Genomic DNA, 576,716 nt, shown 5'->3' on the forward strand with positions numbered 1-576,716 from the left:
CCTCCTCCACGCAACATAGTCCACGCCTTGCGCTGGAGTCGAGGCCACGCGGCAGCCGCTGCTGGACGGCCCTCCTCCCCAGAACCCTGGCTGGGGGGCTAAGATGCCCTGCCGGGCCAGGCCTCCTCGGAGGGTCTCACCTGCTGCAGGCCCCAGCACGGTCTGGGACACGTGGCCTTCACATGGGGGCAAACCCACCATCGGTGGCAGTCACCAGGTCAGGCCAACGCTTCGCCTGGCCCCCGACAAGCGCTGTCTTCCCCTGCAGCAGCAAAGAGCCGACTGCGCAGCTGCGAGACGCAGCTGCCCTGCAGGCTGTGAGTGACGCAGCCCCACTGGTCCCAGGCTCAGCGTGGTGCTCTGGAGCCCAGGGGCACGTGCCGAGGCCCCGCCAGCGCCCCACCCTGGGGAGGACCCTGTGCCCAAGGCCTGTGTTGTGCTCCCAGGCCTCAGAGGTGCATTTATAACCTAATGTAGAAACCAGGACCTCATGCAGAGAGGAGTCCTTGCCGAGCGTGGACCTGGAGGCGCAGGGGTGCAGGACCAGCCGAGGCGGACGGGACACACTGGGGCTGGAGGCAGGTGCTGTGGAGAGGGAAGCTCCAAAAAGCTGATTCCATACGTGCAGGCTTGCATTCATCAGTGGTTACCTTTTCTTCTTTTTGTCATAAAGCTCTTTACAATGAAGGACTAATTTTTTCTTTTTTACTAAAAACTGGACTATGTCCAATACAAAATGGCCTGCGTCCTCATCATTTCCAGGTACGCTATAGAGATGCTCTGTTATTCTTCAGTAAAACCGTATTCATACTGTCCATGGCAGGTTAAGCAGTAGTCACAGGTATCCATGCTTGCTCTCAACACTGAAAGGAAGATGTGTTCTCATAGAAGACAAACACCATATGATATCACTTATATGTGGAATCTGAAACACGACACATGGGCTTCCCTGGTGGCGCAGTGGTTGAGAGTCCGCCTGCCGATGCTGGGGACACGGGTTCGTGCCCCGGTCCGGGAGGATCCCACATGCCGCGGAGCGGCTGGGCCCGTGAGCCATGGCCGCTGAGCCTGCGCGCCCGGAGCCTGTGCTCCACAACAGGAAAGGCCACAGCAGTGAGAGGCCCGCGTACCGGAAAAAAAATAAAATAAAAAATAAAATAAAATAAAATACGACACAAATGAACATACCTACAAAACAGAAACAGACTCACAGGCATAGAGAGCAGACTTGTGGTTGCCAAGGGCAGGGCGCAGGGAAGGACTGGGAGTTTGGGATGAGCAGATGCAAACTATCATACACAGAATGGATAAACAACAAGGTCCTACTGTAGAGCACAGGGAACTCTATTCAATACCCTGTGATAAACCATACGGAAAAGGATATGAAAAAGGACGTACATATACATGTGTATGGATGTATAACGATCACTTTGCTGTACAGCAGAAATGAACACAACGTTGTAAATCAACTATACTTCAATCAAATTTAAAAAAACAAAAGTGTGTTCTCGTGGTCAAGCACCGCTCAGAGACAGGTTTGGGTCCCAGCCCTGCCCTATCTAACTGCGTGACTTTGGGTCAATCAGTGACCTTCACCAAATTCATCTGCCAAGTGGGCCAAATGCTCCCCGGCCTGAAGGCACAGGCCTGGTCCACGTGGCTCTCGAGGCCTTTGCTTTGGTGACACAAACACATTGAATAAGCTGAGACGTTTCAGGTTATTATTATTCCCACGAAATGTCTGTAGCATTTTGCTAAGTTCATAGGCCAAAAAAAATTTTTTTAACAGCAAACAATATCGAGATACCGAGTATTAATATGCTGTTAACATTCTACTGATACTATTTTTATGCATTATCATCACCATCATTTTAATCATTTTAAAAGGTTAGACAATTAAGAGTGTGCTTGGCAGCCAGTCCGTTGCGGGAAGCAGGAGGCCAAATTGCGAAAGCTCCAGAAGGCCTTGCAGAGACGTGAGCCGCCAGGATGGCCAAGGAGAGCTCTTCTTCCCGAAGCTCGGCTCAAGTGTTAAATCTCCAAGCGAACTATGTTTTGCAAAGATATAATTACACTTCTGTTCAAAGTCACCTAAAATAATGAAGTGCTGGAGTATAGCAACGCCGTGGTGGAAAATGAGAGCTACTATTTACTGAGCATTCACTCTCTATCAGGTATTACGTTCTGTGCTACCCAGGCTTTTACTCCCTTACTTCTCACGGCAGCCCCGTGATGCAAATGTCAGTCCCCACGCTGGACCAATGTGGAGAGTGGACACAGGAAGAGGGTTAGCAATTGGACAGCTGGTCAGCGCACAGCTAGAATTCAAATCCAGAGCTCCTGTGTCACTCCAAAGCCTGGTGTTTCCCCTAAAGCACATCACTTTATAATCTACAGTCAGCCCGGGTTTAATTTCTAGCAACATAAATGAGACTTCGCCTCAAAGATTTCCATAAGACTTTTTTTTGTTGTTTACTCGGGGAAAAAAAAAAAAGTGCAGTAAAACAAGCCAGTGTTGTAAAGACAATATTGTAAAGAGCATTCCGCCTAAGTGCCTCCCGACAGTAAAATTGCAGGGCCGCGTGTGCTGCCAAAGAACGAAGACATTTTATTTAAAATTACACTGGCGCAGGACCATCAAAGCGTCCTTAACATTTTCATTAAATTGAGATACAGGTATACTTAGGGTAGTAAATCTCTTCTGATACAAAGAACTCATTTGAGAGCCAAGGTTCTAAGGCATGATGAGCCTGAAAGAAAATCCAGAAGCACTGACACCTTGTTCAGAGCTCTCCATGTGCCGCCCGGCCACACGATCGGCCGCAATCTGAACAAGATCTAAGCGGGTGAGGCCTCCAGCTATGCCCTCACCGAGGTCTGCGACAACACGCGGTGAGTGTCTTCAGGAGATGGACAGTCAGGCTGGGTCCCAAGAGGAGGGGGCGTGCCCCACCACAGGAGGGCCACAGGGGAAGCACCAGGGCAAGTCAGGAGGTCTGGGGCGGGGAGGGGGGGCCAGGCCTGTGGTTTCTGCAGGAAGAAATGGGTGGGGCAGCGGCAACAGGTGCAGGACTGGCTGGTGTGAATAGTTTCAGCTGCTTCTGGGGCAGAGGGGCCTCCCCTCATTGTTGGGACCTGGTCCTGAGTGATTAGGGCAGGTGGAGAGTGGCCTGGGGTGTGAGAACCTGATAGAGGAGGTGATGACAGGGCTGTGGGCCCTACATTGGCTGGTTTGCACTTGTGAAGTGCACTCACAAGTGGACAAAGGTTTACTCTCTCTAGGAACTGGCTACCTGGGGCAGGCAGTCCGTCCAGGGTCATGGGGGGCCCAGATGTCAGAGCATCAGGTTACAGAGGACTGAATCCTCACGCCGACAAGCTGGACCAGGTGCTGTCTTGGAAGTAGAGCCTTCAGTGAGGCTGCCCCCATCTCTTTCTGTTTCCACAACTTATTGTTTTAATTGAGGTAGAGTTGATTTACAATGTTATGTTATTTACTGCTGTACAGCAAGGTGACTCAGTTATACATATATACACATTCTTTTTTTCATATTCTTTTCCATTACGGTTTATCATAGGATATTGAATATAGCTCCCTGTGCTATACAGTAGGACCTTGTTGTTTATCCATCCTATACATAAAAGCTTACATCTGCTAATTCCAAACTCCCAATCCTTCCCTCCCCCAACCCATATCTTGACTGCAAGCTCCCGGGGGACCTTGAGGGAGACTCACCCAGCTAAGCCCCTCCCAAGCTTCTAACCCACAGACGCTGAGACACTAAATGCTTATTGTTTTAAGCCACTAAGTGTTGGGCAACTTGTTAGTTGGCAATACTTTACTAACACAAATTTGTGTCTGTGAGGTGTTAAGAAGGCCGGGATTCTGGGTCTGACATGAGGAGAAGCACTCAAGCTGGATGTTGGCAGTGCCACTTATAGTCCTTAGACCCTGATATACAAGTCTCCAGAGGCAGTGCCAGCACCAATTTCTAGTCATTTCCAGAGACTTCCAGATGGATGTGCTGGGGTTGGAACACTGCACATCCATGCTCTGCTCTGTTCTAAAGATGTCCACCTGGCTTGAAACAGGCGGTGACTGACAAGGGGGCTGAGAGCCCACAGAGCCCTCCTTAACTGGAGGGTCTGAACAAGACACGATCATGCCTCCAAGCCTGTACTGTGACATGCTTCACCGCAGGGCCATGTTGACACTCAGGGGCCAAAGCCTGTTCTTTTATGAATGAAAATTTCATAATTCAACAGCTTCTAAAATGCCTGCTCTTCTCAACTCACTTCCAATCCCACTGGTCATAAGTGACTCTGATCAACGAACAGTAATGGGTCAGTTAAAGCTCATCTGTCACACCTGCAAAGCCACCCAAGATTTCCACACCAGCTGGAGTGGGCATGTGGACATAATGTGTCTCAGAGTGGGTTGGATTAATTTTAACGTTTTAAAGTTATTTGAAAATTTTCAAACTTACAGGAAAGTTGCAAGCGTAGCACAAAGAAGTCCTCTTTACCATTCACCCCGATGCACTCACTTGTCTATCATTCTCTGTGATTATCTTCTGAGCCATTTGAGAATAAGTTGCAGAGTTCTTCTCTCCCTGGTTCAGAATCCAGTTGAAGAACAGGCATTACACTTAGCTGTTGTGAATCTTCAATCTCATTTTATCAGAAAAAGTTAGTTTTAAAAGACTAATGAGGACGCTGGCACACAGGGGAGTCTATGTCCGTGTGTCCTGTCTGGTTTTGCTACCTGTCTTACCTTCCATCCCTTCCCTGTCTGCCTTTGCTCACATAATTGAAACATGGCCACATGTGCCATATTTTGAGCCCAGTTTTTTCCCTTAACATATTGTCCGGGTCTAGAATAAAAAAAACTATACCGTCATGGCTTGAGAGATGGTGTCCTCTGGTTTGGAGCACAAGTAGGAGAAGCTCTGCTCAAGTGAATAACCCTCCCTCTCGGGCTGCTGGGGAAGGGCACCCTGCTCCCTTCCCATCACATGGAGGGTTCACAGGAACACATGCGGAGAAGCATGAAGGAAAAAACCTTCCTCACAGACCTCCACTGGGGCTTTGCATTTCAGGGAGAAGATGTCCTGGAACCTCTTTCAAACCTGGCAACTCCGTGTTCTTGGGACCCCGCACAGAAGGTGTCAGGACTGCAGGTGGTTTTGTACCTGCTGGTGGTTCCATCGGGGACGTCCTCCCACCCACTCCCTCCCTGCTGAGGTCGGGCTTCTCCGTGGGGCCCACTTCCAGGCTGTCCCTGTCCCTCCTGCCCTGCAGCACCCCCTCCCTGTCCCCCCCCAGCCCCCTCCGGGCCTGTCCTGGGCACATGCTGACCTCTGCCTCGGAGTCGACAGGCCTCCATCTCTTTCAGGCTCACGGAGCCTTCCTCACCTCTGCACGTCCCAAAAAATGCAGGCCATGCTCTCCGCTGTCTGGTTAGCTAATTCAGCCAGGATCCTACCCAATGGAGCCAACACATTCTCAACTAGTAGATGAGTATCCTTCAGAGGATGGGATTCTGTCAGCTGTTCTCCCGGCCCGCTGTTAGACTCTAAATTAAAAGCAAGACTGTTCTGAGCAACAAACTATTGAATGTTATACTCAGTGTATTTCTACTGTGAGGGAGCTACTTTCTATCAATGTTACAAACAGAAGTTAATGCAAAGGTGGCAGGCTGTTGTCTAAAAATGGCCACAGAAAACTCTCCAGTCCCTCTTCCAGAATCTTCCACACACCCTCCAATCAAGAAGTGCTAGAGTCCAATGAATGAGCTAAGCTTAATTTTTTTTTTATTCATGATTTTTTATTGTGGTAAAAGACCCATAAGATTTACCATTTTAGCCATTTTAAAGTGCACAGCTCAGCAGCTTTAAGTACATTTACGTTGTTGTGCAACCTTCCCTAACATCCATCTCTAGAACTTTTTCATCTTAACAAACTGAAACTCTGTTCCCATTCAACACTAACTCCCCATCCCCTCCCGCAGCCCTGGGAACGTACTTCCTGTCTGTATGAAGTTGATCGCTCTAGGTCCTCATATAAGTGGAATCATATAGTATTTGTCCTTCTGTATCTGGCTTATTTCCCTGAGCATAATGTCCTCAAGGTTTCATCCCAGCTATAGCAGGTGTCAGAATTTCCTTCCTTTTTAGGGCTGAATCATATTCTCTTGTATGGATGGACCTCATTTAGTTTGTCCATTCATCTGTTGGGGGACACTTGGGTTGTTTCCTTGTTCCTGGATACTGTGAACAACGCTCTGATCATTGGTGTACAAGCATGTTTGACTCCCTATTTTCAACTCCTTTGGGCACACAGCTAGGAGCTGACTAAAACTAAACTGTGAAGACAAACTTCTCTGTTATGGCAAAATCATAGCAACACAAAGAAAACACGAAATCTAGTTCGCATGAGAAAACAAAGGCTGACGTGGCTGCTTTTCCACCCAAGACAGTTTCTCAGAGAATAATTGCAAGACTGTGGCTCAGGGGCTTCCCTGGTGGTGCAGTGGTTAAGAATCCACCTGCCAATGCAGGGGACACAGGTTCGAGCCCTGGTCCGGGAAGATTCCCACATGCCGTGGTGCAACTAAGCCTGTGCGTCACAACTACTGAGCCTGCGCTCTAGAGCCCGCGAGCCACAACTACTGAGCCCACGTGCCACAACTACTGAAGCCCGCGCACCTAGAGCCTGTGCTCCGCAACAAGAGAAGCCACCGCAACGAGAAGCCCGTGCACTGCAAAGAAGAGTAGCCCCCGCTCGCCGCAACTAAAGCCTGCGTGCAACAATGAAGACCCAATGCAGCCAAAATAAAAGAAAAAGAAAAAGAAAAAATGGCTCAGTGGAGAAAAGCAATGCAAGGCCTCGGATGCACAGATGTTTTCATCTTGAAACTGGAGCTATGACTGATTCACAGTTTATTTAAGAGTGTGAGTCCTGGGACTTTGTAATAAGAAAAATATATAGAATTGATGTGCAATAGAGATTTAAACTTGAAATTTCCAAATGACAAGCTAATCATATCCTGGAATCTGGGTTTTACAGTCACTTGTACACAAAAAACAGAGTATAATAATAAATGAATGCAGAGCCACGACTATCCCACGAGAAAGTAAGCTTCCTTAACCCACCTGTGGCTCATCTTTCAAATTAAATTTGGTAAGTAGGTTTATGGTTGTATTTTTCCTGAGGAAATGTGATTACTTTAAAATATTTTATGTTTTTTTTTTTGAGGAGCAAAGACTGACATACAGATATTAAATAGATCAATATTAAATAGAATAAAGATTGATAGCCATGGATCTTGTCCAACCCTCTCATTTTACAGATTGGAAAATTTGAACTCAGAGGAGTCAAGAAAATTACCCAAATGGTGCAAATTCCAGTTCTCATTCTTTACATTAATATCATGATGCCTTTTTTTATTATCCTAAAATTATCTCCATCATGTTTCAAAGCGAGCCTTTTTCCTTGCATTTCAGGACTGGGAGGACATTTAGCAAAGCACACCAAGAACTGACTGAGCAGGCTGCCTGCCCAGGGCCCCGGGACCGTACTGCCCTGGCCAGAGGTCTGCTTCTCTTCAGACAATGCCAGGAAGTCCTCTCTGTCAAGGGCATCTGTCCTGTACCCCGATTTCCTAGATCCCTAGTCTTAGCCGCTGATCTGGAAATAAGTGGCAATGAATTACTGTTTTATCTGCCCAGGTGACATCATGGACATTTTTAATGCTTCTTATTGGAGAAAGTTTTAATAAACATATGCAAAAGTAGAAAGACAAATATCATAAATCCTTATGTGCCAGTTACTCAGTTTCAACAGTTATCACCTCATCGCTGACCTTGCTTCCACTGCAGGCCATCTGCTTCCCCTCCCCCACATCCTCCTCCCAGGCCATTATTCTGAAGCTAACCCCAAACACTGTATCGTTTCATCCATAAGCATTTCAGGATGCATCACTAAAAGGCAAGGACTGATTTTTTTCGTAAACCATAGCCGCAGTCCTATTATCACACCCAAAGAAATGAAGAATAATTACTTAATTCTCAGGGATGACATGTACAGAGTAGGGAACGTAGTCAATAACTACATAACGCTTTTGTATGGTGACACATCATAACTAGACTTATCACGGGGCTCATTCTGAAATGTATGGAAATACTGAATCACTATGCTGTACACCAGGAACTAACATGGTGCAGATCAATTATACTTCAAAAATAAACAAACAAAGTCATAGAAAATGATATCAGATTTGTGGTTACAGAGATGGGGGTGGGGGAGGGGAAATTGGATGAAGGCCTTCCGAAGGTACACACTTCCAGTTACAAAATAAACAAGTACCAGTGGTAAAGAATCTGCCTTCCAAATGCAGGGGATGCGGGTTCAATCCCTGGTCAGGGAACTAAGATCCCACGTGCTGCAGGGCAACTAAGTCCGAGCACCGCAACTACTGAGCCCATGTGCCTCAACTATAGAGCCTGTGTGCCTCAAACGTGCTCTGGATCCCGCGCGCCACAACTAAAGAGAAGCCCGCGGCCGCAAGTAAGATCCCACATGCCGCAACTAAGATCCAACGTAGCCAAAGTAAATTTTTTTAAGAAAATGGCCTACAGATGTATGAAAAGGTGCTCAACATCACTTAATCACCAGGGAAATTCAAAGCAAAACCACCATGAGATATTGTCTCATACCTGTTAGACCCGCTATTTTCAAAACAAACCAAAAAAAAGATAAGTGCTGCTGAGGATGTAGAGAAAAGGGAACCCTTGTGCACTGTTGGTAGGAATGTAAATTGGTGCAGCTGCTATGGAAAGCAGTATGGAGGTGCCTCAAAAACTTAAAAATAGAACCACCAAATGATCCAGCAATTCCACTTCTAGGAATTTACCCAAAGGAAATGAATTCAGGATCTCCAAGAGATATCCGCACTCCCAAGTTCATTGAGGGCATTATTCACATTCATTTTTCAATGAATGAATAGATAAAAAATATATAGTTGTATATGTCATATGTATGTATTTATATACATACGTATATATGATGGGATGTTTTTCAGCCTTTAAAAATAAGGCAATACTGTCATTTGTGACATCATGGATGAACCTGTTACAGGAGGGGGGACCCCTTCCAGGGCCCGAGAGTGGGCTCTTGTCTAACACTTGGAAATGAATTGTCCTAGGAGACACATGTGCTGACAAAGCAGGAGACTTTGTTGGGAAAGCAGCGGGTAAGGGAACCCAGGAGGACTGCTCTGCCACGTGGCTCACAGTCTCGGGTTTTATGGCGATGGGATTACTTTCTAGGGTGTCTCTGGCCAATCACTCTGACTCAGGGTCCTTCCTGGTGGCGTGCACATCTCTCAGCCAAGATGGATTCCGGCGAGGAGGATTCTGGGAGGTTGGTAGGACCTATGGACTGGAGTCTCCTCTCTCCTTTTGACGTTTCCCGAATTCTTCCGGTCGGTCGTGGCTTGTTAGTTCCGCGTTCCTCACTAGGACCTCCTGTTGAAAGATAACTCATGCATAAGTGGTTACTGTGTTGCCTAGCCAGGGTGGGTGGTTTCAGTCAGTGTTTCCCCTAACAAACCTGGGGGACATTATGCATTAAATATGTAAAGCTTTTTGCATTTCTTTTAAATTAGGTCTCTACCCTCCCCCGCCTCAACCTCCGATCCCAGGGGTCGCCACTTCAGTTCGTTTAGTTTTCGATTCTGGTTCTGTGTAAGGAGAATATGCAGAGAGCTCCCGATTCAGTCTTCAACACGCTGACATCGTGACGACATGACATTACAGATGAGGATTTCAGCTCTCCAGTACCCTTTGCCCGCCTCCATCTTCCCCAGACAGATACGGCACAACTTTGTATTACAGCTATGCTTAGTGTTTCCATCATTATGATAAATATTTGTCTCTGCTGACCCAAAGTTCCACGCTAGCGCTGTCCCAGAGAACTTCCTGCGTTGATGGAAATGTTCTATATCCGAGCTAACACTAGACGTAGGTGGCGATCAGCTTTCGTGACTGATGCAGGTGGGGAACTGAACTTTGTTTCATTCTAATTAATTAAAATTTAAATAGCCACTCTCATCTCACAGCTATCATTTGGACAGCGCAATAAATCTATACTACGATTATATATATTTCCTTTCTTAGGTCACTTTTTTTCCTAGAGTTAATAACTGTCTACGGTTTTATACATTCCTTTTTCTTTGAAATGTGTCCTCACCTCCAATGGCCCTATAAAATATGTCCCATTGTTCCCAAGGAGCTATTGATATAGCCACACCCATAAGCCACAAGTCTCTGGGGGCTTCACAGCCATTTCTCCGGAAAGACTGATCTCCTCTGGCCTGGCTCACCCCTCATTGGGTGGGAAGCATCTGCCAATGGCTTGCTAAGGAAGAATACAAGAGAAATAGCTTTTGTGAGGTCGTCAATGTCTGTGAATGTCTTTTTCGACACTCACGCGTGACTAATATAATAGTTTGGTTGGATGTGGGACACTGATTCCATGACGGTTTTGACGATTTGAGGAGCCTCTGACCTCAATCCCTTGTGCACAACTCTGTGGTTTGTGTTTTTTTTTTTTAAGATTTTTTTTTTTAATGTGGACCATTTTTAAAGTCTTTATTGAATTTGTTACAATATTGCTTCTGTTTTATGTTCTGGTTTTTTGGCCCCAAGGCATGTGGGATCTTAGCTCCCCGACCAAGGATCGAACCCACACCCCCTGCATTGGAATGTGAAGTCTTAACCACTGGACCGCCAGGGAAGTCCCAACTTTGTGGGTTTTTTTCTCTCTGGACTCGTTTAGGACCTTCACCCCTAATATTCTGAAATTCACACCAGGTGGGGGCATTGAAAGGGCCCCTTTCAGTCTCAAAACTTGTCTGAATCTTTCAGTTCTGCGAAACTTCCTCAATTATTTCTTTGATTATTCACTCCTTGCCTTTGTATTTCTGAGACAGAGTCTGAGACTGGGCTCCCAGGTGTCCCTCTGGTCTTACTAGTCTCTCTCTGAGCACCTCTCTGTGTCTGCAGACTCTCTGGGCGAATTCTTTCAACTTTTCTCTTATCTGCGTGTTCATTATTCTCTTTCCTGTTCTCTGACTTTTATTTATAGTTTTCCTGTGCTTTTTTTTTCTTTCTTTCTTTTAATGGATTTTTAAAAATATATTTATTTATTTATTTATTTATCTTGGCTGCACCAGGTCTTAGTTGCGGCATGCGTGCAGGATCTAGTTCCCTGGCCAGGGATCGAACCTGGGCCCCCTGCATTGGGAGCATGGAGTCTTTCTTACCCACTGGACCACAAGGGAAATCCCTTTCCTGTACCTTAAAGCTGTAGTACTTTATCTCGTTAGTATGAAGAGCTTGTCATTTCTTTGGTAATTTTCTTCCACTCCTTCCATTGTCTCTGTTTCTTCTTGAGGTCCTTTTAGCATTTCACTTGTTTTTACCTCTTTCTATCACGTTAGAAGCATCCCATAATGTTCTTGGTTGTCCATTCAACTGAATAAGCCACTAAAAAACCTTTTGGCAGTTCAGTGAGTGAAGGGAAGATGGTTTATCAAAGGTGGGCTCGTCCCTAGAAAACTGCTTCCATATTTGGTGGCATTTGTGTTCTTTAATCAGAAACCCCCAGAGGTGAAGATCTGTACATCTTTTTCTGTATAGTTCAGTGTCTCCAGAGTAGGACGCTCTGGCCTCCCGCCCCAAGGGTACAACGCCGGATGCTCCTTTCTGGAGCAGCAGGGAGCGGGGAAGGCTGGTAGGTTGGTCCTAACTGCCTGGGTCCTAACTGGCTGGTCCTAACTGCACCTTACTTCTTCCTCCCATGCACCTGGTTGCCAGTCTGGAGTCTCCCTTGTTCAATTTCTCCAAATAATAAAACTCTGAGCCCCTGGATGCATGGGAGTAGTTGCCTAACTCTGGGGGCTGGGAAGTGGCGGCTGACCAGTCCTTATACAGACCCAGAGTCTCTGGGGCAACTCCTTGCCCTCCCTCCCCTTTTATTCCCTTCTCTCCTCCCTCCTACCCTGGGGTTGGCCAACGGCAAGGTCGATGGCATTCTGAGCTGAAGAGCTTATTGGCCCTGAATCCTTTTAGACTCTACTGCTAGGGAGGAAGGGATCCTTTCAAAGAAAGAAGTGGACAGAGTGAAACCAGAGCCCACTGCTTTCAAGAGATCCTCAGAACGAAGTGAGAGAGTGGCATGGACATATATACACTACCAAGTGTAAAATAGATAGCTAGTGGGAAGCAGCCGCATAGCACGGGGAGATCAGTTCGGTGCTTTGTGACCACCTAGAGGGGTGGGATAGGGAGGGTGGGAGGGAGACGCAAGAGGGAGGGGATATGGGGATATAAGTATATGTATAGCTGATTCACTTTATTATACAGCAGAAACTAACACACCATTGTAAAGCAATTATACTCCAATAAAGATGTTAAAAATAAAGAGAGAGAGATCCTCAGAAATCCTGATTAGTGGGTGTGTGGTGGAGGGATGAAGAGCTGGCCAGCAAACGTAGCCAAGTGGGTGGCATCAACCGAAAAACTTCTTCAGAGCCAAGGAAAACATCAACACAATGAAAAGGTGGCAACCTACGGCATGGGAGAAAGTATGTGCAGACCGCATAGCTGATGAGGGGTTACTCTCCAAAATATACAAGGAGCCCATACAACTCAACAGCAACAAGTAAATAACCAGATTAAAAAACAGACACAGGACCTGAGTAGACATTTTTCTAAAGAAGGCATAGAAATAGCCAACAGGTACATGAAAAGATGGTCAACATCACTAATCATCAGGGAAATGCAAATCAAAACCACAATGAGGGCTTCCCTGGTGGCACAGTGGTTAAGAATCCGCCTGCCAACACAGGGGACACAGGTTCGAGCCCTGGTCCAGGAAGATCTCACGTGCCGTGGGGCAACTAAGCCCGTGCGCCACAACTACTGAGCCTGCGCTCTAGAGCCCGCGAGCCACAACTACTGAAGCCCGCGCGCCTAGAGCCCGTGCTCCGCAACAAGAGAAACCACCGCAGAGAGAAGCCCGCGCACTGCAACGAAGAGTACCCCCGCTCGCTGCAACTAGAGAAAGCCTGTGCGCAGCAACGAAGATCCAATGCAGCCATAAATAAATAAATAAAAACCACAACGAGATTATCACCTCACACCTCTCAGAATGGCTATTACCAAAAAAGCAAAAGATTATGAATGTTTGCAAGGATGTGAAGAAAAGGGAACCCTTGTACACTGTTGGTAGAAATGTAAGTTGGTGCAGCCACTGTGGAAAACAGTATGGCGGTTCCTCGAAAAATTAAAAATGGAACCGCCTTATGATCCAGCAATCCCACTTCTGGGTATTTATCCAAAGGATTTAAAATCAGAATTTCAAAGAGATATCTGTACCTTCATGTTCACTGCAGCATCATTCACAACAGCCAAGACATGGGGACAGCCTAAATGTCCTTCTGTGGATGAACCGATCAAGAAGACGTGGTGCATATACACAATAGAACATTATCTAGCCTCAAAAAGGAAGGAAATCCTGTTATTAGCAACAACATGGACAGAGCTGGAGGACATTATGCTCAAAAACAAATCTAGTCAGAAGGACAAATACTGCATGATCTCACTTAGATGTAGAATCTAAAACAGTCCAACTCAGAGAAGCAGAGAGTGGCACGGTGGTTGCCAGGGACTGGGAGTGAGGGGGAGATAGAGAGGTGTTTGTCGGGTCCACAGTTTCAGTTACGCAGGAAGGATGAGTTCTGGAGACCCAATGCACAGCGATGTGCCTCTAGTTAACAATACGCTACTGTATACTTGAAATTCTCTAAGAGGATAGATCTTAAATGCTGCCACACTATAGTTACACAAAATGGTAACTATGTGCGGTGATGGGTATGTCGATCTTTTCACAACGTATACATATGTCAAAACATCTGTGAGGCCCTCGTTCTGGATCTCCAGCTCAGCCTGCTGCTTCCATCTGGGGAAATACTTGCAGGCTCCCTGAAATTCAATCATCCCATGTCTATTGCTAGCCTGCCACAGCTAAGGCGCTAAGATAACCACTGGACGACAGGAGTACAAGTACGTAAACGATAAGAAGATGTGCATGTTTTACATAGCTAATACATCTCTAAAGATTTCAAAAGAATAAATGATTTCTAAGGAAGAGGAAAACATCCAAATCCCTGTTGCTGACAAGGCCTGCGTCTTCCTGAGCTAAAGTCACTGACCCTAAAAAGAAATTCATTTTCAGAAATTATTTTTAAAAGCCGTGAGCTTTTCCAGGAGTCTCAAAGCATAAATCACGTCTTTCACAAAAGCCCATAAAATTTACTCAGCCAGTGCGATGAAATGAAACCAAGACAAACCTAATGTTTACAGTTACTAGTTCTGTGCCCGGGCCGAGACACAAGGCTACCGCCGGGGTTCTCTGCTTCTGGACAAGCAATTCATAAACCAAAATAACAACCTTTTGCAGCTTTTTGCTCTAGAAATTGCCATCCCTGACACGTTGTGACACGTCCCTGCTCTAAGCAAGTTTCGCCTCGTTTCTTTTTTACACGCTGCTAGGAATTTGTTCAGACCTACCTTAGAGCAATTTGAAGAGTATTTTGTCACTGAAACAGCACATATTGGAGATTTTTTCATATTATCTTGACCAGGAGCAGCACAGCCTCGTATGGGCGCCTCTCTCTCGTCCAGAACGAGCCACACGTTACAGCCAATAAATCAGGTGCATGGTGACAGTCGCCCTGTACAATAGCCATACATCTGTTGTACCTGACAGGGCTCTAAGCCTGAGTTTGTGAAACCCTGGAACCTTCCCAAGGAAATCGGAGTCTTAAAACACAAGGTGGAAAACATTCTCAAGATGAAAATACATTTTTAACTCTCTTTGACTTAAAAGCAAGTATGAACATCAGATTATGTGGTCGAGCGAGGATGAATACATTGTCAGGGTGTTTTGAAATGAAAAGAAAAAGTATAGAATGTCAAAATCCAAAAGCAGAGAATGTCCCACCTATGTGGCCAAGACGGCTCAATTATTTTGAACACTTGATCGGCTATTCATGCATTAGGCAGTCTCAGACCGGCTTGTCTGTTGCTTCACACAGTCTTAGGGTAATTAATAAATGAATAAACCACAGAAGCCAGTTGGGGCCTGCTGAGAACGTCGGTGCTGTGTCGAGAGGCTGAAGAAACCCAAGCAAGAGGGCCACGGGCCTCAGGGCCCAGCTGGGGTCTCTGTTCCCTGAGCATCAAGGTCATCACATCCCAGGGATTCTGGGCAGATCTTCTTTTTTTGTTGTTAAAAGAAAAACAATCATTCATTTATTCAATGTATGTTTTTGTGTGTCCGGTATATAGCTGAGAGTGTTCCAAAACTGGAGATACAGCAAAGAGGAAAACAGTTAAACATCACTGCGAGGCTTCCCTGGTGGCGCAGTGGTTGAGAGTCCACCTGCCGATGCAGGGGACACGGGTTCGTGCCCCGGTCTGGGAAGATCCCACATGCTGCGGAGCGGCTGGGCCCGTGAGCCATGGCCGCTGAGCCTGCGCGTCCAGAGCCTGTGCTCTGCAAGGAGAGAGGCCACAACAGTGAGAGGCCCGCGTACCGCAAAAAAAAAAAAAAAAAAAAAAAAACAAAATCACTGCGATCATGAGCTTATACTGTGTTGAAGAGAATACAGAGGATAAACAAGACATATAATGAAAATGCACAGCATGTTAAACACTCAAAAGTGCTAAAAATTAAGAGGAGGTGGAGGGTCAGAGACTATCAGAGAAAGCCTTAGAGGATGGGGCCTTTTGAGTAAAGAAGTGAGGAGCCATGCAGATAGATAGATGGTATAAGAGGAACAACTGCAAAATCTGTGTGTCTGTCAATTTCTAGGAAAAGCACAGAGGCCAGGCAGCTGTAACAGAAGGAGCAAGCGGGAGAGTGATAGGAGGCGCAGTCTGATGTCATGGAGGTGGGATGTCCAGATCATATGGAGCCCTGTAGGCCCATATAAAAGCATGGGCTTTGACCTTGAGTGAAACTGGGCATGTTTGAGCAGAGGAGTGGCATGATCTGACTTATGGTTTAACAGAACCACTCTAGCTATTGGGTGGAGACTAGCCTGAAAAGAGACAAAGTAGAGATGGGAGGAGACCACTTAGGAGGCTTCTATGGTCATTCACTAAAGGGATGAAAATGGTAGCAGGGTGGAAGCAGGAGGGATGGTAAGAAGTGCTATGGTCCAGGGTATCTAGATGGTATGGATGTGAAGGAAAGACTTTCAAGGACAATTCCAAGTTTTTGGCTTGAGCAACAGGAAGGAAGTACAAATTACTGTGATGGGAAACACTTTGAAAGAATCAGGTTTGGGGAAATATGAGTTCAAATTTGGACCTGAAGTTTAGACTGCCTATTATTAGATTTTTAAATTAATTTATTGGAGCAAAATGAATCATCTGTACATATACATATATCCCCTCTTTTTTGGATTTCCTTCCCATTTACGTTACCACAGGGTATTAAGTAGAGGTCCCTATTCTATACAGTATGTTCTCATTAGTTATCTATTTTATACATACTATCAATACTGTATATGTGCCAATCCTAATCTCCCAATTCCTCCCAGCCCCCATTTCCCCCTCCGTATGCATACATTTGTTCTCTATGGCTGTGTCTCTTTCTGCTTTGCAAATAAAATCATCTATACCATTCTTCTAGATTCCACATATATGCGTTAATATGCGATATTTGTTTTTCTGTTTCTGACTTACTTCACCCTGTATGCCAGTACATCCACGTCCATCCACATCTCTGCAAATGCCACAATTTTGTTCCTTTTTATGGCTGAGTAATATTCCATCGTATATATGTACGATATCTTTATCCATTCCTCTGATGATGGACACTTAGGTTGCTTCCACGTCTGGCTATTGTAAATAGAGCTGCAATGAACATTGTGGTGCATGTGTTTCTTTGAATTATGGTTTTCTCAGGGTCTATGCCCAGTAGTGGGATTGCTGGGTCATATGGAAGTTCTTTTTTTTTTTTTTAACATCTTTATTGCAGTATAATTGCTTTACAATGCTGTGTTAGTTTCTGCTTTATAACAAAGTGAATCAGTTATACATATACATATATCCCCATATCCCCTCCCTCTTGAGTCTCCCTCCCTAACACCCTCCATATCCCAGCCCTCTAGGTGGTCACAAAGTACCGAGCTGATCTCCCTGTGCTATGCGGCTGCTTCCCACTAGCTATCTATTTTACATTTGGTAGTGTATATATGTCCATGCCACTCTCTCACTTCGTCCCAGCTTACCCTTTCCCCTCCCCGTGTCCTCAAGTCCATTCTCTACGTCTGCGTCTTTATTACTGTCCTGCCCCTAGGTTCTTCAGAACCATTTTTTTTTTAGACTCCATATATATGTGTTAGCATACGGTATTTATTTTTCTCTTTCTGACTTACTTCACTCTGTATGACAGTTTCTAGGTCCATCCACCTCACTACAAATAACTCAGTTTCGTTTCTTTTTATGGCTGAGTAATATTCCATTGTATATATGTGCCACATCTTTATCCATTCATCTGTTGATGGACGTTTAGGTTGATTCCATGTCCTGGCTATTGTAAATAGTGCTGCAATGAACATTGTGGTACATGACTCTTTTTTTTTTTTTTGCGGTACGCAGGCCTCTCACCGTTGTGGCCTCTCCTGTTGCGGAGCACAGGCTCCAGACGCGCAGGCCCAGTGGCCATGGCTCACGGGCCCAGCCGCTCCACGGCATGTGGGATCCTCCCAGACCAGGGCATGAACCCGCGTCCCCTGCGTCGGCAGGCGGACTCCCAACCACTGCGCCACCAGGGAAGTCCCATGACTCTTTTTGAATTATGGTTTTCTCAGGGTCTATGCCCAGTAGTGGGATTGCTGGGTCGCATGGTAGTTCTATTTTTAGTTTTTTAAGGAACTTCCATACTGTTCTCCAGAGTGGCTGTATCAATTTACCTTCCCACCAACAGTGCAAGAGGGTTCCCTTTTCTCCACACCCTCAGCATTTGTTGTTTCTACATTTTTTGATGATGGCCATTCTGACTGGTGAGCGGTGATACCTCATTGTAGTTTTGATTTGCATTTCTCTAATGATTAATGATGTTGAGCATCCTTTCGTGTGTTTGCTGGCAATCTGTATATCTTCTTTGGAGAAATGTCTATTCAGGTCTTCTGCCCATTTTTGGATTGGGTTGTTTGTTTTTTTGTTATTGAGCTGCATGAGCTGCTTGTAAATTTTGGAGATTAATCCTTTGTCAGTTGCTTCATTTGCAAATATTTTCTCCCATTCTGAGGGTTGTCTTTTCGTCTTGTTTATGGTTTCCTTTGCTGTGGGCACATCCTCTTGGCTCTATTAAACTTCACTCTTACGGAGCAAAGAAGGCTTGGTTTCCAGTTGTAGGAGGCGACCATCTGGGGGTGTGAGCTGCCTGTGGCGACTGCAGCAGAGGACCACAAATTCAGGAGGCGACCATCTGGGGGCGTGAGCTGCCCGTGGCGACTGCAGCGGAGGACCACAAATTCAGGAGGCGACCATCTGGGGGCGTGAGCTGCCTGTGGCGACTGCAGCGGAGGACCACAAATTCAGGAGGCGACCATCTGGGGGTGTGAGCTGCCCGTGGCGACTGCAGCAGAGGACCACAAATTCAGTTGCTTAGAGCAGCAGTGTGTTCTGATTCCTTCTGAGACTTAGCGAAGCCTCTGTCTTCTCCTCTCTTCTGGCTTCTAGAGGCAGTTGCTCTTTCTGGCCATCCCATCACTCCCACCTTTGCTTACCAATCACGTCTTCTTCTCTGGCTGACCCTCCTGCCTCCCTCTTACAAGGACCTGCCCAGATAATCCAGGACAATCCCCCACGTCAATATCCTTAATGTGATAACATCTGCAAAAGTTCCCTTTGCCCAGCAAGGTGATGTGCTCACAGGTTCCGGGGATTAAAACATGGACATCTTTGGGGGTCATGACTCCACCAGCCACAAGTGTTATTACTTATTTAAAATATTTGGAAGACGGTCATATTGTAGAAGGAGAAGTTTTTTGAGAGGATCCAGGGGGCAGAATTCAGTATCATCAGAGCAGAGGAGCTACCTGGTGACGCCTGAGCACAGGTGAGGGCAGCCTCTCACCCCAGCGGGGAGCCACTGAGGGACCCTGGCCACAACTCCCTGTGGGTGCATCCCAGCAGTGTGTGCCCACAGAACTGGAAGGGTCTCTGAGACCAGAAACAGTGCCACTCTGTTCACCGAGCAGAGCGTTTTTTGAGCACCTACTGTGTGCTACACTGAGGGACAGCCTGTCCTGAAGAAGCTCACTGTCTCCCTCAAGGACACGCAAAGCATCAAGCATGGCCACCCTGAGAGGTGGGGTGGGGAAGGACGGCACTGGGGACGGGGGGCAAGGACAAGGGGAGACTGGCTCTCGCCCCCTGCCCTGCTCATCACGGCCCTGGAGCCCCATCCACCCCTCTGCCGTCTGTCCACGGTTGCTCTGAGCTCCAGGCCCGGCCGCCCACTCGCCCGCCCCACAGGCGTCGGAACTCAACACGTGTGCTTCTGGCTCCCTGTCCGGGACTCCCTCGTGGATCGTCCCCGCAGCGCAGCCCTCCGCTCTCCTTGCTGCCGTGGCGCACCCGTCCCGTCGGCGTCGCCGCCCGCCTCCACTCACCGCCCTCGGCCGCACCCTGCCCCAGCCCCGCGGCCTCTCACAGGCTCTTCTCACCTTTGCAGGCAAGCCGCCAATGCGTGCACACATCACAGTGCTTTCCAAAACCAGATGTGGCAGAGCACGGGTCACCAGAGCTTGCGGGCGGTACCTCCGGTTCCCCATCGCGGTCCAAAGCCCGTGGCCGCCTGGGCGGGGCATCCCGCACTCCTCGTCTCCTGGACCCACCCCTCCCCTCCCCTCCGTGTGGGTTCCCCCAAGAGAGGGCCAGTGCCGGGGGCCATGGACGCTATTCCCAGCCGCTCTGATTCTGCTCCCACCAGAGGACGAAGGCTCACCGGCCCCCGGTGCCCAGTGGGCTATAGCGGCAGCCCTCGGGGTCCGTCCCTCTGCCCCGCGCTCCCCCTCTGACAGACGAGCCTTGACCAGTGGGAAGCCCATCTCCCCTCCTCTCCCGACAGCCTCCCCTGGGCCCAGGTCAAAACGGATGAGTCAAAAAGCCTGCCACCTGGAACAGTCAGAAAAGATGCCAAGCACCACGAAACAACTTCTGTTCTACAACAGTTTTTCGCCAAGCTGGCATGAGGAGACCAGCCTCTGCCCTCGCAGGCCTCCAGACAGCTGGATGGTGTTGAGTGCCCACCACCTGTGCACCTGCTTCCAGTCAATACCGGTCCAGGCCATGGAGCCGTGTTTCATGATCAGCTCCTAAACTGTCTGGAACGCAGTGATCTGACGACCCGTTATCAGTGTGATTTGGGGCACCCCATGTGGAATAAATCAAGATCCTTAATTAACGGGGACGGGCGTGACCGCCAAGGCAGTGAATCAGTTTGTGCGCTACCTGCAGGATCACAAAGCACAGTTACAATTAATGGCTTTAATTTTAAACGCGAGGGCCTCTGTATCAGAGCGCTGAAGAAGTCCATTTCGGCATTCTTATGGTGCTTTAACCGTAATTGATGTACCTGGGAAAGTTGTCAGCAGTGCCCGTTTCCACACAGGTGTTAAGCCCCCCTTAACACTCCCCAACCTCGCTGGTGATCATTGGTGATAGGCAACACAGTTTTGATGAAATCCAAATTTATTAGGGTTATTAAAAGTCGTTAATTGTTTGGCACCATCTAGATTTCATTTGCTTCATCCTTAATGAAAACTGACAGCTTTATACTTTTAGGTGTAAAAAGTGGGATTTCGTTTTAAGTGCTTCCTGTCCTATTCCTATGGCTGTGGCCTCCCCTATCTTTCCCTCATTCCTATCCCCGACCTTTGCTCCCGCTTCCCCCTCGCTCCCCAATATTGATTTGTAGCCCTTTCCCTCTCAAACAAATGGGTAATTTGTCTTCCCCTGCGCTCCTTTTCACGGGCCCTTGGACACTCCCCCTCCAAACCCAAGGACAATGGTTTCAGTCCAGAAGGGGGCTCCGAGGGCGTGAATCCAATTACCCAGCCAGGGGAGAAGCAGAGCTGAGAATTAAAAGCCCTCATTCTGAAAAGAGCATCCTTTCCATCTAACAGTCCCCCTCCTGCTCGTGTAACAGATCTGGGTGTTAAACGGCTTAGCTGGCGTCCATGGAAGGAACTGCAGCCGTCTGTGGGGTCACGTCTTGCACTGGAGGCCGGGCGCACCATCTGTCCCCCGCTCCTGGAGCGGGTCTGGCAAACAAGGGTGTAAATATTGTCAGGGGAGCCCTGATTGCGAGAGCCATCACCCGGACAAGTGACTCACGCTGGGACACACAAGGGTGCAGGCCGTGGCTCTGTGCTGATGTCTCCTGGTTTTTCTCCAAAACCAGCAGGGCTGATCCAGTGGAGGATCTTGAAATCCATGCTGTGACCTCTGTCACAGGCAGACGCTGCCTCTCACAAGCTAAGGGCGCCCCTGGGTCATTCAGGAGGTCACACAGTGTGGACACCCCCTACTGTGATTAGACTTTGATTCAGGGAGGGGGGAGCTGAACAAGAAAAACATAAACCTCAGCAGAGTTCTGTTTGTACATGTTCACTTTCTTGTCCTGGAACTGGAAAGCCACCTGCTAAAAGTGCAAATTTAGTCAACACAATTTACTGTTTATTATTTCCTCTGTATGTAGGTATGAAGGTAGATCGAGTCGAGAGAGACAGCCAAAGAATACTTTCAAAGAAAGCAAAACTTCCCCAATTGTCTACGTAGAAAAAGGAGAAATGAATTCAAGAAATTATTGCATCCTTCAGACAGACAGGGCCGTGACTATGGAAAGAGAGTTTGCATCTGAATCCTCAGGGGCCTCTGCTGTACTGACAGTTCAGGGCCGAGGGGAGCATCTCGCGCTCCCCTCCCTCTGTCCCCGTCAACACAAATCCACCCGGAGGCCTAGGATGCCCTTAGTTAGAGGGATGGGCCTGGAATCCAGGCAGTAGTCTCTCCAAGGTCTTAGTTAAGAGACAAAACTCCTCGGGGACGGGGTCACCTCAGATCAAACAGGACACGGAGACTTCTCAGCCGCAGCGCTAGTGATGCTTTGGAGCAGTGATCATTCTCCACTGTGGGGAGGTCGCCCTGTGCGCTGCTGGCTGCCGGGCAGCATCCCTGGTCTGGGGGCGGACGGGGTGTAGGTGTGGCTGCGGGGTGTCTGGGACCGAGGTACCCGCGGACAGCCGGCACGGGGTGTCCGCACCTCTCTCCTTCTTTCCACCACTTTCCGGAGCATGAGCTCTGGGAAGCTGGGCTAGCGGGGAAGGGAGCGCAGGACCGATCAGGCTGGCCCGGGCCGCGCACCACACACTGGGCCATCGCCTCCCTCCCCTCTCCAGCGGCTTCTGTGACTCAACTCTTCTATGGGCTCACGCCCCTTGGCCAGTGTGCCTGGGGTTTTATATTTTCTATTTGGTTAGGAAACTGCAGCTCAGTTCACTCAGAGGATAGCAGGGCTATGGCAGACGGGGTGCAGCTGCATCCCCCGCTCTCTTGGCTGGGCTGCTGGCTTCCCTCCCAGGCGTTGGGTCAGAAGGGGATGCAACAGGGCTGGCCTCACAGGCTCCAGAAGGAGACCTGGCAGCAGGGTGACTGCAGCCTGGCCTTTCGCATCTGTGATGTGGCTGTTCCCCAGGCCCGTGGGCAGGTGGGCACCAAGCCCTGGGCCCTGCTTGCCTCCTGCAGCCCCACTCACACGCCTGGACTCAGGCTCCTCCCAACCCTCCCTTTATAGGGTTTGAAGCTGGAGAAGCAACAGTAACTTCCCCCAAAGGCCCGTGCGGTGCCAGTTACCAAACTGGGGACCCAAAGAGAACCAGCTCAGAGGACGCAGACAGGAGAGCTGACCCCCGGCCGTGGATGCCCTGGTTCTGAAGCATCCAGATCTGCTCCGGCCAGGCCCTACCTACGCCTATCACCAGGTGTTCTCCCGGTGAGGTGAAAACACAATTGCATCCATTAACACTGCAGCAAGGATATCTTGGCCAGCACGGCAAATTAAAGACCAGGCTCCTGAGAATTAGCAGGAGTTGAAATGTTTCTTTTTTCTGTCTAATCAGAGTAATGATGATGTGCCTCCCAGACACCAAGGGCAGAATCAAACTGAAAACGTTCCAGAATGTTCTGGGACTTTCTTCAGGCTTACATCATACTGGACAACAAAAGAGAACATCTGGGAAGGGGAAAGCCCAGGAGAGTATTTAACCCCACAAAAGTTAGGGTCCAAACACCCTCCCAATAGTCCCCAACACCAGCCAACATCCAACACCTGGGGGTGACAGAGAGAAAGAGCCATACTTTCCCCTTTGTCACCACACCCGGGAACTAATCACTCATAGTCAATGAAACAGGCCAGCAGGACGCAGAAGATTAACAAGCCGTGTCCTTGCGAAGTTACAGGCCTCTGATCAGTTATGAGAATCCAGAGTGATTTCCTTATCTGTAGTCGCAGCTCAATTTTCTAGTCAGTTCCATTCCATAACTTTAGAAAGTATTTTACATACTTAGCAAGTCCTTTCTTCCAGTAATTTAAGGTTCCCCTGGGAATCTGAAAAAGAAGGAAAAAGCTAGAGCAAACTTGTAAGTACTATTTCTCTAGTTATTCTTAAATATGCCTATGTCTAAGCTTATAGCAGCTTAAAAGACGCAAGAAAATTGGAATATAAATTTAAAGGAACTTCTGGTTCCAAAATTTACTATAGGCAGATGGTAGGCTAAATCCAGGCCACAAGTGTGTTCCCTTTGATCTGTACAGCGTTTTATCACGCTTCCTTTCACTTGAACAGTTAGAGGCCATTGTAGGTTATTAATTAGCCTAATTTTGATACTGTTGTGTCTCAGGGAACAGGTTGGCCAGAGGAGGGCGCGAGAGATGGGGGAAGGGCTGGTTGGTGGAGCAGACAGAACACAAAAAATATTGATGGATTAAGTTTTCCGTCTTTTACGGGCTCAGTTCACGGTGCCCCAAAACAATTACATCACAGATCATTGATCACAAATCACCATAACAAATATAATAATAATGAAGAGTCTCAAATATTGTGAGAATTACCAAAATACGACAGAGACACAAAGTGAGAAAATGCTGCAGGAAAAATGGTGCCGACAGACTTGCTGGCTGTGGGGTTGCCACAGACCTTCAGTTTGTACAAAAGACAGCATCTGTGAAGCACAAACAAGCAAAGTGTGATAAAACGAGGTGTGCCTACACGTGTAGATGTGGGTATATGCAAGTATGTGGTTGTGTATATATACACATTTAGCTGAAACGTTTGAAAGCAAATTGCAAACGTGACTTTTCACTCCTAAATCCTTCATCTCCTAAACTAAGTTACATAACCACAATTTGATTATCATACCAAAGACAGTAGACAATTCCATCATATCGTGAAATGTTCAAATTTCCCCAGTGGTCCCCTAAACATCTTTTGAGGCTGGATTGTAGAAGTTCTGCTCCACTCAAGGTTCACACACAGTATTTGGTTATTACTCGGTTGGTCCCTTTTACACGAGAACGGCCCCCTCGGGGGTTTTCATGCCTCGGTCGCTGGGAGAGGCCAGGCTGGGTCTCCCCAGGTCTGCATCGACCCACTCGTTTCCTCTGGATGTGATGTGTGTCCTTCCCAGCATCTCAGGGAAGAACGTGACGTAGGTGGTGTCTACACTGAGGAGTGTTTTGTGCAATGCGTTTTTGCGGGACGTGTGCTCTCCTGCCCCCATGCGGCTCAGCCAGGCCCAGTCCCTCACCCACGGCCTGCCTGGACCCTCACGTCAGATGAATACTTGCTTCCCAGAGCAGGGAAAGCTGCAGTCAAGACGCCCACGGTCTGGCCCGGGAAGGGACACAGAAGCAGCCTGAGGGTTCATCTCATCATGTCTGGGGCCCGGCCAAGTTCACAGCACCCCGCCGACCTCTCTGGGGACCGAGGGGCCCACAACGCTAGCAACAGGACAACCTCAGGCCTGATGGCCCTGTGGTTTGGGGTTCCCAGAAAAGCCATGAATTCTGCCAGAACGCCCAGAAACGTCAGAAAAGTAACAACACTGCCTAATTTATATATACAACACTACATTTCCTAAACATTTTTTCACATACTATCTAATTTTCAGAGCTATACTGAGAGGTAAGCGACACGCATCTCGTTTTACTGATGCAAGTGGCTTCCCAGAGACAGAAAGACAGCGACAGGCACGAGGCAACAAGAACTGAGGTGTGCGGACATCGGGCACGTTGGTGCAACAACGTCCTGTGACCACCAAGCAGACAAGAGAAAGAGCTTTCTAGACTGGACCTCAGCCAGACGGTGCCCATGGTCACTCAGAGGAGCACGGCTTCCACTCTCAAGAGAGCCGTGAACAAGCACCCAAAGAAGACAGCCCTCAGAGGGCCCAGGACTGCCCGTGGGGCCCCAGGGCATCAAGGGAACAACTTTGGCAGGGTCTCCAGGAGGATGGTTAATTCTCAAGTAGCCCTGAAAGGTGGCAGGTCCACACTTGAGTTATCTGTTGCAGCTTCCCAGGTAAGAGAGAAGGGTGGAGGCCAGAGGGAGGAATGGAGGGCTGAAAACAGAGCAGCCAGACGCATGCTGTCCCTCTGTAACTTCACCGAGTCTGCACAGACATCCAGGTCTAGGTTTAGCAAGAAAAGTCAAAGACACTCTTCCCAAAGCTTTCCAGATTACAAAGATGTTAACATTTACAAGCCATTTGGGGTCAGGCTGAATGCATTTATTTAAAGCCATAACGCTTTTGCTCAAGGAGACTGTAGGATTTGTGAATGTGAAACCAAAACACTGGAAAACCGGGTTAAAAAAAACAGCAGGGGCTTCCCTGGTGGCGCAGTGGTTGAGAGTCCGCCTGCCGATGCAGGGGACGCGGGTTCGTGCCCCGGTCCGGGAGGATCCCACATGCCACGGAGCGGCTGGGCCCGTGAGCCATGGCCGCTGAGCCTGCGCGTCCGGAGCTTGTGCTCCACAACGGGAGAGGCCACAACAGTGAGAGGCCCGCTTACCGCAAAAAACAAACAAACAACAACAAAAAACAGAAAAACCAGCAGAAATCAGTCACGACTTACTCTGTGCTCTACCTCATAAATGAAAAAAAAGGAGAGAGAAAAGAGAATACTTTCCCAGTGGTTTAGCTACACATTTTGTGGTAAATAGGGCACCTATTAAACTAATTCTAGGTGATAGTAAAGTGATTAGGTTTGCAAAAAGTCATCAGCTGAAACGTGCTCCCTGTTCCAGCCGGCGCGGTGGCCCAGTTTGCATCCATTCCCACCTGATGTCTGGGCACGGCTGGAAGCACTTCGTCAAAGTTGGTTTGCAGGCACGCCTGTGACTCTCAATTAGGTAGGAATTTTAGGAGGAACAAAAATTATGGGAGGAATGTAGCTTCATCAGTCAATTTCCTGCAGGAACAGTGGCAATTTGAAGAGTCTAGAACTCTGAAGGTCAAGATTAAAAACCAAGAAATGTATCACCACTGATTCAGAGATTAACATTGTGCCCGTTAATCAATTACTCAATGTGACCCATTGACAGCTAATTGACATTTCAGTTCCAATATCTGGCACAGCTTTTTGATTTCCATAGTGAATAATATGAAATCTCTAAATTGAAAGGTTACGAGGATTTCTTCCATGATCAAAATGAAAAGGAATATAAAAAAGAATACATAAGAATAATCCACAAAATTTTAATATAGGAAATATAGGCCATCGTTTTAATATAGGAAATATAGGCCATCGTTTTAATATAGGAAATAATATAGGCCATCGTTTTAATATAGGAAATATAGGCCATCGTGTTACCGGTGATGTCACTGAACAATCGGGCTCAGGCATTAGGAAAAGGAGGACTTTTTTCTTATTGGCGATTTAGGAATGTTTGCCCTAAGCGTTTTTTTTGTTTGTTTGTTTGTTTGTTTGCGGTAAGCGGGCTCTCACTGTTGCGGCCTCTCCCGCTGCGGAGCACAGGCTCCGGACGCGCAGGCTCAGCGGCCATGGCTCACGGGCCCAGCCGCTCCGCGGCATGTGGTATCCTCCCGGACCGGGGCACGAACCCGCGTCCCCTGCATCGGCCGGCGGACTCTCAACCACTGCGCCACCAGGGAAGCCCACCCTAAGCGTTTTATTCTCTTGCATTTGCAAAAACCTCTTTGCCATGAGCACTGAAGCTACGCTCTCTCCGTAGCTGTCAAAGCCCTCAACAGTGGTCCACAAACAAGGGATTTTCTATGGGGCTCGCTGTGTCCGTTTAGATCGCCCCTCTGAATAGCTCTCATGCTGTTCATCGCAGTCAGGGCCGGATCCAAGGTCAGGACGACCACACACCAGCTGTCCAGCCGAGGTCACACGGCGGCCTGTGGGTCACGGCGAGGGGGCAGAGCCGGGAGGTCTGCTCTGGACGCCAGGAGCCCACAGTCACCGTGATTCTCAGCAGACAGGCGGGGGCGTCCCGAAGGTCACGTGAGGCACGGAAGGGCAGGGTCTCACTTGAGGTCTGCAACAGACCTCGCTCTCGTCCCCGGCTCCTAGACTCCCTTCCGGTCACTGGCCACTCCTGTTCCCGAGCCTGCTTGGCAGTGACTGACTGGCCTCTCAGGCTGCTGACCTTGGCCTGTTCCCGGAGCATCTCAGTCCTGTATTTCCCACTGCAGCCCAGACCCATTTCCACACTTCATCAGCAAGAAGAAGACTCCCTGAGGGGAAACCTTCCCAGGGGACAGAAGGAAAGGAGCAGCTGCCGTCTTGGAAGCGCCGGCCGGGCATTCAGCCTCCCAGAACCTGACGTGCGATTAGGCAAAGAGGTGACTCCATTGCAGAGAAAAGTGAAGATCTTGATAAAAACAGCTGGAAAATAATGTGGCAAGAGACCATTTTACGTGTGTGCTACAGCTAACAGAGACTCTCCCATTCTCACAGCGTTTGTCTGACACCCCAAGTGAAGCTGCAGTCGTCAGGGTCCAACAGGCCGTCCCCCACCTCCCACCCCTCCAGCCCCGCACTCTGCTTTTTCAAGGCTCACTCCTTTCTTTTGATTCGGTCAGAAAAGCAAGCCAAGTTCCTAGACTGAAGGTTCCGAGAAGGAGAGAAGACGCAGGGGGTTTGCAGAACACACCCGCGGTCGGTGGCACAGCTTGGGCATAAGGACGCGCACCGGGTGTTCTCTGGGGTCTCTTTCTCTTTCTCTCAGTCCCTGCTTGACCCACAGGCGGCCTTCAGGCCGCTTAGCTTCTGGTGAAGGCAGGGGGTGGGGGCTCAAGCTCCCTTACAGTCAGGACTGGAAGCTGAGGCAGAGGAGAGGATGTGAGATGCTGGGGAAGGACAGAGGCGCCAGCAGACGTCATGACCAAGGACTCAAGGGGTCAGTTATTTCCAGGCAAGTTCGGCAGCCAGGGTGACCAAGACGGGAGGGATGGAGGCCGCGAGAGTCAAGTTCACAGCAGAGAGGAGGCCGCAGCTGGCCAGGGTGGCCCCTGGCCGACACTCAGCCTTATCCAAGCTGCTAGGGTGACCACTGTTCACCCAGCCCAACTCACCCTGATGAGATCCTGCGTTAGCCAGGAAGGCGGCCAGCTGCGAGTAAGAATCCATTCCAACAGTGGCTCCCATGCCTGGGGACTCTGTCTCACATTGTAAGAAGCCCTGAGGTAGGCGACCCACGCAGGTGCGGCAGTCAAAACTACTGCCAGCGACCCAGGCTCTTTGTGTCTCTGCTCTATCCTGCGAAGCATGAGAACTTCCAGACGCAGACTTATCACCCAGTGGTTTCAAGGTGCAGTTTGCCTGTCCAGAGGGCATCTGCCCTCCTGCCGGGCAGGAAGAAGGGAAGGGAAGAGAACGAAAGGCATGGTACCGAGAAAGAAGGAAGGAAGGAGTACTTCCTGTGTCCAGCTAGCGGAACTTTCCCAGAAATCATGCCCTTACATCTCCTTGCATCTTATTGGTCAGGACTGTGTCACATGGTCACCTGAACTCTTCCATGGGTCTCCTCCATACTTCTATTCACATCCCATTGGTCAGAACTCTGTCACATAAACTTTCCCAGGAGGCTCCTCCACACCTCTCCTTACGTCTCATAGGTCAGAACTGCGTTACATGGTCACTTTTACTTTCCCAGAAATCATACCCATACATCTCCTTGCATCTCATTGGTTAGAACTCTGTCACATGGTCATGTAAACTTTCCCAGGAGTCTCCTCCATACTTCTATTCACATCCCATTGGTCAGAATTCTGTCACATGGTCACATAAACTTTCCCAGAAATCATACCCATACATCTCCTTACATCTCATTGGTCAGAACTATGTCACGTGGTCACATAAACTTTCCCAGGAGGCTCCTGCCTACTTCTCCTCACATCCCATTGGCCAGGACTGTGTCACGTGGCCACCACGGCTTCAGGAGAGGTTTTGGAGCACTAGTGTTTTAGTTGGGCACATTTCCCCCCCACCCTCCAAACTTGGCGTTCCTTTTGTAAGGAAGGACCTGGGCCTTAAGTGTAAGTATATGACTGGTGTTAAGGAGTCTGGTAAAATCTTGGGTGGAAGGTGGGAGGACAGTTAAGTAGAGGAGAGGCACGGACACACAGCAAGCAGTGTGTCACCACAGGTCTTCCACTCAGGATATGAAAGATCTCAGTCATGCCCACCATGGACTGTGACCTGGAAATTATGTCTCCACAGGGACGCTTAGCTTCTAGACCAAATTGTTCTTTAAGCAAATTAGAGATGGAAGCCAATTGCATCATTTCTCTTAATTAGCAAACCAATCTCTTTCAGAGGCTTAAAGTCCAAAAGTGAAATCTGTCATTCCCAGCACTCTTTCAGCTCGCCCTCCAAGCAAAGAGGGAAAGGTATGGGTGTAATGTACCCTCCCAGCCCACCAGTGAAGGCGGAGAGCAGAGGAGGGCACTAGCATTTAAGGGGCCTGTTAATGTCTGGAAACCTAAACGGTCACAGAACAGCAATAAAGGAGCTCTTCAAATGTTGCTGGAGAATGTCCATAAAGAGGATATAATGAAAAGGACTGCCCAAATGTGCAAGGATAATATAGTTAATGTATTACTTCTTTTATTATTTTATCATCTTTCGTTAATTGCTGGCAGCATGCCTGCAGGAGTTGGTTCCATGGAAAGGGCTTTTAGTTAAATGTCTTAAATGAAACGACCACTTAGAACCTGCGAACAAGGTTGAACCAAGGTTCACTTGACTTCAGTAAATCTTGTCTGAAAGGTACAGGGAGGGAGGAAGGGGGTTCATTCTGGGCGGCCGAGCAGTGCGGGCGCTTAGACGCCCCAGAGCTGCTCAGAACTGACTCTTAAATTTGGAAGCACAAAGGTGTGATTTTTTTTTTTTTTAAAGGCCTTCTCTACCATCTGCCGCCACTAATCCACTGTGTGACCCTGAGGAAGTGACTTGCAGTCTCTGAACCTCAATTTCCTCACTCAGTAAAGACTTTCCCTGACACCAAGCTCATTACTTAGCCATTTCAGGCTCACCAGGTCATTATTAATTAAGAGGGAGGGTGGTGAGTTTGGGGAGGGAAGTGGCGTATAACCCTAAACCAAAAGATGGCCCTAGAACGCGGATGCCAGCTGCTCAGGACTGCTCGGGGGCCCCAACGCTCGCCGATGCGCCCCTCCTTAAAGCCCCAGCTGCCTTTCACGGTGCCATGTGTTCTGTCATCTGTTGGTAGACAGCAGCACGCCAAGGAATGCGGCAACCTCTCGGTGCCAAGACGCTCCGGCACGTGGGCGTTTGGGAACACAGCAGCCACGTTTTCCTGACAGTGTGGGAAAAAAGTATTAAAATGCTGCCAACCCCTAATTTCAGCAACTTAACACTCCCGTCTTTTTGCACGTGTCAGATACAATTCCACCTCATTTGAAGCAAACATTTTTGAAGCACGTCCTGTGTGCCTCACGCCGAGAGGGGAAACGGACAAGCCGGCTGCTGCGGAGACGCGGGCCCTGAGGAGGTGCAGGGAGAGGAAGTAGCGAGGAAGCTCCTGGAACGGGCTTTTGCGGGCCTGACCTCTGGCTCGGCTGACCATTGCCACTCGAGTGTCACATTCACACCCCCAAACCACCAAGTCCCAAACCGAAGGGATCAACTTTCCCCAAAACTAACGCTCCTCCAGACATTCAGGTTTCTTTCAATGGCTCTGTCGCTTTCTTATTCCCCAGCCCTTTGTGTGTCCCCTAACCTCTGGCCTCAGTTCAGTCCCCTAACTCCGTCCGGGCACAAAGCTACCGGACTCTAAGCTAGTATAGACACAGCTAAGTTTTGATGCCAGTAGCTGCCTAACCGTTTGTGGAATTTAACTGGAGGGATTTGACTCCTTCCTGGGTTAAACTCTGTCCTAGTTACCACTTGCATCCCCTCACCCTAATTCAAGGTCTTGGTTAGTTCCCCATCTAAAGTAGACCTCACCCTCTGCCGTCACTATTTACCTTATCCTCGCATTTTATTCCGTGAATAAGAAATTTGCTAACTGAAGTTCTCTTGTGCATTTATCAACTTGTACATTACATGTCTTTCCCGAGTAGAATGTAAATTTCATGACGGCAGAGACCTCGTCTATTCTATCCCTCGCTGTATTTCCAGGGCCAAGCACAGGGCCTGGCGGATAGCAGGAGTTCTAGAAATACTTGCTGAGTTACTGAACTCGTCTCCTTTCCTTTAATATTCCTCCCCAATCCGCACTCGTCACCACTGCCGAGACTCAGACTTCCCAAGGCAGAGCCTTACGCTTGTCACCTGCTGCTCGGAAACATGCAGTGTCTTCCCATCACCAGGGCAGTGGGTTCCAGCTCAGCCAACCTCACGATCCGCTCGGCCCCGTCCAAGCTGGCCTTCCACCGAAGCTTCTCGCGCACACGGCTAAACCCTCCAGGAGGTACGCACACCTCACCCAGTCCCACCAACTGGAGCTAGTTGAAAGGGCGATAGAGTGTCCGTTTTGCCAGATGAAAAGAGCCGTGGAGGTGGTGGGGATGCTACACAGCAATGTGAACGGACTTAATGCCACTGAGCTGTGACCTTAACAATGGTTACGGTGGTAGAATTTATGCCGTGTGTATCCGAAAAATAAAGCAAGGTAGGATTTGGTATAATGATAATAAAGTTGTAGGGGTGTTTGAGTTAACCATGGAGAGGCAGCCCCATCCTGGCAGTGACGAAACCAGGGAGGAGAAACACCCGGGCCACCAGAAATCCTGTTTCTGCTCACTTCTCTGGGTTGGCTTCCTCTCTTCTCTCTGCCATTCAGTTCCTGTAACAGCACCAAGACAGTCCAGGCTCAAGGCTCAACACATGAGGACTGACAGCCGCTGAGTCCCCAAATCCCCAACCCCCAGAGCAGAGAATCTGCATGGCCCAGGTTGGGTCAGGGCCTCATCCCCCTTAAGTCAGCAGTGATGCACAGATGTGGCTCTGGGGTCCTCCTCTGGGACCTTGTGTTTAGAGAGATGGTAATTCTCAGTGAATGGAAACTATTAGAAAAAGGGAAAACACCCCAGAAGGGCTTAGGACTCACCTTAGTTTGGACTCAGGGAAGGTTTCCTGGAGGAAGCAGAATTTAAGCTAAAATCTGAAAAATGAACAGGCATGATTTGAGCAGAAACGGAACAGAGAGAGGAGTTCTGTGCTGGGGCTGGTGTGTGCAGAAGCCTTGAGATGGTGTATCAGTGGGTTTGACTGCCAGGGACAGAAAGTCCAGAATAATGGTGGCCTCCACCTCTTGGTTCAAGAGGATGCTTGAGCTCCAGCCATCATGTCTATATTCCAGGAAGGAGGAAGAGGCGAAGGGCCCATCCCTTCCATTAAGTGTCCATTCCGGACACCACTTCTGCTTACAAAGCACTGGCCAGAACCTAGTCACACGACCACCTAGGGGCAGGGGAGGCTAAAAAGACCATCTTTATTCTGGGTGGATATATACCCAGCTAAGAGTCAGGGATTCTATTGCCAGAGAAGAAGGAGAAACAGATACTGGGAGAAGTCTAGCAGCCTCTGCCGCAGACGGGCGAGAGCAGCGCTCTTTCCAGGAACCGGGAGAGCGTGGCGTGGGCGGGGGGAAAGCCTTTCATTGAATATGCAAGGTTGGCCACAACTTTCTTTTAGTTACTGTCTATTTATCACTGTCCACGGGCCCAGCCTATTTTTTAGAAAACTTTTTATTTAGCATTAATTATAGATTCACAGGAAGTTGCAAAGAAATGCACAGGAAGGTCCCGTGCACCCTTCACCAGCACCCCGGCACGCCACGTGAGCATCTTCCATCACTGCAGTGCACTGTCAAAACCAGAGGCAAAAACTCGTGTGTGTGTGTGTGTGTGTCTGTGTGTGTGATTTATCACACGTGTAGCTTCACGTAATCACCACAATCAAGCTATTTAACTGAGTCATCAGCACAAGACCCCTTTACGCCATGCCCGCCCTCTCTCCCTCGCCCCTAGCCCCCGGGGAGCACTGATCTGGTAACTATGTTATCTCACCTACGCGGCATGTTTCCTTACAGGCAGCACAATTTCCTGAAGCTTCATCCAAGCTGTTGCATGCATCGGAGCCAGCTCCGATCTGTGGCTGAATCCTGTTGAATGGAATGGCCATACCCCATCTGTTTAGCCATTCGCCTCCTGCAGGGCATGTGGGTAGTTTCCAGTTTGGGGCTATTAGAAAGAAAGCTGCTATGAATATGTGCATACATGTTTCCATGTGAAAATAAATTTTTATTTCTCTGGAATAGATGCGTAATTGCTGGCTTGCAGGAGAAGTCCATTTTTAATTTTTAAAGGAATGGCCAAACTACGTTCCACAGTGGCTGGACCACTGTGCATCCCCACCAGTAACTTATGAATGATCTAGTCCTTCTGCATCCCTGGCACCATTTGGCGTTATCACAGTTTTTTATTTTGATAGGTGTGTAGTGATATCTCATTGCAGTTTCCATTTCCACGTCTCTGATGACCAACTCTTCACGTGCTTGTTCACTGCCTCTACATCAAACATAAGATTGTTTGAAAATGTATACACATCACCGTGAGACCTGCATGCCCCCTCCCCCCACCGGTAACCACCCTCCGCCTCCAGGAGACTGGAGGTTTCTTCTCTGGAGAGATTGAATGAAAGAGGCTTCTTACACAAGGACACCGCGTGTAGGCAGAAGGGAGACAGTGGGTGAGCTCTCAGGGAGCTCCCACGTTGGCTGCCAGGTGGGAGGTGGTAGTGTCTACTTTCACTGGTATCTAGGGACTCCCTAACCAACAGGCCAGTTTGCCACCTGACCACCCCAGAGCAAGTACACAGTTGAAACGCCCTGCCTATGTGCACAAGCAGTGGTCTATGCTGGGTAACAACGCCCCCCTAAAACCTAGTGGCTTAAAACAATAACAATCATTTGTTTTGCTCACAATCCACAGTCCGGCAGAACTCAGTGTGGACAGTTCATTTCTCCTTCACACAACGGACTGGAGCTGGAGGGTCAGCTTCCAGAATGGCTCAGTCCCACAGCTGTCAGCTGGGGGCCCAGTACAGGTTGCTGTTCCTCTCCACGTGGGCACCCTCCCCCCCCCACCCCCAGGGACTGCTTGGGCTTCCGCACAGCATGGCGGCTGAGCTCCATGAGCAAAAATTCCAAGAAGCTGGGGCAGAAGCCACAAGGCTGTTTACGATCTGGCCTTAGAACTCTCAGGATGTAACTCAGTGGGAGGAGTAGAAGGAATTTACGGCTATATTTAATCTACCACATGCTCAGAGCTCTGAATAATTTTTTAGTGCCTTATTCTCAAATGTGAGCTGATAGCCAAATATCAGAAGACATTAGGGGAAAGCCTCCAGTATGAAGACAAAGATAAAGAAAAATGAAAGAAACTATAAGAAGCAAAGATAATACAAAGAGCAGAAGAAAAACTAAAAACACAAGCCTACTGTAATTAATATCTTTCGAGAAATAAGAGAAGATATTGGATTCATGAAGCAATAGAATAAAAGGTTATTTTAAAGGGGGAACGACTTACAAGTAAGAAAGTGCTCTTTGATATTGAGAGTATAAGGAATAATAAAAAATTTAGAAAGTTTGGTAAAGGAATTTGAAGAAATCTCTCAGAAAAAAGAATAAAAAGACAAAGAGATGGAGTAGCATAAAAAAATAAAGAAATTGGAGGATCAACCCCAAAAAGTCAAACATTAGACTAACAGGAATTCCAGAAAAGTAGAGGAGATAAAACAAAAAAGAGGGAATTACCAAAAAATTAATACCAGTACATTTCCCGGAACTGAAGGACAGGAATCTCTAGATTGTCTTGATTAGCATATAGTACATTATCTTTTTTTTTCCAGATTAGGTTCACATACGTAATTTTTAAATTTTTTTATTTTATACTGGAGTAGAGTTGATTAACAGTGTTGTGTTAGTCTCCATTGTACAACAAAGTGATTCAGTTATACGTATACATGTATATATTCTCTTTCAAATTCTTTTCCCATTTAGGTTTTTACAGAATATTGAGCAGAGTTCCCTGTGCTGTACAGTAGCACATTATCTTTCCTTTCTTTCTTTTTTTTTTTTTTTTTGTAGTTTATTTATTTTGGGCTGAATTGGGTCTTCATTGCTGCGTGCGGGCTTTTCTCTAGTTCGTTACGGGGGCTTCTCATTGTAGTGGCTTCTCTTGTTGCGGAGCACGGGCTCTAGGCACACAGGCTTCAGTAGCTGTGGCACGCGGGCTGCAGTAGTTGTGGCTCACAGGCTCTAGAGCGCAGGCTCAGTAGTTGTGGCGCATGGGCTTAGTTGCTCCGCAGCATGTGGGATCTTCCCAGACCAGGGCTCGAACCCATGTCCCCTGCATTGGCAGGAGGATTCTTAACCACTGCGCCACCAGGGAAGTCCAATACGGTAGCACGTTATCTTTTAAAGAAAACTTTTAACTGAAGTATATGTGAGCTATCCATCCATGTTGTTATCTACAGCAATGGTTTGATTTTCATTGCCGTCTAGTTTTTCACTGAATGAATATATCACCAATTATTTGTCCATCCTGTTGTTGATGGATATGGGTTCTTTCCTGTTAGGGGTTATTACAAATTTTGCTGCCATGAACATTCCTGTTTGCCTCTTTAGGTTGATTGAGTTTGCATTTTGGGTGCATACGGGTAAGTAGAATTAGTGACCACAGGCTGTATGATCCGCTTTAGTAGATACTGTTAAACAGTTTTCAAAGTGGTTGAACCAACTTCTATTCCTGTCAGCAATACAGGAGAGCTCCAGCTGTCTCTCCACCACCTTGTCAGCAGCTGGCGTTGCCTGTCTTTTTCACCCATTCCCATTCAGGTCAGCATAATAAGCTGTAAGAAAATCTACAGTAAGGGACATCGGAATGCCAGAAGATGTTCACATTGTGCTCTGGAAAGAATGTGAGCAACAAAGTGGCATAAGCAAGGTCAGAAAAGCAGAGACTTTACTGGCCACGCGACAGGTGTTAGACTTGATTCCATGCGCCTGGCAGCTACTGAAGACATTTTTTGAAGGTCCGAAATGCCATTTTGGCTTCAATGTGGAAAATGGGTTCGAGGAGGCCAAAACAAACGCAGAGAGAGCAGCAAAGCTATTGCAAAAGCTGAGGTGGGAACAGATGAAGCTTCAGACGAGGAAGAGAGGGCTAAAGAGAAGGCGATCCAGGAGCTATTAAGGTGGGAGACCCCAGGCATCCTGGTGGAGGGTCCGCTGTGTAGGCTGAGGATGGGAAGGACCACAGGGACTCCCGTGTGCCCAGCTCACCCACCCGGGACTGACACTGCAGACGTGGCGTGAGGAGGAGAGTCTAGTCTTGGGCACGTTGAATTTGAGTTGCCTGAGAGGCATCCAAGTGGAGACCTCAAACTGGCAGCTGAATATTTCTGTCTGGAGCTCTAAGCAGAGGTGGGGAGTTCAGATGCAGCCCTGGGAGTTGGAACCAGGAATTGAGATCAGTCGCACAGGAAGCCAGTCTAGCATGAGAAGAGACGTGGGCCTGAACCCTGAGCAAACGCAACGTTTAATAGACCCGCAAGAGCTGGCAGGACGCTGTGGGGCTGAGGTGACGACTGGTGAAGGCGTGGACCAGGGAGGCTTGGACCAGGAGCTGCTCAGGTGGAAGGCTCTGCGTCTTGGTGACAGGTGGGACGTGTAGACAGAGGGCGGCCTCTGGGACAGTGGATTTGCACGGGCCTGGGAGTTGGAGCCGGAACAGTCGGAGAGGAAGGAGAAGGAGGCCAGTGTCGTTTTCTTTGAGAAAAAAATTCAAGATCTGAGGTTTTTCATTTTGCCAGATGACTTCCTTCTCTCTAAGCCGCTCCCACCGACCACATTCTGTCCTAGGCCCTCCCCCTGCCCCCTGGGGGACACAGGTGAAGATGAAATGCTTGCTCCAGACTGAATATTGTTTATGGACTTCCCAAGGTCAAGTTTATTAGGCATGTGAACCATATGGACCTGGAAGTGGATTTCCTTTTCTCTTTTATTTATTTATTTATTTATTTATTTTTGCTGTGTTGGGTCTTCGTTTCTGTGTGAGGGCTTTCTCTAGTTGTGGCAAGCGGGGGCCACTCTTCATCGCGGTGCGCGGGCCTCTCACTGTTGTGGCCTCTCCCGTTGCAGAGCACAGGCTCCAGATGCGCAGGCTCCCTGGACCAGGGCTCGAACCCGTGTCCCCTGCATCGGCAGGTGGATTCTCAACCACTGCGCCACCAGGGAAGCCCTTCCTTTTCTCTTTCACAGACAAACGTCCCTGAGTTTCTCGGCTGCTGTCTGAGGAGGCAGAGGGATCCCACCCTGAGAGACGTGAGGAACATCTCAAGGGGCACCTCCGGGGAGAAGAGGACCTGAGACACACAGAGGGAAGTGTCCTGACAGCCTCTGGGGCTGGGGCAGGGGACACAGAATGCCCAAGTAGCCCAGTGAGATGACCCTTCACAGCGGTCCCTCCGGAGAGGTGAACTGATCCCGGAATAAATGTCCAAATAACCCCACGACTCCTTTGCCCACAATGAGCGATGCCAGCAGCCAGCAGCGTCCTTCACATAAGTCCCCAGAGCACGTTCCCTGGCTGTCGCCCACCAGAGACAGCCCGCAGAAGGAACGGGACTTGAAAGGAAGAGACTGGAGACCAGAAGCAGCCCAGACCCCAAGCTCAAGGTGAAGCACCTGCAGTTACCTAGGCCTGTTCCCTCCTGACCCAGAAACCTGAGCTGTGACATTTCTGAAGGGTCCAAATGGTGAAACAGAAATTGGGGCAGGCGCATTTGTTTGCGCGTTGTTGATTGCCAACGGGTAATCACCAAGGGTGAGTGGAAGAAATCATTCCTGTTCATTTGCAAATGGAAATCAGATGAGGACTGTGCTTAAATGCATCAGCGTTTTCACTTCCAAATGCAAGGATTTCAGAAAGACAGCCGACCTTGGGATGCCCGGCAGGCACATGCCCGCCTCGGAGTGTCCTGTACCTTTGCCAGACATTCTCGGGCCCTGCCATGCCGGCTGGGCCCAAGGCAGACCTACTTAGTTTGGAAAGTAGGAAACATCTCAGACGCTGCGAATTCATACGCACACAAACAGCCACATCTCCAGTTTTTATTACGCTGCAGAGACTTGGAGACGCTTTCACCTCGCTTAAGGAGCCCCAGCAAATTATGCTGAAATCCTTCCAAGGGTTGAAATGATATGTTTATAAACCCTCCTTGCTGAACGGTTGGCCCCAAGAAATCTTACCATAATAAAGACGTATGCACTAGGGCGACGGGGGTTCTTTCCCCGTTGTGTAATGAATTTCCCTCCATGCTGGTGGATTCATTACCGTGATTTATGGCCGTTTTAATGTACACAAGCTTCTTAAACAACTTAGAGTCGATTGTTCTAGAACTAGATCTGGATCCCCGGGAGCTCCTGGAGCTGAGCCATGGTTCAGGGAGTTATTGGTGTCCCCGGGCAGGTAAACAACCTTGGATCAAAGGCGCTAGGTTGCGTGCAAACAGCATCGATTGGAACGGGAAGCACCTTAATAACAGAGAGCGGGCGCCACCTAATAATCCTTCTGGGCCCTGGGGCAGCCCGTGGGGGCCCAGCCACGCTTTGCCGGTAGTGCCGAGGAAGGACAGACTAGTGCCCGGGAGGGGTAAGTGCTCATGCCAGCTTCCCTGCATCCAGTCGGGCACCTTCACAGAATTTGCCCAGGAGGCCTGCACAGAGAAGTGAGAAGAGGCCTGGAGTCCGACCAATGCCAGCATCGGAGAGAACTGACCTGGATTATTTGGCGCACAAAGATCCCCCTTTTATTCAGAAGCAACTTTTGTGGGTTTGTTTCTAATACTTTTACCTTAATTACCTTAAGAATGGCTTTAACGCACTGTCCCCAATTTCAACCTCAACCAGCGCCTGCTAGCACACTCGAGACGTGGGTAGTTGTACTCAGAGGGCGGGGAGGGAAACCCTGGAGGGAGAGCGACCAGTGACGGGGCGTGGAGGAGGGCGGGCTCCTCTGTTTTATATAAAATCACTGGGCGTCAGTGGGGAGCTTCAGCTGGATTGGGAGAGCGCAGAGAAAGAAAGAAAGGCGGTTCCAGGAGGAGTGAGCGGGCCATGGGGGTGCTCTGCAGAGGGACGGTAGCGTTCTGAAAGTTACTGCTTGGAAGGCAGGGACCCCCCCAGGAGTGCTCTCTTGGGCCAGGGGGAGGCAGGGGTGGTGACGGTGCCCAGGTGGGAACCGCGAAAGAAGGCAGTGACCACGGGGTTCCCGAGGGCGGAAGGGCCTTCCTTTCCAACCACCAGAGGACCTCCTGGCGAACGGTCAGTTAGTCCATCAACAGCCTTGATGTCCCGGAAGCAAATGGGCCTTGGCTCACTGCCGTGGACCGGGATTTGTTTGACTAAGAGGGGTTGGGTTTTCAAGACTGTGTGGGACATATGTAACAAAAATTTAAATTTTTGAGCATATTTGACAAAATTCTATAACTTCTTGCTGATTTTTTCTGTAACTGTTTCATGCAGTCGAATCTGGTGCCCCGGGTAGAGACCACTGGGTAACGGGAGATGCATGGAGCGGCTGTTACAGCGCACACCTGGCGAAATTCTCGCGGCAACCCGGGATTCTCGCGATCATCACCATTTCATGACGAAGAAGCCGACAAGCAAGTGGTTTATCACTTGCCTGAGGAAATGCAAACGGTTTTATATATATGGAAAGATCTCCTTCCTCACTGATGATAAAAACATCAAAGCAAACGAGGACTCAACTGGAACACGATTTCCCACCCAGCTGACCGGCAAAGATGCAGTGGGGGGGTGGGAGTGGGAAGCTGGGTGCGAGGGTGAACTGACACAGTCTCGGGGTGGGCAATTTAGCATCATCTCTCCAAATTTCAAATGAACATACCCTCTGACCCAAGAGTTCCTCTGTAATCGTCCTCGTAAATATGTGCAAGACGCCTTTATGGGGAGGTTCGTCACCTCCCTGTTTTAGTGGCATCTCGGGTCAAGGGCTCCCCATCTTTGCTCGGCATGAGATATGCGCTCGATAAATATTTAAGTTATGTGACCTAATCGTTGACTGTATGGGACAGGTGGGGACAGGTAAAAGCAGCATGTGGGGCTGCTGACCACAAGACGTGGTCCTGAGCACGCCCTGCCCTTGACCTACAAAGACAGCAGGCTGCATGGTTCCCAAGGCACCCAGCGGGCCCTGCCCAAGGGCACCCACAGGGCTCGGGGAACAGCCGTCAAGGGCAATCGGTGTGCCTTGAAACCACAGCAAACTCTCTTCTGTAACCCATGGCCACCATTAAGTCACTCACTTACTCAACAGCCATCTATTCAATACTAAATGCCAATTATTCAGGGGTCTTGGCTACAGGAGCTTTAACTTAAGCAAAAAAGGAATTTATTGGGAATACATCAGATAGTTCATGGGGTGAATAGAAGGCGAAAACCGCAGGAAGCAAAAGAGACAGGTCCCGGAATCACAGCCGAGGTCGGGAGCAGGGACGGGCCGGCCGGAGCTCCCATGGCCATCACGACACTGTCCTGTGAACGTGCCTGACCTGTCCCTTCAGCACTGTGCCACCACCTCAAGGCTCAACAAGTGTGTGGGAACATGACATACTGGCCCAGGCACAGGGGCTGGGGAGACAGGGGCCTGGATCCCCCCGGCTTCCCCGGGGGAGGGGGAGCCCTCCCCCCCCATGACTCAGCATGGGGGACCCCTGCCAGCAGCATGGACTTGGGTGGTGGCAGCCAACCACAGCAGCGTGGACTGCAATCACCCAGGCCACTGCCATGGGCTTTGTTTGTTCAGTCAATCAATACACATTTCTTGAGCATTGCAACAGAAAAAAGAGTGGATACATGTACCCACTCTAAAAAAGAGGGGATACATGTATATGTATAACTTTGCTGTACAGTAGAAACTAACACGACATTGTGAATTAACTATCCTCCAAGAAAAATTACTTTAAAATAAAGGAGATACAAAGCCCCTGGTTGTCTTGGCTGCCCACCCACACCCCTTCCTGGAGAATCTGCCCCGGCCCCGGCCTCTGTCCTTTCCTTTGCAATTTCCTCTCTTCTAAATTCATTCCACAAGCTGATCACACCAAGGACCAACAGCTAACCCAGGGAGAAGCAACCCACGCTGACCGAAAGTCAGCCAATTTCTCCTCTCTTTCTAGAGGATTTTAACCAAGAGACCAGGGGTCAGCAGCAGCGGTGGGTACTTGAACGGAAGGTCAAGAGAGCCGGACGGGTCAGTGCTGAGGTGGCCAAAGGCATGTGCGCCTGCGTGTGTGCACGTGTGCGTGTGTCCCCACGTGACAGGGACGAGCCTTGTCTTGGACAGCCCGATTCTGCGATTCATTCGGCCCAGCTGTCCTGCTTCCGCCTTGGGCATCCATGGGGTGGCCTGGGTCTCCTTCCAGCAAAGCCCATCTAGTCCAGCTAGGTTGAGGGGTGTCTGTTCCATGTAACCAGACAACCCCTTATTAAGGCAAATGCATTGGGAGTCCTGGGCTGGGCCGACACCTCCCGTGGATCAGAACGGCGTGGTACCCCCGGACAGGTGGAAGATCACGGAAGAGCCCCAGTGAGCTCAGGGCCTACCTTGAACAGATGGGGACACTGGGGCCCAAGGTGGGTAAAGGACAGGCCACAGACACGGGAGCAGAGCTGAGCCCGGGAGGCGCTTTTCTAACTTCCCGGGTTCTTTCTGCTCCATCACACCTCTGCTTACACGGGACTGTCCCCCAAAGCTCACAGTGAGAGGTAGAAGAGTCCACCCCCGATCAGCTTCTCCTGTACCCTCCACCGAAGGGCCACCCGAGGTGTGTTCCACAGAGGAGGAGATTCCGAGTCCTGGGTTGGGCCCTTTCCACACGGGGGCAGAAACCTCAGCTGCTCCGGCAGCGACAACCCGTGTGAGCATTAGCTGACGGTATTGATCAGCCAAATGCCGTGCTGAACGGTGTGCCCGACCCACTGGCGGTCTTGGCTTACTACCCCTGCCCCCAGCCCGCGGAGGGAGCCCATCTCCAGGTGAGGCGTGAGCACACGCGGAGGGAACCCATCTCCAGGTGAGGCGTTTTCTGTCGCTGCCCTCTTCCCATCCTGGGCTGACCTGAGCGTGGGCCTGAGGCCTGTGTGAATTTGGCTCACCCGGTTTTAGTGATACCACTACGTATCTGAGAAATAAGAGAGAGCAGGACACCGGGTTCCTGCTTTGAGAAGCTTCCAATTTCATGACATCATGTGTTTTATCAGTTGAATTACATTCCCCCCCCCCCAATTCACATGTTGGAGTCCTACCCCTGTACCTGAGAAGGCAGCCTCACTTGAAAATAGGGTCTTTGGGACTTCCCTGGTGGTCCCAAAGACTTCGCCTTCCAATGCAGGGGGTGTGGGTTCAATCCCTGACTGGGGAGCTAAAACCCCACATGTCTCAGGGCCAGAAAAAGAAACCCAAAAACATAAAACAGAAGCAATATTGTAACAAAATTCAATAAAGACGTAAAAAAAAAAAAGGTCCACATCAAAAAAAAAAAAAGAAAATAGGGTCTTTGCAGACGTGATCAAGTTAAGATGTAGTCATTATGGTGGACCCTAATCCCATAAGACTGTCCCCATAAAAGGGGGAGATCTGGACACAGAGATAGGTGCACACAGGAAACCCCCCGTGAAGATGGGGGTGATGCTCCTAGGAGCCCAGGGACGCCGAAGATGGCAGAAACCAGCGCTGGGGCGAGGCGCTGGGACCAATGCTCCCTCGCGGCCTCAGCAGGAACCCACCCTGCCAACACCTTGGTCTCGGGCCTCCAGCCTCCAGAATGGTGGTACAGTAAATTTCCATTACCTAAGCCACCGTTTGTGGTGCTTTGTTCCAGCAGCCCTGGGACACTAATAACACAGGGTGTGTAGTAAGTTACCACCTACAGGGAGGGACCCCGTGACCCCATGAGTCACACAGTGAATGTAGGATCCACATAACAAGTCACACTGATAATTTTTTACCCGACCAGTCAATTTAATTAAAGGGGGAAGAGAAACCAATTTAGCTGAACAGCTGGTTTCACTGATTTTATTTTCTCTCTTTCCCCAGCAGTTTGCCTGAATTTATTTTGGTCTTTCCACGGAGGAGCATTCCAGCCCCTTGACCCTAGGATGGGGTGCGGTGGTCTCCCCCACTGTACTGGAGGCTGTGGCCTCCGCACCTGGCCTTTACGCCTGGGATGCCTGAGAAAGCATCTGTCTGACCCAGCTGGGGACGCTGCTGAGGCCAGAGACGCACGCACGTGACTCCATTATGAAAGGAGGCTGCTCGAGCCGCCCCCGACTTAATGGCTTGTTTGGGGCCAGGAAACTGTCTCCCATGAGAAAATATATTCTTCTATAATTTCCCTAAAATATTAAAAGTGGAGTTCTGCTCTGAGGGCCCAATCTGCTCTGATTCCCACCCCGTGAAGAGGAGAGGCCGGAAGGGCTTTGGAAGTGAAATCAGGCTTTCTAATCCAAAGGCGGTCTTGGAAGGTGGGTTTCTGCTGTATCCAGGCGGATGCCTCTCTAGAGCACCCAGCCTTGGAGACCAGCATACTTCCGCCCTCCACGGGGTCACGGCAGGGCTAAGCAACAGTGTGGCCAGACATCTGGGGGAAAGGGAAAGCAATGGTCGCTCAGAAACCTGGGTAACAATGACATGGCCAGTTGGGGGAAGGGCAGTGAGTCTCAACCTGAAACTCCAAAGCCGATTGTCTCATCTACACAGGGCTGTGAATTGAGATTTCACAGACCCTCCAAGAGGTCTGTGGGCCATTTGCAGCAACGTGGATGGACCTAGAGATTGTTATGCTGAGTGAAGTAACTCAGACAGAGAAGGACAAATATCGTATAATACTGCTTACGTGTGGGACCTGAAAAAATGGTACAAATGAACTTATCTGCAAAACAGAAATAGAGGCACAGATGTAGAAAACAAACTTATGGTCACCAGTGGGGAAAGGGGAGGAGGGATAAACTGGGAGACTGGGATTGACATATACACACTACTGTATATAAAATAGATAACTACCAGGACCTGCTGTAGAGCACAGGGAACTGTGCTCAGTGCTCTGTAATGACCTACATGGGAAAAGAACCTAAAAAAGAGTGGACATGTGTATATGTATAACTGATTCACTTTGCTGTACAGCAGGAACTAACACAACATGGTAAATCAACTCTACTCCAATAAAAAGAAAAAAGGTCTGTGGATAAAATTCAGGAGTCCCTGTATTAGGATGGGAAATAATATCTTTATTTTCACTAACCTCCAACTAACATTTAGCATGCCGTTTAATTTTTTTTTTTTTTTTTGGCCACATTGGGTCTTCATTTCTGCGAGTGACCTTTCTCTAGTTGCGGCGAGCGGGGGCTACTCTTCGTTGTGGTGCGCGGGCTTCTCATTGCAGTGGCTTCTCTTGTTTTGGAGCATGGGCTCTAGGGCACACGGGCTTCAGTAGTTGTGGCATGTGGGCTCAGTAGTTGTGGCTCGTGGGCTCTAGAGTGCAGGCTCAGTAGTTGCGCCACACAGGCTCAGGTGCTCCTCGGCATGTGGCATCTTCCCGGACCAGGGATTGAACCCATGTCCCCTGCATTGTCAGGCAGACTCTTAAACACTGTGCCACCAGGGAAGCCCCATGCCCTTTAATTATGAATGTGGCAACAAACCACCGTTAACTGAGCTCACCCTATGTCTCTGTCACCAGCACAACGCAGACACTTCTTATATCACATGATTGCAGACCTCTCAGTACGCACCGCACCTTTGCAGAGATCTCACAATGCTGTTTACACACATCATTCCTTCAGAAGCGTCAGCACCCACGGGCCTTATCGTTCAATGCACTGATTAAGAGGTGTGCATGTTACTCTCACACATTCGTTCAGATGTTTTGATAAGTATGTTTCAATGCAATTTGCTCTCTTTTTTAAGCCCCTGTATTTTGCATTATGCCCTGAAAAACTTTCTTCTGAGAAGCAAGTCCCTGGACTTGCTTCCGCGTCAAGCCAAAGCGACCGCGTCACAAGAGATCAGAGTCCCACACCTCTAAGAGGGGACGGAGCCAGGTTCCAACCAGGTAAACAGTAGAAGGATTAAAGCAAAGGGAGACGATGCAGGGCACTGGGTCTCAGGAGGTGGAGGTGCTACCCCTGAAGCCACCGCATTCCTAAAGCAGAGGGACAGAAGGGGAACAGGTTCCTGGGCTCCAGAGGCAGTGGGGGCCACGCAGGAGACCCCAGCTACCAAGGCCTCCTGGGTCTCCAAGAGGGAAAACGCCCTGGCCCCTCCCTCCCCCCACTTTCCAGAATTCCACCTGTGCCTCCACCGGCTGAATCCCTCCAGGAGCCAACGGGTTAAGGAGCCTGAAGTCCTGCCAGAGCTGGGCCCAGCACCGCCCTCTGCACCCCTCAGAACAGCGTGAAGAGCGTCATCACTGTCCGGAAGGCCCTGGCACTGAGGGCTGCCGTGGGCCCAGCAGGAGAAGCCCTGAGCCGCAGCCATACCCAGCAAGCATCAAACCGCAGCACTTCTGTTCATGAATCTGGGACGCCTGCTGACGAGCCCTTTCTGACCTTCTCCCCCTGGACTGTCACCTCGTGCCACGGACACTTTGTTGAGGGAGAAGAAATGATCTTAGCGATTTGCTCATCCCTGGGCAGGCCTGATCTGGAGCGGCGGTGCCCATGTGAATTAAAACACTCGCTTACTTATTAGTGTTTGGCACCAGAAGTGCAGCTGGGATTAACGCCTCGGGGTTCCCGCTGCTCCCTCCAATGTTATCTATTTTACAGGCGAGCTCTTTGCCTTCTGAATCACTGGAAGAATCCCACTTGTACATCAATTACATTTCCATTAGCACTGAGATCTCTCTCTTCATAGAGCATTACCAGGCTGCAGATACACACAACGTCAATATTCCCTCTCACTTCATTATGCTAATCCCTGCACGCCTCGGCCGGGTTCCCAGAGGCCGGGTCCCTACAGGATGTTTACGCTGATGCAGCTTTACAGGCAGCTGGGCTTCCCAGGCAGCGCGCTTCTCCCCTCCATGGACGCTCAGCCCCAGGGCTGACGGCTGGAGTGGAGACGCACGCGTCTGCCTAAATGACCTTCTGGTGGTCCGGGCACGTTAGATCCATCATAGAGATGCCACAGTCGTGCTGCTCTCGTCGCTTGTGTATCAGTCACTTCTCCACACTGCAGTCAGAAAATCCTTATGTAAGTGGGGACAGAGGAAAGAATGAAGACGTTAGATCACATCCAGGACCTTGTTCTTCACCTGGTTTTCTGCTGCTGACCTGACCATCCTGTGGCTGGAGCTGATTCTATATGAAAGACGAAATACCTGTGTTTAGTCTCTCTTCCTGTCTTCTGCAAACCAGGTGGCTCAGACTGCCCCTATGAAGGGATGCTCCGTGGGAAACCCTGCGAGGAGGGGCTAGAGGGGGCAGGCGGGCCAGGAGGCGGCTTCAGGGGAGGCTCAGGCCATGGGCGTCCAGCAGCCGGTGCCCCCGGAGAGCTGGGTGCCTGAGCGTCTGCCGCAGGCCGCGTGGGGGCCCCGGGCATCCCTCCTCCAGACTTTATGCACAGAGCTCCTTCCCAAAGGCCCGAGCTCCGTCCCTCCTAAATCCTCCGGCCTCTCTCACGTCATCTGTCCCACACAGCGCGTCCCTTCCTGCACCACAACTGTCCCGTCCAGCACCTGTGACAAGCTCTCTCGTAGGTCTTTGCTTCACGCATATTATATTTGCTTCTTCAACACACTTACGTGTTAAAATTCCTTACAGTTGGTGTCAGGGTCCAAAGACAGGCTGAAGTCCTAACCCCCAGAACCTCAGAGTTTGGCCTTATTTGGAAGTAGGGTTGTTGCCAACGGAACAGGTGAAGATGAGGTCAAAAGCTGGAGCAGGGCGAACCCTAATCTGATAGGACGGGTGTCCCTACGGGAAGAGGAGACGCAGACACCCTGCGAGATGCCGGCTGGGACCGTGGGGCAGACGTGGATGATGCTGCTGTGAGCCGAGGACGGCCGGATCGCCGCTCCCACCCAGCGGGAAGAGGCAGGAGGGCTCCTCCCCAGTGCCTTCAGGGAGGCCGGCCCGCCAGCGCTGGGACCTCGGACTCTGGCCTCAGGAGCTGGGAGGGAACAGATGCTGTCGATTTAGGCCACCCCGTGTGCGGTGCTTTGTTCCCGCGGCCCCAGGAGCCGACCCGTGATTGCGTGGCTGTCGTCTGTCTAACACCCTGAGCCTTAGTGTCTCAAGGGTGATGCGTCCTCGCCAACTCCACCTTTACTATATGCCAACGAGGGCCCCCGTTCACGCTTTTCCATCTCCTACTTGGAATGACCTTTAGAGTTCTTGTCACATTCTTTTCTTTTTTTTTTTTAATTTTTATTTATTTATTTATTATTTTTGGCTGTGTTGGGTCTTCGTTTCTGTGCGAGGGCTTTCTCTAGTTGTGGCAAGCGGGGGCCACTCTTCATCGCGGTGCACAGGCCTCTCACTGTCGCGGCCTCTCTTGTTGCAGAGCACAGGCTCCAGACCCGCAGGCTCAGTAGTTGTGGCTCACGGGTCCAGTTGCTCCGCGGCATGTGGGATCTTCCTAGACCAGGGCTCGAACCCGTGTCTCCTGCGTTGGCAGGCAGATTCTCAACCACTGCGCCACCAGGGAAGCCCCTTGTCACATTCTTTACGACACAAAACGTGACACGTGGCACGTTCTTTTTAATCTCTTCAGCGGTGGCAGAACTTCACTCTGGGAAGAGGAAACAGATTTTCAGAAGCTTGGTGGGTGACTAAGCGGGGCTGTGGCTCTGTGTCGGGTCAGGAATGCAGTGGGGCTAGGAAGCCACAGGTGCTAACTCCAGGGGCCCCAGGCTCCCCAGGGTCTGTGCGAAGACTGGAATCAATGTCATGGCCACAGAGGGGTGGTCTGAGGGCCGAGGCTCCTGCAGGTGTTGCTGGAGTTTGTTTCTGGTGTCTGTTAGAATATTCTACAGCCATAAACTGTAGACCCCTTTTGTTTTGCTTCTTGAAATCCTGCAGAGTTCTGGGCGCACAAGAAGGAACCAGTACAAATGTCTGATTGGCTGACTGCAGTTTTCTGAGGCTGAAGCTCGAACCGCAGGGAGATGAAATTGTTAACTTAGGTACTTGCTAGCGTGGTTCGTGCATTTACCGCATCGCACTGGCCTCCCATTGCTGCTCTAACAAGTCACCACAAACTTAGTGGCTGAAAACAGCACAGGTTTATCCCGGCTCTGTAGGCTAAAAGGCGCCCAGGGGCCTCAATGGGCTCGGATAAGTTGCAGGGAGAATGTATTCCTCGCCTCTTCCAGCTCTAGAGGCTGCCCTCGTTGCTGGCCCCGGGGCCCTCCCGCCTTCCAGGCCAGCGGGGCAGCTGACCCCTGACCTTCTCCCCGGTCGTGTCCCTGTGATCCTCTTCGTCACCCTCGTCCACTCTCAAGGAAGCTGTGATTGCATTGGGCCACCCAGGTCACCCAGGGTGCTCCCTTCTCCTAGGGCAGCTCCATAGCGACCTTTATCCCATCTGCATCCTTCATTACCTTTCACCAAGTAACTTCACATAGTCTCAGGCTCTAGGCATTAGGACATGACTTCTTTGGCAGGGTCACCATTCTGCCTACCACATTCATTCCTTCAAATGAAAACAGTTTTTCTTTTATTCAGCCGATACTTATTAAACCTTTACCACATGCCAGCCATCGTCTGGATCCTGAAGACTATAGCAGAGAACTTAACAGGTATAATCTTTGCTCTCACGAGCACACATCCTAATAAGCATACGAGAAACAAGATAAGTAAAAAAGCTAAAGTACGTCATGTAGGGTTGGGGGCTCAGAGGAAAAATACAGTAGTAAAGGAAGCTAGGAAGTGCTGATTGGTGAGGGTAGACTATGATTTTAAATACGACACTTAAGGGGGTGATATTTGAATACAGGATCGGAGCCGGGGGAGGCTTACGGAGAACGGGGCGAAGTGGGCTCCAGTCAGGGGGAACAGCAGGGGAGCAGACCCCAAAACAGGGCATGCCTGGCTACTCTGGAACAGGCCAGTGTGGGTGGCAGGTGTGCAAGGGGGGCTGAGTAAAGAAGGTGAGGTGAGACAGGTGATGGAAGAGAAGAGGGGCAGGTTGCCTGGGGCCATTGGGCCAAGGCGGGACCTTGGCCCTTACTCACTGCAAGGCTTGAGCAGGGAGCTGACACTCCTGGGACCAGTATGGCTGCCCCGTGGACTTGGCAGATCAGGGAGATCTGCAGGAGGCCTGCTCTACTCCAGGTAAGGGATGATGGTGGCTCACAAGGAGGAGGTAACTGTGCTGGGGGGGCAACACCCCACTGGATTCTGGAGGCTGCTGGAAGATGGAGCTGGGACTGGATAGGAGAGAAGGAGGGGTCCAGACTGACCCCAACGTTTCAGCATGAGGGACAGGAAGGATGGGGTTGTCATTTCCTGGGATGGACAACACTGCTCGGTCCTCTGATGTGCTAAGTTTGAAATGCCCATGGGATGCCCAAGTGGAGACGTCAGTGGCAGGTGGACACGTGAGTCTGAAATTCAAGAGAGAGAACTAGGCTGGAGATAGAAATTTGGGTGTTATGAGTATGTAGATGACATTTAAAGCCTTGAGACTGAATGAAGTCCCCCAGGAGAGACTTGACGTAGGGAAGAAAAGAGATTCGAGGGCTGGACCTGGCACCTTCCAATATTCAGAGCTTGGAGAGATGAGGAAGAATCGGAAAAGAAGACCAAAGCAGCAGCAAGTGAAGGACAGAAAACACCTAGAAAGGGTGTCGTGGATCCCAAACAGAGACGGTGCCATAAGGAAGATGCAGGAATCACCTGTGTCCACTGGCGCAGAGATCCAGGAAGATGGGCTGGACTCACCAGTATGGAGCTCCCTACCCTCCACGATGAGACAGATTCCAGGGAAGCTTGAGGGGAGTAGGCCCAGTATAGTATGGGGTTCCCCAAGTGGCCAAAACAACCTTGAAGAAGAAGAGCAAAGTTGGAGTACTCACGCTTGCCGATTTAAAAACATTCTACAAAGCTACGGTGATCAAGACAGTGAGGTACAGGCAAAGGATGAACGTATAGACCGACGGGAAAGAACTGAAGGTCCAGAAGTGAACCCTCACACCTATGGTCAACTGGTTGTCAACAAGGATGACAAGACAATTCAATGGGGGAATAACTACCTTTTCAACAGTTGGTCCTAGGATAACTGGATAGCCACACGCAGAAGGACGGATTTGGACCCCTTACACCATATAAAAAATAGTTAACTCATAATGGGTCATAGACCTCAATTCAAGAGCTGAAACTGTAAAATTCCTAGAAGAAAACATAGTAGCAAATCTTCATGACCCGGGTTAGGTAAAGCCCTCTTAGCTATGACACTAAAAGCACAAGTAGCAAAAGAAAAATAAAGAAACTGGACTTTATAAAAACTGAACACTTTCATGCTTCCAAGGACACCATCCAGAAAGTGAAAAGACAACCCACCAAGTGGGAGAAGATATCTGCAAATCATACATCTGTATCAGGAATATGTAAAGAACTCTCACGATTCGATAATAAAAAGACAAACCACCCATTAAAAACGAGCAAAGGATCTGAATAGACATTTCTTCAGTGAAGATATTCAAGTGACCAATAAGCACACGAAAAGACGTTCAACCATCACTAGCCGTTAGGAAGATGAAATCAAAACCAAAATGACAGGGGCTTCCCTGGTGGCGCAGTGGTTGAGAATCTGCCTGCCAATGCAGGGGACACGGGTTCGAGCCCTGGTCCGGGAAGATCCCACATGCCACGGAGCAACTAGGCCCGTGAGCCACAACTACTGAGCCTGCGCGTCTGGAGCCTGTGAGAGGCCCACGCACCACGATGAAGAGTGGCCCCCGCTCGCCGCAACTAGAGAAAGCCCTCGCACAGAAAAGAAGACCCAACACAGCAAAAACAAGTAAATTAATTAATTAATTAAATTTAAAAAAACAAAAAAACAAAATGAGAGACCGTGTCACAACCACTAGGGTGGCTATAATAAAACGACGGGGAATAAAAGTGTTACACGGATGTGGAGGGACCGTCGCACATTTATTATACTCATAAGCAGGGGTGCTAACACACAATACCATTGACTGGGTGGTTTAAACAACACAATTTCTTTCTCACAGTGCTGGAGGATGGGAAGCCCAAGATCAAGGTGCCCGCCGATTTGGTTCCTGGTGAGAGAGAGCGGGGGGCGGGGGGGAAACTCTGTCTCTTCATCCTCCTAGAAAGGCACTAGTTCCATCATGAGGGCCTGTATTAGTCAGGGTTCTTCAGAGGAACAGAGCCAATAGGGGGTGTGTGTGTGTGTGTGTACGTGTGTCCCAAGAAGAACTGATGTTTAAGTCCGAGTCCGAGTCTGGAAAAGACCAATTTCCTGGCTCATCCCATCAGGCAGCAGAGTTCCTCTTACTCAGCCTTTCCTTCCATCCTGGCCTCCTGATAACTGGATGAGGCCCACCCCGGGGGAGCCATCTGCCTTACTTGGTCTACAGATTCAAATATTCATCTCATCCAGAAACGCCCTCACAGACACGTCCAGAGTCGCGTCCAAACAAATGTCTGGGCGCCTGCGGCTCGGCCTAATTAATACGTAAATTAGCCAACACACATTCCTGAAAATATGTCGTGTTACCACATGACTCGGCAATTCCACTCCTAGGTATGTACCGAGGGGAAATGAAAACATACATCCACACAGAAACTTGCACACGAATTGTCAAAGCAATGTTTTTCGTAATAGCCAAAAGATGGAAACAGCTGATGGATAAATAAATGAAATGTGGTCTAGCCACACGATGAAATAGTATTTGGCAGTTCAAAGACAGGAAGTACTGACACATGCTACAGCATGGACGATCCTTGAAAACATTATGCTGAGTGAAAGAAGCCAGTCCCAAAAGATCACACAGTAGATGATTCCATTTATATGAAGCGTCCAGAAGAGGCAAATCCATCCAGACAGAAAGTAGATCGGCGGCTGCCAGAGGCTGCGAGGAGGGGGCAGTTGGGCGTGAGGGGGGTGATGCAGGCAGTTAGGTCCACGACCATCCATTTAAGGTGAGACCAGCCAGCATGTTCGTCTGCTCAGCTGCAAACGTGCAGACACAAAGCAGAACACGTTCATGTAATCAGCTTGGAGATGGGCAGGGCGAGTGTAAGGGGGGGGGGAGGGCGGGAAACAGGTGCAAAGGTGTTTCGGATGTGGAAAATGTACTGTGCAAACCTGGGAATTTGGACAAAACAAGACCACAGCTGGAAATACTGGAAGAATCCTTCCCCATCAGAGTTCATTCACTACCTTCTCCTGAGTGGCTTTCCTGCTTCACCAAGTCACACAGATGGAAGCACTTGGCTGCGTTCTCCCCGAGACAAAAATACCCACTGAGAAAGAGATGCCCAGAATGTCTCAGGCCATCTTAGATGACCGAGAAATTGGCTCTATTTCTCCTTGTTATGAGTACCAGGCTTTGTAAGCAAACGAGACCATTCTTAAAATACCGATGTATATTTTTAGATAGCAAAATTAAATTATAAATTAAAATCTGGGGAAAATATTTGCAACATATGTGACCACTAAAGGGTAAGGTCTTCAATACGTAATAGCTTTTGTAAGTCAATAAGAAAAAGCTGAGCACCTCATGGGGGAAACGGCAAAAGATGTTACCTAAGAATGTGGTTTTTTCCACATTTTAAAAAAAGAATGAAGAAGGAGGGGAGTGAACTAGTGATACATGATACAACGTGGTTGAATCTCAAAATAATCATGCTGAGTGAAAGAAGCCAGGCCAAAAACAGAGTCCAGAGTCCATACTCTGTAGTGTATATATAATCCATATTCTGTATGATCTACAATCTATAGTGACAGAAAGCAGAGGGGTGACTGCTTGGGAATGGGAGGGAGGGTAGCAGGGGATCGGGCTTACAGAGATGCACAGGAAAGAGGGGGTAATGTATATATTCATTATCTTGATTGCGGTTCTGGTTCCACCGCGCATGTATACCTAACACAAGGGGCCAATAATGTGTACATTTTTAAAAGTTCAACATCTTTGCTAACTAGAGAAAAAAGAAAATCGTGAGATGCTACCTTTAGCTGCCCCAGAGGAAGGCAGAAGCCACTGACCTTTGATGCTCTGAGAAGCCCCGGTGCTGGGTCAGGAATCCCGGGTCCAGAGGGTGGCCCCTCGATCTGAACCCAGCCACCACTGGCCAAGCTGCCCCATGCTGTGCCCTCTGCTCCAGCAAGCCTGACCTGCAGGCGCTGCAGGCCGCCTCTCACCACCTTCCCCAACGGTTTCTGTCACCATCTGAGGAGGCAGCGGGAGCAACGTGGATGGACGGTGGGACTTCCCTTCATGGCAAAGACGGTCCCTAAAGAGCGTTCTCCCCGCAAGCAGGAATAGCCACTACCTTGAGCTGCGTTGATACTGAGACAAGGTCCCAGCTTGGCCGAGTGGTTCTTCAAGGACCAGCTCTCAGCCCGGGACAGAAGACCTGGCTCTGCAGCGGGTGGGGATGGGGGGGCGGGGCCCCAGCGGATGGGGCGGGGCCGGGCCGGGGAGCAGCCCACCAGCCTTGCCGGGCAGGTGCCCCTGAGCACAGCGCCGGCGGGGAGCAGGGAGAAGCCGGACCCACGGCGAGGGCAGGGATGACCTGCCAACACGGCCGTTGACCAGCATAATGGAGAAATGACGAAAGGAACGCGGGCAATCCCGCTAACCGTGATAAATACGCTGTGGCCCTTCTGATAAATGTTCACGGCACCGCAGAGCGGATGAAACTGTACCAAGTAATGATCCTCGTTCGTTCTTAGACCTCTCTGCTGAAATTGCCAATTAAGATGGTGCTTTAAGAGGGATGTGGATTCCCACTGGCTCCGAGATGGCTTGAAACCAGCATGTCAGACCAGGTGCCGGGCAACTCTCGGGTGGCTCGGCTGAGTAGCAGCTACTGACCTGCTTCTGACCCCGGGTAACAAGACATGGGGATGTCGCTCACTGTTCTTGAGGCAGCCTCGGTGCTGCATGCACCCGCCGGGCCCCACCACTGTCCCCGCCAACTCGCCACTTCCTCTCCAGAGAGGGCCCCTCTCCGCGCCCCCCTCGGACGCATCCCACAGCCCCGGCGCCTGGCGCATCATTACCCAGCTGGCCTCCGGGGGTGGGGTGAGGGTTAAATGAAGAAGCACTGAGCAGCCACAGGCATGCAGGAGGTGCCACAGAGGCAGGACTACATGAGCACAAAGACGCTTCCTTTGGGGCACGGCTGGAGACGCCCCGAGAAGCCCGAGGCCACGCCGTGGTCCAGCCTCCATCAGCTTCCGTCTCCCCCACCTCTGATCCGAGACGTGGCCGGGATGGATCCCCGAGCCTCGGGGGCCGTGTCGCTTCCCCACCACCCGTACTGAACCACCACCTAAGCCCACGCAAGCTGGAGCCACCCAGGTCCCAGGAGGCCAGCTCCGTGACGAAGCCTGAACAACCACACCGTCAGCACAAGCCTAGGCTCTGGGGTCCCTGCGCGTTCAGAGAACAGAGAACGCGTCTCACTTTTGGAAGCTGACGTGGTGGTCGTCTAGGGCTGCCAGAGCAAACCAGCAGAGAGGGCGTGGCGGAGACAACATCGTGTATTGTCTCCCAGTCTGGAGGCCAGAGTCTGGATCCGGCCAGGCTCCCCTGGACGGCGCTACGGAGGGGCTGCTCTGGGTGCCTCTCCCGGGGTTCCTTGACTTGGGGCCACAACTCCAATCCTCCCTCGACGTCCTCCCTGAGCTCACGGCAGGGTCCACATGTCCCCTTTCTATACAGACACCAGTGCTATTGGATTAGGACCCACCCTGACGACCCCATCTTCACGTGGTCATCAGTAAAGTCCCACGTCGCTAAATAAGGTCACACTCTGAGGCACTAGAGGTTAGGACTCCAACATATGCATTTGGGGGGGCACCAGTCAACCCCTAAAATGGGGGAAGACAGGCTTGAGCCAGTAAAAGGTGTGAATGCAGATTTTTGTTAAAAGAAATGCAATATTATATCATCCAGATAAATACAGCAGGGGTGAACAAGCTACGGTATTCGTGCAAAAGGTTCACCAGAGCCAGAGTGTTGTACAGAGATGTCCCGTGCACGCCCCAAACGCCCCACGCGGACATGCTGAGTGCACTCGGAGAAGACAGACAGATTTACCTCGCTCTTATTCTGACGGGTTTGCTCACAGAATGGAAGCAATCGATTAGATATACAGCTTCAGGAAAGCTCAGTATTAAACTGTCATTTTGTCAATAAAACGTCATTTCATCAATATAATGTCGGCGCACCTGAATGTTTCTGCATAATTAATTCTGCTGATGCATTAGGGAATGTTATACACAATATTAATCAAAAGGTAGTGTCAACAGAGGGTAATACATAAACCCAGATACCAAGATTACCAGCTTCTCCGAGAGCCTATTCCCACCGAGACACTTCTCATCTAGAAATACTTGGATGTTTTTTTTCATAAAACTGCTACTTAAAAAATTAGTCAAGGAAAAGCAATTAGAGTAATATACAGAAACCTCTTGGGAAATTAATTTTTTACGAAACATTTTTTAATAAATTGCATTTAATGTTCAGAAAGTCCTCTAAAGATGGAAATGGCCCTGGACACCCCTGACATGTGCACGGATTTACGGGGCCCCTGGAATATCACTGCTGTCCTCACTGACACACCAACACCGGGACAGTTCCTCTCTGGCTATTTCAAAATATATAAAGGTTTGTCACCTTGGGAGAGAAAGGTTCTCCCAGCGCAAACACATAGTCAAGGCCAAGGCAGAATGCTGGGCTCTGGACGTCTCAGCAGAGCCCAGAAAATGTCCCCCCTGCTCCCGGCTGCTTCAGAACAACCACGGCCCAGCTCCTGCCCAGTGGCAGGTGGCAGGAAGCTGTGGGGACAGCCCGATGCTCCACACGACTGGCCCCGGGGTACCCTCCTCGGCTGTGCTCCCGGTTCTTGACTCCAGAGCCTTCCATGAGCCTTCCTTCACCCCACCCCCTGCCCAGCTCTCCCTCCCTGTGGCCACAGCTCTGCAAGACCCACTTCTCTCTGCCAGGGCACTGCGCTCCACAGCCGCATGGAGGAAACTGGATTGCCTTGGGCGAGAGAGGCCCCAGAAGAGCAGAGAGGGGCGCTCAGAACCCTGGAGGTGCCTGTTCTTGGTTAACGTATCGTGAGCCTGTTTCGCTGAAGATTTGGTCCTGGTCAGGCCTTGAGTCCAGTGTGACACCATCGAGAGGACATTTGAAACCCCACCCTGGTCACTGCGATCTGGAACTGGCTTTGCCGCCCCAAGCCTAGCACCCACCTGGACCCCTGTGGGCCCCGAGGGCCATGGCCTCACCTGTAACCCACATCACTGGTACTCAGCCTGCTTGATGGAGTTCTGCCTTGGATTCCAGATACAGGCCCATCCCGACCTGGGATCAGACCCAGAGATACTCATCACAGTGTAATAAGAGACACCCTGGGTTTGAACCCCAGCTTTGCCACTTCAAATGCTGCTATGGGCAAGTTCCTTTGTTCAGTTTGCAATTCTGAAATATAGGGATGATAATGATAATAACTCCTTATGTTGTGAGCAACCCATGAGATGAGCTGTCATGATGTTACCGCTTCAAACAGAGCTCGGCACAGAGCGAGGCATCACTAGATGTCGGCCGTCCTTGGGGCAGGGCTCAGACACCCAGTCTCCCTGCCCAGGAGACAGAAGAGCGGTGCTCACAAGCTTGAGTCAGATACGAGTGCATTCTCGTCCTGGCTTGGCCCTCACCAGCTCTGTGGCCTGGGCACTTCGCTCAGAGGAAAGGCCGTGGCCTGCCCTGTGTCCTGTGACTTTCTGAGCCTGGGAAAGGCCTGAGCTTGGAAAGGGTGAGAAGCAGTGACCAGCAGGTAGGCTTTCTGAAGGTCCAAGGCTGGCCCCAGGGCCTAGCTCGCTGGTGGCACAAGCCACTCACTCAGTAGAAAAGACCCAGAGGGACTGATCAGAAGGGGGAGCTGGGATTACCTCCCATCACCTCCAGAGTGGCCAGGGCCAAGGATGGTGAGGCCAGGGATCCCAAGAGCCAGACTCCCCAAACCTCTCTCCAGGGCATCTGTACCTCCAGAGCCACCCACTGACCCACCACCTGGAGGCTCTGGAGGGAACCACAAATCAGGCCAGACGCACAGGCAAGACCGTCAGGCTAACTCCGACCGCGAATCAACTTACCAGCTGCCTCACCTCTCTGAGCCTCAGTCTGTTGACCTGTCAAATAGGCAGCAATAGAATCTACATCACAGCAACACGAGGCTCCACGAGCTGATGCACTTAGTCCACAGGCTGCTGGAGTGTCATCACCACCTGTTCAGCTTCCGGTTTTCAGCCTTAGTTTTCAGGTGTTTTCTCAGTCAGCTCAGGCTGTTGTAACTAAACAGCACAGATGAGGTGCGGCTTAAACAACAGACGTCTCTTCTCTCACAGCTCTGGAGGCTGCAGGTCGAGATCAAAACATTGGCCAAGGGAATTCCCTGGCAGTCCAGTGGTTAGGGTTCTGTACTCTCACTGCCAAGGGCCTGGGTTCGATCCCTGGTCAGGAAACTAGGATCCCACGTGCCACAGGGTGCAGCCAAAAAAAAAAAAACCGAACAAAACAAGACATTGGCCGATCCCGGCTGTCCCTGGTGAGGGCTCTGACCTCCTCCTGGGAGGACACCAATGCCTTCATGAGGCCCCCCGTGACCCCACCTAAACCCCGTCAGCTGCCCAAGGCCCACCCCCATATACCATCGCATCGCGGGGGTGGGGGCCGGTAGTCAGGGCCTCACAAAATGAATTCTGGGGACACGAACATTCAGTCCACAACAGGCACAGAGTCCCACACGACTGCCGCCACCACCATTGTCACAATGAGTCAGTATCAAATATCCCACAGAGAGACCGAGGACCAACGCATATTAGGCACCTACTGTATGCCAGATGCTCCATGCGCGTACTTTCATCATGTTCCCAACACCCTCATTAGGATCGGCAGATGTCATCCCATTTTACAGATACGACAAGGAAACAGAGGCTGAGGAGGCCTGAGCAGCTCACCCCGGGTCACGTAACAAAGCACAGTGGCCAGAACGGCCTGGCTCCAAAGTCCAGCTTCCTCCAGTAACCTGGCTGTGCCCCACGCACCAGCTCCCAAATGCACCCGGTACCGGCAAAATACAGCTCTATGCGTTCTGAGACGTTCTGAACTGCTTCTTACATGTCACTGGCTTGTGAGGTCCTGTTCTGAGGTGCTTTAACACGGATTTGGTACTTTTATCTCTATTTTGCCATGCATTCCTAAAATTTAAAAAGCTGTATTTTATGGAAATTTTTATAATTCTAAAAGTAATTTTGTATTGACAGTAGTAAAATAAGGATACTGTTGTGAACTATTTTATATTTGTTTTTCTGTAATATTTTCAGAGACTGCGTTTAACTACATTTTTTTTTTTTTTTTTTTTGCAGTACGCGGGCCTCTCACTGCTGTGGCCTCTCCCGTTGCGGAGCACAGGCTCCGGACGCGTAGGCTCAACAGCCATGGCTCACGGGCCCAGCCGCTCCGCGGCACGTGGGATCTTCCCGGACCGGGGCACGAACCCGCGTCCCCTGCATCGGCAGGCGGACTCTCAACCACTGCGCCACCAGGGAAGCCCTAACTGCATTTTAATAGAAAGGTCGCTGATGCATTAATAAAGGGTCGACGGTGCTCTAACTGCAGAGGCCCAAACGGCCTTTTAAAACGTCTCTAGCTGGCAAGGCAGTTATTATTAGCCTGTATATCATCGAAAGGCCCGTGTCTGAATCAAATAGCTCTTATTAATTTAATTATTTAACCAAATTTGCAATGATTACAATCCCTTTCAAAAGAAAAATTGTATCACCAATATATTTCCCATCAAGTATTCCTAGGAGCTTACAATTATCTACAGATATATTCATGCTCTGAATGAGGTCCTACATGTGAAATATTTTATCTTCTTCATCTGTTATCCTTTATCATCTAAAAATGTTTTTTAATAGATTGGGAAAACCAAACTCTCTTCACCTCTTAAGTTATAGGGTATCCGTTCAAAGGAAGGTCATTTTGATATATTTAAGGCATGCAATGACTCCTATGCATAATTTTTTGTCTGTGTAGGAGCCAAGCAAGCATTTTCCCCTGTGGTAATATAAGTGGGAAAGATTCACTAACCAAAAATAGGTGTGGCTCGGTAATCATTTAGAATGATGTGGTGAAGACTGAAAAGGTTAGGGTGACGGTGATGTTGATGACGAGACTATGAATAAAGTGTATCCTAAATTGCACTTTAACTAAATCAATAAATCCCAGCCTAGAATCCCCAGGTCTCCAGGCCTCGAAGGAGGGAGTCATGGGGAAGATGGTGTCTTTCGGATGACTTCAATGTAGAAGAAGCTTCACAGAAGTCCTGCATTTTCTCTCCACGAGGCTGCCTTAACGGAAGTCGTGAGAATCTCCGGTTGGAGCTGCAATTACCCCAGCTCAGCACTGCATGTGTGTTCTCTCTCTCAGGTAGACTAGAAGTTCAATATGTATTGAACTGATTTTTTAAAAAGCAACACGTTATTTTAACATACAGTTTGGTGTGCAAGCATAAGGTTTATAGAGAAAAATGAGAGAGGTCTTTCATGTTGCAAAGTTTTTCTTAAACAGACGAAATAAATCAGAGAAAGGTTATATGCAGATGAATCTATTAAAGTAGATTTATAATGAACACCAAAATGCTTGGATTACAAATTCTCATTACTAGATATTTGGTCAGGGAATCAGAGGGAAAGAAGAGATACACTCAAAAAGACCAAATTCAATGGACAACTAACAGTACATTTTAGGAGTCCCTGTTCTAACAAATCACTCACTATCTGGAAAATGCTGGCCTACCTTAAGACAGAATAAGAACGTTACGCGATCCAGTTTTATTCTAGAAGAATAGATGCTCGTTATTTCAGAACTAATATGATTTTCACCCGCAATCTTCCAGGACACGAACTACCCTCTCCCTTTCCCGCTGCCTTAGAAATAAAGGGCAACACACAGACTGAAATCTGCCTGTCCCTCCCCCATCAAAACACCAAAACTGAGGTGAGCGTTCCTGTGACCAAAGGGAAATCGTGGTCTTAACAATTTCCTGTGCAAGTGACCCGTGAAGGGGAGAAGGCCACAATGCCTGGCACCTCGGCCCCCACTTCCAGCTCCTTCTGCTACAACCAGGAAAGCCAAAGAGAACACATATCCATAAAGCTCCACAGGGTTGTTGAATGACTCAGTGGGTTTTCACAGAGTACTCAACTTCTGAATCCTAGAAGCTAAAAACAAAACCCCCAAAGCAGTCCCTCAGCCTCCTTCCAGGAGGCTGTTCTCTTCGCTCTCAAGAACCCTCGGTGCCAAGGTTTCTGAGGCCTGGCGGCTTTAGGTGAAATGCAAGGTCGTGCTGGGTTGATTTAGTGCATTATTAGTTGTTTATACGGTACTGAGGCAGCACAGGACGCATGAAAGATGACTTTCCGATCTCAGGGAGTAAATCAGGGCCGCACGCGATTTCACTTAATACTTAACTTTAGCCAGTAAACCATTATACCTGTTATGATTCAGGGCAAACACAGTCCCTTCCATTTGCTTATTGAGGAAACAATTTATCTGAGGACATTTAATTGCAATAGTCAAGCCTGCCTTGGGGGTTAATCCCAGTTTATCGGTGCAATTCAAAGCTGTGTGTGCGGTGTCTCATATGTATTATCTAGAGGGAGAGTGTTGACATAACCTGGGTGTTGAGACAGGCCTGCTCCGGAGTATCTGCGCTGTTTGTGTGAGGTATAGGTGCGGGCTGCCGTCAGGCGGGCGTACGGGGATCGTCACTGTTTGTGCTCCGTGTAATCTGAGTTTGCATAATCTAATTGGGGAAAGGCTTCTAATTGGATTTTACTTGGAGCAATACGTGTTCAAATTGTTACATAGATCCAGCACTGTTTGGTTTCTTGTCAATGATTCACGGTATTTTAATGCCCCCCAGACAAACACTAAAGCTCGCCTCACATGTCACCTCGCATTCAGCAGCATTCCACAATTACCTTGGCCTGAATCCCCCCCCAACCCCTCCCCCAACCCCCACTCCTTCCCAGCTGCTGGGCGCCTGTCCATCACTCAGATTTTACTAGCTCTTGCCGGAGTCCGTTCCTGGGTCTTGCCCCTCTCAAGGGGTGACAACCTCTCCACAGCTTGTAGGGACCTGCCTCCTGGGAAGCTGCACCGATGGGGCGGGGGGGGGGGGGGGGGGACGACAGGAAGCCACCTGCTGGGCCCCGCAGCCACCCCTCCCCTCCCCGAGGTCACTAAGAGACGTGGCCAGAGAAGGCAATTCCAAAGATCTTAAAGACGTCTTTCTTTCCCCTATTGGTTATGATTTTCATTTTGTTGGTCATATTTTTGTGGTTTTGGCTTTTAAATTTATTTTATTTTATTTTATTTTTGCGGTACGCAGGCCCCTCACTGCTGTGGCCTCTCCCGTTGCAGAGCACAGGCTCCGGAAGCACAGGCTCAGCGGTCATGGCTCATGGGCCCAGCCACTCCGCGGCATGTGGGATCTTCCCGGACTGGGGCACGAACCCGTGTCCCCTGCATCGGCAGGCGGACTCTCAACCACTGCGCCACCAGGGAAGCCCTGGCTTTTAAATTTTTATCTTTGTCTTTCTGTTTAATATTTACCTACCGGTATTGGGAACCACTTCCTTATTTAATTTTGCTACATTTTAAAAACAAATTTATTTATTTATTTTTAAATTTTTGGCTGCGTTGGATCTTCGTTGCTGTGCACAGGCTTTCTCTAGTTGCAGCGAGCGGGGGCTACTCTTGGTTGCAGTGCGCAGGCTTCTCATATGCGGTGGCTTCTCTTGTTGCAGAGCGCGGGCTCTAGGCATGCGGGCTTCAGTAGTTGTGGCTCGTGGGCTCTAGAGCGCAGGCTCAGTAGTTGTGGCGCACGGGCTTAGTTGCTCCGTGGCATGTGGGATCTTCCCATACCAGGGCTCAAACCCGTGTCCCCTGCATTGGCAGGTGGGTTCTTAACCACTGCGCCACCAGGGAAGCCCAATTTTGCTGCATTTAATATGTGAAATGGAGAACAGCCTGAAGTTTCTCCAGCTGCAGTCTCTCCCCTTCCTGCCTAACTTCTTCCCAGCACCAAGGCATAGCTTTGTAACCTGCTCATTTGCCTTGGGTGGCCCTGGCACCCGGCTGCTTGTCTCAGCAAGTTGTCACTGGTCTGCATCATTGGTCCTCTCTGTGCTCCGGGCCTGGCGGGGTGTTCCAGTGGGCTGGTGGTTGAATTCCACCTCTCGAGTGGCTGACAGAGCAATGGTGCTTGGCTTTTCATCAGAAATATGACGCTTTATCCTGCTGAGTGGTCAAACTGTCCCTGTGCACAATGGCAAATTCTCCGCTACAAGGCACTAGGACAGGAGGCAGACATCTGTTGCAAAGACATTCCTACCGAGAGCTGTTACAGGAACAAGGGTAAGCACGGAGAATCTGTGCTTTGGGCCACACAGGTCTAGATTCAAATCCTGGCTCTGCCACTTGCTGGATGCATAATTTGGGGGCAAAGGAACAGAAGTACCCAGGCTCCATCTCCTCCCTGCAAAATGGGCATAACACCACATATGGCAGCTATACTAGACTGTCCAGCAATTTAAATTACCCCTTCTCCACTGGACTTCCACCATACTAAAAAACCACAAGTGTTAAAAAAAAATTCCCTTCTGTTTGATGATTTTATGATGCTCATCCATCCTCTGTGAGGATGGATGGCAAAATACATTTTTCATGGATCATGAAATTGAGATCCAAGGAAATTAGCAAATTGCCAAGGAAATAGTTAATAAAATGAGAAACGAGAGCAGAACTAGTCATGCTTCTGTTGGGTGATGCAGAGAAAAAATAAGATTCCGACAAGGTTTGCTATGCAGCCTGAGGTCTTTCCTTTGGAATGACCCTAGGAAAGACATTCTGTGATACATCCCATCATACAGGTTGTAGGGTTGCCTCCACCAAGTGCTGGTTCCCCCGAGTGCCCCCACTGTGCATGATTTGACGGTGTTTCAGGTTTTGTTTTTGGCCGCACCGTGCGGCACGTGGGATCTTAGTTCCCCAGCCAGGGATCGAACCCGAGCCCCCTGCATTGGAAGTGCAGAGCCTTAACCACTGGACCACCAGGGAAGTTCCTCGATGGTGTTTCTAATTGTTTCATCTCTGCACGCTTTTTCCTCCCCTAAGAAGCAATTAAGTTCCTTGAGCACAGAAAGGTATTTTAAGTTACTGCTTACTTCAGTATCAAGGTGGTTGTGCAAAGTGGCTTAGTAAGTACTTGCTGACTTGGATCGTGTTAAGTAGCCAGTGTGGACTCCTCCCCCTGGCTGCAGCAGGGAATGTGTCCGGGGAGGGGGTGGGTGTTCCAGAGCACAGTTTCCGTGAGTCCTCACGTACTTGTGTGGCAGAAAACTCACTTTGGGAGGTTACCTGTGCTCCCTGGGCCCCTGGCTGGCCTAACTCTGGCCACGCTCTGACCACGTTCAGACTAAGCGGCGGAGATGAAAATCAAGTCCATCCACTTTGCCCCAGGCGTGGCCGTGACCCCAAGGTGGATGAGGGGGCCAGGCAGATGTCTGCAGAGCTTGCCATCTATTGCTGTCTTACGTATGGCCAAGGACTGCTTTTCCCTCTGACTTGTCAGTAGACAGTCCCAGCTAATAACCAGAAAGACAAGGTGAGCCCATTTGCTTTGACCCAACAGAAGGATTCAGGGTGAATAGAAGGAGATGGCCCGCCCTTTACACCCCCTGGGAAAGGCTGATCTGCTGCTGTGGCGGAGATTTTCCAGCCTCATCCAGATCGCAGGGTCCCCCACACACACGCATCTCAGCCAGAGCTGCGGAAGGAATGGGCTACCAGCTTCAACTGACCTAAAGTCCTCCTCTCTCCTCAAGAAATGCATTGCAGTAAAGCCCACACCCTGCCAGCTACTGTCTTTCCCTGGGAGCAGGTGTCACGGCAGAGGGGTGACTTATGGAAGGAGCATGGCTGCGGGGATCAGAAGACAGGCCCCAGTGCTGCCACAGGACCCTGGGCAAGACCCTAACTTCTCTAATCTGGCTTCCCATGGCCCCTAAGGCCCAGACACACGATGTTAAAATTCCCCCCCAAACCCCTCCCCTGCATTCAGTGAGCAGACCTAAAGGTCGGGACCCCTGTGTGCTTGGAGGAGAGGGGTTTGAGGTTTCTGTGGAAGGGGGTCCTCAACAGAGCCTGTGGCAGGAGGCTGCCCTGAGGGGCTGGGACAGTGTCATGGGCCCTCAGTGCACACGGCATGTGGAATCTTAGCTGCCTAGCCAGGGGTCAAGTCTGGGCCCCCAGCAGTGGAAGCGCGGAGTCCCAACCGCTGGACCGCCAGGGAAGCCCCTCATGTTACCACTTTTAGGACACAGCCCTTGAGGAGAAACCTGGGGGATCTCTTTACTCTGGGGAAGAATTCCGGGGTGCCTAGGGGAGAACTTCCCAGTCTAGGAAGCTGTGGGGAGGGAAGGATCCACAAAATAGGTTTGTAACTTCGTTCCCCTTGGAGGGCAGGGAGAAGAGGGGCCGCGGGGCTCCCAAGACTCTGGCTGGAGTCTTGGGAGCCCCTCCCAAGGAGCCTGGAAGGAACTGCCCTGCCCGCCCTCTGAGCCTTAAGACTGGGGAAGGCTTCTAGGAGTGGCCTGGTGAGCGGGAGGTGGCAGGTGGATCTCCGGAGGGCCACAGGCAGGGGTGAGGGCAGGGGAGTGGCAGGGGACGGTGGTACAGACTGGGGTGCAGCCGCAGGGAACTAACCATCGTCCCTTGGACCCGGGTTCTTACTGCCATCCAGGTCCCACCTTGCAGGGACACAAGGGGGGGCCAAGCCACTGACCCTCGGGGCAAACGCGTGTCTGAAGGAGCCGGGACTGGGGGAGGGGAGAAGCCCCCTTCCTCACCAGCGCCGGAAAGGGTGTGGGCTCTGCCCCCCAGCCCCTCTTCCCCGGTTGGGCGGCTGGGGGGGGGTCCCCCACGTGTTACAGGCATTTGGGACATGGGTCCGGGGAGAGCTGGGGGGCTCGGGGGGCGCGCACAGGCCAGCGGGTCCCAAATCACCGCACAGGGGGAGGGGCGCCGGCACAAATCTTCCCGGGAGGAATTAGTTAATTCGTCAGTTAATTCAGGAAAGGTGGATCCCTCCTCGGTCAAGCTGAACTTTCGGGTTGTCGGATGGTGGTGTGCCCGCCTTCAGCGAGGGGCGTTTGCTCCCCTGAAGAGGCCGAGGGGGACTGGACAGAGAGACGCGGCCAAGCCAGTTCTGAAAATGATTTTAAAGGCTTTCGAGGCTGCAAGGAGGGAGGCGGCAGTGGAACAGGAGACCGGAGGGATCGCCCCCAGAGCCAGCGGGGCTTCGCTGGGCGCCGCGGCCCCATGGGGGGCACGGAGGGGCGCGGGGCTCCTCTGAAGGGTCCTCACCGCAGGGCCACCCGGCTGGGAGCAGATTTAAAATCCAGAGAATCTAAGTAAAGGCCCCGGGCTGCGGAGGTGTCTGCGGGAGCCCAGACTCCACCCCGAGCGGTGCCCACCTACCCGGGGAGCTGCCAGGCGGCCAAGCAGCGCACTCCGGCCAGATGTTCAAGACAGATGAGGGACGAGTAGTTAAAACCCACATTAGATAGTTCTGTCTGGTATAAAATTGCATGTGCTGACCCGTATCTTCTAACTGGAAACGGACTCGAGTCACTTAAAATATTGCAACGTCGATAGGACTAATTAATTGGAAATAAGAAACGAAAGAATACAATTAAACGAGAAGAGAATCATTTTCTAATTTAATAGAGGGACATTTATAAAGATCACAAGCTAAAAGGCATAGAAGGATTCTATCGACATTCTGTTAAACCAGCCGCCACGCCCCGGGCGGGAGGAGGACTGGGGAGCGCGGCTGATTGGTGCCTCCAGGAGCCCCACGTTTGCGTCGGACCCGCCGGCCCTCCCCGCGAAATTCGGTCCCCTCTGCCCGCGGCTCAGACCCAACCGCTCCCGCTCCGACAGCCCCAGGCCGGGAGAAGCCTGCCTCTCCGCCCGGGAGGCCCGGGTTCGCAGACAGATTACAACAAAATTACTAATTGGAAAATGAAATTGTCAAAAAGGCATCTCCCCACCCCCGCATATACAATATCCTTAAAGATTAAGATATTTTATTAGACCCACTTCCTAACAATAATTTATTGCAATAAAACGGACACCGCAGGTCCCCCTAAATTGTCTTTTCATAATGAATAAATTTAAGCAGGCTAATTAATATATAAACTAGCCCGATTTGTCAAGTTGATTTGTATTTTAGTTAATTGTGAAAGTAATTACCACATGGTCAAATTAACAGCTTTCTGGAAATGACCAAGCCTGAGGTTTTATTTCCTTCCTGGGTGAAGAAAATTCATTTTTCCAAGCTCTTGATGTGATGAATAAAAGTCATAAATCTGGGTGATTGGTGCAGGCAGAGTCTAAATGGCTTCATATTTCATTTTAGGTTTAATAGAAATATTCATGCTCTGTTTTAATGAAATTAAATTGAGGGGGGATGGGGCTGGGAGGTGGCAGTGGCCGGGGGCTTAAAGGGACAGCGCACGTTTTTCTTCCCCCACCTGCGGGCCGGGGCGCTGAGGTCACCTCCAGTGGGCAGCCCATCTGCCACTCCTTTCTGTGGGAGCCCAAGGCCTGGAGGTCCTCCTTTGCAGTTCACCTGGGGCGCAGGTGGAGGCAGCAACTCGAGAGCCCCGACCCAGGTGCACTCCCTGGCCGCTGGTGCCCTCTCCCGTGCGCTTGCTGAGGTCACTAAGCAAGGCCAGGGTCAGCCCTGGGTGCAGGTGCAATCCCGCCCAAAGAAAGCCTTTCGGCCTGTTGCTACGCTCAGGCCCGTGCTGACCCGGCAGAATCCGGGGTCCACTCTCTTCTCCCTTCTGTCCCCTGGTAGAAGGGCTGTGTGGCAGCGACCCCTCACTCATGCCCTCTAGCCCTCTACTCTGTACCGCCTGCGACATTCCCTTCCCCTCCAAGGTGATCCTGCCGGAACCTGGACCACCAGCGCCCAGAAGAGTGAACCTAATGCACCGGGCTGCAGAGGCCTCTCCTCGGCCCTCAGAGGAAACGGAAGGGAGTCTTCAGACCCAGGAACTTTGCTACGCTCATTGGCGGTAGGGTGCTCCAAGTTTAGGGGAAGCCCACACTGACAGCCGCTCGGGGCGCCTGGGGTGGGGTGGGGTGGGTGTGAGGTCCGTCGGGGTGTCCCTCGGCCTCAGGACAGTCCTGGATCTGCAGCCCCTTAATGGAGCTGATCTGTGACTTGTTGATTTCCCCTGAGCAAATAAGGCTTTGATGCAGTTCCAGCAAGAGTGGTTAGCTGATGAACTGACAAAAACTAATCAGCTTTATTGGGAAACAGGTTAAGGGCACGGGCGCGTCAATAATTCTCAGCCTGGCCCCTCATCCATTAACCGAGGCAGGCTGATTAGAGTAAGAAGACCCTCTCGCATTTTGCACAGAAATTGCTTTCATAAACTCACCATTATTAGCAGCCGATGCGAGCGGCTAATTTAGAGAAGACATCCCAGGCACGTCACATCTATCATCCGGGTTTATGTATCATTATCTCATTTACAGAATGTCGCAGTATAATATGTGTTTTTGGCAACAGGCTTGGCAGCGCCTGGGCTGCGCCGCTCTTTTTAGCAGCACAGCGGAGACCTCCTCGCCTCCTTCCCCACCACCGGGCTCGGAAATGCCCCCATGAGGGCCGAAGCCGGAGGGTGCTTCCCGGGCGGGCAGCGAGAACTGGGGTCCTCCCCACACCCACGTGCGCCCCTCCCAACGCGCACCTCCAGACGCGTGCACCCCGCGCACGCCGCCCCAGCTGCGCCCGGCTCGCAGGCCCGCGGGGCCCTAGCGCGCGGCCCGACCGAAGAATTTGTTCCAGCCTCGGAGCCGCGGGGTGCGAGTTCGCCGTTGTGCCCGGCATCCCTTCCTCGGGGCTCGGGAGGCGGCGCAGGTGGCCCGGGGCGGCCGCTCCCCTGCGCCTGGGGGGCGCAGTCCCGGCCTCCCTCTCAGGCCTCGGCCGGCTGGGTCGCAGAGGCCCCGGGCCTGTGGGACAGCCCGCCGGCCCGGAAGGCCCCTCTCCGCCCTCCCGGGCTCCCGGGGCGGCGGGTCTGACCTTTCCATCCCCCGGCGGCGGCGGCGGCGGCGACACCGCGGCCCAGATGCGCCCGGCAGACCGGAGTGGGACACCTGTTCCTCCGGCTAATTATTTTAATGTAGGGGGCCCAGCGTCACCGGGTGCGCGCCTCTTGCAGCGACAGACGGCGGCGGGGCCGAGGACCCAATCCAGCCTTTCAATGGAATTTCCCAGATGGGCCGAGGGGAGGCCAGGCGGGTCACCAGGGGCCCTTTAACGAGTTCATTAGCCAAATTATCTTGCCCGCAGCACAGGGCCCAGGAGACTGGGGGAAGGGAGCTAGCGCGGAGCGGTTGCGCGGGCCTCTCTCCCCCCCGGTCTCGGCGGAGGTGAAGGGGGAGATGCTGAGTGCAGGGAAGGGGAGAAAAGCCCCAGCTCAGCGGGCATCGGGGAAGGGGAGGCGGACCCTCCTCTGTTGTTTAGCAGCAGACACGCCACCTCCCTGCCACTGTGAGGTTCACAGGTGGGAGCCCGGCCGGGTCAAAGGCCAAGTGGGAAAAAGTGTTATTAGATGCATCCAATGAAGAGACTATAATGTAATAAGGAACGTGACTGACCGGGCTATGGTGTGAGGCCCGACTGCAGGCCTTGAAGCCAGAGCCTGGCCTCTTTGCTGTGGGTTCAGGAGCAAAGTGCCTTGATTTCTCAGAGCCTTAGTTTGCCCGTCTATAAGATGGGGGCATGGGTGTGATTGCCACAGTTACAATGACTAGGAGGGGACTACTAGGAGGGAACTCTTAGAAGGTGCGTTGAAACAATACCATGAGCACTTGGACATCCCGGCAGGAGTGGGGCTCGAAAATCGGCCTCGCCATCCCCTGCCCCACCGTACTTCCAGCTCTTCTCAGGGCCTCATGTTCCTCGTGGGTGAAACAGTCCCTGTTCACATGGTGGAGCAGGGCAGGGAGTCGCCTTCTGCCCAGCTGACCACATCCCACCCAACCCCACTTAGGAAACCTGGGTGTAGGTGTGATGGGGAGAGAGGCTGCCCTGGGAAAGGCGGAGGAAGCCCAGGGATGGCGTTTCTGGCAAACCAGCCGCCTCCTGTTTGCAAATACAAACACCCCCACCCCAAATCCACCCCAAGTCTGAGATCCGTCCTGGGGCCTTGAGTGTGCACCTGCGGGCAGGGGCTGGGGCCAGGCTGAGAGAGATGAACTTGACCCAGACACCATTTGCCCATCTTGAGGCATATCCCCCAGTTCTGGGAAGTCATGTCAGGTGGAGATCCAGTCTCTCTCTCTCTCTCTCTTTGTCTCTGTCTCTGTCTCTCCCCTCCCCACCCCCCACCCCCCCGCAGCCTGAGCTGCTGCCACCTCAGCAACTACTAAATACACCGATTAGCAACAACTTCCTGCCATTATCCACCGTGGATTTGGACATTAGCGCGCTACTGCCCAGCCATAATTTCGAGTCAGAGCGCACTAAAAAGTTCACACACTGAAGCATTAAAACGCCCCCAAGCAACGTCTTCCGTGTATTTGTGCTTCTCCCCCGTGCTGTCATCCTCACCCCCACCCCCACCCCGCCTGCGGGTCAGCAGCCACCGTTCAGGCTGGAGTGGAGCCAGCCTGCGTAGGTCTGACCTCCTAGGGGCCAGAGCTTCTGGCTCGGACTCTGCAACCCTCTCCTCCTGCCGTGGAGGGGGTGTCGAGGGTGGGGAGGTGTGGCCAAGCACCTGGGGCCACAGGGCTGCCTGAACACCTTAGAAGGTGGGTCCTCGATGACCAGACACATTCCCCTGGGAGATGGGAAAGCCGGGCTCTCCCAAAGCAGATAAACATCGTTCTCAGTCTTAAATTATCGAGGCGCAAGACTCACAGAGAACTGTAGGTCCCCGTTAGCGATGGTTTGGAGAGGGGTCCTGTGGGCCTCTGCATTCTGAAAAAGCTGGCTTCGCAGGTGCACGCACTACATACCTTGTTTCCGATAACAGCTTGAAGTAGAGGCCACTGTGTGAACCTGCAATTAAATTACATTTAATTTAAATCCTCTGGCAAAAATACAGTCTTCTGGGGAAGTCTCTGTTGAGGGCTGTTTTCCCCCAATGTGATGAAAGGGACTCCAGTGAACTTCCCCCCACCCCACGTTCCCGAATTCTTGGGGAGAAATTTGTTTCCCTTTGTAACCCAGGAAGTTCGAATTTGTGCCGCAGAAAGGCTGGAAACGCTCTCCTTCCCTGGGTCAGAAGGAAACCTGCAGGGGAATGGGGACCGTCTCCTCCCGGGGGCCAAACGCTGAGCGGGGCACCGCCAGGCCTGTCCCTTGCCTTTGGTGTCCCGGGAAGCTGGGAGGCTGCCCAAGGTCCGAGGGTAACGCAGATATTTCTGTATTTGGAGGAAATTTCCAAAAATAGAAGGCCCGTAGCTTGCCGGATTGTTGGAATGTTACGAATTTAAATCCCGCAGCCTTCCCCGACCTCTTAGCAAGCCCTCGGCAATGAGCCCATGATCTGGGGCTGGGTCAGGTGGAGAGGGCCAGACCCGCGACCCCGGGACGCCCGGAGGTGGGCCCGGTTCCGGTCCAGGCCCCGGGGCGACACGAAGCCGGGTCCGCAGGGCGAGGCCGGGCAGCGGGGCCGCGGGATAAAGCGGCAGCCCGTCCTGCGGGTCCCACCTCGGGGTGGAGTGCGTCCGTGGGCTCCCACCTTTTCCAGGCCCTTTAAAAGGCCGAGCGCCCCCGGGTCAGGGAGGGAGGTCAGCAGATCAAAGGGCGGCGCTAACTACGAGGTTCCTTTGGCCCTCGGGGCTCTGCTGCTGGGGGGCGGGGGACACCTGCGCGGACCCGCCCCTCCCCCGCGCTCGCCTTCCGGTGACCCCAGCCCCCTCCCCCCGCGCCCGCGTCCCCAGGCCCGGCGCGGTCCCCGAGTGTCTCTCCCGCGGTTTCCTTCCTCGCCCTCCCGCCTCGCTACAGAGCTACTTCCCCAGCCGCAGACCCGAGGGTCCCTACACCAGCATCTTCGCAGAGTAACTCGAGTGCCCCGGTTCGAATCCCATCGCCACCGCGAGTTTGGGTCTTGCCCTCAGGCACGTTACCTAGCATACCACGCCTGTTTCCTGAAGGAAAGCCCGAGAGGTTAAATTGAAGTTTAGCTGAGTTCATCCGGGCGTCGGGGGAAGGCATGGTTTCAGCAGGACGGGCTAAATCACCCGCACCGGCCCTGGTCTCAGTTCTGGAAACCTCAAGCTCTGGGAGGGTGGGGTGTACAAAGCGGTCACCAGGGAAAGTCCTCTTCCAGCCTGTGTTCCAGGGCCAGCGGTCCAGAGTCGCCTTCATGCTGGGTGCTCTGTTGTGCCTGCCCCACTTCATGAGAAAGGAAGCAATCTGTAAACGATGAAGAAAGATGCTGCCTCCCATCATCTGAATATGTGACTATATAGGGTTTATCCCAACTCCATATACGTAATTCCAGACATGGATGAAAACAGCTCTTTCTTTTGCAAATGTTTGTAAAAACCACCAGTTCTCCTTTCTAAGGAGTGGGAGAAAGGGTAGTGCAGGCATTGTTCAGTATCTAAAGGAAGGCCCTATGGAAAGAGAAAGGGATGCATTGGCGGGAGGGAAGGGACCGGATGGGAGCCAGCTACGTGAAAGGGGCACCAGGCCCTCAATGCTGCTTTGCTTGGGAGCTGGAGAGTTCTCCCCGGTGTCCTGGGGCTGGATGCTGTCCCTGGGCACCTGGAGACTGAGGCTGGGAGCAGCCCTCAGACCAGACCTTTGATCTCTCGCTGCGGCCCTTCCCAAGACCAAGCCCTGCTCCTGTCTGCCCAAAACCTGCTTCAAAGCCAGCTGGGCTGGATCAATACAGATGCTGGAGACAGGAAGAGCCCTGGTGTGCTCAACTTCACACACCATAAACCACACAAAGACCCCAAGCTTCCGAGACCTCTTCCCCTCTCTCTCCCTCTCTCTTCCCGTACAACTTCACAGACACCTCCAATATGTCTTCCCTAATTCTTAACATAAACAGGGTATCTGATCATTTTAAAGTCATTCAGCACTGCAGGGTCCATTTTGTCTAACCCCGACTTTTCGAGACAAAGAAAGAGAAATCCATCAAGATAAAGAAGCTGCAGCCACACTGCATTTAGAGAGGTGGCCAGGACCTGGGCCCAGGGCGGGCAGGCTGAGTCTACTTCGGATCCGGCACCTGGGCCCCTCGGGTGCTGTGGACTCGAGGGGGGGGTAACCAGATGAACCTGCCTGAGCTGGGTCCCACCTGTGGACGACGTCCATTCTGTGTGTACAGGAAGCGTTATTCTCAGCTGGCCCAGGCAGAGTAGAAGCATGGGGGAGGGGGAGATTCTGAGGAGTTTGGGGGCATACTTACTGTAGAACAAAAAAATGGTAAAGTGAATTGCTCTGGGAGTTATAACAAAAATAATTTTGTTGAGGAAGATGGGGTGATTTATGAAGTCTAGACTGCACACCCCCACCACCAACCAAACTAGCCCCGGCAGTGGTTATTTCAGGTAGGAGAGAGGGGCGTCAGGCTCTCCAAGATCCACCTTGGGAAATTTACTTTGCACCCCTTCCCCTGCCCCAACCTCCTACATCATTGCCTTCAGAACCAGCAGACGGAGGAGGGGGAGGGGATGAGACACGGGAGAGGCAGCCGGCCTCCGAGCTCACCCCCATCAGAGGAGGGGGCCACGTTTGCTTGCTCTCTCTTGGAGAGGTAGAGTGGCAACAAAGACACTGTTACCCTTTCTCGAAGGGTGAAGGTCTCCTGTCCCAGAACAGGTGGCTAAGCTCAGGTATCTTTGTAAAACCCTCCTTCTGCAGAGGGAACAGACAGGATGGGGAACAGGGCTGGGGATACCGGGAACATTGAGGGCAGCAGGTGGGAATGGTGAGGCTCCTGCAGTCAGACCTGACCTCATTCCAAACTCTGAGGCGTAACAGTTTGCGGGCATGAGACTCTCAACCTCTTTGAATCTGTACTCTGTGAAATAGAGATTTCATCTGGTATCATAGGGAGGATTAAGGAACATAATTCTACAAAGCGCATGGCACATTGTAGGTGTTCAAGAGATGTGAGTGTACCCCTGTCTCCACTCAGAGACAGAAGGACTGCATTTTTACCACCACAAAGACATAAGAAAGAGATATGAGAGACAAGACAAACACCATGTAAGTGCTGTTATTTCTATTTACAAGTTAATATTGGATTTTGCAAAGCTATATAACATTTATTCCACTTGCTGTCACTTCTCCACTGCTAACCTCCCAATCTTCCAAGTAGTCCTGTGAGTCTCGGAACTACACTGTTACAATGAAAGAGAAACACTGCTTACCCACAGAATCACTGCAATCCACTCTCACCTGGGTAAAAAAAGCCTTTTGAAGGGAAATGACTTGTTCCCTGTATTTACCTTTAAACATCCCTCTTGTGGCAACCTGACCTGCTAATTTTAAAGTTTACCTGGCCCTGTTTGTTTGGTTTTTTTTCTTGGTCCTCTGCCCCTCCCACAGCCCCCTTCCTGTCCTTTATTCACCTCTCACCTGCACGGGAAGCCAGGCTTCCAGAACCCGAGCTCCTTCTCGAATTCTCACATCTGTCTGGGGAAGATAACTAGGTCTAACGGAGGTATTGACAAAGACCGGTGTTGGTGGCCTCTGGGCTCCTTGACCTGCGCGTCCATTCTTTCTGCTTCAAAAAGCCTTTGGAAGTGCTTTTACTGTAAATATTTGAAGTGTGAGTATGGGGCGGAGGTGAAGTCTGGATTCTCATCCCACTCCCTTGCTCAGACAAGGGAAGCCCTTTCCTCCAATTTTCCAGGAGCTGCAGGCAGCAGAGAGCCTGCATTTTCCAGCCTGGGGCCTGGGGCTAGCAGGATCCGTGACCGGCCTCGGCTGACTCCCGCCCGGCTGGGCTTCCCAGGGCCCAGATGGGTGCAGTCTCCTGCCTGCCCACGGGCCGGTGTCCCTCGGCAGAGGAAGAGCTCTGTAATCGAGGTCCTGCTCCATGGCGGGTGGACGACGTCTCCAAGCCGACCTGGGTCCTGCAGGCCGCTCGCACCAAACTCTCACCTTGACCGGGAGGACTGAAGGCGCGGGCTTGTGGAAGGCAAGCTCGCGCTCGGGTACACGTATGCCTCACTCGCCCACAAACAACACCTGCAACGCACAGAACTTCCCCGGAAAGGTGAGGGGGCTGGCGACAGGGACACAGACCCCTCGGGCGCAGGGCTTGGGGACCAGAACGGTCTTCGCTGAGCTGCCTGCACTGAGCAGAGCGGCTCGACCTGGAAGCAGCGTGGGCTCTCCTTGCAGAAGTGGACACACTCAAGCGCCAGCGAGGAGGAGGGAGAGGACGCACGCTGCTGGCTCTAGGTGACACGAACTCAGACCCGGACAGCGTGTGTCGCGAGCTGGACTCCGGCCGGGGGGCCCACACGGACCCCGGGGGTTGCCAGCCCCCGCCGCCCGCTCAGCGGCCGCAGGAGGGCGAGCAGGCACCCCAGATTGCGCCTCCGAGTCTTCCAACCCTTGTCTCGGTCCCGCCCCGCCTTCGCGGTTCGGCACCCTGGGCTGTTTAGGACCCCGCGGCGCAGGGGCGGGGCGGCGGGCGACCGGGACGGTGACAGGTGCGCCACTCGGCCAATGGCGGGGCCTGAGCCCCTCCCCAAGCCCCCGCCGAGCGCGCCAATCGGCGGCCGCGCTGCGCTTCAAGTGCGCGGAGGGGCGCGGGTCCCCAGCCCGGCGCCAGCGGCCTCGGCGCGGTCGCCTGCGGGCTGCAGCGCTGAGCCGGGCTCTCGGCCCCGGCGCGCCGAGCACTCGCGTGGGAGTTTGTGCGAGAGCGAGTGAACGCGGCCCGGGGCGGGGCCCGCACGGAGGAGGCGCCCGGACCATGGTCACCCTTGGCTGAGTTTCCGGCGGCGACTTTGATTACTGGCAAATAATCATAACAATACCGAGCCCCGGGGCTGGCCGCCGCCACGGAAAGACTCCGCGGCCCGGCACGCGGCCGCGTCACGCACCTCGCCGCGCTGATCGCCAACCCCTAACGAGCCGATGGAAAAATCCAAAAATTTCCGCATCGACGCGCTGCTGGCCGTGGACCCCCCGCGAGCGGCCTCGGCGCAGACCGCGCCGCTGGCCCTGGTCACGTCGCTCGCGGCCGCCGCAGCTGGCCCCGGGGGCGGTGGCGGCGGCGGGGCGAGCGGCGGCTGCAGCCCCGCGTCCTCGGAGCCTCCCGCGGCGCCCGCCGACCGCCTGCGCGCCGAGAGCCCGTCGCCACCGCGCCTGCTGGCCGCGCACTGCGCGCTGCTGCCCAAACCGGGCTTCTTGGGCGCCGGCGGCGCGGGCGGCGGGGCGGGCGGAGGCGGAGGCGGGCCCGGGGGGCCCCACCACCACGCGCACCCCGGCGCCGCCGCCGCCGCTGCCGCCGCCGCCGCCGCCGCCGCCGCGGGGGGCCTGGCGCTGGGGCTGCACCCGGGGGGCGCGCAGGGCGGCGCGGGCCTCCCGGCGCAGGCGGCGCTCTACGGCCACCCGGTCTACGGCTACTCGGCGGCGGCGGCGGCGGCCGCGCTGGCCGGGCAGCACCCGGCGCTCTCCTACTCGTACCCGCAGGTGCAAGGCGCGCACCCCGCGCACCCCGCCGACCCCATCAAGCTGGGCGCCGGCACCTTTCAGTTGGACCAGTGGCTGCGGGCGTCCACCGCGGGCATGATCCTGCCCAAGATGCCGGACTTTAACTGTGAGTACTGCGCAGCCCCCGAGCCTGCGGAGGGAGGAGGAAACGGGGGAGGGGAGTGCTGGCAGAAGGTTCTCTCGTGCGTCCTCCTCCACCTGGCACCTCCTTCTGCTGGTTCTCTGCTCCGAGCGAGCTGTGGGAGCGCCGCGAGGCCGCCTCGGCTCTGCCCGGGGCCTCGGAGGACTCGCGCGGGCTGCGCGATGTGGGATTGTTAGCGAATGATTAAAATACCCACGCGCGGACCTTGCTTCGCTTCCTCCCTTAATGGGAAGGGGCAGCTGAAGGTGTGAGACTAAAACCTAATGATTAACCGGCAGGCTAGAGGAGAAGGAAGTGGTGGGGGAAGGCGAGCCGACGAGCGCCCTGGAGTCAGGTGTGCCTGGGAATCGGGGGCCACCGAAACCAGGGGTTTATCCTCAGGGAAACGGACGTGACTTCGGTCCCGCATTCTGGGTTCTGGGGAGACCCCCGGTCCCTCCCAGGAAAGGGAGCGCTCCCAGAGTTAGCGAAGGAGAAATGAGCTTCAAGTGGCCCAGGGACGTAAGGCAGGGGCCCCGGGCGACCTCCTGGCCCTTTGCGGGGCTCTGCCCGCCTCTGGAAGGGCGCTGGGTCCGGGGTGCGATGCCCAGGAGGCGGGTGGCCTGACTTGAACAGAGAGATGGCACGCTCCGGAAGGCCGAGAGATGCGCCCTCCTTCAGGGGCTCTAAGCAGCAGGTGCCCGCCTCCGAATTCAGGGCGCCTAGCACAGCGCGCAACCCTCCCCAAGACCGCAACGCGGGAGGGCTGGCCATCTCCAACCCGAGAGCCGCCCAGTTGTGGGCGGCGTGCTCGCCACCCAGGCGGGACACCTGGCCGAGGCCTGAACCTCTCTCTCTCGGGCTTTCCTGGCGCGCGCGGGCGGGCGGGCGCGCGGGAGTGGAGTTCCAAAGATTCTGGATCTCAGGTCCGCTCGCTCCACCCGGGCACCGCTCAGAGGAAGATGCTTGAGGCTTAACGATTTCAGCCGCCAAACACCCAAACAAAGAGACCCGATTGTTTCCGTCTGAATGGATTTGTTTAGACTGGGGAGACGCAGGCACGGGAAGGGAAAAAAAGCAAAAAAGAAAACAGAAATAAACACTTGCCAGAATTCAGATTCCTCTAGAAGCTACGGTCGTGACTAAACAGAGAAAAGCCAGGATCCCAGGAGGCTGGAGAAGTCACAGCCGGGTGAGAAAATCCCAGCATGTGCGCTGTCTGCCCGCGGCCACCCCAGGCTGCTCCCGGCTCAGCTCCCAGAAGGCCCTAATGGCCACCCATCCCTTCCGTTGGAGTCACCCCTCCCGACCCCAGGCAAAGAAGAGGGCAAGCTTGCTCTCACTTCTGTGGCTTCAGGCATATCTGAGCTCCTGATCTGGGGTCAGCCAAACCCAAGGCACCCTTCCAGGCCTGGCCTCAGAGCCCAGCAAAGCCCTTCTGATGGAATGCCACCCCACGCATCTTTTATTGTGACCTGCATCTCCCAGAGCCTGGCAGGCTTAGTCTCCCACTGATGGGGGGGGGCAGGCAGTGGTGATCTCCACACAGGCCTCCCCTGGGCTCTGGGTTCCCTGGCCACCCGGCTGTTTTCCCTGGCCTGCGTGGAGCCCAGGATTGCCCAGAAAACCGACTAAAGCCACATCCCTTTGCCAACACACTTAGTCCATCTCTTATTCCTAATCTCGACCCAGAGTGAGCTAATTAAAACCCAGCCAGCTTTAAGTTCAGAAAAAGAATCTGAACACCGAATCCTGAAGGGCAGTAACAGACAGGTGACCATGCCAGAATGGGCTCCTCTGGTCGCTGGAAACCTGTTTGGTTTCCTTTAATTGGTGTCTTAGCCATCAGATGGCATTTCCCAAATGGTCCCTTCAGAGCCAGTGTTTTAATTAAAGTTCTAATGTATTGTCAAGTTGGGAATTCGGGGCCTTGTTTAACTAAAGCGGGGGGCGTGGGCCTTCCCATAAAGCAAATTGCCCATCCCATGGGAGCCTGAGCTCATCCTGCCAGGGGCTGGCCTCTTTTCTTTCCTTTCCTTTCTTTTATTGTCTAACACTTGTCAGGCTCCTGGGAAATCAAGGGAAGTCTCGCTTTGAGGTCATAAAATTCTCTGTGATGTAACCGTGTGAAATTATGTAAATAAAGCCAAGAGACCTCCTTGAACACGTAGAAAGCCGGATCCCCCTGTGCCTAGGCCTTTAATTTGCGTAATGAGAATTGTCCTGAAAGGCTTCCAATCTCCCAAGGCTCTGCCCCTCTGGACCCTGGGCCGGCGTTGTCAGTAAAACATTTTACATGCGGGAGAGTCTCTGATGAATACGCATATTTAGGACAAGAATTTGGTCCTTTTCTTCCCTTCCTTCCTTCCTTCCTTCCTCAGCTTTTCCCCTTTTCTCCTATTCCTTTTGTACCTCAGGAGGTGGTGGTGGGAATCCTGCACCACTTCTTCGCTGGGCAGGAAGAAGTAGGAAGTGATTCCGGTGGCCTGTGTGGATTGGGCCTGAGTTGGGGAAGGCGCCGGGAGGAGTGGGGAGGAGGGGGTCCCTGGGCCTCTGCTACTTGCCTTTCTGTCCACCTGCTTTCTACTAACGCCCACCCAGGTGGAGAGGATGTGCCTGGGTGATAGGCTCTCTTTAATCAGGACACCCGGGACCCGCCTGGGAAGAAAAGACTTGGTCCCTCTAAACCCAAACCATCTGGGCCCACCTGGCCGAGGGGTCCTGGGCTCCAGGGCTTCCTTGGGGAGGGACGCTGACACTAAAGAAAGAGCAGCGACCCATGGACTGACCTGGGCTCACGAGCCTCTCCCACCCCAGCCCAGGCGCAGTCCAGCCTCCTGGGGAAGTGCCGCCGGCCACGCACCGCCTTCACCAGCCAGCAGCTGCTCGAGCTGGAGCATCAGTTCAAGCTGAACAAGTACCTGTCGCGGCCCAAGCGCTTCGAGGTGGCCACCTCCCTGATGCTCACCGAGACCCAGGTGCGCCGCTGCGCCGCCCTCAGCGCGTTCTGGCCTCCCAGGGCCACTGCCGCCTCTGCTCTCTTGATCCTCGGCCTTCCTGGGCACCTGGAGCTGTGCCCATTTGACCTTTAGGGTGTGGATTAACATCCCAGCCAGAGTTCCCATCTGCCCCCAGGGTTCCTATACTGGCACCCAGAGGTCTGATTCAGCTGGTTCTGTTGGGCCCAGGAATTTGCACCCCCCCCATTCTGAAGCAGGTGGTCCCCAGGCCACATGAGAGAGATTTCACTCGAGAAAGAGAGGAGGGAACATCTTGAGATTTACAGACAGGTACCCCAGCAGCCCTGGCCCTTCGCACACCTCGGTGCTGGGGTGGGAGGTAGGGGTCTTCGTCTGAGCTTCCTCAGAGCCCCCAGCCGGTCTTTGGGTTTTGCGGACGCACAGGGTGGGGAGCGCCGTCCCCCGGAGCTTCCGAGCCCTCCAGTGGGGAGCCCCACGCCCGGGCCTGGTGATGGAGGCGCGCGCACGGCGGGTGCGGGTGCAGGAGCCCGGGGACTCGGCGGGGACGGAGGTGGCAGGTTTCTCACGCCGCTTGTGCCCGCAGGTGAAGATCTGGTTCCAGAACCGGCGGATGAAGTGGAAGCGCAGCAAAAAGGCCAAAGAGCAGGCAGCGCAGGAGGCCGAGAAGCAGAAGGGCGGCGCGGGCGCGGGCAAAGGCGGCGGCGCCGGGGACCAGGGCGACGAGGAGCTGCTGGGGCCGCCGGCGCCCGGGGACAAGGGCAGCGGACGCCGCCTGCGGGACTTAAGGGACAGTGACCCCGAGGAGGAGGACGACGACGACGACGAGGACCATTTCCCCTACAGCAACGGCGCTAGCACGCACGCCGCCTCCTCTGACTGCTCCTCCGGGGCCGACTCGCCTGCCCCGCGGTCCGGCGGGCCCGGCCACCAGCCCCCGCCCCAGTAGGAGCCCCGCGGCCGGCGGGTGGCGGTCGGCCTGGATGCTGCGACCCCTCCCATGCCCCCCAGGGCTGCCCCCCAGGCCCGCGAGCGGAGGCGGCCCGGCCCTGGGGGCTGCTGCCCTTGTGGGCCCCAGCAGCCGTCTGCTCTTCAAGGGACGGAAAGAGGGAGGCCCAGCAGGTTCAAGCTTGATCTCTGGTTCTTTTTCGTTTAATTTGGTTTGCGCTGGGGGGAGGTGTTTCCGAGAAGAACTGAGCGCTCATCAGGGGAGGCTCCCGGTTCCCCTCCTGCCGAGTGGAGAAGGCGGAAACCTACAGTGTTAAACCACCTCCGAGACTTGAAACCTCTGGACACGCCGTTCTTCTGAGTGCTCAGAAAAGAAAAAATGTTTTGTGCTTATGTATCTTGGGGGGAGGGGGAGGGATTTATGCCATGAGCGTCCAAACTGCTGGAAGTCCCAAAACTGTATTGTCTTTATTTTTGTATATTGTATTTATAAATATATATATAAAGAAATGTCTACTTACGCATGCTAAATTATCATTTAGCTTCTCCCATCGCCCACGATGGAATGTAAAATAAATTGGTTTTTTTACTGGGTGAGAGCGCAAATCTTTTGAGGGGAGTTGTGAAAGCGGGGTTTACTATTTTTGTCGTTGAAATGATGGGCTGTATTCCTCAACTGACAGCAGAAGGTGAAAATCAGAATCGCGAATGGGTGTCCGGACCGCCACCTCTCTGGGCCCCGAGGCCGGTGAGGAACTTGATTCCGGCTGCTGGGGAGTCGCAGGTACGAAGTGTCGGTAAAAATACCCGAGGCCAGGTGTCAGCGCGCGTCCGCGTGCCGGCTCACATCAGTCCCGGATGCGAGGATCTCCAAGGAGTAACTTTGGACGCCATGTACTTATTTTCCTCTTTCTCTGAGGATCTTCTTGCTTCGCCGGCGCTCCAGAAGCGGAAACACACTATTTGAATGTTTCAGAAAACAAGCTCCAAACCACCAGACTTCACTGGTCTCTGGGGTCCGTGCGGCCCGGGGCGCTGCTCGCGCGCCTTTTCCGCATTGCCTCGCGTAGCGCGGCGCTTCTCTTTCTCGTCGGCCCTGGCGTCTCTCCCGAAAAACCTTCTCGGGCCGGCCAGGACTGGTTTTCCTGGATCTGGGCAAACGTCCGCGAGGACAGCACTGGGCGACTGGAGCGCTCCAGCCGGGCCGCGATGGCTGTGGGTTAATAAAGCTCGGCAGCGCGCGCCATCCATCACCCGGGCCGAGCAGGGCCTTCACCCTGTGCCGCACGCATGCCGGGCTCGCCCTCCGCGCGGCTCCCCTTCCCCCACCGCTGACGCGCGGGCCTCTCCTGGGCCTGGAGGAAACAGGTGAGCCAGGGACACTGCTTCTTCCTCCTTCCCTCGTGGCTTCCTCCTTCCTTCTGTTTTTCACTCTTTCTCACCAGCAACTGGGCCGGGGTGCGCCCCTCCCCCTCCCCTCCCCTCCCCCCTCTCCCCTCCCCCTTCTCTCCCCCTCCCCCCTTCTCTCGCCCCCTCGTCTCCCCCTCCTCCCAGCTGATAAATGAGTTCAGATGGGCCTGGAGTTTCATTTGGGTGATTACCGCGCAGGCGAGCGGGGCCACTCCTCGACTTCAGGGCCGGGGTGAGATTAATATCCTCTCTGGCAGCTCATTATCACCCCGGGCTCCTTCCATAAAATCCAACCTCAGCCAAGCCCGGGGGCGCGGCGCTGCTGGGAGCCTGGGCAGGAGCTGCTGTCGGGCGGGCGGCAGGGCGCGGGCCTGGCCGCCTCCGGGTCCAAAGGTGCTTTGGGGGGACGCGGACCTGGTTTGCAACTGGTGGGAGAGCCCGAGAGCCCGAGGAAAGGGGTGGGAAAATTAGAGAGAGGGGATGGGGAGGGGGAGAGGAGAAAGACAGATGCCTTTGGGGGTTGAAAAAAATCTGCAATCCGTGTGTATCTCGTTTTAATTTCTACCACATTGGGGAAGTTCAGCCTGAAGCCATCTCTGCCCCGGCTGGCTCCACATCTGGGGGTTATTCCCCGCCGCCCCCCTGCTCGGCTGGCCCAGCGTCAGCGCCCCTACCTCAATACTGGGCCCCCCGGGGACCGGCGGCGGCCGGGGAGGGGGTGTAGCGTCCGACCTGGAAGCTGGGGCGCCGCCGGCCTCGGCGGAGGGTCCGTCCCTCCACCCCAAGGTGCAGACCCTCCTGAACCCGGGAATCGTTCGCTCCCTCGGCGACAAGGGGCAGAGGCGCACTAAAGGAAGACAGAATGATTGTGACCCCCGGCCCCGTCCTCCAGCAGAGCGACCCCGGGTTTGGCGCGGGGACTTGGCGGCCGGGAAGGCGGGACCCGCCCGCGGCCTCAGCGTCTCCAGCCAGCGGCTTAAGCGCGACGGAATTTATCTCGCTAATAAATTTAATGATCAATTCGTTCTTGTCACAGTAGATTTTCCCCAAATCAATTATAGCAAATTTAAATATAATCACCGGCTCATCCTCACCCACTCCGGGCACAGCGAACAATTCATTCCGCATAATGAGCGGCCGCCAGCCCCGCCCCGCCCGCCCACCCGCGGCCCCCGCGCGGCGGGGAGGGAGCTCTGCCGCCTCGAGGACCGGGTTCCCAGGACCCGGAGCCAGGCCCACGCAGCCCAGCCCTGAGGGGGACGAAGCACTGTTTCCAGACCAGCCCAGGCTTGGCCCTCGGGCAGCGGCGCGGGCCTCCGGCGGTGAAGCCCCAGTGCCCGGCGGTCTCCCCGCTCTCCACCCGGCGGGGTGCGCCCTGCCGACCCGGCGGCGCCGGGACACCCAGACCCCAAAGCGAGGGCCGCGCCCAAAGCGGACCCGGCCCTCTGGGAACGCCGCCCGGCCCCCTGCCCACCCCGGGAGCCACCCTCGGCGCGGGTTCTCTTCACCTTAATGGGGGAGTCCTCCGTTCTCAGAAAGGGTACCTCGTCGTGTGCCAGGGTCTCCAGCGTGTGCGAAGAAAATGTGGTTAAAGACCTTCCTGTGAGGAAGAGACCAATCTATCGGTGCCCTCCAGGCCACAGTCCAGGGATCACCTGTCCAGCCCTCGCAGAGCTCTGGCCCAGGGTCCGAGGGCCCTGACCAGACGCCTTAAGGCTTGGAGTCTGAAGAGTGCAGAAACGCCTAGAACGTAGACGAAATGGGCCTGTTCCTTTCGCGGTTGGCCTTCCTGCACCCTGTATCCAGGCGGAAGTCAGCTTGGAAAGATCCGCGGGAAAGACTTTCTATGACAGCAAAAGCAAAAACAGGCAAATGGGATTATGTCAACATTTAAAACTCCTGCGCAGCAAAGGGAACAATCAACACAATGAAAGGCTACCTGGGAAGGGAGAAAGTATTTGCAACTCAAATATCTGATATAAGGGATTCATATCCAAAATATATGAAGAACTACAATTCAACAACAACAAAAATCCATCCAGTTAAAAATAGGCAAAGGAATTGAATAGACATTTCTCTGGAGAAGACGTACAAATGGTCCACAAGCACATGAAAAGATCCTTAGCATCACTAACCATTAGGCAGATGCAAATCACAACCACAATGAGCTAGCACCTCCCACCTATTAGGACAGCTGTTACGAAAACAAAAACAAAACAGAAGATAAAAAGTGTGGGTGAGGATGTGGTGAAATTGGAACCCTTGTGCACTGTTGGTAGGACTGGAAAATAGTATGGAGGGTCCTCAAAACAAACAAACAACAAAAACAGAATTACCATATGACCCAGCGACCCTACTTCCGGGTGTATATCCAAAAGAACTGAAAAGGAGCTGGAAGAGATATTTGCACAGCCATGCTCATTGCAGCATGATTCACAATAAGCCAGGATGGGATACATACGTGCAAACAGTGGAATAGTATTCAGCCTTTAAAAAGAAGGAAATTCTGACACCTGCTACAACAGGGCTAAGCCTTGAGGACATAATGATTAGTGAAATAAGCAAGTCACAAAAAGACAAATGCTGCATAATTCTACTTAGGTATGTGACATCTAAAATAGTCAAATTCTTAGAGGCAGCACATAGAAGGGAGGTTGCCAGGGTCTGGGAGGAGGGGGAAAAGGGGAGATGTTTAATGGGGAGGGAGTTTCAGTTTTGCAAGATGAAAAAATTCTAGAGAGCTCTTGCCCAACAATATGTATACAGTTAACGCTACTGTACTGGCCACTTAACATGGCTAAGGTGATTAAAACGGGGACACGCCTTCTTACCTTCCTCCCTCCATTCCTCCCTCCCGCCCCCTCCTCCGCTTCTTCCCTCCCCCCTTCCCTCCCCCCTCTCTCCCTCCCTCCTGCTGAAAGGGCAGACTTGCTGTAGAACATCCAAATCCCGGAGAAGGCTTAGGAAGGGAGCATCTGGCCCCCAGGCCGCCGCGGACCTGAGCGGCCGCGTAGTTTGCGGGTCAGACGCTGCCGCCCCTCGCGGTGTGGGGAGCCCGGCCCGCTCCGGGCTGGCTCGACGAGCACCTCCAGGTCTGCGGGTTAACTGACCCCTGCGGCCTGCCCTGCCCTCCCACGCCCCCGCCAGACCCCAGGCCGGGACCGCGCTCCGGGGGTGGCGGGCGCCGCGGGGAGGGGCCTGCGGGGGGGTTCCCGCAGGACGTGGGCGCCCCCCACCCCGTATCAAAGTCCTGCGGTTCCCTGTGTCTCCCTCAATAAAACTAATCCCTTTGGAGGAGTGACTCAACCGAGAACGCTGCAGTGTTCCAGACTACAAGGCAAATATGTTTTTCAGATTTGGTTTTTATGGTCGGATTAAAGTTTATTTTCCATAATAGGGCACCTAATAAAACTCATAAAGCCGGGTCGGGGCTCCAGCTGGTGGCCTCATTTAACACTTTCACTTCGTAAATCACTTTACGACGTGCCAGGTGTGTCCCAAACTGGACGCCAACGAGAACCAGACCCCCGCCGCCGTGCCCAGCACACACAGGCAGGCACACACACACACACACACACACACGCACACGCACACACGTCCCGCGCCCGGTCTCCGGGTCTGGGCCGGGGTCCGGCCGAGCGGGTCCCGGGCTGGCGGGTCACCCATCCAGGGTTCGCGGCCCGGCCCCCTCCCTTCCCGCACCCCGAGCCGGGGGGGTGGGGGGGGGGACCCTGGCGAGAAGGCGGGGTCCGGAGGCGGGCGGAGTGGGGCGTGGGGAGGGGTCTCCCGCGCTCCCCCCACCCGCCGGCCCCGCGCCGACCCTGCATTCCGCGGCCGCGCACCTGGCCGCCCCGAGTGTACACAAGGTGCCGGACAATGTGCGGCTCCCCGGGCCATTGTCCGCGGCGCTGGGCGGGACAAAGGTGCCCCCCGGCCAGCGGCCGCGGCGAGGGGCGGCGGCGCGGTTTACCCAGCTGGGGGAGGAACAAAGGGCCGCCGCCTTATCGCGGCCGGCCGGCGGGCGGGGCGGGGCGGGGCGCGGGGTCAGGCCGGGGGCGCGGGGGAGGGCCGCCCGCCAGCCCGAGGGGTCGCCGCGGCCCCGTCGCAGCGCCGCTGCCGCCCGGGGGCGTCCCTGCCTCTCGGCCCGGGCCTCGGGAAGGCGCGCCCGGAATGCCCCACGGGGATTCCGGGGGCAGGAGGTGAAGGCGGCTCGGTTCGCGGTGGTTTGTGCTCCGAGATGATCCGGTTCTGTTACAAGGCTGGTGGTTTTCGTATGGGGTCACCTCTCCATTAACAGCCTTGCTTCCAAGCATGTTTTCTTCTGTGCTGAAACAGCATCTTGAAAAAGGATAAACAGGAAGAGTTAGGGTCGTCCTGGCTCAGGGGCTTGCGAGGAGAGAATGGCCCGCTTTCCCTTGTCCGTCCTAGGGGACAGGCCAGGTGTCCCTCTGGGGCCGGTCCTTCTAAGGAGACGCGCACGCCTAAGGTTCTTAAAACAGAGACACCAACTCTGTGAAGCTTGCCGTTGATTTTTTAAATAGATAAATCTGTAAAGGGAATGTAAGTTGTGTCTGTTTCTTTCCCCCCGTGGGTCTGCAACCAGGCTTATTACCTTTCACCACCCTGCTCCATCCATCCTGGTGATTATTTATTCCCAGGTGCGTGGAGGGGGGGTGTCATCAGATTCCCACCCACGTGCCCTTGGATCAGGCACCTGTGTGACACTGCAGCCTTTTCACCCATGAAAGAGATAATAGTCAACTCAGAAAATCCATCCACCATGCATTCATTCAGCCAGCTGTTTTAGAATAGCTGCTCTCTGCTGGAGACGGTTCTGAGCACCAGGGTGCATGCGTGAATAAAACAGACAAAAATCTCCATCCTCCTGGAGTTACACAGTAGTGGGAAGATAAAGACAAGACTAACAGACACTATATATGTGCCTTACCTAGTGTAAAACGTGCGTGAATCCATGAGGTTAGGTGTCAGGTAAAGTAAGAGTGAAGGAGGAAAGAAGTCTACAGCCTGAACACAGTCCCCCACTGGACGGCCCGTCATTCTCAGCATCACCTGGGATGCAGGACTTTGACCTTCTGGTGCATGATGGGAATGTGAGAAATCGGGTTGTAGCTGCCTGCCTTTAAAGGGGTTGGAGGATAAGAATTAGAGACCTCTAAGAACTGTAGAGGGGACTTCCCTTGTGGTCCAGGGGTTAAGAATCTGTCTGCCAATGCAGGGGACGTAGGTTCAATCCCCGGCCAGAGAATTAAGATCCCACATGCCACGGGCCAACTAAGCCCGAGAGCCACAACTAGAGAGCCCATGCACCACAACTAGAGAGACGCCCGTGCACCGCAACAAAAGATCCCACGTGTCGCAACTAAGACCCGATGAGGCCAAAAATAAAAAAATATTTTTTAAAAAACACAAAAACTGTAGAGTCCATGTGATCAAATATTCACTTCCTGATTCACAGTGTTCCTAAACCTGTTGGTAGAATAAATATTCCAGAAAACAGATGCACGTGTGCATGGTGGAAGTGGGAATTTGGGGACACAAATAGATTACATGTATGATTTTTTTTCTTCCTTCCTTTCTTTCTTTCCACTTTCCATAAAGCATGACGTCAGTACCTTATAATACATAACTGTATTAGTTTTAGGTGTACAGTGATTTCTTAATTTTCATAATTCAGGCATTTAAGACCACTCTGGAAAATAAAAGAGAAAACCGAAGCTTTCACATAAAAGGTTCACTGCCAGTGTTAGAGAATCCGACCCTGGGCACAGAAGCTCACGGAGCCATGAGGGCTGGGAGCGGGCCGCGCCGCCTTCCTGCACTTCAGGTGCCCTGTGCACCTGCCTGGGGCTTGGGTGCCTTCCCTTCACGCACAGGGCATCCCGTCTCCACGCACCTGCACAGGCCGTTCTTCCCACCGGACTCACATCCCCCTCATTTCCTGAGTCCCGTCCCTTCTCCCAGGCCTGTCACCTCCCCCGCAATGTTCTGTGCCCAGAGCAGAGGGCTGTGGAGAAGGGCAGGGACCCCAGAGCGTGGGCTTGCATCCCGCCTCACCTAGTGTGTGCCCGTGTCCCCGTCTGTAAAAGGGGGACCGGGTCAGTCCCGGTCTCCCAGGGAGAGAGGAAGCTTGGGCAGCTGAGCGTGTGCCAGGCCCCACATACAGACTCAGGGAACAGTTCAGCAAACCAACGTCCTCGCAGCTCTTGGTCTCCACACCCACAAGGCGCAGGGGGCACCCTGGGTCCACGCGCTCCAGTGAGGGTCCTCGAAGTTGAAGTTCCAGGCTAATCTGGGAAAGAGATGTGGTGGGTAGGGGTGTGAGGGTGGGGAGGAAGGCTTTGTAAAGACTCCTTGGGACTCACAGGAACCCAGGAATAAGAGCCAGGGTGAGAGTGCATGGGTGAGATCCTGGCACTTACTGACTGGGAGGCGTGGGGCAAGTGACTTGACCTCTCTGTGCCCCACGGTCCTCTGTCAAGTGGGGAAAGGCAGCCCCTGTTTCGCAGGGTGGCTGTCGAGAAGCACACAGCGCAGGAGGGAAGGGCCGAGGGCCGCCCCAGAGGAGGTTCCGCCACGTCAGCCCCTCCCACACAGGGCCCGTGGTGTCCCCGCTCTCCACTCGCTGCCCTCCTGGACTTGCCTGCTGGAGGCACATGGACCCAGGGCCACCCTGTGTCCACACCGGCATGATCACTTCTCTTGGGGACTCCTGCAGAACGGAGAGAGAGACAGAGAGACAGAGACAGACACAGAGAGGGAGAGAGAGCGCGAGAGCCATCAGCTTCCCGTGAACCTGCCTCTCTGGCCAGCCCGGAGCCCTGGAGCCCAGCCTCCTTTTGAGCCATGAGGCGTTTGCAAGTGGGGTGCGCCTGGAGCCTTGAAAACGGCCTGTCCGCCTGCTGCGCTGGAGAGGCACGGGCGAGCTGGGTAGATGCGGGCGACACGCAGGTTGACCGCAGCCACGAGAGAGTCCCAGAGTCCCAGCGGAATCGCCAGCCCACAGAAAGATGAGCTGACGGCTGTTGTCGCAGGTCACTGCGTCTGGGGGGCTGCTTACACAGGAAAAGCCAGCTGATCCAGTACGTACTACGCGCGCGCAGCTCAACCTTCCAAACCACGGCCGCACAAAGAGCTCCGTGAGCTCCCGCTACCACCTGCTACCTGGACCCACAGCTGCCTGATCTAAGTGATACTTGCTGAGTAAGTCTGCTGTGCCCAACACAGTACCAGGCCCTGGGCAGAAAGCAGAGAGCGGCAGAGCCCTGCTCCCCGTGCCGGGGGCCTCAGGCTGGAGCCGGTTGGAGGCAAGATGCCCAGGAGGGTACCCAGGAGGGAGCAGCGCCCTGGAGATGTCCACAGACTGCCGTGCCTGTCGGTAACCGTGGGGTCTTAATTCTCACCGCCGTGGGCTGCGCCCGCTGGCCTGTTAGCTGCTTCAGTGCAAGGGCCGTGTAGGCTATTGTATCAGTGAGGACCCGGCCGGCCGCACGCGGCAGGAGAGCCAAAGGAACAGTGGCTTTCACGGACAGAAATTCATTTCCTCTCCTGTAAACCCGGGCTGCCAGCGGCTGGTCTGGTGGCCCCGTGACCCCCAGGGGCCACGGCCCTTTATCTCGTGGCTTTTCCTCTGTGGTTCAAGGTGGGGCTTGGGCTCCACATCCCGACCAACACGACCAAGGGCAGGTGCGTGTGTGTCCTCCCCAGGGGTTCAGGTGTGGCCCCTTTGCTCACATCCCACTGGCGAGAAGTCTCTCTCTCTTTTGTTAATTTGGCTGAGCTGTGTGGCTTGTGGGATCTCAGTTCCCCGACCAGGGGTTGAACCTGGGCCCTGGCAGTGAGAGTGCTGAGTCCTAGCCACTGGGCCACCAGGGAACTCCCGGGTGAGAAGTCGTAACACGGCCATGCTAAGCTTCGCCGGAGGTTGGAAAGTGAGTCTTTATTTCCATTTGTCCACAGGCCTCGCTAAAAATTGGGGTTCTATTCCGAGGGAGGATGGGGCATGACTGGAGGACAGCTAACTCTGCCCTGGGTATTTGTTTGGTTCTTTGTGTGTGTGTGTGTGTGTATGTGTGGCAAAAAAACACATAATAGTTATCACTTTAACCATTTGTAAGTGTACAATTCAGTCGCACCAAATGCATACAGCATTGTGTACCAACACCTGTATCTATTCCCCAAATGTCGCATCACCTCTGTCCCCATTAAACACTAACCCCCTTCCCCCTCCCCTGGGGAACCTCTACTTTCCAGCTCTGTGAATTTGCCTGTTCTAAGTGTGTTTTGGTCCTTTTGTGCATTTCCCACTGTATCCAGTATAGAGACGAGCACATCAAAGGGCTCCAGTAAATGAAGCTGGTTTTTCCCACTTCAGCAAAGGTACCGCTCTCCTCCCAGGCGTTTGAACCAAAGGCTCTGGGTCACACCCTGCTTCCTCTCGTCCTCCTGGCCCAGCTCCCCTGCGGCCAAGGCTGCCCGTGGGACACACACGCTCCAGGGACCTGCCCCAGCATCGCCACCTTTGCCATCTCTCCCCGACGCCCCAGGCTGCCCGTTCCAGACGCCAGCATCTCTAGATGTGACTCAAGTACACGCTGCTGACTAGGACACCCCTCCCCCCAGCAGGAGCCTGAGGGCGAGGGAGCCAGCAGAGCAGCGGTAGGAGTCAGAGGCCAAACATCTCACTTTGAAAAGTAAAACCAGTGCACCAAAAAATGTAAGTTCTCTACTGTATAGCACAAGGAACTATACTCAGTATTATGTAATAACCTATAAGGGAAAAGAATCTGAATCTCTGTATATGTATAACTGAATCGCTGTGCTGTACGCATAAAACTTACACGGTATTGTAAATCTACTCCAATAAAAAAATTAAAAAAAAATTTCTCTGCTAAATTTAAAACCAGAAATTCAGAAATCCTTCCGGCTACCTTGACCTATTTCCTTTACCGATTTTCACAGGTAAAGGAAACACCTGAATCGTCACACACTGCACTCTTGGCAGCTTTTCAAAATCGCTTGAAAAAACCAGGGGTGCTTGTGACCCTCCTGAGTCCCCGGCGGCGGCTCTGGGATCCTCCTGCCGGCGGCCCCTCCTAGGGTGGGCTGGGGGTCTCCTCGGGGCCATGGACGCGCCCCAGTGCCCCCATAGCGTGAGGCCTTCTCTCTCCTATCTTCATAAAACAAAGTAATTCGCTTTTAATGACTGCCGGTGTTTTCTTTCCCAGTTCTGTTTGAGCAGATAATGTGTTGGGGAGGCCGTCCCAGCAGGGTTAAACCACCGTGACCTTCATAATCAGAGAACAGAAATAAACGATGTTTACTCATAAATGTTACGGAGTCTCCGGTGCCCAGATGCCGCCTAATCACAGCGGGGGTGATAATATTCTCCTTTTGTCAGGCCTCTCACTCGGAGGTAACAAAGTGCTTCATTATCCCACCGTGCAGGGAGGGAGCCCTCGGTCACACGGTTTCCCAACCCGGGACGCGCTCGGGGTCTCCCTGCTGGTGGCCCCACTGGGCCGCCGGAAGAGTCGCGCCCCCGAGGGCCCCACAGGCCTGGAGATCTGGGTGGCCGGAGGGTGGGCAGGGAGCAGAGACCCCGTGAGTCCCCTCTGGGATATCGACAGGCCCACTTGGCCTCTGCTGTCAGGGTACAAGTCAGTGGACCAGGCCCCTCCAGGCCGGGCTGACCTTGCAGGGGGAAGTGGCCAGATCACCACTGACTCTCATGCGGGTTGTTTCCGCTGCCACTTGCTTCACAGGAGCTGGGCCAGGAGCTCAACGGGGAGGCAGCTGGACCCCACTGGTGTCGGGGAGAAAGTGCAGGTCTGCACCGGCCTGAAACCCGGCTTCTTCCAGGCCCGAGTGGCCAAGCCTCCGTGCAGGGAGGACAAGGCCCAGAGGAGAGGTGACTGGACAGTGACACTCTACAAAGCACCCATCCCCGCCCCGGTCCCCGATGGCACAGCCAGGCCACTCACGAGTCCAGGGAGTGTGGGCCTCACTCCAGCAGCCCTGTACTGCGCTGTGTGGACTGACCAAGGGCACGTGGGACAAAACAGCAAGCCCAGCCCCAAAGTCCATCTTGTGTTTTCCGCTTCTCTGTTTCACGGCTCTGGGGGGGCTGTTCGTGGTGGGGACGGCAGAGCCACTTTCCCAGGGCAGGCCCGGGCCCTGCTGTCGGGCACCAGGCCAGGACGCCATGGCCTCTGCCGCTGATTTATCAGTTAGCCCCAGAGTAGCTAAAGTAGTAAAGCAGACGCTGGCTGCCCTATTAAATCTGATTTAGAAAACAGAGAGGTTTAAAAAATCTCATTGTCCATTTAAGTCAAAACGCATAAGGATGCTAACGACCACTCTGTGGGTCTGGCCGGCTAGCTTGGGACCAGATTGAAAAGTATTTCCTCCACCAGTCAGAAGTCTGAGGGCAAGGATAAAATAAATCTCAAATAATTACGTTGTATTTTCGATGAGTTAAGTAAGTGTGCTTTATGCCGTGGACATGTGAACTTGCTTCTCTGCACACAGTAAGCCCTGGATAAATACTTACTGGGAAATCTGTGTTTGTAATGCATTGTTTTTGCATCTCGTCTGGTAATTCTGCCCTTGGGCACATCTGTTCAGAGTTGGCTCTTTGTAGGAAATCAGAGCTTTGGCCAAGCCTGGGCAAAATTAAGTAATGACAGTAATAGAAATAATCTTGGCCCTCAGTTTTAAGGTGTGTAGTTGCCGGGCACCCTTGTACAAGCGCTGGACTCCTGGAGCTGGGCTGGCCTTCAGTGCCTTGGCTTCACCTTGTACTTTTTTGCAAGCTTTGTTCTACTCTCATTAAGGATAATTTCCCCAGAGACAGTAAAAATGTCCTGGATTACCCATCAGCGTTTAAGAATTATAAAGTAGATACTAATTCAGACCTTCAGAATGATATTCACGGGAAATCGTGGCTTGAGGAAGAAGAAGGCCTTCAGAGACCCCCTATTTGCACTTCAGGGGGAAGTAACCAGAGAGAGAGGTTCTGCTCTCAAACAATTAACAAGCACCTCCTTTGTCCAGATGGGAACCTACCCAGTGACTGACCCGGACACAGTGCCAGGTCCTCTGAAGGACACAAAGCTCATCATAGGTCGTAAAATCGCAGGCTCCTAGAGTTAGAAGTGCCCTTACTCCTGCTGAGGTCAGGCTGTCAGCAAAGCTGATAAGCACGCCTTCTTCGGCCAAGTTATTGATACAAACTTGGGGGAAGGGGGAATGCCGAGCGCAGACAGGGACCCGGAGCTGCTGCTGGGAACCTTCCTGGGCCCGTCGGACAGACGACGGGGCTGCTTCCCGGTACTGCTCATCCGTGCCCATCGCCCACTGACCTCTTGGCAGCTGTGCCCTCGCGGGGACAAACCAGAACAGCTGGCCACCCTGCCTACTCTTCTGAATGGACAGGATTAAGGACCCACGAGAAGAGAAATGAGAGTAGTACGGACTGAAGTAGTTGTTAGTGAAATCATCCTGAGTTTAATGACCGCTGTCACTCCAGGCACTCATAGACCTACGTGAACAAGTAGAGAGAACCTCGATGGCAAATCCATTTTATAGGTAAGAGCACTTCAGAGATGCAGTGACTGCTGTGTGCTAGCAGCAGGCTGGCCTTGAGCTGGGCTGGTGCCAGCAGTGGCCGGGCCCGATGTGCTTGTCCCTTCTACACCTTGTGACTGACCAATGGGCAGGCCAACAAGAGCGTCCCCATCACCTAGTCGAAGCGGGACTGCTCAGGGACCGAGCAACAAAACTGCGCTACGAAACTCTACCCCACACCTGGATTTACAGAAGCTCGGCCAGCGCAGCTGGGGCTCCCCTCCACCTGGCAGGGTCTCCTCCCGACAGGCAGGAGAATGGGTCGCCAACCTGGGAGCACGGGCCCCGCCCCAGCCCGAACCCCGCACAGGCTCTGCTGGGAACCAGTCTCGTGAACTTGCCCCAGCCAATGGTAGCGTCTCGCCATCTGCCGTTCAGAGACTCGCCTGTCATGGCTTCAGCCGTTTTGCGATGGGTACTCTCATCTTCCCTGGGGAAAAGCGAGAGGGGTATAAGAAGACTCATTTTAAAAATTTATGTATTTTTATTTATCTATCTTTGGCTGCGTTGGGTCTTCATGGCTGTGCGCGGGCTTTCTCTAGCTGCGGCGAGCGGGGCTGCTCTTCGTTGCAGAGCGTGCGCTTTGTTGCGGCGGCTTCTCTTGCTGTGGAGCACGGGCTCTAGGCGTACGGGCTTCAGTAGTTGTGTCTCACGGGCTTAGTTGCTCCGGGGCATGTGGAATCTTCCCGGACCAGGGCTCGAACCCGTGCCCCCTGCATTGGCAGGCGGATTCTTAACCACTGAGCCACCAGGGAAGCCTCAAGAAGACCCATTTTTAAAGAAGAATGCCAGTTAATAATGTAGGAGGGATGACAGGACTAGAAAATGACCATTTTGCAAGTAATAATTGATCCTGGCAAGGATCATTAATGCCTGCCTGACCCACTAGGCGAAACATTGGTGGGAACAGGAAACACACGTTTTGCCACATTTTTTTCCTTTGTAAGATGTCCTTAACTTTTGGTGACTAATTTCCCTTAATAATTACAAAGGTAAAAACGTACCTTTGCCATGGGGAGGTCTGCTGGCCTCGACTGTAATTAGCGTGGCCAGTTGTGAGCTTCGTACTGTCTGTCCCGAGATGCCAGTGTCACCGGGCTGTGATTTTCCCAACCATGTTTACGTGGAGCCCACCAGGATTTGTTGTGACAACGGCCAGGACCCTTCAAAGCCCAGTTTCGTGAGAAATTTTAGACGGGGGTGGGTGTTGTATACTAAAAGAGAAATAAAAGGAAACGTAATGTTTGAACCTTGATTGTATTTTGTCTAGGAAAAAAACAGCTATGGAAAATTCAGTTTCGAACAACTGGCAGTATGAAAACGGAATCGTCTGCTGGACTCTGTCACTAAATGCATGTTCATGTTCTCAGGTGCGGTAATGGCATCACCAGTAATGGAGAATGAGGGGTCGGGAGTCAAGTGTCATGATGTCTGTACTTCCAGTCGATGCCATCAAAACGTGTGTGTGCATAAATGGATGTGGATTAGATACAAAAAAGAGAAAAAGCAAATGTGGCAAGTGTTAACAATGGGCAAACCAAAAAAATAAAAGCAGAAGAATTTGCCCTCTTTCTTTGGAAGCACTTCTGACAAAGTAAAATGAAACAAAGAGTCCATTTTAAACGATTTTCTATAGAAAATAATTTTTAAATGCTCTTCATCATTTTTACCTCGGCCTGAAGTGAATCCCGCCCTGGTTTCATATTTCACTGGGCCCTCAAGGGGCGTCCCCCGCCACCACTCTGGTCTGCAGGAGCAGACCCAGGTGGACGTGAAGCGCAGGAGAGGGAGGAAAGGGACCGCTGGCTGGGTCCCCAGGGCGGGAATAAAGGACACAGACCACGCTGGGGGCGGGAGTGGGGGTCAATCTCCTGCAGACTGGATATTTGAGAGCGGGAAAGTGCCGACGCGATAACCCCCAGAGGCCGTGGCCATGTGTCTTGCTTTGGACGTGCTCAAGGTCAAAATCGCTCTGCTCCCGAGGCCGGTGGACACACACAAGGCATTGTTTTCCAAACACACACAACCCTGGGTGCTCTGAAGTCACCTTTGCAGGCTTAGAACATTTTAAACTGGTCCCCATTTTCCCTTTCATCGTCTTATCATGCAAACATCATTTTTCATCGTTTATTCGGCGCCACTCAAGATAAACGTCATCTTGTGAACTTGACCCCTTTCCCGCCAGCTCTGTCAATGTAGAATATGATGTGATACGAAATGTAAGGGTGAGAAAGAGAAAACTCCCGATTCCCAGGCCAATATTACTTTCCCAAGAAAATCTAAGTTTTACTGACCTTTCGTTACACTCTCTGAACACGTGTGCATGGAGGTGTTCCCTACACACCTGCTCGTGCATCCGAAGTGCTTCGCACTCGGGGAAGACGTGAGGCCCCCAGAGGCTCACAGCGTCTTTGTTCACGTATGGTTGCTGCCTGAAGTTGCCTCCGCTGTTACAGAGCTACCACCCCCAGGATGGGTCTGAATTGCTGGCTGATAATCCCCAAAGCCCAACTCCCGGGCCTGTTTCCAGGCCCTCCCTCGGTTTCTGCTCTCTGCACGAGGAGCGCCCAGCATCCTGGTCTTGGCTTTCTCCTCATAACTCAAGTCTCCTCGAGGGGTTCCAACTCCCCGCCCTGAGGCCCCAGCTCCAGTGGTGTGTTTGCACCCTCAACCCCGACCCCGATGTTGACAAGCCACCGGGGGCGTCCCGAACTGCCCCTCACCCGCGCCCCTACCCCTCTTCACTGAAAGGCACCAACTTCCCGTGCGTGTCCATCGGAAACGTCTCCAGTCTTCCTTCGCACAGCTGCTCTCCTAGGCCGGAATCATCACTTCCGCCTGGAAGGTCACGAGGACCACCTACCTGGTCTCTGCCACCAGCCTGCCCACATGCTGACCCACCACCTTCCTTTGTCCAGCAATATTCTTGAAAACACAACTTCGATGATCTAACTTCCTTGGCAATAATCCTTCGATGGTTTCCTATGGTTGAGCAGATAAATCCCCAACTCCTCAGCATGGAGAAAGTGGTCCTTCACAACCAGGTTGCAAGTGCCTGTCGTGCTGTCTGGCCTGGGTCCCAGGGCCCCACACGGCCAGGCTCCACACTCTCGACCCCCTGCTGGTGCCCTCGTGTCCTCCGAGTGCCCCCTCAGCCCCTCTTGGAAGAGCACGCCACGTCCCAATGTCACGTCCTTTGAAAAGCTCTCCGTCCCTGAGCACTGGGAACAGCTGGCTGTCCCCATCACTCTTTGACTACAGGACCTGTCCTGTTAAACTTAAATGATGGTTTTGAACCCTTCAAGCTGCCCCAGGTCTCAGCTCCACGTGTGGCACCCAGGAGGCCCCCAGCAAACGTTGACTGCGACCAAGTCCCAACTCTTACTCGGGTCCTCCTAAAGAGAGGCTTTGAGCTGACGTAATTCAGAGACACCACAGCCTGAGCACAAAAAACAGCCACACACACAACTGGAAAAGTTGAAACTGAATTACAGACGGGCTGAGAGTCAAGAGCAAATGTCGGGTGCTGAATCCCGCCACACCAAGTAACACCTGAAGGGGACGCACAGCATCCTGCCGTGACATCTCGGCCGGGATGCTGTCTGTGCCCACAGGTCAGCAGCCTTGTGCCCAGAGCTCTCGGTGACTGATGCCACTGCCACCCAGGCCCAGGACGCAGGCTCTGGTCACGGTCAACAAGCAGGGCCTTCCCTCCATCCCTTCCGGCTCTTCCCGCTAACCCAGGCGCACCTCACCAGTGAAGTAAACCAACAGAAGCAGTGTCACTGCTTTACAGTAAGGCCTAATTATTATTATTATTTTTTACAAAAGGGGCAGAAGTGATTTGAATTAGGTTATTTTCATGAAAAGACACTGGAACGTTTTAGACCTCTGAAGAATGTGTTCTGCATTATGAATGCTTTATGAAAATTGTTTATTTTGCAATAACTTAACACTTAAGGAAAAACTATAAAAATATACTTCATGTGTATAAACTTCACCCAACAATGAACACTTTGCTTCATCTGCTTTTTCTCTGTCCATGAGCACAGGAAGGGAGGGAGAGAGCCGCTATATCTTAGGTGCATCCTGAACGTGCATCCCTCGCAGGCGGTTCCGTCCGTGCGTGTTTATATCCCGAGAACACCGCTCAGCAGGCGGCACCTGCTGTGTCCAGTGTCCGTCTGGTGACTTCAAGGTTGTTCGGGAAGGTGCATCACACCTGGACTCGATGGGTCTAAGTGACAGACACTCGCGGGGAAGGAAGATGTCCTTTCCCACGTCAGAACTTCAGGTGAGGAACCAGGATCGTCCCCCCGCTGTGCTGCACCCACACCTGCAAGGCTTGAGTCAACTGCTGACTCTTCCAGAACACGTGCCTTCCAAGTACTTGAAATAATCAACCAAACCTCAGGAAAGTTTAACTGACGGTTTCTGAACTTTTAACCAATACATAAAAGATAAATAAAAACGCCATCCATTTCTTTGTAACTGCACCCTCTAGAGGCTTGTCTGTTAGAAAATTAGGCACTGGCACACCCCCTGGGCAGCATCATTGCTGCCCGGGGCCCGCCCCTCCCTCCCTCCCTCTCCCCTGCCTCCTAGAGATATAAACATAGGTATTTGAAGACAGTTCAAAACACAAATACCGTAAAACCTTGGACCAAAATAGAGTTGTTTTTTGGTTTGTTTTTGTTTTTTTTTGCGTTACGCGGGCCTCTCACCGCTGTGGCCTCTCCCGTTGTGGGGCGCAGGCCCAGCGGCCATGGCTCATGGACCCAGCCGCTCCGCGGCATGTGGGATCTTCCCGGACCGTGGCACGAACCCGTGTCCCCTGCATCGGCAGGCGGACTCTCAACCACTGCGCCACCAGGGAAGCCCCAAAATAAGAGTATTTTAAATACGACAGACTGTGCTGCGGCCCCACATCGCAGGCGAATGAGCACCCCTTGGCCCCAGGCCCTGGCTACGGCCTCAGGGACGCCCTCCCCTGCAGGGCCCCGGTGCAGAGCTCGGCTCTCTCCCGCAGTGCGCTGGCCTCCTTGGCGCCCCCGTGGGCCTGCCCGCCCTTCAGCAGGAAGTGGCTGATGAAGAGCTTCAGGCTCTCCCGCAGCAGGCCCAGCGCGGGGCTGTCGGACACCCTGAGGAGGAAGGGACACGTGTCAGTGACCAGCCGGCCCCCGTCTCAGCCCTAGGGACCCCGAAGCAGGGGACATACCTAGTTTCCATCTGGTCAGAATTCTCAAGTAAGAACTTAATATCCTATCTGTCAGAAATCATTTTCTGTTTGCTATTAGGCAAGTCTCACGTTCCCCAAATTAATGTTCAGGATATTATTAAAATTAAAACTGAAAAGCTACACGTAAGTACAACGAACTTGCTTTTATAAAACAACACAGGTGAAAACAATTTCTCTCCTCTTTCCCACATGTTTTATCGAAAGAGCTGGGAACAAACCTTGCAAAAATTAAACCAAGGTCTTCAACTTCCGTTTCCATGAGCAGCATATGTAACACTTTTCGTAAAAAGTGGACTCTGGGTTTGTCCAATTCACTGAATTCAACGACCTAACAGTCCGGATAAAAAATAAAGTTACACTGTGGAGCCAACTCTGCAGTGATTTCTGACTATAGTTTGAGTAAAAAACTATTGCTCCCCTTGCCCCTCAACTAAGGCTATTTCCAGTTTTATAAAATGAACAGCTGTCATTTGACGCGGGGCCCTGGGACCGCTGGTGCACTGCTGCAGGGCGTGCACACCACTGGTGAGAGCAACTCGGCAGTGCTGAGTCAGGTCCAGGGGGCTGATGGGTACCTAGCGAATCAGGAATCTCATTCCTGGAGTTGAAACGTAGATTATCTCCATGCCTTAAATAAACTATCCCCTAATTAAAACCATACACATACACACACACACACACACACACACAATTTAGACCCAGAAGAGACTAATTCCTATATATAACAATCATAGTATACCTATACAGTGGAATACTATACAGCAGTAATAAAATCTAAGGACAGAACTGCAGATATCAACATGGATAAATTTCAACCTTATGCCAAATTAAATAACTGTAAAAGGACATCAAAAGCCTGGTTAACCACATGCAGACACCTACAGCCACAGTGCTGCCTACAGCCAGAGCCCCGTGAGGTACGGAGGGGCCGGGCTGCCTCAAGGAGTCTCCAGGACCTGCTGCATCTGAGGGACACGCCACATCCTGTTCCATTCTGAGATCAAATTCAAGTGAACCGAAGGCAAGACTCCCCCCAGCAAGGAGAAGGCACTAGCTCTCCGTGCTCTAAGTTCTCCCCAGTTCTGGAATGTGGGACGAGGCTCTGGCCCTCATTTTCAGTACAGTAGCCAAAACCCAAGGGCACATCTCTAAGGAACATGCAGTTAACTCGACCAGCGCTCTGGTGAACAAATACATAAACACAGACGGGAAACCGCAGCCAAGCCTGTCCCAAGGATCAGGAAGCGGAAGGCAAGAGGCCGGGCCCCCAGCTATCCCTGCCCCTCAGCTTCTCCCACAGTCCACACCCTCAGGACCCCCAGACCCCCGAGGTCCTACTGCCCAGGCCACCGTGACTCGCCTCTCATGTCTAGGCTTCGCTGCCCACCCCGGACCACCTCCAGAGCATCTGCGTTTCATCGTCTCTGGCGAGTCAACGTGGGAATTCAACAGGGGCAAGGATGCCCCTGCTCTAAAAGACGTGCCACAGCCAAGGGAGGAGTGGCAGAAGCACAGCTTCTGTACAGCTCCCACATCCCCACTTCTTCCTGACAGAGCAGCGGCCGCCGCGGGACTCATGATGGCCTGTACACGCACCGCAAGTCCCGAGACTGATTCACGTAAAGGAGCAGACAACTGTGATGGCGCCTTGAGCTACTAGGCAAATTTACACCGCGTGCTCATCTGGTGATTTCCTATGATGGTCGGATAATGAGAGTGTTTTCCAGGTGAGTCAGGATCTAAGGAAATGCATATTCTTAAGGTACCAAACATACAGAATTACACTTGGCCCCTGAACTCGGCTTTGGACTGTGCAGTCCACCTACATGAGGACATTTTCCACTAAATATGCACTGCAGGACCACACGCTCCAAAGTTGGTTGAATCCTCACGTGTGGAACCAGGATTCGGAGGCCGACTGTAAAGTTACACTCAGGCTACGACTGTGCAGGGGGTCGGTGCCCCTGCGCACCCCCGGGGCTCAAGGCTCAAGCGTACGCTATCACTTTCAGCGCTTCAAGTCAGCTCGCACATTACACACACCTTTAGAATGGAAAGCGGCAGTGACTTGGTCTTCAACAAGTGGGCCACCAGGTGAACCAAATTAGAGAAGTTAGTGGCTGGCAGAGTTTCTAAGTCCCGAAATTTGTCCCATATGCTGAACTGGAATGTCATCTAATATAAAACAAAGAAAAACAACAATAAAAAAAGGTAAAATTCAACAAATTATTAGAATAAATCACTAAAAATATAATCCAAAGGTACTGTATTCATTTACTTAAAATATCCTAAAAATCAAGACTTTTTAGAAGCAACTACACTCTCCTTTCCCATATACAGTAGTTTGAAATAGCTTCACAGTAATTTCTTTCTATTACAGTATTTTCCCTTAAATCAGCAGAAACATTAGAAAAAGATGGTGCAACATAAACCAGAGGCACTCGCCGATTAAGTGGGTCGTGACCCCTCATTTGTGACAGGGAAAGGTGACATGGGGACACGGCTCAGGTTGTGCGACCCTCTGCACACAGCTCTTGGCCGGGGTGGCCCCTGACTCAGGGACCGCATCCCAGGTGGGCCGAGTCAGCCAGAGTGGTTAGACAGGAGAGTGGGACACAGGCAGCCTGCCTCCCAGCTGTCACCTGAAAGCTCCTTGCGTAGTCACAGAGCTTGCCCGCCAGAAACGCGTAGAAAGGGTTGTACGTTCTCTCTTGCAGACAGCAGTCAATGAGGACATGAACGATTTCTCTCTCCTGCTGATCCTTAAGCCCCAGCCTGTAAGACAAGAAGAGCAAGGGCTAAACCTTCAATTTGCCAAATTTTAACAGCTTGAAGGCAGAAATCTTTCAGAGGAACACATCCTGTCTGGCAGTTTGGTTAAGTGGGCCGAGTAGACAGGGCCAGGTAGCAGGACTGGAGCTCCAGGCCGTGCCCCAGCCTCTGGCCTCAGGGTTTCCAACAACGTGGCAGAATGAGGTGACCCCAGGCTCTACAAAGGCCTGTCACTGGTGACCGACCGACAAGAAACAGGGCCTCAGTTGTGGGCCCTTCTTGTTTTTTTTTTTCTCGAAAACGTATGGTCTGGTTTGCACGCAGTAAAATCCATCCTTTTAGCGCACGGTGTTGACCGTGGACAAGGATTCGTAGTCCTACAGCATTTCCCCTGCATTTCCTTCTGAACTTGAAGCAAATAAAGGAAAATTAATTAGACTTTTTAGACGTACTTTGTACACAGATACTTTTCAATCTCATTACAACTAATTATAGAAGTTGAAATACAATTACAACTAAATTAAACAGGAAGTTTAATTTAGACGTAATCGGAAAGACAACTTTAACAGAAAGGTTTCAAGCAACTCATGACAAACAACAGCCACCGGGAACTGTCAGGTGGTCACCTGATTTTTTCCAATCAAAACAGATCATAAACTGTCCTAATCTGGAGCTACCAGCGGTCAGTTAGCAGGAGCTGGACTGCAGCCCGTGGCGTGGGGCAGCGGGTGGGAAGGGGCAGGGCCCCGGCCTCCACGACGTGGCACCCAACTCAACAACAGAGCAGAGGCTCGCACACAGGCTTACTTCAGGAGCTTCTCGAATGCATCCAGAAAGTCTTCACTAGTCATAACTGTACAAAATATGTTTCTCCTGATGTCGGTGTTCATTCTCTGCTTTCGGGCGAGCTCCAGTATCTTCGAGCTAACCTGGAAAGAGGGACGACCGGGCGTAGATCATACAGACGTTTCAGTGAAAGTTGTTCTTTGGTTTAAGCGTAGTTACTAAGTTTCTAAGAAGTAATATGTGTAATTCTGTGGCTTGACCCCAGGCTAACTGTAAGGTATGCGTAAATACACGTATGTAAACGCGGACCCTTTATTCTTGAGCAAACCCCCCGGCACCCCCACAAAGGAAAACCAGCAAGAGGCAAAGCAAGCCCGAAAGGAGAAAACCGCTTGATCCGGGAGGCTTCGCGGGAGCAGCGGGTCTGCCAGTCCAAGTACCAGTGGGATGAAGGAGAGGTAAGCGCTGTGGCCGGCGGGGTGGGGGGTGGGGGCAGGACGGCCAGGAGGGCGGGGAGGCCAGGATGCCTGAGTGATCGTCCTGCGTTCCCCTCACTCCACTCAACGTTTAAGTCCCTTTCCTAACATTTTGAGACTTTAAAAGTAACAGAAATGGAATTAAATGATATCACAAAGCAGTAGCTACTTCTATAAGGTCTTCAAATAAACCCAGGGAAAGCCACGTGGGGACACAGGTCACACGCTTGGTGGTGGCGAGCACGGGTCACGTACCGTCCCCGTGAGCTGCTTCCGCGGGGTCTTCTGCTGACCGCTGTCGATCATCGGGGCGCCACTCCACGCGGACCCCACGATCCACCAGCGCCCGGTCCGCTCGGCGTTCAGGACGCTGTCCCAGGAGACGCGGAGCTGAGTCTCTGTCCCTGAGCCAGCGCCTCGCAGCTGATTGAGAAAACAGCAGCCAGGGGAGGCCGCGGCAGCTCAGAGCCTGGGCGACAGCGACCCTGGCTCTTTCCAGCTCAGATAACAGCGTTTCTGGTGCGTGAAAGCTGTGATGGGTCACTGACAGCTGGGACAGTTAACCAGTTAGGAATAATGCCAAAGTTCGAGGTAAACTCTCAGGGTGTGTGCTTGGGCTTTGTGGGTCTATCACCCAAAACACTTGCCTTAGAACAGCTGTCACGGGGCAGGGGTGGGGAGAGAGGCTCAGACCCGGGCAGGAGGCGCACCCCAAGGGACGGCAGTGAGGACTCCACCAGCAGGTGCCTGGGACCTGCCGGAGGAGGCCACTCTGGGTCTGACTGGTGCCCGGGCTGAAGGGCTCGCCCGGGGGCCCCGCGCTGAGAAGCTCTGGGGAGCTTAAACAGACGAGCCCCCCACTCCCCAGGCTGGCCTCCCTGGTCCTGGTGGGACCCCATCCCGGGCCCTGTCCCAAAGTGATCAGAGGTCCTCCCGCGATTCTCCGGCGCGGCCAAGGGCGGAGGACTCGGCATGGGGCGCACGCAGCTCACAGGGACGGTCGCCCCACAGAAACGTGCAGTTGCCTTTCACGTCTGGGAACCCTCGCTAACCGGGCGGGCACCTGACCTGTGGCTCCACCGCCCTCCGGAACGTCACAGGGGTTGGCGCAGACCCAGCAGCGCAGGCGGCCGGGAAGGAGGGTGCCTACCAGGGCTCTCTGCAGCTTCCGCAGCCTCTCCAGGGGCTCGGGGTCGTAGCCCGGGATCTTCCGCACGTCGTTGTTCTTCAGGGCCAGCAGCGTCTCCAGCATGAAGCGGACCTGGAGACAGACGCGAAAAGCCATTATCTCAAATGCCGGAAACCAAGGACGCTTCACCGTGGGGAGAAAGACACCGCCTCTGCGCACGTGGTCACCGCCGCCGAGGACGGGGCATGGGCGCCTCGGGGAGAGGCTGCACCAACCTCAGCAGCCGCCCAGGCCTCCCCCGGCCGAGAACAGAAATCCCTCCCCCGCCCCGCGGGCCGAGAACACGCCCGGGCCGCACGCCCTTCCACCGCCACCGGCCCCTGGTCTCAGTCGCCCTCCTTCCCCACCGCGTCTGCAACGGCTTCCCACTCCTGGCCTTTTTGCCTTCCTAACTTTTAAACTGGAAATGACACTGTACTTAGAAAAGACTTTCAAGGACAGCACAAAGACTTCCCACAGACCCTGTCTGAGATTCCCCCCAACGTTCACTTCAGCTGAGACATAACTCACATGCCAAGCGTCCATGAGCACACTCGGGGCTGTGCAGCCGTCACCACGATCAGTTTTAGGGCGTTTCCATCAGCGCTCAAGGACTCCAAACCCACCCAGTCACCCCCCAGCCCAGCTCCTCCAGCTTCAGGCCAGCCCGAGCCAAATGCCTGTGTCTGCCGTGTCTGTTTTAAATGTGACCCCCGAGCATTCAACACAGGGACAGGGTCTTCGCTGGGACCCGCCCCCATGATCTTCCTCTCCCACCTGGAGCCGCACCCCGCCCCCTTACACAGCAACTCCACCACCACCTCTGCGGCCCCCAGGACCCTCAGGGGGCTCGGCCTACACCTCCCTCCTCACAGCTAACCCGAGCCCTCACCTCAGCATTTCAAAAATGGGCCAGTCTTCCTGTCCAGTCTGTGTCTCCTGAACAAACTACTGCCCACCTGCAGGGCCAAGCTGGTACCCGGGGTGACCTCTGACCCCTCCCTCTCTCCCTTTCCCCCCACCAAGTCTGGCCACCGCTATGTCCTAAACCCACGTCCACTGCAACTCTGCTGATCACCGCCCCAACCCCCGAGGTGGCTTCTCTCTTTCCTAGTTGTAGCCAAAGTGACCTCAGCATGAAAACCTGCTCAGAGCCCTTCACGTGCCTCTGGGATAAAATCCCAGTTCCCTGCGAGGTTTACGAGGCCCCGAGGCTGGCCCCTGCCCTGCGCCCCTGATGCCTCCCCACAGGGACGCTTTCCTTTTTCCTCAAATGAGCCCCCGCCCCGCCCAGGGGTTCCCATGACTCTCCCGTGCCCCTCAGTCTGCAGACCAGCAAACAAGGTAGCCACCATGAGCCCCACTTTCCAGACGGGGAAACCGAGGCCTGGAAGCCTTGGTCCCTTCGCTGCCAAGTGGAAGAGCCAGAAGGCCGAGCGGGCTAACCCCCCCAGCCCCTCGCCCCAGGCCTTCCCAGTAAACCTCTTCTGAATGGCTGAATGTTAAATAGATCGATTCTTAAGCCACAAAACCAGATGAGGCAGAAGATAACAGGGCTCATTACGAGACGAAATGCAATATTCACCCCAGATACTCATGTTTAAGTTCTGGTCAGTGTGAGCATTTAGGCAGTTAGGAAGCCGGGCAGGTGACGCACTCATACCCTGGTCTGGTCCCGGAACTTGCCGCCTGCCCCGCTGGCTTTGGCCTGTGCCTCAGTGATCAGTTCCTTAAGCGACAAAGCATCATCTTTTCTCAAGGAAAAGCCCACATTTCTCAGCATTAACAGGATCAGTTCGATATCTTTTTCTGTGAAAGTTCCAATAAGTTTTCTCAAAATGTCAAAGATGAGGAGAGACTGTACCACGTGGAAGTTATATAAATGGGCGATGATGGCGAACAGGTTGTCACACTCTTTCCCGTCACATCCGCTTTTATAGACGTCAGCAAACTTCCTCACCACAGCCTCCAAAAAGTGCGCACCGACCTGGATGAAGAACAGAAAAAACATTACTGCAAACGTGTAAGAATCAAGTTAGCAAGTCATTCTCAGGGGTCCTTCTTTTAACGTCAACGCATGTTGAAAGAATTAATACTTTTAAAATGAACACATAAAATGTACATGTGGCAGGATACAAACTCCAGCAGGGCAAAACCTCTAAAAACACAAGTGTGAGTGCCCAGTGCTTTACAGAGGAAAACACCACACCACACATGACGCAGAGCAGGGCGCCCAGCGCACACCTTCCCTCGAAGTGCACCTTCTTGTCCTTAAAATCAACGAGGTGCTGTTTCCGGCCAGCAGCCATTCTGGTCCCTTGGAAAAATGAAATCGTCAAGAATGTTAAGGACACATCCGTGTCTCTAAAAATGCACTACTATCCAACACGGCTCACTTCTCCAGCCTGGTTGGGCCGGGAGGGAGACGGCAGGAGTGGGCGCCTGGCGGTGGCAGAGCGATGGTGACTCTCCAGCTGAGACACGGGGACACGGATCACCGCAGCCGTGCTGGACCCTTGAAGGCGGACCGGGCCCAAGAGTCACCCAGCGACAGAACTAGAGGGTGTGGCCACTCACTGGACGGGAAAGATCAACCTTCTGCGTAACAGCAGCTGACCGAGCTTCTGACGGGGACAGTTCATCCGTGAGCAGCAGCAGAAGTGCAGGCCGGGCGGAATCACTGTAACCTACGGGCTTCCCCGCCGTCCAGCGGTTAGCGCTCCGCGCTTCCACCGCAGGGGCACAGGTTCAAGCCCTGGACGGGGAACTGAGATCCCACAAGACACGAGGTTGGAAAAAAAAAAAAAAAAGCCTTATAAAGCCTGAACCGTAGGACACCTGGGCAGGGCTGGTTATAGAAGCAGGAGTGGTAGTTAAAATCCCGGGTGAGGATGAGATCAACCAGACAGGCTGTCGCAGGAAAACATACACATGTCACTGCCAAAACGCAACAACATAAATGCTAGAGGAGTCCAGAGAAAGGCACCAGATCGGCAGGAGGGAAGAGTGACTTCGCAGAGGCGGCTCTGACAGACTGGATGTGTTCTTTAGTTTCTGAAGACCTGAGAATAAACAACTTTAACCTATTAACTCCCAATTCAAGCCTCTTCTCTAAAGATAAACCTGAAGAATATACTCTCCTACCATGACCACTATATTACATTCAAATACAACTTTAAAATAGAAATTAGAATTCTGCGGACATCAAGAAAAATTCAGGTATAAAATATACTCAGGTATGTTTTCAATCACACAAATGGAATTATTTAATCATATCAAAATCTGTCAAAATCACAGATTCCAGTTAATGTCTTCAAAATAAAAGAGTATAGCATTAAAAAATAAGAATAACATTCACATTGCTAAAGTTATTTAAACAAATAAATTAATTCTGACTTGGGGATTTTAACACAAATCTGCACAGACCTGAGTTTTGGTTTTTCAACGACTCAGAAGCAACTCAGTAACTGACACCATGGCTTCGTAACTCAAGTTCCTCTTTGCATGGATGCCTGTGAGGATGCTCTTCTCATCACAGGCCTGAGAGAAGTTCAGTGGAACCAGAGCTGGGACAGCTCAGCCTCCTGTGGCACCAGTTTTATTTAGTGGCTCTCGCCAGCTGAAGTCCCCTCACGACTTGCCCTGAATGATCACTTCAGCTGTCCCTCACGCTGTTAGTGAAGGTTTAAATGAGAAGTGGGACCAATAATCTCGCATTTTCAAATGCAGGGGATTCCTGATATTGTGTACGTGGTCAGGGTCTACGGCCTTTTCTGTAACTCAATGAAATGCTGTATGTATTGAAACCGTTTTTTTTTTTTTGCGGTACGCGGGCCTCTCACTGTCGTGGCCTCTCCCGTTGCGGAGCACAGGCTCCGGACGCGCAGGCTCAGTGGCCATGGCTCACGGGCCCAGCCCCTCTGCGGCATGTGGGATCTTCCCGGACCGGGGCACGAACCCGCGTCCCCTGCATCGGCAGGCGCTGAAACCGTTTTGATTGTCAACTACTCCGGGATGGTCCAGGAGGAACGGGGGTGCACTAGGACAGCCTATAATGGCACTGAATGAATCGTGGCCATCACAGGGCACTAGGAAGGGATCCAGTGATTCCATTACGCTTTGTAATGAAGAGAAGGGACTCACAGCCCTTAGAAATCAAACAATTATGCGATTCCCTAAACAGCTGGTGCAGATTAGCTGAGGAGAGTTTGCTGTTCAGAGGTCTCGGGGCCCACGCCCCCTCCTCTGTCCTCGCCTCCCTGTGCCCAGGAGGTCCCAGAGTTGCCATCTTTCAAAGTTCTCATTGGGACTTCCCTGGTGGTCCAGTGGTTAAGAACCTGCCTTCCAATGGAGGAGATGTGCGTTCAATCCCTGGTCGGGGAACTAAGATCCCATGTGCCGTGGGGCAAGTAAGCCCGTGCTCCAGAGCTCCTGCGCCACAACTAGAGAGAAGCCCGCGCGCTGCAATGAAGATCCCACGTGCTGTGACTAAGACCCGGCCCAGCCAAATAAATAGATAAATAAAAAATAAATTTCAATAAAATTTTGACAGAAAGTTCTTACAATATGACCTCGGCTAGAGGAGAAAAGCGTGGCCCAGAGGTTTCTCTCGGGAGGGTGACGGAGCCTGCAGTGGGAGGAAGGGTGGAACTCTACTTTAACGAGCACTTCCTCGGGCCAGGCTCCTGCATATGCTCCCAGCCTCCCAGCCTGAAGCCGCCAGACCAAGCCCCCAGGGGAGGGTGGGCAGGCAGATCACCAGGTGGCTGGTCTCCCCGCCCACCACTGCCCTCACTGCTGAGCCTCTAGCAGATGGAAGGAGGAGGCCTTCTGGAAAGTCTGTGCTCTTTAAAGTAAGCCCTGGACAGCCCCACCCTGTAAGACCCCAAATGGTTTTCAAGACCATAATTGTGAGCAAGTCCTAGAAAAGTGGGAGGGGTGTGAAGAGTGCGCGGCAGGGGGAGGCAAGGCCCCGGGAACCGTCCACAGCCCGGCCTTCAGGGGCTTTGCTGCGTTTGCAAAGCGGGGCTAAATAAACACCCGCCCCACTCATCCTGCTGGGAGTCCGGAGGACTTACACCAGGGGATCAGACCTGCACTGACACTTTGCTGCCGAGGCCTGTTCCTGGGAGGAGGGCAATCGGAAGGCAGAGGGGCTCAGCACCACCCACTAAAAGACACTGTCCCACATAAAGATCCTAAGGGATCATCGAGTTCTCTGGTAAATATAAAGCTCATCTGGAAAACTACACCTCGTTGGCCTACTCATTCACTCATGCGTCTGTCTACCTCAGTGTAAAGTCCTGTAACCAGGCCGATTTCCCTCAACAACCTGCAAGCAGCCACACGGAGGGAGTGGATGCTGACCAGGAAGGTTATGATCTCACTGTGGGAGGTGACAAAAGAGGACCTGGGACGAGGTGGGCCTCCCTGATGCCAACACAAGGGTCACTGACCAAGGACCAAGAACACGGGGCGGGCCGGATGGCACGGGGATGCTATTTCCTCAGCAGCACCTACTGGGTACCAGGCACCGCACAGGAGATGCTTTAGACACGGTGTCCACTGAATCCCGACAAAGGCCCCACTTCACAGACACGGGCAGGTCTGTGGCCCACCCAGGGGCACCGAGGCTCCAAGCCCAGGCACTGTCACGTGTCCCCTCGCTTCGTGCCCAGTTTTACCTCACATTCCAGTGGCCTCTCGCTCAACACAAAGCCCTGTGCTCTGAACAGCTGAAACAGTCACTGTTTCCATGGGGAGTACAGAGAAGACGAAGGCAAGTCCACGACGTCAGCCCAGAGTGACAGAACAGACAATAAGGCCATGTCAAAAGGGACCAAGTGCAAAAGCAGAAGTTGGCCAACGTCACGTAGCTGCCGAGTGTGGTTTAGGATGATACAATACAGACAAGGTGGCCTTGAGCCGTGTCAGCTGATCACTGACACAAGCAGCACTTGGACAGCTAATGGCTGGAGAGAGGCAGCCCTACCTCGATGCCAACTGTGCAGTGAAGAATGCTGACCAGGAGGACATGCTCCATCACCAGCCTGGCGGGCATGGCCGCGTCCGGGGCGCAGGCGCTCAGGAGGACGCCCGTCAGAGTGTCACTCATGTCCTTCCTGCTGTGGCCCATGTACAGCTCCTCCAGCTGGCCACTGATGGAGGCCAGGTTCGGCTCACTCAGCCTGCAGACAGTTGGAAAGACAGAGCGACAGTGCTGTTTCAAATCAAGAATTGTTTTTTTAGGTCAATTAAAAAAAATTGAAAAAGTTATTAATACTTCCAATAGATCCTCTTTTGTGTATGTATTTGACTCACGAACAATTCTTATCCTGTCCCAACAATCCAGTATATATGTACATAACACAGAATCTTCTGGAATCTTCAAATAACATTAACTGCTGTCCTTCCAGCTGAAATGCAGCCACAGTAAGGCACATGCAAGATTCCCTTCAAGACCACAGAGACTGTGATGAGGATACTCCACTGATATCCTTACCCAATCTCCCCGGGCAGAGGGAGGGAACCATCGTTAGCATATCCGTATGTACTGTTGGAAAAAATCCCAACTTTTCCATTTTCTGCTGGCACAAAAATCTTTTATTTCCTAACATGGAGATAAGGGCTCTACTGGGTAGGGATGGGAGGATGTATATGCACTGCAGCTGTGCTAGCTCTGAACATCAAATGACATGTTCAGTAAAATTCCAGGATGCACCAAGAAGAGTGTTTTAACTAAAAAGAAATTAAAAAAAAAAAAAAAAAGGCAACGCAGGCTTTGGTTTAATTCCCAGAACCATTCCTGTGTTTTTAGAAAAGAGACAATCTCTTGAAGTTACACAATACACTGTCTCGAGGTTACCTGTTAATCAGACCTTTGACCTGTTTCTTGAGCCTCTCTAGTTCTTCCTTTTTCTGGGCATCCACTGTCTCCTCTTCTCGCCTCACGTGGGGTGGGATGTACTTTCCACCATTTTCACAAAGACTCTGCTTGAAAGGACAGAAATAAATTACAAAAAAATGTACATTGACTACACCCCACCTTTCCCCTTGCTACACTCACACTTAGATATTAAATTCCCAAGAACTGGGAGAGGCTGTCACTACTGACTACTGCTGCTTCATGAACATCAGCTATTTCCCGAGTGCCCACACTAGTCCTGGACAAGCACGCCATGGCCCGGACGATGGACATCATTATTTACATTAACATCAACACTGCATTTCATCACCTTACTTTTCCCTCTGTAACTCTTCAGACTTGGCTGCGCCCCCCGCCCCCCTTGTCTACCCGACAGAGCCCCGTATTCTACACTTCTGCCAGCCTCAGTTCACAGTAAGCACGGCAGCACACAAACACCTAAATTAAGTGTATCACCAGTTTTGGAGAAAAAGCGGTCCAAAGTAATTTCAAACCTGTCAAAGCCAGTATCTAAATTTACATGATAAAATCAAAATCAACCCACTGCTCACTATTTCCTAGATTTTCAACTGAGAGGATTACAAGTCATTACCACCGACCAACACTCCCTGACAAGCCTTTAGGAGACAGACATTTGTAAGGCATGATCCTTGCTGTAAGGTTTTAAGCTTAGCTGGAGAAAGCACATTTTCATACACAGAAACTTCATCTTAAGACACCCATTAGTATGTCAGTTACACAGCCACAGGCTGTGAAAGAGACTTGGGAATAGTCAAAACTTAAAGTGCTAAGAGAGGAACTGATAGCACTTGGGCACTGCTCACAGAGTGCCAGGTGCTAAGGCACCAAGGACAGAAATGAAAGACACTTCATATCCTTCAGGAGGGGAAAAGATTCCCCAAGATGTTTGACCTTAACAGATAAACACCAACAGTGAGAAATCGAGGAAAGGCCTCGCAGACAGAAGAAATAACATACTCAGAGGCAGAAGGGTGAAAAGGTGAGAAGTGGAGAAGGAAACACAAGCAATGCCATAAGGCCGCCTTCAAGATGCGTGTGCAGGTGAAGCTGTTTTAACAGGCAAGGGGCCGGCGCGTGAGGCCTTGTCTGCTCTGCTGTGGGTTCTAAACCTGGTCGTCAGTGTGAGACTATCCAAGGGAGTCTCGGAGATCAGCTCTGTGTTTTAGAAGGATCCACCGCAGGAGCAACTGGACAGAAAAAGGACTAGGTGTGGGCAGAGGTGACTCAGGGGTGCTGCAGGAGTCCCCAGGGTACACGGGAGGTGGGGACAAAGCTTGGGGGAGGGGAGTCAAAGTCAGGTTTGGAGACTGAGGCAGTAAACCGAGTGAGGATGTGGCCTTAGGACAACGGTGGGAAGGGCCGGTAAGGCCCTGGGATAGAAAGGTCTCTAGAGATGTTTTCTCCCTGTCTCTTTATTGTGGAAATTTAAATAACCCGACAGATCCATACTCAGCTCAAACAATTATCAATACATCAACTGTGTCACTTCTGTCCCGTGTTCTGCCCCCACCCGTTATTTTGAAGGAAATTCCAAAGGGCTCAGATTGTTCACAATCTAATACCTTATCGTTTGCGTCAACATCCTCCGCGGAACTTTCACTCCTGTCTTCATCTTCGGCAAAACGGACTCTCTTCTTCCTCCCTCCCTCCTTCGCCCTCCGGTCCGCTCCTCCGGCTTCCAGCTGTCCCGCCCCCGCCACCTGCGGGTCCTCCCCCTCGCTCTGCGCTCCCGCGTCTGCTGCCCACTCGCCTTCGTCTTCCGCATCCTGCTGCTCCCGTTCGTCCTCGCTGTCACCTTCGGGGAGTGCCTGTCCCGCATCCTCCTCCTCCTCCTCACTGCTGCTTTCATACCAGCCACTACTCTTCCCAGAGTCCAGGGCTCCCAGGATGTAGTCGAGCCCATCGCGGGCAAAGCTAAGAGGCACGGAGCTTCCGTCGCCCTTCTTTCTGCGCTTGTTCAAGCCGAGGCACCGCTCCAGCTTTCGGATCTCTCGGTCCTCCTCCTCGTTGGCCGCCAGAAGTGCCCGTTTCCGGACTGCGGCTGCGGGGGCCTTGGTCCTGCCGAGGGGACCCCTGGCCTGGGCCTGGCCGGCCTTGGCCGGAACCGGGGGAGGTCGCAGCTCCTCGGACGGCCGCGAGGCCCGTCGTGGGGACGGCTGGCCGTCCTCCTCCTGCGTCGCCTCCGCCCGGGGGCCGCTCGCTCCGCCGCCGCCCGGGCCCGGGCCCTGCGCGGGGTCGGCCGTCCTTTGGAGCCGGCGCGCCTTCCTCAGGTGCCGCTTCTCCTTCCTCAACTCCCTGCGGCTTTTCCTCCCGCCCGGGCGCACGCGTCCCTGAGCCCGGGGCCCCTCGCGGCCGCCGGGGGTCTCGCCCTCCGAGGTCGCCTGCACGAACTCCTCCACTGCTAGCTTTAGCCGCTTCAGGGCCCCCTCCCCGCCGCCCCCAGGCCCGCGGCGCGGCCCGCGCCCGGCGCGGCGCTTCCCACGGGCCATGCGCCCCCGGTAGCCGCTCGGGAACTGGGCCGCAGCTCTCGTAGACGCCGCTACTTTCCAGGACGCTCCGACGCGCGACTTCCGGTCGGGGCCAGGCTTCCGGGAGGAGAGCGGCGCGCTGCGCGGGGCGGCGCCCCCTGCTGGCGGGAGGGCGGCAGCGCAGGGAGCCGCACGGCTGCAAGCGGTGCCTGCTCTTAAGGCTGTAAACTGTAACTTCCGAATGAGCACAAATACATTCTCGTTTAAAAACGAAAACTTTAGAGATTATGGTAAAGAAGGCTCCTAACGACGTTCCACAGCAGTAACCGCGCTTACGGGGTAGGGGTAGGGGTGGGGGTGGATCCTTGCGGACGCGTGTGCGGGTGGAGCGCGGGTGGAGCCATGGGAGCCACGCGGTGTGTTGCTGCGTGTTGCTCACCGGAAGCTTGGTCCTGAGCTCACTGCTCCTTTCACTCAACCTCAGGCCTCAGGTCCCTCCGCACTCCGCGTAATGACGCACCTATCCCGTATTAGGATTGCTGGGCTTCCCTGGGGTGATGTTCCCTGATTACCGCTCCATGGACAGCCGCCCCCTGGGGTGACTGGTACCCCCCCAGAGTTCAAGTCCGCTGGAATTTGTGGACGTGACCTCGTGTGGAAATAGGGCCTTTGCAGATGCAAAGTTAGGAGGAGGCCTTGCTGGATTGGGCAAGCCCTACATCCAAAGACAGGTGTTCTTAAAAGGGAAATTGGGCCTCACAGCTCACACACAGGTAGAAGGCCATGCGATGTCCGGATGATGGCGGAGATGCTCCTCGAGCCCAGGGACTCCAAGGATCGCGGCCACATCAGAAGCTGGAGGAGGCCTGGAGCAGGTCCTGTCCTGCAGCCCTGGGAGGGACGCACCCCGCCTACACCTTGATTTCCGACTTTCAGCCTCAGGACCGAGTCTCTATATGTCTGTTTTAAGCTGCCTGGTTTGTGGTGCTTTGTCACTGGGTGATTTGTACTGGGAAACGAGTACAACACATGGGAAGGTGGGAGCTGGGGACCAACAGTACTCAGGGCTTAATGGTGACCAGCAAAGAAATCTTCCTGGAGGGACCAGAGTGACACCTGGATGGAAGTTCAAGCCAGGGCTCCGGGGTCGGTTCAGATCCTCACCTCACTGTTGTGTGACCTGCTCAACCCACTGAGACTCAGCATCCCCGTCTGCAGAGTAGGGTGCTCAGAGTGCCCATCCCACAGGGCTGTCATAAAATTAATCAGATTTTTTATTTTTAGGTAAGAAGTAGATTTATTTATAGAGAAACACACTCCTCAGAAGGTGAGAAAGGCCCCAGGGTATGGTGTTGTCAGTTTTTATGGGGGTGCGTAATTTCATAGGCGAATGAGTGGGAGGAATATTCCAGCTATTTCAGGAAGAGGCGGGGATTTCCAGGAATTGGGCCGCCGCCCACTTTTTTTTTTTTTTTCTTTTTTTTTGCAGTATGTGGGCCTCTCACTGTTGTGGCCTCTCCCGTTGCGGAGTACAGGCTCCAGACGCGCAGGCTCAGCGGCCATGGCTCACAGGCCCAGCCGCTCCGCGGCATGTGGGATCTTCCCGGACCAGGGCACGAACCCGTGTCCGTTGCATCGGCAGGCGGACTCTCAACCACTGCGCCACCAGGGAAGCCCCGCCGCCCACTTTTTGATGCTTACGGTTGGCTTTGGAACTGTCGTGGTGCCTGTGGGTGTGTCATTTAGCTTGCTCCTGTGTTACAGTAAGCGTGTACTGAGGCTCAAGGTCTAGTGGAAGGCGACTTGTCCGCCATCTTGGACCCATTTGGTTCTAATCAGGCTATGTCATTCTTGTGCCCTGCCCCCTCCCCTCCTGCTTCATCCCCGCCCCACCCCCCCCACCCCCGCAGAGATTTTACTCCCCTATTCTTATGGGAAGCAGAAGGGCAATGGTCCGTCTTCTGTTACTGCTTCAAGCCTGGGTAGGGGCGTTGTTGACCTTGCCTGTCAGGGAGTAAAAATCTCTGGGTGCCTGATCTAGGGGCCCCAGGGGCAGGACAGCTCCTTGTTTTAAGTCAGTATGGGTTGTATTCCTTGCATAGCCATCATCTTGGTGTGAAACTGTTGTAACTGCTTCCATAGCCTTTCTATGAATCTCCTTGGTGATGAAGCACTTTTTGTAACAGCATCAGAGTACAAAAATATCTATAAATAACAAAAGACTTAAAGGGCATGGTTAAACATCTGATTACAGGGCTTCCCTGGTGGCACAATGGTCAAGAATCCGCTTGCCAATGCAGGGGACATGGGTTTGAACCCTGGTCAGGGAAGATCCCACATGCCCCGGAGCAACTAAGCCCGTGCGCCACAACTAGTGAGGCTGCGCTCTAGAGCCCACAAGCCACAACTACTGAAGCCCGCGGGCCACAACTACTGAACCACTCGCACCTAGAGCCGGTGCTCCACAGCAAGAGAAGCCACCGCAGTGAGAGGCCTGCGCACCACAACAAGCAGTAGCCCCCGCTGGCTGCAACTAGGGAAAGCCTGTGCACAGCAACCAAGACGGAGCACAGCCAAAAATTAATTAATTAAAAAACGCCAAACATCTGATTACCAGTGTAATCGATAAAGAAGCATGGTTACAATAGGCAGAGTTACGAATGATGGCATTTAACTTAACATACCAAATAATCTTAGTTCAACATTTCTCTTTAAGATACCTCAGGGGCCCTCTCAAGTACCTCAAAGTTAGCTGGAATTCAAAAATGACTTAACTAAAATTTGGTATGTGGGAAGTTTGTCAGAAAGTTTTAAAACACTTGGTCAAATAAGATCATAGGTCACTGTGAGACAATAGTTATTCCTTAACCAAAGCTACAAAAGATCTCAAAAGCAAATACAGATCACTTAAAGGCAAAGAAACTCATACTATCTGTTATTAAAAGCAGCGTTTCAAGAAAACTTTGGAGGGAGAAACCAAATCGAGTCTTGTCTCAGCCCACTCCCAACAAAATCCACTCACCCAACTAAATTTAATCCAATCTTAAAAAATCCTGATCATGCACAGCTCTTTCCAGTAGTTTTTGCTCATTCCTCCGACCTTCTTTTACTGAAAACATACATCTTACTTTCCTTAAACGTTTTTTTTTTTCACACTGAGTTACTTTTCTGGTTGACAAATTTGTAACAGATAAAGGTTTTATTTGACCTCCAGTAAACCGAGGTACAACAGAAATGTTATACTCAACAGTGATGACTCTAAAGACGTGTCTATGTTAATGAAACCAACAAGCTTAAGCCTCCTCCAATATCAGATATCAGTTTAGTACTGAATATTTTCCAGATGACATGGACCTGGAATTCATTCTGGCCAGATTATTTTCTGAGTATATATAAGTGCTTAATTTTTTTTAAAAAGCCAATTAAGTAGCGCTCCTTTATGAATTCATTTTTGGCAATACCACACACCTACAACACACATATAGATACGTATGAACACACAAACACACACAGAGGCCTCATACTTCCCATTCCACAATTTCAGTCCTGAGCCAGGTACAACATAAAACCCATCAGTTACAAGGGGTTGGATTCAAATCGGGCTTCTGGCAGATGGAACAAATCAAGGTCACCTATCTAGATGGCTAAACCTTTTTTACTAGTGTTTACAGAAAAGACATTTAGGATTTCTATTTATCCTTGACAAGTCAAGTTCTAAATTACTCTCTTTATTAAAATTTGCATTTAAAAAGATGGCAGACCCCCCCCATTTGCACTGAGAAAAGAAATTCCGGAGTTTTGTCTCCTAGAATAAAGATAGAGTCGAATAGAGAGAAAGGAGAGAGAGAGAGACCTACATTATATATGTATATATCTCGAGGGGGGAGAGAGTGGGCAGGCGGGGAGCCAGAAGGAAGCAGGGCTGGGCGTCGGCGGCTTGGACCTTCACCCTGTCCCATGGGGGCTGCTGTGGTGAGGGTCCTGAGGCTGCCACCCACCCGCCCCTCCCACCATGCCCACCCACCCTCCGGTGCAGATGCCCACACCCACACTCGGCCTTTCAGCTCAAAGGTCCACCTTGGGCACCTGGCCCAGCCAGCTCTGTGGGAGGGAGCTGGGGGTCCTGGTCCCAAGGGGCCTCCCCGGTAACATTCCCTCGGGGCCCCGACGCACTCACCGAGACCCCTCCCCCCCATCTCCCTCGGACTCTGGGGCGGGGGTCTGGCTGGAGTCCTTCCAGCCCAGCTGCCAAGCGACCTTGTCCCAGCTCCCTCTCCCCAAGCTGTGAGCGTGCGTGTGTTCTTGTTGAGGTTCTGTGTCATATTGCAAATATAAACAAATAAAGGAAGACAGTTTAAAAAGATAAAAAAATAAAAAGAGGGCAGAGATAAGGGTTCCTGAGAAGACCAGATAGGACATTTGCATCTCAAAGGTACAGGCAAGTTCCTCCTAGGATGACTTTGTTTTCCCTTCGTTTAATACCTACAAGCCTCTTAAGAGGAACTGGGAAGGGACTTCCGTGGTGGCGGCGTGGTGAGGAATCCTCCTGTCAATGCTAGGGGACACGGGTTCAAGCCCTGGTCCGGGAAGATCCCTCTGCTGGTTGCCCGTGTGCAGCAACGAAGACCCAACGCGGCCCCCCCAAAAAAAAGATAAATAGGGGAGGTTTTGGGAGAGGTAAAATAAAATTAGTGAGATTTAAAAATTAACTTCTTTCTTTTGTTCCACATGCAACTGACACCACCTCCCTGTTCTCCCTAAGCAGCTCTGCGGGGCTCTCGGTTTCTGGTCTGTCCCTCTTTGTCACCTGCACTGTGGGGCTGTGGTCTCCTCACGTGACTACCTGTGAGGGCTCGTTTGGAGTATTAACCGCTCTTTCGCAGGCTGAGTCGTGAGCCGTGTCTGATTCGCTCTGCATGGAGAGCTCCCCAGACCACTGTGTCCTCAGTTCCTGGAGTGAACTGACAGGGAGGAAGGGTCTCCCAGCTGGAGCCCCCAGGCCTGGGGCGAGAAGCAGGAGGGGGGGGTCCCGGGGCACGGCCCCCTGCCTTCCTGAGCACCTCCTCCCGGGCCCTGGCCGAGGATGTGGCTGATCCCTTCCGGGAGGGAGAGGGAAGGAGTGAGCAGTGTGGGCTACATGCCCCCCAGGTCTCCCCAGGCTCTCGTTCCTGGTAAAGCCCTGCAGCCCGTGCCTCTCTCTCACTCAGCATCTTCTCTGGTACTAACAGCAGCTACCCCGTTTTAACAGGAACCAAATGAATTACATTCACTCATTCCTGCCGGGTGCTCTGAAAGAAGGGGTCTGGCCCCCAGCAGCTGTGCGGAGGCAGCCAGCTTCCAGAATCCTCTGCACCTGCTCCAACCTGGGACCAAGCTTGCTCAGAAATTTCTTTGCTCTGAAGCCACAAATTCGAAGACTTCGTGGCGGATTGATGTGGGCAAATCTCGGGGTTCTCTTTCAACCCCAAGATCCTAACGTGAAGGAAGCCTTTGCAGCGGTTCTGGCTGGCTGGCGCTTGGAGAAGCTGTGTCTGTCCGAGCCTGGAGGGGTCGGCAGGCGTGAGGGCGCTGGACGGCTGGTACCTTTCCCTGGTCCTGGTGAAAGGGGCTGGCTGGTGGGGAACGGACGCTTTAGCATCTGGTTGCAAACATGGAACAGTCCATGAATGACACAGGGGTGACGCATGTGCAACAGAGGGCCCACGGCAGGTAGTAGGGCAGAAGGCTGGCATGTGTGCGCGTGCGTGTGGGGGTAAGAGGCGTTGGAGAAGTGGGCGAGGCCAGGCCTGGTGTTGATGCTGGGACCAGTCGGGAGCAAGTGTGGTGTTCTGGGTGGACACGTGGGTGGGGGGTGGGGGGTAACTGGAACGGGGCTGCGTTTTGAAGCAACGGCCCCGCAGCTGGCAGGGCTGACTGAGGTGGATCAGAACTGATGGGCAGACAGAGGCCGTTGCATTAGACACTTGTTCCCCAGCCTGGAAAAACTGCTGGTTGCTGACAGCTCTTTAAAATAATAGCACGGATGATCTATTAAGAGTAATATGATATACAGTTGAAGTGTAACCTTTCGCTCTGTGTCTTAGTCCGTTTGGGCTCCTATAACAGAACACCATGAACTGTGCGGCTGAAACTTCAGACATTCGTTCTCCATGGTTCTGGAGGCTGGAAGTCCAAGAACAGGGTGCCAGCAGATCCAGTGTCTGTGGCGACCCGCTGCCTGGTTCATCGACGGCCGTCTTCTCGCTGCGTTCACCCCTGAGGGCGGGGGTCAGGGAGCTCCCTGGGATCCCATTTATAAAGGCCCTAATCCCACCATCAGCGCTTCACCCCCATGACCTAATCACCTTGCAAAGACCCCCACCTCCTAACACCTTCACTTTGGGGCTTAGGATTAAACATATGAATTTGGGGGGAAATAAACATTCAGTCCATAACGCTCAGGTTCACAAACTTTGCTTCAATGTGTCAATTTATTGATTGCTTATTTTAAGATATTGTTTTTTCTGGTACAAAAATAATTCATGCTCATCATAAAACCCAGAAATATCGTAGTTAAATGTGTAATGTAGAAAGGGGAAGCCCACCTCAAGCTCTTCCTCCCAGAAATACATTTCCTTCCAGATAGTCAAGGCATACATTAACTTGCATTACGATTACTCTTTACCAAAATAGGACGCATCGCCTTGCAGTTTCCCTTTTGCTCTTGATGATACAGCTCAGGTTTTTTTCCCCACGTCAGAAATCTATGTCCCGACAGCAGCGTTGCCTGGAGGCCTGCTGGAAACGCAGCATCACGGGCCCTCCCCAGACCCACTGGGCCAGAATCTGCATTTATCAGCCTTCCAGGATCCCGGCAGCCTCTCCAGCATGTTAACATCTGAGAACCGCCGATTCTGGGTCCCTCACTCTTTTCAACGGCTTTATGGGCATAATTTATGTAACCAGTGTGCTAATGGTGAATATTTGTTTCCTTTTAAAAACATATATGTGTATTTTGCACTATTAAAAAATGCCACAGCAAACATCCCTCTGTGTGTGTGTGTGTGTGTGTGTGTGTGTGTGCAGGACCGTGCAAGGGTTTCACAAGGTTATCATCCTAGAAATTGCTTAGGGAAAGTGTATAAACACATTTTTTTGAATTAACAGATAATGCCAAACTTCCAACCCCAAAGCTGTGCCAACCCGTGCTAAAATTGAGAGTGTGAGCGCCTGTCCCCCACACCTCCCCTTCGGTGACCCGTCCCAGCTGCTCCTCTCTGCCCATCTGATAGGTGAGAGGTCAGCGACCCCCTTCTTCAGCATCCTCACCACCCAGACTTCCTCCCCAGCAGCCCTCCCGCTGACCCTGATGGAGAACATTCAGTCAGACCCAGGCCTGCTGGCTCCTTCCTCTCCATCCTTACGGCCACTGCCCCAGTGCCGGGGCCCTACCTTTGTCCTCTGCAACCCACTGGCAGCCTGGGCGCTGGCTTCAGCCCTTGTGGCCCAGCCCCCGCCCCCTCGTCCCCTCCCTGCCCCCTCCTCCAGGGCTGCTGGGTCTGGCCTCCCTGGCGTCCCACACGCCCTTGGCTGGAACGCCCGTCCTCTTCCGCTGCTCGGGGCACCTTTGCTGGAGCAGTTTCCCTGCCTACTGCTCTTACGTAACCCTCGTCTTAGAGGAATTCTGTGTCTCCTCTGTGTCTGCGTCTTGCAGCTCAGATTCTTCTTCAACTTCCTGCAGCGTGTTTCTATCCCCCAGGGGCTAGTTCACGCAGTAGGCAGTGAACAAATGAGTGAATGAATGAATGAATGAGTAAACGCCTTCAGATCCTACTGGGGCCAAAATGAACTTTCACAGCCGGCACATCCTCCATCTTTTCCTTTTGCTATGTTAATTATCAGTGGTGCAGCGCAGCCAAGAGGGGCAGGGGCCAGGTAAGCAAGAGCAAGGGGGTCAGACTGGACTGGGAAGAAGGATGCCCCGTGGGAGGGGCTCCAGTGAAACTGGGCCTCTGAGCTGAGCTTGTCCTCTGGACAGGAGTGTGTGGTTTATTCCGTTAGCTGCGGGGTAGGCTCACCATGTGACACCACTCGCAGATGACTAAGGAGCTGTCCCTGGGTCACAGACCTGCACTGACATCTCTGCCCAGTAAAGGAAAGGGAAAAAAGTCACAGTTATATGTTGAGATTTTCAGTATTTTTAGTTTACAAGCCAACTATTCATCACATTTAGACACTGATCTATAAATAAATTTGAAGGCAGTGATACATCTGGGTCTTTGCAGGCCTCAAGTTAGGCAATGATCTGTAAATATATTTGTCTGTGTCATTGATCCCTTCTTTATTAATGTCGTGGCTTTCACTGTGGTTATCAATTTCATTCCCGATTACCAAAGTCCTTACAAAACCTTTGTTCCCTGGCGTGGCCTGCATCGGTCAGTGCTTATGCATTTGAGTAACATAAAGTTACATCCACCTCTGGCTGTGGTTCAGATGCGTCGTTAATTTTCATTAGCTCTTCCTGTTCTTTCTATATACTTCTCCCCATTTTCATTGGGTTTTTCTATTATCTGGAGATGCTTCTCCTATATGGAGTGCACATTACCTAAATGCTCTTGAATTGAAGGTAGGTACATTTCCGACATAGGGACACTTTACCTTCTCTGCAAAAGTTAAGCCTATTTCGTTAGTTATGTAAGATTTCTCGTTACTTTTTATTACTGTCTCTGTTGTTGTTGATTCTACAGCAGGCTTTATGGTCAGGCAGTCCTGTATCCATGCAGGGCAACCTTAGATGAGGTTTGTTTCCCACGAATATTCTCGCGTGAGGCCATCCAGCTAATGCATTGTGTGAACTGTGACTGACGAGATGGGACCAAGGATGTCTGCTGTTTTTACGTGTGCTTACAAATCTCTTTGTCTTTCTAGATGGCTATCATACTTATCTTGATTATACTATATTTTGCTTATATTAGAGCAAACTAGTAAAACTTGAATGCAAAAAAACCTCCCACACTTACAAAAAAGAAAAAAAAAACACAAAAAAGAAAAAACAAAAACCCTCGAATGCGGCTCTTGCAAATTGCATAAATGCTACTTAGTATCACCACTGGCTACAGGCACCAGCCCTTTCATATCGCTCAGATCACAGACTAAATGCAGACACTGTCTTCTTTAGGAAACCCTGGGAATATAACAACCAGGAATATATTTTTTCTTAAGATTTTTTTTTGATGTGGACAAGTTTTAAAGTTTTTATTGAATTTGTTACAATATTGCTTCTGTATTATGTTTTGGTTTTTTGGCCGCCAGGCATGTGGGATCTTAGCTATCCGACCAGGGATCGAACCCGCACCCCCTGCATTGGAAGGCAAAGTCTGCACCACCGGGCCGCCAGGGAAGTCCCAACCAGGCATGTCTTATTTTTTCTAAATGAAAAGTTTCCTTTTGACTATGAGAAGTTCAAAGTCACATTTCTAGATAATATCAAAAAGTTTGATAAAGAAGGTTGTAGAAAACACTTTTGTCAGTTCCTCCCCGTGTCCTCCACACAGCAGGTACCTGGGGCGTCCTGGAGCAAGGGGCTTTCACTCCGGTCCTGCCAGGGGCGTGGAGGTGGGCTGAGGGCTGGAGGGTGGGTAGCCCCCGGGCATAGCCCTCCGGCCACCACGGCTTCTTCCGCGGCCCTGCGGACTCGAAGAGCGCAGCTGCGCACAGCCTCCTCCGGGCGCTCACGTCCTGGGCCAGCTCCCCACATCCCCAGCGCACTTCGGGCGTTGGTCCTCAACCAGAGCTCATGCATTAAAATCCTCGTCTCAGGGTCTGCTTCTGGAAGATTCCAACTTAACAGAGTACTCAAAAGAAACAAAACCTGCTGCTAATAATCAAACAACGATCCAGAAGTAAACAAGGGAGGGTATATCTTCCTAATTTTTCTAAACCCGAACTTGGTTTCCTCCTCCCTCGGCCCCAAATTCTTTCTTACACACACACACACACACACACACACACACACACACACACATACACACTTTGGGAAAAGGAGGGTGGGGATCCTATTCCATTCCTTCTGTTTCCCGAAGCCCTCGTGTGCCCAGGAGGATGGACCACCGTGAGGATGACGACTGCATGAGGACCCCAGGAGACGCGCTCCAGAGCGGAGGATGGATTACTCCCCGGAGGCAGGGGCAGGGGTGGTGGGCAGACAGCACCGCCGTACATTTCAGGTGGCTCCTTCTCCCTCTGTCCCCGGAGCCACCAGAGCTACACCCCAGCTTCCTGTTCGTCCTTCCCTCTGCCTAGTGGGGCCGCCTTCCCCCATGCTCGTGGCGACACTGCCTCACCCATTTAGCCCCAACCAAATATGCCCTCTGTTTTGAAATTGACCTTGAGTCTCTCCTTCCCTTTCCCCAGATGTCCCCCTCACTCAGAGTTCCCCAGCCCTTGCTTGTCTTCCCCAAGGCCGGGGACCTGGGTCACACTTTTCTGTTTTCTCAGGGCCTGGCATAAAGGCCTTCAGAAAACGCCTGTTTCTTGGTTGATGGAAGTGGAGAGGTTTTTACTGTTCACGGCATCAGAGCTGGGAATCCCTGGCCGAGTTGCTTGGATCTCGAGGTTCACGTGGGAAACTGGGGGCTCATTTTGATTATTTCAGTTACCCACACTGCAACTTTTTTAGTTCTTCAGGGGAATTTTAAGAGGTCCTTTAAAAAATCCTCCAGTGGTCTTGCAGTAAACTCTTGTGCTGGTGATATTTAGCACGTAATGAACTTGAATTCTTCCCGCGTCAATCACAATAAGCACGGCTCACGTTCAGGGCGTGTTTGCTATGAGCCAGGCTAGTCTAAGCTTCCAGAAACGCATCAATTCACTTCGTGTCCCCGAGATCCCAGGAGGCAGCAGGAACGGTGTGCAGCAGACACAGAACTGCAGTCGCCCGTCACCTTGCTGGTGCGGGGGTGGCAGAGCTTGAGCGAGTCAGTGCGGAGAGCGCTGGCTGCATGGCCCTGGCAGGCTACCCATGACTCCAGCGAGGCGTTTCCAAGTGCTCCCTGAAGGATAAAGAGCTGCACGAATGGTGTCGTACTGTTGAGAAATGGGCCCCTCTAAAAATACTTATCATTTGTGTTCACCCAGCAAGACTGCTGCTACGAAGCATCTTTCTTATGTTGCTTCCGTAACATTTAAACTGCATTTGAAAAAAAAAAAAAAAGACAAAGAAATAGTAACTACCCGGAAGAAAACCAGTATCTATCACCTGGCAAGCAATTTTATTGGAGGTTGGACCCGTGGCTTGGGAGATCTGGGACGATGTGTAGACAGACTAATTTTCCTATTAGCATAGAGTGGATCTTTAGCCCCAAACACTGCCTAAACATGAGCTTTTAAATGAGGCGTGTTTTAAATAGCACGGTTGAAAAAGACACAGCAGTAAATCAAAAGGCCATTGTAAATCAAGGTCTCACATTACCGAACCTCTTGTCTCCTTTGTGAAATGTGTGATGAATCTTTCAGTTGCCTGGAAAGTGATCCTTCCTGTTGGAGAGATGGAGCGAAGGTCCCCTCACCTTGGCGACGCTTATTAGGCCTGAGTTTGATCCAGCCACCTGCCACCTTCCTGAAGACCACAGAAACCTGCCCATGTTCTGTCATTCAGAGCAGCTTATACAGGTTTTCAAAGAGTGGACATCTATACCAAGATGCATTCGCTTCTTTTGTCTTATTTCTGGTCAGTTGGGAATAGCTGGCTTTTGCCAGGAGAAAGGCATTTCTCTGATTGCAAACTTTGTGCCACCACTAGAGTTTTTGTTTCTTTAATAAATTTATTTATTTATTTTTGGCTGCGTTGGGTCTTCGTTGCTTCGTGCAGGCTTCCTCTAGTTGCGGCGAGCAGGGGCTACTCTTTGTTGAGGTGTGTGGGCTTCTCATTGCGGTGGCTTCTCTTGTTGTGTGGCACGGGCTCTAAGTACGTGGCCTTCAGTAGTTGTGGCTCATGGGCTCTAGAGCTCAGGCTCAGTAGTTGTGGCACTTGGGCTTAGTTGCTCTGCGGCATGTGGGATCTTCCCCGACCAGGGCTCGAACTCATGTCCCCTGCACTGGCAGGCAGATTCTTAACCACTGCGCCACCAGGGAAGTCCCACCATTAGAGTTTTACAATATCAGGTTCTCACCCTGAGAGCCCAAGAGTAAGAGTCTCCATCCAGCATCTACTGTGGGGTGGGAAAGGGCACCTATCTGGGGTTGGTGTCGGTCAGGGCTTACTTTCAGGATTTTACCCGGAAAACGAGGCAAGTCTAACATTTCATTTCTCAGTTAATTTCCCCAAGAAAATAAATAGAAAACAAATTATTTGAGTGTATTGTAATTTAATACTCCCAGCTACTGTAATTTAACACTCCCAGCTAGTGAGCATTCACTTATACTTTATAGAGCAGTTGGTTGAAAATAGTGTAGAACTTTTCACAGCATTTATTGATCTATTTCTGGCATATGAATCCCCAGACAGGAACTGTCTATGGGCGAGATTTTACGACCTCAATATAGATCCAAAGCTTTTAATGCACCTTTTGCCTTTATCATAATGTCACTGAGGAAATCAGAGTGGGGAGGAATGGCCTCCTGACATCAAATTCCATGTTTCATTATGTTAAGATGGCTCTGTTTTACACAGCCCTTACATCTAAAGATTTCAGAATAGTTCTTAGCTGATCTGGTCACGTGGCCTCTAAAATTAAATCAACAGGAAGTCCTCCTTCGTGTCGATGATGCAGAACTACTGCTGTGTTCCCAGGGCCCTCAGGACACAGCTAAACCTACCCATCAGGTACTGTCAAGAGAAACAGTAAGGTATCATCACGCCAACACCAAAACAGGTGTTCTTGTCAGCCTAACTCTGGCATCTGATTCGATAATACTAAGCAACCTTATTTAACTGATGAACTTATTTTATTATTTGGTGAATCCGCTGGTATACATTTCCAGAAGCCTCGCTTAGTTCTTTTATTTTTATTTTACTTTTTATTGAAGTATAGTTGATTGACAATGTTGTGTTAGTTTCCGGTGCACAGCAAAGTGACTCCGTCATACATACATAGATATTCTTTTTCAGATTCTCTTCCATTATAGTCTATTACAAGGTTTTCAATATAGTTCCCTGTGCTATACAGTAGGGCCTTGTTGTTTCTCTATTTCACACATAGTAGTGTGTACCTGTTAATCCCAAGCTCCTAATTTATCCCTCCTCCCCCAGCTCAAACACATTCTAAAAAAAATCTACATTTTCTTACTCCCCTCGCCCACCTTTTATGATTTTGATGTCCTATTTTACATCTTCATGTTTATCCTTTTGCTGTTCATTGTGGTTGTAATCACTTTCACAAACTTTTTTGACTGTTTTTTTTAAATCTATGTACTGGCTTATTTAGGTGATCTACACTTCTTTAATATATTTGCTTTTCCTATTGTGATTTTCCCTTTCTTACAGATCCTTGCTTCTTTTCTATTTAGAGAAGACATTTCAATATTTCTTTTAGGTTAGGGTTAGTAGTAGTGTATTCTTTTAGTTTTTGCTTGTCTGAGAAATTCTTTCTCTCTGCTTCTATTCTAAATGATAATCTTGCTGGGCAGAGTACCCTCTGTTGCAGGTTTTCCTCCTTCAGGACTTTGAATATAGCTTGCCACTCCCTCCTGGCCTGCAATGTTTCTGTAGAGAAATCAGCTGATAGATACCCTTATGTGGTTCCCTTGAAATTAACTCTTTGTTTTTCTCTTGCGGCCTTTAGACTCCTCTTTAACTTTTGCCATTTTAATTGTCATATGTCTTGATGTAGGTCTGTTTGGGTTCATCTCGTTTGGGGCCCTCTGTGCTTCCGGTACCTGATGCCTAGTTCTTTTATGATAGTGGAGGATGTCCTTAAAATATCCTTTAACAGAGCCCTAAATGGGACAAGAAATAGGGTTTAACCCTGGCCTTGTCCCTATTGCTCTTATTCTACGCAGAGGAACAGAATGATGGTGCTGTAACTGAGTACTTGTCAAAACTATTGAAAAGTAGTTTGCCTTTGGTGCCTCCATAATCCTATTCCGTGGAAGATACAGCTGTCCTTCATGAGGACAGCGAAATAAGTCAGGGTTTTAGACGTTTAGAATACAACCTCAGCCTTGCTGTGCAAATACCAACACTTGGTATCTGATATCTAAAGCACAGGAATCTCTTTTCAAAAAATAACCTAGCATAAGTGTATTACAGTAACCTGATCAATTTTACTTATGGCTTTATTGAGATACAACTGTTATACATAAAAAATGCACATATTTGATGTACACACTTTGTTTAGTATGGACATGTGCTTTCACCTGTGATACCATCACCACAGTCAATAAACTTATCCATCACCTGCTAACTTCCTCATGCCCCTACCGTCTTTGTCATAAGAACACTTAACATGAGATCTACACTCTTAAAACTAATTTTCAAGAAAAAAAAAAAACCAGAATTGTTAACTGGAGGCACTAAGTTGTACAACAGATCTCCGGAAACTGTTTATCCTGCACAACGGAAACTTTATGCCTATTACCAACTCCACATGTCTCCCCTCCCCCAGCCCCTGGCAACAACCATGCTACCCTCTGCTTCTGTGAGTCTGATTACTTTAGATTCCTCAGGTAAGTGGAATCATGCAGGATTTGTCCTTCTGGGACGGGCTTACTTCACTGAGCGTGATGCCCTCCTGGTTCATCCGTGTTGTAGCACAGAACAGAATATAACGTATATTCTTTTTTAAGGCTGAATAACATTTGATTGTACGTATACATCACATTTGCTTTATCCATTCATCTTTCGATGGACACATAGCCTGTCTGCATATCTTGGCTACTGTAAGTGATGCTGCAACAGACCTAGGAGTGCAGAGAGTTTTGAGCAATCTATCACATAAACACTGTCAAAAGCCCAACCTAGTTAACTCAACATGGATCACAGACCTAAGTGTAAAATGCAAACCCCCAGCAGGTAACATAGGAGAAAACCTAGATGATCTTGGGTACGGTGATGCCTTTTTAGATACAACACCAAAGACACGATCCATGAAAGAAAGAATTGTTAAGCTGGATTTCATTAAAATTAAAAACTTCTGCTCCGCAAAAGGCAATATCAAGGGAATTAAAAGATAAGCCACATAGTGGAAGAAAATATTTGCAAAAGACACATTTGATAAAGGGTTATTACCCAAAACAGACAAAGAACTCTCAAAATTCAACTCAACTCAAAGAACTCTCAAAACTCAAGAAAACAACCCAACTAAAAAAATTGGCCAAAGACCTTAAGAGATACCTCAGCAAAGAAGATATACAGATGGCAAGTAAGCATGTATGAAAGGATGCTCCACATCCTATGTCATCAGGGAAATGCACATTAAAACAGCAATGAGACACCACTACACACCTCTGAGAATGGCCAGAATCCAGAGCACCGACAACACCAAATGCTGGCGAGGATGTGGGGCAGCCGGAACGCTCACCGCTGGTGGGGACGCACGTGGTGCAGCCACTTTGCAAGGCAGTTGGGCGGTGCCTTTCAAAATGAAACATACTCTTACCATATAATCCAGCAAGCATGCTCCTTGGTACTTACCCAGAAGAGTTGAAAACATATCTCCACACAAAACCTGCACACAAATACTCAGAGCAGCTTTATTCATAATTGCCAAAAATTGGAGGCAACTCATACGTCCGTCAGTAGGTGAGAGGATAAATAACCTGTGGTGTATCCAGAGAGTGAAATATCATTTGCTGCTAAAAAGAGATGAGCTGTGAAGCCAAGACAAGGCATGGAGGAACCATAAGGCACATCACGAAGTGAAAGCCAGTCTGGAAAGGCGACACACTGCATGATTCTGACTCTATGACAATCTGGAAAGGGCACAACTATGGAGATGGTAAAGAGATCAGTGGTTTTGGAGGGGAGGGGTTGGGAAAAGCTGAATAGGTAGAGCACAGAGGATTTTTAGGGCAGTGAAAACACTCTTTATGATATGATAAATGGATATATGTCATTGCACATTTGTCCGAGTCCACTGAGTGTACAACACCCAGAGTGAGCCCTAGGATAAACATGGACTTAGGTGATTCTGATGTGTCAATGGAGGTTCACCTTTGGCAAAACAAGTGAACCACTCTGTTGAGTGCTGTCAACAAAGGGGAGGCTGTGCCTGCCTGTGGGCAGCGGGTGGCCGGGTGGCCGTATGGGAAATCTCTTCGTCTCAGTTTTATTGTCGGCCTAAACTGCTCTTAGAAAAGCAAAGTTATTAAAAAAAAAACTTAGCCTAGGCAATGGATATTGGAGATGAAGATCTTAAAAGTTAATTTAATTTTTATATCCTTTAACTTTCATTAACCCGCTTTCAGGAAATTGCATACTTAGACTAACTTACTCTGTGCTCCCCCCATAGAAAACTCTTCAGAACCATAACTTAGCGTCCTGCCTGTAGATTTTGCAGGGGGCTGATAGAACCCCTGCAGCTCATCTCTGTGCTTTCCAGGGGTTTGCCATGGGCTGTGTTGTGGGCCGACCAAGAGACGTGTGCACCAGATGCCCCTTCAGGGCCGGCCTCTGCTGCAGAGAGCCTCCCTGACCACAGGCACGCCCCTCCCTGGGTGGTCCACATCTAGTGATGGGCTGGGGGAGGGGATTTTGGGGGCTCCTCTGATGGGCCATGGTGGCCCACTCCGCCCTGCAGGCTCCTGGCCTGAGTCACAGCTCCCCAACCCTGCTTCCTCCCCTTTCCTCTGTGCGGATCTCCAACACAAACTCCATCCCAGCTCCTGTTTCTGGAAAACCCAACCTTTGACATGGCCCCTCCTATTCACCCTCTGTAAAGACACCTAAGGCACAGCATTCTCCTTCTGTGTCCTTTCACTAGGTAGTATCCAGACTGCTGTCACCCAGGGTTTCCCCTCATTAAGCTCCAGGGCTGCTTCCTGGAAGGGGAGGGGGCAAGGGGACGAGTGCCCCTCGGTTTGTCACTTTCTCTCCATTCTCTGATTCACATTCTTGAGTAACTTCCCAGAAGGGGAAGGAGAGAGCACGAAGTAAACTCTGTAAATGTCATATCTGAAAATGATTGTATTCTACCTCATGCTTGACTGGTGGTTTGGTGGGCTGCAGAATTTTAGGTGAAACAGAATTTTTTCCCTAGGAACTTTGAAGATGTTGCTTCATTATTTTCTAGCATCTAGTGTTGTTTATGGAAAATCAGATGCCAATCTGATTCTTGTCTCTTTGTGTGTTCTGAAGTGATATATTGAGATGTGGGTCTCTTTTTCATTTATTGTGCTGAGAACTCTCCATTTGAAGACTTTTTTTTTTTTTTTTGAGGTATGGGAAAGCCCCATTTGAAGCCCCATTTGAAGACTTTTGATTCTGGTAATTTCTGATAATCTCTCTTTAACAACATTCACCCCTCAGATTCTTTACACTCTCTTTCTGGGACTCTTATTGGTTAGATGTTGAAATTTTTTGGATTGATGTTCTAAGTCTTTTATTGCTTCCCGTATTTTCTATCTGCCTTTTTCCCCAGCTCCATCTTACAACTTTTCTATTAATGCTTTCAATTTCAGCGTTCTTTTAAAAGTTACTTGTCCTCTATTCTTTCCTTTTTCATGTCATCCTATTCTTGTTTTACGAATGCATTTGTTCCCCAGGATCTCTAAGATACTATTTGGAGTCTTTTTTGAAGTTCTGTTCTGTTTCTTGCAACATCTCAGATCACTCTAGGTTTTTTTTTTTTTTTTTTTTTTTTTTTGCGGTACGCGGGCCTCTCACTGTTGTGGCCTCTCCCGTTGCGGAGCACAGGCTCCGGACGCGCAGGCTCAGCGGCCATGGCTCACAGGCCCAGCCGCTCCGCGGCACGTGGGATCCTCCCGGACCGGGGCACGAACCCGCGTCCCCTGCGTCGGCAGGCGGACTCTCAACCACTGCGCCACCAGGGAAGCCCTACTCTAGGTTTTTAATATACTGTTTTAGTTTATTTCTATTTTGAAAAACATTTTTTGTTTAATTTCAGAAGCATTGTACACTTATGGAATTGGAAGATGAAAACTGAAAAGCGCAACAGTTAAAAAATAAGTATGTCCCACCACCTAGAGATTAGCACTGCTCGAATCTGAGTACATATCTTTCCAGATACACATATATGCACATGTATAAACACACATATGTTGGTGTACTTACAAACACACTGTGTATACATGTATATATATATTTTTTAATATATATATATATTTTTAATTGAAGTATAGTTGATTTACAATGTGTTACTTTCTGGTGTACAGCAAAGTGATTCGGATATATATATATATATATTCTTTTTTTTTTTGACTGTGCCGAATGGCCTGCAGGGTCCCAGTTCCCCAGCCGGGTTTTGAACCCAGGGCCGCAGCAGTGAAAGTGCTGAGTCCTAACCACTGGATCGTCAGGGAACTCCCTACATAAAATATATTATTTTTTCAGATTCTTTTCCATTTTAAGTTATTATAAGATAGTGAACACAGTTCCCTGTGCTAGGTCGTTGTTGTATATCTGTTTTATATACCGTAGGGTGTATCTGTTAATCCCAAACTCCTAATTTAGCCCTCCCTGCCACCCTTTCCCCTTTGGTAACCGTAAGTTTGTTTTTTATGTCTGTGAGTCTGTTTCTGTTTTATAAATAAATTCATTTGTACGATTTTTTTTAGATTCCGCACACAAGTGATATCATGTGATATTTGTCTTTCTCTGACACACTGTATATTTTAAATCGATATGGGATCATAGGTGCATATGATTTCTTGGTTCCCTTTTTCTTGTTTCCCTTATTCTTTCCCCTTCGTATTTCTTTCTTTTTTGCGGCACGCGGGCCTCTCACTGGTGTGGCCTCTCCCGTTGCGGAGCACAGGCTCCAGACGCGCAGGCTCAGCGGCCATGGCTCACGGGCCCAGTCGCTCCGCGGCATGTGGGATCCTCCCGGACGGAGGCACGAACCCGTGTCCCCTGCATCGGCAGGCGGACTCTCAACCACTGTGCCACCAGGGAAGCCCTCTCCTTCGTATTTCTGGTGTCCCAGTTATGTCCGGTCGTTCTTTGTTGACCTTCAAGCTACAGAATAGGCAATGGCTCGTGTGTCCTGTGGAGGCTCATCAGAGCCAGGTTTCACTGCAGGGTGAGCAGGATGGGAGACCCCTGAGCTCACGATGTGAAGACTTGCACTGTGAGTCATTTGGAAACCGGGAAGCAGAGTCCACGGACACATGCTTTACTGTCTCATTACACATCTACAAGAGTCTATGATTTCCTTTTCGGTTCTTTCGGTTCGAAAGAACCGAGATCTGGTGTCATTAGGAAAGCGTGCTGTGTGTTTCCAGGGAGCCTCGGTAGGTTTAGCTTTAGGGTGAGCAGGCCAGGAGTCAGCCGTTCCTCTGGGGACCCCTCAGTGCTAGAATGCTGAGCAACTAAGAGTTTAATCCATGTGGTATCTTCATTTTTTTTTTCACGTAACCATGTATTTAGCACTCGTTCCATTTTGCAACTCGTTCCATTTTGCGACAGGTTCCATTTAGCACTCGTTCCATTTTGCTCATTCTTTTAGAAGCTGCAGAACGTTTCACCATAAGGTTTTACACGTGGTTGTGCCCCGTCCCTCTTGAACAGCTCGCACGTGGGTTCCCTGAGGTCGGCTTCTTGGCTCCCTCTTTCTGCTTGTCGGCCAGCCGACTTCGACTGGTTATTAACTTTGGGCTTATCCCTGAGGTCAGTGTTTCCAATGGTTAATGTCTGCAAGCCCTGTGACATGAACCTGCCAGGAGGAGTCTTTAGCTGGTTTACTGCGAGGCCTTTTTGAGCCATAGGTTAATATATTAATGAAGACTGTGGCTGTTACCCCACATTAAATAACGGCTGTGAGTGATGGGAAGAAAAACATCCTTAGGCTCTCCTGCCGAGCACGAGATTGATGAGAATGGATCCTCTGCCAGGAGAACTCAAAAATATTATAACCTTTTATTCCTCTGCAGATTGGATGAGTGTGTGTTCATTTCTATGTTACTACAAAAAACCTCTTACGATGATTCTGAGCTAAAAACATATTAAATCATCGCGTTAATTATATCGAAACAGCACACTGAGATTCTGTCGCTAATCCAGTTTAAACTTGGCATCTCCAGCTCATCCAATATTTTATTTCGATTCAGGGTCATATTAGTCAGTTGGGGATGAGCAGATGTATTTATTTATCTTATTAGTTTATTTTGGTCAAGTAGTAAATTATGATAGAATGATAATAATGCCTCTGTTTATATACATCTCACAATCACATACAAAGTTGACATTTAAAGACATTGTCTAAATACAGTAGAAGTATTGACACTTCCACACTGTTTTTTCCACTTTTCCAGAAGAGTTTAAGTGGCTCAGAACATTCTGAATTCTATTTTTTTTTTCCCGAAAAGCTGCCATTTTAGTGTTTTATTTGTGGTGTTACCTCTAGGTGCAAGTAGAGACAAAAAGAGTCACATATAGTATGACAATGTGCTTTAAAGCAAAAAACAAAAAAAACAAACCGCTACAGGTAGAGGGTTGGGCGCACTGTGGGCCCTAGAACTTTATCTGTCGCTTGCAGATTTCACCCAGGACGGTCCAGGGAGGCAGCCGGGGGCCCAGGCTCCCTGAGACCCCGGCTGGTTTTCAACATCTCCAGGACCATCCAGGGAGGCACATGAAACCCAACAGTGTCTTCCTCCAATTCCTTAAGCTCCTTCCCTGGTAGCCTCCCCACATGAAGGGCCCACTCCTGCAGGACCACCTCTTCCTGGGCAAGGCCTCCCAGGGTCACCTTCGTTAACACGGTAAATTGCTCACAGTTTAGGCTCTTGCCCTGAGAGCTTCACTGGCACAGAAACTCAACTGCAGCAGAAGTCGTAGAGCACGTGGGTGAGAGGGACCCAGACGGCTGTCAGAGGGCATCTGTAGTGCTGCACTGTTCCTGCGGCTGCCTGATCCCAAGAAGGGGGCAAGGCCAGGCCTATCTCCCGCTCGGGAGGTGAGAGGGGCAGGCGCTCCCTCTTCCTGCCTGTGGCAGCCAGAGTGTGGACGTGAGCCGACGAGAGCCATTGGATGCGACCACCCAGGACGGTGAAACTTTCGAGAATGACTCAAGGCATCCGTCCTTCTCTGGGTCAAGTTTCTCTCCTCCACACTGGGACACCAGGACCGCGGGTGGCAGTGACTCTCCGTGACTCAGCAGAGGCCAGGATCGCTGAGGGAGAGGCAGGACGTAGAAACAGGTGGCCCAGAGAGACCCCGGTAAAGGCCTGGGGGTGGGGGTCGGGGGCATGTGGGCCCTACAGGGGGGAAATAGCTCACGCTGCAGGGACCCCCTAAACTGTCACGTCAGGGGATACACACAAGCCCGGACCTTGGCAGAAGTGGGGTGACCAGAAATGGAGGGGTTGAGACCACGCCAGCCTCACCAGGATCCCCTCCTACGTTGCCTCTTCAAGGAAGAACACCCCTCAATGGCCAATCCGTAATCTGAGGAGGTGAGTAGGGAGGTCACATGCAGAGAGAGCACCCCAGTCCCCAGCTCCCAGGGGAGGGCAGGGGCTTGTCACCTCCCTGCCCCTGCTCCTCCCCAGGGTCTCAGGAGCCACAGGACCCTCATCTTCAGGGCTCCCCTTCTGGTCCCTGTTTTCTGTTAGCATCCCTTGTCTCCTTTTCCGTTCTCTTGTTTGTTGCTATGTCTCTGCTTCTTGGTTGCCAGTTTAGCAGGGTGCATTCTCTTTTCAGATGGCAGCAATGCTAGCGTTATTGGAATAAAATGAATAATGGAGGCGATGCTCCACGTAAAGCAGAAAATCACAGACCACTTTCAATGCCAAATAAGACCTTCTGGGTGTGTGTGCTAGAGAGCGATGGCTTTTTATGTAATAGTCTTAAAATCACAACAGCAAACACAGGCAGCCGTTGTGATCCAAGGCACTGTCTCTGTAACCAGATGAGGAAATTTGTGCATTAGCAGGTTTGACTAATGTTGAGCCAGAGGAAGGATAAGCAAGAGGGATTTTTCTGCACTCACCTTTGAATACTCACATTTTAAGTATGGTTCAACTGAGCATCGGGTCTTACTGATATAGTGGGAATAATGCAAATTTCAACATGTTTTCCCCAAATTTGGTAACAGCTTTTGCCATGTGATTGCTCCAGCTCAGCTTCTTCTGATGAGCACTCAGGGAGTGGCTGTGATGTCGTGGCCCATCCTCCCACTGGAGGTGAAGTGTGGAAACTGTACTTCCATTTAGGTTCCACTTTTAAACACCCTGGTCCTGGGTATTGAACAGTGTCACAATTTTTGTTGCAATCATCAAACGTGACTTTGAAAACTCATGAGGAAAAGGAAGCCTGTTGCGTTGACCCCTATTTCTGCTCTTTCTGTCCTTCCTTCTTCCTTCCTGATGCTCCAAGATTCCTTCTTTTGTCATTACCTTAATGTTTGGAGAACTTCCTTTAGCCATGCTTGAAGGGTGGGTCTGTTAGTGACAAATTCTTTTAGTTTTTTTATTTCTGAGAATGTCTTTACTTTCCCTTTATTCCTGAAGGATACTTTCACTGAGGCTATAGAATTTGTGGCTCACAAGTCATTTTTTCAGCACTGGACAAATGTCATGCCTTTTCCTCTGGCCTCTGGGGTTTCCAATGACAAATCTGTTGTCATTCGAATTGGTGTTCATCTATCAGTAATTTGCCTTTCACGATTTTTTTTTCTTTGTCTTTGGTTTCCCGAGGTTTAATTATGATGTGTCTTGGATGGATTTCTTTGGGTTTATCCTGCTTAGGATAAGTTCGGTTTCTTGAATCCGTAGGTTTATGCCTTTTACCAAATTTCACAATTTTTCAGCTATTATTTTGTGGAATCCTCTTTCAGCTCTACTATTTTTCTCTTCTTCTGGGACTCTGAGGTTGTGAGTGTGGGATCTTTTGTTATTGTCCCACAGGTCCCTGAAGCTCTGTGCATTTTTTTTTTCAGTCTATTCTCTCTGTTATTGAGATTGTGTAGATTCTGCTGATCTGTCCTCAAGGTCACTGATCCTAGCCCTTGCCATCCCCGCTCCACTCCTGAGTGTGTCCAGTGAGTTTTCTATTTTGGTTGTTGTAATTTTCAGTTCTATAATTTTTTTTAAAAAATAATGTCTATTTCTCTGCTGAGGTTTCTACTTTTTTGTTTTCAGAGAATTTGTAATGACTCACTGATGCATTTTTGTTCACAGCTACTTTAAAACCCTGTTTGATGATTCCAACATCTGATCTGGTCTTGGTGTTGATATTGGTTGATCGTCTTTTCCCACTCTGGTTGTGATACTCCTAGTTCTTGGAATGACATGCAATTTTCGATTGTATCCTGGACGTTGCAGCTATTATATCAGGAGACTCAGTGCAATTTGGATCTTTTATTTCAGCAGGTGGTCACCCCATTTAAGTTTAGCATACAGTTCTTGGCCTGCTTCCTTGGGCTGTGGTTCTAATGGCAGTTTTAGTGCTTGGAGTGTTCAGTCTGCTTGTTATCTGGTGCTGGTGGGGCTCCCCCTGGTCCCTGCTGGTGCCACCTAAGTGGGTGGGGGCATCTTCCCCAGGCCAGACCACCTGATGCCTTCCAGCAGGGAGAGTTCCCAGCCCCAGAGCCTGGAGTGTTTCCTGGGCCAGATGGTGGGTTCCTCCCCTGGAGCCCCTGGTCGTCCAGTTTTTCTAGGTGAGGGAGGGCCACTTTTGGTCAGTCCTCTGCTGATGCTGCTGGGTCACCTGGTCTTGTCAGTGGGCAGAACTCCTACTGGACCTGGAGGAGGGATGAGCCTACCTGCCCCACCTTCTGTTCAGGGCTGTGGGTCAGGAGATGCCTGGCCTGATGCTGGTCGGGGGTTGTGTGATGCCCCCTGCCCTGGTACACCTCCAGCCTGGGCCCCTAACCGATCCACTTTTCTTTTCCCACCTTTCAGAGTTCTCCTTTGGGTCTTTCTAGACCTAATCTGCTCTTTATCTAAAAGATCATATTTTAATTCTCAATACAGGATTTATCAATCATTACCTGTTACTTAATTGATTAAGTTATTAATTATAATTCTCAATTACATTTGTCTCTCTCCTAAATTATAAGCATAGGACAGCTGAGGGCTGTAAGTACTGTTCTGTATTTATGTACGTACTTATCAACTTTATTTATGCAAATATTCTCAGTGCCTAGAATAGTGCTGAGCACAGAGAAAGTCAATACTTGTGAACTGAACGGATGAAACTAAAAAGAAAGAAAAGAGAGTGATTGAAGTCTTCTTCACCCCCAAACAAGATATCAGGTCACCCTGCTTAGAACACAAAGGATGGACAACAATTTCCTAGTATAGATCAGGCAAGTGCAAACGTGGCCCACAGTGCAAGCCTGATTCTCCTCCTTGGCAAGCATTCATGGATGGAAGAATGTCAGTGTGACTCTGTAAACACCCTGAGGGAAGAGTGAGGGCATGGGTATGTCTGGGGAAGCACTGAAGGGGGGTCTGGCTGGGCTGTCGCCATGTTCACACTGCCCACTACGTTCACACTGACCACTGGCATCATCTCACTGGACCCTCATCACCCATCTCTGCGAAGCAGAAAGAAGCTCTTTGCCATGCCCCCGGGGCCCCCTAGGGAGAACCGGTTCCTGTCTCCACCCCTCGGCTGGCAGTTACCTGTCTCTGCCCCTCGGCTGTTACCGACCAGCAGTGTAGCTGTGAGAGCTGCTAATCTAATCACATCCCACTCTCTCTGTAGGAAGAGGAAAACCATGTTGATACCCACTGCCAGCAAGAGTCCTCCCCTCCTTTGGCAGGTCCTGGAACAATACTGGGTTCCTGCGTTAGTGTGTCGGCCTAACACAAACCTATTTATTTTTGCTAATGAGACAGATGTAGAAGGTTGGGATTTTTACAGTGTTAGGCATTATGCTCTATTAGCCAACCAATCTAATTATTTACAGGGGTAAAGGATATTCACCACCACCGCCCCAGTCTACTATTTATTATTGTAATATGTCTGAAAGGAGTTAACCATATTTGAATTTAATTAGAAGAGAACGTCCATGATTTCAGAATAAAGTTTATCCCTGCAAGTTTTGAAAATTAATCGATTTATTCCTACTTGGATTTCTAATGCTTCTGGAGCAATCTTTCACAAAAAGAATAATGGTTTCTTTTCAATGACCTAACTATAAGAAGGTGATTAAAAGTGTCTTTCAAAAATAATCCCTCAGTTAATGTTACACGTCTATTTGCATGCTTTTTCTTGTAATTGTTATTCAAATAACAGACTAAATTCCACTCCCAGACACTGGCCAGGAGCTAAGCAAGACAGACATCACTGTGAGAAGCGCTGAGCGGACAGCCTTGGAGGGGAAGTCAGAGCATCCGCCAGCTTCTACATATGTGTGAATGAAGGCTGATGACTCAGGGGCGTAGATAGGAGAACTGGTCCCTGAGATACATTATAGAATCCCAGCCCCTGAGATTTTCAGGAACACACACACACAAACACACACACACAGCCCCCCCCCCCCCACATGAAGACAGGAGGCTGGGTAAGCGTGAGTTCTCAGCCTTTCATTTTCAAAACCACCAAACAAACAAATCAAAGCCCAGACTTTAATGATCAAGTCATAGGACAGAAAGTGAAGAGAAGAGCAACTATCCAGGGAATGAGGACAGTGTGACAGTGTGTCATTCAGCCCAAACACTAACTCCATCCTCAACTCAGACAAAATTATTTTTCTGCATTGCAACCATAGCCCTATAGTCTAAAACAATATAATGTAATAATATATGATATGATATATAGTATGAGCAACATAATGCAACACAGCACAGCACAAGTGTAATATAACACAGTGTAATATAAGGTAACGTAAAGTAACACAACATAGCATGATATACTATAGCATCTTTAACTGTATCTCTGCTACTTACCTGGGTCCTTTCCAAATCCCTCCTGGACAGACTGAGCCCAGGCAGCTGAGGCACACGGACGCTGAGGCCCCCAGCACACCTGCAGAGAAAGCCAAACTCTGAGGTTCCAACTGATGCCTTTCACAAAGACTTTACTTTGGAAAAATCAAAACAACAAAAACAACATTAGACTGGGTAACAGAGCCATACAATTTTGATCATGTGAGTAATAAACATTAGAGGTAGGCCGAAAAAGGTTTACAAAAATATCTTTTCAAATCAGCAGTTTTTGCTGTGTCCACAATAAACATTTATCAAGATAGCCAATGAATATAAAAACACGTACATCTCTTTAGAATACCAAAACATGTTTTGGGAGCATCTGCATTCATAAATTGTGGGATGAACGGTTTCTGCATGGTGGCCTGACATAATTCATGCACGTTATTCCCTGCCCTAAGAGCGCTCTTTTGCACTGTGCATTATAGGAGTGTCAGGCTCGATTTACATGAAGGGGGATTTCTGCAGGGAGCATTATTGATGGCAAATGGAAAATTCACCAGAAACTGGAAATCAGAAGTACTCCTGAAAAACCCCCTTTTCACTTGAAAGGGCTATAAATCTAAAAATAATCTTGAATTCGCAAGTAATCCTTTTATGCAATAAGTTGATAGCAAATATATTACCGAAGAGACACATAATTACCTTAAAATCTACCACAGTTAGAAATGTATTGGAACTCTTAAAATATAATTTAATTTTATAATAGTAAAAATTACAACAAATATTTTTACTATTCATTTTTTCCTTTGAGTTTCACCTTTTATTTTTCAAATATATAAAAACAAAGTAGGGCTATATATAAACTAACATCCCAGAATGTCCCAGGGAGCTCCAAAATTTCTAAATATATTAAAGGCTGATTTTTATTTATTTATTTATTTAGGCTGCGCTGGGTCTTCATTGCTGCGCATGGGCTTTCTCTAGTTGTGGTGAGTGGGAGCTACTCTTTGTTGTAGTACGCGGGCTTCTCACTGCGGTGGCTTCTCTTGTTGCAGAGCACGGGCTCTAGGCGCACAGGCTTCAGTAGTTGCAGCCCGTGGGCTCAGTAGTTGTGGCGCCCGGGCTTAGTTGCTCCGCAGCATGTGGGATCTTCCCAGACCAGGGATCGAACCTGTGTACCCTGCATTGGCAGGTGGATTCTTAACCACTGCACCACCAGGGAAGTCCTAAAGGCTAATTTTGATGAACAAGAGAAAGGGAAATTTTATCATCCCTTTCAGTACATGGAACCAGCAGTCCCAGAACTCTTCAGCCTGGCAGACATCATTTCTATGGCATCATCTCCCTTAAACAAGATCTTCTGTGAACAGAAGGGAATGGCCGGGAGCTAGAGTATCTAGACCCAGGGTTTTCTAGCTGCATATTAGAATTTTAATTCGGCTAGCTCAAGGGGCATTTCATATCTCTATCTCCATCTCCATCCCCACCTGCATCTCCTTCTCCTTCTCCATCTCTATCTCCATCTCCATCCCCATCTGCATCTCCTTCTCCATCTCTGTCCCCATCTGCATCTCCATCCCCATCTCCATCCCCTTCTGCATCCCCATCCCCATCTGCATCTCCTTCTCCATTTCCATTTCCATCTGCATCTCCATCCCCACCTGCATGTCCTTCTCCATCTCCATCTCTATGTCTCTCTATAACTATATATCTACCTCTACATCCATAACCACCACCACATCTATATTCACATCCATAGCAAAACCGCAACTACATCTCTACCCATATCTGTAGCTATGATTGTTCTACATCTGCATCTGTCCACACTGTAACTGTATCTCTGTCCCTATCTATAACTCATCCCTTCTCCTGGGATGGCTCTGTAGAGCGGGAGAGTGAGCTTTGGACTTGGCACAGAGATCTGAAGGTTGGAATTGCCTCTGTGGTTTACTAACGGCAAGCCTGGGTATGTTATTTTACCTCATTATATTTCAGTTTCCTCATCTGTTAAAAAGGGATGACAACCCTAGTTTATCTTGTTGGGTTATTGTGAATTTAAATAATGGATAACATGTGCTTTGTGAGCTACAAAATACCCATAAAAGTAAAACATTATTAGTGATAAAATTTTTCGTTCCAGTTTGGGAAGTACTAATAAATTAGGATAGATTCTCATTTTAAGGTCCATTCTGCCGTGAACAACCGTAGTTTATTTTGCTTTTCTCACATTGGGGGAATCTATGAGGTGTAAAGGAGGAACCAGGAGCCAGACCGTGGAGCATTCTCCTCTCTCAGCCTGTTTCTTCTTCTGTAACATTGTCAGTTGATTCCACTAAAAGATACTGCTCTAAGGTCCGGGCTAAGTCCATGATAAAGAAAAATTCAGTGTAAAGATAAGTAGGATAAATAGCATCACCTTTGGTGCAAAATATGCCAGTCCTGTGATTTGTGATGGGCTCCTATGCTCAACACCTGGGACCCTGGCATGGAGAGAGACTGGTGGCTCTGAGGGCCCAGCAGCAGGAAGAACCAATCAGAGGAGCCCCGTGGGGACCTGGGAGAGTGTGCAGCCACTGGCGCGCTTTCAGGTGCGTTTCATGTGCCACTGCTGCCCCCTAGCCCTGCCCGGCCTCCTCCTCAGAACTCCCCTTCCCGAGCAGGACAAACAGCGAGGCGGGTGGGGTGGGGTGGGGTGAGGCTCAAGCCTCCAGCCAAGGCGCCAGCCTTGGTCGGGGAGAGGGACCCCAACTGCTGCTAACGTTCTGTGACACTCAAGCCCAGGCACACATGGCTCCCATCAGACAAACATCAGGTTAATGAAGTGTTTTCCAAAGCAACGCTTTTCTTGACGCAGAGACAAACAGGCGCCTCTACTAGCCTGTTCCCGGCTGTGACCTCCGGGTCATTGTCGACAGCAAGCCTTTCCAAAGAAGCTCTGTGAGAACAGTGTCAGGTGCCGGAGAGGGAAATTGCAGGCGTGGGCCCTGCCCTTAGAGAACTGACACTAAGGGAGACAAATACACAAAAAGACAACAATGACAGTGAGAAATTCTACTGCAACGCATGACACAATAAAACACGATGCAACACGAGGGTCTCAGGCTGTTTTTTAATTTTTTTTAATCTTTAAAAAAATTTTTTAGTTTTTTGGCCACGGCATGCGGGATCTTAGTTCCCTGGCCAGGGATGGAACCCTTGTCCCCTGCATTGGAAGTGTGGAGTCTTAACCACTGGACCGCCGGGGAGGTCCCTCTCAGGCTGTTTTGTGTGTGTGTGTGTGTGTGTGTGTGTGTGTGTGTGTCAATGTTTTACAGTCATAGAAACCCCCCCAGAAGGTAAACACTTTGGAAATTAGCAAGCGCTGCTGACATTGGAGTAATTTTCCTGTCCTCCCAGATCAGTTTCTCACCACCTGACAGGCCCCACCTACAACCGGTGCGCTTTCAGTCTGCTCTCTCAAGTGGACCTTTACGGCCTAATGCTTTGCTAATAAACTCACACCTGAGCACAGAGTGGAGGCAAGTCAGGGCGTCCCATTGGCATTTTACACATTGCTTTTAAAGTTTATGTCCTGGAGATTATGGGGCTGACTTCCTGGATAGAGTGATTTTATGACACTCACTTGAAAATTGGTTTAAAAGTGCTGTAAAAGAGGAACATTAGTAGCAGGATGTTTAGCAATGCCGCTGCCTGGGAGCCCATAAAGGTGACCAAGATATTTCTGCCAAGCTTTACAAGCTACACAGATCAGCCCTTCCAGCTCCTTAAGTAACAGTTGGTAGAGGTACCGCCTGGTGCCGGTGAGGTTACAGCCGACCGCTTGGAGCTGGCTTTTCAAGGAGGCATCTACCGTGACAGTGAACCTGGGTTAACTGTGTAGAAAGGCTGCCTCCTTGGGCGTGATCTGCCGTGGGGCAGACAAGCCTGGAGAGAGGGAGGGGTCTTAGAGAAACTTCACATATTGCTGGCCCCCGTGTGTGGCTTGCCACCCCAGAGCCAAGAGCTGATAGAAAGATGTCAGTTCACTTAGATACAGACGAAGATATTCCTTGTTTTGGACAGGAAGACTCAAATGTTGTAAAAAATGTCCGTTCTCCCATAACTCAATTCCAACTGAAGACCAAGAGTATTTGGGGGGTTCGGAGGTAATAACAAATTATATCAAAGTTGATCTGGAAAAACAAACATTTGAGAGTAACCAGGAAAGCATAAAGTGGGGACAAGAGGACACTCTCAATGGACTCACCCCTGAACCCAGCCCTTTGCACCTGCACCTGCTCACTTCTGGGTCTGGGCTCTCAGCGGTTAAATCTCAGCGGCAACGGGAGAGTCTAGCTCCCAGGCTGCTGATGTCACTTGTCCTCATGGGGCCTGTTCCAGGGCTTGGAGCCAGCGGCCCCTGGGGTGGCCTGGGTGAGGTCTGCGTTCTCCTGGTGAATTCCCTGACGCACTACAGGCACTGTCTCCCCACCCAGGCTTGGTGGCAAGTGGGGACTCTGGATGCAACTCACCCCCCTTCCAGGCAGCTCTGGCTCTGTCCCCGCCCGGTCCCCCTTAGAACCCTTTGCTGGGAGGGGGCCTGGGCATGAAGTAACCTTTTCCAAAAGCATCTGGGCTGCTTTGACCTTCTGGAAACTCCCAAGTGGGAGGTGGGTGATCGCCTCCAAGATTTGTACACGTGTGCTAATAAATATGTACAAGGATCTATGCACAACATCATTTACATAGGAATACAAAACAAAAAAAGCTGTAAACAATCTGAATGTCTATCCACATGCAACTGGTTAAATACATGCAATAAGGACTAGTTAATCAATGGACGACTAAGTGGTGAGAAGAATGGAATAGATCTGTACATGTAAGATAGCCAAGATACACTGTTAAATAAAAACATCAAGTAGCAAAATAGATCTCAACTATGTAATTAAAAAACACATTTATGAGCAGAAAAATCTGGAGGAATGGCTAGAAACCTTTACCCCACCGGGTGCACCCACAGAACAGGCCTGAGGGCCAGCGGAGAAGGACTACCTCCCTAAGTATGGCTTCCTCATGTTTCCATCTTTTTCCTCTTTAGAAAGTGCAATTTAAAAGCTAGTGTAGAAGGTGCTGGAAGTTCAGCATCCATTTCCCAAGGCTCTCAGTGCCCCCTCCTCGGGCAGTTTATGAACTGGTTGTCCAGTCGGAACATCCCCCAACCAGGCAGCTTCCTCGCCATGACCTGTGCCAAGGCCGGAGCACGACCTGCACAGCCAGAACCGCACGCGGGGGCCTGCTCCTGTCCTTGGCCGGCAGACGTTTAACGGGGCTGGAGTTGCTCACGCCATTAGGCTTTCATAACAAGGCGGAGTCTGCGGTGCGCCTGAGGACGCATCCTGTCCTCTCCTCGGGCCTCTGTGCGCCCGTCTCCCTCCTGGATCGCCTGCCACGTGCGCCCACGTGTTCTTCCTGCTTCACTTCCTGCCATTCAGCCGGGGTCCTGGGTGGGAAACAACGCTTCCTCTCAGAGATAAGGTGTTTTTGTGTCTACACTGCCTGGGCGGGGGAAGTAACTTTAAAGATGTCTGTGCAAGTCTCTTATCTTGGAATTCCTGGGGTCCTGCTTTCCCGTGGCTGTCAGATGGTTATTGTGTACAGGGTAGGGGGCCCGAGGGTACACACTAAACTAAGCCAACAGCACACTGGGTGAAGAAGGCCAAATCCCGAATACACAGGAATTATTCATGCCTCTTCTCTCCTTTCTTCTACTAGCAGCCGCTCGATCATCTCTTCATTTATACTTCAAGGAGAGTTAGCCGGGGATGGTGAAATTCACACAATTAACCTAAGATGAAATCTTGTTAAAATGAGAAACTGACACCAAAGGCTGAAGAGGAAGTGGAGGAGGATGCTGCTATTTTTAGCTGTGGATTTAAATTCCCATGTTTCCCTGTAATTTCCCCCCAGCTAATTACAGGTCCACATCCCTTCCTTTCCTCTGATTCGTCCTTGTAAGTCTCAACTCCTATGGATACTACAGCCACACAATTTCTTGGCAAATTAAAGCTCTTTCATGCATTTAAAGCATTCTTTCAGTCTTTAATCTCCTGTGTAAAAGTTACAAGTTTGCTATGAATTTCTTAGAAACTTGTATTTCATAAACATCGATATAGAACCCAATGTGTAAACGTCACACAAGCCATGCTTAGATTCTGGCTTTTCAAATAATGGTGTGATGATGATAGCTAATTTTTACTGTGTCCTTGCACTTTATGGATGTGTCATTTAATTAGAATAACCGTATCAGGCAAGCATCTTTATTTCCGTTTACAGATGAGAGAAAAGGCACAGCAGGTAAGTGACCTGTCCGTGGTCCTGAAACCTAGACGTGGTGGAGCTGACATTCTAACCCAGGACTCTGAGATTGGAGACCACATTCCTAACCACTCTTCCATCTAATTACCAAACTCTCAGTTCACCTGACGATGTTCACAAGCGGTCAGGCCAAGCATCCAAGGCACTGCGCTGCTGAGCTGGGCCAGGGATCACGGGGCAGCGTGGGTGGTCAGAAGCAGAGGCCTGGTGCCTGGGCTTTGACTGGAACCTAGTGCTGCTTAGAGGTCACATGTGTCTCCTCCATCCACTCCTGTACGACCCCACCTTTTCTCTCCCAGGACCTCAAACATTACTCCGCACTCTTCCCTCTGGTGGCTGACCTTGCTGTTTATTTCCCTGAGAGAAGAGTGGCAATTGGAATAGACTTTCACATGCTCCCTGTGCAGAGCTGTGTCCCCCTAACTTCACATGTTGAACTCCTAATCCCCAGTATTTCAGAATGTGACTGCATTTGGAGATGGGTTTTCAAAGAGGTGATTAAGTTAAATGAGGTCGTATGGATGGGCCTTGATCCAATGTGACCAGTGTCCTTATAAGAAGAGGAGATCGGGACACAGACACACATAGAGGGATGGCCGTATGAGGACATGGGGAGAAGACAGCCATCTACGTGTCAAGGAGACAGGCCTCAGGAGCAATGACCCTGTCCACACTTTGATCTCAGACTTCCAGCCTCCAGAATTGTGAGAAGATAAATTTCTGTTGCTTAAGCTGTCCAGTCTGGGGTACTCTGTTATGGTGGCCCCAGGAAATGAACAGACACAGACCAGCACCTCTATCCCCTCCCTGAACCTGGACCCATGCATGCTACCCCTCCTGCACTAGGGAATAATGGCTTTATTCTGCCCCTTTAAAACACCAACAAATATATGAACTGCCAGTGTTTCATCAGCGCGGAGTAATGGACGTTTCTAAACTTTGATTTACTTTCACAGATTTAGAATTGCTTTCTTGAGAAAAATCCCATTTCCCCTTCAGGAGCCCCCTGGGTCCAGCTCTGCAGACACTTGGGATGATCTCCAGCAGGCAAGAGTCTCGCTCAGTTTCCATGAAACGATGCCAACTCTGATCATATGTTGTTTGACTTCAGCCCATAATAAGGAAAATCTTCATTTTAGGCTCTTTCTAAAATCTTTGCTGGCTCCACTGGTATGCTGTATCTAATAACCAGCTCTACAAGGGGGAGGGAAAGGGCCCTGATTTGCAGAATTTGCTGATTTCCATGGTGGAAATGCTCCCAGCACGGCCAACCTCAGCTACCAATGTGAGGTCACTGAGCAAGGAGCAGCACGTCGTTGTAAAGGACACGTAAGCAGACTCAAGGAAAGTATAATAAAATAATTAGGACATGATGGATTTTCAGTACTTTTTACCTTTAAAAAATATAGTTTAATTAAGTGTAAGTTTATGTAATTTAGTTTTAAACAGTGTTGTGTTTAACAACTGGCTTTGCAAAATTCCTAAAAATTAACAACTTGCGTTCACAAGCCAGTGCCAGGGGTCTCCGGCACATCACTGGATGGTCATCACTTACCAAAATTCTAAAGCCCATTTGTTTCTTTAGAGTGTAGATTTTATACTTGGATTATGCTGGGTCACTAGAGAACTTTGTATTTGGACCATATAATTCCTTTTGATTGAACAATACTCGAAGCCCCTTCCTACGTCAACGGAATCCCCCATTCTATGAAGCAGGGAGTCTACGCCATGAAAGAAGTGGAAAATAGCACTCACTTCCTTTGCAGCTCAGGTGTGTGCTCATGACCCGGGCTCTGCCAATGGGCCACATCCAGGGTCCAGACAGAAGAAGTCTTAGAAGTGACCAGCGTCAGATAAGCCGTGGGTGGGCCGTGTGTCTACACCCAGAAATGGCGCACTGGTGTCTTCAAGGGACCAGCTCTTGACTGGGGCATCTTTCCTTCAAGTTTGGTTCTCTGGTCCTCCTGGAGATTTTGCAAAGTACCTGGTATTCTTTCTCTTCCTTTGTAAAGAATAAACTTTAGGGGCTTCCCTGGTGGCGCAGTGGTTAAGAATCCGCCTGCCAATGCAGGGGACATGGGTTCGTGTCCCGGTCCGGGAAGATCCCACATGCCACGGAGCAACTAAGCCCGTGTCCCACAACTTCTGAGCTCGTGTGCCGCAACTACTGAAGCCCGCGCGCCTAGAGCCCGTGCGCTGCAACAAGAGAAGCCTCTGCAATAAGAAGCCCGTGCACTGCAACGAAGAGTAGCCCCTGCTCACCGCAACTAGAGAAAGCCCACGCACGGCAACAAAGACCCAACTCCGCCAAAAATAAATAAATAAATTTATAAAAAAAAAGACTAAACTTTAAATTTTTGATTTACAGAAAAGTTGCAAAGAGAATAAGAGTTCCTGTGTTCCCCGTACCCAGGCCCCCTCGCTGTCTTCCTCTTACTTATGGCACATTTATCACAACCAATGAACCAATGTTGATAAATTATTATCCTTAGCCTCCTCTACGGCCCGAGATGATTTTCCTAACGTCCCTTGTTTTTGGTGACCTTGACAAGTACTGGTCTGGTATTTTGTAGAACGCTGCTCAACGTGAGTTCGTCTGACATTTTCCTCATGGTTGGACTGAGGGTGTGCGTTTCGGGAGAAAGGCCTCATGGGTGAAGGGCTGTTCTCAGCCCACATCAAAGGTGCACGCTGCCAACGTGACTCGCCTCTGACGGCGCTCACACTGACCCCCAGGCTTCTCCACCGCAGTTACTTTACTTTTCCTTCTCTTGTCTGTTCTTTGGGTGCAGGTCACTAAGTCTAGCGACACTCAGGGGCGCGGAGGTAAGCTCCACTTTTTTGTGGGGGAGAATTTACCTAAATTAATATTTGTTTATATCAGTATTGACTCATGAATATTTACTTTATACTTTAATTCTAACCCAATACTTTGCTATTTATTTTGATGTTCGAATTATTTTTGCTTTGGCCATTGGGAACTCTTTCAGGTTGGCGCCTGCGTCCCTCTGTCATACCCCATATCTTCATCGTTTTGGTTTTTGATCACTTTTTTTTTTTTGCAGCACCATGAGACTTGTGGGATGTTAGTTCCCTGACCAGGGATCAAACCCTGGGCCCTGGCAGTGAGAGCACTGAGTCCTAACCACTGGACCGCCAGGGAATTCCCTTGATCGCTTTCCTATTTTCTGGCACTACGAGATGCTCCAGGCTCATCTTGTATATTTCTTGCCCCAGCCCTAGAATCAGCCGCCTCCCAAGGAACCTTGGCTCTTTATTAGAGAATGGAATTAGAAACCATATTGTGTCTGCCTGTCTGTCTATCTATCTATCTATCTATCTATCTTTCGTGTCTATCTCTCTGTATCCCCTATTGCTCTATTCCTCTGGAGAGCCCTGACTACTACACCACTCCTGCAGATCCAGGGGCAGAGGGAGCCTGTACTTACTGGTATGCTTGAGCACATACTCAGGCACACAAATGAGGGCAGAATAATTTCGGGGGAAGGGGAGGTGAGTGGTTAGGGCAGAATGTCCAACAGAGGGACTGGGAGTTTTCCTCTGTGTCACCCACGATGAAGCCAGGTTGTGGTTTTATTGCGGGGCAATAGTACTGTGGAAAGGACAGGAGTTAGTAAGTCAGGTGGATCTGGGTTCGAATGTGGACTATGTGAACCAGGTGAGGTCGCTTACCCCCTCCTCAGTGTCATCAATGGCAAAATGGAGCCGACAATACCTACTTCACAGTTACTGTGATGGTTAAATTACATAATGCATGAGACCCCTGGAATGTACTGGTTATTCTACAAAAGCTAGTTCCCACCCCCCCCATTCACACATTTAGTTCTTTATCTAAGAAAGGTTTACTGAGCTCCTAATACTTGCCAGGCACTGTACTTGGTGTTGAAAATAGTGAACCAGACAAATTAGACTGGACAGAAAACAAACCCATACAGAAATAATTTCAGTGGTCCTGTTTTGAGGAAAATAAAACAAGGTGAACTGAGCAAGCACCTGGGTTGGTCTCCAATGCCTCTCCGCGTTGATAACATTCATGCTGCGGTGTAAGTGACAAGGGGGCAGTTGTGACCCAGGGGAAGCGCATTCTGGGCTGAGCGGACAAAAGGGCACAGGCAGTGGGGCCGCGGTAGGAGGCTGAGGAGGTGGGCAGGGCAGGGTCCGGGGTCCCTGCAGGTCTCCATGACAGGTTAGGGTTTGAGTCTAAGAGAGATGGGAAGCTGCGGGGTGGGCGGGGGGGAGGGAGGGAGAAGTCTGACTTCCGTGCTTATCCCTTGGGCTGGACTGGTGGGGGGCAGACGAGGGGCTGGGAAGAGGGGATGTGGGGAGATGGCTCAGGCCACTTGAGGGTGGCTCTGGCCAGGAGGTAGCAGTGGGGCTGTGAGAAGTGGCTGACCTGAGATGTGCTTTGGTGGGAGAGGCGACAATTCTTGGTGATGGGTGTGCTTTGGGGCGTGAGGGGCGGCGTGCAATTCAGGATGACACTCGGGTTTGGAGCTAAGCATCCGACGCCCGTTCTCTTCTTCCTCTGACCCATGAAAACTCCAGCCGAAACACAGGGTTGTGTGGAAAGTTTCCAAATTAACTTTTAAAACCATAAACAGAGTTTTGAAAGGACCTTAGGCATCAGTAACTGAAGCGAGGCCCAAAAGGCCCCACCTGGCAGAGCTGGAACCTGGTTTCCAGAATCCTTGCTTGGCGTTGACTCCACTCTAAGATGCTCCCTTTAGCAAGGGGTCAAGCTGAGGCAGAGAACCCACAGTTTAGGCTACCAGACAGTGGTGCCTCTTAAAACAATTCCTTTATTTAAATAGTGAATAGACATAGTTTACGCAACATATACGATGCATAAACAACAATGCAACAAGGCGCTGTGACCCCTGTCCCCACCCCGCACGTGTAAGAAACGAGTGTTATCATTCCTTTTGCAGCCCTCTGAATGCCTCTGCCCAATCTCTCCTCTGACCTTCCTTCTTAGAGGTTTATCACTGCCCTTCTTTATAATTCTACCACACGTTTGAATTCCTAAGTAATATCCTGTTTAGTTCTGCATGGCTTTGAACTTTATGTAAGTGGAATCATACTTGTATGTATTCTTCTGTGACCTTTTTTTTTTTTGCTCAGTGCTGTTGCACAGACTCACCCATATTGTTGCTTGCAGCTGTGGCTCGTGGATTTTTCACGCCAGGGTAAAATTTCAGTACGTGAACACATCACAATTTGTTTATGCTTTCCACTGTAGATGGACAGCTGGCTTGTTTCTAGACTTTTGCTTGTTTATCTCTCTTGCTGTGAGTATTTGGATAAAGGAAAAAAAGAAGCCCTTTAATAGAGGCTGGAAGGAATTCAGCTTACATCTGAACATTGCTTGGCTTGGTTTTGTGTGGGGCATAAAGACAAGAAAAAAATTGGTCTCTATGTCCTTATGTCTCAAAACTTTGATCTCATTGTAATCAAGAGAATCAAAGCAAGGCCCAGTGGAATGAAGGAAACCATCCTGAATTTTGGCAGGTTCAAAGACACGTTGTGATAATGAAACTGGAGTACTTAGTAACAAGCAGCATTCTCATTTGTGGGCACATAAGTCGTAATGTTGCCCACACGGGCAATGTCCATACAATTATCTACCTTGGTATAGAAATCTGAAGACTTACTGAAGTTTGAAGAAGTTTTTGGGGAATTTCTCAGGGCAACCAATCTATCGACCAATAAATACTCGTAAACTGTCTCCTTTGGGCAAAGCATTCTAATAGGTATTGCAGGAAATACATGGAAGTTTACATGATGCAGGAAGAGATACTCCAGACCTTAAAGAGCTTGTACTCTGACTGTGGATAGACACACACACATGAAACGCTGAGGTAAAACATAAGGTCGTGTGTGCCAGGTGTCAGGTGGATGGCTGTACATTCTCTGTTTTCCTCCTGTAAGCGCCCCCAGAGCGGGGACTGAAGCAGTATTCTTTCCATGGTGTGTTCATGGTTTTGAATGAATGAGTGAATGAAGAGACTGGAATTGCCAGGAAAGACTTTTTGGAGAACGAAGGTCTTGGTGTGGACAGTAAAGAGTGGTAGCACGGAATCTGAAGAGGAGGAAACAGAGTATGGAATGGGCAAAAGTTCTGGGCCTTGGCAATGGGAAGGCCCAGGGGATTGGAGAGAGGAGGAAGCCAGCCTGCAGGAAAGGGTTCTTTAGAGAGAGGAGTGGGAACAGTTGGAAGGGCAGGGTGGGGCCCCAAAGTCAAGGTCTTGAATGCCAGTTCGGGAGTCTAATTTTTTCTACAGGTAATGAGAATACTGCATTGCAGTGCTTTCAGCAGAGGGGAAGAACTGTGTTTTGGGGGAATTCACGTTTTAGGGGGATGCAGAAAAGAGGGTGTCAGCTGGGGTGACAGAGATAACTGGGACACCCCTTACCAGCTTGGGTGGGACGATTTTACACAATGGCAGTTGGAGGGTGCCCAAGGGTCGTGAGAAGGGGCAAGCCCTAACGCACAAGCACTTCTCAACAGCTTCGTATTTTCTAATGTCCCTTTGGCCAAAGCAAGTCACATGCCCAGGCCCAGATTCAAGGGTGGAAAATAGGCTCCACTCCTTGCTGGGAGGAGAGGCAAAGCCACAAGGCAAAGGGGTGAGTGTACAGGGAAGAGCTTGTGGGCATTTTTGAGGTCTACTACCCCGGGCTAAGTGTTGTAAGTACCAAACACAGGGAAACAACTAAGATCAAAGGTGAGTGAACCTTTACAGACAGCTGCATAAAAGAAAATAAAAAGGTCTAGATGGCTGGAGCGTTGGGTTAGAAAGATCAGAAATGCCATATTTATTGACTTTCTGGAGTATGTGTCTAAATGTCACATCTTAAAATCAGATCTCATTACCCTCTGATTTGGAGAGATTACCCCAGAAATTATCCAGGTCACTTCACGCAGGTATTTAACCCAGCTCTCAGAAGCTGGGTGTTCAGAAAAACAGATACTTCTTTATCTTTCCCAGGTTCTTTAGGGTTCAGAGACTTCAAAAATATAGCGATGAACACTGAATGTAACCAGTTGAAAATTATTCCTGTATTCTTATCAGCCTATGGCAGCAGCAGTACTGGCTCAGAACAAGCCTCATGTTCTCCAAGTCCCCACCACCATTTTCTGGCATAAGGCATTATAGGCACAGTATGTGGAGGCCTACAAGCTTTTCAGGGGCCATAAAAAAAAAAAGTTGGAGTCGTGAAAAAAGTTTTAATTCAAAATCACAAAAAGACACTTCAAAATCTAAAGTAACATATATCATAAAAATAATTTGAAAGCAATTTGTAGATTTTCTCCCTTCCTAAGAATTCTCAGAGATGCCAAACATCACAGCTAATAGCAATTTAAGTGACTTATACGCCCAAAATCCAAAAGTAAAATGATAAATATTTCTTCAGATTCATTTTTATTGCAAACAACAACAAAAAAGTACTTAATGCAGAATAGGGGTGAATTACAATAAGTCCCGTACATATGAACCTTCAAGTTGCGAACTTTCAAAGATATGAACGTGTGTTGAAACGTCCAATCAGGTAAGGTAGTTCACGTGTCTGGCGTACATTGTCACGTGCGTGCATCCTCTACAAGTGGTTGTGCTTTTGTGTACTCTACCGTACAGTACTGTATGGAGTACAGTACTACAGTACCTTTATTTCAAGCCCAGGATGTCCGGAAGCAAGCGTAACAGCAGCGGTAAAGAGCCAATTGTGTTAGTTGCTACCTAGGCTAACTTCTTGGACTTAACGAACAAATTAGATTTGCTAACGCTCTCCAACGTAACTCATGTGTAGGTAGGGGACTTACGTACCGTATGTGGCATGTTTGGCCGTCCCCAAAGTAACGGACCATGGAGGCTCTCAGGAGGGTCATGTAAACTCCCCAGTACTGGGCCGCCCGCGGATCTGGCAAGGGCCTCACGTTCAGGGCTATCTACGTTTTCCAGGTGGGGAAGCACAAGACCAGCGGCGGCCCAACCGCTTATCAGACCCAGAGAAGCCAGGTTTCCGGGGTTTCCGCCCAAAGCGCGTCCAGAAACAACCAGTTTCCGACCTTTTACTTACTTTGGCGGAGTGACAGCTCCCGCGGGAGGCCTCCTGCTGGATGCCGCCGAGGGCTCTGCCCGCGGGGCTCGGGCTGGTGAAGGGCGCTGACTGCTGCGGCCATACAGGATAAACGCCTGCTAACCCGGCGCGCCGGCCCGCCCACCTCCGTTAGTTCACCCTCACCGGCGGGGGGAGTACGCGCCCGGAGACCCGACCCCAACCGCCAGCTCCTTCCTCACCGTGCTCCCTGCGGAATTTCGCCTGCGCCCGCTGGCCTCCGCTCCCCGGGGGCGCGGCCCCCCGAGCCCCGCCCGGCAGGCCCCGCCCCTCAGCCTCAGGCCCCTCAGGAGTCGCGGCGCGCTCCTCTGACGCGCGGCGCCTTCCTTTGACGTCAAGACCCGCCCCCTCCCCGCCCCGGCTCGCGCGGCGCCCGCCCTCAGCAGCCCGAGCGGCTTCTTCTGAGGCGGCGGTTGAGGCAGCGCCCGGTGTTTTGGTCGCGGTCTGTGCAGCGGCAGGCTGCTCCCGTCCCGGCCGGCGGGGCGGCCGTCCAGCCCCTCGGGCCGGCAGGCGATGGTGCGGTGGAGTGCGCGGACGCGGGCGGCGTGGCGGCGGGTATGAAGGAGGATGGAAGGGCAGGACGAGGTGTCGGCGCGGGAGCAGCACTTCCACAGCCAAGTGCGAGAGTCCACGGTGAGCGCCCTCCGCCCGCCCCCTCCCAGCCTGCCGCCCGCCTGTCCCTCCCATCCCCTTCCCTTCCCCGTCGCGGCCCTCGTGGTCTCCCCTGTACCGCTTCCCCGCCCCCGCCCTCGCCCCTCCGCCTCGCGCCGCGCCCCTCCCCCAGGCTCCGCTCCCCGCTCTGCGCCCACCTGCTCTCAGTCCTGGGCGCGGTCCCGTCGAGTCACCTGTCCGGCCCCCGGGAGTGCTTCGGGGCCGCCTGCGCCCTCCTTCCCCAGGGCTCTTCCCGGGCCGGGTTAGCGGCGTCGGCCCTCCAGGCGGTGGACGACAGTCCCGCGGCCCGCGCACCGTTGCCTGGCACGTCCCTGGCCTGGCACGGTAGACAGGTGTGCGGGCGGGTGTCTGGCGGGACCTGGGTGGCCCCGCGCAGGCGCCGGGGTGTGGCCGGGCTCGCTCTCCCAGCCCGACTAGTCACCTCGCCGGGTTAGCGCCCACCTTTCCGCCCCTCACCCGTCGCCCTCCTCCCTTCTTGGGCTGAGCCCGAAACCTTGCGTTTGGGTGTGAAGGCCGGCGATGGGTGGGATTGAGGGCCTGGGCAGAAGTCCTCTGTGCCCTGGAAACAGCTTCTGAAGGAAGTCATCCTTTCTTGGTCCCTTGTTTCTTCTGTGCTGCTGGCAGGGGTCGGGCAGCAGGCTCGGCCGTAGGAGTCTACGTTGATGTTTTTACCTTTTCCTGGAGCACTAGAACACGTTGTGGTTGTGTTTGTTTATGTTTTCATAGCAATGTAAAATATATACATGTTGTGCATTTGTGTTTATCCCTCCCCTCTTCTAACTAACTTCTCTCAAATTCAGTCAGTCTCTTGGTTTTTGAGAATTGCCTGGTTTGTGTAGTTTTTGTTCTAGAAAATTGAGAATCACTTTGCCAAGTCATATCTTGGAATAAAGAGGTATAAATTCTGAACTGGTGGATTCTGCTACGGCGTATTAGTTTAAAGTTTTAAATTGAAGCTAAAATAAACAGAGAAGTACATCATCATACATGTCCAGCTCGAAGCACTTTAAACACACCTGTGTAATTCTGAACACAGACTGTGAAACACAATTAGTATTAGCATCTCAGAGGCCCATCCCTTTTCCCCCCCGTCCAGTTGCTCTCCTCTCCACCAAGAGTAATCACTGTCCTGGCTTTAGTAGATTAGCTTAGTTTTGAACTTTTATGTAAGTGGAGCCTTACAGTATGCCCTCTTTTGTGTCCGATTTCCTTCACTCAACAGCGTTTGTGAAATTCCTCTCTGTTGTACGTAGTTGCAGTTCACCCCGAATGCTGTAGTTGTGTGACTATAGCACAATTTATGTTTATTTCACTGTTGGTGGGCACTTCAGTAATTTTTGGGTTGTGGTTACGAGTATTCTTGTACATGTCTTCTGGTGAACATGTGGACGCATTTGTTAGGTCCATACCTAAGGATGGAACCTCTAGGTTATAGGTTGTGGGTTTGTTCATCTTTAGTAGATACTTTTAAACAGTTTGCCAAAGTGGGTTGTACCAATTTACACTCCCACCAGCGCTGTAGGAGAGGCGTGATTTGCTTCCCATCTGTAGGACACTTAGTATTTTCTGGGTTTTTTTTTTCTTTTTTAAAAAATTTTTAGCCATTCTGGTAAGTGTCATGTATTTGTTGCACAAAAGACTTTATTTGCATTTTCCTGATAATAATGAATTTCAGCACCTTTTCATATGTGTATTGGCCATTTGGAAATCTTCTTTTGTGAAGAGTCTTCAGGTCTTTTTCCCACTTTTAAACTTATTTATTTATTTTTTAAAACTAAGTAACAGCCTTTCTTTTTTTTAATTGCTTATTTTAAAAACAAATTTATTTATTTAATTTATTTATTTTCCTTATTTTTTTTGGCTGCGTCGGGGTCGTAGTTGCCGCACGCGGGGTCTTTCGTTGCGGCGCGCGGGCTTCTCTCTAGTTGTGGCGCACGGGCTCCAGAGCGCGTGGGCTCTGTAGTTTGCGCCACGCGAGCTCAGTAGTTGTGGCGCGGGCTTAGTTGCCCCGCGGCATGTGGGATCCTAGTTCCCCCACCAGGGATCGAATCCGCGTCTTCTACATTGGAAGGCAGATTCTTTACCACTGGACCGCCGGGGAAGTCCCTTGTTTATCTTTTTAATATTGATTTGCGAGAGTTGTTTATGTTTTCTGGATATGATACTTTGGTCATGTATATGTATATATATGTGTATACATGTGCAAACGTGTGTGTGTGTATATATATAGTAAATCTTTTTTTCATTCTGGGGATGCTTTTTCACTTGCTTAATGATATCTTCTAATGAGCAGAAATTCTTAATTTTAATATAGTTCACTTTATTAGAATTTTTTTTTATGATCGGTATGTTTTATGTCCTGTTTAAGAAATTTTTGCTTACTCCAAGGTAAGGAAGATGTCCTCTTGTGCTTTTCTCTAAATGGTTTATTGATTTACTCCTCTCATTTAAACCTACAGTTCATCTGGAATTTATTTTTTGTGTATGTTGTAAAGTAGGATTCGTATATATTTTTTTCACATGGATGTCCAATTGCTTCAGCACCATTTATGACCTTAGTCACAAATTAGGTATAACTGTATATTTGTGGGGTTTAATTTTGATTCTATGCTGTTTCATTGGTCTATTTGTTTTTGGCTTTATTTTAAATTAACAGATGTTCTCTTATTTGGATTGAGAAAGGGACCCACGTTATAGTAGCCAGGAGCTTTATTTTTGCCTCCTACCCTAGAAACACTGAAACACTGATTCTAGAATTCCTTAGTTCTGCTCCTCCTCACCCCTACTTCTCCTGCACCAGCACCCTTGGGTGGTGGGTATACGCTGCCCTCTGCAGAACCAGTGCAGACAGTGACCAAGCTTAGTGAATTTCCAGTCTTTGACTTTCCTTCCTCAAAGTATTTATATTTAGAGTGAGTATAAATGCTTGATTTTTCTCTAGGACTTGTTGCCAATTCTTTTATTTATTAACTTTTTTAATTAAACAAATTCAAAAATTTTTTAAATTTTATATTATCATCGATTTACAATGTTTTGCTAGTTTCAGGTATACAGCAAAGTGACTCATTTATACATATACATATATCCATTCTTTTTCAGATGCTTTTCCCATATAGGTTATTACAGAGTATTGAGTAGAGTTCCCTGTGCTGTACAGTAGGTCTTTGTTGATTATCTATTTTATATATACTTGTGTGTGTTTGTTAATCCCAAACTTCTAATTTATCCCTCCTGCAGCCCCCCCGCTTTGGTAACGGTAAGTTTGTTTTTGAAGTCTGTGAGTCTGTTTCTGTTTTGTAAATAAGTTCATTTGTATCATTTTTTTTCAAGAGTCCACATATAAGTGATGTCATAAGATATTTGTCTTTTTCTCTGTCTGACTTCACTTAGTGTGATAATCTCTAGGTCCATCCATGTTGCTGCAAATGGCATTATTTCATTCCTTTTTTTATGGCTGAGAAAATATCCCATTGTATATATGTACCACATCTTATTTATCCATTTTTCTGTTGATGGACATCTAAGTTGCTTCCATGTCTTTGCTATTGTAAATAGTGCTGCAATGAATATTAGGGTTCATGTATCATTTTGAACTATGGTTTTCTCTGGATACACGCCCAGAAGTGGGATTGCTGGGTCCTATGGTAGTTATATTTTTAGTTTTTTAAGGAACCTCCATACTGTTCTCCATAGTGGTTGTACCAATTTACATTCCCACCAACAGGGCAAGAGAGTTCCCTTTTCTCCACATCCTCTCCAGCATTTGTCGTTCGTAGACTTTTTGATGATGGCCATTCTGACCAATGTGAGGTGATACCTCATTGTAGTTTTGATATGCAGTTCTCTAATAATTAGTGATGTTGAGCATCTTTTCATGTGCTTTTTGGCCACCTGTATGTCTTCTTGGGAGAAATGTCTGTTGAGATCTTCTGTCCTTTTTTTTTGTTTTGTTTTGTTTTTTGCGGTACGCGGGCCTCTCACTGTTGTGGCCTCTCCCGTTGCGGAGCACAGGCTCCGGACGCACAGGCTCAGCGGCCATGGCTCACGGGCCCAGCCGCTCCGCGGCATGTGGGATCTTCCCATACTGGGGCACGAACCCGCGTCCCCTGCATCGGCAGGTGGACTCTCAACCACTGCGCCACCAGGGAAGCCCCTTCTGTCCATTTTTTTGATTGGGTTGTTTGTTTTTGTGGTATAGAGCTGCATAAGATGTTTGTATATTTTGGAGATTAATCTGTTGTCGGTTGCTTCATTTGCAAGTATTTTCTCCCATTCTGTGGGTTCTCTTTTTGTTTTGTTTATGGTTTCCTTTGCTGTGCATAAGCTTTGAAGTTTAATTAGGTCTCATTTGTTTATTTTTGTTTTTATTTTCGTTACTCTAGGAGGTGGATCCAAAAAGATATGGCTGCAATTTATTATTATTATTTTTAAAAATGTTTATTTATTTGGTTGCGCTGGGTCTTAGTTGCGGCAGGTGGATTCCTTAGTTGTGGCTTGCTGGCTCCTTAGTTGCAGCACGTGGGCTCCTTAGTTGCGGCTCTCCGGCTCCCCAGTTGTGGCATGCGAACTCTTAGTTGTGGCATGCATGTAGGATCTAGTTCCCGGACCAGAGATCGAACCCAGGCCCCCTGCATTGGGAGCGTGGAGTCTTATCCACTGCACCACCAGGGAAATCCCAGATATTGCTGCAGTTTATGTCAAAGAGTATTCTGCCTATGTTTTCTTCTAACAGTTTTATAGTATCTGGCCTTACATTTAGGTTTGTGTATGGTGTTAGAGAATATTCTAATTTCATTCTTTTACATGTAGCTGTCCAATTTTCCCAGCACCACTTATTGAAGAGATTGTTTTTTCTCCACCGTATATTCTTGCCTCCTTTGTCGTAGATTAATTGACGATAGGTGCGTGGGTTTACTCCTGGGCTTTCAGTCCTGTTCCATTGATCTGTATTTCTGTTTTTCTGTGCCAGTACCATACTGTTGTGATTACTGTAGCTTTGTAGTATAATCTGAAGTTAGGGGGCCTGATTCCTCCAACTCCATTTTTCTTTCTCAGGATTGCTTTGGCTATTTGGGGTCTTTTATGTTTCCATACAAATTAAAATTTTTTTTTGTTCCAGTTCTGTGAAAAATGCCATTGGTAATTTGATAGGGATTGCATTGAATCTATAGATTGCCTTGGGTAGAATAGTTATTTTGACAGTATTGATTCTTCCAATCCAAGGACACGGTATGTCTATCCATCTGTGTCATCTTCGATTTCTTTCATCAGCATCTTATAGTTTTCAGAGTACAGGTCTTTTGCCTTCTTAGGTAGGTTTATTCCTAGGTATTTTATTCTTTTTGATGTGATGGTAAATGGGATTGTTTCCCTAATTTCTCTTTCTGATCTTTTGTTTTTAGGAATGCAGGAGATTTCTGTGTGTTAATTTTGTATCCTGCAACTTTACTAAATTCAGTGATGAGCTCTAGTAGTTTTCTGGCAGCATCTTTATGATTTTCTGTGTGTAGTATCATGTCATCTGCAAACAGTGACAGTTTTACTTGTTTTCCAATTTGGATTCCTGTTATTTGTTTTTCTTTTCTGATTGCCATGGTCTCAGTTCTTTTAATTATTCAACTCTTTTTGGTTTTGCCTAAAAGATAAAATATATGTAACCTTCAATTTACCATTTTAAAGTGTTTATTCCAGTGACATGAAGTACATTTGCATTGTTGTGCGACCATCACCACTATCCACCTCCAGAACTTTTTCGTCATTCCAAACTGAAACTGTCTCCTTTGGTCAGTAACTCCCCGTTCCTCTCTCCTTCTGGTAACCACCACTCTACTTTCTATCTCTCTAAATTTTATTGGCTTGGCCAAAAAGTTTGTTCAGTTTTTTTTTTTTTTCGTAAGAAGGCTCTACTAGTGCTTAGTTGTCTTTAACTTCATTCGAAACAATTTTGTTAGATTGTATTGTGACAGCTGTCATATCAGCGTGCATTTAAAAAAAACTTATCAAAATTGGTGAATTTTTGTGTAGCCATTTTAATATTGAAGATGGAAGGAAAAAAGCAACATTTTTGTCATATTATGCTTTATTGTTTCAAGAAAGGTAAAAATGCACCTGAAACCCAAAAAAAGATTTGTGTAGTGTATGGAGAAGGTGCTGTGACTGATCGAATATGTCAAAATTGGTTTGTGAAGTTTCGTGCTGGAGATTTCTCGCTGGACGATGCTCCACAGTCTGGTAGCCCAGTTGAAGTTGATAGCGATCAAATCGAGACATTAATTGAGAACAATTAACCTTTTACCCCGTGAGGGATAGCCGACGTACTCAAAATATCCAAATCAAGCACTGAAAATCATTTGTACCAGCTGGGTTATGTTGATCGCTTTGATGTTTGGGTTCCACATAAGTTAAGTGAAAAAAACCTTCTTGACTGTACTTCCGCATGCGATTCTCTACTTAAACATAACGAAAACGTTCCATTTTTAAAACAAATTGTGACTGTCAATGAAAAGTGGATACTGTGCAATAATCTGGGACAGAAGAGATGGTGGGGCAAGCAAAATGAACCACCACCAACCACACCAAAGGCCGGCCTTCATCCAAAGAAGGTGATGTTGTGTATATGGTGGGATTGGATGGGAGTCCTCTATTATGAGCTCCTCCTGGAAAACCAAATGATTAATTCCAACAAGTACTGCTCCCAGTTATACCAAGTGAAAGTAGCACTCGACGAAAAGCATACAGAATTAGTCAACAGAAAACACATAATTCCATCAGGATAGCGCAAGACTGCATGTTTCTTTGATGACCAGGCAAAAACTGTTAGCTTGGCTGGGAAGTTCTGATTCATCCTCCATATTCACCAGACGTTGCACTTTCGGATTTCCATTTATTTTGGTCTTTACAAAATTCTCTTAATGGAAAAAATTTCAATTCCCTGGAAGGCTGTAAAAGGCATCTGGAACAGTTCTTTGCTCAAAAAGATAAAAAAGTTTTAAGAAGATGGAATTATGAAGTTGCCTGAAAAGTGGCAGAAGGTAGTGGAAGAAAATGGTGAATATGTTGTTCAATAAAGTTCTTGGTGAAAATGAAAAATATGTCTTTTATTTTTACTTAAAAACCAAGGGAACTTTTTGGTCCAGGTATTTCATGTAAGTGGAGTCATACAATATTTGTCCTTTTGTGTCTGGCTTATTTCACTTAGCATAATGCTGTCAAGTTTCATCCATGTTGAAGCATGTGTCAGAATTTCTTTCCTTTTTAAGGCTGGATAATATTCTGTTATGTGTATATACCATGTTTTGCTTATCCATTCATCCGTCCGTGGACATTTGGGTTGTTTTCTGGCTACTGTGAAATAATGCTGCTATGAACATGTTTGAATATTCAGATGAATGAATGAATGAATATTTGTTCCAGACCTTGCTTTCAATTCTTTTAGGTATAGACCCAGAATTGGAATTGTTGGATCACATGGTAATCCTATGTTTAATTTTTTGAGAAGCTGCCATGTTTTCCACAGTGGCTGGACCATTTTACATTCCCAACAGTCATGTGCCAGGGTTTCAGTTTCTCCATATCTTCACCAACACATGTTGTTTTCTGTTTTTTTAACAATAATAGTTACCCTAGTGGGTGTGCAGTGGTAGCTCATTATGGTTTTGATTTGTGTTTCCCTGATGATTAGTGACATTGAGCATTGTTTCATGTGCTTTTGGACATTTGTATATTTTCTTTGAGGAAATGTCTATCTAAGTCCTTTGTCCATTTTTGAATTGGGTTGTTTTGTTGTTGAGTTTTAGGAGTTCTTTATATATTCTGGATGTTAATTCCTTTGTGATTTGAAAATATTTTCTCCCATTCTGTGGGTTGCCTTTTTTTAATCTATTTATAGTGTTCTTTGGTGGACTAAAGCTTTAAATTTTGATTTAGTCCAATTTACGTATTTTTTGTCATTGTTGCTTGTGTTTTTGGTGTTATATCCAAGAAATCATTGCTAAATTCAATGTCATGAAGATTTTTCCTTATGTTTTCTTCTAAGAGTTGTGTAGTTTTAACTTACATTTATGAGGTCTTTGATCTGTTTTGAGTTAATTTTTGTATGTGGTACAGTGTTTAACTTTTAAATGCTCATGTAATAATTTTACTTTCTCTTTAATACTATGAATATCTCAGAGTTCTCTTGTCAGTTACTATAATGATTACATTTAGCTCCTACTATCAACTAAATGTAACGATCCATTTCCTTTTGCTGTCTTTTTTCCTTTTCCTTTTGTACTTCAGGTGCACAAAATTGGATTATCTTTAATCCTTGGTTCACACACAAACTTTTCATTTGTTTGTCTGTGACCTGCTTTTGATTAACCTGTTTTTAAACAATATACACACATGAACCATCACTCAGGATTCTAAAGCATTGACTAGCTTATTAATACCCATCAGGAGAGCTGAAACATTGACAGTAATTTATATGTACCTATTTCTTATGCTGCCATAGTTGCACAGCAACATTTGTCTTTCAGTACATCTGTTCTTTGGATACATTTATTTAGATATCTTCAAAGTGGTTATCTTACATTGATGCCACTTTCACCAGTATAGTTAAAATGATCACAGATTAATACACGACTGTACTAAAAAGTCTCCATAATCCCTTCACTAAATTAATAAGAAATAACACTTATCGAGTACTGACCAGGTTATCTTATTTGAAGATAACAACCCAGTGAAGTAGGTACTTCACAGCATCTGTCACAGTGTGCGATAGAGCCACAGTTTGAATCCAGGCAGGCTCATCCCACAGCCTGTACTCTGTTTACAGCCTATAAGGTTTAAACCTCCACCATGACAGGGTTCAGTGGCATCCAGCTAGGTCAGTGACATAAAATGGAGAGTTGGCTTACTGTAAGGCTGATGAAAAGACCAAGGAGAGCCTATGAAGCTCGCTGGCTGGGAGCTTTGGGGTCTGGCTGCATAATCTAAATTCTTCCTTATCCTAGTTGTGGACAAAACTCCCTCACTTGGCTGTAATGTATTTGGGGACAATCCTAGGGTTGACTGGGACTATTACAACAGTAGAGGTTTTAGGACCCTGCCATTTTTTTGGCTCCCTTTTGGCTAAATAGGAGTGGGGAAAAATGGGGGTGCCAGGAATCATCCTCCACCTGCTGCTTCCTTAGGTGAGGTTACCTGCCTTTTCCTACCACGGTCTTGCCCTCACCTCCATGGCTTACTCCTTGTGCTAGAGCTTAAAACTTCGTCCTTTTCTCTTGAGAATAGGGGTTGGGCAGAAGATTGAGCCAATCACCAATGTTGTACATAAATTTGGAATTCAGTTGTCTGGGGATCCATAGTCTTTCCTGACCTTTGTCATTGCTCTTCAGCCAAAGACCGCCAGGAACACACTTGTAGTTGGATAAGTCAGGTTTATTGCATGTTACAGTGAGGGAAAATGCATACCGTGGGGAACTGTGAGGCATCTCAGTAAGAGAGTATTAGAAAACAACTTTTAAAAATAGGATTTGGGCTTGTGTTAGGTAATTTGGGAAGAGTTAATGGAAGTGAAGTGGGGCTTTGATATGTATTGGATGCTGTTAGGAAGCAGAGATAATTCTATGACTGGATATCTTAATAGATCTTATCTTGAAGGAGAAAGATTTGAGTGAGGCTAAAACTATAATTGTTAAAGATGTAAGTCATTCTTACTAGCCAGTGTGGGGAAATGTTTGGTCATTTCTATGATTTGGACAGTGTCCATGTTTCTCATCTTTGTTGAGGCATGACTACAGAGTGGTCTTATTCTTTATCCATTATGATCATAGAGTGGCCTTCTCTGATGTTAATGTTCTCTGAAGTTGTTTATTTTCGACGGGAGAATCAAGACCTAGCTGTGAGTACCTGGCTGTGAGTTGCTAGCCAGTTTGAAGGTTGCTTCAAGGCCTATTGATAGTAGCAGGCCAGCTCCCAGATGCAGGGGATGCTTTTCCCTTTCTCATTGTGGTCATAAAATCTTAGAGTGGATGGTGTAGTAGATATAAATCCAATAGCCAATATATATGGAGATGATTTTACAGTATTGGTGAACAAAGAAGAATGGGATAGAGGTATAGAGGATTCTTTGTATTTGAGTTTGCTGAACCTGGGTTAAATCAATTTCCCTTGGTAGGCGGTACAGTGGCCCGTAACGATGTCCACGTGGTAATCTCTGGAGCCTGTGAATATGTTATCTTAGGTGGCAGAAGTACTTTGCAGATGTAATTATGTTAAGGGGAAGATTATCCTGGATTATTTGGGTGAGTGCAATTACAAGGGTCCTTATAAGAGGGAGGCAGGAGGGTCAGAGTTTGAGAAGATGTGACGACAACCAGAGGTTGGAGTGATGCACTTTGCGGGTTGAGGAAGGAGCCACAAGTCAAGGAATGTGGGTGGCCTCCAGAGTCTGGGAAAGACAAGGACATGGATTTTCCCTTAGAGTCTCCAGAAGAAACTAGCCCTGCTGATACCTTGCTTTTAGCACAGTGAAACCCGTGTTGGATTTTTGACCTCCAGAACTATGAGGTAATAAATTTGTGTTAAGTCACTAAGTTTGTGGTAATTGGTTGTAGCAGCTTTGGCCTGTGATGTGCTCCTTGTGGGTATACATCACCTGTTTCTAGTTCTGTACTTGAGGTTAAAGGGGACTGAGGCATTCCTCATTATACTTGAGATGATTTTTCCTTTTTCCCTATTCTTTTCCTTCTTAAGTGGCAATTGGAAGTATATTTCCTGAGATATGTAGGCATCCAAAGAATGTCATATCCTTTCAGCATGATTTTTAGTGTTAGTCTTCCTTTTGTATCCAAGCCAAAATTATGCAGTAGGATAGAGTATAAATCCTTTGAGAGCCACATGTTTTTGCTTTATTCTCCACAGTGTCTGTAGTAGATATTTGTAGGTCACTCATGATAATATTAGGGCTTTGAAGATTATATGTAAATATAATATTACAGGTCAATTTCCTGAAAACCTTGGTAGTAAGATAATTCAGGGAACTTATGGCGTTATAGCAAAAAAGAGACATGAGGGAATAAAGTTCAGAATTTCTTTTTGAAATCCCTTATAAATGTTTTAACACTTAAAACAACTCAGAAAGGACACCAAATAAAGATAAAAAATTCTAATTTTACGCTGCTAATATCTATCATCCTTTGTGTGTTAGAATCTTTCAGGATCCACTTCCCTAGAATATCAATGGAATTCTTATAAATGCATTTTGGATTATTTTGAATAGTATGTATTCCGAGAAGTATTTCTTTATGGCTCTCACTCTGTCCAGATGTTTAGCGTCTTTCTGCTTTTTGACTTGGAGTTTTTAGCTCCTGAGACCCTGCTCCTCGCTGTCATTCCACTGGCACTGAAGAACTGTGTGCTGGAGGTGGGAGAGGCTTTGGGTGACCTTTTCCAGTCACTGGGCATAGAACCCTAGCTCTGCCCTTGAGGACTCCGTGTCAGAGCACTTGTTACCTTTTATGTGCTTGTCTTCCTACTGCCCTCACAGACTGTGGTGGGGTGCCGTCCGAGGTGTCTTTGTAAAAACCATTCCTCTCTGTCTTCCTACTTGACCTGTTTTTCCATTGCTGACCCATCTCCACCAGGACTTTGGGGATGCCAGAATTTCTTGGCTTTTGAAAAGGTTTGTAGAAACAAATTTGTGTAAACTTGAAATTGCATGAGGGGAACTTAAAGTTGGAGAGGGAATACAATATTTTTTTTCCTTTGTGGCTCTTTGCGGCAGGACTCATGATAAAACTCATAGTGCTTTAGTTGTGTGGGCCATAGACTCTCAAGATAGGAATTTTTAAAGTTATTCTGATGTTTAATTAAAAGTTTTTCTATGTGTGTATCTTTTTGGGGGCTTGGGTTTCAGGAACATTCCACATATCCCTTAAAGTAGGAGTTTTTGACCTTAAGAAGTCATTTATCTAACATTATTTTAGTTCTTCTCAAATTTACTGTGTCTGTATCTTTCATAGAGCACCATAACTAAATAAGGAATTTTACAAAAAGCTGGGCATCTAGGACTGCAAACAGTGTTTGTTTCACCAGCATGGTAATTCATGAGATGGTGATTTTATGGGATTGATGTTGTATATTTTAATATCAGATGTATTATTGAGGCCTATAACTGTTGCTATCCCTCGTCTAATACTCTTTCAGACCCCCAGTTTTAACCATTAGGCTCTATTGAGAGCCTGTGTTTCTCCCTACTGCACTGCAGTACTGGAAGCGGAACATGGAGGCAGATTTGTTGGCTCTGGATTGGGGCAGAGTAGGCTCCAGTCATATCTCGGCGGCCAACTAGCTGTGTGGTATTGGGGAAGTTGCTTAATCTCTTGGAATCTTACTTTCCTTGTCTACAAAACTGGGAATTACAATACCTACCTCAGTGAGAATTACATGAGACAGTGTTAGGAAGGTGCTTGGCACAGTGCTGAACACCTGATCATATGGGATTTGTTGTTTCTGTGGACTTTGGTTAAGCTTGTTCAAGAATAGATGATTTTTGAACTAGTTTCAGTGTTCTCCTAGTTACCAAGAGCACTTGATGTAGCTTTGTTAACTTAATGTCTAGTTGTTAAAAGAGCAAGGTGATGGGAACTTTTTTCTTCATATTCATATTCTGTACTTGCTCTCCAGGAAGTTCCATGCAGTGGTTTTCAAATTTGTTCCAGGGCTAGCCCAGTGCAAAATTTTTTGGGGCCCAGTGCAAAATGAAAATATGGGTTCTTTGTTCGAAAAGCAGGAAGAAAATGCAATTAAAGGTACTAAAATATAAAGCATTTTCCTTTATTCAGTGGTTTTTTCCCAACTTGTCATATTTTTTTACATGCTATTCAATGTTGTTTTAAGTAAAAAAATTAAATTAGCATGAATTTTTTTTTGAAATTTATTTTTTATTTATTTTTGGCTGTGTTGGGTCTTTGTTGCTGCGCTCGGGCTTTCTCTAGTTGTGGCGAGTGGGCTTCTCACTGCGGTGGCTTCTCTTGTTGTGGAGCACGGGCTCTAGGTGCGCGGGCTTCAGTAGTTGTGGCTCAAGGGCTCTAGAGCACAGGCTCAGTAGTTGTGGCGCATGGGCTTAGTCGTTCCGCAGCGTATGGGATCTTCCGGGACCAGGGGTTGAACCCATGTGCCCTGCATTGGCAGGCGGATTCTTAACCACTACACCACCAAGGAAGTCCTATTACCATGAATTTTACCATTCATCTTGATATGGTGCAGTACAAGTTTTAAATGCAAATGTTAAGAGCATTTGACTCATATGAAATCACTGAAATTGTACAATGTACATTTAGTAGTTCATACATGTATGTGTATTTTGTTCTTGTCAGAACAATGGGAATGCTGCACAAAACCAACTCAACTGGTTTTTAAAGTTTTATTGAGATATAATTCACATACCATACAGTTCACCCATTTCGGTGATTTTTAGTATATGCATGAATCGTGCAGCCATTACCACAATCTAATGATAGAACATTTTTATTATCTTAAAAAGAAATATACCCTTTAGCAGTTCATTCCCCATTTACCCCCGAATTCTCCTTCCAGTTCTAGACAACCACTAATCTATCTTTGCCTACTCTGGATATTTCATATTAATTGAATCATGCAATATGTGGTTTTTTTTTAGTGTCTAGCTTCTTTCAATTAGCATGATGTTTTCAAGGCTCATCATGTTGTAGCATGCATCAATAGTCCATTCTTTTTTATGGTCAAATAATATTCTGTTGTATGGATGTGCCATGTTTTAGTTATTCATTCTTTAGTTGATGGAGCTTCAGGTTGTTTCCACTTTTTGGCTCTTATGAAAAGTGTTGCTGTGAACATTTGTGTACAAGTTTTTGTGTGGACATATCTTTTTATTTCTCTTGGGTGGAATTGCTAGGTCATATGGTGATAACTCTGTGTTTAATATTTTGAGGAACTGATAAACTATTTTCCAGAATCATGGCACCATTTCACATTTCTGCCACCAACATGAGAGTTCCAGTTTCTCCATATTCTCTTCAACACTTGTTATTAAAGGTCTTTTTGGTTTTTAATTATAGCCATCCTGGTGAGTATTATGTATTATCTCGTTGTGCTTTTTTTTTTTGGCGGTATGCGGGCCTCTCACTGCTGTGGCCTCTCCCGTTGCGGAGCACAGGCTCCGGACGCGCAGGCTCAGTGGCCATGGCTCACGGGCCCAGCCGCTCCGCGCCATGTGGGATCTTCCCAGACCGGGGCATGAACCTGTGTCCCCTGCATCAGCAGGCGGACTCTCAACCACTGCGCCACCAGGGAAGCCCTCGTTGTGCTTTTGATTTGTATTTCCCTGATGACTAATGATGTTAGACATCTTTCTGTATCCTTATTGGCCATTTGTATATTTTCTTTGGGGGAATGTGCCTATTCAGATGCTTTGTCCATTTTTATTTTTTATTTTATTTTATTTATTTTTAAAAATTTATTTATTTATTTATTTGGCTGTGTTGGGTCTTTGTTGCTGTGCACGGGCTTTCTCTAGTTGCAGTGAGCGGGGGCTACTCTTCGTTGCAGTGCACAGGCTTCTCATTGTGGTGGCCTCTCTTGTTGCGGAGCACGGGCTCTAGGTGTGCGGGCTTCAGTAGCTGTGGCACACGGGCTCAGTAGTTGTGGCTCGCAGGCTCTAGAACACAGGCTCAGTAGTTGTGGCGCACGGGCTTAGTTGCTCCGTGGCATGTGGGATCTTCCCGGACCAGGGCTCGAACCCATGTCCTCTGAATTGGCAGGTGGATTCTTAACCACTGCACCACTTGGGAAGACCCTGTCTATTTTTAAATTGAGCTCTTTTTTAAAATCAAAAAAATTTTTTTTGACCATTTTTTAAATTTAAGTATAGTTAGTTTATAATGTTGTATTAGTTTCAGGTGTACAGCTAAGTGGTTCAGTTATATCTATCTATCTATCTATCCTTTTTCAGATTCTTTTCCATTATAGGTTATTCAAAGATATTGAATATAACTCCCTATGCTATGCAGTACAAACAAAAGTTAAGGGAAGTTGCTAATAGACCTGCTTGACAAGAAATTTTAACGGAAGTTCTTCTGAGAGATGGACATTATTTAGGTGAGAAACTCAGATTTACATAAAGAAAGGAAGAGTATTAGAGAGGAATCAACTAAGGGTAAATAAAATCTTTTACTCTTGATCCAACAGGTAACAGTTTATTGAAAGTAATAGCGCCAGTGTTTCCAGTGATTAGCTTGTGGATAAGTGAAATGAATGACAGTAATGTTATAGGGACAGGAGGAAGGAATTGGGAAAACTCTGCTGTAAGGTATCTGCACTACCCATGAAGCAGTATAGTATTGTTTGAAAGTAGATTTAGAGTAGTTGTAAATGTAAATTGTAAACTCTAGGGCAACCGATAAAAAGTTTAAAAAGAAGTGTAGTTGATATGCTAAGAGAGGAGAGAACATAGAATTATATAAAATGCTCAGTTAAAACCAGAGATGGCAGAAAAAGACTGAAAGACAAAAATGGAAACAAAGAACAAGGTCAGTGAATAGAAAATAGTTAAAACTATGATAAATATTAAAACAACAATATCAATGATCACGTTAAATGTGAATGGTCTAAATAAATCAATTAAAAGACAGATGGTCAGAGTGGATTAAAAACCCCAACTATATGTTGTCTATAAGAAATCCAATAAATGTAAAGATACAGATATATTAAAAGTAAAGGGACACAGAAAGATATACCGTGCTAACACTAATCAAGAGAGAGCTGGAGTATCTGTGTTAATTTCAGACAAGGTGGACTGCAGAGCAAGGAAGACTGTCAGGGCTAAAAGGAACAATATATAATGATAAAGGGTCAGCTTTCTAAGAAGGCATAGCAATCCTTAATGTGTATGTACCTAACAACAGAGCATCAAAATACATCAGGCAAAAACTGAACTGCCAAAAGAAATGGATGAATCCACTGATATAGCTGGAGACTGCAACACACCCTCTATTGTTAATTGGCTATATATATATATATATATATATATATATATGTATGTATTTGAACTAAATAACACCATCAGTCAACTGGATCTAATTGACATTTACAGACTCCTTCATCCAACAACAGCACAGTGTGCATTCTTCTCAAGCTTGCATGGAACATTCACCAAGATGGACCACCTTCTAGGCCATAAAACACTTAAAAGGATAGAAATCATACAATGTCTGTTCTCATACCAGAGTTGAGTTAAATTACAGATTAGTAACAGAAATATAGCTGGGAAGCTCCAAAGTAATTGGAGATTAAATAGTACACTTCTAAATAACACATGGGTCAAAGAAAAAGTCTCAAGAGAAATTTAAAAATATTTTTAAATGAAAATGAAAACACAGTTTATCAAAATTTGGTGGGATGTAGCAAAAGCAGTGCTTAGGGAGAAATTTGTAGCATTGAATGGATATATTAAAAAAGAAGACAGATCTAAAATCAATAATCTAAGCTTCTACCTTAGAAAACTAGAAAAAGAAGAGCAAAGTAATTTAAAAGTAAGCAAAGGAGAAGTGATAATAAGAAATGGAGCAAAAATCAATGAAACTGAAAGCAGGAAATAAATTTTAAAAGTCCGCAAAACCAAAAGCTTGTTCTTTGAGACTATCAGTAAGAATGATAAACCTCTTGCTAGGCTAAGAAAAACAGAGGGAAAACACATTACTAATACCAGAAATGAAGGAGAGGCCATCGCTACTGATTCCATGGGCATTAAAAGGTTACTAAAGGAATATTATGAACAATTCTGTGCCCACAAATTTGAAAACTTAGATGAAATGAACAAATTCCTTCAAAGATACAATTTATCAAAGCTCACACAAGGAAAAGCAGATAATTTGAGGAGGTCTGTATCTACTAAAGAACTTGAATCAACAGTTAACCTTCCAAAAACCAGTGCCAGATTGTTTGGCTGGTGAACTCTAACACATATTTAAGGAAGAAGTGATATCAATTATCTGCAGTCTCTTACAGACAATAGAAGAAGAGGGACTACTTCCTAACTTCTTCTATGAGGCTAGCATGACCCTACTACTAAACAGACAAAGACATTGCAATAAAAGAAAACTACAGACTGATATCGCTCATGGGCATAGATGCACAATTCTGCAAGAAAATATTAGCAAATTAATTCCAACAGTGTATAAAAAGAATTATACAAAAATCACTTAATGTAGTCCATCACATCAACAGACTAAAGAAGAAATATCATAAGATCCTATCAGTAGATGCAGAAAAAGCAGTTGGCAAAATTCAGCATCCATTCCTGATAAAAACTCTCAGTAAACTAGAAATAGAGGGGAGCTTCCTCAACTTGGTAAAAGGACATCCACAGAATATCTATAGCTAACATCATACTTAATGGGGAGAAACTAGAAGCTTTCCCACTAGCATCAGGAACAAGGCACGGATGTCCCCTCTTACCACTCCTTTTCACCATCACTGGAAGTCCTAGCTGAGGCATTAACAAAAGAAAAGGAGATAATAGGTATATAGATTGGGAATAAAGAAAAAAAACTGGGGAATTTCCTGGTGGTCCAGTGGTTAGGACTTGGTGCTTTCACTGCCGGGGCCCAGGTTCAGTCCCTGGTCGGGGAACTAGGATCCTGCAAGCTGCACAGCGTGGCCAAAAACAAAAACAAAAAACAAAACTGTTTTTGTTCTCAGGTGACACGCCAGGGAGTCAGTAACAACAAAAACCTGCTGGGACTAATAAGAGATTACAGCAGGGCTTCAAGATACAAATTAATAAACAATAGTCAATTGCTTTCCTGTATATGAGCAATGAAAACTTGGAATTTGAAATTAAAAACACAGCACCATTTACATTAACACACCCCCACCCCCAAATGCTTAGGTGTAAATCTAACAAAATATGTTCAAATCTATATGAGGAAAACTACATACTCTGATTTAAAAAATCAGAGATCTAAATTAATGGCAAGATCTTCCATCTTCATGGAAGATCTTCCATCTTTAATATCATTAAGAGGTCAGTACTTAAGTGTTTATTGCGTGGGTAAACTTGATAGGAAATAGTTATAAAGTAGCTTAATTTTCTCCCACTGCTGCTTGCAAGGATGCTTTGTTACATCTTTGTACCCTACCCCTCATGACAACTTGGGGCTCATCTTATAGCTTTATAGTCACTTTCACATGTTGAAAAATTGAGTCCAGTCTAATCTAAACTTCCACCTTTTATCTAGTTCTAAGTGTCTTCCCTTTGCCCTGATCATACCTGACTGAGGCTAAGGAACCAGCAGTGGGAAGGGTGTGTGATTTACTCAGTTTGTTTTAAAATTATTTATCTAGGCACTCAGCAGGATTCAAGAGATGTACAAGATCATTCCTATTTGTGTTAGTATACCTAAAGTATATTGTATGTAATACATAGTTTAGGGGACAAGTTTTATTTACATGAAACATTCAGTAGAAATCATTGCTGTGCTATAAATTTGTGAAGTAGGAGTTTGTGGGGTTTCAGAAGGAGGGAGGCTAAGTGGGTAGAATGGTTGTGATTGGGATGAAAGAGCCCGAAGGACAAAGGGTGAGTGACAACTGGCTCTGATGCCTGCTCCTCTCAAATAAAGCTGTTCTTCTTTTATGTTGTTCTGGAGTGGGTTTCAGAAGGAATTTAAAGAACTTTTTGCTGGTGACTTGCCTTGTAAAAAATTGCAAGTCATGGAGTCTGAAAAATCTCAAGAACAAGTAATAAAGTGTAATATTGTAGGTGAAATTAATGAACTAGAAATTTGCTGTGTTAGTCTTGAAAGATGGACTATTTACCCCTTGTTAAAGGTCTCAGTGTTATTTTTTTGCAAGGAAATATTCTTTTTCCTTTATTGAAGCACAGGTTGAAAGACACGGGGCACTTTATTGTGATAGTGCTAGTAACTCTTAGAAGAGTGGATATCAGCATGTGTTTTGTATTCAAATTAATTGTGGAAATAGAGCACTGGTAATTTTGTCTTTTCTCTTTTCAAAGGTGGTATGTTGCAATTACAAACAGTAAAACAATGAACGTCTTTATATGTGTGTGTGTATATAAATATATATATCCTTGTGTATATATGCAAGTATATCTGAAAGGAATGCTTATAGCTACTAGCAACAAGAATTCAGTGTGTTTTTAATCAAATTTTTATTTTTCTATAAAAAGTCTGGAGGAATGATGTTTTTATACATGCTGCAACATGGATGAACCTTGAAAACATGCTAAGTGAAAGAAGCCAGACACAAAATGTCAGATATTGTATGATTCCTTTATATGAAATATCCAGAATAGGCAAATCCCTAGAAACAGAAGTCAGATTAGTGGTTGTGAGGGGCTGGGGCAGTGGGTGGCAGAATGTGGGGCACATAGGAGTATAGAGCATTCAGTATGGTAACATATTTATTTATTAGAGCATTCCTAATACTTAAGAAATTTACATTTATTATTATGTATTTGGTTTGGGTTTACTTTTTCATTCATGGTGAATTAAATTCTTTCAACTAAAGTAGTGTTTTATTTTTCCTTGCATATTCAGTTTTAAAAAGTGTCGTTTGGTTCTGTGTTTTTGGTGCATAAAGATTATTTCCTCATTGTGGATTATACCATTGTTCACAAAGTGCCCCAATCTGTCTTAGCACTTTTTGTCTTAAATTCAGCCTTGTCTGAGAGGAAAAAAAAATGTGACAGCCTAACTTTCTTTGTTGTTAGCATCTGCTTGGTATGTCTTTATTTATCCTTTTGCTTTCAACCATCCCAGGTCACTTTATTTTAGCTATATCTTAGTCTGTGAGAGTTTTCTTTTGACAGTTTTATTTACAATTATGATTTTAATATGTTTCATCTTTAGTTTATTATCTTATTTTTGTCACTGTGTTTTCTTTTTAAAATTTATTTATTTATTTATTTATGGCTGTGTTGGGTCTTCGTTTCTGTGCGAGGGCTTTCTCTAGTTGTGGCAAGCAGGGGCCACTCTTCATCACGGTGTGCGGGCCTCTCACTATCGCGGCCTCTCTTGTTGTGGAGCACAGGCTCCAGACGCGCAGGCTCAGTAATTGTGGCTCACCGGCCCAGTTGCTCCGCGGCATGTGGGATCTTCCCAGACCAGGGCTCGAACCTGTGTCCTGCGTTGGCAGGCAGATTCTCAACCACAGCATCACCAGGGAAGCCCTATTTGTGTTTTCTTGTGTTTTACTACATAGTCTGGCTCTTAGGGTAATTTGAAAGAATTATAATTTTAATTTTAGTTATTTTGTGGTTCACTTGTAACTTTAAAGGATACTCAACATCTCAAATTTTTGATTTAGCAATTTTAAAATAAAGCCAGGTTTATTGGCTCTGCCGTGGAGTGAGATTATTGGCTCAGTTATAGTTTACTTGTCCTCTCCCAGGATTTTGTTAGAAACGTGTTACTGGTAGCTTTCCTTAGGCCATTTGTACCCATCACTCTTATGATATTTACTCCCCGTGGTCATCTTAAACTAGCTGAAGCCCATCAGCCTTAAGTGAAAAGCTTACACTTACACAGTTTGATTATAAGGTACTAGTTTGAATTTAGGTTTAAATCTTATACCTGGGATTTAAGAATATTTGCTTTTAACAGCATATTTTAGATATATTATAGGTTTTTTCCGACCTCTGAAAGTAGAGCGTCCTAGGAAAACTTTCCTGAGCTGAAATGGCACAAAGTAGAGAAGCAGTTACTTTAGGACCCGTCTTGCTCACAGATACACAAAATCAATCGAGATGAAGCACAGGTGCTCACCGATACGGTTCACAGCTGTAGCAGCTTGATGCTGAGATGCTGAGTGTGGTTCCGGGAAGGAGCTTGGCGGGCCGCTCTCACTGCTGGGGTGGGCGCTGCCTCTGTAACGCTTGCTGCAAAACACACTGAGCTGAATGAGATTTTCGCTTTTCACCTTTTTTTGGTAAAAGTGAAAATCCTCTTTGGATTTTGTTTGGTTACCAAAAACAGGTACTGAAGTGGGTCTTTCTAAAAAGTGAAATGGTGTAAAGCAAACTTTAGAAATACCTGTATTAGGTTACTTGTGACTGGGTAACTTAGCTCCCAAATGCCTGGCCATTCTTGATCAGCATCAGGACTAAAGCCGTGTGGCCCCCAGTGAGGGCTGAAGCACCTGCTTTGGGTCAGCTGGCACAGAGGACATGCACCCTGTGCTTCTGCTTATCGTCTCTGGTAGCCTTGTTCTTCCCCTGACCAGGAGAGAAAAGCTCAGTCTTTTCAGAGAACCGTGAGAGCCCATCATCTCCCTTTTTATCAGCTGTACCTCACCTTTAGTGGTGGGGAGCTGGAATGACTTCCTTCTTTTTTTGGTTAGGAATTTCCTTTTGCCTCCACTGAATGAAGGAGAATAGGAGGCATCATTATGCTTGTTTTCGTTTTATGTATCCCCGTGGGTGTGTCTCTCTGATACCGACGTGCTCATGTAGAGAAGGAGCACACCTGCTCCTACCCCCCGTCTTTGGAACTAGAAAAATGGCCTAACTAGTTCTGTGATTTTTGTGTTGTTGTTCCAGTCTGGTATAGTTGTATGTTTATTTTCATAGTGGGTAGCTCTTATTTCCAAATTAGTAATACTTACACTTGTTTTTACAATTGTTAGCCTTCTACTCTTAGATGGATTGCTTTCCATTAGTCTTTTCCATCCCATGCCATGCATTTTGGTTCCTTGATTTCCGTTTGTCTGTTAACTTTCATGCCTTCTCAGCTACCACTTCTGCACAAACTCCTTGGAACTCCTGAAACTACTCTTCTCCACCTTTAATTACTAATTTAAAAAATCCTAAAACATGCTTTAGTCACAACTTTGTATTCTTCCAGCTTCCTTGGTCAAGTACTTTTATTGCAGCTGCTTCTCTACCAGGAACCTCAGTTGATTGGCATGTCCACTCCTATCCATCACTTGGGTTCACTTTTCTCCCAATCCACTTAGGTTTCATGGCCCATTATTTCACTCACTTTTGCTAATACCCTAAACCAGTGGTTCTCAAATGGTGGTCTGGGGATTTCTGGGGGTTGGTGGTTCAAACGCTGGCAGCAGATGAGGTTAACTATAAAGAGCTTGTGGAATGAGAATAGATTTCTGGCTCCGCTCAGAAATCATAGAGAAGAATAATGTTTAAAGGCTGGCAGGAAAAGGGAAGCTAGTGATGGAGTCTGGGAGAGTAATCAGAGAAGGAGGAAGATTGCTGACGTGCAAGTTGCTGCTTAGAGGGCAAGTGAAATCATGAAAGTGTAATTTGGCTGTTGGGACATCACTGACCACTGCCAGAAGCACTTTGAGTGGGTCAGTGGGCGTGAAGTCAGATAAGTGGTTGGAAGAGTGAGTGAGTGAGTGGTGGTGAAAAGTGGAAGTCCGCAAGTGTAGGCTGTAAAGGGGAGGAGAGAGAATAGGTTATTTGTTAGAATCATCAAGCCTGTGCTAGTTCTTGGGGACGCAGCCTACATCTGCCTCAGCATCTAAGAATCAAGCTCTTGTGTTGTGTTGTATAGCATCATCAGGCTTCCTGCATTGCTTAGAGTCTTGGCTTGAGCTTGCCTGAAACTTTAAAGGCCGTTTCATTTCCTGTTGCCCCTCACTTCTGTTGTGTTTCTCAAATCCATTTATTCTCCCATTCTCCTGCGTGACTTACACACTTCTCGCCCTACCCTCATGTGTAACTCATTTGATGAACTTCTCTTTCACTGAGAAAATAGAAGCCATCAAAAGATAATGTCTTTGTGCTTCTACCACCATCTACTTACCCACCTGCAGAGGGACTCAAATGTTCTCTCAGTTCCTGCTTTTCCTCCTCCTCCTTCTTTTTACTTTGGATAAATTTTTGTATGTAGCCCCTCAACTTGAGCACATTTCTTCAGCGATTCTCCCTTTCTTTCTTGCATCAGAAGTAAGTACTGGGTTATTTCAACAACTGTATAACTTTTCTCATCTTAAAAAAACCCCTCTCAGCAGTCCCTTTTACATTTCCTTTGCTGCCCTTTATCATAAAACTCCTGGTAAGAACTGTCTACTTTCATTTTGCTCCAAGTTTTCTCCTTGCTTATCCATTTCAGTCAGGTTTTTCCCTCCACCCTTCCAGAAAAACAGCTCTTGTCAAGGTCACCGATGACCTCCATGTTGCTAAATCCAGTTGTCAGTTCTCAGTGCTCATCTTACTTGGCCTTTCAGCAGCATTTGACGCGGTAGATAATTCCCTTTTCCTAGATAAACTTTCTTCACTTGGCTTTCAGTACGTCGGTCTCTTCTTTGCTGCTGCTTCTCAGTCAGCTTTTGCTGATTCCTTCTCTCGAGTTGGCTTCTAAATATTTGAGAGCCCAGAACTCTGTTCTCAGACTTCTCTTCTCTGGCTATACTCACCACCTACAGTGGAAATCTCATCTAGTCTTATGGCTTTAAATACCATCTATCTGCTGATGACTCTTCTTTTTTTCCCCCAGCCTGGTTCCTTCCCCTCAGCTGTACGCATTTTTATATCCAACTGCCCATTCAATCTCTCCACCTGAGTGAATAATATATGTTTCAAATTCAGCAGTGTAAACTCTATTCTTATTTCTACCCCCAAACTACTCCTCTTTTGACCTTCCCTGACTCAGGAAATGGCAACTCTGTCTTTCCAGTTTCTCAAGCCAAGAACCTTATGTTTATTCCTACAAGTCCTGTCAAGTCTGCTTTCAAAACATACCCAGAACTTGATAACTTCTTAACACCTCCACAGCACAGGTCTAAGTGACCTCTCTATATTATTGCAGCGAGTCCTAACTGGTCTCCCTGCTTCCGTCATTTCCTTTTTCTAATTTATTTTCCACACTGTAACTAGAGTGAGCTTTTTGCAGTATGTCAGATCATATCACTGCTCTGCTCAGTGGATATTTACTGCCTAGTCCATGATCATTCTCAGTCATATGGCTGCCAACCCTTCTTCAGAAATCCATGCATAGGGGTGATCCCGAGGCTTTATCATCACCTGGAATGGTTTCATTTGAGAGTCTTCAAAGTATTTCTACCATGGTCCACAGCTCCATTAGGCCTTTATCTAAAGCACACTTGATCTTTGACTATACTGAGATCTCCCATTCCTTCACCCATCCTTTTTTGCCTGCTGTCCCCTAGATCTGATAGAAATTAAAGGGAATTTAATATTAAAAAAGTATCTTGTTCAACTGCTGTTCGTTTTGACATGTGGTTTAATTATTGAATAATCGCCCCCCACCCCCACCTTGATTTGTGAGGCCTCGTGTATGTACAACCACCTGACATGAATTTTTATATGATAGAATCTGTTTCATTGATCTGTCAAGTTTTGGTGTCAGCACACTCTTTAAATGTTATTGAAGCTTTATATTAATAGTATGTTTTAATATTTAGTAAGGTTAGTAGCCTCTCATTGACTTTATTTTTCAAAATTGTTGGTGATGGTCTGGTTCTTTATAGTTCCACATGATTTTGAAAACAACTTGGTCAAGTTATGAAAAGCAAAATGTCCATTGGGCTTTTTTTTCTGGAATGGTTTTAAACTGGGCTGACTAGTTTGTATAAGTTAATATTTCATAACACTTTTTGTTAGCTAAAATTTTTACTTTGTAATAGATTAAATTCTTTTTCCCTATGAATGCCAAAGATGTATCTTCTGTTACTTAAAAAGATATGCAAAAAATGTAAATAATCTGTTAAATTTGTTTTGTTTCAGATCTGTTTCCTTCTCTTTGCCATTCTCTACATTGTCTCCTACTTCATCATCACAAGATACAAGAGAAAATCAGGTTAGTAGATACATTGTTATTAAAGCTTTGATTCTAATGCCAAGTGGTCTAGGCATGGTCCATGGCTATATGGTGCCCATCGGCATAGTTAGTATATTCAGTATGCCTGTGATTGAAGCAAGCAGTTGCCTGGTACTAAGAGCCCTAAAAATAACCTCCAGGGAATCTGACTACTCGCAGGGTCATCTTCTTAGACCCGAGCCCTTTTTTATCACCATTCTTATGTTCAACTAAGAATAGTCCAGGGCTCTTTACTTTCTGGGAAATTCCAGAGTTTATGAGGATGTTTGGTTCCCTGTGACTGGCTCTGAATTTGGACATACTCTCATCACCCCCACCCAGTTCTTTCTCTGACTATCAGAGTATCTTTTCTTTTTCTGAAGCGGTATAGAATTTAGAGTCTCCGTAATACCATTTAGCATTCAATTATATATTATATTATCCTTTTATTATTTCATATGTATCCTTATCTCACCAGAGGGACCACTGTATCTTTTCTTTTTTTTAATGAATGTTGTGCTGATTAATTCACAGATTTTTATGCCAGAGTTTTATAAGTAACTAACCAGTTACTTTACTGACTTCTGTTAAATCTCAGCTATTTCCTAGAAATCACAAGATTTCCACCTGTGATGCTGGGCTAATAGTAGGTGCCATGTGAATATTTATGGATTCCATATATTAAAGCTTCCTTATGTTATTTTAAACTTGTCAGAATTTTGAAAGAAATCAGGAAATAGTGCTTGCTCTAGTGCACTACTTGGCTCTGTGACTGCACTGAAATACTCCTTGGATTCTATAATCTCTCAGAAGTTTGAAGACCTGGGATCCAAGGCAGTATCTTAGCTGTTTTAAAAGATGTTTTGGCACCAGGTTTCATAGATTATGGACACAGAAGGAGGGAGAGAGAGAGAATGAATGAATAATGCATTGTTTTAGGGGAAATCAGGGGATGATCAGCAGGAAAATAGGGTATTTATTAGATGCTTTTTAGAGTAATCATGGGAGAGGGTAATGAGGACCCTGGACCTGGTTGGTAGAGGGTCGGCAATAGAATTGAAATGGATATGAAGCTATTAAAACAATCTTCAAGATATGGTGGTTGATTGGATGTGGGTACAACAGTATAAAAGTTAATTGTGACTATGTTATTTTGTGGTCTCTTTGGTCTTAAAACTATTTGGGGCAGTCAGTAATTAAGAATGGAGATTGGTCTAAGAGAATGGCCTAAATATGCCATTGTCACTGAAACAGGTGGGCGCTCAGAATTCCACAGACCTACGCAGAGAGCCTTTGAGGACAACCCCAGTTAGGCACTGAGGAGAAGGAGGGGCCGGGGTGTTGTGTAATATTTTTGTAATTGGATCATAGTTTCCTTAGCTGGTAAGATTACGTGGGAGGACAAAAAAGATGGCCAACAGCCATGAGAGAGGGAGGGTAGGGTGAGGAAGCACAGGAGCAAGGGCCATCTTGCTCCTACTTACAAATGACACAGAACTTGATATATTTCTGTCTGTAACTTGAATGAAATGATGAAGTATCAAGGCAGTGGTATCCAAGGTGGTTTAGGATGATCCAAGAAAGTCCTCATTATTACCATTACTAACAATAGACTCCAATTACAGAAAACTATATGAGTTCTAAAATTCTGAATTTTAATTTTATAGTAAAAATTTTTTTGGGCCATTATCAACCAGAAAATTTCATTCATTAGCAATTTCACTGACATTGTATAACAATAAACTTGATAGTGGTTCTGGGGTTCTAACTGAGTTTTATTTCCTTGAGCACTAAATATTTTGGAAGATCTTAATTTACATATGGGAGTTTTGTTAATCAGGATTTTTTTTTTTTTTTTTTTTTGCCATACGCGGGCCTCTCGCTGTTGTGGCCTCTCCCGTCGCGGAGCACAGGCTCCGGACGCGCAGGCTCAGCGGCCATGGCTCACGGGCCCAGCCGCTCCGCGGCATGTGGGATCTTCCCGGACCGGGGCACGAACCCGCGTCCCCTGCATCGGCAGGCGGACCCTCAACCACTGCACCACCAGGGAAGCCCCAGGATTTTTTGATCAATCAAAACACTCTGTTCTTTAACATATTCTATCCTATCTGATTTAATGAGATTTAGATTGTGATCTGTGCTGAAATAAACACAGTGCTTTTTGAAAATAATTTCTATTCAATAATTGCTTCTTCAAGTTTATATTTTTGTTCATGCTTTTATTAAATTAATGAAACATTTTGTTGGAAGATAAAAGAATATTAATACCTTGAACATTTTTGCAGATGAGCAAGAAGATGAAGATGCCATAGTCAACAGGATTTCGTATGTATTTTAATGTTCGATTGTCTTGTTTCTCATTCTAAAGTCATACGTGTTCAAAACTTAATTTTGCCTTTTGGGCAGAAATATGGAAAAAATTCACTTAAAGTATTACAGCACCTTTATCAAATGTTAGTCCTATCCTTGGAAAGCACATATAAGCAAATACATGGATAATTGAGGATTGATTATCTCCTGTTAAAATTTGCTTATTTAAGGAGCCAACAGATTTAATCTTCAGAGGATTTAACCAGGAAATGGGCTTAAGATTGGGAAAATTGCTGGGCCAAAGAAAGAAAGAAAGAAAGAAAGAAAGCTCTTGGCTGTTTGAATGGCCTTGGGACAGGGAGCAGACATCTCTTCTGGTTAATTGAACATTTACCTACTGTGAGCAGGGAGATGGGCCCAGACGGTCCTCTTAGGTTCCTTATAGCTCTCTTTCTGCTTGTGTGTGCTGATGATAGAGCCCAGCTAAAGGGCAGACATGAATTCTTTCCCAGTCCTCCAGGTGTGAAGTACTTGTGAGATGTGCACCCCTCTCGGTTTAGTCTGCATTCCACTTTTGGTGGTAAATCTACTTAAATGCGTTTGTAGATCAATAATTTGTAAAAAGGCAAGAACACATCCCATTGGATTTTACACTTGCATTGTGTTTTATGAAAATATGGCTGTTTCCTTGTGGTGGTGCCGGGGAGCGGCCTCACCTGCTTTACATGGCAGCTGGCGTGGCCTGTCTGAGGGGTTTGGGTTTCTCCCAGCAGGTGGTTTTTGCATCACGGTGATACGCACAGATGTCCCCTTCCTGAAGGCAGATGTGTGTGCCCTTATAAATTCAGGAAGGGGAAGTGTGGAGGAGAAGGTCACCTGGGAGGGCAGCTCTGACCTAGCCTGTCCCCCTAGCTGCCCCACCCACTGGTCTGTTTGTCTCCCACTGCCTTTCTTCCCTTCTGTGGTGGAGTGAGTGAGAACCGAGGAGTCAGGCAGAGCTGGGTTCGCATTCTGAACTCAAGATTAACTTGAGTTCAGAAGAGATTGAGAAAGATTCCTTTCTTCCATATGTGAGCTCGAGCTACCACCTGCTTTGTAGCATGTTGTGTGGATTAAATAACATACACACAAAAAAAGTCGGGGGGTGCTCGGTGCGCGACAGGTGTGAGCTCAGGGTTGTTGTACTTCTCCCCCAGCCCTCTTTCCTTGCCCACCCTCCTCCCACTGAAGAGGAAGGAGCAGAATGAGATGCTGTGCTTAAAGGAGGAGAAACAGTGGTCCAGGGTTCTGAAAGAGTTCAGCCAAGTCCCCAAGGGTAGGTGATGGCCAGCACCATCTGGCCACCTGAGGGAGGGAGGGTTCCCCGCGGCCTACTGCAGCCCCGCGTCAGGCTGAGGAGTCTTTCCCTGGCCTCTCTCACCTCCCTTTAAACCCACCTTCACTTTCTCTTTTGCTCCTTAAAGGCCTTCGTTCTGTCCTCTGTTTGTATCCACTCATGCCCCCAAATACCCTCTTTCTGTTCTTTTCAATCCTAGATTACATTTTTTCTCAGCTGGTTGTTTGATTTGATTTGGATCAAAGCACCTAACTGGTGAAACTGCTTTTAAGGATGGCTTGTCCAGGCAGGAGGGAGGCCTGGTGCGGAGGTCAGAGCACGAGGGGGTGACCTGGTGTTGACTCCCAGGATTTGAGAGGAGAGAGGAATCCAGGCACGATGTTGTCCCAAGGGGGTGAAGAGGGGCACCCACTGCGTTGGGGAGTGCTCTGTCCCGGGGACTCAGAGCCCGTGTAGGGTGGGAAGGGTGTCCCTGGTGGATGGCCTGGCCTGGCTGTCAGTGCTCAGGTGGGGAGGGTGTTCACAGGGCAGGGCAGTCCAAAATGGGGCTCACCTGAGCACATGGTGCCTCTCGGGTGAGGGGTCAGTGTGGCAGGAGGCTGTTAGAGACAGTGGGGACCGCGCACAGTTGGGGAGAGCGGGAAGACAGCAGAGAACGCTAAGTTGTTGTGGTGCAGCTGGAGGCGTCTGTATGGACCCACGTTTGTCAGTATAGTTACTGAACCCAATCTAGATGTGAAGTGTGGGTGCATGTATGTGTTTTTATGTACATGTATACCTAGTGCATACTTACGCCCCCAGAGCTGCCTGTCCATGCTCACCTGGGAGCATGACACCCCAAGAGCAAGGAGTATATTTAGCACCTAGATTTTTGTTTCCACTAAAAGGAATCAGTGCTCCTTGGGGGGAAGGCTGATTGCAGGGCTGGGGTAGGGAAAGTTCCAGGCTCCTTTCGTCCATCTTGTAGTGCCACACTGCAGGGAAGTGCTCAAGAGTGATGGCGGCACATCACGAAGACAGGGAAGCCTTCAGGGGCTTTCTTTCACACTGACTCAGGGACAATCTGAGCGTCACAATCAGGATTGTCATGGATCTAACACAGAACAGAGCAGAGCAATCTTGAGTCCATATAGATAGAAACCAACAGGTGAATAACTTATTTGACAAGGAACAGGATATTTTCCTACTTCCAAACTTAACTCCCCACAAAGGGAAGAGGAACTTTAGAGTGGAGAGCCTTGGCAGACGGCACCTTGGCCAGTGAGCAGAGACTGCGACCAGTAATGGGGCAGACAGACATCCTAGGCCACCTGGTAGCCTGTAGAGAGGAGCGTGAAGCATGGCGTCTGTGACTTTCCTGCCTTGTGGGCATGTCAGACTCCACAGAGCCAAAGCTGGCTCCCTCATCTCCCTTGCCAGCCCGCTCAGCTGCAGCCGTCCCCGTCACAGCTGATGTCACAGCTGATGGCCGCTCCACCACTCCCACTCTCACGAGGTGGTCTTGGTCACCCCTGAGCCCTCTCTCACCCCGCACTGAGCAGCCCTGTTGGCTCTCAGCATCTGCTCCCTTTCAGAAGGGACGTTTCTGAGGTTGCCTTCAATTCCGAGACGCACTGTTCCATAGCTGTGTAAGCAGTGACGGCTGCCATTTTCTGACTTGACCCAGGATCTTACCTTGAGGACCCCTTGCCAGCATTTAACTCTGTCCCATCAGCCTTTTATGGATACTTCTCCTCACAGCTACTCAAGGGCAACAGGGAGCATGGTATTACCTTTTTTTGTATGTCTAGGGCCAATCACAGTACCTAAAGTGCAGTAGATTCTAGAGGGTTTTTTTAAAAAAATTAATTTATTTTTGGCTGTGTTGGGTCTTTGTTGCTGCACGCGGGCTTTCTCTAGTTGCGGAGAGCGGGGGCTACTCGTCATTGTGGTGCATGGGCTTCTCATTGCGGTGGCTTCTCTTGTTACGGAGCATGGGCTCTAGGTGTGTGGGCTTCGGTAGTTGCAGCGCAAGGGCTCAGTAGTTGTGGCTCGCGGGCTCTAGAGCACAGGCTCAGTAGCTGTGGCGCACAGGCTTAGTTGATTCGTGGCGTGTGGGATCTTCCCGGACCAGGGCTCGAACCTGTGTCCCCCGCATTGGCAGGCGGATTCTTAACCACTGCACCACGAGGGAAGTCCCTAGAAGGTTTTTGACGTAAGATCCAGTATTATATTTACAGTGACCATATATATTTAGGATTTTCTGGGTCACTTTTGATTTCAAAACTTCATCTGTTTGCCCTCATAAGCTTACTCCTTGGTCAGATTACATCTCCCAGCTTTAGACCTGGAAGCCATGGTTAGCCTTCACTGCTGCGTGCGAGTCAGTGTCATGAGCACCAAGAGAGGAGGGACTGACTTTACCGAGAGGAGAGAGAAGGGAGCCGCTGAGGAGTGCTTCACGGGGCAGATGACGCAGAGGGGACCCGAGGGAGAGGGCCGACTGTGCCCAGGACACGGAGCCAGAAAACCCATTCATGTTGGGGGTACAAGGAGGTTAGGTAAGCCTGCCTGTATGTGGGAATCTGTCGTGGCCAGAGGAGCCTGGAAGGGCAAATTGGGAGAGCTGTGCGGGACCTGGAATGGGGAGATCGTGGCTGTGGTCTTAATTTTCATGTTTGAAGAAGGAAGGAATGGTAGCGACAGACTTACGAGGACAGAAACGAAGGTTGCTTGAGGCACTGGTGGGTAAGTGCTGGAGATGGCAGTGGGCCTGGGGCGAGGGTGTGTCTCTGCTTTCCCGTTTGTAAGGCTTTTTCTGTGTCTGAACTGAATTGTATTTTTGGTGTGTATCATATGGTCTACATTAAAAAATTTACTAGTGATTTACTGACCACGGGAGGTTTCATGGTTATTTTCAGCTTTTAAGTAGGAAAACGCTTCTGTTGGTTGCCACAAGATGGCATTGGCCTCAAAGTTACTCTATTAGATGTGTATTTTGAGCGTTTAGTATCATTTTTTCTTATATCTTCTTACATGTATTTTCACGTTCTTTCTATATTAAATTTAATGGAATGAATATTAAATTAAGGTTTCATCTCTAATGTCAGTGAGGTTTCCTTTTCCTTTGCCATTTTAGCCTTTTAAAATAATCTTTAAAAAATTAGGTATAAAATTTTAGACATTTCAGACGTGTAACTGAGAAAGAGAAAGCACCCTGTAGTCCCACTCTCCTAGGAATTGTTATATATTATGCTAGATTTTTTTTTTTTTTTTGCGGTATGCGGGCCTCTCACTGTTGTGGCCTCTCCCGTTGCGGAGCACAAGCTCCGGACGCGCAGGCCCAGCAGCCATGGCTCACGGGCCCAGCCGCTCCACGGCATGTGGGATCTTCCCAGACCGGCGCACGAACCCGTGTCCCCTGCATCGGCAGGTGGACTCTCAACGACTGCACCACCAGGGAAGCCCTATGCTAGATTTTTAAATGTACCTCTATTTTCCTGTGTGTAAATATGCACTTTGTGGGGGGGGCGGGGGGAGAGCATGTTTTATATTTATTGTCCATGCTTTTCTTTGTGTTTTTATTTTTAATTTATTTTAGACATCTTTCCATATTAGTACATATTAGAGATATCTCATTTCAAAAAATGACAAAATTGTGTTTTAAATATTGTTTAATGTATAATTCTAATAGTTGCCTACAGTTTACTATATAGTTTATTTAACCTTTACCCATTTTAAGAGATGGTAGACCAATAGGTTTGTAAGTTTCTTCTTCCTGAAATAACCATTTTCACGTAAGTCTTTTTTCATACTGTGTTCACAAGCATTTTTTCAACTGAGCCGGTTTTTGCGTTACTGTTAGCATATATTGCCATAGTTGTTAATTAAATGCAATTGTGAAATAAATACTTAAATTTAAAAGAGGAATGAGACTACAATCTATTCTTCGTAAAATGTGCAAAGTTTTCTGTCTCTAGTTTATGTCTGCTTTAGGCCGACTCTTTAGACTTAATGGTTTTTTCACAGAGTAAGTTTTAGAGTTGGTCTAGTTTAACTTCCAGGACCATACGTATATCACTTGTCTTCCAACTACATATACTCAATGAAATGCATATGTAATTCTTTTTGGATTTAAAAAATTTAAGAGTTTTGATTCTGTTCTTTTTGAATTACTCCCATATTCTTTGTGTTTTCCAACCACTGGTGACAATGATGCTCTTCTCTTCCAGGTTGTTTCTGAGCACGTTCACTCTAGCAGTTTCAGCTGGGGCAGTTTTGCTTTTACCCTTCTCAATAATCAGCAATGAAATCCTGCTTTCTTTTCCTCAAAACTACTATATTCAGTGGCTAAATGGCTCCCTGATTCATGGTTAGTATATATTGCTTAATATAATCACAATTAATGTTTTAATTTTCTACTGTACTATATTTAAATTTTTTCCTTTTCTTAGTTTTTTTAATAATTGGCATCTTCCTTCAGTAAACCATTTGAGTCTTTAATAAAATCAGAAATCCAGATTTTACTTACTATTCCTATTCGTAGTTAGTTGTGAAACGCTTTTCTATAAGAAGCAGTTTTTATACTGACTGTGATTTTGATAAATACGGTTTCATTTAAATATTTAGCAAGAGAATTTTGGTTTATCTGGATATGTCAGAAGAACTCAACCTCCATTTAGGATCAAAAAAAAAACCCACCATAGTTTCTATTTTATTTATTTGCTATTAGTCATTTCATTTATTTATTTCTTTAGTCATTTCAAAATGCATGATAGAAGGGGGAAAACTCTTTTGTCATGGACAAACTTTAAAATTAATGTGGTTTAAAAAAGTAATGACTTATTTTGGCAACATGGTATATTGCCTTGAAGCAAAATAGACCTGAATTCCAATCTTGGCTCTGTCATTTTCTGGACATTTTTAGTGAGGTAGGACATTTTAATTTTAATTTATAAAATAAATTTAAAAATCGAGTACACATATCTTTTTTATATGTTTCATTGTCTTTTGCCCACTTTTTTTCATATTGAATTATGTTATCTCTTTATATGTGAAATACATCAGCTGTTTATCAGATTTTTGTAAATATGTTTTTCTAGTTGTTAGTTTACTTTTTAATTTTGTTTTTTTTGGTTACAGAATTTTTGCATTTTTATGTTGTCCAGTCTTTTTCTTCCTTTGATTTCTCTCTTTTTGTGTTTAGGAGATCCTTTCCCTTCCTGAGATGTGACAAATACTCCTTTTTTTTCTTGTTCTTTTAAAAATGGTTTTGTTTACACTTAACTGTTTAATCCATCTGGAGTTTATACAGATAACTACCTTTTTTCTTACCCATTTGTGTGTGTTTAAAGAAATACATGTTTGCTGTAGAAAATTTGGAAAACAAAATTTATAGTGAAGAAAATTACTATTACTCACAGTCCTACAACCCAGAGAACTACTGTGGATACTGTGACCTAAACCCTTCAGTGTTGTGTGAGTGCACATGTGAACACATAACCAAATAAATAATGAAATGGAACCCTGCTGTACTCACTGTTGATTGTCTCTGCACCCATCATCATACAGTGGGGAGGTTTCCATGCCTGAAGTACTTTTCTGTGCTATTTACAATATTGCCTAGAGCCATTATAATCATGAATTGTTCCCAATCTTTTAGTTTAAAAAGCTACATTGTACATCTTTACAAATAAAGGTTTGTCTTTAGGACAAATTTCTGCAGTTTACTTTCCCAGTAAGCATACTTTAAAGGTTTTTGAAAAGATATTTCCCAATTATTCCTCAGAAAAACTGTCTGATTTTTTGCTAGCAGTTCCACTTTCACGTAGTTTGTGAGCGTCTCTATTCCCAAAATGTATCTTCACCAATTTTGGGTGTTAGTTAAAAAAAACCTACCAATTCAATAGATGAGAAATTTCCGTTTTTAAATTTACATTTCTTTAATTACTAGTGAGGGTGGACATTTACAAAGCACATTTATAGGTCATTTGTATTTATTTTTTAGTAGATTGCCTCCCTGTATTTCTTTGCCCATTTTTGCGGTGTTTTTAAGTATTAGCTATCTATCAGGTTAATTGCAAACATTTCCTTCCCAATTGTCCTTTAATACTGCTTATCCTGTTTCTTGACAAGAAGAATTTTAACATATTAGTCTATCACATACTTTACACTGGGCTTGTGGTTTCTTTCAGGCTTCAGAGTCATTGATGCTCTGAAGACCCAATGAATTCAGTAAAACTTAGGACTAATTATTAAGTGAATAAAGAGAAATTACTGCATTTTTGTTGCTTAGCAATTGAAAAACTCAAGCAAATTAAGGTTTTTACTGAAATTGACGCAGAAAGTAAGCCATCTGCTGAAAAGTCGCTATGAAAGGCAGGAAACAACCTGGAAAGTAATGGTGAGTTGAAAATATATTTATCAGGATTTTTCTGGTGAATTATTTTTGGGTGACAGTGCTGTGTGTTATTAACCGATACATAGATAATATATGATTTACAAATGTTTTTGCATATGTTGTCTGAAACAACATATGTTTGTTTGCATATGTTTGCATGTGTTTGTCCAAGACTATTCCCTCTGGCCCTAGCTTTCTGTAAGACCCTGGGTTCTGTGGGCATACGCTTTTGAGGGTTGAGCTCCAGGTGTTTTCACTAGCAGTGCAGGCGGTCTCAGGCCAGGCTAACTAGTATTATGAGTGACCTGGCCTTTGTTTCCAGTTTTACTAAATAGAAATTGTATGATATACTTAATGACCTTCAGATACTCTAAATCAGAGCCATTTCTTTTATTCTGTTTATGGACTGGAAGTGAGAGCTACCAGTATATGACATGCTGTCTATTTAATGCTGGAGGCATTAACCTTGGAAGTAAATGTATTTGTTTGTGTTGGTTGTTTTTCTCGCTATAATGTTAAGGGGTGTAAGCTCACGCATTGTCCCTTGTTTATAAATCAGGGCTTGGAACAGTGCTTCCCACATAGTGGTAGCCCAGTAAACATCTGTTGAGTGAGTAGATAAACTATAAACAATAACTTTAACCTCCAGGGAACCACATCAGCTGAAAGTTGGGGAGCTAGAGGAAGAGCCCTCTAAGTTATATCATTGCTGCTAGATGTATTCTCAGAAATCGGTCTTGGGAAGCCTAAGCCGTCAGCTCTGGACATTGTTCTGGAGGGTTTTATGACCCCTGACTTTGTTTCTGCTTCTAATTTTTTGGTAGATCTGTATCCTTTACTGCATGTAGTGAATTTCATAAAGCTTCCTATTTATCTTTCTCTTCTGAATTCATAGTTTTTTTTTTTAACCTTGTGGATGACATCCAAGGGAGTGTTTATTTCCTTAGATTGTCTTGGGGTTGAAGATTTGTCAGCCTCAGATATGCTTGCTTCTTTGCTTTTAAAAAATTATAACAATTAATGGGGCCAAACTGTCATAATGGAGACCCAGGAGAGCCCATGGAATATAGTTCTAGTATGAGTTTGAAGGCCTCAGTGGTGACAGTAGCCAGGTCAGCTTTGGAGAGTGTAAGTCTGTGTCGCTGAGCCTATGCATAACCTCCATCCCTGCCACCATGGCCACTTTTTTCATGAGCTCATTGGGTGATTACAGGGGTGGCTTGGGAAAGAGGTTGACTGGTATCTGTAGAACTAGGATAAGCTAACTCTATCCACTTTAATATTAAAATCCTCTGCTGAGGTCCCCCTTTAATGAGCAGTCACATGGGATACAAATATCTTCACCTTTTTCTTTTTTCCCATTTTGAGTGGTCTATCTGCATACCTCTTCTCCAAATTTCCTTGTTACCAATTTTCCAATCATGTTCCTTCCAAGTCCCCAGCCATCCAGCCAAGCCATTGGCAAATATGAATATATAATTGCATGTCTGGCCATTTTTCCAAGCAGAGTGAACAGTCAGGTACACTACCCAAAGTCCTGTCCACCGGGAGGATTCCCGTTCACCACTGTCCTTTGGAGATGTCCCAAGGAGGGCTGTAGTGCTGCAGCTGTCCACTTGGGGGCGGTGTCTGCATATTGTGCAGAACCGTCTGTGAGTCAGGCCCAGACTTCTCTTCCTCTGCCAGCTGATCCGGAGGAATCCCCACGAGGCCAGGGGAGATAAAGCAGAGCAGCAGGAATGGGGACCGTGGGCATCTGGGGCACTTCTTCATGTGACTTACTTGTGCCTGCGGGCCCGCTTGGGTGTGATCATGTATACACCACCTCCATCTGACTTTGGGATGTTGCTGTGCACGCCCACATTATGGCTTGGTGGGCCAGATAAAGATAACACCATCTCATGATGGGCAGCTCAGGTCGCATGGTAGCTTGGTGGACCATGGTCAAGCCTCTGCTAAGGCCCAACAGCAAACCAATAGCTGTTTCTCAGAAGGAAGGTAGTTATCTGCAGGGGATGGCAGGGCTTTGCTCCGAAATCCTAAGAGGCTTTGCTGTGATTCACCTCTAGGGGCTGCCGAAGGCTCCAAACTGCACACTCTCTGCTGCCGATGCTTCCGCACCATTGGATCTGCTGGATCATAAGGCCAAGGGCGGAGCAGCTTGCAGAGCTGCCTGGAGCTGCAGAGCTGCAAAGCCTTCTCTTGTTCTGGGCCCCACTCAAAACCAGCAGCTTTTTGGGTCACTCAGTAAATGGGCTAGAATAACACAACCAAGTGAGGAATATGTTGCCTCCCAAATTCAAAGAAGCCCACTGAGCATTGTGCCTCTGTTTTGGTTGTAGGAGAGGCCAGATGCAGCAGTCCTTAGAAGGAATATCTTGACATGGCCCACACCACTGGACCCCTAGAAAATTCACTGAAATAGAAGGCTCCTGAATTTTTGTTAGATTTATTTCCCACCCTCTGATATGAAAATGTCTTACCAATTAGAGTGGTGGCTACTTCTCACTCACTTGGTCTCATTAGCATACTGTCATCAGTGTAGTGGAGCGACGTGCAATCTTCTGGAAGGGAATGGTGATCAAGATCCCTGCAAACTAAATTGTGACATAGGTCCAGAGGGGTGGTATATCCCTGAGTTAGGACAGTGAAGGTGTATTGCTTGCCTTGCCAGCTGGAAGCAAAATGCTTCTGGTGGGCCTTATGGACAGGGATGGAGAAAAAAAAGCGTTTGTCACATCAGTAGCCGCATACCAGGTACCAGGAGATGTGTTCATTTACCCTAGCAACGAAACCAAGTCTGCTACGGCAGCTACAATTAGAGTCACCACCTGGTCACGCTTAAGAGAATCCACTGTCATTCTTCAGGATCCGTCTTTCTTGGGGATGTGGGAATCACTACCCCTCATCTTTCAAGTCCTTGATGGCTGCACTAATCCCTGCATTACCTTCAGGAATGTGGGATTTCTTTTGGTTACTATTTTCCTAGTTAGAGGCAGTTCTAGTGGCCTCTGTTTGGCCTTTCTTACTATAATAGCCCTTTCTCCACAGGTCAGGGAACCATTGTGGGGATTCTGCCTGCTTTTGAGCGTACCCATTCCAATTGTGCATTCCAGAGCTGGGGAAAGAACCACAGAACAGGTTCAGGGACCCACTGTGAGACGTGTGAGACCTGAGCTGAAACTCTCCTGACCACCTGACCTCCACAAGCCCCTGCTCTGACTGGGGTGATGTTTTGGGTCCCCTGGAGATAGTGTCAGTTCAGAGCCAGATATGTTTTGTGAATTTGTGCTAAAGTCTTTGAGGACTGGGAACATGTCTTAAATTCTCTTAATCTCCCATGAGGCACCTGTCCCAGTTCTTGCACACTGAAAATGTTCAATAACGATTCATTGATTGGATGAGTAATAGTTATTAATTGTATCATTAGGAATACTTTGGTAAAAGTAGACTTACTTTGAAAAGCAATTTAATGGCTTATTCTAAAAATTATCAATATGGAACGATTGTGCCGTTAATGTGTGACTCACATGAGGATTAGATGCTAAAATATGTGTCAATAATGCTTTGGTATGTGTAAATATATTCAGTTTGGCTTAAGTACAGTGTTTGGATCTTGGACATGTGTTTGCAATGTTATGTGTTAACTATATTACCTTGGAATGCCACTTCACTTCTCTGGGCTAGAATTAATACATTACATTAATAAATAATAATATAGTTTATTATAGGATGATACAAAAGGGGCAGGTATGGCAAATTAAAATGATGGCTAAAATTTGTATTGTTATTTTTATTATTATAATTATATTTATTATTAGAATTAAAATAGAAAAAGCATAAAAAATTGACAGAAAAAAGAAAGTATCTTTGTATTCACTTTCTGTATCTTGACTACTGTTAAAAACATATGGAACGCTTTAGTTCCATAAATTGAAAAATCATGATTCACCTGCTTAATGGGCTTTTTCCTTTTTGAGTGATGAGAACGCTTTGGAACTAGATAAAGGTAGTGGTTGCACAGCGTTGCGAGTGCACTAATGCCACTGAATTATTCACTTTAAAATGGTAATTTTATGTGTGTGAGTTTAAAATTAACATAAAAAGGAAACATCGATACATCTTGGGGTATAATTAAGTTGTAGCCTTAAATAAAATAAGGAAATAATTCTTCAGTTTTTGAGGTATTTTCTCTCAGTGGGGCCCAGTTTTCGCTAAGCTATCCATACTCACTTGTGACCAGACAGAGACACACATTTAGAACATGATTGCCCGTTTTAAGATTCAGCCTGTTAAAAGATAACCACAGTGAATCTGACTTGACTTTGCAAGGTATGTGTGCTTTATTTTGATTCGTCAACATGAATAGCCAATATGCTGTTTTGGACATGATGAAGGGACAGTACAAAATCCATCTTTGTTTTATTACATTTTCAAGTCCCACAGAAGGTCAGAAAATTCAGACTTTTAGATTATAAGCAATTAAACTTAAAAAAATGAAAAACAAGTATTATGTTTACTTATGTATAAATATTAAATCAAAAGTCAGTTCATATGATATTTTAAGGTACCATTGTTAATTAAATGTTACTAACAATTTCTAGTTAATTGGTCTCAATAGTTCAGTGATTTGTTATAATGTGCATCAGTATAGTTACTGCATATTTATTGTTTATAATAGTAAAAATAAAGAACAGTCTCCGTAGGAGATTTGCTTAATTAAATTTTGGTCGATCCAGACAGTGGAACGCTTTTTAGACCATCATAGATGATGATGATGATGTAGATGAGTATTTGTTGATATAGAAAAATGTCGAAAAAAATGTTTTTCTCTGGGTGGTGGGATTATATGATATAAAAAATTTATATTTATAAACGAAGTTTGTTTTGGCGCTTGCCTTGTATACTATTTCTATAGTAGATGTGTACTACTTTTTTGTTATAAGAAAAAACTTAAAAAATTTAATAGCTTATTGCTAAAATCGTTCTTTTTGGTTTTTTTCCCTTCTAAATGCATAACCAAAAGCTATTTTAATTCTGAAGTTCTCACAATACTCACTATTCAAAAGCAAACTTGCAGTCTTTCCTTTAAAGCTTATGCTTTCTTAATAGCATTTTTAAAATTATATGTCACTTTTTGACAATTGGATTAGATCCTTAATTCCAGTGAAATATTGGTTTTAACTTAGTTTTGTTATTTTGGAAATTATTGAATATGGCTGAACTTGGATTAATTTTCTTATTTAAGTTCATGAAGTTTTTTGTCTGTGTGGTTAAAAAGTGATAGATTATTTGCTTCCTAGTGTTGTATATTGTATTGAAATATTTTGTGACTCCAGCAGATGGAGCTAGAAGGTAATGCATCCATTGGTGATCTGGCAATTCAGTTGGGTTTGCTTGGGTTTTAGACGAATTATTCTGGGATTATTAAATAACTTTTAAGTTTACATACCTCTTTTGGGGATAGACATTGAATATCTTTCAAAAAGATTGTCATTGAAACTGATTTAGATAAACTACAAGGTTTCTGAATTTTTAGGGTTCTACTACCATGTCGGAGAGCACATAATTTTAGCTTTCTGAAGTAGAGAAATTTAGCTAACATTTCTTTTTATTTTACAAATTAATAATATATAATACAATAAAAGTGGTGGTAGTATGTATTTATGTGTATTAGCTCTAATTTTTAATTTTGGAATGTTTTATCAGAATTGTAGAATATTCTTAAGGGATATTTATGTGTGTATGTCTGATGTATGTTTGCAAAATGCTGGAAACTTACTAAGTTTTACACAGTTTCCAAGAATAAAATGGCAACTTAGGAGTGTACGGTAGCTTTATTATTTTTCTATATATTAAATGTTCTTCTCATAGTAACTTTAACTTATATGTTGCAAACTTGATAATTAAATTAGCATAAGCTGAGTCTGAAGCTTTCACACATATTCTGGCTAATAAAACTTAATTTTTTGCATTGAATTATTTAGACTGAAAAAAAGCTGGTTATTTACATAGATGATTATACTGTTACGTAGTATGTTAACTCTCAGATTCTTTGTGTTAAGTGAATTTTTCTTGCAAAAGTAAATATGGTGGAGATTACATCTCTTTTTGCAATTGTGGTTGATAAGACCATCAGCAGTAATGTTGAATCTCCTGGAAAAAGGGTAGTGGGGAAAATCAAAAAAAATTTTAAATTGTATGTATTATATATAAAGTTCAGTATATAAAAGAAGGTATCTAATTTCATTGCAAACTTAAATGAGTCGTTATTCAGAATCCTTGTGATCATCCTGATCATTTTCTTCACTTGTTCAGCAGATTGCTGCTTGATAATATCTGTTGATAAAGATTTCTTTATATAAATTTTCATAACTATCTTCATTTTAAGTAGGTTGGTTAGTCAGAATAGATACGTTTACTGATTTGTGATCTTTTGCCTAAGGCAGACTTCCGTCTTTTAACTTTTTATTTCCAGAGAAGGATTTGAATTTGTATTTTTCACTACATGAAAGGGACACATATGATTAGAAAGATAAATTCTGGAAGTATGTATATTTAGAGCTCAATAACAATAATAAAGCCTGTTTTTTACCATGGACGATAATTGATTGTTTCAAATTTCAAAACCTAAGTAAAATTTTTTCCTCCTATTATAAAATTATAATGAAGCATTCAGGGGTTCGTATTCATGGTTGCAACTATTTGAGAGCAATGTTTGAAGCCCCCTGCCACGCGATAGCGATAATTTGTGATTTTGCAGAGGCTAGAATATGAATTGTGCTTAGTGCGGCTAGAAAATAAATAGGCTGAGGTCTGTGGCTGATGAGGGGCCCAGCTAGCATCTCCACCTCAATTAAGCTTTGCCGTTCTCTGCCTTTTCTTAGGCATTTTGTGGGGAAGTTATATGACATAGTGAGGTGAAGGATTTTGAGTTTCACAAAGGAGTTTAAATTTGTGTCTTTATGTGCTCCTTATAGAAAACTTAGAATACGTAGGCCAGTGGGAAGAAAAAATCATCCGTAATTCCACTACATTCACACTGTTAATCATTTGGTATATTTCTTTGCAGTTTATTTTCTGTGCCTATTTTTTGTCATTGTTGTTCTCATATATTTTCCATGTCATATAAGTATACAGATTGTTGTTATGTAAGTTTTTTTTGGTGTAATTAATGAGAATCATTCTTTAAGGAAAGGGCTGAGACCTAATTTTAGCTGTAACTCATATCACTTTTTTGTCTATCTGGTCTGATTGCTGATGTGCATTGGAGTTTTACAGGGTTTTGGACCATTTGCATGATGTTGAGACAGGGCGGGGAGAGGCACTGACATTAATTTAACATTTTGGTATGTTATTTCTCTTCTGTTCACACATGATCTATGAGTTATGTTATAGCCCATTTTATACATGAGGAAACAGGATGACAGAGTTGAAGTCCCTTTTCCAGGTCACGTATAGCTGATAGTTGCAAACCCAGGCTGATCAGACATAAAGTGCCCCTCGCTTAGACATCTGCTGCCACGTCTTCACAGTGTGAATCCCTTGTTGTGCACTAATACATTTAATATTTTATTGAAGTTGGATTTGTTAAAACCTTTCTGTATTTGAAAGATGTTTTGGTATCGTAAGGCTTGGGTGTACATGTACACAAAAATATAAACAAATGTAGAAGTGTTAGTTCTGTTTAAGTGTCTTACAAACTGGTCAGAAGCTCAACTGAGCATTTCGTTTTACACAGATGGGTAGAATTAATGGGCTGTCATATTCTCAGTTTAAACATTTCCCTTAGTAAAATCTTATGAAACTGATGTTCTCTTTTTGGCAAACAAACAAAAGGCCCTCAGCTTAAGGCCTCATGGGCTGAAATTAAGGTTTTCACAGATTTGTTTTCTTTATTGGAGGCTCTGGGGAAGAATTTGCTTCGAAGTTCATTCAGGTTGTTGGCTGAATTTGGTTCTTTGTGGTTGTAAGGCTGAGGCCCCCATTTCCTTGCTAGCTGTTAGTCAGGTGCCAATCTTTGCCCTATAGGCTGTCTGCCTCTTTTCTCAGGTTTTCCATGTGATGCCCCCTCCAGCAAAGTTGTGTCAAGTTCCTCCCTGTCTTACCCTTCTGCTGCATCTCTGACTCCTCTTAGAGAAAATTCTCTGCTTTTAAGGGCTCCTTTCGTTAGGTTGTACCCACCTGGCTAATCCAAGATGGTTTCCCCCCCTCTCTTTATTAAGGTCCATAGCCTTAATTGTATCTGCAGCATCCTTTTTTGCCATGTATGTTGGGTTGAAAAGTGTTTTCCCCAAATTTGTGTCCATTTAGAACCTCAGAACGCAACCTTATTTGGAAATAATATCTTTGCTGATATAATTAGTAAAGTAAGGTCATAATGGATTAGGGTGGACCCTAGTCCAATAACTAGTATCCTCATAAGAAGATAAAACAGAGACATATACAGGGGAGGAATGTGAACAAAGACAGAGATTGGAGTGATGAATCTACAAGCCCAGGAATGCCACATGTTACAGGCAGCCACCTCTAAGGAAGGATTCTTCCCTAGAACCTCCAGAAGGAGTATGGTCCTGCTGGCACCTTGATTGTGGACTTCTAGCCTCCACAACTGTGAGAGAATAAATTTCTGTTGTTTGAAGGCACCCAGTTTGTGGCACTTTGTTACAGAAGCCCCAGAAAACTAATATACCTTGTAACGTATTGACTAATATACTGTATAACAATTCCAGGGATTAAGGCATGGATATCTTTGGGGGTTCACTCTGCCTACCATGAGACCAGCTGAGTACAAAGCAGGAAAATACAGCCCATAATGAAGAGAACAATCAGTCAAAACTTAACAGTTGCCGCAGATTCAGAATCAGTAGACAAGAGCATTGAAACATTTCTTGTAAGTATTTCATATGTTCCAGAAGCTGGAGGAAAGACTGAACATAACTGAACATATTGAGACATAAAAGATGTAAAAAAAGAACCAAATAAACTTCTAGAGATGAAACCTGTAATAGCTGACATGAAAATATATTGGATGGGATAAAAGCAAATTAGATATTTTTGCAGAAGAGATTAGTGAACTCTGAGGCGTAGCAATAGAAAACAGTCTAAAAAAGAAACAAAAAAATGACTGAAAAACTGACCAGGGCATCAGTGATATAATTAATGTTCCTAAAAGACAGAGGGTTAAGAAAAATATTTGAAAAACGGATGGCAGAAATATTTCAAGATTAGATGAAAACTGTAAACCCTCTTATCCAAGAAGCTCAACTAACCCTAGTGACAGGAGACCTGCCAAGATACATCATCAGATTGGTCAAAACCAGTGATACGGCGAAATCGTAAAAGCATTCAGAGAAAAAGACATAAAGTACAGAAGAGCAATGATGCGAATTCCAGCATATTTCTTGTGGGAAAAAAATGCAAGCCAGATGGCAGGGTAGCAACATCTTTAAAGTACCAAAAAAAGAAAGCCCCACCAACCTAGTTCTATATCCAGTGAAAATATTTTTCCAAAACAAAGTCAAAATAAAGACAGTGTCAGATATACAAAAGGTGAAAGTTCATCACCACAGACCTATACTACCAAAAATAAGGGACATCCTTTAGGCAGAGGCAAATTGGTAGAAGATAGAAATCTGGATATGTGAAACAGAACGAAGATCACTAGAAGTGGCGAATTTGAGGGTAAATATAAAAGAGTATTTCCATATCATATAAATCTTATTAAAAGAGAATTGGCTCTTTAAATAAAAAATAGTAACAGTAAATTGTGAGTTTTATAATGTGCAAGTAAAAGCGCATGACAACAATAATGCAAGGGCAGGAGGAAAGAAATGGCAATAGACTGTTGTAAGGTTCTTAGGCTGTACATGAAGTATTGTAGTACCTCTTTTTTTTTTTTTTTTTTTTTTTCCCTCCGGGTACGCGGGCCTCTCACTGTTGTGGCCTCTCCCGTCGCGGAGCACAGGCTCCAGACGCGCAGGCTCAGCGGCCATGGCTCACGGACCCAGCCTCTCCGCGGCATGTGGGATCCTCCTGGACCAGGGCACGAACCCGTGTCCCCTGCATCGGCAGGCGGACTCTCAACCACTGCGCCACCAGGGAAGCCCTTGTAGTACCTCTTGAAGGCAGATTATGATGAGTTAAAGGTGTATATGATAAACCCCAAACAACCCTAGAGTAGCTCAAAGAGGAGATACAGTCAGTAAGCAAACAAAAGAAATAGAATGGAGTCATAACAATAGTTAATCCAAAGGGTCACAGAAAAAGAAGGCAAAGAGAAGACAGAACAATGGGGCAAGTAGAAGACAAAGAGCAAATTGATATACTGAAGCCTGATCATATCAATAAACATCAGTGGTCTAAACATTCCAATTAAAAGGCAGAGATTATCAGATTGAATAAAAAAGAAAGCCAAGTATATGCTCCCTATAAGAAACTCACTTTAAATGTAAACACACACATAGGTTAACAGCAATAGGAGCAAAAGGATTTACTATACTAATTCTAATGAAAAGGAAGATGGTATAGGTATATTATTATCAGAAAAGGGTAAGGAATGTTATCAGGCATAAAGAAGATCATTTCGTAATGATGAAGGGGTTCATTCATCAAAAGAACATAGTAATAAACGTTACCTATTATCTACCTATCTACCTAAAAAATACCTATTTATTAAATACATGAAGCAAAAACTTACAGAAATGAAAGGATTAATAGTCAAAATCACAATTCAGACATATCACTATCCCCTTTTCAGTAATTGATAGAACAAGTAGCCAGGAAAAAATTAAGGATTTTTAACACTTAACTAACTTGGCCTAATTTGTATTTATGGAACACTCAGCCCAACAATAGTGAAATACACATTCTTTTCAAGTACTCTGGGAACATTTACCAAGAAAACCATATTCTGTGCCATGAAACAAGTCTCAATATTTTAAGTCATATAAGATATGCTGTCTAACAACAGTGAAGTTAGATGGGAAATCAGTGACAGCAGCATATCTAGAAAATCCCTCAAGTATTTGGTATCTAAATAACATACTTCACAATAACTCTTAGGTCAGAGAAGAAATCAAAAGGGAAATTTGAAAGTACTTTGAACTCAATGAAAATGAAAATAAAACATTCCAAAATTTATAGCACAAAGATACCTATTTTAGAAAAGAAAAAAAGATCTTAAATTAATTCCTACAGCTTCCACCATAAGAAACTAGAAAAAGGAGAGCAAATGAATCCCAAAGTAAGAGGATGGGAAATAAAAAAAGATGAGAGGAGAAAGGAACAAAATAAAAAACAGAAAATGTAGAGAAAATCAATGAGAGGATCAATAATATTGATAAGGCTTTAGCCAGATTGATCAGAAAAAAAAAGATACCAGTTATCAATGTCAGGAATGAGAGATGTGATATGACTACAGATTCTACAGCTGTTAAAAGCATATAGTGCATATTATGAACACCTTTATGCCAATAAATTCAAGAACTTAGAGAAATGGAAAAATTCCTTGAAAGGCAAAAACTACTGAAACCCTCTCAGACATTGTGGAAATGTTGCAAACATTCTCACAAAACTCTAGGCTAAGAAGACTTCATTTTCAGTCCTCCCAAATATTTAAGGAAGAAATAATGCCAATTCTACACAGACTTAAGAAAATTGAAAATGAGGGAATACTTCCTAAGTCTGAGGCCAGCATTACCCTGATACCAAAACCAGACAGACATACAGGAATACTATTGAGGAATATCCCTCATGAATATAGATGCATAAATTTTAAACAAAATTTTAGCAAATCAAATATAACAATAAATAAAAAGGGTAATACATCATGACTTTTGACAAAATCAATGAATTTAATTTACCATATGCACATACTAAAAAAGAAAATTCATATGGTCATCATAATATACACAGAAAAAGCATATGACAAAATTCAATGTCCATTCCTGATAAAATCTCTCAGCAAATTAGGCATGAAAGGGAGTTCCCTCATCCTAATAAAGAGCATCTATGAAAACCCTACAGGTAACATCATACTTAATAGTGAAAAGCTGAATGCTTTTTTTCCTGAGATCCCCTCTTACCACTTCTATTCAACATGGTTCTGGTGATTTTTAAAGAATAAAGGACATTGAGATTGGAAAGGAAAAAGTAAAACTGTCTCTGTTAACAGATTATATGACTATATAGAAATTCTGATGGAATCTATTATAGGAAAGCTATTAGAACTAATAAGTGAATTTTGCAAGGTTGCAAAGATACAAGATCAATATATAAAACTCCATTGCATTTCTGTATGCTAGCGATGGATAACTGGAAATTGATATCAAAACCAGTGCCGTTTATATACAGTAGAATCAAAAATATGAAATGCTTAAGGATGTGCGAGACCTGTATACTGTAAACTAGGAAACACTGCTGAGGAAAATTAAAGCATACTGTGATAAATGGAGAGAAGTGCCATGTTCATAGATTAGAAGACAGTCCTGTAGAGATGTTAGTTCTCCCCAAATTGATCTATAGATTCAACACAATCTTAGTCAAAATACCAGGATGAGTTTTTTGTAGAAATTGAAAAGCTGATCTAAGATTTTAGATGGGAATTCAAACGACTTATATTAGCCAAAACAACTTTGAAAGAGAACAAAATTGGAGGACTGACTACCCAACTCAAAGATTATTTTAAGGCCATAGTAATCGATACTGTGCTGTATGCATTAGCAGGAAGATAGAGAAACTCAACAGAATAGAGAGTCCAGGAATATATCCAAACATATTGTAAATTTATTTTTAACAAAGGTGCAACGGCTATTTGGCGGAAAAGGCTATTTTCAACAAATGGTACTGGAGCAATTGGATAATCGTAGGTAAAAAATGAACTTAAATCCGTATCTGGCTCCATATACAGAAAGTAATTTGAAAGAATCGTAGATCTAAATGTAAATCCTAAAACTGTAACACTTGTAAAAAGGAAATGTAGGAGAAAGTCTTTGACACTGGACTAGACCATAATTTCTTGGGTAAGGTAGCTAAAGCATGATCCGTAAAGAAAACATTGATAACTTGGACTTCGTCAACATTAAGAAATTTTGTTCTTTGAAAGATACTGTTAAGAGGATGAAAAAACAATTCACAAAGTAGGAGAAAATATCTGTAAATCATATGCCTGATAAAAGACTTGTATTTAGAGTATATAAAGTATACTCAGTAAGTAAACAGACAACCCAGTGAAACAATGGGCAACAGATTTGAAGAGACATTTTAGCAAAGAAGGTGTAAGTGGATGGCACATAAGTTCATGAGAAGATGTTCACGTCATTATTCATTGGGGAAGTGAAAATTAAAGCAGTAATGAAATACCACTGTACACCTATTAGAATGGCTGAAACTGAAAAGACTGCCTATACCATTTTTTGTCAAAATGTGGCTGAGATTTGAATTCTGCTGGTAGGAATGTGAAATTATACACCCACTTTGGAAAACATTTTGGCGGTTTCTTAAAATGTTAAACGTACACCTACTATATGACCCAGACATTGCATGCCCACATATTTACCCCAACGACACGAAAGCCTGTGTCCATACGAAGACTCATGTGAGTGTTTGTAACAGCTTTAGTCGTGAGAGCAACAACCCAGATAGCAGTTTGCCTATGGATGGATGCAGTGCAGTAACTGGATTCAGTCTGATACAAAGGGATAGACTACTGATACTGCCACAGTGTTGAAAAATCTCAGAAGAATTGTGCTAGGTGACAGAAGCCAGACAAAAACAGGAGTACATGCTACACTTACCATTTATAGAAAATTTTAGAAAATACAGTCTTTTATAAAGTGTAGAATCTGGCTGATGGAGAATGGGGTGGGATAGGGAGTGGCAGGAGACGCTGGTTATAAAATGGTGTGAGGAAACTTGGGGGTGATGGATATATTATGTTGGTTATGGTGACATAACTGCCACATTTTATGAAACTGTACAATTTGTAGTTTATATCAATTATATAACTCAACAAATTTTTTAGAAACTAATATTTTTACTTTTTATATGTGTCGTGATTTTCTGCAGAGTGAACATGGGTTCTCAGAAAGTATGGTACTTTGGTACAGGGGCTAATTAGCACTGTGTGTTGGTAGCCTCTGGAGGTGTTACTGTTATTAAAAGCAAAAAGTCATTAAGTGCTTATTTTGTGACAGGCGTGATGATGGTTGTTTATGTATTATTTCACTGAATTCTCAGCACCACCTACAGACATGATCCTCAGCCTCATTGTATAGATGAAGAACCTGTGGCTTAGAAGTGTTGTCACATAGAAGTGCAGACGGGGCTCGAACCCAGGTCTGTGTGAAAGTCCCGTGTGTGCATTTGGCCACCATCCTGTGTGTTCTTCCTGGTTATTAACACGATACAACAATTGGCTGTAATTATAACCCATTTGAATGAAGAAAAGGGTTAAGATGTTTAGCATCCTTTTTTTAGAGACTGAAAAGTATTTTAGAACATTTTCTATTTTTATTTATTTATTTATTTTTTGCGGTACGCGGGCCTCTCACTGTTGTGGCCTCTCCCGTCGTGGAGCACAGGCTCCGGACGCGCAGGCTCAATGGCCATGGCTCACGGGCCTAGCCCCTCCGCGGCATGTGGGATCCTCCCGGACCGGGGCACGAACCTGTGTCCCCTGCATCGGCAGGCGGACTCTCAACCACGGCGCCACCAGGGAAGCCCTGCATTCATTCTTTTTGTTTGTATTCCATGCTGTTCCAAAAAGGATTTAGGGTAGTTATGAAACACATATGTTAATTTGTAACTAAGGCAGTTGAGAACTAGTTTCCTTGGTTCCCTGGGAGCTCAGTGTGTAGTCTCCATGTGTCTGGAAAGGAAGCTCTGTGAGGGCAGAGGTTTGTGCTCTGTTGTTACTACATCTCCAGTGCGTGGAACAGTGCCTTGTAAATAAGGGTGTTGAAAGAACATGAGTTGCCTGTTTTCAGAAGCATTGGATCGTAATTGTATGTAGTACATTGAATTTATATTTAGCATAATTTTTATCTTTGATTCTTGATTTTGTAAATTTTAATGAAGATTGTAGCCATCAGTTTTAAAGTTAAGTGTTTTACCTATAAAAAGTGAGATGTTGGTCCAAATATTATCCCAGTGACATACCTAAAGTTCTGTATTTTTAAAAATCTAGTCTTATTATTATCTAAGTTGCTTTTTATTGTGACTTTATGAGTGCAGAATGTGCCAGAAAGGAAAAAGGTGATGTGAGCTTGCTTGCCCCTCTTACATTTTCTTTACCACTTGGAGTTGCTTACTAAAACTTCTACGATGTAGTGGTTTTTAAAAATCCCAGGAATTAGTGCAGCCACTTGCAGGCTCTGCAGCCGTGGCAGGTTTTATATAAGCAGCCTCTGTCATTTTGGGGGATTGCTGTGAAGAGTAAATGAGTTTGTATAATATCTGTAAATCACTTAGAATAGTGCTTGGCACATAAGGGCTCAATAAATGCTAATTATTACATTTCAGGTTTTTATGAGGCTTAAATTAAACAAGATTATTCATGTAAAATGTTTAGTAGAGTATCTGGCATTTATTAAGTGCTCGATAAATGCTACTGGCTCTAATTTAAATATTCAGGTGCCGATATGTCTGAAGAGGCTGTGTCTTTGGATCTCTGCATATGTCATATGTTTAGTGAATTTATTTTAGAGCATGAGGAAAAATTATTGGTTTCTGTATTGGCTTTTCCCAATAGTTACAAGTTACAAAGTTATAAAAATTTTATAGAAATATGTAATTATTTTTCTGATTTCTAAGTTTAGGTCATTTGTTTATGTTTATTTTTACTATTAAAAAGTACAGAGCTTTGACTGATATTACAATTTAGCACAGTAATTGTCTTTGACAAGATTGTCAGTATCTAAACTCATCTTTCTTGTCTTGTTACCCTTCTCGCAGGTTTGTGGAACCTTGCTTCTCTCTTTTCCAACCTTTGTCTATTTGTGTTGATGCCCTTTGCCTTTTTCTTTCTGGAATCAGAAGGTTTTGCTGGCCTGAAAAGGGTAAGTGAATCATGTTTTAGAATTAAATTTCTTAAATGAAGAAATAAATATCATTCATGTTGAACTAGAAAAAAGTAGGTTTAAACAATCATTTTACTGGAATGTAAGAAGTTTAATTAATAATAATGTCTTGTTAATATTAATAATGTTTTTACAATAGTGGTAACAATGTTACATATTGAATTATTTTACATGTCTACAGGGAGGAGGTCATCTTTTGACCTTTGAATGATTTTATACTATGTGCAAAGTTGGTGGAGTGTTCTTTTGTAGAATGAATAAACCTGATACAATAGCTATTATTCCTTTCTTATTCCCAGGATCCCGTGACTTACTGATATTAGGTGAATGTGGGAGCATGAGAAGTGGGCAAAACAGGACAGTCTGCAAGAGCATCTTAAACAGTTAATCCAGACCTTGTCAGTGGTAGTAACTCCCTCTGTCCTTGAATAGAGCATTTTAAAGTGAAGGGAACAGCATTTCCATTTATAGCTTGTGGAGCTGTTTGCTATAAAAGCTTGGAATATAATGCGAAGATTTCAGTAGTTAGTACTTTTGGGGTAACTTTTAAACCTGACAAAATGAGTTCTAGTGTTACAGTTTATAGACACATTGTACCTTTCTAATTTTTAGTTATGGTTATTCGTATTTCATATTGTGATAGATGGTTGGTTTCATATTTAGTGAATGTACTGAGATCAGAATGGATGGTTGGGTATGGCGGTCAAACGTACATTGAGAAAACTGGCTTTTTATTTTAGAAGATGTTGGGGGTAGGAGTTAATTAATTAATTTATTTTTGCTGTGTTGGGTCTTCGTTTCTGTGCGAGGGCTTTCTCTAGTTGTGGCAAGCGGGGGCCACTCTTCATTGCGGTATGCGGGCCTCTCACTATTGCGGCCTCTCTTGTTGCGGAGCACAGGCTCCAGACGCGCAGGCTCAGTAGTTGTGGCTCACGGGCCTAGTTGTGCCGCAGCATGTGGGACCCTCCCAGACCAGGGCTCGAACCCGTGTCCCCTGCATTAGCAGGCAGATTCTCAACCACTGTGCCACCAGGGAATCCCCGAGAAAACTGGCTTTTATATATTAGGTTTGTTTTTTATAATGACGTATGTAAATTATTTAAGTCATCCATGTAATGGGAAAGACTTGCATAGTTTCAGTTTAGAAAACTCTTTGTTGATAATTTCTTGAAGAATGATAGGAAGTTTTGCTGCTGAAAGGGATTTAGTTCAAACCCTCCTTTTATAAGGAGGAAGTGGAAATCCAAAGATAATGTTATTAAATTGTCTAAGAACCACATATGTACCATTGCAAAACTAGGACTAAAACCCAGGGCTTGCTTCTAACCTCCCCAGAGTGTGTACGTTCTTTACCGGTCAGCACTGTGGAGAGCCAGTTAAAGCCAGCCAGGTAGGTGACAGGCCAGGCACCGACGAGGAGGGAGGAGAAAGGACCACAGCGCGCGGGCAGAGGAAGGGGCAAGGCAGGGCTTTGCGTGGGGACGCCAGATAGTAGGAGAACAAGGAGGGTGTGACCTGGACGCCCAGACTGAGCTCAGGAGAGTGGAATGTAAAACATGACATCAGAGCGGGGTCGAAAAGGAAGAGTATGGAGAAGAAGCAAGGTCATCAGAGACGCTTGAGAAAGCAATTTCTGTGGAATTTTGGAGACTTTTGATGGATAGTCACACATTTGACAGAGTTTTACTAGGCACTTACTAAGTGGTAATTACTATGCTGTTAAAGGAGCTTGCTGGGTACAGAAGTGAAAAGACAGGTTCTTGCCTTCAAGGGATTAAGAGAGGATGACCTCAGAGATGAAAACAAGTAGCATGTGGTGGATGAACTTTTATACAGCAAGCGGCTGTGAGGGGAGGTCTTGATTTGCCTGGAGAATTGGGGAAGCTTCAGGGAGGGGTTAGCCTGCACTTGAGCTGAGACTTGCAGGTGAGCATTCGAGGCTTGAGCAAAGGCCTGGATTCTGCCTGAATTGAGGGAGTGGCTGGCTGATGCTTAGCTGTAGAATGGAGAATGGCGAGAGGCCCCTTGTCAGGATCAGATCCTGGAGGCCTGAGTCCTCTGCCACATTGTTTGGGTTTCATGCTGTAGACAACAGGGCGTTGGCAGAGGATTTTTGAAAAGAAGTTTTGCATCTACTGTTTTATTTAAGCATATTTAGAGATAAACACACGTCAGAATTTCAACATATGTCACTTGGGAAAGGAGTACATGCACCACACAATGCGAGACACTGTTTGGTAGAGATGTCACCATACTGAATCAGTCATGCACCTGGCTCTGTTAAACGGAGCGTTTCAACATATGTCACTAAAGTTGCCATGTTGCTGCTTGCTTTAAACATGCACGGTGCTCCCCTCTCCCTAGCTCTGTCTCATGTGTAATCTTATCAGGTACAAAAGCAACTGGTAAAGCTCAGTGTTAAATATATTTTCATGTTTGGTATTAAAGGTGTGCTACCTAGTTTATGCTTTTCATAAAAATCTAGTTATTAGTTAAATAAATTATTTTAAAAAGCAGTGTGCAATATGGACAAACCCCTTTGTCTCCATATTATTTCCCTCCCTTCCTGTGAACTAACCAACTAGAAAAGGGACTTGGCTGAATCTGTTGGAGCAGAGTTAGCACCATCTCTAGAATTAAAAACAACGGACACAAGAACCCAGTGATTTACTGTTCTCCTGTTGCCCCTTGTAGACTAAGGTCAAAGGGGAGAATCAGCTTGAGGAGGGGTATAAGAAGGTAAGTAAAAATATTTTGCACCTACAATTGTACAGCAGTTCTTCCCTCTAAACTGTTTACTTCTAGTCTCTTTATACATGATTAGAAGAATGCCTTTTCTAAGCACATCTCTGACTGTGTCAGCCTCCTCAGAATTCCTCAAGGTCACCAGCTACATTTCATGGTCTCAAAGGGGACTGATGTGTTGAGTGATTGTAGGGTGCAGTCGACATGACCAATCCAGTTAATTCCCAAACACGGCGAAGGATTTTTAAAACATATATTTATTTGGCTGTGCTGGGTCTTAGTTGCGGCATGCGGGATCTAGTTCCCTGACCAGGGATCGAACCCCGGGCCCCCTGCCCATTGGGAGTGCAGAGTCTTAACCACTGGACCGCCAGGGAAGTCCCCACAGTGAAGGATTTAAAAAGAGGGGGAGAAGGCAGAGCTCAGGATGGTTACCGTTTCTTAGAATCTGGTAGCTTGGGAATTAATGGGAGTTGCAGAAACCAAATTAAAGTGTTTTGTCTTTAATGCTGTTAAAGGAAGGAGGGAGATGGTTGTGGCTTGGAGGAGAAGAGGTAGAATAATTCTCCCATTAGTATGCTGAGGGAGGGGCCAATGGAAGAGAGACTGCGGGTACTAAGGTGAGAAAATTTGTCTTTAGTGTCAGACTGCCTGGGCTAGTTACATCATCTAAACCTCAGGTTTTCTTTCTGTAAAATGGGTACAGTAACGATAGTTACCTTACTGTTTCATTTGGAGGATTAAATGAGAGGTGATTATTCATGTAAAGCATTTAGCCCAGGATTTAGCTCAGTAAATGTTAGGTATTATTGTCACTATCCTAGAGCTTCATGCATTTGACTGGTAAGTATTCTAGGAAACATCAGTGTTATATGGATAGATCATTAGAAAGCAACTAAATAGAGTCAACTCTTAATTATTCATGTATTATTATCTTAGGCGGTCTTAAGATTCCAAATTATTTTTCCCATTTTGAAATGGCATGTACTGAAGCAGAATCAAAACTGCCTAAAGAGAAGGTGCATCCACAGGGAACTATATTCAATATCCTGGGATAAACCATGATGGAAAAGAATATGAAAAAGAATATGTATGTATAACTGAGTCACTTTGCTGTACAGCAGAAATGAACACAACATTGTAAATCAAGTATACTTCAATAAAATTTAAAAAAAGAGAGAGAAGGCGCATGTAGACCCTATTAGAAATGTTTAGAGCGCTTTAAAATCAGGGTAATCATGGCATGTTATTTTACAATACTCACCTTTTTAAGTTACATGGAATTTGCAAGGGTTATTATTAGCATTGTATATTTAAGTCTAAATGTGTTAGGTATATGTTTGAGCCTTGCAGTATTATGCCTTTCTGTTATATAAGATCTTCTGGTATTTACTTGCACAGGTTCTGAACGGTGTTTGGTGAGATCTGTAGCGCTTTCCACAGAGCTATAGGTTGTATCGCAGTCAGGAACTCTGCTGCTCTGATGAAGGGGGTTGGTCGCTGACATTTTTGACACAGCTGGCTGGCAAGCATGTATATATTTGTGTGTATCCCTTTAAAACCCTTTGCTCATTGGTTACATTTGACATATCTACTTCCAAGGCAACATTGAGGAGAGCTTAGAAAACACTTCTAATTGGTAGATTTCAGCACAATAATTTGAGTAAGGACAAACTTGTAATATGGTTAAGTTAAATTTCCTTTTTTTTCCTTTGGCCACTTCCTGGTGTTGTTTTACTATGTTGAAGTCTGGTGGAGCCCCTAAATGGCATATGGTCCCACCAAACTCCCATTGATTCCCCTGGGCAATCGATTTTAAAGCAGTCCCTTGCATATTGTGCCGAGATGCGGAAATTGGCCACTGGCCATGGCGGATGCAGAGCTTGAATTGAAAATCAAATTAAGCAGAATTCTCTACTTAGTTTTTAATTAAACCACTATGTTAATTCAAACAGGACATTTTAGGCCTGGGGGGGTTGACCATGTCCTTTTAAGGGCCTTGAATTGCCTTTCTTCTCTCTCCTTACAATGGCGTATGTTTCTTTTTTATTGGGACCATCTCCTAGCTATTCCCATTCTTTACAGATCTCAAGGGAAGGAGAATGTAAGTGGTCTTGATAAAGCAAGGTTTTTTCTTTCTTTCTTTCTTTTTTTTTTTTCTGTTAAGAAGGTACCTTTTATCTTGGAATTCTGTTAGCAGTTAAACTTTTATTTAATCTAGATTATTTATATTATAGGCTGTCATCCGTATATATTGTAGCAAGCATTACATATGTTCATGTGTGTTTGAAGCTGACCCCAAGCTTACGCCTTATGTTTCAACTCTGGTGAAGAGGTTGCGTCTGGTGGGTTTTGTTTTTGTTTTGTGGTAGACATGTTTTCTCCACAGTTTTTATCTCGGTTGCTTAGCCATACACCAGAGTAGGAGAGTCTTGGGGCTGACAGCGCTCCTGTTCAGTTACACTCAGGTCAGCTGTGTGAGTCTCTCTCCCCACTCTGCCGCAGAGGGACCTCTAGATTATTTGGGGTGATGCCAGAAGGTGTTTTTCGATTGCGTAATGAACCAGTCTAACCTCTGGCTAGGGTTTAAATAGGAGTTAGGAATGTGTTTGTTTCATATTGTGTCTTAACATCTTGCTTTGAATTAAAATGTCATAAGGGAAAAAAACATCATGAGGAAAAAATTCAGCAACTTAATGAAAGTAAATAAAACCCTTCAATGACAGATTATTTCATGAACCAAAGATGTTTCTGGGAGCAACTTTATATTGTGCCTCACATTAATGCCTATCTTTGGTTTGAAGTCATGGTATAACATTTAACATAAGTGACAGCAACATCCTGACCAATTACCTAAGCCATCCAGACACCCCCAGATGTCCAGAACATAGCACACGGTCTGTAGGATTAAGAGGTTAACTCCTAGAACTTCAAACGAAGTGCTTGATAATAAAAGCAAAAAGTACAAAATCTGAGGTGACTTCCTTTCTTAATTAATTAGACTGGCCAGGTGGAAGCCAAGAGCTGGGTGCGGTGCTTGGAAGGCCTATAAAGCTGAGCACCGTGACAGCACGGTAGAGGGGAGCAGACATCGCTCTAATGTGTTTCTGTCCTGTGTCACAGTTTGAAATTGTCCTGGTTTATGTCCCTTTTGGCAAACTTACATAAAAGTGACCTTGTACTGTATTTTATGACCAGATGACTTTTTCCCCCCAGTGGCTAATTTGTATCAGGCCTCCATCTTAAAGAGACACAGAAATGAGTAGGAAGTCCAGCTCGGTCTCAGTGAACTTTCATTGCATTCTTTCATTATTTTTGCTAGTTCTTGCCACTGATCATCCATAAATTGTTGGGAATGAGTGATTAAGGAAGTGCTGCTTAGTGTTAGTGGCACATGCGCGTATTTGCATGGTTTTTTGTGGGTGAGAGGAAATCACATACAAAAAGGGAAACTCCTGCTGGGAACCTTTCAAGGAAATTTACCTTGGGTCTCGTTTTGATCTTGGTGTTTATTACAGAAAATGGAGTCATATCTCACTAACTATTGTTATGTGTTAATTTGATTTTCCAACACCTTCAAGAAAAAAAATCCGTAATTTATTAACAGAATTCCTGTACCCTCTTCCAATTGTGAGGACTAATTTTTTCCATAGAAACAATATAGATAAGAATGATTATTTTCAAAACATTTGATTCTAGTAGTGTTGTTACATGCAAGGTTCCTGTTGGAATTGTGACTCTACTGTAAAAGGCGTGGTTATAATAATGTAAACTGAGCAGTTTCAGACATTGAAGCTTGACGTATAGGATGTCAGAGAAAGACAGAGAAAATTATTATTTTGAAGAAAAGGGTACATTTATTCCATTTAAAAATTATTTGAGTTCATAAGGATTTTGAGTTAAAAATCATTTAGTTAATGAAATGACGTTAATTTTGTCACTCTTCTCAGTACAGCTGCGTGTTGGAGGCGACTAAATTATAACTTCAGTAACAGTGTCAGTTATTGGTAAATAGCACATTGCTCAGTTCCTGCATACTTGGCGATGGTATGATACTCTCTCTCCATTTATCAAAAAAGGAGAGATTTATACTGTAAGGCTAGATTGTCTCTTTATTTGTGTAAAGAGTTTTGTATAGTGGCAAAACTATAAGCTCTGGCTTTCAGAAGACCTGGACTTAAATCCTGACTCTTCTTTTACCGACCTGGAAGTCCAGGCACGGTTCTTAGTGTCTCCATCTGGAAAATGGGCTGCAGTCCTTACTTCGTCCTCGGGTTACTTCACCAAATCTGTTTGTAAAGCACCAAGACACAGTAGAATTGGCAGTTATTATTAGGGACTTAAATGTACCAACTGTGAGCAAGTTGATAATGAAATCAGGAAGATTTGTGTGGTATAACTTTATATGTGGTAGCAAAACGATGTAAGAAATTAGAGTGGCGTCAACATAGCTTTGTTTATTTACTTTTTGAAATATAAATGGTTTTATCTTGTAACAGTATAGGTTGTAAAAAGAAGGTATTTAATAGGTAGCTGAATTTCAAACTTTATTTTATATGATGATTAAATTACCAACTAATGTCTCATAATTTGTTAAATGAGAAGTTTTGGTAGGGAGGAAATATAAAATCACCAGGTTCAGATTTTAAAGTAATTATATTTTTAATTAAACTGGCTCTAATACTTGAATATTCATAAAACAATTTCATAGGAATAGCCATTGTTATCAATTAGAGTCTCCTTTCTAAAACTTTTTTTGGGGGAGTTGAAAACTACCTACCCTTGGTTAGAATGAACTTTATTTGAAAGTAAAATTAAATGTCAGATTTAATGCTGACTAGAGAGCTTCTTACACAATTATGATACATACCCACAGACCTGTAGGACGAGAGCTCACCCAAGAGGCTAGAATTTGGATTGTTAAAATCTTCTATTTATTTGGCATTTAAGCTCATATTTATTTGTCTGTAAAATCATTTATTCAGCATGTCACAGTGTTAACCTTCTGATCTCTATGAAATGTATGCCAATATATAGCTGGAACTTGATATATTACTTTACAACCCATTTATTTGGCCCGTTTGTACCAGAAATAAAAGTTGTGTATTTAGACACATCAAAGGCAGTGGGATTATTTGATAGTTTTGACATTAGGTAATATTTTAGGTTGCAGTATATTATGTACTTTTCTTTAAACTTAAGTCATTAATAGTTATACTACTTAAAAATTTATTGGTTTGCACATTTTCTGTTAAGGAAAGGAAATTCTCATCTAGAAAGACAAGTTCTTACTGTTCTAGAGTGATTGATTTTTAAATCAATTGAACTGTTAAAAAAATACATAAAATGTATGTTCTTTTAGTTATTAAAAATAAGATGAGCAGGCAAAAACAAAAAATAAGGACACCCGAACAGTAGAAAAAGAATTAAATATAGTGAAATGGTCAATTTAAAGGAAACGTTTCCTATTATCTTTCTTGGAACACAAAGAAGAAATTTTAAGTTGTTTTATAGCGCTGGATTTAAATACTTTTATACTTTCATATTTTATTTGGGATTACTTGATATTAATATTTCTCTTTACACATTAATTAATGAGTGTTAAGTTTTATAAGCAGTCTGTTTTTAAACAGACTTGTGAAGGGCTTAAAAATTTTTTTAAATCCTTTTTGAAATATCGGAAAAACTTATCTGATCTCTTAATGATTTTTGCTTCCTTCTTTTTTTTAACATCTTTATTGGAGTATAATTGCTTTACAATGGTGTGTTAGTTTCTGCGTTATAACAAAGTGAATCCGCTATACATATACATATATCCCCGTATCTCCTCCCTCTTGCATCTCCCTCCCACCCTCCCTATCCCACCCCTCTAGGTGCTTCCTTCTTAAATGCCTAGAATTAAATGATATTTCTGATTTTTTTAGAAGATATTTAATGAAGTACCTTATGTTGTGATAAGAGCTTATTGCATTATATAACAAATATACTTTATTCTGAAGAAGATTTCTCTTCTCTTTCTGTTATTACCTTAGTTCAGGCTTCATCATTTCTTGGATTATTTAAACCACTGTCCATCTGTGTTTTCTGCTTCCAGTTTCATTCCCACACAAAGTAACCTCCACACTGCCTTCTAGCACTGTTTTCTACATAATGCTATATCTGTAACTCACCTCCATAAAATCTCCAAGGACCAAAACCGAACAGGCACAACAAAACTTAAATGGTAACTGAGTAAGTGATGCCCTAGTTAGGGCAGGGAGGTAGTTACAAGGTGGTACAGGACCATGGATGCATTCAAGCTAGGAGTTGGAACTGAAGCTCCACTGAAAGTCCTCAGCCAAAGGGCAAACTTGTTAGACACACACACACACACACACACACACACACACACAGTGATGGGGAGCGTCTGTCAGCCTTAGCTCTGGGCAGAAGTCTCCCCTGAGAGTTAGTCCACAGGCCTCTACCTCGCAGGAGTTGGGGTTCGATATTACTACCTGTATTGTTGGGAGACCCCAAACCAAGAAATTAGCATAAAGGGTTTTTCAGAGTATTATGTATCATTTTATCATTTCAACCTGATGCATAATATCATTTTAACATAACGTATAATTAAATAAATTTTAAGTGGTTTCAATAAACATATAATTAATGTTGCTTTTAGAAAGTTGATTTAATGTAATTAAGATTCATCTTATGTATAAATTTTTGAGCTGGTCCTATTTATGACATAGGCTATATAATTGTCTTTAACTTAATTGTGTGAGAAAACTCAGGACTTGACAACAAACATATAAGCAGGCCTAAACAAGACCTGATTACATTTTATCCAAGCTTTCTTCCATTTTAATCTAACACTCTTTCTTAGTAATTTGATATTGGTTTAGTTCTGAAAGTGTTGTTATTCCTTCAGAGCCAAAGATGAATAATGTAGTCTATTCTATTTTAGATACTTTTTCTGTGAGTTTTTACAAAGATCTAATATTTTAATCTAGCTATAGTTAATTTTGTGAGGTGATTAAAAAGAGTGAATCTAAGTAAACTTTTCTGTTACTCAGTTATTCTAAAGAAATGTGTACAGTAATATTACTCTTACCTATTATTTCTTAATATTTAAAAATTCTTATGTATAATTACACATCTTTCTGGACTTTTTACAGCTTGTAGTGCCTGGAATCACTGCTCTTTTCTTAGATTTCTTATTTTCTTTTAATTTTCTTTTTAGTCTATAACTTCCCCTGGACATTTCTCCATAGATTTGATCCCAAGTACTTTCTATCATTTAGGGATTTCTCAACATTGCTACTCTGCTGATGGAACTCTTGTCTTCTACCATAATTAATTCATTCAGTTAATTCCTAGTGACCACTTATTGTATTCTAGGTACTGTTGCAGCTGCTAGGGACAGTGCAATTGATTGATTGATTGTTTATGTATTTATTATATATTTTTCCTGTTTTCTGTGGTAAAAAAATGTATGTGATTATTAATCTGTCATCTTGAACTGGTGTACCTGATTCCTCTCTCTCTCCACCTGTTAGCTTTACTGGCCCTTTGTCTGGAATTCAGTTATTTGTTAATTTGGGGGCAATCTTTGTTCTTTTTTCCAGACCTGGGAGGCTTTGTGGTCCCTGCTTGAATTGGCTCTGATTTCGTTGACAAGTGTGGGGCGCAGTCTTTTCTTTTGGCCTTTCCTCTTTCGCTTTGTAGCTGTTTTGGCCTCTCATGGCCTTAAGGTTGTTTAAAGATGATCTTTTCCAATATAGTGTTCAGAAATTCCTTCTCAGGATTCCAAGATGATTTCTACAAACGTACAAGCCCTTCCTAAATGTGTCTGTGTATTCCAGGATCTTTTATTTCCCTGTGTCTTATTTGGCTTTGCATGAAGCATACTCACGAGGTTGATGGTTTTGGCTGATTCTCCTGTGTATCTTGACTTCTATCGGTTTTTCATTAATATTTTAATTATAATTTAAACAAGTTTAGGGAAAGCCAATTAACCCTACATTGTATTTTATATCATTCCAAATTACCTGTCAACATTTGTACTTGGATCATTGTGTAATTATAATTAGTGTATATATATTTTTTATGTCCTTCTTACTTTAATAATTTATTTTGTGTACATAAATTTTCTAGTGCTATGAAAAATTGTCCAAGACTTGGAAATGGGCAAAGAAGATCCTGGGTGTTCTGTCATTGGAGTTCTAGCCATTGTCTAGTGGATGCTGGGGATTTTCTGGTCCTATAGGGGTGTGCACCTTTGGCTGATTTTCTGTTGACTTGGCTATATTACACCTCCTTAGGGTTAGAGTTAACTTGTAGGAAACTGAGAGCAGTGCAAAGTAATTTGTCTGATAGAGATGTAATTGATTTCTTCCCTATGCAAAGGATAGTTCCAAACATTTCATTTTATTGTCCCACAGGATGTTATCCCATTTTGCATCTATTAGCAAATTGATTTTAATATTTCTGGTTATCTGTGTATATGTGTTCTTCAAATTCTCCTTTGACCTGGTTTTATCAGAAATTAAAATCATGTGCTAAAGGACGTGAAGAACAGGAAGGGACTAGGGTGCTCAGAGAGGAGCTGCCATCAGCAAGCAGCAGTAACACTTGCTGTGGGCTAAAGCAGAGCACATGGGTCCTGGAAGTTGAGAGTCGGTAAACTTACAAGGGCCCACCAGGGCACAAGCTACCGAGACACCTCACCCAGAACTGGAGCCTGCTTCTCTAGATTCACTGTCACCAGAGGCAGGAGATGATTAAAGAGAGAAGCAGGACAAAAACTCTTGTGTATATAAAGATGAGCGGGGACTCAGGAGATGACCAGACATCTGAGGAAAGTCAGTATCGTGAGAGGGACCAAATTCGATGCACTACTCAGAGTTAGTAGACAAAGAAAAGATTTCAGAGAGATTTGAAAATATTTGATCTAGCATTTTAGACTTTTCTTGGCAGAGGGAATTAAGGATATCTTGTCCTCAATATTGCCAGAAATGAAAGTTCTATTGAGTCATTCTGATAAAAATCAAGTCTAGACAGTTTCCAGGATATTTCTAGCAGATGTTAAAGAACAGATAACTACAGTTTCAACAAATTTGTCTGGAGATTTGAAGATGGAACACTCACAGTTGTATTTTATGGAATTAGTGGAATCTTGATGCTGAAAGCAGACAGGATTGATATGAGAAAGGAACATCATATGCCATTCCTTTTCATGAATACTTGTGAGTCAGGAAATATTCAGCTGAGTCCGACACAAAAGATCGTCATCCAAAACAATTATCTCAGCTCTCAAGGTTGGTTTAACACTAGAAGATCTATGACTGTAATTCATATTAGCAGAGCAAGTGAGAGAAAAGAATCAAGTGAACACCTCAGAAGAGACACAGAACACATCCATGAAATCAGTAACCATTCATGATTAAAAAGCAAACTAAGAACTAAAGGGAACTTGCTTAACCTGATAATGGATATCTACTCTAAGACTGCAGCTGACATTGTTCTTAGCAGTAAAATGTTAGAAGTATTTACTTTAAAATTGGGATGCCATCTTGAGTACATTTATTTCTAACAATAGACAACACTATAGTAGAGTTCTTTACCAGTACACTTAGACAAGAAAAGGAAAAGTTGAAAGGAACAAACAAAATCGTCACGATTAACAGATGATATTGTCTTTTGAAAAATCCTATAGAATCTAAAGGTAATTCCAATAAGAAAATTTAGCAAGGAAGCTGGATATAGGATTAATATAGGAAAATCAATAAATAACAGCAACAAACAAAATCTAATTAAAAATACCTTTTATAATAGCAAGACAACTAAGGTATGTTGAAATAAACCCAGCAAATGATTTTTAAAACCTTATTGAAATAATATATGGAAAGAAAAAATCTTATTGAAAGATGTTAAGAAGACCTAGATAATTGGATAGATATTCTATGTTTATGAATTTCTTTATATGATAAAAATACCAGTTCTCAAATTATTTTTTAGAGTCAGTGCAATTCTAATAAAATTTTTAAGAGGTTATCTTATGGCACGCGACAAGGAGATAGTAAAATTCTTTGGGAGAGCAGAGAGCCAAGAATAGCCAAAGCAATTTTGAAGAACATGGTGATGGAACTTACTCTATCAAATATTAAAAAAGGAACAAAGGACTTGAATAGACATTGCTTTGAAGAAGATATACAAATGACCAGTAAGCACATGAAAAGACCCTAGTGTCACTAGGCATTAGGGAAATGCAAATCAAAACCACAAGAAGATACTTCTCCACACCCATTAGAATGGCTGCTAGAAAATAACAAGTATTGGTGAGGATATTGAGAAATCGGAACTCTTGTACACTGTTGGGCAGAATATAAAATGGTGCGACCACTGTGGAAAACAGTATAGTGGTTGCTCAAAAAATTGAAAATATAATTACCACATGATCCAGGTATTCCACTTCTGGGTGTGTACACAAAAGAATTAAAGGAAGGACTCCACAGATATTTATACACCCATTTTCATGACAGGATTATTTTCAATAGCCAAAGGTGGAAACAACCCAAGTATCCATCAGTGGATTAATAGATAAACAAATTGTGGTATGTGCATACAGTAGAATATTATTTAGCCTTAACAAGGAAGGAAATTCTCACATGCTACAACATGGATGAACCTTGAGAGCATTATGCTAAGTGAAATAAAGTCAGGCACAGCAAGACAAATACTGTATGATTCCACTTATATGAGTGTCCTAGTGTAGTCAAATTCATAGAGACAGAAAGTCGACGGTGGGTGTACAGGGGCTGGGGTTAGATGGGGAGTTACTGTTTAATGGGGTGCAGAGTTTGAGTTGGAGAATATAAAAAGCTCTAGAGATGGATGGTGGTGACGGTTGCATGACCGTGTGAATGGACTTAATGCCACAGAACGCTACACTTAAAAATGGTTAAAGTGGTAAATTTTATGTTATATATACTTTACCATCATAAAAAAAGTAAGTGACGAGCACAGCGGTTCAAATTGGTGGTTACTATTGGGCAGGTTGGTGCAGCAGGTGTGTGGTTGGGAGGGCTACATGGGTGCACAGTGGTTGTGGTGACGTTCCTTTAGGTTGGGTGATCTATCCACAGGTATTTAACAGACATATAAAGCTAAACAGTGTACAGACTGACATACCTCAGAGATATTGTGGGTTTGGTTCCAGACCACTGCAGTAGAGGGAATATTGCAATAAAATGAGCCACACGAATTTTTTGGCTTCCCAGTACATATAAAAGTTGTGATTACACACTATGCTGTAGTCTGTTAAATGTGCAATAGCATTGTGTCTAAAAAACAATGTACATACCTTAATTAAAAAGTACCTCTTTGCTAATAGGAATAAAGACGCAGATGTAGAGAATGGACTTGAGGACATGGGGACGGAGAAGGGCAAGCTGGGACGAAGTGAGAGAGTGACATGGACATATACGCACTACCAAATGTAAAATAGATAGCTAGGGGGAAGCAGCTGCATAGCACGGGGAGATCAACTCGGTGCTTTGTGACCACCTAGAGGGGTGGGATAGGGAGGGTGGGAGGGAGACGCAAGAGGGAGGGGATGTGGGGATATATGTATATGTATAGCTGATTCACTTTGTTATACAGCAGAAACCAACACACCATTGTAAAGCAATTATGCTCCAATAAAGATGTTAAAAAAAAAAAAAAGAGTCAGCCTGTCCTTCGAAGCTTTGAAGCCACGCATTGACTTCTGTCTACTGTGAAAGTCCTAGTTGACATCTTTCACTGGAAGGCTCTTTGGTCTACATTGGAAATCTGTTGTTCCGCGTAGCCGCTTTCGTTAACGATCTTAGCTGGATCTGCTGGGTAACTTGCTGCGGCTCCTGCATCAGCACTTGCTGCTTTGCCGTGCACTTTTATGTTATGGAGACGGCTTCTTTCCTTAAACCTCGTGAGCCAGCCTCTGCTGGCTTCAAGCTCTTCTTCCGCAGCTTCCTCACCTGTCTCAGCTTCACAGACCTGAAGGGAGTCAGGGCCTGGCCTGCATTCGGCTTTGGCCTCAGGCAGTGTCGTGGCTGGTCTGATCGTCTATGCAGACCACTGAAACTTTCTCCTCAACAGCAGTAAGGCTGTGTTGCTTCCTTAGCATTCGTGTGCTCACTGGAGCAGCACCTTAGTCTCCTTCAAGAATGTTCCTTTGCCTTCACGACGTGGCTGTTTGGGGCAAGAGGCCTAGCCTTCAGCCCGTCAGCTTTCCACACGCCCTCCTCTCTCAGCTTCAGCATTTCTAGCTTTTGATTTAAACTGAGAGACATGCGACTCTTCCCTCACTTGAACGCTTGGAGGCCATTGTAGAGTTGTTAGTTGGCCTGATTTCAACATTGTTGTGTCTCAGGGAACAGGGAGGTCCAAGGAGAGGGAGAGAGATGGGGGAAGGGCTGGTTGGTGGAGCAGACAGAACACACACAACATTTATTGATTGTTGCCATCTTGTATTGGTGTAGTTCATGATGTCCAAAACAATTACAGTAGTAACATCAAAGATCACTGATCACAGATCACCATAACAAATATAATAAAAATGAAAAAGTTTGAAATATTGTGAGAATTACCAAAATGTAACACAGAGACACAAAGTGAGCAAATGCTGTTGGAAAAGTGGCACCGATAGACTTGTTCGACGCAGGTTTGCCACAAACCTTCAATTTGTAAAAAATGCAATTATCTGCAAAGTGCAAATTGTAGAAGTGCAAAGGGAAAGAAAACGAGACATGTCTATACTTTCAGTATTTAAAAATAGAAAGGAAAGAAGGTTATTTATTTCTTGGTGATGGGCTCATATTAACCAAACTGATATGAAAAACCAAAACGCCAATTTGTTGATATTCAATGGAAAACTATAAAATAATCACACATGCATGCACACCTACACACCCAAAGTAGCTGTTATTGAGAGCTGGAGGGGCTGTGGAAATGAGAGAGAGGGGCCCAATGCAGCTTTGGAGGGATTGGTCTGGGTTTAGAGTAGGCAGACAGCCTTAAGCTTTTTGTGTATGTTTCCTATTTTGTTCACTGTCATAAGGATAGCTCTTCTGTGGTATTTTGGAATTCCTAGTGCCTTTTGTGTAAATGTACTGTTTGCCACAAAAGCAATATGACACTATTACCTAAATTATGTGGAATTGCTTTTATATTAATATTCTACACTTTAGTATCTTGTACATTTTGCTATAGTCATGTAATAAATAATAACCCTAATGATCTTTCTTTTGTTGTGTCTGTATTGGAACTTGTGCCTGGGTGTTTTATGACAGGACTAGTAAGGTATTGGCTACAATGTTCTGTTATATTAAAGGACTGAGCGTTTGCTCAGCATGAGCTTGCTATTACGGAATTGAAAATTAATATTCTAGTAAAAGAAGCTTTTGTGTATTTTGATTTAGTTCCTTTGCTAAAATTATAGGTTGCCTTAAGTATGTTTTAAACATTCTCCCTCCACCTCCTATTTCCACATCAGTTTGTCTTTTATGTCTTATTTCTGTCTTGTGGGGAGGGTAGAAAGCACAGGCTCCAGAAGCTGACAGAGCTGAATTTAAAGAGAGTTCTGGCAGGCCTGGAACAGGGTGACCATAGACAGATTATTTAACTTTTTTGGATGTGAGCTTTCTCATTTATAATAAATTTGCCTTTATTGTGAATATTCAGTGAGCACATATAAAGCAACTACGTAGTAGGAGCTTTGCAAATAGTTCCCATTTCTTTTTTTCCGTCAAGTTTATAACTAAAGAATTATTAGAACAGAATTAGAATTAGAAAAGATCCTTACTGGCTAACCATTAAATTATTTTGATGTGATGAAGTGTACTGAGAAATGTTTTCTTCCCAAATTTAGAATTATGTTTAAACATTTTGAAATAAAGTCCCTGCAGTCTTTTTACAATTCAGTTCTTTCATTTACGTGTTGGAAACTTGCTGTATTAATTCATTTACTTGCAGTCTGGAGGATTTTGTTTGTTTAATATCATGAGAAAGTTCTGCCCATAAATTTAAATATAGTGAACATCTTAGTTCAGTGAACAGCAATGTTAGTATTATTATTTTAACTTATTCTAAAATACTTTCTTTTTGTCAAGTTTTAATAACTTGAGAATCTTATAGTTTTAATTTTTCTACTGTGTATGACTATATTAAATAAATATGTATATATATATATATAATAAACTGCAGAAAATATTAATATTAAAAAACAACTCACTATAGAGCTTAACAGCACTTTCTATAAAGTTATTTTCTTTGACTTGGGACCAAAACTCTTTTTGTCTATACTTTTAATTATTACTTTGGGAGCAAAGGGGGAAATGGTTGGCACTCTCTAGGAATGCTTGTTTGTAGTTTTTTCATGGTTTTCATGGTTTAAAATAATTAATACCTGCCTTTATTTTCTGTTCTTTATCAGTGCTTCTATCGATCTTCCCCAGATGACTGCATGTATGTTTGGTGCAGTCTTGATGTCATGCTGAGCAAACCTTATCTTAATGTTACTAAGAGACCCTTTTTGTTAAATGGAAACAATGGCTTGATATTTATTTTAAATGTTCTGTGAATGTAGAAATTTTTCCCAGGCTTTCCTGATGGGTGGAGGCATAGTATATAAAGTGGTGTTTACATACCTTCCAAGAGGTCAAGATGTCCATGCAAAATCTTGTTTAAATGTTCATCACCATAGAAACATATCAGTTTATTGTTAGAGCTTTTGTAAATATATTGTAATTTTCACTTCATTGATGTTCAGTACAGAGCATTTAATGTGTAATTGACCAGCACCAAAATTTGGTGTTTAGCCTTTACTAGCTTATTTAATCTAATTTAACTTAAAATATTGAGATAGTTGTAATTTCCAAAACAATACTGGTATGAAGCTAATGTAATTAATTATATAGCTTACTTTTCTTAAAAACAAGATGATGTTTCCTTGACAGAAAGGAAGTACTTTATTTTGATGATGTTTTTTACTAATACACTGAGTGCTTATTACACTATGATTTTAATAAAAGAGATGGAGTTTCATTAAGGTAACTTAGATTTATGGTTTTTGGGAGGGGTTAAGACAAGTATTCATAAATATATTACGAACTTTATGAAATCCTAGTGCTGTATGGCATAGTATAAGCATTCAGAATTGTGTGAGCAAGTACAACTGTTGATGATAAGTAGTTCTTATAGTTCAGTGATCTTGTATTCAGGAGACTTTTCTTAATTTTTTAGATGAACAATGGTAACCTTCTTCCACTCTGACAATGTTTTGCTACTTTGTTGTTTGCAGGGTATTTCAGTAAGTTATTCTGACATCTGGCACATCTTTTAGCTCAGTGTATGCAAGAATGGAGTTGATAGGGACCTTCCCCTTGGGGTTTCCTAGCTCCTGATTCTGACTCTTAATGGAAAAATGAGCAGTAGGCATATTTTTTTGCTTATATGCTGTCCTGCTGGTGATTAATGGTAGTGATAAAAGCTCTCACAATGCTTTTCATTACTTTGCAGACAGAACCACATACAAAAGTTCAAAAAGCTCACACACTACATGCCACAAAGCCTATACTCTTTAGGCTTTGTAATATTTTACTGATCTCAAGAAAGGTAGTGATAATTTGTATATTTTTGGCACTCATATGAGCCAGTCGATGCCAGATTAACAAATGAAGTTTCTGATTATTATAATCCCTTCACCTCTCTTCTCTCTGTTCTAAAGTTGTTGAAGGTAAAAAATCTGCCACATTGCATTTAATGAAAAGATTTGTTACATTTTTCTGTTGGTTTTGCTAAAGCTCATAAATATGATATTTAACTGATTTCAAGTTGGGCTGATTTTGTCCCATTTAATCCCAAAAAGGGAATAAAAATAAAAGGAAAACATAATTGTCCTAGCCTCCTAGTGGATTAAGTCAGTATAACAGTTATTTCTAACTACATCAGTTATCTTCAATATTTCATAAACAGGTATAATCATATTCCGTAATTTTGATGGCTTGCTCTGTGGCAGCCTTTTCTGTAATTCCTAATTTACTCTTCTTTAAATTTAGATTAAATGAGCAGATTCCTTTTTATGAGTTGTTATCTTTCAAAAGAAATGATCAATTTGAAATAAATTTTTGAAGAGTTCATATGCTTTGACTGCAGAGGTTTATTTGTTTAAATGTTTCTTATTTGTCTGCTTAAGCATGTGAGTGTACATTTTAGACATTTTTACTTGATATTATTCACATATTTATAATAGAAAAAGCATCCTCTTGGAATGATAATATTGATATCTGTTTCCTTTTAGAAAGACTGTTCACATATACTTTTTAATCACATAAGAGATTTATTTGGGGCTTAGTTTGTAAGTATATGTGGATAAATATGTGGCTGTTTAACTTCATTGTCACTTTCAGACTGGTTTATACTTAGGTTGCATTTTAAATGCTATCTATTTTTCTTAATGAGAGAATGTATTTTTTCTTTATGTAAATAGAATGGAGTAATTCTTAAACTTGGTAATGGATTTCTTCTCTTTGACACAAATGCTACTTGAAACACTAATCTATAGCATGTTAAAAGAGGCTAATCTAGAGCTATAGCATGTTAAAAGAGGCTGTTACTTTAACCAGGCTGTTCACAGAATTTTATGTCAAGGTTAAATTTAGGAAAATGACCAGAAAGTACTTGAGAGTGCAGAGAGTACTTAGATTTTGTTAGAAACAGACTGTTAGTAGTCTGCTGTGACCTATATGGTAACCATTAGCCATGTGTGGCTATATACATTTAAAATACCTAAAATCAGTAAAATTAAAAACCAGTTCTTCAGCCACAGTAGCTACATTCTAAGTACTCAATAAACACATATGGTTATTAGCTATGTTAATGGATAGCACAGAATAGAGCATTTATATCATCACAGAAATATCTGTTGGACAACACTGTTCTATGCTATTTAATCATAAATAATTTGTTCTTTTTTCATCTATAATTAGTTTGCACACTATCTAAACAGCAGAAAAAAGAGTAAGGCCCAACTTTAAGGATCTATACTTATGCAGCACCCCAGTTAGAGGTGCAGTCCCTGTTAGAGAATGGTGCTAATGAGGTTCGATTTTTTTAAAAATTTTTAATTAATTTTTATTGGAGTACAGTTGCTTTACAATGTTGTGTTAGTTTCTGCTGTACAGCAAAGTGAATCAGCTATATGTATACATATATCCCCTCTTTTTTGGATTTCCTTCCCATTTAGGTCACCACAGAGCACTGAGTAGAGTTCCCTGTGCTATACAGTAGGTTCTCATTAGTTATCTATTTTGTACATAGTATCAATAGTGTATATATGTCATTCCCAATCTCCCAATTCATCCCACCCTCCCCTTGCCCCCTTGGTATCCATATGTTTGTTCTCTATGTCTGTGTCTCTTGCAAATAAGATCATCTACCATTTTTCTGGATACCACATATATGCATTAATATACTATATTTGTTTTTCTCTTTCGGACTTACTTCACTGTGTATGACAGTCTCTAGGTCCATCCACGTCTCTACAAATGACCAAGTTTTGTTCCTTTTTATGGCTGAGTAATATTCCATTGTATGTATGTACCACATGAGATTTGATCTTCATTGTTTGTTGTTGCATTAATGCATCTGTTTCCCAGGTGCAGGCCTGTACCTCTGTTAGTAAGTTATGACTGAGAGTGGCATGATCAGATTTGCATTTTGAGAAAATTACATTTCCATGCGATGTAGGCACCAGGTCAGGGAGAGACAAGAGTGTGGATGTAGGACTAGTAGCTAGGAGGCTGGGGTGTTCACCAGATAGACGTTGTGGCAGTAGGAAGAGAGGTGGATGAACTTGAGTCATAATTACATAGGAGAATCAGAAGGACTCGGCGTTTGACTGGACCAGGGTCCAGGGTGTGTGTACGTGTTTTGGGGAGAGGTGGGGTGCAGCAGGAAAGGAGGTGACAGGGATGTTTCCAGAGTGTCCGGCAAAACAACAAAGTGGATAATGGTGCCATTTATTGAGGTATGTGACACTGAAGGAGGAGCAGGTCTAAGGGATAAAATGATGAATTTGATTTTAGAATTCAGTTTAAGGTAGCTGTGAGATATCTAAGGCAAGGTGGCCATTGGGATGTATGGATCTTGGCCTCAGGGGTAATATTTGGACTAAAGGTACAAACTTGAGAGTCGTTGGCCACGTGAGGAGGCAAGATCATCCAGGGACGAAGAGAGAGTCTATCTGGTAGACCATCTTCATCAGAATTGACTGAGGAGCCACTTTGTACAGGTGCTCAGGAATTGACAAGCCCCTTGGTAAATCTGTTCCATGCTGATGTTTGAGAAGCATTGATACAGCTTGTGAAAAGATGAACATCTAAGACTGTGCCATCGGAGAAAAGGGGTCTGAGATATTTTCCTTTACCGCATGAAAGAAATAGGAATGGAGACAGAAATCAAGGGATAGGGGAAGGGAGCTGAGGGGACGTGCAGACCACCCAGCTGTGTCTTACTAAGGGAGAGGTAAGGTCCCCTGTAGTTAAGAACGTAGGGCCTGAGATTAGGGTCAAGGAGACTGGAACACGTTTACAAACCTTTGAGGGAATTATTAGCCAGAGATCAGTATAAGGATTGCCGGGTAACGTTGAAGGCCCGCTTTGGAATATGTAGTAGCAAAAATTTCTCATGATTTTGTAAATTTCTTTAACAATGCTGAGAATTTGGAGTGAACTTCCAGGTGGAATTAAACTGGTCTGGTGGAAGTTAAAGGGGCCAGGAATACTAGAATATTATTGATACTGAATTATCATTAAAATATACTCGTTCGCTATGGGGTTTAGACCAGTGAAAACAAGGCTGATTGGAGGGATTGGGAAGATGAAGGGAGGAGAGATAATCACGATGAGTACATAGACCTAGGTTGGAGCTAGGTTAGAGCTAGGTTGGAGCTAGGTTGGAGCTAGGTTAGAGCTAGGTTAGAGCTAGGTTAGAGCTAGGTTAGCGCTAGGTTGGAGCTAGGTTGGAGCTAGGTTAGCGCTAGGTTAGAGCTAGGTTGGCGCTAGGTTGGCGCTAGGTTGGAGCTAGGTTAGCGCTAGGTTAGAGCTAGGTTGGCGCTAGGTTGGAGCTAGGTTAGCGCTACGTTAGTGCTAGGTTAGAGCTAGGTTAGCGCTAGGTTAGCACTAGGTTGTAGCTAGGTTGTAGCTAGGTTAGCGCTAGGTTAGCGCTAGGTTAGCGCTAGGTTAGAGCTAGGTTAGTGCTAGGTTAGAGCTAGGTTGGAGTTCTGAAAGATTGGAGGAGACTAGGAGGCTGTGGGCTGAGGGGCAGCTTCACCATGTGACCTCTCAGAATTGGGCCTGAGAGATGATGGGGTCTGGTTAGCTGTGTGGGCGGCCATAGTAGAATGCAGGTCAGGTTCATTATGAGGGTGTATGGTACTTAGGTTGGCAGGGGATGTGATGAGAAGCTCTTGTGAACTGGGTGCTCATGTATCAAGAAAGATGGAATTGTTTCTTCCTGGTCTGTACATGGTAGGTGGCAAAGATGGGAAAGAGTGACAAGGTGGCATTCAAAGGTGGTATAAATTTAATTGAGAAAGACAAATGATACGCGAATTCCCGAGCCTTGGAGATTCCAAACACAAAGGCAACAGTTTGAGTTATTACGGTTAATCCTTACTAGGTACCAGACATTGAGCTCAGCATGTTGCACATATTGACTCATTTGGTTCTGATAACAACCCATGAGGTAAGGGTGTCATTAATAAACTCATTCTACAAAGGAGGAAACAGAGGCACAGTGTGGTTTAGGCATTTGCCCAGAGTTACACAGTTGGTCAGTGATGGAAACAGGATTTGAGCCCAAGTGGTCTGCTGCTAGAGTTGGGGTTCTTAACGAGCTTATTATACTGTCTATCTCATAAACCGAACTTGGATTTTTGTGTGTGTGTGTGCGGTACATGGGCCTCTCACTGTTGTGGCCTCTCCCGTTGCGGAGCACACGCTCCGGATGCGCAGGCTCAGTGGCCATGGCTCACGGGCCCAGCCGCTCCGCGGCCTGTGGGATCTTCCCAGACCGGGGCACGAACCCGTGTCCCCTGCATCGGCAGGCGGACTCTCAACCACTGTGCCACCAGGGAAGCCCTGAACTTGGATATTTTTTAAAAGTTATTCTTACCGGTGCCAAACTCTTGGATCTTTATTATTGTAAGAAAAAAATTGAAAATTAAAACATTAGTTTGTTCTCCTATTTCTTAAAGTATATACATCCACTCTAAAAAATTCGGAAAATATAACAAGGCACCAAGTATACAAGAAAAATAGTTCCCCGTCACCGTAGTCCTAGACGGGACAGTTCCTTTCAGCTGGCCTTGCAAGGCTTGCTGGACATTGTCACTGTAAGACCCCTTCCTGCTTCTGCTCAGGGAGAGGGAGCTGTAGCCAGGCTGCCGGTGGGTTGTCTCACTCCCCTTCACAGCTCAGACCCCAGACACTTGCCAGCTGCCAGGTCATGGGGGCCCTTACTTCTCCTTCCTGCCTACGGCCTGTGTGAGAGGATTCATGGCTCGATCCTGGGGGTCTTCTTGTAGCCCTGAACCCAACCTGTGTGGGCCCTTGTTTGTTCTTACCTAGAAAGCCGTGTGAGCTTTCCATTCTTGTTGCCCAAAGCTTTCCAGAACTGCAGAGGTCTGAGATATTATGGTACTTGCAAGCTGACAGGTTAGTTTGCCAGACTCGCAGACCCTGGTTGTAGACACAGACTCCTGGGTCAGAGGCTTCATTACTTAGCGTGCAGGCACAGGAGCCTCCTGTTCCTGTCAGTTCCCCAGGACCCCGAGCCCCATGGGGGTGATGTGGCCCAGGTGGGAGCTGTCCCCACAGTGGGCTCGTGTCATGGCTGAGGAGCCCTGCATTTAGGGAACCCGCATTATTTGTAATGGGGTGCAAGCAAGCCTGCCTGCCCTGTGCTCTGCGGGGGGACCTTCTCTTTCACACTGTACGGTAAGCAGACCTGCCTCTACTGCAGAGATACCATCTCTGTCTTCCAGGGCTGTTTGCTGTACAGAAGTCTTTGAAAAGACAGTCCAGAGTGAGGACTGCCCCGCCTCTGCTGGTGAGATGCACAGAAGTGGGAGAGACCCACGGAGCACTGCCTTCCAACACAGACAGATTTGATGAAAAACAAATTTAACTGCTAAGAAATACTTCTTACCAAAATATCAGAGGAAGTGTGTAAATCTTATTGGTGATTGGTTCCCCAAATTTATTATCATTATAACACTTAAACTTATTGTTACATTGTAATTGCTTAATATAATAATTATAACATGTATTATTAAAATGCCCATTTTTTGGACATCAGGTCTCAAACAGTTCCAAGTAGCACTACTGTTTAGCTCATACATCATAACACTTAAGACACGTGTTACATGTTTTGAGAGCTCTGATGTTCCCATGGGCTGGTCAGAGGCATGCAGGATTCGGGCTCCAGTCAGAGGCAGAAAAAGACGAAGCTGAGGGGGTGTAACACATGCACTCCAGAGCCTACTCTTTTTATCTTTTATTTATAGACTTTCAAGATAATATTTAATGTGTGATTAAAAGGTTCTTGCTTAGAAAGAGAGGAAGAGAGAAAAAAAATCAGTGCTAAAAGGTAGTGGTCATGTTCTGGTATCCTAATGGTTTGAATGTGTGAAGTGTAGGTTCAGAGAGTTCTTCAGTAAGTAGGAGTGTATTTTTTAGTAGTGCATTTTGTGACTGTTCCTGTTTCATCTCACTTGAGTAATAGCTACTGTGAGATCTAATGTGTTAAATAAAATACAGGTCGTCATCACTCTGGTTTACCGGCCTCCCTTGCTGTGAGTGTGTAAGGTGCCCTGACTCTTCCATTTGAAGACACATTTTAACCTGTCAGGGGCAGTCCTGGTAAGGCTGGACTAAGAAGAAAAGACCACTTCAACTCTGAGTCATCATTTAGGGCTGGGAACACTTTGGCCATGGCTTTAGGACATTTCCTTTCCTATTGAATTTGAGGAACTGGGGTGCTATGATTTAAGTGCAACCTGTTTCTGTAATTCAGAAATTAGAAAATAATATTTAGGGCAAAATTGAAATAAGTCTATGTTTTAGATTTTTATTTATAGTTCATATCTTTAAACTATTTTTAATATGGAAGGAAAGATTACGTGACTTATTGAGAAACATGGATATAATTTTGGTGTGTTAGACGTTGTAAATTAGTGCATTGCAGTATAAAATATCAACATGAATCTTTACATTTAGGTACAGGTTCAATCATTTGATGACTTTCTAAGAATATGAGAAAGTTGTTTTTTGTTTTTGCCTTGTCCCGTAGGTGTTGAGTTTAAGTCCGGCCTCTCGTTTGGCCCTGAGGTCAGAATTTGTTTTATATTTAAAACAAAATTGTGCCTGATGATTCTTTATTATATTCCAGCCTCGTGGACTTAATGAAAATTCTATCTAATGTGGAGAAAGGGATGATATTTAATTGATATAAATACTATCCATTTCAACGGTTTCTAAGGCTGGATTACCACGAGGAGTTCTTCGTCTGGGCACTAGAGGGCTCTGGAGGCTGTGGGGAGCTAACAGAACCCCCGTGTTCTCTAGTAGATGGTGCTTTATGCTTTCACCAAGTTGGGTGTTCTCGGAACTGTTTGGCGGTACACCTTAATTAGCCTTATATTCCCTTGATTAGAATCACAGATAAAAATTTGTTAATCTCCTTTCTTGGTGGAAAGTGTTAGGAAAGTAATTAATTGTTTAAAATGGCTCTGCAAAATGTTTTTATGAAGAATTGTTTTGGTACTTTCTTCAAAGCTTAATGGTGTTTTACATAATTTTGAAAAGTCAGCTTAAACGTTACAACAGTAAACATTTAGTGTTTTTTGTCCTGGTAATAAATGTAAATTTCCTCCCCTTTCAAAGAATTTTTATGCTTTCATATAGACAGAAACCTAATTGTTCATGTGATGAAATAAAATATTAAAATTATATCTTGATTATATTTTTCAGGGAATCCGAGCCCGAATTTTAGAAACTCTGGTCATGCTTATTCTTCTGGCCTTGCTTACTCTCGGGATAGTGTGGGTAGCCTCGGCGCTCATTGACAATGACGCTGCGAGTATGGAATCTTTATATGGTACGGATTGGCTTGTTTAAACCAGTTTCTCTAGTGGAGACTACACTTTGGAATATAATTACACATTCACTTTTTAAAACATTTTAATAGTTCTTTGTATAGTTAATCCTTGTTGTTAATTTACAAAATTAAAAAGTCTTTCGACATGTTTAAGGAAAGAAATGAACGTTTGTGTGTTTCTTGTATGTAGAGTGAGCAAGCAGCTTTTCAGATTTTTTTTCTTCCTTTGGTTAATTGGTTTCTGTTCTTAAAATTCCATGGAGGCTCATTTTCTCCCTCCAAACAGGTTTTGCAAAAGGGTTATTTCCTGTTCTTCTGTTTTAGATCTTTTTATTGTACAATTTAGAAATTATATGGTTTAGTAGACTCAAATAGGCAATTATGATGTTTACTATACATTAATTTATAGTCAGTCCATATATCAGTGTATGGTATTTTGGATGCACTAAAATATATTTACATTTTTTAATAGATCTCTGGGAGTTCTACCTACCTTATTTATATTCCTGTATATCATTGATGGGATGTTTGTTACTTCTCTGTAAGTATTTTTCTGACATAATATTGATAATAAAGTAGAGTTGTTCTGTGTTCTAGAAAATTACAGACACGTTTCCCTATGAGATTCCTTAACAGCTTGGAGATTTTTTTAAAAGTTGGCCCTTAACTTTTTTTGTATGTTCAACATAAATTTTGATAAACTGAAACCTTGAAATAATAAGATACTTTTGTTTTTCTCTAAAGAAAGCCTCTTCCACAGAGTTGGAAAGAGAGAGGGAGGGGGAGAGAGTCAGACATGCACGTGCCTCCCCCCCCATCATAACGCTAGCTTCTACTTTTGAATGGTCATGGTGGAATTCTGTATGATGAATTGGCAGTCTTTTTTTCACAGTTTGTTTTGTTTTACTTAAGGCATCTCAACATATCTCAGAGATGTTATAAGCAGATAAAAGTAGGTAAAAGGATGTAAGGTTATAGTTGTCACTTTTGGATATTCTTGTCTGATACTTGATTCAGTTAGTACTTGAAATTTAGTCTGTTCTCTGGTTGGTTTTCTTTAATTTCTTTTAAGTGAAAATACTTATTATTATTCAGCTGCTAGAATCTGGCATATCCTACCCCTCCTTTAGTCTCCATGAATCTTTCCTTAAATATAGGAATGCCCGTCGTCTGTGCACGAACCCCTAGAGCTTCTCTAACGGTGACATTGAGGAGCCCTGTGACAAAACACTGAGAGAACCTAGATTGGAAACAAGCGTTTTCTTACAACAGCAGTCTTTGAGTTTGCTTTATTTTGGGCTAGCAGTTTCTCTCCTAACTCTGAAGTGAGCTTTCTCTGTTCTGCAGTGTGCACTCCAGTTGGCCTCTCCCGCATGTTCACAGTCATGGGGCAGCTGTTGGTGAAGCCAACAGTGAGTATGATGTTGTAAACCATTTTGTTTGTTAAATAGACATTTTTACATTTGAACATCTTTTAGGTTCTAAACTAGCATTCAGAAACAGAAGAATATTTTTATGTGTTTATAACCCAAATTGTCATTGTTTTTATTTTAATCTTTTTCATCTTTGGAAACCAAATTTGCTTTTGCTCTTAAAATACTAACTATAGGCACTCAGCTAGAAATTCTTCTAGCAAATTTGAAGACAAAATGTATAGATATTTACAGGTATTTTAGGAGCCCGTTATCTTATATCAAATGGTAACTCTTTTGTGTTTCAAAGTTTATATATTCTTTGACTTACAAAGCAGTTATTTTCTGAAAGTTTGTCTGCATATTATATCTTGATTAATTGAATTATACCTTTCCCTCTAATCTCAGAAATGCTGTATATTCATTTAAAAATAATTTTCAGTTGGTAGTAGTTTTGATGATTTGTCCCTAAGTTACTTGGGCCTCTAGCTATTTTGTCAAATATTTAATAAAATGACCATAATTCTTACCTGTAGCTAGGGAGTTGTCACATTATTTTCATGGATCCTCATTGCCTATAAGCTCAAGTCTAAACTATTCACATGATACAAAGCCTTTCACAACTGTCCCCCGCTGAATTTGCCTGTAGCTGCCCCTGCCCCCATTGCTTCCCTGGTGACTGATTCTAGCCAGTCTCACAGCTGACTTGCTGTGCCCAGAGCAGCCTGGATTCTTCCACTTCCCAGGCATGTCGAGGGTCTTTCTCTCACTTCTGCCTCTTACCTGCTTCAGCCACCTGACAGTCTCCTGAAGTCCTGGCTCTGAGACCAGCTGCATATACTACCTGTCTTTGACCCTTGCCTCACTTCTTCTTTAAGCTAAAATAATCAAGCTCCTTCCTCTGCATTTCTCATATTCCCCTTTATATTTCACTAGTAGTATTTATGAAATTATTATGGTTATATGTTTTTCTTCCCTATCAGTGTAATTCATCAAGGGAAAAAACTGAGAGAATATCATGGTAGACATTCTTTTAGTAAATGCTTGCTTAATTTTGAAAGTTTTTAATAAATAATCTTTGTATTTTTAAAAAATAAAAATGGATTTTTTAACCTGCTACATAAATGTACACACACTCAAATACATGTCCTATCAAATCTTGAAATTTACTTCCCTCTTAAAGAGGTTTTGTGACATTGCATTCATTTAGTTTCTTCCTAATTCTCTGGACTTTTTTTGTTGTTGTTGTTTTGGTCTCTCCATTTCTACTTTCTTCCCCCTAAAATAGGCAAATGTTTAAAGTTCTGTCCTTGGTCTAAAGGTGCTCTGCTCTGTTTTCCTGAGCACCTCTGCCACTTCCACATCACTTCTAAATGTCTAATCCTAGTGAGAAAAAGAGAGTGAATACAAACTACAGTATATTTTAAGTGCTATAATTGAAGGCCCTATGGAGCTGAAAACTCAACAGATACAAAATCAAACTACTTATCTCCCCTCCCCAAGCTTATTTTCTCCCAAACTTGTCTATTATTAGTAACATGTTCAAAGTTTTTAATGTTTGCCTCTTTTCTTGTTCCTAACATCCAATAATAATGGGTATTTATTCAGTAATTAAGTATACGCTATATGCTTGCACTAAGTACTTTATTTACATGCATAATTTCATTTAATCCTGATGACAAACCCATAAGTTAGGTTATGGTGTTCTTATTTTATGGTTGAATTATCTGCGGTTCAGGGAGATCAGGTAGCTTATACAAGATCACAGATCTGAGAGGATGAGGCAGGATTTGAACCCAGAGGCTCTTTTCAGCGCCTGGGCTCTGGACCACTCCTTGTTCTGCCATAAGCTCCAGAGTCATCGAGCAGCTTTACTGCTAAGTGTACTTTGTACCTCTCCACCTGTATGTTTTGCTTGTCACTTCCTCTGAGCAAAATGTCTTTCCTCCTTTTGGTAAATGAAGCTATTGGGTAAGATGCTACTACCATCAAAACCATTTGCCAAGACTTTTTTCTTCCCAAATAGAAGCTGGGAATCTTTCTTCTTCTGAACTTCTGTTAACATTTTATTTTAGCTTCAGTTATGACATTACTTTCAATTCTATAATTTTTTTTTCTTTTTGATTTTTCGTTTCTCTCCTGGACACTAGAATATAAGCTGTTTGAGGTCAAGGACTAAGTCCGATCCATATTTAGGTCCCCATCAGCCCAGACTGGCTAAGAGCACAGGCTTTGAAGACAGATAACTTTTCTTTGCCAAACCTTTGTTTCTTGGCATATTACAAGATGCAGCGAGAGCGGTCTGTTTTTCATAGGGTTGCTGTAGAATCAAGGGGATGAAGCACACCAACCCTTACACAGTGCAGATAATAACCCATATAATTGGTTACTGGTTAGTGGGGTTTTTTGGTGGTTGTTTTTACTAGTGTTGTATACTGTGGTAGTGAGTGTTGTGTATGTTAGCACACTGTTTTTCTAGGGTTCTGTCTATAGGATGGTTTTCATAATACCAGTGTTTAATATTTGTGGAAATTTTTTAGTATATAATGATGATGTAAATGGAAAGTATTGATGGTAGTGATTTAGTTTATGGGCTTTTTGTTTTACACATTATGCAGGCTAATGTAGATGAGAAACCAGTGTTGGACTGGGTGATCTATTCCTCTGGCTCTAAAATATTGGCTTGGGCGTCGAGATGTTATTGCATTTAGCTTTTTGGATGTTTAGAATTCATACATTTGTGTGCCATTGAGAGAGTTGCAGAGTTCTTTAATTCTTTAAGCTGAAAAAAATCAATTTAAATGTATGTAGATTTTGTGATAATCAGCTTTTGATGTGCTTAGTTATATACTAAGAATTTCTACTTAATTTGCAAGTATGAGCATTTTTAATTTAGATTCCTAGTAATTTGAATGGTTATCTAAATTATAGGCCAAATAGCCTAAATATTCTCGTAAGCACTACTTACGTAATGTATTATTCAATAGTTTGATGTTTAAATTTAGATTCTTGAAGACCTGGATGAACAAATTTATATTATTACCCTAGAGGAAGAAGCACTTCAGCGACGACTAAATGGTATGTATTTATTACATATTTAGACCAGAATAAAAAATTATTTAATTCAAAAAAGACAGATAATTGAGGGAAAAAATACAAGCCTCTCAGTACTTTGTGCTGTTGCCTGAGGCCAAGATGTCAGAGAAACACGTGAACTTCCCAGGTGAGGAGAGGGTTACTGAGGAGTAGCGGCACTTTGGTCAGGGTCCCATCTCTCCCTAACTGATAGTAGCTGTAACCAGCAGGGTCAGTTCAGTGCTGGGACACTGGCCACTAAGGTATATCCCTCTTCTACCAGATCCTAACGTATTGGAAGCATTATGACTTGTAGTTGCTGAGGTTCTGCAGATTTGCATGTTGTCTTAATGACTGTAGTATCCCTACCTCATGTCTCTCCTGTTGAAATCTCTAATGCATGGTAAAAAGCAGGGTTTCTCTGACACTAAGGGACCAAATTAGACTCTGTTGTACTTAGGAACTCTGTTGTCATTTGGGGATGCTGTTCATTGTTAGCTGGTAACCATGTAAGCATGTCAAAGATTTTAAAATTTAATTTTTCATTACTGATCATTTTTGGCTTCAAATGATGAACCAATGAAGAAAAGAGTGATGAAAGTTTAACAGAGAAATGACATAGTAAAATTTTCTTTATTTTACTCAAATGAATTTCACCCTGCACTCTTTTCTCCTACAAAGTTTTTTTTTTTTTTTAAATGTTGAAAACCTAAACACCAAGATCAGATTATTTATAGCTAACCATAATTCAAGAGTTGGTATAAAATGGAAGGTTACTTTAACTGTGAAATACTGAGAAATGGGAAGGAAAATACCTGTTTTCTTCAGTTACAGATAGTGAATTTAAATCATCAACCCAAAAGTGTTGATAATATTTAGAGCTTTATTCTTAGATCAAAGAATTTCAGATTGTATCTATTCTAGAGAATTCTTGTCAGTAATAATTATATGCTTTGATACTGATAACTTTTAGACTGGAACTACAGGTATCTTTTGTTCTTCTAACTTTATTAAAGCTACTTTAGCATATAAGCCTATTTAATTTAAGAATTATAACTTTAATCAATACTGTCAGCTTTATCATATTTCATTAAAGTAGTTAATATTATAATGAATTTGTCTTAGTTAGGTAATCATGCCGCTGTGTAATAAAACATGCCTGAATCATAAAGAATACATGTCCAGCTGCCTCCTGCAGTAGGTGGGGCTTATGTGTCAGCCTAGATGTATACTGGTTCTGCCTTACAGCTCAGGAGGCTAAGATCTAGGGAGGGTAAAACACACTGCTCTGTGAATTAAAGAATTTGAATTAAGTCTAATCAAAACAGACTTCCACATACAGGCTTTTCTCACTTTGTCCTTCAGCAATGGGGAAAAAAAAGTCCCTCCAGAATCTTTCTAGATCCTTGGCTCCTCACATCAAAAGTGGTTCGTTATATCTAAAGAAATTGAAAAGGAGGACTTTCCTGCTGGCACAGTGGCTAAGAATCCGCCTGCCAGTGCAGGGGACACGGGTTCGAGCCCTGGTCCGGGAAGATCCCACATGCCGCGGAGCAACTAAGCCCGTGGGCCACAACTACTGAGCCTGTGCTCTAGAGCCTGCGAGCCACAACTACTGAGCCCGTTCGCCTAGAGCCTGTGCTCCGCAACAAGAGAAGCCACTGCAATGAGACGCCTGAGCACCGCAAAGAAGAGTAGCCCCTGCTCACCGCAACTAGAGAAAGCCTGTGCACAGCAGCGAAGACCCAACACAGCCATAGATAATAAATAAATAAATAAATAAATTTATTAAAAAAAAGAAAAGAAACTGGAAAGGAAATACTTGCCAGAAGTTTAAGGTATTATATAATGAGGCAAAGCCAAAATAAACAAAACTCTCCGGCTAGCACAATAATGTTATAGTTTGTAGAGAATTAAGGATGGTATGATAGCTAATGCTAAGTGTAATTTTATTTTCTGCCGTTTTGGGAAGCCATGCACTACTTCTGACTGCTCTGTTGGTAGGTTGTCATTAAAATCTTTCCAGTGAGACTCTTTGTTGGGATAAATGCTATAGTTTTGCTATTTGCTGTTGGTTAGCACTATGGACTGTTTCAGGTAGAAAATAATAGGCTTGTAACATAAAGCGTTCTATGGCAAAATGGACATTTTGACTAACATAGACTAAGAATTGTGAGCTTCAGTAAAGTATATTTATCAGTATGTGCAGAGGAAAAAAACCAAGATGGAACAAAACTGTATTTTATGATTTGCTATTTTTTAAGAAAATACAGATCATGGGAGGTTAGTAATGGAAATCATCCCATGGATTTTATTTTATTTTAATTTATTTATTTTTGGCCACATTAGGTCTTTGTTGCTGCGCACAGGCTTTCTCTATTTGCGGTGAGTGGGGGCTACTCTTCCTTGCAGTGCGTGTGCTTTGTTGCGGTGGCTTCTCTTGTTGCAGAGCACGGGCTTCAGTAGTTGCAGCACATGGGCTTCATTAGTTGTGGCATGTGGGCTCTAGAGCACAGGCTCAGTAGTTGTGGCACACGGGCTTAGTTGCTCCGCGGCATGTGGGATCTTCCCGGACCAGGGCTCGAACCCGTGTCCCCTGCACTGGCAGGCGGATTCTTAACCACTGTGCCACCAGGGGAGCCCCACAGGGATTTTATTTAGTACTGTGTCAAGTGTATTTTGTTGTAACAGTTATTTTATATTTTAAATTATTTTTAAAAAGTGAAGTTTTAACTTTTTTACTCTGGGCTATTAAAAAGAATTGCAGAATAGAGTAAAAGATTTTTAAAAATACAGATTACAGCGGTGATTCACCCCAGAATTTGTGATGGTGTTTGCTGAGGGCACATTGAGTGTGCTTTCTTGGTTTGCGTGGGCTGTGACGCGCATCGCATGAATCTTGAATCTTGGGAACATCTGCATGGTTTGCTCTGATCCCAGCTTTACAGTTATCTGGAAAAAACATGATACTTAATATCAAGAGGTGCTTTACTGTGGGACTAACACCATTTTTTCTGGACGATAAGGTGACTTGTTGTGGTTGTTATTATATCCCTGGAGTTGGGTTTTCATGCCTGGTGTTTAAGTTATCAGTGTAGCTTTAGGATGGGCTGCCTGCCTGTGACTCCGTTGCTTCTCGTTGACCCTTGTTGTGGTTGTTATTATATCCCTGGAGTTGGGTTTTCATGCCTGGTGTTTAAGTTATCAGTGTAGCTTTAGGATGGGCTGCCTGCCTGTGACTCCGTTGCTTCTCGTTCACCCTTGATGGTGCTAGAGGTTTTGTTCTTGTTAATATTATTGTTATTTCATAAAGTACAGTAATAAAATAAAGCTAACGGGTATACTGTTATAAAGAAGCCATCCTGTTACCAGTCTACTCCACTCTTTCTCCTCCCTTTTCTGTTTACTGCACATCTTCTTCTAAGAACCAGACATTGTGCAGGTGAATTTAGAAGCTGAGTCTCAAGATCATGGACTAGTTAACTGAAGAACAGGAAAAGAAATGGTGAGACTCTGTGAAGGTTGTGTCCAGCGCTGAAAGACTTGGAAAAGAAATGGAGGGGAGCTGTATGGGATCCTGGAGCGGGAGGGAGCCCGAGCGCCACGCCATCTGGCCAAGCCCCCTTCCCTCACGTCCACCTACCCTGGCAAGAGTAAAGTGACGTCCCTAGAGCTCGTGCAGTTCTGGCAAGACTCCTGTGCCTTCCCACTCTCGGCACTTGGGACCCGCAGGGATAATGGGTGCGTTTTGCTCTTTGCCCCTTTCTGCCGGCTGGCATGAGGAGCCTGGGGTATGCAGTTCTTTGCATCTCAGACTCTGTGTTCCCCATGTCTCTCTTTGTCCCTTTTCTGCCCCAATTTCCCACTGTCCCCTAGCTCGTGAACCTTCTGCTTTAGCACTTGGAGCTGAGCGCTCACTCGGCAGCAGAAGCCTGGATGCTCAGCCTTCGCCCTCTTGCGTGAAGAACCGTGCTTCCTCGGGAGCTCCCTCGGTGGGGCTCCGTTTCTCCACAGCCTTGGCTGGCCTCCTCTTGCTCTCTTTCAGACACTTTGAATCTCGCGTCTTTGGACCTTGACCTGATTGACACCTTCTCCCCTTTTCAGGCACCCCTCCCACCCAAGGCTGTTCCTGCGCCCTCCTGGAAGCTGTTGTTTTATCTCCTCATTCATGATCATTCTCTCTACAACACCTATCATAATTCTTGGTGGTTTCAGTGTCCCAGTACTCTGGGAGCTCCTTGACCTCTCTCTTCCAACGATCTCCCTCAGCTGCTTATTGCCTGGGATTATAATGCAGGCCTTGTCATGAGCGGGAGCTCAAGTTCTTGCATAATCTCAAAATCAGTCGTCCTCCTCTCCAGCTCTGATTTTTCCAGCTCACTTCCCACAGTTCTTCAGTATTGAGCCTTAACGTGTCATTTGTTTATCCTAATAACTTTTTATTACCAGCCCCACCCTTTTCCATCATACCCTTGCTTTGTCACAGTTTAAATTCCTGGGCCGTCGTTATAACCGTTCCCTCATGTGCACCCTCAGTCCCCTTTCCCTCTCACTCTGTTGTACTCATGCCTGGCGAGACTGCAGCCTTGCTTCCAGCCAGCTCTGGATGTCCTCTGCACTCATGTCTGTTCACCTCTGACCATGACTGCCTGGCCTTTCTTTATGTGCATGACCATAGGTTCTCCTCGATGACTATTTATGTCTTCTCTTTTCTCAGACCATCTTCACTGTCACTCTCAGGTGATAACTTTGCTTCCTATTTTCTTGAGAAAATAGAAGCAATTATGACACAACTTGCACGAGCATTTCCCTTTGTGTGGATCCACCTACCTGCAGCTGCCCCTGCTTGTGCTGCCTTTTCTCCTTACACTGTGGCTACATTGTCCCTGCTTCTGGCTACAGTTGGCCCTCCCCTGTTGCACTGGATTCTGTCCCTTCTCACTGATTCTAGGACAGAACCCTAGCCGTTCTACATTTCTCTTACAGAATCAGTTTTTCACCAAGTGGATCATTTCCATCAGCATAGAGAATTACTGTGATTTTTCTCAACAGAATGAAAGACCAAGTGAAAGAGAGGAAGGAAAGGAAGGAAGTGTCGATGAAAAACTAATCAGTTGATCTAAGAAAGAAATGGAAAATTTTATTCAAACCAAATTGAGGATTATAACTTGGGAACAGTCTCTCAGAAAACTCCAAGAACCGGTCCTCCTCTTAGAGGTGAAAGCACAGTTGTGTGAGTTTTTGAGACAGAGGACTGTGCATTAAATGACGTATTATCAACAGTTTATACAATCCAGACCTACACATACAAAGTGAGTAGTGGTTAGTGGGTCATCGCCGTCCTGTACAGGGTTAAGAAGGAAGGTTATCTCCTAAGGAGTCGTCTTGTTGGTGCCAGGAGAACGTTGCTCTTTATGGTTGAGCAGGCATTTCTGCGGATGGGGCCGTGTGGTCAATGCATAGTGCAGATACATGGTGCACAGTGTGGGGAGAGAGGCGGCCAAAGGGCAGAGAAAACTTCTTGTGTTAAAATTTTCCTTGACTTGCCTTAGAATACAAATTTTTCTTTCCTCAGAAGGAAGGAAAGCAAATCAATCTGTCTTGACCTCCTGCCTGCTCCAGCTCACCACCTCATTGCTTTCCCACTTTTAGAGTGGAAGTCCCAAGGGTTGTATTCTTGTTGGCTTCATTTCTGTGCTTTGAACGTTTGGCTTTGAACTCACTTCTGCCTCCACGACTCTACCGAAGTGCTGGTGCCAGGTTGGCCCCGAGTTCAGAGTCCTCGTCTTACACTCCCCTCTCCTTGAGATCGTTTTATTCCACTTGGTTTTCAGTTTGCTACACTTTCCTTGTCCTTCCATTTAATGGGCTGCTGCTTCTCAGTCTGCTTTGCTGGGTTTTCTCTGTGTCCATTCCTTCTTCACACGGGACAGCCTCATGCCTCGGTCCTTAAACTTCTCTTTTCTGTTTGCCTGCCCTCCTCTGGTTGTGTCCTTTGGCCGCATGGCTTTATACCACCTGTGTGCTGCTGACCTCCAACTGTGTAGATCCAGCTGCCTAGTAGACACTCCACTGGGCTAATTGGCATCTTGAACATATCTAGTCCAGGATCAGCTAATTCCGCCTCTGTTAGAGTGGACCCATCCCTGTAGGTGGCAAATCCATTCGTCCAGGTGCTCAGGCTAATATGTTGGCGTCTCTTTCTCTTAATTCCCATGTGGATTCCTTCGCAAAGCTGTCAGCTCTCACTTCAAAGCCTCTCCAGCATCTTACCACGCCTCACCACTTGCACTGTCACCACTCCGGTTTGAGTGGCCAGTCACCTCTTGGTTAGATTCTGTAGTTTCCTGGTGGGCTCCCTGCATCTTTGGCCTTGTGAGTCAAGGAGAGCGCTTGAAAATGTAAGTCAGATCTCACTTGTTGGCCCCAGTCTGTAGCTTCTGCATCCTCTGGCTTCCTCTCCTGCAGTCTCCTTGCTGTTCTTTTCTCATGCGGCCTGCCCCGCCTCTGCCTCCTGCCTTTCAGGTCTTTACCTAATGGTCCCCTTCTCCGTGGGCTTTCCCATGCTGTGAGCCTTGTGGCTGTGATTTCGTAGTGCCAGGCCCACCTCCACCCTGGCACTTCTTTCCCCCTTCCTGCTTTATTGTTTCTATGGCACTTTCCAATCGCTGACATGCTGCTCACTTTTCATATGTTGCCCATCTCTCCACCTGGAACAGGAACTCCACAGGGCAGGGATTTTTGCTTATTTTCTTCCTGATCCTCTGATACTGCCAGACATGTGGTGGGTTGGTAGTAAATACTTGTTGCATATGTAAACGGATAGATGAAAAACACACATGATGGATGATTGTCATTTTACCATAGATGTGAAGAAGGAAGAAGTAAAATTTGGTGACAGCATAAAAGACCATCACATGGAAGAGTATTTAGGAAAGCCCATAGTAGAGACCTCTGGAGACAAACCAAGATTGAGGGGCTGGAGGACCGTGTGTGCTGGGTGTTAGTGAAGAAGCAGAAGTAAGGTGATTTTCCCCTATTGTTAACCCAGGAAATGGGAGCAGTCACAATCCATTTCTACTCCAGGACCCCTGAAGAGTAGCCCAGCAGAAAGTCTCATTACATTAATCGTGGTAGAAAATCTTTTGCCTAATTCCTTCCCAGGATAAAGTTATATATTTATCATTAGCCTGTTTAAGTGTTTAAGTTATGCAACAGCATTAATTGAAATAATTAGCTTTTGTGTGTATAGCCTATGGGTGTACTGGGTACCTTTAGAAGCACCATAATGAATAGGAATTATTTTTTGTTGTTTAAGTTCACACCCTTCACAGTTCTTTTAATGTAATTTATTTAAAAATATTATAGCCTTTGAACTTAGTGATTCAATTCGGTTTTGTTAGGTACTGTTTTCATCTTCACGATAAAGAGTTAGTATATCACTTTCGGTGGCGGTTACTTTCCTGCTTCGTTCTGATCTTTTTTTAAAAGCTTTTTCTATTGAAGTTGATATTGATTCTTTATTTTTGAGAGCACAGAAGATGTACTTGTTTCATTTTTGCTGAGTGTCATGTTGCAGTACCTTTGTATTCTGAAAGGTAAAGGATTGAAAAAAACGACATATCTGAATTTTTTGTGGAACTAAGTGACCTGTCAGAAGCATTTTGTCACCATCAGTCCTTGAATCTTGCTGTTTATAACAATCTGAGTTTGCCAGGCAGTCTATGCTTGCTTTAGAGTTCTAGCATCCTGTCGGAAGCTTTCCCATTGTCATTGGCAAGACAGTTAGCTATATGATGTCTTTCACAATAACACCTTTAATGGTATAAGGAGGCTTATGTTGGGTTTTATCTCATGTCCGCTACGTTACTTTCATCTTGACTTTCCTTAGGCATTCTTCTGTAGTCCAGCAATGGTTATTCTGTTGGTTATACCATTGAAGTGAGACTGTCTCAGATTTAGCAGACTCTGGCCCACTTCGAGAAATGTTTGGGCTTAGACAGGCTGAAGGTGATCAAGTGTCAGCTTTCATCAAGAACATACATAGCAAAGATTGTTGACACTGAATGACCCTTTTTTGGGCAATACTGTGATAGAAGAAAATGTTTAGTAATATCTTGACTTCATGAACTAACAGAAAAGAGTATTAATTCTACTGGTAATACTAATTAAATGGTTTCTAATAAGATATCAAAATTTGGGTCCAAGGGTCTGAAACTGTGAGAGACACCTTGTTACAATTTGTTCAGTTTCTTGGGCCATATAATCACTTTTCATGACAATAAAATATGACCCAGATAATGAGATGATGAAGGGATGAAATGAATTGGCTGAAGATACAGTATTAGTAGATGAGGAATACTTTGTAATAACAAACTATAGAATAATTTAAGAGTTAAGTAGCATATATTCTCTGAAATTTAGAGAGATACTCTGTATAGATGATCCAGATTTGTTAGCAGAAGATGAATTAATGCATATAAGCTGCTTGTTCAACCACATTTATGTGGAGGATGGTGTTCCTGAGAGTAGCACATATAAAATAATCTTAACATCTTATCTAGCTTAAGATCTACCAATAACTTATAGCTAAAGTAGAAAAAAAAAGGCCAAACCATTACTTTAATTGTACATAGCTTCATATAATGTTCCTAAAGCTGATTGTTTAATACTCTCCATCTTGCTTGTGGCCTTTTATAATCAGAGTATTTTGCTGGCTTCCCTGGTGGCGCAGTGGTTGAGAGTCCGCCTGCCGATGCAGGGGATGTGGGTTCGTACCCCGGTCTGGGAAGATCCCACATGCCACGGAGCGGCTGGGCCTGTGAGCCATGGCCGCTGAGCCTGCGCATCCGGAGCCTGTGCTCCGCAACGGGAGAGGCCACAGCAGTGAGAGGCCCGCGTACTGCAAAAAAAAAAAAAAGTATTTTGCATTTTCAAAATTGTGTTGAATATCAAAAGTCTCATATTACTTGGTTCTATAATTAGCCATATTTTGTGGATATGTTAGAAGTAAATAGAAACTATTATTTTAACAGATGTTAGCACTGCAAATGGAATAGAAATAGAGTTTTTGAGTATGCGAGTTGTCTATCTCCTCTGTAGATAGTAGTAGTATTTGTTCATGCCCAAATAGATGCTTTAGAGATTTCATGGCCAGGCTTCAGTTTTCAAAAGCTTTCTGGGGTCTGTCTAATTATCAGTGGCTTTATGGTGTACAGTTATTGGTGTTTGCTTAGGGGATGGAGACTGTTCATTCTATGAATTATTAGGAGTCTTGGGCTTTAACAACTAACTTGTTTGTCTAAGTGACTAGAAATAATTAAAAGTACTTGAGTGACTTCACATTCTTGGTGATAGAAATAACTTTGGTCAATTTAAAGTACTAAGTATAATGAAAATTTTAAAGAGTTACTTAGATAACAGATTTTCTAATCAGCTTTCTTTTGGCTATATGCTAAATTTAAAAGTTAAATGAAAAAATAATGTTTATACTAGAGGTATCTATTTCCAAGTAGTATTCATTATGGGACTAAGTTTAGGACACTGAATTGTTTATGGTCCTGAATTGTTTAGGGAGATTGTTTTATTGCTTCATATTCTTTGAATTGTTTACATACCTAGTTGGAGATTTATGTTTGTTTTTAAAAATACAACATTATATATTTTATATTAAATAATTAGTGTCTGTCCTTTAACATATGAATGCATGTCAGTTAAGGCTCTCTTATGTATTAAGAAAAGGTGTCGGCTTCCCTGGTGGCGCAGTGGTTAAGAATACACCTGCCAATGCAGGGGACATGGTTTTGAGCCCTGGTCTGGGAAGATCCCACATGCTGCGGAGCAACTAAGCCCGTGCACCACAACTACTGAGCCTGCGCTCTAGAGCCCGTGCTCTACAACAAGAGAAGCCACCGCAGTGAGAAGCCTGCACAGTGCAACGAAGAAGTAGCCCCTGCTCACCGCAACTAGAGAAAGCCCGCGTGCAGCAAAGAAGACCCCATGCAGCCAAATATAAATAAATAAATATCTAAAAAAAAAAAAAGAAAAGGTGTAAGGACAGCTTAATTATTGAAGAAGTGCTGGACTTTGGGAAATTATGTTATCTTGCAAGCAAAATATTTTCAATACCACACTAGTTTTTCAGTTTAAGAATAAAGCTGGGAAAAGTTGCCTTCAGCTATTAGTTTTCCTGAATCCAAAGAGGTGGGTGGGGCAGGATCAAAAATACTCATTTGATCAAAGTTATTGGCTCTGAAGGTATTCTTACCTGTGTAAGAAAGATGAAAGGTGTTGTTTTTATTGCATGCTAGTAACAGTGTAATTTTGAACTAATTGGTGGTGAACTGCCAATCACCTAGGGGGAATGCAAATAGATACTCTTACAATTTCCTTTGAGGTAGTGAAGTCTTATGTTGAGGCTGGAAGGAAAACAGAATAATACCGTTAAATTGACCTTAAATGAGCTGCTTTGTGGTTTTCTTGGCGAATCCCTTTTTATTTTTCATGACTAGTCCAAACAGGTTTTGTCTACCAATTTGACTTATTGACTAGACAATGCTGACATTGAATATTTTAGATTCATTTTGAAGTAAAGTAATGATAATACAGTTCTTTAGGATATTTTGATCATTTTGTCGCTGCCGCTTAAATTTGTGTAACATTCCAGAATTCTTTGCAGTGTATCATGATTCCTTACAAGAGCCATCATTTCCTTCCAGTCATTTATAATGGAATATTCCGCCCAAACAAGCTTACTTTTCTCACTTAGGTAGTGAGATATACAGTAAAGGATGGTGGTGTCTTTGAAAATTGTGTTATTCCAGATGAATCTAGTCATTTAAAAAAGGCGTAATTTCTTTGAGGACAATAAGAATGTATTCTTGATTTTAGTATGCAACTCAGTCAGTGTTTATTAACTACGCATTGTGTGCCTAGCATTGTGTCACCAAAAAATAAACACACAGTGTTACAGAAATATCACTTTAGTTATTTTCCTTTGAAAACATTGATTAGTCTAGACATCTGTATTGAGCTTTGTAGACATCACACCCACAAAGTAGGCATTTATGTCTTTTCACTTAATTTTACATTGGCAGCAGGAATACTGTCTACTCTGATTCCCTTTCAAAATTCTGAATATTCATCAGATTATTTTTTCTAACAGTGAACTGGTTACTGGAATAATGCTTTTCTTCACAAGTATAGGGAATGAAATGTAGTTTGGAATTGTATTTGTAATTTATCAGATATAGAAGTTAAATGAGCATTAACTACAGATACATACCGTATAATTTGTAAAGAAATGAGATAAAAAGTAAAATATACTTATCTCTAAGACTACTATATTCAAAGATACTTGAAAATCTTATAATGCTATGCCATCTTACTGTAAATCTCTTTGTTATACAGAAATATCCATTAATTCTGTAACTTAAATGTTTCTGTTTTTGTTTTGGCTGCTAAATTTGTAGTCAAAGTTTAGTAGTTTTGGGTCACACTACCTGAATACATCTATACTATCTTTACCCCTGTTCTTTTATAAACTATATACTGGCAAGTAAAATGATGAAACTCATGAGCTCTGGAAATAGTGTATAACATTTCAGTGCTTGCAAGACCTCAGGTTCTCCAAAAGAGAGAATATTGGATTTCTCTCTCTTTAGCGATGGACGGAAGTGAGAAAGGAAATGCAGTGGGGAATACTTACCTTTTTTAGAGACCTGGGGTAAGACTGAAGTTTTGTGATTCCACAAGAGGGCTTAGTGCATTTGTACCCTGCTGCCTTGGGTTGTTGGCCTGAATCCTCCCTTCAGTATTTCTCCCTTTGAGAAAGGAGCGCTGTTTGTATCTTGAGAGATGCCAGAGCACTGAGTTGTCTTTCTCCTGAGTCAATATTTCTGGTCAGTTCATCCGTACTCCCCAAGAACAAAAATTACTGGGCCCTCCAGATGTTTTGTCACTGTTTGAGCGACTGTGTGCGCTGAGTAGGTGTGAAGGGAAGAATAGCGGCAGATACAGAAAAGTTACCATTCGCTTAGGACTGAGTGACGAAGGCCAAGATGAATAGCGAGAAAGTGTGATTCCAATTGAAGTTAACTAATGGGAGAGACAAATAAGAATTTGTAATTAGCCCCCAAAAGTAAATACCAATTTTCAAAGAGATATAATTAGAGTAGAAAAAGGATTGCCTAGAATGTGGGAAAAACATTATAAAAATTCAGTAGACAAAAGATGTGATAGTCCTTGTGGTAGACAGAATAGTGTCGCACGAAGGTACCCAAGTCCTAACCCCAAGAGCCTGTAAACATGACCCCTTACATGGCAAAAGGGACTTTGCAGTGTGATTAAGCGAGGGGGGTCTCGAGATTATCCTAGGTGATCTGACAGGCCCGGTGTCATCACAACATTGTTTTTTTTTTTTAAATAAATTTATTTATTTATTTATTTATTTATTTATGACTGTGTTGGGTCTTCATTGCCGCGTGTGGGCTTTCTCTAGTTGCGGAGCGCGGGGGCTACTCTTTGTTGCGGTGCACGGGCTTCTCATTGCGGTGGCTTCTCTTGTTGCGGAGCACGGGCTCTAGGCACGTGGGCTTCAGTAGTTGTGGTGCCAGGCTCAGTAGTTGTGGCACGCAGGCTCAGTAGTTGTGGCTCGCGGGCTCCGTAGTTGTGGCTCACGGGCTCTAGAGTGCAGGCTCAATAGTTGTGGCATATGGGCTTAGTTGCTCTGCGGCTCCACGGGATCTTGCATCAGGGCTCGAACCCGTGTCCCCTTCATTGGCAGGCAGATTCTTAACTACTGTGCCACCAGGGAAGTCCCACAGCATTGTTATAAGTGAAAGATGACACAGGAGGGTCAGAGAAGGAAATGTGGCTGTGGAAGCGGAGGGTGGAGTGATGTGAAAAAGGGACCATGAGCCGAGGAGTGCTGGCAGCCTCCAGAAGCTGGAGAAGACAAGCAGATTCTCCCCTGGAGTCCCCAGAAGGAACACAGTCCTGCTGACACCTTGATTTTAGACTTCTGACGTCCAGAACTGTAATATAATACATTTGTATTGCTTTAAGCCACTAAGTTTGTGGTGATTTGTTACAGTAGCAATAGAAAAATAATACAGTCCTTCTGAAAATTGAATTAATCATCTGGTAGAATCAAGTGGAAGAACTATTTCATGTCACAGAACAAAAGAACAAAGAGAAGGAAATCACTAATGAAATAATAGACATGGACTACAGAGCTAATATACCTAGTCTAAGTAATAGACATCTAGGAGAAGAAAAAAGAACAAGTAGAAAAAAGTAAATAAGTAATAGAAGAACTTGTCAGTGAGCTGAGGAAAGACTTGAGTGTACATTAAAAAGGTCACAGAGTCATAGGCAAGATTATTAAGCAGGAAATAAACAGATCCAGAGTTATATGATTCACGAATTCCAAGAATAATGATGATAATAATAAAAAAGATTTACAGGCTTTCACATAGCAAATTTACTTACATAGGAGAGAGAGACCGACATCAAACTTCCCTTTTATAACCTGTTAAGGATTATTAAATAATCTTAGTAGTCTTAGGGGGGCAGGGAAGATTGCAATTAAAAACTCATATATTTCCAAAGATGTCATATATCTATTAGGGCACAAAAAGACATTCATTTATTTATTCATTTTATAGCTGTATATTTAGTAACTAGGTACTATTCTAGTCATTAAGGATATGGTGGCTTCCATATCACTGGAAAACTTTAGTAATAATCTCAAACTAAATATTTTTAAAACAGTCTCAGCACAGTCCAGGACTTAGGAGGGGTGAATGGAAAGCAGTGAGAGAATGGTTTTAAAAAAGTGTTGTGAAAGCTTCACCTTGGTGTGGGGTAAGTTACCTAGTAAGGTTTCCCTGTGGGGTTAGGTTGAAAAAAACATAAGTCTAAGTATGTGTGTTAAGAATGAGAAAGTAACCACTGAAGTGTCAAATAACATGGGTAAAAGAATAAATAGAAATTCCACTTGCTAGGAAAAGAAGAAATAATGAACAAAATAAAATAAACAGAAATTATGAAATTACATGAAAGAAGAAAGCACCAGTCTTCATAATAGACGAACTTGGAGATGGCAGAATTCAGTCCCTGGATGTCACTGTTGAGCTGCTGGAAAACCCACTTTGAAGCCCACTCGGTGTGTAAACTTCCAATTACATGAAATTATTTTATTTTTTAAGGTACTTTGAGTTGAGTTTTCTGACTCAGCAGAAAGCATCCTAATAATACCCCCCATTTCACAGATGAGAACACTGAGGGTCAGAGAAGCATAAACCTAAAAGAAGGAACACTTGAGAGGAGAAAACCATAAAAAATTTTTGAAATTTAGCAGACCTGAGAGAATTTTAGAAGTAACTAATTTAGCAGACCCAAGAAAGCTGAATCCTAAGCCATCTGTGCTTGATTTATATTCCAGAATCCCCTAAAGTCCCCAAAAGTGGTACTACCAGACACCTATGAAAGTGGGGATAAAGTGGAAAAAGTTAAGATAAGGAGGATTGGTGAAAAGCCTGCTTATGAAACGATTTGATCCCCACCTCTTTCCCCTCCATCCAGGGTACCGGACCACTGCCTCTTCCCCATCTCAGCAGTAGAGGGAGGGTAATTCTCCAGAGAAAGTGAGACTGTGGCCTGGGCACAGATTGGAGGAGTGGAGGATGGGATGAGTGCTTACAAACTAAATGTGTGAGCTCCCATCTCCCATTACCTGGACAGCCAAACTTTAATACCCCAAGAAGGAGATCAGAGAGTCTTATCTGGGGAATCTGGTCTACCCAGGAGGACAGTCTCACACCCTGCTAGCAGTTGGGTGTCCATGAAAAACCCAGCTGGATTACCCAACAGGAAGTCTTGTCAGGTGCCACCCATGCAATCTTAGAGTTTCAAATGATCATTTTTAGTGCTTCCTTCTTAAATATGAACAGATGACTAAGCCTTATCATACTTAAGAGAAAAACCTCTCATGGGAAAGTAGGGGCCAAAACAAACAATGAAGAACACTAAGGGGAGACGGAATATGCACAGGATAAGAAAAAAGTAAAATCTATCATCGGTATCCTGGGAGAGACTGAGATTGCATCCATGAGAAGGGCCAGGATTCCATTAAAAATGGAATAGCTAGTGAACAGAAAGGGCCTCTTGAAATTTAGAAATGATAACGTATCTAAAAGATTGGAAGTTAAAGAAAATAGGTCAACAGTGACAACCATAGGGAAGAGTTGAGAATAGTAGAGGACCATTTCAGGAGATCTAACATCCAACTAATAGAATTCCAAGTGGGGAGAGGAGAGAAAACAGGATGGAGGAAATGACAACATCAAGAAAATTTCTCAGCTCTAAAGGACAAGAACTTGGAGATTGAAAGTGCTCACTCAGTGCCCAACATGGAACATGAGAGTGACTCACCGACACTGGGACAAAGGCCGACACGTTCTCTCAGGGAGAATGAGAAGCAGTTCACACTCAGGCCCAGGAGGAAGAAGAGCTTCAGACTTCTCAGAGCTGACACTGGAAGCTGGGGGGCGGTGGAGCAGTGACTTCACGATTCTGAAGGGTAATTAATTTTGAACTAACTAATAAAGAATAATAAACTCGTAAACACTAAATAAAAAGGTTCCCCTGCTATTTCTTGATTTTCCAGCATTAAGTTAACTATTACCTGACAGCTATGGAAGATGAGGGTTTAAGTTCCTGTAAACCACACACCTTTTCATTCCTCATTTATAGTTTTTAAATATAAAAAAATAATTTATATTTAACCAAACTTTCATATTCAGACTTGTATAGTTTCAAAAAAATTGCCTCCCATTCACCTTTTCTTTGTAAGCTTCTGGAGGAAATACAGACATTTGGGAGGAAGGTTTAGCTTCAAACTAGTAGTAAATGCATAAAAAACTAAGCAAATGTAAAAAATAGATTAATTCTGGGGGTGGGAAGAAGAATGTTATGGAAGAAAGGAAAGCTAATCATAGTTTATTACATGGGTAAGCGGCAGAATTTATATTGTAATAATGTAGGCATTGAATATTGCTGCAACCAAAATTACCAATACAATGATATATGAAAGGGGGGGATGAATGTAAAGAAAAGCATTAAAGACACTGAGGGTCATGATGCAGTGATAAAAGGTGTGATTCATAAGGAACATGTTACAGTCTTAGAGGAGCCCCCAAATCTTATCAAATACAAACGCATAATGAAAAAATTCTTAAAAACTGAGAAAAAACTATTCAGTCAAAGTACAGTTGTAGTGGGGGATTTAAATTTGTCCATTTCAGAATTTAGCAGATAAAATAGAAAGAGTATGGACATATACAAACCACTGAAGAATCAAGCAGAAAATATGAATAAGGTGTACATGTTAAAGTAACAATGGGAAAATATTTTTTACCCATCATATTGGCAAAAATTCAAGAGTTACAACATCCACTGCTGGGGAAGAGATTGGAAAACACAGATCTTCCTTGACTTACAATGGGTTACGTCCTGGTAAACCCATTATAAGTTGAAAATATCTAACCTACCAAACACAGCTTAGCCTGGCCCCCCTTAAGTGGGTGCTCAGAGCACTTATGTTAGCCTACAGTTGGGCAAAATCATCTGACATCAAGCATATTTTATAATAAAGTGTTCATAGAAATGTAAATTATTATAATAACTTATTACAATATATCACAATATTTGGCGGGAAGTAACTTTTAAATATCTCTTAAAACTCTAAATGCTCATATCCTTTGACTTGGCAGTCTGAATTTTGAGACTCTGTCCTACAAAAATAATAGAACCAGAAAGTACTGGATGTTCATAGAAAAATGTTTGTAGTAGCAAAAAATTGAGGAAAAGCTGAATATTCATAAACGGAATAATTCTGAATAAAACGGAAGTACATCCATATTCTGGAATTATTATTCAGCTGTTAAGAAGTTGAGACTGTCAGTGTGGACATATCATTAACTAGGAAAGCAAGTGGTGAAATAATGTCTGATTTGACCCATTCTTATAAAATACATAGTAAAAATCATGAGTATGATTTGTATGTCTGTTATGAGTATGTACATGAAGGTGAATAAAACCTCACCCAAGCTTTTGACAGTTGTTGCGTTAGGGAGGTGGGATGAAGAGGAGGAGATCTTGATTTTCTTTCACTTTTTATAATAAGCACATGATGCTTTTGTAATTAATGAAAAATTAATAATAGATCAAGTAAGAATTTTACCAGAGTCAAAAATTTTCTAGGAAACATGTAGTGTTTAATCAGCAAGAACTTGGAAGTTTTAAGGAGTAAAGAAATGGATGTACTTTTCTGTGAGTCACAGCAGCCCTTGTTTTCATTATTAGTGATCGGGATTTGCAGTGTGTTTTTTATATTTTCTTTAACTGTGAGGGCTGCCTGTTCTGGGGTTCTGTTGTTATGTTTCTGAAATGTTTTTGCTTTTGATAGGACTGTCTTCATCAGTGGAACACAATATAATGGAGTTGGAACAAGAACTTGACAATGTAAAGACTCTTAAGACAAAATTAGGTATTGTACATTTTTTTCCTTGACTTATGTATTGGTCTTGGTTTCTTATTAAAGACTTTACTGTAGTCTGGAATATTTTTTAAAATTGTGAAATCTCTATGTTACAAGCTCTCAGTCTGTCCAAAGCCATTAATAAAGAATGTCTTTTAGTTTGGAGAGAGGATGAGCACGTATTTATTCACTTTATGTTGTTGTTGTTTTGTATGTGTACAAAATGACTTTTCAAAGATGATGATGTTCCAAAATATCACTCCACTATCTTTTCACTTGTATTATTTATGATAAGTAATCTTCTGTTATTCTTATCTTTTAATGTCTTATTTCTTTGTATTTATCCTTCTTGAGATCTGTGGCACTTCATGAGTGTGTGGCTTAATGTCTTTCATCCACTTGGGAAATTGTTGGCCATCATCTCATCAAATATTGCATCTGCTCATTCTCTTTTATTTCCTCAGACTCCAGTTATACATATGCTAGACCTTTTTACTCTTAAATCTTTTTCTTTATATTCCCTCCTTTTTTTTTTTTTTTTTGGAAAATAAGTAAACTACTTTATTTGCAGAAATCATAATCAGTTATTTAAAAATCCCTTTGGAATCTACAGAAAAAGCTAGAATGACTTCAATTTCCATTATTATGGCAGCTCTCTGACATCTTCATACACATTTCTTTTTAAAAAATTAAGTTTGATCCATCTTTTCCAGTTGTTCATGACGTAAGGATTGGTGTGTTACAAAGTAGACCTTTGTCACTAGAAACAGAGATTTGCTTCCAGCCTTTAGGAAACTGGAAGTGTTTGCCTTTAGGATGTGGGATTAGAGGGGATTCTTAACTCATGTTACCTGATATTTCCAGATCTCTATCAGTGTGTAAATCTATCATTATAATAATATGTAAATTTTAAAAAGAAATACAAATATTACTGTATTTTCAGAGTAAGCTGTATATCCACAATATGTTTCATCAATAATTGAAACGTCTTTACATTGCTAAAATTTGAGCATCACAGGATTGAGCTGTTTAATGTGGCAAACTGATTTTAAAATTCTGATTTTTATAGTGTGTGGAGGAAAATTAAAAATAATTTATGTTTTTAGGAAAAGATAATTTATGTAAGAATAATACGTACTGGTTGTATTAGTAGGGAATGAAAATGTGAATCTGGGGAGAAGTTTTGGAAATTACTGAAACTTTTATTATATTTTGTTTTTCCTTCTAATAGAGAGGCGCAAAAAGGCTTCAGCATGGGAAAGAAACTTGGTGTATCCTGCTGTTATGGTTCTCCTTCTTATTGAGACAGTAAGAATTTATTTGCCTAGTTAAATAAAGCAGATTATTTTTTATTTACTTTAGCATTTGTGTATGGCAACTCCCTCAGCTAAATGGTTTCAGGTAAACTGGTTTTCTATCAACAGGATTAAAATCTGTCTACGCTTTTATTTGTAAAAACTCAATAGAGCAAAAAATGAAATTAATGGTAATTTTGAAAAGTCCTCACGATTATCTATTTCCTCATAGAAGCAGGAAATTCATTCTTTTGTTTCAGTTGAAAATTAAGAAGAGACAAGGTGTTGCAGATACCCTGATCAAACTCTGTGATAAGATCTGAAAATTATATTATTAAATTAGTTCTGATAACATTTTAACCATTTTTTAAATATGTGGAGTTGTGGGTTCCAATTGGTAAAATCGGTTAATAAGTGGATCTATATTAATAGCTTTTTTCTTAAGCTTTGAGATTACAGTACTTTGCAGAATTTTTACGAATTTATTCTGGAGTTTTTATAGTCTCATTACTTCAGGTTTATATGTAGAGTTTTGGTCTTGACTGCTTTTCCTCTATTCTGAAGCATACATTTGGTTGGTTACTTAGATTTTAATGTTATGTGTATTGACAAAACTGAAATTCAGAACTGATGGCTTACTTTTTGTGTTGTAGTCCATTTCGGTCCTCTTGGTGGCTTGTAATATTCTTTGCCTGTTGGTTGATGAAACAGCAATGCCAAAGGGAACAAGGGTAAAGTAAAATGCTTTAAAATGTCTTTCTTTTGCAAAAGTATTCTGTGTGTATAAACTGAGTGTTTCAAATAAATAAATGAAAACATTCACCTTTCTGCATATATATACTTCAAGTTGTATGAATTTCTTTATGCAGTGAGCTTTCATAAACAGTGTTTCTAAACTATGTTTTTTGTTTCTGATTTCTTATTTTGGATTGTCTGGCTTTTTATCAAGTATCAGAGTTTCCTTTTACACTTTGTATCAGAGTTTATCTTTGTTTTACTGAAATTCGTATTTGTGATCCTTTAAGAAAATGTATATTTTGTGAAATAGTGAAATATAAAGAGTTTATTACATGGATTCGTTGCATTTGCAAAGGATCCAAATATGTGGTTTTAAGGACTCATGCCTCAAAGGAGTCATTTTATGAACTTGAGTCAAAATGTTCAGTTGCTGGAGGAGAGTCAGATATACATCTTTTCATGAATTAACTTAATTATTTCTCTTGTTTAAAAATTCATGATTTTATTAAGTTCCATCAGTTAGTCTATTTAAATATATTCTCCATATGGAAGGTAGTTTCTGCTAAATATTCATATATGGCATACTTTTTCTAGGTGTCTCTATAAACTTTTGGATACTTAAAGTAGCATTTAAGTTTTGACATTTTATTACACTTTTCGAAGTTAGCACCTTTGCCATCTCCCATAGAGATGACTTCAAAACTCTTCCAGACTTTTCATGCTTTGGGGGAGGGAAAAATTTTTCCTTAACCCTTTCTAGGATCTTCTGGCTGGTCTAAGAATTAGATTTACATGAGGCAGATTAACAGGAGAAAACAGAATTTAATTACGTGTATGTGGGAACCCGGTAAGAGTAATGAGACCCCAGGACAGGTTGGGCAATTGAGGCTTATATTCCATCTAAGAGAAGGAGAAGCGGGTAGGAGCTTGGGACTTCAGGCGGGAGGAAGGCAATTCACACGGAGATGGAAAGCAGATGTTTGGTAAACAGAGGGGACCCAGAGAGGCCTTTGGTCTCCAGGTCTTGCGGGTTCCGTCTACCACACTCAGCCAATATACTCTTTGTAGCTGTCTCCGGTGATAGTGCTCTGCCTGGACCAGGCCCTTCATCTGAATTCTTTTAGGCAGTTAAGGGGTGAGGTGGGGGTGGTGCTAAAAAGAAAGACTTACGAGTCTTCTGTTTCTTAAAAACAATCAGCCTAAAATGATCCTTATGCCAGAGAGACACCTTTTGGGGTGCAGATTTTGTTTCCCTACATGCCGCTTCTCTCTCTGAACCACACGATACACCTTTTCTCTCATAGAAAAAAGCCAATGTTTATCTTAATTCCTTTCCTTCAGTCAAAGATGAAGATACCCTCTTCTTTCAGAAGCTAATTCTTTCAGCAATATTCTCAGTTTAGCTCCCTGCCCCCAGCCTCTTCAGGACCTTGTGCCATCTCTCACTGCCATGGCCTCTCCACCACTGCGAGCCTGCCAGCTTGCTTCAGGTCTGTCATTCCACTAACAAAAAACAGCAGTGAGCAGTCCTCCTCCATCCACAGCCTTGTCGTTGTCTTTTGTTTAGACCGAAATCCATTGATCAAGCAAAAGTCAACTACTGTGTTGACTTCTATCCATTTTTTTTTTTTTTTTTTTTTTTTTTTTTTTTGTGGTATGCAGGCCTCTCACTGTTGTGGCCTCTCCTGTTGTGGAGCACAGGCTCCGGATGCTCAGGCTCAGCGGCCATGGCTCATGGGCCCAGCCGCTCCGTGGCATGTGGGATCTTCCCGGACCGGGGCACGAACCCGTGTTCCTGCATCGGCAGGCGGACTCTCAACCACTGTGCCACCAGGGAAGCCCTCTATCCATTTTTAAACCCATTTTCTTATACCACATACTAGGTGAGGCCCAAGCCCTGTGGTACATTTTTGTACCATTCCTTTCGTGCATAGTACAGAAGGACTTACATGTGGTATGCTCTTTTTATGATTGTGTAAATAAATCAGATCACCTTAATCTTGCCTGTAGGCCTTCTCTTGAGACAGAGAATATTTCCAAAGTGTTTTCCATCCCAGTTAATAAGCTTTCTGTTAGCATTATTCATTTTTTCTTCAAAAGATTGACAAAAGTTCATAAATTCTTTGTCCATTACCTTATTTATATATGAAATTTCCATGGTATTCTAACTTCTTCATGCCTATATTAGATTGTGTAAATAATATGTGATATTATTTATTGGTTTATTTTTTTATTAAGCTGACTTTATATTCTTAATTATCCTGGTATATCTGTTAGATGTAATTGAAGCTGATAGCAAAGTAGTAGTTTGTATTCAGAGAGTTTCTTTAATTAGTAAGCTTTGAAAACATTGTTCCTACTTCAGTAAGAAATGAGGTTTTGCCTGTCTGGCCTCGTTAATAAATATTACTTTTTCTACTTGTTTTGTTAAGTTCTAGATAGATAAAGATAGGTTTTGAGAATAGGTATGATGTTTAGGGAAAAATTTATAGCATTGCATTTGGAAAATCTGTGTTAATTAAATCCCTGAATTCCCAAGGAAGATTTAGGGAAAGGAAACTTTCAAGAGTAGTAACAGGATATGTGCATTCACTTTCTTTCTTTGCTTACCTTCCTTTTGACATATTTTAATTGTATAGTTTTTATATGTTACCTCAGTGTTCAATTATTTGTTCTATTCTCATTATACTATTATATTTTTAAAAAATTTCTTCCAAGAATATTTAGGATTTAACAATAAACATAATCATATCATTTTGATAAGTAACTTAAATTACATTTGAGATAAATCAGAAATGTTTTGAGCTTGTTAAAAGTGTTAACATGTGGTTGAATTAGTTGATGAATTCAGTCTCGTCACATTTTATTTTCCTTTGAACGTCTAGATGTTACTCCAGGGTATTAAACATTCCTAATTTCAACTGTCCTATATTTATGAGACAACAATTTTAGGGAAACCAAATATAATAGTGTCATTGAATTCTGAAAAGTGTTTTTTTTCCCCCCAGGGGCCTGGAATAGGAAATGCTTCTCTTTCTGCTTTTGGTTTTGTGGGAGCTGCACTTGAAATCATTTTGATATTGTATCCTTTCTTTAACTGAACCTCTGTCTGTTAACAAGTTTTCTGTCTAGTTTTCTGGGACAGTGGTAATTTACTAAGACACTCTCCTGGAAGAAAAAACAAGTCCGTCTTCCTCAAGCGCTCCAAGTGGCATTTTGTTTTGTTTTTCCTTTCGGCCTTAAGACATTTTGGAGACAATTGAGAACTTAAGGAAACAATTCTTTGGAGAGTTTTTCCTTGATTCTCACAGCTATCTTATGGTGTCCTCTGTTGTTGGTTTCTATAGCCTCCGATTTTTTGGAAACTTTATTCCCAAGAAGGATGACACAACGATGACAAAGGTAAGGTAAAGTCTTAGGTGACTGTGCCTCCCTTTTGCCTTCCAAGACAGACTGTTTTATTTAGTAATCGCAGTGAATGGTTCATTTGCGGTTCTAGGTATTTGTTTGTAAGTTGCGTAAACACACGCACTGGAAGATTTTCAAAATGCTGAATGAGTGGGAAAAGGATGTGCTCTGTTTAATTTGGATGGCATCCATTCACTTGTAAATGCATAGAACCGCAGAGCTTGTTAACTAGCTATAGACGGCTCCTGAAAGGACTCTTTTTCCTACAAAGAAAACGTATTGCTAATGAGTAACTTTGATTGTGCTGACTGTACTTCAGGGAACTTGTTTGAAATCTGAAGAACTTAGTTGCTACAAGTAGTAGAGACAAAGTATTTCAAATTTGAATAATTAAAGCAAGACGGAAGAGTTCTATTCAGAAACATTTTGTAGTCTGAGGCTAATTTGACTTTCTACAATATGTCATTGGCTTTGGAATAACAAAGGCTGTTATCTTATATAGTGACTGCATTTGTAAAATATTCCCACAGGCTGACAATGAAGAATAACAAGAGCTGCTGGCTTCTTTTCTTTTTTATTATATATTCCATATTTTCAGCTTATTCTAAAGGGGAGAAGTTATTTTTATATATCTTTATCTAAAATGCTATGGCTTCTTGAGATACTTAGCATCTAGTTTAAGTAATCATAAGTACTAAGTAGTATTTTCAGCATCTCTTACTTAATATGAAAGAATAAGTATAGGATACAGTGAAAATTACTAGAATTTAGGTGTTTTGGATTTCTAGCTTTTTGGTATTAAATCTTATAATAGTTAAACATATTAGAAGTAGATATCTCTCTTGAGCAGTAGTCTTGGCTTTAAAAGTAGAGTCAGAAGTATTAAAAATATTAATTTTTACTTGTTAGGCAAACCTTTTTGAAATCATCAACCTCAGTCAATAATGTAAAATGCGTTATCTGAGGTGTGAAGTAATTTGTGTTCTATAACTTTATATTTGTGTCAGGTACTGTAAATATCTTCTAGAACTCACAGATAGAACTTTAAGTGTTTGTAGAAAAGTTTCTATTCTCTTTATTTTCTATATTGAATTGTATCATTCAGAAGTTAGCAAAGAACAGTAGGTAACTGAAATGTCCAGTAACTTGCCAGAATGTGAATGGATTTTATTTATCCGTATACTGTGTAACTGCCCTATATTCTTTCTGATTTCTCATATCAGATCATTGGGAATTGTGTGTCAATCTTGGTCTTGAGCTCCGCACTGCCTGTTATGTCAAGAACACTGGGTAAGTTTAAATGAGAACTTTTCATTTAAAGTCAGCACCTTTTTAAGTATCAAACTTCTTGCTAAAGTTGTAGTTTCTAAACTGTTTTTCAAAGAGATCACTCTTTGAAATATATTATTCCCTCCCACATTATTTTATGCCTTTACTTCTGTAATTCATTTATATACAGAACTGTACCAAAATAAGTACTTTTATCAAATAAAGACCACTTATTGTCTCAAGTACTTAGAAATAGTCCTTGTCCAAACAATAGACTTTATTTTTTTCATTGACTAATTAAGCTTTGGAGTCCTCTAGTGAGGAAACTGTGATTTTTAAAAAAAAACCAATATTTAATGTCTAGAAAATACTAAACTAATTTTTTCCTACGTGAAATGTTTTTAAAAATGTGTAATTTAGTATGTGGTTTAAAAAATTGAGAATGTGTAACACTTATTTTAAGCTGCTTTATGTCCAGGGAATAGACTTGAAAGCAGTAAGATCTAGGAGAGCACACACTGATTTAAAGGACGTCCTTTAGCTCTTCAGCTTTTTACTGGCTTGTCATTTATATAGTTTTCGTAATTTTTCAATTCACAGAGAATTTTGGTCATCATTTAAAAGTAAAATATTTCCACTTTGTCATTGAAATAGTTGAATAAATCTTCCTTCATTTGGTGTTCTTATCTTTTATAAAGCACTGTTGCAGACTTTATTCTCAGTTCTTGGCTAAATATTATTTCAGACAAAAATTTCCACTAGGCAGTTTTGTTCCGTTTTCTAGACTTAGATTTTGACTTGAGTGTTCACAAATGATTAGAAAAATCCCATTATTCAACCTTAGCAACATGCTTATGACAAAGATTGCAAGTAACTTTGAATTGCTTTTGTTTTAGCGCTTATGTGGCCTCCATTATTTATTCAAGGCCCACAGCTGTCGGGGATGCAGGCTGTGCCAGGAAGGGTATAAGCTTTGCGGTCATCTTCATAATGCTTACAGAGAAGTTCATGTTTTAATACAAGTGGAATCTAAATGTAAATGTAGAAGGGACCGCCGTTCCACAGACTAATACAAAGCTCATTTACTTAGAGGTCTTATATCTTTTGTGTTTGCATTATAGGACTTGTTATCATTTTGACATCTGCATATAGTGTGCTAATCTTGAAAATGCCATAAATGTACACTTTAGTAACTTGATTTGTAGCTAACTGTGATCGTTTGTATTATGGCAGTCCAACAAATAATTTCTGTGATATTATAGCCAACCTACCATTTTATCATTTATGAAATTCACTGTGCTCTGTTATTTAAGATTAATTGTTAATAGTAATATATAGATTTTATGGAAGAAGATTACATGCTGAGTACAGTTTTAATACAAAGAAAACAAATTAATGGCAAAATGTGCTTTTTTAAGATCAACAAATTAAATTCCTGAGTAGTTTGCCATAGAGATAAATAAAAAGAAGAAAAAGAGAGATGGAACAATTAAAATGCAGCTAACAAATGCCTGGACCCAGCTGTCCAAACAGGATTAATGGAGTGCATTAGGGTACAGTGAGTCATGTGGTGCTTTGCAAAATATCAACACGCACTGCACTACATGTTATGCCCAGTGGCACTGAATAGATGAAAAGAAATAAATACGTTAAACAGATTCATAGAGGCTTTTCACAGTATTAAAAAAGCAAATTTCTAGACTAAAAGAAAAAGCTTTATTTTAGTATTATGGGAAATGCAAACTAGAGAGTTACTTTGTAATGCCTCTATTAACCCTTTAGAATTGAGTCTTTGATTTTAAGAAGATAAAATATAGAGAATTGTCATGAATATTATCCTAGTGTATAACGGGATTTTGATTTACTAGCTGAAAAGCTTATAAGACTAGAATAGAGGATGTATTTAGCAACCAAATTCCAAGCTGTGAAATTTTTCACTCTTTCTCATTGTCTCTCACAAGGAAGTCCTGACCCTTAGGATGCTCTCATTTGCTCCTGTGAATTCAGCCAGCGTTCTCAGTTAAATGAGAAATGAAGGAGCAAGGAAAATTATAATTTATCTGTATAAGTGCAGTTTTTCTCTTATTTTATTAATTTTTAGTGATGATTATAACTTTAATTGTAAATTGCAAGTGTATTGAATCCTGTATAAAATAATTTGGTGATATTTTTGCTTCAAAAATGAAAATGTTTTTTAAAAAATTTAATTTGCCAACTGCTATTGCTGCATCATTGGTATAAACTATAGCTTTAGACTTGAATACCTGGTGTGATATGACAGATTTATTACAGAATTCCTCTGAAATAGCTTCTTATATTTAAATATGGAAGATTTTATACTAATTAAAAAATTACCACTAAGTAGATTTTACAAGCATATTACTTGCCACAAAGAATTAGGTTGTGAGGAGCATCTTGGCTATGTATTTTTAGCCAAATATAATTAATATCGATGGTAGTTTTGTTGTCCATTGGAAACACAAAGAATCTGTGCGTTACACTTTTTATTTGAAATCTTTAAGACCTTTTAAAACTGATGCCGTGTCAGTGGATATGCTTTCCAAAACGTTGCTTTGCTGCCTGTTTAGTGTTCAGTTTTGAAAAATCCAACATTTGGGGGGATATGATGTCCTTATTTTTAGCAATCAATTTACTCTTTGGTATAATAGACTCTCAAGGTGATTAGAGGAGATGGTTCACAAAGTGAAAATGGAACAGGCTCAAACCTAATAAATTATCTATAGAGGCCCAGACTTTTCTATAACAAAATATTTTAAAGGCAGCAGTGAATTTTGTGAGAATAGATTTTGCGAGATTGCTGACATGTTCTTGGTTATGCTTAATCAAGAAACAACTGAGAGATTGACAGTTTTTACATTATTCTTTATTTGAAATCTCCTTTAACAGGAAAAATTTTCTCAGATGCAACCAATAGACTTCGTAATACTTTTACTAATTTCCATTTTGAAGTTATTTTTATAGTTAGTTGTATTTTCATCCTGAAATTCTTTCTGTAAATTATTCAAGGCCCCAAAGCAGATTTTTTTAAATACACTTAAAACAAAAAACACTTAACCTTTCAAGTCAGCTTGGATCTATTTTTAGTATTTCCATGTATTTCTCATCTGGGTCCCATATAGTCCATCATCTTGCAGGATTTAAAGTGGATTATTCTCTTTTGTTCCTTGAAGAAGGGACTATGTTTAAAAACTGATCCTTTGCGGGAGAGGTCTTTATTTGGGTTTGTAAATACACTAGTAATCTTTACCCTGAGCTTTCCCTCTCCAGTGTGAATCAGAAATAAATGATACTTAGACATGACAAATGTGAAATTGAAGTATAAATCTTAATATATATTCCTAATTATGGCTTTGACGTAAAAATAATTCTAAACCCTGTATTGAAAATTTCTGCACAAAAAAATTGTATATGACTTAATTATATTCTGTTACATTGCAGAGAGTAATAAATGAGTGGTAAAATTAACTTTTGATTGATTACTAATGTTCTTATACCTGACCAATAAATTTGTTTATCTAGTTAGGATTTTTAATTATAAAGAAAAAGTAGTCTGTGTCAGATGTCTGGAAGAAGTCACAGAGTCACTAATGCTCACTCCCTCAACACCCTCGTTCCCAGTGTCCACTTGTCGTGTCCTTGTTTCAGAGCACATAGTCCTTCTTGCCTGAGGAAATGTCGTGTTGGCCACATATTCTAAATAACTTAGCCATCTGTTGACATACATTCAACTCCCTTAAGTTTTGATTTGTTATAAAATATTTTTCATATGAAATTAATTCCAGTTAGTATTATTTAGTTGGAGGGAGCCTTAAGATATAATTTTTTTAATGTTAAGAATTAAAATGTTACAATTAAAACTAACGTAAACTACAGTAAGGGTCTTTTTTACATTAAGAATCAAGACCCCCAACCTGGCTGAGAATAGTTAATAGTACACCTATACATGGCCAACTCTGAGACTGATTAACAGGTTATCTCCTTATTTATAGAAAATTTTATTTTTAAATTAATTTTTAAGTATGTACATGAATAACTTCTAATTATGAGGAATATTAAAAACAGAGAGGCTCAAATTCCTTGTGACCACCACTTTTATTTTTATTTATTTATTTTTTTAACATCTTTATTGGAGTATAATTGCTTTACAACGGTGTGTTAGTTTCTGCTGTATAACAAAGTGAATCAGCTATACGTGTACATGTATCCCCATATCCCCTCCCTCTTGCGTCTCCCTCCCACCCTCCCTATCCCACCCGTCCAGGTGGTCACAAAACACCGAGCTGATCTCCCTGTGCTATGCGGCTGCTTCCCACTAGCTATCTGTTCTACGTTTGGTAGTGTATATATGTCAATGCCACTCTCTCACTTCGTCCCAGCTTACCCTTCCCGCTCCCCGTGTCCTCAAGTCCATTCTCTACGTCTGCATCTTTATTCCTGACCTGCCCCTAAGTTCGTGAGAACCATTTTTTTTTTAGATTCCATATATATGTGTTAGCATACGGTATTTGTTTTTCTCTTTCTGACTTACTTCACTATGTACAACAGACTCACTACAAATAATTCAGTTTCATTTCCTTTTATGGCTGAGTAATATTTCATTGTATATATGTGGCACATCTTCTTTATCCATTCACCTGTCGAAGGACACTTAGGTTGCTTCCATGTCCTGGCTATTGTAAATAGTGCTGCAATGAACACTGTGGTACATGACTGTTTTTGAATTATGGTTTTCTCAGGGTATATGCCCAGTAGTGGGATTGCTGGGTCATATGGAAGTTCTATATTTAGTTTTTTAAGGAAGCTCCATACTGTTCTCCATAGTGGCTGTATCAATTTACATTCCCACCAGCAGTGCAAGAGGGTTCCCCTTTCTCCACACCCTCTGCAGCCTTTACTGTTTATAGATTTTTTGATGATGGCCATTCTGACTGGTGTGTGGTGATACCTCATTGTAGTTTTGATTTGCATTTCTCTAATGATTAGTGATGTTGAGCATCCTTTCATGTGTTTGTTGGCAATCTGTATATCTTCTCTGGAGAAATGTCTAATTAGGTCTGCCCATTTTTGGATTGGGTTGTTTGTTTTTGTGATATTGAGCTGCATGAGCTGCTTGTATATTTGGAGATTAATCCTTTGTCAGTCACTTCATTTGCAAATATTCTCTCCCATTCTGAGGGTTGTCTTTTTGTCTTGTTTATGGTTTCCTTTGCTGTGCAAAAGCTTTGAAGTTTCATTAGGTCCCATTTGTTTATTTTTGTTTTTATTTCCCTTACTCTAGGAGGTGGGTCAAAAAGGATCTTGCTGTGATTTATGTCATAGAGTGTTCTGCTTGTTTTCCTCTAGGAGTTTTATAGTGTCTGGCCTTACATTTAGGTCTTTAATCCATTTTGAGTTTATTTTTGTATATGGTGTCAGAGAGTGTTCTGATTTCATTCATTCACATTGCTGTCCATTTTTCCCAGCACCACTTATTGAAGAGACTGTCTTTTCTCCATTGTATATTCTTGCCTCCTTTATCAAAGATAAGGTGACCATATGTGCATGGGTTTATCTCTGGGCTTTCTATCCTGTTCCATTGTTCTATATTTCTCCTTTTGTGCCAGTACCATACTGTGTTGATGACTGTAGCTTTGTAGTATAGTCTGAAGTCAGGGAGCCTGATTCCTCCAGCTACATTTTTCTTTCTCAAGATTGCTTTGGCTATTCAGGGTCTTTTGTGTTTCCATACAAATTGTGAAATTTTTTGTTCTAGTTCTGTGAAAAATGCCAGTGGTAGTTTGATAGGGATTGCATTGAATCTGTAGATTGCTTTGGGTAGTATAGTTATTTTCACAATGTTGATTCCTCCAATTCAAGAACATGGTATATCTCTCCATCTGTTTGTATCATTTTTAATTTCTTTCTTCAGTGTCTTATAGTTTTCTGCATACAGGTCTTTTGCCTCCTTAGGTAAGTTTATTCCTAGGTATTTTATTGTTTTTGTTGCAGTGGTAAATGGGAGTGTTTCCTCAATTTCTCTTTCAGATTTTTCATCATTTGTGTATAGGAGTGCAAGAGATTTCTCTGCATTACTTTTGTATCCTGCTACTTTACCAAATTCATTGATGAGCACTAGTAGTTTTCTGGTAGTATCTTTAGGATTCTCTATGTATAGTATCATGTCATCTGCAAACAGTGACAGTGTTAACTTCTTGTTTTCCAATTTGGATTCCTTTTATTTCTTTTACTTCTCTGATTGCTGTGGCTAAAACTTTCAAAACTATGTTGAATAATAGTGGTGAGAGTGGGTATCCTTGTCTTGTTCCTGATCTTAGAGGAAATGGTTTCAGTTTTTCATCATTAAGAACGACGTTGGCTGTGGGTTTGTCACATATGGCCTTTATTATGTTGAGGTAAGTTCCCTCTATGCCTACTTCCTGGAGGGTTTTTATCATAAATGGGTGTTGAATTTTGTCGAAAGCTTTTTCTTCATCTATTGAGATGATCAGATGGTTTTTATCCTTCGATTTGTTAATATGGTGTATCACATTGATTGATTTGTGTATATGGAAGAATCTTTGCATTCCTGGGATAAACCCCACTTGATCATGGTGTATGATCATTTTAATGTGCTGTTAGATTCTGTTTGCTAGTATTTTGTTGGGGATTTTTGCATCTGTGTTCATCAGTGATATTGGCCTGTAGTTTTCTTTTTTTTGTGACATCTTTGTCTGGTTTTGGTATCAGGGTGATGGTAGGTAGACTCGTAGAATGAGTTTGGGATTGTTCTTCCCTCTGCTATATTTTGGCAGAGTTTGAGAAGGATAGGCATTAGCTCTTTTCTAAATGCTTGGTAGAATTCCCCTGTGAAGCCATCTGGTCCTGGGCTTTTGTTTGTTGGAAGATTTTTTTTTTAAATAAATTATTCATTTACTTATTTTATTTTTGGCTGTCTTCGGTCTTCACTGCTGCACGCGGGCTTTCTCTGGTTGCGGCGAGCGGGAGCTACTCTTTGTTGCCATGCATGGGCTTCTCACTGCAGTGGCTTCTCTTCTTGCAGAGCATGGGCTCTACGCTCACGGGCTTCAGTAGTTGCAGTGCGCAGCCTCAGTAGTTGTGGCTCGTGGGCTCTAGAGCAGAGGCTCAGTAGTTGTGCACGGGCTTAGTTGCTTCATTGCATGTGGGATCTTCCCAGACCAGGGCTCGAACCCATGGCCCCTGCCTTGGCAGGTGGATTCTTAATCACTGTGCCACCAGGGAAGTCCAGGGAAGGTTGGTTCAGTGGGTTGTGTAGGCTTACTGGTGGAGGGGACTGGTGCCTGTGTTCTGGTGGATGAGGCTGGATCTTGTCTTTCTGGTCGGCAGTACCGTGTCCGGTGCTGTGTTTTGGGGTGTCTGTGAACTTATTATGATTTTAGGCAGCCTCTCTGCTAATGGGTGGGGTTGTGTTCCTGTCTTGCTAGTTGTTTGGCCTGTGGTGTCCAGCACTCGAGTTTGCTAGTCGTTGAGTGGAGCTGGGTCTTAGCGTTGAGACAGAGATGTTTGGGAGAGCTGTCGCCGATTCATATTACGTGGGGCTGGGAGGTCTCTGGTGGTCCAGTGTCCTGAACTCGGCTCTCCAACCTCAGAGGTTCAGGCCTGACAGCCAGCGGGACAAGCAAGACCCTTTTGGGAAGTCTGAGGTCTTCTGCCAGCATTCAGTAGGTGTTCTGTAGGAGTTGTTCCACATGTAGATGTATTTTTGATGTATTTGTGGGTAGCAAGGTGATCTCCACGTCTTACTCCTCTGCCATCTTGAGGTCCTACTGACCACCACTTTTAATACCAATCCTCTCTTTAGAGTTTCCAGGAACCAATTTGATATGTCGCTTTTAAAATCTTTTTCTGTGTGTACACACACACATACTCACGCGCGTGCGCATGTGTGTACGCACGCACATGGTGCACTCTGTAGGAAATTTAAAACTCTCACCTGGGTATTACTTTGTTTCTGATGGGCGTTCTTGTTTCTTCTTTGACTCCTAACTTCGGTGAGCCATCCAATAGGAGTTAAAAGAGGAAAAGGTTTTGAACTCATTTCTTCTATCGGAATTCAGTCAGCTGAAAATGAATTTCAAACCAAAATACTTAATTATCTCTTCCTGCTCAGGTCACCAGTGACTTCCTAGTTGCCCAGTCGTGTAGATTTTGTTTTTATCTTAATTGCTCAGTAGCACTTGCTGTTTGTAACCTTGCTTCACAGATGTCTTCTTTCTTAATATCTGGGCACCACCCCCCTTTTTTCTCCTTCTCCTTCTCTGGCTGTTCTTTAGCTGTCTCTTCTGCTGCTCCTCCGCTTCACCCACACACTTGTCCCCAGATGCACACCTCTAACCCACCACCCACCCCTGAGCTAGGAGCAGATAACCCTGCCTCTGTACTCCACGTGTTGTCCTGCAGCCATCTCACATTGGTCATTTCCACAGTGTGACCCATACATGCGTGTACGTGTGTGTGTGTGTCCGTGTGTCCCTCCTTCCTTCCCCCCATCCTTCCCTCGCTCCCTCCTCTCTCCTTTTCTCCCTTCCTCGTACTTCCATCCTCAGGCACTTTCTATTCAGTATGCCAAACCAGAAACTGGGGAGTTTGTTAGATGCCTCCACCTTCCTGTACCAATACCTAATGGCACTCCTCATTTTCATCTTGTTAATATTTCTCATATTCACCCCTGCCTTCCCATTTCCCTTATTAAAAAAAAAGTGCAAAGAATCAGACTTGTTTAGCATCAAAGCAGAGAGCTGAGTATATGATTTTATTTTAATATTTCATTGTGAGGGAGTGTTCATGAAGTGGATTCTAAACAGGTGTTCTTTTCTTTAAGGAGGGTAGGGTAAGAAGTGAAACCAAAGCAAAAGAACCAGGGAAGTATTTAATTTTCCAAATGAGGACGTGATATTGAGCGATACTCTGGAAGCCCCATCTCAGGAGATTTTCTCCAGGAAGAGAGTAGGCAGTTACCATCCACTGGAGGTCTTAAACTTTCACTTGTTTTAAAATTAGCACTTCAAGTTTGTTCTTGGATGATGATTATAATTACCATTCATTTAATTTTAATTTGTATTAACATTCACATACGCTAGTTCATCTGGACTACTAGGTTAAATTTCTTCACGGTAGGACAAAATGAGTTTGTAGCATGTAAATAGTCATGACTAAAATTGATGTGATATTTGCAAACGCACTTTACCATTTCCGGGCCCATATTGGTTCACACTGTTCCCATGGTCTTCTCTCAACCTTTCTCTGCCTGTGCAAGTCCTTCCACTCTCTTAGGCCAGGTTGCATCCTCTGTCGCATGTGAAGGTGTACCAGATTCTTGTTTCAGCCTAGTGGTATACGTACCTATGTGGATTGACTTTCTCAAGGGACTTTACATTTCTTAAAGGGCAAGACCAAATTTTATGCATCTTTTTATCCCTCACAGTCCCTAGTTAATAAATATCTGTGATGTCATTGGATGCCACCATGTTGAATGTGGACTGTATTCTCAGAATAGATGAACCAGGATATTCTAGGTGTCCTGCTTCCATCCTGGTTGCCTTTATTTCCATGTTCCAAGCTTTTTTTTTTACCAAGTATGCTAGTTGTATTATTTTAAAAGACCCTTACGATAATAGGCAAAGTATAGAAACAACCCAAGCATCCATTGACAGATGAATGGATAAATAAATTGTGGTTCATACATACAGTGTCATATCATTCAGCTGTGAAAAGGAATGATGCCTAAGTGAAATAAGCCAGTCACAAAAAGACAAATACTGTATGATTCCACTTATATGAGGCACCTAGAGTCATCTAATTCATAGAAAGAGAAAGTGCAGTGGTGGGTGCCAGTGCCTGGGGGACAGGAAAATGGAGAATTGTTCTTTAATGAGAATAGAGTTTCAGTTTTGCAAGATGAAAAGAGTTCGGGACGTTAGTTGTACAACAGTGTGAAGGTACTTAACACTTCTGAGCTGCATACTTAAAAATGATTAAGGTGGTAAAGTTTATGTTATGTTCGTTTTACCAGAATTAAACAAAAAAAGAAAAAGGAATGAAGCACTGACACACGCTACAGCGTGGATGAACCTTGAAAACATTGTGCTGAGTGAAATAAGCCAGACCCAAAAGGTCACATAGTGTATGGCTCCACTTGTATGAAGTGTCCAGAAGACGAAGATTCATAGAGACAGAAAGTAGATCAGTGGTTGCCAGGGACTGGGGGGAGGGGTAGTGAGGAGAAACTGCTAATGAGTAGGGGCTTTCACTTTCAACTCATGGAAATGGTTTGCAGTTAGATAGAGATGGTGCTTACACACATTGTGAATGCAGTAAATACACTGCATTATTTACTTTAAAATAGCTAATTTTATGCAGTGTGAATTTCATCTCAATAAATTATATTTTTAAGGAAAGATCTTTACACAGTAGACAGTAAATATTGATGTTTGTTCTCTTCCCTGTTTCCTTGACATGGTAATCTAATCCCAAGGGCTAAATTTTTATTTATTTATTTGTTTATTATTTTAGTATAGTTGGCATACAATATTATATTAGCTTCAGGTGTACAGCATAGTGATTTGACGTTTATATACATTATGAATTGATCCCCATGATAAGCCTAGTGACCATCTGTCATGATACAAAGTTATTACAGTGTTATTGACCATATTCCCTATGCTGCATATTATGTCCCTGGTGCTTATTTCTTTTATAACTGGAGGTTTGTGCATCTTAATCCCCTTTACCTATTTCACCCACCCTACCACTGCCCTTAGCAACCACTGTTTGTTCTCTGTATCTGTGAGCCTATTTTCATATTGTTTTGTTTTGTTTTTTAGATTCCACATATAAGTGAGATCATATGGTATTTGTGTTTCTGTGTCTGACTTATTTCACTTAGCATGATACCCTCTAGATCCATCCATGTGTTTCAAATGGCAAGATTTCAGGGTATTTTTTATGGCTGACTAATATTCCATTGTATGTATGTGTATATATATATATATATATACACATACATATACATATATATATCACATGTTCTTTATCCATTCATCCATAGATGGACACTTAGGTTGCTTCCATATCTTGGCTATTGTAAACAATGCTGCAGTGAACATTGGGGTGCATGTGTCTTTTTGAATTTGTGTTTTGCTACTCTAGCTTCCCTTTCATTTCCGTTTGCATGGAATGTCTTTTTCCATCTCTTTACCTTCAGCCTGTGTGTGCCTTTAGATCTGAAGTAAGTTTCTAGTAAGCAGCATATATTTGGGTCTTGTGTTTTTTCATTCAGCCACCGTATGTCTTTTGATTAGAGCATTTAGTTCATTTACATTTAAAATAATTATTGATAGGTATTTATTTATTACCATTTTGTTAATTGTTTTCTGGGTTTTTTGATAATTCTTCTTCTTTTTTTGTTCTCTTCCTTTGTGATTTCATGACTTTATTTAGTGTTATGTTTGTATTCCCTTCTCTTTAGTTTTTGTGTATCTTTCATAGGTTTTATGTTTGTGGATACTATGATGTTCCTATATAACAACCTGCTATGTATATAGCAGTCCATTTTAAGTTGACGGTTGTGTAAGTTTGAGTGCATTGTAAAAGCACTACATCCCACCCTCCCTCCCCATCACACTTCATGTTTTTTTTTTTTTGCGGTACGCAGGCCTCTCACTGTTGTGGCCTCTCCCGTTGCGGAGCACAGGCTCCGGACGCGCAGGCTCAGTGGCCATGGCTCACGGGCCCAGCCGCTCCGCGGCACGTGGGATCTTCCCGGATCGGGGCACGAACCCGTGTCCCCTGCATCGGCAGGCGGACTGTCAACCACTGCGCCACCAGGGAAGCCCCACACTTTATGTTTTTGATGTCATATTTTACATCTTTTTATTTTGTATATCACTTAACTGTTTATTTTAGATACAGATGATATTTACCCGTTTTGTCTTTTAACCTTCATACTAGCTTTATAGGTCGTTGAGACACTACCTTTACTATATGTTTGCCTTTACCAGTGAGATTTTTTTTCTTTCATAATTTTCTTGTTTCTAGTTGTGGCCTTTTCTTTTCCCTTTAATGAAGTCCCTTGTTAAGCCAGTTTAGTGGTAATGAACTAACTTTTTTAGCTTTTGCTTGCTTGGGGAATTATTTCTCCTTCAATTCTGAATGATAGTCTTATTGGTTACAGCAGCGGTCCCCAACCTTTTCGGCACCAGGGACCGGTTTTGTGGAAGACAATTTTTCCATGGATGGGGGAGGGGGGTGGGATGGTTCAGGTGGTAATGCGAGCGATGGGGAGCGGCAGATGAAGCTTCGCTTGCTCACCTGGCACTCACCTCCTGCTGTGCGGACGAGTTCCTCACAGGCTGAGGACCAGTACTAGTCCACGGCCTGGGGGTTGGGGACCCCTGGGGTGGAGTGTTCTTGGTTGTAAGTTTTTTCCTTTCAGTACTTTCAGTATATCATACCAATCTCTTCTAGCCTGTAAAGTTCCTGCTGAAAAATCAGCTGAACTGTAGGGGTTCCCTTGTATGTAACTAGTTGTTTTTTCTCTTGCTGCTTTTAAGATTCTCTCTTTATCTTAAACTTTTGACATTTTAATAATAATGTGACTTGGTGTGAGTCTCTTTGTGTTCATCTTGTTTGGGATCTCTGGACCTGGATGTCTGTTTCCTTTGCCTGGTTAGGGAAGCTGTCAGGCTGATTTCTTCAAATAGATTTCCTGTCCCTTTCTCTCTCTCCTTTTTCTGGGACCCCTGTAATGCAAATGTTGGCATGCTTGATGTTGTCTCATGGGTCCCTTAAACTACCCTCATTTTTTTTAAGTCCTTTTTTCTTTTGGCTCTTCTGATTGATTTCTGCTACCTAGTATTCCAGTTTGCTGATCCGTTCTTCTGTATCCTCTCATCTCCTGTTGATTCCCTCTAGTGTATTTTTCATTTCAGTTATTATATTCTTCAATTCTGATTTAAGAAATATATATATATATATATATATTTTTTTTTCTATTTCTTTTTTTAAATTCTCACTGAGTTCATCCTTTCTTCTCCCAAGTTTGGTGAGCATCTTTGTGTCTGTTCATTTGAACTCTTTATCTGATAAATTGCGTATCTCCGTTTCATTTAGTTCATTTTCTGGAGTTTTGTCTTGTTCTTTCATCCGGAAGGTATTGTCTCCTCGTTTTGCCTCTTTGTGTCTGTTTCTGTGTATTAGGCATATCCGCTGCATCTCCTGGTCTTGAAGGAATGGCTGTATGTAGGTGTCTTGTGGGGCCAAGTGGTGAATCCCACCCCCAGTCACCAGAGCCAGGTGCTTCAGGGACATCCCCTTGTGTGGGGTGCATGCACCTCCCTGCTGTGGCTGGGCCATGATTGCTGAGGGGGCACTGGTGGGCGGGGTTGGCCCCCAGGCCAGCTGACTGCAACTGCTACAGGCACACTGGTGCCCCTTGGAGCAGGAGCTGCTTTGGAGGGGCGCCAGTGCTGGCTGAGGCCGCCTGCCAGGTGGGGTGGGGCAGGAGCCGCTTTGGAGGGGGTGGGCGGGTTGGGCAGGGCTGGTCCTCAGGGGAATTCCAGGATGGGCTGCACGGTGTTAGCTAGGTTCATGGACAGTGATAGAAATGGTGCCTACCAGTACCAGGCCATCCAGGTGGAAGGAGAGTAAAAGAAAGATGGCAGCACTTCTGTCCCTGGAGAAAGTTCCACCAGATCCCTGCTCCTCCACAGCCCCTAAAATTAGTCATGAGTCTCCTTGTATGACCCAGTTGCTTTTCAAGCTGCCTCTGCTGGAACTCAGAGCGAATGCATTGGTGCATGTGCCCTTCCTGAGTGGAGTCTTGGCTTACAGCAGCCCTCTGGCTCTCCTGGAGGTTAGCCTCTGCTGGTTTGCAAAGCCAGACGTTGTGAGGGCTCATCTTCCTGGTGTAGGTCCCCTGGGCGGGGGAGCCTGACATGGCGCCTGGACCCCTTGCTCCTCAGGGGCCACCTGTGCCGTCATGATATCCCTCCTGCTGTGGGTTGCTGCACTGGGGGATGTGGGTTCTGACTAGACCAAGTCTCTGCGCATCCATCTCGAAGTGGCCTTTTCTTTATATCCTTAGTTGTTGAAAAATCTGTTCTGGTAGTCTTCAGATTGTTCGCAGAGATGGTTGTTCCTTATGTAGCTGTAGTTTTGGTCCTGAGGCCTAAATATTGTTAGGACTATGAGTCAGTCTTTGACTTATTTGTCTCCCTAGTGTTACGCACTTGATAAAGGAAGAGGGATCAGACAACAGGGGCCTTTATTGTGCTGATAGCATCCCAGGCGGGAGTGTCTCCTCCACCCTCCTCTCCACCCAAAGTTTAGTCATAATCTAAGGGTTAGTTCAGCACCTCTTTCTCTTACAGTGAAAATGTGATCCTGTCATTACCCTGCTCCCAGTGCTTTAAAGTCTTTTGCCATTAGAATAATTACCTGTTTCCATAAGGTGGCACAGAAGAACATTTATGCCTAACTCTGCCTGTATGTCCAACTTCATCTCTTGCCACTCCGAGCCTTACATTCTGAACCATCATGAATAAAAGAGGTGCTCTTCATTTGTGTTGGGATGGGAAGCAAATACTGCTGTGTACCCACTATGTCTGAATATGTTCGTCCGCCATGAATAATTTTGTCATCACCTATTCTCTGGCATAACCTAACATGCCATCTAAGAGTCAGCTCCCCATTAACTTCACAGGTAAAGTTTTCCTTGAATTTCTCCCCGTTTAAGCTCCCTCCTGTGTACTCCCAAAATACTTTTCTCAGTCCTCCACATATCTGCCATGTCACTTGTCGCATTGTGTTCTAACTGCTCACATTTCTCTTCGCTCCATAAAAGTGTGAGCTCCTTAAAAGGGAAGTAATGGTCAAGTGTATCCAGTGTCTGCACATAGCACTTAGGACGTGTGTGCAATGGAGGAACTCGTGTGCTTTTCAATTTTTCACTTCACTTAACTGTACAAAGACTTTTAGTTGTGCCGAAAGTGTTTCATGTCACGAAAATCTTAGGAAGACTCTCAATTCCATGAAGGGAATAAATGTTATACATACTTACTTGTAACTCTTAACAGTACCTGTGTAGGGTCAAGAATATGAATAGAAACTCAAAAATACTTTAAAATTTAACTCATACCACAACAGCAAATACAGAAATATAGAATTTCTAATTAAATCTACTTGACACAGCCATACACTAATATATTCATGCATGATATGGGGTATATAGTCTGAAGCCTGATAAATGCATTTTAACAGCTTTATTGAGGTATAAGTGACATATCATAAACCTTACATATTTAAAGTGTGTAATTTGATAAGTTTTGACATAACTTGTGGAACTGTGAACCTGTTACTGCAGTCAAGATAGTGGATAAGTCTGTCACCCTCAAATGTTTCCTTTTGGCCCTGTATATTTCCTCCCTCACACCCGTCTCGGTCCCTCTCCCCCACACCCCCGCCCCAGCAGTATCCCCAGGCAACCACTGACCTTTTTATAACTATAAATTAGTTCACATTTCCTAGAATTTTTATAAATGAAATCATACACTATGTACTATTTTTTGGTTTCTTTTACTCAGTGTATTTATTTTAAGATTCATCCGTGTTGTTTCATGTGTCAGTAGTTCACTCTCTTTATTGTTGAGTAGTATTACATTGTACGTGTATACCACAATTTGTTTTTCCATTCACCCACTGAAGGGCATTTGAGTTGTTTACAGCTTTTGGCTATTGTAAATAAAGCTGCCATGGACATTCACATCCAAGTCTCTGTATGGACTTAGGCTTTCATTTCTCTTGGGTAGTAACTAGAAATGGAATGCCTGTGTGTATACTTCATTTATAAAGAAATGGCCGAACTGTTCCAAAGTGCTTATACCATTTTATATCTCCATCACAAGTGTCTGAAAACTCTGGTTCTTCTACATCTTCACCAATACTTGGTATAGTCGGTCACTTTAACGTTAGCTCTTCTAATAGGTGTGTAGTGGTATCTTTTTGTGGATTTAACTTGAATTTCGCAGATGACTAACGTGCTCATTTGCCATCTGTATTTTTTTTTTTGATGAAATATTTATTCAGATCTTTGGCTCATTTTTTAAAAGTGCTTTCTCACAATACCTGACTTGCAAATATCTTCCCCATTCAGTGGCTTGTCTTTTTATTCTTTTACCAATATCTTTCAAAGTACAGACATTCTTAATTTGATGAAAACAAATTTACCAAATTTTCTTTTATGGATTGTGCTTTTGGTGTCATACCTAGTAAATCTTCTCTAACCCAAGATGACAAAGATTATCTCCTATGTTTTCTTCTAGAAATTTTATACTTAGGTCCATGACCTATTTTGAGTTAATTTCTATATATAGTATGAGGTATGAATGAAAGTTTATTTTTTGGCATTTGGTAACCAATTATTCCAGCACCACTGCTTGAACAATCTATTCTTTTCCACCGAATTGCCTTTGAAACTTTGTTGGAAATCTGTTGTCCATGTATGTGTGGGTGCAGATCTATTTCTGAACTCTATTTTGTTCCATCGATGTCTCTGTCTTTACATCAATACTACACCATCTGGATTTCTGTGGGTTGATCATGAGACTTGAAATCAGGTAGTGTAAGTCCTTCAGCTTTGTTCTTTTTTTCAGAGTGGTTTTAGTTATTCTGAGTCCTTTGCATTCCTATATGACTTTTAAAAATAGCTTGTCATTTTTCACACACATGTCCGCTAGGATTTGGATTTGGATTGTGTTTAATCTGTAGAACAAATTGAAGATGATTGATGTCTTTACAGTATTGAGTCTTTTAGTCCTTGAACAGTCTGTACTTATTTAGTTCTTTCGTTTGTCTCAGCAGTGTTTGTAGTTTTATGTTCAGGGCTTGCGCATTTGGTAATATTGTGAATGGTATTTTTAAAAAAAATTCGGTTTCCAATAGTTCATTGCTAGTATGTAGACATACAGTTGATTTTTGTGTGTTGATCTTTTATTTTGCAACTTTGCTAATAAGTTCACTTATTAGTTCTAGTAATTCTTTTAAATCTATTTTATAGGTTTCATTGAATTTTCTACTTTGACGATTATGATGTCTGTGAATAAAGGCAGTTTTACTTCTTCCTTTCCAACATGGATGCTTTTATTTATTTTTCTTCCCTATTGCATTATCTAGGGCCTCCAGTACAATGCTGAATAGAAGTGTGGTGGGGGCACATGTTCTTGACTCGTTCCTCACCATAGTGGGAAAGCATTCTGACTTTTACCGTTAACTGGTATTAGCTATAGTTTTTGTTTTTTTCTTTGTTTTGGTAGATGCCTTTTACCAGGTTGAAGAAGTTCCCTTCTTTTCCTGCTTAGCTGGAGTTTTTATTAGGAATGGATGTTGTATTTTGTTAAATGCCTTTTCTGCATCTATTGACATAATCATTTTCTTTTTTAGTCACTGATGCTCCATTCATTTTTTTGTTGTTTTGCTTTCCGTATTTCATTTTGAGTAGTTTCTGTTGAAAATGTCTTCAGGTTTACTAATCTCTTCTTTTGCAGTGTCTAATCTCTCTTTAATCCCATCTAATGTATTTTTCATACCTTACATTGTAATTTTTCTCTGTAGAAGGTAAATTTGGGTCTGTTTTATATCTTTTATGTCTCTTCTTAACAAGTTCATGCTTTCCTCTAGCTTCTGAAATATAAGGAATATAGTTATAATTGTTTTAATGTCCTTCATACTCATTCTGTCATCTGTGTCATTTCTGGGTTGGTTGTTTTCCCACAAGCAACGTATTGGTCAGTTTCCCGACTGAATACTCAAGACGTCCTGTGCACACCTCTCAGGTTCCCACCCTGTGCAGCTCTCTAGCCACCATGCTGTCCCAAGCTCCACCTGCACCTCTTTAACTCAATGAGGTGGTTGGACTCTGTCCCTGTTTCTTTCCACTCTGAGTCAGAAAGCCCTCTTTAGGCAGGAGCTATGACAAACAAAGGGCCCACCTTGCTTGTTTCTCATCTCAGCATCATTGACCTTCATTGCTAGATGTTCAAGGTCTTGAATACCACGGTTTTGTATATTTGGTCCAGTTTTTTTATTGATTCAGGTGTGAGGGAAAATCTGGTCTCCTTCACTTAGTTTTGGCTGGAATCTGAAGTCAATAAACATATTTCTAATTCATGTAATATAATGAAAATCTATTTGCAGAGTAAGACTGGTCAGATTTAAACTCTTTCCTTTAACATCATCTTCTACTACCCCCCCAAAAGTGGAACCTCTCATTAGTTTTAGAATTACTTTCTTTGTGAATAAATAAAATAATTGACAGTGAGCCTATTTACATTAGTCCTGAAATTAATGATGTTCAAAATTGATTGTAGATTTTATTATTTCATACTCTTTAAGTCACATTTATTTTTTGACACTGTGTAGGTAAATTTATTTCAAAAGCCTTGTTTAGAGAAGGGAATTTAAAAATCTAGTCAAGATAATAATTTATACTAACTATTATGGGAATCCAGAGGGGGGGAAATGTGTTAATCCCAATGTTTTGTCAAAGAACACTTAATTTATAAATTTGTTTTTTGTAATAAAAGTATGTGCTCTTTTTGGCAGTCTTTCGTTAAAACCATGGATATTCATGTCAGCCATCTGTGTGATACGCCAGCACACATGATTTATTGAGAAAGTTACTTTAATGATCCTTTTAGTGTGTCAAGCTTTATAAATTCTCTCTCAACTTCTTGCTAGCTAAGGAACATGAATCTGCTTGCTAAAAGTCTAAGTTGACTCAGGTGGACTAACAAACGTAAATTCTCTTGACTCATATTGCAGGTGGAGTAACCAGCTCTTTCTTGAAATGAGGTTTTGTTTTGTACCTTAGTTCTTTTATAGGTATGGATTAAAAAAGATCTTTATTTAAGGAATTATGCATAAAACATTTTCAGTTGAATCCTAGTGCAGGGAGCTGCACTAGGTTTGTTATGAAGAGTATTTTATTGACAGATAATTCAGATAATGTGGCCTTATGCTTAGCTGCTGTTTAACTAACTGAGCTTCTTATCTGGTATATATTTTACTTATCTTTTAAAGAAATGAACTTCTGAATGGGAATAAGCATTTCAGTATTTGACTAGGAGAGTGAAATGACAGCATTTGGTAATTGAAATTTTCTTATAGTTAGTAGTGTTTTAAAATTGGCTGCCTTAGTATCCTTTTATATATTTCCCTAGAAATAGAGATTTTGAAGTATTTTACATTTGTATGTCTTATTAAGTTAAAATTTTAAGCATTGTTACTTTTTCTTGTGTTGGTATTTTTAATTAAAAAGTACATTAGACCAAATGGACTTAATAGATAATATATACAGACTGTTCTATCCAAAAGCAGCAGAATACACATTCTTTTCAAGTGCCCAAGGAACATTCTGCACATGCTAGATCACGTGCTAGGCCTCAAAACAAGTCTTGGTAAATTTATGAAAATTGAAATCATGTGAAGCATCTTTTCTAACTGCAATACTATAAGACTAGAAATCAACTACAATAAAAGAAACTTCCCCAAACACAAACATGTGGGGGCTAAACAATACATTACTAAACAACCAATGGGTCACTGAAGAAATCAAAGAAGAAATTTAAAAATACCTGTAGACAAATGAAAATGAAAGCACAACGATCCAAAATCTATGGGATTCAGCAAAAGCAATTCTAAGAGGGACAGTTATAGTTATAAAAGCCTACCTCAGGATACAAGAAAAATTTCCAATAAAGAATCTTACTGTATACCTAAAAGAACTAGAAAAATGAAGAACAAACAAAACTCAAAGTTAGTAGAAGGAAAGAAATTGTAAAAGATCACAGCAGAAATAAATGAAATAGAAACTAAAAAAAAAAAAATAGAAAAGATCAATGAAATTAAGAGCTGGTTCTTTGAAAAGATAAACAAAATTGATAAGCCTTTACCCAGACTGATAAAGAAAAAAAGAGAGGTCCCAAATTAATATCAGAAATTAAAAAGAAGACATTACTACCTATACCACAGAAATACAAAGGATCATAAGAGATTACTAAGAACAACTATATGCCAATAAAATGGACAACCTAGAAGAAATGGACAAATTCCTAGAAATGTACGGTCTCCCAAGACTGAACCAGGAAGAAATAGAAAATATGAACAGACCAATAGCCAGTAATGAAATAGAATCAGTAATAAAAACTCCCAGCAAACAAAAGTCCAGGAGCAGGTGGCTTCACAAATGAATTCTACCACACATTTAGAGAAGAGTTAACACCTGTCCGTTGCAAACTATTCCAAACAGTTGCAAAGGAAGGCATGCTATCACCCTGATATCAAAACCAGACAAAGCTATCACACATAAAAATTACAGACCAATAGCACTGAGGAACATGTACAAAAATCCTCAACAAAATCTTAGCAAACCAAATTCAACAGTACATTAAAAGGATCGCACACCAATAAATAAATAAATAAATAAATAAATAAATAAATAAATAAATAAATAAAGTGATATTTATTCCAGGGATGCAAGGATGGTTCAATATCTGCAAATGGATCAGTGTGATACATCTCATTAAGACACTTGAGGTATAAAAATCATAGGATCACCTCAATAGGTGCAGAAAAAGCTTTTGACAAAATTCAGTATCCATTTATGATAAAAACTCTGCACAAACTGGGTAGAGGGAACATACCTCAACATAATAAAGGCCATATATGATAAGCCCACAGCTAACATCATACTCAGTGGTGAAAAGCTGAAAGCATTTTCTGTAAGATCAGGAACAAGACAATGATGCCCAGTCCTGCCACTTTTATTCAACATAGTATTTGAAGTCCTAGCCACAGCAGTCAGACAAGAAAAAGAAATAAAAGGAATCCAGATTAGAAAGGAAGAAGTAAAACTGTCACTGTTTGCTGATGACATGATACTATACTTAGAGAATCCTACAGACACCACCAAAAAACTATTAGACCCCATCAATGAATTCCATAAAGTTGCAGGATGCAAAATTAATATACAGAAATCTGTTGCATTTCTATACACTAACAACAAACTATCAGAAAAAGAAATTAAGAAAATAATCTCATTTACCATTGCACCAAAAAAGAGTAAAATAGCTAGGAATATATCTAAATAAGGGGGCAAAGACCTGTACTCAGAAAACACTGATGAAAGAAATTGAAAGCAACACAACAGATGAAGAGAAATACTGTGTTCATGTATTGGAAGAATTAACATTGTTAAAATGACCATACTACCCAAAGCAATCTACAGATTCAGTACAATCAAAATACCAATGACATTTTTCACAGAACTAGAACAAATAATTCTAAAATTTGTATGGAACTACAAAAGATACTGAATTGCCAAAACAATTTTGAGAAGGAAGAAGGAAGCTGGAGGTATCAATGCTTTCTGATTTTAAACTATACTACAAAGCTACAGTCATCAAAACAGCATGGTACTGGCACAAAAACAGACACATAGATCAATGGAACAGAATAGAGAGCCCAGAAGTTAACCCATGCAGCTATGTCAATTAATCTATGACAAAGGAGGCAAGAATGTACAGTGGGGGAAAAGACAGCCTCTTCAATAAATGGTGTTGTAAAAACTGGAAAGCTATACGCAAAAGAATCAAACTGGACCACTCTCTCACATCATGCGCAAAAATAAATTCAAAACAGATTATTGAAGTGTAAGACCTGAAATCATAAAAGTTCTAGAAGAAAACATAGGCAGTATGCTCTTTGACATCAGCCTTAGCAATATGTTTTTGGGATCTGTCTCCTCAGGCAAGGGAAACAAAAGCAAAATAAACAACTGGGACTACCTCAAACTAAAAATCTTTTGCACAATGAAAGAAACTGTCAACAAAATGAAAAGGCTGCCTACTGAATGGGAGAAGATATTTGCAAATGATATATCCGATAAGGAGTTAATATCCAAAATATACAAAGGCTCAATATCAGAAAAACAAACAACCCAATCAAAAAATGGGCAGAAGATCTAAATAGACATTTCTCCAAATAGGAAATACAAGTGGCCAAAAGATACATGAAAAGATGCTCAACATTGCTAATTATTAGAGAAATGCAACTCAAAACTACAACACTGGTCAGAATGGCCATCATCAAAAAGTCTACAAATAGGGGCTTCCCAGGTGGCGCAGTGGTTGAGGGTCTGCCTGCCGATGCAGGGGACACGGGTTTGTGTCCCGCTCCGGGAAGATCCCACATGCCACGGAGCGGCTGGGCCAGTGAGCCATGGCTGCTGAGCCTGTGCGTCCAGAGCCTGTGCTCCGCAGCGGGAGAGGCCACAACACTGAGAGGCCCGCGTTGTGAGGCCTGCGTACTGCAAAAAAAAAAAAAAAAGTCTACAAATAATAAATGCTGGAGAGGGTATGGAGAAAAAGGAACCCTCCTGCACTGTTGATGGGAATGTAAATTGGTGCAGCCACTATGGAGAACAGTAGGGAGGTTCCTTAAAAAACTAAAGATAGAGTTACCATTGGATCCTGCAATCCCACTCCTGGGTATTTATCTGAAGAAAATGAAAACACTAATTAGGAAATATGTATGCACCCCTATGTTCATTGCAGCATTATTTATAATAGCTAAGGTATGGAAGCAACCAAAGTGCCCATCAATAGATGAATGGGTAAAGGTGTGGTGTGTGTGTATATCCACACACCACACCGCGCGCACACACACACACACACACACACACTGGAATATTACTCAAACATAAAAAAGATTGAAATATAACCATTTATGACAACATGGGTAGACCTAGAGGGTATTACGCTTGGTGAAATAAGTCAGACAGAGAAAGACAAATATTGTATGATTCCACTGATAATATGAAATCTAAGAAACAAAACAAATGAACAAACATAGCAAAACGGAAACAGAGTTACAGATACAGAGAGCAGGTGGTTTCCAGAGGGAGGGCGGTAAGGGGAGGAAAGAAATAGGTGAGATTAGAGTTGCAAAATTCACGGTCTGAAATGTACAGTGTGGGGAATATAGTCAATAACTATGTAACTAGACATCGTGATCATTTTGAAATGTATAGAAGTATTGAATCACTATGTCGTGTAACAGGAACTTGCATAGTGTTTTAGGTCGATCATACTTCAAAAACAAACTCATAGGAAAAAAGATCAGATTTGTGGTTAGCAGGGACGGGAGGTGGGTGGAAGGGGAACTGGATGAAGGCCGTCAAAAGGTACAGACTTCCAGTTACAAGATAAATGAGTACTAGGGGTGTGATATGCAACATGATACCTAGAGTTAACACTGCTGTGTGCTGTAGAGGCAGGTTGTTAAGGGGTAAATCCTGAGAGTTCTCATCACGTGGGAAAAGTTCTTTTTAACTTTCTAAGTTTTTATCTGTTTGTGGTGATGAATGTTCACTAAACTTATTGTAATAAACATTTCCTTTGTATGTGAGTCCAATCATTATGCTGCACACATTAAACTTACATAGTGAGGTATGTAAATTATATCTCAATAAAACTGGAAGAAAAGAATTAAACAGTACATTGTACAGTTTAATTATTGCTGTGACACAATCCTCTCAGACACTTTAGAAAAGTGATTATTTAAGGCTTCTTGTCTAATAGAAGATTTTCAGAAGTGAAGAACTGTGTGGTACCAGAGTAATCTTTTAGTCAGTCGATATTAGTTAGATTTTTAAAACATTAAATTTGAAACAGCAAGGTCTTTAGAGCTCGTCCCTATAATCTCTAGTATTTTGTCTGCTGCCTCACGCGTACTCTAGCAACAGACTCCTGGATTTCTGTCTGTGAGGCCAACCTGAGGTATCTGGGGACCAGAACATCTAATGAGAGAGATTGCGCTTCGCCTGGTGTTTGTCACTGGGTCTTGACCCTGATTCTCGAGATACCAAGTTGAGTCCACTAAGAAGTTCTAGTGAAAGTATTTTTCTGTTGTTCATAACATACCTCCCATTCTCACTCTGCGAATGCTTTCTGCCCCCGACCTCACTCTCATGCAGTGGTGCTGTCCCAGCACGGCACAGGCCAAGTTCTGGGCGGTGCCAAATTACTATTTAGCATACGACAGTGGTTTCCAAAGTGGAGTTTGTTTCCCGTCCATTCACAAAGTAAGTCATTGGGCTGTGTGAAGAAACTATTAGAACTTGTATTTATTTTTATTGTTATAATTTTTAAAGCTTTTGTGTGTAAAATAATGTATATGTCAGTGAGTAGTACATATATATCAATAGTTTATAAATAATTAAAATACACATATAATGGGTATATGTACTCTAATTTTATTTTTGCTTTTGGTGGTATATGATCAAAAATTTTTGAGACCAGATAAGACTCTTATAGCGCATCTGGGTGAGGGTTTTTATTCTGTTATTTGTCAGTTCCTCCATAAATATGAGCTTCATGATATGCACAATTGTGTGTGTGTGTGCACACACGCGCACGCATGCCCCCTCATGTATGTGTGTTTTTCTTGTGAAAAATTCCGTGGCTCTCACCAGATTCTCGGGAGTCTTTGGCCCTGAAGATCAAATATGCTGGGTTTCCCTGGTGGTGCAGTGGTTAAGAATCCACCTGCCAATGCAGGGGACACGGGTTGGAGCCCTGGTCCGGGAAGATCCTGCATGCCGCGGTGCAACTAATCCCACGTACCACAACTACTGGGCCTGCGCTCTAGAGCCCGCGATCCACAACTACTGAAGCCTGTGCGCCTAGAGCCCATGCTCCACGACAAGAGAAGCCAGCGCAATGAGAAGCCTGTGGGCACCTCAACAAAGAGTAGCCCCTGCTCGCTGAAACTAGAGAAAGCCCGTGCTCAGCAACGAAGACCCAATGCAGCCAAAAATAAATAAATAAATAAATGTTTTCTAAAAAATGCATAAAATCAAATATGCTTATCTGGGATCCCTGGGCCATGAAACCACTGAAGTTCTTTTTGGGAGGACTGGACCTTGTTTACATATAACTGCCTAGTTTAAATTAAGTGGTACTAACTGATTCACTTTGTAATAAAGCAGAAACTAACACACCATTGTAAAGCAATTGTGTACTCCAGTAAAGATGTAAAAAAAAAATTAAGTGGTACTTCGTTTGAAAAATAATATGTATGATTAGATACATATTCTTTTTTCTTTTTAATTAATTAATTTTGGCTGCGTTGGGTCTTCGTTGCTGCGCGTGGGCTTTCTCTAGTTGCGGCGAGCGGGGGCTACTCTGTTGCGGAGCGCGGGCTTCTCACTGCAGTGGCTTCTCGTTGCGGAGCACGGGCTCTAGGCGCGCGGGCTTTAGTGGTTGTGGCTCGCGGGTTCTAGAGTGCAGGCTCAGTAGTTGTGGCGCACAGACTTAGTTGCTCCGCAGCATGTGGGATCTTCCCGGACCAGGGCTTGAACCCATGTCCCCAGCACTGGCAGGCATATTCTTAACTACTGTGCCACCAGGGAAGTCCCATATTCTTTTTAATAGATTGAAGTCTTATTAAGTCTTTAGTCTGATGAACTGCCGCCAGAATGGTTGCCGTGATCTCATGGTGTGACCTGTGCTGCATACTCTACTAGGGTCTGGGTCCCCTTTACCTTCTTTTAAAAGATATTTTATTGTGTGTTTTCACTAACCTTATACTTCTTTAAAATATTATGATAGATTATTGTCTCTCAAATTCAACTACATTGGCCCTGGATAGATGTGGTTACAAAAGAGCTGCTGTTTGAAACCGGCTGTTTTTCTGTTGTCTCCATAAGCTGCTTTTGTGGAGTCTGTCTGTATAATAGGTGATGGGACTGCATTGAGTGGGGATGTGAGTTAAGTTTAAAAGTCAGCTGATAAGATGCAATTGAGTTTAGTCAAAGTTATTCTTGAAATTCTTAGATCACCCATAAAATTAAAGGTACATGATTTTGTCTATACAGTCCTTTGTGGTTAAAATTTTATATGGCCCCGAGTAGCTCTTCAGTTTCTTCCTTAAAGAGTGTCAACAATCCCATCATCTCTCAGTTGACTGACCACTTGAATGCTGTTTTACTTATTTATTCATTCATTTACCAGTAGTCAGAAAAACCCTACCATTCACATATTCTTTCCAATAAGTACTGGGCCTAGGACACGAGCTCACTGAATAGAATGACTATTCAGATTTTTTTTCAATAAAAAGACTTGTTTTTTAAATATGTATAGGTGAATTTAAGTAACTTCAATGCATATATGATAGAACTGCACTGCATTTCCAACCTATACGACATAATTACACTGTATTTCCAGCGTTGGCCATTTCCCTGCACAAGCCTGTAGCATCCAACTCAGATGAATAATGTGTGTGTGTGTTTTTTCCCTTGGAAAGGAATCACTCTATTTGTTTATTTGTTATGTAATAAGTTTTACGTATGTGCAAGGCATTGCTCTGGGCATTGGAATTATAAGAATGAAAATGACACAGTCCCTGTTCTTATAGAACTTACATTCTAGTGGCGAAAGTAGGCAATAAATAAACCACAAAGGAGGGCTTCCCTGGTGACGCAGTGGTTAAGAGTCCGCCTGCCGATGCAGGGGACGCAGGTTGGTGCCCCGGTCCGGGAAGATCCCACATGCTGCGGAGCGGCTGGGCCTGTGAGCCATGGCCGCTGAGCCTGCGCGTCCAGAGCCTGTGCTCCGCAACGGGAGAGGCCCCAACAGTGAGAGGCCCGCTTACCGCAAAAAAAAAAAAAAAAAAAAACCACAAAAGAAAAGAAACATTTCGGGCAGTGTGTGCTGTGAAGAAACATAATCAGGGTGGAGGGCCTTGGCAGGTCCGCTGTCTGGGGAAGGGGAATCAGGTGGCCTCTCGGAGGAGGTGACATGTGAACAGGAGCCTGCATGAAGAGGGGACAAGGGTGGGGGAGGTGAGAGGGTTTGTCAGGTGTCTCTTCCATCACGACCCTGGTTTCCTAGTTCAGGGGAGCAGGCTGCACCCACCCGCCCCACACGAGTGGCACGGTGGGTTTCTTGTGGATGTAGGCGAAACCTCTGAGCAAGTGACTCATGTCAGCGCCATTGCTCATCGCTTCCAAGAGGCTTGGATATGTGGGCAGAGTCGCTTTGGGTTGACTGGGGTTTTCCCACCAGGTAACAGCCGTGCGTTTTACCTAGGATCCCACCAACAGAAATGAGAAAGTCCATGGAATTTGATCAGTCTGGTTTGTACTTTATCTTGTTATGTATATATAAATTTATTGTACCTGATTTTATTAAGGGCTATTTTATTTATTTTTAACAGGAATCACTAGATTTGATCTACTTGGAGACTTTGGAAGGTTTAATTGGCTGGGAAATTTCTATATTGTGTTATCCTACAATTTGCTTTTTGCTATTATGACAACATTGTGTCTGGTCAGAAAATTCACCTCTGCTGTACGAGAAGAACTTTTCAAGGCCCTAGGTAATTCTGAGGTTTATGGGTATTTTTGTCTTTTTCTACTTATTAATAATTTTGACATTTCAGCTCATTTTAAGTCTTCATCTATTCACTTTTCCAAATGTGTAAATCCTTAGAGGTCACGTTCCTGACCCACTACTTACTGGTTATGCTCTTGTATAAAATTACTTCATTAAGTCTCATCTGTAAAATGGTGATAGTGTCTTCTTCTTTTAGGACTGTTGTATTAACTGAAATAGTTCTCTTAAGGGCCTAAGCCTAACCCTAGCGCATGGTAAGAGCTCAGTAGACGTTAGCTCTTTGACTATGATGACGAGGGTAGGCGTGATGAGCTGAGGAGGGTGATGTGCTAAAGACATATTTGGGCATTGATGCCTCTTACTATTTTTTAGTTAAAGGTTTTTTTCAGGATTGGATTTTATAGGTATCAGGCTGACCCACAACTATAATTCTCTTCAGTTAGTTGGATAATAATTCAGAATAAAAATATTAGTGTTCTTGGCATTAATAAGAGAGAGGACATTCATTATGTATTCTATGAGTCATATGCATTGTGACAGTATTAAAAACTCATAGGTTTGGCTAAGCTATAAAGGGTACAAATGTAACCTACGAATGTATTTTTCATGCTTGCTTCAACATTAGTACTAAACATATTTCAGGTTTTGTATTTTAGGAATACCAGGACAATATAAGCTGTCTTGATGTATAAGCCCTCTTGGGTTTAGGGTGTGTAATTTTATAAAAGAAGGGAACGGTACTGATTTATTGTAGAAAGTCCTGACATTAGCCGTTTACCTGAATTGACATCATTTGAATGCTTATACTCCGTATTCTTTTGTGGCTTTTAGCTATTGCAAAAGGCAACATAATAATTGATTCGTTAAGATTCTGTTTTCAGATACTTTAAACCTTATGAACAACAATAAAGCTTTGCATACCACCAAGCCTTTCCAACCCTGATGCTTGAAAGGATGACCTTTGGGAAGGAAGAAGGATTTCAGATTATCTGTTCATGTCTGTTTTACTGCAAATTTATCGTGGGAGGGGGTGGTTGATGAGATATTGGCCTGAAAGGGGAAGTTACATCTCATTTCAGCTGAAGCACCAGATAATCTATGGATTTTAATGCCTAGATTCCTTAATGCTGGTCAGATTAAAATCTAAAGGTGAAGTCAGAATCAAACAGTCCTCTCAGCCAAATTTTTAGAGTTAAAATTTCATTTTTAAGCCGTTGTAGCATCAGCAATATTAGTTAGCCATAATCTCAGATAAATTCCTACTTACCATTCACGAAAATGAGATGGTTATGAATAAATTGCAGTAAATTTAGCATTTGAGTTGGGTATTCTGGATACCATCTTGCTAAGGAAGTCTTTATTAAAACAGTAAAATGTAATTTAACCTAAGGTAAAAGTTGTAAATGTTGTGTTGGCTCTTTGGCCATAAGAGGCAGTGAAATCATCGAGAGTTGTGTAAAACATCTAATAGATACAGTTTTTTTTCCCTAATATTTTCTGTTACTCTTTGGAATGCTCTAAGGAGGGCAATGCCTTATACCTAGAAAATGATCCTCATTAAGTGTATGTCATGTGTGAATGATCTGAGATCTTAAATATGATTTCACTGGGAATCATAATTTGATTATAAAATATAACTATATCCTTTCTTTTTTCTTTTTCTTCTTCTTCTTTTGTGTGTGTGTGGGAGGTGGGGTGGGAGGGATTTTTCTCTCTGCTGCTGTGCGTTGAGAATCATAACATCTATCTCATAGAGTACCTGGCACATGGCAGACACTCAGAATGTAGCTACCATGATGGTGGTGGAGGTGATTGTTTTTGCAGAAGAGAGACATTGTAGTTTTCCTGAATGCATAACCTTTGCTACACCCAGGTTTTAGAAGTAACTCATTGAAATAATCGATCCTAAAGGGGTTCTGTTCCAGGGAGGGCGTTGGTCACTCGGTCGCTGCTCTCTTTGCCCACGTCCTTCTGCAGCCGGCCTGTGTTAACATGCTTTCTCACGTCCAGCAGTTGTAGGTGCCTTCTGTCACTCAGTGGCTTGGCCATTCCTGAACAAAAAAACAAGAACTGTTTTTTTGTGTGTGTTGGATTGATTTATTTTTCCTTTCCCAGTCATGCATCATAGACAGGCTCAATTTTACCTTTTCTTTCATTAAGATATGCAATGATAGAAATTTAAAAATTTGGAGTGCTATGTTGGCTTACGAGGGATATAAAATTGCTTACCAGTCAGGTAGACAACCATCTGAAATTTTAGGGGAAAAATCATCTTATCCAGGTATATTTTTATAAATATCTGAGCCTCATAAAAATTGTTTCCTCAGAATCTTTTCCATGGATGTGTTGCTTATGTGCTCTTGACTGTCTTTATGCTTCATTTTGGTAAAGTGCTCAGAGCTTTAATGCCACTTAAACTCTTAAAATTTCTTCTCACTTTTCTGCCTGTGAGGGCGCAGTATTGTCCTATGTGTCAGGTATACTATGTAAATAATTGCTGTGTGATACAGAGGGAAAGTAACGTAACTTAAAAGGTAGTAATAATCTTTTACTCTGTGAAATATCTTTGAGTAGTGAAATCTTCTTTATGGTCAGTTCGTTCTGTTGCCATTTCTTTCTTCTTGGTAGTGTCTTCTGGTGCTTTTCTTTTTACTTGCGTGCTTTATGTTTTGGTGTGTCTTTCCCTGCATTTTCCTGTGAGTGTGTATGTATGGGTGTCTTTTAAAACAAAAATGGGGTCATCCTCGTTTCAGGTTGTTCCCTGGGAAGGGCACTAGGGTGTGGGGATAAGCTTGCAGGAGGAGGTTTATTAGAAGTTGCTCTTGGGACCAAGATGGAGGGCGGGGCAGGGGCAGGAGCTGTGCGGAGGGCAGTGGCCGCTGCATCTCACCGGAAGCCTCAGCCGGCCCCGTGGGATGTTGGATGAAGGAAGGACTCCCAGGCTGCCCTGAACTAGGGGAGGCCCGACTGCCTCCTGGGCAGCTGTCTTCAGCTCAGGCCCAGGCGCTGCCGGTGGGGAGAAGGGCCCTTTCATCCTACAGGGAGTGTAGCCAGAGAGGCACAGTTCCCTCAGGAGCACGGCACACTCTGCCCGACCTCTCAACAATGCATTAGTTCTTACATCTTCTTCATTTTCCTGCAGGGCTTCATAAACTTCACTTATCAGATACTTCAAGGGATTCAGAAACCACAAAGCCTTCTGCAAATGGGCATCAGAAAGCACTGTGAGACCCACAGCACCGCTCTGCAATCAAGAGCCTGAGCACCCCAAACTTGTGACATTCCCGTCAGTCAGGGATGTTTCCTGCTGACTGTGGTCCATGTTTACGGCCTGGGCCTGTCAGTGTCGTTTTCATAATCTAAGAGCTCGGCTGTTGCAGGTCTTCTTCTTTTTATTTACCTTTGGGGCGGCCCTTGTAGTTCCCAGCCAGGTGCAGCCTCCTCAGGGCGGCACGTCTTCTGGGGCCATGTTTGCTTGCATCAGTTATGCGCCCATATGAGAGTGTTAGAAAAGGCCAACTTTGGGGCTTTCTAAGGATTCACTTAAATCTTGTTATATATTCCATTCAAAACGAATTCCATTCATGCCGTACATGAAAGGGCATCCTTGGTACTTAGATGTGAAATTTCTGCAAAAAAGGAAAGTTTATAGATGATATTGCAGTGGGTACATTGGAACTGTAAATGGTTGCAAATTATATTTTTCACTTCCTTAAAGAAAAAACAAAAGCATAGTTCTGATTTATGTTACAGAATGATATTGATTGGACTTTGAGTCAAGGGAAAAATACAAAATTCTTTTAAAACCTGAGCCTTGGTAGGATGCCACAGGAATACCTCCTACTGTCCCGTGGAATAAGCTGTGGTAGGAAGTATTATGTAATCATACTTCTCTGACAGTTTATGTGCATATAATTCAATATTACCTCTCATAACATAGTTGCCAGTGTTGCATACACTTGTAACTTATATTTTGCCTTATAGGCTATATGTACACTCAGTTTTTTTTAAACATTTTTTTCAGAAATCCCTTAATTCCCTGTGTCCATTATGAACTATAAATGCTCTGTGGTAGACACCCCTTCTGTCGCCACAGTCTTCAGGCTTTGACCACTTCTGTACATGCCAATTTAAACATCAGACTTACGAATGTTACCATTCAACACCCAAAACACACAGCATCAGCATTCATGATGTAAGAAAAGTTTTGCCGTGTATCGTGGTCTGATGATCATTCAGTTATTAAATTGTAAATAATTCTTGGGATGGGTTCTTGACTTAAGTCCACTGAATAAAAGCTATAACATTATACTCCGTGTTACCATCCACTAGGATCGAGTACCAGAAATTGTGCATGCAAAAATAGCACATGGGTCCACTTGCACACAGTTCATATCATGCAGCCTCTGTAAACACATATGTTCATATGCGCTGTGTGTTTGGCAACAGGTTGTGTTCAGACAAAAGTAAAAGAACAGTTTTCTCAAATTGTTGAATTTAAAGGGTTTTTTTGGAGAAATTTATGAAAAACAGGCTATATATATTTTGACATCAAAAATTTCCACTTAGATCCAATATAATAAGAGAAAGTAACCCAAAGCTCCATTATGTATACTTCTCCTTTATTTATACCTCTGCATTTCCTTCTGAGCTTCTTTTCCTGTTAAAATGCAGCTTAGTTTTAAAATAAAAGAACATTTTGTGATTCTAAACAACACTCAGTAAATACCACCAGTCTAGTATGGGTGAATTTCTCAGCATAAGATCCACATACTGAGAAAATGAATAAAAATTGGCTGCTTTCTAATTTTACTGGTAATTATACCTATTTAAGTGTTAATTGCAAGTTTTGATTTTTACTGAAACTTGCTTGCTTTGAGCAGACCAGGTCAAGGGGAGAAGAGAAAGGAATTCCTTTAAATAAAAGAATATCACTTCTAACTTACACTAATTTCAGGGCAGACATCCAGAGGAAGAGCTTCTGGGTATTTGTAAGATGTCTGAAAATTTTTGAGTAAAATATTAAACTTTTCAATGTCTGTATCAACTCTTTGTTCATTTGAAAGTTTCTTTCCATCAAGAGGACTTAAGCCAGGTTTGGATTAGTAAGGAGTGAAATGTATTATAAATTCCTGAAGCTCTTACTGGATGCTTCTTCACTGCTGTGTGGAGCAGAGGGACGGTTTTGAACCTTGGGTGCCAGATGCCTTCTGTGGAAGCAAATATAGGTTGTCACATCCTCGGTCTGCACGTAATGACAACCACCTGAGGCTCTAGCAACACCTGGTGCATTCCTGGTCACAAGCACAGTCCTCCTCTTGAGGGAGACACTTACTGTAAATGCAGGCGCTTCTCCTGCATGCACGCTGGAGGCTGGCATGTGCACCTGTGGCAGAGGTGGCTGCGGCGCACTGAGACCGAGCACTGGAGGACCGGTAAGGACAGACAGGCACCCGTGAGCTTCCTGTTACCGCAGTTGTGAGTGCAGTGGAGGGCGAGCACGAGGCCTCAGGTCCGAGGTCCCGGTGCCGGCGGTCGGACGGGCCTGAAACTGCCTTCCTTCTAAGTGGGTGGGGTACATCACTGACTGCGTTAAATCAAATGCTCCTTTTATTTTTTCTCACCACTGGGGTCTATTTTAAAAGGGCATTAGGCACTGCAATCACAAAGTTTCTTGAGGAGACTGGGCCAATTCTTATCATTCATTGGTTCTACAGTATGTAAATAAATTATTTTGAAGTTATAAATTTTACAGATTATAATGTTTGTAATGATTTTTACTGATTTTCCAAGATATTTCTTAGATTTAAAATTTGTTTAGCTTTATATACATTCTGTGTAAAAATAGACCTGCTGTAAATATGAGACTTTATGTGAAAATTACACACACACACACACACACACACAGGTTAGCACCTTCAGTGCCACGCTGAGGGGCTGACAGTGGATGAGAATGAAACCTTCCTGGTGGTTCTGAGTCTCGGGTGTGTCAAAGGTGCATATATACCTGACCTTCGGGGCACCGACTTCTGCCTGGTTTTCTGGAGCAGTCGGCCTCCCTGTGGCCTCTGTAACCGCCTTATTTGCCAGCAACACAGGCTTACATCGTGTGAAAGCCCTAGGTGGCTTTCTATGTTGTTAGCACAGTATTTAGTATATAAAGGCAGAGTTCTTAAAATAATTTTTTTTAAAGTATGAGGATACATGCAGTACTGACTTTTTAAACTTTTAAAAAATTGGTATGATGTTACTTTAAAAATAATGTTTGGATGCACTGGCAAATTATTTTTGTTTACAGAGTGTTTTGTTTACAGGTTATCAGTCTTGTTTCTATGAGATACTTTTAGTGTGACTTTTTAAATGTCTCAGAAATTAAAGTTTTACAAAAAGTGATTTCATATTTTGGTTTACAAGTACTCAAATGTGTTTTTTATTTTTAATCTTAAATACCATCATGGCTAAAACTTAAGGGCGTATATAGGTTATTTTCATTTCAGTTTTATAAAGGGCAATAACTATTCTTATGGAATGTTGAATTGAGGGAGGAGTGGATATTTTCTCTCCTTTTTGTTGGGGAGTTTTTGATGGATCAATTTCTTGCAACCTAAAATGTAGCATCAATAATTGAAATCATGTATGTTGTTTCTTTGACTTATTTAGGTTTGATTTCTCTAATTTCTTCCATTGAAGGACTGAGCCATATACCTGATTGTGGTGTGAGCAGCTTAATCCAGAGTGCTTGGAAGGCAAAGGCCTTTAGCATGTGGTTCATTCACTGACAAACAGAAGCCTCTACGGCAGTGGCTTTCAGACTTCTGACCAGAGTAAGAAATCCAGTCTACATTGTAACTCACACACACATACATACTTCTATACACAAACAAAAATTTAACAGAACAGTACCTACTTTTACTGTGTGTGATGCATGCTGGCTTTTTCTATTCTGTTTTGTTGGTATTTTTAAAAAAATACTTGACACAAACCACCAAGTCATTTCCTGGCTGAAAGAATACAAAGCATTTTTTTGGCTTTTGAATATTGTTCAGGTAAAATTCATTATTGCAAATACCACTGAAACAAAAGGATTGCATGTGCAAATTACTTGTTCCACTGAAAAGAATGTAATTAAAATCAGTAGAAATCGCTCAGACTCTAAAAAGTGGATTATAAAATTTCAAAACTAAGTGATTGATCCATGTCTTAAAGGAGTAGTGCTGGGAGCTAGTTTTCAAGATAAGTTATTTAACTTCCAATTCTTTGCAATTCAATTAGGAAAAATTTTTTCGAGTTCAAATGTAATCAAACAAGAAATTCACACAAAACCCAGTCATCCTGGATATGACTTTGGTGCTGTGCTCTTCTAAAGGTGTGAAGAAGTCAGGTTCTCACAAGCATGGATTACAGAAAGCAGGGCAGCAGCAGCTGTGCATGTCTTCTGAGGACCAGAGAGAAACAAGGATCTTCAGTGTCTCAGTGTGAGGACGCTGAGATTCAAATGTGGGCTGTGAATCTGAGGAAGAAAGTTTTTTCAGTTTCTAAGAATACTATGTGAAGGATGTAATGTCTTTCCCTTTGAAAAGCTATCATTAAAAGAATGTACTGCTTACAAACAGTGACACTGAGGATCGAGGATTTGGGACACTTCTGGAGTTGGCGTATTGGTTCTGCAGCCTTCCCTTCACAGCCCTCTGGAAATCTTCTACAGTTTTTCTCTGTCGGCTTAACAGTGGGCTTGAGGATGGGGTGACAGAGGTATTATTGCCGATGCTAGCACCTGTCCCTCCCCGGCCTGTGCCTGTTCAGAGAGTTTCTCATCACCTCCACTCTCTCTCATCCTCTGACTTCAGTCTCAGCAGTGATTCACTTCTTTTCTCTTTTTAGTCCTCACTGTGGCATCTCATCAGACCTCGAGGTCAAGGAGGCGAAGGGGGCGTGGGGCGAGGGAGGAGGCGGTGTGGTGTTCTTGCTGTCAGCAGCCCGGAGACCTGGGAAATGGGGAAATACACGCCTCCATTCTACAGAGAAGGGGCCCAAACACACGAAGGGTGAGGTTTGCTGAGGTCACACAACTAGGGAGTTGAAGAGCTGTCTGTGAACGCAGGTCAGTATCACTGAGTCTCACCTCTTCCTGGTTTGGGGGTTTTGATTTCTTAGTGACTCCAGTCGGGTGGTTCAGAATTTTCCAACGCCGGGATATTGAGTCAAGTGTTTGAACATCGTCTGTCTTTCGGCTTGTCTTAGTGCTGGTGGGGAGTTGCAGAAGTGTGGCATAGTCCCAGGGTCCATATTTCTAGGCCTTAGAAACTCAAGCAGACTTGATTCTTTCTCAGTTATGCAGCTAAACATTTAGTAATGCAGATAACATAAGTAGATATCTAAGATGTGGTTCTAAAATGAGACCAATTTTATGTATATAGCTTGCAAAAGGGACTTAACTGCTTTAACTTGGTAATAACAGCAATAATAATAATAGCAGTAGCCACTTAAATAGTGCTCGCCTGTGCCAGGTATTGTTCTAAGCATTTTACATGTGTGTGTATATGCATGTTTATTTAAATACGTAACTTATTTAATCCTCCTGACAATCCTGTGAAGTAGGTACTGTTAATATTCCCACTTTGCAGATGAGGAAGCTAAAGCACAGAGAGGTTAAGTAACCTGCCCGGGGACCCACAGGACACAGGATTCGAATCCCATGCCAGCTGGCTCCTGAGTCCTTACGCTTAACCACTTTATAAACATTGCTTCTCAGATAGACTTTATTTACCACTTACAGCCGATGGAAAGAAGGCACCTGTTTTCACACAGGAGGCCCTGAGACTAGTTGACAGAGCCCTGTCTAAGATCAGAGCCTCTGAGACCGAACAAAGGGACTTGTTTAAAATTGTTACCTCTCTTCGTGGTGCTTGGTGAGGACACTGAACCAGGTAGAGAGCGCGTGTGAGACACTTGGGCTTTAAGAATGCGGCTTGATTGCCTTGGAAGAAAACGGTTCGGGAAAAGTTTTTTAAAGATGATGGCTCTGCTCCACGTGTCACAGGTCGCAGCCCTGCAGGTTTCCCGCAGTCCAGCGAGCTCTGCATTTGGGAGGGGTTTAGGTAGAGCCGCTGTGAGCCACTGGTGCTCAGCGAGCACAAGCCTGGAACTGGCGGCCTTGAGCCCCAGTGTGGGCCGACCAGAGCTTCGGTTTCCTCATGATTTCTGCATTCCTTTCCTCAACAGGTAAAAGGGTCAGGACCTGCGGTTGTGAAAAAGCGCGAGGAAACAGTAGCCATAGTTATCTACCAATCTGAAAGGGGGGGAATCACACCTGTGTACCACGTAGTAGAAAACGCCAGGTGGCTTCTGTATCTATGTATGTGTTATCTGTGTATGTGTATCTGTGTATCAGTGCATGTGTATCTGTGTATGTGTATCAGTGTATGTTTATCTGTGCATGTATATCAGTGTATGTGTATCTATGTATGTGTTACATGTGCACCAGGCTGTGGCCGACATGCCACAGCCGCTGACACAGGGCCTGAAATGTTAGGTACTTGATAAGTATTAGCTGTTATTTTAAATAATTTATTTAAATGTTCTCTTATAGTTGCTTGACACTTTTAAGATAATGTCACAATTAGTTGTAGCAGATCCTATAAAGGAGTAAAATAAGATTTTAAAATTTTTGCTAGTGGGGGCTGTATAGGAACAACTGAGACCAGCTCCGTAAAGGCCATTCAGCATTTATCTGGTCCATGTGGGGCTTTTCTAAGTGAGTCCTCACTTATCCTTGTGGAAATTTTTCATCTACTGGAGTTGCCTAAAATCATCATTTCTTAAATTATGATGAGGATTTTGGAATCGTACAGGCTATGTTAAAAACTTGTAACAAACAAGAAAGCATTTTTGAGTCTCCACATCCTCATGTTTATTTGGATAAGCTTGAAAGTCTAGATGTATCAAACATTAAATTAATTACAGTTTCCTTATGAGGCTTTGTCTTTGAAATAGAAGCCAAGTCTCTGTCTACAAAAGGCAGTGAGGAATTCCCTGGCGGTCCAGTGGTTAGGACACAGTGCTTTCCCTGCCGAGGCCTGGGTTCAATCCCTGGTCGGGGATCTGAGGTCCCACAAGCCTCGCAGCTCAGCCAGAAAAGGTGGGGGGTTGCGCAATGGTATTGGACCGTTACAGTGTTTCTGCTGATTTGCCTGATCTAAGTCAAGTTTCAGCGTTTAAATTGTCATTGTAATTCCATGTGGTTGCTCTGTGACGAACCACATGCCACCACAGGATTGTCGTATGTATATGGAACCCCCTTTGTTCATGAGCTTTTTTTCCTACCAATAGATGTAGGTTTACATCATTCCATTGAATGGCTATATAGTATTCCTCTTGATGTGTATGGACCATATATATATATTTTTTTCGGTACGCGGGCCTGTCACTGCTGTGGCCTCTCCCGTTGCGGAGCACAGGCTCCGGACACGCAGGCTCAGCGGCCATGGCTCACGGGCCTAGCCGCTCCGCGGCACGTGGGATCTTCCCGGACCAGGGCACGAACCCGTGTCCCCTGCATCGGCAGGCGGACTCTCAACCACTGCGCCACCAGGGAAGCCCCATGGACCATATTTTAATCAACTCCTTAGGGATGGGTGTCTAGATTATTTCCAATTTCTAACTACTGTAAATACTAACAAATAGCTTTCTACATGTATCTTAGCACACTGTTTTATTATCTCCTTAGAAGTTTATAATGAAAAGCTCCTCTTTCTCGTACTCTCACTGTTTCACTTGTAGCCACCAAATGTGTGGGGTTTTTTTCTACACCAAGTATTTCTCCAATTCTCTGTGGATAACTACATGGGTTTCCTACAATTCAGTTCAATTCTGACACTATCTTCATGAAATTTAGTGCACACCCACATGTTAGGGGCTCAGTCCCAATAAGACTGGCTGCCTACCCGCCCTGTCCCCCCGCTTCAGATGCTGATCCCAAGCCCAGGCTGTCACCTGTGCTTCTGAACAACCCGCTGTACATCAGAGGGTCCCAAGACCCCCTCCTCCAGTTCAGTAGTTTGCTAGGGCAGGTCACAGAATGCTGGAAAACAGTTGACTTGCTAGATTACCTGTTTCCCATAAAGGATACAAGTCAGGAACAGCCGGATGGAAGAGAGGCACAGGCCAGATTCGGGGAAGGGGCACTGAGCTTCCCCACCCTCTCGGGGTGCCCCACTCTCCTAGAGCCTCCACGCGTTCACCGACCCGGAAGCTCTCGGAGTCCCTTCAGTTAGCGGTTTTCGTGTGTGTGGAGGCTTCGCTATATAGGTGTGATGGATTAAATGATTGGCCACTAGCGATGAGCTCACCCTCCAGCCCCTTTCCACTCCCCAGAGGTCAGGAGGGTGGGTCTGACCCCTAATTAGTTGGTTGATTCCCCTGGCCATCCTTGGGGAGTTTCCAGAAGTCACCTCATTCAGTGTGGAGAAAAGGGAACCCTCCTACACAGTGCAGCCACTATGGAAAACAGTGTGGAGGTTCCTTAAAAAATCTAAAGATAGAGTTACCATATGATCCTGCAATCCCACTCCTGGGCATGTATCTGGAGAAAACTCTAATTAGAAAATTTACATGCACCCCAATGTTCATAGCAGCACTAGTTACAATAGCCAAGACATGGAAACAACCTAAATGTCCATTGACAGATGAATGCATAAAGAACATGTACACAACGGAATGTTACTCAGCCATAAAAAAGAATGAAATAATGCAGTAAGTCAGAGAAAGGCAAATATCATATGATATCACTTATATGTGGAATCTAAAAAGTGGTACAAATGAACTTATTTATAAAACAAATTCAGACATAGAAAACAAACTTATGGGTACCAAAGAGGAAGAGTGGGGAGACCAATTGGGAGTATGGGATTAACAGATACACACTACCATATATAAAATAAATAAACAGCAAGGATCTACTGTACAGCACAGAGAAGTATATTCAATATCTTGTAGCAAACTATAATGGAAAAGAATCAGAAAAAAAAGAATATAGATAAATACATATATGTATAACCGAATCACTGTACACCTGAAACTAACACAACATTGTAAATGAACTCTACTTCAATTAGAAAAAAAAAGTCACCTCATTCACATAAGCCCAGGTGTGGTTGAAAGGGGCTTGTTATGAATATAAAAAGATACCCATATCCTCTTATCACTTAGGAAATTCCAAGGGTCTTCAGAGCTCTGTTCCAGAAATGGAGGAGGACCACATGTGTATTTTTTATTATAAGTCACAATGTCACATAGTTCCTAGAAATGAAAGTGGATCAAAGAGAATGCACACTTCCAAGAGAAAGACCATGTCAACATGCTCTCAGCAGCAGCATGTGTGTGTCTAGCTAACACTGGATTTTGCCAGTCTTTTACATTAGTGGCAACTTGGGCAAATACTGTTTTTCTCACACTTTTAATAACTAGTGGGGGAAACTTTAAGAAGAATTTTAGCAACTCTTTGTATTTCTGCTTTTATGAGTTACTAAATATACTTAGCCCACTTTTGGTATTTCTTATTGTTTTATAAAACCTTTCCATTACAGCAGTAAATATTTGTCTTTCTGTTGTGTTGTAAATATTTTTCCTAGTTATTTGTTTTTCTAACTTGTTCACATTGTTTTCTGCTACATGGAAATCTAAAATTTTGAAGTAGTCAAAATTGACAATTTCCCATAAGTTTTTTGATATCGTACTTAGGACTTCCCTACTCCAAGGGAAAAAAATTTACCCGTTTTTGTCTCTAGCTCCTTTAATTAAGATGTAGCTCACATATCACATGTTGGGCTGCATCCTACAGGCCTGCAAGCCTTGTAATTGCCCAGTCACGAGACCAAAGAAAGAGCCTGGTGGTGGCAACAGAGACATCAGTGGTTTATTGGACCCAGGATCTTACCTCTGAAGCAAAGTCCTGCAGCGGCACCTCCGGCTGTGGGGCGGGGCAGGGGTGATGGTTACGGGGGATGGACGTCAGGTTGGCTGGTTACCAGGGAGACTATCCTAGTGGAAGATCCACTATCCTAGTGGATGGGAAGATTAGGACGGTCGGTAGCTGGGGCCGGGGACAAGCATGTAGGCAGTTACTGATCAGGTTCTGTGATGAAGAGGGTAGGTCAGCCAGGTGAGTAGGGTGTAGGTGAGGCAGGGACTGGTCCAGCAGGGGATGCCCAGAGAGCAAGAGTGCAGCCATCTCGGGGGGCTTGACTGTGCACCATAAAATTCACTCTCAGTATACAGTTCACTGGTGCTTAGTGTTCAAAAAACAAAATTCAGCCAAGTAAATTGAGGGTCTAATTGGCCTTATTAGGTGGTTTATGATTAGGGCAGCATCCCATCTAGTACCTAGAAGGAGCTCCCAGGGGTTGTACAAAACAGAAGGTTTTTACAGGGAGAAGGGTGGGACAAGGGAGCTATTAGCCAAAGAAAAGGAAGGAATATTTTTAGTTCAAGACATCATTTGGGGGGAAGGGAACAGCAAGGGTTTCATCATGCAGATTGCCTCCTCTTCTTCTGGGGGTGGAGAGGGCCCACGTGGCAGACTACCTCCTTGGTGAAGACTAGAAGACTCCAGACTGGTTGATCAAGATTACATTTCTGGTGAAGGCTGAAACTGCAGGTAGGTCAGGTATCATGGGCTTTAGCACAAGTGACACAAGTGACCATTTTGGGCCTGTGGTTTTTCTCTTTTAACATTAAGTATATTCACAAACATCACCACCATCTAATTCCAGAACATTTTCATCACCTCAAACATAACTACTTTTAAGCCTTTGTTTTTTGGTAATCAGGCATTCCTTTATCTGGAGTTTATTTTGATGAAAGGAATGAGATAGTGGCTGTGCAGACCGTCACTGGCACACAACTGTTCTCCTTCATGCTAAGCAACACAAGTCCGGTTTTCTGTAAGGTGACAGTGCACCCAGCCCCCCACGGCGGGTAGCTGTGGCCACATGGCTCGGGTGATTAGGGAGATTGCTGTGTAGGGCCCCCAGAAAGGTGACTCCAAGAAGTGAGTCCGCCAGGAGAAGCACCGTGGATGTGACAGGGAATTATGACTGGGACTCTGAGCCACTTCCCACCATGAACTTACTTACCTTGAAGATGGACAGTCACAAGAGCTTGGGTGCCCGAGGGGTGCACAGCTGCCCTGCCTGCCCTCCTGGGGCTCCCTAGGAGATGGCAACTCGTCTTGCACTCAGGCCACCGCAGTCAGGTCCGACGTGAGCACCTGAACGCAGTTCCAGCTGATCCTTGATCAGCTTTATTGTTTCCCCAGATGACGAGTCAGTTGTGGCAATATAGTAAACAATATGTGTGATTTCAGTGCCTTTTCTATAAATCAATTGTCCATAAAATCAAGCTTATTTCTAAATTCTGTAACCTGAAACTAATTAGTATATCTCATAAACTGTTTTGAAGATTATTCGCCTCTTTTAATGTAGCAAACACTAACCTTGTGTTCGGAATTATGAATACTTAGACGTACTCTTCATTTCATGGAGCTCTTGTATACACTTGGCTTATACTTCAGAAGGTACATTCTTCTAGACATTAGCATTCTTGTTGGCAAAGAAAATTCTTGTTCACAAAACAACTCAGACAATTGATCAAATTTGTAGATTAGTTAACACTGTTGTATCTGTTAGTTCCTGGTTTAGACAATTTTACTATGGCATGTTAACATGAAGGGAAGCTGGGTGAAGGCTACATGGGAATTCTATTGTTATAACTTTTTTGTACATCTAGATTATTTCAAAATTTCAGAAATATCATGGAACAATGAATTTTGCCAAAGTGTAATCTTTAATCTTCTTAGGCCTTTCACTCTCTGGGCAGAGATAGGTTATTGGCCTGGGCTCATGAATTCAATATTACAACTGGGTATTGGGGCTTACAGAAAACTTCATCCCCTAACACTACCACGAGAACCAGGGATAAAGTTTTTAAAAAGTCTTACACCATTTTAGGTAAGTTAGATGTACATCCACACTCCCTGCAGAAAGCATAAAGTAAGCATTTGATGGTTCCAGTAGAGTGTTGTTAACTCTCGTCCCCATGCTGCACGTTACATCCCCAGGACTTATTTTAAAATAACTGTGAGTTTGTACCTTTTGACCCCCTTCACCCATTCTGCTCACCACCTCCACCCCTCTTCCACTGGCCACCGCCAATTTGTCCTCTGTATCTATGAGTTTGGTTTTTGGTTTTTTAGATTCCACATACAAGTGAGATCATATGGTATTTGTCTTTCTCTTATTTCACTTAGTGTGATGGCTTTAAGTTCCATCCATGTTGTCCCAAATGGCAGAATTTCCTTTCTACAGAGGAATAATATTTTACATACCACATGTTCTCTAACCATCCATTGATGGACGCTTAAAATTGTCTTCATGACTTGGGTATTGTAAATAATGCTGCAGTGAATATGGGGATGCAGAGATCTCTTGGAGATCCTGATTTCATTTCTTCTGGATACATACCCAGAAGTGGAATTGCTAAATCATTTGGTAGTTCTAGTTTTAGTTTTTTGAGGAACCTCCATACTGCTCTCCATGGTGGCTGTGCCAATTTACATTCCCACCAACAGTGCAGGAGGGCTCCCTTTTCTCCACACCCTCACCAGCACTTGTTTCTTGTCTTTTTGATAGTAGTCGTTCTAGCAGTTGTGAGGTGATATCTCATTGTGGTTTTGATTTGTATTTTCCTGTTGATTACTGATGTTGAGCATCTTTTCATGTACCTGTTGGCCACCTGTATGTCTTATTTGGAAAAATGTTTATTCAGATCTTCTGTCCGTTTTCTAATCAGATTATTTGGGGGTTTTTCGCTATTGAGCTGTGTAAGTTCTTTGTGTATTTTTGGATACTAACCCCTTAACAGATACATGATTTGCAGATATTTTCTCCCATTCTGTAGGTTGTTGCCTTTTAATTTTGTTGATTATTTGTTTTGCAGAAGCTTGTTTATTTTATATTTTTTGTTTATTTATTTTTGCTTTTGTTGTATTGCTTTTGGTGTCAGATCCAAAAGATAATTGCTGAGATTTATGTCAAGGAGCTTACCACCTGTGTATTCTAGAAGTTTTATGGTTTCAGGTCTTACGTTCAAGTCCTTAAGTCCATTTTGAGTTGGTTTTTGTATATAGTTTAAGACTGGGGTCCAGCATCACTCTTTTGCGTGTAGCTGTCCGGTTTTCCCAGCACCATTTATTAAAGAGACTTTCCTTTCTTCATTGTATATTCTTGGCTCTCGATCATATATGCGTGGGTTTATTGCTGGGCTCTCTATTCTGTTCCACTGATCTATTTGTCTTTTTATGCCAGTACCATATTGTCATCAGAGTCAAAAGCCTCCATGTCTTTTGAGTGAGAGATAGTGTCTTTAAAAATGAGATAATCTGGCAACGTTAAGTTCCATGTTTCAGGATCATGGATCCTAATCCATAACCAGCTGCTTTCCCGCTTATCTGTTATTGCTCGGCCGCAGAAGGCATCTGAGTTTGCGCCACTAGAATAAGAGCTGAGATCCCTATGTGACTTAAGTGGGCACTCTGGAGCTGTTAGCGCTCACTTCAGGGTGGACTCGGGACCTCGTCTTCGCGTGTCCTCTGCAGGCTCTCAGCCTCCCCGGGAGGAAGTTACCTGTCCACACCCTGTTGTCCATTGAGGTGTATCAGTACACGTTGACCCTGGTGTGAGGTCATCAGCCTGTATGAGGAGTACTTTACAAGATCTGTCCCATGAAACTCACCACTGCATCCTGGGACCTCAAAGTGAACACCATCTGTTTATGATGTCATACAGCCGCCTTTCTGTGGGAAAAGTCCTGTCTGAGGCGAGCATGGGGAGTGGTGGTCTGTGAGATGGGAGGACTGTTGGTGTGAGTTGTCTGGACCCCGAGTGCTCGGGAGCAGCCTGGGGGGCACGTGGCCTTGGCTTGAGCTCTGAGTCTGACGTCGAGGGGCAGCGGCTGGAGAACGTCAGCCAGCTGGCTCCCCATGGCCGGTGTTCTTGAAAGGAGATCCGAGCCGTACTCCACAGCCACCCCAGTTACCAAGTCAAAAAATGAGAGAGAGGAGGCACTTTTCCTAAAGAGAGAGAGAGGGCAGCCATTTTCTCCCTGAACTCTCTTTAACTCACGGACGGGAGGAATCGCATAACACATGGTTTTCCTGTTTGGGGCCACTGCTAGCTCAGGTGTGCGGGGTGTTCATCCAGTGGAGTTCAGCCTCCTTCTTGCCTTCTTTTGCTACCACTCGTTTCTTTCTTTTTTTTTTTTTTGGCTGCACCACGCGGCATGCTGGACGCTAGCTCCCCGACCAGGGATCGAACCTGTGCCCCCTGCAGTGGAAGCACGGAGTCTCAAGCACTGGACCGCCAGGGAAGTCCTCTTGTTTCTTTCTCTTCTCTGGTTCCACCTTAGTTTGTGCTATCTTGTGCTCATCAGAGCTCTTTGGTTGCAGGTGCCAGAAACCAAATTCACCAAGCTCAGGGAACACATCTGGATCTAAGGCACAGTTTGCAGCCAAGCCCAGCTGGGCCCACCACAGAGCAGGCAGCCCCCATCCAACAGATAAGTAATAAATGCTGCTTGTCCTAAGCATTTTTACAGCAATGGGACAATAAAATCATACTCCCTGATAAAATGAAACAAAACCGGGATTTACTAATCAGAATGATAATAAACTAAATACCCAACCACTTGGAAAGGTAAAAATGGTATTTGTAAATAACTCCAGAAATTTATGGATTATACATGGATTTAAATAGCGTCACAGACTTTCCCTCTCCCGAGTGAGTCCTCCACCAAACTCATGCTTCTTAGGGCCCCAACTCTTTCTTGGACAACGACCCATTTTCAAATGAGACCTGAAGAGGCTGTGATGTAATCATAGAAAAGTCCGCGTGGTGGTCGTGGCTTGACCTGAGAATGTGCTGTCGAACCATCCAGAGAATCAGCTACTCCACTGAAGTGCTTTTTTTTTTTTTTTTTTTTTTTTTTTACTGTTCTGTGGTTGTAACTTGGTCTCCCCAAGGTTTTGTTGGGCATGCTGTTCCAGAAGACTTGTCAATAAGAGAATTACCTGATGTGCCATCGACTTTCGCAGCTGTGTGAGACTCACCCCTGAACACTCATGTGGTTTTCACTGCCATGTTCCCCAGTGATGACCAATCCCAGATTTCCATCCTCACTGATTTTCCCTGTACGCCCGCTGCCTACAATTAACTAAGGCCTAGTCAGTAGAGTACTTGGTTGCAAAGAGCAGAGACGGGCTGTGCTCACTTAAGCAGGAAAAGAGTTTGCTGGAAGGACTTTTGACAGCTCACAGATTCAGTGGGAAGGCTTGAGAAATGGGTTCCGAAAGCAGGCAGGACTGTCGGGGGTCTGGGCAGCCACACCCAGCCATCGTGCCCAGGGACAGGAGTGCAGGGGCATGGTCACACATGGCCCTGAGGGGCCTCTTACTATCACTGAGTGACCTGGGCATCCCTGGACTCTCCCCACAGATTCCAGGTTTAGGGCCTGGAATCAGCCTGACCCAGCCTTCACCGCATGGCTGTGCTCTGCCTCGTGGGCCTTCTGAACGGAAAAGTGAGGTCTGGGATCCAGCCTCCCTCTGCTGTCTCACAACAGAAGTGTTCGCTCACTCTTTAAATCATTCTCCAAGTTAGTCTCCAAGTTTTGTAAAAGTCACATCAGATCAGAACAGCTCCACTGTGATAGTTTCCCTGATAACCAGCCAACCTGACGTCCATGCCCCCTATAACTCCACCATTGAAAAGTGAGCACACGCCAATATATGTGGATTTACTCATTTAAATGACGTACATGTGTATGGCTATATATAAATAAGACATATCAGATGAGTGTTTTAAAAGGATGGGGTAAAAAATAAATAGGAACATACATTTAGTATTTCCTCCCACACGACACTGGGGCTGTTCTGCACCCTTGGCAGGCCTGCTCCTGGCCTTGGCAACCTGTCTGTCTTTTTCCTCCCAGGCTGGGCTTCCTGTCTCCTTGCCTGCAGTTAGCTGAGGCTGCGGTCTTGTGTGCCAGGTGCCCCGGCGTGGCCACAAACGTCTCTGCCTCAGCACATGGGAGAGTCACTGGGGAGCCCGAGCAGAGCCACAAGCCACGGGCCACGAGCCAGGGTCCACTTAGAGAAGCCCCTCAGCCCTCACCCGCTGCCGAAGGGCTGCAGTTCGAAAGAACAGGCCGCTTTGTCCGTCCCTGAGGCTTGGGCCTCATCTGTCCCAGCAGCTGGGGCACCTCACCATCACAACTGCACTTCATTCTTATAAGTGGCCAGGCTCCCAGGAAGATCTCGTGGATTTCTTCACGTATGAACTAAAACAGTATGTGTGGCTCTAAGTCGTTACTCTGTGATTCACTGTTTTCTGATGTTGAAGCCACTGAATATTTTATTTCCATATCTTGGGTTTATATATTCAAAGTGCTGAAGTACAACAGTAAAGCAAGAGTTAGGAGCAGCAGAGGACCTTTAGGTTACTAGCTTGTGGTCGACACTAGCTGTAGGTAAGTACCCAGCCGCGCGGGGGCCAGGCCTGGGAAGACATAGTATTGTAACCCTACCGGCAGCCCCCCCTGCGGGCCAATCAGAACCGCTGTGGAAATGGGCCAGTGAGCCAGGCTACTGTGTCAGAAGGGAGTCCCTTTACTGTTACGAGCAATTCCAGCTGGCCCACTAGACGCAGAGCGAATCAGCAAATTACAGAACCTCTGAGACAGAAGTTTTTAGTCCGTGCCTCACTTACTTCAACTGATTAAACTCATGAATCTGAAGTTTTCTTTTTATAAAAACTAAAATTGGATGGGTTGTCAGCTTTTAAAATATCGTTAGCTTTCCTAAGTACAACCACCAAAATTAAGGTAAACCTTTCCCCCCGAATTATATAATTTTATTCCTGTGAATTTTCTTTGGATAGCAGGAGCGGCAGAGAGGACACACGTGGAAGGGAGAACTGTCCCCCAAGGAGAACTCCTCCAGAGCAAGGAGACACGTGTGGTGAAGCACGTGTGAGCAGGACAGGAGGACCATGTGCCGTGACGAGGGCGCCGGGTGAGCCTGGCTGCCCACGGAGAGCGGGCTGAGGCAGACGAGCGCTCGGGGCTGTCCGCAGCAGGGCCTGCAACACAGAAGGACGCGGGAGTTGGTCACGCAGGTTGTTAGTTTCATCGTGATAGGAAGTTCCGGAAATTTGAGTGAGAGCTGTATACTGACAGACGTAGATCTTCTAAAAATGAAGACACTTCATTCTGTGTTAAAATGACATTAATTATATACGTACTCTGCTAGTCTTGTGAAAAATGGAAAGGGTAGTAACCCACCTGGGATAACCCATTTTGAAACACAAATAGTTTATAAAATGCTGAACATTAATAATATAGATTTTCTTTTAATTAGGCAAGGAAGAGTAGTCTTCTTCAAAATTCTTGATACTATGTAGCTGCTAAACTTCTTTATACATTTTCCTCTTTTTGTGATTTTCTAAGCAAGTGTTTCCTCTGTGGGATTTGGAGTGTCGTTCTTTCACGGCTCCTACAGATGCAAGAGGAGGGCAGGCTGGGACCTGCGGGGAAGCTCCGGGGGGCGGGGGAGGAGCATGTGGGGAGGCCTTTTCCCTCGGTGCTTTCACAAAATGCCATCATCAAAGCGGAATTTCACACTCAAGGTCCTTGGCGCTCACCCCAGAGTGGGTGGTGAAGGTCCTGGGGCCCCACGTGCTGTGGGCACAGGCCGGGCCCCCCCCCTCCTGGTGGGTCCCCCCCCCAAGCAGCACTGCAGAGCCGCTGGCTGCCCTGTCCCGGGCACAGCCTACCTGCGTCTGGATCTTCCCCCAGTCCTCTTCCGTGAGCTCGTGGCCACACGTGTACTCCAGCTGCTGCAGCACGCTGCGGTTGAGGGCCAGGCAGCGGTCGATCTCTGAGAAGAGCTCGTCTATGTCCGTGTGGTAAGAGCACAGCAGGCGGTGGCTGATTTCTGTGAACTGGGGACACGGCGGGGGCACACTTACTCACAGGCAGTGAGAAGTTCTGGAGGTAGGTTGAAGGGAAGCCCCTTCTTGAGTTCCGACCACCCTTCCTGCTAATTTCCCTAAGGGCCTGCCTTTGAATTGTACTTCTTGGGGAAATAGACACACGGCGATTTCCTTAATCACTCCAAGTCCAGAGAATTGGTGCAGAGATTTTACCAGAACGGGGCACCTGGTTGTAAGCCTTGCTTGTTAGCAGGGAATACGTTGATGAGAAGTTGAGAAAGGATTAGAATTTTGCACAAGTAGTCACATGGTCATCCTGGTCTGGCGCCAGTTAGTCTTCATGGGGATGGTCACTGCACAGTGCCGCTTTCCTGGGGCCACCACCAGGCCATCGCTAATGAGAGCTGCTTCGCTTCCCCTTGCTCCACAGCATCTTCCCCTGTGGTTGCAGATTGTGAACGTTTTAAAATATGTTTTTTAAAAAACATTTAGAAAGTAATCTTTCCAAGAGAAAGATTATCTCTTTCCTTCAAACCGGTTACTCATTCTGCTTTTCTCACCAAGCTCTAAAATCATAATTTTGAACCCCACCCCTTGCCTAAGGACCTTAAAAAATAAGCTGAGTTAATCAGTTTATGGACAATTGTATGTCCCCTTGCTACAGAACACATCTTTAGGATTTACCTTAAAATCCTGTTTTCACTGCTAGCGTAAATATGGAGACGGCGTGTTACATTTTATCTCAAACTTTTGTTCTGCTTTAGAAGTATTAGCCTTAAATACAGTCTCTAATGTTCCGCCAAGCTCAGTCCTTTTATAAAAGTCTATATTTTGATACAAAAAGATTTAGAAAAGCACAGTGATCTCAGGACAAATGAGTTAGTTGTTGGCTGTGGCATGCTGTTGCCTCCTGATGGCAGCAAACCAGAATTGCCAGGATGAATGCACGCATTTGCAGTGCAAGGTCCCTCACCTGTGATTCGTAAAATGCAACATGCCTAGATCACGTGGGAGGTATGTGGACTCATGTGTGACTTCCCCCAGATGGACCAAAATGTGTGCATTTTTGGTCCGTTAAGTGGTAACAGTTGCTCACTGCAAAGTAGTGAAACTGTGATAGCCTCCAGCCTCCCTACTCTGGACTCAGTCTGGCCTTTGGAAATATTTACTGTGTGAGTCTCTCTGATCTCTGTGAATTGTAATCTCCCAAATTAGGAATCTTTAAGTCTTCTGTGTATACCCTTCCATCAAGATGCCATCCACCCCTTTTTAAAAAAGACAAGGTCGTATAGTTATTGGTTTATTAGAAATTTAACGTCTTAAACTTTTTAGGGTTTTTGTTAGTGTTTTGGTTACAGCTGCACAGGTTTTAGATGGCTTGCCCATTTTCCCATAAGTCCTGCATGATTTTTCAGGAACATACACATTAGCAGGGATGCCTAGACAGGTGAGTGATATTGGGATTCCAAAGGGCTTCAAGATTCCAGAAGTTGGTCTCCTTAGATGGGCTGGGAAGGAAAAAGAGTTTCATGGATTTCAGTTACATTGTAAAGACCTGGATTATCACTGTGGGTTCAAATCCAGATTCCCAGTTACTAGCTGAGTGACCTTGGGCAAGTTACGTTCGCTGTTGAGGGAATCTTATGAGAAAAGACTGGGCAAGTTCATTTGTACGCCCTCCCTTTTCTTTTTAATTCCACATACAAGCGCTATCATACGATATTTGTCTTTCTCTGCCTGACTGACTTCACTCAGTATGAATTTATCTACAAAACGGAAGTAGACTCACAGATTTAGAAAACAAACTTATGGTTACCAGGGGGTGAGGGGAGAGGGATAAACTGGAAGACTGGGATTGACATATACACACTACTATATATAAAATAGGTAACTAATAAGGACCTACTGTAGAGCACAGGGAACTCTACTCAGTGCTCTGTAATGACCCGTATGGGAAAAGAACCTAAAAAAGAGTGGATATATGTATATGTGTAACTGATTCACTTTGCTTTACACCTGAAACTAACACAACATTGTAAATCAACTATACTCCAATAAGAAGTTAAAGAAAAGAAAAAGGCCTGTGAACAGCTGGGGCACAGGAGTAAACGGTTTTTATTAAAGAGATTTGGGGATAGGGATGTATTTGGTCTTATTTTTTTTCTCTCCCTGGTCTTCTCAAAGTGCTGTATGATATACTTGGAAAAAACCCTTTTAGTATAATTGTTTTTAGAACTTTCTAAAATGTAAGACTTCACCAGCTAGTCTAGATCGACACCGTCCGCAAGAAATGTCACGTGAGCCATGTCTAATCTTAAAATTTATAGGAGCCACATTAAGAAAAGTTTCTAAATAGGTGGAATTAAATTTAATATTTTACGTAACCCAATGTATCCAAAATATTTATCACTTCAAAATGTATCAGTTGAATAAGCTACTGAGATCTTTATATTCTTTCCTTCCTGAAAGGCTTTGAAATCCGAGCATGTTGTGCACGCGCATCACATCTCCATCTGGACTGGACGGCCACAGGTGGCTTGTGGCTCCCTGCACTGGACAGCGTGGCCTGGTGGCTCAGAAAGACATACACTAGAGAGGAGTGACCATCATGTCTGGGCATGGAGAGGTAGCCAAGCCAGGGCCACTCCGATAGCTCCTTTGTTAAACGTTTGAAGACTGATGTAAGTGGTAGGGGTGATCTGTTGTTTAAAGGGTGTGGCAGTGGTGTCTGTCACCTGATGGCTGTCTTGCTCGTCCTTCCCCAGCACAGAGCAGTCTGCAGGAGTTGGCGTCCCATCCAGAAACCACATTCCCCATTCCCCCTGTGCTAGGTGGGGCCCCGTGACACAGCGTTTCCAATGGGAATGGGGTCTCTGGGCTGGACACACAGGTCTCTGAGGCCCAGGGGATGGTAGGACAAAAGGATGGTGGGGGGACAGCATCTGTGTCTCACAGGGTGGCATGCTGTGACTCAGGTCACTGAAGCTTCTATTTTCAGTCGTTGAAATTAGGGGTTTATTTGTTTCAGCAATTAGCAGTGTCCTGGTTGAGAGATTGTGGCTCTTTCACGGAACCGGGCAGGATGAAAGGAACTCAGCCCATCGAACCTCGCAGTCATTTAGGTGTGTGATGCGTGGAACGTGTTCTCCATGGACGTGGGGGACTTTCCCATTTCAAGTATCCTACTCTATTGGACATCCCGTGTGCGCGGTTTGTCTGTTCATTTGTTTTTATGTGGATAACCTGGCGGGATGCCATGTCTGTGTAAGTCACCTCCATTAGAAGTTGCCTTCACGGACCTGGTGTTCCCTTCCAATTCCCATCTGTCCTGCAACAAGACTCGAGCCTGCGCGGGCAGCGGGCAGCGGCTGTGGTGAGTGAGCCTGCCCAGCCTTGGTCCCTGGGTGTTAACCAGGATGCGTGCTGGGTTTCAGGGAAAGGCCGTGCTGTAACACGGCAGGCGGCCCACGGGCTTTGAATCCAGGCACCTGTGTTTTGGGGTTTTGCATGCAGTTGATTTTCAGCCGTACTTGGAGGTCTGGAGGAAGATGCTTTTCCATCTATGAATCCAGTTCTGTTTCTTGCTGATTCTAATTACACTTGCCTGGCAGCTGGACCCTAGCTTATGGGCTCCAGCTGGCAGTGTTTCATTTTCTCTGTTCCTCAGCCTTTCAAATACCTGTAATCTCCAAATAAATTACTGAAAGTAGAAGAGTTCCCTATACTTTATAAAAGGAAGAATTACTTGGAAATGCATACAGCTGCCTTCCAATTAATGTTTTATAACTCAAGTTTTCTGTAAATTGGGTTTTCTTGAAGTGTGAGAGATTTCCCATTTAGACCTGTAAGGTAAGGTCTTTTCTTCCTCCAGAATTATACCTCAGAATAAAAAGGGATCACGTTCTGTTCCAGAGTATCTCAGATTATGAGGTATGTTCTCAAATTAGTTCTGAACAGAAGTGCTACTTGGAGCAGACAGGTTGGTGTGAAAGGATCCCAATGCTTCTTCTCAGGTGAGGTCCCTGGACCCGCATAACTTGTTAGCAATGCCAACTCCCGGGCCAGCCCCGCCCTCCTGGGTCAGAACCTGCAGGTAGGAAGCAGCCGTCTGTGGTTTAACAACCCCCACGGGGTTCTGATGCTCACTCATGCTTGAGAACTGCCATCATAGAAGTTTCCCGATTAATTTTTGAGTCAAAGTTATTTAACACAGCTTTAGTCATCATTCCTGGAGACGTAACCACCCAACTCCCAAGTGTGAGGTGTCCCCGTGAGCTTTCAAAGGTCACTTAAGAGAGCAACGGAGTAAATGTGGAGGCCACGAGTATTTATATATCCCTCTCTGTATATATATGTTAATGTTGTCACGTGTGTGGCGAGGTATCTCTGTGGTGCTCTTCCTACACGTTGAGTGAGTTCTCACGGCTTGAGTTGGAGCTGGTGTGCACGCCGCTGGGTCCCACGTGGCCCCAGTGGGGACAGTCCCTGATGTCGCCTCCCTGCGCTGCAGGCCGCCTCCATTCCTTCTCACTGTCAGCTCAGGCGCTGGGAGTGCTGCGCTCAACGCTGGCCCACCGTGCAGAATTCTCCCTGGGTCCCCGGGTTCCCGCCTCTGTTTGTCTGTGGGTCGCTCTGTACGCCAACCACGGGGGACACAGCAGAAACACTTGCTGAAGAAACGGGCTCCTCAGTTTTGCAGATGCAGCCAGTGCCTCTGTGGAGGGCGGGTCTTAATGCGCCTGGCCGGCCGCGCTGGCCTCCGACCTTAGTCTGCTCCCTGCCCCTTCGTCTCTTCGGGGGTTTTCTCCATGACACGGCTGGTTGAAACTGATACCGTTGTCAAAGAGTGTTTCCTGCCTCTTTCCCTCCAGGAAGGTGGGGCGCACCCAGAGGAGGCCGTGAGTCTGGTGGGGAAGCAGGCAGGGGCTCCGGGGCGATGCTCGGGTCTGCAGAGGCCGCTTGAAAACAGCCGCTCCCCGCCTGGAACCACGTTCTGAACGGGCGAGGTGCAGGGTCAGTGCCGGACGCAGGTGCGCTCGTTTGTAGTTTCCTGTCCGCCACACCTGGCATCACTTTCACACTCGTTAACGACCATGCTTTCTTCCTCGGCTTAAATGGAAAGCATGTCGTAAATGAGAAAAATAACAATCCCCTTTATATGCAGTGGTGGTTAAAGACTTAAAATGCAGGTTATTCAACCTAAGCTAAGTAATTTTGCCTTTACCCTGCCGTTTAGCTGTGGCAGGGTGAGGGATAGGAAGCACAGATGGGTCCCAGAGGAGCCTGGGCCGGGCCGGGCCGCGGCACATCTTGTTCCTTTAACGACAGGGCGCCCAACCCAGCAGGAAGGCGGGGTGGGGCCGGGAGAGGGTGCGGAAGAGAGGGTCTGACAGCGAGGTGCAGGGGCAGAGGAGGAGCGGGCAGGCGTAGGCCAGGCGCCCCCGGCTGCTTCCTCACCCTCACCGCCTGCAGGGGACACTGCCGTCCCCACCTCGCCCTCCATCGCTGATGCCAGCTTCTCCCCAGCCTCGCCCCCGCCTCTCCTCAGGAAAGGCACTACTTTGCAGTAGGGATCTTCCGGTCTGGCCAGACTCACTCAGCCCACGAATGACCGTCATGCTCCTCCGTCTCTGCGACCTCTGCACGGCCGTGCGTCCCCCGCGCCTGGGCTGGACGTGCGCTCTCTCCGGACGCCCAGAGAGCACTTTTGGCCCCTTCGCTTGACACTTGTCACCGGCTGGGTGCTCATACCTTTTTCCTGTGTGTATTTCTTATCTCCTCGTTCCTTAGATTCATCTTGGCGAGGCCCTTAGCGTTCAATAAAAAATGTCGACTTTAAGTTTGCAATAGATTAGAAATGGAGACACATACATGCCCTAATGTGCATATTCTAAAGGACTGCAGTACAAGTTCCTTTGTGGGGATTAAAAAAAAGGACAGTGTCTGCGTGGAATGATGCTGAAGGAACCTGCCGTGTCAAGATTCAGTGAGGCATCAGTGTTTGGCTTCTAATGATAACATTGACGTTAGCTTGTTAATAAACATACCGAAAATCCTTCAGTATATATTTATGGCAAATTTCTAAAAGTGAACTGATGTGACTGTCTTTATTCTTGTGCTTCAAGTATCGGAAAGTTAGCAAGGGTAATATTTTAAAAACTTAAATCATTATATATTTACGGACTGCCTATCGTGGCCAGGTTAGAGCAATGTCCTAAGTGTAGCTATTATGAAATATTTCTTAAATGTCGAATTCCTGTGTGATTAGCATCCTTGCTTCTCCTGTTTACTGCCTCACTGTCACACGGGTCAGAGGCCTTCAGTGATTGAAAAGGCAAGCACCACACACGCAAAGACGATCGAGGTCTAGTTTTCAAACTAGTGGTTAATATTAATTCTATGGACAAAATACATAAATTTTTCAATTAAAAAAATGAATATCTTCTTATATTTTTCTTTTTAAGTCTCACATTTCAGATATTTGATAAATTAAGTAATTACAAATTCAGGTTATTGATATATAAAGCAATTACTGGTCATTTACAAGTACATCCTGGCTAAACAGTAAAAAAAAATATACTAACAAAAGTGCTCAGGTGAACTCTGTCTGCCCAGGAGGCCCCTCTCAGCATCCATCTTGATGTCAGCAATTGCTTACTAATGTGTTGACTTACGGCCGCCCTCAAAAGCAAAGTGAAAAGCCTGGAATTTACAGCATATCAATGAATCAGTTGATAAGCTTTTACTGGTTTAATATCCTCCCCGTCTTGCTGCTTGGAGCCACTTCAAGTTAGCAACAGAATGTTTGCCATCTCTATGTGATAAAGGAAGCCAAAGGACTAAACAAACTTTAAGACCATTATGCTGTTTGGCGAGATGTAAATGAAAAAAAGTAAGAGAAATCTCCTGCGGGAGGGTGTGGGAGTGGCAGCCCCTAAAGTCAACCACAGCATCTGACAAATCCCTAACCTCACTTTTTAAACAATGGTCAGGACTTTTAGCTTGGGTTGAGATAGTATAATGCATTTGAAAAGTTTTAATTGCAGCAATAAAAGGCCATACCTCAATTATATGACATATGCTAGCAGAATTTCTAGATAAGGATCAAAGGCATTCAAGGACCAACCACTGCATTCTGGGCAACACTTGGGCTTTCTGTACACACTGGTGACAGGTATGAGCACAGCAGCTCTAGTGACCTCTCCAGGCGGCTTTGATCTGAGTTCACCAGACGATGCAAGAGCGCACCAGGCCTCCTGGATCATCCCTACGGCCCCAGCGCCCTCCATGACAAAGGCGCTGCTGACTCAAGGTTACTTTCTGACACTTACTTGTGGGTACAAAACTCAACATTTGACCCGCACAGTTCTTAACCACGGGACTGCCATCTATTTAAAAGAACCTACAGTGTGACACAACTTCACTTTGCTCTGCTTCAGTCTTGTTAGGAATGTGCCAGTGATATTTCAAAGCGAGGCAGATCTGTGGAGAGAAATCCTCAGCATATGGAAGCATGACTATTTGTAGAAAGATGACCTCTGTATTCTACTTAGTTAAGACCCAGTAGATGCAGGAAGACTAAGGTAAGAAAAGACTTCATTAATCCCCTCTGCAACAGGAGAGTGAAAATGCAAGGCCACAGTTCTTTTGCAAGTAAGATAGATTAATTTATAAAAATAGAATGGCCTGAGCTAATCTAATCTAGAGTATTAAAAACATATCCATCTTGGTGAGATCTTGAAACTTTAAAGGAAACAAGCACTTCCTCATTTATTGTGCCTAAAAATATCACATTATTATCCCTCTTTGCCTTTCTTTTCTGTTGATTAGACTTCTTTTCCCTGAAGGTAATTAAACCAGTGGTTCCCAAGTATGACAAAGAAGTTTTCACCCATCTGCCAGAAAAGAAAATAAGTGAATTCAGTGGAGTGAAATTTCTTAAAGCTAAATGGTTCAGTGTAAAGGCATATCCTTTAGTGTGTGATCAAGTATTTCCAACTTTCCTGGTGTTGAAAAATAGTCCTCCTTTTATGAGATGATTCTGACGGTGTATGATGCTTGGTTTTAACTCTTACTTGGCAAAATAGAAAGGTTTTGAAAGTTGGCAGTGACCTTGTTGGAGCCCCGAGTCTCTCTTTGACCATCGGTAGACTCCAAAGGTCTGGAGACCACTGGAGTACAGAATTGCAGCAGGCTGCTGGGGGAGAAGGCAGAAGCTGCGGCAATGTCTTGGTCTCACTGACCAATGAGGTGGTAGATCCGACATATATCTATCTGCCTTGGGCAGCGGGATGTATCACATGAAATTTGCAATTTCAATTGTGTAGACTAAACGTAAGACGAATTTGCATTACTTTAACTGTCACCAGTGGTGAGTATGGAGATACAGCTTAGAAATGTGGCTGGTGGTTGCACGACACCCCAAATTCAAGAACTGTTGTTCCACAGGTAATGAAAAATTTTACCATATCTGATACTATGGTCACTGCACATTTTGCTTTGTAAACGCTCCAATTTCTAAAATTCAAACACTGGATCCCTCATAGTACACTGACCTAAGTTCTGTGCACATTTAGGTTGTGAGGAGGGTGACGGGGTGAAGACACGGGTGTCAAACTGCAGAGCTGAAAGGCAGGCCTGTGCAGGAAACCTGGCACTCCTGGAATGTCCCTGTCACAGAGCTAGTCTCCCGCCCCAAGGAGCCTTGATAAACTCACTGTTCACTTTGGCTTTGGAATTTATCTTTCACTGCATCTATTACTAGGAAACCTACAGACCCCAATTCTTCTGAGGCTGGGCTTCAGCGTACATGTTTAGCTCTGAAAAACTGTAAAGATGAATATAATGAGAATCCAGGACCAAGAGTTATATTTTTATTTTAAATATCTTCACCTGTGATTTCTAGACTTTAAAGCCTCATTATACTGACAAGCTTAAGTTAAAGTATTTTTACAGGTATTTAAAGGAAAATGATCAGTTCAAACTTATTTTTTTACTGAAACACACGTTTGTTCCTTGATGAACTGAATAAATTCAGTTTCTATCATTAGAAAAATGCTATTTAATTCTTTTGTAAAATAGGGTATACTATTAAACTAGATAAAAGTCTTTCCTAAAGGCACCTCTGGATGATGATTTCTTTCTTTACTAACTCAGGGTGCATGGTTGTTTCATGTCTAACATTCTTTGTCATCAGGCTGTTCTAGTATTGCACTGTGAAATACTTATTCTACTCACAGGATTACATCTTTTAAAAACCACAAGAAAATAGCCGAAACCCCTAAAGAATATATGTGTCTTAATGTATGTATAAGCCAATGCTCCACTGTTACTAAAAATCCAAGTGAAGGCGGTCACTTTGCCTCATCGACCGTCAGTGTGTCCAGTGCTTTTCTGCACAGCGGCCTGGCGAGGTGGGGGCCGCTGACCCCTCGCTCCACCTGCAGCGTCAGCGTCACAGCTTCTACCTCACACTGGGGTCACCAGGCCATTCCCCCTGCCAGAGCACGGGCAGAGCTCAGTGCCCAGTACGACATCTATGTTGTATTCTACTAATTTTATTCATTCACTTAAAAAGTATTTACATAATTAATCCATGTGGAACTTTTTTGAGGATAAGGTATGAAGTAATGTCTATTTTTCTCCTTCACGTGAATGCATAAATTAATTGATTTTCTCAATCTTTTTCTTCACTGATCTCATATGTGTCCTTTACTATAGACTTAGAATCCCTGTGCACTGAGGTGGGTGACTTTCTGCTGGTTCATCACCTGTTCATCTAACATTTCACAAGAATCTTAGTTACCAAAATTTTACATGTATTTTGATATTTAACGAGGATGTTCTACCTCATTACAACCTTATTGGGATATAACTGATGTACAACATGGTGTAAGTTTAAGGTGTACAATGTGATGATTTGATGCATTTATATGTTGGGAAACGATGACCCCCGGAAGGTTAGTTAACACCCCCATCATCTCACACAGTTACCATTTCTTTTTTGTGGTGAGGACGTTTCAGATCTCTTGGCAACTTTCAAGGCTATAATACCATACTGTTAACTGTAGTCACCATGCTGTGCATTAGGACATCTCCTAACTGGAAGCTTGCTCTCTGACCGGCATCTCCCCATTCCCCCCACCCCTCTCCCCAAGCCCCTGGCCACCACCATCTGCTCTGTTTCTGTGAGTTCGACTTTTTTAGATTCTACACATAAGCGGAATCATACCATATTTGTCTTTCTCTGTCTGATTTATTTCATTTAGCATAACGTCCTCAAGGTTCATTCATGTTGTTGCAAATGGTAGGATTTCTTTCTTTCTCTTGGCTGAATTCCATTGTAGATGTACCACATCTTCTTATCCATTTATCTGTTGACTGACGCTTAGGTTGTTTCCGTGTCTTGGCTGCTGTGCCTAATGCTGCCATGAACATGGAAGTGCAGAAATCTCTGTGAGATCTTGGTTTCATCTCCTTTGGAAGGACAGATGCCCAGGAGTGGAATTGCCGGGTCATATGGTAGTCCTACTTTTCACTTTTTGAGGAACCTCCATACTGTTCTCCATAGAGGCTGCACCAATTTACATTCCCACCAACAGTGCAGGAGGGCTCCCTTTTCTCCACATCACCAGCACTTGGTATTTGTTGTCTTTTTGATGACAGTCATTCTAAGAGGTGTGAGGTGATATCTCATTGTGGTGTTGATTTGCATTTCCCTGATGATTAGTGATACTGAAGACCTTTTTCATGTACCTGTTGGCCATTTGTTATGTCTTCAGAAAAATGCCTATTCACTTCCTCTGCCCAGTTTCTTAATCAGACATTTGGGTTTTTTGGCTATTGAGTTGTATGTGTCCTTTATATATTTTGGATAAAAACCCCTTATGAGATATATGATTTGCAAATCTTTTCTCCCAATTTGTAAGTTGTCTTTTTTCGTTTTGTAGACTGTTTCCAGTGATGTGCAGAAGCTATTAAGTTTGATGTAGTCCCTTTATTTATTTTTGCTTTTGTTGCTTGTGTTTTTGGTGTTATATCCAAAAAATCATTGCCGAGACCATTGTCAAGATTTTCCCCTGTGCTTTCTTTCTTTTTTTAAATATTTATTTTATTTTATTTATTTTTCTTTTTTTTGGCTGCATCGGGTCTTAGTTGTAGCACGCAGGCTCTTAGTTGTGGTGCGCAAGTTTCTCTCTAGTTGTGGCACGAGGGCTCCAGAGCACGTGGGCTCTGTAGTTTGCGGCACACGGGCTCTCTTGTTGAGGCGTGTGAGCTCAGTAGTTGTGGCATGCGGGCTTATTTGCCCTGCGGTGTGGGATCTTAGTTCCCTGACCAGGAATCGAACCCACATCCCCTGCATTGGAAGGCGAAGTCTTAACCACTGGACTGGCAGGGAATTCCCTGCCCCTGTGCTTTCTTCTAGGAGTTTTGTGGTTTCAGGCTTTAGGTTTAAGTCTTTAATGCATTTTGAGTTAATTTTTGTTATATCCTCTTGATGAATTAATCACTTTATCATTATATAATGACCTTTTCTGTCTGTTACAGCTTTAAAGTCCGTTTTGTCTAACAGAAGCATAGCTACCCCTGCTCTCTTTTGGGTCCACGTGAGTAGAATATCTTTTTCTGTCCCTGCACTTTGAGCCTATTTGTGCCCTTAATGGTGGAGTGAGTCTCTTGTTGGCAGCATATGAGTTTTGTTTTTTATCTATGCAGTCATTCTATGCCTTTTGATTGGAGAAATTAATTCATTTGCATTAAGAGTAATTACTGATAAGTAAGGACTTACTAATGCCACCTTATTGTCTTCTGGCTGTTTTGTAGTTCCCTTGTTCCTTTCTTCCTCACTTGCTGCGTTCCCTTGTGAATTGATGACTTTCCAGAGTGGTACGCCACTCGTCCTTTCTCTTGATCTTAGTGTATCTACTGTAGGGTTTTGCTTTGTGGTTACCATGAGGCTTACATAAAACGTCGTATAGGTATAAGTGTATTTCACACTGATAACTTTGATTGCATACAAAAACTTTACCCTTTTACTCCCCCCTTTTGTGTTTTTGATGTCACAATTTGCATCTTTTTTATAGTGTATATTCATTAACAAATTATTGTAGCTATAGTTATTTTTAATACTTTTGTCCTTTAACCTTTATAAGAGAATTAAGTGGTTAATACACCACAATACTACAATATTAGAATATTCTGAATTTGACTATGTACTTTCTTTTACAAGTATGATGTATATATTCATATGTTTTCATGTTACTAATTAGCATGCTTTCTTTTAAGCTTGAAAAACTCCTTTCAGCGTTTCTCGTGAGGCAGGTCTAGTGATGAACTCCCTCAGCTTTTGTTTGTCTGGGAAAGTCTTTAATCTCTCCTTCATTTCTGAAGGACATCTTTGCCAGATAGAGTATTCTTGGTTGGCAGTGTTTTCCTTTTAGCACTTGGGCATCTTCTGGCCCATGAGGTTTCTGCTGAGAAATCCACTGTTAGCCTATGGGCATTTTCTTGTTAAGTTAGTTACAAGCTTATTGTCTCTTGCTGCTTTTAAGATTCTCTCTTTGTCTTTGATTTTTGAATTTTATTGGAATGTGTCTTGGAGAAGATCTCTTTAAATTGAGTTTGTTTGGTGACCTATGAGCTTCATACACTTGGATATCTAAATCTCTCCCCCATCTGGGAAGTTCTCAGCCATTATTTCTTTATATCCTTTCTGCCTCCTTCTCCCTCTCTTCTCCTGGGACTCTAATAATTTACAAATTGTTTCTTCTGCTGTATCCCAAAGATCACATATGCTTTCTTCACTCTTTTTCTTTCTTTTTTCTTTGTTCTCCTCTTCCTGAATAATTTCAAAGGTTTTGTCTTCTAATTCACAGGCTTATTCTTCTGGTTGATCCATTCTAATGTTGATGCTTTCTATTGAATTTTTCATTTCATTCATTGTATACTTCAGCTCCAGAATTTGCTTCGTTCTTTTTAATTTTTTCTGTCCCTCTGTTAAACTTCTCATTTTGTTCCTGTATTGTTTTCCTGATTTCGTTGAATGGTTTTTCTGTATTTTCTTGTAGCTCATCGAGCTTCCTCAAAACATTTATTTTGAATTCTTTATCACGTAAATCACAGATCTCCATGTCTTTGAGGTCAGTTATTGGAAGATTAGTGTGATCCTTTGGTGTTGTCATACTTCCTTGATTTTCATGTTCCTTGAAGTCCTGTGTTGCTGTCTTTGCATCTGAGGAAGCAGTCACCTCCCCCAGTCGTTACTGACTGACTTCAGGAGAGAAATCCCTTCCACCAGCCCTGCTGGGATACTGAGGCTTCTCAGACGGTCTATGGATATGCCTGCTCCACGCTCCTTGCTCCCTCTGTGGCAGAATTCCAAGCATGTGTGCCTTCTCTCAGTCCTGCAACACATCAGGCTAGGTGCTGACAGCCTCCTTTGCTTTCCCAAGGTGAGGCTGGAGCTCAAGTCGGTGGTGCCTCCCTGCCTGCAGACCTGGGCTGGCTTTCTGCACATGCTCACTAGCTATCTGCCAAAGCTGGCTCTCACTATCAGGGGTGCACCCAGGGAGCCAGCCACATGATGTGGGCGAGGCATGTGGAGTGCTGGGGCCAGGAGAGGGATCTACAGGAGAGGCATCCCCAATGGCTCCTGAGTGGGCTTCTTGATGGAGTCCTCAACACTGTTGGTAGGATCTATATCCCTTTAATGTCCTCTGAGAGTCCTATTTACTGCTTCCCCAGTCTTTTCCATCCCCAGTCATGTGGCTCATGATTCAGTACTCTGGATGGGGTGAGGGAAAGATGAGCCTCTTTGGCAGTGTCCCACATGGCTGGGGAAGCCAGGCACTTACTCACATGCCCTCATTTTCCCCTGTGGGAGAAATCACTTGGCCCTGAGCTGTGCTTCCTTGGGGGGAGGGTGACGTGGGTAAAGTCAGGCTATTCTTCTTTCCCTCTCCAATGTGTCCAAACTTGTATTTTTTTTTGTTGTTCCAACAGTGTGCTGGAACTTTGCCTTTGGAAACATGGGCTTCCACAAAGGCTTTCTTGTTGGTAGGTGATTGTCTAAGGCAGTGCTCTCCAGGGGCACCCAGGCTGCAGGCGAGAGGGGCTGGGGCAGCTTGGAGCAGGTTCAAGGGCCACTTCAGGGTCCACAGCCTGTGACCTGACGCTTGGGTGGGTGAGACTCCTCCCGGGTCCCTTGGCTTATGGAGCTGGATCCTACAGCTCCCACTAAGGCAGTTTTGTCCGTGGATGAATGCCAAGCTATGTTGCTGGTTAGGGGGAATACAAGTGAGGGACAACTTATTTGGCCATATTGCCAATGTCATCCTCAGAAAAACTTTTCCTTATCAGTATTTATATATTTCTTGTAAGTTTATTTTTAGGTATTAACTATTATGAAAGGGATCCTTTTCCATTGCATTTTATATCTGATTATTGTTGCTATACAGGATGCAATTATTATTGCATATTTATCTTGAATTTGAACATCTAATGGTTTAGTTCTAATCATTTTTCAAATGATTTTATAGATTTAAAATCCATGTGTATAGACAGTAAATATGGATTATATAATGCACACACATTGTATTTTTGTTTTCTTGTATTATTGCATTGGCAAGGAATGGCCAAAGTGTGATTGTGGGTAACCTATTTTGCATCTTTAGGGTTTCACTATCTAAAATAATGTGTTTTTAGTTTCTGATATATAGTCTTTATTGAGACAAGGAAATTTCATTTAGTTCTAGTTCGCTGTCATTATTAGGAATGGCTGTTAAATTTAATGTATTTTCAGTAAAGATTGAGATGCTTTAATATCATTTTTCTCAGTCATTTTCTTAAAATTTATTTATTTTATTTTTGGCTGCGTTAGGTCTTCATTGCTGCGCACAGGCTTTCTCTAGTTGCAGCGAGTGGGGGCTGCTCTTCGTTGTGGTGCATGGACTTCTCATTGTGGTGGCTTCTCTTGTTGTGGAGCATGAGCTCTAGGTGTGTGAGCTTCAGTAGTTGTGGCTCACAGGCTCTAGAGTGCAGGCTCAGTAGTTGTGGCTCATGGGCTTAGGTGCTCCAGGGCATGGGGGATCTTCCCGGACCAGGGCTCATACCCACCAGAGTCCCCTGCATTGGCAGGTGGACTCGTAACCACTGCGCCACCAGGGAAGCCCCTTTCTCAGTCATTTTTATATTTTATATTTCTTTCTATGTTTGCTATTTTTATAGGAGGTAATTTCAATTATATTTTCAGATTTAACAGCACAAAGTTGTATACAATAGTCTTTTATAATTTAGAGATAATTTCCACATATGTGATTATGCCTCCCATTCTGCATTCTGCTTTATCTAATTTGTTTTAACCCTGGTGAGACTTTACCTCGTAGTTGTACCTGTTTTTTTTTTTTTTTTGGAAGAGCTTTTTTTTTCTTTTTTAACAGCTTTATTGGAGTGTAATTGCTTTACAATGTTATGTTAGTTTCTGTTGTATAACAAAGTGAATCAGCTATACGTATACATATATCCCCATATCTCCTCTCTCTTGCCTCTCCCTCCCACCCTCCCTATCCCACCCCTCTAGGTGGTCACAAAGCACCGAGCTGATCTCCCTGTGCTATGTGGCTGCTTCCCACTAGCTATCTATTTTACATTTGGTAGTGTATATATGTCAATGCTACTCTCTCACTTCGTCCCAGCTTACCCTTCCGCCTCCCCGTGTCCTCAAGTCCATTCTCTACATCTGCGTCTTTATTCCTGTCCTGCCCCTAGGTTCATCAGAACCATTTTTTCTTTTTTTTAGATTCCATGTATATGTGTTAGCACACGGTATTTGTTTTTCTCTTTCTGGCTTACTTCACTCTGTATGACAGATTCTAGGTCCATCCACCTCACTGTTAATGTTTTTTAAACTCTGATGAGCTGTTTATCTTATAGTTTCTCTTTTCCAAAGTACCAGCTATTGGCTTCATTTACCAGTTTTACTTTTATCCTAATAAATTACTTATTTTATTTTTATACTTTCTACTTCCTACATTTAAAGATTTGAATGGTTGGTTCATTATTCTTTCATCTTTCTTGTTCAATAATAAATGTATTTGACACTACTGTCCTCTAAGTACAGCTTTAGCTATGTACCACAGAATAGCAGTGTCATGAACACCAGAATAGTGTATGTTAGATTCTAGATTCCCAAATACACTTTAAAATTCATTTATTTTATTGTGATTTTCTATTTTATTTCTTTTGTTTGTGCATTCCTCATTTATGCTTGAGCATGTCTTTGTGTAGAACATTTTTGTTTCATTTGGTTCAAATCTCCCATAAGCAGCTACTAGCAGATTTTTTTCAATGTAATTCAAGAATCTGTTAATACAGAAATTTATCTCAATCGTTGTTTGTTGTAACTGTTATCCTATCATCTTACGTTTTCTACTCATTATCCTTTCTTGTTGCCTTTTCCTGACTTGTACGGAATCTTTTTTTTTTTTTATTTTTTGGCCGTGCTGCGTGGCATTCGGGATTTTATTTCCCTGACCAGGGATCGAACCCGTGCCCCCTGCAGTGGAAACGTGGAGCCCTAACCACTGGACTGCAAGGGAAGTCCCTGTAGGAAATCTTTTTATATCACCACATATATATCCACTTTGGTCTTCATCATTGCTGTGAAGAAATCATTGTATGCATGCTTCCTTGGTGGCAGACTCTTGGGTTGTTTATCCTCTTTTATAATCATTGCTATAGTTAACATACTCATGAATGTATCTTAGAAAACATTATGAGCATATCTGGGGGGTAAATTTCTAGAGAAGGGATCAAAGGGAACTGTCAGCCAGCAGGATGGTACATTCTTAGTTCTACCGACGGCTTATAAGACTATTTCCCCCTCCTTCTTATCAGCTCTAGATGATTGTCATCAAAATTTTCAATTCTTGCCAATCTAATAGGTGAAATAGGTTCTTATTCTTGCTTGAGTTTAGTTTTCTCTAATTATGAGTAAGGTTGAGCGTCTTTTTATGTAGTAATCACGTATCCGTAGTCCTGTAAACTGCTTGTCACATATTAAGGAAATTTGCTTCTAGTCCTTTGAATTGCAAATATGTTTTCCTGATTTGTCATTGGTCTTTCAATTTTTTCTCCCTATACATATGTTTTGAAGTTTTATGTAGTTACCAATCCGTTCTGTTATGGTTTGTGTGTGTGTGTTTATCGTTTTACAGATCCTACCAGAGAGGTCCTTCTCACTCCCAGATGAGGAATTTATTTTATAATGCCTTCTTCTAAAATTACTCTGTTTAAGTTTTCATGTTTAACTCTTTGTTCTGTATGGAATATATTCTGGTGTAAGGAGTGAATTCCATTTTTGTTTATACCCTCTCCTCCTCCCCTCCAAACCCCCCCCCCTTCCTTCTCATGTCTGACTCAAGCCCAACTCCTTGGGATTTAGAAACTGTACACTAGTTCTACATTTCATATAGAGTTTATCTTTACTTTTTTTTTTTTTGCGGTATGTGGGCCTCTCACTGTTGTGGCCTCTCCCGTTGCGGAGCACAGGCTCTGGACGCGCAGGCTCAACGGCCATGGCTCACGGGCCTAGCCGCTCCGCAGCATGTGGGATCTTCCCAGACCAGGGCACGAACCCGTGTCCCCTGCATCGGCTGGCGGACTCTCAACCACTGCGCCACCAGGGAAGCCCTATCTTTACATTTTAATTGTTAACATTTCACTGCATTTGTATTCTCTCTTCGGATGTACACGTGTATATGTGGGTGTGTGATCTATTTAAGGGTTAGATGCAGACATCACAATACTTCACCCCTAAATCCTTCAGCATGTGACTCCTGAGAACCAGGACACTGTACCTGACAGTGACACTGCAGTGAACACACAACTGACACATGACTACTGTATAATATATGGTCCATGTTCATATCCCCACATATCCCAATTATAGCACTGGTTTTACGTTTAGTTTTGATCCAGGATCCAACCAAAGACCTCTCATTACATTTAAATGTTAGATCTCTCAGACATCTTTGTTCTAGGACATTCCTCTTCTTTTCTTTATAACACTTTACAATTCAAGTCAGCTGTTTCGCAGAATATTCCTCACTTCGGATTTGCCTGGTTGCACGTGTCCTCACGACTGGGTTCAGGTGAAGCAGCTTTGGTATGAAAGTGCAAAGGCAGTGTTCGATCCCGGTGCTCCCCGTGCACATTAGGGACCCGTGGGTCACTCTGTGCAGCTAGTGGCGGTCACTGGGCTGCGAAGATGTCTACCAGACCTTTCCAGTGTACAGACTTCTCATTCTTTTCATAAATTCTCACTGATGTGTGGGATGATTCTTTGAGATTGTGTGAAAATCCAGTTCCTCGACAGTTGTTCACCCAATAGCTTATAGTAATTTACTGACATAGTTCTCAAACTATCATTTGTGTGCATCTATACAGTCTGGATATATCTATAGAATCCTGGGTAAAATGAAATTCAGTGACCTAGTTCAATCATCTTTCAAATTCCATTAAAGCACACTGGCATTTTAAAGTTGTGGATTAACGCTTCCTAGATCATGCCTATAGCTCAGCATGTGAGTTCCATCAAGTTGGAAAAGGTAGGGAAAATCATCAAATTGCAAGAGTCATTTCCTAAACAGAAGTGCAACAGAACAGGACCCCGTCCCCTGTCCCAGATGTCCTCCACACCCTGTCCTGCTGGAAGGGGTGTGAATGACTAGGAGAGAACAAGGTAGAATCCCAGATTCTCGATCACAGCCTCTCACCCCCCTGCTTCTGCCCCCGACTTCTCCAAAGGCTGCAGGAACTGCCCACCCTGCCAGAGGGGCGCCTCCTAGAGCCAGGACAGGGGACAGCATCGTGGGCCTCTCCAGCCGGCCGGCGCCACAGAAGCCACTGTTCAACCTCCGTCATCGAGATCCACAGTATTTTAAGGCCATTTGCTCACATACTGCCTTTAATGGTCTCCTACTCCTGAGGGCAAATCAAGTATATTTTCTTGATAAGTCTGAGGCACAGACATCACATAAGCCATGATTCTGATTTTCTTTTGCACATACTGATAGCCACCTCGCTTGGAACAGTTACCTAAGCGATCAGGAAGGGTATTAGAAACAAAAAAACCTATTATCGCACTGTTTTAGAGTCGAGCCTAAATCCTCTTACTCTTACGATTCCCGCGCAGTCCTGGGACACTGTGAAGAAGCCCCTCACACCTCCCACCCCGGCACACAGAAGGTGGGCGAAGTTGCAAGACGCCAGAGAAGGAGACGCACAGACAGCAGCCCGGCGGCCTGAGGTCAGGCCGGGGGTCGGACGACAGCACGGGGTTGATGTGTTGATGGCAGCTGCACGGGGCCAAGGTCCTTACGCTTCACATGCCCACGGAAGTCATACAGCGGAAGAAAGGGGATCCCGCACACAGTGAAGGGTAATTTTCTATCACTCATTGTTCCACGTGGGAGTGCAGCCCCCAAAATAGGTACGTTTAGAAAAGATCGAAATAAATGTGTGAGTGATGCTTCCACAAATAAGTGTAACAGGGAAGTGTGACTGTGAGTTTTATCTTAGTGATTTGAGGGTCACATCGTCAGAATAGCATAGTCTCATACAGTGCTATCCTAAAGAAACGTGGACTATAGCACTAAATCTAAAACAGCATAAAGACTAACTTGAACAATATGTTAACATTTGTAATAAATACAAATTTTCCGGTGCCTACTGTGTGCTATGGGTCAGGGCTGGAGCAGCTCTGCAGGGTGGGGTTACTGCCTTCACATCACAGGCGCGGACTCTGAGGCCACAGCTGCAGCTGTTGGCCTGAAGCCGCTGAGCTGGGGACGGAAGACCGGGGACTGCGGCCCGGGTAGCCGCTCCTTCTTCTGGGCCCGGCCATTTTGTATGAGGCACATAACAGAAAGTTGTCAAACAAGCCGAAAAGTACAGATAAGAATGGTTAAAAGAAAGGTGGAAACTGAAGTTATTTATTTCTAAAATGCTCGCATTTGGTGACCCCAGGAGGTCCTCAATAAAATGGTAGCACTGCGGGCCTTTCTTTCTTTTTTTAAGTTCCCTTCCATTTCTCAGGGGATGTTTATTTAAACAACTGTCATAAAATAGCCAAACAGAAGTTGCTTTGAATTTAACCTTATTCCAATTTTATGAATTTATGATTTGACTAGAAGAGGAAATCTGAAAGTATGGACCGACTGGGTTAGAAAGCCAGTTTAAGGTGCCCGCATCTCAACCATTTGTAAAAAGCCCCAAACTGAAGTAAGGCTCAGGGTTTCACGGCCTCGCTGGCCTCCATGACCCATGAGTCACTGGCAGGGACCCGGCCCGGAGCGTCGAGGGCCACACCCACCTTTGCTTCAAAGAACCTTCTCCTCAACTTGGCGTCCGTGGGCGGCACCGTCCTCCTCAGCTCCCGGTACCACTTCCTGACCACGGGTCCCCTCCAGAAGGCCTGGATCCTGGAGCACAGAACCCCATCAGCCCCGCCGTGCCAGCCCCGGGACGCGGCCAGGCCACAGGGAAGACCCCCCAGCAGCTTCCAAAGGCCTCCGAGCCCCCTCTCAGATGGGCAGGCACGTTCCTGCGGCTCGGGGACCCCTCACCTGGTCGCACACTTTATTCTGAAGGGTCGGGCCCCGTCGTGAATCACTCTGGTTTGATACTGGTTCTTTCTACAGAGAGGACAGGTTTTTTTTATTTCCGAACTTTTCAAAAGCCTGAAGGCATGCCTGAAGAAAAACATTTCGCTTAAAATTTTACGAGTAATTACTTATAAACAACATTTTTACTTCTAATCTAATTATAGTGTTCTTTTCTCTCATAATTATGAGACAGTCCAATTCAGATTATGAAGGGAAGAAGTTTCATCAGATGTTAACACCTTCCTCCTGAAACTTGCTCCAAAAATGGTATTTTATAAGAATATACATGCAGATACATCAAAAACTTCTGGGAACACCTCACGTGAAGGCGGATGGTCCCTGCATACGGGCGACTGCGCAGTGAACTCCGAGGACGAGAGCTGTCACCCACTCTGACGTACCTTACCAGCCACACTCTCTCATACAAACATCTGTGGCTCTTTTGCTACAGAAAATTCACCATTTTCAAAACAGGATGAATTGTACTCTAGCCTAAAGTCATATTTCTAAGCATAAATGGTGATTATGGATAAAATAAATGGTTCCTTTGAGGAGCCTTTAAGTGAGAGAGACGAGGCTCCACCCCTCTGAGCTACAAGGATGCTGCGAGCACTTCAGGATGGGACAGACGCGGGTTACTCACCCTGTGGAACACATGGGAACATGAAAGCAGCACCTGTTCACGAGAAGACAAAGAGATGTTTGAAGTTTAAATTAGTTTAAAAGAGAAGCAGCATAAATGCATTAATTAAAAGAAAAATTCTGACTATTTAAAGAGTAGGCTGTGTTGTTTCTTTGACAAATTTACAAAGCAGATTAACAACTTTGATATTTACAATATTTAGCGTTTAAGTTTAGCATAGCACAGGTATATAATCTCAACAAGAAAAACTAACTTAACAATCTGAAACATCAAACGAACACATGAAGTTTGCTGTAGAATGAGTGTATATTTAAAACGGAAACAGTTACAAAAGAGAAGTATTTCTGGGCAGATCCAAAGAGAGAGTGCACGCTGGTGAGGACCCAGGCTGGGGGGCGGGGAGCAGAGAAGGGAAAACAAATATCTTTCCTTAGGGCTTTGTTCAACTCAACTGCACTCTTGAATTTAATTAGCAGTACACCCTAGAGACATATGAATCACTTTTTCTTTTTTAAATGCAGGGAAAGTGTGGTCTCCAGAAAATTCCACCTTCCTGTGACCCAAATTCTCCACCAAGTGATGACATTCTGGGCTGTGACAAAGGAGCTTGGACTGAACGAAGAAAAAGGTAGCTGGCTCTTCTGGAAGGAAAGGCCAGGGAGGGGTGAGACCAGGACAGCCAGCACGAAGCGACTCAGGCGCCCGCGGCCTCTCTCCGAATGTGTGGGACGGAGACAGGCGGCAGAGGCATTTCACCAGCAGTGCAGGCTTCCACCTTCCCAGGGCCACGTGATCCTGGTGAAACTTTCCAGTTTCAAAGTGACCCCCCCCCGCCACCGTGCCTTCGTTTGGTCTACACTTTTCTTCTTTAATGGGAAGAATGGAAGAAATATCAGAACAAATAGAACTTAGAAAGTTTTAAAACCTTTCCTTGAAACTTACTGCGTGCCACCAATAACCCTAAATTGGAAAAACTCAGTAATGAGGGTCCTTTTTAATTACCAGCCTTGAATCTAACAGCAGCCTCTCGTGCATTCAATTGCTCATTGTCAATAGAATCATCTTTCAGAGTGTTTCATCTATCAACAGACATTTGATGATCTATGTTGAATAATATTTTACTCTGTATATTTAAAATATACTTTTAGGGCTTCCCTGGTGGCGCAGTGGTTGAGAGTCCGCCTGCCGATGCAGGGGACATGGGTTCGTGCCCCGGTCCGGGAGGATCCCACGTGCCGTGGAGCAGCTGGGCCCGTGAGCCATGGCCGCTGAGCCTGCGCGTCCGGAGCCTGTGCTCTGCAACGGGAGAGGCCACAGCAGTGAGAGGCCTGTGTACTGCAAAAAACAAACAAACAAACAAACAAATATATATTTATATATATATATAAATATATATATATACTTTTAAATGTCCATAAATATTTGTTATTGGCAAACACTCTCTGAGATAACAAAAATAAACGATTCAGCCTTGGTGAATACACTAAAAATGTCCCAGAAGTTCAGATTAGATTCTAGCTGTCCCAAGCACACTTCCTGAGCTGGCCTACTGTGGATCACGTGAATTGTTTATGTCCTCATCTGTTAAAGGGGTATAATGCCTACCTCAGAGACACATGAGATTAACCGAAGCCTTCTCAAATCATTAAATGTCGGGAAAATGCCAACTATTGTTTATGACTAAGGAAAAAGCTAAACATGAGAACAATAAATAGAAATGCAAAATAAACACGTGTCTATATCTATAACCAAAAATGCTATAGTGAGAAATTTATAAAAAACAACATGGAAGAAATGGTGGGCATGTTGCATCCTGATTCCCCCTTAAGATATTCAACTTCAAACTTTCATTCTTCATACCACAGTCAGGCTAGATATTTATAGCATAATTAAGAAAGAGGTTGCTGGGGCCAGAAAGATTCCTTGTGGCTTTATTAGCTCTTTTGCTACTAAAATGCTAAATCATCCTAGAGGTATTTCTGTGCTTTAAGGGCTAATATCTTTCTGAAATATCCAACTTTCATATATGTAAGATTAGGTTCTGATAGAGAACTAGAACATAATAAGTATGTTTAAAATAACGTGTGAGTTCAAATTAGTAAAGAACAAAATTGTATGACTGTGAACTAACTCATTAACAGTGAAACTTGTTAAAGCAAATTAAGTTTGAGGGTTTACGTGCCAGTATAGTAAGTAAAGCTGGGGTTCCTAGGCTGTGAATTTTAAGCCTGCCTTTAACTGCATTTGCTGTATTTTTTAAAGCAAAGTTCCAAGTGCCTCTGTGTAGGAAGCATAATGCTATATGCATGTGAGAAATCACTACACAGCGGCCATTAGCTCAAAAAAAAAAAAATCTAAGAATAGCAGAGTCCCTAACTTTCAGGAGATTAAAATTTAATTAGGCAGACAAAGTATGTATAGAAAAAACCCCTATGACATAGATTGATTGTATATTCTGCATATTATCATCAATCTTACTATGGTAAACTTTCATGAATAAAGATTGTTAAAAGATTTTACTTAAAGATCCTTCCACAGGTTCTTTGGAGATATTCAGGCTTGGTTTTTCTTTTATGGTTTCAAGTCACAAAACAACTTAAAAGTTCCCCACCCTTCTGCCCTCGGTGCCCTGCCGGCAGCGTCCCCACTCACCCCCAGCTGCTCACAGCCAGCGGAATGGGAACATTCCTTTTGTACAAACTCTGTACTTGAGAACTAACAGTATTCAGTAAATAAGTCTGTTTTATGAGGGTGTTTAGCTCTTTCTCACACACATACTTTAATTAATGGAAACAAAATGTAAGTCTTTGAGGGTCACATAGGAGGAAGAGACTGGAAAATGAAGCATGGACTCCCTTAGCCCCAGCTCAGAGTCCAGTCACTAGAGAATGCCCCACGGGCCTGCTTATCTAAGCTCACGCTAAACACCTGCGGGCGAAGTTCGAATTCTTCTTTGCATGTTGGGCACGGCTGCATGGACTCCCCTTGCAGGATGGATCTTTGCTTCACTTTTTCCCATTCATCTGATGACAGTGGCAATGGGGGAGGCTCGAAGAGGCCCAACTTCTGTGCTGAAGTTAAAACAATATGAAATATGAGTTAAATCTCTTTTAGAATATGGTAACTCATGCATAATTTTAATGACATTATTTTGCAAATATTAAAGCAAAACATTTCCATTGCATACTTTATTCCACCATATTTAGAATGCTGCTTTTTATGGGTGCACAGAAGTCAAGGAGAATACTATCTTACATTTATGCTTTAGGCTTTTATTTACAAAGAATTCCCCATATCTATTTCATTTTCATGATTCTATAAGGTAGGCCGGACTGATATCACTTTTTTTTTTGCGGTACGCGGGCCTCTCACTGTTGTGGCCCCTCCCGTTGCGGAGCACAGGCTCCGGACGCGCAGGCTCAGCGGCCATGGCTCACAGGCCCAGCCGCTCTGCGGCATGTGGGATCCTCCCGGACCAGGGCACGAACCCACATCCCCTGCATCGGCAGGCGGACTCTCAACCACTGCGCCACCAGGGAAGCCCTTTAGTATAGTTTATAGTGCTTGTTATCATTGGTGGATTTGTTTTTTGGTTTGGCTGCTCTCTTCTTTCTTTCTATTTTTTTCTTTTTTAAATTACTTTGTAATTTTTTAATTTTGATAACTTTCTTTTTTTTTTTCTCCCTTTTCTTCTGAGCCATGTGGCTGACAGGGTCTTGGTGATCTGGCCAGGTGTCAGGCCTGAGCCTCTGAGGTGGGAGAGCTGAGTTCAGGACATTGGCCCACCAGAGGCCTCCCAGCTTCACGTAATATCAAATGGTGAAAACCTCCCAGAGATCTCCATCTCAACACTAAGACCTAGCTCCACTCAATGACCAGCAAGCTACAGTGCTGGACACCCTATGCCAAACAACTAGCAAGACAGGAACACAACCCCACCCACTAGCAGAGAGGCTGCCTAAAATCATACGAAGTTCACAGACACCCCAAAACACACCACCAGACACAGTCCTGCCCACCAGAAAGACAAGATCCAGCCTCATCCACCAGAACACAGGCACCAGTCCCCTCCATCAGGAAGCCTCCACAAGCCACTGAACCAACCTTAGCCACTGGAGGCAGACACCAAAAACAATAGGAACTACGAAACTGCAGCCTGTGAAAAGGAGACCCCAAACATAGTAAGTTAAGCAAAATGAGAAGACAGAGAAACACACAGCAGATGAAGGAGCAAGGTAAAAACCCACCAGACCAAACAAATGAAGAGGAAACAGGCAGTCTACCTGAAAAAGAATTCAGAATAATGATAGTAAAGATGATGCAAAATCTTGGAAATAGAATAGACAAAATGCAAGAAACATTTAACAAGGACCTAGAAGAACTAAACAGCAAACAAACAATGATGAACACCACAATAAATGAAATTAAAAATTCTCTAGAAAGAATCAATAGCAGAATAACTGAGGCAGGAGAACGGACAAGTGATGGGGAAGATAAAATAGTGGAAATAACTACTGCAGAGCAGAATAAAGAAAAAAGAATGAAAAGAATTGAGGACAATCTTAGAGACCTCTGGGACAACATTAAACGCACCAACATTCGAATTATGGGGGTCCCAGAGAAAGAAGAGAAAAAGAAAGGGACTGAGAAAATATTTGAAGAGATTATAGTTGAAAACTTCCCTAATATGGGAAAGAAAATAGTTAATCAAGTCCAGGAAGCACAGAGAGTCCCGTACAGGATAAATCCAAGGAGAAACATGCCAAGACACATATTAATAAAACTATCAAAAATTAAATACAAAGAAAAAATATTAAAAGCAGCAAGGGAAAAACAACAAATAACATACAAGGGAATCCCCATAAGGTTAACAGCTGATCTTTCAGCAGAAACTCTGCAAGCCAGAAGGGAATGGCAGGACATATTTAAAGTGATGAAAGGGAAAAACCTACAACCAAGATTACTCTACCCAGCAAGGATCTCATTCAGATTCGACAGAGAAATCAAAACCTTTACAGACAAGCAAAAGCTAAGGGAATTCAGCACCACCAAACCAGCTTTACAACAAATGCAAAAGGAACTTTTCTAGGCAGGAAACACAAGAGAAGGAAGAGATCTACAATAACAAACCCAAAACAATTAAGAAAATGGTAATAGGAACATACATATCAATAACTACCTTAAATGTAAATGGATTAAATGCTCCAACCAAAAGACACAGACTGGCTGAATGCATACAAAAACAAGACCCGTATATATGCTGTCTACAAGAGACCTACTTTAGACCTAGGGACACATACAGACTGAAGGTGAGGGGATGGAAAAAGATATTCCACGCAAATGGAAATCAAAAGAATGCTGGGGTAGCAATTCTCATATCAGACAAAATAGCCTTTAAAATAAAGACTATTACAAGAGACAAAGAAGGACACTACATAATGATCAAGGGAATCCAAGAAGAAGATATAAAAATTGTAAATATTTATGTACCCAACATAGAAGCACCTCAATACATGAGGCAAATGGTAACAGCTATAAAAGGGGAAATCGGCAGTAACACAATCACAGTAGGGGACTTTAACACCCCACTTTCACCAAAGGACAGATCATGCAAAATGAAAATAAATAAGGAAACACAAGCTTTAAATGATACATGATACATCATTCTCAATGGTGAAAAACTGAAACCATTTCCTCTACGATCAGGAACAAGACAAGGCTGTCCACTCTCACCGCTATTATTTGAGATAATTTTGTAAGTTTTAGCCACAGGAATCAGAAAAGAAAAAAGAACTAAAAGGAATCTATATCGGAAAAGAAGAAGTAAAGCTGTCACTGTTTGCAGATGACATGACACTATACATAGAGAATCCTAAAGATGCTACCAGAAAAATACTAGAGCTAATCAATGAATTTGGTAAAGTAGCAGGATACAAAATTAATGCACAGAAATCTCTTGCATTCCTCTACACTAATGATGAAAAATCTGAAAGAGAAATTAAGGAAACACTCCCATTTACCATGCAACAAAAACAATAAAATACCTAGGAATAAACCTACCTAAGGAGACAAAAGACCTGTAAACAGAAAACTATTAGACACTGATAAAATAAATTAAAGATGATAAAAGCAGATGGAGAGACATACCATGTTTTTGGATTGGAAGAATCAACATTGTGAAAATGACTATACTACCCAAAGCAATCTACAGATTCAATGCAATCCCTATCAAATTACCAATGGCATTTTTCACAGAACTAGAACAAAACATTTCATGATTTGTATGGAAACACAAAAGACCCTGAATAGCCAAAGCAATCTTGAGAAAGAAAAACAGAGCTGGAGGGATCAAGCTCCTGGACTTCAGACTATACTACAAAGCTACAGTCATCAAGACAGTATGGTAGTGGCACAAAAAACAGAAATATAGATCAATGGGACAGGATAGAAAGCCCAGAGATAAACCCACACACATATGGTCACCTTATCTTTGATAAAGGACACAAGAATATACAATGGAAAAAAGACAGCCTCTTCAATAAGTGGTGCTGGGAAGACTGGACAACTACATGTAAAAGAATGATGGCGCAGTGGTTGAGAGTCCGCCTGCCGGTGCAGGGGACATGGGTTCGTGCCCCGGTCCAGGAAGATCCCACATGCCGTGGAGCGGGTGGGCCCGTGAGCCATGGCTGCTGAGCCTGCGTGTTCCGAGCCTGTGCTCCGCAACAGGAGAGGCCACCACAGTGAGAGGCCTGTGTACCGCAAAAAAAAAAAAAAAAAAAAAAGAAATTAGAACACTCCCTAACACCATACACAAAAATAAACTCAAAATGGATTAAAGAGCTATATGTAAGGGCAGGCACTATCAAACTCTTAGAGGAAAACATAGGCAGAGCACTCTGTGACATAAATCACAGCAAGATCCTTTTTGACCCACCTTCTAGAGTAAGGGAAATAAAAGCAAAAAATGAACAAATGAACAAATGGGACCTAACGAAATTTAAAAGCTTTTGCACAGCAAAGGAAACCATAAACAAGATGAAAAGACAACCCTCAGAATGGGAGAAAATATTTGCAAATGAAGCAACTGACAAAGGATTAATCTCCAAAATTTATAAGCAGCTTATGCACCTCAATATCAAAAAAACAAACGGTGCAATCCAAAAATGGGCAGAGGACCTAAATAGACATTTCTCTAAAGAAGATATACAGACTGCCAACAAACACATGAAAGAATGCTCAACATCACTAATCATTAGGGAAATGCAAATCAAAACTACAATGAGGTATCATCTCACACCGGTCAGAATGGCCATCGTCAAAAAATCTAGAAACAATAAATGCTGGAGAGGGTGTGGAGAAAAGGGAACCCTCTTGCACTGTTGGTGGGAATGTAAAATGATACAGCCACTATGGAGAACAGTATGGAGGTTCCTTAAAAAACTAAAAATAGAACTACCATACGACCCAGCAATCCCACTACTGGGCATACACCCTGAGAAAACCATAATTCAAAAAGAGTCACGTACCACAATCTTCATTGCAGCTCTGTTTACAATAGCCAGGACATGGAAGCAACCTAAGTGTCCATGACAGATGAATGGATAAAGAAGATGTGGCACATATATACAATGGAATATTACTCAGCCATAAAAAGAAATGAAATTGAGTTATTTGTAGTGAGGTGGATGGACCTAGAGTCTGTCATACAGAGTGAAGTAAGTCAGAAAGAGAAAAACAAATACCGTATGCTAACGCATATATATGGAATCTAAAAAAAAAAAAAAAAAAAGGTTCTGAAGAACCTAGGGGCAGGACAGCAATAAAGATGCAGACGTAGAGAATGGACTTGAGGACATGGGGAGGGGGAAAAGTAAGCTGGGACGAAGTGAGAGAGTGGCATGGACATATATACACTACCAAATGTAAAGTAGATAGCTAGTGGGAAGCAGCTGCATAGCACAGGGAGACCAGCTCAGTGCTTTGTGACCATGCAAGAGGGAGGATATATGGGGATATATGTATAGCTGATTCACTTTTTTATAAAGCAGAAACTAAGACACCATTGTAAAGCAGTTATACTCCAATAAAGACGTTAAAAAAAAAAAGAGCATGTGGTCCAACCTCATTAGTAACTAATATGCATAATAATTAGATTTTTAAAATAAGAGCTCCTGAAAGAATGACTCATTTACTCCAAATTGGGATTCTCTTCCTGATGTCTAATTTACATCTACCCTGCTCAGGTGACTGTTCCGAGGCTGCTTGATCATTTCTGTAAACTGTACCTGCACATGGAAGACAGTCACTAAATCACTGTCACATTCTCCAAGCCTGTGCCTCTCTTGTGAGATGCCGTGTCTAGGACAGAACTAGCACTGTTAGCAGTTCCGGGGAGAATGATAAAGTGTCCACTGGGCACTGCAGCAACCTCAGGCTCCCTCTTTGTGGTTCAGCTCCTGCCCACAGGCCTTCAGCTCCTCTGCCACCCATCACCTGCCTTCGGACGCAAGGTCCCAGCCAAACTTACTTTCCATACCCAGCATCACTGAAAACTTCATGGTGCTTCATCAAAAAATTAAATATAGAATTACCATATGATCCAGCAACTCCTCCTCTTGGTGTATTCGCCAAAGAACTGAAAGCAGGGACTCAAGCAGGTATTTCTACACCAATGTTCACAGCAGCATTATTCACAGTAACCGAAAGGGAGAAACAAGTGTCCATTGATGGAATGGATAAACCAAATGTGCTATATGCAGGCAATGGAATGGTATTCCATCCTAAACAAGAATGAAATTCTGATAGTGCTACAACATGAACGGACCTTGGAGATGTTATGCTAAAAGCAATAAGCACAAAAGCACAAGTATCGTATGACTGCTCTTATACGCGGCTCCTAAAGTAGTCACATTCGTAGAGACACAAAGTGAATTCGTGGTTGCCCAAGGCTGGGGGCGGGGACAGAGTTTGGGAAGATGAAAACGTCCTGGAGACGGACAGCGGAGATGGTCTCTCAGCAGTGGGAATGCGCTTAATGCTACTCAACTGTGTGCTTAAAAATAGTTGAAAAGGTAAATTTGATGTTATGTATATTTTTTCTCTCTTTTTTTTTTTAACATCTTTATTGGGGTATAATTGCTTTACAATGGTGTGTTAGTTTCTGCTTTATAACAAAGTGAATCAGTTATACATATACATACCTCCCCATATCTCCTCCCTCTTGCACCTCCCTCCCTCCCACCATCCCTATCCCACCCCTCTAGGTGGTCACAAAGCACCGAGCTGGTCTCCCTGTGCTATGCGGCTGCTTCCCACTAGCTATCAGTATTACACTTGGTAGTGTATATATGTCCATGCCACTCTCTTGCTTTGTCACAGCTTACCCTTCCCCCTCCCCATATCCTCAAGTCCATTCTCCAGTAGGTCTGTGTCTTTATTGCTGTCTAACCCCTAGGTTATTCATGACATTTTTTTCTCTTAAATTCCATATATATGTGTTAGCATATGGTATTTGTCTGTCTCTTTCTGACTTACTTCACTCTGTATGACAGATTCTAGGTCCATCCACCTCATTACAAATAGATCAATTTCGTTTCTTTTTACGGCTGAGTAATATTCCATTGTATATATGTGCCACATCTTTATCCATTCATCCGATGATGGACACTTAGGTTGTTTCCATCTCCGGGCTATTGTAAATAGAGCTGCAATGAACATTTTGGTACATGACTCTTTTTGAATTATGGTTTTCTCAGGGTATATGCCCAGTAGTGGGATTGCTGGGTCATATGGTAGTTCTATTTGTACCTTTTTAAGGAACCTCCATACTGTTCTCCATAGTGGCTGTACCAATTCACATTCCCACCAGCACTGCAAGAGGGTTCCCTTTTCTCCACACCCTGTCCAGCATTTACTGTTTATAGATTTTTTGACGATGGCCATTATGATTGGTGTGAGGTGATACCTCATTGTAGTTTTGATTTGCATTTCTCTAATGATTAATGATGTTGAGCATTCTTTCATGTGTTTGTTGGCAGTCTGTATATCTTCTTTAGAGAAATGTCTCTTTAGGTCTTCTGCCCGTTTTTGGATTGGGTTGTTTGTTTTTTTGTTATTGAGGTGCATGAGCTGCTTATAAATTTTGGAGATTAATTCTTTGTCAGTTGCTTCATTTGCAAATATTTTCTCCCATTCTGAGGGCTGTCTTTTCATCTTGTTTATGGTTTCCTTTGCTGTGCAAAAGCTTTGAAGTTTCATTAGGTCCTATTTATTTTTGTTTTTATTTCCATTTCTCTAGGAGGTGGGTCAAAAAGGATCTTGTTGTGATTTATGTCATAGAGTGTTCTGCCTATGTTTTCCTCTAAGAGTTTGCTAGTGTCTGGCCTTACATTTAGGTCTTTAATCCATTTTGAGTTTATTTTTGTGTATGGTGTTAGGGAGTGTTCTAATTTCATTCTTTTATATGTAGCTGTCCAGTTTTCCCAGCACCACTTATTGAAGAGGCTGTCTTTTCTCCACTGTATATTCTTGCCTCTTTTATCAAAGATAAGGTGACCATATGTGCGTGGGTTTATCTCTGGACTTTCTATCCTGTTCCATTGATATATATTTTTGTTTTTGTGCCAGTACCATACTGTCTTGATGACTGTAGCTTTGTAGTATAGTCTGAAGTCCAGGAGCCTGATCCCTCCAGCTCCGTTTTTCTTTCTCAAGATTGCTTTGGCTATTCAGGGTCTTTTGTGTTTCCATACAAATCGTGAAATGTTTTGTTCTAGTCTGTGAAAAATGCCATTGGTAATTTGATAGGGATTGCATTGAATCTGTAGATTGCTTTGGGTAGTATAGTCATTTTCACAATGTTGATTCTTCCAGTCCAAGAACATGGTATATCTCTCCAACTATTTGTATCATCTTTAATGTCTTTCATCAATGTCTTATAATTTTCTGCCTACAGGTCTTTTGTCTCCTTAGGTAGGTTTATTCCTAGGTATTTTATTATTTTTATTTCAATGGTAAATGGTAGAGTTTCCATAATTTCACTCTCAGATTTTTCATCCTTAGTGTATATGAATGCAAGGGATTTCTGTGCATTAATTTTGTATCCTGCTACTTTACCAAATTCATTGATTAGCTCTAGTTGTTTTCTGGTAGCATCTTTAGGATTCTCTATGTATAGTATCATGTCATCTGCAAACAGTGACAGCTTTACTTCTTCTTTTCCGATTTGGATTCGTTTTATTTTTCTTCTCCGATTGCTGTGGCTAAGACTTCCAAAACTATGTTGAATAATAGTGGTGAGAGTGGGCAGATGTAATGTATATCTTACCACAACAAAAATTTTAAAACCCCAAGCCCCTCTCCTCATCCGACCCCTCGCGTTTCTTCCCTGCTCTCCCAGTCTCCTCCACCCTGGCTCACCAGGCTCCGCCACTCTGTTCTTATTTCAGCTCCTCAAATGCCCCAGGTCTCTTGCCTCAGAGCCCTGCCTCTGTCTTCTCCTCCGTCAAGAACATTCTTCCTCTGTTCTTCATGGGGATAAACCCTTTTTATCCTTTGAATCTATGGCAGAAGCTAGCTGATGTTCACCAGCCTGTTCCCCTCCTCCTGGGCACACAGCTGGACCTTACTTCCCAGCCTCCCTTGCTAAAAATAAAAATAAGAAATAAAAATCAAAACCTTTTCTTTTCCTAACTTTGCAGTTTAAAATAATCTCGGACTTGTAAACGGTTGTAAAACTGTGTAAAGAATCCTCATGTGCCTTGCACTCGGCCTCCCCAGATGTTCACATTTTACACGACCTGAGTGCAGTGGTCCAATCTAGCAATTTATGTTGATCCAACGCTCTTGATTAATCTATACTCCCCGCAGGATGTCGTTCTTGTCTCACTGACGTCGTTTTGTTCTGACCCTGATCACTCACAGGGCTCAGCTGGCCTGTGCCCTTGGCCTCCCAGGATCTGGGACAGCACCTCAGTCTTTATTTGTTTCTCTTGACGCTTTTGCAGAGCACTGGCCAGGAACTGTGTAGAATGTCCTTCCACCTGGGTCATCTAAGGTTTCCTCAGAGTTACATTTGGAGATGCATCTTTGGCAAGAACGCCCTAGGAGGGATCTGCGTGTTTCTGAGAGCCTGGCGTTGGACTTTGTCACTTGGTAAAGGTGCTGGCGCTTCTCCTGTGGTGAGTTGGTCCCTGGGGTAATGCCATGAGGCTGTGCCCCGACCTGTGTCTCAACGCGACTCCCCTGCTAGTTCCAGTGTCCTCAGATGGTTGTTATCAGTGTGGTCTTTACCACATGGTGATTTTCTATTTCTAGTTCTGGTCTACTATACTTATAGTTGTCATTCTACTGTAAGAAAGAGCCTTCCCCATTACTTATTTATTTCTTCAGTTATTTATTTATGTCACTGTAGGTTAATGGATATCTACTTTATTCTGTTGTACTGATTCTTACTCTACTTATCATTACTATCTTCATTTTCTTACTCAAATTGGCCCCATTATCACTTTTAAACTTCAGTACAGACATATCTTTCTGTAAGATCATAAGTTAAAATAATTTCTGTACCGGAGAAAATGGTACTATTAATCTCAACCAGATTCTTTAGGTCTAATAAGTCAAAATATGAATGAAGATTAGCTTACCTAAAGTTAGTGGTGGTGGTTTTGGATGAAGAACGTATTCTTTTTCTGGATCTTCCGCTTTGGGGCCTTGTGTGGTTTTTTTAAGTCCAGTATCTATTATTGCTTTTGTATTTCTTTTTAGAGACTTGGATCTGTTCTCTGTCCAAGAATGTACATTTGTACATTTGTCCTTTGTCTTAGAATGATCTGCTATTGAAAGATTTCGAAGTTGAAGATCATGTAACATGTGATCTTGTAAAGCCACTGCAGTGACTGCTAAGTTATCCTGTTTAGATGAATGACCCTAGAAAGTGGGGAAAAAAGCCTTACATGCGGAACATTATCTAATGTACCATTTACAAGAAAGCTTATGCTCTAACACTCAACCTTGATGCCATACCAGACCAAATCCAGTAGTAAAGAATGCTTCACCCATCGTTACCCAAGTCAGGGGAGCAAAGCCCAGTCTCACCATTTATGTTAACGACATAGTAACATCTTTTCACTTAATTACTAAGGCCTTAATCGTAATATGAATAAATGCATTCTGACGTATATAAGCTGTGCGTGCCTGAGCACATTCTGTTTCACTATAATTAGACTCCAGGCAAAGCTTACTTCTGTTACATTAAAGAGAACCTTGCATTTAAGTGTATGCTTTTTTAGTGAAAACTTATACAAAATACAATTTCCATGCAGCTAAGAGATGCTTACACCAAGTACTACAGCTGACAGTTCCTCACTGAAGCAAGGTTTGCAAACTATTTTTTATACTGTCAAATAGCTGAATTAAAATATATTCACGAGCGGGTCTTCCCTGGCGGCGCAGTGGTTGAGAGTCCGCCTGCCGATGCAGGGGACGCGGGTTCGTGCCCCGGTCCGGGAAGATCCCACGTGCCGCGGAGCGGCTGGGCCGGTGAGCCGTGGCCGCTGAGCCTGCGCGTCCAGAGCCTGTGCTCCGCAACACGAGAGGCCACAACAGTGAGAGGCCCGCGTACCACAAAAAAAAAAATAAATAAAAATAAAAAATATATATATATATATATTCACGAGTAAAACAATGTGTATGTTTTAAAAAGGATTGTGTACCTTATTTTTTAACATGCTGACCCAGGAGAAGTGGTTTCTTGGCTATATCAAATTATATCATCATTTCATATCCCAGTCCTTTGATTCTTCTACTGTAAAAAAGCCAACAGAAAGCCAGCGTTAGAGTGTACCTAAAGTCTCTGATGAAGTTTACGGGGAAGAGAAATACGGGGAGTCTAACTGACGATGAGTGCACACCAGCACAGCACTAAGCTCTGTGCTCTGATCCCGGAGGAACTCAAGGCGGTCGTGACTTGATTCACCTGTCCTCAAGCACTTCTCCTGATAGTCGGAGGGAACTATTAATATGAATGAGAACAATCTGTTGCTAAATATAATGTTACTATACGTGGACACAACAGAATTTCAGACTACAAAGATCAGAGAATGTAAGTGAAGTACCTCTTAAAGGGATACGATTAGAAGAGGGATTTGAAGGACAGAGAGCAGGCAATGAACATGCTACCCCACAGGTACAAGAAAAGCACAGGCCCTCCAGAACTCAGCAGGTGTTTATGTTTTAGAGAAGGGAACAGTGGACGCTCTGGGATGTAACAGGAATACTGTCTGACTTCACTCTGTCCACAGCAGAGACATACATGGCTTCTAATCTTGCTCTACCTGTTTATACAAGATACGCAGCATATCTGAGTCTGTTCCCCCACCTCAAGACAGATATAATAACGCTCTCCTTGCAGGGTTACTGTTAGGATTAAATGAGACAACCTTTGTAAAGTATCTAAAATAGGTCCTTCTACACAGAAGATACTCTGTAAACAGTTATGCTTGATCCAGTTCCCTTCAAAGCTGATGGAAAGGCACTTCCCTGGTGGCACAGTGGTTAAGAATCCTCCTGCCAATGCAGGGGACACGGGTTCAAGCCCTGGTCTGGAAAGATCCCACATGCCGTGGTGCAACTAAGCCCACGTGCCACAACTACTGAGCCTGCGCTCTAGAGCCCACGAACCACAACTACTGAGCCCACGTGTCACAACTACTGAAGCCCGCACGCCTAGAGCCTGTGCTCCGCAATAAGAGAAGCCGCCGCAATGAGGAGCCCACACACCGCAACAAAGAGTAGCCCCCGCTCGCCGCAACTAGGGAAAAGCCTGCGCGCAGCAACGGAGACCCAACGCAGCCACACACACACACAAAAAGCTGGTGGAAGAATTTGGAATTGGTCCTTTTAGTTTTTAGACAAGGGTATATCTTATGAAGACAAGAGTACAAAATATATTGGGATAGGGAGGAACAGTAAACTGCTGGAGTAATTAGGGAGTACTGCTGAGGGCTTGATTGTAAGACAAGAGACAAATTAATCCCAAACATGTATCTCAGGATCAACACCTACATTCAGTTAGTCCCACAGAATGAGCTTCCTAAGGGGTGAGTGCAGAATGAGGAAAGCAAGCACAGTGGAAAGGAGTCTGTGAGATCCCCAAGACCCCTTAGCAGTGAGGTGACAGCTTCTACGGCAACCCCGTTCCCCTTCAATTCTGGCATCAAGAGGAGAATGAAGGAGTTTCCATCTAATATTTCATCACAACAGTCCAGGCTGAAGAAATGGTAGAAGGTATTTAAAATGCTGAAAGATCACTAACAGAATCTTCTACTTTCAAAATGCCTACAACCTGGCAGAATATAGTTTGCATCATCCGAAAAATTGTTTAATAATCATAGCTAGCTATCTGCAGTCGACAATTTTATCTCAAGTGTCTACACTGTAAGCCACTGGGCTTAACATCAAGAGCTGCTAAAAACTGTGCCCCTTGTAAGTCCTACAGTGTCGTTAAATTTCAACATTAGAAACTATTTTCAACTATTTAGTCCAACTTCATTTTAAAAGGAGAAAACATATCCAGAGATTACTGACTCCTCCAAAATTATATCATTAGTCTGTGGCAGCATTACGGTTAGAAACTTAATCCTTACCCAGTATTAAGAGCTAAACTTAATAGGAATATTTTTTCTTCGTAAATTCCATTGTTAACAATTAGTTAAAAGAGGTAGGGCTTGGTAAAAAGATACCACTGTGGTGGCAAAATTGTTACCGATTTGTCTAAGTGACTTTAAGCTAATTTATAAACATGCTAGTTAAAAACACAGCAACACCAGAGAAAGTTTTTAAAAGCCAATTGGACACATGTGTTGCCAGGTTTTATAACTTAGGAATTCCTTGTTTTACATTTTTGATGAGATTCCACCCAGGTTGGCCAGAAGCACAGAAACAGTTGTAGAATGACAGTCCTCCTGTCCCTGGATATCCGTGGGACTGGTTCCAGGACCCGCCGGTTTTCACCAAAACCCCAGGATGCTCAAGTCCCAGAATCAGCCTCCACCCGACCCCCGTCCTCCGCCAGGGAGAGTGTAGCACTGCGGTACACATTTACTGAAGAAAATCCGGGTATGGCCTGCAGGTGGGCCCCGCAGTTCACATCCTCGTTCAAGGGTCAACTGTATGTGTTAACAGTGGACCCCCTTTCAGTAACGGTCTGGTTGTGGTTCTCAGTGACCGTTCTAGGCCCTCCCAAGGGATGGCCACGGAGTAGGCGGGCTGCCCTGGGGACCCGAGGACCTTTGGGGCTGCACAGGACAGTCCCGGCCGCTCCCGCCTCCAGGGCGCCCCCTCCCCTGCCCTCCCCAACCCATCCCAACCCCTCCACCCTACTCCACCCGGGGCCGCACCTGCAGCGGAACCGACCCCGCCCTCTGCACACACACCGCGGCCGACGCCCTCCACCTCTGCGGCTCGCCGTTGCCTAGCAACCACCGCCGCTCCGGTCACACGCCAGCGCGCATGCTCAACGGCCCAGTCCTGCCCCACGCTGAGCACCACTTTCCGGAAGCCCGCTGCGGCTCTGCCACACTGCGCATGCTCGCAGGTCCCGCCCTTCGTGCAGCCACACTGCGCATGCTTACCGGCTCTGCCCTGCACACAGTACAGAAGCCTCTATCGCTCGGGCGGTGCTTTTACACCGCGCATGCTCATCTGCTGCGCGCCGCACAGGGCCGCGCCGCGCATGCTCGCCGCCGCGCGCGCTCGCGCAAGTGTCGGGGGCGGAGTGTGGAGTGCGGGGCGCGGACGCACGTGGGGAGCGTCCTCGACTTCCCCGGCTCCGTGGTTTCCTTCGCTTAGCGTTCGTCGGATTTCGGCGCCCGGAGCGCGCCCTGCTGCGGGTCCTGGAGCCCTGACTGCCCAGGCAGCCAGGCCGCTGGCCCTGCCTCGGGTGTAGCCTGGACACGCCTGGCCCACTTCCTTTCCCTTCTTTAAGCATCACATCCTGCGCTGCCCGTTGTCCAGTGTCCGAAAACCATTGTTTCTTATATTTGAATTTTTTAGTTGACGGAGGTAAGCTTAAATCCAGTCGCTAACGCTTCATCGTGGCCCAACGCAGAGGCCAATAGAAGTTTGTTGAGACAGTGACTCAGCTGTGCTATTTAAACTTTTATTGAAATGAAGTTCAGCTGAAAGTACAGAGAAAAAATACAAAATGCAAATAGTCCTTTCTTTTTTTCACTTCTCTGAAAGTGAGGTCTAAAGAAGTTACCAAGTTGATTGGAAATACGTCATTGATTGTTAAAGGCCTAAAAGTTAAAGTTTTTGATGTACATTGGAGTAAATGATATACTGATGAAACAAGATAATCTGAAGCTTTATTGAAGATAATTTTTTTCCTAATGGAATTAAATTTTCTAAGATGGCCACTCCTATTTGGAAGTTCGTTGAAACAGACTAAAAACAAGGTAAACTTTTTTGATAAAGCCAAATTAAGTTCATAATGAAGTTCATAATCTTTCACATAATATTTCAAACTTTTCCGACAAATATTGTAATCTTGATTTACATTCCAGTTGGTGATGGGTCTAGGAGACAAGTAAGGGTCACTAGTCCTCAGGACCTTTTGTTTTGTGACTCAGAGCACAGAGGAAAGAGTGGGAAAGCTTTGGATTCAGATAGGTAGATCTTACTTTTGGGTTCTATGCGTAAAGGGGACATTTCTTACTTCTCCCCTCAGTATCCACGAGCCCTTCTCCACCAGTTGTCCTGGGGATGCTTCAGTCCTGGGATGGAACATATGCCCAGCTTCAGCTCATCAGAAAATCTCAGTGCCCTGGCCATAGTGACTCACAGTAAGTCCCCTACATATGAACGAGATCCATTCTGAGAGTGTGTTCATAAGTCCAGTGCGTAAGTCCAACAGAGCTAGCCTAGGTACTCAACTAACACAATCGGCTATATAGCACTGTAATAGGTTTATAATACTTTTCACATAAAGAATACATAAAAAACAAAGAATGAAGAAAATGTTTTCAATCTTATAGTACAATACCTTGAAAAGTACAGTAGTACAGAACAACAGGTGACACACAGGGCCTGGCATCCAGTGAACAGGCAAGAAGAGTTACTGACTGGAGGAGGGAGAGGAGGTGGGAGACGGTAGAGCTGAAGGATCATCAATAGGGGACGGAGGGCGAGCTGCAGTGTCACTCACGCCTGACGTTGATGGCACAGGTTCTGGTTCCTTGCTGGATTCAATTCTATCTACCCTCTTGAAAAAATGATCCAGTAATGTCTGGGTAGTAGCTCTGTTTTTCTTGTCATAGGTGACGCGGTAGCACTGGATTGCATTCTGAAGGGCTGCTGCAACCTTCGTGTGCCGTTCTACGTTTGGGTCCTGTCCCTCAAAAACTCACAGTGCCTCCTCAAATAAAGAAAATCCCCTTGCCATTTCCTGCGTCGTGAATCTCTTCTTAGCAGTACCAGCTACACCACCGCTGCTTTTACGCTTGCTTCTGGACATCCTGGGCTAGAAATAAAGGTACTGTACTGCTCCACTCTATACAGTACCGTACAGTGAAGTACACAAAAGCACAGCCCCTTGTAGAGGATGCACGCATGTGACAACGTCCACCAGACACGTGAACTACCTTACGTGATCGGACGTGTGAACGCACGTTCGCATCTCTGAAAGTTCGAAACTTGAAGGTTCGTATGTAGAGGACTTACTGTAACTGGAATGAGCATAGGACCTAGTGGGGCTAATCAGATGGACTCAGTATATTTGTGGCAGCTACTGGAAAATTCCTTTAATTCCTCCTACTGAATGTAGAAACAAGAAAAGACGTGAAACTGCAGCTGTGCTGGCTATCTTGTCATTACAAGGTGAGAGCCTGAAGCTGTTGGGGGCCATCGTGAACCTCCGAAGGAGGATTATACAGGAAGTGGCAGAGATTTGGACAGAGTCCAAGCCCTGGTGAGATAGTTTAAGCCCTGAAGGTAGCCCAGCTCTGAGTCTTTCCACTTACCTGAGTGAATAAATTCCCTTTATGCTTCAGCCAGTTGAAGTCTGGTTTTCTGTTACTTGTAATGGGAAGAATTCACATGACAAATAGGTATATTATTACCACCTTAAGGCTCTGGTGAGCTTAAGACGGCATACGTATGTGAACTGCTTAGTTCGGTGCCTGCTAATCTTTATATCCATTTTAAGGTATTTTTATTGAACTTAAGCATCTAAGAAAAATTCCCATTTTAAAAATTCCTTCCCTCCATCCAAGTGTTTAAAATTTCAGGACAGTTTTACTACCTGCATGTTTTCTGTCCTAAAGAAATGGGTCTTTCTTCTTAGCTACACAGAATATTTTTCTGCAGGCATTTGCTTAAAAACTTAGTCTTGCAATGATTACTTTGTAATTCTTGACAGAAAGCATAGCTGACATGATTGTTATTTGAAGATGTTATGAGGACCATGTTCCTCACCCCTCCTCCAGATAGAGTGTTCTGTCATCAGAACGTGACATTCTTGGATGGGAAGGGTTCAATAACTTGTATAACCCACCTTTCTCACTCCCAAAAGCGTGCTGTCAGTGATCTGTAGTTAACGCTTCTAGCGTTTTTGTTTGTTTGTTTCAAGATGGGCTTAAGAAATTGCCATATGCAGAGTGTGTTTGCATCCTCTGAAAACCCCGAGTACATTTTCCAAAGTACTGTCCAGTGCCCTTTATGTAAGCACTCGTGTTACCTGAAAACTGGGTTCGCCTCTCGGTGGGTGTTGAGCCAAAAGACACAACCAAGCCAAAGAGCGGGAGAAGAAAGGACTTATTACAGAAAGCCTCCTGCATACGAATGAGTTCCATTCCAAGAGCGTGTTCGCTGAGTCCAGTTTGTTTGTAAGTCCAACGAAGTTAGCCTAGGTGCCCAGCGTTTACAGATGATGCCAGACACGTGAACTAACGTACGTGATTGGACATGCGGCGCACGTCTGCATCTTTAAAGTTCGCAACTTGAAGTTTCGTATGTAGGGGACTTCCTGTACTTGCAGCAAGTAAGGAGAACGCTGGGGATCTTTCCCAAAGTGGTGTCTCCCCAAACAGCAAAGTTGGGGAAGTTTTAAGCTAAGGGTACTTGCATATTCATGAAGGGGCTTGAGCAGAGGAGAATTGGGGCGAAGGTTGACAGAGTCCAAGCTTTAGTTTATCAAAGTCATGCTCTTTGAGCGTCAATGTCATCATCCCGTCCTGTACCTGGTGGGGGCCTTAATTTCCGCAGAACTCAATGACTGTATCAGATTGTTACGTACACCCCTTGAGGAGGAACTCTGTTTTATGGATGAACTATTGTTTCTTTTTTAAAAAATTTTTAAATTTTTTTGCGGTACGTGGGCCTCTTACCGTTACGGCCTCTCCCGTTGCGGAGCACGCGCAGGCTCAGCGGCCATGGCTCACGGGCCCAGCTGCTCCGCGGCATGTGGGATCCTCCCAGACCGGGGCACGAACCCGTGCCCCCCGCATCGGCAGGCAGACTCTCAACCACTGCGCCACCAGGGAAGCCATGAACTAGTGTTTCTTGACTGCTTTTCCTTTGGCCCTCACTTCCCTTAAGATCAGTCATTAGTGAGACCTGTTCAAAGGCAAGCATTGTAGCCAGGCTTAGATCACAAAATGGCTCAGGCCAAAAGTGGCTTCTCTTATGTCTAGAAAACCATGCCTGTTCCCTTTCTCTGGGGTCCCCCTACCCTATCTGCTTACACTTGCATGATTAATATATTTTAGAATTTCAAAAACATGAATTGGATGTTCTGGGAATGGTCTGAAGAGAAAGGTGTAAGGTCGGATCTTAACAAACGGCACCGCGAAACAGAGGAAAGCTTCAAGTGAGCTTTATTAGGGAGCGCTCGCGGGCGAGGTTCACTGGTCCGAGAGAAAGGGGCCAGAGAAGTCGCACCGGGCGAGGGTTGGGCAAGATTTTACAGGGGAAGAAGGGAAAGGGGTGTGGTGAATCTGGGAGGGCGCAGGGTATTCCTTATTTGGTGGTCTTTTCGGGTATCCTGGGGGACCGTTAGTCCCGCCCCTCGAAAGGCGGGAAGGCTGGGCTGGGTTCAAAGTCCCCAGGTCAGTTCCTGGAACTGGGTGGTTCGGAATGTCTCCAGGGCAGTTTCTGGAACTGGGTGGTCCGGAGAATTTCGGTCTGATGCAACCTGTGAATCTGATTGTGTTCCCCTGCCTCGGGCCAGTTGGCCTTACAAAAGGAACTGAGAGGAAATTAGATGCACATGGAGAGGACAAGCTGGGTCTGGCTGCTTTGCTGGGTGGCACAGCGGACACAGGTGTGCCTGGAACGGGCACGCCGTGTTCTGTTCTCCACGGTGCTGAAGAAAGAAGCCTCCTGTGTGGTGCTATAGTTTAGCGATCCAGGCATCAACATTGTGACAAGGAGGGTGATGGTGCCCACACATCTCAAAGGAGGGGCAGCCAAAGACAGGAAGGGCCGGCTATTTAACGGGAAACACTTATATGAGGGGGAAATCTTATACTATATTTTGTCTGTGTAGGAGCAATGCAGGCGCTACTGAGTCCAAGCGCATACTGCTCCCCGCACAGCAGACCAATAAATCCAGAGACAAGGTCTTGGGGCAAGGAATGGTGACTTTATTCAGAAAGCCAGCAGACTGAGAAGATGGTGGACTCGTGTCCCAAGAACCGTTGTACCCAAGTTAGCATTCAGGCTTCGATTTTGCTAAAAGAGGAGGGGTTGTTGTAGACTTCTTGGTGCCAGAATCCTTTGTTCACAGGGTTCCTTTAAACCTCCAGCAAGAGAATTGTTATTTTCCGTTCTGACACTTTTTACCTCTACATAAATGGAAAGTGTTACACCTTTAAAGGTCAAGCCTGGGAGGCAGAGCATTGAGAAAGGGCTATTATGTACAATATATATTTCAGGCTCTAGGCAACCTTCTTTTACAAAAGGTGCAGAGCCAGCATGACCGAGCACAGGCCACTGAGCACAAGGTTTAGATTCAATATGGAGTCAGATGTGTTCTTCTTTGCTGCACAGGGAAAGTGTCCAAAACCTAGAACTGGTAGTTGGAGTTTGTCTCCTGGTTGAGGAGGAGTTTTTTCCACTATTACAGCAGAGACAAATTCTTGGAGACTGGCGGTGGGAAAGTATGGATTCTTAATACATTTGGTCCACACAGATTGAGTTTGCCCATCGGCCAAGGCTCTGAGCTCTGTGCTGATGGGCTGGAGGCAGGGTCAGAGTGGTTCTTCCTAGTTTAACCTCCTCTACTTCCTCCTCACATATTCAATATGTTAATTTACCTGAAGAATATTCTTAGTCCTACTCGATGCACATTTTACTCCTGCCTGTCTTACCACGGTCCTTGACGCTGAATATATTATAAGCACATAATACAGAGCGTTTCTGTACAGCTTCCCGTTATTAACATCTTGCATTTGTATGCTGTATTTGTCCCAATCAACCAACCAGTGTTGATACATTCTGATTAACTGAAGTGTATAGTTTAAGAAATCACTTCTCTTTTCGTACAGTTGTAAATGTTTTGACAATTGCATAACATCATGTGTCCACGATCACAGTATCATTCACAGAATTTCACTGCCCTAAAAATCTCTCCCTTCCTTCCCCCAGAACCTCGGGCAACCACTAATCTTTGTACTGTCTATAGTTTTGCCTCTTCCAGAATTTCACAGAGTTGGAATCATACCGTATGTAGCCTTTTCAGATTGGCTTCTTTCACTAGCAATATGCATTGAAGTTTCCTTCATGTCTTTTTATAGCTTGATAGCTCATCTCTTTTTACTGCCGAGTAATATTCCATTGTTTGGATGTACCAAGTTTGTTTACCACTCGCCTAATGAAGGACACCGTGGTAGTTTCCAGGTTTTGGCGATTGTGAGTAAAGCCGTTGTAAACATTTGTGTGCAAGTTTTTGTGTGGACCTAAGTTTTCAACTCCTTTGGATTTTGCTGGATTATACGAAGACTATGTTTAGCTTCGTAAGAACCTGCCAGATACTCTTCCAAAGTGGACCTTTTTTTTTTTTTTTTGCGGTACGTGGGCCTCTCACCGCTGCGGCCTCTCCCGTTGCGGAGCACAGGCTCCGGACGCGCAGGCTCAGCGGCCATGGCTCACGGGCCCAGCCGCTCCGCGGCATGTGGGATCCTCCCGGACCGGGGCACGAACCCGCGTCCCCTGCATCGGCAGGCGGACTCTCGACCACTACGCCACCAGGGAAGCCCGCAAAGTGTACCTTTTGAATCCCCACCAGCTCCGCATGCCCATCAGTACTTGATATTGTAAGTTATTTGAATTTTAGCCATTTTGATAGGTGTGTGGTGGCATCTCATTTTTGTTTTAATTTGCAATTCTCTTATGACAGGTGATGTTGAGCATCTTTTAGTATTCCTATTTGCTATCTGTACATTTGCCTTGGTGAGGTGTCTGTTCAGATTTTTTGTCCATTAAAAAAATAGGTTACCTTCTTATTGTTGAGTGGTAAAAGTTCTTTGTATATTTTGAATATAAGTCCATAATTAGATATGTGTTTTGCAAAGATTTCCCCCCGGTCTGTGTCTTGTCTTTTTCATTCCCTTAACAGTGCCTTTGACAGAGCAGAGTTTTAAATTTTTAGTCCATCTTTTAAAACTTTTTCCTTTCATGGATTGTGCTTTTGGTGTTGTTATTAAGAAGTCATTGCCAAAGCCAAGCTCACCTAGATTTTCTCACAGGTTATCGTCTACAAATTTTATACTTTTGCATTTTACATTTAGGTGTATTATCCATTTGGAGTTAATTTTTGTGAAAGATATAAGGTCTGTGTCTAGATTCCTTTTTTTTTTTTTCTGGGCTCTCTATTCTGTCCCATGTATCTGTCCATTCTTTCACCAGTACCACATTGTCTTGATTACTGTAGCTTTATAATATGTCTTTTAAGTTGGGAGGGGTAGTGCTTGAACTTTGTTCTCCTTTTTTAGTACCGTGTGGGCTATTCTGGGTCTTGTGCCTTCTCAAATGAACTGTAGAATCAGTTTGTTGGTTGCCACAAAATAATTTGCTGGGATTTTGATTGTGTTGTATCCATAGATCTAATTGGGGAAGAAATGATATTTTAAACGTACTGTCTTCCTCTCCATGGACATGGAATATCTCTCCATTTGTTTAGATCTTTGATTTCTTTCATCAGTCTTGTAATTTTCCATACATAGGTCTTATACATATTTTATTAGATCTATACTTAAGTATATCATTTTTATTGGAGCTAATGTAAATGGTTTTCTGTTTTTAATTTCAAATTCCACTGGTTCATTGCTGGTATACAGAAAAGTGATTGACTTTTGTGTATTAACCTTGTATCCTGCAACCTTGCTGTAATTGCTTATTAGTTCCAGGACTTTTCTTTTTCTTTTTGCTAGTTCTTTGGGATTTTCTATATAGACAATGATGTCTTCTGAGAACAAATATAGTTTTAGTTCTTCCTTCCCAGTCTGTATACTTTTATTATTTACTTTTATTGTCTTTTTGCATTAGATAGGACTTTCAGTATGATGTTGAACAGGTGTGGAATGAGGAGACATTCTTGCTTTTCTTCCTCATCAGACAGGTAAAGCATCTAGTTTCTCACAATTAAGTCTGATGTTAGCTGTAGGTTTTACACAGACGTTCTTTATCAAGTTGAAGAAGTTCTCCTCTATCCCTAGTTCACCAAGAGTTCTTATAATGAATCGGTGTTGAATTTTGTCATGTGCTTTATCTGCATCTATTGATGGGATCATATGATTTTTTTTCTTTTGATGCCTGTTCAGGTGATGGATTACATTAATTGATTTTTACATGTTGAACCAGCCTTGCCTACCTGGAATAACTTTCACTTGGTCATGTGTGTAATTCTTTTCCTACATTCTTGGATTCTATTGGCTAATAATTTGTTGAGGAACTGGCCTCTATTTTCAGCAGGGATAGTGGTTTGTAGTCTTCCTTTCTTCTCATGTCTTTACCTAGTTTGGGTATCAGGGTAATGCTTCTGTTTTTCTGGATGAGATTGTAGAGAATTTGTCTGAGTTCTTAAAAGTCTGGTAGTGAAACACTCTGGACCTGCTGCTTAATTTTTTGGGCAGGTTATTAGTTGTTAATGTACTGTCTTGAATATAGGCCTATTCAGATTATCTATTTCTCTTTTTATGAGTTCTGCTACATTGTATCTTTTGAGGAATTGGTCCATTTGATTTAAGTTATCAAATTTTTGGGTGTAGAGTTGTTCAGAATATTCCTTTACTATTTTTTATGTCCAATGGGTCATTAGTGATCCATTGATAATTCCATTTAAATTTCTGATTAGCAATTTCTGTCTTCTCTCTTCTTTCCTTGGTTAGAGGTTTATAAATTTTATTGATCTTTTTAAAGTACCAGCTTTGGTTTTGTTGATTTTTCTCTATTGTTTTCCTGTTTTCAATTTCATTGATTTCTGCTCTAATTTTTTTTAAAATAAATTTATTTATGGCTGCTTTGGGTCTTCGTTGCTGCACTCGGGCTTTCTCCAGTTGCGGCGAGTAGGGGCTGCTCCTCGTTGCGGTGCGTGGGCTTCTCACTGCGGTGGCTTCTCTTGCTGCGGAGCATGGGCTCTAGGTGCTCGGGCTTCAGTAGTTGTGGCACGTGGGCTTCAGTAGTTGTGGCTCGTGGGCTCTAGAGCGCAGGCTCAGTAGTTGTGGTGCACGGGCTTAGTTGCTCCATGGCATGTGGTATCTTCCTGGACAAGGGCTCGAACCCGTGTCCCCTGCATTGGCAGGCGGATTCTTAACCACTGCGCCACCAGGGAAGGCCCTCTGCTCTAATTTTTATTATTTCTTTTCTTCTGTTTGCTTTACGTTTCTATTGCTCTTCTTCCTCTAGTTTCCTAATGCAGAAGCTGAGATTACTGATTTAGAATTTTCTTATTTTCTAACATATGCAGTCAATGCTATAAATTTTTCTTTAAGCACTGCTTTTGCTGCATCCCACAATTTTTGATAAATTGTATTTTCATATTCATTTAGTTTAAAATATTAAAAAAAATCTCTTGAGACTTTTTTCTTTGATTCATGTCTTATGTAGAAATGTGTATTTTATTCCTCAAATATTTTGGCATTTTCCAGCTATGTTTCAGTTATTGATACCTAGTTTCATTCTAGAATGTTGTCTATCTTGATCAATATTCCATGTGAAGTTGAGAATGTACGCTGTGCTATTGTTGAATGAAGTATTCCTTAAATGTCAGTTAAATTCAGTTGATCGATGATGCTGATCAGCTCAACCATGTCCTTAATGATCTACTGCTGGCTGGATCTGTCAGTTACCGATGGCAGGCTGTTGAAGTTTCCACCTATAATAGTGGATTTACCTCTTTCTTCTTGCAGATATGTAAGTTTTTACCTCACATATTTTGACACTGTTGTTAGGTACATATGCATTAAAGATAGTTATGTCTCCATGTAGAATTGACCCCTTTATCATTATGTAATGCCTGTCTTTATCTTTGATAATTATCCTTGTTCTTATGTCGGATTTGTCTGAAATTAGTACGGCCTCTCCAGCTTTGTTTTGATTAGTGCTAGTATGGTGTATCTTTCTCCATCCCTTTACTGTTAATCTAGCATTGTCTTTATTATATAAAGTGTGTTTCTTTTAAACAACATGTAGTTGACTCTTGCTTTCTAATCCACTTTGTGAGTCTCTGTGTTTTAATTAATGCATTTAGACCACTCACATATAAAGTGATTCTTATATAGTTGGATTAATATTTATCATATGTGCTTTCTGTTTTTTGTACTTGTTCTTTATTTCTTTTTTATCTTTTCCTCTTTTTCTGCCTTCTGTGATTTTACTTGAACATTTTATGTTGTTTCATTTTCTCTCCTTTCTCAGTATATCAATTATACTGCTTTTAAAAATTATTTTAGTGGTTGCCTTAAAGTTTACCATATACATTTGCAACTAATATAAATCCAATTTCAAATAACACTATACTGCTTCATGGATAGGAGTAGACCCACCCCCTCTCCCATCCCTATAACACTGCTGTCATCCATTTCACATATCTATAAGCTATAAATCACCCAATATATTGCTGTTTGTTGATTATATTGAATGAACAGTAAATCTATTAGATCAGTTAAGAACATGAAAGATTTTGTTTTGCTTTCATCTATTCCTTCTCTAACAATCTTTTTTTCTTTAAGTATATTTGAATTTCTGATCTATATCATTTTCTTTCTTTCTGAGGAAGTTCTTTCAACATTTCTTGCAAGGCAAATCTACTGGTAGCAAATTCCTTCAGTTCTTTTTTTTTGTCTGTAAAGGTCTTTATTTCTTCATCATTTAAAAAACTACTTAGGTGAAATTCACATAGAATAAATTAATCACTTTATTTGTTTTTGGCTGCGTTGGGTCTTCGTTGCTGCACGCGGGCTTTCTCTAGTTGCGGCGAGTGGGGGCTACTCTTCGTTGTGGTGCACGGGCTTCTCATTGTGTTGGCTTCTCGTTGTGGAGCATGGGCTCTAGGCGCACGGGCTTCAGTAGTTGTGGTGCACGGTCTTAGTTGCTCCGTGGCATACGGTATCTTTCTGGACCAGGGATCGAACCCGTGTTCCTGCATTGGCAGGTGGATTCTTAACCACTGCACAACCAGGGAAGTCCCAAATTAACCACTTTAAAGTGAACAATTCAGTGGCATTTAATATCTTCAAAATGTTGTGCAACAACCACCTCCATCTAGTTCCAAAACACTCCTGTAACTCCACGGTGAGAATAAACTCCCATGCCCGTTCCCTCCTCCTCCAGCCCCTGGCGATCACCAGTCTGCATTCTAACTCTGTCCTGGGTATTTCATATACATAGAATCATGCATTGTGTGACTTTTTATGCCTGATCTCTTTCACTTGTCATAATGTTTTCGAGGTTCATCCATGTTGTAGTACGTATCAGTACTTTATTCCTTTTTATGGCTCAATAATATTCTACTGCGTACACGCCACAATTTGTGCATCCATTCATCTGTTGTTAAGACGTTTGGGCTGTTCCCACATTTTGGCTAATGTCAGTAGCACTATAGTGAACATGCATGTAAATGCGTTTGTTCAACTATGTGTTTTCAATTCTTTTGTGTATATACTAGGAGTGAAATTGATGTCATATGGTAAGTCTATGTGATTGCCAAATTGTTTTATATAGCAGCTGCGCCATTTTACTTCCTATCAGCAACATACAAAGGGTCCAGTTTCTCCACATTATCTCCAACACTTGCTGTTTTTGACTTAAAAATCTATAGTCATCCTAATTGTTGTAAGGTGGTGTCTCCCTGTGTTTTTGATTTGCATTTCCGTAAGGACTAATGACACTGAGCATCTTTTCATGTGCTTGGTGGCCATTTGTGTATCATCTTTGCAGAAATGTCTATTCAAGTCATTTGCTCATTTTTAATTGTCTTGTCTATTTGTTGTTGAGTTTTAGGAGTTCTTTATATATTCTGGAAATGAAACTTTTATCACATGTGATATATTGGCAAATATTTTCTCCCATTTTCACTCCCTTGATAGTCTCCTTTGATACTCAGAATTTTAAATTTTGGTGGCGCCCAATTTATCTATGTTTTTCTTTGGTTGCTCGTGTTCTTGGTGTCATACCCAAGAAATCATCACCAAATCCAATATCATGAAGATTGTCCCCTATGTTTTCTTCTAAGAATTTTATAGTTTTAGCTCTTACATTTAGTTATTTGATCTATTTTGACTTAATATTTGTATATGGTGTAAGGCAAGGGCACAACTTCGTTCTTTCACATGTGGATATCTATTTTTCCCAGCACCATTTCTTGGGAAGACACCATCCTTTCCCCATTGAATGGTCTTGGCATCTTGGTCAAAAATCAATTAACCATAGATGTGAAAGTTTATTTCTGGGATCTCAATTCTATTCCATTGGTCTATGTGTCTGTCCTAATGCTGCTGCCATATTGTTTTGATTACTGTACTTTATAGTAAGTTTTGAAATTGGGAAGTATGAGACTACAACTTTGCTCTTCTTTTTCAAGATTGTTTTAGGTATTCTGGGTCCCTTGATTGAAATTCCATACGAATTTTAGAATTTATTTTTTCATTTCTTCAAAAACACCATTGGGATTTTGATAGGGGATTCATTGCAATGAATCTGTGTACTGCTTTGGGTAACACTGTCATTGTAACAGTATTAAACCTTCCAATCCAAGAACACAAAATGATTTCCATTTACTAAGGTCTTTAATTGCTTTCAGCAACATTTTGTAGTTTTCAGTGTAAAAGTCTTACACCTTCTTGGATAAATTTATTCCTAAATACTTTATTCTTTTTGATGCTGTTGTAAATGGAATTGTTTTCTTAATTTCCTTTTCAGATTGTTCATTGCCAGTGTCTTTTTCACTTTGGAAGGATAATTTCACCAGATACAGAATTCTAGGTGAGTGGGTTGTTTTTTATTTCAACACTTTAAATATTTTACTCCATTCTCTTCTTGCTTGTGAGATTTCTGAGGAGAAGTCTGATGCAAACCTTATCCTTTATAGGTAGGGTGTTTTTCTTCTCTGACTTCTTTCAAGATTTTCTCTTTTTCTTTGGTTTTCTGTAGTTTGTATATGATATGCCCAGGTGTACACTTTTTGGTATTTATCTTGCATGATGTTCTCTGAGCCTCCTGGATCTGTGGTTTGCTGTCTGTTATTAATTTTGGAAATTCTTATCCATTATTATTTCAAATATTTCTTCTGCTCCTCTCTTTCCTTCTCCTCTGGTATTCTCATTACATGGATGTTAAATCTTCAGTAATTGTCCCACAGTTCTTGGATATTCTCTTTGTTTCTTTTCTTTTCTTTTCTTTCATTCTTTTTTCTCTTTGCACTTCAATTTGAGAAGTGTTTGTGGCCAAATCTTCAAGCTCACTGAGTCTTTCCTTAGTTATATGCAGTTCACTGATGAGCCCTCAAAGGCACTCATTTCTGTACAGCGTTTTTGATTTCTAGCATTTCTTTTTGAATCTTTCTTGGAGTTTCCATCTCTGCTTACATTACCCATCTGTTCCTGCATGTCGTTCACTTTTTCTGTTGGCGCTATTATTATATTAATCATAGTTAAAAAAATCCCCATTTGATAATTTCAAATCTCTGCCATATTGGAGTCTGGTTCTCATGCTTGCTTTGTTTCTTCAGACAGCAGTTTTTTAATGCCTTTTGTATGTCTCATTATTTTTGGTGAAAGCCAGGCATATGTATTGGATAATGGGAGCTGAGGTAAACAGGCCTTTACTGTGAAGTTTTACGTTTATCTGGCGAGGAGTTGTGCTGTGTTTAATCTTTGCTGCAGCTGGGGGTATCAAAGCTCCCATTTCCCCTGATGTCTTTGTTTTTCTCTCCTCTACTGCCTTTGGATTTCCCCTGAAACTCTCTCTTAGGTAGATGCTGTGTTTCAGCTCTTAGTTATAACCACTCTGATTCTCCTGGAGCCCTGCTGATGTGTAGCAAGGTATTGGGGAGGAGAAGCATTCTATAATCTTACAATTAAATGGGCTGGCGTCCTTGGGCTGTGACCTTTAGAAGAGTCCCTCAGCCTTCTCCCCATCCCCTCATGTGAGACAGGAAGACCAGCGGGGGCTCGATTCACCCAGTTGTCCTCTCCCCAGGTCACACTGGCTCCAACAAGAAAGTTTCTCCTGAGGGCTGGTTCTTGGGCAAAGAAGGGAAAGCTCTGAGTATATTTCAAAATACCTCCTCCCTTGCCTGTCCCCTCCCACTGCCACAGACACCGGAGGTCTTCCTGCAAGATTCACCACGAGAACATGCTCAGGCTCCTGTAGGTAAAACGCACGGAAGACCTGCCCCCAGTGGTTTTTAAATCTTAAGCTGGTCCACACCCAGGCTCCAGAGATTCTCCGTTACCCTAGAAGTGAGCCGCCAGCTGCTGCTGGAGCAGGGGCTTCCCAGCCAGCGAGCCGGGAGTCTCTGCACTCACTTCTCTCTGGTTTTCTGGTGATGGTTGGCCCTCTGACCTCAATCTTCTGGTCATTCTAAGAAAAGTTGTTGATTGTTTTCAGCTTTTTTCTTATTGTGAGGATGGGAGTGATGGCTGCAAGCTATTTATACATCAAAGTAAAAAGCAGAATTTGTGAATCTAGATAAGTTTTTTTTTTCTGTAACTGTCTTCTTGTTGTGTTACTTCCTTTCATTCCCTTTCATTGCATATTTTTTCTTTCTCCCTCATTATCAGTCCTTCTAGTTTTTCAAACTTTTATTTTATATGATCCTAGAATTTTTTTTACTTATTCCTTTAGCTGTCTAGTACCTACTTTTTATTTGGTGTATATATTATTTCTAAACTTTTCCCAGATTTTTTTTACTTTCATAAGTTGTTGGTAAGTTACTGAATGCATAGATTTGGATCTTTATTTGTTTATTTTCAAGTGTTGGGTTTTAAAAAGAAAACCTTTACTGTTTTTGTAAAATCATAGAGCCTTGTTATAAAATTTCTACAATATATAACTGTACAAAGAAGAAAGTAAACACATACACACACATATAAACATATTCGGACATACTTAAAACCCACCACCAAGGAGTAATTATCATGAACGTTTGGTGAACATCATTTAGCCATATTTCCAATGCATATATACAGAGAGACAGATTACAAAAGCAAATTTGAGATAAAGAGAATCCCACTATACATGCTTTTTTAAAAATATAAAGTATTGAGGTTATTTTTAGATAAAATATTTTACTACAATATTTTTGTTTCTAAAAGATCTTTCTAAAATATATGAAAACAGTGAAATAGTGCTATCCAGTTTCATGATCAAATTTATCTCCCGAAACATTTATAAAATTCGCTCTCTGGAAATATCCCTTCTGCCTCCCACTACCAGCTATGCCTCAGCTTCTTTGTCCGTTTCTCACAGACAGAGGACACTCTGGACTTTTAAGCATATGAGACAAAGAAGTCGCAAAGCTAAAATTACAAATCTTGTGAAAGAATCAAGACTTAATGTTGTTGATGAAAATGGCATGGTAGCCTCACAGGTAAAGCTATCACTGATTGAAGAGCTGGTAGATTTAGAGCAGGTAGTGATTTTAGAGGAGAAAAGGACGAGGATGATGGCCAGGAAGGAGCTTCAGAAGAGAAAGGTTTAGAGGTTGAAGGATTAAGAGAAGCTCTTGGGAACACATTGAAGAATGTCTTGGATCATCTGCTTTAAAAGGCGAAGTTGAAGTGAAGGGATGTCACAGTGCAGTTTTTAGGTCTGGCACTATTTATTCATATTATGACCCATCCATTTGGCTTCTGGTTATACATCTGTCACAGCTTGTCATGATGTCTACAGTTCTCTACTCCCTTCATGTTGTGGAAATAAAGACTGGCCAAGAACACACAGGCTGTTGATTCAGGGCTTGCTATCGCAAGGGAGTCAGCCACCAGCACTTGTTTTCAGCAGAGCCTTGAAGGCAGGAAGGGGAGTGGGGGGCTGTACAGTGAAAAGGGGGAAGGCTCAGGTGTGCCCTGCTGGAGCCTGTCGGCACAGGGAAGCTGGCGGTGGGCTAAACAGAAGTGGGACATCTTATACGACTGGTTGGTGGCAACTTAGCTCTTCTGCTTTGCCCTGAGTTGACAGTAGGGGTAAAACACACGGAAGCTGGCATGGACCAGTCCTGACTGCCTGGCCGATGGCTGCAGGAGGCTGTGGTCTGGCTTCCTGGGCTGGTTGCTGCAGAGACTGTGGGTCAGCGTTCTGTTGTCACGTACGGTCTGGCTGTTGTCCATTTGTATATTTAGTCCCTCCGTGTTTCCATGCCGTGTCAGTTGCCTGTTGTCACAATAATGCCCTATTACAGCCCCTCTCCACCCCAGACTCAGGGGGTTGCAAACAATAAGATTCATCTGACTTACGCGTGAGCCTACATGTTGGCGATTTTGGCTGGGCTTAGCTGGAGGCTATTCTCACCTCATCTGGGATGACTTCTCACATGAACAGCCAACTCACTAAGGAAGAAACCAAAAAGAGCTATCATTCAAATGGCATCGGCAGGCCATCGGCGGACCTGGGCTAGCTGGGGCAGGTGGGGTCACTCAGTCGTGCCCCACAAGCTTTGCATTTCCAGGCTGGCTGGCCTAGGCGTGTTCTTCACGATGACGGCAAAGTGCAAGGGGGCCACTCTGGCCTTTGTTGGCACGTGTGTTACTATGCTGACAGTCAACGCAAGTCACAGGGCGAGGCCCAAATCAGAGGGGCGGCACCGCAAAGGACCGGAGAGCGTCTGGGTACAGGAAGAAGGGGCAGGTCCAGCTGGTGTGCGAGCTCTTGGCCTGTGACTTTGTGTTTGTTCACCCCTCGCGCCTGGGCGTGGCCACATCGCGTGCTTTGTCTGGACAAGTGAAGTTGTCGGGTATGAGAAGACAACTTCATTGACATATGAAACATCATTGCTACTTTTTAAGTGAGATCTTAGCTCACGGGTCCAGAATTTAACTCATCCAGACACTGTTTAAAATGAGGCCATTAAACTACTTTTATGCAGTTGCCTATGTATTTTTTTCACAGCTCAAAGGTAAGTTGGAAGTAAATGTGTGAAAATTTTGTGTCATACGTGTCATTCATATGGTATTTATTTTCACTGTTACTGAAATCCTCTAGAAGTTTCCATATGAAGTATCCATTCTTTTTTTTTTTTTTAAATTGCACTCAGTTTCTTAGCTCTGAGCCTTTAGGTAGCAACAGTCTTTTATATAGGTTGTACTTTTCATTCATATTAAATCCTATTATAATAACTGTCACTATCTCTTTATTACCCTTAAAATGATTCATAAAGAAAGTGAGTTTGGAGTATATTTAAGTACAGCAGGTGTGTGAATTTTGTAAGAAATCATCACGTTTTGTGTACACAGCAATGCATGAAGTTGAATACTGAAAGGCTCCAGCTGCCTCAGTTGTGACGGTGTCGAATAGGAAATAAACACCGCACTGGAACAAATGTCACGTTAAGAACTTTTACGAAGCTTAAACTTCTTTAACAGAAAAAGAGGTAGTTTTATGTAAGTAGGAACACAAAAAGAAACTGCTAAATGAAAGATAATACATGAAATATTAGTCCTCTTTTTCTAAAGCTGTTCTATTATGTTATGCTCCTCTCAGTGGCTTGGTTTGGGAGTATTTTCATGTATATTTTAATTGAAGTTTGTTTCTGTGTTATTCTCGGCATAACTACTTTATGTGGCCACATCTTTAAATATATGTTTGATTTGTTTATTCATTAAACTAATATTTATTAAACGTCTATTCTATGAAAGTATGATGCCAAGAACTCTAGAGACATTACAGTTAAGTCAGTTCAGAGCCCTCCCTGCCCTCAAGGAGACTTTAGTTTCGAAGGAGGAGAAGAACGAGTGTGTGAAGAACTGAAGTTAAGGTAAAAAGAGCTTCCCTCCACTCGTGGAGAAGCGTGGGTAAGCTGGGGGTGGGGTGGGGGGAGAGACGGCCCTCTGGCTTTGGGGTGACAGGCTGGAATCAGAGAAGCCTTGCGGGAGAAGGTGGACCATGAGAGCCCAAGAGATCTGGGCACGAGGCGCAGAGCAAGCGTCCTGGAAGGAGTCACACAGGTGAGCAGGTGGGGAAGCTGTGTTCGGGGCCAGGTGACAGCAGGTTTGGCTGCGGAAGGAGGGGAGAGGGGACAGGTTTGCAGTGAGCCGGTGGGAAGTGGGAAGGACCAGAGGTGCTGAGTGAGGGCAGGACCCGTCGGGACTGTGCTGTGAGGAGCCTGACCTGGCAGGAGTCTGGCGGAGAGAGGAGAGTCTGGGCCAGAAGAGCTTTCCGGGAGGGATGGAGCAGCATTAGGGACGCAGGCGGCCAGGGCGGGGGGGGCAGGAGGGCGGGCAAGGGGGCGGGCAGGGGGGGCGGGCAAGGGGGCGGGCAGGGGGCCGGTCAGGGTGCCCCGGAACTCGGGGACCAGGTGCTCGGAGGCCGCAGGAGACAGTGTTCTGTGCACGGAGCCAGTACTTACCTACGTGGCCTCAAACAATCACAACTCATTAAAAATATAGCACAGGGAGATCAGCTCGGTGCTTTGTGACCGCCTAGAGGGGTGGGATAGGGAGGGTGGGAGGGAGGGAGATGCAAGAGGAAAGAGATATGGGAACAACGTATATGTATAACTGATTCACTTTGTTATACAGCAGAAACTAACACACCATTGTAAAGCAATTATACTCCAATAAAGATGTTAAAAAAATAGTTTCAGTGGCCTCAAACAATCACAACTCATTAAAAATAGTTTCAATGTGGCAAAGAAGAAAGCTTTAGGTTCCTAACTGAGACTTTTTTTTTCCTGCAGGAATTTCCATAATAACTTAAAAAAAAGATGTCGACAGCCGTGAAACTAAGCATCACTAAGGCCTTCCGGTGAGTACACGTGGCCTCTGCTGGAGAGTAAAGAGTGAAGACGGAGCTTTTGCTGTCACTTCTGGTGTTGCCATAGCTCAGTGCTTCTTGCACATTTTGTCACCTCTGATCTCACAGAGGAAGGCCCACGGCTTTCATTCAGCAGTTTGCAATTTCCCTATTTTTGTTCTGTGACTGTCAGTTGTTGCCCAAATTGCGTTACCTAATTTTTCTGGGTCGTTATGGGGGGGGAAGGGATTAGTCAGATTTTGAAATGTTAGCTCAGTTTTGAATTGACTGATTTTCAGGTTCTGGCAGGACATCTGAATCCAAAAATATACTAAAAAAATGAAAACCAGCAGTCTCATGGAATTGAACATAGTTTTGCTTGTTTTTCTTATTTGCGGTGTTCCCAGCACACAGCTCTGCGGCCCACCCCCATAGGAGACGCCCAGCGAACGTTTGTGGAATTCATCCTTTTCTGTGTTGGAATACCCATACGGTTTAAACCCTCCAACCCTCCGTTAGGGATAAAAAAGGAGGACTTTTTTTCTTTGATTCCGGAAGGGTTTTGAATTAAAAGGTCAGTGTGTCAGTTCTTAAACCATTATAGTTGCTATGTTTATTAGGATAAACTGTTCTTAACACAGTGCAATAAAGCTTGGGGTTTTAGAAGTAAAAAGACAGGTTCAAATCCAGGCTCTGTCACTTACTAGGTGTGTGTGTGATCTTGGGCAAGATCTAGCCAAGCTGCCCAAGATCTTCTTTGTGCCTTAGTTTCCTCACCTGGAAAATGGGAGTAATAATATCTGCCTCCGGGGATTTTTGTAGGATTAAGTTAGGTAGTATACGTAAATTAAATTAGGTGATTTTGTAGGATTAAGTGAGGAAATATATGTAAAGCACTTACCCGGTGCCTAGTAGGTAGCATGTGCTTGGAAACGGTTGGCGTTTTTGCTGTTAGTAGTGGTTACAGGTGATGTAATGTACAACCAGGCAAAGCTGGTGTTTCTGTCCCGATGAATTTGATGGCTGGTCCTTATCAAAGCGTCCCTTGTGGTAAAAGTCCATGCGGGAGAGAGCTAGGCTGTGTAGTGTTGCCGATGTATGGAAGTCTTGCTTCTATACCGTCTGGTTGGGCACAGATACACTACAAATTATTTTTCAACTATGAAAATAGAGGCAAATTAACTTGTTTTATTTGAACTTATGCTACTTAGTTTAAACTTTACAACTGGGTTTCAGACAACAGCAGATTGAAATCACAGTTCTCTGAACAATGGAAATTTCAGTGCTTGTAGTATGTGAGTTTTATTTATGTCTTTTCCTTATTCTTTAAAGCTCTTCGCGCTTTGAGAATGTAGTAGAGTTCTATCATTTCAGACCTCAGAATTAGCATTGAAAACATGGGATTCTTTACCTGGATTGATGAAAGTAATTTATTGTTTGCTGGGTCAAACACAGCATGCTATTTGTCACACTGTGGTTTGTGTATCTTTCTAGAAGCTTTCAACTTTGATCTGAGTCAAAGTACACTCAGTAGCACAGATGACAGTTAAAAAAAACCCCAGTGATGTGCATTGTCACTCATAGAAACTCTAAATCAACAAGTACAGAGACGCAGAGTGAAAAACCCAAGTCCTTTAAAGAGGCTTGTACGTTCTTGTGAGAGAGCAGACCTGGGTCTTTCTCGGGAGAGACAAAGGTGTGGGACAGTTTATTAGTTCAAGGCTGAGCTCCCTGGGTGCCATCTGAAGGCGCCTCTTCAAGGACAGATCTGGCCCTTGCCGGTATTTTAGGTAAACACTCGCATTTAAAAGACCTTGCACCGCAGGGCTCCCCGTACATAAAAGCGGCTTTCTTAAACTGTCATCAGAGCGGATTTTAGAACGTGCTTTTAATACTTACAAGGTTGATGTTTGCCTTTTAAAAATGCTATTTGAGATAGCTTTTTATTTAACTTTCCCCTCGGCGTGGCTTTTACCTGATTGGCGGCAGCATTAAGGAAACTCGCCTTGTTGTGAGACTAGACAAAGATTTAGGGAAATGTTGCGCATGTGACCTTTTGAAAGTCAAGGCTTTAAAAAAAAATCCTTGTTCAAACACCATAAAAACTGGATGGAAAACAAAGGCATATAATCTTCATCTGAACATTTGGTTTCAGATTCTTTTTATTGAGCTTGGGTTGATTATACTGGGAGGTAAATTAATTGTTTTCCGGGATGCTCTGTACTTCCATTTCCTCTCTGGTTTTAACGAGCAATGGCTCAGATCAATAAAAAGGTAAAAGAAAGAGGTTTGGGATGTAGGACATTTGGATGCACTTAACCCTCTCTCTTCTACATTATGATTCTCTCAAAAGAAGTTTAGCTCTGCTGCTCAATCTGTTGTCTCTAGACTTAATGATTGGTAGGAAATTCAAGCTTGCATATTACAAATATTATTAATAGCTGCAAAATAATACATGGTATGGGGTTACCAGAATTTATCCAGGCATACCTTTATTTATCTGCATCCCCTTTGTTTCCTGTTTGAAGCAATAAATTTCCTTTACATTTATATTTCTATACCTAGAATATTTTTAAAGTCAAGTATATTGAGGTAAAAAATTCACACCCCTTTTTGACTGTACAGTGCCATGCATTTTGACAAACACAAACAATCACGTAACCACCACCAAAATCAAGATGGACAACATACCTATCATCACAAAATGTTTCCTTCCATGCATTTGTAATCAATCCCTTCCCTTTGTCCCCAGCCCCTGGCAGCCACTCATCTACTTTCTGTCCCCCCAGTTTTGCCTACTCCGGAATGTCATATACATGAAATCACGCCGTATGTGACCTTTTGAGTCTGGCTTTCCCCCTTAGCATAATGCAGTTGAGATTCATTCGTGTTGTGACATGCATCCAAAGTTCCTTTTTATTGCTGAGACATGTACCGATTTGTGAGTGTGTCTCACTTTGTTAATCCATTCACAGGTTAATGGGCATTTGGGTTGATTTCAGTTTTCGGCAACTATGGATAAAGCCACTATAAACATTCATATACTGGTTTTTGTGTGATCATATGTTTTCATTTTTCTTGGATAGATATCTAGGAGTGGGGGGTGCCATGTAAGTGTGTTTAACTTCACACGACGCCGTCAGCGTGTTGCTTCGCGTCCTCTTCAGCTCGGGCTGTTGTCAGTTTCCCCTCCTCCTAGTAGCCATCCTCATGATGCAGGTGGTGCCATTTCATCGTGGTTTGAATTTCCCCAAATGGAGAATGGTGTTGAGAATCTTTTCGGGTGTTTATTTTCCATCTGCATATTCTCTTTGGTGAAGTGTCTGTTCTTTCGCGCATTAAAAAAAAGGGTTGCCACAGGGAGATCAGTTCCGAGCTTTGTGACCACCTAGAGGGGTGGGATAGGGAGGGTGGGAGGGAGATGCAAGAGGGAGGGGATATGGGGATATATGTATACGTATAGCTGATTCACTTTGTTACACAGCAGAAACTAACAGCATTGTGAAGCAATTATACTCCAATAAAGATGTTGAAAAAAAAAAGGGTTGCTTGAATTCATTGTATTTTCTGGATACCAGTCTTTTGGTGGATAAGTGATTTACAAATATTGCCCCCCAGTCTATAGCGTATCTTTTTGTTTTCTTAACAGTGCCTTTGCAGAGCAAACATTTCTAATTTTGATGAAGTCCAATTCATCAATTTTTATTTCCATGGATTGTGCTTTTGGTGTCATATCTAAAAAATCTCTACCTAACTCCAGGTCACAAAGACTGCTCCTATGATTTCTTCTAAAATTTTTATAGATTAACATTTGAGATTTAGATCTGTGATGCATTTTGGGTTTATTTTTATATAAGCTGTGAGGTTTAGATGGTGGTGAAGTTTTTTTGTTTGTTTTTGTTTTGCATACGGATGTCCAGTTATTCCAGCAGCATTTGTTGAAAAGACTATCCATTTTCTACTAATTGCCTTTGCCTCTCTTTCAAAGATCAAATGGCCGTATTTGTGTGGGTCTGTTTTTGAACTCTCTAGTCTGTTCCACTGATATGTTTCTTCTATTCCTTTGCCAATACCATACTGTCTTGATTGCTGTACCTTTATAATAATTCTTAAAATTGGTTAGTGGAGGTCCTCCAAGTTTGCTCTTCTTTTCAGTTGTTCGGCTATTTTAGATCCTTGTCTTTCCCTATCAATTTTTGAATCAGCTTGAATGTATACACAGAAGTTCTGCTGGGATTTTTAAAAATTTTTATTTATTTATTTTTGGTTTATTTTGGCCGCATTGGGTCTTTGTTGCTGTGCGCAGGCTTTCTCTAGTTGCAGCGAGCGGGGTCTACTGTTCGACGCGGTGCACGGGCTTCTCATTGCGGTGGCTTCTCTTGTTGTGGAGCACGGGCTCTAGGTGCGCAGGCTCAGTAGTTGTGGCGCATGGGCTTAGCTGCTCCGCGGCGTGTGGGATCTTCCCGGACCAGGGCTCGAACCCATGTGCCCTGCATTGGCCGGTGGATTCTTAACCACTGCGCCACCGGGGAAGCCCTGCTGGGATTTTGATTGGAATTGCATTAAACCTGTAAGTTGATTGGAGAGTCTTCCAATCCATGAACACTGTTATGTCCCCCCCCCCCACTTTTTTTTTTCTTTTGCGGTACGCGGGCCTCTCACTGCTGTGGCCTCTCCCGTTGCGGAGCACAGGCTCCGGATGCGCAGGCTCAGAGGCCATGGCTCACGGGCCCAGCCACTCTGCGACATGTGGGATCTTCCCGGACCGGGGCACGAACCCGTGTCCCCTGCATCGGCAGGCGGACTCTCAACCACTGTGCCACCAGGGAAGCCCTGTCTCCCCCTTTTAATTAGATATTCCTTCCTTTCTTTAAGCAGGTTTTACAGTTTTCATACCTAAATCTATGATTTTTGGAACTAGTATAAATGTTACTATTTAAAAATGTTTCTAATTCTTCATTGCTTATATACAGAAACATGATTTTTGTGGGTTGACTTTGTATCCTACAAACTTGCTAAGCTCACTTAGTTTTAGAAGCTTGTTTTGTAGAACCTTTGGGATTTCTATAATCACGGCATCTGAGAACAGGGAAAATTTTTGTATGCGTTTTATTTTTCTTTTTTGCCACATTGAATTGGCTAGGACCTGCAATATGATATTTATATAATGTTAGTTTTTTTTTTTTGTAGATGCCCCTTATCAGGTTAAGGGATTTCCCTTTATTCCCAGTTTTCTGAGTATTTTATCATGAGTTGATGTTGAATTTTGTTAAGTGCTTTCCCGCACCAATTCATATGATCATGTGGTTTGTCTTCTTTTGTCTGTTTATATGATGCATTACATCGATTGAGTTTTGAATGCTGAAGCAGCCTTGCATTCCTGGAATAATCCCTGCCTCCCCGCCTGACAATGGAGTATTATTCTTTTCTTTGTATTGCTAGATTCAATCTGCTAATATTTTGTGGGGAATTTTTGCATCTATGTTCATGAGGGATATTGTTGTGTGGTTTTCTTATACTCTGTTTGCCTGGGTTTGGTATTAGATAAGGTAGAGTTTCTTTCTCTTATGTATTATATGTGAATATATGTGAAAGTTTAATAAGGTAATATTTGAACCCACACCCTAATGTAGGGACTAGAAGATCACCACTGCCTTGCATGTACCTCTGTACCTTTTTCATTCTATCTCAGGGATTCTCTTACAGAGGAAACCCACCATTCTGAATTTGGTGTTTATCATTGCCTTGCTTTTGTTTATACAGTTTTATTCTATATGTTTCGTATCCTCAACAATATGTTTACATTTCCCTCCTTATTTTTCAGCTTTATACAAATGGTCTCATACTTAATATTATCTTCTAGGACTTTTTTTCATTTAATGTTATGTTTTTTAGATTCATCCACACTGTTGCCTACAGTTGTAGGTCATCTGTTTTTTTTCTTCACTGCTACTGTGTCATGTTTATACCTCAATTTGTTTATTCATTCTCCAGTCAGTGGACATGCAGTGTTTTCCTAGCTTATTTTTTTATTAGACTTAGGGCTGCTCTAAACATTTCTATACAGGTTCCCTGGTATAGAGATAGAAGAATTTTTCTAGGGTATATACCTAATAATAAAATTCCTAGGTAAGGTATGTAAGTGTCTAACTTTATTAAACAATGTCAAAATGCTTTTCATAGTGATTTCATAGTGGTTACAATAATGTATTTCCCAAGAGTGGGGTGTAAAGTTCTCTCCAATCCAGTGTCTCTAACATTTAGCATTGTTAAGCTTCTTAAATCTAGTAAGTGTAAAGTGTGACCCCATCATAGTCTTAGTTTGAATTTTCCTGATTACTCAGGTAGAACAACTTTTCATATGATAACTTTCTATTATTTCCTCTTCTGTGAAATCCCCGACCATGTCTTTTTCTATTTATTTAGTGTCATTTACCTTTACCTAGTCTGTTCATATGTAGTACTTTATATATTCTGAATATAGGTCCTTTGTCAGTTAAATGTGTTGCTAATATCCCAGTTTGGGGCTTATTTTTCATTTTCTTTATATTGTTTTTTTGACAAAGAGAAGCTCTTAATTTTAATGTAGCCAATTTATCAAGCTTTCTCTTTATAGTTAGTGCTTTTTGTCTTCTGTTTAGGAGAAATTTCTCTACCCTCGGATCATATTCACCTATACTGCCTTTGATTTACCTGGACCTGAGTTCTGTATATGATGTAATGTAGAGATCCAGTCTGATATATATACATATTTTTTCACTAAAGACACTTAATTTTCCCAGGACCATTTAATAAGTAGCTATCCTTTCTTCAATGGTATACAGAACTGTCTCTGTTTTATATCAACTTTCCATATATACATGGGTTTAATTCTGTAATTTCTATTCTTTTCCATTGGTTTGTGGTCTATAGCTGTGCCACCATCTTAAATACTCTAGATATATGTGGAGTTATCTGGTACATCTGGTTGGGGGAGAACTCAGCGTGATATTGAGTCTTTCTGTGCATAAACATAGTATCGCTCTGCATTTTAAATGCCTTTCAATAAAACTTTATAAAATGTCCCCATGCAGGTTTTACCCATCTGATGTCAGACCCATACCTTGTGATTTATAAAGGTTTTTTTGCTATTTGAATGGTATTAAAATTTTTTGATTTTCTTTTCTGTCACTGTCAAGAAATGATATTGATTATTGTATATGGATTGTATGGTAAGCTATTTTGATAAACTCTATTTTCAGTAATTTGAATATTCTTTGGGTCTTCTGGACAGTTGTATCATCTGTAAATAATGAAATCCGTTCCTTTCCAATTCTCATGCCTTTAATTTCTTTTTCTTTTCTTACTGTGCAAGCTATACCTCTTGTCCAATGTTGACTGTAAGAGACTGCGGTGTCATTGTTTCATTTGTGATAATAAAAGAAATGCTTCTAATGTTTCACCACTAAAGTGAACTTTGATGCAGATTTTCGTAGATACTCCTTATCTGGACAAACATTCTCCCTCTATTCCTATTTTGTTAAGGGATTAGTGATCTGTTCCTTGAAAGTTTGATAAAAGTCACTTATAAAACCACTGGAGTATGGCATTCTTTTAGTGGGAAAAGCCGTTGATTTAATTTCATTAATTATTATAGAATGATTTAGGCTTTGCTTTATTTCTTGAGTCAGTTTGTTATACTTTTCAAGGAATTAAAAACTTTGTTCTAAATTTTCAATTTTATAGGCATAAAGTTTTTCATAACATTATCTTTATAATTCCTAAAGTGTCTCTAGTAATGTCCCTTTTTTCACTCCTGATATTGGCTATTTGTTCATCTTCTCTAAATCCTTGCTCAGGTCAGAAACTTATCAACTTCACTAATTACTTCAAAAAGCAAATTTTGGCCTTTGATCTTTTTTTTTTTTTTTTTTTTTTTGCGGTACTCGGGCCTCTCACTGTTGTGGCCTCTTGCGTTGCGAAGCACAGGCTCCGGAGGCGCAGGCTCAGCGGCCGTGGCTCATGGGCGCAGCCGCTCCGCAGCATGCGGGATCTTCCCGGACCAGGGCACGAACCCGTGTCCCCTGCGTCGGCAGGCGGACTCTCAACCACTGCGCCACCAGGGAAGCCCTGATCTTCTTTATTGAATGTTTGTTTTTATCGCATTAATTTCAGCCCTTTATTATTTCTTTCTCTATGTTCTTTAGTTTACATTTTTTCTTCCTTTTTGTGATGGATGGTTACCTCATTTATTTTCAGCTTTCTTCTTTTCTAACATATACATTGAAGGCTAAAGATTTTCCACTAATTACTGCTTTAACTGAAGCCTACAAACTTGATATGTAATATTTTCTTCATGATTTTTTACTGCTACCTTTACCCCTAAGCTACTGAAACCTCTATACATGAATATTCTATATCTTACCTATTATCAGCCTGGGATACAAGGGAAAAGGTAGAATGTGTAATTTGTGTGCACGTGAGTACTTAGATGGAGCATATGGCACTGATGCAGAGATGTTTTGTGGTTAGAAAGGAAGCTGTTAACTGTCCTGATTTTGCCTGAGTGAAGGAGTAAGGTGAGGTATTGAACCCCATGTATCTGGTCGGTGTGTATAATCTTTTTGAAACTGCTGCAGAGTTATCTATAAGAAGTATAATGCTAGATGCAATCAATTTAACACGTATTTATGAAATGTTGTCTATGTCAGGCACCACTTCCCTGAGCATTTTAAATTCTAGGGTACGAGGAGGAAAATGTGTAGGCAGGTAATGTTAGTAAAGTGTAGTAATGATTATGATAAAGGGATATAACGTGATTTGCGAGAACCCTGCTCAGTCCGAGGACATGTGCATTTGAGGAGGTCTGACTCAGGAAAGACTTCCTGGGGCAATGCCTGAGCTGAACTTTGAACCTTATTTGGGCCACTGATTCAGAGCACACAGCACAGTTGGGAGGATGTTACCCCAGCCCTACAAGGCTACCATTCCACTAGGCAGCTGCTTCAGAAGAACGGAGAAAGTGGTAGGAGCAGTGAATTTCACGGACAGGAGCCGACTGCCACACGGTATTTGCCCTCAGATGAGTTCCCTGGTCAGAAGCAGTGTTACATGGAATATCTGTTGATGAAAAGAGTATTGCCTAATTCCATGGATGGTAATTTTGGCAAAAGCATTGTGGGGAGGGAAAGCGAATCTCTGTCTAGAGTACCTGTCTATTCCAGAGAGAAGACAGACCTACCTCTCCCATGATGGAAATGCTATCAGCCCGCTGTCAGGGGTCAACTGGTCTCCCTGGGGTCTGGTACCTCCCGAGGACTCAGTGATGGCCTCTGCTGCTGGCAATGTGGGACTCAGGGTGGCCGCAGCCACAGTAGCCTCTGTGAGTGGACGTCCACGCTGCTGAGCCCAAGAATAACCTCCATTCTTGGTGCTGTAGCCCCTCTGTTCAAAAGTCCATGTGACACGGCCGTGGCAACTGGGAGAGAGGCTGTCGGACATTCACGAAGCCCATCCAGTCCTTCTCTGATGAAGCTGCCGTTTGCTAAGCCTTCCCACGAGACACAGATACACTCACACTCTGTGTCCATTGGAGAGGTCTCTCCACGTGTTTCCTCACACCTTGTTGTCACCTTTCCAAGTGTATTCCTTCCAAATCTTTGACCATCCAGCCAAATGGAGAGCCACTGCTCGGGAAAGCTCTGGCCATATTTCCTTCCGGGCAGAATGAACAACGGGATGCTTTACCTGAAGTTCTGCCTGCTAGGAGGACTTCCCTTAACCACCGTCCTTCAGAGCAGCCTGTACGGGGCTGTAGGGCTCCAGCTGCCCAGTTTTGGGTGGTACCAGCCTATCGTACACGACCATTCACACAAGAGGCCTGAGCTTTTCATTCCTAACTCAGCTGGTCACTGGATACTCTTCCCGAGGCCTCGGGTGTGGGATGAGATGCTGCAGCGCAGGTGCCGGGGGAGCTCAGCCACTTGCTCGTGCAGCACACTTGTGCTCTCAGAATCTGCGTGGGTCTGATCTAACGTTTGTCTCTTCATCTTGATGATGGAGAGCTGCTATACAGGCCCGATTTTATGACAACATCCAGTTCGTGACGAAGAGGAAGAAAAAGAAAGGAGAAATGGAGAAAGGTAGAATTAAGAAGCTTGAAGGTTTTTCTTTAATATATCTTAATCAGATATTTGAGGATCCTATCGATAAGTGAAAACCAACAGATGATCTTGAAAGCAAGCAATACACCATGTTTCCTGTCATCGAGTCCTGCAGATTTCACCTCAGATTTAAAAATCTCATCTATCCCTTGCCTTCCAACTTTCTCTGTCTTTACCAGGACCACTGCTGTGCAAAAAAGGTCAGTTCCTCTTTAAAGCAGTCGGACAATCTATCTAAAACGCAGACTTGGCCGTGACACTCCCCACGTGAAGGATTTAATGGCTCTGCATATCATTCAGTAAATACCCACGCTGAGTGCCTGCCAGGTGCCGGTGCTGTGCGGGGCAGTGCGCTGCAGGATGCCCGGGATGATGACGGAGGTCCCTGCCATGTGCAGCTCACAGTTCAGTGCAAGGTGGGGTGGGGCCCACCCAAGAGATAGGTAAGCCGATCGCCGTGCCCAGGGCCCACGCCAGACCTATGAAGAAGTAGCTGGTGTAAACTGGGAGGAGAAATCTCTGACATCCTGCTTCCTGACTCCAGCTTGTTTAAATCTTATCAGTGGCCTCGATGTAGAATTACAGTTACCAGAGGGGAAGGATGGGAGGAGGGATAGTTAGGGAGTTTGAGATTGGCAGTGTGTATTAGGTTGGCCAAAATGTTCGTTCTTTTTTTCCCGTAAGATGGCTCTGGTAGCACTTCGTTGTCTTTAACGTCATTCAGAACAATTTTGTTAGATTATATGTGACAGCTGTCATATCAGCGTGCATTTAAAAAAGACTTATCAAAATTGGTGAATTTTTGTGTAGCCATTTTAATACTGAAGATGGAAGAAAAAAGGCAACATTTTCAGCATATTACATTTTATTATTTCAAGAAAGGTAAAAACGCAACTGAAATGCAAAAAAAGATTTGTGCAGTGTATGGAGAAGGTGCTGTGACTGATCGAACATGTCAAAAGTGGTCTGCAAAGTATCATGCTGGATATTTCTCCCTGGATGATGCTCCACAGGCTGGCAGACCAGTTGAAGTTGACAGCGATCAAATCGAGACATTAATTGAGAACAATCAACGTTATACCACACGGGAGATAGCCGACATACTCAAAATATTCAAATTAAGCGCTGAAAATCATTTGTACCAGCTGGGTTATGTTCATCGCTTTGATGCTTGGGTTCCACATAAGAGAAAAAAACTTTCTTGACTGTATTTCCACATGTGATTCTCTACTGAAATGTAACAAAAACGTTCCATTGTTAAAACAAGTTGTGACGGGTGATGCAAAGTGGATACTGTACAATAATGTGGAACAGAAGAGATCGTGGGGCAAGCAAAATGAACCACCACCAACCACACCAAGGGCCGGTCTTCGTCCAAAGGTGATGTTGTGTATATGGTGGGACTGGAAGGGAGTCCTCTGTTATGAGCTCCTTCCAAACAATTAATTCCAGCAAGTACTGCTCCCATTAGACCAACTGAAAGCTGCACTTGATGAAAAGCATCCAGAATTAGTCAACAGAAAATGCATCATCTTCCATCAGGATAACACAAGATGGCATGTTTCTTTGATGACCAGGCAAAAACTGTTACAGCTTGGCTGGGAAGTTCTGATTCATCTGCCATATTCACCAGACATTGCACCTTCAGATTTCCACTTAGAAACTTCTCTTAATGGAAAAAATTTCAATTCCCTGGAAGATTGTAAAAGGCACCTGGAACAGTTCTTTGCTCACAAAGATAAAAAGTTTTGGGAAGATGGAATTATGAAGTTGCCTGGAAAATGGCAGAAGGTAGTGGAACAAAAGGGTGAATGCGTTGTTCAATCAAGTTCTTGGTGAAAATGAAAAATGTGTCTTTTATTTTTACTTAAAAACCAAAGGCACTTTTTGGCCAACGCAATACATGTCTATGGCTCCCAGTTAACGCTGGATGAGAACAATGACAGCAAATCACACGTGGTCTAGGTGTTGGCCACTCTTTTAAGTTCAGGTTCAGCATAAAGACACACACGCCTGCACTGGCTGCCCTTCGTTGATCCCGCGCCCTGACAGCGTGATGCTGGGTGCGTGGGAGCCGCTTGTCAGGCTGCTTCAAAGGCACAATTGGCCACGTACAGCACAGAGGTTACAAGCCTCGCGGACAGGCAGCGGTGGTGCCGCGGCTCTTGCGCGGCTTCTTTTTAGGCTGAGATCCAGCTGAAATGCTGTCAGAGCGAAGTCCCGTCCTTTCCTTACACCCGATTCTGGCAGGTCCTCTCTGTGAAGGTGCTGCCAGTCTTGGGTGTCTGTCCTAAAACGCCTTTGTAAGTCAGGTTTTGTTTTTCTGGGAACTTGTAATACAAACTATAAGTTACATTTGAATTCTAGGGTTAGTTAAGAGAGCTCATTTAACTAATATTGTGGCAAAAATATTGAACATTTGCAATAAACCGGATAAAATACTCTGATCACGCCAGCGGCGACACCACTGAATAAGCAACAGGCTCCTCTTTTCTGTGAACCTGAATCCCCGGCTCCTTCACCACCCGGCAGCCTTGGACGTGGTGGGCTGCGGCCCTGTCTCTGGACCCACCTCCGCTGCTCTGCTCCCCACCTCGCTGGGCTCCTGGGCAGCGCTGCTAACTCCGAAAAGGCTGGGCCGCTCAGGTTCTGCCTTCCCGCCTCACGCCCTCTGACTCCTGCAGGGCAGGACCCCAGGTTGGGCCTCCACTCGGTCCCACCCGGGCCTCCACGCCCACCTACCAACGTGCATCCACCTTTGCCTCCGCACCCGCTGCCGGCGCCGTGCTGTCCTGCGGGGGACGCGGGGCGAGCGCTGACCTCATGGAAGCTGAGGTCGACCCGCCCCACCCCCGCTCCTGGCCCCAGCCTTCCTGTTCGAACTTTTGGAGGAACCTTTTGAAAATGCAAGTGTCATCTTGTCATGTTTGTGATTACACTCGTTGCCCTGAGAATGAAGGGCCAGGCCTGCTCTCAAGCCACCTGCCCAGGGCCCCTCCTGCTTTCTTGCGCTCTCGGATGTGGTCGTCCAGGCCCTCAGCACCTTGAACGCAGCAAAATCCTGTCCAGGGCAGGTCCCTGTACGCACTGTTCTCTTTCCTCCGCCAGCCTGGCCGAGCATCAGTCACATGTCGCTTCCCCGGGACAGTCCTTCATCCCTCCAGGGTGGCCGCACCCCGGTAGTGGTCGTCAGCGGCACTCGGGGGACGCCGAGTTGAAGACTCGGGTGTCGTGCGCCCGCTGGTGCCCCAGCCCCGCGCTGGTGTGCGGGTGCGCCGCGCACACCTGCACACACCTGCGCCCCACATCTGCCTGTGCTCGGCGCACGAGGAGCTCCCAGCGTTTGCTCGAAGAGTGGGTTAATCCTGGGTTACTCTAGGGCTCTAAAGACAAGGTGCAAGTGTGAGGAAGACGTTCGCTCCAAGTTCAAATGATTACCTGTGACTGCTAACGGGTAGGTTAAACGAGGGGAGATTACACCCGTGTGCGGGGCTCCTCCCGGGCCACCAGCCACAAGCCACCCGAAACCGCGGAAAAAAGAGGAACCGGCAACTTCACCGCCGCAGCCGCAGACGTGTGGGGACGTGACGTGACGTGGCGTGACGTGACGTGCGTGACGTGCGTGACGTCCGCGGGCAGAGGCGTGGGCGTGGGCGTGGGCTTGGGGCCGGGACTTGGGCTGCAGTGCAAGGCGCTGTTCGTGTGTCGCCTGCCGGGTTCACGAGGCTGCTTTCAGCCCCCCTCCTCGGTCTCCTCTTTGCTAAACGTCTCCGTCGTTCTCCGTGGCTGGTCCAAGTCCTCCTTCGAGTGACTTTCTCCTCCGAACGTTTTCAGAAGTCACCGCATATGACCGTTCATTTAGGATGTATTGTACTTTGAAAAATAACCTTAGTTTCAGAGGTCAGTATTTCGAATTGATCCTCACAGCCTTCTGCTTCCTTAAGTCCATCCGGCAGAGAAGAAGACAGTCCCTCAGGTGAGATGAACGACATCAGTGACAAACACGACAGGTGTTCTTTGGCTTTTCCCAAGAGCGGCCCTCGGGGGCGGTGGCGGGGGGGCGGCCGAGGGGCCTCTGGGAAGCCCTCCCCTCTCCCCTCCCCTGCTGCCCACACCGGGGGCTGGTTTGGGCTCAGGCTCTGCTTCTCCACTCGTGAGGGTGGCAGGGGCGGGGTGGCGTGGGGGACACTCTTGGGATGACATGTCATTGCAGATAATGGAGCTCAGATTATAGTCACCTACACGCACGAGTAGTTGGCCAACAGGCAGCTCTGGTGGCTCCACAAAATAGTCTGACCTCAGTACCCTTCTGTCTTTGCGCTTTGCCGGAGGGATTTACATTCTCAAGGTCACGATCATTGGCTAAAACAGCGTCTGAAGCTCCAGACGTCGTAGTAAAACCTACAGAGGAAGGAAAGGAAGAAGGAAAAAGGAGACCCCTTTCCAGCTGCGTGAGGCCCCTCAGAGCTCGTCCCATCATGCACCTTCGGCCAGAATGTAGTCCCTAGTTTCCAGGGAGGGTGGAAGATGTAGTCCTTCGTTCCTGGGAGCAGAGTGCCCAGCAGAAATCAGGCTCTGTTAGCAGAGGAGATGATGGGCCGTGGGAGGGCGACCTGCTCTCCTAGCCACAGGCACCGTGATTGGACCTGCCTTTTTTGTGTCACGGTGATCAGATCAAGGCTGCGGTTCCACAGTTGAAGGTGGCGGTGGGGAGGATGAAGGCAGAAGCAGCTGTGGCGTTTCACTGCCTTCCAGTCATCTGTTCCCAAGCAGCTTAGGAAACAAGGCATCTTCACGTCCAACCCAATTTACACGGTTGTACACTGGGGTTGGGGGCCAACGGCCAAGGACACGTGAAGTTCCACGTGGCCCAGTCACTCTTTCCCATATTCACCACCTCAGGGCCTCGTGGGGACTGATGGTGGTGGTGAGGGCCAGACTTGGTGTCCCTGGGTACCCTGCCCAAGGGTCATCACATCGTTCCCCATTGTCCCTTTATTTTCAGTAATTGAGCAAAACATCCTCTTGCTGTATGGACCAGGTAGTTCAGAGACCAGCCTTCTGCTATTGATTTAAATCGGAGACACTAGCTCCTCCTGGTTTTTGCAAGTAATTTTGCTCAATAATTGGGTGCATAAAAAGATTGGAAACCTTGGAAAGGGTGAATTAACTTTTTAATAGACAGGCTCCTTTTTTTGCCCATTTTGAATTGGGTTTTTGTTTGTTTTTGTTGTTGTTGAGTTTTAGGGATTCTTTGTGTATTCTGGATATCAATCCTTCATGAGACATATGATTTGCAAGTATTTTCTCCTGTCCCGTGGGCTGCTTTTCAACCCTGCTAGTAGTCTTCTCTGAGACACAGGAGTAACATGTGTTACCTTGAAGATTTAAACAAGTAGGAGCCTTTCTTGGAAATAAAGTTCGTTTGTAAAGTAGGATTTCCTCATTGGCTGGCTTCATGATGCATTCAAAAATGAAGATCAGACTTATAAACCCCATAACCCACAAATTAGCAATAATGATGTGTAATACTGGGGAAATATTACTCACTATGCCCTGAAAAACACCAACAAAATTTACTTCCGTCTTTAGTAATAAGGATAATGTTGGCATAGAGTTATTTTTCTTCATGTTTCCTGGTTTAATGGTGCCATTGTACTCTGGAATCTAGTTAAAATGAGTCACCCCTTCAGAGACCAAGGGAACTCGTCTTTGCTCTGCAATGTCCCTTTCACCACTTCCTGGTGGGGTCAGTTGGGGATTCACTCCAAACAGGAGTTCTGCAGAGTCATGGGACAATTTGAGTCTATAACAGAGCTTCATCTTTTAATTACAGAAATGTTAAAGAAATAGTTGCTCAGGTAACAAAGATTGGCATTTCAGCTGCTATTTTCTGGAGCTATTAACTCAGAGACACCATTACTTAAATGTAATTTTTATTATTACAATTAAAGACTGATTTGATTTTATGAGATCATGCCTTTTTATTTTATGGAAGCTTTATAGTTAAATTCAATTCAAAAGATTACTCTGTATTTAAAGTAAAAGATTAGCAAGTACAGTATTAAAATTATACTATACTTCTTTTGCAAATCTGATACTAAAACTTCCACACAGCTGATTACTTTGGTAGAATTAAATGTTCCCTGATACAACTACGTAATAGCTAAAGAAAAACAACTTGGTATATTCTGATGTGAAATTCCAACAACTGTTGGCTTATTCAGTATGTCAAGTCTAATTAAGTCTATTGTCAGTTTTCTACAGAACATAAAAGGTGCTTTCCTTTCAGCTGATTCTCAGAGGAAGGAATTTCTTTGGATCAAAGTGAGCTTTCGTTGGTATTTTATTGTTTGCGCCGTGCAGAGTTGTAAAAATGGCGACCAGCACTCAAAATGCCAGCTTCTGGTCTTAACGTTTCACAAAGGGAAGAAGTTTAGGGGCTGAGGGAGGCGTGTGTGTACAGCTGAGATGCACACAGACATCACGTGGCTGCGAAGGCTAGCTTAAGACTTTGGAAGTTTCCCTGTGATTTTTGAAGGCTTTGTTTCTGATGGAGGAAAAGAATGCAAGAGTATTTGCACTGAATAGATGAAGCTGCTAGTAAACATGTCCCCTTCACATTAACTGATGTGGGGACACAGAAAGTGCTTTGTTGCTGTCAGCGGGATTTGTCTTAAGTCACAGGGACAGACAGTGAAGGAAAGCCCAAAGGACTTAATTCTAAAGAAGGAGAAGCATCACAGGGACCCTGTCCCAGAGGCTGGGACAAACAAGTGAAGTGCGGACCCTCTTCAAATCCCTAAATTGGAAAATCTGTGAAACGAGTCAAGATAGAATTAGAGTCTTTCTCCCATTTACTTTGGCTAAAAGCCTGCTCTTCTTTCTCTTACTTGCGTTTCTTGGGAGGGAAACTTGGCTTTTCCAAGATCGAATTAGCATAGGAGCAAATATTACTCGGGAACGGGAGTCCTTTTCAAGGTCTGAGCACTTGTGATAAATAAGTCCTGCTTGGTGAGTGGCTAACGGCACATCCCTGCGGCCCCAGCGCCCCCAGCGCCCCGTGGCAATGGTTATAATCTCATTGTCAGCACCGTCGGACAGAGAGAGCTTGTCCAGCTCATGGACTGGGTCCAATGGGGGCCTGATGGGGGGTCTGATGGGGGCTGACGGGGGTGTGATGGGGGTCCAATGTGGGGGGGCTGATGGCGCCTCTGAAAGAGGCTGTCCCTTTTTTAAAAAAATTCTATTTAATTTTTGCATTAACTTTTAACTATACATCTTTGCATTATTATTATTTTTTGCTGTACGCGGGCCTCTCACTGTTGTGGCCTCTCCCGTTGCGGAGCACAGGCTCCGGACGCGCAGGCTCAGCAGCCATGGCTCACGGGCCCAGCCGCTCCGCGGCATGTGGGATCTTCCCGGACCGGGGCACGAACCCATGTCCCCTGCATCGGCAGGCGGACTCTCAACCACTGCGCCAGCAGGGAAGCCCTCTTTGCATTATTTTTTAATGGTTGCTTTACTATGTATATTCTCAGCTTTTCATAGTCCACTTACAATTAGCCTTGTGCCACTTCATGTAAAAGGTAGAAATACTGTAATTGTATAGGTCCACGTTTCCCCATCTTTCATGCCATAATTGTTATCTGTGTTAAGTCAGTATACATTATACCCAAGACAGTGTTATAATATTTTGTTTGTTTGTCTGTTTTGACTGTGAAGCCCGTGGGATCTTAGTTCCCCGACCAGGGGTTGAATCCCAGGCCGTGGCGGGTGGTGAAAGCGCCAAGTCCTAACCACTGGACCACCGGGAAATTCCCATCTGGGCCTCGCTCATTAGGAAAAGAGAAAAGGCAAGAAAGAAAGGGCTCCAGTTCCTAGGGCACTTTGTGGGGAGTCTTTTGGTCTTGAGAAGGGGATGGAAAGCCCAAAGGAATTAATTCTAAAGAAGGAGAAGCATCACAGGACCCTGTCGCAGAGGCTGGTCAGGCTGTCTCTTCATTTGTTTTACTTCCAAAATACAAGTGTTTGGGTTTGCACTGGCAGGCATCAGAGATGCAAGAGAGCCGGGGTCCACACATAAGATGCGGACACTGAGTTTCTTCTCCATTCAGTAGGGGTTGAGGGTGGGGACACGATCCAGTGCAGGGTCTGCTGCAGAAGACAAGTGGGTGGGACGTGCCGTGCTTCCGAGTTTCCTGGGTGCCCGGAAGTGAGGGGGCCCAGACAGGGGAGGTGCAAACACACGGGGGGACCTTTGTCCAGTAGCTTTGCTTGGGGCCCATGTATTAGTCAGCTCGTGTGCTGTAACAAAACAGCACAGTCTGGGCGGCTCAGCCACTGGAAACTTATCCTCTCACCATCTGGAGCTGGAAGCCCAAGGTCAAGGTGCTGGCAGGTTGGGTTTCTGCTGAGGCCTCTCCTGGCCTTCTTGCTGGGTCCTCACGGCCCCTTCTCTGGGTGAGTTCCTGGTATTTCTCCACTCTATTGGATCAGGGCTCCACCCTTACAACCTCATTTAATCTTAATTGCTTCTTTGAAGGCCCCATCTTTAAATATAGTCACATGTGGGGTTAGAGCTTCAACACATGAATTTGGGGGACACTCTTAAGTTGATAACTGCCCACTTTGACTATAGTGATGTGAAGATCTGAACCATGTAGCCTAGTTATGACTGGTTTACAGTAAAAGTGGGAGACCTGCCTGCCGCAGAGGTCCTTTATTACTGAAGACTTGGGTGATGGGGCAGACACATAAGGCAGTAATGCACGTTGGTTAGATGTGCAACAGAAATCTGACCCGGAGTCGAACTCTCAGCATTTTCGTGTTTGTATGGACACAGCCCAGAAGGGGACATGCATGTGCCCCCCTGGACCCTGGATCTGCCCCAGACTGGGCTGTGGGCAGTTCCTACTTAACCACTGTTTTTTTTTTTTTTTTTTTTTTTTAAGATTTTTTTTGATGTGGACCATTTTTAAAGTCTTTATAGAATCTGTTACAATATTGCTTCTGTATTATGTTTTGGTTTTTGGCCTCAAGGCATGTGGGATCTTAGCTTCCCGACCAGGGATCGAACCCGCACCCCCTGCATTGGAGGGCGAAGTCTTAACCACTGGACCACCAGGGAAGTCCCCTTAACCACTGTTTTGACCCATAGTTTCCTGTAACCTGGTTATTAATAGTACCTGCTCTTCATACCTCACAGGTTTTTCATGAAGATTGAATAAGATCATTTAGTGAAAGCCTTGGCCATTATTGGACTCAGATAACCTAGTTTGGCCCTTTGGTTCCATAGCTATTTATTGAGAGCTTATCTTCCAGTGGGTGTTGGGGATACAGAATGAAGAAGACAGACCTCGTTTGCAGGACAGGGGAAAGACAAGGAAGGGGAAGATGACGTCATACGTAGGTCATTTCGGAAAGACAGCTGTGAGCACAGGGTGCTGGCCACGTCTGCAGGAAGGCTGTTGAGCTCAGCCTGAGCTGAGGGTAGGGTGGACAGGGAAGAATTCTAGCTCTTCTAATGCACTGTCATCTAATTTAAGTAAGCTGGAAGCATAATTCCTCAATATCCCTTTAAAAAATAGTCATCATTGCTACTGAGGAAATCACTCAGCGGACAGAAAATAGTTCAGATATTGGACTCAGTGTGTTCAGATGCTGTATTGAGTACTGTACATAGAAAGTCAGAAGAATCTGCAGGTGAGCTATTCACATTAGTGGGTAAAGTTTTCAAGGTTAATACTTGCATCTCTATTCACTGTCATTAGATAATTAGAAATAAAATTTTAATAAATTACCTGTAGCACCACAGAGATGAAATACCTAATAATAAATCTAGTGAAAGAAGTGCAAGATCTCTATACTGAAAATTATAAAACATTGCTGAAATAAATTAAGGAAGACCCTCATGTATGGAGAGACTTGCTATATCCGTGGATTGGAAAACACATTTTTGTGAAAATGCCATCATTTCCAAACACATCTGTAGATTCAATGCAATTCCAATAAAAATCCTGCAATATTTTATGGAAATTGATGGGCTGATTTAAAAATTTGTATGAAAATGAAAAGGACCAAGAATAGCAAAGGCAATTTTTAAGAAGAAAAATAGTTGGAGAATGACCTATCTGTAAACATGCAAAGTTATCATAGATCAAAATGGCCCAGGAAGTTTATGAAGGTCACGGTTGTAGAACAGCATCTCACCTCACTATTTTCCATGTCACGATCCTGCTCTTACCTTTGTTTCCTTCTGTGTTACTCAGCTAAGGCTGACGTAACAAAGTACCATTGCTGGGGCGGCTTAAACAACAGATGTTTTCTTCTCACAGTTCCGGAGGCTGGACGTCTGAGGTTGGGGTGCCGGTGTGGTCCGGCTCTGGTGAAGGCCCTCTTTGCTTGGGCTACAGATGCCGACTTCCCGCTGTGACCTCACCAGGCTTTTCCTGGGTGAATGTGGGGGGAGCTCTCTGGCATCTCTTCCTATAAGGATACTAGTCCTATTGGATTGGGGTCCCACCCTCATGACCTCATCTAACCTTAATTATTTCCCTAGAGGCCCCGTCTCCAAATACAGCCACGCTGGGGGCAGGGCCTCAACATATAAATTCTGGGAGGACACAAACATTCAGTCTGTAGTACTGCCCCTCTCCTTAGGGTTTACAAGCTTAAGTTGGACACTTAGCTCATTAATTTTAAATTTTATTTTCATCCATGCCCATAAGGCTAAATATTTTTCTTCAGGTACCACGTGAACCGTTTCCCTAAGATATCGATATGTATTACATTCATCTTCATTTGGTTCTAAATTTGTCATTTCTTTTCAAGTGACCCCTGTTGGCCCAGATGTATTTCCGTCCTATCTCATTCAGCCGTGTGAGTGCAGCACTGCAGAGATTAAATGTTGGATTTAACTGTCGGGTCTTAAAAACTCTATAGCTGTACTGCCTGGGTTCAGATACCAGCTGTTTTATTTATTAGCTCTTTGACAGTGGGAAAATTACATAATTCCTCCGTGGCGGAGTTTCCTAAACTGGTCTGTGTGTGTGGTGTGTGTGTGTGATTTCCATCTGCCCGGGTTCGGAACTGTCCATCCAGACTGTTTGCGTCTGGAGGCACGAGGCAGGCGCAGAGGTTCCGGCCTGAGCGCGAAGGTGATTACTCTGCTTGGACTTCCGGCTTCCTGCAGGCATTAGCATACACACCCTGTACCTTCTTGTGCTGCCAACGCGGCCATCCTGTATCATACGGATGATCTTGTCTCTCCAAACGCTGCGGAGACGGCAAGCATCTTTGCCCTGCTCCATCCTTGGTGCATTTGGTGGTTCTGGGTTCAGCCCCTGCTGGGTTCGAGCTCCCCACTCCAGGCTCAGGCCACGCCTCCAGTCCCTGGGGCTTTGGGGCACCAAAGTCTTGGCTGGCAACGTCCTCCTCTGCCTTCTCTTTTTACTCTTGGCCTCTGGGGTTTTCTGTTCTTTTCTGTTGCGCTCAGTTCTGTACTTTAAAAAATGTTATATTTTAAACTAATTCTCTATTCTAGACAGTGGGAGATGTCCTGTTTCCACCAGTCCTGGCCCCCAAATCCCTGCAAGTAGGCCACAGTATTCAACCTCATCAGGGCACGATTTTTCTTTTTTTAAGTAAATGACATCCCTTCAACCAGCCTGGAGCAAATGAGTCTCGATTTAAAAAAGAATACTTCCTATGGTTCATTTAATCTGTACTTTCCCCAGGGAAGCATCATCGTCCTCCCCTGCACCCAGGTGTGACTTGCTACCTCCTTTGTGTCATTGCCAACAGGCACGTCATCTTTTTTTTTTAAAATAAATTAATTTATTTACTTATTTATTTTTGGCTGCATTGGGTCTTCGTTGCTGCGCGCGGGCTTTCTCTAGCTGCAGCGAGCGGGGGCTACTCTTCGTTGCGGTGCGCAGGCTTCTTATTGAGTGGCTTCTCTTTTCGCGGAGCACGGGCTCTAGGCGCACGGGCTCAGTAGTTGTGGCACACTGGCTCAGTAGTTGTGGCTCGCGGGCTCTAGAGCGCAGGCTCAGTAGTTGTGGCGCATGGGCTTAGTTGCTCCGCGGCATGTGGGATCTTCCCGGACCAGGGTTCGAACACGTGTCCCCTGCACTGGTGGGCAGATTCTTTTTTAATTATTAATTAATTAATTTAACACCTTTATTGGAGTATAATTGCTTTACAATGGTGTGTTAGTTTCTGTTTTATAACAAAGTGAATCAGTTATACGTATACATATGTTCCCATATCTCTTCCCTCTTGCGTCTCCCTCCCTCCCACCCTCCCTATCCCACCCCTCTAGGTGGTCACAAAGCGCCGAGCTGATCTCCCTGTGCTATGCGGCTGCTTCCCACTAGCTATCTATTTTACATTTGGTAGTGTATGTATGTCCATGGCAGGTGGATTCTTAACCACTGCGCCACCAAGGAAGTCCCAGCACGTTGTCTTATTCGAGGAGGTTGACAGCTGGAAGTTGAAGCTGGTGGCCATTTCCCCCCTTGCTGGGCGATGCAGGGTTATCCTGTTTATGGGCTTTGTCTACTGTAACTTTTCACATGTGTAATTTGTCTAATAGTCTAATAATTCCAGTGCCCACATCCAGGGACCCTTTTCATACCATCCCTCTGCTTTCTTTCATATGTTGATTAAAAAAAATCCATCAAGGACCAGCCAATTTTTGTGGCATAATTAAGTTCTTAAGGTATCTCAGGGATTCTTCGGGAAGAAACGGATAACTACGTAGAATATATCTGTGAAGGTATTGAACAGTCTCAAGAAAAGTGTTATTGGGGCACCTGAAGTTATTGAAAGTCTCTTCTGTTTTGTTGAATTTCATAAAATGCTTAAATTATAAAAACGAAGCAAGTATCTTGCACTTTTGGCCGACTGCCTGGAATTGTTTTAAACTGGATCTTATAAATATTCCATAAAGTCCTATGTAATGGGACTGCTTTTTCCTGGCAGTCAGCCTTTGTGGATGGCATCTTAAACATTTATGCCATTTTTGCAAAACTTGACAAAAACATCTTAGGCATTAGTAGTTTTATTAATAAATTACTCAGCACTAACACTATGTATTGTTTAAGAAAATCATTGGAACCAGTTACTCTGCTGTTTCACTTTTGTCGCTTGGCAAGCCGATAGCCTACAAAGTATCAGTTTAGCTCTGCATCTCAAAGGGAGCATTGAAAAAATACCCAGTGCAACAATGCAGTGTTATCTTCCCATTGAGGAGAGGCAACCAATAGAACAAGGTCATTGGTTTCATTTGAAGAGCTCATTACATCCTGACAGTCCTATTTGAGCATTTGGAATTAGATAGCCCTCCTAGACATGTTCCAATCGGGACTAACCTCACAACACCAAAGTAGGGTGCATTAGTGCTGTGGATTAGTTGATTTACAATGTTGTGTTAGTTTCAGGAGTACAGCACAGTGATTCAGTTAATATGTGTATATATTCTTTTTATATGTATGTATTCTTTTTCAGATTCTTTTCCCTTATAAGTTATTACAAAATATTCCCTGTGCTATACAGTAGGTCCTTGTTGTTTATCTGTTTTATATGTAGCAGTGTGTGTGTTAATCCCAAACTCCTAATTTATCCCTCCCCCTCCCCTTTCCCCTCTGGTAAAACCATAAGTTTGTTTTCTGTGTCTGTGAGTTTCTTTCTTAAGCTCTTTTTAAAAGTAGTGGCAGCCGCATAGCACAGGGAGATCAGCTCGGTGCTTTGTGACCGCCTGGAGGGTGGGAGGGAGGGAGACGCAAGAGGGAAGAGATATGGGGATATATGTATATGTATAGCTGATTCACTTTGTTATACAGCAGAAACTAACACACCATTGTAAAGCAATTATACTCCAATAAAGGTGTAAAAAAATAAATAAAAATAGTGGTAGAAATCACATCCTCAAATTGCAGAATATTCTCTATTTTAATCCATTGGAAGACGTCAAACCGTGAGGACATCGATTTATGCTTCCAGATTAACTTCTTTGGGGAAGGCTTTAAACTAGACTATCCTCCACTGGGAGGCATTTCTTATAACTCTGTAACTCTGTCATTAATTCTAAAAGTTCATCTCTTTTTCTTCTTTTTAAAAAAAATTCAGGCTTGTGATCCCTATTCACATCAGATTCTGTAGAAGACTGTGCTACCCAAGCCTGTGTCAATACGTTTGTACTGTGTACTGGCTCCATGAAATGTGGGGCAAACTTTGGGGTGTTGATTTGGACATGACCTAGGGAGAGTCTGTCCACCTGTGCCCGTGGTGTAGCACCAAGTGGGTCGGCATCTTGGAGTCATGCTCTTGTATTTTAGGTTAGCGTAGTATGTGTTGTAAGTCTGGGCCTTCTTCTCTTATTTTTATAGTTTCCTGCTCATCTTCCTTCAAACTTCTGGATCAGTTTGCTTGAAGAGTAGCCTGCAACTGCAACGTACAAAATGTTAAAAACCCGCTGCTTTTTCAGATGTGTTGGGTGCTGTGCAACCAACACAAAATACAGGAGTAAACTGACGCAGAGCCTGAAAAACTTGCTAATGTGACAGTAACACTGATGTCACATCTCATCAGAATTCATTATTATGTTCATTGATTTACCGTACGATAGGACATGAATATGTTTATTTGTGTGTTATAAAAGTCCAATATACTATCGCAGTTATTCGTTTTGTTTATTGAGGTTCCGTGTACATTGTTTTTTTCCAGAAGGGGGGTGGCAAGAGCACAGTGTGAGCTGAGAGAGATTTGAATTGAATTTTGGCCCTGAAAAGTACTAGACTTATGACAAGGGCCAAATTCCCTAACCTCTCTGAGACCCAGTTTCTCTATGGATCAAATATGGACGGTACCTACTTCACAGGTCTGTCACGAGGAGTCCGTGAAGTAACGCACGTACCATCGAGTATAGTGCAGAGTTCAGTGACAGATGCTACCCAGGACTCTTGGTCCTGTGGTGATGTGATAATAGGAGTCTTGGCTTTAAACCAGTAAGACCAAGAGTCAAGAATTCAGGATAAATGAGTGGAGAACTTTGAAAGTTGTCTCCTTGTCAAGAAACATGGTGTTTATGAAAACCTAAGTAAGTTTAAATGTGGTGTGGAATGGGCTGCTTTTATGTTCGTTGTGTTTACAGTTGATAAACAAGAATTAGCATTTGGCCTCCAAATTATAAAACAGTGTTAACGAAGGCAGTGGGAACTTACCGTGCTGTATTTCGTGGCGTCTGTGTGCAGACTCACGTACAGTCTGGACTTGCACAGTAGAGTTGTGTACGTTTAGTAATTATTGTTTTATTTTCATCAATTTAGAATTCAAGAATTGTGAATTTGGAAAGAATATTAGAGCTTATTTAGAGTGTGTTAGCTCACTTTAATGATGATTCAAATGAGGCTAGAGGTGTGAAGAAGCTGGTGTAGGCTAATTATCAGCTAACCAGCAGGAGATTAGACTGGGAGCCTGCATTTCCTGACGCTTGGGCCGGTGCCTGTGCCACCATCTTTGCCTGGTGACCCCTCCAGGCTGGGCTGTTGGGATGGTCTGGTTCCAGACATTGAGCTCCGTCTTCAGACTGGGTGTTAAGTAGCGTGCCAGGCTGTGAATGTCGTAACTCTGGAAAGGTTAGGATCCCTGACGTAGGATTACTTTGAAGACTTTCGTTCACAGGGCGTACAGTTCTCTGTTAGACAGTGATTAGATAGTGATTTTCTGGCTTTAACTGATGGCCTATGATCAAAATGTTATACAATCCCATCTTCTATCCTCTCTTAGCACATCAATTATACTTACCTCTAAAATTTTCTCTAGTGGTTGCCGGACAGTTTGCCACATACATTTGCCACTAATCTAAGTCCACTTTCAGGTAACACTACACTGCTTAAGGAGGCGGGGCAGGTAGCTTTTAAATTAACTAAGTGTCCTGATACCCTGATGCCTCCTGCCCAGCCCTTATAACACTGCATTCCTCTATATACTGCCGTCACCTGATACATTGTTACTCTGATGACTTTGAACAAAACTTATCTGTGACATCAATTAAGAATAAGAAAAAAATGATTTTACTTTCCTTCATTTATCCCTTCTCTGATGCTCTGCCTTTCTGTAAGTAGACCCTGACTTCTGCAGTGTTCCTCAGGTGAGAACGGAAGGCCAGAGAGGGCTGGATGGGGATCACCCTCCCCCAGGTAGGATACGGTTTTCCCCTGCAGAGTAGGCCTTTGTATCGGCCAGCGCTCTGGGTGTCATTACATGACGATTCATTCCTTTCCCCTTCTCTCTGCCAGAAACAGAGGAGGATTTTTCTTGGATCGTCATCTGAGAATCTGGGGCTGTCCCTGGAGGTACAACCCATGACAGTGTGGGGTCCCCCTGGGACTGTGGCCCCAGGAATCTCTCCAGTGAGTCCACCTGTAGCCCCGGCATCGACACCACCATTTCCGTGTCCGCACCAGTTAACAGCTGCAGCGCTTCTGCTCCAGGTAGGTTGATCTTGCTGTGATTTCCTTGACTCTTCTGTCTCCAGTTTTCTGGGCAGTGGTTTTGCCCTGTGACTCAATTTTCTGCTGGATCCAAGAAAGGGAACTGATTTTCTGTTTGTTCAACTTTTTTCTTGCTGTCAGGACAGGAGGGGCAGCTTCTAAGCTCTTTACTCATTGGAGTAATAACTGACTGAGTGGTGAGGAATTGTTTTAAAGCCCTTTATCTTTGTCTCTTGTCTCATCCATTTAAATAATTTTTCTGTTAAAATATCTTACAGACATTTAAAACCAGGAAGTTTGTTTAGGATATTCCAAATATTACCATTTTTAAATGAATTTTTTTTTTGCAAAAAGGGGGTTAATGTTCTTTTTCTATAGAATACCACCAAACCATTCCTATTCTGGGGATATCACTGAAGAATGTAATTCTGCACAGTAAGGCTTTCTGCACAAAGAGGCATAGACGCATATATTGCAGCAGTATGTGTGCCGTGTCTGTGAAGTTACTATCTAAAGCATTTGTCATTTATCTTCGCTAAACCTGCCCTATATTATCTTTGTCTTGTCTACCCAGCTAGATCTGTACACTCCTTGGGGACAGGGGTGCTGTGTTATGTTCCTCCAAATGCGCCTTCCCCACCCTTGAAACTTGGCACGCTTGTGTTTTTCAGTCAGCAGAGGTTAGCGTGCTGGGCACTGGGCAGTGACAGGATGAGCAAGAGGAAGTGGCTCCTACCCCGCGGGGTCTGGGTTATGGTGCAGGAGACGGAGCTCACCGGGAACTGTGCAGATACTTCAGTTGAGTTGAGATGAGTCCTTGAAGGAAAACACTGTTTGTGACTTCGTACGGTACAGAGCGACTTAGGTGGAGTAGGTGCGCAGGGTCTGTTGCTTTATGCCGAGTAAGCTGTGTCTGCGGACGTGTTTACTTGTGGAGGAAGCACGAATTTCACATTTGTCTATGAAGCAGGTGACAGTTTTCAGAAACAAAGCTCCCATCTCCTTCCCAGAGGGCATTGTGGTCAGTGCACGAGACCCTGATGTCCCCGACACACCGCTGCAGAATTTGACTTCCACTTTGTAAACTCCATCAGAAGCACGCCGTGGGCTCAGTGTGGTTTCTGTTAGCGTTTTAGGGGCTGTGTGGTTGGGTTCCATTTATGCTTCCAAAAAATCCATCCTCCCGGTAAGTCATCCCCGGGCAGCAGAAGCAGGTGCTCGGCCGGGGCGGTATCGAGTGCGGTCATGACTCCATGGTTTGCGCCTGTGACTCTTGTCATTTGTGTTTCACTGCAAATGTTCCAGATTGAAGAAATAGGGATCTGCAGGTTTCGAAAAGTCAAAAGAAAAATCACGACGTTTTACTTGGTTGTATTTCTGATTTTCAGAATTGTGCATAAAAATTAATGTAACCATTGCACATTTTGACTGTTAACCTTTTCAGTTTCTTACATCAGTGACCAGACTTGCTAAAAGAGAACTTTATGAAAGCTGGGGGGCCTGAGTTAGGCAGGTGGCTTCTTGATGCAGAGGCGGTGGTGGGGAAGACCGCTTGGATGCCGAATGTGTCTGTGTTGCAGAGTCTCTCCAGGCCGGGGTCCCCGCTCTGGCCCCCATGGTGCGTGGGCTTCCCTGTCACAGTGCTCACACGGGGAGTAGCTGTGACCACTTACCCTGTAACTTACTCATTGGATTGAAACCTCTTAAAGGGGGAATCGCATCTTCCTTGTGCACTGTTGTATCTCAGCACAATACCGGTGGCTTAGCAGGTCTCTAGAAATATTTGTTGAACAAATCAAATAGTGTTTAACAGCTATTACATGCCTACTATATGTTCAATAGTGAGAATAATGAAAAATAAACTCTAGGTTAACCATTTCATTGGTGGAGATAAAATAAAATACATAAAATAGTGATGTAACAATACGGGTCTATACTTAGTTAAATACCAACTATGTGAAGTGACTAAGTTCAACAAGATTTCGGAGAAGAAGGTGTTTAATGTGTGTCCTTGTGGTCAAAGTCAGTTTCGTGGAAAAGGAACTTGAAGACCGTCGACGGTGAAGAGGTGAAATCAAGATGACACGGCCGGCGTGTATGTAGCGGGGGTGTTTGAGCTGTAACCTTAGATGACGGGGTCTTTCGGGATATTTCTTGGAGTGGTGGAGCTACAGAATCAAAGTAGTACCTTTAGGAAGGTTGCTACGTTATCCATACCTACGTGGAGGGACCTGTCGGGAAGCAGTGAGAGGCTGGGGGTGACCGGAACAGAGGGACGCAGGGGTGGAAGAGGCTCGTCAAGAGGTGGAGCAGGAATCTCAGACTGACGTGACGGGGGCTTCTTGGGCGCCAGCAGGTCCCAGGGCTCCTGAGGAAACAGGGAGGCTGGGAAGGAGTGGTGGCCGGAGACCCACATCGGGGCTGGAACGCGCCGACGCCGACGTGGAGTCACGAAGGGGCAAAAGCGGACCAGTTCAGTGTGACGTGCGGGAAGCGGGGAGGATTTCCTGACAGGAGGGTGGGCGGGCAATCAGGTTAAATCCTGAGGAGACCTGACAAGAAGGAAGAGTGTAACATGGGGTAGAATTCTGCAGGAGGAAACATCGCCCACTTCAAAGAGCCTGGGGTGTCCGGTGAGAGGCGGGGGCGGAGTGCAGCCTCCGAAGGGGTGAGGTCAGATGCCCTTCCTTGTCACGCCCACGGGAGAGCCCTTGAATTTCAGGAAACACAGACCGAAAAGGGAAAAAAAGGGTGAGTAGGCGTCATCAGCGTCTACATGGCCCCTCGATGTTTCTTACCTGAAGGAGCGGCGTGGGGGCGGCCCCCCCTGCCTCGACTTGTGCCTGGACTTCCTGAGCAGTGGGAAGAAAGAAGTCAGAAGCGAATCGGGCCTGAGCTGCTGGGCGGGACCAGGAGTGGCGCCTCCCCGTGGTCCTCCCAGGAGGGAGCCTCCTTCGTCCTCCGTGTCCTCCGTCCTCCCCCCGCCTCTCCCACCCTCCTTTTCCTGCTCACCTTGACTGTTTCCTCACTGTTGGTTGACTTGACACTTGAACCTAATTTTTATGTGACAGCCATGCCTTCGGAGGATAGAAGAGACGGTGATAAAGGCTTTTAAACGTACGGCAAATGTACGAAACTTCTGGAATCCAAAGTTAAAGAAAGCCAGTATATGTGATATTTGTAGGGGTAGGAAAATGAGCATATAAAGTAATTGGGAAGAAGTGACGAGGAACAGAAAGAAAAAAGTGACAACAAATTGAGGAGTATGGAAGCCATCAGTCTGAACAAATGCGTGAATCTTTTTCTCTGCCAAACGGGCACGAGCACCGGCCGCTGGTCACGTTCTGGTGGAACTCGTTCTGCGCTTGCTTCACGTGCGAGGACAGATCCATGGTGAAAACTTATGTTTGGCTCCTCATGGAGGACAGGTATAGTCAGCCCCAGGCTTCCTTTGTAAATAATTTCAATAAAGAGAGGCTTGTGAGGATCGGGCTGCTGTTCTCCTTGGAGCACACGTGGAAGAATGTTTTCAGCATCCTGAAATTCTGAAAAACCTAGTGGCAGTTCATTAAGTGGAGCCCTCGCCTCTTCAGCCGTTTACGAGATTGCCGCCTTGATTACAGACGGGTTTTCTTCTTCGCCTTTTTTAAATCTGAGGTTTTGTTTGTTTCTGTTTTTCTTCATGTTCCTCTGGTTGTCTTGGCTTTTTGTGTATGTGTGTGTGTGTGTGTTCCAAATTGCCATGGACTGAACCCTGATGAAAAGACTTACGGCCCTATTTGGTAAAAGAGAAACAAACAAACCCCCAAAATAAAAAAACAAAAACAAACAATTGAACAACTCCTGTTTTTTAATGCTCTGCAATTTTAGCACCATTTCCTTTTACAAGACGTGAGTAGCCATGTGGAGCTTTTGGCAACGACAAGGCTGATCATTACAGCCACGTTGAGTAGCGATTTTATTTTATTTTATTATTTTTTTGAAAAGAATTAACAGTATTATTATTATTATTTCTTTTTTAAAAACATCTTTATTGGAGTACAATTGCTTTAAAGTGTTGTGTTAGTTTCTGCTGTATAACAAAGTGAATCAGCTATATGTGTACCTATATCCCCATATCCCCTCCCTCTTGCGTCTCCCTCCCAACCTCCCTATCCCACCCCTCTAGGTGGTCACAAAGCACGGAGCTGATCTCCCTGTGCTTTGCGGCTGCTTCCCGCTAGCTATCTATTTTACATTTGGTAGTGTATGTAAATCCATGCCACTCTCTCACTTCGTCCCAGCTTACCCTTCCCCCTCCCCGTGTCCTCAAGTCCATTCTCTACATCTGCGTCTTTATTCCGGTCCTGCCCCTAGGTTCTTCAGAACCTTTTTTTTTTTAGATTCCATGTATATGTGTTAGCACACGGTATTTGTTTTTCTCTTTCTGACTTCACTCTGTATGACAGATTCTAGGTCCATCCACCTCACTACAAATAAATCAATTTCATTTTCTTTTTATGGCTGAGTAATATTCCATTGTATGTATGTGCCACATCTTTATCCATTCATCTGTCATGGACACTTAGGTTGCTTCTGTGTCCTGGCTATTGTAAATAGAGCTGCAATGAATATTGTGGTACATGAGTCTTTTTGAATTACAGTTTTCTCAGGGTATATGCCCAGTAGTGGGATTGCTGGGTCGTATGGTAGTTCTATTTTTAGTGTTTTAAGGAACCTCCATACTGTTCTCCATAGTGGCTGTATCAATTCACATTCCCACCAGCAGTGCAAGAGGGTTCCCTTTTCTCTACACCCTCTCCAGCATTCATTGTTTGTAGATTTTTTGACAATGGCCATTCTGACCGGTGTGAGGTGATATCTCATTGTAGTTTTGATTTGCATTTCTCTAATGATTAGTGATGTTGAGCATCCTTTCATGTGTTTGTTGGCAATCTGTGTATCTCTTTGGAGAAATGTCTATTTAGGTCTTCTGCCCATTTTTGGATTGGGTTGTTTGTTTTTTTGATATTGAGCTGCATGAGCTGCTTATATATTTTGGAGATTAATCCTTTGTCAGTTGCTTTGTTTGCAAATATTTTCTTCCATTCTGAGGGTTGTCTTTTCATCTTGTTTATGGTTTCCTTTGCTGTGCAAAAGCTTTTAAGTTTCATTAGGTCCCATTTGTTTATTTTTGTTTTTATTTCCATTTCTCCAGGAGGTGGGTCAAAAAGGATCTTGCTGTGATTTATGTCATAGAGTGTTCTGCTTATGTTTTCCTCTAGGAGTTTTATAGTGTATGGCCTTACATATAGCTCTTTAATCCATTTTGAGTTTATTTTTGTGTATGGTGTTAGGGAATGTTCTAATTTCATTCTTTTACACGTAGCTGTTCATTTTTCCCAGCACCACTTATTGAAGAGGCTGTCTTTTCTCCATTGTATATTCGTGCCTCCTTTATCAAAGATAAGGTGACCATATGTGCATGGGTTTATCTCTGGGCTTTCTATCCTGTTCCATTGGTCTATATTTCTGTTTTTGTGCCAGTACCATACTGTCTTGGTTACTGTATCTTTGCAGTGTAATCTGAAGTCAGGGAGCCTGATTCCTCCAGCTGTGTTTATTTTTCTCAGGATTGCTTTGGCTATTCGGGGTCTTTTGTGTTTCCATACAACTTGTGAAATATTTTGTTCTAGTTCTGTGAAAAATGCCAGTGGTAGTTTGATAGGGATTGCATTGAATCTGTAGATTGCTTTGGGTAGTATAGTCATTTTCAAAATATTGATTCTTCCAATACAAGAACTTGATATATCTCTCCAACTATTTGTATCATCTTTAATGTCTTTCATCAGTGTCTTATAGTTTTCTGCATACAGGTCTTTTGTCTCCTTAGGTTGGTTTATTCCTAGGTGTTTTATTCTTTTTGTTGCAGTGGTAAATGGGAGTGTTTCCTTAATTTCTCTTTCAGATTTTTCATCATTAGTGTATAGGAATGTCAGAGATTTCTGTGCATTAATTTTGTATCCTGCTACTTTACCAAATTCATTGATTAGCTCTAGTAGTTTTCTGGTGGCATCTTTAGGATTCTCTATGTATAGTATCATGTCATCTGCAGACAGTGACAGTTTTACTTTTTCTTTCTGATTTGGATTCCTTTTATTTCTTTTTCTTCTCTGATTGCTGTGTCTAAAACTTCCAAAACTATGTTGAATAACAGTGGTGAGAGTGGACAACCTTGTCTTGTTCCTTATCTTAGTGGAAATGGTTTCAGTTTTTCACCATTGAGAATGATATTGGCTGTGGGTTTGTCATATATGGCCTTTATTATGTTGAGGAAAGTTCCCTCTATGCCTACTTTCTGGAGGGTTTTTATCATAAATGGATGTTGAATTTTGTCGAAAGCTTTTTATGCATCTGTTGAGATGATCATATGGTTTTTCTCCTTCAGGGTGTTAATATGGTGTATCACGTTGATTGATTTGTGTATATTGAAGAATCCTTGCATTCCTGGGATACACCCCACTTGATCATAGTGTATGATCCGTTTAATGTGCTGTTGGATTCTGTTTGCTGGTATTTTGTTGAGGATTTTTGCATCTATGTTCATCAGTGATATTGGCCTGTAGTTTTCTTTCTTTGTGACATCGTTGTCTGGTTTTGGTATCAGGGTGATGGTGGCCTCGTAGAATGAGTTTGGGAGTGTTCCTCCCTCTGCTATATTTTGGAAGAATTTGAGAAGGATAGGTGTTAGCTCTTCTCTAAATGTTTGATAGAATTCGCCTGTGACGCCATCTGGTCCTGGGCTTTTGTTTGTTGGAAGATTTTTAATCACAGTTTCAATTTCAGTGCTTCTGATTGGTCTGTTCATATTTTCTGTTCCTTCCTGGTTCGGTCTCGGAAGGTTGTGCATTTCTAAGAATTTGTCCGTTTCTTCCAGGTTGTCCATTTTATTGGCATAGAGTTGCTTGTAGTAATCTCTCATGACCCTTTGTATTTCTGCAGTGTCAGTTGTTACTTCTCCTTTTTCATTTCTAATTTTGTTGATTTGAGTCTTCTCCCTTTTTTTCTTGATGAGTCTGGCTAATGGTTTATCAATTTTGTTTAATAATTATCCTATGAGTATGAGGCTGTGACCCTGAACTGCACCTTAATAATTAGTTATAGTTTCTGATGTAGTTGAATCATTGAGCCAGATCTTGCTTGGCCAGCAGACAGCTAACAGCATGCACAGAAGGGCTGAAATGCAAAGCCATGGTGGTGAAGCCCCGTGGGCTGGCACTCAGGCCACATCCGCGGGGCGGGGCTGCTGCTGTGAACCTCTCCTGACCAGCGCCCGTTCTCCTGTGTGCACTGAGCATTGTGTATCTGCCCACGTCTGTGTGGAGCTTGTAGCAGGTCAGCTGCTCGCGAGGGACTGACCTTAGTCAGCGGACCTGACTGATCCAGGCATGATTCCGTGAGTCTTCCCACGGATTGCTGTAGGACTGGGAATGGACCCAGTTTTGGCCCATGACACTTAGAAGTTTGCTGGGGGCTGCAAGGCAAGCTCTTCCTCACTCCTAAGAGTCATGGAAAGTCTTCCCTCCTTTGGTAGCATCTTCTGAAGGGGGGAGCATGGAGCCAATGTCGCTACTGGGACCCACCTTATAACCACAAGAAAACCAGCTTGGAGTGGAGACCATGGGTGCCAGCTTCGAGGGAGGGAGGTCACTTGGGGTCCTGATGTTGTCAGGATCGTTTGGGCCCTCTGCTGAAGCTCTGGGGCCCAGGTGACTGTGGCATGTGGCGTCTTCTGTTACTTGGAGACGCAGGCACACTTGCTGAGGTTGGTGACGTGCAGCCCCATCCTCTGGCAGCTCCTTGCGCATAGAGACGTACCTTCTGTTCTCAAGCCTGCTTGTTTCCTCCACTTGCTGCTGAGTGATTTCTAGCCGGTCCCACGTTCACCTGAATGTGAAAAGGATCCACACTATTGAAACTATCAAATCAAACCACCTCTGAAGGACACCTCAAGAGAGGCATTTCCAGTAAATTCCAGCAGGTGCCCATGGTAGAGCGAGCACGTAGGGGTGTGTGTCGGTGTGAACGTGGAATTGGTTACTCATGGTAGTAGCCATTGTTAATGAGGCTTTTCTGTCGCATTGTGCCCCCAGATTTTCTGATTAAAAAAAATTCACACTGGAACTGGACCAGAAAGCATTATAAATATGAGAATCTTCTCCAGGAAATTCCTTCCTCATCTTCAGGGATCTGTCACATTACCTGTTTTAAAAGTATTACCTCCCAGTGTGGTTTGGGGCAAACTTTATCTTTTATTAAGGAAATTTGGCCTTTTTCACATTCTTCATATATCTTCATTTAAAACCTCTATTCAGCTAGCGACTTCATAGGCATCTGGTGTGTATTTTCTGTTTTTTCTAATCGATGACGCTGAAGGAGACTTGACCCCCCCCACTTGTTTGTAATTACTTACAGTTAGTTTATGTTTCTAAATTTAAGAAAACACTTCTGGTGGCCCATCTGTTTGATCAGGTGTATTCTTGTGATTATAATACCGCTTCAGAGACTGATTTACAAAACACACAATTGACGCTTTTAATTAATAGCCTGCCGCAGAGCAGAGTTCAGTGATGTAACCTAGTGGTCCAGACCTACAATTTATGGACTATTAGTTAGCTGTTAGCTTATCTGCTCACATGACCTGTGGATCCATCAGCTTGATGGAGAGTAGAGACCTGAGTGATCCTAGAAGATATTTTACAGAACTTTCAGAAGATTTCCAGGAAAAGTTGATCCTTGGATAAAAAAGTGAAAAGAAAAAAAGTTCATTAATTTCCAAGGCATTTCCTGCTTTCCGCCCCAAAACAGGCACATAATCATTTGAATAGTGTTATACCTTAAAAATTATTCCTAATAACACTGGTGAAGTGACATAATGAACTTTTTTGTTGTTGTTGTTCTTAAAAAAAGGAGGGGGAATCAAAAATGATTTTTTGCAGGTCTTTGGAATGATATCAAGCATAAATTTTAATTGGGCTTCATTTACTAAGTGCTGCATTACCTCATCCTTTGGTTTTAACTATGGATTTTCTATAAATCTTCGTATGGCTAAACATGATAAACTGCTCAACATACCATGGAACAAGGCGGTGCTTATTAGCACTTGGGAAGTTATTGATTGCTCGTCTTGATTAATCTTTTATGGGTCTCTGCAGTATTAATTCCAGAGAAAAGACTGTGGCTTCTACCGCCGTAGACCTCATTCATACCTTCTACTTCAGTTACAAGACTTTCGTTACCTACAACTATTAGTCTAGTTATGACTCTTCTAGCACAAATTCTTTTGGTCTCTGTTTGTCAACAGTGAGCATTTAAAAATTAAATTGATTTTCAAGATGTGTCAATAAGATGAAAAGTGTGGCCCCAAAAGTGTTTCATACACTTAAAAGTAAAAAGGAATTTTAATTTATGTTTTAAAATAAATAAAGGTTCATTTTCTCGGTTATGTAAGTTTAAAATATGTATACGTGTGTGTGTGTGTGTGTGTGTGTGTGTGTGTGTGTGTGTGTTGTTTTTAAGCTGAGAAATCAGGAGTTTTTAAGCGAACAGCTGGTGGTACTTTCATGCTGACTCTCACTACGGATCGGGCTTGGATGCTTTTTAACTGGAAATATCTTACATTGTGGAATTGTATCGGGGGTGAGGAAGTTGTAATATTGCCACAAGCGGCCTTGGACGGAGCGTGGAGGCCCAGAGCCCCGAGTGCAGAGCGGGCGGTGGTGTGGGAGCCTCGCCCCCGGTTTGGGTCAGGGACAGCTTGGGGACATGGGCTTGAGGCTGCGTCTGCAGCGCTCTTGCTCTAAGACTGGGGGGTGGGTGGGTGGGGCTGCTGTGCCCCACTCCTGTGTCACCATCGCCTTAGGGATGGACAGCTGGCCTCCCAGGAGGCAGGCAGGGTTCCGACCCAGGGATGCTAGCATCCCACGCGGTTCCAGAGTTTCATTCCTCAGAGCGAAGTATTCTTCAAGTTTCCCAGTAAAGTGCAGACCTCTCCTGGGCGGAGCCATCCTCTAAGTTCCTCTCAATTGACTAAGATTGAGTCTGCAAGGCCCGGCACAGCACGCACATTTATTTAATTCAGCTTCAGTGCTGGCTGGTTAATTAGTTAACACTGTTGGCAGGGATGCCTCGGCCGCAGGTTGACACAGAGGAGAAGGACCAAAAGGACCTGATGGAGAGAAGGCAGAGCACCTCTGACGGACCTTGAGGATGTGCCAGAATCACCTTGGGCTGGTGAAAAGTACAGTCTGGAGGGAAGATGTAAAAAGGGATGTGATTTCATATCGACAAACTCATAAGTAGCAGACACTCAATGTCAGTGTCAGATTCTGTCTTTGACTCTTGTTTCCAATTTCCATGAAGCCACATATGCTTAAGAAGGGTCATTTTAAGGAAATTTTTAGGTAACCGTGTTTGCTGACTAACGTGTCATGTCATGGGTCTGAGACACCTTCTGTCTCTGTGCTATCATTGATCCATCAGGGCAGGATGGGGAGTGGATGCTGCCTCATTCCGAGGAACAAACGAGGAGGTTTAGCAAATGGACCTCAGGTTGGAGATGCAAGTCATTGTGTGTGTGTTCCCAATTCAGCTTTCAGCTCAGTTTAGTTTTGTTGGTCTCTTTGAGATTATGTGTTCTGGGACTGGGGTGTCATGTTTCAGTGGATGTGCTGATTAATTGAGAGTTAACCAGTAAAGACCATTCATTTTTAACTTTTATCTGAAATCAGAAAGACCTGACTTGAAAACTGGTTCCATCCTTTACCAGCTTTTTGAACTCGGGCAAACTGCTTAATCTCTTTCATTCATCATTCTAATCTGTGCCTCCCAGTGTCCTTGCAAGGATTACATTAGGTGAAACGTGCCCTAACACACAGGAGATGCTCAAAAAGTGGGAGCTATTATTTAGTGGCCTGAAGTTTTAGTGAAAGCTTTGGTGTGATGCAATGAAAATAATTGAATCCTTCAATAATGACTGATGTTGAATTAACTAATATCTCTGTGCCAGGAATTGGGACAATACAGATGAAAAAGTCCCCACACTCTGGGAGCCCACAGTCTACAGGTAGATCTTTTCTGGAGTGCGGATTGCCAGACAAATCCCTTTTCTTCAGGGTTAAAATTGTGGACCCTGAAGCTGAGGGCTGACTCCAGGATGGCCGAGTAGAAGACTATGATTTTGAAACTTCTGTTCTCAATTAAATGTTGCATCTCTTTCTGAAATGGTGATGCAGGTGGTAAAGGTGAAGGTTGGGGAGTTGGCTGGGGCTTAGATGTGTGTGATGTTGAGATAGGGGAAAATAGGGCGGAGGCATTTCCAGTAGACGAAGCTGCAGCAGAAAAAACACGAGGGTATGAAATTTCAGGGTGTGTTTCTGGGATAATGACTAGCTTTGAAAATTAGGAAGTAAATTCAAGTCAGTGAAGTATAGGCTCAGCTGACTGATGGGGAAGATAAGAGAAGAGCGTCGTGTCTCGGGTTATGTCACCAGTGCATTCAGTGCCACCCAGAGCTGTCAAGCGATGCTGCTGGGCTCACCTGGAACGTAGCAAATGTCCTGCTGTCTGTGCACGTAGATCGGGGGGCTTGGTCTGGAGGATTCAGGTAGAAGAGGCTCCTCCCCTCCCTCCCTCCCTCCCTCCTTTCTTCCTTCTAAAGAGAAGTAAAATCTTTTCCTTGACCCTCTCAGGGTCCTTGGCTGGGTCTGAAAATTAAACCGACAGGCTAACAGGGAAAAGCACACGTGTTTATTTAATATGTTTTACGTGACACCTTCCTGAGACCCAAAGGAAGGCACCTGAGTGTTCGATTTGCTGAGATTTGCTGCAGGGTGGGCAGGCGAGGAGAAGCGGGCTGGGACAGGGGGTGACATCCATGCACGAGCCAGGGTGGCTGAGCCAGGCCTGTTGCTGGGTTCTTCTCAGTCCAGGAGATAAACATGCTTCTTTCCTCTGGGTGGAGAGAGGGCTTCAGGGGAGAAGGGGGAGGTTGGAGAGACCTTCCTGCTTCTGGTACTTTCTCTAACTCCTACAGCTTGAAAGAGTATGCCACGGTGCCGTGTAGCACGTCCTGAACCCCATTACTTCCCTCCTTCCCTAAGCACAGACCGAGTGCCTGCTGCATACCAGGGGGCACCCCCAGAGCCTCCTGCTGCTCATGCTGCAGCGGAAGACAGGCAAATAGATACTTACATGTATTTGTAGTGACAAGTGCAGTCATGAAAACATGTAATAGAGAGTGACCAGGACCTGCTTTGCTGCCCACTCAGGGAAGAGCTTTCAAAAGAGGTGACTTTTTTTTTTTTTAAAGAAAAATTTTAATTCAAAAAAGTCAGAAGAAACAATTTTAACAGAAATGACAACGATCATGTCCTTGATATATAAAGTGTCTGAAAATCGGAAAGGTAAGCAGGTTTTCCAAATAAGAAAAAACACAAAAATCCCAGTGTTTGCACAGGCAGGAGATAATTGAGAACGCAGGGGTGACTCCTGCCCCTGGGTGAGGACTGAAGTTGACCTAAATAGAACGCACAGCCCGCGAGTCAAGTATTGGTCCCACAAATCTTCCAGAAGAGGCGGCCTCTAAACTGGCACCTGCAGCCGTAAGGGAAATTGCCCTCTCCGCTGTGTAACCGGGTCTTTCCTGCCCCCAAGCACAGCACCTCATCCCTGGCTGCACGGTCGCGTGCCGTCTGTCCACTGTCTGAAGATTTTTCTCTCTTTCTCTGTACTTCCTAATTAAATCTGCCTGTAGGAACATGGCTTTAGGACTAACCCTGAAATCATCATCTTTAAAGCTGAAGTATTCCTAGCTTCTGTTAGTAGCCGTTTGTGGCTTGGACGTTGTCATCTTATCCCAGTCATTCTTCAATCCACCTATGTTTCCTGCTTCCATTGCTCTCTGAGGTCATAAGTTTAATCAGTGTGTCACCTGTTAGGCCCATGGAACTCACCGTGGCAGGGGGGTGCCCCCGAAAGTGGGCCTGTCGGGTTAAGATAAGGGGGGGAAGGGAGGAGAGGACAGAGCCAGGTATGAAAAATGCTGCATAATTTGGGGGGTTGTACATCCCATTTTCTAGGACAAGCAAGTATGTTTGGACCAACCTGGCCATTTCCTTCTTTCCAGTTCTGATCAATCATTTGAAAGCCTCTTGGAATGTGACTGAATTCACGATGAGCCGCCCATGATTATTTTGAATGTGAAGGACGGAATCACCGCCCTTTAACCACTCACCGTTGTCAAGTGCGAGGGGCGATAGGGGCTCCACAGAAGACAGGGCTGGGCGGGGTCCCTGCCCTGTGACCCTCACTGTACAGAAAGGATGGCTGCGATACATACAAGCTAATAATCACCATCTTATAACAGACGTTAGCGTAAATCCTTCATTCAAAATGTGTTTCTTCCTAAATGCCTTGGGGGAGTTTAAGGGGAAACCACTGAAATAGACACATTTGGGGGTATTTACTTGACCTTTGAGCCAGCCTCCTTTCTCTGTGACCTGGACAGCCAGGTGCCTTGGATAAAGATGCGTTTGTTTGATGTGCTCTGGCCACACGGCCCCGGTGGGTTAGATGAGGGTGGGCGCTGGCCTGGGCTTAGCCATCAGGTTCTGTGAGAGATTTGAAGTGGGAGCCCCTCCCACCCCTCAGAAAGTTAGCTCTCTGCTTCTGTCTGGATGTGTGGGGAGATCTCATGAGCTGCAGGGTAGCTGAGAAGAGAAGGTCAGAGAAAGGGAGGAGAGGGGACTGGAGGACGGGACAGGGGATCAGGACAGGTGTGTGACTGTCATTTCCTTTCTGCCCTGGGGTCTGACTGTGTGTCAGGAAAATGGAAAACCATGGTTTCTCCATCCACAAGCACCATAGAAAAGCATGTCGTTTGAATGGAACGTGCTCTTTTCCTAAGAAAGAACTCGTGCTGGTTATAGAGTGGTGTTACCTGTGGACACGTTAAATTAATTTTCCCCTGCAAGGACAACCCATAATTCCCACCAGCTTTGGTTGGGTTTAATGTTTTTCTGTCTTCTAATGGACAGTAATTGAAATGGATTTATTATCTAAATTATTCCTTCGTTCAGGATATCACTTAGAAAAATGGGACCATAAAACGAGCTGTTCCCGGTCAGAAAGTGGCCCATACAGCGCAGGTAAGGATTACGGTGAGACTCCCCCAGGCTGAGTGTCTCCCTGTGGAATGTAAAGTAGCTCTTCAAGTTTGGAAAATTCATGATATTATAAATTGGATTTAATGTATTTCTTTACCCAATTTAGAAAAATTGTCAGGAGAAAACATGTCTGATGTTAGAGGCAATTTCAGATGTAGGTACTTTTACAAATGAATAAATCCTGGGAACTTTGGCCTGGAGAGCCGGCCCTGGAACTTTCCTTCCATTCTGGCCTCGGTCACTGTTGTAATCTCTCTTCCACCCCGGCCCTCCGTCTCTGCAGAGCCCACCGAGGCCTGAAGTCAGGCTCCTCCCAGCTCTCACGTCCATGTCTCCCCTCACACAGCTGCCCCCCGACCGCCCTGAGGATGGCGGGGTAGGACCCCGTGTCCCTCCCCCCTGCAGCTGCAGCTTCTCCCCCCACCTCATCCTAGCGCTGCGAACAAAGACCCAGGAGACTCGCTCCACGGAGTTTTCCTCTGAAATAGAGGTAAATCTTATTCTAGTTACTCATGCAGTGCTTGATGAACGGGTACGGAGCGTGTACTTAGTAATTCGTAAATCACAGGGATCTAACAGGCAAATGATGGAGCCCCTCGTTTCTAGGAGCCTGCCGTCCGGGGGACATAAACCACGTGTCCCGAGCACATGGCTGTTGTGGAGGAGCTGGGAGCCACGAGCAGTGGCCTTGGGGGTGGGGTAGCGTCGGCTGCGACAAAGAGGAAGCAGGGCCTCCAAAACTCAAAGCTGAGTGAGCTTATGAGGTGGGATTCAGGATGGGGGTGGCCTTCATCCCCTGCCCCCTGAAGGACCGCCTTTCCGGGACGTCCAGGTGTGAGGCTGGTCCAGCTCACGCTTGTCGCCGGCTCTTCATTTCCAGCTGGTTATAGTTCTTGGTGGCAGTCAGGTTGGGCCCAAAGCGAGGCGGGCCAGGCCCGGCCAGGTCTCTGTCTCCTGCAGGAGGCACACCCCGCCCACTCGGACCCTCCACCCCACCCACTAAAGCGGCCTCGCCTGTACCCGTTCATCCGCCTGAGGCTCCTACCCCAGAGGTGGGGCTTGCCTTTCACGGCTCCTCTGCTCCAGTCAGAGAGATGAGGGCCTAGCTTTTTTTTTTTTTTTGCGGTACGCGGGCCTCTCACTGCTGTGGCCTCTCCCATTGCGGAGCACAGGCTCCGGATGCGCAGGCTCAGAGGCCATGGCTCACGGGCCCAGCCGCTCCGCAGCATGTGGGATCTTCCCGGACCGGGGCACGAACCCGCGTCCCCTGCATCGGCAGGCGGACCCTCGACCACTGCACCACCAGGGAAGCCCCAGGACCTAGGTATTTTGGTGACTACTTTAGGCACCCAAGATTAAAAGTGATAAAATTGACACACTGAATGCACTCCTGTGACCAGGTCACGCTGGCTCTGCAGCCGCCTGTTTACCTTGTACCCTCAGGTCCTGGATGGATCCTAAACATAAATGCTGTCACTTTTGGCTCTGTCTTCTTCAGGGAGGAAAAATCGCATTATACAGGAGACACCCTCGTGCCCCGGTTGGCACCTGCTTAACTATATTCCCGAGCTTAGATGGTCGTAAGCAGAACTTTGATGATCACGGAAATAGTTACTCTAACAGACTCTGAAGAATTTCCGAGTGCTTTTATGAAAAAACCATCATGCTGAATTTTGTTTCCTTCTTCTGTGCTCTTTAGAATTCTTTCCTCCCTCCCCCGCCCCCCGCGTTGACTTCAGCGTTGCCTAAATGCCTCTGCCCGCTTGGATGTGCGTCCTCACCAGCTATATCACAGCTCACGAATCAGGCAGCAGGCCAGCCCGAGTGAGATCAGTGTGGAGGGGATGCCAGCGTTCTCGGCGCCTGAGTCACCAGGTGTTTTATCAGTGTGGTCACGAAAGGATGCGTAGGAACTGGTGGCGGTACTTCTGCTCAATTTAACGTGTTTTCCAGCCCTCATTTTATAAGGGGTTGATGGTGGAAAGGCAAGGACTCAAGCATACTCATGTGTATCTTTAAATCTATAACTGAAACTGTGGATTAAAACTTAATATATGATCATGATAAAAAAAAACTCAGCGGAGACAGCTTTAGAGGAAAGAGGAAAAATCACTAATAATCATAATTAGCATCTTGGTAAAAACCCTTCCAGACTTTTTTTCTTTTGGCCATGAAAATATACAAAGGCGCTCTCAAAACAAAACTTATTTTTACCAGGTATATTATTTTATAACCTTTTAAAATATCATGTTATCTTTTGAACATATTTCGAATTCAATAAATACAGATCTATATCATCATCATAGATGCCCTCCAGTCGTTCCATTGTGAGAGTGTAATGCATTTACACTAATTTATTTAACTACATTGTTTTCATATTAGTTAATTATATTGTTTGTCATTCAGTTTGTTTCCAGTTACTGTTTTTGCAAATACAAGCAACCTTGTGATGGATATTTTCAAATGTTCATGCTTGTCTGCTTCTGGGGTCAGTAGTGCTGGGCACCTTGCAGAACGTCCGTGCTCTTCGTCCTAGTGAGAAAGGTAGTCAAAGGTCCTACAAATCAAAAAAGTTGACGTATATTGTTGAATTTCCCTCCAGAAAGCTTGTGTCAATTTTCACTTCTTCTAAAAGCATACAGGAACGCCCATATCTTCAAATTCTTTCCCACTTTAGGCATTATTTTATAAAACAAAGTTTTATAGGAAGGTTTTAAATTACAAACTCAATTTCTTTTTTTTTGCATCTCTACCTTATTTCTTCTTACATTGGTTATTTGTGTTTCCTGAAGTTCATCATTTTTGCTTACATTGTTAAATCGGTGTCATATGGTAGTTCATAATATTTACCTCTTATCTTTTTGATATCTGTAATATTGTGGTGCCTCTTCTCTTATTCCTGATACGAGAAATTTGTGTTTTTTTTCTCATTGGTCCTAAAATTTGTTACTTTTATTCGTTATTCAAAAAACCATTGGTTTTTCTCTATTATTAATCAGATTTTAATTTTATTTCAGCTCTGACCTTTATTATTTTTCTCCTTCTACTTACTCTGGACTCAATCTGATTCATACCTGTTGCTCCCCAAAGTAAGTTACTTTCTGAGTGTATCATAATGTAACATTGTAAGACATCTTCATTGCAAAATGCTCAGAGGAAACACAAGTTCACCTGAACATGCACGGCTCAGTGACGGCAGATGCCAGCATTTGATAGTCAAGCTCATGCAGTTTTATGCAGATGGAACTGTTTCATTTTTTGGTGTCGCTTCCCCTGCCGTTTCTCACTTCTGTATCCTTCTGAAGTCCTCTCTTGCTCCCACAACAGAATTACTAAACACACGGTGTGTGTAATTTCATATCGTTCTCCATACAACTTCATAATAATTAGCACATGTTCTGGCATATATGTTTTTTTGCTCATTGTTTGTTTTATATCAATACACTTATATTTCCCTGTATTTTGCTCTTTTAATGCGTATATATATTTCTTATAATAAATACATAAATAATAAACACAGTAATCCCTCCAGTTCCATTGGTAAAGTTCTGTCTCATCATTTTTAATGGATTCCATGGTGGTGTACCACTGTTTGTATACCTAGACCCATTTTTATTTTGTTTTCAATTCTTTTTTTTTGGCCACTGAAAACTAGGCTTTGATAAAACCCTTGTTTATCTGCCTTACATACTGGCTATTTTAGCTCTTTGGGATAAGAATAGGTAGAAAGATAGATACGGCTATACATATAAATTTTTCTATCTATTGTTAGATTTATTTATTTTTTAATTTGCAACAACTCCTATTTCTACCAGTAGTGAATGAGAGTATGCTTTTCTCTCCAGTCTTCTTGTGGCGCTCCCTTTCCCCAAGTCTTCGCTGTTGTGTTGATAGTTTACTGCGGTTCCTTGATTGAGCAGTTTGGACATTGTCTTTTTTGATCTCTTTATGTGACTGAAGACAATTTAATTATTTTATATCACCTATGCCTTCCCTTTCAATACAGTTATAGTACTATTTTCATTTAACTCAGTAGATAGTGCTTTCTTTTGGCATGCAGATACTTTACGTTTTCAAGTCAACCAGTATTCATGGTTTCTGCTTTGACCAGTCGCAGGAAGCCTTTCTCTACTTGTAGATTATAGAAATAGTCATCTAATTATTTCTATTATCATCATGGTCTTATTTCCCCTTTCATCTTTAGTCTACCTACAATTTATTTTAATGTAAGGTGTAAGATATAGGTCATATATGTTTATTTTGCAAATAGCAATATAATTTTTGTGAAAACTGTTTCTTTTTTTAATGAATAAGGTAATTGCTTATAGTATTTATTTTTTCACTGTAATAATATATATAAAAATTTTTATTCTATATTGGAGTAGAGTTGATAAACAATGTTGGGTTAGTTTCAAGTGTACAGCAAAGTGATTCAGTTGCACATATACAAGTATCTATTCTTTTACAAATTCTTTTCCCATTTAGTTATTAGAGAATATTGGGCAGAGTTTCCTGTGCTATACAGTAGGTCCTTGTTGGTTATAAGAACCATTTCTTTCTATTTTTAAAAATATTTATTTATTTATTTGGTTGCACTGGGTCTTAGTTGCAGCAGGTGGGCTCCTTAGTTGCGGCTCACCAGCTCCTTAGTTGTGGCTCACCGGCTCCTTAGTTGTGGCTTTCTGGCTCCTTAGTTGCAGCAGGCGGGCTACTTAGTTGTGGCATGCATGTGGGATCTAGTTCCCTGACCAGGGATTGAACCCAGGCCCCTTGCGTTGGGAGTGTGGAGTCTTATCCACTGCGCCACCAGTGAAGTCCCTAAGAACTGTTTCTTGACTAGGTCATCTTTACTACAGTGATTCAAAGTGCCTTCTTTATTACATATTTAATTCCCATGTGTACTAGGGTCTATTTTTGGACTCTGTTTTGTTCCATTGATGCATGTAACTATTTCATTTCTTCGATATGTTCTAGACTGTTACAATTACTATTTACACTTTTTACTATCAGGTAGTATGAGTTTCCCTAATTCTGTGTGTGTGTGTGTGTGTGTGTGTGTGTGTGTGTATGAGATTCCTGATGAACTGTTAGATGAAGTTTTCAAATTTCTTAAATAATCTTGTTAAGATTCAGATGGAAATTATATTATTAATTTAGGAGGAACTGACATTTCACAATGCTGGATTTTCCCATTCAGGAACAAAAATGTGCATTCTCTTATTTGAGTCTTCTTTCCTATCCCCGAGTGGCATTTATTATTTATTGTGTAGTGGGATGCCTCAGTTGGTGGGTGGTGGTGTCACCAGAGCTTAAGTGTGTGTATGTGTGGCTGCATGTGTGTATATGTGTGTGTGTGTCTGACTGCGTGTGTGTATGTGTGTGTGGCTGCATGTGTGTATATGTGTGTGTGTGACTGCTTGTGTGTGTATGTGTGTGTGGCTGCATGTGTGTGTGTGACTGTGTGTGTGTCTGCATGTGTGTGTGTGTGTCTGCATGTGTGTATGTGTGTGTGTGTGTCTGCATGTGTGTATGTGTAGGTGGCTGCATGTGTGTATATGTGTGTGTGTCTGACTGCGTGTGTGTATGTGTGTGTGACTGTGTGTGTGACTGTGTGTGTGTGTGCATGTGTGTATGTGTGTGTCTGCATGTGTGTATGTGTGTGGCTGTGTGTGTGTCTGCATGTGTGTAGGTGTCTGCATGTGTGTATATGTGTGTGACTGCATGTGTGTATATGTGTGTGGCTGCATGTGTGTATATGTGTGTGTGGCTGCATGTATGTATGTGTGTGTGTAGGTGTGTGTAGGTGGCTGCATGTGTGTGTATGCATCTGTATGTGTAGGCAGGACATGTGGCCAGTTGCTCTTCTTTATGGGTAGATGCAGTTTACCTTAGACAAAATTCTTTTCCTTCTGTAAATTGATATCTCTTAATTATACCCCTACCTTAGCAAGGTAAGATATCAGGACCTTAGTTTAACATATTAATTCAGCTTCCTCCATTGGAATGTGGAGTTTGGGGAGGGGGTGTGCTCTTTGCAGAAGGAATCTGTGTCTTCTGGGAGGGACCCAGCATCTACATGTTTTCTTTCCTGAATTTGGAGTTAGGGGCACGTGTCAGAGGTTAACAGGCTGGCACTGAAGTAGATCATGGGCCAGTAAAGTCCCTGAAATCGATTTGTCCTGGTGGCAGGAAAAGGTAAGAACAGCAGACAAGCCTGGTGGTGGTCCTGAGGAAGAGGTGAGGAAGGTGGTTGTGAGTCTGCCAGCCTGGCTGGCCCAACGTGGCTCTCCCCGGGCACACCTGCGTCCTTGGGAGGGGGTGTGCTTTGTGGGATCGAAGAATCGGCCCTGTGGTGCTCTGGGTTGCCTGTCAACCTCCACCCATCCTTGTTTTGGAGAGGTCAGAAAGCTCAGGAAAGCTGCATTTCTAAGACACTCGGGCAGCTAGGTGTGGCCACATGACTAAGTCTGGGTGACGGAAAGTTGCAGAAGTGAGAGCGTCCCCTGCCAGGACTCTTTCTGCTTTCCTGCTTGCTGGGAAGTGAGACAACTACTGTCTTGGACACGGAGACTGACCCACATCGAGCCCTGCAGAGCTGGCTGGCCAGCCAGGGTCCTTGGGTGACGTCATGCCATAGTCCTCCAGCCACTGACCATGTCTGGATTGTGACATGGGAGAAAAATAAACTCCTCTTATTTATCCCACTGTAGTTTGGGTCTCCTTGGCCAGTTACCGCTTCAGAAATTTGAGCCTGCAGGTGGGCTTCTGCTGTAACAAAATCCCGAAATATGTGCATCGGCTTAGTGGTCAGGTGGCAGATGTGAAGAAACAGACATTGCAGGCTGTAAATACAGTGCCCGTGGTAGGCTGTGGGAAGACACGTTATTGCCTGTGATGGCCTGGAACCCGGAAGGCAGGCTGTGGGCCATGGAGCCTGTAACGCTAGGGGAAGCAGTTTGGAAAAAAATAAAACCTTGGGTGAGTGTTGGTCCTTTCTTTCTACTCCCAGCGCTCAGGAAAGAACCAGCAGATGTGCAAGTACATAGGGAAGGAACGAGGGCCTGCGGGGGCTTGGAAAGCGAGCGGTTTGTTTGTTTTAAAAACTGCTTTGTCAACTTTTAACAAAGGTAACATGTTTTTTTAAAAAATAAATTTATTTATATTTGGCTGCATTGGGTCTTCATCACTGTGTGTGGGCTTTCTCTGGTTGCGGCGAGCAGGGGCTACTCTTCCGTGCGGTGTGCAGTCTTCTCACTGCGGTGGCATCTCTTGTTGCAGAGCACGGGCTCTATGAGCACGGTCTTCGGTAGCTGTGGCACACGGGCTCAGTAGTTGTGGCTCGCGGGCTCTAGAGCGCAGGCTCAGTAGTTGTGGCACACAGGCTTAGTTGCTCCGCGGCATGTGGGACCTTCCCGGACCAGGGCTCGAACCTGTGTCCCCTGCATTGGCCGGCGGATTCTTAACCACTGCACCACCAGGGAAGCCCTGGTAACGTGTTTTTAATCTTTGTTGGTTTCATGAATCGCAGAAGTCTTCTTTCAGGCTGTGACTTATTTACGCTCTCCTGTTGTGCTTCAGACTCTCACCAGTAAGCACAGTGCTTACTGAGGACCCCCCCCCGCCCCCGCCATTCATTTATCCTGCTTGGAATTTGCAGAACTTCTCAACTCTGTGGCTGAATGAAGTCTTTCATTAGTTTTAGGAACTTTTTTTTTCTCTCTTCAGACAGTGTTTTCCCTGTATTGCGTCTCCCTTTACTTCTGGGAACTCCAGTTACACGTGTGTTAAATCTTCCCCCCTGAGTCCCCCAGGTTGCCCCTGCTCTTTTCTGGATTCTCTCTCTCTCTTTTCTTTCTGTACTCTGGTTTGGAGACTTTCTTTTGACCTGGCTTCTGGTTCATGAATCTTTCCTTCTATTGAGTATCATCTCCTGTTGAGCCCATCTTTGGAGTTCTTAATTTTGGTTACTGTATTTTTCAGTTCTAAAATTTCCATTCAGTCCTTTTTAATAGATTTCAGTTCTCTGATGAGATTATCCTTGTTTTTCATCATTTCCTCCATCATTTCCTTGAGCGTATTCGTAACTGTTTTAAGTTCCTTGTCTGATCATTTCAGTATTTCCATCAAATGTGGGTCTGTTTCTGTTGGCTTGTTTTCTCCTTGATTTTTGGTCAGATGGCTGTCTCTTTGTGTGTGAGTCATTATTTCCCTGAACACCGCGCATCGTATATGAACCATGTAAAATCTATGATGTTACCTTGTCTCAGGCGGTTCACACGTTCTTTACTGGGAAGCTGAGGGGCTGCGATGGCCTTTATCTGGCCGTTGGCTGAGCCGGCTTGAGGCTGGGCTGTGGGGCTCTCGTCTGCTTCTCCCCGTGTTTCAGCTGGAAGCCTGCAGTGATCTCCTGGGCCACCTCCCCTGCCCGGCCTCGCCTCCAGTCCCTGAGCTCTTAACAGTTGGCTGAACATACACTGTTGTGTCCTGGGATTTCTTTTTGGCTTAGTGCTTGCTGCCCTTGCAGCTTCAAAATCCAGCGGATATCTGGAGGAAGAAGCTGGCAGACTGTAGGGGTCAGTTTTTATCCCTTCCCTTCTCACTGGGATCCTGGCCCCTCACGTGTCTACTTTCTGTTCCTCCATCCTTGTGAGATGGCCAGCACCTTGGTGGGGGTCTCTGCCTCTTAGTTGTAGCCTTTGGACGGGCCCTTCGTTTAGGTCGAAAAGCTGCAGATGTCGGCTCACCTCTGCCTGTGGTTTCCCTTCTGCACCATCTTGTCCCCTAAGTCCTGGCTGCCTCAGTGGCTCTCCAGTGCTTTCAAACTGAACTTTTGGGGGGTATTTTCCCCAGATTTTCTGTTTATTCTTGGTGGAAATATTGGTTTGCCACAAGCTCCTTCATCATAGCTGGGAGGGAAGCCTGCTGTAGGTTTCTGTCTTTTTTGGGGGAGGAGGGCGTCAAGTTAAGGAAGCTCCTTTCTGTTTTCTATACTGTTTAAGCACATGAATGATTGTTAACTTCGTAGAATGATTTTTCTGAATCCACTGAGCTGACTCCATGGCTTTTCTTCTTTAATCTGTTAGGTTGATTGGTAGATTACCTGATTAGATATTCTGATGCTGAACCATTTTACATTCTTAAGCTAACTCCTACTCTCCCATGATAACTTATCTTTATACACGGCTGATTTGCTAATATTTTATTTGGAATTTTTGCATTTATGATCAAAAGAAGGAATGGGGTATGCCGGTCTTGGCTTCATTATTAATGTTCTGTGGGCCGTGTTGCATGAATCAGATGCTCTGCCCGATCCTTCCCTGTGGGAGCCCTTTCTGCTCTGTTACCTCACAGATGCTGACTCAGTGCCGGCAGGGCCGTTCCCAAACCCGACTCCCAGGGAGCCTGTGGTTTCAGTGCTCTTCTCAGCTCTGCATTTGTGTGTCGCTGTCGGTTCATAGAGCCGTGTAGCCAGTTTTGAGCTGGAGCATGTCTTTTTTTTTTTTGGCTTGATAGATTATATTTGTGGTTGTTAGCGTTGGGGCCGAGAGGGCTCCTCGAAAACTGACTGTATTATGATGCCTTGACCAGAAGCCTCCAGAGGATACTTATTGTTTTCAACTTTTTATTTGGAAGCATTTGAAACACAGAGGGAGGGGATTTTTTGTTTATCAATTTTTATTGGAGTATATTTGCTTTACAATGTTGTGTCAGTTTCTGCTGTACAGCAAAGTGAATCAGCTATATGTACACATACATCCCCTCTTCTTTGGATTTCCTTCCCGTTTAGGTCACCACAGAGCACTGAGTAGAGTTCCCTGTGCTATACAGTAGGTTCTCATTAGTTATCTGTTTTATACATGGTATCAATAGTGCATATATGTCATTCCCAACCTCCCAATCCATCCCACCCCCCCTTCCCCCTGGTATCCATACATTTGTTCTCTGTATCTGTGTCTCTATTTCTGCTTTGCAAATAAGTTCATCTGTACCATTTTTCTGGATTCCCAGAGGGAGGTTTAAAGACTGATACAAGGGACACTCAGATACCGTCTTGAGACGTTTGAATGTAAATGTCAGGCTTTCTGTCACTTCACTCCTCAATACTTCAGTGTGTATCTCCAAGAGGGTCTTTAGAGCTTTGAAGTAAACCAACTTTGATGGATAACAGATACTGCGCTGCAGTTTCCCCCGCCCGCCGCTTGTCGTGATCACGTATGCCCGCTCTCTGCCTGCCCACAGGATGACAGTTATAGAAAGGGCACCTTCCCAGGATTACAGTGGAGCCAACACTCCCATGGCTCCTGCCACCCTCCGTTTGGTTAACAACACATCAGCGTTGCATCTCTCAGCTCCCTTCCCCCGGGACAGTGTGTGTTTTCTTTGTTCCTCTTCAGCTAACACGTAGACATTTTAAATTGTTAAAATCCTTTAATAATGTATTTTCTCAGGCCCATACTCTGACATTAGTAGACCCTTCAAGTCCACTTGTGAAATGTGTTGGATACAGAATAACTGTGCCTATAATTCACAAAAACATGCATGGATAAAATGCCATAGTGCTGGGAAAGAGAAGATTACTTTAGTCCCAACAAATTAAAAATAATCTTAATACATTCAGATTATGGACTAAGGTATTTCCAAATTTCTCACATTTAGGTTCTTATCCTAAAGTTCTTTAAAAAAAAGGAAATTCTTAATCTTTTGATTCAGATTACAAATCTGCTTTACTGTTCATTTTCATTTTGAGTATGTGTTTTAGAAGCATAGTTGCATGAAACTCGCATTCCTACCGTGTGTCTTTTCCAGGATTCTGTGTCGTGAGAGGTGGCATCTGCTCACCACATATGTGCGTGCATCACCTGGGCAGTGAGTGTACGTGGACCTGAGGTCATGGTGCTGGGAGGCTGTTGAACCAGATCCGTGATTCTGACCCCACACCTAGTCTTGTTCGGAGGTAGCCACAGCAAATACTTATTAAATTAAATCAAGTAAGTGGGTTCCAGTAGCTGGGTCAGAGCGTTGCCTTTGAAAGGAAGAATGGAAACGTGGACTGAAGTCGCTCCCTTTGATTCACGTTTCCTTGTGTGTGTTGGCGTCGCGGTAGTGGTCCTGCCCTCGTCTTCACCCCCTTCTCCAGCACGTGGCTTGTCCTGTGGCTCTGCAGACTCCTCCCCCCTCCACTGGAAGGATGCCGTGTCTCCTCACCCCTCGACTCAGGGTTCAGATGTGTGGCAGGCGCGGTGTTTCAGGTTCCAGCCTGCACTTGGAGGCCTGTGTGTCTCAGCCCGTCCCCCGCGGCATCCTTGCCTGGGAACTTGCCCAGGATGCCCGCCGCTCCCAGGAAGAGCTGAGCTGCTCAGCTGGACGCAACCTGTGTCAGCTAACCCCTCGCTGACCTTCAGACATAAGAGACAAGTACACGCTTGTTTTGTGCTTCTGAAGTTTGTGGTTATTCGTTATGCAGTGTCATGGTGCCTGTAGGTAACCGTTACAGTCGTCAGTGGTCAAGGAAGGCTTGAGTCTCTGTCTGAACTCAGTGAGATACACAGTGTTGTATTTCACAACAATGTATGCTTTCTGTTTCCTTTTGACAGTGTTTGTAATAAAAATAATCCAAGAACCGTGAGTATGAAACTGTTCCTATGGTTGACTTCAGACTTAAGGCCTTTATTTCACAGACCAGGAAATAGCACGATGAGTTGGTAACAGCCAGAGCTGGGGCAGGAGCCTTGGCCTCTCGGCTTTTGGTCCAATGCTTTTTCTTTTGCATCCGGACATTCTTAGATAATGAAAAAAGCTGTAAGAGGCCTCATTTGTTCGCCGCATATGCTAAGTGAAAAGTTAGAAACGCCCTCCCCTGCTGCAGGTGATTCGCAGACCAAGGCACTCGCAGGACTTTAAAACAGTTTCGGGACTTAAATTGTATGAAATGGGCTCTGTGCTGATTCATCAGGCCCAGGTTTTCACTGAGAAATGGCAGGGCTGCTGGTAACTCACGCGCTCGTAGGCACAAGATGTCACTATTGTGCTTACGGCGCAGATCACATTCTTGTTGAAATTTTAATGCCTTTAATGGTCTGCCGTTCTAGCCCAGAGTGAAGTAATCAGACAGCCTGCGCTGGGACGTAAATCATAGCATACTCCTGGGGAACCTCAGGGGAAATAAATCACGGAATTCTTTTTTTCAATCAGCTCTTCAATCATTCTTTTTAGTCACATAGAAAATACGGTCCATGCTGTATTTACAGTTTGATGGTAAGGATATGTTTAACATCAGTGTAGGAGATTAAAAATGACAAGTTATATGGTGAAGAGTGTGAAAAGGTGTTTACACTGACATGTAATATCTAGGTTGATCTACACCTCAATAAGAGATGTCATAAATCTAGGAGCAGGCCCACGAGTCTGTGCACTGGGAGAGTTAATGTGGCGGTCAGCACGTCTGAATGTTCCGGGCCCCACGTGTAGGAAGATGCTGTTGCTGGACCCAACGCTGGTCACGAGTGTAAAGGGGCTTCTCCTGCTCTGCTTTTCTGGGTGCGGGCTGCCAGCAAATGCACCTCTCTCCCTTCCCTCCAAATTTGGTTTTCCCGATTTTTGTATCTGTGTGACTGATGCCCATTCACCCATTTGGTTTCTACTTTTCTAAAAGATAAAACATGCTTTTCTGATTTAACCCAAGAGAATAATGTTTGTATTCCACCTCTGCCCCCAAACACATTCCAGTTCTTGCAAGAGATGACAGATGTTTTTGGATTTTATTAAAAAAATGACACTTTTATATATTACGTAAAATATTCAGTGTAAAAACTTGACAGCCGCTAAGACTATTAAAATTATATGTCAAGTAAGAAATGAGTTTACTTTGAGTGAAAGCCCGAAGAGTTATCTTACAAACTTTATGCTTTTGGCCTTGTAGGGGGTTATCCTTTCCCCATTTCTCTTCCAAACAAAAAAACCTATGAAACAGAATCAACATTTACCTGTACTTGTGTGCATGAGCGCGCACACACACACCCCGACCATGTTCTCTGGTCCTCAGCTGTGTTACAGGGTGATGGTTTTCAAGTTGGGATGGATAATCGGTTTGTACCAGTCTGTTCACACTCTTTTGCACTCAGCTGAACTTAACACCGATAGCAGGTATTGATGAGATAATGGCCAGCTTAGAAACGGGACCCTGGCTATTAATAGCTTTCTGTATATTCAGTATTTATTGAATACCTATCATAGTTGCAGCAAAATGATAGCTGTTGTGTTGGATGTAAAAGAAGCGTAAGCCTTGGCTACTGGTCTAAGATTTTAATCTATTCGGAAAGGCAATAGAGAAGTATAATGCGAATCAAATCGTGGTATAATCAACCAAACTAAATTAACCCCATGTACAAAATAAAAGTATTTGACCACAGTAAATTAACGGCTATAAAAAGGAAAGGATTTTGGCTAAGAGTATGTCGTAATTTTTTAAACAACTCCATTTCAAAATAGTATATAATCTGAGGATTTCTGGGGCAGGGTAATTATTTTCACAACATATCATTTTTATCCTTTCCAAACTCTCCTTCACCTGTGCCCCCCGCCCCCCAATTTATCTAAGATGACTGTCATCCTAGGGGCTGGTTTCTGCATCCGTCTCTCTGGCCTGCCTTCACTGCCAGGGGGAGAGTAGGGCTCTGCCCCACACCCTTCTCAGTTGGCCACTACCACCTCACGGCTACTGTGTGAATCCGGCAGTGGCAGGATGGCCACTCTCACACACTCAGTGAATAGGGGTGTTTCCAAATTAGTCTCATGATCTGCTCCCACCTCTTTTCCTCATCTCACTTCTCAGGATTTTTCTCAGGTCTGGGAGTTGCAAACTGGTCCTCAGTGTCTTGTGTTGTCACATCTGTGCTACATTAGCGTTATTCATCTACATTTCTGAAACATTTGTGATACCGTTTCCTAATTCCTTACGTATTACTTAATAGTGAAACATTAGAGGAAATCTGTTAAAAATAAGAAAAACCGTGAATGCTTGATAATTTCATTATTATTTAATGCTATTCTGAAAATCCTAGAACTCGCAAAAATGACTCGATAATAAGAAAATTTAAAACTAGAGTACAAAACTCAATCATTATTTTAAACGTTAGAACCGAAAACTCTAAAAGGGACAAGTTAAAAACACCTGGATTTGATATGTCAAGTTGCTGGAGACATAATAAACACACAAATGTCATTATTTCTATGTATAGGGATAGTTTGTGGATCATATAATGAAAAGCAAATCCTGCTTACGATAACAACTTTATGGATGACGTATAGCAGTCCTACTGGACAGGTCTGTCATTTCCTGATCTACTGCAGCACTTCTGGAGATCCTACCTGCCTTGTCCCCGTTGTGCGTGCAGCCATCCTGCATGTCGCTTGCCGTGCTTACTGCACCACCCTTGGACCCCAGACGTGACTGATTGGTCCAGGCGTGAAATTGCTAACCCGAACCAGACACTGGCTAGCCAACAACATAGCAGATTTTCTCTCTTATGAACTTGAACTAAGAGACAAAGAGACCATTTACTTCATTGGTGGAGGTAAGCAGACGTGAAAATTCAAGAAGAGCTAGGGGTGGAAGTGGGCCCTGAAAAACCCAATGTGCCAACTAAAATTATGGAGAAACAGAAACTGTGAATAAGCAGAGAAGTTGGTCTGAAGAGAGAAGCACATGAATGAAGCTGATTGACAGAGAACAGCAGAGAGGAGAAGCCACTGGCTCCAGAGATGGGGGTGGAAAGAAGAGCCTTGGCTCCTGGCTGTCCTGTTTTAGTCCCCGTCACGTGTGTCTGTGTTGTTTCCTGTCTTTGAATTCTATGAGATGTAGTCTAACAGTAAAATCTCTCTTTTTTTTCTTGTTAGTTTCAGTGGTAATTCTTTTTATTGAAGCCAATGATTCCTGCCCAAAGTAATGATACTAAGACGGAAAGTGTAGAACCTATTAGAGGGAAATTATCATTTATTTTATTGAGAGAGAGAAAAAAAATAAAGAAACATTCCATATTGATGCATAGGAAGACTGAATACTATGGAGATATCAGTTTTTCCAAAACTATTTGTTAGTCAATAAAAATTGGATTGCAATCCCTCTTCTTTATTTTTTAAGTTGACAAAATTATTTTAAAGTTCACCTGACAAAATAAACCTAATAAGCAATAATGCTGATAAAAACAACTAACATTTATTTAGTGATTACTATTCGCCAGATTCTTTTTAACTACTCTCCATGGATTCAGAAGATAATAACTATGAATAATTATGAAAGTTTTAGAAAGAGTAGTGAAGCGCTACAGAATTGTTGAAACATGCTCTAAAGGTACTTAATCAGTTGTGATAGTTGTTCAAGAAAATAAGTTGAAAACCAAAGAGCTTCCAATGTATTCATTTTGAATTTATTTGTATTTGCATATTGTATATACATAAGTATGCCATATATTCTCTGTGTGACAGTTGGCTACTAATTTTAATATTGTTATAAATAAAAAAGTCAACTTAGACGCTCACTTTATACCCCCAAATAAATTACATTTGGATGAAGTAAATAGGCACAGAAAAAGAATCAGAGCTGCAGAAAACTGATGGTGAGCATCAAGCCTCCTCCCAAGTTTCCTCTGAGCCACACACTACATTTCAGTTCCTTCATCTATTTTTCACTAGTTTTGATTTTTGGACTCTTCACAAGTCTGATCATGTAAACGGGCCTTTTCACCTATGTTAATGATTTTAGACATTATCTCTTGAACTGTTGTAAATGGACGAGTGTCTTTTGAATGACCGCCCTATTTGCAGAATGGAAAACGTTGTAGAGGTGGATGGTGCTGAAGGCAGAAAGGCCAGCCAGGAGGCTGTCGTGTCCAAGGAAGACGACGATGGCACAGGTTAAGGTGGAGACATGCATTTGAGCACTTGCGATGGACAGGACACGGGGTCTGGAAGCGGGAGGAGTCGGATGCCTGGGGACTAAGGTGGAAAGGCAGGCCACGTGGAGGAATCTGCGAGCTCCTTCTTAGGCTGAGTTTGAAGAGCGGTGGTACGTGGAAGTGCAGACGGGTGGTAGACATGCAGACGTGTGTGTCCGAGTCTCAGGAGGCCAGTCCTGAATGGAAATACAGATTTCACAGTTACTGGTACATAGATAGTGACAGAAGCTTGGGAGGCTGAGTGGCCGTGATTGATTTGAACAGAAGATGAACCCATGGATTTGGATCCCCCTGCAGTTGGGTCCTTAGCCTTGGGAGGTCAGAACTCTCATGGGGGGCAGAGATGGAGGGACTTATGTCCCAACAGCAGAGGCTCCCGTTTACCAAGGCTGATCTGAATGTTCAACCAGCCTGTGACTAAAGTCCTTGCCGAGGCCCTGATGTGGCGCGAGTCCTTAAGGAGACCAACTGGCCACTTGGGCGAGTTGACTCCACTGGGCCCTTCTGCTCAGAAGGGACGACAGTTTGTCCTCTTGGTAATAATGACCAATTCTGGGTGGTGTTGCTCTCCTTGCTGTACAGCTTCGGCCAACGCCGCTATCTGAGTGCTGGGGCTGCAGGCAGGGAAACTCACATCATCTCAGAGAATCGCAGTGAAGGAGGGGCAGGGGTGAGCCAGGCCATGGCCATCGTTGGACACATTATACACCTCACGGTCTATATGCTTCAGGGCTGAAGGAGCACTGGAGTGGTCGGCGGGAGTGCGTCCAGCGCCCCAGCTGGGAGGCAGTACCCTGCAAAGATGCTATCTGTGTGCTGAATCAGAGATCTCTGGGGCTCTCGGTGCCCATATGGGCCTAGGAGCCAGGGGGAGAGTAGCTCCACATTTGGTCCCAGTGGCCCTGGGAGAGTGGTGCTTCTTATCCTTCACCACTCTGGGCTCTGCAGGCCTGGGGGGTCCTAGGCCCCCAAGAGTGAGGATAATAGGCCCAGCTGCTGCCAGGTGTTCTGAACTCCTAGTGTCCAGGGATGGCAGATGACAGTCGTGGTGCTGGCAGCTGCAGTTGACCATGACCAGCGAGGGGGCAGGACTCTTGGTACACAAAGGGGAGTGGTGTGTGTGTGTTTGCCCGTCAGGTGGTTCGCTTGGGACCGTCTTGGACGTCCTCGCCTAACTGTGACCTGAGAAGGGACAGGGGTTTGGGTTCTACCACCAATAAGCTCCCAAGACCTGCTGAAGTGATGGGTGAGGGTGGGAATTTAGAATGGACATGGGAGGAGGCATGGGATGCCTTCTGGTCACGTCCTGGGGCCAAAGCGGCTACGGGGATGTGACTGTTCCCTGAGTCTTTGTCTCAGGAAGCCAGGCCCACCAGGAGAGGAGCCGTGAGGAAGCTCTTCTTTGCTCAGTTTTTAATTGAGTTGTTTATTTTGTTTGATGTTGAGTTGTATGAATTCTTTTTTTTTTTTTGCGGTACGCGGGCCTCTCACCGTTGTGGCCTCTCCCATTGCGGAGCACAGGCTCCGGACACGCAGGCTCAGCAGCCATGGCTCATGGGCCCAGCCGCTCCGCAGCATGTGGGATCTTCCTGGACCGGGGCACGAACCCGTGTCCTCTGCATCGGCAGGCGGACTCTCAACCACTGCGCCACCAGGGAAGCCCCAATGTATGAATTCTTTTTGTATTTTGGGTATTAACCCCTTATCGAATACATCATTTGCAAATATCTTCTCCCATTCAGTAGACTGCCTTTTCATTTTGTTGACAGTTTCATTTGCCGTACAAAGCTTTTTAGTTTGATGTAGTCCCATTTGTTTATTTTTGCTTTTGTATCCCTTGCCTGAGGAGACATATCCAAAAAAATATTGCTAAGACAGATGTCAGAGAGCATACTGCCTATGTTTTTTTGTAGGAGTTTTATGGATTCAGGTCTTACATTTAAGTCTTTAATCCATTTTGAGTTTATTTTTAAATACGGTGAGAAAAAGTAGTCCAGTTTGATTCTTTTGCACGTAGCTGTCCAGTTTTCCCAACACCATTTATTGAAGAGACTGTCATTTACCCATTGTATATTCTTGCCTCCTTTGTCATAGATTAATTGACCATATAAGTTTGGGTTTGTTTCAGGGCTCTCTATTTTGTTCCATTGGTCTGTGTGTTTGTTTTTGTGCCAGTACCATACTGCTTTTCTTTTTTTTTTTTTTTTTTGCGGTACGCGGGCCTCTCACTGTTGTGGCCTCTCCCGTTGCGGAGCACAGGCTCTGGACGTGCAGTCTTAGCGGCCATGGCTCATGGGCCCAGCCGCTCTGCGGCATGTGGGATCTTCCCGGACCCGGGCATGAACCCGTGTCCCCTGCATCGGCAGGCGGACTCTCAACCATTGTGCCACCAGGGAAGCCCATACTGTTTTGATTACTGTAGCTTAGTAGTATAGTTTGAAATCAGGGCATGTGATACCTTCAGCTTTGCTGTTTCTGAATATTGTTTTGGCTATTCAGGGCCTTTTGTGTTTCCATGTAAATTATAGAGTTATTTGTTCTAGTTCTATGAAAAATGTAATTGGCATTTTGATAGGGACTGCATTGAATCTGTAAATTGCCTTGGGGAATATGGTCATGGTAATAATATTAATTCTTCCAGTCCATGAACACAGTATTTATTTCTATCTGTTTGTGTTGTCTTCAGTTTCTCTCATCAGTGTCTTACAGAGACACTTATAGTTTTTTACCTCTTTGGTTAGATTTATTCCTAGGTATTTTATTCTTTTTGATACAATTGTAAATGGGATTGTTTTCTTAATTTCTCTTTCTGATAGTTTGTTGTTAGTGTATAGGAACACAACAGATTTCTGTATGTTAATTTTGTATCCTGCAACTTCACTGAATTCATTTATCAGTTCTAATAGTTTTTGTTTTTTGGTGGCATCTTTAGGATTTTTTATATAGAGTATCATGTCATCCATAAACAGTGACAGTTTTACTTCTTCCTTTTCAATTTGGATTTCCTTTATTTATTTTTCTTGTCTCATTGCTGTGGCAAGGACTTCTAAAACCATGTTGAGTAAAAGTGGCAAGAGTGGGCATCCTTATCTTGTTCTTGATCTTAGAGGACATGCTTTCAGCTTTTCACCGTTGAGTATGATGTTGGCTGTAGGTTTGTCATATATGGCCTTTATTATGTTGAGGTATGTTCCCTCTATACCCACTTTCACTGAGAGTTTTTATCATAAATGGATGTTGAATTTTGCCAAAAGGTGTTTCTGTATCTGGATGGTCATATGGTTTTTCTTCTTCAGTTTGTTTATGTTGTGCATCACATTGACTGATTTGCAGATACTGAACCATCCTTGCACCCCTGCGATAAATCTTGCTTTACCATATGGTGTATGATCTTTTTAATGTATTGTTGAATTCAGTTCGCTAATATTTTGTCAAGAATTTTTGTGTCTATGTTCATCAGTCATATTGGCCTTTGATTTTCTTTTTTTGTGGTGTCTTTGTCTGGTTTTGGTATCAGAGTGATGCTGGCCTTGTAGAATGAGTTTGGAAGCATTTGTTCCTCTTCAATTTTTTGGAATAGTTTGAGAAGGATAGGTGTTAACTCTTCCTTAAATGCTTGGTAGAATTTACCTGTGAAGCTCTCTGTTCCTGACCTTTTGTTTGTTGGGAGTTTTAAAAATTACTGATTCCATTTCATTTCTGGTAATTGGTCTGTTCATATTTTCTGTTTTTTCCTTATTCAGCCTTAGGGGATTGTATATTTCTAGAAATATTATTAATTTCTTCTGATTGTTCATTTTATTGGTATATATTGTTTGTAATAATCTCTTATGATCATTTGTATTTCTGAAGTGATGGTTGTGACTTCTCTTTCATTTCTGATTTTATCGATTTGGACCCTCTGTCTTTTTTTCTTGATAAGTCTGGCTAAAGGTTTATCAGTTTTGTTCATCTTTTCAAAGAACCAGCTCTTAGTTTCATTGCTCTTTTCTTTCTTTTTTTTTTTTTTTTTTAGTTTTTATTTCTGCTCTGATCTTTATGATTTCTTTGGGTTTTGTCTGTTTATCTTTTTCTAGTTCCTTTAGGTGTAAGGTTAGCTTGAGATATTTCTTATCTCCTGACGTGGGCTTGTATCGCTATAAACTTCCCTCTTAGAACTGCTTTTGCTGCATCCCATAGATTTTGGATTGTTGGGTTTTCATTTGTCTCCAGGTATTTAAAAAAATTTCTTCTTTGATTTCTTCAGTGCCTTATTTGTTGTTTAGAGACATTTTGTTTAGCCTCCATGTGTTTGTGGTTTTTGCAGTGTTTTTCTTTTAGTTGGTTTCTAGTCTCATAGCATTGTGGTTGGAAAAGATGCTTGATAAGATTTCAGTTTTCTTAAGTTTATTGAGGCTTGTTTTGTGGCCTAGCATGTGATCTATCCTGGAGGACGTTCCTGTGCAGATGAGTGTCCTAAAGAGATAGAAGTGGTGCAGACATAGACTCCATGCTGAGTTGACTGGAAGTGCACTGATGGGGGCTGGTTTAAGTCATGAAGCATGGCCATAAATCTTCTCCAGACCGAAGTGAATTTATAGCCAGGCAGAACTCTGGGCATCGTCCTGTGGAAAATATTTCCATCAAAATGTTGCCTCTTGCTATGATCTGAATGTTTGTGTTCCCCACAGATTTACATGTTGAATCCTAACCCCCAAGGTGTTGGTATTTGGAGGTGGAGCCTTTGGGAGGCAATTAGGACATGAGAGTGGAGCTTCATGAATGGGATTAGCACCCCTATAAAAAAAGCCCCACAGAGCTCACTTCCTCCTTCTTCCATGTGAACACACAGGGAAAAGGCACCAGCTATGAACCAGGAAGCGGGTCCTCACCAGACACTGAGTGTGCTGACACCTTGGTGTTAGATTCCCAGCCTCTAAAAACCACGAGCAATAAATTTCTGTTCTTTATAAGCTGCCCAATCTGTGGTGTTTTATTGCAGCAACCTGCTGTATTAGACTTTGTCTAATGTTCAAGTTTTAATTTTGTGGGTAGGGCCAGAACATTCTCTTCAGAAAGGGCTTGACTCCAGGGAGGCAGGACAGAGGTGTCTGCACTGGAGGTAGACCGAAGTATGTCTTGGAAGACTCCCAAAGACCTGCCGAACTTCCTGTGAGAGACTTTGAAATTCCAGCATTAGATACATTGGAAGTTTTCCATAATTTGCTATTGAAATGTAAAAAAAAAAAAAAAAAAAAGAAAAACCTCAGAGAAATAGCACTGACATCTGCTAAGACCTCCAGAGGGACTAGAGCGGACAGAGGGGTGGGGATATCAGCTACTGGAGGGGAAGGACAGAGAGCCCACATAGACCTACTTTACACCCTCCCTCTCCATCTGAAGGGCAGAGAGAGTCTTAAGCCACTTCTAAACTGAGAATACCACGCATGGGAGCTGTAAAATCAGAGACTTGGCTAGCTCTGTCTTTTTTTGGAGAAGTTAGAAGTCCTTCCTAGGTTAATTTCAGTTGCCTCTGTAATGTATGTAGGAAGTAGACTGTCATGGTGTGTTCACCCCATTCTATAGTTGAGAAAATCAAGACATAAAAAAATGAAATGACCCTGACGTATCTTGACTTCTCCGACATTCTCTCCACTAGGTGACGCTGTCTCGTCACATGTTCAAAATCTAGTGCCTCAAAAGAAAACAACAGTAGAAAAAAGAATAAAGCACCCAGGGAAAGGAGAAATACTAAGGTGTTTTGGAGTACAGCGTAATGCATTTTGGGCAGATTAGGAGAATTACCTGCTAATGAGGGAAATTCCAGTCCTGCCCAGGAAACATCTTTCACAACCTACGTTTATGTTTGGTCTCAGATGAAGTTTTGTTTTTGTTGTCAGAGCGTGTTATAATGCCATTGCCAACTGTAACGAGGTTAGCTCGTGATCTGCAAACTTTGATGGTGGATGAGTCTTTCTGATGGGAAGACAAAGAAAAAGAAATTCAGAAAATCGTCAGCACACATGATGAAGGTCAATGGCATATCATTCCCTAAATGGCTCAAGAGGATTTGGAGCAGAAGTATCTTGGTAGGTCTTAAATGATTCATAAAGAGTTCATAGGAAAATCAGAAATTTGAGACTCATTGCTTTAAATGAAAATCTCTTTTCCTACTAAATCAACTGCTGGAGAGTTTTTTCTCTAGGAGACTATTTTTAGCTCCTAGAAGTAGTGAATTCTTTATTTCACCCTGTTATTAGGTTGTTTGATTTAAAAAAAAATGCATTTTCCAGTTTTTTAAAATCAAATCACAACTGACTTCTTACTGTCTCTAGCCTTATGTAGAAAAGGCTGTTCGGGTGGCCCTGGTTTTGTGAATGCTGGGCTATTGGGAGCTCCTTAAATTGAGCTGAAGGCAGGGAGGTCCAGTTGGAGGCCGGGCTGCCGTTATTTTTAGCTGCTCTTCCTAAGAGGATGTGGTGTCGTTCCACGTAATGCAAACCACGTGGTGATGTGGCAGCGGAGGAAGCAGGCTCCCAGGGGCTGTTTGCCCTTGCTGACCCCCTTTCCCAGGGTGTGGCTGCAGGGCCGGCGTGTCTCTGAGTCCTGTGTGACAGACGCGTCGCCGTGCTGAGGACATCATGATGGAAGGGGTGACCGTGCTGGGGACCCTGGGTGCCTGAGATGAGCCATCGGAGGACGTTAGACTGTGGCAGTGACGGCTTCGTTTTCTTGGGTTCAGGTTAGCAAGGCCTGTGGCGCTACGTCTTTAAATATTGAAACCGTCTTGTCTGCAGTGAAGTGACGAGGACACGGTCGGTTGTTTGATGAAACCTCTTCCTTATTTCCCTCATCAGCCTCTTGCGGGCTGGGGTCCTGGCAGAAGCAGGATGCAAATGCAGAGACGTCAGTGAATGGGTTAGTAAAGTGGGGCTGAGTTCGCGGGACAAACCCGGGACGCTGCAGCACCCAGAGACCTGTCCCAGCAGGGAGCCGGTAGCCAGGGCCAGGAGGGGCGCTGGCTGTCTGGGGGAGGCGCCTTCCCGCGGCTACATAGGCATCTGTCTCCCGAGTCTCCCAGGACTCAGCCAGAAGCCAGAAGCCACGGGGGCGGGGGATGCATTTCTGTGATGTCGTGGACGGCACAGAGCGGACCAGAGGAGGGTGGAGGGCTGCTGGGCAGTGTGGGAGAGAGTGGCCAAGGTTACGGAGCCGATGGGTGCCGACAGTGTCACGGATGGCATGCTGCCCAGTGTGGACGGCTGTCTGGGACCCTGTGTGGTCGCATCCTTTGTATATTTCCCTCCACCATCTAACCACTTCTGTTCTGCCTGCAGAAGCAGTTCTCAACTTCAAAAGACTTTACCTGAGCTTTGAGACCTCTTCCTGCTCTGAAATCTATGACATTCTGAAACTCCAGTCCCAAAGCACTTAAAAATAAGGTCTCTCTAGGGGATTAAGAGGTACAAACTATTAGGTATAAAATAAGCTACAAGGATACATTGTGGAACGTGAGGGAGATAGCTAATATTGTCTAATAACTATAAATGGAGCCCTTCAAAAATTTTTTTCTTTTCTTTTTTTATTTTCTTTCACATCTTTATTGGAGTAGACATGCTTTTACAATGTTATGTTAGTTTCTACTGTACAACGAAGTGAATCAGCTATATGTATACATAGATCCCCATATCTCCTCCCTCTTGGGTCTCCCTCCAACCCTCCCTATCCCACCCCTCCAGGTGGTCACAAAGCACCGAGCTGATCTCCTTGTGCTATGTGGCTGCTTCCCACTAGCCATCTATTTTACACTTGGTAGTGTATATATGTCCATGCCACTCTCTCAATTCATTCCAGCTTCCCCTTCTCCCACTGCGCCCTCAAGTCCATTCTCTATGTCTGCGTCTTTGTTCCTGCCCTGCCCCTAGGTTCTTCAGAACCATTTTTTTTTTTAGATTCCATATATTATGTGTTAGCACACGGTATTTGTTTTTCTCTTTCTGACTGACTTCACTCTGTATGACAGATTCTAGGTCCATCCACCTCACTACAAATAACTCAGTTTTGTTTCTTTTTATGGCTGAGTAATATTCCATTGTATATATGTGCCACATCTTCTTTATCCATTCATCTGTCGAGGGACACTTAGGTTGCTTCCATGTCCTGGCTATTGTAAACAGAGCTGCAATGAACATTGTGGTACATGACCCTTTTTGAGTTATGCTTTTCTCAGGGTATGTGCCCAGTAGTGGGATTGCTGGGACATATGGTAGTTCTATTTTTAGTTTTTTAAGGAAACTCCATACTGTTCTCCATAGTGGCTGTACCAATTTACATTCCCACCAACACTGCAAGAGGGTTCCCTTTTCTTCACACCCTATCCAACATTTATTCTTTGTAGATTTTTTGATGGTGGCCATTCTGACTGGTGTGAGGTGATACCTCATTATTGTTTTGATTTGCATTTCTCTAATGATTAGAGATGTTGAGCATTCTTTCATGTGTTTGTTGGCAGTCTGTATATCTTCTTTGGAGAAATGTCTATTTAGGTCTTCTGCCGATTTTTGGATTGGGTTGTTTGTTTTTCTGATATTGAGCTGCATGAGCTGCTTGTATATTTTGGAGATTAATCCTTTGTCAGTTGCTTCATTTGCAAATATTTTCTCCCATTCTGAGGGTTGTCTTTTCATCTTGTTTATGGTTTCCTTTGCTGTGCAAAAGCTTTTAAGTTTCATCAGGTCCCATTTGTTTATTTTTGGTTTTATTTCCATTTCTCTAGGAGGTGGGTCAAAAAGGATCTTGCTGTGATTTATGTCATAGAGTGTTCTGCCTATGTTTTCCTCTAAGAGTTTGATAGTGTCTGGCCTTACATTTAGGTCTTTAATCCATTTTGAGTTTATTTTTTATGTATCGTGTTAGGGTGTGTTCTAATTTCATTCTTTTACATGTTGCTGTCCATTTTTCCCAGCACCACTTATTGAAGAGCCTGTCTTTTCTCCATTGTATATTCTTGCCTCCTTTGTCAAAGATAAGGTGACCATATGTGACTGGGTTTATCTCTGGGCTTTCTATCCTGTTCCATTGATCTATGTTTCTGTTTCTGTGCCAGTACCATACTGTCTTGATTACTGTAACTTTGTAGTATAATCTGAAGTCAGGGAACCTGATTCCTCCAGCTCTGTTTTTCTTTCTCAAGATTACTTTGGCTATCCGGGGTCTTTTGTGTTTCCATACAAATTGCAAAATTTCTTGTTCTAGTTCTGTGAAAAATGCCATTGGTAATTTGATAGGGATTGCATTGAAGCTGTAGATTGCTTTGGGTAGTAGAGTCATTTTCACAATATTGATTCTTCCAATCCAGGAGCATGGTATATCTCTCCATCTGTTTATGTTATCTTTGATTTCTTTCATCAGTGTTTTATAGTTTTCTGAGTTCAGCTCTTTTTGCCTCCTTGGGTAGGTTTATTCCTAGGTATTTTATTCTTTTTGCTGCAATGGTAAATGGGATTGTTTCCTTAATTTCTTTCTGATCTTTCGTTGTTAGTGTATAGGAATGGAAGCCCTTAAAAATTATGAATCACTCACTATACTGTACACCTGTAACTTACATAATAAAAAAATAAGGTCTATCATGTCATTGGTCTGAAAGGCACCCACGCTCAGTGTTGACTCTCTGCATGGCACTTAGATGCATAGAGTATTCATGTGGCTTGTGGCCACTCTCAACACTGCCTTCTGAAACCAAGATGGCAGCAAAGATCATTAAAGAGGAAATTATTCCCATCTAGAAAACTGTCAGGATTTTTTTTTCTTAAGGGCTGAATTATTGAGACATGAAAATTAAAATTATAGTTTATTTTGGAAGTATTGAAAAATTTTTTGTTCTCTCATGAACTTACGAGTATTAATCAGAAGTGAATCTCTTACAAGTACTTCCAAGGAGAGGAGAGAGTGAATTCAACCTGATAATTAAAAAATCTAGAAAGTCCTTGGAGAGAGCCTCATTGGTGAAGGTGGGAATGGGGACCCTCGGTCAGCAAAGCCCAGGCCCTGGCTCACAGGGTCCGTTTTGGGGAAGTTTGTCCAGTGCAGCATGTGGTGCGGGATGGCCCCCTCTTCCCAGTCCCCTCCTTCCGTCTCCAGTGTCTGAGGCCCCACGCTATTCGCTGACTTGGGCTTTGGCTGTTTGCTTTCAGACATGGACAGTGTCATTTGGTCATTTGGTCGGGATAGGAGAACTTGTTTTCCGGCACATTTTGGAGGAGAGCAGACAGAGATTTCTGCCCCTTGGGGGTGGCGGGGAGTGTGCTAAGGACTTAGTGGAGATGCCCACCGACACGTTCCTGACTACAGCTTCATGTAGAAACACTCATTTTCTCAGCGCGGCCTCCTTTCTAAACAGCAGGGTCTTCCTCGACCACGCCTTTTCCCTCATCAGCTCCTGTTCCAGAATCCCAGGAGCAGAAGCCCAGCTTCCGAGTCTCACCGTGAAGTGCTGTCCTATCTAGCACTTGGGCACACATCCCAATCCACCCACTATAGTGCAGTGTTTACTGACAATTTTTTCTGCTTTTCCACTTTTATCACTAACCCAGTGAGCTGTGAATGATTCATGGACCTGTGGTTCAAACCCTACTCTCAAGAATCCAGAGCTTTCTGTGTCCCAGTTTACCTCTAGGGAAGAGAAGTTCAGCTGGCCCACATCAGCCTGTTATGGCTGAACTGTGCCCCCAGATCCATACGTTGGGTCCTGGCCCCAGTACTTCATGATGTGACTCTACTTGGAGTCAGGCCTTCACAGAGATGCTTAAGTTCCATGAGGCGAATCCCCTGTGACTGGTGTCCTCGAAGAAGAGGACATGACAGCTGGGCTGGACATGCGAAGAGGCAGCCGTGTGGAGAGGCAGCAGGAAGGTAGCCATCTGCAAGCCACAGAGAGAGGCCTCTGAGGACCCCTCACCTGCCCTGGCCTCTAGAACGGTGAGAAACGAGGTTCAGGTACATACACGGCCCAGCCCAGTCTGTGGTGATTTGGGAGGGAGGGTGGCCCAAGCAGACTGACCACCAGCATGAGTGATATGGCGTGTGGACCCTGGCAACTGGCCATTCTTGGGACGTACCCAAGCCCATTCATTTACTCATTCTTTCCACAAATGTCTGCTGTACCCAGCACAGGGTACACGCAGTGACCATTACAGCATGTAGACCTTCCTGGGACTGAAACAAAGGAAACACATTTTTAAACTCAGTATTTTTAGTGACTCAGTCACCTCAGGTAGCATATAATATGGACTCGTAATTAACCATATTTCATGAAAAAGAAATTGATCTTAAGTCATCCATTATTACTGTTTAAAATTACTATTTTATATGGAGGTTCCTTAAGAAACTAAAAATGGAGCTATCATATGATCCAGCAATCCCACCCCTGGGCATAAATCCAGAGAAAAACATGGTTTGAAAGGATACATGCACCCCCGTGTTCATAGCAGCACTATTTACAATAGCCAGGACATGGAAGCAACCTAAATGTCCATCGACAGGTGAATGGATCAAGGAGATGTAGTGCACATGTACAGTGGAATATCACTCAGCCATAAAAAGGAATGAAATAATGCCATTTTCAGCAACATGGATGGACCTAGAGATTATCATACTAAGTGAAGTAAGTCAGACAGAGAAAGACAAATAACATATGTGGACTCTAAAAAAAAAGATACAAATGAACTTATTTACAAAACAGAAACAGACTCACAGACTTAGAGAACGAACTTACGGTTACCAAGGGGGAAGGGTGGGAGGAGGGATAGTTAGGGAGTCTGGGATTGTCATGTACTCACTCATTTAAAATGGGTAACCACCGGGGACCTACTGTATAGCACAGGGAAAAACAGTAAAATAAAATTACTATTTAAAAAATAAAATGGTATACAGCTGTATACATATATTCTTCACTTTCAACCAGTAAAGACAAAGGTAATGGGTCTCTGTTTTTTGGTCACCGTTAGTAAAGCGTAAATAGCAACAAGTAGGTGTAAGAAGGCAGCATAACACTTCTAACGCTATCAGCGCTTCCGGTTATTTTCCCGGACACATCAATCTGGTCCAGGCGGGGAGAGGTGACAAGCCTGCTTCTTGTGCCAGAGCAACGTGAGCCTTCACGCACACTTGCTCACGCATAACCTGGGCACACACATCACACAACACCCGTCGCAGAGCACACGCGCACACAGCCACACCCTTTGTAAACACACTCGTACGCATGTGCACCATGGCCTTTGGTTCCGATTAGGCAGTAACTTCAGGCGGAGATAGACCTGGGGAGTGCGTCTGAAACCAGCGGCAGGGAGCTCTGAGTGTGTCCTTGGGATCACGAACTGCTAAGCGGGCAGGACACTGGTCTCCCGGAGCAGATGTGGCTGCCGCCGCCTGTGTTGCATGGAGTTTTCTGGTTAGTCCCTTTGATGGAGCAGGCAGCGAGGCCGAGACGATGCGAACCCTGGTTTTCAGCGGCTTGGTCAGGCAGCGTCTGCGGATGAGCTTGTGCAGCCGGGGGCCCAGAGCGGAGCGGGAAACGAGGGGAGGCCGTGGCGAGTCTGAGGTTAGGAGGAAAAGTATTGAACAAGCAGGGAAGGCAGAGGCTGTGACCGGAGGGCAAGGCTGGCCCTGTTTGCCTTGGCAGCCCTTCTGAGAGCTGCTGGCATGTCAGTCTCAAGGGCAGGCCTTTGTCTGGTTGGACGGGCTGCTTCCTCAAGGCAGGGGTGGCCAGCGGAGACGCTGTTCTATCTGGACCCCAGCGGCATTGTTCTTCGTTTCTCCTGCAACGCATTGAGTACTGATAACGTAGGGAACTTAGACGCGTGCGTTTTCCTTCCTGCCGCCCGGCAAACACTATGAAGTTCACTAGGTCTTGGGATCCACTTCCATGGTTTATATGTAATGATACCTGGAGGATGTGTGCGAATTAAACATTATGAATGGCTTACTTTATTTTTTGTTATATTTATCATAAAAAATTCCAAGTATAAAAAAGAATAATAGGGTAATGGAAATGCCTGGACGGCCACCGCCTACTTTCAGCAGTTGTTAACATGTTGACGTAACATTTTTGCTGAAGCATCGTAAGGTAAATTACAGGTGCTCTGGACATCAGGGCACTTAATCCTCCAGAGCTTCAGCGTATATCCTTCCAAAACAAGGCTATTTTCCTGTGTAAACACAATGCCATTATCACGCCAAACAAGATTAACCATCACCATCAAATATTCAGGACGTGTTCGCATTTGCCAACTGCCCCCTCAATTTGATGGATCACTTTCGCTCTGTCTCTAGCAGTCTGGGCCTCATTTTTTCCCTTTTACTTGCTAAATAATTATAATGATACCCGTATTTCCTCTCTTAATGGGAACATTGTGAGAATATGAGAAAACAGTCATGAGTCCCCTTGAAAACTGAATGCACTTTACTAACTTCAGGCGTTATTTTTATGTGGAAATGGGGTTTCTCAGAGGTAAAGAAGGTAGGACTGTCCACATTGATCCTCACTCCATCAGACTTCATATAATTTGAGAGAAGCCTTTGTGTTTGGGGGTCGAACAGGCACCCCCGTGATCTCACAGAAAGCGGTCCCCAGTGTAGGAAGGGCATAAAAATGGAAGCCGGGGAGAAAAGTCACACCTTATGGATCCTGGCTGGAGGTGTGGTCTGGTAACCATTACCCTCAATGAGCCCCTGGTTCTGGGGGCGTCAGAGCCCCCCACGGCCCTCCCGGTCCCCCCAGTTTTGCCTCCATCACTTCTCGAGCCCACAGTGACCCCTTCAGCTTAGCTCCAGTTTCTGTGGCTTAACTCAGAAATGCGACATTTGCTGGAACAATTTTTCTTGTGAAATCTGGCACACCTTGAATTCTGTATTTTGACATGTTCTGGGTTTCTGATCTCTGCAACTAAATTTTAGCCCCCAAAGGCGAGAGGTAGTGTCGTACGCCCTTTTTATGGCACAGAAAGCTGACGTAATGCTTGGAATATCTGGTAGTCGCAGATCATAATTGTTGCTCAATAACTGAGAAAACCTTCTTCTTCCCTTTTGAATAGTAAGTAAAGCATCAGGAGGAATGCCAGTTTATAATTTTGATTAATTTACTGCTTAAAAGGAAGTCTGGGGCTTTTTCAAGGTAAAATTTATGGCATAAGTCACCTGGCTTCTCTTGCTGCTGTTTTTCTGGGAAATATCTTGCATCCTTTACTTCCTTGAAGAATTTGACGTTAGATCAAAAATCAGAGACATTAAGGCCAGGGGACAGCAGTCTTCGGGGAACACCTCCCACTGGCATAATTTCAGAGGAAGAGGAGCCCAGCCGGGTAGAAAGGCAATATTCAGGACAAAACCAAGGTCTTTTAATGATTAGCTCAGCCTTGCAGTGCACTTAAGACAAAATGAACACACCTCCACACCTTGGTAACACCTTTTCCTTGTTTCTAACACCCTTTCCTGGTGCTTTAATCTTGTGTCACTCATCACCCGCTATCATTAACGTTTATTGAGTGCTAAACCCGAGAGGCAGTCTCTCGTGTGTGTGTGTGTGTGTGTGTGTGTGTGTGTGTGTGTGTGTGGTGATTAAGGGCATGGGTTGAGCTTGAATCTCTGTCTGCTGCTTTCTTACTGACCTTGGGCAGTCTTAAGGCTCACTTTCCTACCTTGGAAAATGGGGATGATAGTAGTCCTTCTGTTGTAGAAACGTTTAGTGTGGTGCCTGCCACGTAGTAAGTGCTCAATAAGCCATAGCAGTTTTTGATGTGAATAGATGTGTGATTGATACGGTGCCTCCAGGATTTCAGTAAGTGTGGCAGTAAAGAGGCTATGTACGGAGACTGCTTATACACGGTTAATTCTGTGTACGAAATAATGATAAAATACACGTGGCTCAGTGGAGGCTGCAAGGCACACTGTTTAAGGAGGACCAGATGGGGAAGCAGGAGACCTGCCCTCCAGCCCTGGGACTGCCACAGATACCCCGTTCCTTGCTCCATCTCAGTGGAGACAGATTCCACTTGATGAGGGGTTCCCAACTGTCTCCTTTAAAGCATCAAGCCTTTAAGATGCTCCACGGAAAAGGAATCTCAAATAAATTTGGGAAACAGTGAACATTTTATCTCCCACTTGGAGAAGCACAGTGTCTTTAATGCTCTGAATTACCGTTAATCTGGTTAAACTCAGAATTTCCTGTAATGATTTGTCTATTGATCCCCCCCCCACCTTTTTAGTTTTTATGATGTCCTTTAACATTCTGTGAACCTAATGTTTCAGAAAAATGCTTAGAAAATGTTGTATTAGATGATCCTCCAGGTGCCTTTGAAAAGTCTATTTTTAGGTGTAATACAAGGTTGACATTTACCCTTCATCTCTGTAATAGTTCCTTTTCTGACTTTCTCATGCTTGAATACCCTTCTCACTGCTACTCCTCCTCTGTAACCTCAGACTAAGCTGTTTCTAGAAACATGGAGTTGTACCATCCTTCAATCTACCGTTCAGATTTTGCAAAAGTATTGTACTGTCAGGCCCTCTAAGTCAAACTGTGTATAATAAAGTAGAATTTTGAAGCTATTATGATAAATACATGGACTTATTAATATTCCATGAAGGAGGTGAAATTGGGACACAAAACTAGCACCAGTCAACCAAGCCTGTAAATTGAAAACCCACTTGTAAAGCCTGGCACGTGGCCATTTAGAGCAACAATGGGTGGTGATGACAGTAATACTTACTTTGTTTTTAAGAGTCAGAATTTCAAGGGGGAAATAGGCAACAAATCTAGTTATTAATAACTTCCTTTAGTTGGAGACACAGTTTTTAATGTTAAGATTTAACTGGTAACCTTATTTAATCATCTTGAGAGATTCATGGGCCACCAGAGCCTATTTGGGATCAAAATTATTCAAATTTTTACAAAGTGTAAAGAGAGGGGAGCTGACATAAGGAAGCTTAACCATGGAGTCCAGTGTTGCCATAAAACCTTGTTTATCCAGAACTTGGGGGTGTGCCCCTCCCCGCCTGCTGGTAGCGCAAGCACTGACCAGGCCCTGTATTCTTTTTCTCCCTTAGTTTTGAAAGTCCTTGTCAGACATATGAACTCTGCTGTTATTTTTGTTAAAGGAATCAATAACTGGTGGGGGAGATTCAATCTTTCTTGTGTGACTAAGAATCTTGCAGTTTGTCCGGGTCAGGATTCTGAAAGCAGATTTCGTTTCGTGCGTGAGGTTGCCATAGAGGCTGGACAGTCGGGCCATGGGGACAGAGTCCTCATTCGGCCACTAAGTGGGTGAGTGACCCAAAGCTCCATTTGCCTGAATGGAAGATGGAGAGCATAAAAGGGCCCATTTAATAGTGTCGCTGAGAGTCTCCATGGGGCAGGCAGGTAAAGCTCTCACCTCAATGTTTAGCACATGGTCTTGGGAAAGGTTAGTTCTACTTCTTATTATGAACTCAGATATTATGATGTCTGTACATTCCAAAGCACTTGACAGATTCAATGCAGTCTCTATCAAAATTCCAGTGGCATTCTTCACAGAAATAGAACAGAGAACCCTAAACTTCGTATGAAACCACAAAGGATTCTGAATAGCCAAAGCAATCTTGAGAAAGAAAAACAAAGCTGGAGGCATCACATTCCCTGATTTCAGACAATATTACAAAGCCACAGTAATTAAAACAGTATGGTATTGGCATAAAGACAGACATGTAGATCAATGGAACAGAACAGAGCCCAGAAACGAACCCATGCGTATACGGTCAATTAACTTACGACGAAGGAGTCAATAACATACAATGGGGGTAAAGATGGTCTCTTCAATAAATAGTATTGGGAAAACTTGAAGCCACATGTAGAAGAATGAAACTGGACCACTGTCTTACACCATACATAAAAATTAACTCAAAATGGGTTAAAGACTTGAATGTAAGACCTGAAACTGTTTAAAACTCTTAGAAGAAAGCATAGGTGGTAAACTCCTTGACATTGGTGTCATTAGGGCGACCCTGATCCAACATGACTGTTGTCCTTATAAAAAGGACACAGAGGCAGCCCTGCAGAGAGGACACCACATGATGATGAGGATGTTCCCCTACAAGCCAGGGAGAGAGCTGGGAGCAGATGGTCCCCTTGGTGTCAGGGGACCAAGCCCCTGGCACCTGGCCTCCAGGACCAGGAGACAATCGGTTTCTGTTGTTTGAGCTACGAAGTTCATGGCATTTTGTGATGGCGGCCTTACAGTCACCTAAAATCCTCTGCATTTCTACGTGGAGTTTTGGTTTCCGTGGCTCCTGATGTGACTTGCTTTCCTTGCTTTCCCGGGCGCTTGCCGAGTCCTCTTCATCCCCCTGTGGTTTTGTCTTTGGTGTTTCTGCTGCAGGGTTGCCCTCCCTTTGCTTCTTCACCAATCCAGGCGCTGTTCAACCTGGGTCTCAGTGCAAGAGCCACTTTCTCTGTGCAGCTGCTCTTCACACTGCTACCTCATCCATCCATCCATCCATCCATCCATCCATCCATCCATCCATCCATCCATCCAGTGGTTCCCTTGGTTGCCACCCGGCCGCAGCCCTGCAGAGTTCGGGCTCAGCCCTTCCTTACCTCTTTTTGTTGGGGGTCTGCCCTGTGTGGTGCAGGGAGCCCCACTCCTTGTGTTCACTGGTTGCCCCCCGACCCGACGTATAGTCAGTGAAACCCATAACAAATGGCTCGAATGGAATAGAGGAGTTCGCTAATGACAAGAAATGAGGGGCATTATTTTAGAAGAAAATACATACTGCCTAATTTACGTGTTGTTGGGTTACGTGCTTTCTGCTTCACGTGTCGGGTTTACCTTAAAGCAAGCTCTTTAGGCACAGTGCCTAGAAAAGGCAGGCTACTGACTGTGTGTTCCTAACTTCTGATTCTGTACCTGCAGGTGGTGGGATGGTGTCTCCATTTCCATGCAGGTTTACCTGGAGAGGTGAAGTGTAGTGAGTCAGCAGTGAGGGGCCCCGGCTTTATCTTTCTAAGGTGCGACATAAACTGTTGTGATCATTGTTGACGTCACCGTAACTGGGTCTGGTCTCTTCCCTTTTCTGTGGCACTGCTGTGACCACATCTCCCCCACCTCTGACGTTTTTATTACAGAAAATAGGTCACTGGCTCTTTCTACTTATAGGGAATTTGCTACTAATACTGCTAGGAGATGGGCAGTAGGATCACACAGTTGATGTGTTTGTGGCCGTCTCACAATGACAGTGACGCCTCACAGTGTCTGATGTTGTGCTTCTCTGTGTGTCCTTAGCAGATGTGTTTTCTTTGGGGGCCTTTGCTTCTCCATTTTTGAGGAGGAAGTGCATGTCTCCTGTCTTTTCTTCCACCATATTTGCATCTTTTTCATTTTCTCTGCTCTTCCTTCTAATTTACTCAAGTTGAGGAAGTCCTGAGTAGTTGCTGGGTGTGAGCCAGGCGCTCTCTGAGGCTTTTATAAGATTCTTATGACTATTTATGATTAAGCTGAGCCAGACAAATATAAATGAACTAATTAATGAAAAGTGCGTGAAATGATATAATCCAGTCCTAAAACTGCACAGTATCACCTCCACTGAAACCAGGAAGGTAGAAAGTGGTGAGAACTTTCTGGTAATAGAAGAAATAAACAAGAATGCTTAAATTCAGCTTCTCTCATTTTGGCCCTGGAGTTTGGATGTGGGGAGAAGATTGTTATCGTTGTAATTTACATTCCCCCATCCTGGTGGGGAGAAGACAAATCCAGGCGGGGTTCGTCCAGGTCTCGTGAGGCTGTTTGCTCTGTACCACGGAGGGGGCGTGGCTTCCAAGGCCCCACGTGGACCTGCCTCTGCTGGAGGCACGCTGACAGGAGGTGCTAGCAGTCCACGGGCTGCGCCCGGTGCTCTCAGCCTCTGCCTCATGGTGACGGTCTCCTCGGCCATCAGGCACTCGCCCAGGCGGGGCTCAGGCACAGGTGTAAATGCCGAGCAGGATTCAAGCTGGATTTGCGCGATTTTACTTCATGCGTTCACAGCCCGCCTTGGCTGTGTGTGTAGAGATGGCCTTGTCCTTGGAAGAGCCCTCACAAATCACCCTGTCTCTCGGGGCCTCTTTTCCTCACCTGGGAAAAGCCCTTCTTTGCATTTTCCGTGTTATTTTGTAATATTTTTTTTACACGCCCATCTTTTCCACTGGGGTGTGAGCACCTTGAAGGCATAGTGCGTGTGCCTGGCACAGCACCTTGCACGGAAGAGATGCTGAGAAACGTTTCTTAAAAGGATGCATTGAGGCATTTGACCAACCGCAAAGTGTCATCTGAAGGTCAAACGAGATAATGTGTTTGAAGGCATTTGAAATTTTAAAGACGTTTACGACTCACTGGTGCTTATTGAGCACTTACTGTGTGCCACATCCTGTTCCAAACACTGTACATTATTCATTCACTAAGATTTATTAATACAGTGACCACCTACTTCACTTTGAAAAGAAATAGCAAAAACGCAAGGAGTAATTTTTTTCTTGGAAATTCTAACTTTCTACAAATACGATTGTAATAAGTAATCATACTTACTTAAACCCTGTCAGGGTTTAATGAAGTCTTGAGAGATTTGGTGCAGCTTTCTTTATTATAATACATATTTTGCATATTTGTTAACTTTTCTCAACTTACAGTTTCTTGCCCTTTGCAGTATTTATTCCTCCTGGAAATAATTTTTATTTGACAGTCTTTGCTAAAGTAATGGATTTGTTAGTGGACTTCTTTCCATCTTTATTTCTTGAGATTAAAAAAAAATGCTTAAAGAACCTTCATGGTTGTTGATTTCTTGGAAAGTCAGTGCTGTCAAAAGGTTAAGGCATATTGTTGGATATTGGGCGGGGGAAGCACAAGTTGAACAATAGGTGCAAGGTAAAGAGATACTCCTGCGAGGATCCAACAGGCTTTATTCGAATAGTCTCCGTCCCTGTTCCCCGACAAGCTGTCTTGAAGGGATGGGACAATTACTAGCACAGGGAATGAAATTCTACTTCCCAACAGAATGATTTACTGGTGTCAAGATACTTTACGAGGGCACAGAATTACTTTTATTTATAACCCTATCACTTGGCAGATAATAAACACTGCTGATATATTTCTGCTCTTAGATTGACATTTTTATTTTTGACTAGGATGGAGAAGAATGAGTTTGTCTAAAGATAGGATTGTATAGTATTAGCGGTCATATCTTTGCGTTTTCCTGCAGTATAAACTATTTGGTACTTGTAGCTTTGTGTCTGACTTCTGGCTTTTCTTTAGTGACACCATTTGGCCAGTTATCAAAGAAAACTCTGCTATGATTTTCTTTTTAAAGGTGAATGTAATGAGGACTTTGATTTTGAATATAAGGTCAAAAATGTCAAGTACAGATCATCAAATTAAAAGTAACTAAATCAATAGCATTAGGAGGCTAAAAATACTTGTACTCAATACTGGAAAACTAATAGGCCTGTGAAGGCATAAGATTAAAAAAAGGTAACATAATGGAATAAATTTCAAGTAATTCAAGGCACAGATAGAAGGGGAAGGAGCAAAGAGGAGGCAAACCTTGCATTTAAGATAGAAGCTAAATAAGGGCAATGTGTCGGCACACCCTAACTTTTCTTTGTGACAAGGCTGGGACATGTATCAGCGGAAGTTATCAGTGTAAGTAGCGAACACCGAAACTTTTTTCTGTATCGTTAATAGTAGGTAACTTAGCAACCTCATTCCCCAAATTGAGTGTGATTTCCATCAGAGCTCCTCTGTAGAGGTCAGCTATTGTCTGACCCATAATGCTTTCTAGATCCAGATGGAATTCTCTCTCTCTCTCACACCCACACACCCCCCCACCATACACACACATTTTGTCGTAGGAAAGTCAGCCCCTCCCTTCTCTCACCCTAGCCTCTTCGGGCCGAGGGCTTGAGAGCCTGTAGTGAATGTTTAGGAGGGGCCTCTGGGTCTAGATGTGAGTGTAGCCCAGCTCTTAGTCTTCCTTTCCTCATCTGTAAAATGGGAATATTACTTCCCCAGGTTGTGTTTTCTTTCCTTTCATTTTTTCTCTCTCCCTTCCTCCCTCCCTTCCCTCCTTCCTTGCTTCTGCTCTAGGCCTTTATTTAATTAAATTAATTGATTAATTAATTGAGATATAGTTGATTTACAATATTATTTTAGTTTCAGGTATACAACATGGTGATTCAAAATTTTTATAGATTATATTCCATTTAAAGTTATTATAAAATATTGGCTAGATATCCTTGTGCTATACAATAGATCCTTGTAGCTTATTTCTTCTGTACATAGTAGTTTGTACTCCTTAATCCCTTACCCCTCTCACGTCCTTCCCCGCTTCCCTCTCCCATCTGGTAACCACTAGTTTGTTCTCTATATCTGTGAATGTGTTTCTGTTTTGTTATACTCATTCATTTGTTTTATTTTTAAAATTCCACATACAAGTGATAACATACAGTGTTTGTCTTTCTCTGTCTGACTTATTTCACTTAGCATAATACCCTTCAAGTCCATCCATGTTGTTGCAAATGGCAGAATCTTCTTTTTTTATGGCTGAGTAGTATTCCACTGTGCCTGCGTGCATGTGTGTATCACATCTTTGTTGTCTCTTGACGAACATGTATTTTCTTTATTGAGGTGAAATTCACGTGACACAAAAGTGCCCATTTTAAAGTGCACAATTCAATGACATTTACTATATTCATGTGGTTGTACAACCATCACCTCTATCTAGTTCCAGAATATTTTCATCACTGCGAAAGAAAACTCTGTATCCACTAAGGAGTCACTCCCTGTTCCCGCAACCCTCAGACCCTGGCAACCACCACCATTTCTGCTTTCTGTCTCTGTGGGTTTTCCTATTCTGGACATTTCACATAAATGGAATCATACAATATGTGACCTTTTGTGCCTGGCTTCTTTCAGTTAGCATAATGTTTTCATCCATGTTGTAACACGTCAGTACTTCATTCTTTTCTGTGGCCGGGTAATATTCCATCGTATGGATGTACCACATTTCGTCTGTGCCTTCATCAGTTGGTGGACATTTGGGTCATTTCCACCTTTTGGCTGTTGTGAATGGTGTGGCTGTGAACATTGGTGTACAAGGATTTTATCTGAGTCCCTGTTTTCAGTTCTTTTGGGTACATACCTAGGAAGAGAATTGCTGAGTCACATGGTAATTCTATATTTAGCTTTGGGAAATTGCTAACTTACTTTCTACAGCAGCTGAACCATTTTACATTTTCTCCAGCAATGTGTGAGGGTGCTTTCAAAGATTTTTGAATGGAAGTTTGAGATAATTACATCTGTTTTGGGGACAGATTCAGAGGAAAAAAGGCTGGAGAGAGGGAATTTGAAGGTGATCTACTAGCTGGGGTGCTTCTGCTTGGGGTTAGCTCCTTTTAAAGGCTCCCACCCATGTCTGTGGAACAAGAAGAAAAGAATTGCCCAGGAAGATGGTTAATTTTAACTAAATTACCTCCTACTGAGCAAGGGTGAGTGTCCTTCCCTCAAGCCGTTGTCCTGACTGTCGCTCCCCAGCCCGCCTCTTCTGAGGATTCACCTCCACTTGTTTTCTGTCTGGCTGCTGCAGCGAGCTCGCCAGTGGCCACCTTCCTGTGCTCTGTCCTCGTGGATCCTCAGGAGTTTGTTTGCATTTCTGCCTCTCCACCCTGGGGCTCCTGGTGGTCAATAACTCAGTGGCCACTGACCTGTTGTCCCGACTCTGGGTTCTCCTCTGCGTATGCTCTGCTCTCAAGGGCAGTAACTGTTGGGGATGGACTGTAGTGGACTCAACCTGGGTCCAGAAAACAAGAGGTATGTGTGTGCTTGACTAAGGCAGCGGTGGCAGTGGAGGGGAAGAGGGGTTCGGGGGTATGGAGATCCACAGAAAATGTCTGTTTTAGTTTGTCTTTATCTCTAGGGCACAAAATGGACATAATCCTGGGGTGACAGCCACAGCTGTGTGGGGTCATCCTGGCCCATCTTGTCACAGTCTCAGAGACAGTGCTTACCGCCCCCCCAGTGGAGATGGCCAACCAAGGGGTAGAGTTTGGTAACACACACGCCATGCATCCTACATATCACAATGCCCTCATGGGGAGGGACAGCGTGGCCCGGTGAGCGAGCAAACGTTGGATCATTCGTGGTAACGGGCACTCAGCCTCAAACCATTGTATTAGCCAAGGTTCTTAGTTGACAACGAAACTATGACTATTTAAGATTTTAAAAAAAGGAGGATTTATTGGAAGGATATGGAGGTTCCCAAGTTTGACTGAAGGTTGAAAAGCAGACTTGGAAGGGACAGAGGCCCAGGGGCCCAAGGGTCTGAGCAGCCCCAGGCAGGGCCCACCTCAGTGGTAACGTGCAGGGCTGGCTGGGCTGGGACGCGGCCCCTGTCTTACCCACACGCAGAACTCCCAGAAGGAGCGCTCAGCTGGCCGGCCAGCAGGGGTGGTCACACACCCAGCCTCTGCCTGGACTGGAGTGGGAAGGGGGCGTCTAGCCCTCCTGTGTACGTGGTCCTCCAGGTGCCAGAGGAGGTAGGGTGCATAGAGCAGGGCAGGAAGCTAGACAGGGAAACATGACGACTGTCCACTGTGTGAGATTTACGATTTCCGTGCAGCGTGCTGCACTTCGGAGATTAGTCCACCCGAGCGTCTGGCGGCTCCCCTTTGCGACAGGTAACAGTCTTGATTTATGAAATGGGCACAGGTCACTCCCCTTTCAAGGACCTCTCACGAAGACTGACACTTTGGTCGGATAGAGAGGACAGTTACAGGTCTTGGTTTTAAAGTTCTATCGGTGGATATAGATTTGTAGGAAAAAGCAAGTTAGGAAGTGGGGATGGTTTTTAAAAACAGGATCCTGTAATTGAGACTGCTTGGTAATGTCAGTGTCAGTTCCGGTAGTCTACCCTAAGGCAATGTCGAATAGAATTATAAACAAAATGTGTGGATGATAAAAAAATGGAACGAACAACAGATGGACAAAAATAAGGGTTCAGAGTTTGGTTGTTCAGACCCTAAATGGCTTAATGTTTTGCCTAGTAAATTGATGCTAAGAAAGAAGACGTGTTAAGTTGACATTCTCTATGGGGTTCTGCTTATCTAGCTGTTCCTGGTGCAGGCACCAGAATCTTTACAGAAAAAGTCCTCAGGACATATCTGGTTCAGATAGCTGCCTGTGACAGTGCCAGGGTGTGGTGACAATGCCAGGGGGTGATGACACGGAACGTGGTGAAGGCGCCGAAGGGCTGGGTGGAAACGAGGAGCTTGCACAGGGGAAGGAGAGCAGCAGGTGCTAATGGAAAAGCACAAATAATAATAACCACGTTATTAGCAGGGCATTTACTGAGCACATGCTGTGCGCCAGGCACTGCTCTAAACCTTTCCTGTGTATTATAACGTATAAGTACTATTACTGTCCCCATTTCTTAGAAGGAGACTGAGGCAGGGACCGAGTAACTTCCTGAGGTTATACAACTAGGAGGTGTAAGAGCTGCGGTTTGTGGGCCCCCAGGGCTTGTGACCCGAGCCACTAGCCTGCCCCTCCAACAGATGTAGCACGTCGACTGTGGGTTCTAAGGAACCTCCTGCACGTGTGGTCTGGTGGGAGCGTCTCTCAGGGTAGGAGGATGCTCTTGGGTTGAGCCTGATTCTTTCTGCGTTACTGAGTTTCTCCTTGTCTGGTGTGGCTGCTGACCCCGCCGGCGTTTTTACTGGTGGGCTCTCCCTCGGGGACTCATGTCCGTTCTTCCCATTGCTCATGGTGGCTTTTGTGAGGCACGAGCTCTAATAATCGTCAGGCTCCTTTGAGCACTTAGGTGTCTGCAGACTTGAGCTCACTTTTTAGTTTCCTAAGCCGGATGTGCCAAGCATTTGCACTGGCTGTTTTCCTCTAAATTATTTCATAAGCAAAAATAATACTCTGGCATCTATTCCTTGGGAAAACAAATGTGATGGAAACAAAATTGTTGTTAATTCTGGGAAAACGTCTGAGGTCCCAACTTAATGAAAGTTCCATGGAAGAGGCAGAGTGGGGAGATCTGAGGCATACACGTCTGTGTTCTCAACCCTGTTCATCTACGTTCTCCTTGTCTTTGGAGACCACAACAATCTTTTAATTTGATGCAATAGGTCCTCTCTATTTTGTCTTGAAGACTGTGCTGGGAGCTGTAAGGGCTACACATTTAAGCACTGCCCTCCTCTTCAAGGACTTTATAATCTTCTTAGAAGTAGAAAATTCTCATGCCTGAGATATTCACGTGTGTGAGAAGAGTAGTAGAGACAGTAAATGTCTGGACTTTGAGGGGACGGGAAAGCACCCTAATGGAGGGAGGTTATTGATCTGGCCCTGGCAGGATGGGAACGGTTTGGAGAGTGAGCGAGCAGGCAGATGGACAGCACAGGAAAGGAGCCGCACGGGGGAGGGGTGCCGAGGATACCTGGAAAAACCCCAAGTGGAGACACATCCTCCCTTATAGGAAAAGGGCTTTCCAGGCTCAGAAGATTGATAGGACGTATGACTCTAGCGTTAATGGGTTGAATGGGAGGCCAGCTGCTAAACAAGGGAAGCAGCATGTGCACGATAGTCTGCCGCTGTGACTCACAGATGAGACACACTAGAGAGGCGGTGGCAGGGATGGGAGGAGAGGAAGCAGCAAACAGAAGAGACACAGCACAGGGTCACCGGCCACAGAGGTGAAGGTAAGGCACTTTCACTCAGAAACGGTGGTGGTTTGCTTTCGGTGTGTATAGAACTGTCTTCGTGATGCTGAGATGTGAAAAAGTGAGTAAGATGGACCTCATGTGTCTTTGCAGCCACATCTTTGGGGTAAGGTAGATACACAGGAAGTGTGAGTTTCCGACTGTGGGTGACCAGCTGGTAGAGGTGGCGAAGACGGTTGATGCAGCTGGCTTGGGAGGGAGGACGCTGTGTCGAGTGCTGGTCGTTTTAAGCTCCGTGTGATCAGGGCTAGGAAATGGGTGGAGATGTAAGGCTGAAGGGTGGGTGTTGTGAAACTGTGAGTGGGTCAGTTCTTTGATCAAAAATTTATAGGAAGCCAAGCTGAAAGGCTGAACATTGGGCAGGTCCCAGCTCTGGGCTGGAGGAGAAAGTGGGCCAGAAGCAGAGGGAAGGAAGTTTGGAGAGGCTGGAGGTGTCTCAGGAATGAACGTGGCCGTCAGGGTCATGCTGGTCAAGGGGAAGGGGGCTGAGAAAAGACCTTGAACTTTGACAGCTAGGAGGTCAATCATAACCAGCTTATGGGAGCTTTAGGAGGGGAAGCAGATGACAAAATGAACATTTGTTTACCAGCTACCATGTTAGCTGAAGGTTTATAAATTTTATTGATATTTTCAAAGAATCATTTCTTGGTTTCATTGATTTTTATCCATCACTTGACTGTTTTCCATTACATTGATTTCTGCACAATCTTAGTATCTCTTTCTTTCGTAAGAAACCCAAAGTAATTTGCGTTTTATTTGTTCTTATTTTTCTAGCTTCTTAAAGTGGAATTTTATGTCACTAATTATAGACTTTATTACAGACTTTCTTCTTTTCTAATATAAACTTTTAGTGATGAATTTCCCTGTAAGCACTACATTAGCTACATCTCACAACTTTTGATATGTTGTGTTTTCATTTTCATTCTGTTTAAGCTACATTTTTCCTTATGATTTCTTCTTTGACCTGTTGGTTATATATAAGTATCTTGTATACTTTCTACATGTTTGGGGATTTACCAGAATATTTTTCTATTATCAATTTAAGATATAATTCCACTGTGGTCAGAGAACAAATTCTTTATGATTTTGGTCTTTTAAAATTTGTTGAGACCTGCTTTATGGCTCAGCATATGGTCTGTCCTGGTGAATGTTCTGTGAGTGTTTGAAACAAATGCGCATTTTGCTGTTGCTGGGTGTGAGTGTTTTATAGTTGTCAGTTGTTTGATAGTGTTGTTTAAATCTTCTATATCCTTACTGTTTTTCTGCTACTTGATCTATGAATTATAGAGAGAAAACTAGTAAAATCTTTAGTTGTGACCTATCTCTTCTTTCATTCCTGTTAGTTTTTGTTTCGTGTATTTTGGAGCTCTATTGCTAGGTGCATATATACCTAAATTATTATGTATTTCTTTTGTATTGAGCATCTCATCATTATGAAATGTGCTTCTTTGTCTTGAGTAATATTCTTTTTTAAAAAAAGTTTTTAAATTTTTTTTTTTTTTTGTCTGCTTTGGGTCTTTGTTGTGGCATGCGGGATCTTTGTTGTGGTGTGTGGGCTTCTCTCTAGTGGTGGCACACGGGCTCCAGAGTGCGTGGGCTTTGTAGTTTGTGGCACACGGTCTCTCTAGTTGAGGCGTGTGGGCTTAGTAGTTGTGGTGCACGGGCTTAGTTGCCCCGTGGCATGTGGGATCTTAGTTCCCCAGTCAGGGATCGAACCCTCGTCCCCTGCATCACAAGGCGGATTCTTTACCACTGGACCACAAGGGAAGTCCCTTGAGTAATGTTCTTTAGTTTTAAAACTATTTGGTATGAACACAGTCACTCCAGCTCTCTCATGTGTAAAGTTTGCATATTTTTTTCACTTTTACCATCTTTGTATCTCTGAATCTAAAGTGTGTCTCATGTAGACAGTGTATCATTAGATTTTGCTTTTAAATCCAATCTGGGCATAGCTGCCTTTTTATTGGAGTGATCAGTAAATTTATATTTAATGTAATTATTGATATGGTTGGATCATGTCCGCCATTTTGTTCTCCTGTTCTCCCTTCTTTTGTGTTAAATATTTAAATAGAGCACTTTACTATACTTATTGATTTCTTACCTATATTTCTTTGTGTGCTTTTCCTTCTTTTTTATTATTTTGTGGTTGCTCTAGGGGTTACATGGTTATCTTAAACTTATTACAGTCTACTTCAAATTAACAACGACTTTCTTCTGGTAAAGTATAGGTACTTTGCATTGGTATAACATATAGAATTAAATATATATATACACACATATACACATACATATAAACCTACCCACACATTCTATATGTTGAAGTCTATCAACACATATCATAATTTTTGCTTTAAACACTCTTAAAAAATAATAAATGAAAGAAAAAATGTTTTTGTATATTTATACACATATTTGCCATTTCTGATGTGCTTCATTCTTTCCTGTGGATCTGAGTTACCGTCTGGTGTCATTTTCTTTCATCCCAGAGGACTTCCTTTATCACTGCTTGTAGTGCTGTTTTCTTTCTTTTTGTTTGTTTTGTTTTGTTTTGTTTGTTGGCCGTGCTGTGCGGCATGCAGGATATTAGTTCCCCAACCATCCAGGGGTCGAACCTGCGCCCCCTACATTGGGAGCATGGAATCTTAACCACTGGACCACCAGGGAAGTCCCTGTAGTGCAGTTTTGATAACAACAAATTCTTTTGGTTTTGTATACCTGGAAATATCTTTATTTCACTACCATTTGTGAAAGATAGTTTAACTGGGTATAGAACTCTCAGTTGAGAGTTTTATTCTATTTGTACTTTGAATATCATTCCAGTATCTTCTGGCCTCCATCGTTTGTGATGAGAAATTGGCTTTAAATTGTATCTTTACTCTTCTGTGTGTGGTGTACCATTTTTCTTTTGTTGCTCTCAAGATGTTCCTTTTATCTTTGGCTTTCAGCAGTTTGACTATTGTGTGTCTAGGTTTTCTTGTTGTTTATTCTACTTGGGTTTGGTGAACTTCTTGGATCTCTAAGTTAATGTTTTCACCAAATTTGGGAAGTTTTTGGACAATATTTTAAGTAAATTTTCTTCCTTTTCTCTCTCCACTTCTGGAACTCCAAATGCATGTATGTTGTTGGTACACATAGTATTGTTCCACAGGCTGTGAGGTGTTATTCATTTTTCTTCAGTCTTTTTTCTATCTGTTCTTTGGATTGAATAATTTCTCCTGATCTGTCTTCAAGTTTACTGAATATTTTCTTCTGCCACCTCATATCTGCTATCGAGTCTATCTGGTGAAACTTTAATTTTAGTTATTGTAATTTTCAGCTCAAGCATTTCTGTTTGGCTCTATTTTATAGTTTCCAACTTTTTTTCCCATTCCTTCTCTATTCACTCGTGCTTAGCACATTTTCCTTCAGTTTTTTGAACCTGTTTTCCTTTGATTCTTTGAACATATTTATAGCTTCTTAAAAGATCTTAGTTAAATTACACTTCTGGTCCACTGGGAGTCTACTTTCTGTTGATTGCTCTTTTTCTACCTTGAGTATGGGTTATGTTTTTTTATTTTTTGCATATCTTGTAATTTGTATTTGAAAACTGGAAGTTTTAGATAGTATCTTGACGTGACAGTGATTCTGGTTTGTTCCTCTGAGGGTGCAGGCAAGTAACCTGCCTGGGCTCACACTGCAAAATTTCTCCCTTGCAATGTATAGCCACGAATATCTCTAGTCAGCTTTTTGTTTTGTTTTGTTTTTTATACTTTTTAAAAAAAAATTATTTATTTAATTTATTTATTTTTGGGTGCATTGGGTCTTCGTTGCTGCACGCAGGCTTTCTCTAGTTGCAGCAAGCAGGGGCCACTCTTTGTTGCGGTGTGCGGGCCTCTCATTGGGGTGGCCTTTCTTGTTGCAGAGCACGGGCTCTAGGCACGCGGGCTTCGGTAGTTGTAGCACGCGGGCTTCAGCAGTTGTAGCCCGCAGGCTCAGTAGTTGTGGCTCGCAGGCTCTAGAGTGCAGGCTCAGTAGTTGTGGCGCATGGGCTTAGTTGCTCCATGGCATGTGGGATCTTCCTGGACCAGGGCTTGAACCTGTCTCCCCCATATTGGCAGGTGGATTCTTAACCACAGTGCCACCAGGTAAGTCTTGTTTTGTTTTGTTTTGTTTTTTCTGGCCTGGCTCCCTAGAGGTCTCCCTGTGCCTGCATAGTTTAGCAATCAGTGACGATCTGAGTGGAGGTTGTGCTCCGACATTCAGGACACTGGGGATTCCTGTCTCTGCCACTTGGACTGCATATGGATTGCAGAATGCATGCAAAGGCACAGCAGCTCACAAATGTCCCACGTGTGTGATTTTTACAGGTGCCCCTGGGACCCCCCACCTGCACGTTTATTTTATTTTAATTTAATTTAATTCTATTCTATGCTATTTTTGTTTTTTTCCTCAGGCTCTGTGGAAGGAGCACAGACTCTATTTTCTTCAATATATTTTTTTAATTGAAGTATAGTTGATTTACAGTGTTGTGTTAATTTCTGCTGTACAGCAAAGTGATTCAGTTATACATATATATACATCCTTCTTCATATTCTTTGCCGTTATGGTTATTGAATACTGAATATAGGATACAGGATGTTGAATATAGCTCCCTGTGCTCTACAGTAGGACCTTGTTGTTTATCCATCCTCTTTGTACTAGTTTACATCTGCTGACCCCAACCTCCCACGCCGTCCCTCCCCGCCTCCCCCTGCGTCTGTAGTTTAACAGTCGGCTTGTGTGAGTGTATCTCAACTGTCTCCTGGCTTGTTTGCTTCCACAGTACCCCACCCCTGCCCCGCCCCTTGCTTTTCTAGCTGCTTTGCCACACACCTGCACCAAGTCCACCCCTTCTGACCATGAAGCTGCAGGTCTTCCCCACCTGATCTGGGGAGGGGGAGGAGTGGGAATGCCCCAGGGCAGGAAGACTCACCATCCTCACCTGCTGCAGGTAGGTTTCTCCAAGTAAACAGCCCCCAGGTAGTCACTCACCCTGGGTTGTTTTCAGCGTCCTGGTGCTAGAAGGGGACAGTGGGATCTGGAAGAGAGTTCAGAGCAGGAGAGAACAGGTGGGAGGGATGTAGTTGGTAGTTGAGCTCACGGGACAGCTGAGACTCACAGAAACTCCCAACTGAGTTGTTACAAATTAAAAAGGTGACGCTGGGGGACTTCCCTGGTGTCGCGGTGGTTAAGAATTTGCCTGCCAGTGCAGGTGACACAGGTAAGAGTTCTGGTCCGGGAAGATCCCACATGCCGTGGAGCAACTAAGCCTGTGCACCACAACTACTGAGCCTGTGCTGTAGAGCCCGCGAGCCACGACTACTGAGCCCATGTGCCATAACTGCTGAAGTCCGTGCGCCTAGAGCCCGTGCTCTGCAACAAGAGAAGCCACCGCAATGAGAAGCCCGCGCACGGCAATGAAGAGTAGCCCCCGCTCGCCGCAACTAGAGAAAAGCCCACACGGCAGTGAAGACCCAACGTGGCAATCAATCAATCAATTAATAAAAAATAAAAATAAAAAGGTGGCTCCAGGAGAGCAATAACAGTAGCTGTTGGGGCAGAGGGGCAGCTTGCGTATTGTTGAGGATGGCAAGCTGTGTGCGCAGTGTTGCAGGCAGAGAGGAGGGTTCCTGCGGAGGGTTCCTGCATATGGGAAGACAGTCCTGAGTCACGTTCGGGTTTCCTGAATATTATTCCATCTGCGGCTCAGCAGCTTTTGTTCTGGGTGGATCCTGGCCACAGAGGAGCTCCTCCAGGCGCTGCTGGGCTCACACCTTGCTGCCCTGGCGCAGGGAGCTGGCGCGCTGCAGTGTGTAGGGATGAGCACGTTGGCGCTCCCCTCTCTGTGAAAGCTGTTTTTTTTTTTTTTTTAATGTTTTTGATTAAGTTTTTTTTTTTTTTTTCTGGCCGCACCATGTGGTATGCGGGAGCTTAGTTCCCTGACCAGGGATCGAACCCGAGCCCCCTGCAGTGGAAGCGCGGAGTCTTAACCACTGGACCACCAGGGAAGTCCCAAGCTCACTTTTCTCTTGAAAGGAGGAGGGAGACTGGGTATCAGTTTCTTTTCCTAAGTCTCTGGATGTAGCCGTGTAGACGGTGGACAAGGAAGAATGTGATGGGCCCGACTGGACCTGTTGAGCTGGGGTAGGAAACCGCATGGCACGGTACAGCAGTAGGAAAGTGGACTATTACGAGGGTGTCGATGGTGATGACACACACACTTGCGTGCAGGTGGGTGAGTTTGTGAGCCGGTGGGCAGTGAAGGAGGTGGCCACCAGCCACGTGACCTTGGGTCAGTCACTCTCATCTCAGCCCAGCGGTTTCCTCATCGCCCCAAAGAGACCAGACTTGAAATACCTAAAGACCTGTGTGGGTACATACTTAGTAATGATTCTAGCGGTCTGGTTGGGAATATTTATTTGAACATACTTCTAGATTCTTGTACTAATAGCCTCTTTGATGTACGTGCAAAGGAAAGGCTGCCTCAGCCTTAGATATTTTTGTTACATTTGTGATCAAAGCTTGAGATTTAAGCGAAGCCTTTTGGCAGTGTTCAAGATGCCGCCTTCTTAGGCTCACTTCCTGCCTCTAATGATGGGCATTATACTACTGTTGTGGTTCGGTCCCAGCCAAACTTATCTGGAGGTGGCCGCAGTCACCAGGTGGGAGGACTTGAAAGGCTCACCTGCTCAAAGTTACCTTCCACTCCTCTGTGCTCTGGTGCCTGGAATTCCACCCTGAAGAGCTGCTTCCATAGGGTTAAGGGGTTATATTTTCAGGATTCGTTTTTAAAAACTTGAATCCTTCCTGGAAGTGATGACGACTTGCACCCCTGGCACTGTAACGGGGATTCTTTCCTTTCACACCTTTTTGCCCCCTGGGGTGAGGACAGGGGCAGATGCAGGAGGACGTCTGTCTGTCCGAGCAACTGCCAAGGTCTTACAGCTGGTCCACCTGCGTCCCGGGACCCTTCCCTGTACTCGCCCCAGACACACTTGCCGGCTCAGTCTTCTTTTTATAGTCAGTGTTCTTTTAGCTACAGAAACCAGAAGCCCATTCAAGCTAGCTTTTGTTAAAATGGGAAGGGTGTTTATTTTCAGGAACTGGAGAAGCCAGAGATGGGACATGAAGAACAGTGGGGTCTCAGGTCAGCTGGGAGTGGAGACCAAGTAAGTAATCAGGGCTTAAACCACTGCTGCTGTTGTCACGTCTTGGTTGCATCCCTGTCATTTCATGCACTGGCTTCCCCGGCTTAAATACGGGTCAGGTGTGGCCAGCCACCTCCAGTCTGGAAGCTCTCCCGGTGCCCTTCACTCACTGCCTGATTCCTTCTTTATCTCTTGGCTCAAATTTCTGAGAAATCCTCTGACTGACTCAGCTCGGCTTGGTTTGGGAAGCGCGTCTGCACCAGGTGATGCTTTCAGTAGCTGTGCCAGGGAGGATGGGGTCCCGGGATCCGTTGCCCTCCCGCCCCTCCCCCCAGACTAGGAGGGGATTCCCAGAGATGCAGGAGGGGGGCGCAGGCAGTAGTGGCTGTCTCTAATGCACGTTGAGACTGTTCTGATCATGGCATTCATTTGCGCAAAAACTTCAAAAAAATTCCCCATTTCTTCCAAGACTCTCCACGATCTGGCCCTCTGTCTGTCTAAGCTCATTTACCCAGTTTCCTCTTGCACACGGCACTGTGTCCGCCACCCTGGACCCTCTGCTGCTCCCATCACGCCCAGCCCGTTCCTGCACAGGACATTTGCACCTGCCGTTTCCCACGCTTGGCTCTCTTCCCTCTGTTACCTGTGTGCGTCCTGTCCCCAGATAGGATGTGATGGGAAGGGCACATCACCTCTGGGGCAGTCTTCTCAAAACGCATGAGCCCAGCCTGATCCACGAGGGTGAGATCAGACAACTCCCGCTGAGGTCACGAGGATCCAGGAGCCGCGCTGAGGGCGCAGTGCGGGTGCCGTGTGGGGTCCTGGGACAGAGGAGGACACTGCTGGGAAAACCAAGGACACCTGAACCAGAGTCCGGAGTCTACTGGCGAGAGCAACTCTGGATTCTTAGCTGTGGCAGATGCCCCCCTGCTAACGGAGAGGAAGCCGGGCAGAGGGTCCCTGTGTTAGCTGTGCAACTTATCTCTAAATCTAAAACTAATGTCAAGTAAAGTTCTGTTTTAGAAAAGTACGAGTTTCCCCTTCCTTGGCATTCCTTTTGCCTCCCCCCTCCTATCTGTTTTTCTACAGCGTTTATCCCGGTCTGAGTCTGATCTGTTTCTCTAGTTTCGTCACTGTCTTACCCTGTTAGAATGTGAGCTCCTGAGGAAGGGGCTTCGCCAGTGCTGGGTCCCCAGGAGGGGAGCAGTGCCTGGTGTGTAATCAGTGCTCAGGACATACAGGTTGAAGGCACGAGTCAAGTCTGCGCTGCTTCGTCGGGCGTCGGGGCTCTCAGCTCGCTCACCCACCCGCGTTTCCAGGCGTGTTTGCCACGGCCGCGTGCTGGACTGTTGTCCCCAGATGCTCGTCCTGTCCACCTTGTCCGGCAACTTGCTTCTTCTGCCAGCAGAGCCCTCTTTCCTCACGTCTGCTCATCCAATTGTCTCGTCCATTTCTGGATCAGATGTCACCTCCAGGGAAGCTGCCCATAGCCCCCGGACACAGAAGGGTTCCTGTCCTCTTGGGCTCGCAGCACCTCACCTGGGTGCCCCGGTGCTCACCCCATCCCCCCACCTGGTGCGCCTCCTGCTGCCCAACTTCCTCTGCTGGGCGAGCTGAGGGCAGCGATGCTCTCACTCACTCTGTGTCCCCGTGGCCTGGACACCTGGTGAGCAGCCAGTGGGCATCTGCTGAGTGGAGAGAGCCGGGGGCTGACTGACTAAAGATGGAAGGACTGGGAGAGTCCATGACAGAGGCGCCTGTGCTGGTCAGTTACCACGGGGCTTCTGGGGAGAGACGGCCAAGGTCAGGTTGGCAAGTGGTCTGTGTGTTGAACGTTAAACATTCGTAAATAGTGGATACTCACTGAAAACCTAAGAATCTGGATAAGCATTTAAAAAAGAGAAGGTAATACAGGTTACCGCATCCCTTGAAGAGGCCAGAGAGCAGGGTGCTAAAGAAGGTGCAAGGTGAGGGAGGGTCGGGGCGAGAAGCACCCAGGGGCACCTGGCTTTCTTTCCGAGGCTGTGCCACACGTGTGGAAACGTGGCAGCAGAAGGCGCACAGTGAGGCCGGGTCCACAGGCTGCCTGCAGCGCTGGGGCCACGTCCGTGTCCACGGGTGATGGCCACACACAGTCTCTGCAGAGCACACGGGCCACGCCAGCTCTGAGTGTCACACGACTGTCCCAGGCGCGGGTCCTGCCTGCAAGGGGAGCACCTAAGTGGAGGGGGGAGCAGCCTCCTGCCCAGCCATGTGGAGACACCTGTTCCTCCCCAGATCCAGGCCAGTGAGGGTGGGAGACAAGGAGAGGCACGGAGGGGCCCGTCCAGCTGGTCTTGTCGTGAGTGTGTGAACGTGGATGCGACTTCGCATTTTGGTGGCAGGAGACTCTGCTTTGCGGGCACAGCTGCTGGGACAGAGGTGGAGGGAAAGCCCGCCCGTGTGCCCAGCGCCCCGCAGGCCCCTGGAGCCCCTCAAATCCGCGCCTGTAGTGGAATCGAGAGGAACACGAACTGTTGGAGGGACACAGAATTACTGAAGAAATGCAAGCTTTGGACCAGGGGCCAGGCTGCTGCAGACTGGGCCCACCGCCTGGCCCTGGAATGGGGGCCCGTGAGCCTCACCGGCACCAGCACAGATTCGGGGCGTGGAGATGCTCCTGGCGCTGTTTGAATGAAGGGCCAGTGGCAGGGACAGAGAGGGGACCTGGCGATGTGACCTCCACTCTGAGTGCTGGCCGCACGGCCTGCAGTGGTCATAGGTGTTTGTCCCAGTCCCTTTGCCCTCCAGGACCCCAAGAGCCCCCGAGGTAACCAGGGAGGGAAACACACAGGACGTGGCTGGTCAGATGCCAGGTTGGCTAGAATTAGGGCTGCCGGGTAAAATCCACGACGCCCGCTTATATTTGAATCTCACATTCAGCTGATAACACCTTTAGAGTAGGTACGTTGATGAAATATTGGGAACACACTTACAGCAAAAAGCGGTCGCCGTTGGGGGCTTGTGTTAACCCCAGGGAGAAGGTGGCTCTCGAGAACTCGGAATGTGGTCGGATCCCACGTGCACTAGTTGTCTCACACGGATAGATTCCTTTTCCCTGGTTAAAGATGCGAACCCTCACCTTCAGCTAGTCTTCCCGCCAGCTCTAGCTGCTGGGCACTGGTTAAGGGAGCTGGGAGCACGGCTGACCCCCTAGGGCAGTGCCTCTCTCTGTGGGGGGATTGGCCGGGTTAGGGTGACCCAGGTGGTGGCAGAAGACAAAAAATACCAGGGACAGGGTGTCTGGACCTTGGTTCCCATTGTTTCTGGTCATTGTGTCAGTTCCAGCCATGGTGCCCCACGAAGTTCCGGCTTCTGACCTGGAGCCTTTTGAGAATTGATGAGCAGAGAGAGGACCAGTGATTCAGACCCTCCTTATGACCCCTGCATCTTCCATGCTGAAAGGAAGCCTGCGATGGCACTGAGCCCCCTTCTCTGCAGGCGGGCAGTTGAGGCCGAGGAGGTCAAATGAAGACCTTGGTTAAGAAGCTCCCCCCCCTTCTCTGCCCCTTCCCATCTCCTTGCTTCCAGCGACGGGTCAGTGCTTGAAGGCTTGGAGCTTTGTGAACACAGCCAGAGTCTAGCTTCCTTGGGGGCTGGAAGCTCCATTCGTAAACATACCTGTAGCAAAAAACTGTTGCTTCAGAAAGGTGTAAGGCAGTGTGGGCAACAGGAGAAACTCGGGGGGCGCCTGCAGCTGCAGCTGACGTTTGAAAAAAGGGTGTGGCTTTTGTTATAACATGAAGTGTTGATATCGCCTTGGGCAATAGAGGGCCAAAGAAATTAGCTCCTTGGAAGTTAGGAAGTTAGACAAAGGTAAACAAATTAATTGGGCCCTGACCTTCCCACTTCCCCAATCCTGAGAAGCTGACAACTACACGGGGAGCCTGTAAGGTTCATAAGTTTCCTAAGATCTCAGGGTAGGCAAGGCCTTAGAGGAAGAGGCACATGGTCTGACCTCGAGTCTGCCTTTGCTCGGGCGTTTCTTTTGATGGGAATCTGAAATCCATCCTTCACTTTCCAGAGCAGCCCTGTTTGTTCCCAGGCGAATTCCGTTCAGGTGCAGCTCACTCATTGCTGGCAAGTCAGGTGAGGAAACATCATTACCTGATCCATTCTTCATTCACACTTAGTTTGAGCTGACAAATTCTGCAAATTCCTGTTGTTGGCAGTAAAGCATCCCTTTCTTATCTGCAGGAACCCAAACTGGCACGTCTCTGGTGTGCTCCCTAAGATTTCACCTAGAAAAGCCATTTGGTAGGACTTTGCTTCATCGCGTCTTTTTCCTCTTTTAACACCATAGTTGAAAACGTAGCGGCGACGTGCGTGAGGCTTTTTGCTGGGAAGGAAAACCCGTGGTTGATGGGATGGCGTCTGGTGAAGGTCTAGCACAGACTGAGAAGAAGGGCTGTGTTCTTTATTTATTTTTTTTAAATTCAAGGCATTTTCTTTATTTTTAAAGTTGAAGAATAGTTGATTTACTATGTTGTGTTAATTTTTGCTGTACAGCAAAGTGATATATATATATATATATATATATATATATATATAGTTTTTTATATCCTTTTCCATTATGGTTTATCCCACGGCATTGAATTTAGCTCCCCACGCTCTACAGTAGCACCTTGTTCTTTGTTCATTCTCTATGTAATAGTTCGCATCTGCTGACCCCAGACTCCCAGTCCATCACCCCCACCCACGCCGCCCGCCGAGGCTGTGCTATCTTGGATGTGTTGCCTGTTTGAAAAATAAAAGCATATTTTATCCAGCCTGCCGCTGTTTGCATATTCGTTTCCTTGACAAAATAACAGGATTATTGGAAACACCATCTCTTTGGGTTGTTTGCTTGCTTAGCTCAGAGAGGTTGGGAGTCCGCGGGCTCTGGACCGCAGATCCAGATCCAGCCGGAAGATGCAGTTCTGTTTACTGGACACATTTGACTTGACTTGGGAAGGGTCGCTTTTCCTCAGGAGCATAAACCTGGGGTCAGAAATAACAGAAAGAGAAAAGATGGCTGATGGGCTCCAGGGGAGATACAAAAAAGGTCAACATTTATAGACGTTCTGACTCTGACACGGGGAGTGTGGGCCTTGGGGACCAGCTTGAGGCCACGATTTATCCAATAGCCACGATTCTCTGCTCTCTTCATTAACTGTGAGATGAAAACTAGATTCTCACCTTGGAGCAGATGCTTTCTAGAGGCCGAGAAGCAGCCGTCCTCTCTGGTGGCCTCGTGCATTGACATCACCCTTGACCTCCAGGTGTCAGAAAGCTAGCTCACATCAATTCTTTTTTATCGATTTATAGAAATGAAAGCAGTCAGAATGCACCTGGAGTTTTAGAAGCTTCCAAACTGTCCTGACACAAGGAGGGAATACATTCTTTCCATCTTCCTCCCAAATGATCTTCAGGAAAAATTGACAGTTTTTTGAGCTTCCTGTCATATGAGGAGTCAACCTTATTAACTTCTTACTTATTCATTTTGGTACAGTTGGGGTTTCTTTTTGAAATCAGAGTTAATCTGAGAGTTTAATTGGGGTGTTTTACGGGCAACACACAAGATGTGAAGCCGGCATTACCGAGTGTCAGTTCCCTTTTCACAGTTGACCCTTTGGAGCCAGTAAGCACATTGGTAAAGTATGCACTGACCACTCTACACGTGTGTGATGGGCAGGCAGAGGGCGCTGCTTGCTCTGAGCTCTTCCATCTCTGAAGAGGCGGCAGGACGTTCTGGCGGAGGGGAGCCGGTGGGCCCCCCAGGGCCTGCCATTCACAGCAGAAGACGGTTCGTCCATGGAGGGGGACGCCGGGCACTTTCAAACAGTGCAGCCTTTCTAACGGCAGTTGAAAATGACAATACAGTGCTGTAATGTAGTGCTGTAGCATCTTTTTATTAAAATCACTGTGCTCTTTCGGAATGAAGGAAGCTTCATCAGGGAAATATTATTAATGGGAAATGGGTTAGGTCTGGAAATTTTGGGTAAACACTCTCTACTTTTGAAACGACCTTAGGAATCATCATGATTGGAATGTTGGTGGAGAAGAAAGTCAAGCAGACACCTTTCTATTTGTTTAGCAGAGTCTTTGGATTTGATATGTGTGTATATGGAAATGATCACCCCAGTAAGTCAACATTGATCACCTCTCAGTTATGGGGTTTTCTTGGGATGACAACTTCTCAGGTTTACCCTGTTAGCAAGTTTCAAATAGACAATCCAGTGTTGCTGTGGTGTCCAAAGACCTTATGTTTAGATGTAGTGAAATCTCATGCAAACCTGTGTTGTTTGGGACAGCGTTTCCAAAAGATTGGCAAGCAGTTAAAAATATATGGAAAGAGTCACAGACTAGAGAACAAACGTATGGGCACCAGTGGGGAAGGGTCGGGGGGCGGGATAGTTAGGGAGTGTGGGATTGACATGTACACACTGCTCTATTTAAAAGGATAACCAACAAGGACCTACTGTACAGCACAGGGAACTCTGCTCAGTATCACGTAACAACCTAAATGGGAGAAGAATTTGAAAAAGCATAGATACATGTATATGTATACCTGAATCACTTTGCTGTACACCTGAAACTGACATGACATTGTTAATCACCTATACTCCACTATAAAATAAAAATTTACAAAACACACGTAAAGAATTATGAGTAAGGTGCAGACGCCGTGTGTGTGTGTGTGTGTGTGCGCGCGCACGCGCGTGTGTGTTTCCCGGCGGGCATGCCCTGCACTTTCCAGGCAGGAAATCGCGCCCGTGCGTGATCTGGGACAAGAGAGCCGGCAGACGCAGCAGCAAGCGTCCACCTGCTCTGTCCGGGATGTCTTTCTCAATTGAGTTCAGCTTACCTCTTCTCCTCTTCGTTTCCCTTTGCTTAATTGCAGGTGATGATTCAAAAAAGCCTTCACCTGTTTTCACCCGGCTTTCATCTTTCACAGACAAAGCAGGCTGGGGCTTGGGCCTTGATCTGTGGCGTGCTTAGGGCCTGGGTATTAAAGGGGCTGCATCACCCTCAGGCTTTTAAGGTTTTTTTTCCTCGGTTAAATTGATGAGCATGTATAATAAATTGAAGCTTTGTTGTTTGGCAGATTTTTAAAAATTTGTTATTCTTTTATCAGTTCAGAGACTGGGGAGGGGGTGTAGCATCTTTCCTCCCACTTCTCAGATCTGCCTTGAGATTTGTAATTGACTCAGATGGGCTTTGATATTACAAATATTTTTGTATGTTTCTGCTCTCAAATAATAACCCTAAATCCAAGTATCGGAGTGTCTGGGTAAGTGATGTTTAAAGTCATAGCAGAGTCTGTGCTGGGTCTAGCGGACCTTTTCTGCGTCTCTCTGCAGAGCTGTCAGACCCCAAAGTGAGCGGTCAGACCTACCTGTGCTGACCTTCTCATGTGACCCTCTGGGCACATGGGATACACCCGATGAATTCTCTGCTGGATATTGGGAGTTCACTTATCCCAGTCTGTACTTTCCTTCTGTTTGTTAGTTTCTTTGGAGTTTCATTTTGTTCAAAGAAGGAGGGAAAGAATTGTGTGAATATCTATGTTCTTAGGCCCGCTTGCCTTTGAGAAGTGCTCCAGATCAGAAAGGCAGAACATACATAATACGTAAACTGTTAGATCTGCGAATCATCGGTTTCAGACAGGCTTGTCTGGGATTGTAAACACACTGTGCGAGCACCGGTTGTGCAGCTCCTGGGTCCTCTGTGAAAATGGGGCCATTTAAAGGGTGCTGTTAAATATCACTGCCATGGCATGGCCGAGTACAAGGTAACGTGTGAGTGTGTGTGTGTGTGTGTGTGTATTGATATATTCATTGTGGGGTGGGCGGAGGGAACAGACAGCAGACACTTTCTTTTTCCTTTTATTCCGACAGGGTACCGTGCTCGGCAGTGGGTGGGGAGGTCACAGAACACACGACCTGTGTGTGGTGTTGGCGTGGTGTTCAGTCTCGCTGTTTTCCTGGGGTTCAGGTGATTGAACTCTGCCTGTACTTGCTAAAGCGCTCAGCTCCTGCCTCATTCTTTGTAAACACAGCCGAGCTCCCTCGCCCCCGCCCTGTGGCTCACTTCTAGTTTCATTCACTACTACAGTTCAGCCTAATCGTACCTCTTGGAAAGAATATGAGAAAGTTATGCTGTGTTACTCCGTCAGATTTAATAAGTTTGGATGCTTTCCAAGTACTAGGCATTAATCACACTTAAACCCAGGCCTCAGTAGTTCATCCACCCGGAGTATTCATGTCAGAGACATAAAACAATCTGCTTTAATGCCCACAGTTTTCTTTAAAATTGAGCACTTGCCTTGTGTTAATGAAACTTGCTTTGTATTGAGGGGCTGGGACGAGGACGGGGGTGGGGATTTTTATGTCGTGTAAAGCATTTCATGGCAAATCTTCCTTCCCTGTCTCAAAGCTTTGCAGGAATGATTATGTGTGTATATATATATATATATATACACACACACACATGTGTAAACGAAGCTTAGCTGTGTCCAGCGTGTGGTTTCCATCAAAGAGATGGAGAGCAGCGTGGTCCTTACCATTACGCAGCCCTCCCTGATCTCAGGGTTTCCGTTCTGGGATTACGATGGAGCTGGACACGGGTATTTGCTTGTTTGCCAGCAGGTGGGTGTGATGCTCGTTGACCGGACCGCTTGCCGTGAGAGTAGGGGGACTGCAGGGAGACAAACGAAAGTAAGAGAACTTCCTTCATCACCACCGTGTATTTGGTCTGTTTCTGCGGTTGCTTTGGCTGGAGTCCGTGTAGTCTTCTGTGTCTCCTCCACCCTGATGACGAGGACGCTTTCTAAACCACTTTTCCTTGCTTGTTTTGGCGTGGAAGTCTTCGTGTTGTAGCAGAGTTATTTTAGTATTGAATCAGCGACAGAAGTTTTCATTTGTTGGTATTTCGCTGATGACTCTACCATGTCCTTAGGAGAGATTGGCCCCAGTGGACCAAGCACACCTAGGAGCTAAAGTCCGCCGGGGGGCGGCCCTTATTGGTATCGGGTAGGCTCCTCAGTTGCGTTTGATTCTCAGCCTATAGAAGGTGGTCACTGTGGAGTGTCTGCCGGGCTTTGAAGCAGAAATACCTGTCAGCCAACACATGTATCTAGACCGTGTGCTTGGTGCTTAATCACTTTAGGAAATGCAGGAGAAATCATCCCTGTGCAGGCTCTGCTCCCAGATGGTTTAAACTCTCGGTATGGAGAGAAGGCCCGTGTGTTCCCCATCACACAACACGGATGGGGCAGCTAATGACAGAGTCGTGTGATGCAGACGATGGTTTCAGAGATGTTCTGAGAAGGGGCCGACCCGCTCACCAGGAGATGCTGGCTGCCAGCGGGTGAGGGAAGGAAGCTGGGCCTCAGCCCTGTCAGACACAACAGGCCCCATTCCTTCTACTTGGTTCAGGATTGCCTGACCCCTGTGCACATCTCACGATGGTCCTCAACTGGAGGATTTTTTGGAAGCCTGTGTGTGCATATTGTATTTCATTGGGTGAAAACTACACATGCAAGATGTTTCAGCTTCAGTCTGACAATGGAATAAACTTTCTGGACTAAAGCAAAACAGAACAAGCAAGCAAACACCCACACAACAAATTAAAAAATCCTAGTGTAATAGGAGACAGTTTATAATCGCATAGCAAGTAATTACCTTGAGACAGATGAGATAGCTGGGGAGTTGCTCTTGTCTCTCTTTGTCATAGTCTGTGCTGACAAGGAGCCTGTATTTAGAAAATGGGGCTCCCATCTCAATGGAACTTGTTGGTTTCAAATTGTGTGAACATCCGAAATTAACACCAGCCTTGGTTTTAATGTTCAGAGTTTAGAATATGTTTAATTGGGGTTGACTTTATCTGCTGCTCATGTATAAATACATCCATACGTGTTTGTATGTTTACAAATTCAGCATTTATTTGGGATATCTACGCAGTCAGCAAGTTGAAGTAAAGCTTGACGGCACGATTTGCAACGCTGATGTTGGCAGGTAGCGCTTGTTTCTTAGGAAGTTTATAATTTCATGTGGCACTTGTGACCTTTCCTGGAAAATATCTTAATCCATATGACATCATACTGTGAAATAAGCTGTATTATGACTCATTCCTTAACCAGTACTTAGCAAAATGCTGATAGAATGCCTGTTAGGATCCAGGCCCTCTTGTGGGTGTTAGGGACAGAGCAGAGAGGGGGACAGACCGAGTTCCTGCTCTCACAGAGCTTGCGTGTTCCTGGGGAGGGGAAGACAGAAGAGGGGAACACAGGAGAAATCACTGTAGGTCAGGATGGACGGGAAGAAATGCGCGTCGGGTAAGAAGACAGGAACCGTGGGTGGGGGGGTCAGAGAAGGCCCCGCTGGTACAGGGCACTGGAGCAGAGACCTGAACGCAGTGAGGGAGCGAACCTTGGAGATGTCTGAGGAAAAGAAGATTCTAGAAAAAACAGCAGGTGCAAAAGCCTCGACGTCAGAATGTGCTTGATGTATTCGGGGAACATCCCTTGTCCTCTCACAGCACCATCTGTATAAATGCATTTTAGCTTAATCAAGGTTTTCAAGTAAAAATAGATTGCTTCCCTAACCAGATTTATAACTATTTGAGAGCTGAAACTATATCTTAAATACATCTTGGGGATTCCCTGCTGGCGCAGTGGTTTAAGAAGCCACCTGCCAATGCAGGGGACACGGGTTCGAGCCCTGGTCCAGGAAGATCCCACATGCTGCGGAGCAGCTAAGCCCGTGCACCACAACTACCGAGCCTCTGCTTTAGAGCATGCGAGCCACAACTACTGAGCCCACGTGCCACAACTACTGAAACCTGTGTGCCTAGAGCCTGTGCTCTGCAACAAGAGAAGCCACCACAATGAGAAGCCCGTGCACTGCAACAGAGAGTAGCCCCTGCTCACCACAACTGGAGAAAAGCCCACACGCAGCAATGAAGACCCAACACAGCCCTGCCCAAAACAAACAAACAAACAAACAAACAAAAAATATATATATATATCTCGTACCTTCATCGTGTTTAGCCCAGTGGTGAACCCATAACAAGTGCTCGACAAATGCATGTTAGATTTAATGGACTCAGTGATTAAAATATTAATATTAATATTAGCTGAAATGTAATGGATATTTAGTCGATATGGAACATTTTTCCAAAAAAGAGAAAAAGTTCAGCTATCTCAACCTTTCTTCTTCAGTTGCCTTTCCATTAAGATGTTATGTAGCCTCAAATTAATAATTGAACACTGTCCCAGGAAATGGCCCAGTCCTGGATATTGGGTAGAATTTTTCTTCCTGTAGAATGTCCACAGAATATAAAGGTTCTGCCCTTTGAGACTCTACAGTGAAGTAGAGTTGAATGGGCTGTTACAGCTTCCTCATGTGGCACAGGGACACGTTACGGATTTTGGAAGTTAATTCTGAGTTCACTGTCATTTCTATCAAAGGCACATTTGGCTTTATACCAGAGGTGCTCCAGAAACAGTGCCTCTGATGATGGAGCGAACTCCAGGTGCTTCACATGCGTTTGGGGAGTTTGTGTTTAGAGGACGTCTGTGGTAAATCATTGGTAAAGCAAAGAATGCTCGTGTGACTATCACAGCCCTCGTTATGTAGGCGCAGTCCCGGTGCATGCGTGCGTGTGTTTCTCTGTATTACATGGTTATAACGTGTAGAAGTATTCCAGAAGGGCAGTCAGTGCAAAGGCCCTGACGTGGAGGGTCCTTGGAACGATCCGTGAATGCCAAGAAGACCCTGTATCGTATTCACTATTGTAGTCAACGTACAGCATACGCTGTCGGCACAAATCTCTAGTGCCTGAAGCTGGGCCCTGAGTGATGGGAGGACCGGAGCTGAGTCACAGAACTTGACACTATCGTGATGTGTTGTGCTGTTCCTGGGATTGAAGGACACGTGGAGGATGCAGGTCACTGAGGAGGAGAACAAGAAAAGGCACAGAGAGTCTTCTGCTGTCCTTGTCTGAGTTCCCCTGAGTGCAGCCGTGAGACGAGGATTTGGACGTGGAGGGTGAGAGGACCCTTGCGAGGGAGGAGGCCACCAAGCTGGACCAGCCTCGTCATTTGCCGGGTCTGGCACAAAACGGAAACGCAGAGCCCCTTGTTCAAAAGGGATGGAAAATTCAAGACAGTCACAGCAGAGCATTAAGCCAAGGGGCCCATCTGAGTGAGGGGCTGTGCGCAAGCCTGGGGCACAGATGGTGCAGCCGCGGAGAAGCTGGCCTCGCGGGGGGTCGTGTTTGCGGGTGGGCGTCTGCCGTTGGACGCTGGGCACGTGGTGTGGAGGACGCCTCAGGGCCGTCTCCTGAGGAGTGGCTATTTATTCACAGCTCCCCCTCCACAGGGGCTGAGGTTGTCTTGGGGGTCTCGTCCCCACTGCGTTCCTGGCCTACCCCGTGGATATAGGCGAGCACAGTCAGGGGCTAAGGAGCGTCATCAGACAGACAGGTGCAGGCACGGCTCTTGTTGGTGGGCAGACGAGACGGTGGCACCAAAAGCACCTGCTGTGCAGGCTTGTCTCCACCAGCCGCCGAAGAGGCAGCTTTCACAGAGGATGTGCTCACGACGCCCTTCTTCTCCAGGACCAGCCTTCAGGCTGAGGGCACATGTGGCCAGTGTAGCACTGGGGGCGCAGGGTGGGCTCTGCCGGAGGGTGAGCCGCAGGAGGACCTGTACTTTAGCCCAGACGCCGCGGAGGCCGTGGTGATGGCGAAGATGCTCACGTGGATCCAGGTCGCTGAGGAAAGCCTTGGAAGGGAAAGTCTGTACGGACAGAACAAGCTCACGTACAACGTGAGCGGGAGATAGGCTGCTGCGGTCCTGGTCCCCAGGTGTAGTCCTCTTGGGGACATTATAAATGCCCCGCTCCCAGTTTCATTAACATATAGTACCTAGGAAATTTGTAACCCAGGCCCCCCAGGCCTCCAGGACCTCCGCCGGGAATGTTCGTTGCCTCTGTCTCTCCTGATTCCCCTGGGGGCTGGGCCAGTGCTGCGTGTCCCCACCGATCCGTCCCTGGGCTCCCAGGAAGAGAAGGTCTCCAAGGTCCCTCCCTCATCGCAGCCCTGTGGCTGAGCTGTACGAAGGGCACTGCGAGCAGAGCTCCGCGTCCCTCCAGGTGAGGCTCTCAGGAACAGGTGTGCTCATCTCCGGCGCCCTCCCTCCACGCGCCCTGGAACCGTGTTATAGAACCTGTGTACCAAACTCTCTCTCAGGTGTGAAGCCTCTCTCGTAGGGCTCTTAATACCTAAGCTGCCCTGTCTCTTTATTAGCATCAAAGATTCCACACACGTGCTCCACACAAGTGTTTGGTGTCCATCCACCAAACACTTAACCGAGACCCCCCCAGGTGCCAGGCATTGCTCCCGGCGGCAGGGATTCTGGGATGAACGCGACAGAGCGCACCAGCCCTCACGGAACTCGTGTTCCACCGGGGAGACAGATAATCAGCAAATGAACAACAGACGGGCTGCTGAGGACCGGGAGCGGTGCCGTGGGGGAAGCGAAAGGCGCGCTGGGGAGACGGAGCTATTAGGGCTGATTTAGGTGGGAGGGTTAGGGAGCCCATGTGGTGAGACACCGTGTGAACTTAGATGTCAGCGGTGGGAAGGAGTGAGCTGTGCCAAGGCCAGGGGCGGAGTGGACAGGTGCAGATGGAAACATTTGCATGTCTGAAGGATGGGACACAGCCAGTGTGTCTTGTAGTGTGGAGGGAAAGAAAGGAACCAAGGATGTTCTTGGTTTTTTGCCTTTGAGCCCCTGGGTGGGTGGGCGTGTTGACTACGGATGGGGAATATTGAGGGAAGAACATTGAAGCCAAGGGATTGGGTGGGAGAAAGTGGGGACAGATATGGGTAGATGACGATGCTCTTAATGAAATTTCCACTGGGACTCATTAGTCTGTAGGTTTAATAAGTACATTTGGGAACATCACTGATGATTACCCAAATCAGAAGTACAATTCAGAAGTACAGTTCTCGGGACTTCCCTGGTGGCACAGTGGTTAAGAATCTGCCTGCCAATACAGGGGACACGGGTTCGAGCCCTGGTCCAGGAGGATCTCACATGCCGCGGAGTAACTAAACCCGTGCGCCACAACTACTGAGCCTGGGCTCTAGAGCCTGTGAACCACAACTACTGAGCCCACATGCCACAACTACTGAAGCCCGTGTGCCTAGAGCCCGTGCTCCACAACAAGAGAAGCCACCGTAATGAGAAGCCCACACACCGCAACTGGAGAAATCCTGCGTGCAGCAACAAAGACGCAATGCGGCCAAAATAAATAAACAAATAAATTTATTTTAAAAAAAGTACAATTCTGAACAAATGGAAAATTTGCTTTTGGGGAGAAAATGTTTTATGGTGTCTTAGGCCCAAATTCTATACTAGAGCAGCATTCACAGTTTTCTAATTTCTAAAGACTTAGGAAAAGTCTTTATTTTCTTGGAGGCAGCTGTGTGATACATACACTTACGTATGAAGCATAAACTTTTAAATTTGTGTTTGTGCAATTGATGGAAAAGTTACACATTCAGAGTTGCTGTTTTAAAATATAGCCTGGAACCATTACCTGGGAAGGCACCCTTGCTTCACTTCAATGTAAATTTACAACTGTTTAGTGTACTTAATAAAATGACATATTTTTAAAAATAATCCTGCGTGTGAAGATACGTTGCAGCCTGAAGACAAGATATTCTTATTAATCTTGGCCAGAGTCAGATTTTCCCAGTGAGCTGCTTAAATTTGGTAAGAATGTTAAAACAGGACTAAGAAAAATAGAGGATAACCAGCCCCATGACCTAAAGCAAGGGCTGGCCGTCCAGGCTGCACGAGTGAAGAAATTGTAAAGGTCGGTGTGAGTCTCCTTTTCTACACACTTGCAGCCTCTGTAGAAGATACGGGAGACTGATGCTTCCTTTGGGGAACAACGAGGTGTGGGGAGAGGATGGCATCTCCAGAGCTCACACTTAGCAGCCAAGACTCTTTGGATACCTAGACATATATCCCCTGCAAGTGGTACCATCATGGCCCAGGGTCCCAAATTGTGTTGGCCACTAGGCTTGTCTGTCCTTTAAAGCCTGTCTTGGGTCATTTCTCCTTCTCTTACATCACTGTTCCCTTCTGATTCGTTGTTCTAACACCGATTGCTTCAACTAATAGAAAAAAACTGTCAAGAATCTTTTAAGACATTTCATAGAATTTATGTATCCACCATCAGCCTTTGACTTGATAGACAGAAATTGTTAACTGGGCAAGTTGAATGTTCTTAATATTGATTTAAGCTTTTAAATGGTTTTTCAGATGTTTTATCCTAATGCCATCATGAGGATCAGGAGGGCAAAATGATTTTCTAATTTATCAAATCCCTGTATTAAATGGTATGAACCAATGTTGAGACCTAGCCCCTTTTATATTTCACTCGCATTTTAATATCTGTACTTTTAGACAAATTGGGTGCCTTTCCTGTATGCTGATGATCAGAGACCTCGATTCATGTTTCTGGAGTGGTGTCAAGAAGCCCTGGATTTGGCAAATTATGGCCAAGAGTATCATCTAAATTATAATTTTGCCCAAACTCAAATAACCATTTTTGATAGTTTTCCTTTGGCACTTACATGGATGATATCAGATACTTCTATTAAAAGATACATGTGACTTATTCAGTGGTTCATTTTTAATGTAATCTGTTGGTACCTATAATACAAGAAGGGATTAAAGTTACACAGTGGAATATATGGGAATTTGGTAATACCAAGGCAAATAACCCAGATCATGGCTTGTTTGGTGTAGAACTCCATGGCTTCAGGAAAGCACTCAGGCAGAGACAAATCCTGCGTCTGCCTAGGGTTCTTCCTCCCTCTCACATCCCTGCGTTATTCGCCAGTGGACAGGTTAGGTTCCTTTGCCTCTTCAAGAAAACAGCCTTTGCTAGCTACATGGCTAAAACTCTCTCAGTTTCCACAGCCTTCCCTCCAGCCCTTAGGGAAGTGCTTGTCACGTGCACTAGCCCCACTGTTGGCGCCACTTTTAAAAATAGATAAGGCGACGTGGCCTGAACCACATCAACTGGACTCTTAGAGAAGGAAATGTGCAGAATTGTGCTTCCACATTGTGCCCACAAGGCCAATAAAGACACAGCCACATGTAACTTAAATCTGCATTTTAAAGAAAATGTTCGTTGATGGCGTTGTTTAGAATCACATTGGTTGGGACCAGGAAAAGCTCTATTTTCACATGAACTGCTGTATTGATATTAAATAAGGATAATGTAACTCAGCTCTGGCTTGACAGACAGGAAGTCCACCCATCCATCCATCCATCCATCCATCCATCCATCCATCCACCCATCCACCCATCCACCCACCCATCTATCCACCCATCCATCCACCCACCCATCTATCCATCCATCCATCCATTCATCCACCCACCCATCTATCCACCCACCCATCCATCCTCCCATCTGTCCATCCATCATCCATCCATCATCAATCCATCCATCCATCCATCCATCCATCCATCCACCCATCTATCCAGCCACCCATCCATCCATTCATCCATCCACTCACCCATCTCTCCACCCATCTATCCACCCACCCATCCGTCCACCCATCCATCCATTCATCCATCCACTCACCCATCTCTCCACCCATCTCTCCACCCATCCATCCACCCATCCATCCACCCATCCATCCATCCACCCATCCATCCATCCACCCATCCATCCATCCATCCATCCATCTACCCACCCACCCACCCATCTATCCATCCATCCATGTAGGTAGGTAGATATATAGTGACCACTCTCACCTACTGCCAGTCTTTACTACTTGACTTTCATCTTTTTCTCAGTGTTGGCTGATTTTGGTTTTATTATGTCTGTACTGTTGTAAACCATCTGAAATCCTATTTGGAGATAGTCTATATGTGAAAGAGAACCCATTAGTGCTAAGCGTTTAAGGTTGGTAAGGGTAAAATATGCTAATACGCTCCATGAAAATATATTTGAACTTTGGTTTAAGCCTCTAATGTGTTAAATTCAAGTGAATGACTAATGTTGGGAATTTCAAGCCCTGATGGTAAGTGGTGGGCCGTAGGGGAAGGAGTCCTGCCTTTCTCTGTGTGGATAACCTACTATAAGTAAGGCTAGTCATGTATGTTCGTGGGTCATGCATGAATTTAGTTAACTAGATATAACTAGTTAAAGCTGGGCTGCTGATACAAGTATGTGATACCTGATAAAAGAGTTTCTAAATTAAATCCCAAATCCAGCCTTTGTGAGCCTGTTACTGTGTGAAACTTTACTCTCGTTACCATCTCACTGCTTTGACCCGTAAAGGATCGACAGGCACGTCCTTCGTTTTTATTCAGACAATGTTTATTGAGTCTGTACTGTGTGCATAACACATAGCATGTGGTAGGAACATAGCTGCAAACAAAATGTATGCTGCCCTTGCCCTCCTGCGCCTACAGAAGTGAGTAAGAGAAAGCTTCACTCGCTCCTATTACTATGGAGACGTGAAGGATGCTGTGTAGCAGTGCCAGGTGCCTTCCTAGCCTCAGAGGCCTGTTGAGGAAGCGCAGATCTGGGTGGTGTTTGTGTCGACTCTGGACTGACCCTCTGTGCAGTGAGAGGCCGGGAGGGCTGTGTTCCAGGAAGGGCTCTCGGGGCCCCTCCCTGCAGTCCTTCTCGGCGGCGTGGTTGTCCTCCCACGTGGAGAGCCCCCTGCCCAGCCTCTCCGCCCCTGACCCCCTCCTTCAGGCCCAGCACAGTCCCATCTCCCGGGAACCTTGGCTGCAGCGTCAGGCCCGCGTGAGCGTCACCATGGCTTTCCCTGCTAACATTCCCTACTAGCATTTTCTCTTCAAGTAAACAGTTATTTTCTTGATATTTGGAGTAAAGATCTAAAAACAGGGCCCTAAAATATTCCATAAATACTTATCTAAGGGAAACTCTCATTATTTGAAAAAAATGGTACTTACGTAGCACACCTTCTTGGCAGAAAATACAGATAGGCAAATAAGAGAAAATAAAATTCACCCCCAACTCCATTATCAAGATATGAATTCTTTAATGTTTAGATGTAATAAAAACCTAAATAACCTTCCAGGCTTTTGTCTCTCACCTAACTATTACTATAACTGTTATATATATAATATGAAATTATATATATATATATAAATGTGTGTTCATACATATGCGTATATGCCCCACATGAAATTATATACATATATATAAATGTGTGTTCATACATATGCGTATATACCCCATATGACACATTATAAACCTCAGCACTTTAAACAGTTTTGCTTAATAACATATGACTAGCACTTTTCCACGTTAATTGTATTTTTCTACAGCACTGTAGAGTTTGTTTCTTTTTTATCTTCCGGCTTCACTGAGATGTAATTGACACACAGCGCTGTATAAGTGTAAGGTGAGCAGCATGACGATTTGACTCACGTACATCATGAAATGGTGACTGCAGTAAGTTTAGCGAACATCCATCATCTCAAATAGATACAAAATTAAGAGATAGAAATTCTTTCCTTGTGATGAGAAGTGTCAGGATTTACCCCCTTAACAATTCTCCTCTATAACACACAGCAGTGTTAATTCTGTTTCTCATGTTGTGTATCACATCCCTGTGATACTCAGTATCCCAGGACTCATTTATGTTATAACTGGAAGTTTGTACCTTTTGACGGCCTTCATCCAATTTCCTCTCCCCACACCCCCTGCCTCTGGTTACCACAAATCTGATTTTTTTTCTATGAGTTTGTTTTTTTTGTTTTTGAAGTATAATTGACCTACAACACTATGTTGTTTCAGTTACACAACGTAGTGATTCGGTATTTCTGTATATTTTAAAATGATCACCACGATATTTACCATTTTGTTTCTTTTGATGATAAACATGCCTATGGAAAAATTTCTGAAGATTAAGAAGTTTTAAGAAGGAAATCAAGAGCATTCATTATTTGACCATATTCATGCGTAGTTTTTAATATCCAAGTAGTATTTATTTCACCTCATGACTAGACCATGATTTAGCCAAACAGTTACCTATTGATGGACATCAGCATTGTTTTCATTTTTATCTATAAAAAATAATGCAGAGGTGAGCAGCCTTGTGGTTAAGTCTTCACATGCACCCTAAACTATTTCCTGAAAACAAATTCTTGGAAGTAAAGATGCAGTGTTAAAGAATGTGCCCCGGTGCTTTGTGACCACCTAGAAGGGGTGGGATAGGGAGGGTGGGAGGGAGACGCAAGAGGGAGGGGATATGGGGATATATGTATATGTACAGCTGATTCACTTTGTTATAAAGCGGAAACTAACACACCATTGTAAAGCAATTATACTCCAATTAAGATGTTTAAAAAAAAAAGAATGTGCCCAACATAAATGCTCATTTTGAAAAATTTCAAATTTCCTCTATCAGATTTTCCATCAGACTGTTTTATCAATGTACATTCTCATCAGTATTTTATGAGCATTCTTATACTCTACACCGTTGGGGTTGTCTTTTTTTTTTTTAATTAAAAAAAATATTTTTTGTGGTACGCGGGCCTCTCACTGCCATGGCCTCTCCCGTTGCAGAGCACAGGCTCCGGACGCGCAGGCTCAGCGGCCATGGCTCATGGGCCCAGCCACTCCGCGGCATGTGGGATCTTCCTGGACCGGGGCACGAACCCCTGTCCCCTGCATCGACAGGCAGACTCTCAACCACTGCACCACCAGGGAAGCCCGGGGGTTGTCTTTTTTTAAAAAATTATTATTTTTTTTTTCTGATTACCAAAAAACATATTTATAAAAAACTCATTTGCTCTCCCAGCTCAGTACCTTGGAGGGTCCAAGGCACAAAGATGTTCAACTCTTGGGATGGGGTAGATGGATGTGGGTGGAGCCTGGCTCCATACACAGCTAGTTCTGGAAGGACAGATAACCTTGCCACCTGTGAGTGCCCTGCTTTCCGGCCTAAGTTCTTACTGAGAACCCCAGGTACTGAGTATCCTGGACGAAGGGACATATTTTGTTTTATGAGTCTCTCTCCTCCTTCAAGCACAGTAGAGACCCTGAGTTTCAAATATCAGTTCAGATTCATCCGACAAGTGCAGAGCCATCTGTACTTCTTGGTATCCCCGATGTCACCTGGCTCTCCGTGGGCCCTGCCCAGCGAGGTCCACACTGAAACACAGCCATGACACCAACAGCTGGCCCTTGCGGAGAAGCAGCGTCTTGGTTCCATCAGTGTGAGGGATGCTTGGTCAATAACTCGTCTCAGGGCTACTCGACTGTCAATATCAAAGTCGGGATTTTAATCCAACTCGTAGCTGAAAACAACTGCCTGTGTCTGTGGATTGAGGAGCCAGTCAACCTGATCCTGCCCAGGCAGGTGGAGGGGTCACAGCACAGTTAGTGATGCAGCATGTGCGCTGCAGGCATGCTTCTCAGGTGCCTTAGCCGAGTAGAAGGAAACTTGAAGGACCTGTCACACCAGGAGGCCTGCACATTCTGAGCAGACTGGTGAGAGAGGAACACTGAATCATTTGCACAGTGGGAAATGTGCTAGAAGAAAAGGAATGGAAATAGGATTATATTCTTAACTGGTTGGACCCCAGTGTTCCTATAGGACCGACACCTCTTCTCTCCTTGGTTACAATTCTGTAAACGTAAGAAGAAAGTGACTTTGAATCAGATTGACCTGCATCTCGTTCATTTGGTTTTCTTGTCATATGTCTTTTTCTCCATTGTGCTTCCTGACTTTTGACAACTCACTGGTTCTCAATCGTAGCTGCAGTTAGAACCATTTGGGATTTTTCTTGAAATTCCAAAACTGAGGTTGCACCCCTGTCCCACGAAATCAGACCTGCTGGGGGTAGGACTCTGGCAGCAGCATTTAAAAACCCCCTCAGATGATTCGAATCTGTAGCCAGGATCGAGAACAACTGGCCTCCACATTTTCCTTATTTTACTGAGTCAGTGTGTTCCAGCAAAGTTGGTCGTAATGTGAATTTTGGGAAAAAAACCTCTAACCTTTTTATTATGAAACTCAGCTTGTGTAGCTACAAAAAATAGCACCCACTAAACTGAGGTGACCATCTTTGGTAAATTAAGGGGTTAAATTTGGTGATGTTCTAAGTGTTTTCACTGTACTTTGAGACCTTTAGAGGCATCACCCATACCTGGGATTTTCTGTTATCATCCACCTCTTGTGTTTCTCAACCACAGAGTTGTCTCTTAGTTAAGTATTTACTGACAGGCATCAGAAGCCCTTTGTTTTCCCTCCTTCTTTTATCTCCTGTGCTTCCGTGGAATAAAGCCACAATGTCCTGCCTCATTGGCTTCTACCGTCTTACCCTTAGGCATGATTTACTGTAGCCTGAATTCTGGATCTAAGAGTCCATGAAATGGATCGGTGTCTCAGTTATCAATCCATTGGCAGTTGATCTTTGATATCCCTTTAGCAGCCCTCCTGCCTGTGGGATGGAGGAAAGGTGATGGGAATTGCTGGGGTACCTTGGCCCTGGAGCAGCTGCTGGGGTCATCTGCATGGTCTCTGCACTTGGTAACTGAGGACACCAAGGTCTAGAGAGGCCAAAAAACTTGTCCAACTTCATAAATCAGCCAATTTTGTTACTTGAGAGTGGATATAATAAAGTATTGATGGCAGAAGGTTTTGAAATTGAACTGAAATGAGGTTTCTGGATTACCTGTGGACTTCAATTACCTGATGCATCTCTTTCTCACTGTGGGACAGGTATTCTGTGATTGTATACAATAAAGGCTCTTTTTGAAATGGGCTTGACCCAGAGAAAAATGGCAAAAATGAGTAGCACAGTAATGAACTTTCTGTTTTTTATAGATCAAAATCCAATTTTAGACTTTGGTATCACTATAGCAACATGCTATTTCTAGCTTATTATTATTGCATTTTTGCTCTAATTTTAAGCCTCAGTTTGGAGAAGAAATTTGATAAATTGGAAATTTTAGGCTTGAAAGGAGGAACTTGAATGAGACAGATAGCGATTTACAAGTAGTAACCTAAATCACCTGAGGGGGAAAATCAGTAATGTAACGAGGGGGAAAATAAATACAGAAGTGATTATTCATGTTATAAAATGACTCTTGACTTTATTGAAGGGTAGCCGTCTGTGCTTCCCAGACTGGGGTACCTTGTATGCCGGGGGCACTTAGAGAATCCGAAGGAGGATGGCATCTGACACTTATTGATGCATACTGTTGAAGGCTCTGCTCCATCTCATCTCAACTCCCTCTTTTAGTGTCTTCCCAGCCTCCTGGGAGCCCTCTCAGGCTCCCTGATGTTTTTGAATCAAGCGTACCCTGCCTCAGTTATGTGTGTGGTCTTTCACGCATTTCCTTGGGGTTTTTCCTCTTCTTTGCAGAGTGCTTATCTCACCACTGTATCTAGATTCACCTTGTGCCCACTCCTTCCAACACTTCTCCTGTGCTCACGTCTCCAGGAGTGACATCACCAGCCAGGTGCATGAGCCTGAAGCCCAGGACTCCTCCCCGACACGTCCCATAGCTGAGATGTTCCCAAGTCCTCTTCATCTCACTCCCAAAGACCCACAAATCTGTCCACCTCTGACCATTACCTTAGTCTGAGCTCTTAGCATCTCTTACTTAACCCAGTTATCTCCTAGCTGCCTGGCCCACTTGTATCCTGATGGCTCTTGGAATGAGAAGGAGACTTAGTTGTTACTGCAGTTAGCTGCTGTCTACTCATTTTCATAGCTGCATGATATTCCTCTGTGTGAATTTGTCACTATTTATTCTCCAGGTGAGGACATTTGAGTTGTTTCTAGTCTTGTGAACTGTTCTGCTGTTAACATTTTTGTATATTTTTCTTCAGGTACATGCATGAGGGTTTCTCTGGGTTAGACGCCCGGGAGGGGAATTGCTGGGTTGTAGTGTGTCCAAATGCTCAATTTCACAAAATAATAGCAAATTGCTTTCCAAAGAGGTGTGTCAGTTTGTACTCTGTGACCCCTTGATCCGTAGGCTGTCTGAGCTGTGGTGGTGTCAGAATTCTTAAATTTTATTAATACAGTGGGCATAGAATGGTATCTCACTGTGTTCTTAGTTTACACTGAGCCGATTTCTAGTGAGATGAAATACCTTTTCAAGTGTTTATTGGATTTTCTTTGTATCTCTTCTTTGGTTAATAACGGCTTTGTTTCTTCCTTTCCAATTCTTGTGACTTTAATGTATTTTAACTTCCTTACGGTGCTGGCTCTAATCACCAATACAGAGTTGAATTAAAGCAGCAGTTGGTGGCCATCCTACTCTTCATCAGGCTTTAAGGGAATGCTTCTTCCAGTGCTTTCCGATGAAGAATTATGTTCATGGTAGATATTTTATACACGACCTTGACCAGATTAAAGAAGTTTCCTTCTGTTCCTAGCTTGGATGCTGTTTAATTATATCAAATGTGTTTTCTCTAACTTCTGAGATAACCATATGATATTCTGATGATATAGTGTATGAAGTGTATGGGTTTTCTAATATTAAAATACTCTTCCATTTCTGAAATAAATCAGACTTGGCCATGACATGCTGTATTTTCTTATTCAGTGTTGGATCTGGTTTACTAAAATTCTGTTCGGGATTTGGGTTATATATTCGTGAATGAGGTTGGTCTTGTCTAAATTTGACTTTAAGTTTATACCACCCTCAGGAAATAAGATGGGGGTGTCCTGCTCTTTCATTCCCTGGAAGAATAAAATTGCATGCAAATGGATTGATCTGTTTCCGGAAATTTTTTTAGAACTCACTTGGAAAAACCACCTTGTTTTGTGTTTTCTTTCTGGGAAAATCCTTAACTACTGTTTTGGTTTCCTTAATAATAAAAAGATTCTTCAGGAATTCTGTTTATTTTTGAGTTATTATACGTTATAAAGAATTTATCCATTTGTCCACGTTTTCACATTTTTTGGCATTAAGTTATTTTAATGATTATATCTGGCATCATGCCCCCCCCTTATGACTAATATTACTTAGTTGTGTGTTTGTCTTTTTTCTTGATCCATTTCTCCAGAAGTTTGCCTATCATTCTCCCCAAAGAACCACATTTTAGCTTTGTGGATGGTCTTCGGATTTCTGGCGGTGACACGGGGATCACTTGGGTTTGGGAACGCAGCCCCACGAGTGACTAGAGCCTTTATGGGCCCTGCTGGGTTTTCACGCAGCAGAGAGAGTGTGCTGAGTGGCTTTGAAGGGACAGAAATAAAAACGCTCCCTTTCACATGCTGTGCGTCCTTCTTGTTCAGTCCGCAGTCACTGGGGCATCCTCGCCGGATCACAAAGCAGCAGGATCACGAGACGTATTGAAACATGGGGTTTCCTTAGAAGGAGCACGTACCGCAGGGCAGTGAACTTACGGGATGTCTTAGCTTCTAGGTGAGATCTAGTCTGGAAACACCAGCAGGTTATTCAGAATGTACAGTGGTCAGTATGCGGGGGTGTTGGAGCGGGTTAAGGTATCGTTAAGGGGTTGGGGAGGGGACAGGTAACCTTTTGAGGCTGATGGTGGCGTTGACAGTCAGTCCTTCTCATACCATATCCTGAAGGCAAAGACGAGGCTTAAATGGGTCGTCTGTATGCTTAACGTGCTGTTTCGTCTTGTGTTGTCCATTAAATAAGTTGAGTTCACTAAGTATCTTCTCTCCCCGCCGCCTTCATTTCTAAGGGAGCTTTCACTATGGTGTCTATTACCAGAAACTTAGATCAGCATTGAGAGAGTATCGTGAGTCCAAATGGTTGGGGATCCTAGACTTATGCACGCACAGTGGAAAAATGTGTAACCTTTTAGCTACATACAGCCCAATTTGATTTCAAAAGCCTCCCATCATGACTTCATTCCCTAAGTTAGGAGAGTTTGGAACTCCTGAGTAAATGGCAGCGAGAGACAGTGAGGGGAGCTGCCCAGGGCGTCCTCCGTCCTCTGAGGACATCGCCAGGTAGTCATGCAGGTTCTGTTTACCTTGGAGTGTCTTTTCGCCTAGAGGTTTCTCCTCTGGCTTCTTATACGATTATTTATAAGGATACTTTGCCAGAAAGTGAATTAGCCAATATGTAACTAGACTCTTCTTCACCTTTCTTGGAGCCTCATGTGTCCTGGGACAGGTATGTGGGCTGTTCCTTTTCGTTTGGGATTTCCCTTTTGAGCAATTCTTCAAGCCTGGCAACTTTCAGAATAACATCTCCTAGACACACACACACACACACACACACACACACACACATTTTTGTGACATTGCAAGTGCTCAGTGTTTGGCCACGTACTCAGTGATCTCATACGTGTTTCAGGAAACCAGTTCCTTCCTCCCTCTTCCTTCCTTCCTTGTTTTCCTTCTTCTCTGTCTTTTTCTCCTTCTTTCCTCCCCATCTCCGTTTCCCCTTCTCTTTCTCTTTAAGTGGGCCTGCCATTATGCCTATACTTGCCCAGACAGTCTCATTTAAAATATTGTCAGTAATGCCTGCACATTATTACTTAATCTTGGGCGATGTTGCTAAGTCTTCTGCTCCAAGGAAAATGTTAACCGATGTTATAATGCTAATGATACAGGCCTGCCTCTCGAGTTATAAAATAATTGACTACAGTGTTCCTTTAAGTATTGATGATAATTGATTTAATTTATAGGACTGCTTTTTTCCTCTTTTCGTAACTATTGAGTAAAGCATCAGTACCAGTCATGAAGGCATGTGCTCCATTCTGTTCGGGTGGGTGTTGTGAAGTGCACCCTGTTTGCCGGGCACCGTCCCTGGTCTGGAAGGGGCGGCTGGAGGGTCGTTGCATCTGTTTCAGTGTTCTGACCAGCTCGGTGATCGCTGCTAGACCAGGCCCACGCCAAGGCCCCAGAACAGGAAAAACACAGCGTTCACGTCACAGGACAGCGGGCAAATGTAGCCAACATCTAGAGTCAGAGCCCAGCCCAGAGCAGACTGGTTGATATCAGTACATGCGAAGGTTCTTTTTGGAAGATACAGCACCTCTAGTTTAAAGAAACCCAGTTATTCTCCGTAGGAAGGTGAGAGCAGACTCTCTCCCCGGAGTTTAGCACTCACTGGCCTCTGCTGATGTGAGTGGGAGGAAGCGGGGCCAGTGCAGGACCAGAGCCCCCCTCCTTCCAGAGCATCAAAGCCGAGACCCTGAAGCCCTCACCCTTCCCCGAGGGCAGCTTGCTCGCCGCGGATGTCTCTTCCCGGAGGAGAGAGGCCCCGTGTTCTGTGGGCCTGGGCTTTGAGGGCGGTCTGGGCCCCTGTCCCACCCCCAGCGCACGGGACAGGCCACTGGGGTTTGGGCGCAATAACCCAGGCTGGGTTTGTACTGTGTGTATGACTTGTATCGTAACTAGCGTGCGTGATTAGGTTTTCACACGTCTATTTAGCGTTGACATTGTGGGGTGACTACACTAATGACATCTTCTGTGTAGCATGGGGGGTGTCTCCCCTCAGGGCAGTTCTGGAGGGGCTCTAGGGAGCTGACCAACTGATGGGTGCTCTGAACTTGATGAAATTCCTGAATTCCCAAGCACAGGCTGTAAGAAGAAGGCTGGATTATGTTTAGCCCTAACCAGTTACAAACTAAATACATTCTTCCTTTTTCATGTATTCACATGACCTAACATTAATCATTTTAAAGTGAATAATTCAGTGACATTTAATACATTCACGCTACTGTACAACCATCACCTCTATCTAGTTCCGAAACATTTTCTTCATCCCCAAAGGGAAGCCCGAACCCACAGGCGCTTACTGCTCCCTCATCCCCCCTCCCAAACCCTGGGAACCAGCGACCCGCTTTCTGTCTCTAGACATTACCCGTTCTGGACACTTCACGTAAGTGGCTTCATACCGTATGGGACCTTGTGGGTGGCTTCCTTCACCTGGAGCATGTTGTGAAGTAGGAGTCCTTCACTCCTTTCTGTGGCCGAATAATACTCCATTGTGCGGGTAGACCGCATCTGTATAAAGTCAGCAGATGATGGACATTTAGGTTGTTCGCCAGACCTTTGGCTACTGTGAATAATGCTGCTATAAGCATATGTGTGCAAACATTTGTTTGAGTCTCTGTTTTCACTGCCTTGGGGTACATACCTAGAAGTGGGATTGGCGAGTCATACGGTAATTCTATGTTTAACTTACTGAGGAATCGTCAGACTTTTCCAGAGCAGCTGCACCATCTTATATCCCCACCAGCGGTGTATAAAGGTTCCAGTTTCTCTGCATCCCTCCTGGAGGTCACCTGCATCCAAGGCTGGGCGGTGGTTGGGCTCCCAGCCGGGAGACCAAGGGCCTCCGGCCCGAGTGCTGGCCTGGCCGGGGTGTGGGCAAAGCTGCCAAGATCTCAGTGAGCCTTAAAATCTTCTCCCACTTTCTGAAATCTATGAATTCATCATTTAAAGGGTTGCCGCCAAATCTGACATAGTCTCATCCTTTGTTTTGTCCTCATTTCCATTCTCAGAGAAAGTTCATCCCGACCTGACTCTTCCTTCACAGAAGATAACTTTAGCCAGAATTTAGAGTTGGATAAAATGGGATCAGTTTCTAGATTGATTCATAATTAAGATCAAAAAAGCAATAATTGCTCACCCGTTCTGTCTGTGGATTTGGTTAGGTTTCTCAAAAGGGAGGGTGAGACACATTTCTCAGACGAGGCGGGGCAAGCCGTCTAGGCCACGGGGCAGAATTTCTGGGGCTCGAGACCCCTCAGCTCCTTCCCCGAGCTGTTCTTCAGACCCTCGGAGTGGCACGTCGACTGCAGGCCCACCGCTGGATGGAGCTTTAAAGTCATAGAGAAGCACAAGGGATGCCAAAGTTAAAAATGAGGTCGTCTTACCGCTGGGTTAGATGGTGTTCGGGAACTCTCCACGGTGGCCACGGTAAACCTTCCTCCCATCGGTGCTTTTTCCTAATAAGTCGCTCTGCGGGCGAAGGGGGGAAGAGGGATAAGTGGTCTTTACTGAAAGCAGTGCATCCTGTCACTCCCCTGCCGCCCACCGCTCACTCGTGGGGCGATGCTGGGGGAGGAGACTGGCCTCTGGGGAGGGCAGACCTGGGTTGCTCTCCCCAGAGGAGAGCCTGGGTTTCCGCGCTGCCAGGTGCCCTTCAGAGTCAGACCTCATTTCCCCTCCTTGTGCACCTAGTCTAGCGAAACGGGGCAGCGCGAGCAGTGAAGCTGGGACAGGGCTTCTTGGAGAGGAAGTGGGGGTCAGGACGCTTCCGTCTTCGGTGGGGCGGTGACGGGCCCCGGAGGACACGAGGCCTACACGTGGGCGGTGGGGGCCGTGGCCGTGGCCGGAGTGGGCGTCCTGAGATCGGCACCACCCCCCTGCCTGCCCTCCCCTGCCCTGGCCCTTCTCATGGTCCCCGCCTCTGTGCGCACGTCCTTCCCTGTCTCTCCTTTCCCCGTCAATCAGCGTTTCCAGAGCCCGATCCGGCACAGTGCCCTGCCCCTGCCCTTGGAGCCTGCGGCCCAGGTGGGGACACAGCAGCAAGGCCACCATGTGATGGGGGTGGAGGAGGGGCTGCAGGGGGCGGGGCAGGGCCCGCTGAGGGGCTTGGAGGCTTCGGGAGGAGCCGCTCTCATCCCAGATGAGTCTGCCCAGAAGGGCCAGTGGAATAAGGGGACAGGCATTCCAGAAAGACAGTACAAAGCCAGGGAAACAGGGACGGCACCGTCATGTCCTGAGGAAATCAAGTCTGCTTTTCTCCTAAGGGTGTCTGTCCCAAGAGACAGCTGAGCTTGGAAGGCGGCAGGTGGGAGGTGATGCCCCTGCCGAGAGTTTGGGCTGCAGCCACACGGAGACAGCAGACCTGCTGGGGGAAGCGCAGAAGGGCTTCCTTTGCTTGCTTTATCCCCATTTCTAAGTCTGTGTTTGACCATGACCCTGCTAGTGCAGTGACCCGTCGCCACGGGTGGGGGGGGGGTCAGCGTGGCTCGCTTGAGTGGTCTGACCACTGTCTCCCAGGGAGCATGAGCTGGGATGGCCGAGCACCGGGTCGGCTCCGTGGTCGGCGCATTTCCCTGGAGGGATGTTTACGTTCTGGGAAGCAGAGGTGAACTCAACTCTGAGGTCTTTGCACTTTTCTTTCCCGGATTATTTTGACTCTCCAAGTCCATTGTAGATCTGTGACTTCAAGTTTTCCTCCCAGGAGGAGGAAGAGGAAAATACTCCCTCAGTAGCAGTGTTTGACTGAGAAAGCGCCGATTTGCGCTTTGCATTTCACGACGAAGACACCTCACCAGCATCCCCACTTGGAAAACGCCTTTATTCCTTAAAAACAGACGCATATGGAAAGAGTTAGTAAAAGTTATAGATTGCAAGAACTCATTCAGTGCTGATGTTAACCGAACTTAACGTATACCCGCTCAAAATGAGATCATTGTCAACGGAATAATTTCCAAGTTTATTTTCAGGCTGTATTTGTTTTTAGTAGCACTTTAGGATTTAATGTGATGAAAGACAACTGTCGTGTGTTTTAAATTTTTCATCCTTCTAGCTAACAAAGGGAATGCGTACTACACGTTTGATCGAGCCGTCTTTCTCTCTGTCGACACCAGATGGCGGCATGGTGCAGGGCCTTAAAACGAATTTATTTGAAAAATGAATCTGGGAATTACAGCTGCTAGTATTCTAGGTTCAATAGATCTTGTTTAGTGTTTCAAACTGTGCATAAGAGAGTCAAAGACTGTATTTCGTATTTTTGTCAGTCTCCATTCTCATCTGTTGTTATAGTAGAAAGACTCTCTTCCCTCCCAGATCTTGATTTTCAAGGGAGGTGTGGGGAAAGCAGCTTTACACACAGGCTGTGCTGGGCAGAATTCCGATGGCTTTGCCCCTCTGCCTTTCCATTTTTCTCTTCTGTTCTTCCCTTCTACCTGTAGAAAAGTGATCTGCTAAGAGTAACTTATACTACAATTTCAGTGACTTATTTCACTAGAGGAATAGGTGCAAAGAATAATGTTTGAAGCAAAGGATTGAATTGCTAATGAAGTACATGGGCTCTCAGTGACAAACCAGTTCAGAAAATTTGTTCAGGATTCACATGCTTTCACCCCTAACCTTACCAGCATTCTTTTTATCTGGATACAGAATAAAAACGTATGTCATTTAGCATGATAAATACATTTTGCTCAAGGCAGCTTATTTTCACAAGAACACTATAACTAAGAATGGCCCCCATGAGTTTACAATGAATGAAAAACGTTTTGAAGCATTGATTTGAAGTCTGCGAGGAACCGTGTAAAAAATGGAACAGGAAAAGACATCTGAATATCCAGGAACGCTATAATTGATGTATTTAAATCTTAAAACACTATTTATCATTGTCACTAATGCGGATATAATATGTACCGCTGATGCTTCAAACGAACAGGGTAAATTCCACCGCTGAAATTACAGCTTCTAGTGCGCGCGTTCTTTCAGGTTATCCTTTATTTTTATAAAAATATTCCTCTTGCTGAACATATATTTTGAGATTAAGAAGCGCCTTTTCTCTCTCATAGAAGACTGTTTCTCACCCCTCAGTCCTTAAAGCAGATGCGCTTCAGAAAGATGATTCTGCGGTACGCGGGGAATGGGGTGACGGAGAGGCGGGGGGGACCGGGAGGCAGCTCCCTCCCTCCAGCCGTTCATTCAGGGGATGTCTAATGAGCACCTACTATGCGCCAGACAATGGGGTGCAGCAGTCAACAATGAGGAAGGAGAGACCCCTCCATTCATGGGTGCTGAAGGGCTGAATTAGGGGCAGAGAAGAGGCAAGGGAGACTTTGGAGGTAGGTGTACAGAACGTGATGGTCTTTGGGGGACAGAGGGCAGGGAGGTCCCCATGGGTTTCTCTCTTCCATAGGGTTTACAGCCCTAAAGAAAAAGGTGAGTCACATGTACGTGGGTGGAGCCCTTCTAATTCTCTTCATTTCTTCCCATCTCAACTCCTGGCACCATTGGACGCAGGTGTTTCCGGGATGCCCTGCACCCACACCCCTCATCTCGAAGTTAGTTAAGGGTAGGATTACTATTAATAATTTTAAAAATTGCAGGCAGGCACTGGAATTAAGAGTCAAGAAAAGCGAGCTCAAATACTGATGGGTTTCCACAATGGGAATATTATGTAAATGAACCTGTATATTAATTATGTTCATATAGACACCGTATCTTTAACATGACAAAGCCTTAAGGCATTAATTTCTGGTGCCTCTTCTCCCTCCAATTACAGTGGAATAAAGGCCTGCATTTTTCGTGGTATGGGAAGGGAAGTAAGCTCTTTATTATGTTATTTGATGTTTAGTGACGCTATCAGTCATTCAGTGAGTATTGATGGTGGCCGTGTTTGTACTGAGGTCTCCTCTGCATGGCACAGTCCCTACCCTAAGGGATCTTGTCCCCTGTGCTGCCTGCCAGCTCTGAGACCTTGCCAGTCCCTAAGCCCTGCACTTCATCTGTAGAGATATGTGAGGACCTTGAGGGGTTCTGGGCACATAGTAGGAACTTAATTCGTATTAGTTCCCTTCACTCATAAGCAGGTCACAGGCCAGTTACGGACAAAAGACAAATACCAATGACAGAGGCTTCCACTCAGTTCCCACCTGTCAGGGTGAGAACAGCTCCTGGAATGGGAATCCCAAATCAGGTTTCAGCTTCTTTTCGGCTTTATCCTTTTTTGCAGGCCTCTGAGGACACGGGTGTTGGTTTGTAAAGCTTCTGACACTGAGAGCCAGCTCGTCCTGGCTCTAGGGGCCGGCAGTGATGAGTGATGGCCAAAGAGGGTTGGCTTTTTCTCAGTGAAGTGCAGAGGTGAAGGGGAGAAGACAGAAACGGCCTCGCATCGCAGGAGGAATTTGGCCGTCCTGTGTTTATGGTGTCGGTGTTTCCCTAAGTTTTGGGGAAGGAGAGAGAGCAGGCTGCGCGCTCTGGCCCTTCCTCTGCGTTCTCCCGTCCCGCTGCCCTGCTCTGTCCCTAGTCTCCTAGTTCAGGTGTGCAGATGAATCTCTGAGAAATGTTATCGCGGGGCTGACTTCCAGCCTGAGCGTGTGGTCCTGTGACCTCAGGGTGACAAAGATTCTGGACTTTGATTCAAGCATCCTGGAGGCTCGTTTTCTGTTCATTTCCACCCCAAAACCACAGAGGACAGAGTAAGTCAGGACGTGAGTCTTCTCAGCAGAAGCTCACCCTCCTTTTGCGAAGCCAGGGGCAGGACAGAGCTGTGCACGTGTGGGCGATGCACGCAGTGAGCGCTGCGGGGTTGCAGGGTAGGACCTCCGGGCGCCGGGAGCGGGACTCAGGGACGGGCCCTTTGACTTGCCTGTGACCGGGCAGGCGTGGGGTCGTCTTTCATCACTTAGCCCATCTGTTGAGTCCTGGGTTATGAAATGGATTTTGTGTTGGGTCACGTGGGCGGTGTTGTGTCAGACGTGTCCCCTGGCTGGGAGGCTGCGCGGAGGGCGCAAGAGCCTCGTCGTCACGGCTGCTCTTGTCCAGCACGCACTGACGGACAGGCTCTGTAACGTGCATGTGGCGACGGGAATGCAATCAGGCCGCGATGGAGAGGGCGCTTCGGGGTGGTCCTGCAGGTTCTCACCGTCGCGGCGGTTCGCTGGGACCTATGTTTTAGGCGTCACTCCATCACTAGGGAAAGGTTTCCTATAGTGGCGCGAACCTGTGTCTTAGTAAACAGTCTGTCTCGGGTGATCCCAAGCCAAACTGCTTCGTCTCTATCAGAGAAGGACTCATCTTTGAGAGTCAGCCTTCATCTTTGTTCCCTTTGTGTGCTGGGAGGGGCGGGAGAATGGCCGATTGTTGCTGAGTTCCGAGATTCTTCTCTTCGAGCATCAGTGACGCCTGACTTTGCCCAGCCTCTTGCCACTTGAAGAATTCCAACCATTCCAGGCAGGAAAACCCACTTCAACTCCTAAGCTACAAACAACAAAGACACACAAAAAGCTGCCCTCGGAACTTAGAGAAAGAAGGTATTTGCATGATGTCCTTCTTTCCCTCCTCTGGGTATGAAGTATTTAATTTTAATTACTAATTGATGGTAGGCACTTAGGGACCAGTCTGTTTCATCTCTTGCCTTATAGACCAGGCAACAACAGTTTATTTGTCATAATAAAATTTCACCATAGGAGAAACTGTAGAATGTTTTTTTGTTTGATTCACGTATGGGGATTTAGTCCATATACCGAGTCTCGTTATGAACGGGCTTAGATAACATACACAGTGGCCGCTTTTTGTCTCAGAGATGGTAGGAATAGTAAAATGTGGTCACCACTAAATTATGTCATGGACTGAAGTAGACTTTTACCATTAATTGGATCTAGGCCCTCTGACCTTTCTGCAGGAAGCAAACTAAAGGTATAAATTTTATAAGGGTGAGCTTTCTGTACTTCTAGTAATTTTTTTCAAAAACACTGAAATAATTTCTGGACAGTGAAAGAACTCTGACTTTACTGCTCGTGAAATAAATACAGTTTGGCTTTCAGGGTTGTCACCTTCTCTTTCTCTCACTGTCACTCCCCTGCCCTGCCCCGCTCTCCAGCTGAGGATCACACAGGTAAATGAGCTCAAAGCTAACTCACATTCAGGAACGAACATCTAATTCAGTCAAATTTAGATTTCAACCAATATAGTTTTTAAAATGATCTCATTCAGATACTTTCCTCAAATGTCAAGCCAAATGGAAGCCAAACAAACGTTTGACAAAACTAAGAGTATATCTTCAGTGGTATTTTTTTTTTCTTCTGAGACTAAATACTTTATATAAGATTTATAAAAACTCTGGAACTGAAATATTGAAAGCAGGCTAAAAAAATCAAAAGCTCCCAATGGGCTTTTGAGATCACATAGCCTGGATTAAGCAGGAGGAAGCCGCACACAGGTCTAAGCTTGTTTGTTTCATTATTGTTATTTTTTGAGTTCTGTTTTTCATGGTCTTTTCTCCACATATTGGTTGGGCCACTGTTGTTCTTACCAGCTCTACTAAACACTGTGAGTTGGTTCAAGATTTATTTTTTATTCATTTTCTAATTGATGTTTGTAAGTCAACTGATAGATAGTTTGCTTCATACCTGCCACCATCATGATATAAAGACCAGGCCAACTTTTCTGAGTCTAAAAATCTGATGACCTGGTCAAATGCTACATATATAAGAAGTGCTCAGTTAAGTATTGGTGATGGGTTAACACCAACGAGTATGTGGAAGCTGAGATCTGCCGAACACCTGGTGTTCCCTAGCCTCTCGCCACTTTGGGAATTCCAGAGGCTCCAGGTTGGAACGTAGGAAGAGTAGACGCCTTCCAGGTGCCCTGAGCCACGTCCTACGCTATGCAGACTGGGAACAGCCTGGCAACACGGATCAGTTAATTGTTCAGTTATCTTTAGTATTTATAAATTTAGATGAAATAACCAAATAGTTTGACCTTTAGATATGAAATCAGTGTCTTGAGATAATAGTGTAGAATCCTCTCGTTTAGGACGACTGCATCGATGGTTGGAGATAGTCACTTTGTTTTGCAGTTAAATAATATACAAAAAAGTATGTGCCTCTATACACTTATCTACATGTATTTTATGAAATAATTTCAAGGACACAGATGCATCTTCTTATATGCCCTACTTGTGCAGCCGTGGAAAGATAATTAGCAACAAATATGAAGTATTTTGTAAGTAAAGACACGAGATAAGCAATTACTCATGCTTCTGCTGAACTGTCAGAGGTTGTTTGGAAGTAAGGTCAGCACGATGCTGGCTACGTGGCTGAGTGGTTTATTTGAAGCAGAGATGTGTGATCTTTGAATGAAGTTATTAATGATGTGACAGAAATCTTGGAAAAACACCCATTGCAATGAGAAGCTATCATCAAAGCCTTGTACTAACAAGTTAGCTGCCAAGACGAAGCTTTGGGGAATATATTATGCTTGCCAGTATTTGTTGCAACAATAAAAAACGGGAAAAGCAATCACTTCGTTAACCATCTCTGTTGTTTCTGCTAGAACTTTATCGCGATAATGTATTCCACAGCTAGTGGTTTTCCTAATTAGGTTAGAACTTGGTTTTCTTAGTTTGCGTTGAATAGGTATACATACGGATCGTGCTAGCGAATTAGCAAAGGATTTCATCTAACGCTCACTTTCACTCCTGCCACCTGGATAACACGGGGGACCTGATGGGGAGGGAGCGGCCAGGGGCGTGGGGCTGGCCGAAGGACCCGGAAGGTCAGGGCAACTTATGCAAGTACGCGGTGGGGAAGGCCGCACTCGGGGAAGGCGACAGTTCTCGCGGTCCTGGTGCGCTTCAGCAGTATCCTGGCTCCTACGTCTCCCCAGATGAATAGATTCCGGGCAGTTTACGAAGGAAGGGGCCACCCTTTTTAACAAAGAGAAAGCCGTCTCGCAGGAGCTGAAGCCAAACTCCGTCATCACAGTTGTGGGCCACAGTGAAGAGCCGGTGGGCAGTTGGCTAACAGGCTGGTTTGGGGGAGGTGTCCGCCTTGGCCCTTGGGGCTCAGGGGGAGTCATGGCTCCACCTCCTCCGCCTCTGTCCCTTGCAGACACCCAGTCCCGGGCCAAGAGCCACTGTTCTTATGTTCTCAGATAATCAGATTATGCAGGTAATAAAAGCTTTGCTCCTTTGGAAAACAATTTGAGAGCAGTGTTTTTCGTAGCAGATTGGAATGAAGTGCTGTCCTGTTGTTTTCAGTTTACTGCATGGAAACCACATCTTGGCTCTGCGAGTCTCCAGTGATCGAGAGCCGTGTTGTAAGGGGACCTTCCTCGTGCTCTCTGTCTCCCAGTTAATTTTGGTTGCCAGATACTTACCTGTGCTCCTCGGACTGAGTGAGCTGATGTTCTGTTCCCCATCAACTTAGAACGAAGAAGCCTGGGGAAGCAAAATTCCGACTTGGCCACATCCGTTTACCTCCCCGAATATAAATACCCAGAAACGAGTCACTTCTGGGCAAAAAGACGCCGCTCTTTTGTGGGTTTTTTTTGTAGCACGTTGTGCTCCCTGAAGCTACGAAATATTCCCCCATTGTCTGTGTGAAGCTCTGTCTGTCTCCTGTGTGTCTACCTGTGTCTGTCCCGCATCACGTGTGGAAACGAAGCAGGGTCCCCCAGACTGTCAACGTGATAAAGCAGCAGCCTGGGTCTGAAGGGAGATCATCGGAGCTTATTCTGATTAAAAGGAAACAAAGTATTTTAAGTGGCTGGTGGGCGAGGGGAGTCGGGGACGCCAGGGTATCTGATAGGTGGGGCCTCAGCCGGCGCTGACAGCTGAGGTTTTAGCAGAAAATGCTGCAGAGTAAAGAATGCTCTTCTCTCCCAAACATCAGCTATTGTTTGAATATTATCGACTTTTCAAGAGGGGTTTTCGAATGTGTGCAGACTTCAAATATGTAGTGCTTCTGAGCTCAGCTTTTTGAAGCCTGTGAAATCTAGTGCGACAACCAGAGTTGGACATTGTATTACAAAAATAACCTACAGGGAAAATGTAAAGTGAAGGTGGTGTTCTTACAACTACTGCTAAATGGAAAATTTGTTAAAGCCTCTTTAGCAGGTGCACACGCACACGTGCACACGCACTCAGACACGTGGACACACACACACACGTGCATTTCTGATAAAGTCATTGTGATACAGAAATTTATAGTAAATACGGTGAATAGAGATTGAGCTGTATAAAGCCGGTTTCTGCCTAGTTTTCTCTGTGCTTTATACACACATAGACCATATGGATTTTTTTACACACCATCTTCACATAAAGGAAGAAAATTGGTATACCCACATTTAGAGTTTTAGAAAGAGCTGATAATTTAAGAAAAGGATTTCTCAAGCTTGACCCATTCGTTCATTCACTCACCCAGATATAAGAGGTAGGTGTGTTCGGGGACTGTTCTGGGTTTTGGGGACAAAAGAGAAGAGACCAGATCTGTGCCTTAATAGGATGTAAATTCTCATTTGAGGAGAAAGATAATGAATAAGCAAATAAGTAGAATATGTCAGAGGTGCTAAGTGCTGTGGAGAAAATGAAGAGGGTGTGTGTGCTGGTTGGGTGGGTGGGGTCACGGTGGTGGTGGTGGTGGGGTCTTGGCAGTGGGCGGGGTCTCGGCGGTTGGTGGGGGCATGCAGAGTGGAGTCCTGGGCCGCACGCTGGCCTCTGCTGAGGTGACAGGCCCTGGGGCACCCGGGCCGGGGACAGCAGGGTGGCCGTGGGGGACGATGGGGAGTGACTTGGGGCACAAAGTTGTGAGATGACGAGATGGGAGCCATTGGAGGGTTTTGTGCAGAGGACAGGCACCCTGTGATTCATGTTTGAAAACCGTTACTCTGTCTTCTCTTTTTTTATTGTGGTAAAATACACATAACATAAAATTTACCTTTTTAACCGTGTTTACGTGGACACTGGCATTAAGCACATTTACATTGTTGGGCAGCCATCACCACCATCATCTCCAGAACTTCTCATCTTTCCCAACTGAGACTCTGTCCCCGTCAAGACTCCCGCCCTCCCGCAGCCCCTGGCCCCCACACCCTACTCTGTCGCTATGAATGTGACAGCTCCGCCCCTCCTATGAGGGAAATCACACAGTACTTGTCTTTTTGGCTTATTTCACTGAGCATGATGTCCTCAGGTTCCTCCATGTGTAGCCGTGACAGGGTGTCCTTCCTGTTGGGGCTGCGTGTGGCCCACATGCTGTTCATCCATTAGTCTGATGCTGGATGTTGGCATTGTTTCCACCTTTTGGTGGCTGTTGTGAATAACTCGGCTGTGAACGTGGTTGTGCAAAGACCCGACTGTCTCTGTGCTTTCAGTTTTTCCGTATCTATACTCAGAGGGGAGTGCTTGGGTCACAGGGTAATTCTATGTTTAGTCCTTGATGGGCTGTTTCCACCAGCAGAGCCCCAGGGTTCTAACTTCTCTGCATCCTCACCAGCACTTGTTATTTTCTGTTTCTTGGTAATCTGACTTCTCTTTGAGTCTAGATCGCAGAGCCCAGGGCAGAAGCATCCACGTACCCAGGGGAGTGCTGACAGTGGCTGCACCAGCCTGGCGGCTGCACAGTGACTGTATCCAGGTGTGCTTTGCAGGTAAAGTCACATGTGTTGCTGATGGATTAGATGTTGGGTGTGAGAGAAAGAGGGATGTCACGGAGGACCCTGATGTTTTTGGCCTGAGCAGCCGGCAGGAGGGCATTTCCCTTTGCTGAGATGGCTGTCAGAGGTGTTTCAGGGTGGAGAAAGAAATGGGGTGTAAGTCATCTTCTTGTATGTACAAGACTAGGGAAAGCTATGGCGTGATTTGTGTATTTCTGATCAAATCCTGAGCCGTCAAATGTAACAATGACGTCTAGAAGGTACCGTGTACAACACAACACGGAAACGTTGGAGTTGTCACCCAGCAGTGGCTCAGAAAAGGGCCCTGACCTGGAACCGCAGCCTGCCTTTCACCACCCTTGTTCCCTGGAGCCTGTCCCCTCCTCCCGCCAGTCTCTCCCATCCCTGGGGTGGCCCATAGCTCCCTGAGGCCAGGGTCTGCCTCTGTGGGTAGCACTCCTTTCTCTGTAGTCGTCATGGTTTCCCACCCACCCGCGGTGATTTCTGTCTCATCATCTCAGCTTTCCGCCGGTAGCCATTGATACTTGGTTATTTAAGCTCTTAGCCTAAGGATGTGATGAATGTTACTGTGTTGCCCTTTCAGATCTGAAGTTTATCTCCAGCCCCAGAGTGTTAGGTGTCAGTATCGTGGGAATAGTAGGGACCAGTGGAGGGCACAGGTACCTGTCCAAAGGCTCTTGTCCTCCTGCAGTCTGGGCTCTCCTATCGCCAGAGCCATCCCCCTCCCCCGACCCCAACTTCCCTGCCCTCCCCCATCCACACTCCAGTCTGGCTTCGGCTGTGTTCTGGTTTAGACGACATCGTGACAAAACCCAGTTGTCGGCCACTTATTCCCCTTCCACCTGTGAAACTCTCTGCAGTCCTCGAGGAGCTTTGCAGGACCTGCCCCTCCATAACATCTTATCTGGTCATTGCAACCTGTATTAATTTCCTCCTCTTCTTAAACCTCATAGCAGTTTATTTTTGCCGGTTTCAAGCCATTTGGGCACATAATCATATTTCTGTGCGGGAATGTCTTGCATCTCAACTGAACGGTCAAAGCATCTGGGGACGGGCACAGTTTCTCTGGTTTGTTTTGTCTCCCTGTCATTTTCCAGCTCAGTGGGGGGCAGATTAGGACGTGCCCAGTAAATACTTGAGGGGATAAAGGGTCTCCTTCCGCACACATCACACGCTAGGTGTCTCAGACTTTCTTTCACATAAATATATGGTTTATTGTGAGATGAGTGATACAAGGAGCTAGCTAACTCGGCACCATGGCCTGTTATGTTTGGTGACGGTGGTCCCTGTCTCTGTAAGTAGATCAGTCTGGTATCAGTAGGAGTGTTTGAATTTGGAGACACAGAACTCAAGCCGGGATGTTCTGATTTGGTCACGTGCTTGTGTGGACGTCTAGCCATGGACTAGACCTCAGAGCGATCTAAATTTGTTAGAATATACATAAAACGCCATTGTCCCAGGTGCCTTGAACACAGGCACGTTGTAAGCCGTCTGTATTCAAGATGATCCCAGACATTTCCAGGTCGAAGTCTCCTCTCACGCTGCACATGGCACCGTCCAGACCTTCTCTTTGTGGGAAGTGCTCTCAGGATCCCCTGATGGTGTCGTCCTGTCTCATCATAAGGTTGAGCACTGTTGTGTTTACTCTCAAAGTTCTAGTTCAGGGTTTTGGCTTTTCTTAATTCATCTGATGACGTTCAATCAGCTAGAAAAAAATCGAAACACTTGTTTCATTACAGTCTAAGTCCTTGAAGGTGGCAAACCATTTTCTATACCATAGGACCCAGCATAGAGCTGGGTTCATAACAGGCACCGTCCCGTTTCCTGAAAGAGTAAAGGAATGCTGTTGGTGTCAGGCTGCCCCAAAACTCCCAGCCTGGAGCTTGGCAGGTAGAAATGTCTTCTGTGGTTACCAAGGCAGGTAACTACTCAGGAGGAATTTCTTTCAAATGTCTTCTAGTCTCCTGGAAATTCTATACACTCATAGTCACCCGCCAGGGATCACATTCAAGCCAAAAGTCATCCTATGAGGCTGAATAGAATTCCGCAAGTTTTATTTAGTAACCTCCCTTTACAAAGCGATTTTTTTTTCTAAGTGGGAAACAAAACCAGAATTCTAACTCTGCGTTAAACCTAAGCAAACAGTGGGGAACACAATGGGTTACGCAGCTGTAACTGGAGAGAGGCCCCGCCCTGAGCAAACGCGGAGGAGAGGCCGTCTTTGATGCCCTCTCCTCCGCGGGCCCCGCCCCGCCGGGATGCCGGCTCCTCCGCGCCGCGCCCGCCGCATCTGTGAACTTCAAAGCTGAGCCCGCACCTCCAGCCCAGCCCCGCCCAGACCCCGGGAGCGGGCGAGCGCGCGCCCAGCCGCGTTCGCGCCCGAGACGCAGCAGCAATTTGTCCCTGCTGCTGTGACTTTGAACTCGGTATCTCAGGTTTCTCTCTGTGTCACTGGCTTTGAACTTCAATTCCTCACTGCCTGAATTATCTCTTTACAACTGCACCTCGATACCTGCCAGAGGGCCTCACATTCCAGGCCCTCACCTGCCTGGGCTCAGCCGCCACCTCCCGCTCTGAGCCTCATCTGTTCTCGTCGCCTCCATCAAGACCTGGGGTCTCGGCCGTGTTTGGAGCACTTCCTAACAGTCCCCGTGCATCTTCGCTGCCTTGGAGGCGTCTTTTGGTTGAAGACGTGCGGGCAGGGCAGAAGCAGGAAAAGATGGAGCCGGGGAAGCCGGCAGCATCCCTGGGGCTTTGCTGGAACTCCGGGTCCCCTCTTGAACCATCCCCCAGAGGAGGACGCCAGGTCCCTCCCTTTCGAGCCCCAGTGCTTTTCCATCACTGCCTGTTCGCTCCTCTCCTGACCGACCTCCAGTTATCTGACCAGCTGGTTAGTGGCCGACCACCACTTCCGTAACCTGAACGCTTCCTAAATTGCAGTGTGCTTTCAGGCCTGGCGCTTCATCTAGCGACAGCTCTGGTCACAGAGATTCCAGGACGGAGAATCATTTTGGTGGCCTTTGGTCCTTTCAAATCGCAGGCACACAGGGCCCACCTGCGTTTCCTCTGTGATGAGATGCACTCATCTATGTCGAGAGCTTTAATTACCAAAATGAGAGAAATAAGCGTCACTACAGCTTGTGCATGAAACCAAAATGAACAGATACCTAGATTTTTCTCCTGAGAACCCCAGAAATTTTACCTGCAAACCAAGAGGTAACCACGATCATAGAAGTTTTGAGTGAGATGTGGTCCTGGCCCCCATTGTACAGATGAGGAAGGTGAACGCCCAGGGCCAGAGCCAGGCCCTGCGTGTTTCTAGTTGTGACCTCAGCCCTTGTGAGCGAACAGGTCTGGGGCCCCCGCGGATGGGGGGATGCCACTCTGCCCTTAACCTCCTCTCACCCCCGGCCATTTCATCTCCTCTGTGGACCTTACTCTGGGCGTGTGGTCACTAGAATGTGATCTGCCCCAGGGTGGAGGCCTTGTCTTGTCCACTGAGGTCCCTGGGCCTTTGGGTCACACCTGCCCCGTCCCGTCCTCAGCTCTCTATGTGTGTGTCGGATGCCTGACTGGGTTCTCTGAACACATTCTGAGCTTTCTGACTCCATGGCTTTAAATGGGATATTTTCTTGCTAAGAATTCTTACTTCTACCCAACTTTCCAAAACCTATCCCACTCTTGAAGTTCCAGCTCAGATTTTCTTTTGTGAAATCTTTCTGAAATGTTCCTCTCCTTCCTCTGAATTCCTATGGTGTCTCTGCGTATTGTTATTGAAATGTGGTTTCCTTAGTTTTCTAAGCATATTATGAGCATCCGCAAAAATGTCTCTTGTTCCGGCTCAGTGATTGGTCTTGTCAGTGGGGATTTAAACAAGTGTCTTTGTGTGTGTGTGTGTTTTTTAAACATCTTTATTGGAGTATAATTGCTTTACAATGGTGTGTTAGTTTCTGCTTTATAACAAAGTGAATCAGTTATACATATACATATGTTCCCATATCTCTTCCCTCTTGCGTCTCCCTCCCTCCCACCCTCCCTATCCCACCCCTCTAGGCGGTCACAAAGCACCGAGCCGATCTCCCCGTGCTATGCGGCTGCTTCCCACTAGCTATCTACCTTACGTTTGGTAGTGTGTATATGTCCATGCTTCTCTCTCACTTTGTCACAGCAGTGTCTTTGTGTTGGAGGCCGTAGGGTCTAGTTTCAGGGTGGATGTCCTGATGTCCTGAGTCATTGGTCCACAAAATAGACACTTTCCCCAGTGGGGCAGGTGCTTGGCTTGGGGACAGACCCAGTGGCAGCCGTCGCCGGAATTTGGGCAGGCAGAGAGGACTAATTCAGTTCCTGAAAGGCAGTAATTATGAGGCTAGGGGCCGGCAGACATCTCAGCCTTGGTGGCTTTGGCAAACAGTGGTACGATGCCGAGAAAGGGCGTCATTACGAAGAAGAGGCAGGACGGGCATCTCAGGAGCCACCAGGAGCAGAACCACGATGCTCTCGGCGGCCAGGCTGGAGGTGCACGGAGGGCAGCTAAACGCCCTGAGCCGTGGCACAGTGGGACTTGGGATGGTGAGCCAGTCAGATCATTGTGCAATAATTTTCTGATTCTTCTATTTGTAATATTGTAATTTCGGTCCTCATGCATTTCGCAACCATCTCTTTCTTAAAAGACATGGGCTCTTGGATTAAACTCGTAGAGCAACATGGACGTTGTCTGTGGCATGTCAGCTTTATTTGCAGGTCACCACACAGAATTCTGGTTGGATGGTTAGTGGCTCTGCGGGCCCCAGGTCCTGGGAGGGAGGGGCTGTCTGGCACCCCCTGAACTCACAGCTGAAGGTCCAGTGGGCTCCCCTCGCTTCTGTGGGGAGACCGGGGCCTTGGGAGGGTCGGAGCGTTGTCCGAGATCTCAACTAATGCTTATTAATTTGGTGATGGGTTTCCACGGTCCGGCTCCACGTTCCCATTCACGCTTCTCTCCCACTCTTTCTTCCTCTGCCCTCCCCGCCTACAGCCCCCTCTCAGGTCCCCCCTCCCCCTTCCCCTTCCCCCTCTTCCCCTCCCCCGCCCTCCTGCCACGTAAGCTTGGCTTCCAGACTCCCCAGCTCCCCAGACCCGTTTCTTCTTTCCCCTCCAAGTCTTCATTTGTGCTGTCTCCTGTCTCAGAATGCCTCTCCTCCTCCCGTCCAGATCTCCATCATTCCTTAAAGGTCTGGTTCACGTCACCTTCCCCCTACGTTGTTTTATTTCATCCCTCATGGACCTAGCGCTTTTTGTCCCTCCTCCGGCTCCTATGGTGAGGACCACGCACTTGTTCCTGCACTTTCCAGCGAAAACACCTCCTTCTCGAGGCGGAGACCACATCTTCCTCTGCATCCTCGCCCCGCGCTCCCACCCGTGGCCGACTAGCCCTGCGGGGTGACCCGCTCTGTAAAGTACAAGATTCAGACTTGTAGTTTCACGTCCCCTTGCAAAAGGGACAGGGCAGCCCATCTCTTTTTGAGACTCCTGAATCTTTTTGGCCATGTTCTTACGTACAGGCTCCCCCAGCCTCGTCCGGGCAGCACCCCTCGGGCTCGCTGGGCGATTCGGCGGCTCCTCTTCCGTTCCCTCTTCACTCCTTGGCCTCCCGTCGAACCGTGCGTGTCTGTGGGCTCAGCCCTCACTGCCACTAGTGATGTGGGTTTGTGACATGGAACCGCGAGCACAGCGCCATTTAAGCTGATAATACATGGCACGCGTGAGCCCGTAGCTAACCCAGGAGCTGATGAGCTCTCCGCCATCGTGAACCGGGATCTAAAGCAGGAGCGCGTGGGGGCCCAGACTGGAGACCTCTAGCTTTGGTGTTTGTCACGTTGAAGGGAAGGTTCTTGACGGGCGCTCAGCCCCACCAGCACCGTCTTGCCTGTCGTGTTCTGTGTGTTTAAAAGCCGTTTCTCAGTTTCGGTTTAGTCCTCAGTGCCACCTGCTGTTGTGGGCAGGACGGCTGTGACTGTCCCAGCTCCAGGAGGGTGGGGAGCTCGGCTTGAGGGCGCGAGCTTTCGCCAGGTGGCCCTGGGGCCGGAGCTGGGAGCCAGGCTTTCGGGGTGGTTGGCCTTCCAGAACCTGCAGGAGGGGCACAGGCCCTGGCACCCAGCCTCGGTTGCTGTCACCAGGGCAGCCTGACCTGCCCCCGTCGGTCACTCGGCAGCGTGGGATAGCCACACAGGCCCAGGGTCTTGATCATAGTGGGGACCACAGACGACCCCATCTCTCCCATTTGGGGAGCTACTTCACATGCTCCGCGGGGCGGACGGCCCTGCTCGGACTGACTCACAAGGTTTCCGTTTCAGCCTCTGGATCGTGCTGTTGCCGTTGTTATGCCCCCAACACCCCCATGGCATTTAAAACACTTCACACGCGTTTAAATGTCACCACACGTGCATATATACACACAGAGCCCCCGCAGACACGCAGTCGTATCGAGAAAGTTCTGCTCGGGTTTCCACCACCTCGCATTAGCTACTCTTCCACGTTTATGAAGGGATAACGCAATTGTATAAGCTGTAATTACTCTGGGTCATTCCACTGTCCTGCATGTAGATCGGCAGTGGCAGCGCTGTCCTCCTTGATGGGTCTGTTTCCCCAAATAGATCTTTAAAATCTTTGGCTGAATCTTTCTGTCAAGCAGGGGACCTCACAGCAGCTCGCTCAGTTATATAGCACTTTAATGTGACCCGAAGTACAGGACGTCAAAGCACGAGGCTTTCTCCCCTCATGTTTATTTAATCATTGTGGGCCATTAGAAGATGGATTTGTTTTCGGCGCCTTAGCGCGCACACACGGGGCCAGCTGTGCCCTCACCGCCCTGTTGGTGGCGGGAAAGCGCGGTGCTGGGTGCACTGAGAACGCAGAGCGGGGCCGGAGGGAGGAGGCCCAGTGGGTGAGGACGGACCTCTGGGAGAGACAGATGGAAGGCGGATCCTGAGCCCTGCCATCAGTCAGCCTGCTCTTGCCCTCGGCAGGGCGCTTTCCCACACTAAGCCTCAATTCCCTCGCCTGTACCCTGGGGCAACAGGGCCACCCACGTGCCTTCCGCAGGGCGGGCACCCCTGAGCCAAGTGGGCGACAGGGCTGCCCCGTCCTTTCCCTGCACAGCAGGCTCCCCGGGTGCGCGGCAGCCGCTCTGTTCAGCCGCCTCCCCGTTGGGGACTCGTGAGACTTTTCTAGGGCAAACGTAGTTGTCAGTTCTTTCACCTACTTTACTCACTGATGTCTGAACTCAGGGCCTCTGAAAGTGTGTTTCCAGATCCACAGATTCTGGAGTACTGTGGATTCATTTTAGGATTTCTGAAGTGATTTTCTTGGATCCAGTGAGATCTGAGTCACAGTCCAAAGGAGAGTCTGATCCTGAGTTGTCTGCAGTTAAAGAAGAGCTCGAGGACCATATGATCCTGCAGTCCCACTCCTGGGCGTATATCCAGAGAAAACTATAATATTCAAGAAGATACATGCCCCCCAGTGTTCATAGCAGCACTGTTTACAATAGCCAAGACGTGGAGGCGACCTGAATTTCCATTGACAGATGAATTGGTAAAGGAGATGTGGTACATGTATACAACGGAATGTTACTCAGCCATAGAAAGGAATGAAATTGTGACATTTGCAGCAACATGGATAGACCTAGAGACAGTCATACAGAGTAAAGTAAGTCAGACAGAGAACGACAAATATCATATGATATCGCTTTATATGTGGAATCTCAAAAAAGGCTACAGGGGCTTCCCTGGTGGCTCAGTGGTTAGGACTCCGCCTGACAATGCAGGGGACATGGGTTCGAGCCCTGGCCCGGGAAGATCTCACATGCCGTGGAATGGCTAGGCCCATGTGCCACAGCTGCTGAGCCTGCGTGCCTAGAGCCCGTGCTCCACAACAAGAGAACCCACCGCAATGAGAAGCCCGCTCGCCACAGCTAGAGAAAAGACCGTGTGCAGCATCAAAGACCCAGTGCAGCCAAAATTAAAATAAATAAATTTATAAAAGTTTACTTTAAAAAATAGTTTTAAAGGGCTACAAATGAACTTGTCTACGAAACAGAAAGAGAGTCACAGATGTAGAAAATAAACTTATGGTTACCAGGGGATAGGTGGGGGGAAGGGATGAATTGGGAGATTGGGATTGACATATACACACGACTATATATAAAATAGATAACTAACAAGGACCTGCTGTAGAGCACAGGGAACTCTACTCAATACTCTGTAATGACCTACATGGGAAAAGAATCTGAAAAATAGCGGATATGTGTATATGTATAGCTGATTCACTTTGCTGCACAGCAGAAACTAACACAACATTGTAAAGCAACCATACTCCAATAAAAAGTAAAAAAAAAAAAAAGAAGACCCTGAGGAATGTGCTTGACCACCCCCTTCAATCTGCTGGGAAGGACTGAGGCCTTCCGTCCAGCGCTGGGCCATCCAGGGGGTCAGCAAAACCGAGGCTCCATGATTGAGAAAGAAAACACTGTCTTGGGAAGAACTGGGGTTTTTTAAGCTTTGAAGTAACTGTCGTGAGAACAATCAGAACTTGCTGAACTTCTTTATTTTGCAGAATAATAGTGTTTTGATTGAATGAAATATGGGGGCACAGCTATCTTTCTGGGAGCTTACGGCCCCCGAAGGTCTTCATTTGGTCCTGAGTTAACACCGTCCTTAGAAATCAGCCCAAGTGAGGCTGTCTCCACATATGTAACACGGAAGAGAGGAAATTCTGGACACACGAGGGTGGACGTGACTGTTTGACCTTTTCACCCTGATGACAGCATAAGGTAATAGAGCACAGAGGGGTGTTAAAAAGTGTCCCCAGCCAGGGAAGCAGAGAGCAGAAGAAGCGGTGCGGGGAAGGAACGGCATCTGAGCACAGACTCCGCGGCCTGGCCCCCGTCTGCTCTCGCATCGACTCACTTCTCGCCCTTCAGGGCTGGGGGGAGAAGACTTCCACACACACCTTACAAGCTGAGCTAAGGATAAATGCGAGGGAAACACGGATATGGTCGAGTTTCTACTCTGTGCAAATTAAGGATACACTTTCTAAAATCACAAGAAGTTGTAGAACTAAAAAAGAAACTCGTCTGAATTTGAGTTCATTCTTGCCTTCAAAAAACCATACCATCTGTTGCTAAATAAATAGATAACGTAATCTGAGCCATAACGACGGACACAGAGTACTGGATAAAGGAAGGAGAAGTGATCCACGTTCACATGATTGAAAGGCCATCAGCGTTTTAGCAAAATCTCGGTGTCTGTGGGAAGCTCACAAAATATGGAGATGTGAGAGGTTTTCCTGTGGTGTGAGGGGCTCAACGTTTAGTTGGGCAAGTTGATAACGAACAACAAACAGCCGCTCGTTCATTTAGGCGACTGCCAATGGAAACTGAGTTCCTGTGGTTCTCGACGGACGTGGAGCCTTCTGCCCCTCCCCTGAGTCAGGGACTGCGTTGGTCACAGTAGCTCCTTGCTACCTGGTCCCTTTTGTGCTTCTGGAAGAAGGTCCACGTCGGGAATGACGGAGCGCGAGGCTTTTCCAGCTGCTTTGGCGTTCATCTAAGCGACTGGCCCACGTTAAGACCTTGACCTCTTAGGATGATGCCCTTTGGGGTCCCTGCTCTCACCCGCATTTGCGTGGCTGCAGCGTTTCCCATGGACGGTGCACAGACGGTGCATGGGAAATGTTCCAGACACAGACCATCTCCCCAGACTGTACAGATCTACTGCTATGGTGATAAAAACTGGCCAACGAGAGAAATACCTGCAGCCTTAGGTAAGTCGGCTCAGCGCATCTTCCATCCTCCCTCCGCCTCCCTCTTCCTCGGGAGGTCCGCTCAGCAAAGGATGCTCTCCCACTTGGGGCTGTTTGGAGGATGATCAGGACGATCCTCTCTCAGTTGCCCGCAGCTTCCAGTGAACGGTCCCAATTGTTTCTGACTTGAGGCCTTCCTTTCACGTTTCTCTCTTGGCCAAGGGGCCTGCCCCACCCCTTCCGACCACCCAGCCCAGGAGCTGCTCTGGGTGCTTCCTGGACACCCCCCAACCCATACCCCACGTTTCCTCTCCCGTCAGTTACTGGGACCGTTTCACACTCCCCTTGCGCCGCCACGTGGCTGTTGGCTGGCCACACCTTCCCCATTGTCATTCTACCTCCTGGAGTTTGGTTTATGCCTCTGTGTGCAGAGCAAGGGCTCAAAAACCTGTGCCATTTGTTGTTTCTAGAAGGATTCTCCAAGGTTTATTTAGTGACGTGTGCTAGAAACAGACGTTGTCAGGGAATCTGTGCACAGGCCTGTGATCTCTCTCTCTCACTCTCTCTCTTTCTCCCCCTCTCCCTCCCTCTCCCTTTCTCTCCTCTGTCCCTCTCCCTCGTCCCTGAATGTATATTCATTTAGCCTTTTAAGGGAGTTTTAGGTAATCAGAAATTCCCCTTGTGCACCGGCATCGCTCATGCTTTAAACTACTTAAAATGCCAGTGCACTGAGTCCCCACCACTGCTCCGCAACGTAATATTTATTGGTGGTTGTGTTCCAGCGTGTCTGGGCAGTGAGGAACAGAAGCCCATAGGGCAGAGAAGGTCTGTTCTCTGGGTACGTATCTTCTATCGGGAGAGCTCGGCAGTCATTGAGGAGGCAGGTCAGGGAGCACTTTGCGTGGTGGAATGTGGTGGAGGGTCCCTGGGGGAGCTTCGGGGGTTGGGGGAGCCTCGGTGAAGACGGGACCTGTGGGTCGAGACCAGTGTCCAGTAGGACCCACGTGTGTGAGACCAGGGCGGAGGGACCAAGTGGAGGAGCCTCTGGGGGAGCTTCGGAGACCTGAGGACTGGCACCTAACACACATACATGAGGCACCCTGGAGGAGTAATGGTTTACGTAGTCCCGTGGAGAATTCAGAATGCGTCATGACCAAGCACACCTTCTCCCAGGAGAGCGGGGGTGTCTCGTCAGTAGAAATTTCTCCTCTTACTTCACTACACGGTAGACCAAAGGGGAAGAATCATTTGATGACTGCAGTTGGTGCAGAAACACATTTGATGAAGTTCGACATCTACTTATGAAGACGCTTCGCAGAAACAAGGAATGTGTATAAAGAAACTTCCTTAGCTTTACAAGGTCTGTACAAACAAATGTGAACAGTAAGCAGTGTGGCTTGTGGAGGAGTGTTAGATTATTTGTGATTAGGATCTAGACATGGATGACTGTTATCCCTGTTAATTCCCAACATCTCCCCGATCAAAGAAATAGGACAAGTCAAATAAATACAAGGGTATATGGTATAGAAGTGTGAGAAGAGAGACAAAACTGTCATTTTTTCATATGATATGATTATCTATACAGAAAACCTAGCAGAATCAATGAATGAATTATTAAAACCATACAGGGTCTAGTAAAGAAGCTGGATTCAGAATTAACCTACGGTTCTCAGTTGTGTTTTTCCTCATCAACAGCGAACAGCTGGATTATGTAATATACATAAGGCACCGTTCAGAATAGCAGCACAGCTATTCAGGATCTAGAAGTTAACCTGACAGAGAATGCATAAGACCTTTATAAGACAATTTAAAAACTCTATCATGGAACACAAAAGGGGATTCTAATTAATGGAAAGATGTTCTGGTTTCATGGATGGGACAAGTTAACATTGTCAAGATGTCAGTTCGTCCCAAAGTAATCATTAATTTCAATGTAACTCCAATAAAAATTCCAGCAAGGTTTCTTTCAGGAACACAAGAAATGGATTTATTTGGGAATATAAAGGTCCTTGAATATCCTAGAAACTTTTGTGAAAGAAGATCCAAAGGAGGAAAATCCCTTACCGCATATTGAGGGCACTAAAGGGCCAGAGCAGACACAGGACAGAAGCAAACCCAATGCAAGAAAAACCAGGAAAGTGACCAGAGGCGACGGCCAGCAGAGCATCAGTAAGTCTCACTGATGGTGAGAAATGATGGTACCTGGCGTGGGTGGGCGGGGCCTCGGCGGCACAACGCTGTGGTCAGCGTCTCGGGGGCCCGGGGTGCGTGAGGGCCTGATCTCCCCTGAGGGACGGAGCCCTTCGCCCTCCTGTCCGGCCTCCCGGGAAAGAACATAGAGGTTGGGGTGGGCAGACGGTGCTACGGGCTGAGCCCATGCTTCCAGGTCATTCCCCATGTGTTTTAGTGTGAACATGGCCTGTCCCTCTGCAAATGGAGGGGGTGCCCCTCCTCAGCCACTTTAATTCCTGGGAGAGGGGCGGGCACAGCGCCGTCAAGTTCAGCTGAAGTTCATTCCCAAGTCCCGGAGGGAGCCAAGTCATCCTGTTAGCTCTTTATGACAGTTTACAACGTGTTGCATAAATTGAAAATCTCATCTAAATAATCCCCTTCTATCCTCGCTGCTTCTACCCTTTAAATATCTGATGATGTGTATCTTGTCTTCACTTAGTCCACGATTAGGAAAGCTGTACACACTTAGCGGCCTTAATCTTTCTTCCTAAATCAGTCCTTGAAACCAGCCTCTTCATAGTGTTGTTGCTCTGTTCTTCTCTGAACCTCTTCCAAATGGTCTTCCTTGTATCAAGCTGCCTGGCTGAGTGAGCCGAAAGCAGTGTCGTTCAGAGCGCAGACTTACTCGCGTACCCCCTGCCTGATGATGCTTGGCCCAAGCCTCCTAAAACTAAGCCTTCTCCTCCTGCCCCATCTCTAGCTGTAGCTACAGCTAGACCCGCTGTTCTCTGTCAACTCTGTTTTTTCATGCAGGGTTATTGCTTTCTAAATACCTTCCCAACATGCTAGAGGCTGACATTCAAATCAGGAGGAGGAAAAGTTCAGGCATTACAAAGGGAAACTTCCTTCACTTTCTTTCCGGTGTCTGAGAATGTAGCGTCTTTTCTCTTTTTTCCTGACAGTAACTGTGTTTTACGTGAAGATATCCCTTTGTATTTTCCCAAGAGTTTTCACATAAGATCCTCCCAATACCTCTGCAAGATGGGCAGTGTCCGATGGTCCCCTCTGATAGGTGTTGTAACCCGAGGCCCAGAAGGAGGATAGGTTGGCTGCTTCTGGTCACCTGCTGTCCTGTCTGACCGCGCGTCTCACGGGGTTGTCTGCTTTCAAGTTTGCAGCAGCGCTCAGCTTGGACCTCCTTCCCATTTGTGAGTCTGTTCTTATGCCCTCTTCTTAAAAGAACCCTTAAAATCATGCCTGCAGTAGACACACTACAGTTTGACAACCTTTCATCGTGTTACCGTCTACCTTGTCACTGCAGGCTTTCTGCACAGCTGTTATATACACAACTTATTTATATGTTATAAATACGAGCGTGAGTTACCACGTGAACTTTTACCACATGAATTATGCTGATTAGTTCTAATGTGTGACCAGGGCTAGCTTCCAGTTCCCACGCAGCTAACTGCAGAAATCCGCCTTGCATACAAAAAGCTGTTGGGCGGGAAGCGAAAGTAAAGGTCGGACCGCCCTGGACGATCGCGTTGCTGAACACTGCACAAATCCAGGGGGCACTCTTCTCCCAGACCGCTACGTGAGTGGCAGCTCCTGGAGTGCCGCCGCACTGCGCAGCCTGCACCTTTGTGAGCAGAAATGCTGGCAAGGGCAGGGGTCCTCCCCAACCCCAGGAGGTGGAGGAACTTTACAGCCCCCACTGCCTACAGGGTAGAATTTCAGAGAGTGGCATTTGAGGCAACGTCCAGACGAGCTTCCGTTTGCATTTTAAGCGTTGTCTTCTTCCGCCTTCCGTTCCAACACAAACGTGCACGATCCCCCAGTCGTTCTCACAAGCTTGTCTTTTGTTCTAAATGTCCCCTCCCTCTGCAGCCCAGGGCCACTTCCTCTGAGACATCCCTCCACCCCCCACTGCCGTCCCGTTGGAGTCTTCGTGGAGTGAGTTGCTTTCGTCCTTCTTTTCTGTTCACTCGCAGCTGTATCATTGCACGAATCACTGGTGTCAGTGGTGAGCTGTCTGTGTGTTTGTCTTCCCAACAGGGCCTTGAGCTGCTCAAGGACCCGCCCAGCTTTCATCCTCCTCTTTTCGGTGAGGGGTGTGTGCAGGGCGGGCCCGCAGCACCTTGTGGAATGGACGTTTGGAAAGATGATAGCTCTTCTCTTATCCCTCTGAGCTGTTCCCTCTTATCTTTGCTCCACATTCACAAAATCCGATCTTGGGGAAATAATGCAACTAACCCCAAACTATTACAAGAAAAATTTCAAACGTTGAGTCCCTAATATATGCCCATTCCATGGGGAAAAACCCCCTTTATTCTTGTTCTCCAGGCGTTTGGAGAGGCAAGACCAGCCTGCTCTGCAGGAACAGTGGGTCAGCAGTAATGTTATCTGTCAGTGGCTGTGATTGGACGCTGGTCAAGGGGATTGCCATTTTGTTAGGCTCCTTGAAAGATACAAAAGACACAGGGGTAAAGGCTCTGAGGCTTTTAAGGATCCCGAGAAAGAGTCTTGTGGGTTGAACGGGGCTCCTGCCCACCCAGAAGCTGTGAATGTGACCTTATTTGGAAAAAAAGGTTTTTGTAGATGTCATTAAGTTCAGAATCTCAAGATGCGATCATCCTGGGTTAACCAGGTGGGCTTTAAACCCAAGGACACAGGCACAGAGGTGCCAGAGGAGGGCCCTGTGAAGACAGAGGCAGAGGTTAGACGGCTGAGTCTGCGAGCCCAGGAGCGGCCACGGGAAGGAGGAGAGGCCTGGAGCGGATTCTCCCCTGGGTCCTCCAGAAGGAACCAGCCCTGCTGATGCCTTGATTTCAGAGTTCTGTCCTCCAGCACTGGGAGAGAGTAAAGTCTGTGGTTGTTAAGCCATCCAGTCTGCACTACTTTGTCATAGCAGCCCTGGGACGCTAATCCAGCGTGGCTCCATGATAGGATGACGGGACGTGTGCTTCTCCGAGAGGTGCCCTAACTCACTTCAGTCCAGTCCGGGGGACGTGGAAGGGCTCCTTCTGGCCATTGCCTGATCTGTTTCTGCTGTTGTTATCATACATGAGCAGTTTAATTGTAGGCAGGAGCGGGGAGGGAAGAGCACGGGGCACTCCTCGCTGGGGAACCAGCTTTGTGTGAAGTGCACGCCAGCGGCCGTGGGCAAGGGGAGTGTGTATCCTGGCCACCCCGGAAAGAACGGGGTGCTAACACCACGTCCCTCGCAAGTTTTGGTTCACTGGACCCTCGTTGTGTCGAGTGGTTCTAGCTCAAATAATTGTCCTCCACCTTTGGCTGGATCCTGGAGTGTCTCTGAGATAGAAGATAGAAGCAGCGTCTACCTTCCAGTTACCGTGGCTTTTACGTGCCCTGTTGGAAGCCCTGGGGTGTCTATTAGGATAAAAACTCTCCTCGGACCGTCACAGTCCCGTCTGAAGAGCTCTGACTCTGTCCCCGTCCGCTGACAGAGTAAGATGAAGGCGCCGAGGCTGCTTATGTGGCACCTTGGGGTCTCTACGTGACGAGGGGACTCGACGCCTAGTTCTGACGCCGGAGCTCTTTCCCACCACGCACTACGTTCGCTGCAGGTTTCAACGTGGTGACTATGAGTGGCCTTGGAATCAGTCGTCCTGTGACCATTGAGCAGAATGAACACAGGCGCATCTTTTCAGCTCGCACGATCTAGATCACAGTGGGGATTCGCCGGTGCGCACACACCCGCCGGTTCTAGGATGCTCCGCCGACACGGTATTTTGTTAGTTTCATCATCCAGATGAAGTGCATTTCTGAACCTGAACCTTGACCGTGTCACGCTTCATGGAGGGACACGAACCAGGCAGGTCATTCTTGCAGCCTCTGGAAGCCCCTGGATCAGGACTCATTAGTCATTATGGTTTTTGAGATTGTTCATTTTTCTTTTTCTTTTTTTTTTTTTTTTTTTGCGTTACGCGGGCCTCTCACTGTTGTGGCCCCTCCCGTTGCGGGGCACAGGCTCCGGACACGCAGCCTCAGCGGCCACGGCTCACGGGCACAGCCGCTCCATGGCATGTGGGATCCTCCCGGACCGGGGCACGAACCCGTGTCCCCTGCATCGGCAGGTGGACTCTCAACCACTGCGCCACCAGGGAAGCCCCCTTTTTCTGTTTTACTAAGGATAAGGTTCATTTAGTTGTGATTGTCAGGATCATGTTCTTTTCTTCTCTGTGTACCGTTGTTTTCTAATCTAACACATCGAGATCTCGGGGTAGGACTGCCTGCAGCAGGATGGATATTATTATCCCGATTATTGTGAAGAAATTCGGATTGAGTTTCAGAACATGAAGCAGTACTGGAAATACGCGCTGGCTGGGGAGATGCCGTGGGTTCCGGCGGGGAGCAGAGGCCGGATGGATGTGACCCCAGCGGCCCCACGGCAGCCCGCGGGCCACGCCTGCCTTCTCCCTGGGGTGTGGAGGTGGCTTGGGGAGAGGAGGGGTACCAAGGGGAGTCGGCGATAGGACCTGGCTTTAACGGGACTCAAGGCGTAATGAACGAGCAGGGGCACAATTGCAATTGTAATACAAGTTCAAATGAGGCGAGTTTCATGGAAGAGATAAAAATAAAAATAAATAAAAATAAAGTACCCAGGGCTTCCCTGGTGGCGCAGTGGTTGAGAGTCCGCCTGCCGATGCAGGGGACACGGGTTCGTGCCCCGGTCCGGGAAGATCCCACATGCCGCGGAGCGGCTGGGCCGTGAGCCGTGGCCGCTGAGCCTGCGCGTCCGGAGCCTGTGCTCCGCAACGGGAGAGGCCACAACAGTGAGAGGCCCGCGTACTGAAAAAAAATAAAAATAAATAAAAAATAAAGTACAGTGGGAGCTAAGTTGGGGGAGCGACTCCTTCCGTGGGGAGGACCCGAAAGCCTCTGCTGCGCGGCTTTGAGCTGCGGCTTTGTTACTGACTTCCAGAAGCCAATAAATTTTATAATCTTAATTTTCTAGATGTTTTCAAAGCATGGAGCCTGTTCAACTCCCTCAGAGTTTAACTTAAAAAGCAATTAGCAAATTAAGATTTAGAAACTCCTTGCGTGTGACACAGCGTACTGCATGGGGCTGTTTGTTTTGTTTCCCTCTGGCAGTGGTGGAGCTCGGTAAAGGTTATGCTGTCTCTTCACACAAAAACTGAGGAAAAAAGACAAAAAGCTTTTTGCCTTGTGTTGCTGTAATAAGCTCCCTGTCTTTTTAATTGCTTGGCATTTGTAACCACTGCTTATCGTGCTACAGAGGAAAATACTATGATTGCTAAGAACGTGTGAGGGGAAAGAAAGGAAGGAAGGGAGGGAGGGAAAAGAAGAGAGGAAAAAGAAAAGAAAAGAAAACAGGAAAAGAAAAAAGGAAAACAAAGGGCAAGCAAGCTAAGAGAGCCATCTTAGAAATGAGATCATCTCTTCACGTGTGCAACTGAATGATTTCTTTCATTTGAAGTGATGTAAAAGCAAGTAATTATTGTTATTCCTAATATCCTAACAGCAATTTTAAAGCAGGGGCTGTGGAGAAGTAAATGGGGTGCTAGTACTTAAGGACCCTGTGTGTGATAGGTCACTGGTGATAAGCTATATTAGGGCCGTCATATAATTTGATCAGGTGGCCAGGAAATATGTCAGCGACGTCACTTGCATTTCGGTGTTTGTTTGCTTGATGCTTGAGTTCCTCACCCTGGGAAATGGAAGCAGTTTGCAGAAAGGCACATGGCTGTGGGAGAGCTTCACCCGGGTGAACACCTCGGGTGTTCTGGAAGGCTCCATCACAGGAGCGAGAATCAGAGGTTTCCCCTGCAGCCAATGAGGCTGCACCTCTGCTCAAGCCCTGGAAATGCTAAGCGGGTAATTAACAAATCATAAGGCACAGGTGTGCCAGGTGAAGTTTGGTAAATTGCTTTTGATCTAAATTGAGCTGCTTTGGGGATTTAACTTCTTAGACAAAAAGGGCATAAATAAATAATCAGGATTTTGAGGTTGGAGCTTGCCAGCAAGTTCTAAAATGCCTCAGTGCACTTGAGGAGGTGAGGCGGGGTGGGGGGAGGCTTGGAGGCCAGCCCCTAGCTCGCCTGTCAGGCCGTGATGTTCATTCACCTGATCAGCTTAGAGCTGCGGCCTGGCAGGATGTCCGGGGTGATTGTAGACTGAACGTTCGGAACAGGAGTTGCTCTCAAGTGCCTCCAGTTTCATTGCTAATCACCTAAGAGAGGAAAAGGGAAGAGACGCGGGCTCCTCAGCGGTCGGTCGGGGTGTCCACGCGGCGTCGGGGGTCCCGCTGATTACGGGGTGGTGGTGGGGTGTGCACTAGCCGGAGGGAGGCCCTTGGGTGCCCGTCCCGAGCACCAGGCACGAGGCCCGTGTCTGCACGGCTCACACCGCCGCTGCAGGGTTGGGAAGGGCGAGGCCTCGGCCCTCTGGGGCAGGACCGCGGCGGGACACAGACTTCCGCCTTCTGGACATTCGCAGGCTTCCTTCTCCCTTTGCCGGGCCGGGGGGCTGCCCTCGGTGGGCTCTGACTTCTCCTGAGCTCGAGCAGTGGTGGAGCTGGAAAGGGACCAGTGGCAGATACGGGCTCCCTCCCTGCCAGGCTGCGGCTGTTGGGATCTGCTGTCCTCCCAGGGCCAGTGGTCTTTGGTAGTGGGCCTGCCCCGCCTTTAGACCCCAACAACCAGACGGCCCCGCTGTGTGAATCCGTGGGTGCTTCACCGCCACGGTTGGGGACCCCATGGCCGCGAGGCTGCAGGGCTTCGGTGCCCCCTGCGCTCGGTCGCTCCTTTCACTGTGGGATCTTCTCCTCGCTGCGGCTGCGCTGACACCACAGGCGGCCTTATCGAGGCTGTCGTGAATCGTCCTAGAGGAGTCTAAACCTCCGATGCTGCTGCAGTGGCCTTCGTGGTACTAGTTAGAAAACACACGAGCTTTTCGAGGTAGTAATAACTCCCTTTGCTTCAGCTCGCTTGGGTTGGATGTAACGACGTGGAGTTAGGTATCGATTACCTTGATGGGTTTGTTTGCTCATTCCCCTGCTAGGCCCTTCAGCAGGAAGTGGAGCCATGCTCAGCAGAGAGGATGCAAAGGGGTGAAACAGACATTCCCGCCAGTGACTAGACACTAATCAAATAATCTCACTAGAATGTAAGCACAGCCTGTGTTACCTGCCGTGATGGAGGGGCAGGGCACGTGAGGGCATAGAGAAGGGGCGTGAACAGGAGCTCAGGGCGAGCAGTCTGCGGGGTAGGAGCAGTCTGTGCAAAGGCCCTGAGGCGCGAGTCTGTGCTGGAGGACGGAGGCCAGCGCATCTGGACCGTGGAGGGTCGGGAGACACGGGGTGTGGGGTCTGTGGAGGCTCACGCAGGAGCGGGGCGGGTGTGGAACTGACCTGGGCGGTCTTGGAAAGACCTTAGAGGGCTTGGGCATGAGGGTGGCCGGCTCGGATCGTAGTGGTAAGATCACTGTGGTTACTGGGTGGAGAATGGGAATGTGGGTGGGTGTCTCGGATCGGGGTGGGGGAGGTGGGCTGATGGGAAATGTACGGCCGTGGAGACCTTTACTGGGAAAATCTGGCAGACCTTTGGTGGCAGCTTGAATTTCAGTTTGGGCTGCAGTGGAGGGGTGGTCGGGGAGGGGCACCGGTGTCGTCAGCTGAGGCAGGATCCTCGGAGGAGGCCAGGGTGGGCAGGAGTCGTCACTTATTTCCAGAGCCTTCCGGATGCCCCCTCCGTCACTGTTGACGCTGACCCTGAAATTGTGGGTAGTTCTGCTGAGCTGGGAGCTGCGGGCATGCGGAACTGGTCTGGGGATCTTACTGTGTTTGGTTCATAAGCGTTTTCAGACGTGAAACAATTAGGCAGAAATACGACCAGATAAGGCCTGTCATTGCTAGACCTGCACCAGTGACTGTTGAGGGAGGTCAGGAAAGGAGAAAGCGGCGTGAACCCCAGTGTCCGAGCAGGCACCCTTTCTGTGGGGAAGAGATCTCCCTGCTGTGGGCGTGGTGTCACTAGAGCCCCGGGCTCTTCCTCCTTCTCCAGGGGACAGCAGAGGGCGGCAGGGGTGAGGCTCAGGGGCAGGGCTTGTGACAGCCCCATGGTTAATTCCCAGAGCCAGCATCACTGGGCGACAGTGGTCAGGTACCCCCCTAATGTTTAGAGGGCTGGACATTTTATTTTATTTTTATATCTTTATTGGAGTACAACTGCTTTACAATGGTGTGTTAGTTTCTGCTGTATAACAAAGTGAATCAGCTATACATATACATATGTTCCCATATCTCTTCCCTCTTGTGACTCCCTCCCACCCTCCCTATCCCACCCCTCTAGGCAGTCAGAAAGCACTGAGCTGACCTCCCTGTGCTATGCAGCTGCTTCCCACTAGCTAGCTATTTTACGTTTGGTCGTGTATATACGTCTATGCCTCTCTCTCGCTTCGCCCCAGCTTACCCTTCCCCCTCCCCGTGTCCTCAAGTCCATTCTCTATGTCTGCAGAGAGCTGGACATTTTAATCAGCAATGTTTGTTTGTTTTTTTCCCCAACTGTGTCTGGGGAAGGGGAGCACAGTTTCCCTTCAGCTGACTGGGGGATGGGACACTTGGGGAGGGACTGAGACAGTTCCCTCCAGCGGGGGTTTCCATGTGCCAAGACCCCCATTCCTCTCTCCGTTTCCCTCCTGTCACCCATCGTCCAGCGTGAGGACTTGCACGTGGCTGATGGTTGACCCCACTGCTGCCCCTCGGCCCCTGAGGTCACTATGGTGGGTCGCCCAGTGCCAGCCTTTCCGTCTCCACCTTTATCTCCAGCTGGTCAGCAGACCTGACCTCCACCCAATGTCCAGCTTTGGCTCGGGAAAGCAGCTCTGCTGATGTGTGCCATGGCTGGTACCCGAGGCCTGCACCCGGTGGCCAGGCTCGGGCCAGAGAATGGGGAGGAAGGATGCTCTAACCTGTGGTTCCCGGGGTCTGCTGCACTGGGATAAGGAACAGCGGCTGTCGGGGGACCCAGGTGGGTGGCCTGGGGAGGGCTCTCACGCCAGCTGAGTGAGCAGTGTGGGAGGAGAGTCCTGACCTGGTGGCAGGGCTGAGCCCAGAGGTCGGGAAGCAAGAACGCGCCAACCGGGAGTCGGGAAAGCCGGAGCTGTGATCCCAGAGGTTCTCACGCCGCGTCTGCTCCCTCTGGACTCTTAGGTCCGCACAGAGCGTTCTCACCTTTTAAAAAACCCACCACCTGTGCGCCAGTTACGCCTGGATAGAGAGTTGGGAAGTGCCATGGCAGATGGGGAGGTGCTGCCAGGACCTGTGAGGAGCCCTGGACGGAACCACTCACGTTGCCGTCTCAGAGGCTGGTTCCCAGTGACTCCGTCTTTCCAGAGCCTGCGAGGTGCTTGCTCCTGTCCAGGCTTCCCCCGCGGGGGCCGCGCTTAGAACCCTGCCTTCTTCAACCTTATCCGTTTTCTCTGAGTTTTGTCAAGAAGTACCTGCTCTATAGACCAAGGCTTCAATGCATCTGAAAGCTTAGTGGTCGAAAGAACTTTCCAGCAACTTCTTTAATGTAAAGAATCTTTTTCCAAAATGGATGACCCCTGCTCTTCAGCATTTCCCTTCTTCATATGATCTGTTTCATGAATATGTATTATGCTGACATTATACTATATATTTATGGATTATTATATTTTATAGTTACTGTTACATACATTTCAAAGCAAAGCAGAGGATGGTTTTACAGTGTTATAATTTTCAAGCAATACTGAGAGCTGACGTAATGGGCTTATGGCAGAGCTGTGTGCTTTTGAAGGTTGTCTAAACGGACCTGAGTTGCTGTTCTGCACACTCAGGCACTTGAAGGTCCCGTGGAAGGTCAGGGGGACTCATTGTGTGATTTTTAAGGATTGATGTACCTTATATTTTGTTTTAAATTTCAGGGAACTCTGCACTGACTCCTGAAAGTGTGATGTCTGTATGTTTACATTTCAAGGCATTTTGTTTTAGGAACTTTAATCCAATCCCTGAATTTCTGTATCTCAAATGTACCGGGAATCAGCCAGGTAAACAGTGTTACTTTTCCTTAAATAACGGTTAAAAGATAGTATCAGTCGTGAGCGTGGTGAGCGCTCATCGTCCACCTTTTCTTCCCTTGCACGGCACTCACAGGCAGAGCTCTTTTGTTTGATTATTACCTGGGCACGTTTGCTGTACGATGAAAACAAATGATGCATGATCCCCATCCAGATGGCGTTAGGAGAAGAGGTTCATTTTCATCTTCTGTTTCCCAAATGAAGCTTTAAATCTAATTCGATCTTGGAAGGAAATAACTGTGATATGGTTTCTGTAAGTAAAGGGCCTCTCATTTAAATAATGTTCGTATTTGTTTACGTGTGTGATTTACAATAAGTGATGAAATTCTTTGTGGCTGGCACGCTGCACGCTTAAGGGATCCTTTGCATGGAGCACTTTGAGCAAGATATAAACCATTCTAGACACAGCAAAACGTAATTGTTATCACATTTAATCGTGTAATAGCAAACCCCATAGCACAGGACCCTGCGTGGGCTGCCTTTCACGTTACGGAGGCTCGAGAAGTATTTGCAGAATAAATGAACTCATGCTCACCCATCACCTGCATCAGGATAGAGCAACTGTTTCATGAAAGTTCAGCTTCTTCATGTTGGTTTTCAGTGGGGAGTCTTGAAGGGAAAACTCCTAGATGTTACCTGTTTCAGTCTCTGAAAAAGAAGGGTCCACCCAGACCAGTGCCGGATGCGGGAAGGTGGCTGCTGTGATGGGTGTGGCCTGAAGGGATGGAGGGCGTGGCTGGCCGGTGGGAAGTGACTCAGGCTGCTGGAATGTCACACTTGTCTGTTCCCCAGTCGTGTTTGAAGGATTTTTCTACTTTTAATGGAATAAGTTACCTTACTCAGGGCCTCAAGCTACACCTTCGGATGGATTTACAGAACATCCGGCATCCTGAAACAAAACGTCTGCCTGAGCAGTTTTTCCATGAATGTGTGTATATATTTATTTATAAATGTAAAAATAGATTTCCGTGAAATTTTCTGTGTAATGAGAAGTTCAAATGTTAACGCAGGCTCACACGAAGAGGTCCACCGTCCAAGCAGCTGGTTCCACTGGCCATGGCTGATGGTGGGCCTCATTCGATGTGCTCTGAGCTCCCAGGAGGGACCGTGTGTGTGTCTGTGTGTGTGTGTGTGTGTGTGTGTGTGTGTGTGTGTCTGTGTGTGGCTGATTACGAATGATTAAGGTGGCAACATGGTGACAAATATTGAGCAAGTGCCACTGCGTTTAAAGACAATAACCGTCTCTCAAACATCTCAGATCTAAGCCTTCTTGTTCGTCAGGAGTGCCCCGCTTCCTCTCCTTCCACTTCTCCAAGTGGCCAGACTGAACCCTCTTACCCAATGACTTCTCTGCTCTGAGGTGGTTTGTAAATATTTGGGAGAGTCAGACTGAAGATCAAAAATACAACTTAGTCCCTCTCTCGGGTTTCCTATGAGCTCCCTGCCTTTGGGGGATGGCACAGTAATTAGGACAAAGGGATAGTTGAGATTACACCTTAAATAAACTGGGGCAGAGCTCCTTTAAGCATCGCCAGTTATTTTTATCTCCGAGGCAGAAAGCACCAATATCAGTGTTGAGCCTAAGTAGGCTTTTACCTAATGTAGGAAAAGGAAAGGTGGGGAGACAGTTAGCTCAGAGGCCTCAAGGCCAAGTCAGGAGAGGGCTACAGGTGTCCCCTGCACCCTGGGGACATAGAACAGTGACCACGCTCAACTGAGGGCTCTGGGGACATCAGAGGATTGGGTTTCTCCTGTGTTGAGAGGCCCCTGACCTCTTAGGGGCCCCATCCCTATTTGCTCACTTCCCCCCCCCCTTCAGGGTGAAAGGAACTGTTGGGTCCAGGATGGTGGAAAGAAGACCCGTCTGGGAATTAAGCTGCTGGGTGTGTGCCCCTAGGTCCCCGGAACCCCCTGCGCGAGCATGAGTGATACCTTTCCTCTTCCCGGCTTTCGGTCCCCACATCCTCCCACCCTGAGATCGGGTGGGAGGCCTGCGCCACCTCCGGGCTCACGGGAGAATGGCCGCATCCTATGCTCCTGGGTTCCCAGGGTCTTGCCTACAAAACTTCTTTGAGCTGAAGGAGAAGATGTTCTAGAACAGCAAGATTTCTCGGGGATGCTGAGTTAGATTTTTTTCTGGAAGGGAGCACCTAGTCTGGGCGATGGCCTGTAAGGATGGCCTTTGTAGGGGTTTTGCTCACTCGAGAAAAGCAAAACAGAGCAAAACAGAAAAAGGAGGTAAGGATGGAACCGGAGAACTGAATATGGGTCTTTTTTTTCCTTGTTTCAAAAATGAAATTTTAATAGGTGTTGGTGCCGATCTGTAGATTACTCACAGCTTTGTCACCTTGAGCACGTTAGACAGCCTTCTGACTCCCAGTTTCCTCATCTATAAAAAGGGACGATAATTATCACTCATTTCCAGCAGGATTATTATGTCCGAGGCACTGAATGTAGCCCTAGTTCACGGTGAACACTCACGACCTGGTCACTATTAGTTTTTTTTTTTTAATTGAAGTATAGTTGCTTTACAGTGTTGTGTTAGTTTCAGGTGTACAGCGAAGTGATTCAGTTATACATGCGTGCGCACACACACACACACACACACACATATATCTCTTTCTGAGAGTCTTTTATTATAGGTTATTACAAGATACTGAATATAGTCCCCTGTGCTCTACAGTAGGTCTTTGTTGGTTATCTATTTTATATGTAGTGTGTGTATCTGCTAATCCAAACTCCTGATTTATCCCTCCCTCTCCCTTCCCCTTTGGTAACCATAGGTTGTCTTCTATGTCTGTGAGTCTGTTTCTGTTTTGTAAATAAGTTCATTTGTTTCATTTTTTTTTAGATTCCACATAGAAGTGATGTCATATAATTTTTGTCTTTGTCTGACTTACTTCACTCAGTATGATCATGTCTAGGTCCATCCATGTTGCTGCAAATGGTATTATTTCATTCTATTTTTTATCAGTGAGTAATATTCCATTGTATGTACGTACCACATCTTCTTTATCCGTTCATCTGTCGATGGACACTTAGGTTGCTTCCATGTCTTGGCTATGGTGAATAGTGCTGCCGTGAACATTGGGGTGCATGTGTCTTTTCAAATGAGAGTTTTGCCTTTTCTGGATATATATACCCAGGAGTAGGATTGCAGTATCGGATGGTAGGTCTATTTTCAGTGTTTTAAGGACCCTCCATACTGTTCCCCACAGTGGCTGCACCAATTTACATTCTCGCCAACAGTGCAGGAGGCTCCCTTTTCTCCACCGTATCCAGCATTTATTATTATTTGCAGACTTTTTCTGACTGGAGTGAGGTGATACCTCACTGTAGTTTTTTTTTTTTTTTTTTTTTTTGCGGTACGCGGGCCTCTCACTGTTGTGGCCTCTCCCGTTGCGGAGCACAGGCTCCGGACGCTCAGGCTCAGCGGCCATGGCTCACGGGCCCAGCCGCTCTGTGGCATGTGGGATCTTTCCGGATGGAGGCACGAGCCCGCACCCCCTGTATCGGCAACTGGACTCTCAACCGCTGTGCCACCAGGGAAGCCCCCTCACTGTGGTTTTGATTTGCGTTTCTCTGATAATTAGTGATGTTGAGCACCTTTTCATGTGCCCGTTGCCATCTGTACGTCTTCTCTGGAGAAATGTCTGTTTAGGTCTTCTGCCCAGTTTATGATTGGGTTGTTTGTTTTTTTGATATTGAGCTGCATGAGATGTCTGTGTAGTTTGGAAATTAAGCCCTTGCTGGTTGTATTGTTTGCAGATACTTTCTCCCAGTCCATAGGTTGTCTTTTTGTATTCTTTTGCTGTGCAAAAGCTTGTAAGTTTTTTTTAAAATTAATTTTTATTGGAGTATAATTACTTTACAATGTGGTGTTAGTTTCTACTGTACAGCAAAATGCATCAGCTATACGTATACATATATCCCCTCTTTTTTGGATTTCCTTCCCATTTAGGCCACCACAGTGCGTTAAGTAGGGTTCCCTGTGCTAAACAGTAGGTTCTGATTTGCTACCGTGTGTAAAATAGAGAACTAATCAAAAGCTTTTAAGCTTGATTAGGTCCCATTTGTTTATTTTTTCTTTTATTTCTTTTGCCTTGGGAGACTTGGTCACTATTAGTTTTTATTGTTGTAACGATACCCTAAAGGGGTAGCGGTCTCTTTTTTTTGTTTTATGTTTAATTTTTAAAAAATTTTTATTGGGATATAGTTGATTTATGTTGTGTTAGTTTCTGCTGTACAGCAAAGTGAATCAGTTGTACGTATACTTATATCCACTCTTTTTAAAATTCTTTTCCCATATAGGTCTTTACAAGAGTATTGAGAAGAGCTCCCTGTGCTATACAGTAGGTCCTTATTAGCCATCTATATTATATATATAGTAGTCTCTTAGTTAACTTTTCTCTTAAATATTTTTGCAAGACAATGATGAAGATGACGGAATTTTGAAGGCAATTATCTTCTTGGCAAACACGTGTCACATTTTGCTGTGACTTGGAGCTAAGAGTTAAGGGCTGCATATAACCTGATGTAACTCACCTCCTCTGTAGTGGAATACCTGGTTGTTCATCTTCAGCTGGGCTTTGCTCTGAGATGTTATTTTTTCCCCCGATTGTTATTTTAAGGTTGGGCTAAGGTATGATAGGCCACTTCTGCCATTAGTTATCTACTATGAAAACAGAAAATAATTTCAGGCACGTGGTAGCTCTAGATGATGTGTGTGTACATGCGTGTGTATGTGCATGTGTTAACGTGTGTGTTTAAGTGTGTCTGTTTGGCTGATTACGAATGATTGTAAAAGCCAGAAGTGCTCTGTTTCCATCCATCCACCCATCACCCACGTGTCCATCTATCCACCATCCGCATCGCCCACCCATCCCTACGTCAGCCCTCATGTTCCCCGTGTCTCTGTCTTGCCCATGGGCCTTGGATTAGGTTACCCCCTCCACCAGGAAGACCCCACACTGCTTCCTGGCCCCGGAACTGCACATCATTAACGCCTCATACTTTGGATCTCACTCAGACATCACTTCCTCAGGGAAGCCTTCCAGATCCCCAAACCGTAATTTCACCTGATAACGTGAAGCTGTCAACCAGCCAAACAGTGTCTTCTCCAGAACCTGCCCTACACCACCTTTGTACCCGCACATCACCGTTACCATCAGGTGATGAACCCCACGACTGAACTCCAGTCTAGAATGATTTTAACTTTTTTCTTGGCTCTGAGCAGCTGTGTGGTGCCCAGGCCTCTCCCACTCAGGCCAGCAGCTAACGAGCTGCCATGTGGCCTCACGATGTTGGCGTCCCTTCTCTGTGGGACGCTCGGGCATCGACCCTGATTGACCTTGGGCTTTGCAGACTGTTTCCTCTGCCAGGAATGACCCGTCCTCCCACCCCACCCCCGACTGACTGTGTCTGCTCCTCTAAAGGTTGCCCATCCCGGAAGGCCCAGCCCGGATGCTGCGTGAGGCCGTCCTGCCTCCCCGCAGCCAGGCTCCTCTCCCTTTCTGAGCCGCGTCTGACGTGGCCCATCCATTCCTAGTGGCGCTCGCCCTCGTCTTGCTGCACCTCTAGGACAGCGACCCGCTGCAGGGAACCGATGGTCTTACTCATCGTTCGGTGATCCCTCGTCTTGCTGTACCTCTAGGACAGCGACCCGCTGCAGGGAACCGATGGTCTTACTCATCGCTGGGTGATGAACTTCGTCTGTAATTGAATTTTTGAATTCAGTGCATGTTTTTCTGTTCTTTTCCCAGTTAGTTATGTTTGGAGTCACTGTATTATCTCCTGTGTTGGGTTAGGTTTTGTATCCCACGTGGACCAGTCACCTGATTCCTCACTGCTTTGCAGCCAGGCCCACCCTGCACAGCCATGAGCAGGGGTGGGGAGTGACCTGAGTGACCCTGACACGTCACCCCTGCCGCTGGCACGCTGCCGGCAGTCCCCTAGCAGTGCCCCTTAACAGGCATTCCGTGGAGCTGCCACAGTAAACCTCCCGCCCCCGTCTTGGCAATTAACCTGGGATGTTGATCGGTTTGCTAATAAGCCCCTCAGTGACTTCAGCCTTTTCTCAGCGACAGGGAGGAGAGAGGGACCAGTTTGGAGCAAGGGCCAATTTGGGATCAACCCACAGCCCGGGGGCAGAGTGGGGTGCCGGTCAGGAAAGGTCCCTGGGGAGAGAGGACCCCACGGACACTGGGAGGGGGCATCAGAGGGCCGTCCGTCCGCCTTGGCCGGCGCCCAGCTTGGCGGCCACTTGGAGCATCCTGTTGATTGCTGCACGTCTACGTAGCGTGCCACCGTCCTGACTCGGGGCCAGCACGTGGCTCGGCGTGCGTGAGAAGCTCCGCATGGCTCTGGGAGCCGCAGGGACGGGCTGCAGGTACTTGCTGCTTGGGGGCGGGAGAGTGGGCACACATGGGCTGCTGGCCTGGACCCGGGAGGGGGCCCATCGGGCGGCGAGCCTGTCTTAACGAGTGGTGGCCGTGTCCGGGGCTGCGCTGGGTTTGCTCCGACACACAAGAGGCGAAGGTGCCCGGAAAGGAGCTGGGCGTGGCCTCCAGAAGCCGGGGAGGAAAGGGAAAACCCTCGTCAAGGCGGACTTGAGGCACCTGTGCCAGGGGAGCCGCAGGGCGGCTGCTGGGCTGGGTGTGCCCGAGCGGCCCTGTTCTCCCCGGCACGTGCTCCCACCTTCTGCGTGAGGCTCGGCATCAGCCGCCCGCCTCGTCTTGTCGTCTCTTCTTTGCTTCTCATCAGGGGACCCACCCTTCCCCCAGGGAACGGCGCCGCAGGCCGTCCCCGGCGCCCTCCCCCGCCCCCCTCCGGGGGGGCTGCTTTCTGCCCCCGCCTGCAGCCACTTCCCTTATGAGACAGTCTCCTTCTTTCTCTCTGAAGGTTTCTCCTCTTCTCTGATGCCTCTGACCACACTTCAAAGCGCACCATCTCAGATGGCCTCTGCTTCGCCCCGGGTCCCCGTCACCTGCACATCCATGGCTCCATGGGCTCCCACCACCCAGTTCCCCGCGTGGTCCACCGTTGCTGGGCTGTCCCTCGCTGCTGGGACACTCCCAGGCCACTCTGACCAGCTCCGCCCTGCTTCCCCGGAGTCGGTCCTCGTCCTGTCCCGTGTGGCCACTGCCCCCTCCTGAGACCTGAGCTCCGTCCCCTCCCCTCCACCCAGTGGCTCTGCTTTGGGAATAGCTTTGGTCTCTTTCAGCTCCTTCCTGCACATCAGGGTTCCCAGCTTCTGTTCTGGGCTTTTGGCTGTCCCTCCGTACAGGCTGTCTCAAGGCTACATTGTCACTTCTGACACCTCCTGGGTGGGTGTCCCCAGCTGGACCTCTCTCTGCGCCCAGACTCACCTGTCGTCTGATGGACACCTTTCTTTGGATGTCCCCAGGTGTCAGACCTCCCAAAGTGAACTGCTTCCTTGTGTTCCGCCGTGTAGTCACCTGTCCCAGTGACTGGGGTGTCTGCCCAGCCCCAGGAGCGGACAGGGGCAGCCCCCATCAGTGACCAGCCCCGTGTGCCCTGGGGAGGGGAACTGGTTCCCACATCAGGGCACCGTGGCAGAAGCACGTGTGAGGGCAGAAGAGGGCTGGGGCGCTGCTGGGGGCCTCGGAAGCTAGGCCAGGGGCTGGAGAGAGGGGGTGTAACGCGGTGCACGCTTTAGAAGGACCCCTCTGGCTTTTGACTGGCGAGGCCACTGCGGTGGCCTGTGGTGGGGACAGTCTTCTGCAGGACGTGGCAGGGTCGGGGGCGGGGGAGACAGCAGTGCAAGCTGAGTGTCAAGGCGGGCTGTGCAGGGTGGCCGTTTGTCCCTCCCAGCCGGCGCTGCCGTAGTGGACGTGGGCCCTTATTCCATGCTGCCCGTCTGCCAGCGTGGTCAGCAGAGGGCACTGGGGAGGCTGGGGGTGATGGGGTGGGACGTCCTGACGCGGGAGTGACCCAGCAGGGTCTGGCAGCACCGGAAATGCCTCCAGTGCATGTGGCGTGTGGGCAGCTTTCCGGGTGTTGGTTTCCTGCAGCGTGGACAGCTCCTCCGTGCCGCCTTCTGCAGACCTGGGGCTTCGCCGGGGCCTGGCCCTGCAGGGCACCAGCAGCCTCCCTTGGTGACCTCCTTGGCCAGTTTTGCGGCCGAGCTCCCCCAGGAGACCCCTTGCTGTGATCAGCTTCCTGGGCGCCCTGCACGGGGGCTTTCTGCAACTCACTTCTGCCAACGCGGCATCACAGGGGCTGGGCTGAGCGACCGCGGGCGGCCTCTGCAGCCCCGGGGAGGGGCTGGCTGCTCCTGGGCTGCTCGTTTCCTGTGTTCTTTGGGGTTCTTCTGAGCGTTCATTGGCAAGTCCCTCATCACCCCGATTCCCTGTTACAGCAGGCGTGCTTCATGCTGGGCTTTCCCCGCTGCGATGACTGTAGGTCTTCTCTCCTGCTGTTCATATTGTTTCTGCTGTTCTCTGTTGGTGGAAGCGGCCTTGAGCCCTCCTCTCCTTTGCGGGGGGCCAGGTGTTTGCACCCACCTGCTGACACCACCCCGGGCTCGAGGCAGGCATTCTCAGGCTTAATCTGAGCACTGGAGAGGCTCAGATATTCTGTGCATGTAAGAAGGTGGGAAGTCAGAAAAGCCCTAAGTCAATATGTGCTCATTACTGGGGGTCTTCTGGAAGTTTTCGTTTTGTAACTAACGCAATAGTGGCTTTAATTTTGGAAATTTCAGGTCATGGATGGGAAGATGTACCCTGGCAGACAGCTGTGGATCACATTATTTGTCAAGACCTTTTAGCAAACCTCAGGTTTCACCGTGGTCGACAAGACAAGAGTTATCTGTGATTTCAGTCCATAAGTCTCTGCGGGCACTGGCTTCAGAGCCCTGCGCTGTTAGAGCTGAGCAGTCTAGGTATTAATAAGATACTAATAACCATTCTTTTCTGAGCATCTTCCTGTGTGCCAAGAACTGTGAGCCCCGTTTTCATGAATGGTCTTGAGAGGTTACCCCACACGGGGTGAGGCGGCCCCAGGTCTCAGACGAGGAAGCCTGGGATCACGAGGCCAGCGATGGCCAGAGGCGGGATTTGCACTCAGAGTCCAGCAGCCGAATCATTGGCTCCCTCGCCTTCCATCCAAGGGACCTGGAGGGTTTCTCTTGCCCCGTGTAACCCTGCAGGTGTCTTGGGACAGCAGTCACATCATCTCCAAGTCTGCCCTTGTCTGCCCTTGGTTCAGTGGTTCCTGGAATGGCGGTTTCTAGCACTTTACCCTTCTGATTATCCTTTTATGGTGAATTCTAGCTTGTCAATGCTTTTCATCCATGGTGCCCATTGGACAGAATGCTTCGAAACAGTCTGGGTGCTGTGAAGTTATTGAAATAGTTCTTAAGGAGATATATACGTATTTCATAAGAGAGCTGAAATACAGGCGATACAGACAGTTGATCCGTCTATGGCATCTGGAGATACACGGGCAGACAGTTAGCCGTGTTAGAGAATCACCTTCCCTTCCTGTGGGTGGTGGTCTTGGTTTGGGGGCTGTAACTAAAATATCATGGGCTGGGCAGCTTAAACAGAAAAACATATTCCTCACAGTTCTGGAAGCTGGGCAGTCCAGGATCAAGACACCAGCAGATTCGGAGCCTGGAGGGAGCCCCCATCCCGGTTCGCAGATGGCCGTTTTCTCACCTTTTCCTCGTGTGGTAGAGAGACTCCTCTTATAAGCGCCCTAACGCCATCAGGAGGGCTCCACCCTGGTGACCTTATCAGCTGTGAAAGGCCCCACCTCCTAATGCCGTCACACTGAGGATGAGGGTTTCAACATATGAATTTGGAGCACGTGTGTGTGTGTGTGTGACACACATTCAGCTCGTGGCGTCACCTCTGATATAAAGAAGTTAATAGAATCTCATGCAAATGCTGATTAGCACTTTTAACACAAGTAAAGGGCAGTTAATTATTGTGCTTTTGTCCTCAGTTTACACATTAGCTCTAATAATGCTTGGAAAATATTCTTCATCCTTGCTGTCTTAGGATGCTGATTTGGGCAGCTACGGTGTCTCGTGTGTGCTAGTTGACCACGAGTGCCTTGGACACGGGTCTTCGTTTTATGATCTCTAAGTGGTGCGGTGTTGCTATGATCATGCTGTCAGATTCCTCTCATCCTCTTCCCCTTTGCCCTCCTATTTCCAACAGTTTGCTGTCCGCACAACACCACCACACGTGAAATACAGCTGTGAGCCTTGAAGGTGCTGTCTAATAGGAACTGCAGAATGATTCAGGTTTAACGTGGCAGAGTTGATTCCAGCTGGCCCGGGCTGGGATGCGTGGGCATCTCCACAGTGACAGGAACATGGAGCTTACCAAAAAGCTCTGCCCACTGAAAGTGATTTGTAATTATCCACCTTCCTGGGATGTCAAAACTTTCCCACAGTTAAGCACCCAAACCATGTGGGTTTAGCCTTTGCTTCCAGAAGAGTTCTATAGAATTCACATGTGTTCTTTGGTATATTACCTCCTTAATCCAGAGTCACTGTCACACTAGTTTATCACTCTAATTGACTGCTTCTTAATTAGGTCCTAAAAAAGGGTGCGTGTAAGTCAGTCACTTTCTGACCAGGCAGCGGCCCCCGGGCGTGAGGAGGGTTGTGATGTTGGAGGGGGAGGCTGGGAGTAGTCCGTCGCTTATAATACACTGCAGCCCTAGCCTTGGCTGAGGGTGCAGGTTTCATAGAGATGCACACACACGTAAGAGCACGCGCGTGCACACACACACACACGTGTGCGCACACAGCGCTTCTGAACTCATGCTACGGAAGACTTCCAGCACCAGGAGACTTACAACAGCAACGGACACGGAAACAGGAGGAAACCAGGCTTTGGAAGAGTACTGAGTTCAGCTGTGATCATGCCGAGTTTCTGTGGCAGTGGGACACCCAGCGGAGCTGTCCAGAGGCTGCTGTGTGTCTGGGACGCTCAGGAGGGAGACCTGGGTGCGGGCTTACATCCGAGCAGCTCAGGGTGGAGACGGCAGTCAATGCCTTGGTGTAGTTGAGGAGAGAGTCCTGTATGGAGGGAGCAGATCACCGTGTCAGGATAAAGATGGGAAAGTATCAGCTCAGCCTGCAGACGAGGCCTTGACAAGAGCAGAGAGGAAGACAGGCGGCCTGAGTGACATCAGATCACGTGTCCCCTGAGATCACCCAGTTCTGCCATTCTCAGTATTTGGGGACAGCAGGATCCTATTTTAACATTAAATCTCACTCAGAGCCTCCGTGAGAAAAGAGATAAGATCCAGCCAATTTGAGAGAGCCGGGGGGGCTGAGTCCCAGACCCCTGGACTTTTGGTCTCCCCATCACCCCCGTGGGCCCTGAGAACCCATCTCCCATCTCCAGTCCCCCTGGACAGGCTGTGCACCCCTTCCTGCCCTGGGGACGGCTGACTGCGCTCTGCTTTGCTAACAAGCTATCCTCACAGGGAGCTGGCCTCCCTCTCGTGGGAGATGCTGCTTGTGGGCGGATTCAGTTCAGCCTCACGGGAAGGTCTGTGAACTCCCATCATCGGTGGGTAGTACGATCCCAGCAGTTGTCATGGTTTCATTTCAGGTTAATTTCTCGTAGGCGTATCTGAGATGTGGGAGCGACAAAAACGCATCCGACTCCCAGCTGTGCAGGTGACCGTGTGGCAGATACCTGGTATGCTTCAAACTGTACCTGGTTCCTTCTTCCCACGAGGGACTTTATCGTCACCTCTCTGTAGCCTTGGACTCCTTGGAAAGTGGGAGTGAGGTGGTCCCCAGCTGGGGAGGACAGTGTCCCCGGGAGGGAGTGCAAAACATTCCCGGGAGGTGTTGAAGACCCCGCATTTCTAAGGACGGTCACTTTAAAATGGGACTCAGACCTCGTCATTCTTCTCCGTAAAAGACCTAAGGGCGGTTCCGTGGTGCTTACAGCGAAATCCCAGCCCCCAGTACCGTCTGTGCTCTGAGCTGCCCTCTGCCACTCTGCTGCCTCAGCGTGTCCTGTTCCCTCTTCTGTGGCCTTTCTTTTCTTTCTTTTTTATTTTATTTTACTGTGGTAAGGACACTGCCCTCTTAACACATGTGAAGTGTCCGCACGCTGCTGTCGGCGTGGGCGCCGGGCTGGGCAGCAGGTCTCTGTGGCCGCTGTTCCTGCTGGACGGACACGTGCTGCCTATGGGTTAGCAGCAGCCTCTGCCTCTGTCACGGCCCCTGGCGCCCCCACTCCACCGCTTGGTTCTGTGAGCTTGACCATTTTAGACACCTCAAATAAGTGGAATCACGCAGTATTTGTTTTTCTGTGGCTGCCTTATTTCAGTGAGCTTCACATGCTCAACTTTCATCCATGTTGTTGCCGATATAGCAGGATTTCTTTCTTTTTAAAGGCTGAGTAATAGTCCATTGTATACGTACAGCACGTTCTCTTTATTCATTAATTCATCGATGGGCATTTAGGTTGTTTCCGTATCTTGGCTACTGTGCATAGTGCTGCAATGAACACGAGAGAGCAGATAACTTTTTAGGATCCCAGTGTCAGTTCTTTTGGGTAAATATCCGGAAGTGGGATTGCTGGATCATGTGGTAGCTCTGTTTTTAAATTGTTGAGGAACCGCCACACTGTTCTCCACGGTGACTGTGCCGTTTTGCATTCCCACCAGCAGTGTTTGCGCGTTGTCTTTTCTCCACACCCTTGCCAACACTTCTGCCTTGTTTTCTGTGTTCTGACCAGCAGATGCATCTCACTCTTCCCTGCACTTTCTGTTCCCCGGGTCAGCTCTCTTCCCTGTTTCTTTGTGCTGTTAATTTCCTTTCCTCCTTTGAGTCACTTTCTCAGGAAGGACTTTTCTGAAACCCTGTCTGTCATGGTCTCCACCCCTTCTTTGTCTTTGATATCTACGACAATACCTCTAGCAAAGCATTCCAGGCCTGATTCCTAGAAAGGATTCAACGAATATGTTTTGGATGAACTAGTTAATCAAACATTTTGCACTTCTAAGTTGAAATAGGTTCTGTGATTAGCTGTATGGATGGCCTCGCTGTAGATTCTGAGATCACGGGCTGGTTGATTCTTTACAGGGGCGTCCGAGGACTTGTAATGCACTTCTAAGTTGAAATAGGTTATGTTATTGGCTTTATGGATGGCCTCGCTGTAGACTCTGAGATCACGGGCTGGTTGATTCTTTACAGGGGCATCCGAGGACTTGTAATGCACTTCTAAGTTGAAATAGGTTATGTTATTGGCTTTATGGATGGCCTCGCCGTAGACTCTGAGATCACGGGCTGGTTGATTCTTTACAGGGGCATCCGAGGACTTGTAATGCACTTCTAAGTTGAAATAGGTTCTGTTATTAGCTGTATGGATGGCCTCGCTGTAGATTCTGAGATCACGGGCTGGTTGATTCTCTACAGGGGCGTCCAAGGACTTGTAATTCTTCATTTGAAACTTTAATAATAATAAGAAATAGTTTAATCTTCATTGCCAGAGGTGGCAGGCAAGGGGATGGTCCTCATGATGAGGTGGTGGATACCTTAAGTAGTCACTGCTTGGACAGAAATCTGTCTTTGCAATGGACAAGCTTAAATTGTAGGCAGCCGTTTATATTAATGGAATTCAAGGATAAGTATATTAAATAAACTGGCCTGCAGCTCCCTGGGATGACACTGCTGGGGCTCCTAGATCAATGGAGAGACAGGAAAACAAACTTCTACACAGTATTTGGATCACTTGGCCAGGGCTTGAATTTTGAGAAAGGCTTGGTAGGATTTCTTTTGCAGCCACAGCTCTCTAAGTGCAGGGCTGCCTCAGCCCCCACTGTGAGCGTTCTGGGTGAAATCCAAGTGTCTGGACGTCCCTCTGAGTCGGTCCATGGGGATTCTGCGAGGCAGGAGAGAAATTTTAAGAAAAGACTATCTTTAGCTACCAGTAGATCACAGACGTCTATCTCGGCGTTAGTGGAATTCATAGCCAACTGACTTTTGCTGTTGTTGGTTAAGGCCTGTGTTTCTTACAGCGTAACTCTTGACTGAATGAAACCACTTAGTTGACGCATCCGTGTTGGTCCAAAGCTGCTTAGGTTTCTGGATAAATTGAAGTTTTACTGTACCACTACTAGTAGATTGATGAAGAGGACCTGTGAGCATTCGAGTTCTACTTGTTCAATTCGGGAAGCAGGGATTGCCAGGGATGGGGAGGATATTGTGATCTGTAAAGTTCAGGCAAGGCTCTTGCGTATCTAGCCGAAGATTAATAAGGGAAGTGGAGGCTGTGTAATAAAATGAGCACAGACTAATTTTTCAGAGATCTGGGTTCCAATTCTAGGTCCACCCAGGTTTTGTTACCCTGGACCCATCACCCATCATGTGTACGATTAATTTCTTTGTCTACAAATTGAAGATATTTGATAGACAGCCTCATAGTCACAAATAGACCCAAAGCTGCCAAACGATGTCGTATCTCAGCCTCACATTTGACACTGAGCTTCCTGGAAAGCAAGATAAAAATGAAGACAGGGTGAGAATCAAAATTCTCCTCATCAGAAAGGAAGAAACAATTTAGTTCCTGGGGAGAAACAAACCTTTTCCGAGAACTGGATGTGACAAGTGGTTACCCTGGACTTTCTGTGTCAGGCCCTGAGGGTTAGCTCTCAGCATCCTCCACCACAAATACAGCAAGAAGTTTCTTAATTATTTATACCCTCACTTGCTCTGCGAAGGATTTGGAGTGACAGTTTTCATAAAGCAGTTTCTTGTAGTGACCCTTGGAAAAACACACCGCTCTGGGAGCCGAGTCTGTGAGACACCAAGGGACAAGGCCCAAACACCCCATCTTCTGGGGCCCGAGTCCTCGGAGGGGAAAATCCTGCTCCCTCCGCCCCCCGACCCCATGGGGTGACCTGTGACTCACAGGCAAAGTGGAATTATAAAGCGCTAAAAAATGTCCCTGGTCACTATTGTTTATCCACCAAGTTGTGACACAACAACAACAAAAATATGAAAACTGTCTTACGACTTTTCCTACAAGTACCTGCTTCTTGGGTTTTATGAAAAGAGATGAAGATGTGACAAATCTTGCCACAGTTCCTGAAGCCACTGAGAGAACCGAAAGTGTGGCATTCCCTTCCCACCACTTCCTATTATTGATCCTGGAAATTCCTTGCAAAATGCCAGGATCTGGAACTCCAGGGACTGTCTCTGCTGAAATGAGACTGGGAGCATATTTCCCCGATATTCCACTTATTGTCACTTTCTACGTTTGAAGAAGGGAGAAAATTCTATTTACGAAATTTTATTTTCAAGGTCTGTGATCAGGATGTAACTCCCTCTAGGAAGTAAGCATCAGGACGGCAGGGTTATTTGTCCAGTTTTCTCGTCAGCACATAGAACAGAGCTCAGTCAATGCTTGTAGAACAAGTGAGTGACAAAATCTGTAACGCAGAGTAAACACCAGTGGAGTATTTGAGAGAAGGGTCGTCAGAGACCTGTGATCAGCATTATTATGAGAGCAGAAATACCAAGGTGAAAACCAAAGGAAATGGTGAAGGGGTAACTTACTTAAATCCTACCTGGGACCCCCAGAAAGCTGGTGCCACACAGCTACTGACACCTGGGGTTAATATTACTTCCCAGTTTTGCAGGAATACCGTCATAAAATTTTAACGTTTTGGTAAATGTCTCAGGAAGACTGTCTTTACAAGTATGGAAATTTAAAATTCATGCTTTTGTAAAAACCATTTCAGTCCTTCAGGTGCCGCTTTGGGTGACGGGTGAGTGACCATTTGCCCAATGTTTTGTCACCGATTTAGCTCGATGCCAGTGGCCTCGGGTGTGACTGCCACCCCTTCCTAACTCCGGCCAGCGTCTGGCGGGGACAGTGAGTTGGTGCTGACACCAGGCCCCGCCCCTCTTCAGACTCAGCCCCGAGTCTGCTTCAGTGGCTGCATCCGAGACCTCTGTAGGGAACGGGATGCTTTTCGGAGTGACATTTCTGTCGAGCTCTGCCTACAGGAACACCTGTGGATGGGGACCCGCGTGTGTGCCGTCGGCCCCACGTCGAGGCAGCTGTCGCCCGCTGTCAGGAGGCCGCGTCCCAGGCCCACCTGTCCCCACAGAGTGTCATCTTGGCCTGTCCGCTCAGTCCGGACCTCAGTTTCCTGGTTTACTGCAGCCCGGCAGTAAGTGGGGCGTCACGCAAACAGTCCGTGTGCTGAAGGCTGCGTTTCTCAAGCCTTCCCAGCGGCTGGTTGCTGCGTGGTGAACTCAGATCGCATGCGTTTGGGAAACATTTGGCTAAACGCAGCGAAGCGCAGGCCGTCCCGGAAACGGCAGCCTGTTCACGCGTGTCCTGACTCCGAAGGAGGACTAGTTCCTGTCCCCAGCACGTCTGCCAGGGGGCCTCATCTCCCCGATGCCGGTGATGCTGACACCTGCGAGCCTGCTCGTCTCAGGCACCCCGTTGGCTTCGATGTTCGCACGTGTGCGGCGAGGCCGTTCCGCTCCTCAGGGGTGAACAGCTTTGCACGGCCAGCCACTCTTGGTGAGTTTCTTCCCACCCCGGGCACGTTTGGGAAGACCTGGTCTACACTGCGTGCTGCGCTTGTGGTGACGCGTGAGGGCCGAGCGTCAGGCTTTCTGCTCTGAGGGGCACTCAGTTTGCCCCCTTTGCTCCTGTCAGGGTCTTCAAGGTGGGGATCGCATGACCGAATGGTCTCGCACGGGCCGTTTCCTGGGGGTGGGCCTGTCCACGAGGAGGTAGGCTTGCGCGTGTGCGGCGTACGGGACTGGGCCTGCCATCCAGGGACGCTGGCCGTGGCTCCTGGGGGGTTTCTAGACAACTGAGAGCCAGCAGATGGGATTTGCGTTTGGCCTCCTGGGTGAGTGTGGCCCTTCCATGATGGGTGCTGTCCAGGCGTGACCGCAGGTGGCACCTTTGTGGCTCTGTTACCAGCTGGTCTGGAGGCTGTTCTATACAGAGTGGAGGTGATGGGCACCGACGTTACCTGCAGACGCAGTGGGGCCCGTGGACGCACCCCTGTCCACTTTCTTGGGAGATTCTGAACTGTTCAGCGCCTTGGACCTGGGGCTGTCTGCATGGGGCAGAGCCACCTGGGGAGACGTCATGGCCTCATCACCTCCAGCTTGCTATCTCGACACAGATGAGCCCCCATGTGAGCCCCCGAGGGCTTCTCCACTGCCCCCTCCCTCGGCCTGTCCTTGGGGACACCAGGCACACGGGAGGTGCCCTCCGTGGGGAGTAGGGGAGCAGGGCAGGGGAGGTCCTCTCTCAGCAGCCCAGATGGGAGGTCATGGCGTCTCCTTGCTACGTCCAGTGATGGAGAGAGGATTGCGTCCAGGCCAATGTGTGCCCGATGGCTGGGCAGTGCCGGGTTTGGACCAAGTTCCTTCCCACCGTAGCTACATGGGCCTCCCTGTAGGTCAGCCCTTGGCCCTGGTTCTGAACTCAGGTCCCGCAGGGAGCATAGCATTTCTGCCTGATGGGCCTTCAGAGTCGAGAACTTAGTCATCATGCCTGCCTTGGTTTGTGCTTGGTTTTAATTTTTCACACTATTAACATTTACAGCTTCCTCACCAGTTTTATCTTCTTTTTTTAAAGACTCAGTATTTTTAGAGCGGTTTTAGGTTCCCAGCAAAATTGAAAGGAATGTACAGTAGTTCCCGCCTGCCACGGCCAAGCCTCCCATCACCAGCATCCCCTCCAGATGGTCCATTTGTTACAATCAGTGGAGCCACATGGACACGTGGTCGTCGCTCGGAGCCTGTGGCTTGCATCAGGGTCACTCTTGGTGCTGTACGGTCTACGGGTTTAGACCAGTGTGGAATGACCTGTGTCCACCACTGTGGCATCATACGGAGTATTTTCCCTGCTCTAAAACTCCGCGTTGATCTTACAGCACGGTTTCAAGACCCCTGGATAGCTCAGTGACCTCCTTTGCACTTTCAACGCTGACACTGTCGCACTGTCTGGACCAAACGGGGCTCCTGGTGGAGGTGGCCAGTGACAGCCCCGGGGCCATGCCCGTCCTGGTCTGCCCAGAGCAGTGCGTCCGTACACACCAGCCGGCCGCTTCTTTGTGGCCACTTTGTATCCTGCTTTGTCCATTGATCCGCTCAGCCCACATTTGTTAAGTGCCTCATGTGTGTTAGTTGCTGAGGATTTGATGCTAAGCAGAAAAGGCTCAGCCTCGAGGTGAAGGAAGGTTCCAGTCTGTCATCTAATGGACCATGTTTAAATGCTGCCATTCAAAATCTTCTCAGTTGGTATTGTTATTTTTTTAAACACAAACTGCTATCCTCAGTTTTCCCTAATTCTGCAGTTGAGCTTTTGAAGTAGAGGACTTTTTATATGAAGTTAGTTTCAGCTGTTTAGCTCTTTTCTTTTAAAGCCTGTCAGGTATTTATAACTTACGTATTGTATCTCCTCGGTTTTTTCACGTGTACACTTGATGGACACAGTTTCTAAGAGTCTCCTCAGATTGTTGTTGCAGGTGTCCATCCGGACAGGGTCACCTCCAGAGCCCTGTGTCAGGCCACTGGAGACTTCCTTCCAAGAGGACATTAGTCAACCCGTGGATCTTTCACATGGTTCAGTCCAGTATTTATGTATTTATCATATGGGATTTCTTCCCAGGAGCTTGGTTTAAAGTAGGAATTGATCTGATGGTGGTTTACTATAGTTAGAAGCCCAGTTTTTTGTGCAAATTGCTCTTCTGGTTAGTATATTGTGATAAGATTTCGGTCTAATCAGTGGTCCTCTTAAGCGTCTTTCAATAAATATCCCATGTTTTGCTCAAGAAAGAGGAGGGAGGCTGTGCTCACTGTTAATGGCCATGAAGGCGGTGACTTTCGCTCTCTCCCCGCAAAGCCCTCCCTTCTTTCATACAGTCTGAAATTTGTAGGAAACCAGAAATCCTTAAATGTGGCATGTTGAGAAACCAGAATTAGGTGTCCGAATGGGGGGTTTTCTTGTGAGATTAATTCCAAAGATGCAGATGTTAATGGGGAAACGAAATCACTGAGGCAAAGTTTAGATACTTTCCAGTTACAATTGAGCTGGGGAAACGAAGACCTGCGTGCAACGTGAAGACACGTGATCTATGCATTTTCGCAGCCTCAGGGCTGGATTTGGGAATACGCCCAGAGAAGTTAGTAGGGAATTGAAAATGATTTCAGGGTCTGACAAGGCCCCACCCTTGTTGGGTCTGCGTGGCTGGGCCTTGGACCAGGAACAGCTCAGACAATGAGACTGGCTCATACGTTTCTTAATGAAAAGTGTTCAGCTAAACAGAAGTACAGACTCACGACATTCTCACCTTGCCTGACCTGTGTGTGTATACAGTCCTGAATTGCACGGCTTCATTTTCTGAGCTGACTTCTAAGGCTGTGTGCACGTGAGGGACGGGGGGGGAAGGGAGCAGAAAAAATACTCACAAGCCTGGAGCAAGGCCCTCGGTGGGGCTGAGTCTTATATTTTAGAGGTAAAGAGGCTTTTATGTATTTTCCCCCCTAGTTTTAGTTGAGAATTACGGCTGCACAGTTTGCCAGAAGTAGTATTACTCTGCATTAAGGTTAACTTATAGCTCAGAGATGACCTTTGAGCTTTATAATAAGTATATTCTTACAGAGTCGCTCCCTCCGGACCAGTTGTTCTTTGCACTGTTCGTTTCCTTCACTAACATGTATGATATTTACAATCATATATTTATTTATGTGTTTACTTTGTTCATCTTTCTTCCTCATTAGACTATGAATTTCTTTTTTTTTTTTAAATATTTATGTATTTATTTATGTGGCTGTGCTCTGTCCTAGTTGTGTCAGGCAGGATATAGTTCCCCAGGGATGGAACCCACTCCCTCTGCATTGTAAAAGCGGAGCCTTACCCACTGGACCACCAGGGAAGTCCCTAGACTGTGAATTTCTTGATATCAGGGATTATCCCTTGTTTCATATGTCTTGGCCCCCAGCAGAGGGGCTGACACATAGTAGGCACTTAGCTTTAAAAATATATATATATAAACATGTATCTTTTATTTTATTTTTTATTTATTTATTTTTTTGCGGTACGCGGGCCTCTCACTGTTGTGGCCTCTTCCGTTGCGGAGCACAGGACGCACAGGCTCAGCGGCCATGGCTCATGGGCCCAGCTGCTCTGCGGCATGTGGGATCTTCCCAGACTGGGGCACGAACCCGTGTCCCCTGCATCGGCAGGCGGACTCTCAACCACTGCGCCACCAGGGAAGCCCCAATTTTTTTAAATTAATTTTTTTTGGCGTATCGTTGCTTTACAGTGTTGTGTTAGTTTCTTCTGTACAGCAAAGTGAATCATTTATACGTGCACATATATCCCCTCTTTTTTAGATTTCCTTCCCATTTGGGTCACCACGGAACACTGAGTAGAGTTCCCTGTGCTATGGCATAGGTTCTCATTAGCTATCTATTTTATACATAGTAGAGCATATATGTCAGTCCCAATCTCCCAGTTCATCCCACCCTCCCTTCCCCCCTTGGTATCCATATAAGTTTGTTCTCTACATCTGTGTCTCTGTTTCTGCTTTGCAAATAAGTAGGCCCTTAACTTTAAGCCAAAGTTGAAATTAAAGTCACGTGAAGATCTGAAGTTTAAACTTCTTGTCCTGTCTCCAAAATGATGCCAAGAAGTCATCCTTATGTATCACGTGGGTGGCTGGATTGGGTCATCTTTAGGTCCCTACACTGGATAGTCTAAAACCAGCATGGGTTCAGGACTTAGGACCTCACTTGTGGTCCTCGGTGTTGTGGAGACCACAGGAGAAGACGGGGTCCCATCAGGAAGGAGCTGTGGTCTAGTTTTGAAGGGTCCAGGTCTGCTCCTACAAACTGATGAGTGACCATTACTAGACAGTGCATGCCCACCAGGACAGCAGGACTTGAGGAGAGAGAAGAGATCATTTTGACTTGGAGCCTTGATTCCAGGTTTTGGAGAGATGGTTGGTTATAAACCGGTCTCAGACAAGCCCAATTTCCAGGCGTGTGCCCAAATCACCCTCCTTGTCAGTTCTGTCTTCAGATGGCTTGCAGAAGGAATGCAGTGAAGGGCGTGTTGACAGGGTTTAGATGCACTTGGTCGGGAGGGTGGGACCACGCAGGAAAGGACCCACACGCTCCGTGTGTTCAGATCAGCTGCGGCCCTGCTGGCAGTGCTTGGTTCACTGCCCCCCTTTCGAAGAAAAATAAACGTGGATCACAGGAGCAAACAGTCTTTTGAACTTCAACCTTGTGTTTCTGTGCTTCCCTCACAAGCCTAGGACAATATGGCTTTAGTGACAGATAGTGGCTGCTCAGTGCCCACGGGTCCTTGGGGGGACTTTTTAGCACGTGCATTTGCCTGGGGCCATTATGGTCTATGCTCCAGAGCCCTTGGGAGGCCCTGCTGGCCCACCTGCCTTACACACAGACTTGACTTTCTTGGCAGTGGCCTGTCAGTGGACCATCATGTCATCACAGGTCCTGAGTCTCCGGGCAGCAGTGGCTGCCGTGTCACACACACACACACACACACACACACACACACACAGACACCTATACAAGATTCGCCAACTCTCTCTTCATTTCTATCAGAATCTTCATTCCCACTGGGATGTTTTTACTATATTTTGTGGCCGTGGCTGCATCTTCTGATAAGCTGCACCTAAACCAGACAGACTGGGATTGATTGAAAGACCAGAATTGACGGTGGTTGGAGAGGCTGGTAGGTAAGCAGCTTCGAGGAGGTCAGTCGCAGATAGGACAGTCACTGGGCTGCCTTAGCCCCTGGGAGGATTTGCAAGGATGCAGTAAGATTCCATCAGAGAGCGGGCCAGCGGGCAGGTGCATGACAGAGCCAGGCAAGACCCCGCTACTAGGACTGGGGCTGCTGACAGGGGCGTGACATCAGGAACAGGACACAGGAGGAGCCCATCTCCCTGAGCCAAGCTGCCAGGCTGGCCCGGGCCGGGTCGTGGGCCCCAGGCAGTCTGTGCTAAGCCAGGTGAGGTCAGACTGTCCCAGTTCCCTGGGCTGCAGGTGGGGTCCACGTGGCTGCAGCCAGGAAGGAAGTGCATTAGGGCCAGAGGACACCGTGTCCCCAATGTTAGTGACGAGAATCAGTTTAAAGTGTTAGCGGCTTTAGGCATATTTGCAGTTCAAAAGGGAATGGCTTTTAGGTTAAAGGGATAAATCCAGGGGCAAAGGAGGCTGTTTTGGATGGTGTGGTGACCCCCACCTAGGGCCTGTAACAGGGTCTCATTCTGCCCAGTCACAACGCTGCCCGACATTGGGGGTACAAATTCCTCTAAAGCATTGATCCAAAATTACGGTTGCCTGCAAGTAAAAATGCTCACCCTGGTCCGGTTTTTGTGAAGTTGGTGAAATGAGGCTGTGCTCCCACAGTGGCAGTGGCTCCTTGTTCGTTGAGGGAATGATTATTAGTGAACACTGTGACAGTTTCCTTGTTCTGGGGGGGATACAAATAATACAGAATATTCAAAGGTTTGTCCTTTTATAGTTGAGGAGACATATGAAAAGTGAAAAGAAGACAACCAAAGGTTAGTCAGAGACTGGAGGTTTACGAAGCATCAACTGTTCTGTTCTAGGCACTCAGACACAAGAGTAAAGCATAAAGCACGGTCCCTGGACTCTGCCCCTCTGGAGGAGGAGACAGGCAGGGAGCCAGGTGTGCACTGGCACCCACTCACGCATGTGTGCAGTGGCTCATCAGCTTGAATCGGTTTATTCATTGCTTCGCCAGTTTCACAAATATTTATTGAGCACCTACTATGTACTGGGCATTGGGAACACAGCAGTGGACAAGCCAGGAAAATTCTCCTCCTGGAGCATTTGTTGTCATGTAATGAGGAAGACAGTCAACGAAAGAATAAGTAAAAGGTGTGTTACGTTAGGTGCTGTTTAGAGTTAGGGTGTGTTTCGGAGCTGTGGGTGCAGTTTGAAACAGGCACTTATTCTTCTGTGAAGTCAAAGGTGAGGTTGTTACCTGAAAGCTTGGATTGAGAAAGGATTTCCGTCGAGAGGGTGAGGTAGGGAAGAGCCATCAATGAAAATACGAGAGGGAATGTCCCAGGGAAGCCGAGTAGGACTGTGGTGGCCCTGAGTATTCATTAGAGACCAGTGGTCGTACGTTTGGAATGGGTAGTGTTGGCCACCCTGAGGGCTTTTCTGCAGCCCCTTTCAGCTGCTCTGGGGCAGGTACAGCATAAGCAGAGAGCTGGACTCACCCTGAGTCAGGGATTTTCCAGGTGAGCACAATTTGAATTAATTAAAAGAGAAGGACAAGAGAGGTGAGGGTATTAGTGAAAGTTGTGCTAAAGCTCGGAATCAAAGCTGGGAGAGGTGGGATTGGGGACACGCACAGGGACAAGGGTCAACAAGCAGGTTGGAGAGTCGTGGAGCCTGAGAGCAGAAGGAGCGGGCGGAAAGTAGGTGCCGAGGCTCATGGACAGAATGTTTGAAGCTGAGACTTGGGAGGTGGTGCTGTCCTTGGTGACGGCGAGGTCTAGACTGTGACCTCTTGAGGGGGGTCTAGCACTGGTGGAGGACGAGATGGTTAGAGCTAAGAGGGTCAAGGACGTAAAAGTTCAGAATGTTAGGTGGATCATTTAAAGGAAGAATTCTTTACCGGGGGGTTGCCTCTCTCCCCCACCCGCGCCCTGGGATGTCAGTAACGTCTGGGGGCATTTTTGGTCGTCAGCGCTGGGAGGTCGAAGCTAGGGATGCTGCTCGACAGCCCACACAGGACTGCCTTCCAGCGAAGTATTGGCCCCAAATGTCAGCACGCGTGGCTGCTGAGAAGTCGTGGTCTCAGGTGGCACTGAATTTCCCAGGCCTGAGTCTGGGGCCATGGCATATGGGGAGGCCCGAGGTGGGTGTGGAGTCAACCTTGAAAGAGGGAGAGGGGCTGTAAGGACAGGAAAGGATCACAAAGTTTGATCCTGAGTCCCTGAATCAGTCTTTTTTGCTTTTTTAAAGAAGAGAGGAGAGGGACTTCCCTGGTAGTCCAGTGGTCAAGAATCCACCTTCCAGGGGATGTGGGTTTGATCCCTGGTCGGGGAACTAAGATCCCTGTTGCCGTGGGGCAGCTAAGCCCACGTGGGGCAACTAAGCCCGTGCGCCACAACTACTGAGCTTGCACACCTCAACCAGAGCCCATGTGCCGCAAAGAGCCCATGTGCTCTGGAGCCCATGCGCCACGACTAGACAAGAGAAAACCCGCACACCACAACTAGAGAGGATCCTGTGCTCCACAGTGAAGACCCCGTGCCACAATGAAAGATCCCGCATACTGCAACTAAGACCCGACGCAGCCAAAAATATAAAAAAAAATAAAATAAATATTAAAAAAAAAAGAAGAGAGGAGAGCAGTTTGGAGGTGGCAGTGAGGGCAGGAGGGTTGCGTGAGGGGTGGGGCGTGAGCGGTCCAGGGGCCCAGCCGGGTGTGATCAGAGCAGGAAGACACGTCCAGGGCAGGTGGGGAGCCTGTGACGCTGAGGAGGACCCCCCGATGATGGGAGGGAAGAGGTTGGGAGGAGGGGTGGGCACGTGGGGTCAGACCCGAGGAGGCCCTGGGTCTCGGGGGAGAAGCACCCACTGGGACTTATCGTTAGAAAATGATGACTCGGGTGAAGCCGAAGCACGATGAGATGGGTCCCGAGATCTTGGAGGCTGTGGGGATGGGGACCTCGGGCAGCTGGTTTATTCCCAGAGGACGGAGTGACCTCAGGCTCGGGGGTGGTCTCACCCCGCACAGAAGTGCTGTGTCAACCTGCAGTAGATGATCTGATGGTGGCTTTGAGGGAGAATGTTTCCCCTCTGAACCCACTTTGAAAACGTAATGGACTTCTCATAACTGCCTCCACTGTTTCTCGTGAGCCACTTATGACACGCCTTTGGAGAAGACATTCTAATGTATACATATGTAGAATAGTGACTCTCTGGAATCCCTGAGCAGTGGGAAAAGCACGGTGATGCTGGCAGAGGTAGGTGATGATGGCAAAGCAGGTGTTTTTAAAGCTTTCTTAAAGTACTAAAGCACCAGACATTTAGAGGTCCTCAGGGCCCTCACTATTCCCTTAACTTTATTGTATTTTAAAGACATTATTGTGACATATACGTAGGGAAAAGTGCATTAAGTGTGAATGTAATTTAATAGATAATTATGAACATAAACATGGATATCCACCATCCCTCCCAGACTGCCTCCCTCCCCTCCCAAGTACTTTAGCATTTGTGGTTATAATTTTCTTGCTTTTCTTGATAGTTTCAGCACCTCTATGTACATCCCTAAACCGTGTAGTATAAACAGGTCTGTTTTCCACTTTGCAGTAATTGGGTCACGAGGTCTGTATTCTTCATATCTTGCTTCTCTTGCCCAGCATTATTTAGTGAAGCTCATCCATACATTGCATGTCATTATAGTTTGTTTATTTTCATTTCTGTATAGTTTTATTTTCATTTCTGTGTACTTTTCCATTGTCTACACATAACGAAATATATTTATCCATCCTTCTGTTGATTGCTGTTTGGTTGTTTCTGGGTTTTGGCTAGAACACAGAAACGCTGCAGTGAACATTCTTCTACATGGGTCTTGCTGCAAAACGCGTGAGATTATTTAAGGAATAAATAAAGAATGGATTGTGGGATTGAAGAATCTCTATACATTCAACATTATAGGTTGAATATATATTTATTTCCCTAAATGCTGTAGCAGTTTTCACGTCCCAGCAGTGATGAAAGTTTCAAATACTCCACATGTCCCCAACACTTCATATTGTCCATCTGGTGGTATTTCATTTTGTTTCTTTTTCTTCTGTATTTTCCTGAATTGTTACTATATTATTTTCATCCAGATACACAGCAATGATAGCTAGCTTCCTTTTAAATCTCAGAATGAAATTTAAGCATTTCCCCCTCATTTTAAATTTATATTACCCTACAGGGAAAAAAAGAAAGGCTGACCTTCTATGAAGTGTGGACACTCTTCCATGATCAGCTGGGCCAGAAAGTGGTCAGCTCTCTCCCAAGTCTAGGCTCTAGGAAAGATACCAGGTTACCATACTGTTAATACAGTAGGGTAGTAAAAAGGGGTGGCTGGTTCTAATCCAGCTAAGGAAAGGCAGCAAGGAAGGGATATTTTGTTCCAGAAACAGATTTTCTGAAGTTCGTCAGTTTTTTAATTTTCCCAAGCGAATTTTAGGAGGGGAAACAATCTTAATACCAGCTTAATATGTAGCTTATTGCCTATGGGAGGTGATTGTGGTCACCTTCTGAGGAGGGGAGTGGCAAGTTTAAATGAATTCTCAGATGGTACTTTTCAATTTACTGCTCTGCTTGGCTCCAGAGTCTGAGAGAAACTCTCCATATGCAATCCCGACACGGTCCGGTCAGCTGGACTTCCTCAAAGTGCTGTAGGAACGTCTGCTGGGGAAATTAAAGGTAGAGAACTATCTCAGGCTGGTTCAGGTCAGAGTTACCAGGTTTATCATAAGGCAAGACTCAAAATACAATGTGTGGAAGTTCAAGTTTGTGGTGATGGGAGAGTAGCTTATCCGATTAACTCTCCCACACGTAATCGTTACAAAAGCCGAACGAAATATACTGATAAAAACTTTTGATGTCAATGGAGGGAAACTGATAACAGGCAGAAGCTGGAGAGGAGTCTGCTCTTAAAATGCAGGCCCCAGAGGTGGCAGAAGTTTTGAGTTCACACCTCTTTGCCTCGGGGTCCTCCCCAGCCCCCAGTATGTGGTGAGGACAGCAGGAACCTGCAGGTTTCCGGGCTGAGGGACTCTCGGCTGGCAGATATATGGAAAGTTAGACGGGAAACGGTGAAAGAGAGGTGCCCACGCTGGTGTACACAGCCCGCCCCATCATCAGCTGGCTGCTAAACTGTGCTGTGTGCCGTGGGCCCCGCAGACACTGGTGAAAAAGAAGCATCTGGAATCCAATATAATTAAACGGAGATTGTATGGAGTTTGAGCCCTGCCAAATTAACTGCTTGCTGAAATAAAAATTGTCTGCTCTCCAGAGGAGCATACAATAATCCAGAGACTCTACCGTGTTTCATCTGTAATGACTTGTGTTTAATAATAATTTTAAAAAACTAGACATGTGAAGAAACAAGACAGTGTGACTCATACTTAAGAAAAAAGAAGTGGCAAATAACAACCAACCCCAAGTGAACCGTATGTTGCAATGAGCATACAAATACTTTAAAGCACCTAAGAAAGTGTGGAAAAGAAAGGAAAATAAATGCATCATAGATAAATAGTTGGGAACTGGTAAGTAGAAGTTATAGACCTTTAATATTCAGTAATGGAATTGAAATATTCACAGAGTTGACTTAACTCTGTGAGAAGAATGAAGATGGCAGAAGAATCAGTGAACTTGAAAATAGATCAATAGAAATGATCAATTCTGAAGAACAGAAAAAGCATTGAAGAAAATGAACAGAGTCTCCAAAGCCTATCGTTAACTATCAAGTAGTCTAATATATCTGTAATTAGAGTCCCAGAAAGAGACAAGAAAGATATTGGAACAGAAAAATATATTTGAAGAAGTAATAGTTAACAGCGTCCTGAATTTCATTAGAGACATCAAGTTACAAATCCAAGAAACTCAAAGATTCCAAGTAGGAATAAAAGAAAAAAAAAAAACAAAACCCCAAACCACACATTGAGGCATATCATAGTAAGGTTGCTGAAATCCAAATATATGAAACTTGAAAAAGCAGTTAGTGAAAAATGGCATGTTACAGAAGGCAAATGACTAATTACAGAGATTTCTTCCCAGAAACAATAGAGACCAGAGACAACGGAATGACGAGGCAGTGAGGGCTTCCGTGGTGGCGCAGTGCTTGAGAGTCCGCCTGCCAATGCAGGGGACACGGGTTCGTGCCCCAGTCCGGGAGGATCCCACATGCCGCGGAGCGGCTGGGCCCGTGAGCCATGGCCGCTGAGCCTGCGCGTCCGGAGCCTGTGCTCCGCAGCGGGAGAGGCCACAGCAGAGAGAGGCCCGCGTACCGCAAAAAAAAAAAAAACAACAAAAAAACAATGAGGCAGTGAAAAAAGTCTGTCAACCTAGAATTCTATATCCAGGAAACTAGTCTTCAACACAGAGCAAAGAGGCATTCCAGGCTGGGCTTCCCAGTTCAGGGGCCACTGGTAGAAGCTATTGAACACTTGAATATGATTAGTCTTATATATATATATCTCACGTTGTAAATAGATGTATATTATATGAATAGATGTATATTATATGAATAGATGTATATTATATAAATGTATATTATATACACCTATATACTGATAATATAGGTGTATTATATAAATGTATATTATATAGGTATATAATATATAGATATATAAGATAATAATATATAATATATATAAACAGACTTTGAGACAAAGCATACTAATGAAGGGCTATCAGCAAGACATAATCATGAACAATTTGTCTAAGCTTAGTAACAGAGATTCAAAATACCTGCACCAAAAAATGGGAGAAGAGAGATAAATACATAATAGTATAACTGTGTTGTCACTAATCTATAAAGCAACTAGACAAAAAGAGTCAGTAAAGGCATAGAATCTCAATTATAAATTATGATTATAAATCTATATATTTATAAATTTATCCATTTAAATAATAAATCTAAATTATAGGGTCTAAGTGACTTAATTGAAATGTATGGAAACTCTACTCAACACTGCAGAATTTACATTATTTTCAAGCATACATGGAATGCTTATCACAATAATTCATATGCTGGGCCATAAAACAACACTTAATCAACTTTAAAAGATTGAAATATTACAGAATGTGTCTTATGGCAACAGTGGAATTGCATTTGAAATCAATAAGAATAAGAGCTCCAGAAAAGCCCCAAATATTTTTGTGTTAAATGATGAACTTAAGAAAAAATACATGTCAAAGAAGAAATCACAATGAAAAAGAGGAATAATTCAAACTGAACGAAAATAAAAATAGTACATATCAAATTTTATGAAATGTAGTTAAAGCAGTGCTCAGAGGGAAATTTATAACTCCAAAATGCTTATTTTAGGAAGGGAGTGATTTAAATCTATGATCTAATTTTCCACTTCAAGAAACTAGAAAAAAAATGGGCACATGAAGCCAAAAGTAACTGGAAGGAAGGAAATGGTAGAGCAAGAAGCAGAAATAAATAAATCAGGAACAGCCCATAACAACTGGGAACATAACAATGCCCAACTAGGTCTTTTGAAAATGTTAATAAAATCCATAAACCCCTGGCAAAAATAGTTCAGAAAAAAAGAAAACATAAATGAATAATATCAGTAATGAAAGGAGGGAGATCATTACAGAACCTATAGGCATCAAAAGTATAATAAGGAAATATTATAAACAAGTTTATGTAATAAATTTGATAGATTCATTGTCAGTTTGTCAATAAATGTAAACTGAAATGGACAAGTTTCTCAGCTTATCAAAAATGACACAAGGTGAAAGGAAAAATTCAAGTAAGTTTATATCTATCGAAGACCTTAAACTTTCTGTCAAAATAATTTCCCACAAAGAGAACTCTAGGCCCAGATGGCTTCACTGAAGAATTCTTTCAAATATATAAGGAAGAAAAATTACCAATCCTATAATCATCTTTTAGAAAATAAAGAAAGGAAAAATTTCAACTCATTTAATGAGGGCAGCATAATTGACAAAGGAGTCACAGAAAAAGAAAATTATAGACCAATATCTTTTAAGAACATCAATGCTGAAATCTTTAACAAAATGTTAGCACGTTGAATCCAGCAACACATGAAAAGGATACATCATGACCAAGTGGGCTTTATCCTTGAATGTAAAGTTGGTTTAACGTTTGACAATCATAGACCATAGAAATTGAAAATCATAGAAATTGAATAAAAAATAAAGTAATTGATTCATTTCCATAGACGCAGAAAAAGCATTTGGTAAAAATTAAGAGCTGTTCCAGACAAAAACTCTCAGGAAACTAGTTATAGAAGGGAACTTCCTCAATCTGATAAAAGGCATCTACTAAAACCTTCAGGGAACATAATACTTAATGTTGAGACACTGAATGCTTTTTTCTAAGATTGGGAACAAGGCAAGGATACCTGTTATCATCACTTCCATTCAACTTCGTACTAGAGGTCCTACCCAGTGCAGAAAGATAAGAAGAAAGAAATAGAGGTGAAGAAGTAAAACTGCCCCGTCCCAGACAACCTGATTATTTACGCAGAAAATCCGAAGTTATTGACAACCACCACCACAACAGTAGCTTCTTAGGACAAATATGTGCATTTAACAAAGTCTCAGGATAAAGGGCAATGTTCAGAAATACAGTTGAATATCTATATATTAGCAGCAATCAGTTGAAAAGTAAAATTAAAAATTCACGTGTAATAGCATCAAAAAAAGCATAAAATACTTAGAAATAAAGTTAACAAAAGGCATACAACATATGTACACTGAAACTACAAAACTTTGCTGAGAGAAAATAGGGAGTACTTCAATAAATGAAGAGATGTATACCATGTTCATGAAAGGTTGCAAGGCTCAGTGTTGTTAAGTTGTCTCTCATCTCCAACTTGATCTATATTTTCGGCACAGTCCCAATCTTATACCATAAAAATTTAAACAGTTGATTCTAACATTGGTATAGAAGCATAAGAAAGATAGACCAGCCCCAAAATTGTGAGAGAGCTTATGATACTTGACATCATGACTTATTAGAAAGTCCAGCAATCAAACATTATAGATGTTTGATTCAATCAAACAGTATTCAAAGGGAAAATTTTGATTAGACTTCACTTAAAAAAACTCCTTCCTGTTCATTAAAAATACAGTTTAAAAAAGGGAATGAGCAGATTTAGACTGGGAGAAAATATGCTCAATACATATAAGGTGACAAAGGACTTGTACCAAGAATATAATTCTTATACTCAATAACAAAAAGAAAACAACTTATTTTTAAAAATAGGCAAAAGACTTGAACAGTCACTTCACCAAGGAAGGTATACACTGGTCAAATGAGCCCTTAAAGAAGCACTCAACATCGTAGTCATCAGAAAGATGCAAATTAAAATCACGAGGATACAACACGACATACTTATTAGCATGACTACGATTAAAAAAGAACAACTGGAATTCCAGTTTGTTTCTGGTTGATAAGTAAAGTGGTAAAACCACTTTGGAAAATGTTTAACAGTTCCTTATAAAATTAAACATGTAGGGCTTCCCTGGTGGCGCAGTGGTTGAGAGTCCGCCTGCCGATGCAGGGGACACGGGTTCATGCCCCAGTCCAGGAAGATCCCACGTGCCGCGGAGCGGCTAGGCCCGTGAGCCATGGCCGCTGAGCCTGCGCGTCCGGAGCCTGTGCTCCACAATGGGAGAGGCCACAACAGTGAGAGGCCCGCGTACCGCAAAAAAAAAACACAAAAAAACAAAAAAACAAAAAAACATGTAACCTTTGATTCAGTAACTGCATTCGTGTTTTTATAAAAATAAAAAAATAAGGCTTCCCTGGTGGTGCAGTGGTTAAGAATCTGCCTGCTAATGCAGGGGGCACGGGTTCGAGCCCTGGTCCGGGAAGATCCCACGTGCCGTGGAGCAACTAAGCCCGTGTGCCACAACTACTGAGCCTGTGCTCTAGAGCCCGCAAGCCACAGCTACTGAGACCGAATGCCACAACTACTGAAGCCCACGTGCCTAGAGCCCGTGCTCCGCAGCAAGAGAAGCCACCACAATGAGAAGCCCGCGCACCGCAGTGAAGAGTAGCCCCCGCTCGCCGCGACTAGAGAAAGCCTGCGTGCAGCAACGAAGACCCAATGCAGCCAAAAATAAAAAATAAATAAAAATTAAAGCAACAACAAACCAACCAAACAAGAAAAGAAAACATACATCTGAAAAATTTGCATCCTTGTGTTCATAGAACTACTCACGATTGTCAAAAACTGGAAACAACTCAAATGGCCACCAGGGGGTGAAAGGACAAGCAGATCGTGATGTATTCATCCAGTGGGATGCCACTGGCCAGCAAAGAGGAGTAAGCCAGGGCCAAGCCAACCACGTGGATGACTTTCACAGACATTAAGCTGAAAAAGGAAGCCCCCCCCCCCCCAACACAACACATTCTGTATGTCTCCATTTATGTGATGTTCACATCCTGGCTACACTAATCCGTGGTGAGCTACGCTGGAGCCCTGACTGATTACCTCTGGGAGGTGGGAGAGGAGGCAGCCTTCTGACAAGGTGGGGGTGTTCTTTATCCTGATAGGGTGTGGGCTTCACAGGTGCATCAGTTTGCCAACATTATTCAGTTAGGATTTGTGCATTTCAGTATATTTAAATGTATGCCCCACAGAACTGTAAAAATGTGGTAAGAATTGAGTGGGGCCTTGAGAGCAGGTGGAGGTCAGTGAAACAAGGACAGTGGATGTTGGTAATTGTTGAACCGGGTGATGGGGTCTCGAGAGTCTGATACACAGTCCTGTGTACGTGTCTGCAGTGGTCCAGGCAGGAGGTGGTGATGTCGCTGGCCTCCCAGTCTCCTTGTTCAGGTTTGATCGCTACCAGATCTTGGTGGTAGTGTTAAGGCAGGTCCTGGGAGGTACCCAGAGCGTGGGATCACAGCCTGCACCTGCACATGTGGGGCACTGAGAGAGAAAGCCTCACAGTAGGCGGGGCAGCCCTGAGCACCCTGTCAGACAACCGTGGACGGACGTGTGGGATTTCTGCTCCACATCCAGCTCTGGGCCAGCTCACCGAGAAGCTTGCATCTCCAGTGACAATGTGGAGTCAAGACAACATAGGTCCTGACGTAGGTGCTGAGTGAAGAGGAGGGTAGAGTTCCACACCTGCCGGCGTCCCGGAGCCGATGGGAGTTTAACAGGCCCCTTTCTACAGCCCCACACTCAGTCCATGCAAAAGGAAAAGAAACAGGCCCAAAGGTGCTGGGTGTCTATGCCCAGATGTCCGTATTGTGACCCGTGGATGTGGCATCTGGGGAAGCAGTGGGCAGTTTGATTGGCAGCAGCAAAGTGGCCGTGTACTGTCATTGCTGTGCACGAATCAAGAGCAAAGGCCGACCTCAGTTGCTGAGAAGGGGGCTGTTTGCTCCATTGTCTTTTTAAAAAGTTTTTATTGAATTATAGTTGATTTACAATGTCGTGTCCATTTAAGATGTACAGCAGTCTTTCAGATATATATATAGATATATATATGATATGCTCTTTTATACCTTCTCTTCCAATATAGGTTCTTCCAAGATATTGAGTAGAGCTCAGTGTGCTGCACAGAAGGTCCTTGTTGTTTATCTATGCTCCATTGCCTTTTGATTTCTAAAACTTCAGGGATGCTGACAGCCAGAGGGACAATGCTATATAATAGGAAGAATCCCCGGTTCAAAGTCTGGAGAATTGTGTTGGAGCTCTGCTCCACTGTTGATTAGCTAAGTTGTGGTTCTTTTTTACTGTACTTACCGATGCCATCATGACCCCAGTTGCTGACATGACGTGATTTGTTAAGTTGGATCTTTGTGTTCACTGGAGTAATTGTTGAGTATCTGTTGGGCAGCTGAAGGGATCGCCAAAGGCGCGTGGTGATCATGTTTGAAAACAGACTTTTATGGGCTAGAAAGTCCAGATGATGAATCTGCCTGTACACCGGACTCAGGTGGGCCCCAGGAGATTCTGTATCCGCACAAATCCGAGTTTCAGAAACGTTCAGATAATGGACACTTGTCATTCTAGCTCTCTGGGTCTTTGCTCAAGTCTGTCTCTGCTTGGCCTCTCTAATCCACCGTTCTCACTTGTATTCTGTTCTTTCTTAAACGCCGAGTTCAGATTCTGCCCCCTCTGTGCAGGCCTCACTGGTGTAAAATAAATAATACTTATAGATATAATAAAACTACAGTAACACTTTAAAATGCACGTTAATGTACCATTCTTCTTGGCCATTCCTTTCTGTGATCTCTCCCCAGTTCTTCAAGGGATACATACCTCTTTGGTTGGAGGCCTGGGATTGTTCCAGCAGGAGTGGAAAGAAACAAAGGACGTTGACTGTCAACTGGTGACGTCCCAAATAGGATTTTTATGATGTCAAAATAATCATGAATTCTAGGCTTTGTTAAGAAAGGAAATCTTCCCTAAGGTCCCTTATTCGCACTAACCTACTGAGAGCTAGGTCTGTGGGGAGGACTTCGTGTCCGAGGCAGAGAAAACCCAGGGCAGGTGGCAAGGAGGTGAACAGCTGACTCCTTCTGGCCCTGTGGGAAGAAGAGAGAGAGGGGGTGATGGTGAGAGCAGGCAGACGACGTTCCATCCTGACAGAGTGAAGGTCCTAGAAGGACGGTGTGGGGAGGAAAGGTCGAGAGCTGGGCATCCACCACACCCTCTCCTAGGAGGCCTGGTGCCGCAGCCCAGATGGGTCCTGCTGAAGCCATGCAGGGGTGCTGGCTGGGCCAGTGTGTGGGCAGAGGCCAGGGCTTGGGACAAAGGGGAGCTGTTTGCCTGGGGATTCCATACCTGGGGTCTGACGGCCAGCCCCGGGGCCCCTGACTGACAGCTCAGCAGTGACCAGCCCAGCACGCAGGCTGGAGCATCTGCAGTACGGGGCCAGCAGTGGTCCAGAGAGGGCCCAAGCAACCAGCAGCCTTTCATTCGCGTCACCATCAGGTCACAGAAACCCCAGACACCTTGGCAATAAGATTTACGCCCAAGAGACAATTAACACGGATCAGACTGAGGTGAGACGTCTCGGACTATTTTAACCTGCTGTCCTCCTCTCACCCCTTCCCCGGCCAGAGCCCAGGTGCTCGCCTCCCCCCACCTGCTCCTTCCCACAGGGATGAGCGGATTCACGGGGAAGCACAGCCGGAGCCTGATGTCAGTGTCGGCCTCCTCGGGATTCAGTTCGTGTTTGTTTACCCACGTGTTCCCATCACGCCCCACGTTTCCCTGCAGGATGTGCAGGCTCCTCGGAGTGCGGTATTTTCCTGTGTCTAGTGGGCGCACCCCAGCAATTGGCATGATGCCACACGAATAAATGCCAAGTGGTATAGTAGCTGATGGAAGCGCCATGCAGGGAGAGGGCTCAGCTCTGTGTGTCTGAGGGGTCTGCTCCCACCTGGACCCCGCTGCTCTCTCAGAAGTGCGGCGCATTAAACCATGCCTGGTTTGTATTTCTTTCATACATTGTTCATTGTTTAGTGAAGGAACAGTATTTGTCCTTAATGACGCTGATGTGCAGTGTGTCTCTCCTCGTTTTCATGAAGCAGCCGATTTATTTAAATATGTCCAGGTGTCTTGTATTCTAAATAAATCTCTGTGTCATATTTTAGATACGACACACATCTATGAAACAGAAACAGACTCACAGACGTAGAGAACAGACTTGTGGTTGCCAAGGAGGGGGGCCGTGGGGAGGGAAGGAGTGGGAGTTTGGGGTGAGCAGATGCGAGCTATCATACATGCGATGGATAGACGATGAGGTCCCACTGTACAGCACAGGGAACTATATTCCATATCCTGGGATAAACCATATGGAGAAGGATATGAAAAAGAATATGTGTAGGTATAACGGAGTCCCTTTGCGGTGCAGCAGAAGTTAAGCACAGCATTGTAAATCAACTATACGTCAATAAAATTTAAAAGATAACTAAATAAATAAAAAACCCAAAATAGATCTCTGAAACAAACTGCTGTCGCAGTATTCGATGGCGTTTGAAATGGAGAGGCCATTTCAGTGAAAGAGCTCGTGCATCCGTCTGCTGGAAAAGGCTCAGGGCTTTAAACGCTCACCCTTCTCAATGGAAAGTGGACCATCATATCCAGAAGATGTCGGCATTCTTCTTTTGGAAGTCGAAGCCATTTCTGAGAGGCATTTCTGTAATTAAGAAATGAAATAAGCATGAGTGGGGCTCTTTCAGAGGTTCTAGGTACAATTAGAAGACACCTAATCGTCCATCACTCACCCTGATTAAAGCCATTGTCGCTGTGCCCTTCCTCGCCAGGGTGAGAAACAGGTGCTGGGCCCAGATGCAGCCGCACCGCTCCCCGCTGAGGCTCCTTGCCGAGGCCACGTTCACCACCAACCAGCGGGAAACAGCTGCTGGCCTGCGTCTGGGGGGCCCACTGCCTCCCATCCCCGGGACCTGCAGGAAAAAAGTTCCGGCATCCGGTATCACTTACCCAGCAGTGCGGATCCTCAACTTGCACTACGCAGTTTGAAACGTACCAAGTCACCCCTTTTTAAGTTACAACCCTTCAGAAAAGGAGACAAAAAATTTGAAATTTGTTCGCTGGAACAAAAATGGTCCCTTTAAAAATTTATTTGCAGCTGTGCCCAGATATGATGGGTTTATCACATCACCGTGGGGCTGGTAAACACCGCACCCTGTAGAGAGCCAGACACGCCCTTGCTGGCCGCATCACTTCGTGGCAGGGCTTCTGTCAAAGCCCCATAAACTGAATCACCAACCACAGGTGAGGCTCTGTGTTTTACATGGCGCCTCGGTCCTTGTTTTTCCACCTGTTAAAATGAAAGATTCTTGGAATATCATAGGTGTAAGATTTGTTTATGATGCAAATAGAAAGATGCCCTTTCATCTCTCAACGGCTTTGATGTCGTGATACAAAGCTTTTAGTGCCACCTCCTCCCAGACATGCACCCAAGATGTTATCTGGTCCACAAACTTGGGCGCCTAGTATAAATACGCGGGAACCAATTACAAGACATTTCTGCTTTCAGTACTTTTTATGAGGAATTTGTCCACTTCTAAATTAATAGAAAGATGAAAAGAGTTTGTTGATACGTTTTTCTTGAAGGTTTTAGAATTAAGGGAAGCTTGTTAAGATGGGAAAATAAAAGCGCCTCAGCGTTTATTTACTACTCAGACTTTACGGCGTTCAGGCCCTCAGTAATCTGGGGTACCTACCTGAGTAGTCCTCCGCTGCATGTAGGCATCTTTGCACATAGAAATGTGAGTTTCTTTCTCTTCGGTTTGGATAAGACAGGTATTTCTCATTTTAATAAATATTGAATTAAGAAGCCCGGTTTTTCTCTCTTCCACAGTCTTGGGTTTTAACTTTGGTTAGAATCTCCCCAAATTTTAAAAGTGTGGATGCCTGGACCCCACCCCAGTCTACTTAGATGAAAAAAAATCTCTCAGGCCTGGGCTTGGGATGGCCTTTTCTAAGGCTCCTGGGTCAACCTAGTGTATAACCAGGACAGATCCACTGAGTCCCATTATGTTTTCATGTTATTTTATTCATTTAAAAATATGCTCATTATTCAAATACATCTGAGCACATAAGCATCAAGAAACCTGAATTTCCCAAGCTAGAAAAATCGGAAACAGTAACTGTTATATTCGCTTTTGTTCATTAGAGAAACTTCGAATAAGAAACTTAAAGTTGTGTGAAAACTGTATACATACACTGAAATGTACTTCAGTCTCTGTTGAAATGGCTGGTCACATGTATGACCAAAAGAAGGATTTTTAGAGAGAGAATATTGCAAGACAGACAGAATTCCGAGACTGGGCAAAACCCGTAACATTCAAACTCCCAGGAAATCTGCTCTCAAACTTTCTTCTCATTCATTTTAAACATCTAGAAATAATCTTCTTTAAATGTTCGTTTCTCCAGAATTAAAATAGGCAGGAAGTTCACGTAGCTAGTTAAAGTCTCAGTTATTGAAAATAATGCTGATACTAGAACATCCAAAACAGGTGTCTCATGGCTACTTTGGGGGTCAGGAGAGACGTAAGCTTCTCCCTTAAACTTGCTGAATTTGTGAGATCACAGATTTTTCTCTCCAGACTGATGCCCGCGCACACACTGCACCAGACCCAAGAGGAGTCTTTTAGATCATTTTCGAATGATGCAGTTACATCGTTGGGTATAATTTCCGTGCTGAGTATATCTTATTATATTCTCATTTTGTAAAAGCTGGTCTTCTGCATATATATGTTCTTTTTTTACTGACCAGAATGTTTAATTAATTAGAATACCCCATCTTACCATCCTCCTGCATAATGAGAGTTTACTGTACAGCTATTTTTGGTCGCCTGAAATAGTGGAAAGCTATTCACAGTGATGAGTACCTGAATCTGCTGATTGTAGACATGAGTAATTCACAATATCCCATCAGTGGTGATGGGGAGAAGACAAGCTAATTGGCCCACTTGAAGGATAGAGCTCCCCAAAGAGGGCTGTCTTTCATGGCTCAAGTTCCATTAATCAGCGGGTCCTCGTTGAGCTCCTGCTGTGTGCCTCGCATGCAGTTGGAGATGAGGGGTGCAAGGCATAAATCAAGGCCCACGGCCTGGGCATCTTTTGATTCAGTTGGAGGCAAGGCACTTCCAGTAAAAAATATTGCATTTTTGAAAATGATCACATTATATCCTCATGAAAGGAAGTGCTCACTTGCCTAGGGTGGGCAAAAGGAATAGAAGAATAAGGAATAAGATACAACTGCATGCACTGAACCCCGAACAGAGAATGACAAGGTGCAGAGCTGATCAAAGCGATGCTGACACAGACGGTGGGATGGGCCTTCAGGAATGGGCACCTGAAAGGTGCTGGTGTCTCCGGTGAGGTGGAGGCTGCCAGGGCCTGGTTTCAAGCTCCTGGGCTCTTGTCCTGTTTTTGTCTGTGTTTCCTGTTTGCACTGAGACTTTGCTCCAGGAACACGGAATGGCTGAGTTAGGAAAACGGACCTTTCAGCCCCGGGAGAGTTGGATCCCAAAGTCAGACACCATCCAAGGCCAGGGTCTGACTGAGGCACATGCTGAGGGTGCCAGCTGCTTCAGGTTGATGAGCTGTGACCGCAGCTGGGAAGACTGACTGCTGGGCAGACCCCGTCACGTTTCAAACGTGTGACTTTATTTATGTCTTTGTCCACTTACAGGTCCCGCTAAAGTCAAAATAATGTCCTTTATTGAGTTTCTCCTGTCACCGTCTGAGATGCGTTTCTCTGACCCCTGGGTGGGCAGTGTGCTGTGGGCATGCACGGACAGGGTGCCAGGGGGCAGGCGGCATGGGAAGTACCGAGGCGACCAGGGTGCATCCCCCAGGCTCGCACCTGACTGCCTTCATGACCCAGAAGCTTCACAAAGCCTGAGGCCTGACCAGGGCTCGAAGGCGGGAGAGAGGAGGAGACGTCGGGTGGCTTGTTTGGACATCACCTGAGTAATGTGGTGTCTGCTGGCGTTTGTGCAAACAGCTCTCTTTAGAGGTGCATCTGCACGGCATCAGTGTCCGTCCACAAACGTGACAACGAGAAGTCCACATCTGCAGTGTGTGTGTGGTTTGTGTTATGTACCCTTCAAGGTTTTGGCGGGGAGAAAGGGACTGGAGCAAGCCTGGGGAGGGGTCGGTGGTACCCTAACCCCTAATCATGGTCTATGGGGTTGCCTCTGACTACGTGTTCTAGGTGCGTGAATCCTGTTTGCACCGACTTTGCACTAAAGCAGTAAGAGTTGAACTCAACCTAATGGCAGGTTTTAAGAAGATCAGAATAAAGGTAACATGAGGCAGAAACGATTTCAAATAACACTGGGTAGTCCACACGGGAGCTTCCACTGGGAGGAAACGATTCTGCCGAAAAGGGCTTCGCCGGCTCCACGAGGGCCTCTTATTTTTAAATTCAGCATCACAATGCGATATGTCACTCCTTCTTTTATTTCATCCCCACTTATCTCTCCCACTTGGGCTCGGTTCACATACTTTTGATTTGATTTACAAATTTTGCTCTCGGATTTTAGAGGCATTATTGAATCCATGCTGGTGCCAAAATACCCATCATAGGTTTCTCTGTTAGGGTTTTTGGTACCACTTCAACTCTCTCTTGTCACCTTACATTCCTACTGGGACAGCACGCGAGCTTTCACCAATACCGTCCTTGCAGGGGCTTAGATTGCAGCAGGCGAGACTTGAGTTAGACCCACGCAGTACAGGCAGCCCTTTTATTTTAGATGCACGGTGTCCGTGAGAACCTGCCAAGGTGCAGGGCGGTCCAGAGAGAAACGTACCTGCCCTCACGGACAGTTTAGAATTTAGCGTGAGATTTTGTCCGTCTGATTTTGCCCGTTCAGGCAAACTGCCGAGTGTCACACGTAGAAGCGTCAGATAATCATGAGAAAGATTTATAGGCAGTGTTGCATCAAAAGTGAAAAGTGTAGCCGAAAGTAGGTACTGCTTGTGCTGTGACACAAAATAGCATTGTTAGAAATGAATGCTTCCTCTGGGATACTGTTGGAGGGGCAGGTGGGCCTCCATAATGTAGGATACTCAGTCTGTTTGCTAATATTGGACATTACATCTGTAAGCATCTTTTGACTCATTTTCTGGGTTTGGGGGCGGGGTGCCAGTAGAGAACACTGTCTCACCTGAGAGATCAAAGTGCTTCGTATTTTAAAAGCTTTTACTACAGTTTCCAAAGTGACCTTCAGAAAGGCTACACCTAGACTCACAGCGTGTGACACTTTCTGTTTCCCCAAACATCTGACGAAGGTGGGTTTTAATCTTTGCCACCTTGATAGGGAAAAAGGCAATCTTGTTGTCTTAATTTTTTCTTTGAATTAACCTGTCTCAGAATATTAGATTGGATATTATATCTCTTCTTGTTAAAGTATTTCTTTGTGCCAATTGCCACTTTGGCCATAGTTTTCCTATTGGTTATAGTTGCACATATTTTAAAATGTTGATAGTTTTCCTTTTCATTGTATTTATGATGTCTTTCAATTTGCGGAAATTGTAAGCTGTCATGTAATAACATCTACCAAGGTTTTCCCTTATGATTTTTTTCTCTTGCTGCTTATATAAGTAACCTTCACCTCAAGGTTAAAAACAGGTTTAAAAAAACAAAATATGGTTTCTTTTAGCTTATTTTTAATTATATCTTCTTTATTTTAGCTTAGTCTTTCTAGTTTATTTTTCTTTTAGTTTATTTAGTTTAGTATTGTACAGTTTATTTTTATGCAAAGTTTAAAATGAGGTCCTAACTTTATTTCTTTCCAAATAGTTAATGAGTTTTCTCTGTATCATGTTTAAAACTCTCTCCTTTCCCCAGTGATTCTGAACACCACCCTGGTCAGAGCCTAAGTTCTTATTCCCACGAGGACTGCATTACCCAAAGCATGCTCCTCAGGCCATGGTTATGAGAGGTTTTAAGAGAAGTTATGTTTGTAAAAAGCATGCCCATTCGAATAGTTTTTGGAAGCTCTGTTTAAGCGACATTCACCAGACTTCTTTATGGTAGGAATTCTCAGGACGTTAATGTGCTCACGTGTACCGGGTGACAACAGCTGCCGATGAGAACTCACTGACCGATCACCGTGCACGGGTTCTGACTCTCTGTGTGTTAACTTATGTAATTCATCGTGCTGTGAAGTTGGTGCAATTGTTACCCCGAGTGACAGACCAGAAACTGAGGCTCTGACTTTCTAAAACGTGCCGAGCATCAGACCCCCATGTGTTCACTCATGTCTCGAGCGGTGCCTTTGTGGACTCGTGCCGGCCACTCCTCTTCCTGTCGGCTCCTGTCTGCATCATCCTGCCACTGTGTTCTTTTTAGCTCTGGCCGTGCAAGTTTTACCTTGAAATTTTCAGTTAGATTAATTCTTTTTGCCAGATTATGCTTTAATATAACTGTTAGACTCATTTGTCTAATTGTACAAATAGCAAGCAAGCAAACTGATAAAACTCTTTAAAGTTGTAAATAAAATGGCAAGACGCTCACAAGTTAATTTGAGGAAAGTTGATAGTGTTACAGTCCTCGGTTTAACAGATGTGATGTAGATGCTTTATCTTTCCATTTCTTAAAGTCTCCTGTTTCTCAGGTTTTAAAATTTTCTTCATATGTGTCTGGCACATTTCCCAAGATTTTGTGTATTTCTAGATAATTTCTATTTTGATACAGTTTTTTGTTAAGTGAGACCTTTTCTCCATTATATTTTTTTAAAGTACAGAAAACAAAGATGCAAAAAGCAGCCATAAATGGAACTGGCAAATATGAGAGAGATCAAATACCAGTTATGACAATAAATACAAATGGGTTAAAATTTTGAATGAAAAGTCAAACCTCTTATCCTGGTTCAGAAAGAAAAACAAACAATATGATACATGTGAAACACAGACCTAAACAAAAAGTCAGAGGGGGTGGGCAAAGACACGTCAAGAGAACACACACACACAGAGGATAGGCATGACATTAATACTGAAATGTCATTAAAAGCAAAAATCATTATGTGAGACTGAAGTGTTTGTCCTATATTTATAAAAGTGCAATAAGTAACACTGTTTTAGTAATCATTCATCTTTAATGCCTGATAAAATAGTGAAGGATATACAATAAATATGTAAGCAGAATATAAGAATATACATAGAATATAAGTAGAGTAGAAATTTTTTCTTATATTATCTTTAACAAGCTTTCTTGTTTTGCTTTTTGTGGTTAGTTCTACAATCTCTGTGTAACTAATTTATATACACAGTGTGAAGTAATAATCAAGGCTTTTAAAAATATGTCTGATTGTCCTGAACTCTTTTTATTAGGGAGAATAACTTCTCACTGTTTAGCAGCACATTTGTATTAAACAAAGCGACTACATTTAGGGGCCTATTTCTGGCTCTCATTTCTGCTCTAATCATCAATTTGTTTATAGTTTCACCAATACCACCCCATTAATTACTATAACTTTCAAAGATCTTATATTTGGTAGAACACGCCTCCTGCCTTCAAGAGTATCTTGGCTCTTCTTGCCTATTTGAATTTTCATAAAGTTTTAGGATCAACTTGCGAAGTTTCTTTAAAAAAGAGTCTCTTGGATTTTGGTTAGGATTGCACTTACTGTACAGATTAATTTTGGTGAATCAGTATCTTTACCGTATGTAATCTTTCAATCCATGAGTACTTTATATGCTTCCATTTACTTAGTTTCCTTTTACTTATAATAATGTTTTATATTTTTCTGCAGAGAGGTCTTGCATATCTCCTGTAAGATCCATTCATGGTTACAGATATTATTTGATGCTCTTGTAAATGGTTTTCGTTTATACTCTCCTAAAGTAGAGCCTGAGACGAGAATATGAGCACAGGTAGTTAGAAGGGAGTTCTGAGAATCAGACCAGCAAGCGCGGGGCAGGAGAGAGAGGAAAGCCCCTAAAGTAGGTGTTAGTGGGCGGCTGGGACTCAGTCTCACAGAAGAGAGGACAGGTCCTGTCCTTCCCACTGAAGAACAGGCTGGGGCATTTGCCAGTAGTTCAGTGGTCGAGGGTCGCCTCCAGGGGTATTACTGCTCCTGCGCGTCTGAGTGTCTGTTCACAGACTGAAAAGACTTCTGCGGCTGGCTTCAGACCCCACAGTGTGTGCCTGACGTGGGACCTGGGGATGTGCATGGAACTGTCCACCACAGCTGTGCTGAAATCAGGCTGGCCCAAAGGATGCATCCCAGGGCACTGCAAAATCTGCTGTATTATTATTTTTTTAAATGATTTCTGTTTGCTGTTGGCGAAAAGATATCCAGTTGATTTTTATATAGTGACCATAATCTCGTAACCCTCCTAAATTCACTTTTTAAAAAAAAATTATTTATTTTTTGCGTTGGGTCTTTGTTGTTGCGCGTGGGCTTTCTCTAGTTGCGGTGAGCGGGGGCTACTCTTCGTTGTGGTGCCCGGGCTTCTCGTTGCGGTAGCTTCTGTTGTTGTGGAGCATGGACTCTAGGCTCACGGGCTTCAGTAGTTGTGGCACACGGGCTCAGTAGCTGTGGCTCACGGGCTTTAGAGCGCAGGCTCAGTAGCTGTGGCGCACGGGCTTAGTTGCTCCGCGGCATGTGGGATCTTCCCGGACTAGAGCTCAAACCCGTGTCCCCTGCATTGGCAGGTGGGTTCTTAACCACTGCGCCACCAGGTAAGTCCAAATTCACTTATTAATGCTCATAATTTGTCTATCGATTCTCTTGGATTTTATGCTTACAAATTTGCATCATCTGTGAATAACGACAATTTTATTTCTTGTATACCAATCCTTACGCCGTTTACTTCTTTTTATCGCAGTATCTAGGCCTTCCAGTGCAGTGCTGAGCAGAAGCTATGAGGCCAGGTAGCATCCCCTATCTTGTAGAGAAAACTTGAAAATTTCACAGTTAAAGTAGGATGTCTGGTGTACATTTCTTGAAGATATTCTTTATCAGGCTGAGAGCGTACTCTTCCTCTCATAGTTTTCTAGAAGGTTTTGATCATAAGTGAATATTGAATTTTACCATTTTTTAATTCTACAGAGATACTTTTTCTCGTTTCCTACTTTTTGTGGTGAATTACTTCGGAATACATTGCTATTCAGTTATTACCAAAAGGTCTTTGCAAGAAATGGCATTGATGGAGAAATCAAACACTTTGTTCATCCATTACACTAAAGAACGCTGAGGACCATGGTTTTAAGGAAGGGGTTCTTAATTTTACTGTTATTTTTCTTATTGATTGATTGCTGGATTGCCCACAGGCCTCTGGTAAAGCCTCTGGGCCCCTTCTCAGAATAAAGTTTCTCAATGCATAAAAATAGAATATCCAGGATTTCAAGGGAAACAAATTATGTTGAAATATGTTGTTTCAAAGGAAACAAGTAGTAAAAATGTGAAACAAATTGGTGGTGTAGTAATGTATGTACTTTTCGAGCAACATGTTAAATTACCAGACCTAGGGGCAGCCTTCATAACCACTCCAGTTCTGAAGTCGCACTGAGCCTGCATGGCATTCTGACGTGTCTTCAGCAGTGGTCACAGGATGTGAATTTTTCTGTGATTTCGCTGGTAATTGGTTTGCTTGCCTAAGAGGTCAGTAAAACAGAAGACGTAATTTTTCCATAAGTTTGCATGCCCTGAATTCTCCCTGTGGACCCTGCGGGGATTGTTAGCCCCAGGTGAAGAATTCCTGCCCTGGAGTACAAATCCTGCCCGGGTGGCGCCCGGCCGCGGGAGAGCCGTGCTGTGACGCTTCCCCCTGGAAGCCCTCGCACCCACTCCCACCGCATCCTCGGGAAAGCTGTGCTCCATCCCAGCGTGAGCGGCTCCTCTCACCCTTCACCGCTGCTGCTCCACCCCGAGCCCCTGCGGTCCTCTGTCAGCAGACGTGCTCACGGTTCCTTACAGGCTCCTCTCACCCTTCACCGCCGCTGCTCCGCCCCGAGCCCCTGCCATCCTCTGTCAGCAGACGCGCTCACGGTTCCTTATACGCCAGTGGCATTTTGCCCGTGTATATTGGCTTGCGGATCTGCCACCCGCCTCCCCTGCTGGACTGTCAGCCTCTTGAGGCTGTTCTGTTCTCTGGTGTGTATCCATTGCTAGCCTGGTACCGATACATGGGAAGGGGCCATCCACATGTGTAGAAGGAATAAAGCGGCTCCTTTCTGAGTGCACTTTAGCAACGGAGGCCATTGCAAGAGGAAGCCCAGCAAACTCAAGGTTGAGAGGCTGTCGCCGATCGTGTGGTCTGCACCCCTGTCTGGATGGGTCCTGCAGGAGGTAGGTCTCCGACTCAGGGCCTGAAGAGCCGAGCTGCACCACGTCTCGTTTGCCGCTGCTGTGCTTTCGTTCTGACACCAGGAACCACAACGATTGCTGCCTGTTCACTTCATCTGCTAGAAAACCAGACCCCAAGCGTGGCCCCATCAGAGCCCACGCAGGACTTGAGTGCGTGCTGAATGTTGCAGGGATATTTCTTGTTTGTCTTGTTTTCCTGTCTTCCTTCTTCTTCAGTCTAATGGTAGCACTCACTGAGAAAAATTACGTTATTGTATTGTGCTCACTTCTTTTTTTTTTTTTTTTTGTGGTACGCGGGCCTCTCACTGTTGTGGCCCCTCCCGTTGCGGAGCACAGGCTCCGGACGCGCAGGCTCAGCGGCCATGGCTCACGGGCCCAGCCGCTCCGCGGCATGTGGGATCCTCCCGGACTGGGGCACGAACCTGTGTCCCCTGCATCGGCAGGCGGACTCTCAACCACTGCGCCACCAGGGAAGCCCTGTGCTCACTTCTAAAAGCTCCATCTAATCATTTTCTTTTTAAGTAATGTGTGTTTTTCTGTGTCTAATTGGGATGGAGAGTAGGGGAAACAGACAGGTGGGCCCTTCTCTTCCTGCCTGGCAGGACCACACGCTCTGCCAGGCACTCTGTGGCCCACCCTGATGATAACAGGCAGAAGTGGTCACGCGGCTGCATGATCCACAGTGGACGGGATCAGGGCAGCCCCAGGACGGAGGCCGGGAGGTGGGCAGCGTGTCTGTGCAGAGCCCTCATTGCGGGGGGCAGCCCCTCCCTCTGGTTCCAGTGGAGCCCCGCGCTTCATCTTCTGGGAGCATGGAGGCCTGAGGCGGGCTGGCTGGTGCCCCCTGCGGTGAAAGCCACTCCTTGTGCAGGCGGATCAGTTAAACACGTCCCAGGTTTTAAGGGAAGGTGGGTGCAGAGTCCGTGAAGCCGCCTGCTGGCCGATGGCCTGCTGACTTCTGTTTCTGACCATGGACTCCACTCTCTGCACCCTGTGTCCCATTCGTAAGTTCTGCTGGGTGGCAGCTTTTATAAAGGCGGTTTTGGGGGGAAGCTTTTCATGAGAGTTCTCAGAGCCTCTGGCCCCTGCCTTTCAGCTTCCAGGTTGGAAACCGGCTCCCCCGTTAATTATCACAGATGGGATTTTCTTGGGCCAGACCTCACTGCATGGGGTATGCCCCGTGCTCGGTGAACAGGATGGATGTGAACGTGTTCTGTGGTCCTTAGAGGATCTGGTTCTCTTCTGCAGAGAAGATAGAGAATAGCATACAGTTTTTGTGATTTCTTTGGTAAAAGAATTACACATTTTTTGGTGCCGTCTCTATAATAAAGTATGTTACCTTTCAAGCACAGTGTTGCTTTGGCACAGTTAACATCGTACGTAAGTAGATGTGATGTTTTCTGAGGGAGCTGCTTTAAACGTGCTTCACAATTCCTTCCACCTGAAGAAAAAGAAAGCGATTTTTGCCCCCCATTTTAGAATTTCATTCCGTTGCAGAGGACTTTGGGCTTGGAGTGAGACACACGCCAGAACCTCTGTAGTCCTTTTGAATTCCAAACATGCTTGTAGATCCCCAGGTCTTCTGAAAGCCGGGGCTCTCACCTCGGAAGCGCCCGGCTGTTGTCTCAGATGCGAACGCCAGAGCTCACCTTACATTCATCTTTTCATTTGGCCCAAGCAAAAGGAGACTCGTGTCTGATAGCGGGTACTTCCTGGTTCAGATGGGCACTTCCGTTGCGAGTTACAAAACCATTTTGATTTTGTGAAAGTCCGTTAAGTGCTGGCAACTGATAAATATTGCTTGATGTCATTACCATCGACACCTGCTGTCTGTGGGGGGCTCAGTCTGCCGAGAAGGGACACATTCGTCCAAATTAATCGGAGGGAAGGAATGAAAGGCAGCTGCTCTCAGTGCGGGGGCCCCTGGATGAGCTACACTTGGCTATCGTCCATCCCTCCCTGCCCCGCCCCCAGCAGTGCACAGCCCTGAGCCTCTGAGACCACCTGGCCCCGGGCAGGTAGAGAGCATCAGGGCAGGTGTGCTGACGGTCATGCAGCTGTTGTCACTGACAGTGACGACTGACCTCTGCTGAGGCATTGGGGTTTATTGAAGGGAGACATTGGTTTTCTTCTATAGCTTTCAACATCACCTAGACATTTTCTTGAGAAGTTGATGGAAAAGTAGCCACCTCCCAGTCCTCGCAGTGGGGGCTTGGGTCCAGCCGACTCCAAGGGTCAGATCTGGGGAGGAGGCCGGAGCCATGGCGTCTGACATCCTGTGGGCTGGGTTCTCTGCTTTGCTCCCTTTCGGAAAGCTTGGCATCTGCAGAGGATGGTGAGAACCAGATATGTATTCTAACTTCTGGGAAAAAGTCATTCACAGGACATGACCCCGTAGGGCAGACGTAGCACTCACCTTTATTCAAAAACAGAGCCAGTTGGGCTGTTGGGAATAACAGAAGCACACTCCTACATTCAAAATAGATAACGAACAAGTACCTACCGCACAGCACAGGGAAGTATACTCCATATTCTGTAATAACCAACAAGGGAAAAGAATCTGAAAAAGAATATATATATATGTATGTATAACTGAATCACTGTGCTATAGCCTGAAACTAACATGACATTGTAAATCAACTGTACTTCAATTAAAAAAAAAAAACAGCCACTATTAGAGATGAGTTCCAATAAAATTAAAATATTAGGGGTGAGAACGAACTTAGAAATCATCTGGTTCAAGTGTCCCCGAGACCCACAGGAGTCCAGACAGGCAGGAGCTCACATTGTTCCCAGCGCAGCAGGACGGCCAAGCACCTGCTCCCCCGAGCCAGGTGCCTTGGAAGCTGCCGCTGGGCAAGCTGGCTGGGCTTGCTGCCAGCGTGGAGACCCAGGAAATCCCGTAAGAAGCCCCGGAGCCTCACACTGACCCTGTGGATCGGAGCCAGGAGAGTGGGCCAGGGATGAGCGTCAGAGACAGAGCTGGGGGACCTTTCCTGTTAGGAGGGGGATGGGCACCACGTAGCCAGTGATGCGGAGTGAGATATGCACGGATAGATAGCAAACCGGGACTCTGTCCAGCACCCAGACCAGGGTCTGCTCGAGGCCACAAAGCCGAGCTCCTCTCCAGGCTGCGCTGCACGAGGCCACTACGTGAGCCAATTGACAAGCTCCCTGAGACCCCAGGGACACGGGCCCCCAGGAACGAACACTGTCGACTGGCTGGGGGCCCCGCGCTGAGGTCAGAGAGACCCTGGCTGTGCGTCCCAGCGCTCTCTCTCATTTGCTGTTCACATATTCGATTTAACCTCCCTACGCTTGTTTGTCCTTATTCCTTATCTAAAATGTAGGGATAATCACAGTATCTTGTATAACATTATACCAGGGAGTTCCTGGAAAATGCTTATTAGCATAATACCTGGCATCTTATTTGCGGCAACTGTTAGCTGTGATGAAGTGAATAATGGGGAAGGTAACCACACGAGCGGTACGATGGTCTAAGGATGTGACCCACAGTGGCGTAACCACAGCCCCCCGAGTGGCAGCATCTACTCCGTGCACAGCCAGCTCCGGGCTGTCTTAGCCTTCCTCAGTATTTCATGCTTATGGGATTGGCGTGCCAGGCATTTCCACACCACCTAAAGCTGAATGCCAGACGAAACGTCAACACAGGGACGAGGAGGGGGGACCTCAGGCCGCGGGGGCTGAGGCAGGCTGGGGTCTTTCCTCCCTCTGCTCCACAGGCTCTGGAGGAGAGGGGCTGGGGGCTCCCAGAGGTGGCAGTGAGTGGGGTGGGCCCCGGAGCTGCTCTGACTTTCACAGGGGAGTCTCTCCTGCAGACGTGTGTCAGCACCGTCTGAGGCAGAGTAGGGCCTCTGACTCCCGGAGGCCACTAGCCGGGAGCTGGTGGCTTGTGGTCTGAGCACAGGCTCCCGTGAGCAAAGGATGTCCCCTGGGCCGCCAGCACCGCCGCGCTGCCTTGGCCAGATGAGTCCATTCTGTGGTTTCATCGGTGGGTCCAGTGTTTGGTGCTGAAACGTACTTACAAAACTAGAGTACCGAAGGTGGTGACAGTGGGCGAAGTTTTTTTTTTTTTTTTTTAATTTTACTAGAGTACAGTTGATCTACAATGTTGTGATTGTTTCAGGTGTACAGCAAAGTGCTTCACTTATACCTGTATGTATATCCATTCTTTTCCAGATTCTTTACCCGTATAGGTTATTACAGGGTATTGAGTAGAGTTCCCTGTGCTAAACCGATAGTATATATTCCAGCTGTGCCACATCACCAAGCACAAGTGGATTCAGAGCTCGCCCCTCGGTCTGCCAGGAGCACACGGTGGCTTAGGGGCCTCTGGTCCCTGTGTGTCTCTGCCGGTGTGCTGGGCAGGGACCAGCCGGGAGTTGCTCCCATGGGGCCTGCGGGTGGATTTCTCCATGTCGTCATCACGGAAAGGTGGTTGTCGGTCGGAGGCGACGTCTAAGGGAAGCAGGTGATTGCAGGACAAATGACCTTTCGTAGATCATGGTCTACGATGAACAGTGGCTCCTCAGAGAGGAGCCCGACACGCCGGGCCTGTCGCCTCCCGGGCAAGGTGACAGCTGAGGGCGTCTGGAAGGGCAGCTCGGTCGGTTCTGAGCGTTTTCTGTTCAAGTGGTTCAGAAGGCCAGTGCATATGCCTTATTCCCGAGGATGAGAAATCCACCTCCTCTCCTCCTGGAATGCGCAGCAGGGGCCCCCCAGACTCCCCCCACTCTCCTCTGCTCCCGAACACGCCTTGCAGCCGGTTTGCAGGGAGAGACACTTGTAACGAGAGCCAGGCCGTTGCCTGTGAAGATGCCCACTTGGTAGTTTCATTTCATGAAAATACTCGGCTTTCTTTGTTGTCCTGGGAACCCCAGATCATCTGGGATCTAGGACTCAAGGTATGAGAAAATGCCCGTGCAGGGAGGGGTGGGATTCGATGGACGGAGAGCTTGGGACCGCTTCTCGAGTGACCTCAGCACCTCCGAGCACCTCCGAGCACTCGGCAGCGAGTCCTTTACATCGTTCAGACCGTCAGGTATCTCGCCAGGGAATTTTACAGCCTTTAACCATTCTCCTTCTGAAGGCGGATGATGGGTTAAAGGATCCCTCTGGCTTTGGGGGCGTCTTTTAAAAGCACGAGCAAATCGCATGGTTATTATTGGTAAGACTTTTCTTCCGGAGTTTAGCCGCATTCCTGGAATGCTGGATGGAAGCTGAAGTGCTTTTTCTCTGATAATGATTCAACACGATTTAGGGGAACACAGGGCACAAAGGACGCGGGGCTCTGGCTCACCCTTCGTCCTGTTGAGCGGCCTGGGCCATCCTGGCGCTCTCCTGCCTCTTCCCTTAGGATCGAATACTTCCTGCTCATTTGAAGAATGGTGGTGTCACCTCAACGTGTTCAAATGTCTGAGAGCTAAAAGCTACCTCTTGAACCTGCAGTCCTTTAAAATTTACGGAGGAACACGCTACGTCAGGCTCAACGAGACTGGCCCCACGTAAAGTCAATACTTGTCTAAAAGCAAACACAATCTTCGAATACAAGGTTGAAGCAAAAGAATGCCATCCCCCAGCCCCTCCCCCGACCACTTGTCTCCCTTCAGAGCCTGTGATGGTGCCCGGCCACGCTCCCCCTGCCCGGCGCGGGTCAGAGGTGTGTCATAGCAGACACCGGAGTTAATATTAAACTCCAAATTAATAGATTAGAATAACTATTACATGCTTCTAGTGCCAATTCATTTGATAGCCGTTTCTCTCCCTCCTTTTACAAGGCGGGGAAATGCAGTGCATAGTTTCCTGTGGCGAGTTCTCAGGGGGGGCCTTTGTGCGCTCCAGTCGCCACCGACTGACTGTCCTGACACGTGTGATCCCCTCGAATTCTGCCCTGGGACGATGTCGGGGGGAGCCCTTCAAGCAGGGCTGTTAGAAAGTGCATTGAACATGCTCCTTGTTGTAAGATTTATGCTAGCTTATGCTAGAATAACAATGATGCCGTGGTATTTGTTTGAAAATGAAAGGATTATATGGTCTTTGTAAAATGAGGAATTCAGTTTGGGGAGAGGCAGTGAAAGGGTGATTTATTTTTTGTTGGTGTCCCTGTGCATCCTTTGATGTGTCAACTTCTGTCCCTGAGTATTAGGACACTTGTAATTTCTTGAATCAACCAAGATGAAGTACACACGGCCTCAAATAACCTATGTCAAAAACTCAACCGCGCAACATAAATGCCGGTGCTTATTGTGAGGTTAGAACGGGTATGGGCTATTTGGTCTTTAAAAACCTGCAGGTAATTAAATTTTGTGTTTTAGCGGGGGGAAAGAGCCACAGTTCTCCCTGTGTTGTTCAGTGGTGAGAGACCTGTTTCTCTTACTTACAGTTTTTTTCCAGGAAGAGACAATAAAAGAAGTTACTCCTCTGAGTTTTGATCAGTTTCCTGGGAAGCTGGTCCTGCTTCCAGGACGACAGGCACCCTCTCCAATCCGTGCTTGCAAGTCTGGAATTTTCATCTGGGATCACCTGCAAGGAGAGGGATGGCTTGGGTTTCAGGGTGTGACAACAGTGGCCTCAACCGCGTTTGCTTTCCTCCTGACCTATCCGTGGGAGACGGCCTGGGGCCCTGCACCTGTGAACCGTGTGTTTCCTCTTCCACGTCTGGCCACTGCTGCACTGAGTTCCCGAGAGCAGGGCCGCTGGCTCTGTTTCCCTCATCACTTTATCCCCCTGTATGTGCCTGGGTCTTCGTGGACCATTAGATGTGTGAATGCAAACCACGCCCGTGCGGGTGAGGGTTCTTGGCCTGAGAGGGGAGATGACTTCCCAGAGGCCACCCAGCTGCCCAGCAGTGGACCTGGGTCTCAGACTCAGATTTCTGGACTCTGGGTTCAAAATCTTTAAAGAATGTGGTATACTTATACTTGCTGATGGCTTGCTGACGCCATCGCTTTTCCTTCGACAAGTAAACAAACTACTTCAAAACAAAACCCAACTTGGCTCTAATTCCCACTGGTAACAACAACTCAGGTTCCCTGGGAAACTTAGTGTGTATACTTTTTTATTACTGATGGTGTCAATTGGCGTTTTTCTCTTATACGTCGTATTTTCTCTTTCTCTTCTTGTCTGTGGTGCTGTCACGTGACAAACTGACTTCAAAGAATGCTTTCTATGAAAAATTAGAAACAAAACATGTTGTTATACGTTCAGCTGAAAGAATAATAGCTAGTTTAGAAGCTAAGGAAGGCCCTGGCTCTTGTTAATAGAAAGCCTGGGATGTGTGGAGAGCGTGCGAGGGCGGCGGGTGGCAGGGATGAGTGACCCGACGCTGCCCGGTCACTGTCCCCGCAGGACCCTGGCTGGTCCTGGCTCTGGTCTGTAGTGGCTCATGAGAGCCGTGCTGGGTCCGGGAGCGCTTTGTTCTTGGAAGGCGCGTGGTCTCACATCATTCCCGACTCGGGGGGTCCTTCCCTGCAGCCTTGAAGGCCTGGCCTGGTTTTACTCAAAGGCGAAGCTGGGGGCCCGGCTCCGTGTTTGGACAACATCTCTCTCAGAGATGGGTATTGTCGTTGGAAACGGAAGTGCATTACTGAACCATCTGGGAATCAGAGACGACAGGAAGTGGGGTCCTGTGTTTCCCGCTATTAATTATGCATCAGATCGGCTGGCGTGGCCGGGCTGGGACGAGCACGGGGAGAGGAGAGCCCGGGTCCCCTTCCCTGGCCCGAGGGCGACAGCTGCGTGGTTTTGTGGGTTCCTGGTCTCGGTTTACTCGTCTCTAAATGCACGGTGCTGGTGGACACGGGGAGAGTTAGGTAAAGAGTGAGAAAGTGGCGTGAACTCTTGAAAATCTCCAGGAGCTGAGCCACGTGGGGTGTTTTCTCTTTAATGTGATGGTCTAAACGCTTCACTTTCTGGCCCCCAGCCCCTTCATTCCTGTGTCCCACGCGACTCTGTGTCCCCAGCCCCTTCACCCAAAAGCTGCTTCTCCTCCATGGAACCACCTGTGTCCTAATCACGCTTGTCCTGCAGAGCAAAGTGGAGGTCGGGGAGTGACCGGTCCAGTCTTGAAAGGACAGCTGTGTCAGCAGGCAGAGTCCTTTCCATCATCTGTCTCTTGTGCAAACGCATGCGCACACACACACACACTCAGACACACATACACAGGCACACACAGACACACAAAGACACAGACACACACATATACAGAGACACACACACACATACACAGACACAAGCACACACATATACAGAGACACAGACACGCAGACACACACTCAGACACATAGACATACACAGACACACACTCACAGACACATACAACCAGACACACATGCACACATACACACACACACACACAGATACACTCACAGACACACAATCAGACACACACAGAGACACATACACACATGCATGCACATGTACACACACGAACACACACACACATACACAGATATACACCTCACACAGACACTCAGACACACAGACATATACACATACAGAGACATGCACACACACACTCACATACACTCAGACACACACAGATACACACATTCACAGACACAGACACACTCAGACACATACACAGACACATAGGCATACACACATACATAGACACACAGACATATACACACTCAGACACAGACACATTCACACAGATATACACTCAGACACACTGACATACACACATACATAGACACTCACACAGACACACATAGACTTACACAGACACACAAAAGCACACAGACACACACAGAGATACACACACAGACACACACACACACACACACACACAGTCACACGCATGTGTGCCCCTTTCATTTATTTTATGTGTTTTCCTGAACCCAGTCATTCTCTCCTCTTCACCTTCTTCCGTCTGGCCTGACTGTGGACAAAATGAAGCAGAAAGTATTTTTATTTTCCTCTGAGTAAGCTGAGAGAGGCTGTAATTTATTTATAAGAGGGACTTCACTAAAAAGGAAAAAAGAAGGCAGAGAAAAGTTCAAAATGCAGACGCCTGCTGTCACAGTGACGCTGACACCTGGGTGCCGAGGAAGAGCGTAGCCGGTGGGAAGACGCTCCACACGCTTACACTGATATCCTGCTTTCGTCCCGTGAGAGTGCCGTTTCTAGTTTCTTGGGTGAGATCATCGGAGCACGCTTTAAAGCCCTCGAGGGGCTGCACTTGATCTCCAAAGAGCTGCGGGGCCTTGAACGCGGGTCCCTGGGGGGGAAGCCTTTTCCTGAGCTCACCCACCAGGCATCTGCCTGTGTGCTCCCAAAGGCAGGCGCGGCCTCAGACCTCGGGGCTCATACTGTTCGCTTCTTCCCTCTTTGCACTTAAAAATTTACTCAGAATTTATTAAGAGATTCCAGTTTAGAATTAGCTATGGAAAGATGGCATTTTTCCATCTCAGTCTCTTAAAAATCACCGCAAAGATGCAAGAAGAATAAGAATAAAAATGCAAATGCCCTCCTTATAATAAAATGAGGAGACATCTATAAGCCTGAAACACAATATGTGGGGGAAGGTTGCCAAGGAGAGAGAAGGTCAGAGAGAGGCCCGGGAGGACTTCTGGGGGGGGCACCCAGCTGCAGGCCTGGGGACGTGCAGACAGAGCCCCTCTCCAGGGGGAGGGACCTCTCCCTGGGGGAACCGACAATCAGATGATGTGCTGGCAGCAGGAGTGCCCTGGGTTCAGTGTGGCATGAAGGCTCGAGAACCAGAGAAGCCAGAGCTGAATTCAGGAGTTACGCAGTCAGCTGTATGTGTAAGAGAAATATGTGTGTGTGTGTGTGTGTGTGTGTGTATCAGTGTGTTGCTGAGGCAGGGTGGAGAGAAACTCTACATCAGGAGCTGCCCTGCACTGCTGCCTTCATTGGCTGGAGCAAAGTAAATCTAAATGAATTTATTCATACAGGTAACACTGGACAAAAGGAGAATTCCCCTTTGCTTAGAGCATGACCTTGGATTCTCCACCTAGTGTAACTTCATCAAATGGCTCAGAGGAAGAAATCTCCTCATTCAGTGACAAATTATCATTTCAAAGTCTATTTTAAAATGCCAAAGGGAAACGTATTAAATTAACAGGATGAACAGATGGCAAATGAAAGCTCCTGTTTGAAAAATATTGCCTAGAGGCAAGCGACAATCATGACCAAATCTACCATCGTGAATTTTTAAAACCGATAAGGCAGGTTACCTCAATAAAACAAGAGCACAAATACAAACTATAAGAGCTCATGAAAAAAAAAAGGTCTGGGGCTTCCCTGGTGGTGCAGTGGTTGAGAGTCCGCCTGCCAATGCAGGGGACACGGGTTCGTGCCCCGGTCCGGGGGGATCCCACATGCCGCGGAGCAGCTGGGCCCGTGAGCCATGGCCGCTGAGCCTGCGCATCCGGAGCCTGTGCTCCGCAACGGGAGAGGCCACAACAGTGAGAGGCTCGTGTACCGAAAAAAAAAAAAGGTCTAACAGTGAGCAGGTAAAGGTCACTGTGGGTTGCCAGACTTAGGAAAGCCTTGAGTAAAACTACCATATGATCCAGCAGTCCCACTTCTGGATGTGTATCCAAAGGAAATTAAATAGGATACCAAAGAAGTGTCCACACCACCATGTTCACGGCAGCACTATTCACAGTAGCCAAGACATAGAAAAACACCCTAAGTGTCCATTGGGAGATGAACAGGCCAAGAAGATTCAGCATATACACAACTGTCATCATTTTTTTTTTTCTAACATCTTTATTGGAGTATAATTGCTTTACAATGGTGTGTTAGTTTCTGCTGTATAACAAAGTGAATCAGTTATACATATACATATGTTACCATATCTCTTCCCTCTTGCATCTCCCTCCCTCCCACCCTCCCTATCCCACCCCTCCAGGCGGTCACAAAGCACCGAGCTGATCTCCCTGTGCTATGTGGCTGCTTCCCACTAGCTATCTACCTTACGTTTGGTAGTGTATACATGTCCATGCCTCTCTCTCGCTTTGTCACAGCTTACCCTTCCCCCTCCCCATATCCTCAAGTCTGTCCTCCAGTAGGTCTGTGTCTTTATTCCTTTCTGATCCCTATGTTCTTCATGACATTTTTTTTCTTAAATTCCATGTATATGTGTTAGCACACGGTATTTGTTTTTCTCTTTCTGACTTACTTCACTCTGTATGACAGTCTCTAGGTCCTTCCATCTCACTACAAATAACTCAGTTTCGTTCCTTTTTATGGCTGAGTAATATTCCATCGTATATATGTGCCACATCTTCTTTATCCATTCATCCGATGATGGACACTTAGTTTGTTTCCATCTCTGGGCTATTGTAAATAGAGCTGCAATGAACATTTTGGTACATGACTCTTTTTGAATTATGGTTTTCTCAGGGTATATGCCCAGTAGTGGGATTGCTGGGTCGTATGGTAGTTCTATTTGTGGTTTTTTAAGGAACCTCCATACTGTTCTCCACAGTGGCTGTATCAACTTACATTCCCACCAACAGTGCAAGAGTGTTCCCTTTTCTCCACACCCTCTCCAGCATTTATTGTTTCTAGATTTTTTGATGATGGCCATTCTGACTGGTGTGAGATAATATCACATTGTAGTTTTGATTTGCATTTCTCTAATGATTAATGATGTTGAGCAATCTTTCATGTGCTTGTTGGCAATCTGTATATCTTCTTTGGAGAAATGTCTATTTAGGTCTTCTGCCCATTTCTGGATTGGGTTGTTTGTTTTTTTGTTATTGAGCTGCTTATATATTTTGGAGATTAATCCTTTGTCAGTTGCTTCATTTGCAAATATTTTCTCCCATTCTGAGGGTTGTCTTTTGGTCTTGTTTATGGTTTCCTTTGCTGTACAAAAGCTTTGAAGTTTCATTAGGTCCCACTTGTTTATTTTTGTTTTTATTTCCATAACTGTCATCATCTTGATTCCTTGAGAACTGGGGCTGTGTCTTCCACCACCTCTGTCCCTTTGAACGGGGGCACACACAGGGTTCTACAAGTACCTTACATTGTCTCTAAATGGATTCAAAGCCTGGGGTTTTACAAAGGTTGTTATGTCCCTTTTCTCCTTCTGTTTAACTCCTAAGTCCTCCTTCATCGATGAAGACTGACCCTCACCAGCATCGTGATCTCTGCTTCGTCACGACCCCTGGCAGCCTCTCTTCTATGCGGCTCATGCCTGCCCTTCCCCTGTACTCAACGCTGTCTTCCACTGCTTGACGTGTCCCTGCCTTATCTTAGGTGATGCAGATTTTACACCTCTTCCCAGGATCAGCTGAAGTCTCATGCCCTTTTTTTTTTTTTGCTCCTCTACATCTTTCAGTGACTTCGCCAAATCCTATTCTCTTCTTTTTCAGATTTCCTATTTAGGACATTGATCTCCAAGTTCTTTTGATTTTGATAATGATGAATTCAAGTGTCTCTTCTAATGTATTCTAAACCACACCTGAAGTCAGGCTGAGTAGAGAGTTAGGGCTCAGTAACTGTCTTTTTATTCATTGACTGACACACTGGAGGGTATTGCAAAGGGGCAAGCAGGAAGCACTGTGGCCTAGCTTATCAGTAATATGTGCTAATGTGATCTGTGCATAACTGTGTTTAATTACTTTGCAGGTGTTTAACAATCTGTACTGTGGGTGCATTTCCAGAATTGCTGCAGTGTGCCCGTAATTGATTTAGGGGATCTGCCGGTTAAAATACTGGTGGTTTAAAAAGGATGGAAACTTGAGTGGTAGTAGATTAATAATTGCTGTAAAAATGAAAGCAGAGATGAGTTTTTAAGCTTTTGGTAAGGGGAACGGTAATGATTCTCTGTGAAGTATAGTCCCAAGAAAAGAGGGGTCACCTTCCCTAAAATACCCTTTCCATCCTTAATGCTTTATGACTTTTCTCTGTAAAACATTCACCTCGTGGTGGCGTCTCTTCCACAGACATGGGGTTGTTTTTCCAAAAGCTGAGCCAATCTTTGCCTAACTGATAAATTACAACAGAAAATTAAGATGGAGAGGAAAGAACTTAGTTTGGCAATTGAAATTATTACCTAACGCAGACTAACGTCCTTCTGACGCCGTATCCCCTCTGCCTGCTGGCTCTGCTTGGGCATCCTGCATGATGCCCCTAGTGCTAGACTGAAGATTAGAGGAAGGTTTTTTTAAAGCAAAAGCAACAAAGATGGTTAGAGATTTTCTTATATTGTTCAGGGAAAAGATGCCTGATGTTGGCAAAAGTGGATTCAAAGTCTGGGGTTTTCCAACAGCGTCCCTTTTCTCCTCCTAGTAACTCCTGGTCCACCTCGTCAATAAAGACTTCCTCAGGGTCACTAAGACCCAGGAGAGACATTATTAAGGAATTAAAACTCCTTAGCTTTCTCGAAGAAGGAATTGAGGCTTTGGGAAAGGTTATTGGAACTACCCGAGGCCTACAGCCAATACCCATCATCCTCTTCCTACCTGGCCACCTGTTTGGATACTCAGTTCATCTGAGCCTTTAACTGACACTTGCCTGCCTTTGCCCACTGCATGTGTTTTTATTTCCGCCATTACATCCCCATCGTGATGTGCTGCTGGATAGCAAATGGGGCTCGATGCTGGTGGAATGTCCAAGAATATGAGTAAAGTACCAGTCGGCGAACAGTCCTCGGGGGTTTAGCTCTCTGATGGGGGCCCAGTTACAGCTGTGCCCGTGGGCTGCTGCGTTCACAACTTGCACTTGTGCCCTTTCCTTTTCTTTGTATCAGTAAACATGGTCTTTAGCTTGGAGTTACTGGGAACGTCAGGCTTGGGAAGCGCTTTGTGCGTCTGTTTTTATCGTGCCCACGAAGTCACTTCTCCGTGTGTAAGACGAGGAGGCTGCCTCTCCGGGGCAGGCTAGACGGCGGTCCCCTGCTGAGCCTCAAGGAGCACCGCAGTGACAATTAGGGGAGATCATCGAAGCTCTCCCGGGCTCTGCTTTCTCTGTAAGTTGAAGAAATGGGGCCAGATATCTGCAGCGACCCTTCCAGGTCCGACATATGGTCCTTACCCTTTAGGAAAGGACCATTACACCTTCGTTCTATGCTTGGACCCAGAACACACAGGGGATCGCGTGAAGGTTTGGTGAAGGGCCTGCGGGGCTGCCATCCCCTCCCTTGTGAGAGGCCCCCGACCCTCAAGGGTGTAGCTAGGAGGGGTCGCCACCGTGGGGAGCAGACCTCTTGTGGGAGCATTTCTGCCGGGCTCTGCAGCCAGGGGCTTAGGTTGCCCGGGGTCATCTGAACGAAGGGTCTTGCGGGCAGCTCCTCACCCAGAAAAACACCCTTGGAGAAGGCTGCCCTGCGAGTGTCAGCACCCCGGGCTTCCCCGGCTCCTTCTGGAGGCTCGCCACTAAATGGGTGCTTTCTCAGGCTGCAGTGCCCTCTGGGGCACGCATGTCAGGGGAAGGGGCGGCTGCAGGAGTGAGGGGGCCTGACCTGTGCGGGCATCCGGGGGGTGGGGGACGCAGGAAGGCCTGCAGCTGCCCCGTGGGGATTTGGTCACCTGGACCTCCTGCTGCCTGGGGCCAGTGGGGATGGAGCTGTCCGCTTCGGGAACTTCCTTCTCTGGGAACTAACACCCTATTTGTCATTCAACCTTGGTTTCTTAGCTCAGCGCAGAGAACATTAGGTCTTAGCTGTCCACACCTGCGGTTCCTAAGACGTGGGTGTCCATCTGGTTCCCGGCAGTTGCCCTGTCCACACCTCTCAGCCCACAGACCGGAGGCGAAGCCCAGAGAGATGGTGTATCGGCTGGGGCCTGGGCTTCTGTCACTCCGGTGCCTCCTGTCCTAATAGACGTCTTTCCCCACCTGCTCTGCCACCCGCTGCTTTGCCCAGAATCTATAGAAGTGGAGGAGTTCAGCTTCATCTACAGTCTTATGGATCCCTGAGGTGACCCGTGGTCACAGGCCAGCGCTGGTGTCGGCCGGGGTCCAGGGCTTTGGTCCTCACTCCGCCACCATCAGTTACACGGCCTCGGGGACTTGTCTTAATTGCTCTGTGTGTCAGCTTCCTCATCAGTGATGTGTGAAAAATACCCACCCGAGGGGGTTACTTGTAAGGATGGAGTTGGAAAGATGTGAAGCTGGTGGCCCAGGGACAGCTGTGGTCCCCGCTCAGGGGCGCTCGCCCATTTCACTGTGGCTGCTACAGGGGTCCTTTCGGAGGGAAGCCTGGGCACCGCACTGAGACCGGGGTGGAAAGTCAGAGAAGAATCCCAGTGTAGACGAGGAGATCAGTTCAATCACACACTTGTTCACGGGTGCCAACCATGCGCCCAGGACTCTCGGCAGAGCTGGGGGAGTCGAGAATCGGCGTGGTCCTCGCCCCGAGAGGTTCACCAAGGCTGGCCTGGTGAAGCCAGGTGGGAGGGGCCTGGGGGGG

General features: G+C 45.4%; 4 protein-coding genes and 2 long non-coding RNA genes across 11 annotated transcripts; 3 read left to right on the forward strand and 3 right to left on the reverse strand.

The window, feature by feature from the left end:
- Positions 1 to 76,031: 76,031 nt before the first annotated feature.
- MNX1 (motor neuron and pancreas homeobox 1) lies at positions 76,032 to 82,274 on the forward strand. The gene is made up of 3 exons (XM_022589084.2): positions 76,032 to 76,892; positions 79,725 to 79,885; positions 80,472 to 82,274. Exons 1-3 carry the CDS (start codon positions 76,208 to 76,210, stop codon positions 80,832 to 80,834), a joined length of 1,209 nt encoding a protein of 402 aa, XP_022444792.2. The 5' UTR covers positions 76,032 to 76,207; the 3' UTR covers positions 80,835 to 82,274.
- Positions 82,275 to 97,806: 15,532 nt separating this feature from the next.
- Positions 97,807 to 114,529, reverse strand: NOM1 (nucleolar protein with MIF4G domain 1). Its single transcript, XM_089917958.1, has 12 exons — positions 114,512 to 114,529; positions 112,839 to 114,020; positions 111,196 to 111,323; positions 110,323 to 110,518; positions 105,994 to 106,317; positions 104,313 to 104,423; positions 103,418 to 103,585; positions 102,708 to 102,829; positions 101,771 to 101,903; positions 101,172 to 101,303; positions 99,347 to 99,456; positions 97,807 to 99,030 (listed from the first exon to the last, which is right to left on the reverse strand). The coding sequence occupies exons 1-12, from the start codon at positions 114,527 to 114,529 to the stop codon at positions 98,856 to 98,858; spliced, it is 2,799 nt and encodes a 932-aa protein (XP_089774084.1). The 3' UTR covers positions 97,807 to 98,855.
- A 9,192-nt stretch (positions 114,530 to 123,721) lies between these two features.
- Positions 123,722 to 154,987, reverse strand: LOC111176251 (uncharacterized). 2 transcript variants are annotated; one of them, XR_002644952.3, is made up of 5 exons: positions 154,173 to 154,984; positions 151,234 to 151,379; positions 139,737 to 139,815; positions 129,166 to 129,294; positions 123,722 to 124,911 (listed from the first exon to the last, which is right to left on the reverse strand). It is a non-coding gene; the product is annotated as an uncharacterized LOC111176251 (long non-coding RNA). The 2 variants fall into 2 exon arrangements; XR_016394220.1 differs by lacking the exon at positions 123,722 to 124,911 and adding an exon at positions 124,927 to 128,621 and having other exon boundaries at positions 154,173 to 154,987.
- LMBR1 (limb development membrane protein 1) lies at positions 154,586 to 294,669 on the forward strand. Of its 5 annotated transcripts, XM_089917115.1 has the most exons (18): positions 154,589 to 154,844; positions 179,638 to 179,710; positions 181,996 to 182,035; positions 187,568 to 187,707; positions 205,690 to 205,793; positions 208,509 to 208,553; positions 231,614 to 231,740; positions 232,213 to 232,281; positions 233,088 to 233,152; positions 236,158 to 236,230; positions 253,698 to 253,778; positions 255,001 to 255,077; positions 255,718 to 255,795; positions 258,811 to 258,884; positions 259,114 to 259,204; positions 260,434 to 260,500; positions 287,789 to 287,950; positions 291,110 to 294,669. In XM_089917115.1, the coding sequence occupies exons 1-18, from the start codon at positions 154,779 to 154,781 to the stop codon at positions 291,193 to 291,195; spliced, it is 1,518 nt and encodes a 505-aa protein (XP_089773241.1). In that variant the 5' UTR covers positions 154,589 to 154,778; the 3' UTR covers positions 291,196 to 294,669. The 5 variants fall into 5 exon arrangements, with proteins under 5 accessions (XP_089773243.1, XP_089773241.1, XP_089773242.1 ...); XM_089917117.1 differs by lacking the exons at positions 287,789 to 287,950; positions 291,110 to 294,669 and adding an exon at positions 261,376 to 287,779 and having other exon boundaries at positions 154,586 to 154,844; XM_089917116.1 differs by lacking the exon at positions 255,718 to 255,795.
- Positions 294,670 to 307,673: 13,004 nt separating this feature from the next.
- Positions 307,674 to 343,376, reverse strand: RNF32 (ring finger protein 32). The gene is given in 9 exon segments (XM_089917959.1): positions 307,674 to 308,140; positions 308,829 to 309,017; positions 329,380 to 329,488; positions 329,633 to 329,724; positions 329,726 to 329,758; positions 330,315 to 330,347; positions 333,243 to 333,385; positions 342,962 to 343,244; positions 343,341 to 343,376. Coding segments are annotated over 9 exon segments (1,140 nt in total). The 3' UTR covers positions 307,674 to 307,918.
- Positions 343,377 to 347,032: 3,656 nt separating this feature from the next.
- On the forward strand, positions 347,033 to 349,025 carry LOC115801707 (uncharacterized). Its single transcript, XR_004022045.2, has 3 exons — positions 347,033 to 347,773; positions 348,046 to 348,160; positions 348,635 to 349,025. It is a non-coding gene; the product is annotated as an uncharacterized LOC115801707 (long non-coding RNA).
- Positions 349,026 to 576,716: the final 227,691 nt, after the last annotated feature.

The sequence above is a fragment of the Delphinapterus leucas genome, chromosome 9, assembly GCF_059928025.1.
Source record: "Delphinapterus leucas isolate spDelLeu-1000000601 "Yukka" chromosome 9, BTC_Dleu_Yukka2, whole genome shotgun sequence".
NCBI classification, from domain to species: domain Eukaryota; kingdom Metazoa; phylum Chordata; class Mammalia; order Artiodactyla; family Monodontidae; genus Delphinapterus; species Delphinapterus leucas.

Excerpts from the sequence above, each read along its gene's own strand:
- MNX1 (XM_022589084.2), top strand. The coding sequence starts at position 76,208 with ATGGAAAAATCCAAAAATTTCCGCATCGACGCGCTGCTGGCCGTGGAC. Across the intron at positions 76,893-79,724 it reads CAAGATGCCGGACTTTAACT|CCCAGGCGCAGTCCAGCCTC; the intron begins GTGAGTACTGCG and ends CTCCCACCCCAG. Across the intron at positions 79,886-80,471 it reads TGATGCTCACCGAGACCCAG|GTGAAGATCTGGTTCCAGAA; the intron begins GTGCGCCGCTGC and ends TTGTGCCCGCAG.
- NOM1 (XM_089917958.1), bottom strand. Across the intron at positions 110,519-111,195 it reads GTCAAAGGTCTGATTAACAG|GCTGAGTGAGCCGAACCTGG; the intron begins GTAACCTCGAGA and ends AACTGTCTGCAG. Across the intron at positions 104,424-105,993 it reads AGTTCCGGGACCAGACCAGG|GTCCGCTTCATGCTGGAGAC; the intron begins GTATGAGTGCGT and ends GTCTGTCTCCAG.
- LMBR1 (XM_089917115.1), top strand. The coding sequence starts at position 154,779 with ATGGAAGGGCAGGACGAGGTGTCGGCGCGGGAGCAGCACTTCCACAGC. Across the intron at positions 208,554-231,613 it reads TTGAGGAGGGGTATAAGAAG|GGAATCCGAGCCCGAATTTT; the intron begins GTAAGTAAAAAT and ends TATATTTTTCAG. Across the intron at positions 260,501-287,788 it reads TGTTATGTCAAGAACACTGG|GAATCACTAGATTTGATCTA; the intron begins GTAAGTTTAAAT and ends TATTTTTAACAG.